This window comes from Rhipicephalus microplus, chromosome X, assembly GCF_043290135.1.
Source record: "Rhipicephalus microplus isolate Deutch F79 chromosome X, USDA_Rmic, whole genome shotgun sequence".
Taxonomy (NCBI): domain Eukaryota; kingdom Metazoa; phylum Arthropoda; class Arachnida; order Ixodida; family Ixodidae; genus Rhipicephalus; species Rhipicephalus microplus.
In genome coordinates this window covers 274,487,526-275,064,241 of record NC_134710.1, presented here as the reverse complement: position 1 = coordinate 275,064,241, position 576,716 = coordinate 274,487,526, and the positions used below count along the sequence as shown (strand labels likewise).

The 576,716-nt window shown below is 44.2% G+C and overlaps 4 protein-coding genes across 17 annotated transcripts; 2 read left to right on the top strand and 2 right to left on the bottom strand.

Annotated features, from left to right (window-relative positions):
* Positions 1–40,804: 40,804 nt before the first annotated feature.
* Positions 40,805–66,223, bottom strand: mRpS18B (mitochondrial ribosomal protein S18B). 3 transcript variants are annotated; one of them, XR_012887329.1, is made up of 8 exons: positions 66,036–66,223; positions 65,539–65,704; positions 62,956–63,053; positions 60,916–60,987; positions 58,889–58,955; positions 54,944–55,003; positions 44,869–45,011; positions 40,805–40,974 (listed from the first exon to the last, which is right to left on the bottom strand). XR_012887329.1 is itself a non-coding variant. In XM_037413986.2 (7 exons), the coding sequence occupies exons 1-7, from the start codon at positions 66,192–66,194 to the stop codon at positions 40,871–40,873; spliced, it is 726 nt and encodes a 241-aa protein (XP_037269883.2). In that variant the 5' UTR covers positions 66,195–66,222; the 3' UTR covers positions 40,805–40,870. The 3 variants fall into 3 exon arrangements, 2 of the variants coding, with proteins under 2 accessions (XP_037269883.2, XP_075735304.1); XM_037413986.2 differs by lacking the exon at positions 44,869–45,011 and having other exon boundaries at positions 66,036–66,222; XM_075879189.1 differs by lacking the exons at positions 40,805–40,974; positions 44,869–45,011 and adding an exon at positions 51,326–52,270.
* Positions 66,224–70,713: 4,490 nt separating this feature from the next.
* LOC119161488 (serine/threonine-protein phosphatase 1 regulatory subunit 10) lies at positions 70,714–160,284 on the top strand. Of its 3 annotated transcripts, XM_075879188.1 has the most exons (13): positions 70,714–70,922; positions 71,403–71,508; positions 71,645–71,747; positions 86,905–87,129; positions 87,690–87,761; positions 122,906–123,003; positions 135,889–136,078; positions 137,255–138,608; positions 139,814–140,060; positions 141,281–141,356; positions 145,911–146,334; positions 154,173–154,430; positions 159,855–160,284. In XM_075879188.1, the coding sequence occupies exons 5-13, from the start codon at positions 87,759–87,761 to the stop codon at positions 159,974–159,976; spliced, it is 2,772 nt and encodes a 923-aa protein (XP_075735303.1). In that variant the 5' UTR covers positions 70,714–70,922; positions 71,403–71,508; positions 71,645–71,747; positions 86,905–87,129; positions 87,690–87,758; the 3' UTR covers positions 159,977–160,284. The 3 variants fall into 3 exon arrangements, with proteins under 3 accessions (XP_075735303.1, XP_037269886.2, XP_037269885.2); XM_037413989.2 differs by lacking the exons at positions 70,714–70,922; positions 71,403–71,508; positions 71,645–71,747 and adding an exon at positions 86,539–86,775; XM_037413988.2 differs by lacking the exons at positions 70,714–70,922; positions 71,403–71,508; positions 71,645–71,747 and adding an exon at positions 86,539–86,795.
* An 84,593-nt stretch (positions 160,285–244,877) lies between these two features.
* tst (superkiller complex helicase subunit twister) lies at positions 244,878–465,303 on the top strand. 9 transcript variants are annotated; one of them, XR_012887328.1, is made up of 26 exons: positions 244,879–245,145; positions 247,239–247,280; positions 249,838–249,961; positions 250,743–250,852; positions 255,702–255,819; positions 256,245–256,302; positions 310,467–310,627; positions 321,789–321,854; positions 326,724–326,858; positions 328,397–328,542; positions 328,649–328,795; positions 329,869–329,953; positions 332,979–333,085; positions 333,431–333,559; positions 333,678–333,735; positions 341,058–341,384; positions 344,876–345,012; positions 355,773–355,992; positions 371,159–371,455; positions 402,010–402,164; positions 414,898–415,099; positions 420,878–421,207; positions 431,099–431,239; positions 436,656–436,857; positions 439,748–439,855; positions 462,725–465,303. XR_012887328.1 is itself a non-coding variant. In XM_075879184.1 (25 exons), coding segments are annotated over exons 3-24 (3,309 nt in total). In that variant the 5' UTR covers positions 244,878–245,145; positions 247,239–247,280; positions 249,838–249,960; the 3' UTR covers position 436,857; positions 439,748–456,707. The 9 variants fall into 9 exon arrangements, 8 of the variants coding, with proteins under 8 accessions (XP_075735299.1, XP_075735297.1, XP_075735294.1 ...); XM_075879184.1 differs by lacking the exon at positions 462,725–465,303 and having other exon boundaries at positions 244,878–245,145; positions 250,765–250,852; positions 439,748–456,707; XM_075879179.1 differs by lacking the exon at positions 439,748–439,855.
* On the bottom strand, positions 459,834–562,922 carry LOC119162204 (nose resistant to fluoxetine protein 6). 2 transcript variants are annotated; one of them, XM_075879186.1, is made up of 14 exons: positions 562,174–562,922; positions 531,473–531,672; positions 531,282–531,402; positions 527,699–527,786; positions 527,013–527,104; positions 524,368–524,538; positions 523,959–524,052; positions 523,257–523,343; positions 522,285–522,450; positions 506,624–506,703; positions 498,227–498,349; positions 495,451–495,785; positions 489,601–489,743; positions 459,834–465,801 (listed from the first exon to the last, which is right to left on the bottom strand). In XM_075879186.1, exons 1-14 carry the CDS (start codon positions 562,886–562,888, stop codon positions 465,538–465,540), a joined length of 2,679 nt encoding a protein of 892 aa, XP_075735301.1. In that variant the 5' UTR covers positions 562,889–562,922; the 3' UTR covers positions 459,834–465,537. The 2 variants fall into 2 exon arrangements, with proteins under 2 accessions (XP_075735301.1, XP_075735302.1); XM_075879187.1 differs by having other exon boundaries at positions 531,282–531,387.
* Between the last annotated feature and the right edge of the window lie 13,794 nt (positions 562,923–576,716).

Below are 576,716 nucleotides of genomic sequence, written 5' to 3'. Positions count from 1 at the left end.
GCTCAAGCCATACCGAGAACGGGAGGCAGTGGTATGCATGATGGTGAACATCCCCGAGGAGATTCCAGTTGAACTTCCAGGGCTTGCATCAGTCATAAACGGTGAGGATGGTGAACCACTAATCAAAGAATTAATATCGAAAGCGCAGTTAGAGCCGGAGCAAAAGATCGAGCTCCAGGATCTTCTGACAGAATTTCAGGACTTATTTGTAGATAGGCCTGGAAGAACCTCGGTTGTTACTCATGACATCGAGCTGACATCCTCAGAACCCATGCGTAGCAAAGCTTACCGAGTGTCACCGCGCCAACGAGAGATTATGGATTCCGAGGTGAAGAAGATGTTGGAATTAGGCGTAATCGAGCCTTGTGAGAGCGATTACACTTCGCCCTTAATCTTAGTTGAGGTGCCGGGAAAAGATCCACGCCCTTGCGTGGATTATCGCAAGCTAAACTCGATCACCAAAGATCAGATTTACCCGATACCAAACATTGAAGAGCGCATTGAGAGGGTTAGTGGAGCTCGATATATTTCCACGCTGGATCTCGTTCGAGGCTACTGGCAGGTTCATCTCACCGAAAGGGCTAGCAGATATGCAGCGTTCATATCGCCGTTGGGAACGTTCCGCCCTAAGGTATTAAGCTTCGGTTTGAAAAATGCACCATACTGTTTTTCAAGCCTTATGGACAAGGTGTTACGAGGACTAGGGGAATTCGCATTACCCTACTTAGACGATGTGGCGATATATTCGTCCTCTTGGTCGGAACACATGCAACATCTGCGAGTGGTTCTAACGCGTTTGCGTGAAGCGGGACTAACTGTGAAGGCACCTAAATGTCAACTCGCTCAAGCTGAGGTGATCTACCTAGGTCACATAATCGGACAAGGACGCCTCCGACCTTCTGAGCTCAAGGTGGCTGCCATACGCGATTTCCCGCAACCACGCTCAAAGACAGATATCCACTCATTTCTGGGGGTTGCAGGTTACTATCAGCGTTACATCCCGAGATATTCGGAATTAGCTAGCGCTTTAACTGATGCGCTCCGGAAAACTGAGCCACAAACTGTCATCTGGGATGACCGTAAAGAGGAGGCTTTCAAAGCATTAAAAGCCGCCTTAACAGGTCAACCTGTGCTGAAATCACCTGATTATTCGAAAGAGTTCATAGTTCAGTGTGATGCTAGTGAGCGAGGCATGGGAGTAGTGTTGTGCCAACGAGGAGAGGACGGTGAACACCCAGTTCTTTATGCCAGTCGTAAGCTGACTGTGCGAGAACAAGCGTATAGCGCAACCGAGATGAATGTGCGTGTCTCGTATGGGCAGTGCAAAAGTTGTCGTGCTACCTTGCAGGCTCGAGGTTCATAATAGAGACAGACCACTGTCCTCTCAGATGGCTGCAGTCCACTTCTTCCAAAAATGGTCGCCTCCTGCGCTGGAGCCTCGTTTTGCAGCAGTATTCATACGAAATACGGTACAAAAAGGGGAGTCTCAATGGCAATGCCGATGGCTTAAGCCGAAGCCCCTAGGTCATGAATTGGCCTCGATTGTTTTTCTTCCTGACATAGGTTTTTGTGTTATTATTTCTTCCGTAGTTTTGGAAGACCTGTGCGTCGTTAGGTGGGCAACGAAATTAGGGGTGTGTTTAGTACTTTGTACGAGTAATAAGATTGAGACTTTTGTGTTTAAGGTAAGCCTGGCGGGGCTCAGTGGATACGTGTCTCGCGCTTGCTTCTTCAGTCGCTTTGTTATCCTGTGTTTTCCCGTGGATTGTTTGTTCAGTCGACCGGCTCTACCATGGCGAGGATCTTGCTCTCCCAGAGAGAGGACTTCGTTGTCATCTGGCATCTCTTCGGACACCACGTCGGTTCCAAACTCTTGGCAGGAACGCCGGAAGAACCTGTGGTTTCCCTTCTTGCTGATGAAAGACCTGAAGCGGTGGGGTGTGATAATCTCACCACCCGGAGCTGCCTGGCGACCAGCCCCACCGACGAGCCCCTGCGGGGTTGCCCCGGAAAGGAGCTCATACCATTGTCTTTGGCCACTTTTGACTGTCGCCATTTGCTGGATTCCATTGTATGGTTCGCCTCCAGCCTCCGGCGAACCTCGACAACATCAGGGAAATCTGGCGGAACTACCTTACGAGACGGAACAGGGCCTAGAGCCAGGTATCACGTACCGTGCTCCAGGTTAAGAAGGCTACGAGCTTCGACGACTGATCCCTGTTGACAGTGGATGCTGTCCCCTGCCATTCGGGATCTCCATCCGCGAGGGGGCAGTCTGTTACGCTTCATTTTACGCGAACCCCTTTGGGCCCAAATGCAAGACCACGGACAGCGTGCGAACGCTCCCGGGCCTGTAAACGTATCGGGGGTAGAGGCGCAGAAGTGTATGCCCAGACGCCGAGGAACCTGAGACGCTGCTGCCGCGAAGGTCGTCATGTGCTGTGCGCGAGAACGCGGTGAGCTCGTGGCTCATTCGAACCTGGCTCTTGAGTGTGGGAACGCCGGTGGTGTGATCCGTGGCGCGATCAGTCGCGTGATCGGTGGCGTGACCAGTGGCGTGGTAGGTGGTGCGAACACAAGGTGTTCCATATTTGGTCATGTCTGGAGGCGCCTGACGTCACACAAGCGTCTGGAACCCTTTAAAAACGCGCAGGGAGAGACTGGGTGAAGCAGTCTGGATTGAGACTCTGCCGGAACTCTGCTCCTCGGCTTCTTACCTTTGTTTCTAAACTTGAATGTCCACTTTGGTCTAACTATGTAGTATTAAACTCTTTTGATTTGCTGTTCTGCGCCGTCTCGCCGGTACTTCCCTTCTCGTCGGTCCTGATGCAAGTTACGAGCACAACCTGCTGACGGCGGCGGTCAAGAGACACCCGTAACACTATTGAAAAGTCTACTGAAAATGCAATGCAGCGTCTGGCAGCTACTCTTTTTGAAGCCTTGGCTCATATGTTAACACAACAGCTGACACAAATCATTGGTACAGTTTTTGTGCAAAATCGGGATTCGCACGTTCTGTTGATTTCAAGGGGTACAGAGGAGGAAAATCAGACAGTCAATCATAGATCTATCTCTCCGAAAGCAGGACCTTCAAAAAATAGAGTTCAGGCTGAGTCAGAACCTGTGACAGATGATTCGGGAGACTTTACAGATATGGACATAGAATCTCTAAGAACTTTGAAACGTAACAGATCTGCCCCTTCTAAAAATTCTTCTCAGAACCCAAAATCCAAGAAATACTTGTCAAAGAAATACTTCTTTGAGAACCTTTCAAAAAATGATTTATTGAAAAAAGATATTCTGGATCAGGCAGTTTCTTCTGCCGGTATAGCATCAAAATAGGTTCCCTAAAAATTCTGCAGTGGAACTGCCGGTCTATTTGGTCGGCAACTACAAATTTACAAAATATTTCTTCGCAAATTTCTCCCGGCATAATTGCCATTCAGGAAACCTGGCTTGCTAACGTAAAAAATTTTACATGAAAAATTATCGATTCATCCGGCTGGATCGGCCGAGTAGAGGTGGCGGTCTGGCTTTCTTAATATCAACTAAATTTAGTCACAGAGCCAAGATATCGTATCAGTGTATGGATACGAATTACGAAATTATGGTGTTAGACATAACACTACCAGACTGCTCGCCTTTCTCTTTTGCAAATGTATACTTTCCTGCAGGAGTTCAAGACACGAGATGCCTCAATATTATGGTAGCTTCATGCAGAAAAGAAATAGTACTGTGTGGTGATTTCAACTCACACCATGTGCCTTGGGGCTTCAAATCTGATGTATGCGGAAGACGTTTGTGGGAATGGACGCTTGATAATAACTTTTCCTGCTTGAACTCACACGTTGCTACATTTGTAAGAGGTAACTTCAAATCGACTATTGATTTAACATTTTCCAGCTCCACTTTAAGCATATCCTCGTGGAATATATTAGATTGTGCTACAAACAGCGACCACCTTCCCATTACGTTTGAAATTAAGTTCCCGAGGTTTAGTTTGGCAGGGAAAGTTGGTTCATTCGTAAATTATTCTAAATTACAAAAAGACATAAAATCTACGTTAACTTTTCGCGAGGAAATGCAGGAAGACCTTAAGGCTATGAGTATATATGTGCGGTGTTGAAACGATCATTAAAAAATTCAACGTTTACAGTAAGCTCGAACACAGCGGGATCCTTTAGCCCGTGGTGGAATCTAGAATGTGTCAGGGGGTATAGAAAGCGAAAAGCGGCTTGGAAAAAGCTGTTAATTAAGCAATGCCCCCAAAATTGGAGTGATTATAAATTCATGGCCGCCGATTTTAAGCGTCTAGTGCGCAAAGCAAAAGAAGACTATGATATGAATAAATTTAATTATCTGTCTAAGTCTAAAAATAAGAAAATGCTTTTCAGGTTTTTACGTGCGAGAAAAATGATTCCACAGACAGAAAGCAGTCATTTCACCACTATGTCTCCTCGCGAACTCTCTGATTTCTTGGAAAATATTGCTAAAGTCTTGCAAACCAGGTTTACGACAATTATGCTAAAGTCCATGGTGAAATTAAGGGTGTATTGTGATTCCAGGAGGTAACTTTAGCTGAACTGGCGGATGTGATGAAGAGCTTACCGCCCGCTGCTCCCGGACCTGATGGGGTGACCTCTACAATGATTAAAGTGCTATACGAAATATCCCCACATGAAATCCGTAATATAGTTAATTATTCGCTGAAAAATTCTTGGATTCCGGCAGATTGGAAGCTTTCCAAAATAATTCCGATACTTAAGAAACAGGGAATGGAGTTTACTCTGGATAACATAAGGCCTATTTCATTGATATCTAACCTGGTCAAGCTTGTAGAGGGAGTCTTAAATGCCCGTATAATAAACTACATCAATTAACATACAATACTAAACCCCAGACAAATTCGCTTTAGATCGGGATACTCCATTTGGTGTGCACATGTGGATTTGAAAAGTCGCATAAATACAGCTGGCTCGGCATCGCCATGAATACTGTGCACTATAGTCACTCTAGACTTAGCTAAAGCGTACGACAAAGTGGAATATCCTATCCTAATCCAGCAGATGCAAGACTATCGCTTTCCAAAATATATAACAGCATGGATTACAGAGTTTGTGAAAGACAGAGAGTTTTATTGCTTCTTGGATGGATGCTCTTCTAAAAAATATAAGCAAACACGAGGTGTACCTCAGGGCTCAGTATTATCCCCGGTGTTATTCAACATATTACTAAGTTTCATTCCAACTCATCAGGATATCCAAATTTACGTATATGCAGATGATATTGCTTTCTTCGCAACAAACAGCGATCTGCACTCATTGTATCAGGCATTACAGAATTACATGAATATGCTAGAAAGATGGCTTGACAATATCCATATGTCATTGAACGTCAAAAAAAGTGCGCTTCTGCCATCCTCTTAAGGATCGTGTCAACATTTCCCTGATGTATCGTACCGAGCTCATCTCCACGTCGATTTCCTGAAATACCTAGGCATCGTATATAATAGGACGCTAAATTGGAAAAGCCATATAGAGGAGGTTGGCTGTAAAGCGTCACGTGCCTTGGGGTGGTTACGCAAATTGGGAAACATAAAAATAGGATTGCGTAGGAGTACATTGATAATGATGTGCGGTTTATTATGGAATTCGGGTGTGTATTATTTTCAGGCAGCGCGGCTTACAAGATGAGACAATTAATATTATTAGAAAGAGAAGCTTTGCGCTTGTGTCTCGGACTCCCCAAATTTGTGGCAAATAATGTTTTGTTTGTGGAAGCGCGCCTTCCACCTTTGTTAACTCGGTTTAGAATACTTACAGTTCAAACGTTCTTAAAAATATACAAGTCGCCTCTGCGACAAGCTTCATACGTCTTTATTCAAGAACCAACCACATTCTTTGGAACACAATGGTCTAGACTACACTCCCCTCAGATTAGGTTCGTCCAAGCATTGCTAGAGCCTCTCAATGTAAATATTTATCAGATTGGCATAACGAAGACGCCTAATTCAAAACTTGAAATTAAATTTGATGATATTTTCTCCTCTAATGCGAAACAATTGCCCCTTCATTATTTAAATATTCGGTTAAAAGATTACTTGACTCATCTGTCCATAAACAACATTATTGCGACGGATGCATCCGTATTGAACGAAAAGGCTGGAATAGGCATCTTCTGTACTTCTCTCGACTGGTCTTTCTCAGTTCGATTACCAGATTACACGCCTATATTCATCGCCGAATTATTTGCTATAATTCTAGCACTTCGTAAACTTCCTGCAAGCGAATCAGAAGCGGTCATATTTACCGATTCTCTCTCAGTATGCACTGCACTATCTACAGCAAAAAATTTGACATTATTGAGTATGATTAGCAGCTTATTACCACAAAACCTGAAAAAATTTCACTTGCTATGGATACCTGGCCACTGCGGGATTTATCCAAATGAGATGGCAGACTCGTTAGCCAAAGCATCTTTAAGAGGACCACTCTTACCTATTTTACCTGATTTCGCCTACGTAACAGCACTCAGATATAGAAAGGCTTGTTTGCACAAAGAAATAGAAAAATTATTATTGGATAAAGTCAGAGACTTCGTACATCTAAGATATTGCTGGAAGAAACAGGGGTGTGTATCTCCGCAGTTAGAAATTACAATCACCAGATTACGATGCAGAATTCCGCATCTGAATTACTACCTACATAAACCTGGGCTAACAGCATCTCCGTTGTGTCTCTTTTGCAAGGAATCGGAATCAATAGATCATTTCTTTTTATCCTGTCAACGTTATGCTTATCAAAGGAAAAGATACCTGGTCGAACCAATTGAGAAGCTAGGTTTAAAAATAAACGTGAAACTAATTTTATCCTTCGGAGGGATTACATTAGGTTATAGCCACAGGGAGTTTTTCTCTGCTGTGTGCGAGTACATAAGGGCAACAAAGAGATTACCCTGTTAGCCTATTGTTATTGTTTACGGCTACGAGACTACCTGAATGCCTGACTAGGCACACTTGATGATCCTGCCGCCAGGTTCTTGGCCGATCCCCCTTTGTGGGCGAGTGCCAGCAAAGCTGAAAGTTCATCATCATCATCATCATCATACTGCCGTTGTTCGAATCAGTTTGACGTCCTTGTGTGCCATTATCTACAGGTTACAGTTACGGTGTAACGTGACACTAGTGGAGGTGCTGGGTAATAGTCTATGCACTGTTACCACGAGGAAGACCTCGGCCCCAACATCGACGCCTTGGTAGAAACAGCCAACCTTCGACGCAGTCGGCGGCAACTAGGCCTACCACCCCAATTCGGTCCTCTTCCGGAACGCTCCATAACCATGGCAAGTGCGACAAATGCAAGCTAGACTGAACAGACCGCGACTCCGCCAGCTCCATGGCCACCAGCCCCTCGAACGCCAAAGCCCTTCCATGGGGAGCCCTACGAAGACGTTGAAGACTGGCTGGACCAATACGATCGAGTCACCGTCGCCAACGAGTGGGACGAGCATCGGAAACTGCGGTATGTCTATGTCTACCTGGAGGATTCGGCGCGTATTTGGTTCGAGAACCACGAGGCCGCCCTGACAACCTGGCCGGTGTTTTGGACTCAGCTGCGGAACACGTATGGTAGCGCCGACCGGAAAGAACAAGCCGAACGTCTCCTCAGTTCTCGCAATCAAAGACCAAACAAAAGTGTGGCCATGTTCGTTGAGGAGATGTCTCTTCTGTTCCGTCGAGCGGATTCTGCAATGACGGAAGACAAAAAGGTAAGCATTCTTATGCGGGGTGTCAAGGAGCAGCTGTTTGCAGGACTTGTACGAAACCCACCAGCTACCGTAGCGGAATTCCTCCGTGAAGCGACGACAATGGAGCGAATGCTAAGACAGCGGTCTTCGCAGTATGAGCGGTCCGACAACCTTGCATGTCTGTCAGCACCCTTGGTAACACCCGATGTCACGAGCGTGAGAGACCTTGCTGAGCTGGTTCGTAGCATTGTACGCGACGAGCTGCAAAAGCTTCACGCAGTGCCTTCACAGCCTCAAGTGGCTGCTCTGACAGACGTCGTCCGTGAAGAGGTGCGGCAGCTGGTACGACCATTAGCGCCACCTCCAACCGAAGCTCCTCTGCTAACGTAAGCGGAAGTTGTACGTACTCCTGCACCGGCAGCCAGCTATTTCCCCCGACCGGCTAGCCTGCAGACGCCACAGCACTTCTCGGGCGGGCCACGCTATGAAAACCAACGACCGACCAGCCTGCCGACGCCGCAGTACTTCCCGAGCCCACCACACTATGAGAATCCGCGACCTAATTTGCGGAAATCTAGCGTGTGGCGCGCTTCCGACAATCGGCCACTATGCTACCACTGTGGTGAGCCAGGTCACTTGTACCGGGAGTGCTCGTACAGACATATGGGCCTACCTGGATTTCGGCCAGACGCTCGTCGGCCCAGGGACGGCGAACGACCCCGCGCCATCGCAGAATACTTGGCAAGTCTACTGTCTCCGAATCTTCAGCGACGCCAATCACGCTCTCCGTCTCCTCGACTCTACCTCCGCGAATCAATACTCCACTTTCGCCGATGTTGTTGCGGGACGATACGCTAGGTCCCCAAGTTCACGCCGGGGAAACTAGAATCAGCGGCCTCCGGGGGTGGCACCGCTGTTAAGCTATCGTCAAAACAGCCTCCTCCGACCCATCCGCCGACCTTCGACGATTCCTTTCAGCCGACAGATCATATCGCTGACGAATCCGTTTCTGCTGACATTGCCGTTCGTGTCGACAACCATCCAGTGACTGCTCTGGTCGACATCGGCGCTGACTACTCAGTTATGAGCGCTGAACTTGTGGCTGAACTCAGGAAAGTCACGACTCCTTGGGGGCGTGGACCAAACCTTCGGACAGCCGGTGGTCATCTCTTGACACCAATCGGGAGATGCACCGCAAGGCTGCAAATCTGTATGTCGACGTTCATTGCTTCTTTCGTTGTGCTTCCCGAATGCTCCCGGAAAGTTATCCTTGGCATGGATTTCCTTCGTGAGCACGGCGCTGTTATAAATCTTCGAGACCGTAACGTTTGCTGACGACTATGGCCCGAAGCCTAAAGATACCAATCCGCAGAAGACTACGCTTCGCATTGTCGACGACACCGTCACACTTCCGCCACGCACCACTATGTTCGTTGCTGTACAGGGCGACATAGACCATGACAGTAGTGGTATCGCTGAAGCCAACCTTTCAGTGCTCTTGTCTCAGCAAATCTGCGTTGACCGCGGCATAATTCAATTTAAACGTGGGATGACTGAGTTGTTGGTCACTAATTTTAGTGGAGCATACCAACATTTGGCCAAACGAACAACTATCGCTCATTTCGAATCCATTGAAGATGAAGCGTGTACGACGACAGCCCCAATTTCTGCAGCCGTTGAAAGTGACACCGCGGTAGCCGATGCAGTCGATCTCAATCCGAAGCTGTCATGTGCGCAGAAAGAGCAAATCCGCTGTATCCTCCGCATGTTTAGCGACTGTTTCGCGTCTACATCCAAGATAAAACAAACGCCAACCGTAAAGCACCGCATTGTCACTGACCATGCTGAGCGACCCATACGTCAGCACGCCTACCGAGTATCACAAAAGGAACAAGAGGCTATACGTTCTCAAGTGAAGCAGATGCTCGAAGATGGCGTAATCCAACCCTCGAACAGTCCATGGTCGTCCCCCGTCGTACTAGTAAAAAAGAAGGACGGAACTCGCCGATTTTGCGTCGATTACCGCAAACTCAACAAAGTCACAAAGAAAGACGTTTATCCGCTTCCGCGCATCGACGACTCACTAGACCGCCTCCGACGCACCCGATACTTCTCCTCTATGGATTTACGCAGTGGCTACTGGCAGATCGAAGTTGATGAACGTGACCGAGAGAAAACAGCATTCATAACGCCTGATGGCCTGTACGAATTCAAGGTGCTACCCTTCAGTTTGTGTTCTGCCCCTGCGACATTCCAGAGGATGATGGATACAGTGTTCTTCGGTCTCAAGTGGGAAGCATGCCTTGTTTACTTAGACGACGTCGTTGTCTTCTCCCAAACGTCTGAGCAGCATTTGCAGCGACATAGATATGTGTTTGCTGCAATTCGCACGGCAGGCCTATCACTGAAACCAGAAAAATGTCATTTTGGTTACAACGAATCAACGTTCCTCGGTCACCTTGTTAGCCCTGATGGTATTCGGCCGGACCCAGACAAAACATTGGCTGTCACAGATTTTCTACCTCCTACCAACAAACGTGATGTGCGTCGATTTTTAGGCCTCTGCGTATACTACAGACGCTTTGTGCAAAATTTCGCAAACATTGCTGAACCCCTCACTCGTCTGACAAAAGACGACATTCCCTTCGTGTGGGGCCTTGAGCAAATACGCGCTTTCTCCGAGCTCCAGCAACGTCTCCAGTCTGAGCCCTTATTCGGACACTACGACGAATATGCCGACACTGAACTACACACACACGCCAGTAACATCAGCCTTGGTGCAGTCCTCGTCCAGTGGCAAGGCGGCGTCGAACGCCCTATTGCTTATGCGAGCCGGATTTTATCATCTGCAGAGGCGAATTACACAACAACTGAAAATGAGTGCCTAGCTGTTGTCTGGGCGATAGCTAAATTCAGACCGTACCTGTATGGTCGCCCGTTCAGAGTTGTTACCGATCATCATGCGCTCTGCTGGTTGGCGAACCTTAAAGACCCTTCCGGACGTCTGGCCAGGTGGAGCTTACGCCTTCAGGAGTTCGATTTGACAGTCGTGTACAAGTCTGGCCGGAAGCATACTGACGCGGACTGCCTTTCCCGAGCTCCTCTTAAGACAGCGTCAAGTGATCACGATCTCGACGGCCGTTTTCTCTGCGCCGTTAGTGTATCCCGACTTGGCTGAACAGCAGAAGAACGATTCCGAGCTTCGACAATTCATCGAATATCTCGAAGGCCGTACGCCGCATCCACCACCAGCATTCGGCCGCTCGTCATCATCATTCTGCGTCCGCAGAAATATCCTCTATAAAAGAAACTTGGACACTTACGCGACTGAGTACCTGCTCGTTGTCCCGCCAGCGTTACGAGCCAATGTCTTGTCCGCCTGTCACGACGAGCCTTCCTCAGGCCACTTGGGATCCACACGTACCTTTGCCCGGATTCGCCAACACTACTACTGGCCTAAGCTCAGTCGAGACGTGAAGCATTGCGTGAAGACGTGTCACGAGTGTCAGCGCCGTAAAGCACCACATCAGCGCCCAGCCGGCTTTTTGAAGCCCATCGCTCCTCCGACACAACCGTTCCAACAAATTGGCATGGATCTACTCGGACCTTTTCCCAAGTCTCGTGACGGCAACCGCTGGATTGTAGTCGCTACTGATTACATGACGCGCTACTGCAAAACGAAGTCATTACAACGTGGCACCGCCATTGAGACTGCCGACTTTTTTATGAAAAACATCATCCTCCGACATGGAGCACCAGCAGTTGTCATAACTGATCGTGGCACAGCTTTTACCGCCCGGATGATACAAGACGTCATGCAGCTTAGCGGCACAGTACATCGAAAAACTACTGCATACCACCCACAAAGCAACGGCCTTACAGAGCGACTAAACAAGACGATCGCCGACATGCTATCCATGTACGATGACCAAGACCACAAAAACTGGGATGACATCCTCCCTTACGTCACGTTCGCTTACAACACCGCTGTGCAAGAAACAACTGGATTCACACCATTACGGTTGCTTCACGGCAGGGAGGTCAATGCTGGATGCCATGCTTCTACAAAACAGACACCACATTAGTGTCAAGACGAACGAATTTATCAGACTGGCAGACGCAGCTCGTAAGCTTGCAGTCGAACGAATCCATAAGCAACAATGCATCGACTCGCTGCGGTACAACGTTCGTCGTCGCGATGTCTCTTACCAACCCGGAGAACGAGTATGATTGTGGACCCCCATTCGACAACGGGGCCGGTCGGAAAAGTTGTTACGCCGCTATTTTGGTTCCTATAGAGTTCTCTGTCGTCTCAGCGAAGTGAACTACGAGGTTCTTGACAAGGACATGGCTCGTCAATCCCGCCGTTCACAACAGCCACACGTCGTCCATGTTTCGAGGATTAAACCACTTTACCAATGCTGACTATTCGTCACACTCCCTTGAGTAGACTTACAGTGATTGTGAACACCCCCTTGTGTACTGCTTATCGTACGTGTTTTCTTTTCATCTGGTAATTATGTTATGACGTCGGGACGATGTCCTATGTGAAGGGGGTAATGCCACTAGTACAAGTTCTGAAAGTATTATTTCCACAGATGCTGGCATGCTTGTATGTGCCGCTGTTCAGAAGAGGACAAAGATGCGCGTGTAGAGAAAAACAATAGTCATACTGCCGTTGTTCGAATCAGTTTGACGTCCTTGTGTGCCATTATCTACAGTGTACAGTTACGGTGTAACGTGACAATATTAAGAGCTTCTGGTGCTCTTGCTTCACAGTGTTTTCCTTTTTTTTTGCGATACAGCTTCCCGAAAATTAGTCCGATGGCAGCCGGCGCAGTCTGTGCATTATCCTTTCTAGTGCGACACAGCTAACGCTTTTTTTTTTGTGTGTGTGGGGGGGGGGGGGGGGGGTTCGGAGGGTGTGTGCTTGAGTTAGTAGAGTATTCCTGATAAGCACTATATTTGTTCAGGCCACATCGTGTTTCCTCGAATATAACACCTCGTCGAAAAGGATGATGTATCCCAGAAATTATATGCTTTGATACAGTGACCAAACGTACGGTTCATGCTGTGTAGACCGAACCTAAAAAGAATTCGCAACAAGATTATGAACGCCCTTTCAAACAGTGCACATTCACTTCCTAGAAAAGCTTTAACATGCAGGCGTGCTGGCTGGGTTTGCGCCTTTATTATAAAGTGAAATTGTAGTGCTTAAAAAATGTGTTCTGCTTCAGTTGTAGACCATGGCACAACAGTTTCCTGGGGTTATTAATAATCATAATTATGCAGATACACGTATGTTAGACCTATGTAGAGCGACGTAGTGAAAAACTAAATAAATAAACACACGAAGCTTCTGCTCCTCACATGATAACTCTTACTTGCACGAACTGAAGTACACCATCTAGCCACTGATTTACACACTTTATTCACTTCATGCGTGACGGCTCATCTTCAGCTGCTTGGCCCTCTGCCGCTTCCCTGCCTAATTGTCAGTGTTCAGTCCTTTCAAATTGAATGAAGACGTGTGACAACGTAAACGTGAAGACGTGTGTCAACGAAAGTAATTACTTTCGCTTTGAGGGTAGCTGCGTGCACACTGCAACCAACTTCAATCGAGAGTCTGCGCTGAACAATTGCCAGTATGTCCATAATGCTGTCAGAGTGCAACTTACTCTGGCAAAAACATTCTGTGAAAATATCCTCGAGCTTTTTCATGAAGCTGTACAGCTGACTTGAGGGATGAAGGAGGCCTCCTCGTCACAAAAGTTGGTCAGCCGAACAAGTTGAAAACAGCCTCGGCGTGGATAGTGGGTGACGTATGCGCACTTTTTTCCATCGATAATATGCACAGACGCGGTTGCAAGTGGAGTTCGCAAACTGCGTTGGTGTCTTCCAGAAGCTTGTCCGCTCTGTGCTGGTTCTTCTTGCATTCTTTCGGCCTGTTTTCATCCTTCAGGACGCCAAACAATGACAGGTCCTGCTTACTCTTCACGAACACGTTGCCTATTAACAGTGGTTTTGCCGTTGTCGCGGCATGGTTACAGTATGCACTGTAAAGCATACTGTCATCTTGCGTGGTGCGTAACGCTCAAAGCTGACCACAAAAACTCGGCGCAACAATGTCCACAGCCACACAACGTGGCTCAAACTGTTGCTCTGCAGGACATGACCGGCTCACAACCGGCTCAGCTGCAACGTCCCTCCCAAAATTCTTCCATTGATGGCGATGCCAGCGCCGCCGCTCGTGCGACCAGAGAACCACAAACGTGCGACATATCTGGAGCCACCCCCCTGCATACCCTCCGCCGGAGAGTGAGCCCACTGCCCCCTTCTAGTACACTGTACCCTTACCAACTCACCTTAGAACAATTTCTAGGCACTGCCATGCTGATAGTTATAGCGCGAGAACAGAACGACGACACAGAGACAAGAAGGACACGAGCGCTCGTGTCCTTCTTGTCTCTGTGTCGTCGTTCTGTTCTCGCGCTATAACTATCGTCATGTTATACCAACTAGCTCAACCTGCCACGCTGTCAAGCTGTTTGGCAGAATGCGACGGCGCTATCTTACTAAACGCAAAAACAGAAGATATTGCGTTTTCTAGTTAGTTTTTTTTTTTTGTCAAGAGATGGCACTACAACCTGCTCACTTCTCCCATTTTGTTCAGTGTTGTGTTCGTATTTCGATACATGGAGCCTATGGGGAGTTTCGCAACTCGTATGATTGAATAACTCTGAGCAAAACCAAAGAGTATCACCTCGCGTGCCCGACTACCGCGAGAGGGTGCATTGAGTGAGAGTTCTTACCCTCACGGGGGCTTAGGCAGGGGTGTCCTCTGTCACCCTTGTTATTCATGATGTACCTACAAGGATTAGAGGCCAAATTAGAGGGAAGTGGACTTAGCTTCAACCTCTCTTTCGTCAAACAAGAAAAACTCACTGAACAAGCACTACCAGCATTGGTATACGCAGATGATATAGTGCTAATGGCCGACAACAAGGAAGATTTGCAGAGATTGATGGACATCTGCGGTACTGGGGGAGGTAGATTAGATTTCAGATTCAGTAAGGAAAAATCAGCAGTCATGATTTTTAATGATAATGAAGGTAGTGAGCTTAGAATACAGGAGGTCACGCTAGAGATAACAGATTAATACAAATATCTGGGCGTATGGATAAGCAATGGGACCGAGTACCTAAGGGAACACGAAATATACGTGACGACTAAAGGTAACATTAATGCAGCAGTGATGAAGAATAGGGCACTGTGAAATTACAATAGGTATGATGTTGTGAGAGGAATATGGAAAGGGGTCATGGTTCTTGGTCTGACGTTCGACAATGTGGTATTGTGCATGACATCAGAAGTTCAAGCAAGATTATAAATTAAGCAACGTGGATTAGGTAGGCTTGCTTTCGGAGCTCAAGGGAATACACCTAATCAGGGAGTACAAGGTGATATGGGATGGACATCAATCAAGGGCAGGGAAGCTAGCAGCAAGATAAAATTTGATAAGCGATTGAGAGAAATGGGGGAGGAGCGTTGGGCTAGGAAGGTATTCAGCTACTTGTACATGAAGAATGTCGATACAAAATGGAGGAAGCGAACCAGGAAGTTGACTGGTAAATACTTAGAAAACAGAAGGTGGCCAAACCAAAAAGAACTATCGGTTAAGAAGAAAGTGAAGGAAACGGAGACTGACATGTGGAAAATGGGCATGATTAAGAAGTCCGCACTAGAGATCTATCGAACTTTTAAGCAGGAAATTGCCAAGGAAAGGATCTATGATAATACTCGGGGTAGTTCTCTACTGTTTGAGGCCAGAACAGGCCAGGTATTGCGAACAAAGACATATCGGGCCAAATACGAAGAGGTAGACACGGTATGCAGTGCGGGTGGAGAGGAAGAAGAAACTGCCGAACACTTGATAATGTTCTGTAAAGGGCTTCACCCTGTAGTTCAGGTTGATGGCGCAGAGTTTTTCAAAGCACTGGGGTTTAGGGACAGTGAGGGCAAAATAGACTTTAAGCAAGTAGACTTAACTAGAAGGAGGTTATCTGATTGGTGGCTAAAGTCAAGGCACGAGTGAAAATTGAACCCTTCGCTGCAAAGTACGAATCCTCAACCTCACTATTTAAAAAAATAAATCTAGTTTTTGGTTCATTAAGTAAAACGGCTTGGTGGCTCTAGCCACCGCCCGATCTAAAGCGTACAGCCATATCCAATTATCCATTCATCCATCCAGCGGCGACTGATGCCATGGCATACAGAAGAGCCCACGGAATTGCAGCGCGCGCATATTTTTTTTTTTCGCCTACGAGCAAGAACCGCCAGGATCTTCTGGCTCAACTGAAGGAAAGTATTTTTTTTCTGTTACTGCATTCATTTTGGTCCTATTTGCGAAGACATGGCAACTGCTGCATTTTCTAAATAGATGATTGCAAGGAGGTATCAATTCATCTGTGGCAGTGTTACTTCTTTTTCTTTACAGTCCGTTTTGTATCGGTGCTAAATACCTCAATTTGAAAAATATAGAGGCCTTTTAGTATTCCCCCTTTCCTCTGGAGACCTATACACCTTTTCACGGGAGGGAAAAAACACCGCCATTATGGGCTGCGCACGGAAGCACAAAGGCCAAGGGCGCAACCTTGTCAGTGCATTTTTGAGGAATCACGCCAATTCGCGCAGCCCAAAGAGGGCTATGGCGGCGTCCAGGGAGGCGTTTTTGAAAAGATCTATATGGGGGGAAAACGGGACTAATTATCATGTTTGCATCGTATTTCTCTTCTATCCTGACTCATAATTTCACTATTATATTGCATACGGAAATTTATGAGGTGGTCAACCGAAGCACTGTTAAAAAAGTGCAAATTGTTACTGCTATGTAATACTACAGTGTTTTATACCAGGCACATCAAATTCTGAACGCGTGTTACGTACTTGTTGAACAAGCAAAAGATTTCAATGTTCATTCTTACATTATCCAACGTATCCACTGAACACCGTCAAGTTCACGGTGTGAATGGGCGACCATAGGTGACCAAAATGTGCCTGTAACCAGCCCGTAGTCGCCGCAGAACCAGATGCGTAAAGGGACCCACAACTAACCTGAACGGGTGATTAGATTCCAGTGGAAAAGAAAAGAGTATGAATTATGGTGACAGGTGACAACATACTTTTTTGCTATCTAATTAGTATTTACATTTTTAAATCGAGTTAAGAAGTCAACCAAAACCGGCACGTTGCGCTCCTAGCGCCAGAGCCATGAAACACAATTATAAAGTCCTAATAACTTTGCTGTGATTATTTAAAGAGCACCAGAATGAGAGCCTAAATTTCAAGTATGTATGGTATTGTTCATTTTCGTTTGTTTCTATGTGGCTAACAAGGTAAAAAAAGTAAAGCATGAAAAGTGGTGCTGCTTTCGTGGCCTCTGCAAGGTGTAGAGACGGGTGCACTTGCGCATGCGCGCGGCTGCGCGGCGTTTCCAGAGTAGCTCGATTCCCGTCGCGTCCGGCGCGTTGAAGAAGCACTCGAGTTTTTGAATGTGATCGCTGCGGCGCGCGAAATTCCGTCTACCTACTGCTCTGTGGAGAATCGCTTCATGCATGCTGCTGGTGGTGGCGATGCAAATATTCACGAACATTATCCTCACATTGCCATGATGAACAGTATAACTGAAAAGATGCAGTGGCAGCCACTCCCACTTTTCAAGCACAATCCAAAAGAGGTCATCAACCAGGCGGTTTTCGTGAAAAACCTCTCGACAGTTTTCTCCATTTATTTTATGTAGAAAGAAGGCCGTGTAAGAGATGATCTGAGCAGCCTTCTTGAAAACACCACATCTAATTGAGTGCACTTTCGTTTGGTTCGGGCGCGCCTGCTCCAGGGGTAGTTGTGCGAGATGCTAGATGCCCTCTTTGCACGTTGTCACTTATTCAATTTTTTACGAAGGTACCCACCGATGCAGTACTGTGATGTGTGGTGCGCGTTCAAAGTGCGCGCCTTCGAAAAGTGCGCGTCACGGAAAAAAAAAAAAAAACAAAAGGAGAAATACCAGAGTGCACGTGCGGGGCTGCTTAAACAAGAATGACGACGTTAAAGAGCGTCGAGCACGAGGATGCGTGGCAGGACGTGAAGTAAACAAAAGGTAAAACATCCAATGGGCAGCGAACACGGAGATTTCAAGGCCCAATGGCTTGACACCACGAGACAGCAGTATCTCCAATGAGAACGAGACAAGTGGGCCAGAGCTGAAGCAGGAGCCTGAGCAGACCAGAGCAAGGGTAGTTCGAAGAAGACGGGGCAAGCGGAAGGTCGTCACCGGACCGGGCGCTGAAGATGGGCCGTCGGGCGTAGGACCCGAGCTTGCAGGTCTTCAACCGGCCGGGGCCTCCTGCCGTCGTGTTCCCGCTCCAAAGGACCGTGGCCATCCGGTCCTGAACTCCTTTCCAGGGCCTGCGGACTTTGGTTCCGGCAGGCGAGCTACAGCCGTCGGGCTCCGGGCCCGAGCTGTGCGCCCAGCTGCTTGACTAGGTCGACCCTAGTTCCCGGACGCGTCGCCACCAGCCTGCGTTCTCTCGTCACAGACGGGTCCACACTCCTAAAGCCAGAGCCACCACGTTCCGGCCTGGTTTCTCGACGTGTCGTCAGCAGCCAGCGTTCCCTCGTCCTCGTCCAGCCCACGCATTGACGCAGGAGTCACGGCGTTCCGGTTTCTCATCACCGCCGAAAACCAACTTGTGGGTGAGACTGCACCGATACTCTTGCGCTACTCCCATCACTCAGCCCCTTTCGAACGTTAGGTTTAGTTACTGACTTTGAACGTTCTTGTTGGGTGTTTACAGATGTGTTTCGTCATGTCCAGTCAACTGTTTATTAAGTGTTTTGTTTTGTGAGGAATCTTTGCCTTTTTACTTTTCAATTAAACTTTTTGTGTGTTTCTTGGAAACCGAACGGCTTTGTCCTTATTAACAAAACTCTCTGAGGCTCAGCCCGGGAGAAAAACAAATCAGCAACAAGAACCCCGCATCACAAATTGGCGTCCGCAGCGACAGGACAAAGTCGTTTGTTTTTCATGTAGATTTTTCGACGCGATGAAAGCCATGAAAAGCACTTCGGAATTATTAGATCTGGCGGAGAGTATAAGTCTCAAGGGAGCGGAGTTCAAGGAGTGGTACGACAAGCAAATGGCGCAAGCGCAAGAGGAACGGGCTGCGATATGTGACGCTAAAAAGCAGCAGATTGCATTGCAAACACACGCTAAGAGAGAGGAGTTCGAGCGAGAAACACGGGCTAGGAGAGAGAAGCTCGAGCGAGAGACACGCGCTAAGAAGGAGCAGCTTGAGCTAGAAATGCGTGAAAAGAAAAGGCTGCTCGAGATAGAGATGCGCGAAAAGAAGAGACTGTTGGAACTAGAATATGAGGATTTGCAGCAGTGGCTTGAGAGGGACAACGCTGAATATACGTGGTCTGAGAGCCAGAGTAGTCAACCAGTGGATGAGGTGTGCTCTGAAAGCAGTTACATCGGGAGCGATTTGAATTTACGTGAGACTGACCCTGTACCTCGTCATGACCTTTCGCTAGAGAAAGAAACTCTGAAAGAGTACGACAGGGAGGTAAACAGTCAAAAGACTAGGAGACTCGATAAGCTTATTGAAGCGCAGGAATGCTTCGTGAGCATGGAACAAGAACGTTCCATTCAGAGTAAAGGGTATTTTGAAACCTGTGAGAGGTCAAGCGCACTTTATTCAGAGGTAGGATTGCCTCTGAATAGCTCCGCTGAAGGAGCAATAAAAGGTCTCCTAGGTAATGCCGGCGAATGCCATAATGAAAGCTCTGATGTAGCAGCTACCTATTGTTTTGGGCCACTGGAGATAGCAACAGACGCTACGGACATGGTTTTTCACCATGATTATAACTTGCCCATACAGAGAGATGGCTTGTGTTCTCGGGAAATTGTAGATGATGCTTTTAGAAGAATATTGGAGCAAAATGCAAAAGCACTTGTTGAAGAACAGAGAGTAGAGTTGCGATGTAGGTCAGCTATATGTGACAATGAGGGTAATCACGATGACCCAGGCAGAAGGGTTGAAAGTATTGATGAACAAGCAATACAGAAAGCTGAAGGGATGGAAAGTGAACCAGAAGGCAGTAATGGTCCAGCAGGTTATTGTACGAGGAAGGACGCCGACTGGTGCTCTTTGGCATCTTCGGTTGAAGAGGTCGCTTCTGTTAAGATGTCTCAACGATTAGCGGCTTACGAGCTCAAGCAAGGCGTTCGTGGGAAGGATGAAATGATTCAGGCGTGGTTGTACTGGTGCGCCTGGAGGCAACGCCTCCGACTGGCATACAGACATTCCAGCGTGTATGCTTGTGATTTCGAGGTTGGGAACCTGGTGATACACAGCTTTAGGTTCATACGAGCTTACGGTCGAGAATTCTTCCACTGGCTTCCGATTCCTTACTCTTGTCAAATGGTTAGAGCAGTTAAACGTCTTGTACGGGACGCTATAACTTAAGCGTCAAATTCGATTTCCCGCTGGTTTCTTTTGGATCTTGCTTGCGGACCATGGAAGGGTGTTGCTTGTAAATATTTGAAGAAGTTACATGCAATGTAACATTAACATGATGTATAGTTTTTGAGATGATAGGGTATATATGATAAAAAAAAAAAAGGGGTGGTGTACTACTAATTTGGGGATTTTCACAATCCGCTAGATGTGTCCATACTTTTTCTCACTTCTTGCGTATTTTGAGGTTAGTGAATGTGGACCTTTGGGCAATGCAGTGAACTGTGTGGCGGACATATGTGGGTAAATTGTGGTGCAGTGCGAAACGTGCACTCAACGGCAGTTTTTTTTTTCTTCTCGAAAAAAAAAAAACTTTTCTTATTGTTGTTGGTTGAATGTTACGTTCTGTGGACTCGGTGTTTCGACGTGAGACATGTCAACGAAGAAGCAGTGTGGCGCCATCGGTGTGATGTGTTGAACTGCGTGGTGCAAATATGTGGTGTAATTGTGACGTAGTGCAGAACGCGCACTCATCGGCAGTTTTTTTTTCTAAAAAAAAAACTTGAATGAAAGGGGGGCGTATGTGATGTGTGGTGCGCGTTCAAAGTGCGCGCCTTCGAAAAGTGCGCGTCACGGAAAAAAAAAAAACAAAAGGAGAAATACCAGAGTGCACGTGCGGGGCTGCTTAAACAAGAATGACGACGTTAAAGAGCGTCGAGCACGAGGATGCGTGGCAGGACGTGAAGTAAACAAAAGGTAAAACATCCAATGGGCAGCGAACACGGAGATTTCAAGGCCCAATGGCTTGACACCACGAGACAGCAGTATCTCCAATGAGAACGAGACAAGTGGGCCAGAGCTGAAGCAGGAGCCTGAGCAGACCAGAGCAAGGGTAGTTCGAAGAAGACGGGGCAAGCGGAAGGTCGTCACCGGACCGGGCGCTGAAGATGGGCCGTCGGGCGTAGGACCCGAGCTTGCAGGTCTTCAACCGGCCGGGGCCTCCTGCCGTCGTGTTCCCGCTCCAAAGGACCGTGGCCATCCGGTCCTGAACTCCTTTCCAGGGCCTGCGGACTTTGGTTCCGGCAGGCGAGCTACAGCCGTCGGGCTCCGGGCCCGAGCTGTGCGCCCAGCTGCTTGACTAGGTCGACCCTAGTTCCCGGACGCGTCGCCACCAGCCTGCGTTCTCTCGTCACAGACGGGTCCACACTCCTAAAGCCAGAGCCACCACGTTCCGGCCTGGTTTCTCGACGTGTCGTCAGCAGCCAGCGTTCCCTCGTCCTCGTCCAGCCCACGCATTGACGCAGGAGTCACGGCGTTCCGGTTTCTCATCACCGCCGAAAACCAACTTGTGGGTGAGACTGCACCGATACTCTTGCGCTACTCCCATCACTCAGCCCCTTTCGAACGTTAGGTTTAGTTACTGACTTTGAACGTTCTTGTTGGGTGTTTACAGATGTGTTTCGTCATGTCCAGTCAACTGTTTATTAAGTGTTTTGTTTTGTGAGGAATCTTTGCCTTTTTACTTTTCAATTAAACTTTTTGTGTGTTTCTTGGAAACCGAACGGCTTTGTCCTTATTAACAAAACTCTCTGAGGCTCAGCCCGGGAGAAAAACAAATCAGCAACAAGAACCCCGCATCACAAGTACACTCACGGTGCACTTCGCTGCACCGAGAAGGGACACCGACATGTGCTACCGTTGCCTGCTCTAGGTTCAGAAATGAGAACACTGTGAGTGTGAAAATTATCTATTGCTGTAAAATTAAATGAATGTAACAAAACCTGGTCACTGGCAAAACTTTCGGCTTCAACATATGGGGTGGCATCACTGGGAACAAGCACGGATGGGTACCGGGTGCAAACGCCCACTTTCCACGCGAGATCTAGACTTCTTGTCCAGAAAGACATGACGGTAGTGCGTTATGATGCAGTCATTCTCACACTGAACGTCATAGACTTTGCGTTTGGCTGTGAGCTGCTTTCTATGTTCATGACGCAAAGCTTGGTAGCACCAAGCTTTGCGTCGTACTATAGTAACATGGTCTTAAATTGCTTCGATCGTCCGGTCACTCTCCCGGCTTATTTTTGTCGAAGGTTAGAACTACCTTTCAGTGTGTGCCTTGATCGTGCTCTCAAATTAAGTTGGAGGATAAACGACTGTCTCTTCACCTATACCTGTATTTAAAATTCTTATTTGTCGTATATTATTTGAACGTGATAACTTTAACGAGCTCGTTTCACAGAAATTCCGGTATTGGCGTCGCTGTCAGCGTCTCCGGTTGTAAGTGAGAATAAATTATCTTGTTCATGACAAAGTAAAAAAAATAAAGAAACCGGCCAATCGAAAAGAAAAAAACCTTCAGTACAAGTGAGAATCGATCCCAGGCTCTCTGCGTGGCAGACGGGTGCTATACCAGAGAGGCACGCCAATAATCGAAACTGATTCAGGAAAAAAAAAACAATATGAATTTTATATAGTAAAAGTTCTCATTAATATTGTGTTCAGCCAAAAAAAGCGAGGCCTTATGTTTACACTTTTTTCTTCATAGTAGAAAGAATTTTTTCAATACACGCAATATTAAGAGGTACAAACGTAGAATCGCCTTAGGCGTCTAAACATGTGAAATGTGTAACGAGTGGGTATAGTGGCAAGAAATAGAGTGGGCGTTAGAAAGGCTGGGCGTTCACTTATTTTCGCGTGGTGTTTTCCGCACGCGTAAAGGCCCTTTTTGCTTATTCACAAAAGGAAGAATTATGACGCAGTGGGCACTTCGCAACTGTACTTGCAGTAGATATACTACAATCCTTTGAAGCGGACAGTGTTGCAAGCACAGTCGTTTCCTCACGGCACGGTTGAGGTATGCACCGTGACCGAAGCTAGGCTAGTAATTGAGAATGTGATTCGCACAGGGCCCGGTTACGCCATTGCAGTCTACTTTTCAAGGTAAAGCTCAAGCGACCTCCAAGTTTTGCAATTGTCGTGTTTGTGACTTTTGTGTAATTGTTGCCATACAATATACATAATACTCAACGGTGTCACCTCTGCCATATCCACTAATCACTACCACATGTACTATTATTAATAATGATAATATAATATTATTATTATAATAGAAATATAATTTTTATTTGCACTACAATATGAATCTCTCGGGTAACGAGCAAGGCAGGACAGCAAATTTGCTTACGATCATTCGTCTGCTAGCCCGTCACCACTGGGCAAAAGAGGTCGGAGGCTACATATATGGGATTCTCAAGCTGATTACAGCAGCTTTTACGTTGGCCCACGCCACTCTGCAACAGTCTTTACACAGAAAATAAATTAACGAATAAACAAACTAACAAACAAGTTGACTGAAGCGGAGCCTTCATTAGAGAGTTTTAGCTGGGCAAGTTTACGAGCGAGCGGACGAACGCAAGTGTCCAGCACCTGCAGAGCGGTCTGCGCTGACGGGGTGTTAATGTTGCTTAGGAGCATGCGCACTGCGCTCATAAGGGTCTGCAACATGTTAATGACCTGGCGATCCTCAGTTGTCTTTGCATCAATGGTTCGTCAGGGTATCGAGGTTGGCGGGATTCGATGCACCTTTGAATCGGGCTGTGGTCGTGGAAGGGAAGCCCACTCTTCCCGAGGTGGGAGTGTTGACCCTGCTTTTGTTTTCGGTGTATCTGTCTTCGCAGAGCTTGATGATGGGTGGCCAGTTGGTTTTGCGGGAGATGGCGTGTCTCTATCGACAGATGACACGTTTCGTGATGATCTTCTGTGGTGATGCCGACGTCGCCTCACAGTAGCAGCAGCTTCTCAGTGCATTGAATTGTCGTGCACTGTGCGTTTCAGCCCCACGTGCTCATTTCGCACTCGCGGGAAATCTTTAGACGACGCTTTATGAGCGACGTGGCAGTTGGAACATTTGAACGCAGTTGCGTGGCAGGTGTCTTCTGAATGAGGTTCGGCACACCACGGGTACACAACACTGCAGCTACATACTCCTTTAACATGTCCCATCTTAAAAAATCTGAAGCATTGTAGGGGCTTCGGTATGTATGGACGGACCTGGTGGCAAGCGTGGCCAACTTTAACGTGTGGTGGAAGAGTGTCTCGCTCAAAAACAATCTTCAGGCAACGTGACTCACCGAGCCTTGGGATATGCTTGATGAGGATGTCGTCTGTGGTTGGATTTATCAAGATAAAAAAATCATCAGCAGAAATGAAAATGTCCATGTCATAATTATGATGCCAACACCGCCCTTACAGTCAATGAAGATCACTGATTTAACTGTGACTCTATCGATTTCCGTGATGTTCGGTAGGCTTTAAAGCGTACTACGGTGCAGAACATCAACTGCCAGAACATTCTTCCGTGAGTTGATCATCACGTCTTTAATCTCGTTTGGAGCGAGTCCTTCGAGATATGCAGAGAGGACTTGCCTGTTAAGCCGCCGTAGGTTGGCTGAAGGGTCCACAGCCATGAAGAGTATAGTGTGCCGCCAACGCTGCGGGGTAGCCTGCACGGTAAATAAGCTCGCCGTCGACGATGCTCGTAGCAGTCTCCTTTTTGCATTGCGGCTCATGCCGACTGCGTAGTCGTCATCCGATGACACGAAGCCGTCTGAATAAAACTCCGTTGCCTCGCTGTCTGTGCTGTTTGAGGTGGTCCCACATTTCCTAGCTGCTGCCGGACGTATAGCGGTTGTCCACCACGAAGATCCTGAGAAGCTTCTGCATCCATTCTCGCAAGGAGGGAGCGGTAGTTCCCAGAATTCGTGGAAAAACAAATCGGAAATTTGAGACACGAGTACAATTGTTCCATGAAAAAGACACTTCGTGTCTCTACTGAAAAAAAAAAAAAAGAAGTACGACCAGGACAGAAATATGCACACCGGAAATGCTCACTCACAACTAAAAGGTTATCGCACGTGTTAACAAACATATGCCGAAAAATTGGGGTGCATCACGCATGTCACAAAGAAGTGCAAAAAGACAAACAACCAAGGCGCGTGTTCAAGTTGATTAATGAAATTAAATTTCTTATGTTGTAGCGATAGCAAATGTTAATTGACTTAAACAAGGTGCGGTGTTCTTTATGATATGTCTCCAAGATATCTCGCACGGTCTGATTAGGGTGACTGTGCAACATTACCCGGCCTTCAAAGATGAAATTGCATTTGAAGTACTGAAAATGTAAGGTGAGATGAGATGGCTTCATTCAATGAATTTGGATGCTCCGTGCACGTGTTAATACATCAACCAGTCTGACCGATCTATATATGTTAAAACTAGAGCAATTCAGTAAGCAGTTTTGCACACAAACTGACAGAAGAATTGGCATGCCTCTCATAGTACTTTTTTTTTGTCCACATACTGCAGACCACTGTGACCTTTTGCGCCATACGGAAGAAATGTTACTAAGCATACGGTGCGCAAAACGCAACCCTCACCTCGTACAGCTTCCCAACTTCCTAGCAGACTGTGCAAAACGTATGCATGGATTAACTGCAACATTTCTAGTTTTTGCACGGGTGAAGGTCGTCCGAATTAATCTTTTCTTCTTTCCTTTTTCTTTTTTTTTTTTGCAGTGCGATTGAGCTGCTGAAAAGCCGATGCAATATGACATAGGCAGGACACCGCGCTTCTTGCAGCTGCAAACTATAGCTCATGTAATGTGCCTAAGTTTGTTTGTTTTTTTCTTCGCCAAGCGTAAGTAAGATATCATTATACCTCACTGAACAACATTCGAATGCGCCAACGCAAAATTCAATAGTGCTCTCACTCGATCCGGAATATACTGCCAGCAAATATGCTCCTCAAACACTTAAGCATCTTATAAGAAACAGAAAATTATTCGGGCAAGGTATCTCGCACGTGAATTCTAGTTCCAAATTTTGTCTTTGAATACGTTTAGAATGTGTTTACTTTTCTTCTTTTTTCAGCACGTGACTTGTTCATAAAAATTTTAGAAACTGCTGTAACACTTCTATTTTTTTATTATTTATTTAACAATACTGTAGGCCTTCTTCAGACCCATACAGGAAGCGTGCATACATCATCAGAGGGAACCAAGTAGATACAAAGTTCAGGAAATACAATATTTTGAGGGACGATACGCACAACAGCGAAACACTTACAATAGCAGGTACAACAATACTACATTGGTGCTCTTCCGATACACGAGAAGACGAGAAAAAAAGAAAAAAGTAATAATAAAAATCACGTACTACGCATGAAAAACAATATATATGTACAAAGATTACAATGCACTACTGCAAAACACTTCTCTGCAACCTTGTCTAAACGACCCAATCAAACCGCAATGGTAATAAAAGCCACAGCACTTTTTGAGCAGTTCATCGTTGAATAACTATTATTTCATTGTTCCAGCTCACGTTCCTCATGACAGCATGTTTTGACCACATGTATCGGTGCGCAACAACTCGCATGCTGCTCGATCATCAGGTACACTTACACCAGTAATACTTACAGTAATACTTACACCGACCGCGTTATTCATTTTACATTTCATGCGTAGATATGCATGCAGGTGCATTTGGACCATATTCAACAAGCGGCGGCATGCTTCTTTCGTTTTGTGCTTGCACGGAGCTAACAAGCAGCAGGCAAAGGAAGAGCCGGTTCTCTCAGCGTACCAACTTTTCCCACAGTGCTCCGCGTGCTCGCAGGGCGTTGTGGGATTGCTTGAAAAAGGCTCGGTTCGCCAGTCTCTCCCCATCACCGGAGTTCCGCGCATTGGCGGGGGATTCTTTTTATAGCCTCACAAATACATTCAGCAATTTTAACATCAAGAGCCTTTGCACACTTCATCGCACACTTGTTGAGGCATCGAAAAATGTCTGGAACTGCGCTTTTGGTAGCAGCATTCGGCGGGAGACGGGCAGAGCCTTTTTGCTATTCCCAGAGGAAAAAATGACGCCAACCGATGGGCTGTGTGGCTGCGCAGAATATGGCGGGAAAGGTTCATTTCGCCTTTGTGATGTGAGCACCTTATTGAGAACTGGCAAATGTTTCGGGAAATGGTTGCGTTTGCCTGGCGCTAGAGCAGCGTGTTTCGCGCGGTTGCCGTGGAGGTTCGTGAGCAATAATACTGTCGTCTTTAATCAAGTCTACCGTAAAATTGATGCATAAGGGCTCACATGTAGCGCTGAGTGCGCCATGAAAGCTGACTGCTACATATCCACTGCAATACCTTACCATTTGGTTCGCCTTTGATTTTTAGTGTTATTTTACGTGCATGGTGTTCTTTTTTATATGTGCGTGCTTGCATGCGGTCGTTTCACTTGCTTCACAAATGAAAGTAGTACTGCTTGACGCTCCTGTATGACGAACATAAATGACAACTGGTAACATGAAAATCATTACATACCTGGCATATGCAAAATAATATGCCTACCACGATCAGTAAGCTCGCAAGCTCGTTATATACGAAGATTTGTACTGTGTGACACGACTGTATAATTAGGCCCTTCAAGTGAAGTGCAGTTAAAATTTCTTGTGCTTTGTATATATTAACATGTACAATTAAGTACGCATTCTACACAGCTTACCTACGCTTACTCTCGCTCAATGAATCATGCGCGAGTTTTTTGTGTTTTTACAGACAGATAGACTACAAGCGCTTGAAATAAATCTGGTAGATACCACACATTGTGGGAATCGTAATGCGAAGCAGCCAGCAAAGAGCTGGATACATTGCCTTGTTTGTCTTTGAGCCAGATGAAGTCATTCATATCATGACATGTAATTAAACATATATCAAATGCTTGTCATGCATACATGTAGTATCTGGTATATGTCAGGCAAATGAAATGCACATATGTATATTCTGACAAAGACAGCGCATAATGTTTGTCATGCAGCAGCATCATACCACACCAGAGTTGGTTCCAGTGAACTGAATTGCCCGACGCGCATCCAGACAGTGTAATGTGAATTGTGGGGTACGTGTTATGCATGCCATTATTTTTATGTTACAATCTGTCATTCAAATTCTTCATATAGTAGTGTTGCAGAATACTATATCAAGCTAGCGGGAGAAGCCACAAACACGACCTTTTCATGTAAGTCATGCAGCACATGAAATGCAAGTCATGATTTTTATGTTATCACCTGTCATTCATATTAGTCACCTAGTCCCTCTCCCATCTCTACAATATCAATTTTGGTGTATACCAGTCTAGCAAACCGGACACAAGTGAACTATGATCGTGGCATGTAAATCATGCACGTCATTTATTTCATGTTACCACCTTCCATTTACCTTTGTCCTACAGCCCTGTTATTCCACACCAAATTTGGTACACATCCATTTACTCTAACTGCCACGAGAGCCCAAAAAGATAGATTGGTTTTATTTTATTTATTTATTTACACAATACTGCAGACTTTAATTGGGTCCATGCAGGAGGGCAGCACATAAGTACTTACATTCATAGAAACCACAACGAAATAAGACAAGTTAAAAGACCAAAAGAAAAAAAAGAATAACAATAACATCATAACAAAACAAAAGTAATAATAGAGAACATAATGCGCAAGCACGAACATTAGATAATACTCATACAAGATCGAAGACAGCAATAACACTTTATAAATACTCAAGAACAGCAACAGTAAAACTAAGGAACGAAGGGTTAATCATTATGACATTGTTAATAACATTAAATAGATATACAATCAATAGAATCTGCATTTATTATTTGCAATACCTCCAGGTTATTCTAATCGTTTACAGTTCGTGTGAAGAAGAAAAACTTAAATAGGTTAGTTCTGGTGCTGTATGGCTTTAGAGAAAGATCATGACGTTGCCTTGTTCGACGTGCTGTAAGTGGGGACACATAAGCCTGTGGGACAAGAGAGAAGCAATCGTTTTAAGTTAGAAAATAAATTTTTACCGGTGTATTTTCCTTCAGAGTTGTAGAGTCTGAATATTATGATGTATCATTAGGGCTTTGGGAGAGTCATTTATTCTATATTTAGAAAAAATAACCTAACTGCTCAGGGTTGTATCATCTCCAATGCATTAATGCTAGTTTTTGTGTAGGGGTCCTATACGATGCAAGCATATTCGAGTTTTGGTCGGATTACTGATGTGTAAGCCAAAAATCTAGTGTCACAAGGAGCATGTTTTGGTTTGTGCCTGAGGATACTAAGTTTCTTGAAAGAGTTACAGATGTTGGAAATGTGGTTATTCCAGCTTAGGTCACTGGTTATTGTGATTCCAAGGTACTTATATTGGTTTACTTTGGTGAGCGGTGTAGATCCTAGGTTGTAAGTGAACGACAATTTGTTAACTTTTTTTGTTACAAACATTCAAACAGTTTTTTCAGTGTTCAGTTCCATGACCCACCGCTTGCACCACGACAAAATGTTTTGAAGGTTAGAGTTAGGTATTAACTGATTATTAAGGAAACAAACTTCATTAAATAAAACACAATCGTCTGCAAATAGCCTAATTTATACTGGGGGACAAATTTCATTAACAATGTCATCTATATATGTTAAAAACAGTAATGACCCTAAAACACTATCCTGGGGAACTCCAGAGGTTACGGAAAGTTCATTAGAAAGACAATTATCTATTGATAAAAACTGCTTGTAATTAGACAAATAAGCTGCTACCCAGTTAATGTATGTTGGAAGGTTAATTGACTGCAACTTTTTAATGAGTTTACTATGAGGAACAAGGTCGAATGCTTTCTCAAAATCCAAAAATATAACGTCAATTTGGCTTGACTTGTCAATAGTACTAGCAAGGTAGTGAATGATTGACTTAAGCTGTGTTACATTGGATAACCCTTTGCAAAAGCCACGCTGGTGAGGAGACAGTACATTGTTATCATTTAATACTTCGTTATTTCATTAGCAATATTTCGTTTGACTAACTTGCAGCAAGTAGACGTCAATAAAACGGGGCGATAATTGGTTAGTTGGGCTAAGTCACCCTTTTTCGGAATGGAAACAACCCATGCAGTTAGCCAGTCAGCACGAACAGTAGCTGATGATAATGAGGAACGATAAGTGATGACTACAAAGGGAGCTAGTGCTCCAGCATACCTGCGCAGAAAGGCATTTGGTATGTTGTCTGGTCCTGGAGAGGATTAAACTTTAAGGTTCAACAGCATTAACACAACACCTGATTGGAATGAGAGAATACACTTTGAAAATAATAATTAAAGTGCTTTGCAACACATTTATTATCGATGATGATGAGGCATTAGTGAACAATTTGGTCAATTAAATTTGTTTTTGTTTTTTTGCTTAAAGAAGACAAAAATTTTTGAGGTACTGTGCAGATGAAGTTTGGCAACGTGTGCTGAAAATACCAGCGCTTAGCTAGCCGTACTTCTTCATTACTAAAGTTTATTTTGAATTTAGTGAACAATAACACGTGAGGCTCATCGTCGCCTTAGTCGCTTTACTTTTCTTTTGAGGTGTAAGATCTCTCTCATTAGCCAAGGAGTAGTCAAGGATATCTTTATGGTTCTGTTGGGAATGAAGTTGCTGAGGTCGAATAACTTCACTAGGAAACGCTCTGCGTTTAATAAATGCCGAAATTCGAGTGCTTAAATGCCACGATGTTCGCATTTCTTTATCTCCTTAGTATGCACTTACGCACGTGTAATCAAGTGAGAACTGGCACTATACATTTTCTAATCAGTTAAACAACAATAATATGCTTCATTTGAAGGTGCAAAAGTGCATGCTACGGGTTAGTATGCTCTACTCCGCACAAAATCAACAACACACCGCCAAAGTGTCAGCCGCGTTGGACCATCTGTGGTGGCGGGCTGGATGGTCGCGGTACTTTCCCTGTTCCAGTGACTTTAGCGTGCGTGAAGCGTGTCGTCTGCTAGAAAACTGTTTGCTCGGCTGCTTTAGTATGACAACCAGATGAAACATATATATGTATACTATGAATTATTTACAAAATAAAAACATCAAACTGCTTTTTTTGCACATATGCGAAACACTGTTACACATCTCTAGTGAAAGCAGACAAAAAATTGTGCTAAAAAGAACGGCAGAACAAACGAACACTTGTTTTTTACACCTGGTCGCCTGCGTGGCAGTGTTGGTCACACATTTTCGTGTGAAAACCTTTTCTTAAAATATCCACAGTGTGCTTCTTTATGCTCGAAGGGACAACATATTTTGGTACTTGTGTGTGAAGACGCCGGGCAACCGGACAGGGTGCAATGAAGTGTTTTGTTCCCGGCTGTAAATCTGGTTATGGCAAAGGGTGATAGACGATTCCGCTCTTCGCGGCCCCATCTGATCCGCAGCTACTGGATCAGTGGCGTCAAAATGTACCTGTGAGTAAGCAACTACTAAAATCTAAAGATAATATGTGCTCGTCACTTCGAGAAGCACCTTATATTAGATGTGCGTCTCATCCCTAGCGCACACAGGTTTGAAAATATGTCTAACTGACTAGCCCTCTCACACACTTTGTTCCCTTGGGAAATGTGAGGATATTTTACCCCAGACAGAGGACAATCCCGCCATAATTGAGTGCATGATCTAATTCACCACGAAAATTTCGCTAGAAGTGCGACTGTCATACGTATAGGGGTGAACTTGGTTCAATTTTGCAGCCTGCTGAAGACATTTCCAGTCTCGCTGCTACCAAAACATGAGGCCGATTAATGTATGCAAACATTCATCTGTACAGACTGTGGCATTCGGCCAAGAACTACTTTTTTTGTAAAGCCAAATTGACTAATGTTTATGTGGCAACGATTGACCATGTGCTGGGGCACACAGTCTTGTGAAGTACACAAGGAAGAAGTTCTACAGCAAGAACTCTGCAATACTGTGTTCTCATGAGAATGCGTCAGTTTTGCTCGCAAAAGAAACAGAAAAAGAAAGCTATCAAAACATCTATGCACTTGACAAGCACTGAAGAATGAAAGGACAAACACCACCTCTTCATTACAAGCTTCTTTTCCTTGTAATATAATATTGTTCCCTTATTAAGGTTTCTCTTGCCATGTTTGTTTATGGACTGTTACGACCGGCCCTGGGGAGCCAAGCAGGAAGTGTTTGGGGGAGAACCGGTTCTTGACCTGACGCTGTCGTCCACCCCCACCTCCCCATTCGGGTTCCTCCTCGCCGGGAGAGCTCCGGACTCTGCTGTGCGTTCGTGACCATATTTGGTAACATTTTGGGGCGCCGGGACCATATATGGACATCGTGTTGGGTTGTGCCACTCCTTGTGTTGTGAGAGGTGTTTTTCCCTCCCTCGTGGCCGAGGTGCCGGCGACACCGTATTGGCTGACGATGCGGACAAGGCGCCCAGTGTCAACAACGTGGCGCTATAAAATGCCGAAGACGTTTTGTATCGCACGCACTCTTCTCTCTTTGGGTCAGTTGACCACTTCTCCACATGTAAATAAATCTCTGTTGTTCGTTCGGGCGCTTCTTCTCGCTGAATTGTTGGACGATGGATCCTGCGACGGGGCCAGCTACCGAAAACGAGACCGGCAGGACCCGGAGTCCCAACAACTGGATGGCAGCGGCGGGATGCCGATAACCCCGAAAGCGACCACTGGACGGAGTGAGCCCGAAGTCCAACAATGGGACGACAGGAGAAGGATGACACGAGCTCATCGACTTCCAGAGGGAATCGAACGGCACTTCTGAGAGGCACGACGCCGGAGACATGACTGCGAAATGGGTGAGTGCCGGCTTTCTCTGTTAAATTTTACCAGGCATTTACTCTATGTGTTAAGTAAAAGCTGGTAGAGAGGGGCTGTCTTGGTCATTGGGTTAACAGGTAACTTGCGTCAGGCAGAATTTGTGTGATAGCTTGGTTAAGCTCTTTCTGTCAGTGGCGTCAAGGTTAACAGTGACCGGGCAGGATTCCGTGTAAGAGCTTTTTGAAGCTTTATTTTTAGACTAAGTTAACGGAAAACTTGAGGCAAGGCAGGAACCTAGAGCTGTCGTTGCCGTCAAGGTTAATTAGTTGCAGGACAGGAATCTTTGTGGAACAGAGACAGTGGTACTGGAGGCAGCCATGAATCTGAAATCCCTGCGAAAGTCCATGTTGTTGCTACTTGCAAGGGAGTTGAATCTGGAGGTGTCGGACTCTCAAAGAAAGCCAGAGCTGATAGAGGCGATTCTCGCATTGGGGGTGGAGGATGACGAGCTGTCAGAATGTGTCGAGGAGATTCAGGAGAGGCAAGCGGCAGAGGCCGAAAGAAAGGCGGCCGAGGCCGAAGGAAAGGCGGCGGAGGCCGAAAGGAAAGCGGCAGAAGCCGAAGCAGATAAGATGCGAAAGCACGAGCTTGAAATGAAGCGCCTCGAGCTAGAAATTATCCATAATAGTAGAGCAGGAGGCAGCGAGGCATCCGGTACCGCAGAGCGGGTCAGGTTCAAAATGACAGACCTAATGAGATCGTACAAGCTAGGGGAGGACATTGGGCTGTTCTTCGTCAACTTTGAGAGAACTTGTGAAAGACAAGGTTTCAGCCAGGATACATGGCCTCAACGCTTGTTGTCCCTACTTCCGGGGGAGGCCTCAGAAGTAATCGCGCGCCTCACGAAAGAGGAGGCTGACGAGTACAGTGAGGTAAAGTCGAGCCTTTTCAAGAAATTCAGGTTGTCAGCGGAAGGTTTCAGACAAAAATTTCGCAACGCCGTAAAAGAGAGCAATGATTCATACCCGGAGTTTGCTTACAAGTTAATGGCCAACATGGGGGAGTGGCTGAAAGAGGCAAAGGCATATGGGAATCATGACAAGGTGCTCGAGTGTATCGGTCTGGAACAATTCTATCAAAGGTTACCAGAAAAGGTGAGGTTCTGGGTGCAGGATAGACCGGACGTGAACACCGTAACAAAAGCCGCAGAGCTCGCTGAAGAATTCGTTACGCGCCGCGCCCTCGGGGCAAACAGCGAGCCTAAAAGGGAAAAATTCCTACGGCCGAATAAGGCGCCGTTTAGAAAACAACCGACAAGTCTCGCACAAAAGGGTGAGGAAAACAATTCATCTAACCATGGGGCGTCGGCAGAGGCAAGCAAAAGGAAATTTGAGGCGAGAAAACCGGCTGCTTGTTTCAATTGCCACGAAACAGGGCACTTCGCGAAAGACTGCCCGAAAGAAAAGGTGGCCTTTTTATCTATAAATGAAGCCGACGAGAACATGAAGTTGTTAGAGCCCTATATGTACGACCTTACCGTGAACGGCAAGCAGTGTCGAGTTCTTAGAGACTCCGCAGCCACTATGGACGTAGTTCATCCGTCTTTTGTTCAGTCCGGACAGTATTCAGGAGACTGTGCCTGGATTAGACAAGCCGTAGAAGCAAACAGTCAGTGCCTTCCCGTAGCTAAAGTTGTCCTTAAAGGCGCATTTGGAACATTGGAAACAGAAGCCGCGGTATCGCCATATCTACCCCCTCAGTATCCTTACTTATTTTCAAATAAGTCAGATCAAATGCTGAAGGAGAAAGGTCTAACGTTGGGAGAAGGCATAGTGCAGGCACTGACTAGATCAAAGGCACGTGCGCTGGCTGCGAGAGCAACATTCACTGAGGCAAACAAGCCTGAAATCGACAACGGGCCTGGTTGCGAGTTGGACACCACGGAAACAAATCGACTTGTGCGAGAACAGGCTGCAGAAGCCGTAGTCGCGGAGGCAACCATTCCTAAAGGCGACGTTGAACCTCCTCCCGAATTGGAAGGGGTCAATTACGCCTCGTTGACCGAGCAAATAGAGAATGCCATTGCTCCCAAGCCGATTCCTGGTAGTACAGAGGATAGCACAGAGGGTGACACATTCCAGGTACTAGGAAATACAAAAGAGTTGTGTGTCATGCCAACTTCGGATAGTTTCAGTCGGCTGCTGCAGGTGAGTCCCGCTTCATTAATAACCGAACAAAAGGGGGACCCGACGCTTAAGCAATTCCAGGACAGTTCGAAAGAGGGAATCGCCAAACGAAATGTGAGATTCCAAGAGAGGAGCGGCATACTCTATCGAAAATATCTAGATAGGCGAGGAGTAGAGTTTGACCAGGTAGTCGTACCTCAGGCGTATCGTCAGGATTTGCTTAGTTTGGTGCATGGAGAATCATGGTCAGGCCACTTAGGCGTAAAGAAGACGAAAAATCGTCTTTTACAGGAATACTACTGGCCTGGATGCTTTAAAGATGTAGAGAGGTTTGTAAAATCTTGCGATGTGTGTCAGCGAGTGGGTAAGCCGGGAGATAAGGCGAAATTTCCAATGAAGCTGGTACCCGTAATCACGGAGCCCTTTCGTCGGTTGGTAATTGACACAGTAGGTCCTTTGCCCAAGACAACTTCAGGCTACCGTCACATCCTGACCTTAATCTGCCCAGCTACTAAATTTCCAGAGGTGGTCCCGCTAAAAGAGCTAAGTTCCGTGGAAGTAGTGAACGCACTTCTGTCCGTGTTTGCCCGGGTAGGCTTTCCTGCCGAGATACAATCAGACCAGGGCACCATTTTCACGAGTGCCTTAACGACAACCTTTCTAGAGCGGTGTGGCGTGAAATTACTCCATAGTTCAGTCTACCATCCGCAGTCGAACTCGATAGAAAAGCTTCACTCCGTGATGAAGCGAGTGTTAAGAGCCTTATGTTTTGAACGGAAAACTGACTGGGAAATGTGCTTACCTGCAACGATGTTTGCACTAAGAACTGCACTACATGAGACAACAGGGTTTACGCCAGCGGAACTTGTTTACGGCCGCAGACTGCGGTCTCCTCTTCGTATGCTGAGAGAGTCGTGGGAAGGTCAGGGTGATGATCCTGTAGTAGTGGAATATGTCCTCACCTTATTGGATCGTCTAACAACAGCCCAAGAACTGACCGAGAGTGCGATGACCAAAGCACAGCAGAAGGCTAAGCTTTACTACGATCGGACCGCTAAAGCACGACACTTTGCTGTAGGAGACAGGGTCATGTTGTTGAGGCCCTCCCAAAAGAATAAGCTTGAAGTACAATGGGTCGGCCCGGCCGAAATTACTCGAAAATTGTCTGACACCAACTATGTGGTAAAATTACCAGGAAGTCGTAAGGCACACCAGGTGTATCATAGCAACTTACTCAAACCCTACAAAGAGAGGGAAGCCATCGTGAACATGACTTTAAATGTTCCGGAAGAGGTTCCGGCAGAAATCCCTGAATTAGCTCCCGAATCGGACGAAGTCCCGATCGAGAAAAGAGTTGAGGATTTAGTATCAAAGTCACAACTAACAACGAAGCAGAAGCAGGAATTGCGTGGTCTTTTGACCGAGTTTCAGGACAGATTTGTAAGCGAGCCAGGCCGGACATCCGTCCTCACTCATGATATAGAGCTTACCTCGTCAGAACCGGTAAGATCTAAGACGTATCGGGTGTCACCTCGCCGGCTTGAGCTAATAAAAGCAGAGGTTAACAGGATGCTGGAATTGGGTGTGATTGAGCCGTGTGAAAGTGATTACACTTCTCCGTTAATTCTCGTGGAGGTACCCGGCAAAGATCCGCGTCCTTGCGTAGACTATCGTAAGTTAAACCTCATCACCAAGGATCAGACATACCCAATTCCCCACATTGAGGAACGCGTCGAGAGGGTAAGCAGCGCGCAATTTATCTCAACGCTAGACCTAGTGAGAGGTTACTGGCAGGTGCCGCTTACCGAGAGGGCGAGCCGGTATGCTGCATTTATTTCACCATTGGGGACATTCCGCCCTAAAGTGTTGAGTTTCGGCCTAAAGAACGCGCCTTACTGTTTTTCCAACTTAATGGATAAGGTTTTGCGTGGTCAAGAGGACTTCGCATTGCCTTACTTGGACGACGTCGCCGTGTTTTCCTCGTCCTGGCCAGAACACTTGGCGCATTTGAGAGCAGTACTGACACGCCTACGCGAAGCAGGTTTAACGGTAAAGGCGCCCAAGTGTCAGCTAGCACAAGCAGAGGTACTCTATCTCGGGCATGTTATCGGTCGAGGGCATCACCGTCCCTCTGAAATGAAAGTGGCAGCTATCCGAGACTTTCCCCAGCCCCGAACGAAAACCGATATTCGGGCTTTTCTTGGAATAGCTGGTTACTATCGTAAGTACATCCCTAGATATTCCGACATTGCAAGCACTCTTACTGACGCGTTGCGCAAGACCGAGCCCCAAATGGTCGACTGGGATGAGGAGAAAGAAAAGGCTTTCCGCGTTTTGAAAGCGGCCTTGTCGAGCCAACCTTTGCTTAGTTCACCGGACTACTCGAGGCCTTTCATAGTCCAATGCGACGCTAGTGATAGAGGCATGGGGGCAGTTCTTAGTCAAAGGGATGAGGGGGATCAAGAGCATCCCGTCCTATATGTTAGCCGGAAACTCACCCTTCGCGAGCAGGTTTACAGCGCTAGTGAAAAGGAATGTGCGTGCTTGGTTTGGGCAGTCCAGAAACTGGCTTGTTATATTGCCGGAAGCAAGTTCATTGTGGAAGTGGACCACTGTCCTCTCACCTGGCTACAGACCATGTCCTCTAAGAACGGCCGCCTGCTGCGTTGGAGCCTCGTTTTGCAACAATATACGTTTGAAATACGCTACAAAAAGGGTGTACTCCATGGCAACGCTGATGGCTTAAGTCGATGCCCCTGACGCGAGAGGATGTCTCGAGAACTCTGGCATTTTTTTTTTCCTGACCTAGACAAGAGCTAGTGATTGTTTTTTTACTCTTTTAGGTGTACTTGTTTGAAAACGTTGAAGACACGGCTATCCAGGGTTTCGGGTTCGGTGTGCTTCCAGTGTTGTTGTTTTGTGTCACCTTAAAGTGTGAGTAACATTTTGAATAAATTGTGTATTTCCTTTAATATCAGTTAAAGGGGAAAATTGCCTGGTGGAGTTTGGCGGAATTGTCCGGCGCTCACCGGCTGAGTAGTTGTGTTTTCATGTGCGTATGTGATGTCTGTTGAGCCCTCAATGAAGCAGGTGTTGCCCTCTACTTCATCAAAGACGGTCGTCACCAAACCGAATGCTGGCGCTGATCTCTCCGGACAGTGGCTGCAAACCTCAGCCCATCGAGATCTTCACCCCCCCGCGCGAGAGACTGTTACGACCGGCCCTGGGGAGCCAAGCAGGAAGTGTTTGGGGGAGAACCGGTTCTTGACCTGACGCTGTCGTCCACCCCCACCTCCCCATTCGGGTTCCTCCTCGCCGGGAAAGCTCCGGACTCTGCTGTGCGTTCGTGACCATATTTGGTAACATTTTGGGGCGCCGGGACCATATATGGACATCGTGTTGGGTTGTGCCACTCCTTGTGTTGTGAGAGGTGTTTTTCCCTCCCTCATGGCCGAGGTGCCGGCGACACCGTATTGGCTGACGATGCGGACAAGGCGCCCAGTGTCAACAACGTGGCGCTATAAAATGCCGAAGACGTTTTGTATCGCACGCACTCTTCTCTCTTTGGGTCAGTTGACCACTTCTCCACATGTAAATAAATCTCTGTTGTTCGATCGGGCGCTTCTTCTCGCTGAATTGTTGGACGATGGATCCTGCGACGGGGCCAGCTACCGAAAACGAGACCGGCAGGACCCGGAGTCCCAACAGTACTAACAAGCCATGTTTGATAATGTAATTAAAATTTGTTACGTTGCTTTACGTATTATGTTTTTGCAATAGTACCTCATGTGCTAAGTTTATGTAGATGTTATGTTTATGTACATTGCAGTGGCATTGTATACATCTGTGGGATCCACGTTATGTCAGGCGCCTGGCCTGTTTCGAATAAATGAAGTAGGTAGAATGATACATTGGGTTATTTCTTCTCATAACGTCAATCCACAAACTGCAATAGTTATGCTCTCTACAGAAAATAATTGATAGCAGACTGACAGAATGTGCACAGCAGATGACAAAACGAATTGGCTAGCAGACATACAAATGCGGCCAAGCGGGCTTCTGTTCCGTTGCTATAGCAAGGACAGACGGAGCCCCCGCTTGCGGCTCTGCTCGAGGACAACGCCTCTCCTCCGCCGCTTTTCTCCATTCGTAGCGCCATCTGAGAAATGTACCGTAATGAGTGGCTTTACAAAATGTGTCCCTTCCAAACAAGCGCAGTCGGCACATAACCCTGATCTTACTCCGTGGCCGTGGCCTTCTGTGGTGGCTCTAACGACTGAAGGTGCCATGCTCAAATCAGCCAGTGGCTGATATAATGGCTGTGATGAGCAATTTTTTAGTTTCCAGCATCACTTGTTGAGAGAAGAGAAAGCAACTGTCAGCTGACTTTCAGAATTTATTGTGAATTCCAGGCTACGTGCTGCGCTATCATATTTGGCTTGTGTGTTCTTGGGCGCCTTAACTACCGGTCAGCACCATTTTCTGACCATGCTCAGAAAGTGTTGCAGGGTCCCTTTAAGTCATGTTAATTTCTGTGCATTACAGTTCTTTAAAATAAAACGCAATTGAAAAAGGTACAACAGTACCAACAGTTATAGGGACTGGGGTATCTACGCTCCAGCTTTCTGCATGGTTGGGTCAAGAACGGAGTGCGCTAGTGACAACCTGATACATAGCATACTGTCAGCAAACAAAAAACTTTCTGCAACTATTCACTTAACATAAGATGATTGTCCTGAACATGCAGAAGAAACAGGCAAGCGAGACTGACTGTACAGCCAGATGACAGTGTAACAGGAATACTAGAACTGTGCACGGACCGCATTCCCAAGCCCGACGCTCAAGGGCTGCGAGCACACCAGGCCCAGCCCGACATACAAATCTCAAAGCTCAAGCTAGGCATGATCCTGCCTGACATTATGAAGGTTTGTTCGTTATTGTTCTCCGATAATGTGTCTTTTTAGTCAACATATTCTATTGAAACATAAGCAAATGACACATAACACACATTATATACACAGATTGCCAGTCAGTTAAATATAACATGTCCTTGAATGATTCGAGCTTTAGTGAAGTCTTGTGTGCTCATGATGCGAGCTTCTTGCGTGCTTATTGATGTGTGCTGAAAAACAATTCTGGCACATCTATATTTTGGCATGATTCAAGCTTTGCACCTAGTCTGAACTCAGCCTCTTAAAACGCAAAGTGTGCAAGCCCGGTCTGGGCCCGAGAAGACATCGGCCTACCTGGAGCCCATGCACAACTGTTTTTGTCACTCATCATGCAGTCGCAGCACTGTGCATTTGAAGCACCAGCGTTGCTCAGGGGCCAGAAAGATGTTTCAGAACAGTAGGTAACTATGCAAAATATAATCTTGGGTGTGAGACAATTGCTAATCGTAGAACAAACTCTCTCACATGTATAGCAGCAAATTATTTACACTTAGGAATTTCACTACGTACTTTGTGTGACGATTCTGCTCCTTGCAACTTATCTAAATCAAGTGACTTATTTTATTAATGCAATTGACAAAGAAAGCTGGCCACAATAAGTGAATGACAGTACATGAGATGAATAGCGATTGCTTTTTGTAATAGAAAACCATTCCACAACAGAGCATACCAAGAAGCTATCAGTGTAATCTATAAACAAACATTTGCTAGGCTCCGTACGAAAATTTAATAAGTAGCAATCCCAGAAGTAAAGTGAAATGCATACACGAGACTGTATGACCTTTATTACAACTATGCGAAACTAAGAGTGCACATTACTCTGGCAGACTGGCCTGAACTTCTTCCTTGGTATCCCGAAGCTGTGGGTAGTAGTCTTCATAGTCATAATGCCTAAATGGTACTTGGTAGCTGATCAGGCCTAAAAGGTGGGGATATAAAAAAGAATAAAGTTCATGTTAGAAAAATAAGAAAGGGTGCAACAAAAATAAGAATTTGCCATCAAATTAATGTTATCACACCCATACAGTGGGTATGCTGAACCAGTCATGCATATATGAATTTCCTTATCACCCCATGTAACTCTCCGACACAATTTAACGTATTGCAATGTTACCTTCTTCTAAGCATTACTGAAATTTCGACTCTGAAGCCCCTCTTTGAAGCACTTCCTAACTATAGCATCAAATATGCATCATGTAAACCATGATTGCTGCGCCCAATTTTGAAGCTCCCAGCATCATTAGACTTGCTCTGCCATCCAAAACATAGTGTAAGGTGTAAATTTTTTTAATTTATATTTTTCTGCTAAATGACAGTGATTTGCAATGAGAAATGCACAATTTGTAATCATTAAGATGGCAGGCACTTTTGTTGCTAGGCATTTGTGTGACGCTTTTGTATCCTCAAGTGATCCAATTGGTGTAGTATTAAAGGGCAAGTGTGAGGACAGTCATGACGATAGTTATAGCGTGAGAACAAAACAGCGACACAGAGACAAAAAGGACACGAGTCCTTCTTGTCTCTGCGTCGTCATTTTGTTCTCGCGCTATAACTATCGTCATGCCATACCAACTAGCCCAAGCTCCCACACTTCTAAGTGAGGACAGTGTTGGATTGTGGGATTTGAGTCTTATAAAACCACAATTTTTTGTCTAAGCAAGCACAATGCCACCAAAAATATTAGCATATGAGGTAAGAATATTAGTAATCAGTTTTACAGCATTTTATAAACTGAAAGATGTATGAAACCTAGCTTAATTGAAAATTCAAACCAGAATCTAGCCCAGAAACAATGGCTGTACGTTTCCATGTCTTCCCATGAAACAATATTTGACTTCACAAGTTAACCATCTTGCATCTTATGGTAGTTTGTGATACAGACAATATAGCAGAAATTTATACACCTGAATAAGTACAGTCACATCAGGCTTCTCTGAATGACATTTGTTGGAAACACTGTGCCCAAGGTGGTGCTTTTCAACATAAAGATGGCAATACGCTAAAATGCTCTACGGATGACCACACGACGTGAAAATTAGGACACACCTTAATTAAAAGAGAGCGCTGACACAAAAATTTTGCACCTTGCTTTTTTTCCCTAGAAAAGCAGATGCACCTTTAGTGATAGCAGGAGATTTCAACGCACCCCATCATGCTTGGGGCTATTATTGCACCACTGACAAGAGAGCCAAGCACTGGCAAGCGGTATCGGATCTGAATCTGACTTTGGTCACTGACCTCACATTTCTTACCCGCACTGGAAATTGTTACTCTAGGGATACTAAACAGACCTCACCTTTGTCGCGACCACGAGAGAGGTCTCATGGTTAAACTTGGATGAGAACTTGGGGAGTGACCACTGTATTTTCAGTACGACATTAAAAATTCAGGCAAAGCCCCCTAAAGCTTTCAAATTCACAGACTGGGACCTCTTCCCTAAGATCAGAGCGAGGAGTGCAGAGGATATTAATGACCCACCAAATTTCAACAAGCGGCTATCTCAGCTGGTCAAAAACGTCAAGTCGGCCATGAAAACGATAGCGATTCACCTTCAGGTCAATAAAATGAATAGCAGATTTGCACATCTTCTTGAGGCTAAAAGCGCCCTCCTTGCCAGGTGGAAAGCGGTCTGAATCGGTCTGAATTACCAGGTATGAATCCACGACTGCAAAAACGTATCGCAAGTCTTAATCAGGAAATAACCGCTCATTGCCAGACGCTGGAGAGACAGGATTGGGACGAGATTTGCAACACTGTGGATGGTCAGATGAGAGTTGGGGAAATGGAAATTCCTCAGACATCTGCTGCAGGAGACCAAATCTAAATCTAACCAGACTCACTTGGTAGACGATACTCCATTAAGAAAGGAAGGTTAAATCAGACACGGAAGTAGCAGAGTGTCTGGCACAGAGATACCCCCCGGCCTCGTTCTGGCTATGCACAATACACGGGATCACCAGCCTTCGAATTGGACAAGCCCTTCCAGGAAGCAGAGGTCCGGACCACCTTAAACAATATTTAAACAAAGACTGCCCGGGCCCGGCAGCCTTACAAACAAGACACTTTGCAACTTAGACGATTACTCTATTATCCTCAACAAAGAAATCTATCATATTTGGGAGTATGGGACTTTCCCTGAGCATTGGTAAATGGCGTTGGTTATTCTCATCCCTAAACCTGGCCGGAGTCCCAGTCTTAGCAACTTATGACCCATTTTACTGACGTCTTGTATAGGCAAGGTCGCCGAGCATGTCATTAACAATCGGATATCAAAGCACATAGAGAAGACTAACCTGCTCCCGTACAACACGATAGGTTTTAGACCACACCTATCTACTCAGGACGTCATGAAAATGCTGAAGCATCACATCATAGATCAGGAGACGAAATACATTAAAGCCATTCTCGGACTCGATCTTGAAAGGGCCTTTGACAATGTCTTGCACTCCCACATACATGCCTCCGTCTCTTCCTTCAACTAAAGAGCCAACTTTCACAAGTTCACCAGCTCGTTCCTCAGAAATAGAAAAGCCACTATCAAGTTAGGGGATATCAAGTCTAAGCCCTATGATCTAGGTTACTTCAGCACTATGCAGGGCTCGGTCGTCTCCCCACTGCAGTTTAACACTGCAATGTGCAGCCTTGCTGCCAAGCTCTCAAACCAAGAAGGCATCAAGTTCGTCACCTACAAGGACAACATCACCATATAAAGTTTCGGTGGCTCGGAGGGTTCTGTGGACAGCTCTCGTCAAGAGGCCGTCGACTGTGTTGAAGTCTACATAAAGGAAATGGGCCTGAAGCTCTCGCCGTCAAAGTCCGAACTTTTCTTATATCGATTCACAATAGGGGACCCAAATCCAAAAACTAGAAACCACTGGCCGACATCGACATTAGGCTGCACACGGCATTGGGGCAGCAGATTAAAAGGGTGGACTTCATACGTGTTCTGGACATGATAATCGAGGCTAATGCACAGAACGACCGCACAATCGACCGTTGATTTCCTAGGAAGAAGGGGTCATCTGACTAATCTCATGCATTTCCAACAGTCGGGGTGGTCATCACGAGGACAACCTCCTCAGAATGTTCTATACATTTTTGATGGGCCACATAAGCTATGTCACATCTATGCACAGGTAGCAACTCCATGAGAGAAACAAATTGAGCATACTGATAAGGAAAAGCACCAACAAAGTTCTTGGCATTCCTATGTGCACAAGCACTGAGAACTTTATGAAACTTGGAGTCTACAACACCCTTGAAGAAGTTATCGAATCTCAACAAATGGCACAGGTTGCCAGGCTTTCAATCACATCAGCGGGGAGAAGGATTCTGGTTGACACTGGAGTCAACGCCCTGACACTCGAAGTGCAAAATACGCCACTTTATGATTACCTATATGCACTCTCGCATCAAAGTGTGTCCCCTTCCATGAAATATGCACCCACAGTACAACGTAGGCAGGCGTGTCGCTCGAGCCTCCCCTCTTTTAGCTCACTCTCATGCCCACTCGTCTGTTTAATGCTTTGTTGATGCCGCCCAGTACGGTGTTTCTGCTCACTTTGCAGTAGTATCCATAGATACCAAGGGTCAGATTTTATTCTCAGCATCGGTACGCCACTTCTTACAAAGTAGAGAATATGGCCATTGCACTAGATCTCCTAGATCCACAAAGAACTGATATATATATGAACTCTAAATCTGCTACTAGGGCATTCGCTTCTGGTTCAGTGCACAAGTGCACAAGAAAGTTTTTAGAACTCTCGCTCACAAGGAACTCTCCCACCACACTATTATTTGGTTCCCTGCTCACCTTGGCTCGAAAGTTGGGGGCCTTCTTAATGTCAACGAGCTAGCCCACTCCAAGGCGCAAGGCTTCAATTACCGCGCCGGGAGGTGCGCGGCTCAGACAGAGGAATCAGCCCCCAACCTTCATTTCAGGAATATTTTGACTACCTTCAATGAGATCACAAAGCACAATCGATTAGTCCATAGGTCCTTTCCACTGGCACACGAAAAGTTGTCTATGCCATAGGCAATCTCCCTTCACATGCTTCAGACAGAAACACATCCTAGCCTCGTAACCTATAGCCATCACTCCAACATCAGAACTTTGTCCGGACTGCCACAATCTCAGTGATTTTAACTCTTTCGTGACTGCACGAAATTGGTTGTTTTTCATATGTTTTGGGAAGATTGTTCTAGCCAGTTTGAAAAGTACTCCAGCACGCATCACAGCATACAATACTCGGCACAACGAAATTCTCTTTCCAAAAAATATATGCTGCAGAGAAACAAAAATATTTTAGAATGAATAGAAATGTGATAAGTGTGAAATTTTTGGTTGTTAGGTAGATGGTAAACAGTGCAATAAAAACACTATATATGCAAAATTATTGAAAACAAAGAAAATTCAGAATATACATTTTGTAGATAAATGATCCAGGAACAGTGTAAAAAATAATGAATGTTGTACAAAGTCTTCCTGTTCACACAGACAAAGAAAATCAGAACTGAGGTGCTGTTGCATTGCTCATGCCATGCAGTGAAGCATTGCATGGTTTTCGTGAGACAAGTGTACAGGTACACTTTTTTCAGTAAATTTTTGTTGTGTTGCGATAAGAGTCTTCAGATGTTCCAATACGGATGGATACCCGTGATGTGAATAATTCCTCTATAAATGAAGTGTCCGATGAACTTCTCTATTTCATCCAGCGTCACCTCTTTCCATGAGCCACCTCACTTCGCATACGTTGGCGTTTCCATATAAGCATCCAAGCATATTTTTTTTCGTTTTTGCACATATTGTATTAAAACAAAAGATAATATCACGTGCAGTTCTAAAAGGCTTTGCACTGCTCTGTAGGCAGGCTAAGATGTGCTCTGGGAGCCTTCTTGTAGTTAAGAGAAGCTCTGCAGCCAGGGCGAGCACCCCGCGCTCCAGCAAAGTGTCGACCACGCACGTAACGAGAGTAGCTATAAGATTATTCACAAAGGTGAGAAGCTATAAACAGTTGTTGCGGAGGAGATAGCTGGAGAATGTATACAAAAGAAACATCGCCATAAAACTTGAAGCTGAGGTACTATGATCTTCAAACTCTAAGCTCGTGCTCACTCAATTCAGGTGGGGTAAAAAGAAAGTTTAGACGAGCGCACAAGTTTTGCAGCGCTGGTGTGCACCAATGTGCGTGTGACGACGGTGTCATAAGAGTGACTAGTGACACTAGACGCAACCCTGTGTTCCATATAACAATGCAAGCAAAACTAAAGTTGCTGGAAACTGTCATAGAGGGCCACTTCGACAGTTTAAATGCACAGCGGACCTTCGCAAATATTTTTTGTAGAACAAATTTTCTATGACTCCTAGGAACAGCTCTCTATTGAATATCTGGCATATGATTATGGCAATTATTACCGTTTAACATTGTCAAATTGTGACGCTGACACTTTCATTTGCTATTCCGCTTGCAAAGGTTCTTTTCATTACTGTATCGTAATCACGAGGGGCACACACTTCTGGCAACTCACCAGCCTAGTGCACTTTTAAACAATACACGTACATTAGATCGTGCAAAGGTCTGTCGAAAATCACTATGTTGCCAAAATGAGCAAATTCAAATTGATTCTGAAAGTTTAGTGCCTGAACTAACTAGTAGAAAGTGCTGCGCGCATGAGAAACAAATTTAACATGCAGATAATCGACAATCCAAAAGCGTCGATCACCGGTGATCGATTTGAATAGGCGTCGTAATGAAAGAGTTAACCACAAGCTCTGGAGGTGCCCCCTCTTTACAAGAAAAATATCAAGAATTTTTCAAAAATGCCTTTCTTTTAATGCTCACGAGCCCAGTCCTCATACAATAACTCAAGCCTGTCCAGAAGGCTCCCGATGCGGTGGTGAATCCCTACGTGGGAGCGGCTGGCGATCTTACCCCTATAAAACAGGGGTGGAATCCTTCAGGACCCCAATTAAGTTTTTCATCTATCATCCATTCATTTGCTGCAATAGGTAGCTTTTGACCCACTAATCACGGTTTGAAACCTCTTTTGCACGAGTGCTTGATGGTTAATTATTTTTGGAATGGCCAGTTGCAGTTTTGGTTTCAAAGTGCACCGAGCTAAGCAAAAGCACTTCCAGTGGCAAGGAAACATGACTGTGCAAGTTACATGACTGTGTAAGACTTTGACGTGGGCCCCGCACGCAATAGCGTGTGCCACGCTGACAGCCAGCACACTTAAAGCCACCGGCATGGAGGAAGGAATTACAGGTAGCGCAAGTGCAAGCAACCAGCCAGCACTAACTCTTGAAGTAGGTCTGTTTATATCGCTGCTGCGTAGATGTTGGTGTCACAGGGGGCTCCGCATCTCGTTCAGTCATGCGGCATGCTCTCCAAAATTGATTTTGCCTCCACATAAACTTCATTTATTATCTCGCGTCCAAAATTTTGTGTGAGTACTGCTTTATGTATTGAGTTCAAATCTATTACCTCAAGCTGAGTAATATATGAAATTGTGACAATAGGCTATAAAAGGTTACGTTAGACAATGGAGACCACAGTACCAGCTATTAAGCAGCAAATTTTGTTTTCTGTCCTTGATGGCTGGCTAAATTGTTGTGTCCATAGAAATGTTGTACAAATGCTAGCAATATTATATCCCCAATTTACAGCATGCATTTAGAATATGGTGAAGATTTTGCTACTCTTTAAGTCAGCAGAGTGCGATTTCTGCCCATTATCTGTGGCATCAATCGGAAGGAAGCGGTTTTCACTAGGTAGAAAAAAATATTCCATGCACAGCTTATGAGCTGGAATACAAGTTTTAAATGGCTGCAGAAGACTGTAGCAAACAGGAATGAAAACATCTTTTTATATTTCCACATACAGTCAAGCGCACAAGTCAAGCTTTCAAGAGGGCTGTCCGCTTTAATGACCTGGTGGACAGCTCATTTCTCTTACAATGACCTGACTGAATTTCAGGGCACCAATATCTGAACCAGTAGGAAGAACAGTACCTCTACCATGCATGCCACACAATGCAGCCAATGAATGCAGCATAGCAATGCCACTTTTTTTTTTTTGCTCTCGTATATGCGTTGAGCCTGCATGAAACAGATAATCGTGACTACAAGGAGCACCATTGCAGTATATGTGTGAATATGTGTCTTCTATGCTTCATGGTTCTACGAAGCAGTTTTTTGCTTCTGTGCATAGTTTCGACTCAAATACTGGATAAATACTTAGTACATTCCAAGAATTATTCAATGGAAAGCACCACAATGACATTCCTACAATCAAATACAATGGTTAAGCTTCAGCTACTTGACATCCATGTCACCGGGAACTAAAATACCCACAACAGCACCAAATGACTCAGAAGATGACCCAGTTAGTCAAGCAGACAAGTTCCCAAGGTTTTGTGGAGAACATCGTTGGTGCAAACTTAAAAGACGTCGAAAGAAGAGACTCGAAAAAGCGCACACTCGTAACTGACTTTTATTGCACCGAAGCTCGTCTTATAAAATCCTCACGCATGCGTACAACCCAGGGTTTTAGTTCTAGAAGCCAGTGAAATGCATGCATCGTGAAAGAGCTCAACCTTTAGGAGTACGGAGCTGCTTTTGGGAAGCACTTCTGTCCCCACAGAGAATGCCGACAAAGGAGAACTAAACCTTGCAGGCAAACATAGAAAAATGTGCTTGTTACTGATGATGTTTCAGAAAGTATCTTTATGGCATGCTGTGAAAGTTATGAGAAGTTCTGGAAGCATGGGCCCCAAGTGACCACAACTACAAATAGGAACCAGCTATCCTGCAACTGTGCCTCCTATCCAGTCTCAACATAAGATGCATGAACTTAATAGCTTGCTCAAGACTTTTGCAAATGCCAGAAGCTTTACTAACAACCACATCAGCAGAGTGATAATGTTGGAAAATAATATTGCTGGGTTGCAATATTACCATTGTGTTTACACTTCTGAATGTCAATTTCCACCTGTTAAAGTAACACACTCCATTTTGAACAAAATTTTTTCTTCAGATAGCTTCCCAGGTTCTATGTCCCTACTGTTGCTGGCTGCTGCCCTGTTGATCAGCATCTTAAGCACCTCTGCTCATATGAAAATTTGCGTACAGAGTGCAAGCACTAGAAAAGAAGCTTATGTGTACTATAGTCGACGCCAGAAATTCCGGACATGCCCAATTTTGCAGACTCATCTGTGGCACCGTCAAGTTCTCCATAGAGTCAATGTGTTAACAAGACCAAAATTCTGGACGTTTATATAGCTCGCAATCAGATTTTCCCGGCTTTCTACCGCTGACCACAGACGAAGTCACTATCGACACTGCCACATTAGTTTTTTTCGAACCCTCGAACCCATTGTGCAGTGGCTTCTGTACCCTTGAAACCGAAAATGCCACTATCCAGCGCACACCAGTCCGTTGCCAGCAATAGCTTAGGCTACATGCACAAAGTTTCCTAAAACTAACAAGAGAGGACTCTGGCACTGCGGTCATTCAGCGACCATGGAAATTACGGGTATGACATGGATTTGCCAAGTCTTCCTGCTTGCGGGCGGCGAATGCACTTGTGGCTTTGTTTATTGCTGTGTTTTCATTTTTTTTTTCGGAGGCAAACTGTTTTCTAATTTATGACCCGATTTGAAGTGGTATGTCTAAAAGATTAAGGTGGTGAAGTGTAACTGCCGAACATTTGCGGATTGTTCTTTTTGACAAAGCACCTTCAAGCCATGTGAAGCCAGAACGAACGTAAAGTAGAAAGACTAGGCAAATCCATGTCATACCCATAATTCCCATGCTCGCTGAAGCGCCATGCAATGCAGCTTCCATAGAAACTAGCGCCAGAGTTCTCTCTAGTATATATTCGAGAAGCTCTATGGCCGCATAGTGCTGTGCAGCCTGTGCTCAGAAAGTAGTGGAAAAAGCTACGCTGTTGACCTATGGTCTGCCGTCAGCATGCTTGCATATTCGTCGAATACAGTTACACAACAGATCCCCCGAAACTGTTTTTGCCACAGGAGCCTCATACTGGATGGCGAAATGGCCGTCTCACCCAGAGTAGACAGCGTCTGCAACAAACTTCCACCCACGAACGTCGCCTTCGACGATCTGCAAGTTGCCGATGTTTCGATTCCAGCCAGGACAACTCTTTAGGGCTTTGCTGACGCTGACAAAAACCTCGACCTGAGTGCGGAATCGACTGATGACGAAATCATTCGTGGAGTTACCGAGGATTCCAATGACACCGAGATCAGAGAGGTAGCGCCTACACAGCCAACGAGCTTGGAGTTGATGCGAGCACTGACACTGTCAACAGCGTACAGCGACAGCATGACGTTAACTTATTGAGGCAGACATCATACCGGGCAAGTGGAATGCCATTCAAATGAAAATACGCATTTGTTTTCCTTGTGCCTAAGTGCTTTTAAATATGGTAGCGCCGGCCACATCATATTTCTTTCTTTCGCTTTTTTCAGACCTACCTAAAAGATGCATTTGCTAATTGCAATAAGAATTCCTCCTGTCACGACCCTCCCCGTCAGGGAAAAATACCTATTAAAGAGTGTGTTTCCACTTGCATTTGTTCTTCCGGACTGCCCGACTTTCCGGACGTTTTTGCGGTTCCTTTAGGGTCCGGGAAATCGGACGTTGACTGTATAGCCCCAGTATGCAAACTAACAAAACAGAGCCAGTAAGTGTGCCTCAGCTCTGTACGATAGAAAAAAATATTCTCACATAAAACTGAACCCATTATGTGTGCTGATAAGCGGCTCTAAACAACACCAACCTCTTAATGAGGTTGGTATTGTTTTTAGCTCCGATTCTTATCGGAGCTAAAAAATTCATAGCACGTCTTCCTGCCATATTTCTAATCTTTGTTTTGTGACGTTGCGTTGTTAGTACACAAGTGACGTTAGTACGCACTTATATAGGTATTATGCTATGCGCAATTGCATGTCATGCGCTGTATATTTTTCTTTTTACCGCGTTAAAACCTGTGTGTCCGCGACATTCTCTGTGCGTAATATATTGTGAAAATGTTCAGCGTGCTATATTTATATGTTACCCACTCCTGCTTATGGCTTCACTTTGAAGCCAGCAGAAATCCTGTAAATAAATAAAATAAAAACACAAACCCTTTGATTTTTGCATTTCATATATACTGTAGGGTTTACAGACACCACAGTACCAGAAGGCATGTGGTAATACGTGGCCCATCCTACAGAACTTTGAAATGTAGATGGATGCATGCTGAATTTGTCTAAACGTTTATTAGTGATCACTTTTTTTCCCCCTAAACAGGCATCATACATCACCTCTGTCCTTGTGGCATCGCTTCATAGATGTCTGACACGGCATATCTACCTGATATTGCGTTGCATTTTTGTCACATCTTATGAGTGGCGTAGTGCATAAACAAAGATTAGGAGAAATACAACTTGTGACTTCTGTGACGAGCGGAGCATGACAATACACTGGACAAAAGCAAACAGGATTGTAGATGCCATAATAAGTTGTGCAGAATTTAATTATTCACTCTACTGAAGCTTTTGCTTCACAGATTGCAACAGGTGCATTGTATCTCCGTATTTTGAAATAAGGAGTCTCTTCTGTACGTTGTTTAGCTCATTATCTATGTTAAGTTTTGATAGTAAGTCCACTCATTGTTAAATTCTAAATAGTGAACACACACACTGTAGAAAAATTGGGTGGTATCTCAGCTCATAAACATTTTTTTTTCTTGTATTCTCTTTATCAGTATGTAATTGTAAATATATACAGCATTTTCCCTCATTATATTATATTACCTCCAAACATGTGCTTTTTAATTCACATCACTGCAGAGTGCATTTGTTTAAGTTGGAATTGACATGTGGCATGTTATTATAACCTTGACAGTACATTCAATAAAACATTCTCACTAAAACTTAAAAAAAGGAAGAAGTTTTTTTAGGGCAAAAAAAGGATGCCAAATTAAAAAAAAAACACTTTGAACTCTCCCTCTATCCCCATTTTGGAAAGGCAGATGTGCTATCTCAGGATTATGCCAGCACATTTCCTTCCCATAACTTAACACACCTGCAGAAAGCTGGCAATAGCAATGGCCACAAATAGCGATAGTACTGATTCTCTGTAGCCAATATTTACAAGTAGGAGTGAAGGGGCTTTGGAGGCACATAAATTGTGGCGATGACCCCTGTAAGACCAAGCATAAATAATAAGTTGAGGCATAAATAGCCCTCCTTTCAACATTTGGAAAACCATGAATGCACAGTATGGTGCCTGCCAATTCTAAATCAGGCACATCCTGAATTGAAAGAATAAGTGGTTCTTACACCATGAGTTTGTAGACTTACTATTCTTGCATGCTTGAAACTTACACATACATAGAAACTTGCGCCAGAAAGATTTTTAAAAAGATACGGCATAATGACTTATAAAAAAAAATTTTTGTACAGTAGAATCTCGAAGATACGAATTCAAAAGTTGGTTGGTTGCAAAACTTTATTGTGGTCCTGCAAGGCGCGTGTCAGCACGCAGCGGGCAACTCCCACGTCGGGACCGTTAGGCCAAGCCTATCGGCCGCTCCACGGGCCTGCTCGACGGCCCAAAGTTGGTCGGCCAGGAGGAAGCAGCGTAGGGCCACCTCCCACCTGACCGATGTAGTGTCGGGGTTAGTGTACATTGCCTTGCACTCCCAGAGCATGTGCGCCAGCGTGGATACATCCCCACATGCGGGGCAAGCGTCATTGGGGAATACATCAGGATAAATAGCGTAAAGGGATCTCAAGTTAGAGTACATGTCGGCCTGCTGTAGTCTGAGCGTAAGGGGTGGCTCAGTGGTTAAGGCCTCGCTTTCACGAATTCGAAGGGAACATGCAAAATATTTGTATTATCCCGCATTCACATGAACCAAAACCAAGTTAGAGCTGATCATGAAGATGAACATGAACTTTATTGGGGTCAACTACTTGCTGAAAAAAAAGCCCATGAAGCTTTTTTAAACTTTCCCGATTTCACAGCCTCTCAATAAAGTGCCGCAGTTTCATCTTTCTCATGCTTCTGGCGCTATAAGGCATATTAACACTTGGCATCAGAGGGAGTGAAAGCAGTAAAACAATGAAAAGTCACTCGTTTCACCGCTCAAGCAGCCGGAAAAATGTATCGTGAAGTTGACACGAAAAAAGTCAGTCCTGGAGAATTCAAGCGAAATCGTTAGAGCAGCTGCCAAACCATATCCGTGCCTATCGAAAATGTTCACAATCATTGTGCCCCTCGTACACATGCCACCACCGCCTTCTTCGTCACTTGAGAATTCATTCCTGAGCATTAAAATCCGTACCGAGTTCTAGTTATGCATGCAAAGCACTGAAAAGTTTACACCTTTAAAAACATTGTTTCGGGCCATATGTCAGAAGAAACGACACGAGCGGATGCACTAGCAGCGGCGGCGACAGCTTCAGCTGGCAGTGCAAAAAGCAAAGTGCTTCAGGGCATGTCTACTCCCTGCTGCTGCACGTTCTTCTACGTCAATCGCAACGATCGCAATTTAAATCGGCTCTCGATGAACACGTCTTTTTCAAGGCCGTGAGCTTTGTCGTGCTGTGCGGGTAGTTCCCGATTGCGCCGACGCGAGCCATTGCAGACTAGAGATGTACACGGGCTCCAAGTAGCCCGAAAGACCGCACCCGGCCCGCGGACCGGGTAGCCCGACGTCTTTTTCACTTCAGGCCCTGGCCGGGCTCGGGCTTTTTTGATGAATTATAAAGCCGAGCTCGGGCCTGATGAAAAGCCCGAATCAAGCCAAAAATAAATATGATGTGCCAAAATTATCGTTGTTCAAATGTGTGCTTTCTTTGGAGAGAAGAAATGTGCTTTTGAGAAAGAAAAATATTTGTTTTGTCATAGCTTTCATAGTTGGGGTGTATATGGGTGAATTAGCTGAAATTCACGGCTTTTAACACTAAGGGCTGAGGGAACAGCACACATATGTACTAGAAGTAGAAGAACTGGCAAGTGTTTTGTAAAGGTTTTGTTCTTTATCGCATAAAAAAAAGATGTTGCAGGGACGTACGGCACACTTTTTTTTTATAAATAAATGCATTTTTATTTTTCTGTTGCCATGTGCTTTATTGCTTCGTTCATCGAGTTGGGCCAAGTCAGGCCGGGCCAAAGGTATGAGACGCTGGGCCAAGCCTAGGGTATGAGACGGGCCGAGCCTGGGCTCCCTATTCTCTATACATCATCGGGCCGGGCTGGCCCGCCTCTGGCAAACATTGGGCTCAGGCTGGACCGGGCCGCGAAACTGTGGCCCATGCACATCTCTATCGCAGACGCCTTCGCCGCCACGTTGATTAAATGGCTGGTTGTTTACGTCACATGGTTTGAGAGCTAGAGCAGCTGGTGTAGCCAAGGCCATAGCAGAAAGATGATCCCCTATCGCGTGGCGGCGATAGGTAAAATTGCTCTCGGGCTGATTTATTCACGTTGGCCTCGCGGCAACGTTTTTCAGCCACTTTTCCGGCAACGAAGCGAGGGAAATCTTGCTGAATTTTGCCACATTCGCTCTCTTTGAGGCCAAGTGTGAACACGCCTTCTTCCCACATACAAGTCGTGTTGCACCACTCCTGTGCAGTGGTCAATTGCTCATTCATATCATACGCGGTTGCTGGGCAGACCGTTTATACAACGACTGAATCCCGGCTTATTTCATATGATTGAAATTCATATCACGAAATTCGCATCAGCTGTAATCGTATTATCGAGATTCTACTGTATATTTAAGTTTAGTAAGCAATAAGGTTCCCAATACAATAAGCTTTCATTGTAATACTACAACAAGCCTTTGTGTATGTTGGCAGATGCTCACCTAAATCTTTAGCTTTCAAGAGGGCCAGATCAAGCAGGAACTGTTTTTCTCTGCACAAACCTGCAAGAAAACAGATTTTAATGGGACACAACATATGCAATAAAAAAGCAGAATAAACAGTGACTACATTGCCTGATTGCTAACAGAGTAAAGAAAACATTAGAATTCAATCAACCAAAGGAACAAGCAGGATTTCGAACAGGCTACTCAACAATTGACCACATTCATACTATCAATCAGGTAATAGAGAAATGCTCAGAGTATAACCAACCACTATACATAGCCTTCATAGATTACGAGAAGGCGTTTGATTCAGTAGAAATATCAGCCGTCATGCAAACACTGCGGATTCAGGGCGTAGATGAAGTATATATAAACATTCTGGAAGAAATCTACAAGGGATCAACTGCTACCATAGTGCTTCATAGAGAAAGCAACAGAATACCAATCAAGAAGGGTGTAAGGCAGGGGGACACAATTTCCCCAATGCTGTTTACCGTGTGCTTACAGGAGGTTTTCAGAAGCCTAGAATGGGAACAGTTAGGCATAAGAGTTAATGGAGAATACCTTAGTAACCTGCGCTTCGCCGATGACATTGCATTGCTGAGTAACTCGGGGGACGAATTGCAACTCATGATTACGGAGTTAGACAAGGAGAGCAGAAAAGTGGGTCTTAAAATTAATCTGCAGAAAACGAAAGTAATGTACAACAACCTCGGCAAAGAGCAGCGCTTCGAGATAGGTAATAGTGCACTTGAAGTTGTAAAAGACTATGTCTACTTAGGGCAGGTAATAACCGCAGAGCCGAACCACGAGATTGAACTAACTAGAAGAATAAGAATGGGGTGGAGCACATTCGGCAAGCACTCTCAAATTATGACAGGTAGATTGCCACTATCCCTCAAGAGGAAGGTATATAACAGCTGTATCTTGCCGGTACTTAGCTACGGAGCAGAAACCTGGAGACTTACAAAGAGGGTTCAGCTTAAATTGAGGACGACGCAGCGAGCAATGGAAAGAAAAATGGTAGGTGTAACCTTAAGAGACAAGAAGAGAGCAGAGTGGATTAGGGAACAAACGGGGGTTAAGGATATCATAGCTGAAATCAAGAAGAAGAAATGGACATGGGCAGGGCATGTAGCGCGTAGACAGGATAACCGCTGGTCGTTAAGGGTAACTGACTGGATTCCCAGAGAAGGGAAGCGGGTTAGGGGGAGACAGAAGGTTAGGTGGGCAGATGAGATTAAGAAGTTTGCGGGTATAAATTGGAAGCAGCAAGCACAGGACCGGGTTAACTGGCGGAACATGGGAGAGGCCTTTGGCCTGCAGTGGTCGTAGTCAGGCTGATGTTGATGATGATGATGACATTGCCTAAACAAGCCACATGTTGACAATGAGGTATTTGCTGTGACATGTACTAGTACTTTCTGAGGAAATGCATAACATATACTTTACACAAAGGGTATCACCAATTATCATACCACAAAAAAAAACATGCATTTTTACAAGCTTGAAACTCACTGCATCTGACTAGTCACTGCTTATGCGTCACCACTCACGTTTTTTTTAATTCGTTTAAATGCTACAAAGCTAAGATAATGAAATAAATTTCCAAAAATGATCCAAGAGTTCTGTTAAAGTAAATGATTTGTCAAATGCCTTTAAAGCAACAACAAATATAAACACTACCATAAGCTTCCGAGCAAGTGCCCTGCCCCCACTCGTACAAGCCCCCCTCCGTGACAACGCGTCGAGACAATAGTGGCCTGCCACATCCAGTTGACAGAAAAAAGTTTCCGCGGATTTTTCTACAAATAATTTGTTTAAATTTTTGCGGTCCTGCTGGCTGCCATGAATCTAATCCAATCCTGCTTTGCACTGCAGCCCAATTGCATCACGCCGTTTGTTGCTTTGTGTTTGTGGTGAGAGGTCAGCTATGCTTATGCAGTCCTTCACAGTGGCGAAAAAAATCGAGGTCATTCGATGGCATCGACAAAATGAAAAGAATGTGCACCAGACACCTCGATATTTCAAGCTCAACTAGAAGCGGATATGGGAATGGGAGAGGAATTTCCATAATTTGCTGCAGCTAAACTACAGGAAGGCAAAACTTCAATGGAAGCTCAGTAACGGTGCACTCAAGAGTCTGGAGCCCAAACATTGTACACAAGTTGCCACAAATGCCTTCGGGAAGTACGGCACCGATGTGCTTTACATGCCTGCGGGGTTCGCGAGCATCCTGCAGCCTGCTGACATGTATAGGAATAAGCCATTCAAGTCAACCCTGCAGCGTTTGTGGGAGCAGTATATGCATGAGGAAGCACGAACACTGAAAGGAAGCTTGAAGCCATCAAGGCACCATGCGCTCTATTTTGTTGCCAAGGCGTGGGCCTCTGTACCTCAGGAGACTGTGGCACGGCCCTTCAAGGGATGCCGCATTAGTAACACACTTGATGACTCCGAGGACAGCGACCTGCAGAGCGGACTGGTCGATGTTGAAGCGGTGGTGCCAAAAGACCACGGCGGACTTCAAGCGGAATGCTGCGACCCGTTTTTTTTTTGCAAATGACTCGGAGCAGTCTTTCGGTGATTTTTCCAAGCAATTAAAAGCTACAGCAATGCTGGGTCTAAATAAAGTTCACTGTAACAAAACTTTAATCCACACGCACTGCAATATTTTTTCCTGGCACAAAAATTTTGCCACCATATTGAATTTGGGTGCCACTCTGAACTAGCGCCCCCCTACCCCACTTTGCCAGCAATTTAAACTTCATTAGGGTGGAGGGGGGCACTTGCTCGGAATTTTATGGTAAATTGGCACAGAGTAATGAAACACTATTTGAAAATCTTAAGGTTAATATCAATTCAATTGGTCATAAATAAAAAGAAAATGACAGCCACACGTCATTTTTTGAATTCCGTAATAAAAAAACTACAGTGCTACATAAAAGATAAACCAGTCCACCAACCTTGCCGTCTTGCACTGGCACATCAATGGAAAATCACTGCCAAAGTGAGATAATCTAGCCAAAGCTCAAGCTAGGGCTAAAAGATAGGTTTTGATATAAGGCATAGAATATAGGATCGGGCACAGCAGCCTAGGGCTCGAGTCAGCATTAGTTGGGCCTGCAATGGGTGCAAATATGCTATTGATATTGTTCTATTTATAACGATGCCATTTGTGTTTCTGATGGTATTAACATAAACAAAGCATTGCAACATCTGTTTGCTGGAGAAACCGAGCAGTAGCATTAATAATTGTTGGGGTTTCACATCCTAAAATTAACTGCATGCACAGCCTAAAAAACATTGATTGATTGATATGTGGGGTTTAACGTCCCAAAACCACTATACGATTATGAGAGACGCCGTAGTGGAGGGCTCCGGAAATTTAGACCACCTGGGGTTCTTTAACGTGCACCCAAATCTGAGCACACGGGCCTACAACATTTCCGCCTCCATCGGAAATGCAGCCGCCGCAGCCGGGATTCGAACCCGCGCCCTGCGGGTCAGCAGCCGAGTACCTTAGCCACTAGACCACCGCGGCGGGGCACAGCCTAAAAAACATGCATGCACAGCATGTTTAGATTTCTGTATCTCACAGAAGCATAGTGGCCTTGATTTGCATAAGGCTACTGGTGGTTGAGAGTTCTGACTCCTCTTGACAGATTAGCAATGAGCATGAATATTGCTTTCTTATCATCCACTTGCTGTTATAGGGCCGGCAATATTGATGGTGGTGACATCCGAGTGTTCCCTTTAACAGTGAACCGTACTGTACATATTACGCACTTCAAGAGAGACTTCTGATCATTAATCAACAGAAATCAGATAGCCCTTATGCAAGCAACTACAACAAGCTCAATTTGGCTATTTGCAGACATGGTGCCTCTAAACATAACATACAGTTCCTTTTGTATTTACATTATTTTCTCGAAAACACACCTGTTTTTTGTGGTTGCAGGGTTTCTCCTGTGTGTGGTGAGATAAATTGGGTCAGCAATTTGGTGTTCTGAAAGAGACCAGAGATGACAAATGCAATGAAGATTAATAACTAAAGAATGTTGTACTTGTGACTACAATAAATCGTCTGAATTTGACACAATTTCGTCACCACACAAAGCTTGTTAATATCACCCTGAACTGGTTTCAGTGTTCTGCATTTTGTGCACTATGTGTCTTGACAGCAATTACATTAGAAAATTACACTTTGAAACACATATTAAAAAGCCACTCTCACTATGCAAAGAGCCTGTATGAGTCATAATATATGCAAAAATAAAAATGTGGGATAACATTGCCTCAAAGTTCCTAAATCACCTTGCTGCGATGTTGTGGAGAATGATGGGGCCCCCTCTTTGAGACCAGATAATTTTCACATTGTAGATATAGGCTGCATTCTACTCTATGAAGTCAGAGACTGAACTTATCAAGTTGAGAGAAAGGTTACTATGCTACTATGGTCTATTAAAACTAGTGCAAATTACGTGATGTAGTGCCGATGTACCAACACTAGGGTATCACAAAAGGATGAATTTCAGTAATATGACTGACCAAAACAACTTTGGTGCAGCTTATGGAGCCACTAAATATCTCACTTTGGAGTAGTATAACAACCGTTTGGAGAAGTTTCTTGCTCCACATTTTCAGGCTCAAATATTCATCTCCAAGCCGGGGCTGTAGCCCCACATGTCGAACGAAATGTATTTAGGCAGCATGCACAAGCGTTCATTTTGACTAACTGTAAACATGAAATTAGGTCACTCCTCTTTGCTTTTCTGCAGACCTCCCTAAGTTTAATAAGCACAGTCTGATCAAGCGACCTAACACTTCAAAGCGATTCACTTGGTATTTGTTAATGTGTGTCTTTCCCTGATGCTTTATTTACAATACTGGAAACACACAGTCTGAAGTTTCCAAGCATTCTATTTACTTCCCATAAATAAAAGTATTATTACAAGCTAGGCCTTCATTGTGTGAAAAAGTGTAATTAGGGTCCTGGTTAATAACAGGATTTGGTAACTGGCCCTCCGGTCCTATTAGTTAATGTGTGCTCAACAAAAGTTACGGTTATGTGGGAGGGCCAGTACGTATTACATTTGACAGGCTGTTGAACATGTACAGTTGACTTGTTTGAGAAGCCCAGCCGAGAATCACTGGCAAATTGGGACACCATGCTTTCTCAGCCAAATAAAAGTCGCTCTACAGCATGTAGTATTGTTGATAAAATCTGTCCATTGGATGGTGTTGAGACTTAGGTAGGTACCTTTGCATGATATAGAACAAGTAGCATTACAAAATAAAAAAAGGATCAACTCTACATGCATGTACTGAATTACCGTAATTATTACAGTCAGTCAAGTAAGACTGTCAAAGAAAACGAGGACATTCTTACTTTTCTATGACATGTTATCTCGCAGTATCATCTAGTATGTAATGAAGGGAAGGAGTAAAAATTTAAGGGCTCATTTTTCTTTGTTAGACAATATTTTCATTGACAGTATGGGCTAGTATGTAGTATTAGAAAATCAACGGAGTAAGTTTTGCAGTATGGCTGAGTTGAAATTGTTTGGAAGGCTATGACCAGCAACTACTTCCAACTACATAGCAGTTTCCTATCTACTGTGACGACCACTCAACGTTACAGTGCAATCCCATGGATTTCAAGCACTTGCAGTCTTATTTCTTGCCAAAAAAAAAATGCAGTGACGGTGTCTTGGTGCATGCTTAGCACAATTAATGAACTTTCAGCCGAGATGTGGAAGATGTAGCATGTTTCTACTGTTGGCACAATTTTCTTTTTTCTGTTATCCAACCTCGTACCAGAACTTTAAGAAAAATCATGTTTCAAATAATGCGCTCTCAGTTTCAACTACTTTATCATTTTTTATTTAGTTACCATTTGAGCTCTAAGATCAGAGCCATATAACAAATGCAATTAATCAAATGGAAGGCTTAGTTTAGGAACTCACAGTGTGGTGAATGACAAGGTACTCATCTCTGCATATAGGGCATGGGCTGCCTGTGGCGATCATACCCTTTTTCTGAAAAGTGAAGTACATACGCAAACAGCTGGAGTGCATAAGCCAACACTAAAAATTTTACGCACTTGCTTTAGCATTTCATAATGTCTCAACACATATCTCAAGAAAACGGGCTGTTAAGCCACAAACAGCATCAGGGTGGCATATGTTCAATAAGCCTGTTTATAAGTAAGGGTGTCATTTATAAAATCACATTATCTTGTGGCATAACAGACATGAGACAAACTGTGCACTGTATATTAACGTGCGTCGGAAGAAACATTTCAACTCATGAAAAGGGACACCCATGCTGTGACTACACTGTTGTGATGTCTTGATGCATGAAGTCTCAACACATTTCGCATCGTGTGGTGAGCAGCAATGCCCTCACAAAAAAAGAGCGTCACAGTGCACAACCTCGTTAGTTGTACCCTTGCAGATACAAAAGCACTGAATGTGCTACACACTATCAATTGTAAATGTGTGCATTTTCAAAGTCAATGTCCTGTCTTATGAAAATGTGCTAGAAGCAATGAAAAGTCTATGATAGCAGGATTATCCTTTTGATTTAAGTGCATTTTTATCAACATCATTACTCAAAGTGGATTATTTTAATTATCTGTTATTGCCATGAAATGCCAGATAGTAGTTTAACATATATAAATTAACCCACATTTAACTCTGATATGTGAAATTATTAACATCATTGAACAGCTGAAACACCCCTTTGAATGTCCAATACAAAAGCATAGCCCTGTCCTATGTGTACATCAAACTTCCATTATGTTTAACATATTCAAAGTTGTGTGGCTACAAGTGCACATCACCTAACTGACCTGTGATTACTTGAGCTATTTGGAAATTTCATGAAAATTAATTGGCAGTGTTTTAGCTGATTGTGTTATACAGGGTAATAACCTGAGTATACAGGTAATTGGCTGAGCAAGCCATATAAAAAAGCAAGCATGGTGAATGCCCTAATACTATAGACATTTCACCCTCCAGGAGTTTCACCTATGCTCTATAATGACCGAGATGCTTTCGTAAGTTTTATTGCAACTGAGCTGCAAAATGTGGCAAAGAATCTTTTTTAGAACATGTAACTGCCACGCAGTGAAGCAGAGTGAAGCGTAATGCATTTCCAGTAAAAAACCAAAAACAAACAGAGAGACAGAAATACCTAAAGACAATGAGAACACTGCGACACCAAGAACTAATCCAACTCCACAGAATGATAACATACGAATAGATGCCGAAACAGGAACTGTAGCACATACGTAACCCAACTCATCATAAAATACATGGCAAGCAAGTTATAAACAGATCATTAGTTTTTCGTATCGACAGTGCGATAGAGGCTGAGGTAAAACAATTTTCTCTCCCACTTTTGTTTTCTTCTTTATCTTTCAATATAAAAAAAGCCTTGTGCACCAAACGGTATTTTTCATCCTTTCACCATCAAAGAACTTGTGCGCTGAGAAAAATTGCCGACATTGTCATTGCTCACACATTGCTTACAACTTCCAGCTAAATGACTAGATCCGGCTATTGCCCTGACGTGCACCCAGTTCTCTCTCAAGCAGTCAGTAATGAAATGACTAGTATGTAGAATTTTTCACACGATAGGGGGATGCTATAAACAACTCCTGTAATATACTAATATTAATCTGGGGTTGCACGCCCCAAAATCATATGATTATGAGAGATGTTGTACTGGAAGGCTCTGGAAATTTTGACCATCTGGTGTTCTTTAACGTGTGCTGACATTACACAGTACACAGGCCTCAATCATTTCTTCTCCATCAAAACGCGACCACCACAGCCGGGATTGAATCCACGACTTTGGGGACAGCAGCTGAGCCCCCTAGCCACTGTTCCACCAAGTGGACTTAGCAACCCCTGTAATGCAAGTGCCAAAATCAATATGGAGGAGTTGAACATGCTGTAAGTCGCAGCCAATAAAGGATGATGGTGTCCCACGCTACTCACAATGCATGTACGCCGTGTTTTCGGTGGTGGAAACTGGCCCTTGAAATTTCTTCTATACATGGTCCACACTGGGTCATCACCATAGGTGTCCCTGTAGGCTGCGAATAAATGTTTATGGCTACTTGGTATACATCGATCGAAGTGATTCCTCTTTCATAAAGAACAATCACAGAAAAGGTCTGCAGTTAAACCTCAATTAATGAACACCCTAATTGATACTCTCGATGCACATAGTAGATTAGGTGGTTATGCACTCTACCACACCATTGCAAAGCTTATTCATGCATAAAATTTTGAAGGTGAGGGCATACCAAATAAACTGCCACTTGTGTGTCGAAAGTCGCAGCAATCATGTTTCACAACTATTCTCAAATAAAATGTTATATCAGTGTTGACACATGTGATGCTAAACAAGCCAGAAAAATGGGGCTGCTATGATGTATGCAGGATTAATTTCACTTTGTTCTTCTTTCTTAGTGTTACAATAAATCGAGCACTTATCTACTTCCAGTGAAATCCAGTTTGCATCAAAGGTATGGCTACATCCCTTATACTCATGTTTTAAAAGTATACTTGGTTTGTAAAGGCTTCTGCTTTATTAGCTTTTCCATGGCTTAAGAGGAATTTTTTTTTATGAAATGGGTATTTCATAACCTCATTGTGTAATGCAAAATCAATGGCAAAAGTACAGGTCCAATGTATTCTGGAGGGCTGGAGAAAAGCCAATAATCCCAAGCAGCCATTACTGCTATCTAGAGCACTACCACATACTGCCGACATCAGCAACTGCATTGGCTCTGTAAAGTGGCACTAGTGAAATAACAAGATTGGTTAAGACTGGCAATGTGTTATTTTAAGGTGTTCAATAGTCAATTAAAAGATAATAAGATTGTTATCGGGGTCACGGGATCGACTCCCGGCTGCATTTTCGATGGAAGCAGAAATGTTGTAGACTCGTGTGCTCAGATTCGGGTGCACGTTAAAGAACCCCAGATGGTCAAAATTTCCGGGAGCCCTCCACTATGGCGTCTCTCATAATCATATGGTGGTTTTGGGACGTTAAACCCCACATATCAATCAATCAATTATTATCGGACTAGAAAGGCAACATAAAAGAAGGTGCCTTCAATATTGCCTAGCAAAATCAGCGCTACAGCAAGTCAGTGTAATACTGTGGATTTTCTAGTACTTTGGCTGCTGCAACTCTGCAAAAGTTTGATACTTGAGAAGATCAGAATTTGGTGTTTATACACCATGTAGCCTCTCTTCACCTATTAATAGTCAACTAAAACAGATTGGTGCAAAAGTTTCACTGCTACATGTCCTTCATTTTTTGCATGTTTTCTGGCTTACCAGGCCCCTAAATTCTCACGGCAAAAGTAGCTTGTTTTTTATTTCAGAAGAGTAAGTTACCAATGACGCTTAATTTTCCCTGTATTAGCCCTTTAATAAGTAAACATTCAGAGCATTTTATCAAGCACATAAAAATAGAAGCCGTCATGCAACTGTGTAAAATATATTCCCATCAATGCTTTCCTTTAAGAATGAAGATGAGACTTTGGAGAAAAAGGTCGATCACGTAAAATACAGGCAAACCCCTTAGCAAGAGACACTGGTGTAAGAGATACCAGTAAGGCTACATTGAAGGAAGGGTTTATAAGATAGAATAATATGTGGTACTCTGGTTATCAGAGACACCTCATATAAAAGGCAAAAACTGCTCCCCAGAGCATGTCTCCTATAAAGGGGGTTCAGCTGTATTAAAAGGCAAGACTACACTTTTAACTGCAGAGGACCACAAAGCAAAACGCTTGTGCTCTCCCTTAATGGCAGCACCAGCAACAACCTGTCTCGTTATTCAGTCATAATTGACCGTTACAAATAATTATGACTGCTGGGTTTTTTATGTGCCACAACCATCATATAAATATGATACACGTCGTTGTTGGGAACTCCAAATTAAATAAGACCACCTAACCTTAAATGCAGAAGTTAATTTCATTGATATGTAGGGTTCAATGTCCTAAAACCACCATATATTATGAGCGACGTCGTAGTGGAAGGCTCAGGAAATTTTGACCGCCTAGGGTTCTTTAACGTGCACCCAAATCTGAGCATACAGGCCTACAGTATTTTCGCCTCCATCGAAAACGCAGCCGCCGCGGCTGGGATTCGATCCCACGATCTGCGGGTCAGCAGCCGAGTACCTTAGCCACTAGACCACCGCGGCGGGGCTATCCTCAACACTCAAATTTGAAGTTCAGCCATATACAGCTCTATATAAAGTTGTAACATGACGATTGTAATCACTTCTGCTGCAACCTTTGAAATATCCTTTATCACTCCTGCTGCAACCTTTGAGTGCTATCGCCCGTGGGCACGGCAGAAATTCCACCTTTTATGCCCGGAGGTCGTTTCTAGTTTGAACTAGAGGAAATAAAAACGTTGAAATCGAATAAATGATTCCTTGTTCTTTCCAGACTTTTTACAACCTCAGCGCTTGAAAGAAGCGCTGCTCCGGGCAGCTTTCCACCAATAGTCATGCAAGAACTCTACCATAATTGAAACCATACAAGCACATACCTTTGCTTTCTAGATACTCGATGCTTATTTCCGGCGGGTGAATCGTCACTTTTTTTACGTTCACCTTGGCCTCTACGTCAGCCTTTTCAGTATCATCTCCAGCCTCTTCACTTTGCATATGCTCCTCAGCAGAACGGCAAACTGAAGTCCACAACCCTCTGCAGCTCTGTCAAAACAATTCAGCAATACAAAATTAAATAATCAGCACATTATACCTGCAAAAACTTGTTTTTGAATGCGCAATAAGTTTACGGTAACTGACATGGCAAGAACTGACATAGTAACTGAACTTCAGAGATCAAGTGAGGTTTCCTTTACGTGGGATCCCTTCCCCCCGGTGAAAAGATAACGTATGGAAGCACACACACAAATAATTCCGCATAAAATAAATGACCAGGTATCATGCGATGGTTTAGCGATTCGCTTCATAGAACCATGCAGTACGATACGCTCACTACTAAACGTGCCCAAGTCTGATTCCAAATATTGGTGCTTACCTGACGCAAACCGGAGGAACAAGCATACACATATTTTGTCCATATGGAAGGCTCAACATAAAAGGATTTTTTCCTAAGTGATTCCAGCTGCTTTGGCAGCGAACTCCACGCAACACGCAAACTTTTCGCCCAACACGTTCGGCGCATGAGCGCAGCCATGTTTATAAGCGGGCTTGTCTTGATATTTTTTTTTTTTGGCTTGACTTCGTCTCAAGGCACTGGATGAATGGATGGATGAATATGGCTGTACCCTTTAGATTGGGCGGTGGCTAGCGCCACCAAGCCATAATATATAATGAACCAAAAACTACATTTATTTTTTTCCTTAAAAAAGAGTTTGAGGATTCGTACTTTGCAGTGAAGAGTTTAACTTTCACTCGCGCCTTGACTTTAGCCACCAATCAGACAACCTCCTTCTAGTGAGGTCTACCCGCTTAAAGTTTATTTTGCCCTCCCGGTCCCTAAACCCCAGTGCTTTGAAAAACTCTGCGCCATCATCCTGAACTATAGGGTGAAGCCCTTTACAGAACATTATCAAGTGTTCCGCAGTTTCTTCTTCCTCTCCACACGCACTGCATACTGTGTCTACCCCTTCGTATTTGGCCCCATATGTCTTGGTTCGCAGTACTCCCGTTCTGGCCTCAAACAGTAGAGAACTACCCCGAGTATTATCATAGATCCTTTCCTTGGCAATTTCCTGCTTAAAAGTTCGATAGATCTCTAGTGCGGACTTCTTAATCATGCCCATTCTCCACATGTCAGTCTCCGTTTCCTTCACTTTCTTCTTAACCGATAGTTCTTTTTGGCTTGGCCACCTGCTGTTTTCTAAGTATTTACCAGTCAACTTCCTGGTTCGCTTTCTCCATTTTGTATCGACATTCTTCATGTACAAGTAGCTGAAAACCTTCCTAGCCCAACGCTCTTCCCCCATTTCTCTCAATCGTTTCTCAAATTTTATCTTGCTGCTAGCTTCCCTGATGTCCATCCCATATCACCTTGTACTCCCTGATTTGGTGTATTCCCGTGAGCTCCTAAAGCAAGCCTACCTATTCCACGTTGCTTAATTTCTAATCTTGCTTGAACTTCTGATCTCATGCACAAGACCGCATTGCCGAACGTCAGCCCAGGAACCATGACCCCTTTCCATATTCCTCTCACAACATCATACCTATTGTAATTCCACAGTGCCCTATTTTTCATGACTGCTGCATTCCTGTTACCTTTAGTCGTCACGTATATTTCATGTTCCCTCAGATACTCGGTCCCATTGCTTATCCATACGCCCAGATATTTGTATTTATCTGTTATCTCTAGCGTGACCTCCTGTATTCTAAGCTCACTACCTTCGTTGTCATTGAAAATCATGACTGCTGATTTTTCTTTACTGAATCTAAAATCTAACCTATCTCCCTCATTACCGCAGATGTCCATCAATCTCTGCAAATCTTCCTTGTTGTTGGCCATTAGCACTATATCATCTGCGTACATTAATGCTGGTAGTGCCTGATCAATAAGTTTTCCTTGTTTGACTAAAGAGAGGTTGAAGCCCAGTCCACTTCCCTCTAATTTTGCCTCTAATCCTTGTAGGTACATCATGAATAATAAGGGTGACAGGGGGCACCCCTGCCTAAGCCCCCGTTTTACCTCTGCAGGCTTGGATACCTGTTTTTCCCACTTTATAACTACCTTGTTACCTTTATAGATACCCTTTAAAAGATTAGTGACTACATGTTCCACGCCTAGTGTGTCCAGTATTCCCCACAATTCCTCTTGAACCACGCTATCGTACGCTCCCTTGATATCCAAAAATGCTAGCCACAGGGGCCTGTGTTCCTTTTCTGCTATTTCGATGCACTGCGTCAGTGAGAACAGATTGTCTTCCAACCTCCTGTGTTTCCGAAACCCATTCTGCAGTTCCCCCAGCACCCCCTCATCCTCTATCCACGCCTGCAGCCTTTCCTTTATAATTTGCATCGCCAGCCTGTAGACCACTGATGTCACTGTTATAGGACGGTAGTTGTTTATGTCAGCTTTTTCCCCCTTTCCTTTATAGATCATGCTCATCCTGCTAAGTTTCCATCCATCGGGAACTTCACCATCGATTATTATTGTGCTCACTGCCTCTCTCAAAGCCTGCTTAGACTTCGGACCTAATGTCTTTATCAGCCTAATTGGAATGCCATCTGGGCCTGTTGATGTACTACTAGGAACCCTTTTCTCAGCCCTTACCCACTCTTGTTGTGAAAATGGAGCCATTGCACCACTTGATTCGTCCTTGTCTATTGTGGTGCATAAAGTACTTCTTTGTCGAAATTTTTCTGTCACTTTTGTTCTTATATATTCAATAGCTTCGTCCCCTTCTAGCCTAGCACCTTGGGCTGTAGTTATAAATCTCTGCTCTAGGCTCGTCTCATTTCTTAGGGAGTTTAGATGGTTCCAAAATTTCGCAGCTGCCTTTCTATCTTTTTTATGTACTTCTGCCAGCCACTGAGCTCCCTTCCTTCTAATCTTTTCATTGATCAGAAGGGATGCATCTCTTCTACAGCTTAGAAAGGTTGCCCATTTTCTTTCAACATCATCTGTCGGTTCACCCCGCTGCTTAGCATGTCTGTGTTCCCTAGAGGCTTCCTGACGTTTTGCTATGGCTCTCTTAACTTCCTCATCCCACCAAATTTTAGGTTTGTGTCTTCTTTTCCGGGGTGACTTGTCACGCGTCTTAGCAAGCTCTAGCTCAAAGAGTCTAATTAGATTCGTGTATGTCCATACTGTCTTATTATCCTCCGTGATTACTTTCTCAATTTGTTTAGTGGCTATTTCAATTTGCCTTTCCGGATAAAAATTTTCCTGTAGTTGCTCATCTTGTCTCCTTCCCACTTTCACTGCTCTTCCAAAATTTAGCTTGATACGTTTGTGATCGCTACCCAGACTTCTGGAGCCACCTTCATCTATGTGCATTCCCCTGAGCTTATCATACATCCTATGTGACATCAGTGCATAATCTATCGTCGACTGAAGCCTTCCTATTCCCATGTTATTTGCCCTTCACACTTCTCGGTACTGTTGCAAATGATCAAATCGAGCCTTTCACACATATCCATGATCATTTTGCCTGTCGGGTCGGTATACCCATCTATATCTTCTATGTGCGCATTCATGCCTCCTAGTATAATTATCTCGCACTCTCTTCCTAACTCTTGAATGTCCTTTGATATACACTCTACCATTGTCAGGTTTTCCTCTCTGGCCTTTGCTCCCGTCCACAAGTACACGAAACCAAGGAGTGTCATTTGACCTGCCACTTTCCCTTTTAGCCATAAATGTTCCTTGCACTCCTGCTTGACCCTTTGCCAGTCTGTACTTTTATGAATGAATGCCCCAGTACCACCCCCCTTTCTGCTGCCTTCTGTTCTATTACAATATTCCCACGCGTAGTCCGGATTGTTCGGAGGTTGTTCCATGTCCCTGAGATGTGTTTCTACAAAACCGTATACCATCGGCCTCTCTTCCCTTAGCTGTTCTTCTATCTCTTCCCACTTCAGCCTGGAAGTGGGAAGAGATTCTCACTTGTAGTACTTCGCCAACGCCTCCTAAGAAAATTATGCCTGGAACATGTGCTGCGAACGCGCTGCCCAACTCTCTGATTTTAGCCTCTTTCTTTGGTACGAAAGCAAGCGTCTCTAACGGCCGCCACCTGCAAACACAGTAATGGTTAGAAGTGTGGCAGTTTTCGGTGCGCGCAGGTAGTTATATTATCTTTACCTTTCTGTTTCGTTTTCTTATAGATTTTTCTTTGCCGTTTTTTGTGCTTTTGTTTTTGTGTTTTTTTGTCTTTGTTTTTCTCTCACTCATGTTTTGCTCTTTGTGCCATATGGTTTTTATCACATGGTTACTGTCTCCTCTATATATTTTCGTGCTCTGCGCAATAAACTCAGTTGTAAGTTAGCGCTTGTGCCTTTCGTGTCCTTCTTGTCTCTGTGTCTTCGTTTTATTCTCGCGCTATAACTATCGACAGTAATGCTCTCACAGTTGCCTCCGAGCAGCCATTGTGTCACGTGACAAAGCGATACGGCATAGTACTTTTGTATAGAACTTTATGCGGTACGATAATGTCACGTGATGAAGCGGTACGAAGGGGAGCGGTCTCACGCGGCGGCTGGTCTCAACACAAGGCAGGAGGCATGGCCTCCAAGATTGCGTGCTGGTAGGAGGCTCCCAATTGAAAAGAGAGCGACGGTCTAGGCATAATTTTTCTAGGAGGTGTTGATTCCGCTCAATGTCACTATAACTGTTAAGTGCTATGACAAGTGCATGACCTACTGCACTCCTGACCTGCCCAGGCCCCGGAAACTCTCAAGTTCAAGTGCTCACCAGTAAGGAGCGAAAAAATCAACCGCGGCGCGTTTCTGCTTCAAACACCCAGAGTGGATCTACTAACCTCTCTCGCCACTCGCGCTATTGCACTTTCTTGTAGAGGCGCCTTCGTCGGGGCCATGTTTTAATTTTAAAATGATCAAACACTACATGTTTGCGTACCGCTACACACAACATTTTGTTCTTCTAACAAGTAGTTTGTTTTTAACATGTGCTGCGTCATCAACTTTTTGTAATAGTTTTTGCTGCAGCTGACTTGATGTCAGTAGCAGCCGATCGACATCACTATCCTCATTTCAAAGTTTTCAGCGGCCAACGGTTGCAACGGCCGGTAACGGCTCGCGGTACGTTCGGAGGTGTGTCGGACTGTTTCATTTCGCTGTAAATATTTCGAGCCTCTGCCGACCGACACATTCTTTCTCATTCTGTTTATTTTGACTCGTTCATATGCTTTCGCGAAGGGAATTCGAGGGACTTTCGGGGAACGAAGCGACCGTTGAAGCTTTCATCGGGGCGGTGAGTAGAAACCACTTCAGTTTTTTAAGGATGGTTGCTTGCGGGGCTAGTTGGTTCACTTCAACATATGTAGTTTTTTTTTTTTTTTTGCCAATGACTGCGTAGGCGTCACACGGTGGCAGCGCATTGCAGTATTAAATTTTAAAATTGTTGAACGTCTCAATCTGTAAACGGAAAAACGTGCGTTACTTGCGGCGTGCTTGGCTTCACGTGGGAACGAGTCGCTGACTCAATAGTCAATTCTGAAATTCTATCATCGGGTAACACCAACCAGGCCGTTGCGATAAAAGAAGGCAAATAAATCACTGTCACCTCGCATGTGTCTTCTTAGCTAGCCCACATATTAGTGCAAAAAACCTACTAGTTAATAGTTTACTGCAGTCGCGTTTGAGAAGCATCACATAGTTATGGGTCTGGTTTTGCTATAGTGTGATAAAGGAAGCGTCACATAAATGAGAAATACTTCTTTTTCTGCCACAGCCTCCTGGCCCACCTGACATGGAAGCAAATGTGTACAATGGGCAAGGAACCTGCTACATGACATGCCTTGTGAAGAAGCAGCCCTGATTGATATACGTGTTATGAGGTACCACTACATATATGTATAAAATACTGCTGTTTACTAATTAACTGAGTGTATTTGTTTACTTTGGAAAATTTCATGCATTGATTATGCATTGATTCCATGCATTGATATCTGGTGATGTTACTTGCTTTTCCAGACTGCCATGCAATAACAGGATGACTACCCCCGAATGTCCACTCTGCAAGCACGTTGAAACATCTGAATGTCCACTACAACAGGTCATCTCTAACCTCACACATGTAATGCTGTATTTGTGAATGTTTTACTGCGTATATCGTGGAGAGGTGCTTTAGATTGGCTGCAAGCATTGCCTGCCTACCGTGGCATGGAATCTATACTTCAATAATGTTAAAACTGTTACACTATTAGTTAGATTGTGTGGCACTGCTGAGCTCAACAACACACTGTTTGATCCCAGCCACTGTAGCCATATTTCGATAGGGGTGAAACGCTAAGACGCTTGTGTGCTTAAGGGTTTGATTCACCTGCACCACACGATCGATTTTACAAAGTGCTGCACCTCGCCATTCATTTCAGGGGCGCAGCAATGGCATCTTCTAAATCGTGCCATTCATTTCAAAAAGCGCAGGACAGGTACAGCACCAAAACTAGTTCATGACTTTCCCGTACCTTCTGCCCTGATGGCGCTGGTTTGGTGCAGGCGCACGCACAGCTTAACGAACAACATACCATTCGACGTAGGGACTGTACATACCTCTGCAAACGCGGCGTGTTTTGCCAAGATATTTGCACCTCATTAAATTAAGCGAACAAAAATAAGGATTCCACCTTGTCATTCACTTGTGATGCCGCACCGTTGAACTCCTGCCACACAAGTTCTGAACTTCTCGTGCACAGCTGTGAACCAGTTCGGATTGGTGCAGGTGAACTAAACTGACCCTTAAAAGATGGAAGCTTGAAAATATGAAAAATATGTTAACGTAAGGGGTCAAAGCAAATGTTTCGACAAGCAGTCTTGTCTTCTGTGAAGCTACAGTGTCATTTGTTTGAACCCATGGGAGCCAGAATCAATCTAAATTTGCCTACTACTGTACGACTCACGATCACTTCATAGTTGGCATGTGAATCGTCGGAAATTATTATTTGCACTACATAAGGAGCACACCCACAGTGATGGGCATTAACAGGCTTTCCGACATTTAGTTGTGCCTTGTGACAGTTTACCAACAACACCCAGAACTGTTTTGTCTTAAGTAACTGTGTTTAGCTCATACAAGTTTACAAAAAGATGCACCAAAGCTCATAAGACTGCACTCAATTGCTTTAGCTTTGCAGATAAGTTCAATGGGCTCCTAAAATAATAAATCATAAAGGTGATGAGCAGTTGCTGCACAGCTTCCTCAAAGACGTGAATGCTGCCATGAAGAGCAAGATTGTGTTCATTGCATGTGGTAGTTTTTTTTTTTTTTTGCAGAAAAACGTTCCAGATTTCTTTGTGCACATCTGCTTCTGTTTAAATTAAGTTGTCGTAACTATATAGTCTACCACTACGAAGTGAAATTCTGTGCGCTACGGTCATGAAAAAAAATCTAGGAAATTGCACAGGTAGTTGAAACATACATGATCTTCACTTATCTACAGCCACACTGCAAGATATATAGTACGTATTTCAAGTCCTAACCTCTAAATGTAGCAAGGAGAAAACAACTTCATTTTCAAGCACAAGTATACTGAAAAAGTAAACATAATAACAAGTGTGTGATAAATGTGACCTTTAATGATCCAGTATTCCGACAGATTCACATCGTGTACCACCAATTGATTTCAGGAGTGCTTGCTTGCAAGAGAGTACTCAAGTTCTATGGATATGTCTATGCAAAAAAAAAAAGAGATTGTGCTCAGGGCTGAGCAGATAGTGTGATGTAAGAGTACCGAAAAAGATGTACAGACAACAAAATTGTACAATGCATACCTGAAGCTTATTTTCTTAGAATTGGGCCTTTTCGATCGTTAAGCACACACCTGATAAGTGTCCCTTTAGCATACATGTTCGCTGCACACTCAGTAGACTGGTCATTACCTGCGACGAGAAATTCTAGCTGTGGTAACTGTGTAACTTAACTCTAAAAATAAATGTAGAAAGCCTGAAATATTTTTAGGCCCATCTCCTAAATACATAATACCTATAATATGGGCTCACAGCTGAGTATTAAAACTAGTGCCTACCCTCTCGACACGACGCGACATTGCAGAATTGTGAAGTACTCAATGTAGCATTGCAGAGCGAGAATGATTCAGAAATGCACGCATCTGCAATTGCTTATTTAACAAATTTAGCAAAACTACATTGCTCTAACTGCGCGAGCTATCTATCGGCAATGTGCCCCGCCGCGGTGGTCTAGTGGCTAAGGTACTCGGCTGCTGATCCGCAAGTCGCGGGTTCAAATCCCGGCTGCGGCGGCTGCATTTCCGATGGAGGCGGAAATGTTGTAGGCCCGTGTGCTCAGATTTGGGTGCACGTTAAAGAACCCCAGGTGGTCAAAATTTACGGAGCCCTCCACTACGGCGTCTCTCATAATCAAATGGTGGTTTTGGGACGTTAAACCCCACAAATCATTATCTATCGGCAATGTGCAAGTTTCCTTCCCGATTCCACAGCATGCATTCGCTTCGAGATCAACCCTACGGGGCAAGCGCCGCATCTGACGGCAGAATCCGACCCTTGTCCTGAAGCCACGCTATTAAGTGCCTACGCGTCAAAAGCGTCTAGTCGCGCCTGTGGAGGAAAAGGGCGCGCAACATTGGCACGCGTCAACCGCGTTGATGCCCACGCGTCTGAGGCCGATGCACAATGTTGCTTGGCCTTTTGGCTTAGAACTGTCCAAGTTCAGCACAGAACGGCACATTCTTAACTGGAGCGGGTTTATATCTTTTAGAGGATATAAGAACACGTTAAAAAATTGCTAGTGCTTCACCCACCACAGTTTAGACTATTTTAGAAGTGATTGACATTCCTGTGCCCAAATTAACTATAGTGGTATTCACCAGGAATCAATATCGGTGTGCGTGCCGCTCCCGCGAATGAACATTCGCGTCTAGCATACTGTATGTCTATCATAGGCGTGTGCAGAGTTCTCCATAAGGAGGAGGGGGGGGGGGAGTTTGTTGCAGTGCCCCCCTCCGTGTAGGGGCTGACTTAGCGCCCCCCTCACTATTATGTTAATATATGTAGTTGACATTAAGCTCCCCCCCCCCTCCTCTCTTTAGGGAATGAGGCAGTGGCTGCCCTCCAGATCAGGTTTACAAACCACCGGGTTTCTATACCTGCACTACAAAATTTATTAACAATATCTTGAATATGCTGGTACCTTCAGTATATTTACACATCATATTTTATAGCACTCAACTTAATTATCAGGCCTGAACTTCATGATCTGACAGATTTAAGTCAGTCATAAGACTACAATTGAGGCCAGAGTAGCAGGCTTTTGGCTGATGTGTGTGTGATCGAAATATCCTCTAATGCAACAAAGCACACCTGTTTCTTATTGATACAACAGATATTGCTCATAAGATAGGAACCAAATACTGTGTAGAATGTCTTCGGGCATTTTCCATAGTCGAAATGTGCTCTGATGCAACTAACTGTGCCTGACACTTCATGGTGTGACTGATATCGGTCGTAATATTAGAACTGAAACCTTAATGCAAGACTTCTGGACGTTGTCTTTAGTCAAAGTATTCTCTAAAACGACACACAACTGTTCATGAAGTCACATATATCGGTCATAATATTAGAACTGAAACCTTAATGCAAGACTTCTAGACGTTGTCTTTAGTCAAAGTATATTCTAAAATGACAGACGGCACCCTACTGTTCATGAAGTCGTAGTTATCAGTCACAATATTAGAACTGAAACCTTAATGCAAGACTTCTGGACGTCGTCTTTGGTCAAAGTATTCTCTAAAATGACAGACGACACCCAACTGTTCATGAAGTCAGAGATATTGGTCATATTATTAGAACTTAAACCTTAATGCAAGCCTTCTGGACGTTGTCTTTAGTCAAAGTGTTCTCTAAAATGACAGACGACACCCAACTGTTCATCAAGTCACAGATATCGGTCATAATATAGAACTGAAACCTTAATGCAAGACTTCTATACCTTGTCTTTAGTCAAAGTATTCTCTAAAACGACAGACGACACCCAACTGTTCATGAAGTCACAGATATCGGTCATAATATTAGAACTGAAACCTTAATGCAAGACTTCTGTACGTTGTCTTTAGTCAAGGTATTCTCTAAAACGACATACGACACCCAACTGTTCATGAAGTCACAGATATCGGTCATAATATTGGAAATGAAACCTTAATGCAAGACTTCTGTACGTTGTCTTTAGTCAAAGTATTCTCTAAAACGACAGACGACACCCAACTGTTCATGAAGTCACAGATATCGGTCATAATATTGGAACTTAACCCTGTATGAAAGACTTCTGGACGTTGTCTTTAGTCAAAGTATTCTCTAAAACGACAAATGACACCCAACTGTTCATGAAGTCACAGATATCGGTCATAATATTGGAACTGAAGCCTCAATAGAAGGCTTTTGAATGTTGTCTGGAGCCGAAATGTTCTCCAATGCAACAACCCACACTCTACTCTTCATGATGTGACGGATTTAGGTCATGAGGCGGTAATTGTGCCCTGTGCGGAGGGCTTTTGAATGATAAGCATATTGAAAATATCCTCTAATGCAAGAAACCGCATCTAGCTCTTAATGATATAACAGATACTGGTCATAAGAATGAAACCAAGCACTACATAAAATGCCTCCGGGCATTTTTTTGTAGTCAAAATATGCTCTAATGCAACTAACTGTAATTGAAACTTTTATGATAAGACAGATATTGGTCATAGGGCTGCAACTGAACCCTGTATGGAAAACTTCTGGATGTTGTCTGTAGTTAAAGTATTTTCTGAAATGACAAACCGTGCCTAACTCTTCATGAAGTCACAGATATCGGTCATAATACTGGAACTGAACCCTTTATGGAAGGCAGCCAAAATGTTCTGCAATGCAATAAAACACACCCGACACATCATGGTGCAACAGATATTAATGATCAGATTGAAACCGAGAGCAGCGTGGAACACTTTCGGGTGGCATATTTATTTATTTTCAAATACGGCAGCCCTATGTGAGGCTACTGCAAAAGTGGCGAACATATATACAAAATGAAATGATTTAAACAGTAATATCACAATAAGTGTGCCAAGGTAAACAAATATCACTACCCTTGAGTGCACCCTGGTAAGAAATCAGAGAAATAGAACATTATTATAATACAAGTGCCTCCAAAAGTTCAGACACACTGGTATTAGGAATCAAACCAAGTAAATCAATCCAGTGTTTGATAACTTTGTTTGAACGTGTTAGCGAGCACTACAAATGACTTCTAAGCTAGATGGTGATTGTGGATCAGTGCTGTATTGAAGGCTTCAGCACTTTGCAGGTAGTGTAAATATCCTTTAACATCTACAAAATGCATCTGACACTTCTTGATAGACATTGGTTTTGAAATTACAGCCAAGCACTGTGGCTTTCACGAGTCATCAATTGTCAAAATACCCTATAATGCAATAAAGCATGCCCAAAATTTTTGATGGGACAGATACCGATCAAAGGATTGCACCAGAGCACCGTAGAGAAGTTTTGGCAAGTTTTCCAGGGCTGAACTGCATATGCTTAAGTGCATGCATATATATAATTCCAGTTAATGCATATACTAAAAAACCGAACAGAAATGAGGCACTCCTTGGAAACACATACAAATATTCAATGTTCGAAACCATAGAATATTATCTTCAGCTCATTACAGTCTTGAGGAACAGATAAATACATGCACAGTTCCTAAAGGTCTCATAAGTCACATGAGGTACTTTTTGCATTTCTTTTATGCAAAGTGCAGTACCGTACTAGTGCACCTTCATTCATTCTGTGCATACATGTGGTGATCTTCTTTTCCAACTATCGTGTCATCGTGCAGCTGATTTCAAATCAGGTGCTTCTTACAAGGTTTTCAATTATCTGTCCAGCTGTAAACAAAACGCGCGTTATATTCTAGTAAACTGTAAAACGACGGAGAAGCGCCATTGTATGCCTATAGCTTTGAGTATCAGAATGAACTATAAATTAAGAATGTGTGTGTTAGAATGCCTCCAAACAACGTATGTGCTACTGAGCGTGGCAGAGAAGCAGGAGAAGCGAGAAGTGAAATAACAGGCAATACAAGCAGCACTTAATCATGCACCTTTCTTTTTCAATCACCACAGCAACGCACGCTCGAGTTTGTCTTGTACGTGAATGGAAATGAGACCACTGACAGCTGAATGTTTCAGCGTTGGTGGTACCCGACACGAAGTCACCTCACACTGCTACCAACCAGTGCACGCTTGTTATTAGCTTGGCAACACACGAAAACGATTTGCACCGAAGCCAACGAATGTTTCAGCGTCGTACAATCCGCGAATACACTTCTATAAGTACGTACGTTTTCACATCACCGAAATGTGTTGGTTAGTGCGAGGTTCGCTTTCAGCGATGATGAATACCGATGTTGAAAACAAACACAGTGCAGATAAAAACTCCTCCATATGAACTATGCGATCTTTAGGGCGTCGTATATGGTGTCTATGTTGCGACGGAAACTACCGTAGAGTTTTTCAGCCGATGTTCCTCGCATGTGCTGGTTCATACGAACTAGACGGTAGAGGCCTGCGCTGGAAGCAGATGACACTGCTCTGAATTGCCTCCACGGTAGGCGAGGGCTCACGCTCAAACCTTCGAACCTCCGAAGTCTGTTTACACTCGTTTTTAGCACAGAAAGTCACAGATCAAAGCACAAGAACACTGACATGCTCCTTTCGCTCAGCCGACGATCGCACCCGGGACCGGCGCTAGCATAGCCGGCCGGCATTCGCTGGATTTGTCGGCGTCGCTCGAACCGCGTCACGCTGGTAGCACCCGCAGTCCTTCGTCGTGTCGTTGTAGATTGCGAAGCGGTCATTCAGGAACGTTTGGAGTAGTTTCCGTGCTTGCTTCTAGCACTCGGCTGTGTCTACGAAGTGGCGGCCATTAGGCATAACGTTCCGAGGCATCGCGACAGTGCCTCAGTGCCTTAAAGAAGGCCTTAAAGAAGGCTTTCAGTGCCTTAAAGAAGGCCCTCTCACGGCCGTCGGCGCTAGTGTTTCCCCCGCTCGCCGCAAATTGGTAGTGGCGCTGTGTAAACATAATTGGCTCGCTGGTATGGTGGCACCGAGGAGGTCGTGGGCGGTACTCACTTCGCTGTGCTGCACGTGGTGTTGCGTTCTTCAAGTTGCATGCTGTCGTATATTGATTCACGCTTCTTTCTTTTTTTTTTAATCCTGTGGTTAGGCCGCTCGTGTAGCGCAACTGAAGATGTCGTACTGCTGCGTACCGCTGTGTAAGTCTGGCAAGAAAAAGAAAACGCCGGGACTGTCTTTTCACGAGATTCCTTCTGCCGCCGACGTACGAGAAAAGTGGCTGGCCGTTATTCGACGTGACAACTGGTCGCCAAATTTAACGTCCTGCTACACGAAGGTATGCAGCCGTCATTTTCGCGCCGAGGACTTTGTGGAAGGAAAACGACGACGGTTTTTGAAAAAAGGTGTTGTTCCTTCAGTTTTTGAAGATTACCCTGCGCACTTGCAACCAAAATCAAGCGCCGGGCGAAGCAGAGCAAGCATCGTAAAGCGAGCTTGTGTTCCTTTGAAACAGAAAAGTGATCATGCGACGAGGGCCGCTGCATCTGTGGTGTTGCCACCTGCAGTACCGACACCACAAAACCACGAACTTGAAGAACCAGAGCCCATGGATATCACCGATGCTTTCAGCGATACCAACCAACCTAGTAACTTTCCGCCCGAGAGTCCTCCAGCATGTGACCGAGGTGTTCAGGTGGACAGTAGACAAGCGGTGGCGAGCTTGCTGACCACGGAGAAAGCCAAATGGAAAAGAAAAGAAAGGGACCTCAGGAACCAAGTGTCAAGACTGCAAAGGACAGTTGACAAATACAAATTGGAACTTGAGAAACTACAGCAAGATTCCATGGTAGCAGATATATCTTATATCAAAGAAAGAGCCGTGGAACAACACCCAGCAGCACTCTTTCTTCTTGATCAAATTATCAACTTCAGGAGGAAAAGGCCAACATGGTCTGTGACAACAACTGTGACAAATACTGTTTCTTCTCTAGTTTATACTCTGTTCTTTTGTCACCAAACGTTCGATTTGTAGGCCAGCATATGTAAGGCTGTAAAGTAGGTTACTGTTATTTTTTTTTCTTGTGGTCCGATTACTACTGGGGAACTTTAGGATGCACCCCAGGCCGAAGAACGCACTTCTTTTTTGGTTCACTGCGATTTCACGAGATATCTGGAATAAACTTGTTTCGTTGTGGGACGCTATAGCAACCCCTGCTTTTGTCAAGTCTTGTCCTTGTCTGGTTGATTGAGACGCTGTCGCGAGCGGGTTCGAGAGCTTGCCAGTCGAGGAAGCCTTTTTGTGGCTTTACCGGTCGTTATGAGCACCCAGGCAACCAGAATCCGAGAAACGAGACTAGCAACCGCATCTGCGCAGGTGATGCGCGAGCTGCGACCGACAACACGAGAGATCTATGTTTACGTGGCGGCGCCTGGTGGTGAGCAGCTGCACTCGCTTCGACGGCCGCCGCCTATTGTTCTCCTCCCCTTCCGGCAGGCACTGAAGGTTATAGAGAAGGCACTGATCGCGGCCCCTGGTTGGTTGGCGCCGCTGTACGCGTGGTGATGTAGCGTACGCGTGGCAAAAATATCAAGCCCGGCCAACGCCTCCTCTAGAAAATGCCTGCCGCATGAGAATAAAAACGGTGGCCACACCTTTTCTCTCCTTTATTTTAGAATGTTCTCGGTCGCTAGCGTCACCTGTGGCGGACGGTGCAACAACGCAACACTTTGCATAGCCTCCGAAATTGCGGTGAACAGTTGCAGGTCTCGAACAACTCTCGACTGACGCGCCCCTATGGGCTGCAGATGAAAAACGCTGAACTGGTACCATAGAGTTTCCCACAATACTTACTAGAGGGAACTCTGGCGCTAGTGTCTTGGGAGCTGCAACGCACGGCGCTTCAACGAGCATGGAAATGATGGGTAGTACACACATTTGTCTAATCTTCGTACTTCTGGCCTGCCTTTGGCTCCGTGTGTGTTCGAGTGGCTTGGAGCTGTTTTCTTACGAAACAAGTATTAGCAAATGTTCAACGGTTGCGCTTCACCATTTTATTTCTTAAGACTTACTTCCCAAATTGGCTCACAAAGTTCAAAAGGGCTCAATCTTTCTTTCAAAACAAAACCGAAACACAGCAATAAACGGAGCCGCAAGTACGATTTGCCGCCCGCAAGTACGAAGACTAGGCAAATGCACGGAGGAAGGAAAGGTAGGAGAGGCCCTGACTATAGTGTTCTAGAACACTTTACCCTGACGTCACTCGTTGTGAAGCCGGGATGATGCCGGAAGTCGGCCATATTGACTAGGAAAATTCTCCTCGCTTGTTTACATCCGATTGTAAAGCAGAAGGCACGACTCTCTCTCCGGCTCGGAAAGCACGTGGGCTGCGCAGTGCGTGTGTCGCGACGATCCGAAACTAATGAAACGGGGCTCATCACTCTGAGCCAGTGGGACACCTTCAGCGAAACCGCTTTGTCCGAGTAATAACAGGGAGTAACAGCTCGCCGACAACGAAGCAACTACGAGAGAACGCGCGCTAGATGCACTGACAACGGCGAGTGCTTTCACGTCATTAATTCAGAACTGTACAGACAACACGATCGGTCGTGCGCCTTCTACGGTTGCATTCCGCCACGCGGCCGACGCAGCATCCTGCCACTGTGTCCGTATTCCGCGTGAAACTCACCGGCGTCAGCATTTTGCGACCGTGGTAACTTTGAGCACGGTGCTAGTGACAGTTGAACGCGGTTGCTGTTACGTTGAGATTACATGCAATGCTGGTGGAGAGTGTCACAAGCGGAACAGAAAAAGTGTTTTAATACGCACATGCAAGTTGTTACTGTACACACACAACATGAAACTACGTATGTGCACATTGTCCTCATTGCTTCTTGCTGGGCTCAACAGCGTCGTTCGTTGTCACAAGCAGGAGCACTGCCCAACCGTCACTGACCTGCAAGGCGTTCGTCGTCATTCAGCTTCGTCATGGTGCCCAACGCAATTTCGCTGAACACTAACTGCTTCATCCGCGTCATGCGCCGCACGACACATGGATATGCACTTGTTCTACGCACTGTTGAAACCCCGTGATGGACAAAGGGATTTGTAAACGTTTGCTAAGAGTAATGTAACTGCCAGGAGAACACTGCTTAACCAATAACGCGGCGCAGAGCACAGATATTGTCCGCCACGGCTCAGCACGAGACCTGGGGAGGCACACATTCCTCCGCCAGCCGCGGCCGCTCACTGCTAGACCAGCTCCACTGCGCAACACGTAACCATAGCAACGCCGCCATTGTGCCTAGTGAATATGGCCGCCATGATGTCATTTCCGCCACACTTTTCACGCCCCGATGATAGTTATAGCGCGAGAACAAAACGACGACACAGAGTCTCTGTGTCGTCGTTTTGTTCTCGCGCTATAACTATCGTCATGCCATACCAACTAGCCCAAGCTGCCACACTTCTAAGTTATATTTCACGCCCCGCGCCGGCTGGGCATGCCCTCTCCTACCTTTCCTTCCTCCGTGAGGCAAATGTGTGTACTACCCATCATTCTCATGGTCGCTGAACGATCGTAGCGTCAGAGTGCCCTCTAGTTAATTTTGAGAAACTCTATGGCTGGTACCGCCCGCTGCCGTGATAATAGTTAAATAGTCTCGGTCGCGAGCGCCACCGCGCGGCGCTTGCTTAAAGCTGAAGGCAGGCCAACTTCGTTGGGAGCGCGAGCCATTCCTCAGGCATTGTTTAGAGGAGGCGTTGGCCCGGCTTGATCCCTCGCGCCTCCTCGCGTATGCCCCTCCGACGCCGACGACGAGAAGCGCTTTTGACGCGTAGACGCGAGCATACGCGTGCCAGTGGTTGGCACTTTAAACTCGAGCGCCGCAACGCAATGAGAGCGACGTTCATTCAGCGATTTCGATGTTCAGTTATATGCGTATGCTTGTTAGCTTTCAAGAGTCTTTACACATGGGTTGAAAGCTTTCGATATGTATGAGTGACTTGTTTTGTTCAGACCCGACCGTATACATTGATTGTACCGGCTTGGACACTCGCAATAAACGATGCATACCTTACTTGATTGACGTTGTTTTTCCCAGTCGAGGCCAGCTAGGTCCCCTGGTGATAATTACAGACGCGAAACGCAATTGGGCAACAAAAAAAAACAGAGGAAGCGAGCAGCGCGAACCAGCCGCAGACCCTCCCACCTGCAACAAACAAAAATGCGTCTGCTTATTGATGATGTTAGTACTACTAGCGCCATCTCGCCTCGCGGTATTGCAGTTCAGTACGCCGCCTCTACGTATTTGCATGTTATTTTGATACAACAGCCTAAAGGTACACTTTCCGTTCTCTAAGCTGGTAGGCGTTCTGAACTTCGCCGGTAGGTGTTCTGTGACCTGCCCAGCTGGAGGCGGTCTACGGAGCTGCCTGCGCTGACTCGGATTCTGAACTTCGCCGCCTGGGGACGCTCGAGTTACCCCAGCTGAGCGCCGGTGAATGCATGGGTTGCCGCCGGTTAGAGAAGAGTTGCATCACGCATTGAGTAAATGTGTCGGCTATCTTGAATCATTTTATTTCATGTGACTTTGCGAATCTTCCTTTGCATTTTAGTTGACATTTCAGTGCATTATTTTTCAAATAGAATCGCAAATCAGGTACAAACACATGTATCAGCGTGCAAAACAAGAAAAAATGACGACGTAGACAGGTTGTAAAAAGCGCTGGCCACCAAATGTTTATTTAACTCATGATACCATCTATATGTGTATACAGTGGTAGACTTGTTGCCGTTGGATTACACTCAGCTTGCTTGCATTTACTGTTTGGGCAAGAAAGGGCAAGGATTATGAAACTTGACGGTGTCCGCGGCATCCAGCGCGCATAGAAAACAACCCAATACAGATAATTTTGCGCATAAATACCTTCGTACAGGAATTCAGAGTGTCGCTGCAGCACAGGTACTCGGCTCTTAGTGAGGAAACCAACCTTAGCGTAGATACAATGAATGATAATCTGACGAGTATCATTACGGAGTGTGCAGTGGAAGAATTGGAGGCAGGGTAGTTAGACAGGACACTGGCAAGCTTTCCCAGGAAACGAAGAACCTAATTAAGAAGCGTCAAATCATGAAAGTGTCAAGTACAACAGACAAAATAGAACTGGCAGAGCTTTCGAAGTTGATTAATAGACGTAAGGTATGCGATGTAAGAAGGTATAACATGGAGAGAATTGAACACGCTCTGAAAAACGGAAGTGTCAAAGCATTGAAGAGGAAACTTGGGATAGGCAAAAGTCGGATGTATGCACTAAGGGACAAAGAAGGCAAAATAACTACCAATATGGATAGGATAGTTAAAATAGCGGAGGAGTTTTACAGAGATCTGTACAGTAGCCGAGACAACCACGACCTTAATACTATAAGAACTAGCAGTAACCCAGATTACACTCCACCAGTAATGATAGAAGAAGTCAGAAAAGCTTTGGAGAGCATGCAAAGGGGCAAAGCTGCTGGTGAGGATCAGGTAACATCAGATCTGCTGAAAGATGGAGGACAGATTGTGTTAGAAAAACTAGCCACCCTGTTTACGAGGTGTCTCCTGACGGGAAGAGTACCAGAGTCTTGGAAGAACGCTAACATCATCTTAATACATAAGAAAGGAGATGACAAGGACTTGAAGAATTACAGGCCGATCAGCTTGCTCTCTTTAGTATACAAGCTATTTACAAAGGTAATTGCTAACAGAGTAAAGAAAACATTAGAATTCAATCGACCAAAGGAACAAGCAGGATTTCGAACAGGCTACTCAACAATTGACCACATTCATACTATCAATCAGGTAATAGAGAAATGCTCAAACCAACCACTATACATAGCCTTCATAGATTACGAGAAGGCGTTTGATTCAGTAGAAATATCAGCCGTCATGCAAACACTGCGGATTCAGGGCGTAGATGAAGTATATATAAACATTCTGGAAGAAATCTACAAGGGATCAACTGCTACCATAGTGCTTCATAAAGAAAGCAACAGAATACCAATCAAGAAAGGTGTAAGGCAGGGGGACACAATATCCCCAATGCTATTTACCGCGTGCTTACAGGAGGTTTTCAGAAGCCTAGAATGGGAACAGTTAGGGATAAGAGTCAATGGAGAATACCTTAGTAACCTGCGCTTCGCCGATGACATTGCATTGCTGAGTAACTCGGGGGACGAATTGCAACTCATGATTATGGAGTTAGACAAGGAGAGCAGAAAGGTGGGTCTTAAAATTAATCTGCAGAAAACGAAAGTAATGTACAACAACCTCGGCAAGGAGCAGCGCTTCGAGATAGGTAATAGTGCACTTGAAGTTGTAAAAGACTATGTCTACTTAGGGCAGGTAATAACCGCAGAGCCGAACCACTAGATTGAAGTAACTAGAAAAATAAGAATGGGGTGGAGCACATTCGGCAAGCACTCTCAAATTATGACAGGTAGATTGCCACTATCCCTCAAGAGGAAGGTTTATAACAGCTGTATCTTGCCGGTACTTAGCTACGGAGCAGAAACCTGGAGACTTACAAAGAGGGTTCAGCTTAAATTGAGGACGACGCAGCGAGCAATGGAAAGAAAAATGGTAGGTGTAACCTTAAGAGACAAGAAGAGAGCAGAGTGGATTAGGGAACAAACGGGGGTTAAGGATATCATAGCTGAAATCAAGAAGAAGAAATGGACATGGGCAGGGCATGTAGCGCGTAGACAGGATAACCGCTGGTCATTAAGGGTAACTGACTGGATTCCCAGAGAAGGGAAGCGGGTTAGGGGGAGACAGAAGGTTAGGTGGGCAGATGAGATTAAGAAGTTTGCGGGTATAAATTGGCAGCAGCAAGCACAGGACCGGGTTAACTGGCGGAACATGGGAGAGGCCTTTGTCCTGCAGTGGACGTAGTCAGGCTGATGATGATGATGATGACCTTCGTCTCAAATGGCAAATTTAGATTGCAGGTACATGAATAATCAATTAAAGACACTCTGCAATCGTTTTGAAACGAAACAGCACTTAAAATAAAGTATTCAACGCTAATTCTTCCCACGATGGGTGTGTTTGAAAACCTAGTTGCATAACCACATGTAGTGACATGGTTTCCATATGTGCACTCATGTCATTTTTCTGTTTTTTTGTGTCAATAAACAGTTGAGTATAGCGCGTCGTCGTTTACTTTCTTGAGGTTGTCGGTTTATTTATTTATTTTTTTGCGCTAATATGCGTTTCAGTCTGTCATGCACCACCAACCAGCCCAGCAACTCACTCTTTTAGAGACACGTAGTCCTTTACAACACAGAAATCATCTTGATCCATTTTTCATGAACCTCGGTCACTGGAAACTCATGAAAAGTTACATCAGTAGTCTTCCTTTGCCGCGGCACACCACCATCGTGATGGTTAATTTGCACCGAGAAACCTCGCTTCGCTGGTGTACAAACTGCACCAAACTGCACGCTTCGGTCGCAGCTCGTGCTGCGACAGGTACCGAAAGGTCGACATTATACTTTTAAGCTTATTCAAAAGAGGTTTTTATCCATTTTAATTGTCCAGAGTGTATGCACGCGTAAACATTGCCGCTTCTCTCCCAGCTTGACGCGAGCAGACTAAAAAAAAAAAAAAAAAAAGCGCGGCGACCCATGTTTTGGCCGCCAGCAACCGGTGCGGATGAGGTAAGTTGCAGCGCCACAGGGCGCATAGCGGCAGGCATTAATGCCAGAGAGGGCGTGCTGGCGCTTCGCTAGCTGGGCAGGTCAGTAAATTCAGAAGGTCGTGGGCATGTGACACTAAAATATTGTATGCTATAGATCAACACATCATCAATTGTAACTTTGATAAACTTGAGTATAGCACTAAAAAGTTGTATTAGAGCTTTGTTTGGAAAGGATAAAACAAGTGGCTTCGACTGGCTACTGCGGCAGTGACCTCGCTCGCATAAGCAACCGTGATCACGTGCCACTGCCACATTCCATTCTTGCGATCGCCGAGGTAGGTGACGGACGCATGTTGTACGTGTTCCCGAGATTGTGCTATCCCTAACGCCCTTGTGGTCGAAGCTGTGACCTTTGCTGGTAAATTCGACGTTACTTATGTTCCCTTCCATGTTTTGTTTTGCAGAGTACCTACGCCGTTGTCTGAAAGACTGAGGACTTCGAAAATTGACCCAGAAAAGCTTGCGGTGTCACCACGAAAAGAAAAAAAAAAGAACATTTCCTTTGAACGCCTTGGAGACCCCTGCTCTTCTGAACTAGACGCGGTCTCTTTCCTGTTCGCGGGCTGTATAAAGGCAACGCCAGCATTAAACAGATCGCGTATTCATAAATATACCATAAATTATAAAAGGTACGCATAGTTTTGTTCTCTGTGTGTCGTAGGAAATTATGAAAAAAAATTGCATGGGCAATTAAACGATGTCGTGACTATAACTCGGATGTAATGCATGGCAAAGTAACGAAATAACGCGTGAAGGCCGCGTCTCCCAGCTTGCCAGCTAGGGTTCCCACGGAGGCGGTCACGTAATTAAATGCCTTATAGTAAAGTAAACGACAGCGCATGCACGCTGAATAAGATTTTTTCATTGGATCAATTCTATTCTCCGTGCAAACATAGAGCTCGTGGCTAAAGCGTGTGTGATGCTGCGTCATCGCTAGTACTAAAATGGCGGCAGTTGACGCCCTTCTATGCTATTGATGCCTTTTGTTCCAAGATGGCGCGGCCGCAAGCATCATGACACTCGTGAATAGGCCGCGTGTGGCCTTCTTGGCACCTGCGTATGCGGGCTAGTTAAACGCTGTTTTTCGAAATAAGTCACTAAGGGCTTATTTAAGATATGCTATTTTGTCACCACATGAACGAAGGCGTTAATTTTACGTACTAACGTGTCGCTTCCGTCTCTCTTCCAGTATGTGGACTATGTTTCAGAACGCCAGCTGATAGACGAGTATTCGCGTATCCTGAAAGCGAAATCTGCGATGGTAAGTCATTTACTACACTTCTGTTTACAGCTTCCGCGGCGGCGTTGCTCGTGCTAGCTCGTCGAAGCGGGCGTGTAGGGCGACTGCCCTTATCCTTATGGCAGCCTTGGATCATTTCTTTGTGTGTTACCTGTGCCACACAATACGGCGTGTACATTTCGGTAAATTAAAAAAAATATATATATATGTATAGTGTGATGGCAATTATTTAAACATTGGTAATATATGCAATTATATTGTGCCGCCGCCTCGGAGGTCCAGGTGAGGTTTTTTGTTGTGTAGAGCAGCAGGCAAAACACGTCGGTAGGACTCACTCTCGAAAAGGACAGCGCACCCACTTTTTTTTATCGCAACCTGTGCCACTGGCCATGCATTTGACCCACTACTATGGGTGGCATTATTCCCCCCTTCGCAAAATGGAGCAGCACCTCGATTCTCAAGGAGAGGTGTGAGGGGGAAAAAATGGAAATCGCCCTGCTTAGACAAAGCAAAAGTGCAAAAATGGTATGCCCCACACTCCCGAGTCAGGGACTGGTGAGGGGATGTCACTAACACAAGTAAAAGAGAAAAAATAAATAAATGAGCAAAAAATGCAATAAATGAGCAATTATGAGCACACAAAATAGGGCTTTGTGTGCACAGTGTGAACAATATCAAAGCTAAGTTTTTATTGTGTTCGTGTATGCCACGCAGTGTCCAGAACCACTTTGTAGGCTACGCCACTCACGCGGCGTAGCACTTCATAGGGACCAAAGTACCAACTAAGAAATTTCTCAAAGAGGCCGCGGCGACGAATAGTGGTCTGTACCCAGACATTGTCTCCTGGACTGTAGTATGCATCTCTGTGGTGGGGTGAAATTGCATTGCATATTTTGTTTGTAGTCTTGAATGTAGGTGCAAAATAGGCAATTCATGCCTCCTTGCTTGGCATTAAGTCTGCTTTTTGAAACTTGGTGCAAGCAAAATTAAAAAGGTCCATTCTTCATGCACTGAGGCATTGCAGTGTGTTGCTATGTAATTCAGCTATTTTTCCCTGTGTTTCTCTTTAATCTAATTGCTGGCACTTCTTCAATATGTAACCTGCAGTGATGTGCTACCTTCTGGCTGCTTTCTAAGAGCCTCATAAGCTTGATTTAAGAACAGTTTATAATGGACACTGCATACACTAGTTACACATGCATCTGCTAATGGCTGCTTCACTGCCATTAACTATCTTAATCATTAGGAAGGCTCAAAGGGGCACTAAAAGCTGCTCGATTCACCTTGGGCATACAAATTACCCTTCGAACTTTCTCGCTGCACTGATTGGGTCGTGTATAATTGATCACAATATTACTTACATTTTGTCTTAAAAGTAGTCAGGGGCTTAACATGGGAAGTTTCAGGAAAGTATTAATTCTGTGGGACCAAATTTGTAACATTTGACTGACATCAAATGCTGTGGTATCTCTGTGGAACTAAAAAATTAAAGTATGTTTACTTCCCTTGTATAATACCGAACCTATGCTTTCAAAATTACAGTCCAGTCGCCAAAGCATGATTCAACAGTCCAGACTAATACAGCATTTCAATTTAGTGTGCCCTTCGTACGTGTTTACGAACTTGCATGGTCTGGCATTACAAACTATTGTAAAGTAACAAGTCCCGTTCAACATATACACCTTGCATACTTATTAGCTGGCCATACTATGCGTCAACATTGGCTATGTGCTCTAATAATTTAATACAATATTACCAGAATTGATGGTATCAGCTGGGCTTTTATTAGAAGAAAAAAAAGGACACTACCTTGGCTTCTCTGGTGCAGCTCTTTTTATAATGTTCTTTTATATAGTTGGTAATTATATATTTTAATAAGATTCTGTTTATGAAAACCAAAGGGATAATTTTTGTTGTTCAGCTGTATTATTCACACATCGTTTTGAATGCAGTGAAGGACTTGCTGAACCTGAAGCATTGCTAATGGTTTAGGTTAATGAATTGCAAAATAACACAGTAATAAATATTTGTCATTTTACATTCACGAGTAATATTGTAGACCTTGTAGCGCTCTTTTCACACTGTATTGCTGCGCCTTGGGGTGGCTAATTTCGAGAGTATGCACGCGCAAGCTACCTCTTCTACCTGCTGGTCTCCTTGTTCACTTGCTTCAACTGTGTAAAAGCAGAATGCAGCATAAAGCACGGTGTGTCACTTCCATAGTTACGTAAAAGTGCCCAAGCAATATTGTGATAGAAATGCCCTGTTGGTACTATTCAAGTGTCTTTGTACTGATATCTCCTAATGCTTTCACATAAATTATTAATGGCACCTTGTATTCCCTCCCACATTTCGATACATGTCCAGTTAAAACGAGCAAACTGCAGAGTAGAAAAGGCTGTGCATGTAGTGTACGTGCTCTTTAACTTAACCGTGAAGTTTTCGGAAGGCACAGCTATGCAGTTTGGCACACACTCTCATGTTCTCTAGGATTTCTCGCTACTGTACTTGTGTTGGTGGTTAATCAACTGGTGAAAGTTGCATGCATTGGCATTATGATCAAAACACTTAAGTAGACTTGGCTAGTTGGTGCAGGGGTTGCTAAACATGGTTTTATGTTTCCACTTCACATGGGACATATTGGAATGTGCGTACGCCCGTGTGCTCAGATTTGGGTGCACGTTAAAGAACCCCAAGTGGTCGAAATTTCCGGAGCCCTCCACTACGGCGTCTCTCATAATCATATGGTGGTTTCGGGACGTTAAACCCCACATATCAGTCATCAATTATATGGTGGTTTTGGGACGTTAAACCCAACATATCGATCATATATTGGAATGTGCATTGCAAACACCAAACTTTTACTACATATATTTACTACACGACAATACTTAAGTAGGCCGAGACTAAATTATCATCACAAAAACATGTTAGCAGCTATGTGAATCATATATTTGTAAGCAAGTTACGTGATTTCAGATTTCAGTCTCCCAAGTTTAATGTTAGTCACCTGAAACACGCCAAGAACTTGCATGCCATACTTGCTGCCTGTACAAAAACTGATAATAGTACTTGTAGTAACTTCTACGACAGCATTTTATCAGTAGTGTGTTTTGCAGAATATTCTTAGATTTAATGACGTGCATGTTTGCAGTTGCACTGGTGCATTACTATATGACACAAGTGTATTCCTAGCGCATTACCAATCAGTCAGTGTCCTTATGTTTAATAGGATTCATGCAGAAATTCTCAGAAAGAAGGCATCTTCACATGATATATATATATTGAAGTTTTGGGCTTTTAGTCTTCTGGTGCCTTTCTGTGTCACTTTTTATTTACAGATAAGTTATTGCACTTCTTGCATTTTATTTTATTGAAGCACAACCTTCCTTAAATCGCATTTAAATTGAGCAAAGCGCACGACATGCACAAATGGTTGACCTATGCAGGGTAGATGAGCTTCACTTTAGAAGAGCCAGTATTGGTCGCCAGATTCTATACGCTTGCAGTCATTTTTGTGCAAGTTTTGTGTGCTTAATTTTTTTAGGCATATATAAGTGAATCTACCATATTTCATTGTATTGGCTGTCTAAATGTAGTCCTTGAGTGAACTCTTTCATAATTCTTTAGTTGCATAAACTGTGGAACTTGCAATAATGTGGCTGCCAAAATTATCAATACACTTCAACATGTAGAGCAATGGGATGCATAGGGATAACATGGGATGCATCATGAGGAATGCAGAGACCAGCTCTCCTCCATCGCAAACATTTTATTCCACAATCCACTCGGGAGAGGGTCTTGCATACCAGATGATCAGCTGCACATAAAGCAATTAGGTAGTCAAAAGAGTATGCACGCACATGCTACCTTTTCTAAGAATGGTTCAGTAGTGGGTGGGTACATCACTAGATTCGGTTATTGTTGGCATGCAGATATTCTACTGGAGCTATCTTACAGGCCTCTGCGCTTTTTTTTACTCTGCTATTTTGTAGGTCGTTTATCATGTTAGTACTTTTACCGGGTTACCGTGCATGTGTGGTTCTACAGGAATTGCTGCAGCATAGTCTTTGCAAATTCTGTAAAATCTGCAAGTATTTGCATTCATCGGTGGCTTGGCAGTTCTATTCTTTACTGTACTTAGCAAACACATTGTATGCCCCGTGAAGCTTAAAAGCTGGCATTCATTGTCGTTCCGTCTTACGACAAGAAAACTTGTAAAAAGTTTGCGATTATCACGTTGCTTTTGCTGCCTCATCTGAAAATTTACTTTCCCCACGTTCAAGATTGACTTGGCCCACTACTGAAATTCGCTTTGCCAAAAGTGAGCGCATGACCGTAGCAGCGACAGTAAAAAAAAAAGTTCTGCGTTACATGCTTAAAGCAAGTATGGCAAACCAGCGCTGGTAAAAAAAAAACATTAGTTGCGGGCAGTTTCTCATGAACACACGCTATGGGCTTTTTCGTTATTGCGTTTTAATTTGTTTGCATGTTTTTGATATATTGAATTTTATACTGTGGTCTCGTAAACTTTTCATGGCTTTACCTCCGATTCGGTTAGGCGCCTATTGCTCACACAGCCGGGAATTTCTGCCGTCTCGTCTACGTGACAACTACGTCAGGCAAGAGCCCTGACGTAGTTGTCAAAGCACTGTTTACAGTTGCCTGAAACTGTTAGGATTTGCAACCAATTCAACGTCAATGAGATAAGTTCTCAACTCTGTTTAACAGCCACACACTTATAGTGATTGCAGACTTCAAGCAATGGTAGTGAATTTATGAATACATAATATCCATTCAATTTTGACATGTGATTCTGTTTCCTATTCTCTGGGCACCAGCGCCACCCTAGCAAAATTTGCCTTACGATATGATCTGCTCGCGTGGGCTGTTCTGTCATGGATTATTTTTTTTTTTTCAAATTAACTGCAGTGCAGTAAATTAATATCTGGACAAACTTTCAAAAAGCGCTGGTGCAGCATTATGCAAGCAGCCTTTCGTGTGTGAATTTAACTGGCTATGGAAATATTATTTATATGGACAGTGAAATCTGCGGCCAAGAAGCCTGATTTGTCTAGTTATCTTATATGATTTGAGGATGGTAAGCCAGCATTTCCTTTGCTGGCTATGAATGTAAACATGCGGTTTGAGTAGTAAGTACTATATAAATGGAATGTAGTGCGGGCATTCCTTTAAAAACTTCGTATTGCCTGTTGTTTAGGGAAAACTGTTCACTTGCCATGACATCCTTAATATATGGCTATTGAAGGAGAGCTACTGGTATGCTTGTGGCTGTGATGTGAAATTTGATGGTCTACAATTTTGAGCTTTTTGTATTCTTTTATCACTGCAGAGCACTGCTGTCATGGCATAGCTTATTCCTGTCGTAAACGACGTTTGACAAGAGCAGTGTCAATTTTCGGTCATTGGCTATCATGTTGCGCCACTATATGCACTGCATTTGCTTGGCGTTGCCAGCTTGTTTTTCTTTTTTTTATGATTAGGATGCATACCTTGCTGTGTTGTGCCTCATTTCAGAGCTCACGTGGATAAATAGATATTTAGTGTTACTCCCTGTGGATGCTAGCACAGTTCTTGCTCACTGGTGTAATATTTTTGTACTATAGCTTTGAGTGTGTCAAGTTACGTCGCCTGTTTTTATTTTGAGTTACTCGTCCTCCAATCAGCAGCAATGGCGCGGTGAACTTCAGTACATGAAGTTTCACAATAAATAAATCGCAATGAATGGACACTGAAGAGCAATTTTTCTTTTTTTTTTTCACGTGTCAGTAAATTATCTTTTCACAATATCAGAAGCACCACTCTTGCCGTGAGCCACTTATTAAGCTAGAAAACGCATAAAGAACATGCAGGTGCCGCTCTTACCGGCAGTGCCATCATAGAATTGGATACCATTTACTGTGATCTGTTGCAACCTTCTCTAAATAAAGTCGGCTTCATCCAGTAGCGCTTGCTCATTTTTGTTACCTCCTCCCCCCCCCCCTCCTTTTTTTAAAATCCTTAACGTCACGCTCACGTACGTATTTTGGGACTTGAGTAGAAATTTAAACGAAAGTAAAATCTTAATTTTTTTCTTTTATTAATGACATGATGGTGAAACTGATGATACATACATGTCCCTTGAATGTCGCCCTCACTTCAGCACTATTTATCGCATGACATGAGGTGTTTCCCCATAATTTAATGTTTGGGCTCTTAACAAACATGCCTTTATTATTTTTTGTGTGTTGTTGATTCTTGCAATGGTGAACGTCAGAGGCGTAGTAATTAATGTGTTGACTGCAATAATGTTCTATCGTATCGAATCTGGAAAACACATCTCACCAGCGATGGAACATCTTACATTTCATTCAGCGGCAGGGAGCTCGCTCACCATGGTGTGCGACTTCTCGTGCCTGTGTGCCCACACACATTATATTGCTGCTGTTGCCGTTTCGGGTGCCGTTCTGCTCCCTAGGCAGATGTGGTGTTTATGGTGGAACGCTTTACTTATTGTATTGCCCCTTGAAGACAATTGTCATTAATGTTGGCAAATGTAGAGGCAGTAACGTTGTAGTGCGCACACTCCAAGTTTCAAAGAAAATCAATTCAGACATCGCGCAACGCTCTATTCTAGTAATACCTACACGGAGTGCACCCTGCTTCTGCGTTAGATTGAAACGTCGTGTGACTAACTGGGGTGGGGTTGGCATAGCGGCATTTCGGGGTATTCTGATAAGGCACGTTGCAGAGGATGTGTGCCAGGCAAAAGCTGCGACTGGACGCCAACATCGGTTCCTAACTTTTCAGCCTTTTTCGGCATGGAGCGTCTCTGTCCGATATCATGGGCGAAACTGCCTTTTACCTCTCCTGCGTTTCCACTGCTCTTGGTTTCTACATTTCTTCGATTTAATGTTCAATTTCGACAGTCAATATTATTGTGAAGTGGCCTTAAAACTCGCGGTGAACGTCAAAGCGTCTGACTCATTAGTGAATTCTTCTAAAAACACCTTATTTGCATTTCATTAAGCTTTGTATCTTGTAACAACATGCATATTTACTCTTTTAAATATGTCAAGACTTGAATGAGTTCATAAAGAGATTAAGGCTAGTTTCCAAATACAACTGCACCCTCACAAAAATTCACAGCACATAGTTCATGGTTATCATTGCCTTTGACTAATTGAAGGTCATGTGGCGTGCGAAGCAGGTTGCTTTGCTAAATTCTGTAAATACCATGGTTCACAGCAATGCTCTTGTAAAAGTTCTGAGGCAGGACTAGCAATGTGTGCCTGTACTTTTTTTTTTCTACATTTTGTTCTTTGTACATTCGTTAATTGTGAAATATTGAAAGTGTGTCTTTTGCAAACTTTACCCTGCCACATATTTTTTTCCTCTTTCTTGCCGATAAAAAACCTGTCAAGTTTAATATGCTTATGTTTGTATTGTAGTTTAATATGCTTATCCCACAGCGATCATTTGTACTGTAGCATATGTAATACAAATGTCATGAAGATTTTGTAGATACAAAGGCCAAACAACTCGTGCAGAAATTGTATGCAACTCTCAGTACATTCCAGTGTTAAGTTGCGGTGCCATTCATTTCGTGTAAGCCTTGTGAAGCCGTCACAGCTGTTGTACGGTCACCATGGCACTTTTCATGAGTGTAGTCGAAGTATTTGTGAAAGCATTTAGTTCATGCATCAGTAACCTCACTTTATGTAATCATCGTGGGCTGGCAGTATTTCAGCCTTAGCAATAAGAAAAAATTCTGGGTTGTTCACTACTGTAATAATGCAGTGCTTTACGAACTAGCTTATAGAAATAGTATATTGGCGCAATTTCGTCGACCAGTTGTTTCTAAAGATTTATCATTCAAGACTGGCAGTGTGTCAACTGAAAAGTGTATCTGCTGAGGCTAAATGTTTTTGTCTTGTCTATTTCTTGAAAATTCTTGGGCGATTGCGGGGGCCTTGTCACAATTGTATGACGGCTAGCTAAGAACAACATAAAAAAATATTGCTGCGTTTTAAATGGTGAAAACATAGATTCTAAGCAAGAGCAGCCGCGTGCCCTTTTGCTTATCAAGTTAACTGCTCAGCGCCGAAAATATTCCAAAAGGAGGTATCAGTATGGATTGTTGATTACCACGTTTCCTTGATTTTTATGAAGTGTGAAATGTTATTATTTTTAAGTGTACACTCTTCTCCTGGGACCCGTAAACTTCACCCGAGCCGCAATAATTCGCTTCTCTGCCTGGCAAGATATTATGCTTTATAGGAGATAATTGCGCTCTTCACGTGTTAAGGAATATGTGGCAAGAATTTCATCTCGATCTGGCAATCGGAAGTATCAAAAACGAGCGTCCAGATTGAAGTTGCCCAAAGTCGTATATATAGAAAAATGCAATTTAAACCTACAAATGAAAGCTCATCTGTGTGGCGATGATTTGCTTTTCAAAATGGTTTATTCCACTAAGAGAACTTGTTCATTATGGTTCTTTTGCGCATGTGGGTTTGCGGAACTTCATGTGAAATGTTATGGCAAGCAGAGAGGAGATGGGAGTCAGGGAAGTAATTTTATGATCCGCGAAACCCTCACCCGCAGTTTTCTTTAGGCGTGACTGTGCCACATATTGATTGAACTGCCCAAAATGAAGTGATGTGGCACGTTTGATGTTTTTGGTAGCAATAAAAGGCAGCTGTTTCACGCTCCAGCTGTGTTAATTTACCTACGTACCCCCCCCCCCCCCATCTGTCCCCACTCGTCAAGGGGTCCCTGACTGCTTTAGAGAATGATCTCATATTTTTTTATAGCTGCCCTGTCCTCTCTTCGGGTGATTTTAGCCTACTTCAAGTTTAACTACACTCACGTTTTTTTTTTTTTTTGGACATAAAAATGGAGAAACTATTTTTTTTTTTTTTGGACATAAAAATGGAGAAACTACACTTGTCAAAGCAATTGAAAAAATAACCAGAATTTTAGGGAAACAAAACTTGCTTTTTTTGAGTCGCATCTCCCTTTTGTAAACATTGCATTGTTAGTAATTAACTTTTCATGTTGGTACCAGGTCTAGATATGGAACTTCAAATGTTCATAGAATGTCGAGGCTTCCTCGTACATCAAGGTTTCGCTACAGCCCAGTAGACGAGCACGATGACGAATCACTTTTGTTGCCCCAGCACGCACTGTTACGTGGTGCAGGCAACCATGGCAGGGAAAACATGAGTCATATTCTCTGAATGAGGGTTTAGTGGAATAGCCTGTTCGAAATATGGGGTGAAGCTCTCTCGCAAATTTTTTATAAAAGAGCGGCGGTGCACTTTTGCATAGCTATAATGCAACCGGCGATGAATTCAGTGGTCTGGTTGGATGTGCATTGTTTTACGTTCTGACAAAATTGCATAAAAACTGTGATTGCATAATCACTCAGCCTTTCTCGGGGTTAGCATCATTCTGAGTGCTCATGAGCAGACTGGAGGGGGCTCTGAGGTTTGCGTATAGTCTGGTGCTCTATCATTAGCGACATGTCAAGAAACAGAGCTAGGACAAAAGTTGGAGGAAACGCACGAGACTGGTGCTGTTTCCTTCTACTTCTATCCTAGTTTTTCATCCACGCTGTTTCGTGACATTTATTATCGCAGACTCGTCCGCGTGCGCATCTTTCTGCTTAAAAAGTTGCTTAAAAGTTGTGGATATCTGTAAGGTGGCAAATTATTTTGCAATATTACTGGTTTTGTAAGACAAGGGATTTAAATTACAAGTTTATACTTGAAAGGGATATACAATGTCTTTGCATCATTTCTTGAGACATTCTGCAAGGATAAGAGCAATAGTTGAAATTCATCCTCAATATTACAAAGGAGCATATGTGTGCTTATGTTGATTCTCGTTTGAGAACACTGCACTACTGCTCTAACCAGGCTTGAATATTTGCTTGAGACAATAAGGCTGGAAACTGCTCCGAAAAAAAAAAAAAAAATGGCGGGGGGAGTCAATTCACTGCTCCAAATCATCATGGAGCAGCATTGCAAATGCCTTTGCGTATGTCAGGGCCTCAGTAGCCCGTAACCTTGAAATACTGGAACATGGATTTGTTGGCAGGGATTCAGAAGGCATAATTTTTATTCTGTTTTTTTTTTTGGGGGGGGGGGGGTCTGTATGCCTGCCTTTAGCACTACCTGTCCGTACCAGTTTCATATCGCTTTCAGCGTCTGCGAAAATTGTTACCTGACACTTATCTCGACGTACTGATGCTCGGAACTGCGGGACTGAGGTTATAGTAAGCCGATCGCAGCAAGTATACACATTCCGAACCTTGAGCATGACAGGGAATCTCGTAGCATGAGTTGCTGCTTAACGATTTGATTGATATGTGGGGTTTAACGTCCCAAAACCTCCATATGATTATGAGAGACGCCATAGTGGAGGGCTCCAGAAATTTTGACCACCTAGGGTTCTTTAACGTGCACCCAAATCTGAGCACACGGGCCTACAACATTTCCGCCTCCATCGGAAATGCAGCCGCCGCAGCCGGGATTCGATCCCGCGACCTGCGGGTCAGCAGCTGAGTAACTTAGACCACCGCGGTGGGGCTGCTGCTTAAGGATGAGATCACGAATGTACGCATCGCGTAAGCAGCCTTGGGTAGTCACGGAAATCCGTTCTTTCCCGGGCCAGTGCCCTACGTGCGTTCTCGCTGAGATCTCAAGAGCTTAAAAAATAAGCTGGTAAGCGTTTGGGTGCCCTGGTAAAATAAAATATCAACAGCTAATTTTGATTCCTACTGTACCCTGGCGTCACGACATGGTATGAACTTCTCGTCATGTGCCTGCTCAAGATACCTGACGTTTCTATAGCTGTTCGTTCTGCGCCATTGGCTACGCGCATGTGGCCATTTTGTATGTTTTGGTACCCGCGTAGTCACAGCTAGCTGTAGTGGTATGTGAAGTCACTAAAATTCCTACTGCTGCCTGGCGTCACGCTAATTTCGATGTCGGTAGGTTTTCCATGCGAATATAACTGCAATGCCAAAATCAATGACGTTTCACTGAGCTTCACACTTGCTCAGAGCCATTTCTGTATACGGTAGACTTGTACGGCGGAGTAAAATCAACGTTACAAGGTTGCAATGTGTGCGGCTGCTTTTTTTTATTGTTAATTATTTCATGCCTCTTAGTTGGCAAATTGATAGATGATTGTTCACCAATGCGGTAATAATCGTATTGCTTTTAGCGTTTGGTGATTGCAGTATTTAGTTAGAGCAAGTACTCCATGCGTGACCTCTTTCTTAAATTCCTTGTATAGATTTCGAAAAAATATTGTCTTGCTGTAGTGAAGCACATAGCTGTTCAGTGTGATTCTGCATTGGGAACTAACACTACACGATTCTTTACTGGCACAATTCATTGTGCACACGTTTTTTTTTTTTTAACTAGACCTAGGTGCAATATTTTGCCATATTAGCGCAGTCTGTCAATTGGAAGCTAATGACATGTCCCTTGGAGGATTAATAAAAGCCACTCAGTAAAGCTTTCAATTCGAATTGACAGTTGATGCACAATGTTCTAATTTCGCTGCTGTGTTTTAGCAAGATATTTTGTCTCGCATCTTCCCTTTTCATTTATCTAAGTCATCGCAAATGCGTAGTACGAGATCGTACTGTGCGCTGTTTTCTCATTGTTTCGCGTGTATATTGCCTTTGCGGTAGCTAGGATTTTCGTGGTCAGATGCGCTGCCAATGTGTGTCATTAAACCTTTGACCCGAAAAACTACGATAGCAGCGTGTTCTTCCAGCGTAAGTTGCGAGAAACATTAAAGCCCTCTGCAGAACAAGCACTCGCTTTATAAATTATTGTTGCTCTCCTTAAAAAGTTTGTGCATTCTATCAATAATACAATGGGGTGCATAACTCTTATGGCATTGTCTTGTTAAATATTTGGGTGAGCTACACAGGCCTGACTGGTTTAAGGCATTGTCTCTGTGAACCACCCCATGTATTTACCTTATTTTGAAGTAACCTTGAAACAAAAATAACCGGCAGCGTCCAAATTTGAGTTATATTGGAGATTGGTTTGGAGATATTGGAATCCTGGCCACCAATTCTTCCACAAATTACCTACATATGAGATTTGGGAAAGTTCTTCCAAATGGCAGTGTTTGCTGACGAGAAAGAACATTTATGCACAACAACGTGGTTGGGGACCCACGTGGTCCGCAAGTCTCATCCTGGCAGTGGTCCTCAGTCTTGGGTGATGCAGGCAGTTGCTGATGCCGGTGCCCTTTCAATCGAACTGATTTGACTGCCAAGGCTCTCCTTAGCCACGAGCTCCACATACCGCTGCTCACTCGCTTGGGTGCTTGGCAGGGCAGGGTTACCAGTCCAGATGGTGTGTATTAAAGTTGGTTGTTAAAGGGCATGTTATTATCAACTTCATCAGCCAGACTACGTCCACTGCAGGACAAAAAACTCTCCCATGTTCTGCCAGTTAACTCGGTCCTGTGCTTGCTGCTGTCAATTTATACTCGCAAACTTCTTAATCTCATCTGCCCACCTAACCTTCTGTCTCCCCCTAACCTGCTTGCCTTCTCTGGCAATCTAGTTAATTAGCCTTAATGACCAGCGGTTACCCTGTCTACGCGCTACATGCCCGGCCCATGTCCATTTCCTCTTCTTGATTTCAACTATGATATCCTTAACCCCCGTTTGTTCCCTAATCCACTCTGCTCTCTTCTTGTCTCTTAAAGTTACACCTAACATTTTTCTTTCCATTGCTCGCTGCGTCATCCTCAATTTAAGCTGAACCCTCTTTGTAAGTCTCCAGGTTTCTGCTCCGTAGCTAAGTATCGGCAAGATACAGCTGTTATATACCTTCCTCTTGAGGGATAGTGGCAATCTACCTGTCATATATTGAGAATGCTTGCCAAATGTGCTCCACCCCATTCTTATTCTTCTAGCTACTTCAATCTCATGGTTCGGCTCCGCGGTTATTACCTGTCCTAAGTAGACAGGTTTTCACAACTTGAAGTGGACTATTGCCTATCTTGAAGCGCTGCTCTCTTTCGAGGTCGTTGTACATTACTTTAGTTTTCTGCAGATTAATTTTAAGACCCATCTTTCTGCTCTCCTTGTCTAACTCCATAATTATGAGTTGCGATTCGTCCCCTGAATTACTCAGCAATGCAATGTCATTGGCAAAGCGCAGGTTACTAAGGCACTCTCCGTTACCTCTTATACCTAACTGTTCCCATTCTAGGCCTCTGAAAACTTTCTGTAAGCATGCGGTAAATTGCATTAGGGAGATGGTATCCCCTGCCTTGCACCCTTCTTGATTGGTATTCTGTTGCTTTGATTCTGTTGCTTTGATTCTGTTGCCATTGATCTGTATATTTCTTCCAGGATGTTTATATATGCTTCGTCGACGCCCTTATTCTGCAGTGCCTGCATGACTGCTGATATTTCTTCTGAATCAAACGCATTCTCGTAATTTATGAAGGCTATGTATAGTGGTTGGCTATACTCTGAGCATTTCTATATTACCTGATTGATAGTATAAATGTGGTTGATTGTTGAGTAGCCTGTTCGAAATGTTGATATACCTGTTAATTAAACATGCCAGCTAACAGTCTCTTCCTTGGTCTATGTTTCTGGGGGAGGGAGCATATCCACTAAATCTAAATCGTAGTGATTTTGGTCACCTGCATGTTCTCATGGGACCGGGATAGGCTCCTACGCCGGGGTAGAGTTGAATAGCATCTACTCTGTAATCGTCAATGTGGAATTTCTTGTGTTTCACGGGTGAGTGGATATGTTGAGCAACTTGATCGCATACCATCACAATCACTGAGATGGCTGGGTTCGTTAGTGCCAGGTATGGACATGGGCTAGTTGATGATTGATGTGTGGGGTTTAACGTTCGAAAACTTCCATATGATTATGAGAGACGCCGTAGTGGAGGGCTCCGGAAATTTTGACCACCTGGGGTTCTTTAACGTGCACCTAAATCTGAGCACACGGGCCTACAGCATTTTCGCCTCCATCAAAAATAGAGACGCTGCAGTCGGGTTTCGATCCCATGACCTGCGGGTCAGCAGCCAAGTACCTTAACCACTAGGCCACCGTGGCGAAGCGGCATGGGCCAGTTGGTCATCCATTACAGATGTTTGCCACGCACGTCGGTCTTTTAGTTTGTCGTTTTACATGCGCTCCTGTCACATTTGTACTTTCGTTGGTTCTCATTGCTCGCCTTTCTCTGTAGTCAGTGACTAACATTCATAGACATTTTACTGTAGCTGTTGGGCACGCCTCTGCTCGCACGTGGTAAGCAACAATGCTCTGATTGCTGGGAGGTACCACAGTTGCATTCGTAGTGCATGTGATGGTGAATGGTTAGCGTCCGTGTCTGGCTATGTTGGGAATATGCGCAATGGAGAGAGGCTATCATTTTTGATGGTCCTTAAGCACATATCAGCAGAATGTTGAAACTAAATGTACTCCTTTGCTGAACCGCTCCCACACCCTTTTTAGGGTAACAGTAGTGTATGGTATAAATGAGTGAGTTATTGTCTTTAAGATATTGTTAAAATTTTTTAATAAATTAAAAAAAAGGCATTATATTGTTTCAAAATGATTGCTGCATCCAACCTTCCAGGGCGTGTTTCTATAGTTTCTAACTTATGAAGAAATTTTTCTTTCTCCTCATTTGTAGAGACCAGAGCGAGCAATATCTAGAAGACTTCAGAAGCTTAAATTTAGATTACCTGACACTTGCTGCGCTGTTTGGTTCGCATGTCCTCAATAGCCCCGATTGCCAATCAATAGCATTTTTTGACCTTGTTTTAAAAAACAGTAACAAGGCTCCGTTAAAAAAAGAACAGTGGTGTCACAAAGTCGCATTGAAAAAAACAAAAACATACTCTTCGCACTGGACACTGTGTCAACACGTCTGCGAAGCTGAGAACGTGAGCTCCATCGTAAAAGAAGTGCACAGCCCCGCCATGGTGGTCTAGTGGCTAAGGTACTCGGCTGCTGACCTGCAGGTCGCGGGTTCAAATCCCGGCTGCATTTCCGATGGAGGCGGAAATGTTGTAGGCCCATGTGCTCAGATTTGGGTGCGCGTTAAAGAACCCCAGGTGGTCGAAATTTCCGGAGCCCTCCACTACGGCGTCTCTCATAATCATATGGTGGTTTTGGGATGTTAAACCCCACATATCAATCAAAAGAAATGCGCAGAAAGATGGCTTATGTGAAGCGAGGGATATGTAATCTCTGCTCATTCGTTCTTTGTGCCTGTCACAGATGGCCCCCACAAGATGATGCGCACAAGCCGTCATTCGCTGAACCGCTGTGAATGTCGTTGCATGGCCAATACCTAACTACCCTCTGAGGTGGTTCTGTGGGAAAAACGAAAGAAAAAGAAAGGGGGAAGGTGCCCACTCTCTTCATTCAGCATTCAATTCAATAAGTCACACTTATTGGTAACTGTCCGACACCAGTTAAAAAAAAAAATCAATGAGGCCAAAGCAAGCGCCCTCGTAATCGATCAACTCCAGTCAGGTTGGTGTAGAAGCTTCATGGCGATGTCGCCAGCAGTCTCTTTTCTGACTTGCTTTTTTTTTTCTCTTTTTTTTATTAGGGTGTGGTCCACTTTTTAGATTTCAATTCATTATTACCTCAAACTTCATCTTTTGTAGAGCTTTTTAGAAAAATATGAAACTGAGAAATGGGCCTTCTCAACACTGATCTTGGGCAGTCATTTTGCGCGCGTTTTTGACTGCGGCACATTTGTTTATTCTCCCAAAGTGTCGATATATAGCGCATTTACATGCAGGCGTATGCCATAATGAATGTTTGTGAAACAAAAATGATTGTCAGCTTAAGTACAAGGTACTACATATGTTGATAGCGCAGACAACCAACCAACTTGCACACGTTCGCAGCTCCTTTTAGGAGTTATATGGACTCTTGCAAAACGTCTCCTGGGTCTTTGCCAGTGGTAAAAAGTGGAGTAGTCATGTTTATATAGATACACCAGGGTCATGTTTGACGAAGAAATAAGTGACTGAATTACAGGAGTGACTGTGGTGCACATTGTCTCAAAGACAAAGTGCATTGGCCAAAAGAGCAACAAATTTTGTAGAAAACTCTCTCTCTTCCCACTAAAGTACTCGGGTTTTTTTTTAGAAGTAAAAGTGGGCATTGCTGGGGATGACCTTTGATATTGCTGCACGACGATGCAAGCGAGAGCGGATGGCAATAGGCGATAACAAAGTATAATGAAAACAATCCTGTGTCTTATGTATCGGACGAGGTTTAATATTTCTCTTCGTGGTCGTTGGCTTGGAAGCGGTCGTTATCCCCCTATTTGCCATTGGAGAAATAATCGAATCGAAGTGAAATAATTGGTGAGTGCGAAGCGGCAGCTTTGTCAATGTTGTAGACCGTGAAGTGCTCCAAGACTAAGCGGGTTTAGCGACCTTAAATAGACTGCCTACTGGTCACAATGTGGGATTAAATTCTAGTAGAAATGAAAAGACTGATTATATTTAGACAGATTTCAGCATGATCGCAATTTATTATAAAATCCTGCTTCAAAGTAACAAAAACTGTTGTGTCGCGCTGGATTATGGAATATGGCGTCGCTCCCTTCGCTGTACGTAGGTCAGGTAATCTGGTGGTACGATGTGTGCCAGTCTTCAAAATTATTCAGCTCCACTCAATTCCATGCTGCTTATGAGCCGCGCTGCCTTCACAAGTGGGCCAGGCCGAGCTGCGGCGCATGCGTGCGGAGTGCATGCATGCTCAGCAAAACACCGCGCTCGAACACAAACCACTCTCGCACTCACTGTTTCCAGCGTGTGTTTATACAACTTCATATTCGCTGCAGATGGAAAAATTCTATTACAAATGCTTCGTGGCATTTTCCACCAATCTGTGATCAGACTTGCTGACCCATACAATTTCCTATAATTAACTAGAGGGGACTTTGGCACTGCTATCATTCAGCGGCCATGGGAATTATGGGTAGTACACGAATTTGCCTAGTCTTCATACTTGCGGGCAGCGAATCGTATTTGTGCCTTCGTTTATTGCGGTGTTTCGGCTTTGTTTTAAGGTAAGAACAAACCGTTTGAAACTTCATGACCAGATTTGAAATGGTAAGCCTAAAAGATGGAGAAGTGTAACTGCCGAACATTTGCCTATTCTTGTTTTGTGACAAAGCGACTTCAAGCCACATGAAGTCAAAAGGAATGTAAAGTATGAAGACTAGGCAAAGCCGTGTAGTATCCATAATACCCATGCTTCTCTGAAGCGCCATACGTTGTAGCTTCCATAGACACTAGCGCCAGAGTTCCCTCTAGTGTGTATTTAGAAAATTCTGGGTGAGCTTTCCATTGCGCTAAAGAGAATAAGCACCATAAAAGTTGGTTGTTGGTCTCTTTAACAGACTAGACTATTGGGCATAACCCGTTATACAGAATGATGGAAATCACATTTTTATATGGTAGTGCAATAAACAGCCATCTACAAAGTGTTCGCCAAAGGGGAGTCTGGGAATCAACTTGTCTGTTTCATTTTCTCAGCAGTGACATGGATTGTAAAAGCATCATCTAAAGCATTTTAAATATATCGTGGGCTCACAGTTTGCCGTAAAAGTACTTATAAAGAGAGGAGCTCTTACAATGGCACCTCCTGATAGGTAGACAGAAAATATATATATATAGAGCTCAGACTCGCCAGAGTTTTCCTCAACCAGGCTCACTCTTGCTCACCAACAAATTACTCGGCTGGACTCGGGCTCAAGCCCCGCCCCGGGTGGTTTAGTGGCCAAGGTACTCGGTTGCTGACCAGCAGGTCACGGGATCGAATCCCGACTGAGGCGGCCACATTTTTGATGGAGGCCGCAATGTTGTAGGCCCGTGTGCTCAGATTTGGGCGCATGTTAAAGAACCCCAGGTAGTCTAAATTCCCGGTGCCCTCCACTACGGCGTCTCTCATAATAATATGGTGGTTTTGTGACGTTAAACCCCAAATATCTATCAATCGGACTCAAGCTCAAGGCATGGCGTGAGTCAGCGTCAGCCTGATAGTCGGTAAGCGTAACATTAGCTGTTTTTTTTTTAAAAACGACGATAATCTTTCTTGGTAGACTTGAACGCAGAAATTTCAGTCTGCCTGTGTCACAAGATTCAGCCACCCACCCAACGTCTATGCACTTAAAGAACGCCCAGCCATTTTTTTAATGCGTTTTAATGAAACACGCAACTCGCACGAGATATTTACTAAGTTTGTGGTTGGAAGTCGTGCCACTTTTCTTTCGGCCCAATTTATGCCTCTGTTGAGTAAGATGGTGCATAATTGCTAGTGCATTGACATATATGTGAACAAACTTGAGTATAAAGGTAAGCTGGTTCGAGGCTGATAGTAATGTTGCTGAAGATGAGAACGTAGGGCCGCATGTCGGCAATACAAGATTGAACTCATCGACTCGCTGAAGCCTGATAGTCGGTAAGCGTAACATTAGCTGTTTTTTTTTTTAAAGACGATAATCTTTCTTGGTAGACTTGAACACAGAAATTGCAGTCTGCCTGTGTCACAAGATTCAGTCACCCACCCAACGTCTATGCACTTAAAGAACGCCCAGCCATTTTTTTAATGCGTTTTAATGAAACACGCAACTCGCACGAGATATTTACTAAGTTTGTGGTTGGAAGTCGTGCCACTTTTCTTTCGGCCCAATTTATGCCTCTGTTGAGTAAGATGGTGCATAAACGCTAGTGCATTGACATATGTGGGAACAAACTTGAGTATAAAGGTAAGCTGGTTCGAGGCTGATAGTAATGTTGCTGAAGATGAGAACGTAGGGCCGCATGTCGGCAATACAAGATTGAACTCATCGACTCGCTGAAGTTTCGCTCATACTTGTGCCCAGCAGTCTGTGTGTCATGAGAGAGTTTGCCGACCTATGGACCTCCTGTATTTAGAAGTGAATTGTGTTTGCAAAAAGGTTTGAATGTCGCTGAAAGAAGGTGTAATAAGCTCTTGAAAGATTAGAGCGGAACTTGCTTGAAGCAAGTTTACACAGAGAAGTTGCCAAACAAGTGAAATCAACAGAGGCCAAGTTCGTGAAGTGAAAGAGGCACCTCTATATAAAATTTTTCTTTGTCATTCTGTGCCCTTCTGAGTTTTGGACTTTGTTGTCTTTAGGCAAAGCTAAACTGTGTCACTTTTGATAAGGTGTATATGTCACTGGCGTAGCCTGGTAGGGGGGTGAGTTCTCCTCACCTGAAATTGTTTGATTTTGCATGTGTATAGGCACACATGCACAAACATGTATAAAGGGTACATGTATCAGTACGAACAACTCGCTCGCCTTTCCGTTTTGCTTCACTATAAAGGGTAGTTCACCCCAAAAAACCTTTTGGCTATGCTATTAGTGCGGCAACTGCCCTAGCTGTTATATTGTTTGAGGATGGGTTACAAGTTTACAGGATAGCATGTTTGAAAATAGGCCCACCTAATGCGCTGATAATCGCGTATGAGGACTACGTGACCTTGCTCACCTATATGCGCTGCAATATTGCCCGCGTGTGGGTCTAGCTCAGCGGCTTACTTGAGTGATCTTTGTCAGTGTACTAACCACTATTCACAGAGGAGCACACATGGACTATACTCGTGCGTCTTGATGGAATGAAAGCAACAGCTGATATGTGATCAAAAAGACACTGGCGCATCTGTTCAGTCAGGAGCGCCTGAGCTCCTTGGCATTCTTGTGACCGAAGTTCTGAAGACTACTAGTTTTTCTTTTTGCTCTTGCCTCACCGTTCTCATCGTGTGAAACAGATGCAGTGAAACTTCACCACCATGCCGCTTCTTGTGAAATCTGCTCTAACTTAAGGAAATACTCAACGGGAAATGTCTCATTATTTCTTCATTAAATAGCTGACGGTCTAACAGCGCTATGAAGTAGTAATTCTACTATACTCACTGACATCTCAACTCATCCTGACTTTGGAGCGAAGGCTACAAAGGCAAGGCTTCTGCACTTGCCTGTTGCTCCGCGAGTTATGCAGCTTGCGGTTGATTTCGGTTTTGCTCGCTTTTATCAAATATTATAGACCCGAAAAAGTGAATGGAAGAAACATTTTGAAGGTTCAGTGTACACTTTGGGGCCATATTGCGAGTATATATATATATATATATATATATATATATATATATATATATTGAGAACAGTGCGTTTGCGGCCGCACACTTGACCCACTGCATCATGGACGCCATATTTACTTTGAAAAACTGGCGTGCTAAAAGAAATGCAGAGAAAAGGAAAATATTCTCAACCCGCCACAGTGATCTAGCGATTATTGGTGCTTTACTGCTTACCGTAGGTCGCAGCGTCGAATTGGGGCCGCATTTTTTATTGAGCCGAAAACGCTTGAGGCCCTTGTACTTGGATTTAGGTGCACGGTAATTTAGATGCATCCCAGGTGAACGAAATTTATGGAGCCCTTTACTACGGTGTCTACCGCAACTATTTTCAAGGAATGCAATTCTTGCCAAGTGAAGAACTGTATTTTACCTATGACTTTCCACAACTGTTTGAATCACATAATAAAGCCGCATTCATTTCATCGTGGCAACATGAAAAAAAAAATCAATTAACCGAAATGGTATTTTTTTGGCACGGTAGTAAGCGTGTGCTTCGGTTGTGTAGCTTCCATAGTGCTGTCAACAAACGTTGTTTTTGACTGGCAGAGCACACAGGTATTCCCGTACATTAATAACGGAAGCGAGCATTCCGAAAAGGAAGTTCTAGTAGTTTTGGCAACAGTTACTTCGACTACCGATTTGATTGACATGCACTTTGTCGCACCGCAGATCCACCACTTTTTTTTTTGTCAGTGGCTTTTTTTATTGTTTTAATTTTGCGGTGCTGTTAACGCGCGCTTAGACGGAAAGTAAGAAAAGGTGTAGTTTCAGTGAATTCAGGGAACCAGTGCTTCATGCCGATATGATGGAGTCTTGCTCTTGTACATTATCTTGGCAGTTAAGAAAAAAAAATTACTTCATCCATCAGCAGCTCAAAGAGATCTTATAGTGCGACCACGTAGAACGCGTCGTCAGACAAGTGGTGACTTTGTGAATCTTTAATTGGAGTAGACACTCAATGACATAGTGAGCCTGTGGTTCAGACACTAAGGTCGCATCTAGCAATGATCGGAGTAAGAAACCAGACATCCTCCCAGATCGGAGTAAGAAACCAGACATCCTCCCAGTTAGGGCAAAATGTTCTTTGAAATAACGTTTGTCCTAGTGCATTATGAGAATGTCAGTGGGTGAATAAGTTATCGTCCTAGCTGAAGGGACTGATCACATACATGAATTGAAACCTGACTGAGACGCCACGCAGTGGTCTAGTGGCTAACGTACTCGGCTGCTGACCCGCAGGTCGCGGGATCGAATCCTGGCTGCATTTTCGATGGAGGCGAAAATGCTGTAGGCCCGTCTGCTCAGACCTCCTGAGGTCAGAAGGACCTCAGGAGGTCGAAATTTCCGGAACCCTCCACTGCTGCATATATATGTATGGTCGTTTTGAGATGTTAAACCCCACATATCAGTCAATCAATGAAACCTGACTGAATAGATTTTATTGCAGGCATGATTTCACGTTTTGGAAAGAAGCCAAATATGTTATTGAATACGAGTGAGAATCGTCACTCGTATTCCGTACCAGGAATACGAGTGAGAAACGTACCATGTGGTCAAAGTGGTTGAAGCGCCCAGCATTCTCTGCAAGACTAGCAAAATACGTGTAAAATTTGTCATATATATATTATTATCCCCATTTATAATTATCCCCAAGTCATTATCCTCATTTACACCTAGGAGCAAAAGTATATGGACCACAGTAGCGCTGGCCGAAATAGCCGTCTGCGTCGTCTAGTGGCGAGCCGGCTGCTGTCAAGAATATAGCTCTGGCTGCGCAACGTCGCATCCAGCAAGCATAGATGCTTGCATTGTGTTGTCATCGTAGCTATTCGTACAGACGGCGCCAAAGACTGCCATCAGTTATGTCAAACTGCTGATGATTGCTACGAGCGAAGCACGGCTACTCATGGTTTGCATTCGAGCATTGAAAAATGCCAGCTCTGAGGAGAGTACTTTCACCGTGCCTTTAAGTTTTCCCTACAATTGGAAGAATGGGTGTTTTTTTTTTTTTTTGTAGGTTGCGCTAATCTTTATTGCTGAAGGAACTACTGCACCTAATATTTTATGTAATACATAAACGAAAAGAATGCATGAACTTTTCACGTGCAGAAATTTGTTTCGCATAACGTACATGAGGTATGTTATGCGAGGGAAGTTAATTTGCGAAATTCAAGTTTGCGGGACAAAATTTAACACTTTGTGAAGACGTTTTTATCTATCGAGAAAAAAGTATAGCAGAAATTATGAGATATGCGAAATGGTGCTGTCATCAAACAAGCACAACTTCAGAAAAATCATGAAATTTTTTATTGGACAGCATCATCCCAACAAAAATCTTACTGTCACCACTATTATTGCATGCGTCTTCCGAGAAAGTAGTCAGCTTGATTTTGGCTTGTTTTTCTAGTAGCATGTGGCATTTTTTGCAGCTTCTATAAGTTTCCGTCCTGGGCAGTCTGGTGTTGAAACGCAAACTGAAACGGCCGCAATCAGAAAGCGAAATTGAAAGTGTTCCGGGCCGTTCTGCTTCATTGTTCTTGACAGAGTCGAATTTGAAACAAAAAGCAACGTCTTCAAATTTGAAGCAGCTCTTTAAAATTATAAAATAAGCTGCAAACACTGGAATGCCGATTATTAGTGTCCTTTCGAACTGCTCGTACTGGCTGCATACGGTGGGGGCTATGTTTGTTTTTCTACTTACACGATCCCGCATGTATTAAAGAAACAACAAGGTCATGTAGGAAAAAATACAAATTGTATAAAGCAGAAAATTAGTTTTTCTTCACAGCGTATGGTGTAGTCTGCCCGTGAATGGCATGGAATGTCTTGAAAGTGGTCATTCAAACCATTGATCGCGGGCTATTGATGCTTTATAGATATGGCACGGATACTCAAGTTCTCAAAATGAAATTTGCCACTAGCTGTATCCAGGCGCATGAATTGGGGTGGTGCCGAACCTTTCACCTTGACTGCGGTTCAAAATGCTGCCAGAGAAAGAGAAGAAAGAGCGTATGAATTATTTCTGACGTGACGTAACTAATGAAGTATTGTCAATGGTGGGCACATTTTTCACCTTAGTGCACCTTAGTAATTTTTGGGAATAAGCGCAAGTATTCGGAATCACTGTGTAGGAATGTAGGGGATTTACTAAGCATGCTACCAGTGTTGCCAATTTGCCGATATAGCAACATTTTAATTTTTAAATCCATTGATTGGTTTGTCTTCTAATCCACTGTTACCGGAGTTCGTTTTGAATTAAACAGCACGATCAGATATGAGTTAAAACGACAACTGCTATGCGCAAATTTCTAGAAGCTAAAATGAGGAATGAACTGACGACTGCCCAGAAAAGATAGTCAACAGCCACTCAAGCTACCGCTGAGGATGGATGGCTTTCACACACTGCGGCTTTAATAGCTGCCAGCTCTAGCTCTATGTGAAACAGGTCGAAGTTTCGTGGGTAAGTGTGGTCAGATACGTGCAGCTGTCTGAAGGGACAGAAATATTACTTGGCCAGAACAGCATCCGGCTGCCACCAGCGTGACCTGAAATTCCTGCGAGGTGCATTATGTGACCGTTGTCGGCAGCTCGTATTGCCCTTGTGTATAGGCGCTACAGTGCCAGTCCGTGAATCCAGCCGGACGTAAATCTTTAGAATAAGTCGACTTATGCATGTAGTGTGCTACATGAATGCAGAAAGAGTAGGCTTCAGGACAGCGTCGCATGCTGTAGATATCGCACTTCGGCTAAAGGGGTACTGTCACCAAAATTTTTTTGCGCCAAATTAAAGGCTAAGCAATCAAGATCCTAGAAAATGTAGTGCACTGCGTGAGTCTGCCCTGAAAAATTAGTATCATTTGAAAGCTAGTTTCGGATCCTATTGTACCCCGACATCACAACACAGTATGAGCTTCTCGTCACGTGCTCGCGCAAGATATAGTGACAATGCTATGACCGCACATTCCCTTGCTTCGGTGACGCACAAGCGGCCATTCTGGAAGTTCGGTACCCAACATCAACACTAGCCGAACTGCCACGTGAAGTCACCAGAATTTGTTTGTAGCCTTACGTCAAAATGGCAGTAGGTGCGCCATGAAAAAATTGACTTTAATATAACAGAAATTGACAGATCTCGCATGCTCACCTTCCATCCGCAACTTTTTATTGAATGAAACGTTAAGCAGTAGCGTTAAAGGAGTGCTGACACGAATTTCGGTCTCATGTGTTTTTGCTGCAATGTGTTCCTGGGGACCTGTTAGTCATAACACAACACAGTTTTCGTCAGCGCGTGACAGATAAAGGCTTGTTGTTACCGACCAGTTTCAAAAAGGACAAGCCATCGGCACACAGCACTGTGGCACGTTTCCGAGTTGTTCGCATAAAGAAGTTTTTTTCGAACGGGAAAGTGGACAGAAGTGTCATCAAACACAAAATTTTCAACTCTTGTGCCGCGGCTTTGGACTCACAAGCAGCTGCCGAGTAATAATGCGATAGAGCAAACACCACCAAAAAAAAAAAAAAAAAGACTGATATGGCGTACTCATTTTGAAAGGGCAGCACAAAGACGTGGGGAAAGAAAGCAGTAGAAACAGAGCACTGTAAACCAGTTAGCCCAAATTAATGTACTTCTCGGCTATAACGTCGTCATAACTTGCAGCAGTGCGGTCACGTCAGGGAAGTAGGAGTCCTCTTTGAAGATGGTAATAGTGCGAAGGAGTGGATCGCGTGTGCAAGCTTCAAAATAATATAAAATACCTTCCAAGCTATATTAGCTGTTGATATTTGGCAGATATACACATGTTCATGGAAATCGATCCCGCAGGCAGTCTGGCCACGAAATTTGTCCGTACACCTTTAAAGATACGAATGCACCATCCATTAAGCAGCCACATCTGTTTTACATGACCATTTGTTGAGTGGCGTAACGGTGCCAACTGCAGCATGGATATTAGCAACACCAAAAGCGGTAAGCCGTTATGATGCACTACTGCTCGCATGGATGCGTAGTCCTGGACACTGCTACTTACATCAAGTTCACTGAATGGGGCCTACCTGTAATAGGCGTTAAGCCGACGTGATGGTTGTGTTACAGGAGTGCATATGCAGTGTTTATAAAATTGGATAGCCATCACTGCCACCACTATTGACGTTTCATGATCATTATGGTCTATTTGAAAAGTAGTGCCGAAACCTTGTGGCTTGTGCTAGAATACTTGATTGCGACACACATCGCTGGGGTTCGATTCCTGCTGGGACCCTGCCACATATTATTTGCATTTGTCGGGTGAGCGCTGCCGATGTCAGCTTTATCTTAAAATTAGCTGTGCCTCTCTCGTCGTCCCTTGATAGAAATACTCAATCACCTGTGGCACGTGCTATACGTCTGGGGGAGTCTTTAGAAGCCTGTGGACATTGGTCATTTTCAGTAGATGCATTGTTTGAAGATGCTCATAAAGGCTCCCCGTAAATTTTTCAAGTAATCATGTAATGGCTGCATTAAAGGATTTTATTGACTCACAAATCGACTGCGTGCGGAATGTTTAGTGTCCGTCAAGTACGAGCAGTTAGCAATTTTCAGCACGCTTAAAGTGTTTTTTTTTCTTTCGTACTAGCGAGTGCACTAAAAGCTTCGCAAGAAGGGGGATGACAAGGGGGCAAGAAAATTCATTCCTTCGTCGTCGTGACCTTGCACATCCTTTTCTCTCTTTCAACGGGCGGCTTATTTCCAGTGTGATGCGAGGGTGTGTGGCGCCATCCTGAGGTGGCCGTGGTAACTGCAGCTCGGGATGTTCAGCCGGTGGTTGTGAATGGGACTGTGGGCGTTCATGACAATGATTATGGTTTGTGGCATCATTTGTTGAGAGAATAGTGATATCGATAATTGTAAATTGCAGGCCGTGTATTGTGCTAGTGTATGGATCCCGTGTTCTCAGGAGCCTCGACTACCGATCTGCAAGGCTTTCTCATCATGCTCAAAAAACGTTGCATGGTCAATTTAGGAGCATAATTTTATTTACTACCGTAAATTGAAACGAAACTCTCCGAGTGACGAGCACATGTAGTTGACAGAGCGGGTGTGGTCCTGTCCTGTCAACCTCTTCTATTTGTCTTCTGTCACCCGCGCAGCTTTATTTCAGTTTTAATGTCATACCAATTAGCGCCGCATTGCTGTAAAAGCCTTTCTGGATGTCCGAAAGCCCTCGTTGTGCGAGAAGGTTCCTGCTATACCAGGAAGTAAAGTGAAGAAAAAAATAATTAGGGGAAAAAAATAAATGCATTATAATAAACTTAAGATTAAATGAAGCAAGCTTCCTAAACTGTCCGCAGCGGCGATATGGCAGTTACAGTGTTTTGCTGCTTACCGGAAAGACGCGGTTGCGATCCTGACCGCAGCCATCGCATTTCGATGGAGGTGAAATACTAGATAATAGTGTGAAAACTTTGACTTGTTGGTGTTACATAACAACTCACCAGTCCACATAGCGACAAGGACGAGAACACTGCATGAAATGGTAAATGCCTGTGTACTAACAAAATGGCAATTCAGGCTGATGCTTGCTCATTTTTTTAATTGCGTACCAAAGAATGTAGACAAAAAGAGGAGGAGGATATGCAGCGCTCTCTACTTTTGTATGTTTTATTATAAAATGAACAGGCCTGTTTACTCCGTGATGGATGCGTGCGTTAAAGAAAACTACATAGCCAAATTTTCTGGAACTACAGGGTCCCTCATAATTATGTCCTGGTTTTGGGACGTAACATTTTAGCATTTATGTAATCTTCCTAAACTAGTATTTCAGCGGCCGAAGCACGAAGAAAGATGAAGTCACATTTACGTGTAAACTTGGGGTATCTGCATAAAATTAATGAGACTTTGACGTCAACTCCCTTCGCGTGCTTGACCTTGCAATACACGACTTCCGTGTCTCGGCTACACTTACGAAACTCCAGATCACCGAAACCCAAGTCACTCGTCCCATTCATCCCACCATCATTCAAAGGGGAGGGCTCAAGGAGCACAAAAGCATCCAAATAGTGTTAAGTCCTTCGTGGAAGCCGGACAACATCTGGCACAGTCATGAATTCTGGCCGCGAGGTTGTCAGAAATGACAAGAGTGGCAAGCATTTCAATCAACTACGTCGTAGTAATGCAGCCACTGCCGGCTGGAGAGACAATATCCTCTTAATGCCTCATGGTCTACTTGGTCTGCATGTTGGAGTACCATGAGTGGAAGTAAAGAAACATCTGTCTAAGCCGCATATTGGCTAGTCTATCCAACGAGCCTAGTAAAGCAAGGTTGTTGTCAGAAACGTGACAAGATTCTTGCACATCTGGAATTCAGCAAAGAAAGAAGCCACCGCCATGTACCAGACACTTGAGAACACACGTTACAATGCCCACTCTCTGTGAAAATCTAAAACGTGGGAGGCAATTTTGACTATCCAGAGCTTGTAAAGTCTCGCAGACCAGGCATGGGAGGCTGAATTAGCCAGTGGCTTCTGGAGTGAGAAAAGCGCCCACCTCGGTTGAAGAACTTTCTTGTGTCTAAATGTAGTTTTTGTACCTACTTCTGAACCCACGATAGCGTAATCAACAATATGGTTTAGAATAATCAAAGCATTTCTCTTTAGTGTCCTCTTAAAACCCTGGGTACTGTTATCATCTTTGTCTAAAATAATGGGATTTATTTTGTACCAAACCGCTACATAGTCATAATAGCAGAGGTATAACGTCCCAAAACCACCATATTGTAAGAGACGCTGTTGTAGAGGGCTCCAAAAATTTCGACCACCAGGGGTTCTTTAACGCTCACCTAAATCTTAAGTACACGAGCCTCAAGCATTTGCGCCTCCACGCGACCGCCGCAGCTACGAAGTGGCTAGACCAGCAGGCTTGTATCAGTGTTCGCTGCTTTTTGGACGAAAACTTCTGCTCCCAATTATCGCATCGCTGGTGTGACGATTCGATACTGGACGGAGCTTTTCTATAGAAGCTCAATTGACTCGTATCCTTGCCGTTAGTTCACACTACGAATACAGCAACCGATTTAAAAAAAAAACTGTGATTGGAAATGCATTCGAGTAAGGCAGGCTTCAACCTGGCCAGCAAGCGGCAACGTTGGTCATCGGTTCTGCTTCGTTAGTGTCGCTGGCGCCCTGTTTAGGTTCGGGCACCTTTTTGTTGCAGCTGTGTTTAGGCGTCAAGTAAATACTGCAGTGCTTCTGGGCAATTTACAAGCAGCCTGTCGGGAAGCTTCCCTCACATATTGCCAACATTTGTGAAACAAAACAAGCAGCAGGCATTACAAGGTATTTTTGCTGGCTAAGAGCGACGCTAGTTCACTTGTGTAGCTGTCTCCGCTGATGGCCGTGTGTGGGCACACAATGGCATATCATTTATCCCCTTTGGTGAACCAGTAGTTATATTAATATAACTCCGTGCTGATTTTGAATGTAGAAGAAAAATACGGTGTAGGTGACGCATGTGCAAAAAAATGGCTTGAAGATGTTATATAGATGGTGGGAAACGTTCGCTTTAGCGAATTTGTCTTGCTGAAGAATGAAATCTCGTTGCGTTCCATGCAACATAAGTAAGGTGGGGCCGGAGACCAATATAGCGGGACTTGTCATTGTAAGACAATTAAAGGCGCTATTTTCACTCATTGCCACATTAGTCAACTGTGATAACCAAAGTGGCTTTGGCTGGTTTTGGTGATTGTCAACACACGTGACCCTTTGAAACTATGTTTTTATGCAAGTACACTGTCAAGTTATGCTAAAGTGTCCATCAGTGTAACTATAGCTGAAGGTTTCAAGGGGATAGACGTTGGTTGCATGTGTGACTTGTGATTAATTTAAATATTTTCTGCAGTGTGCGTATAAGTCGCATGTTATGGTTCCAGTTAAAACTTGTACCACCTGCTTTGAACAGGTCACTTTTATGATTGTTTAGTGCCGTTCGCATTATCGTGCACAATTTTGTTAATAGTAATTCGGTCTAAGGGTGCGTTCATACTTGGCCTCGAAGAGAGCGAAAGCAATGAAGCTCTCCGGAAACTGACTCGTTTCGCTGCCCAAGCGGCCAGCGCGCAAGAATCTGACAGATTCCATTTTTTTCGCCACGCAAAATCGTATCCGGTTTCCGCTTCACGGCTTTGGCAGCGCTAGATCAAACCACACATAGAGTTAATATACCGATTCTAGAGAAAAACTCTCTTAAGTGGTTATAAAAGGGAAAACTGTCTATCCTTACGATGACACCTCAACAGGTGAGCATAGTGATGGGATAAAAGGAATAAAAGGGATGGAAAGTAAAAGGTAAGGAAGAGCGGGAAAAAATTACACATGCGCTCCGTCTCGCACAGCGAGCGCCTGAACCATCGCGAGAAGCCGCAAGTGTCCGGAGCCACAGCCGGGGGAAAATATTCGCTAAGATGATGAGCCGAAGAGGGGCATTAAAGGATGGGAGTGCGCAAACCACGCGCCTGGGCGCATAGCTCGGGCACGAAAAAAGAAAAAGCCCTGTTGAACTCACAGGTGAGAGTCCTGAAAGGCTTGATGTGGTCCAAATGCCACCAGCTATAGCCTCAGCACGCCGGCATCGTGCGCAGCAAGGGCTGCAGCACAAAGTCCACGCACCAGCGAGTCAGCCGGCAGCACAACAAGCACAGCACAGAGCGCAACCGCCAAGGCCGCCATCACCACGTCCTTCTAGTCGGCAGACGAAGCTGGAAAAGTAGGAGGAGGGGGTGAGACCGTGGTTGCACTAGACAAGGCTAGAGGGGCACTCAGGAGCGGTGGGGGGCACTATTTGAAGGAGTTCGGCCGCCACCGACAGGAGCGTCGCGAAAGGAGAGACCCTTAATTACCGCCACATTGGTTGATGTTGACAGCGGTCTTGGCTTTCTCTTATGCTTGACGGCGTGTCACGGGGCCATCCCTGGAGGCAATGATGACAGCGACCTTGCGCTGGCTCTGCCAGGAAGGGCAGCGAAGCTCGTTGGCTGGATGGGTACCGCGTCAGTTATTACAGCGAAGGACGCTCCGCAGGGCATGGTGCTTAGGGGTGGCTTCCACTACATCAGAGACAGCGCTCCTCCCGTGAGCAAGTGTTTGTGGCATTGCCGAAACGGCCGCAACGGGCGCGCTGAAGGGGCCGGGGCAAGCGCAATGGACCGGCCTGCGCAGCTTGAAGAGAAAAACCTCCGGTGGTACAGTGGTTCTCTCAAAGGTGATAGTGACACACCTGCCACGGCGTGCGCACACAACTAGAACGACAGAGTCGATGTTTTCAGCGATGTCAGCGGCGTCCAAGTCCTCGTCGACCCCGTAGATGACCCCCACGCAGGTGTTGTCCGTGAGGAGCTTGGTCCTGATGTTCAGGGAGCAGATCCGCCGAACGTCGAGGAGCTTCGCAGGGTCCGCAGCCGGTTGAGCGTCCTCGGCAACGAGGTTGTGTTGGAAGTTGACGCGGACGCATCTGGGGGGGGGGGGGTGAATCCGGAGAGGAACGCCGCCATCGAGTCACAAGACATAGCAAGGAAGTTTGCTTTCTTCCCCACCAGTCTGAAGATGATAGTGCCGCCGTGTTCCTCACGGATATGGGGGAAGCAGCGGCGACTGGCTTGGGCGCCACGGTCGGGTTGACTTCGGCGGCCGGGGTGAAGGAGGAGGTCTGATGGGGGGGGGGGGGGTGAAGTGCAGAATGGCGACATCACTTGGTCCGCCTGTCGTGTCTGACGTTTCAGGTGATAAAGGAGGCGCTCTCAAGAGGGGCTGGAGACGGGCAAGGTTAACGTGGTGTCGGTCTCTGTTGAGTCTGGTGGAGAGGGGGTGCCCTGGGTGGAGCTCTCTTCTTGCGCGCCCGCGGGCTGTGGTGACAGCAGCCGCCAATTCCGCAGGCTCGGGGTGGGCCTGCATTGCAAGTTTCCCCGCTGTGGGTGCAGTCTGCTTCCTGTTTCTTCTTTAGGAAGCAGCTGCTTCAAGCTTCTGCCTGTGATGGGTGAGGGCCTGAGCTCTCTGCTGCGAGTGATTCTGTTGCAAAAGTTTGTGTAGCTAGGATCGGGTGCGGTGGGCGGCCACAAAATGTGGGTCCACGTCTTTGAGGAGCTCCTCGAGGGTCAGTGCGGTCTCCATGGCTAGTTAAAAGGGCTGCGTGCACGGAGACGCAAAGCGGCGGCTTAAGCTCCCCATAGGGCCCAAGCATTAAAACCTACAACCACTCGGGTGCCGCCATGATCGAACCATACTCAGCTCTCTGGTTTTGTACGCTCGCACTCACTACTGCATGCTATAATAACCCTTGGAATATTTTTGTTTCGTAGATCTCTGTTCCATCACAGTAAGACACTCACACAAAGTTGAGTTCTTGGCTCATGCCAACAAAAAATGCAGATGACGAGGGGCAGGCAAGCCGGTGGAATAGGCCGTACACCTCACTGCCCCGCTCCCAAATGTTGATTCGGTACAATGATGGTGGCGCCATTTGGTAAACAAACCTGAAAATGCCCCTTTTCGCCCACAGTAAATTGCGTGAATGGCCATTGTATCTTCCCCAAAAGTAGTCGATATAAACATCACACAATTTTAGTTTAATATATATATATATATATATATGTATATATATATATATATATATATATAATACTGCAAGAATTTTGAGTGTTTTAAACTAATATATGTAGCGCTTCTTTCAAATGATGGAGGCGGCAATGCTGTAGGCCCATTCACTCAAATTTGGGTGCACGTTAAAGAACCCCAGGTGGTCAAAATTTCCGGAGCCATCCACTATGGCGTCTCTCATAATCATATGGTGGTTTTGGGATGTTAAACCCCACATATCAATCAATCAATCCGAGTTTTTTTTTTTAATGCGTAAGCATCTCTACGGCTTTTCCTGTAGGGTCTGTATAATAAATAAACAATTAACTCTATGAAACCACGTGCTCTAACCGGCCGGCTGCAGATTCAACATGGTGGCGAAAGCGTCGGCGGTGGCTTGCATCGTCTCAAATCGCAAACTACCGTGCAGCACGACGAAGCTTGACGGCCTCAACAAAGGTGCGTTCATCGAGAGCCTGGTTTGTATTATGATCGCCGAGAATTCTGGAATTGGACGGTGCAGCAGCAGCGAGTCGGCATACCCCAAAGTGTCTCGCGTTTGTGTACAGACAGCTAAATCTTCCGCCGATGCGTTCGCGCATGTCGTTTCTGCTGGCTTATCTCCCGAAGCAACGTTTGAAAAGGTGCGAGCTGTTTCTTTTCAGTGCTTTGCGTGAATAACTAGAATTGGGTACAAAATTTAGGGCTGAGAAAGCCGGCAAAATCGTATTAATTTTCAAGTTAACATCGGTGTTGCGGGCAGAACGAATGTGAAAATTCTTGACGTGCGGTCGTGGTTTTCCGGCTGCTCAGGTTTCATTTCTCAAGCATGAATGCACCCTTTAAAGGTGTGGGTTGGGTATGTGGCAGGATGGACCGACAAATACAGCTGGAACTGCACCGATAGTGGCAGGCAGCTCTAACTCATTGAGCGTAGAAACTTCAATAGAGAGTTCTCGTGCCCCCTCTTCTCTCGCTCACTGTAGAGTTAGTGTATATGCCCCCTATGGGAGCAGAGTTGTGCATAGGTCTGCCATTATGTTCAACGGCTGTGCAGTGAAGCCACTCGTTGCGCGTGCAGGAGACTAATACAGTTTGATGTTATGGCGCGGCCGCGACGTGCTGCAGACTTATCCGCACGGGATGACCAAAATTGCACTTTTGAGTGAAGCTGTATATTGCTATAGCTTTCTTACGAATGGCGTCCACGAACAATACGAGGTGGTGAACAACAGTTTTGCAGCGGTTGGCAGATACAACCATCACAGCTTTTAGATGCATGCTATGATCTGACAGCTCAAAAGTTCACTTTCCTGTGCAATAACTTGCGACAACAAGCGGTGCTATTTTTGTGGATAGGTAAAGGTAGCATATACAGTAACTCTAGCTTAGTGGCAAGTGCAGCACCACCCGTGGCAGAACTAAGTGACCGCTAGCTCTGAAGCTTGCATCCATGGCTCATGGTTGCCGCACCGTTATTATAGTAAGATGCAGCCCTACATTGTGGAAAGGGTGAGGCAAACAATGATAAAACGTTCATCATTTGAACACCACTCATGACTATACAGGCACATACAGTGCTTGATGGTCTAAATGCACTACTCGGGAGCTTGCGGCTGCTGGCTACAGTACCGAATGCAGGCACCATACGGCACGAACGCTCTCGTCTTTAAATAGCTGTTCAGTCTGTGGTTCACGGTGGTGCCTACCATGCTTCGCAAGCCTTCGTAAGGTGCAATCGTCAGTACCAGCTGATACGGCTGGCTACCGCATGCAGTCACCATGCTCTCACCCTCACCGCCAGCAGCTACGAGCTCTGAGTATTGACTTGAATTGAAATTTATTTGTCGTGAAATAACTTGCAGGAGCAGAGACTAAAGGCTATACAGCCTGACAACGGGCCTCTGCTCGTACATGTACGTGGTTCAATTGTCGTGCACTGTATGCTGCTGAGCTGCTTAGAGATATTTGAGCGTTTTATTAAAGGGGCTCGTAAAACTCGCAGCATCATCAAATCATTCGCACCACAAATTTAGTGATCTGCCGTGTACCAAAGCTGCTACAGGCAATTATCATACCCTCCCTCTCACCTCTGCCAGCCTCCTCAAATCATGAGGCAGCTGGCATTGCTGGCAATCGCCGAGCTCACATGGGCGCGCTAGACGATTTGAGCTTCTACCTGGCTGGACCTCGGAGATAGCACGCCGACAGGTTGGGCGCAGTCTTGGAGGCCATCACACAGTGTGCCCAGCAGCACGCACGCAGTCTGGCGACAGAGATGACTGCAGAGTGGTTCATATCTGCTCTGACAGGTGCCGCTACGCTGCCAGGCGATCTTCCGCAAAATCTACAGCACGTGACGGCCAATCGATCAGCAGCCACGGTGACATCGAATGGCCAGAGCTTGTCGCTCTTGGAATAGGCGGTCGAAAAGGTGTTTGGTTTAGTCGCAACGATTTGCACCTTCAAAGCCTTGTGATAAATTACACGGTTTACACAGAACTCAAATCTTTCTAAATTACCCTTAGGACTTGGTCCACGGGCCCAGTGTGTTTGTACAATATCGCCGAAACTGCTTCAGGGTCCTTTCAAGCTGCTTACAAGTGTATACAAATGCTTACGCATCACGTACGTTTTTCGTGCTCTGTAGCCAAGGGCATGGAAGGCCCCTGCCATGTTTTGTGTACTGGTTCTAACGAAAAACAAACCACAGCTTTGTTCTTAAATTAGGAACAAGCAGCACTAGGTGACATTGCCTTCGTGAGAAATGCTTCCAAAGAGTGCCACTGCGTGTGCTGATGTTGTCGCTTGCGATGTCGCGATCCCTTTGAACGAATAAAAAACATAATATGCTAAATATTTATGGATCTATGTTGAGACCTCTGCTGAAGACATTGTTAATGTCAGTATGCATAATATGCAAATGAAAACAGAACAAAACGGTGGCTTGAACCTAGGTTTAGTCTCCACAATGTGTGCTGCTACCGGCGTACTACATTTGTACTACTTTCCATATATGTAGCCTCGTCGTGCCCTGATGTGTGCCCGTTTTTGTACTCAAGTGGATTTTTTGTTTACTTGCCTGCGATGTCGCGATCCCTTTGAACGAATAAAAAACATAATATACTAAATATTTATGGATCTATGTTGAGACCTCTGCTGAAGACATTGTTAATGTCAGTATGCATAATATGCAAATGAAAACAGAACAAAACGGTGGCTTGAATCTAGGTTTAGTCTCCACAATGTGTGCTGCTACCGGCGTACATTTGTACTACTTTCCATATATGTAGCCTCGTCGTGCCCTGATGTGTGCCCGTTTTTGTACTCAAGTGGATTTTTTGTTTACTTCCAGGCTCCTATTGATCCGCTGCAGCTGCTAAAGGCACTGTCTCCTCTGCTGTCGCCGCAAGGTGGCATCCGCAGTTCCGATGAAGTGTCCAGGTTGTCTAGGTGAGGACCTCAGCTTACAGTACTCGCTGGCTGCTACTTCTGTGTAATGACTGCACTACTGGCTGCTCTCTGGAACTTTTGGTTTGTGGGTGTTTCACCGTGGGTGCTGGGATTTTGTTGTCCTTGCATCTATGAAACGCGGGTCTTGTTTTTCCAGGACGGGGAGGGCCCAGCTCGCTCTCCGACCCTGGAGGAAATGGCGCCTGTCCTGCCGGACTGGCGCCTCTGTGTACTGGCGCCTCTGTGTGCGTTTGTCTTCGTTCCCTTCTTTCCTTCCCCCTTTTTCCATACCCTCAGTGTGAGCACTAGCGTTCTGTATCGACCTCCAAGGGGACCTATCAGCCGCAAGCAGCCAGTGGACAACAACATGTGCGTCGAGCAAGTCCAGAGTAAGGACACTGCGCACCCACGCCACTTGCTTGGGGCTGCGCAAGACTCTCGCCGTTCTGCTGCGTCGTCATTGTGGGGATGGCGCGCGTGGGTCTTAGGGACTGGACCTCTTAATCATAAGTGTTGGGTTGCGTGTGCGTGTGAGGGTTTCAGTGCGAAGCTGAGGGTGCCTTGATTTCGACCCAGTTTTGGCGCGATATAACAGGGCAGAAGACGAGATTCTGCCTTCGTCTTATCCGGCCTCCCTCCTCTCTTCGAAGCACGAAGACGTTGGGGGGTTTTCGTATGGAGCCCCCTTTCCCGTTGCATTGGCAGCTACTTCATTTTCATCATCTGAGAAGCTGAAGCATGTTTCTATGAAGCCTTTGCAGGTAAGTGGAAGCTGGAGTTTCTCGGGGATTCGACCGTAGCAATGCTGTATATGCATAAAATAACTCCAACTAAAGGAGAAAGCTACCCTGGGCAATTTGGCGTCACCGAAAGTCAGTTGGCAGGTCTCAGGAACAGAAAAAAAAAACAAAGCCAAGGAATTTCTGCTTTTTATGCTAAAATTTTGTTTAATGCACGGCTAGTAGCTCAGCCCTTTCAGTGGCAGATATTGATGTGTGTGGCGTGCTCGATTCCTCTAATGGAGAAAAGGAAAACTGTATTTCTGTGTGGCGCCCAATAAATGAACATTCATCGAATTTTGGGCTTTTTCTATGGAAGCAGTCTCCCATCTCAGCTACACTACTATCCCACATTCTCCGAGACCATCAAATTTGGTGGCATATATTAAGCAACGCCTTGGAGATAGACCTACATAGTGGGTCATTGACTTGTTCTTTATCCAATGCCCAGGAGTGCAGCACGTTTAACTGGGCTTCCAGGATAATAGCTGATGTTTCACCAAGCACTGCATGACTGCATTGCATATCCTGAGTGCCGCAGCACTGCTGCTGGCACCCTGGCGGCGACTGACACCGGCTGTCAGTTCAACAAGCCGCATGTAATGGCTGCTTCGACGGAAAATCACAGGCTTTCGAAAATGTGCCTGTAGCTAAAAAGAAATGACAAAACCAGCGCAGTCAGGCAGGTAACCAGAGATTTTTCGCTGGTACTTTTCGTTAACCTTTGTCTGACCGGGGCATTGTTTGATAGGCAGACTTTACTGGAGTCCTGGATACATGCCTCTGCGCTGCACTTCTTTCGGCTGACTTGTGGCCAGTCATAACAGTCTGATCCCATTTGCGCAAAACGGACTTGAATGTATCGCTGAGGCTGGAAGTCGTGAATTGCGGGTACAGCCAATAATTGCTACAGAAATCGCCTAATGCGCTGCCATGGCATCTGTGAGGAGCTGTTGTCTGTAGTTTCGACCAAGCTTGGTATAAAGATGTCAATCCACCCGAGCTTCAGGCGGAAAATATACTTTCTTAACACTGCAAGTTTGTGGTATATTGCAATGTGATCCGTCTACCATGAGGCTCTGTCGACCTCTATCGTTCAGCGGTACCTTAACTATTGGATTCCCTAGAAACCCGGAGTGACAAAGCCACTGCAGAGAGACGAACTGACCTTTTCTATACTCTGCTGCGACTACGCTCCGTTAACCCCTGCAGTTACTGGCACACGAATAGTACATGTACTTATGGAGTAAAGTGTCATTGAGTCTTGAGTTGCACCATCGGCTGCCACTCCTACAGCACTTATTCTAAACTCAGCGTGCACATCTGAGACCGCGCATATGCCAAAGTGAAGTCCGCAGTCGTCCGAGTGAACAGCAAATACATTTTGCGTGACACACTTATCTAGCATCCCAGATATGTTCGTTTAAGAGTACATGGGAGAGGGGCTTGATGGATGATTTGTTACACGAATGATTGGGGGACTTAACGAATACGGCTTTGAGCGGGGTTTCACATGGCAGCAAATCACTGACGTGTGTGTGTATAGTTGGGCCTCTTGGCTCAGTCGTCACACAAGGAAACTCTGCTAAGAGGTTACCATTATTCACGCCTTACCACCTAGCATGCTATCTAGACGCAAATTATACGTTGCAGAAACGGTCCTACGAAATTTTGACACGCATGACCACCAATCCTTACATAACAGTAAAATATGGGCCGATTAATTGAACCGGTGCTGCTGTAGCTCGATATCCTTGGTCAATTCACCTCTTAAGTAAATTTACTTGAGACACCTTCATATACGAAAGTGAGCTATTGCCCCAATGTAACCGCAATGCACAGAGTTACTTTTGATGACACCGAGCTTGTCTCTATGAAGGACACTGAACGAGTTTTCGGTCTAATTTTCAGAATGATTTGCAAGCGAGAGTGAAGAGTACTCATCAAAATTGTGAGCCAAGCACATAATTATACAAGTGTAATAAAGTTAGTTGGAAAATAGTGTAGTCGATTACTGTGCAGCAATTTTTTTTTGTGTAGCAGAGATTGCTAAGTAATTGTTAATTTCTGTCAATACGTTTTGTACACATGCCCTAAAAGCTTTTCATGCAGCTTCCAGGTTTGTATCCTGTGCTATGCATGCCAGGTTAATGCCTACGACCTTTGGGACAGTTGGTAGTGTAGCACATGTTATGTGGATGTGGTACGAAGTAAGCGACTGGCGTGTCATTCCTACTGCTTTCCAGCACTTTCATTGCTTTACGCCTCGGTGGAGCGTAACAGAACACATCATTTCATTGAATGCTTTCTGAATAAAATGGCGCTTCTTCACATAGCACTGTTGAAGAAATTGTTGACACTTTGTGCATGCACTCTTCCCACTTCAGTTGTTGCACTAGACCCATGCAAACTGGTTGAGGTGGGCGGTACGTCTAGTGAGGCAATGTCCGGCAAATTCATCTTGACCCTGGGCGTAAAATATGGTTAGCTGCCCGCGTCAGTGGTCGGGCGGCTATCGGCCATTCGCTCCGCAATCTATGTCGTTAAGGCATGCTCGGAGAGAAGCCGTGGTCGTGGATTGCAACTGCATTGCTGAACACAATAGACTGCGTGATAAATGCTAATTTAGTCTGTTTTTCGAACACGAAAAGCTGGGCACACAGACGGTTCGATATCCCAGCGTAATTTGAATACGGCCATAGTAGAGGAAACGTGCAACGTCGTGCTTGGTTGGAGAATGCTTTGCATTAAGACCTATTCCGCCGTCTGGGTGATCTAGACTTGCCCTTAAAGTAGCGGGTGAAGGGGCACTGTTTTCGGCACACTTCATGATGCAGACCCACTACTGTGTCACTGGTTTACTTGTGGAAACTTGAACTCGTCTCGGTAAATTTCGCTCAGTACTTTGACATTGGCAGCTCAAGCAAACATGATAATGCTAACATGAACGGCGAACCTTTAATGAATGATAAGCATAGTGCTTATACTCGCCGGCAAACAGTACTTGTGGTTTGAACGGAAACCAGCTATCGCGACTTTTTCACAGGAGCAGGGCAGGTGCGCCCGCAAGTGGTTTGGAGAAGCGCCCCAAGAATGGATTCCCTTGATACGGAACTATATATATGCTTACACACAAAAAAGGCGGTCATTCGAATGGCGACAGGCTTTTGCCGAGAGAAACAACTTTACTGATGGCATAGCAAGGTCGGTAAACTTAATTTGCCGGTGATTCGAAGGGTGGTGGCCAAAAGCTTGCCACGACCGTTTCGGCCCAGTTAACCACTTCTGCCTGAAGACGGTAGTCAGCTGACAACAGGAGCGACTCCCACGCCTCGAGGGAGGAAGCTGGCAGTGTTGTCCTTGGTGGGGGGTTACCCTCGCATTCCCAAAGAATGTGATTTTGGGTAGCTTTCACGCAGCTGCAATGTCGGCAGTTTGGTGTAATCTGTTCTGGATAAATTTTAGACAGCCGATGAGGGCTGGGCAAAGAATCTGTTTGGGTTTGCCTCCAGATCGTGGTCTGTTCCCTTGACATATCTGTCTGCGGGGCCGCGTATGTCTTGCGGTTCTCTCGGTAATACGCTGTAATTTCGTTATACGTGGTGATCCCTTCCTGCGAGAAGTCCAGGGTGGAAGGGTCCACGTCCCGGTTGATTAAACCTCGGGCTACGTGATGGGCCGCCTCATTCCCTGGATTCCCCGCGTGAGCGGGCACCCATATAAGTTGTATTTTATTGTCCCGTTTCTTATTTTTTATAATGTTGGCCGCTTTCAGCCCAACACAGCCCATCGTAAAATTCATGAGCGCTCTTTTCGAATCACTCGGGATGGAATTAGCAGCCGGAATTGAGGTGGCCAGCGCGATGGCGGCTTCTGCTTCTAATGCCGAGTCCGTTTTTACGGTGGCTGCAGTAATAACTTCCCCACTGCCGGTCACCGCGCATACGGTGTAACGGTCTTTCGCTTATCGAGCGGCGTCAACATACAGAACGTTTGGGCGATCCTGAAATTGTCGAATTTACGGTGTCCTTCAAATTGTCTCAGTCCAGCAGAATAATTCTCATCTGGAAGCCTCCAAACCTTAAGCCGCCTGCTAAGTTGAAGTATTAGACGGGCATTGAATATTATCAGCAAAGAATAACTCTTCATTCGACGCCCAATTGGTGACTCGGGTAGTGACGTCTCGCAGTATCTTTGACATTGTACGCAACAAGTAAGAGTTGAAGCACTTCATGCCTGTGTGCGAAGTCACGATTTTTTAATTTGTTTAGGCCGCGCAGTAGTTGAGTCAAGCAGGTCGGGATTATTTTCACTGCTTCTAAAGGAGCGTCTCTAGTGCCTTAAGACGACCTTATGGGTTATTAAGCAATCAATCGTGAAGTAAAAGCTCTCAATTGTGGCGCTGGGACCTTGTACAGGCTTCGTATCTAGGCGCAGCGGTAACGCTACAGCGCTGAAATTTTTCAAGCGACAGTGCCGCCCGTGCCTACGCCTGGATGCGTGAGCACATTCGTTTCAGGATGTATTAGTACCAGACTTCAAGCAACGTCCTCGACGTCTAGTTCCCCATGGTTCCGCCACGAAAAGGCAGAACTTCCCTGTTCGGCTCGCATAGCCTAGCGCTCACGGGACAAAGAAATGTCTCGACGCCGACCAGCTGCAGTACTACCGGTTTACGAGTCTGTGGGATACTTATGCAGGCAACCTAGAAACTGCGTTGTATGTACTCTCTGCGAGGTCCTTCGTTATGATTGCGGGTAAAAGCCGGCGTTATACACGCGGCCCCAGGAATTTGCATGACTGCATCAAACGCATAGTGAGAGAAGTTTCCCCAGTTCTGGTCGAATGCGGTAGCGCGTCAAGGACTACCTAGTCTTTTGGGTAGAGTACGTGGGATGGTAAAACGCGACAATTTAAAATCGCCTACCGTTTAGGCGCCTTCGATAGTAACGAGGCGCACAGTCCATGACGAGACGTCCTAGACTGCGAGATAACCTCCGGCGTCCACGTACCATGAGCGGCGTAGTTCTTGGGTAGCCATCTCAAAGAGGTATAGCATAATTCACCTGTCTAATTCATCGCTAGCGAACGTCGTGGTATCGGAAGTACAATGTTGTTTTAACTCTCAAAACCTTGGTAGAGATGCGGTAGTGGACCTAGGTCGCCGGCAATTTAGTCCAGCTGGTGTGTTCACGTGCACCTAACCTCTTTGAAGCGCATAAGGGCCTCCAGCTTTACGCCTACATTGAAATGCGGCCGCCGTGGCTGGGATTCTATCCCGCGACCTTCTGGTCAGCAGTCTAGCATCATAACCACTAGACCTCTGTGTCGCGTATTCATCATCGTAGTAGACGTGCTTGCCGTTTATTTTAGGGAGAACTCCGATGCCACCCGTTCATACGCGGGACACTTTCGCATACGTGCGAGCAGGGGCTACGGAAAGTACGTTTGTGGGCACGGATATCCGTTTTTGCTAGGACAAGACATGGAGGGGTGGTCGAAGCAGCTTTTAGTGAAAGGCATGACCCCCCCCCCCCCCCAAGGGGGTTCCGGAACCGGGGGGAGGGTGGGGCAGTGGAAGCCGTCGCCCCACAGGTTAGAAACCGGGGAGGGGCAAGCCCCCCCCCCCCACTCCATTGAAAGCTGCTACGACCCCTCTCCCATCCTTTTCTCGCATTAACAAACACAGTTATGATTATATATATATATATATATATATATATATATATATATATATATATATATATATATATATATATATATATATATATATATACACACACGCCTGCTCACGAACGTCGATCGCGCATTCAGATATACTTCCAAAGCCCCTGGACTTCCCCCCCCCCCCCCCTGATTTCTAACCTGTAGGAGCGACGGCCCCCACTGTCCCGACGATATTTATAGCGCGACACTTTCGTGTTCTTCTTGTCTCTGTGACGTCGTCTCGTTCTCGAGCTATAAATATCGTCATGCCATACCAACTAGCCCAAGCTGCCCCACTGTCCCACCGGTTCAGGAGCCCCTGCGTGTGAGATCCACTGAGCAGATAATTTCAGATATCTAGTTACTAGCGAGCATAATCGAATGAAAACATGCAAGGTCTTACAGAAAGAAAAAAAAAATCGGGTAACATGTTTGATATCGGTGCAAACAACATTCGTTGGAGCTTCTGAAAGCATGCGTTGGAACGTAAGTGGGAGCACGAGGGGGGCAGAGGGGGTGGTCGCCCCCTCCCCCTAGTCACCTATGAGAGGGGCGCAAAATCCGCTTTATACATGACTACGGGTTGGGGCGCCCTCCTAGTCACCTCTGAGGGGGGGGGGCGCTGTGGTGAATTCCCCCCCCCCCCCCGAACGAGAACCGTGCACACGCCTATGAGGGGGAGCTTTTGGAAAACGAACTATCAATTACTACAAAATAAAAAAATGCGTTAAAAATGGCACAAGCAAGCAATCTGCCTCCTACAGTCGCCTCATCAAATTCAGTGCCGTGGTTGTCGAGATTTTTTTTCTCTCATGTGAAAAATTGGGGCCCCCGAGCTAAATTGGGTCATTGCGCAGGTGAGCGTAACTTAGCGGTGTTGCATGCATCGCGCTGCTAGCGTTTGGGCGTCATAAAGGCACGTCGTGCTCGTCGTCGTTGTTGCCGGCGCATACGCTCTTTGAAGTTTAGACCGACATGTTAACGAAGCGTAAAAAAAAAAAAATGGAGGGCTCTGTACCGCTTCGTGACCTGCTCAAGCTGCTAAAAATGAACTGCGGGATAATCGGCGAGAGGATAGTACCGGTTGTCATAGCAACACTTTCCTCTTCAGCTGCAGTGAGCGAGGGGAAGCAGCGCCTGCGGGGCTGATAAGGGGATGTTGATGGCTCGCTTCGCTTTCATGGGTTATGGGCATACGAGGCGGAGGAGGTGTGTTGACGTAGTCGGGAAGTTTGTGGGAAGGAGGAACAGTAGCAATGAGTCATACGCTGCGAGGCCAGCCGGCGAGCTCCCGCACGGGAGGCCTTCCGCGCTTGCCGGAGCGGTTTCTCTCTCTACATTGCGGTGTGCGTTTAGATGTTTCTGCGCGTGCCGCCAGATAGCGCAGTTCGGTCGCGGCTAGAAGCTGGGTTGATGTACCGGGAAGAGAGGTGGCTTGCCTGCGAGGAGAGATTTGCTATTGGGAAAGGGAAGGTCGGCGCTGAGCCGTGCAGCCATCCGCCACGTGCCACTCTTTCCATCTTTATTTGCCTTTGCCCTACAGACGCCGAGACGTGCTCTCATCTAAGGTAGCATAAATGGTGTCTTCTTTTCCTCAACCTCTCCTCCTCCTCGCAAGGGTTTCTTAGGACGGCGCCTATTTTCTTCTTCGCGATCCACAATAAAAGAAAGGTGGCCCCATGCTCTGCAGCTCTTTAGGGTGTACGGCGCAGAGCTACGCGGAACGGGTCAGGGTATGAAAGAGGAGGAAGCAAGTTTGAACCATTGTTTAGAACAGGCATCCTGGTCGCATGGCTGCATCCGCTAGCGACTGCCTTCAACTCATGGGGGGTGGGGGGGGGGTGATTTTGCGAGCATTGTGTGTGTGCACTTTCACGTGCATGGAAAACTTGGACGTACCGCAGCTGTGTTTTATTGGTTAGGTCATCTGCCTCTGGTCATCTGCCTCTTAGGTCATCTTCCACTGTGCAGAGATTGGGCATTTCTTTTAGTTCTGTGCAGGAAATTTAAACTTTTGCTGTTCGAAATTATGCGATTCTATTTAATGGAGTTAATTGAGAGTACCTTAGTAACCTGCGCTTTGCCGATGACATTGCATTGCTAAGCAACTCGGGGGACGAATTGCAACTCATGATTACGGAGTTAGACAAGGAGAGCAGAAAGGTGGGTCTTAAAATTAATCTGCAGAGAACGAAAGTAATGTACAAAAACCTCGGAAGGAGAGCAGCGCTTCGAGATAGGTAATAGTGCACTTCAAGTTGTGAAAGACTGTTTACTTAGAGCATGCAATAACCTCTGAGCCAAACCATGAGATTGAAGTAACTAGAAGAACAAGACACTACTTCACTTCATACACAACAATAACCTAACAGCACACATTTAACACAAAAATATTATGCCTTAAAGGCAAGTCTTTGTCGCTCTAAAAAAAAAAAGAATAAGAATGAGGTGGAGCACATTTGGCAAGCACTCTCATATCATGACAGGTAGATTGCCACTATCCCTCAAGAGGAAGGTATATAACAGCTGCATCTTGCCGGTACTTAGCTATGGAGCAGAAATCTGGAGACTTACAAAGAGGGTTCAGCCTAAATTGTGGACAACCCAGCGTGCAATGGAAAGAGAAATGGTAGGTGTAACCTTAAGAGACAAGAGAGCAGAGTGGATTAGGGAACAAACAGGGGTTAAGGATATCATAGTTGAAATCAAAAAGAGGAAATGGACATGGGCCGGGCATGTAGCGTGTAGACAGGGTAGCCGCTGATTATCAAGGGTAACTAACTGGATTCCCAGAGAAGGCAAGCGGGTTAGGGAGAGGCAGAAGGTTAGGTGGGCAGATGAGATTAAGAAGTTTGCGGGTATAAATTGGCAGCAGCAAGCACAGGACCAAGTTGATTAGTGGAACATGGGAGAGGCCTTTGTCCTGCAGTGGACGTACTCGGGCTGATGATGATGGTCTAAGTAACGCAATTAAACAATAAAGTAGGAATTATGATACTAAATATTAGTTATTTAATAAATTACATTTCACATTGATTACTCTTCACTGAAAAGTATGAGCAAAGGTTTTTTCAGTTGTTTTCGAGTACCACGATCATGCGCATCACAAAATGTAGAACTAGTTGCTTACATTGAAAATAGGTTATTCGGGGCTGAAAGTGTTAATCGGGTTTTACAGTCCATTGTGTAATTTGCTGTTTCTACTTCAGATATTTTATAAACCTGTTGCCTGAAGTGCATTATACAAGTCGCATAGACTTGATAATAGCAGTGATGCAAGTGGGACTACTGCATGTCCTCTGGCTTTTGCTTCACTAGGTGCCTATTGGTTGCGTTTGTGCATTTTTCTTTTTTTCCCTCTTGCTGCCAGTGGAGGCCAGTGCAAACATCATTTGGTTCTATGCTTTTGGAGTAAAAAAAAAACAAGCATTGCATTGGCAGTGCCATGTTAACTTTGTGGAGGTTGCCTTGTTTATGTCGCCAAGTAAATAACTATAAGGTGGATTAAAAAAGAAACCAAAGGTCATGCCAACGGCATGCAAGGGATTTATTAGATGCTGTAGAGCATTTTACATATGTTAATTCTACATCATACAAACAAAAGATATAATATGTATAACGTTAGTAATACTGTGTAATTATAGTGGATTCCAGTCATTTCTGGAATGATAATTGATCAGAGCATGTTATTTCGGCTCATTTGTCTTGTGTACACAGTTGGCACCTGTAGCCTAAACAAATGACAAAGTTTTTAAATGTAAGAAATGCTGACACAAATACATTTGACTATAATTGTTTTAACAAAGAAGGATGCTTTCTCAGATATTTGCTGTATTTTTTATTTGACGAGGAAAGAAAGGTTGTCGTACTGTGAACATTAAAAAAAAAGTTGTTATACAATCTAAATGTCCACTGTTCTTGAATGAGTGATGGCTTGTAAACATTGCATGGAGCTTAGCCACTGGATTTCTGAGACCTCCAGGGCATTTGCATTTAATTTCACGCTGACAATTTCCAATACATTTATACACAGAAAATTGGTTGTATATGTAGCTGTGCAGAAACCAAACATGTTTGCTGTTGATACCTGATGAGTATTCAAACCCGTAATGCTTAATAACACTACTAGGCATGATGTGCGACAAGGTGTAGCTTTTATTAGATGTCGATCTCTTCTTTGAAAAAAATAAGCAAATTCACTCTTGGAATGTTGTCATTGGTGTTGCGAGATATGTATTCAGTTGATTGGAGTTTTTATTTCAACAAAGGCTTTGTTAATGTTTGTTTTCAAGACTTAGATGAGTTGATAGGTATAAAAACAAAATCAAATTTTCGTGTTATAATGTAATTTATATAATAGTAAATTATGTTACCATTCAGAGTGCGAGTATTCGGTTGTCAATCATGTACGTTTTACTGTGACATGTATCAGTGAGTTTCCTCACAACTACAAACATGAAAATAAAGGTTTGTGAACGAGAAAGTTTGTGTTCTGTTTTCTTTTTAATGTGCATAAAGAAGGCATGCTATTATCATTTCACAAGTGTTAATTAAAAAAATAAATGAGAAGCAGCCAGAGTGTAGAATACACACGAGCAGCAACAAGAGTTGTATCAAAGTTAAAGAGGTCTAATAAGCCTCGTGTTTTGCGGCTAATGTACTTTTAAAAAAAATATTCATTGTGACTAACAGACTACTATATTCACCTGGTAAATAAAAATTGTCAGCTTTTCTATTCATATAAACTGCTTGGCACAAATGGAGAGCTTCTTAGACCTCAGCATATGATCTTGAATGTTAATGTAATTGCACATGGTAATATTGGGCATGCCTGGAATGCCTTTTTTCCTCGTGCAAAGGCATTGCAGGACAAGCTTTGTAGATAGTTTGCATGACGCCACATCGAAGTGCAATAACGCTGGGGAATCTATTATGATACACAGCTTATTCAAAAATGTGATAGCCGTTTTCTGTCATGTGCAAAGGAGTTTGAAAGCGTTTTTCAAACCCTTCGTAACTTTTTCCACCTTTCGCTTCAGAGTAAGGATAATCATGTAATACATTAGTAAGGCCACCTAAGGCAGTTGCTTTTATTGATGGTTCATGGCTGCAGAATTATTGGCCATTTGTTTCAAAAGATAGAAAATGTCCAATTGGGTTGTACTCGGCGACAACTTATCCTGACATTGTCTACGGAGGCAGGGCTTTCGCATATTCGTGTTGATCCGCAAGTAGTATGGTAGCTTGCGGTTGCTTTCGATTTTGCTTGCTCACATCTTTAATGCTTTTAGAAAACTATATACACAAAAATTATGAATGACAGAAACATTTTGATCAGTGTATATTTTAGTGTTCTATTAAAAGTATATTCTTGGAAAACTGAAAAGCACACTCGCGGCTGCGCACAGTTGCCATGTTTTCATGTAAAACGCTGGACAGAAAAAGTGGCAGGTCAATAATAACTGTTTTTTACCTACAACTTCCTGCAACTATTTCTTTCTAATAATAAATAAAGCAGCATTCATTGCAACAAAAAAAAGAAAAATTATCTGTAAGCTTTGGTACTATTTTATGCTGCGACAGCAGGCATACACGCCCCGCCATGGTGGTCTAGTGGCTAAGGTACTCTTCTGCTGACCCGCAGGTCATAGGATCGAATCCCGGCTGCGGGGGCTGCATTTGATGGAGAAAATACTGTAGGCCCGTGTGTTCAGATTTGGGTGCACGTTATAGAATCCCAGGTGGTTAAAATTTCTGAAGCCCTCCTCTACGGTGTCTCTCATAATCGTATGGTGGTTTTCGGACATTAACCCATACATATCTATCAATCAGCAGGCGTGCACTTTGGTTCTGTAGCACAGTGCTGCCAAGAAAAGTTGTCGCTGAGTATAGTTTCAGCGGATAGACATTGTCATGTAAAAACTAATGCATAGAGAGTGCTCTTTAACTTAATTATAAAATTGGGTGCTTGTGTTTCTTGCAAGCAAGACCTTGCTAGAGGGGTTTTCTTTATTAGCCGTTCCATCCTGTACTCGTGCAGTTGCCCATGGGAGCTCTTGGGGCATGGAAAATACAAAAAAAGCTGTAATTTAACTGCAGCATAGACACAATTGAAGTGTGCACTTTTCTGTGGCTGGCTGCATGCATATGGAAAACAAATAGTGTTCTGTGGTCTTCATGCTCCAAAATGAGGGTGCTTGTATATATTTTGCAAGTTTTAAAAAAAACTTGCACCATGCTCCCCTACTAAAAGCCTCCACTGCCATGCATATTGTAGACCATAGTTAAGCTGAGGGCTATGCATTATTGCTCAAATAAGTGCACCAGGAGAGTAAAGCAGATTGTCATGATATGTCAAGATTATGTCCTAGACTAACTTTTCTCTTTTGTGTGTCTGCAGCCTTATGAAAAAATTCTCACGTAAGCTGGTGAGCCGATGCATCTACTGCAATGTGCTATGTGCGACTTCGCCAGACATCTTAGAGGTGTTTCTTGAGCTGGATGGTTGGTCTACAATCAACATGTGGCTGCAGGAAGCTAAGACGGCTGAGAACATGCCATTTCTGTGTGAGCTGCTGAAGCTGTGCGAGGTATGAAACTGCTACTATTATATACAGGTTATCAAAGAAGTCTATTTGAATAGTGCACATAAGTGTCCCTAAAAACTATTCAAAATTTTGCAAAATAGTTACAGTAGATGCACTAGCAAGATTATTTTCATCTAGATAGCCTGGTCTACAGACTATTTGGGGAACTATTCAATTAACCATTAACTCTGACCTCTTCATTTCGTTTTTTATCATGATTTTATAATCCTTTGTGGTTCTTCGACACCTTCACTGGAATGTGGAGGGGTGAACATCCTCATAGGTAAAAAAGTAGTCTGGGAGCAAGGCTTCTGGTTGGAAAACATTGCTGCGTAAGCATACACAAAGGAGCGCTCACTATATTGCAATGTGTCTATTGAGAATTTGTGGGGTTTTTTTTGTTGTTGTTAGACTGCAGGCTTTTCAGCTGGCACTTGCACAAGATCAGAGTGCAGGTTCTACTCTTAGTGTCTAGAGTGGCATTGTTTATGGAATGTACCTTTTTGATGCAAATTCATAGCTAAGTACATAGCAGCTGATAGCATTGAGCCAGTCAAATAGAAGAAGAACGGCTATTTGGGCTAGTTGGTTGGGATTCATGATAATAAGGGCTGTAGCGCGAGCACGAAGGTGCTAGAAGAAAAGTGAAACGAAAGGCAAGGCAAGGAAAGCAAAGAGGACAACACGAGCGCTGACTACCAACTGAATTTTATTATTCGCAGCACACATGATTATATATATTCAGCGCTCGTGTTGTCCTCTTTGCTTTCCTTGCCTCGCCTTTCGTTTCACTTTTCTTCTAGCATCTTTGTGCTCGCGCTGCAGCCCTTATTATCATGCAGTCAATAGTTTTGAAAACTGAATGCAAATGGAACTTGATAAGACAGATGCTTGGGCTAGTTACTGATTGGTCAGCGTTGGTCAGCGCTCTTTCTGTCCTTGTCTCTTCTGTAGTTATGTCGCAACTACTCGTTGTCTTACGCTGTGCAAAATATGTTGAATGCAAATGGAGCAATAATGCTCTTGACAAATGCAAAGTAAATGAATGAAGTTCATATGAAATCTGATTGAATGTGTTGTGTACCGTATATCTTTGAGTAAAGGCATGCATGGCTATGCATCACTAAACATGCATGGCTCGATGCTCAAACGTCATTTTGTCTCTGATATGTTTTTCAGATTCTTCCCATGTCACTGGAACGACTCAAAGAAAACAGTAGTCCCAAGCTTATCAAGAGTCTGATGAAAAGCAGTGATGAAAATGTGCGTTTAGCAGCTGAGAAGGTTGTTAGTGGCTGGATGAAGCTGATTAAGGGTGATTCCAAGGAGGCTGTCAGGCCTGCGCGTGATGCTGATGCCGCAATCAAGAAAAAAAAGAAGTCATCATCAGCATCATCAGATACTTCAAAGGCTGACCCTGTGAAAAAGGAACGTTCAAAGGGTTCCATAGATGAATCTAGCAGTGAAAGTAGCAACACTTCTAGTGGCAAACATGGTCCTTCTAAAAGTTCTTCATCTGCCGGATCTTCTGAAAAGGAGACCACTTCAACAATGAAGGAAGTGCCAGCAAAGAAGCCAAAAGTTACTGATCGTCCGAAGACAGTGAAGACTTTTCAAGCACGATTCCGATCCACAGGCCTAGAAGAGGCACCACTGCCACCACCTACAAAAGCTGGCACCAAGAAAGTTAGTAGGCCAGCTGTTGACAAAAATGCTGTTTTGTCGGCGCGACAGAGGCTGGCTCCAACGGTACATGCTGAGCGAAGGGTGAAGCCCTCAAGCCTGGTGTCCATGGGGGGTGATGGACGTGAAACGGTGGGCCCTGGAATTCGGCTCATTCCACCAAAGCCAGTTCATGTGCTGCACGAAGATGGCGGGTTTATGGACGCTTTGACTGCAGCTCCTGCTCCATCACCTATAGCAGCAGTTCGACGCAAGCGTAGGCCATCCGGTGCTGGCACAGCTGCAGGCCCTGGAGGGGCCAAGAATGCTGCTTCCACTTCTCCCACTAGCCCCACACCTGCTACACCAAAATTTCAGTTCTACAAGGACACACTGGAGACGCCAGAAGCACCAAGGGAAGTGGACAGTGACAAAACAAAAGAAGCTGGAAAGATTGAAGAGGAGGATGAAGATGATGACATTGGAAAGAGAGTGAAGCGGAGGAAAAGGGGACAGGCTACAGCTGTTGTTGAAGAGAAATCTAACAAAGAAGGTACTGAATCTCCTGAAGGCGAGGATTCGCCACCAACCCCGACAGCTACAGCTGAAAAAGAAGAAGGAACTACAGAAGAAGGCCACGAAGTCAGCAAGGCTTCAGAGGGAGACTGCAAAGAAGAAACAGCCGACAAAGAAAATGAAAGTGAAGAGAAAAGCAGTGAGGTTGATGCTTCATCATCATCATCATCATCATTAGACCGACCAATTTCAATACTTTCAATGACAAGAAAAAAGATCAAGAAGTCTGTGCGCTGGGTTGAGGATAGCAAGCTGAGGCAATTCCGCTACTTCGAGTTGGATGAGACTGAGAGAGGTGAGTTAATCATCATCTAGGTACCTATTTTTTGCATACTTGCTTGTTGAAAGCTTATTTTTAGCTGTTTTGTTTTGTGCTTAAGTGCCATTAGAAACTTTAAAACAGCAGGGCAGATTTGGAATCCTGAATTTTTTCAACTATGCTGTTGCATTTGCAATTATAGACTCTACGTTGAATTCTGAGAGATACATGAGGTGTGGGAGCCATATAAACTATTTATTGTGAATTGTGGTTTGGAAACAGTAGTTCAATTAAGAAACTGGCATAGTTTAAATTCTTACTGCCAAAAAGTAGGTAAAAAAAAAATCGTTGACATAACAGGCTGGATCTGCAGCAAACCAACAGGTCTATTTTGTTGCTCATTTTAGGCTGCACATGTGTGCGTAATAAAAAATTATGGTGTGTGGGTCTGATTATTAACATTTAAAGGTTTATGAAATATTATTAAAGTCTAACATTCTTTATTCTTCTTCATTTTTGGGAGTTAGCTTGTACTGGTTCACTCTTAGCATTAACGTGCGAGTGCCTGGCTTTATTCCATGGAGGGCCAGTGCAGCCAGTGCTTACTTGCAGTGGCACTTAGAGCCATGCTTTTGTTTTTTTTTTTGTCTACACTGTTCAGGTATGTTGGGCTTACCTTATTGTGAACCAAGCTTCACTTTTGCAATCATATGGTCATGGCTGCTGATTAGGACCGATAGCTGAGTGAGTTGGTATGAATGTGTGATCAAGAAAACTGCAAAAAGAAAAAAGGACCTCGTAATGGGGAAGGAAGCAAATACCGAAGACTTTTCATTGGGTGAACTTATGCCCAGAAAAAGAAAGGCACTCAAAGTGCAATGATATCACACAGTCATTGGTCATCAATCAATCTGATCGTTGGTGGGACATGTCATTCTTTACAAATTGAGGGTGGAACATTCCAGAGTCATTGCTGGTGCTTGCATTAGCTCTAGAATAAACTCTACTGTTCATGTAATGCGCAGTCTTTTCAGAATAGCCAGTACAATCAAGAAGCTTCCTAATCATTGCAGCATGGCCTGTTCTGAGCACTAGTGACAGTTTTTATGAGTGAAAACTTAATCACATAAAAATAGAGCAAAAGCCTGCTGCCTGGCAATGTGTTGTGCCATGATGTGCAGGGTTCACAGTTCACGTAAGAAAACTGAATCTAGAGACTTCTTTTTGCCTATTTTCTGCAGTGAATGTTAACAACCTACACAACTTTGGTGACATGAAGACCCTGGAAATGAAGCGTGAGAGGCAAGCGGTTGAGACAGCCCGTAGGTTGATGGGTGACCGTATGGAGGAGGTCATCCCATTTCGACCACCTCGGCGGCTGACGCTGCCAGAACCTCTTGCTGAGCCAGGTGCCAATAGCCTGGAAAAGGAAATTCAAAAGCTTAGGCAGCAAAAGACATTGCAGGAGATCTACTTCTCTAAAGAAATGTACGTTAACTAATTCACACTCAACTATTGTTTTGCTTTTCAACAGTACTAGTAAAATGTGCATGTTCATTTGTATGAATTGCATGCTTACCTCTTTTATACATATATTTAGTTTAGCCAAACTTGTCATTGATGACAATACTATAAGGACGAGTATCACTTGTTGCATAGCAACCATTGTATCACATATGCTTGCCTCATAATATACTGTGGAAGCTGCATTTTCAGCAGGCTGAATAGATAATCTTGATGGTACTCTCTTCGTTCTTTAATTGACAGAAAGTTGAGCTATTTAGTAGGAATACATTCTATTCATGTGTACACAGATGCTAGAGAGGATAAACATAAATGTTGGTAACAACTTAGTGGGTGTGCTGTGTCAGAAAAGAAGGTAGACATAAAGCTTATCGGGGCATGCTAGAAAATGGCAGTGCCACTTGTCAATTTGGAACATGGAGGCCTATGCAAAAGAGATTAATTTGATATATGGGGTAAACATCCCAAAACCACCATATGGTTATGAGAGACGCCGTAGTGGAGGGCTCCGAAAATTTTGACCACCTGGGGTTCTTTAACATGCCCCTAAATTTGAGCACACAGGCCTACAGCATTTTCGCCTCTATCTGAAATGCAGCCGCAGCAGGTGGGACTCGATTCCACGACCTGTGGATTGGCAGCTGAGTACCTTAGCCACTAGACCACCGCGGCGGGACTATGCAAAAGAGAGAACTGTTTGCACATAACATTGCTTATTTATGCAAGATAATTGCATGTTTGTATTGGTCATTACGGTATACCTTTTACTGTGAACCTCTCGCCCCCTTGCATGCAGGCATCAGATTCGGTCAAGTTCATGATTTTTATGGAAGGGATGGATTGAAAAGGTGAGGATGGTTAACCAGTGGGGAGGGAGAGAAAGGAAGAATGAGAAAGAGGACAGACTATGATAAAGAGAGGTAGAGAGAGAAAAAACAGGGCACAAGTGCACATCTACTGTTACAGTCGAACCCGTTTATAAGAGACTCCGAGGTGAAAGGGATACCAATGTGCTTATCATAAAATACGGCTTGATAAGAAAATGCCTACGTGGTACCTTGTTTGTAAGAGACCTTTCATAAAACAGACAAGAACTGCTGCCCAGAGCGTGTCTCTTATAAAGGGGTTTAACTGTATATAAATAGGTCATGATAAGACTTGTCATGTTGCATATTTCTTCACAGGATTCCAGACTCTGCATATGAACCTGACCCTGAACAGCTGTCTTCAAAGGAGCCTAAAATCATCCCATTGGAAGATGTAAGATAATTAGTTTTTTTTTTTTTTTTGATGATGATGATATGTGCGGTTTAACGTCTGAAAACCACCACATGATTGTGAGAGACGTCGTAGTGGAGGGCTCCGAAAATTTCGACCACCTGTGGTTTTTTTAACGTGCACCTAAATCTAAGCACACAGGCCCACAGCATTTTCGCCTCCATCGAAAATGCTACTGCCGCAGCCGGGATTCAATCCCGTGACCTGCGGGTCAGCAGCCGAGTACCTTAGCCACTATACCACCGCGGCAGGACAATTTTTTTTTCCGCAAGTTTTCTCGATTTCGAATAGGTGCCTTTTCCACATTTAATTCTAAATTTTCTGTGCCTCTGCCACCCTCTTGTGGTGCATATTACAAACATAGCCTTCTATCCTGCATGAAATCGATTGTAGAATGGACATCACAATGACTTTCTCAACCTTGTATGTATATTCAATTTTCTCAATTTGTTTATTGCAGACACACATAGAAGAGAATAATGTCCACGAGGTAAGGCAAAAGGAGACTCGTATGTCTCCTGACAAGGCCTTTACCCCGGGCGCACATGTCCAAGAGCACGAACGAAAGCAGGGAAAACATGTCAAAGAATAGAAATGATTAACTTCTCATTAGGGCATATGCAAATAAAAATCAAAACAAACGGAACACTTTTACATGAATATAAGAAACAAGCGTTTACTAACTATAATAGAGAGAGTAAATATTTTTGCATATGAAGCACATACAATGTAAAGCAAAAGGTAAACATCAGCATTTTATGATTCATCATTGAAAACTTGTACATTTGTAGGGGACAATAGAAGTAGTTCTACTTGTTTTTTAAAGCAAGAAATACACGTGGTTTCATTCGCTAGTTTGATTAAGGATGGGTGTACAACGAAATTATTTGATGAGTGCCATAGTTGGGCTGTGGTCTTGATCCTGTCTATGATGTAGTACATAGGTTGTATGCCACTTGTCTGTTTTAAATATTTATTTGAAAAGGTGCTATAATTGTGTTTATTATCGCAGAAACTCATTGTTGCTAAGCGAAACTTATACAACTGAAAGAACAGTAGTATGTTCAGAGTTTCATACAGCAAATCAGGTAATGAGGGCAGATGAGAGGAAAAGGAATCATTTTCAAGCTTCTTTGTAAAAAGGAAACACATTCGGCATCTGTCTTGTTGCATGTACCCCAGACTAGATGACAGTATGATAGACGGGAATGAATAAATGAGGAATATAATTGTTTTCTAATACATAATGGTAAAAAATATTTCAGTTTGTATAACATACAAAGAGACCTAGATAACTTCGCACAAGTGTAGTTTATATATATTCAGACCAACTGAGCCCAGACGTAAAAATTATCCCTAGAAATCGACAAGAGTTTACGGGCACTATTGTAGAATGATTGATACTTAATTCTATGTCATGAAAGAGCGACTTATTTTTTGGATAAAATATTACGTACTGTGTTTTCTTTAAATTTAAGTTAACATCATTCTCACTCAGCCAGATTTGAAGTTTGTTAAGCCAGGTGTTGTCATGCTGCTCTAATACCTTTAGATCTGGACCAGAAAAGAAAACATTAGTGTCATTGGCATACATAGCAATGGCAGGAGTAAAACGAATATTTGTGATATCATTAATATATAGAATAAAAAGCAGAGGACTCAAAATTGATCCTTGTAAAACCCCAAGGGTTTATGTTTCCCAAGTCGGACTCGAATTCATGAAGCTGTGTATATTGTGTTCTGCCTTCAAGGTAACTCGCTATTAATGTAAATGCCAATCCACGGATACCGTATGCCGTTAACTTTTGGAACAAAATTTGGTGTTCGATCGAGTCGAAGGTTTTTGGAAAGTAGAGAAAAATTCCTACTGTAAAGAGTCCCTGTTCAAAATTACCGAGTATCTTTTCTTTGATTTGCAGTAGGGCGAATTTCACCGATTTACCTGACTGAAAGCTGCACTGGTGTTTAGAGATAATATTTTTAACTTGTATGAAATCATACAATCGTTTATAAATAATACATTCTGTGATCTTAGGAAAAAAACAGAAATACCAATATTGGTCAATAATTGTTGGGGTCATTTTTTTCTACCACTTTTAATTATGACAGTAGCCAACGCAACTTTCATTTGGTCTGGAAAAATGCCAGTCGCCAGCATTCTGTTGCAGATATAAGTTAATGGAGCAGCAATATAACAGATAGCTGCTTGAACAAGCAGAATGCTGATTTAATCGTACCCGGGCAAGCACGCGTCTTTCAGTGCGGCCATGGTAGATGCTATCTCTTCGTCTGACGTAGGTGATAACATGGAATCCATGCAGGCCATAGGAATGTATGAAATAGCAAATTTTGAGGATGGTGCTACTTTAGGGCCTAGAATAGCACCTGATGTCAAAATGTCAAAAAATGCATATTGAACTGATTTGCAAGTTTCATTCCAGAGATTGCTTTTCGCTAATGTGTAATTCGGTAGATATACGTGGTCGTTCAGTTCCTATGATTTTATTAACAGCACCCCAGAGTAGTTCGGAGTTATGTATTAATTACAAGGGAGATTTTAGATTTACAATAGGCATTTTTTAGCTATTTTTAGGTCTAAGCTTAATTTGTTCCTATACCTTTTAAACTCGATTAGATCTGCGTAATCCTTTGTTTTCAAGAAACGAGCAAGAAGAGTTTTCTCTCTGCATTGATGCTGCACAAGGTGTGCAAAAAGTGAATTGTTGTTGATTAATTGTGTGTGTGCGTGCGTGTATTGTCGTGGTGCCCTGTTAACGAGAGGGGAAAGTATATGTGTGTGTGTGTGTATACACACACACACACAAGATATATGCATGCATCGACTGCTTAGTCGATGCATGTTTAAAGCCTGATGCATGATTGTGCATCAGGTTTCTGTGCTGCAATATGCACTGCAAAATGCAGTGATATCTCGGTATAACGAACTTCAGGGGACTGTGGAAATTTGTTTGTTATTTTGAAAGGTCGTTATAGTGAAAGCTCGAAAATTAACCATAAATACTTATTTTTCACTGACCAAAACGACTTACCTTTGTAAGGGTGGGTCCTTAACTCGTTTTTCACGAGAAAAAATCAAATTCACAAGTAAACACCAAAAAATGCATGTTTACTTTAAAGAAGTCTGTGTTTTTTTTTTTTCTGGACGCAAGCAGCACAAATTTTGCAGCGCGAAGGCCTCCAGCTCATCCACATTCCTGTGGTGCGATTCGGTTCTTTGGTCACAAAAGCCTGCATTTTGCCTTCCTGTTGCCAAAGAATATCCATTGTCTCGCTTACTGAAAACTGCTTCTGCTTTTTCGTCCCAAGCAGAGATGAACTCATTTGTAGTATCACCGCAGCGTGAATGCCGACTTGCTTTGCGGACGCGATAGTAATCACCGAAAAGAGATCAACACGACCATAGCCTCCTAGATTTCCCTTGCCTGCCAGATGAGCGCGAAACGCCCGTTGTCTATGGGGGCGCAGTCTACGTAGGGGTAATGGTTTTCGTACTTGGCCTGTGAGATCGGCAATTTTGGCGTTTGCTTATTATAGAGGCTATGCCTTGTATTGAAGGGGTTGCCTGCTGAATGAGCGCAAAACGCCTGTCATCTATAATGGCGGCACTTACGTAGGGTTGATTATAATTACATTTACACCTCTTTAAAACTTTTTTTACATTATTTTTGTTGCATATAAGTTCCAAAAACGTAAAAGATTATTTGAAGACACCCCTACTTAAGTGGCGCCAGCACCATAGTTCCGACGACGGCCGCTTCCTAAGTGACCGCCCATAATCCGGCAGGCAATGGGAATCTAGGAGGCTATGACACAACTGTAAAAACAAGGCCTCCAAAGAAAAATCCGAAGCATCACGGCTGTCATTGCCTCTTTCGAAGAAAAAAAAAAGTTCTAAAAAAGAAAATTTCTCGCGTTTCGTTTTCTGCTCTCTCGCTGTCTCAGGTTTCCCGTGCCCGTTCTTCTTGCTTTGCGATTCCCACTCTGCCTCGCAGACCTTGCCCTCTCGTGTTGCCCTCGCCTCTGCGCCTGCTTGTAAACGTGTAGTACGGTCTTTCATCGAGTGGTCGTGCTTGCAGCGTCGGCGTTTCAACAAAAAGAAAAAAAAAGAAAGTCACCCTTTCGTGTTTTTTTATCTCCACACCGTCGCGCATTTCTCGAGAAGCAAGGCGCCCGTTCTCTTTGTCGTCTGCTTGTGTACCGCTCCGGTGGTCGCGACGGATTTCAGAACAAAAGTTCATAGTACTGAGGTGTTGTTAATATAACGCAAAACTAAATTAATGCTCATTATTCTGAAGTACGTAGTAGTGAAATAATTTTACATTGAAACTATTAGCAGTCAGCGCGGGATTTTTTGAAATTTTGTTAATCGGAAAAGTTCGTTAATGTGGGGTTCGTTCTACCAAGATTTCACTGTAGTACTGGCAGTAGGTATGCCCATGCATTTCAAAGATGTAGTCGTTTGGTTTGGCCAGTTGGCATGCAGTGTAAGTGATTGAGAATGTATATCCAATGCAGGAAAACGGCCCGGGAGGTACATTGGACTACTCACACATGGAGCTTCCCAAAAGCAACAGCCTACTGCCACCTATCCTGTCAAATCTGGTGCTATCCATAGCATCAAAAGGGCAACCAACACAAGGAAATGCTTCTTTGCAGCAGTGTGGGCAGCAACAGCAGCTTCAGGGTGGCCTCTTACCAGGCCAATTCCAGAGCGGTGGTCCTATGCCGCAACAGCAAGGAGCATTCTTCCAAAATGTGGCTGGCCTGCATCCTGGAAGTGGCCCAATCACTGCCGACGTCCAGCAGCAGCAGACATTGACCATGATTGCTCTAATTGGCCCAGATGGAGGGCAACCCGGGATGCACCTTGGGAGCATGAGCATGGGAGGAGATCCTAACGGGCCACCTTTCATGCATGGAAACTCCATGCAAAACCAAGGTGAGTCATCATTTGTACCACATTCTGATTTCAATGTGATTGCCCCTAAACTACAGAATCTTTTCTCATTTGCTTTCACATCTTTTGTTTGAAGCTATGTTTGTATAGTGAATAGCTTTATTACCCATAATTTAGTGTTCTTTGCTATATAACAGGGGCTTAACTAACTAAGCAGTAACATTTTGCAAAAGTGATTTGCATAAGGCCTGAGTGTACCACTTAAGGGGAGACACGGGTATGGGAGGCCGAAAATTTTTCGAAAAACCGATTTTTTTGAAGTATTTTTTTTATAATCATTAAGGTCTAAGGAAGCTGTTCCTAAAATATTATAGCCCTGTAATGCGTATTTGTCGAGTTATTGGGTCGCAAAGTCAGTTTGATGACCATTTTCGCTTCCGAAACCACCTCAAAAACGGTCGTATTCAACACCGCAGCTCGCGAAAACCGCACCAAGTAGCGCGGCCATTTTGGTCTCATTTTTAAGACGCATTTTTATATTATCTGTTCCTAGCAGAAGAACGTTTTTCGTCTAGCAACAACGCAGCTATCGCGCATAAAGAAAAACTGAATACTCGCACATCATTGGTGCGTTTTTGTCACGTGTGGCAGTTCCCGGTTTCCTATTTGACGCGAAGGGATTCGTCTGCTAGACAGCGGCGTGCAAGCCGCCATTTTGCGTAGAGGCCTAACAACGGCTGTGCATTCGGTGCAATAGCAGGCGGTCATCGGAAGTTCCGGAGTGCTCATGCATTCGGAAAAAGGCGAAAACGGTATCCGAGAGCCCGCACCTTATCACCAGCGAGACCTTCTGCCGCCGAGAACTCGGAAGAAGCAGGCTGTGCCAGCGCAATCACTGCCGCGGCACCCGCGATCGTGAATGCAACAGCCGCGTCCCAAGATCACACGAGAGCTGTACGCGTCGACACTCCCCTGGTTTTCGACGCTGAAAAAGTGGCCATCGAGTGTTGTGCGAGCGATGTTCTGCAAGATCTTTCATCAAAGTCTGCCACAAAACGCAAGCGGTCTTTTTTTCGAGACTCGAATGGAGCCGCAACGCCTGGTACGCCGTTCATCGTCGTTAGCTTAGAGTTGGTCAACGAACTTCTTCAGTGTATGAAGTGCGGTGTGTGTGGCGGGCCTGGCAGAATCTCCAAGGAAGACCGCGAATATGGCATAGCCGCGAAACTTGTTCTCACATGTGACGAGTGCAGTAAACTAAGGACCGTATGGAGCTCGCCGAGAGCAGGGGGGACGCAGCGCACGGCCCCTTCGAAATTAACGTGCTAGCAGTTCGCGCGGCAATGAGCACAGGAAACGGGCAAACTGCGCAGAATTGAGGCCATGAATAATGCTGTCTGGGCAACCTTTTACGACGTAGCATCTACTGATGCAAGCCCTCAGCACTCTCACTGCCCAACTTGTGAAGAGTCATGGTGCAAGTACAACAAGGCTGTTGCCAAGCAGGAGACTCCTTCGAATCATCACTACAACCTGCCGGAGTATGTGGTTGATGCTTTGCGGCCTATTTACATGCGCCTCTCTGACAAGAAATTGCTGGAGCGTTGTCAGCGAGGCAAAACACAGAACCCAAACGAGAGCCTGCCCTCCGTCATCTGGTCGCTCGTGTCCAAAAACAAACACGCGTCGCTTTTCACCGTTGAAGTTGCTGTGGCCGAAGCTGTCGCAAGGTTCAACGCTGGCAAAGGGAGAGCAGATGCCGCCATATTGAAGGAGCTGCACCTGCAGCAGAGTGTTGTGGCCGCTGAAAGATGCTCAGAAAGGACAGTCGCCGACTAGTGGCATCTGAGAAGAAGCATGAGCATGCTGAAAACTTCAAGCATGCCATGAAAAGAAAGCGCACCAAGTAGAATGATGATGACTACATTCCTCGTGGCTTCTAACATGGTTAATACGCCGATTCACACCTTTTCTTGTTAAATATAAGTGCTCAGCATGTTCCTAAACTTCTTTTCTCGTTTTCTCAAAACAACATTTTTCATCACACCCTAAGCCATTGCCCACAGTATCTTTTGATGTAGCAGTCGGATTTTGATAATTGTTGCAGCATTTGAAAGCTTATACATTGATTAGTGCAAGAAAACAAAAAAAAATGTAATATTTTTATTTACAATATGATTTAATTAGCAACAAACTTAAGCAACAGTTTCAGACTTCTAATGAGTATACTTGTTAAGGCCATAACTCTGGTACCAATGAAGCTAAAAATAAAATTATGGTTTTGTTGCACTCCCTGGCCTTCATGGAATGCTGTCCTATCAAATTTGTAGCAATATTTTATGAGGAAGATGTCAAAAGGCTGGGCAGAATGCAAGTTTTTGTAACAGTCAATATTTAAAAATCTAAACGTGATAGCAAAAAACTAATTGCATATTTGTTTTCAGCTGTGAAAAATACATATTGTATTAAAATTTCAGCTGGAAATACTGAAAATTAAAAAAAAAATTCAGACTAGTGTCTCCCCTTAAGCTAAATGATCTTGTGTGTATATATATATATATATATACATATATAAGGGAGAGAAGTGTATACCTAAGGGCTCGTATTTCCGTGTTTTAACACAATATTAATGAGATATAACAGACAGTAATGCCAAGGAATGTACAGGGGAAGTTATTAGAACCAATGGAATGTAAATAAGAAGAAAGAAGAAAGAAAAGTGGATGAAAAAATTACCAGCTGTGAGCAGGAAACGAACCTACGACCTTCGAATAACGCGTTCGATGCTCTAACCACTGAGCTATCACAGCGGCCGTCCCTCCATCCACTTTTTGGGGTTTATATGTGAATTTAGAAGTAGGAGTGACAGTCAGCGCCATCTATAAGCCAAACAACGAGTGTGAAAACACTCTTATTCGCATGTTTGGCGTCACGTAGCACGTGAACTTATTATGAGCGGGCAGCGTATTTATTGTCCCTCTTATACAACCTAAACACACCAAGTCTGCCAGTACGAGACCCTCGTTCAATGAAATAAGGGAGAGAAGTGTATACCTAAGGGCTCGTATTTCCGTGTTTTAACACAATATTAATGAGATATAACAGACAGTAATGCCAAGGAATGTACAGGGGAAGTTATTAGAACCAATGGAATGTAAATAAGAAGAAAGAAAAGTGGATGAAAAAATTACCAGCTGTGAGCAGGTAATTGCTCACAGCTGGTAATTTTTTCATCCACTTTTCTTTCTTCTTATTTACATTCCATTGGTTCTAATAACTTCCCCTGTACATTCCTTGGCATTACTGTCTGTTATATCTCATATATATATATATATATATATATATATATATATATATATATATATATATATATATATATATATATATATACACATGTATAGTATAACATTGTTACAATGGATCTGCTTACAACCAACATTCCGATACTACATACCAATTGGCGGCGTTATGATGATCTGCCTATTTGTACCATTGATCGAGATTCGTTTACAACAGATCTGGGTACAACGGACATACAGATATAATTGACCGAAATAAGAGGTCAGAAAGGTAGTCGGCACTCTTTTACAGCAAACTTTTTACATCATTTGGGATACTTCCAGGACGGGAGGAGCGTGCCTGCAGTGTCAACACAGGTGGCGGTCATTTTGAGACGGCTGTGCTTGGCTTGGACCGATCCGGCTAATAGGGCTTACTACGACTAATGACTAATGCATCATATAAAAATTGATGTATGATTTTTAATAAGAACAGTGTTATCGAAGCAAAATACTGTCTGCTCATCAACTCAAAAAAAGAAAAGGAGAAGAATCATTAAAGCGTACTTCATTAGCAACTGCATACTTTTGTCAAAGTAAAAAAAAAAAAGTTAATAGAAAGCGCTCGCTTTGTAGCAGCCCCTCTTGGAATAGAAGTTACGTTCGGAATGGCGCTGACAGTGGGTGCTTTGTTCAGCTGGGGCTGTTTCGATGTTTTGTTAGACTTCGTGTATTGTGTGAATTGGTTCGTTGTGGATGTGATCAGGGTGTGATGGAGCCTATGGAGCCGAACACATCAACCAATGCCTTGCGTCGTAAGCCACTGCAAGCGACGAAGCACAAGCAGATATCCCTGAAAGACGAGCTTGATATCATTGAGCAAGTTGAGAAGGGAAAAAAACAGGTGGACATCGCCGTAACATACGGCTTGTCGAAGCAGACTGTCAACACCATTGTCATCACCAAGGAGGCGATCTTGTTGAAGAAAGCATCAGGTGGCTTACAACTCAAGAGGTTTTGGTTCCGTGAAGCTTCATATCCTGATGTCGAAGAGGTCTTGCTGATGTGGCTTCGTGACGCCTGTTCACGAAATATCCCCGTGAACTGACTGCTGCTATGAAAACACACGGAGCAACTTGAGTTTGTTCTTAATCAAGAACAGTTTCAATGCAGTAAAGGTTAGATCGAGGCATGGAATCGCCTTGAAGTGTCTATCCGGAGAGTTAGGCAGCATCGACAACAACTGGAAAGCCAATGTTCTTCCCATTGTCCTCGAAGGCTATGCATCATGGGATGTGTTCAATGCCGATGAGAGCATGTCTTTTTTTTTTTTTTAAGTTAAAGCGAGGAAAGTTTTTTGTTTTGCCAACGCATTAAAAAAAGAACGCATGAGCGTTCTTTTTTTATTGCAATGGGGACGAAAACGAGAAAACCAACTCTTGGTTTCAAGCAAGATGAAAACATCCCGATGCATGCGCAGTATGCACGTTCCCGTGGACTGGGATTCGAACAGAAGTGCCTGGAAAGATACTTTCAACCGATGGTTGCTCGACTTTGACAGCAAGATGCACCAAGAAAGCCGGAATGTGTTACTTTACCTCAACAATTGCTCGAGCCACATGCACCTTCCCCAGTTTTTTTGCTACAAAGATTGCGTACTTCCCACCTAACACAAAGTCAAAGGCGCAGCCTATTGATCAAGCATTGTGCACCCAGTGAACTCAAGGTATCGCTCATGCCTCTCTGAGCGTTTACTTTTTCACATGCAGCAAAAGTGAGACTCTGTCATAGACCTCAGATTTGCTGTGCAAGTACTTTCAACTGTGTAGGTGCAGATTAAGCCAGCAAATAAAACAAAATTGCTTTAGAAAAGCTGGTTTTTTCGTTAGTGACAGTGACTGCACAGACCCCTTGCCACTGGAAGGCCAATCACATCCCAGTGTCTGGTCAGCCTTTGGGAGCCAGCAGTTTTCCGATTACGTAACTGTGGATGATGACCTTGTCAGCTCAGAGCAGCTGACAGATGAAGAAATCGTTGCCCAAATTCGCAGTGTACCGAATGCAGAGCAGTAGCATGAAGACGACACCTCAGAGACTGTGGCCGAGGAAGTGACTACTTCTCAGGCCCTGTGCTACCGTAATTACTCGAATGTAACGCGCACCTTTTTTCCGGTTAAGCGAGTTCATAAATCGCATGTGCATTAGAATCGAGTACGAAAAAAAATGAATACGGTAATTTTATTGCCATCGGCATTTCAAAAATGGCCGCCCCCTACGTGCGTTGGTATGGCGCGTCGGCCATTTCTGTTTATGTCTTTTCCATGTACGGCACTTCGTACGTGTGCTGAGGAGTTCGTCATCTTATAGTGCATTAGCATCGACGGCATGGAAGGGTCGACTCCAAAAACTCGACGAGTGCACCACGATGCCGCTTTTAAAAGAAAAGTCATCGTGTGTGCCGAAGCGAACGAAAATCGGGCCGCGTCGCGGTCGTTCGGAGTTCCCGAAACGTGCGTGCGGGACTGGCGGAAACAGAAGCAGAATATTTTCGACAGCAAAGATTCACGCAAAGGCTTCAGTGGACCACAGCTGGGTCGATTTCCGCAAATTGAAGAGCTGCTCGGTGAGTATGTGATTGAGCAGTGAGCGGCACAGCGTCCCATGACGACAGAACTGCTCCAAGTGCAGGCTGTGCAGCTAGCCTTAGAAAAAGGGCAAATGCAGAGCCAGTTTAAAGCGAGCAGGTGCTGGCTAACTAACTTTATGACGAGGAAAGGCTTTTCTCTCTGAAGGCGAACTTGCATATGCCAAAAGTTGCCGGAGGAGTAGGAAGAAAAGCTTCAGTTTTCAGAGGTTCGTCCTAAACTTGCGGCACAACAACGGCTCCCTGCTTGGGCAAATAGGGAATGCCGATCACACGCCTCTTTACTTCGACATGCCTGGCACCACAACCGTCGAGAAGAAGGGGGCGAAGCAAGTTCGCGTGCTGACATCGGGCCACGGTAAAACTAGAGTGACGGCAATGCTCTATTGCACATCAGATAGGCACAAGCTTCCCCCGTATCTCATATTTAAATGGAAGACGCTCTCGAAAGGAGTCGTTTTCCCCAGTGGTGTGATCGTGCGTGCCAACGAGAAAAATGGGTGCGCGTTGCAATCGATGTCTTACCTTTTTTTTTTTTTTTTTCGTCGTGGAAACCGGTTGCGCATTACAATCGAGGGCGCGGTAGAATCGAGTAAATACGGTATACTCAAGGGCTGAAAAACTATTTCGAGCAACAGGCCACAGGTGAAGGTTATGTGAACGCACTTGTGACAATGGAGGCGCGTATAGTGTCTAAAGCTGTCTGCCACACAGTTCAGACAAAGCTGGCCAGCTTTCTTCGAAACATCTAAAAATAAATCCGTTAGTCAACTTGTTGTGTTTGTGACTTGCAATTCTCTCTGGTTATAACAGACTTTTTACGCATTTACTTTAACATCTGTTGTAACAGTAGATGGTCATACTCCCTACAACATACTCCCTTTATAGCAGACGAAAATCCTCTTCACTATGAAGGTCCGTTGTAACGAGCTTATACTGTTATACTGTGTGTGTGTGTGTGTGTGTGTGTGTGTGTGTGTGTGTGTGTGTGTGTGTGTGTGTGTGTGTGTGTGTGTGTGTGTGTGTGCATTCATGTGTGTGATTATTGTTTATCTTGTATTTATGTGTATTATTATTGTTTAGGTACATTTATTGCATTTTTTGTGAACTCGGCCCCTTTAAGCTTTTTCAATTGCAAAAGAGATCAGATGGTATTTCATAGTACGTCATGCAACCTGATTTGGCTGTAAATTTTGTGAAATGGCAGATTATTCATGTTTTTTTTTTGTAAACTGCCTTTGTAAATTTACATGCATCTCAATATTTCCTCTTTTTTTCTGTAACATTTTCTAACATTTGCCTTAATTTTGAAATGTTTGCTTAATATTTATAGAAATTATTCTTTTCAGGAAATCATTTGTTATTATCTGACTTTGCGATGTAGTGCCTGTGCTTTCATTTAAAAGCAGTGCAGCACATTAGCACAAATAGGCTGGGTAAAAAACTTCTGTGCATTAGGATCTGGAAAGAACCTGAATATTTACAAAGCCTAGAGCCAGGGTTTCGAATGTGCTATGTGTTCTAATTAATGCGACTAGCCTTTTGTTGTACAATTGTAATGGCTTTTAGGCCAAAATTTGACTTTTTCTAGTTACCTAGAACCGATAAGCTATTTATCTCACCTATTGGTAAGACAAGCCGCCCGTGATTTGGAGCCAAAAACCTTGATAGCCAAATTGATTCTGCAGAAACCCTACAACATGAAAAATGTTGTAGTACCTTTCTTTACTGTTTAGGTTCTGCAGAATTAATTTGACTTTAGTGTGATATCTTGTAACCTTCTAGTACTTAACTCCATGGTTTTGTGGATTTCATCTGTAAACAAGACGTTTTTTTAGCCACCAACTTTCTATTTATAGGGAATTAATATGGGTCTTTCTTGTAACTTTGTTTTGGTGTTGAATGTTTTTTTTTTTTCTTTTTTTCAATAAAAGTCTTGATTTTTTTTTCTCACCTAGGCATTGGCATGATGGGTCCCCCAATGGGCATTGGTGGAGCTGGTGGTTTTCCCATGGGAGCTGGTGGTCCAATGCCTAATGCTGGGGACTGGGGCATGATGCACCCTGGCATGCCTCAGGATGGGGCAGAATACTACAGCCGGGGACACCATCCAGGCATGGGTGGTCCACACATGGGCATGGGAGGACCACCAATGGGAGCCGGTTGCGTAGGAGGCATGATGGACATGCCTCGTGGAGGACCACCTCATGGAAGAAGTGAGCACAGCTGACACTACTCCTTTTTTTAATAAATACAAAGGCAGCTAAGGGAGGATGTGGCAATGAGAATATAGTATATTTGATAAAGATGTTCAATTTATCAATTAATTTTTTTTGCTATTCTGAGACAGTACTTTACGTCATGAGGAAATGTTAGACCAAAGTAAGTAGTAGAAGTTGAGAAAAAAAGCATTTTACTGGTGGGCTACAGTCAAATGCTATATAAAAAATTGGGCTTTAGAAAATACAAATCTGCAGTTTTCCCTTGGCACAGTGTCACCATATTGGCATCACCATAAAGAGGACAGGTCGGAGCTCAAGGTAGCCACAAATATGCATTTCTCAAATAAAAAATAAAGCCACCTCTTTTCCTATCCCCATTTTCTTAACTTTTAGCTCCAATTTATTTTAGCTTTATTTTTTTCTCATCTTACATTTTTTCAGCAGTTGCTATCGGTCATCTTTGTGCCATTTCACAACAAATGAAGAGATAGCCATTCTGTTTTCTGCATTTAGATTCTAAGAGATTGGCCAGTGTCGTAAAGCTGTCAATATTTGTGGCCAAATCTTGCAGATTTCTATAATTTACATTTTCTGGAAGTTGTTAGGGAGACAATATGTCCATAACATTTCAAAACTTTTTACAGCGAAAGCTGTTATGATATAATTTACATTTTCTGGAAGTTGTTAGGGAGACAATATGTCCATAACATTTCAAAACTTTTTACAGCGAAAGCTGTTATGAGATCACAACTCTGGTCACGTGCTGTTGTTCGCCGCCGCCGGTGTCAGTAACCACATTGCGCGAAATTAAAAAAAAAAGAAAAACCTAGCACCAATGACACAGTGAGGCTCGAACCCGGGTCCGCTGGGTGCCAGCCCAGTATTCTATACAGAGTTAGGCCGATGCTTGTAACTTGTTGTCAAACTTGCCTTAGGCAGGCTTGACCTAGCACCAATGACACAGTGGGGCTCGAACACGAGTCCACTGGGTACGAGCCCAGTCTTCTACAACGGAGCTGCACCGGTACTTGTGACTTGCTTTCAAACTTGCCGTAGGCAGGCTTGTTGTCGGGAAAGCAATCGCGTTAATACGACTTACACAGCGTTTTAACAGCGAACGAACAACCAGTCGTCACACAATGCCAATGGCGTAACAAGTGGACCGTCCAATGTTCCAAACCATCACAAAAGTTTGTTCTTGTTTTCTCTATTAACTGTGGCGCATACTCACTTCAGTCATAATTCCTCATCGTCGTCAGCGACTGCATGAACAATTGGCACAAAATTCCTTGCAATTGTTCAGCAGATACCACACTTCTCAAAAGAATGACGAAAAATAGCATAGTGAATGCCAGCCTACTACCCAAATAAATTTATGAATAATGCCCTAGTGGGTGTCAAGCAAGTGTGCTTGGAGTAGTTACCCAATGAGTGTTTCGAAAATGCTTTGAAAGGCCACTCTTCTAGCTTTCGCTGTGCTGTGCCTTCCACACAGGCCTGGCATTTTTTTTATATTTACTTGAATATTAAAAAATAATTCAATAGCATTATGCCACAGAATGGGCCGTTATGAATATACTTAGCAAAAATTTTGGCAAACATGTGTCTAATTTATTAATTTTGGGATAACAATGAGAGTATATCAAGTATTGTAACTCAAAAACTAGTTTAGATAACTCAAAGCTGATTACAGTTATGATATCATCATAAGAAATGACATCTGCATACTAAATTTCATCCCTTTATCTACATAAATAACAAAAATAGTTTTCATTGCCATGTCCCATCTTAGAAAATGTAACACAAGGGAAAGCGCTAACAGAAATGGACACATAGTAGTATTTTCATTTCATGTACTTGCAGATCACTGGGAAATATACTGTGTGCTCCTCTTTTATAGCAAACAAGGCTTCTGAAAAAAAAAAAGCAAAAAGTGAAAAACACTGAAGGCATTTTCATCAGGAAAGCAGCACTTCGATACCATCGTTTGATCATTTAAGGGGGGGCGCGGCAAGTAAAGTGCCGATTTTGGTCAAAATATGCGATTTTCTGATTTATTTTTTTTCGTAATCTTTAGACCTTCAACTTCCTTGTTCTAAAATATTACAGCGAAACGTGCGCTACAAATCCCGCAAATAGTGTTTTTGCCGAGGCTAGTCGCCGAAAAGTGCGAAAAAAAAGCCCCTGAAACGGTGTTGTTCACGCCGCACAAACGCGCCAAGTTGTTGACCGTGGGCCGCCATTTTGGTAGCTTTGGAAAGAGGAGAAAGCCGGCTTCCCGGTGGTCGCGGTCTCGTATTTCGCCGAGTGAAAATAAAAGCGCGAGGAGCAAGTAAAAAAACGAAAACGAAGAACGGCAATTGGCTGCGCGGGTCACGTGGTAGCAGGCGCGACCTCTTACTGGTCAAAGCTGCGCCGCGCACCTTGGCAACCTTGGAAGCGCGAGCGCATCTGCGGCCGCCGTGTCGAGAATCATCCGGCGTGCGCTTCGTTTTTTGCCAGTTTGCTGTTTTTGTGATAGTTCGCGTGCTTTTTTTACCAAGCTTTGTTTACATCGGTGGTCTCTTCTGAGTGCTTGCTCATACTGCGGTGCTATGTTGCCGCAAAAAAAGTTCCGGAGCGTCCACAAGTACGGCAAGCGTCGGAAAGCTTGGAACAAAGGGCAGACGACTGCGGCTGCCGTCCCAGTCGCAGTTCCGGACGGAGCATGCTCTTCAAGCGTCACGGAGCCTCTACTCAGACCCTTCGCTGATTGTTGTGAGGCCGAGAGTGTGGAAGGTGCCACATCGTCGTATGTCAGACCGCCGGATGCCGTCGACCGTGATGGACGCTCTCGCGAACCCGATTGCGGTGGCACCGCGTCGGCAGCCGTTGCAACTCCGGGCGTGCGCGCGTCGAACATTCTATCGCGAGTTTCGGCCCAGATTCCGAGCAGTGAAGAAATCGCGCAGCGGGCGCAGACAAGGCGGGATGTTTTGGATGCCGTAGCATCGAAGTCCGCTTCAAAGCGGAAGCTCGAGCTTCTGAACGAAGGCTGCGACGAAAATGACGGCGGTAAGGACTCCACATTCTTCATTGTAAATAAGAAGATGCTGAACGGTCTGCTTTCGTCAGTAAAGTGCAACAAGTGCGACGAAGGGTCGATACGCCTCGAGACTACGCACTGCCTTGGACTCGCGGCGAGGATGGAACTTTTTTGTGACAATTGTGGCAGAGTGAACAGTGCGTGGTCGTCCCCGAGGTGCTCCGGGCAACAAAAAACGAACCCCTTTGAGGTAAACGTGCGTGCTTTGAGGGCTGTGCAGTCAGTTGGCAGAAAACAATCTGCCATTAATGACATTTTTTCTGCGATGGACATTTCGCATCGAGCACTGCACCACAAGTCCTACCAGAGACTGCAAAGGAAGTACAGCCACCCTGCCACCACATCAGCTGCCACCCGCATTGAAGCAGAAAGTGCACAGAAGGTGCATGACATTTACAAGGACCTAGGAGGAGTGCCAGGCAACATTGACGTCATTTACGACGGCACGTGGATGACGAGGGGGCACAGAAGTCATATTGGCGTGGGCTGTGTAATCGAGCTGTACACAGGCTTGGTCTTGGACCACTGTGTCCTGTCCAACTACTGCCAAGGCTGTGCTGTTGGCCCCAAGCCTGGTGACGACAACTATGAGGAGTGGCTTGAGAAACACAAGCCACAGTGCCAAAAGAACACCGATGCTAATCAGGCCAAATGGAAGTAGAAGCAGCTAGGATCATGTTTGAAAGATCGTTTACCAAGTACAAGCTTCGATACATCAATGTGCTCTGCGACGGTGACAGCCGTACGTACCTTGCCCTCACGCAAGACAAGGTGTATGGCTACATGGTGATTAAGAAACAGGAGTGTGTGAACCATGTGAAAAAAAGAATGGGCACTTCCTTGCGCAACCTTCTTGATGAGCACAAATCCAAAAGCCGAGGACTGAGCATGGGTGGCAAAGGCCGGCTGACGCAGGGCCTGATAAAGAAGTTGACGAATTATTATGGCTGGGCCATTAAGAGCCACCCCAACGATGTTCCTGGCATGGAGAGGGCCATCATGGCCACTTATTACCATGTAACATCCACAGATCAGGATCCACACCACGACCTGTGCCCAAGTGGGACTGACTCCTGGTGCCCGCACAATCAGGCATTGGCCAAGGGAGAGCCGCTGCCGCCTCACAAACATAAACTGCCCCCTCACGTGCGAGTGGCACTGCTGCCAATCTACAAGCGCCTCTCGAACAAAGAGCTCCTTGAAAGGTGTGCGCAGGGAAAAACCCAGAACGCTGTGGAGAGTATGAACAGCCTCATTTGGTCACTCCAGTCCAAGAGCCAGTTCGCCTCCCTTCTAAGTGTGGAAAGTGCAGTTGCAGATGCAGTCTGCCGTTTCAATGGTGGCTGCAAGAGTGCGCTGCAAGAGATCACTGCTCAACTGGGCTTCAATCCAGGAGACTGCTCTTTGCGGCGAGCAGCCGAAAAGGATGCCAAAAGGGTAAAGAGGGCTCAAAAGGCGCATTGTTCTACGACAAAGAAGCGCAAAACTGGGTTGCGCTCTACAGAGGCCAAGGCCACAGCATCTCAGGATTACTGCCCAGGAGGATTCTGAGTGTTTTAGGCATGTTGTGAACTTCCAAACAAGAGTGAACTTTCAAAGTCAGTTTTCTCAACTCTTGATTTTCGCCTATGTGCCTTCGCTAGAACATCTGTCATTTTCTAACAAAGACTGATAGAGTCGTTCCGTTTTTTGCACTAGGCTCAGGAGGCCTTTAGCAGTGCAATAAAGCTTTATCTCTCTTCTTACTCATCATTTAAAATTTTTAGAACACATTTTATAATTACTGCGATGTGTGCGCAAAACAACATCCATGTTTTGGAAATTTTATTTATGGTTACAAGAACTAGAAAAATCAACTAATAGCTTCTTTGCACAAGTTGATGCTTTGGGAACATAATAATATGAAAAAATAATTTCATTTAGCAATAATTATCTCTTTAAGTGTGAAGAGCATTAATTAGTATAATTATGCTTGTAACTCAAAAAGTACAAGAGGTATTTGAAAACGGTTTTCATATTTGGAATCCTCACAATCATCCACATACACACACCAAATTTCATCACAAACAGTACATTAATAAAAAATTAGTTTTACTTGCCACGTCCCCCCTTAACAGATAGTTTTGGTTTCTTCTTTATATATAGGTAACACGGGCAATGCCATTAGTGTTAGTGTGCATTTATCCCATTTCTTTCTTGTGGTATAAGAACAGCTTGCCTTTTGGTTTCATTTTCTTCACAGTTTCTTGCAGTGTTGTGCTTTTCATGTAAAAAATGTGTGCATATCCATCACTAGACAATTCAGTTATAACTTTTGTTTCGCTTCATTTCAGACACTCGTATAAGAAACCATCCACCCCGTGTACCGTGCAAGTACTACATGACCTCTCAGTGCCGGTTTGGTGCCAGCTGTTCATTTTTGCATCCTGGTGTGAATGGACCTCCACTGCAGTGATTGAGAAACTTGTTCACTGAATTGTGTCTGTGTAAAATTTACTGCAAATCGAAACCTGCATGATGTGTAATGTGTATACAAAGAATTTGTATTGAAAAGAAATCGTGACGTATATTTATTTTCGATTCCATTGTTGTCGTAGAATGGCGCATCCATTGATTGTAAATAAAGTTGGGAAAACTTTAAATCACCATGTTGTAAATAATAGTCTATATTTTGCCATTGATTATATATACTCAGGTGTAAATATGTACATATGTAAATAATATGACTTTTTCTAGGTGAATTAAAGGAAGTTGTTAATTTTACATTTCTGGCTTTGTTGTTTTATTCTGCATGCTTTTGTATATATCTTACTCTGGGCTTTCAAGATCTTAAATTCTATCAGATGTATTGAAATCATATGAATCACTAAGTAGTGCTCAACACCTGTGTACCTATTGCAAAAAGATAATAACGATTTGAATGTTTATCAAGTCTAGTTATAAGCCTTGGGACCTTTAACCAAGTCTGCAAGATTAATTAAATATTGTAATGGAAATAAGGCCATCTTTCTTGGGAAACAGATTACACAGCTAGCAGCAACACTTTTGACTAATACTACTGAACACTGCCCAGTGTACAAAAGAACAGTGTGGGAAGGAAAAAAAGTTGCCCACGCGTGATTTCTGCACTTTCTTTAAATGGAACATCAACTGAAATGACCGAGTTCATATGCATGAGATATTTCGTAAAAAAGTAAGGGTACGCAGTATGTTTAGAGCTCTGCTGGAAGTCATGCACTGGTTACCTTATTTAATACTGCCCCGCCGTGGTGGTCTAGTGGCTAAGGTACTCGGCTGCTGACCCGCAGGTCGCGGAATCAAATCCCGGCTGCGGCGGCTGCATTTCAGATAAAGGCGGAAATGCTGTAGGCCCGTGTGCTCAGATTTAGGTGCACGTTAAAGAACCCCAGGTGGTTGAAATTCCCGGACCCCTCCACTACAGCGTCTCTTAAACATATGGTGGTTTTAAGACGTTAAACCCCACATATCAATCAATCACCTTATTTAATACTAATAAAAGCACATTCTGCTGAAAAAATGTGCATTCAAGTTTACTTTGGAAAATGAAACAAAAAGTATGAAACACAAACCTTTACTTTTAGTCTGCCTTTCTGTGTGGCCAATAGCATTTCGTGACTCAAACATAGCTTGGAAAATTCCAACAACTAAATGCAAGACATTGGGGTATGTATAGTGGGCGATTTGATGAGTGGAGCAGTGTTTGTGACCTGTTGGTAAGTCAACTAAACTGCATTAAATTCTTGTGTTGCTTGACTGTTCCAGATTGGAGAAATGCTAGAAAGCCCTTGTAGTGCATGACTAGCGAAAGAAAATGTCGAGTGGTTGTTTGCGTAGTGCCATTTTACTTGGCGCTACGTGAGAAGATGTCATCCATGCTTTCAAGCAGTTGGTTCTGGGAGCATTGTCCTTCTAGTGTGCTCTAATGGTGATCTAGCTCAATATTCAGTAACCAATTATATAATCTTGAAATTAATAGCAAAATTTTTATCTTGAATCTAGTACTAGTGCCATGGCCAAAAAATGTGGAATAGCGAATAGAATACAGTTTAACCCCTTTACAAGAGACATTAATGTAAGAGACAAATCGATATAGAAGACACCAGTGTGCCAGCATCAAAACAGGTGTTAAGAAAATTTATACGTGGCAACCCTGCAACATGCATACAAAAATGCAACGAGACTCTTCATATAAAAGACAAGAATTGTTCCCTGGTGCATGTCTCTCATAAAGGGGTTCAACTGTATTGAATACCGAAGATTTCGTTGAAACCTGAAAGAAAGAACAAACAAATGCAATTCGCTCATGTCCTCGGGTACAATGTGGTGAATGACTGCCACCGAAAGACTTCAAGTTGTTATGTAGAAGCACGAGCTGTTCCACATGACCTTGCTTCATACTTTCTTGCCATGATGTAATGGTGTTTCCTGCAGTTAAAAAAATGTGCTCACTGCGTGCCTAAATAGCAGGAATTGAAAGGTGTTGCTAAGCGATTTTGGCAATACCTGAATAAAACCCAGCGCTATGAGCTTTCCGGTATTTCAAATAATCTTTTGTGGGGATCATGGGCTCACTGCAGTATTTTTAAACTTCATTGTAAGGTCGGCACTCATTGCGGGGTTTCTTATTTTTTATCTTTTATTAAAACGCTAGCAGTTTGACAGTCTCCCAGACTAATCTCTGGCCTTTTCTGCTGAAAGCATCACTTGTGCAAATGACATTTTCTTTAAAAGAACCATGCACTCACTTTAAACCAGTATACCAGTGAAAGTATTGACGAAAGGCCACCGGTAACAATTTTAGCGTCAGTTTTTGCCACCTCACCCTAACAAAATTGTCACATTGCCTTTTGCTGCAATTCAGATATTCGTCCAGTCGAATTATTTGAAACTTCAAAATATTATCAATTCGAAAGTCAATTCAAAGTCTAAACTCTAATATTTGCGCACTGCTACTTGAAATTTATTTCATATGTGGCTTGATCGAGATCTTTGGTGATCCGTGTTTTATGTAAGAGAAGGTACTATTTTCCATAAGACGTCTGGGCACCACCATCTTGGGCTGTCAAACCGATGTTTTCTTGTCTTTCTATGTCAAGATTTGAATTATAATAAGGCCATGAGACATTGTATACGCACCAAACCAAGCGTTTTCATAGGTATGCGTCTACCGAAACGCTGTTCCATTAGTTTTTAAAGGTACCAAACACAAAGGTTAACACATCCACCTGTAAAATACTTGAGCAGAGGACTGCTGCACATGTCATCAAGTGGCTCGTAAAAAAACGAGCATTTGTGCCGCAGTTGGCTAAACATGAGAAAAACACGGGAAAAAATTAGCAAGCACTGCGCGCACCGCTTATGTATTTTTTTTAGGCGAAGCCGCAAAAAAGTCATGCGGTGCAGTAGAATAACTGTATATGGTCAGTTACTCTACGGTGCGGCATGTTAAGAAGCCATCGTGCGGTCTTATCATGATGCCCCAGTCAGTTGTGGTATATTGGTCGCTTTCATTTTTCATAACCTCACATTGCGCGTTATCGTCCCATAAGTCCCTTTTTGAAGACTTGAAGCATGACATATCAAATGAAGATTTCAGAGGCCATGCAAAAAAAAAAAATAATGCAATTGAACTTTCGCACTTGGTAAAACTACTGAATTAAAAAAAAAACATTCTGATATAGAGTTTTATACAATAATACCTAGAGGAAAATCTGGCACTAGAGTCTACGCGGGCTCCTTCAACGGCTCTTGTACCCCATCGGAATGATTGGTATAGAGGTGTGCACCGAGACGTCAGCGCGCCACCGATGATTTTTCTGGGCGCGCCATTTATTTACGAATAAAATTTTCAGTAGACCTGGCTTCTTTGGCAGTTTATTCTGTCACCAGTAAATTGTCCGTCCTTTCTTAACTCTGCCCTCTTTTAAATGCATCGCAATCGATTCCTGCGCGCATCGAGGCACCATAAATACAGGTCGGTGACAGCGTCAACGTACGGTGATGTTTGGTGAGAATTTATTCTGGCTGACGATCGAGTCTACATACTCCTTTTTACACGTGTACGAATAAAAGGTGTGGAAAGTCGGTATTTGAATAACAATCAATACGACTGTGAAAGTGAGTGAAGGAACATTTACAGTTCAAGGGGGGGAATCTGCGCTATAGTTAATGTAGAAACGCTTCTATGCGCATGAAAGCATGCAATTGCTTATGGTCTAAACGAGCAAGAGCTAGCCAGCCGTTTGCGGCATGCGTACTGAGAAAAAGTCAGTTAAAGAATTGCAACACAGCCGTTAATGAAGAGTGAATTAAAGAGACAAACACAACAGATCAAGTGTGCTCTATAAAACAAACAATCTTTTTGGCAGGTTCAGCAAGGTCGACAATTGGGTGAGATTAGGATCACCATAAACTTCTTGTAAAGTACTGCACAGAACATGCGGATGAAACACTAAGTATACGGAATGTCTTCTGCTTTGTCATGCACTCGCCAGACAATCAAACCGAGTAGGTAATCTGCGCCTTACTTTGCCCGTTTTCTATCTTCCACTAAATTGGACTACCTAGATCTAGATGCCGATTTTTCACAACGGTGTTTAAAACAGTACCTCACTAACACAGCTTTCTGTGCGAGTTGCTTCACGATATTCGGAAGAGGAAACCAACGAAAGACACGAAGACAGCAAAAGAGAACAAGCATACAGAAGAAGCGCTGGACTGCAAACACAACGTTTATTGCAGAAAGCCCACCACACACAACTGAGCAACACATGCATAAATATGCTATCTGAGTCATTTTACAATTGCCCACCTATTGCAGAAAGCCCACCACACACAACTCAGCAATGCGTGCATAAATAGGCTATCTGAGTCATGTCACAGTTGCACTAACAGTGCACAGGTGTTGAGGTGTTACCAACAGCACATTTTCATGAAACGCAAGAGTATCAGCGCTATACCATGCAATCAATATGCAACAACGCGAATTTTTTATCTGTAAGGGAAACTTGTGGATGATTTACACATGACTCTTTGCAATGTTTTGTTTTATTTTGAAGGCTTTAAATACTTTACGTTCAAGCTTATTTTTTATTTCTTTGCAAATGACTTATTGATTTCAAATCAGGGACGTAGAGCCATTGCAGTGCAAAGGTGAGTTTCCACCAGTACCTGTAGAGAGTGGAATGTGGTGTTCACGCACTCAGTCATTGAAGCTGATCAATTCTTCTCACCTTTGTAGACACGGCCGCATGACAAGGAAATTTCTAAACTCACGTACGTCTGCGCTGGCTGTAGCTGCGCTCCTAATTTCAAATCAGAGTGTCACAAGAAAAGGAATTGAGAAAGAACATTTAACATGAAAGTTGCGAAGCCTTTAGAAATAATAAAAAAGACAATGACATCTGTGATGTGTTAACCCTCAATTTTTAGTCAACGGGTGCACGTGGAGTTCATATTTTGGGGTTTTGTGGAAATGTGCTGTTTGCACGACCCCTTGACATGCTTAATTCTTGGCTTTGTATTGTTAAATGTGCAACGTACTAGGCTCAGATAGCCCATTTACGAATGCACTGATGGTTCATGCGTGTGGGGGCTTTCTTTTATAATATTCAGTTGTTAGTCCAGCACTTGTCCTGTCTGGTTTATTCTCTGTTTTCATGTTTTTGGTTAGTTTCTTACAAAGTATAGTTCGCTAAATATTATCAAGTTTATTGTCATGCGAGTTACGTAACAACCATCCTCACACCCTTCCTCTTCTTCCGATAACTTCCCATCATGCGCATATACGAAATGACTTCATCAACGCACGGCATGATCTATTTCACCATTCATTCACAAAGTATACAGCCCGATTGACCTCCTTTCAGCATGTGTAAGGAGTTATTCAGAAAGATAATCTGAATTATTGTGCATAGCGTTTCACCACAGATCATTGTAGATTAATTTATATGTGTGGTTTAACGTCCCAAAACCACCATATGATTATGAGAGACACCGTAGTGGGAGGCTCGGGAAATTTCGATCACCTGGGATTCTTTCACATGCACATAAATCTGAGCACACGGGCCTACAACATTTCTGCTTCCATCGGAAATGCAGCCGCCGCGGCTGGGATTCGATCCCGCGACCTGCGGTCCAGCAGCCGAGTGCCTTAGCCAATAGACCACCGTGACGGGGCACCATAGATCATCGTCATCTCAGTATTTGAATAATTTATAAAACTGCCAAAGAAAAAAAAGAACCCTATATATAACAAGTTACAAAACGGCATTGAACTCTGTAGAGATATATATCAGCGGTTATAGAGGTTGTTGAAGTGTTGTGTCCGGTCTTTCTAGCACAGGAGATTCGCAAATATGGGGTCGAGGCACCTTGCAGATACTAAGTTTCCTTCGGTAGAACGAAACTTGACATTTATCTAGAATAATTACAGGACAAGAATTTTAATACGTGATGAACATATCGTGAAACCAGACGAAGATGTCTCCACTGAGCCCACGCCCGTCACGGTCGACGTTTTTGACTAGGCATTGCCACCACACTTTACCTATGGCGCCAACGTGTCCCTTTTTTTATGTGAGAAGGTGGCTGCGGCATAGGTCTCACGCTCTTGCAACGGAGCAACAATAGGATCGCCGCTCGCCACGCTCAATTATCGGGGCTGGTTGTCATCCGCTGTGACACCGCTCTCCTCAAGCAGGGCGTTGTGGCCGGGAACCATTGAAGTCGAACACCTTGCCTTGTTGGGCAGCATAGCGCCCCACTTCCCGTGTCGAGAGCACATATTTGGACAGCCATCAGCAGGCCCACAGCCAAAGCCACCAGCCCTCCGGCGACCTGTTCCTAGTAATATGAGGAGGAGGGGGGAGGAGGAAAGGGGTTACCACTCTCTCCGTGATTAGGCACTGGTCCCAAGAACGTGTTCCGCTCGGAGGATTTCAAGCTGGACGGTCGTGCCCTCGCGATCTCCGACACCAGCGTAGCTCCCGCCGACTGGTTCGCCCTCCGCGGTCTCCTGACGCCCCAGCTCTCGCATTGTGGTGCCCCGCCCTTGGACTGCTTCGACCGGATCCCTGCTTTCCTATCTCCTTCTATTTTCCGTCGCTTGCCTCTCTATTTCTTCATCCATTTCCTTCTATTCTTTTTATCCCTCCTTCCCCCCACCCCTATAAGGCACTGCGCCGTGTCGCCGCTCAGGCAGACAGAAATTAGGTACCCTTTTTTTCCTTTCCTTACAACCACAACCACCACCACAACGTGTTCCGCCGACAAGTGCATGTGTGCGAATTCATAGCTACTCTACTTTAAGGAAAAAAAAAAGCTGTAAAGTCCCTTCTGACAATGGCAATGTAAAGTCACGGCCGCTGGATGAAAGAGTGTGCTCTTTCATCCAGCGGCCATGGTAAAGTACTGTTTCGTGCCCCGCCATGGTGGTCTAGTGGCTAAGGTACTGGGCTGCTGACCCGCACGTCGCGAGATCAAATCCCGGCTGTGGCGGCTGCATTTCTAATGGAGGCGGAAATGTTGTAGCCCGTGTACTCAGATTTGAGTGCACATTAAAGAACCCCAGGTGGTCAAAATTTTCGGAGCCCTCCACTACGGCGTCTCTCATAATCAAATGGTGGTTTTGGGACGTTAAATCCCACAAATTAATCAATCAATCAAAGTACTGCTTTGTAACCCCTTCCCCCCTCCAATCCCCCCACACTTTTTTTTGCTCCGAAAGATGATTAGGAAGGCGCATTTTTAGGGAGTCACTTGGGGGAGCACTAATGGCACTTGAGAAGCCTTCGTTGAAAAGCTGCAGCGTTTGAGTCACCCGTTTTAAGGTCGCAGGGTTGAGTTGAAACGAAAAGAAAGTTAAAAAAAAAAAACGTATGGAACTTCAGGTATGTGTGAATGTGGGTAGAGTAGGTGAGCGGTAGTAAACGATTTCTCATAGCATAAAAAAAGTCACCAAATTCTCGGCGCCACAAAATGCTTTCGCGATTTTGCGAGATCATCAAAAACCGGAAACCAAGGCACTACTGGCCATCTAATAGATTAACCAAAGTACTCGCAAATGTGAGGGAAGAAGTGTAAACTTAAGGACTCATTATTTTGTTAAATGTCATACGTATAGCATACCGTTTCCCTGTTGTAGGAGGAAGAGGAAAGGCAGGAAAGGGGTGTTCGCCATTCCTTGTTTTGTGGTAGAGTGTGCATAGGTCAGGTGGGACGCTCAAAGAACCTGAAATGTCCGTCACATTAGCGGGAGTAGACTCGCCTGCAGTGCGCAGTTGCACGCCAGTTTTTAACGATACCCAGCAATGAAATGAATGCAAGAGGGAACTAATGGAAGCATATATCAAATGCCCCGTGCGATATGCGATAAGGAATTGATGAAGTATATGAAATGCAAAGAAAAAAAACATGGTCCTGATTGTGTACCTTCCATAGTGTTATCACGAAAAAACGCTGATCATATTTTTAGACAGACAGGCAGACAAAGAACCTTATTGGGTCCTGAGTAACACTACTCTTTTAGAGCCATATCGCGGGCCGCTCCCACGTAGGAACGGAGAGGCCTAGCCTCACCGCTGCATCGTGGGGTCTCTGGACAGCCCTTAGTGGTGGTAGCAACTCTAAACTTCGTAATCCAGAGTCCCAATCCTCTTCTGTGAGCTGACTTGGGCCCCGTAACGAGGGGCACTGCCAGAGCATATGTGCTAAGTCACTAACCTCACCACAATCAGGACAAGTAGAGTCAAAATCCTCTGAGGAGACCATGCTGAGGAAAGATAGGCTTGGTGTCACAGAACGAGCGCTAAAAATGGGCGCGCCGCCAAATTCTTGCGATAACGCGCGGTAGAGGCGCCGGGAGGTCAAAAAAAAAGAAAACAAACATCCAAGGCTCCCCGGGCGCGCGTTCTCCCCTCGGAAGCGTGGCTTCACCGACGAACCTCCTCACCCCACATCGGCGGCCGAGCAAGCTCGCGAAAATTTTAGAACGAAAGAGGCGTGGTCACGCCCGGTTGAGTCATCCATCGCGGAGGGCATTCCAACCGTATCGCCCTCTTCCCAGGCTTCGCTGCGTATCGCGCCGACGAAATGACGAGAACCTTCTGGAATCTCGCACGGAAGGTATTTAATCGAGCAGCCGAGACGAGAGATAAGGAGAAGACGGAAGTTAGCGCCAGAGCGCGTAGATTCCGCCGTGTAGTCGGCGAAGGTTTTGTCCGTAGCGACAAAGCAGGAGATGAAGAGGATTTCCACCTGAGGGGTGAAGGCTCGAGCTACAGGCAAGAGTGTGTGTTTACCGCTATCGAGCGAAGACGCGTGGCAACAGCTGCGTGTGTGAAGCCGACGTGTTCGGGCGAAGAAGTTTGAAGCTTGGAGAGTGGCCAATTGAAGACGCGAGGTTTCCTGGAAGAGAAACTTTGAGGGCGCGGAACGACAACAACACTGGACTTTGAGTGAGTGATTCTCGGAAGAGTATCATCCAGACTTTTGTTCCAAGAACTTTGGACTGGATAGGTTTTCTATCCCTTTAGTCTTTAAGTGTCTTGGTGGTTCAATGCATGCGACTGCATTGTAGTGCGTATCGTTGTCTGTGTCCGTTGTTTTGAGTGTGGCTGATTGTACTGTGTAGTACGTTGTTTGATTGGTGACGTATTGCATGTAACTATTGTGGAGTGTGCATTCTTGTGTATTGTTTTCGATCTGCCATTTTTGAGAATATAATATTTGTTTTGTTTATCAACTCTCGGCTCTGACTTGTTCTTTGGGCCACAGCCGGCGTCCGCTGGCGCGCCAAAAAGGACCACTTCTAAATTGTCCACGCTTTAGTGGTGCGGTTCGGGGGGCCAATACTTCGGCCCTTGGAATTAGCCCGGCTATCGCCTCCCTAATTAACGGGACCTGTGTGTGACAATTAATCTGGCGTCCACGACACAGGACCTTTTGGTGCACAGTGTGTCCAAAGTAGTAAGAAAGAGCCTCGAGTTGTTGATAGTGCTATCGGAACGATTTTGTGTGTTGTTCAGTGTTCTCGTTAACGAGTGCAGGGGAGTGTTCCGATAGACTGATTTAGGCAGATACTTTTTGCACGCGGCAAGGTCTTATTTGCGAGATACAATGGATCTCGAAAAGTTAGTTGCTCTTGGTGAGAAGATGGGTCTTTCTGGCGCCGAACTACGGAAGTGGGTAAGCCAGAAGGAGAAAGAGGCGGTGGAGAGAGAGAGGTTGGCAGCTAAGAGAGCCAAGGAAGAAAAGGCAGCAGAGTTGGAGAGAGAGAGGTTGGCAGCTGAGAGGGCCAAGGAAGAAAAAGCAGCTGAGTTGGAGCGAGAGAGGTTGGCAGCTGAGAGGGCGAGAGAAGAAAGAGAGGCAAAGGAGCGACAGCTGAAAGAAGAAAGAGAGGAAAGGGAACGGCAGCGGCAGCACGAGATGGAACTCGAGCGGCTCCGGTTGCAACAGCGAAGTGAAACTCCCGTCCAATCTAGAGTTGAAAGCAGCGAACGGGAAGATCATGGCTTCCGCTTGAACCCAAGCAAGCTGCTCGTGGCGTTTGATGAAAGGAAGGACGACCTTGACGCGTACCTTCACCGATTCGAGACGATTGCGAAGAGCCAGAATTGGCCGGAACATCAATGGGCAACTGCTTTGAGTACTTGCTTGAGTGGTGAAGCGCTCAGTGTGTACGGCAGGCTGACGCCGACCGATGCAGTCAACTATGCAAAGGTGAAAGCGGCTTTGCTGAAGCGATTTAGATTTACTGTAGAAGGTTTCCGGGACAGATTTCGGACAGGAAAGCCAGCTGATGGTGAGGCGGCTACGCAGTATGACGCCCGACTTTACCATTATTTCGACAGATGGATTGAACTTTCAGGGACAGCGCAGGAGTACGATGAGCTTAGAGAGCTCCTAATTAGAGAACAATTTCTTACTAGTTGCCACCCAAGCCTGTCGCTGTACTTGAAAGAGAGGAAGGCTGAGTCACTTGAAGGAATGCTTGAATTGGCTGATCAATTCCTGGAAGCGCAAGGTGGAACTAATTTGGCCAAGGTCAAGAGGAGTGTCCCGAAGATTCGAAAAATTCGGCACCCGAACAAAAGAAGCGTGCACCGGAGAGCATTCCGCGATGTTTTTTGTGTAACCGAGTGGGTCACCGTGCTAAAAACTGCCGAACTAACTTTACGAGCCCTACGGTTGTAAAATGTTTCAAGTGTGGACAGACTGGGCACAAAGCAGACGCATGTCGAAACGGAGCGAGTCAAACTCACCAGGTATCCTGTGTGCAAGCGGCACCGAAATCCGGTAATAATGCCGCCACAAATGGATTCGTAGAGTTGAACAATGGGGAGAAAATTCCTATTGTGGGTGCTGTAATGTCAAAACAGCCAACCGGTGTTGCGAAAGGAATGCCAACGCTGCCTGGAAAAGTTGCGGACAAAAAGATCACGGTGTTAAGAGATACCGGCAGCTCCACTGTTATCGTGCGGAGAAATTTGGTACGGGAAAGTGAGTTGACAGGCAGAACAAAACCGGTTTGCCTAATTGACCGAACAGTTCGGATGCTTCCCGAAGCAGATATTGAGGTGGAAACCCCGTACTTCAGCGGGAAGGTTACCGCTCTATGTATGACGACCCCCCTTTACGACCTTGTCATCGGAAACATCGACGGGGCGCGAGGACCGAATGATCCGGAATGTTTGGGAGAAGACCCTAAGATAGAGCCCTCGCCAACCCAGCGACCGCGAGATACAGTGGAGGAACATCCCGTGACGGATCTCACTAGAGCCCAAGGTGAAGCCGCGGCGCAAGAGACAGCGAATGAGAAGACGATCGTGTTGAATGAGTTCACGCGCCGGGCAGCTGGACTTACGTCGGCACGACCTCAACCGACCGGCAGTGTAAAGGTGACGGAGTCGGCCAGCCGGGCCAAATGTAGAGACATGAACAAGCTGGTAAATAAACAGACAGGACCCGTCGAACGTCATGACCCGTTAGCACGGTCGGAAGTGACAACGATGGCTGAGACGCTGCCTCAGATGTCGTCGTTGGAAAGGACTCGCCGAAAAAGAACGTGGAAACACAAGAAGAGATCGAGCGAGCACCGCAAGAAAGGGCGCAAGCGCCGCTCAAAGTACACAGGATAAGTGCTGAAGTCGAATCCGAATGTGTTTGGCAGTGCTGAGTGCCATATGTTGTGTTGATGTTGTGTTATCCTGTGTCACAAGTGTGGAAGTGTCTGTGCTGTGATGTGATGTATAGTGTTGTATAATTGTTGTAATGAGAGAACTTTGTACGTTTGTATTGTTTGGAATGTGTGATGAAGTGTTGTAGCCATGTACCTGTGGCTATATTTCATGTGTCGTGGAATTGAATTACAATGTACAGTTGTATTGAGGATCTATTCCGAATGTGAAGTGTCATGAGCGACGGTTTGTGTTACAGTCTTTCAGAGTGTGTGGTGACTGTTCGCGCTCGTTTGTGTGGTTTTGAATATTATGAGATAATATTCTGAAAGTGGGGGGCAGTGTCACAGAACGAGCGCTAAAAATGGGCGCGCCGCCAAATTCTTGCGATAACGCGCGGGAGAGGCGCCGGGAGGTCAAAAAAAAAAGAAAACAAACATCCAAGGCTCCCCGGGCGCGCGTTCTCCCCTCGGAAGCGTGGCTTCGCCGACGAACCTCCTCACCCCACATCGGCGGCCGAGCAAGCTCGCGAAAATTCTAGAACGAAAGAGGCGTGGTCACGCCGGGTTGAGTCATCCATCGCGGAGGGCATTCCAACCGTCTCGCCCTCTTCCCAGGCTTCGCTGCGTATCGCGCCGACGAAATGACGAGAACCTTCTGGAATCTCGCACGGAAGGTATTTAATCGAGCAGCCGAGACGAGAGATCAGGAGAAGACGGAAGTTAGCGCCAGAGCGCGTAGGGATTCCGCCGTGTAGTCGGCGAAGGTTTTGTCCGTAGCGACAAAGCAGGAGATTAAGAGGATTTCCACCTGAGGGGTGAAGGCTCGAGCTACAGGCAAGAGTGTGTGTTTACCGCTATCGAGCGAAGACGCGTGGCAACAGCTGTGTGCGTGAAGCCGACGTGTTCGGGCGAAGAAGTTTGAAGCTTGGAGAGTGGCCAATTGAAGACGCGAGGTTTCCTGGAAGAGAAACTTCGAGGGCGCGGAACGACAACAACGCTGGACTTTGAGTGAGTGATTCTCGGAAGAGTATCATCCAGACTTTTGTTCCAAGAACTTTGGACTGGATAGGTTTTCTATCTCTTTAGTCTTTAAGTGTCTTGGTGGTTCAATGCATGCGACTGCATTGTAGTGCGTATCGTTGTCTGTGTCCGTTGTTTTGAGTGTGGCTGATTGTACTGTGTAGTACGTTGTTTGATTGGTGACGTATTGCATGTAACTATTGTGGAGTGTGCATTCTTGTGTATTGTTTTCGATCTGCCATTTTTGAGAATATAATATTTGTTTTGTTTATCAACTCTCGGCTCTGACTTGTTCTTTGGGCCACAGCCGGCGTCCGCTGGCGCGCCAAAAAGGACCACTTCTAAATTGTCCACGCTTTCGTGGTGCGGTTCGGGGGGCCAATACTTCGGCCCTTGGAATTAGCCCGGCGATCGCCTCCCTAATTAACGGGACCTGTGTGACACTTGGATAGGACCTGGTCTGGAGCATTCTAAACGTGATGGCCTGAGGTCTAGACAACTTGCTGTGCGGAGGAGCAAATGACCACCTACTCAACTAGTAGTGTTTAGCCACTTCACTGAATGTAAGCAAAGCGTCCCTGAACATCTCACTGCCAACCTGCGGACCTACGTCCTCTCCAGCGCGGAGGGTTCGTGCGCGCGCCCGGGAGTGAGCAGTGTCATTCAGGTTTACTAGAGAGTCCAGTAGGGGTTCGAGATGTGCAGAAAACAAGCTAATGCATGGTATGCGGAGAAAGTAGTTTAAATACTTCAGCACAGATAGATCCAGAGGCGAAAGCTTTGACCGCTGACCTTGAGTCGGTGAAGATTTGCGATATACTGTCATCCAAAAGGGCAAAGGCTACAGCCAACTGTTCAGCTCTTGAGGAAGTAGATCCCCTAATTGACGCAGCATTGATAATAAAACCCACATGATTGACGTTAATAACAGAAAACCTAGCTGAGTGACCGTACTGAGTGGCATCGACAAAACACACTGAATGAGGATCATTCCTGATGCTCTTCAGAAGTGTGATGGTCCTAGCCCAGTGCCTTCCTACGTTGTGCTGAGGATGGACATTTCGCGGAAATGGAGAGACCTTGATGGCACTACGCTGTTCATCCGGCTGTTGAAGACGGTGATTCTCTACGAGCGCCGGACTGATGCCTAGGACGGACAGAATCTTCCTACCAGCCAGCGTAGACGACAGGCACATTATGTGCAGTCTCTTTGGCTTCAATGATCTCATCTAGGGTGTTATGAACTCCTAGCTGCATAAACCGTTCAGTGCTTGTCCGCACGGGGATGCCCAACACCCTCTTTACGCTTTTTTTGATCAGAGTTTCCAGCTTCTTCTTTTCGAATCTATACCAAGAGTACATGGCAGCAATGTACGTTATATGACTCATGAGGAATGCATGCAAGAACCTCAGTAGATTGTCCTCTCCGAGCCCCCCCCCCCTTCTGTTCGAAACCCTATCAATCAACCTGATCATGTTCTTGGTCTTGGTTGAAATCTTAGCGATGGTTTGTATGTTGTACCCGTGTGAATCTATAATCATGCCCAGCACTCTAATAGCGTCCACTCTCGGAATGGGGGTGCCTCTTCCGGTGGGAAGTACAATGTCTACGTCTGATAAAGGCTTCCAGTCTTTTGGCCTAGTTCCCTTTTTTACTGGGCCTGTGTAAAAGCAGCTCCGATTTATTCGAGGAGCTGTTCAGCCATGTGCCAGCAAGGAAGAGCTCCGTCTGATCGACGGCTTCCTGGAGTGCAGTTTCGACTTCCCCTTCACTACCTCCGGGACACCAGATGCTAATATCATCAGCGTAAAGCGTATGGCTGATGCCCTTCACGTTAGATAGCAGTGTGTACAACTTGCATATAGCGATGTTAAAGAGAAGCGGGGATATCACCGCTCCTTGCGGCGTGCCTTTAGGGCCCAGTGCTATGGGAGAGAAATTGAGGTCTCCGATATTGAGTGTGGTGGCCTTTCTGTATTCGAGGAAGGAACTGACGTATCTGTGGAAGGCTTCGCACAGTCCAAGCTCTGAAATGGACTTTAAGATGTGCGCGTGAGAGATGTTGTCAAACGCTTTTTCAAAGTCAAGACCCAGGATGCCTCTTACGTCCCTTGAGCTCACGTCTATGATTTGATGCTTTGAGCAGCTTCATTGTGTCTTGTGCGGACAAAGATGGACGAAACCCAACCATGTTGTAAAGGAAAAGACATTTTTTCTCGATATACTTGGAGACGCGGTTGTGAATGACGTGCTCCGCCACGTTGCCGACACAGGACGTTAGCGATATGGGCATAAGATTGGCTAAACCTGGAGGTCGCCCCAGCTTGGGAATGAATACAACCGACGCCATTTTCCGAGAGTCTGGGACAGAACCTTCTTTCTACATGCGATTGATCTCATTGGTAAAAAAATTGGTGAATTCGTCTTCCAGGTTCCCGAGGGCCCTGTTAGAGATGTCATCCTGCCCCAGAGCCGATCGTGCATTAAGGCTTTGAAGAGCTTCCCAAACGTCGCTGGTGGTAAAGGGCTCTTCAAGCTCCATGCAAGAGGGTCCAGTGTAACACGGATAGTCTGAAGAGTTCGAGGAGCCAATGGGTAATTATCTGTGAGCCAAGCCATCCAGTATAGCATCTTCAAAAGCAGACTGTCTGGCGCCATGTATCAGTTTAGCAATGGCTTGCATTTGATTACTCTTGGAATTCGACTCGTTCAAAAGGTGCTTTAGCAAATTCCATTTTCCTCCTATTCTCATTTGGCCATCAACAAAATTGCACACCTCCTCTCACTGCTGCCTAGAGAGAGTCTGGCAGTGGTCCTTGATGGTTCAGTTAAGTTGTGCAATTTTCTTGCGGAGTCGACGATTGAGCTGCCTTCCACTTACTGAGTAATGATTTCTTGGCCGCTAGGAGGTGCGCAAGGCTGCTGTCCATCCTATTCGTTTCCAAATCCGTGTGTATCTGTTTTGTCGCCTCACTAACGTCTCCCTTGAGCTGTTTGGCCCATTGATCTACGCTGCGGGTTGAGTCTTCAGCTTGCGCGCGTTATTTTTTAATATGCCAGAAGTAATCCCAATATGTGAAACTAAACTCTCTTACGGGCTTGCCCTTCAAACTGATATTGGTAGCTAGGACATTATGGTAACAACCCAGATCCACGTGCAAGTTGTGCCAAGTAGCAGATTGCACCTTTTTAACAAAAGTAAGATCTGGCGTGGTGTCCCTTGTGCAAGAGTTACCCATCCTGGTCGGAAATGCTGGGTCCGTGGCCAGGGTGAGGTTCAAGTTCGCCGCTGCTTGCACAAAATTCTCGCCTTTACGGGATGACCACAGATAACCCCAAGCCTGATGAAGAGCGTTGAAATCACCCGAAACCACAAGCGGGGAGATACTGGCCCTGGCAGCAGCCCTATTCAAGAGCGCCGCAAACCTTTGTCTCGGGTCATTTGGGGAACTATAAATATGCAGGATGAAAACACTACTCTTGAAATGACCCCCCGGAATATTTTCGACCGATGAGTGTTCCACCTTACTACTGTCCTTAGAAAGATCGTGCGAGATATAGGTGTATCCTTTAGATACGAGCGTGCAAATGCCCCTTCGTCCGTCTCCATAAAGAGCTTGAGATTTGTAACTCGGCAGAATGACAGAATCCGAAAGCGTCTCCAGAAGCAAAATGACGTGCGGCTTTTCAGAGTGAGAACGAATGAACTGCTGAAGAACTGCCTTCTTGCGGGTAAACCCCCAGCAGTTCCACTGCCAAATCCTGAACTCTTTATGCGGACGCACCATGGTTAGGCTCGAAAAATATGTGCCTGCGTTCGAGCGTGCTGACCTTAGTGTCCAACTCACGGAAGTTAGCGTCCAACGTATCGACCTTAGCATCCAGTGCGCTGAACTTGTCCGCCAAGGTATCGACCTTAACATGAACCAATGCGACTGTTTGGCTAAGCGACTGGAACATTTCTCTGATCTCCATTTTAAAACTATGCAGTTCCTCATCAAGTGCTGGCCTCGGCAAAGCCCGCTCATTCTTATGTGGTTCTTAAAGGGAAAAGTGAGCCCCGTAACTGTCTCCATCAGGTGTGACACCTCAACCGTAGCTTACAAGAGATGGGGGTAAGGAGAATTAAAAGATATATATATATATATATATATATATATATATATATATATATATATATATATATATATATATATATATATATATATATATATATATATATATGTTGTAAGACAGTAGCAGCGTTGTAGTCTCGACGGCGTTTATTAGGCCGAATCGCCTGATCAACCCTTCGAACGAAGACGACGTTTCTCGTGATGATGATTATATACAGATGAAGAAGATGAAGGTCAAACGTTGTCAATATTGTGCTTACACTAATATCCCCCTAGCGCGGAAGCGGCCAATTAGACCGCTGTTTATGACGGTGGTGTACGGCGCACGAATGGTTTTAAGCGCGACACGTGAACAACCTCCGTACCACGAAAACGGCTGTCGGGACGCATGACAACAGGGGTTACTCGATAGTTAACAGGAGACGTCTGCTCGACTATAGCGTAGGGGCCGATGAAACGTGAGTGAAACTTATCACCCAGGCCGGGAACCCGCGTTGGGGTCCAGAACAGTACTTCGTCTCCAGTATTAAAGTGAACTACGCGGTGGACGCCATCGTAGCGAGTCTTCCACTCTTGTTGGCTTGCCTGTGTATTGAGGTGGGCGCGTCGGCGACAATCAGCCAGGCTAGAGATTAAGTGCTCCCTCGATGACGATGACGAGTTCACAGGGACGTCAAAAAAGAAGATGTCGAGCGGTGATGTTGGTTGACGGCCATAGACGAGAAAGAATGGAGAATAGCCCGTGGTGCGCTGTGTAGCGGTATTGTACGCAAAAGTCACGAATGGCAGGATGGTATCCCATTTGGTGTGGTCGGCGTTGATATAAACAGATATCATGTCGGTCAAAGTTCGATGGATGCGCTCTGTGAGGCCGTTAGTCTGGGAATGGTAGCTGGATGTCGTCTTATCAATCGTATTACATGCGTGGAGGACTTGTTCGAGTAGTTTCGAGAGAAACGCCTTGCCGCGATCGCTCAATAAGATGCGTGGAGCACCATGTCTTAGAAAGACTGCCTCCAGAAATAATGTGGCAATGTCCTCTCCTGATCCTGAAGGAAGTGCAGCTGTTTCGGCGTACCTTGTTAAGTGGTCAACTGCTGTGACAATCCAGCGCTTGCCGCTAGCTGATATTGGTAGCGGTCCGTAGAGGTCAATGCCAATGACATCGAAGGGAGTGTCAGGACACGGAAGAGGTTGTAGAAGACCGGCCGGGGAGGAAGTGGGTCGCTTGCGGCGTTGGCATAGCGAGCATGACGCAACATATCGCGCTACGCAGTTGGAAAGGCCAGGCCAGGCAAAACAACTGCGGATGCATTCATAGGTTTTTTGAAAACCGAGATGACCAGCCTTGGGGTCATCATGAAACTCCTCCAAAATCTGCGCCCTTAGGGAACGAGGAGCAACAGGAACCCAGCGCTGTCCTTCGGGGTGGAAGACAAAGCGGTAAAGGATTGAGTTTTCAGTCTTGAAGTTCCACAGCTGTCGATGGGCGCGAGCGTTGGGAGGACGAAAGGAGCCTTGAAGGCGCTGCATTATAGAGCGACAGTAAGTGTCGCTGCGTTGGTGGGATGCAAACGTGTCGTTGTTGAAGGTAGAAAAAAAATCGACAGCGGCGAGTGAATGAACTGACGGAGGCACTTTGATGGGTTCACTCACAGTTGGCGACAGGCCAGGAGTGCCTGATGAGGATTGTAAAGGACAGCGGCTAAGGGCATCGGCATCGTTGTGTTTCTTGCCGGATTTGTAGATAACGTCTAACTCGTATTCTTGGAGACGAAGTATCCAGCGACCGAGACGTCCAGACAAATTCTTCAACGTCGACAGCCAGCACAAAGCGTGGTGGTCAGTGACGACGGCAAAGTGGCGGCCGTGAAGATATGGTCGAAACTTCTGGATGGCCCAGACAACGGCGAGACACTCCTGCTCGGTGATGGTGTAGATTTTCTCTGCTGCTGTGAGGGTGCGACTTGCGTATGCGATCACACGTTCGTCATAACGCTCTGTTCGTTGCAGAAGTACAGCGCCGAGTCCGTGTTCGCTGGCATCAGTATGGAGGAGAGTGGGTGCGGCGTTATCGAAACGACAAAGCACTGGCTCAGACGTGAGGGCACGTTTCAAGGTGTCAAAAGCCATTTGGCATTCATCCGACGATACGTATGACGCTCCCGAAGAAAGGAGTGTGTGAAGTGGCGCAGCAATGATGGTGAGGTCTCGTATAAAGCGCCGGAAGTACGACACAAGGCCAAGAAAGCTTCGGAGCTCTTTGACGCGTTGAGGCACCGGGAAGTGAAGAACGGCGGTAATATTGTCGGGATCAGGCCGGATTCCATCTTTGCTGACGAGATGTCCGAGTACTTTAATACTTTTGCTAGCAAAGTGGCACTTCTTGGTGTTGAGCTGAAGGCCAGCAGCTGCGAGACACGTCAGAACTTCATCCAGGCGCTGCAAGTGCTGTTAGAATGTTGAAGAAAATATGACGATGTCGTCAAGGTAACATAAGCATGTTTTCCACTTAAGGCCCCGAAATACAGTGTCTATCAGTCGTTCAAACGTTGCTGGTGCATTGCAGAGGCCGAAAAGCATGACGTTAAATTCGTAAAGCCCATCGGGTGTGGCAAAGGCAGTTTTTTCCTTGTCATCCTCGTACATTGGAATTTGCCAATAACCGGAGCGCAGGTCAAGGCTCGAAAAATATTCCGCTTCTTGTGAGGAATCTAAGGCATCATCAATGCGAGGCAAGGGATATACGTCTTTTCTGGTTACTTTGTTTAATGCGCGGTAGTCAACGCAGAATCGCACCGAACCGTCTTTTTTTTCTTACGAGAACGACAGGTGACGACCAAGGGCTTGAGGAGGGGCGGAGCATATCAGCAACCTGCTTGTCGATGATCTCGCGTTCGCTGGAAGAAACACGGTATGGTCGACAACGGACAATAGAAGTTCCGTCGGTGTGTATGCGATGAGCCACCGCAGAAGTCTGGCTTAGAGCAGTGGAATGTACGTCGAAAGAAAATTTATGCTTAGACTACAACGCCAGTAGTTCGTCTGCTTGCGGGGGAGTGAGATCCGTGCTGATGGTATTGACGAGAGCCGTAGTGGGTGGAGCATCTGTTGGTGTTGAACGTGATCCCACCAGACTGGTATCCGAAGCCACTACAGAGATAGGTTGTGTGTCCACGCTGGAAACTACAACAGTGCCCTTGGTCAGCAGAATCGGCTCATTGGTGATATTCAGTACTGCGAGAAATGCGGTGCCGTTGGAGAAGCGGACAAGACTCGATGAAAGTGCAATCCCCCTGGATAGACGACGGGCTGATGGACTGACTAGGACGTCACCGTTGTCAATGAAGTCAGACATAACCGTGATAACGTGCTCGTTGTTAGGTGGCACAAGGAAGTCATTGGCTGTTCGTAGCCGGTCACGTGATAATTTTGGGGAAATATTCATCTCTCGCATATGTATGAGTCGTTGTCGACAAGAGATGGAAGCAGCAGCATCAGAAAAAAAGTACCATCCTAAAATAAGCATAGAAGCACAAGAATCTAGCACGGCAAACTGAATATGATGCCGGATCCCATCAATGAAAACTCTAGCGGTGCACTGTGCTGATGGCCGTATCTGCGAGTCATTTGCGCTACGTAAGAGAGTGCCAGTATAAGGTGTGGTAACCTTACGTAGACGAGTACACAAATCCGCATGAATAACAGAAATAGCAGCCCCCGTGTCCACCAATGCCTGAACTGGTACCCCTTCCGCATACACTAATAACAAGTTGGCTGGGCCCTCTGGAGGTCTTGGTGTTTGTTCGAGCGATGCAGCTTTCCCTCCAAAAGCTGCACCAGCTAGTTTTCCGAGTGGTAGTCAGAAGTAGGTACAGCCGGTCTCAGAGGAGATGTTGAGCGTCGTAGAGGTGAAGGAGACCGGCGGCGTCCGGGATAGCAGGGGCGAGGTACGGCGAGGGGAGAAGTCGGAGAGAAGGAACGTGTCGTAGAGCGTCGCTGGTACTGGTTCGGGGATGGTTCCGAATCCCTTTCGTAAACATCGTAGCCACGGCGTTCGTCCTGTTGGCGCTTGCTGCAAAATCGTGAAATATGGCCCCGAATGCCACAATAGTAACATATTGGGCGAGGCGAGCGCCAGGGGGCGTAGTGTGCTGGAGCTGTCACAGGCGCTGGTACTGGCGCTGGGACAGGCAAGTGTGGTGCAAATGCTGCTACGTTGGACTGCGCTGGAACAGGATGCGCGTGCTGAACCAAGGCAGGTGGCATGGCAGCGACTTGCGCATGCGTCATGGGTGGTGTTGGTGGCGCCGTAGTGTTCGATGGGAGAGCGCCAGCCATGGATGAGAGCTCCTCTTTGATGATGTCGCGCAGACCAGCAGATTGAGAGTGAGGCCGAGGGGCGGGTGCACATGACAACCCTTGCGCTTGAAGTTCCTCGCGAATCAGAGTTCGAATCAGTGCGCGCAAATCCGCATCCGAGGAAGGCCGGCTGTCACTGGCGTCTGGGTGGTCTGGGTGCAATCGAATGGCTTGGAGTTCATCAAGATGCTGACATGTCGTGATGACGTCCTCAACGGTGGTGGGCTTTTTAACAGCCAGAGCGTTAAACGCGACATGGCCTATTCCTTTGATGATGTGGTGAACACGATCAGCTTCTCTCATCGCCGAGTTCACGCGGTGGCAAAGGGCAAGGACGTCTTCAATGTACGAAGTGTACGTCTCCCCGGGAAGTTGGGCACGCCCATCGAGCTTTCGTTTTGACACTTCGGAATGGATGTTCAGTTTTCCAAAAATCCTACGGACTTGTTGAGCAAAAGTAGGCCAATCCGGGAAGCTGCTCTCCTAGTTAAAAAACCACGTTTTCGCGACATCGGACAGATAGAAGGCGGCGTGACGAAGTTTTTGAGGCTCATCTCATTGGTTATAAACACTGGTCATGTCGTCTTCTTTTAGCCATACCTCGACGTCGTCGCGTGGAGGAGGAGGAAAAAACCTTTATTGATGCTGGCTGTGCCAGATAGCCCTTATCCCCACCGGGCTGGTTGACATCCCTAGTCCGGGACGTCATTAGTCGAGGCCGCCACCTGAGCCCGCTGCACTAGAGTTCACTGTTCCTCTAGTGTGGAGCTATTGAGTAGGGTCGTCTCCCAGTCCTCTTTGGTGGGGTTGGGAAAGGGGGTTAATTTTGGGTTCATTTTGCAGGCCCAGACCATATGGTAAGTGTTGGCCACTTCCCCACAGTACTGGCACTGCCCACTTATTTTAGGGTCATAATATTTTAGTATGGCTGGACAGAGCAGCGTATTTGTCTGTAGGCGCCGCAGGATGCGCTCCTCCGTTTTCGAGAGTCCCTTCGCTGGTGCGGGATACAAGCGGCGTTGCTCAATGTAGTATTCTTTGATTTCTCGAAACCGTGTTAAAGGTGTGGGACGTTCAGGTCTATCAGGGGAACGGGGAGTTTCCCGGGAAGTAAGCACGCGGGCCGCTGCATGTGCAGCCTCGTTACCCTGTAGACCCTGATGTCCCGGAGTCCATATAAGACGTTTTGGGGTAGGATCGCGATTCCTGATGCTGAATTTTAAAAGTTTATTAGCCAATGGAGAGATTTCTCCTGCAAGATAGCTCTCGCAGGCTCTTCGAGAGTCTGTAACTATTTGTTTTGAGTTTGGATGAGATACTGCCAGTGCAATGGCCACCTCCTCCGCCTTACTTGAGCTTGTGGCTTTGAAAGTGAGGCCGTACACCTGCGTTCCTTGATGTATTACCGCCGCCGTGTAGTATCCCCTAGGTGACGGCCCGGCCACATCGACGTAATAGACCCCATTACGGGAGCCAAGCCGCTGTTCAAGTGCCTCAGCGCGCGCTTGCCTTCTACCCTGGTGCGCCTCCCTGGTCATATTGCGGGGAAGCGGGGACACCCAGAGTTTTGTTCTATAAAGTTCAGTAATACGCTCCGCGTTTTCGATTTCGCATTCGTGCCGGATCAAGAGGCGGTCCAGTAGGCGCCGCCCGGGGGCGTCTGCGTAAGACGCGTATATTGATTTGTGAGGTGGGCTTCTTGGAGCTCTTGTATAGAGTTAAAGACTCCCAATGCAGAGAGTTTCTGATTTGAAGTGCTGATGGGTAAATCAAGTGCGCGCTTAATTACTTTCCTAAGAATAGCATCGACTCTGTTCTCTTCGTGTTTAGTCATTCGTAAGTACGGTATTTTAATATAGAATCCTGCTAGTTACAAAAACATTGGCGAGCCGAATCGCGTCCCTTCCTCGTAGCCCCCCACGCTTGTTTGACACTCGGCGGATGATGTGCCCTACCTGTTCTCCAATTTTCCGTAGCTTGTCTAGCGTGGTGCTGTTTTTTGTTCTGTTGTGAATCAGAAGACCAAGGATTCGTAGTCGCGTGGAAGACCACAGAAGATGGGTGGGTCGCGCTGCCGGGCGTTGACGATCCACGCAGGAATGGTTTGTTGGACAGGGATGCTGGATGTTTCGGGCAGCGGTTCTTGAGCCATAACAGGGGACGGGGGAAGCAAGCGGCGACCCGAACGAAGCTCCAGGGGAACGTGACGTCGGAGAGGACTTGGGGATCAAAGCACTTCCACCACTCTATAAGACAGTAGCAGCGTTGGAGTCTCGACGGCGTTTATTCGGCCGGATCGCCGGATCAACCCTTCGAACGAAGACGATGTTTTTCGTGATGATGATTATATACAGATGAAGAATAAGAATTCATTGGACTTCATCTTCCTCATCTGTCAATAACCATCATCAGTCCTCGCTTCGGCCTCTTCATCATCGGCGCCATCTTGCTGTTGCTTGAATAAAGCGTCAGCTGAATCATGGTATTTCAAGTGGTGGAAGGTGCTTCACGATCTCTTCGACCTCTCTCCATCCAAAGTCAGCTCCTGGAGCTCCGTTCGGGACGTCGCTTACGCCAGCAGAGCACCATGGCGCAAGAGCAAGCCCAACCGAACCACCCGCCGGCCCAACCACCAGCCGCCAACCCCTGCCTGGTCAACAACCCCCCTCGGGAGCCTCCAATCTTCTCCTGTCTGCCTGGCGAAGATGTTGAAGACTGGCTCGACAACTATGACCGCGTAGGTGTCTACAACAACTGGAACGAGGCATCGAAATTATCCCGCCTCCAGTTTTACGTCTCTCAGGTTGCCAAGACCTGGTTCCTAAATCATGAGAGTGACTTCCACGATCGGTCTTGCTTCAAAAACCAGCTACGACCCATTTTCGGCACACCAACCGTCCGTTCAGAAGTCGCTCGGAAAAAAACTGGCAGAACGCGTTCAACATTTTGGTGAGTCCTACACTTCTTATATTGAGGACGTGCTTGCACTTTGCCATCGTATATCGACGACCCAATGCCCAAAGCTGATCGTGTCCGACACCTTCTGAAGGGTATCCGACCTAACGCTTTCAACACCCTCGCCACGCACAACCCTTTGACGGTTTCCAACGTCGTCTCTGTATCCCAGCGGCTTGATACCTTGCAGTAGTCAATCCGTCTGTGACCCGACTTCTCTGAGAACCCCCTGGCAAACAGTATGGAGCTCCGATCCATCATTCGAGCAATAATTCGCAAGGAATTGCAAACCTACAGTGTACCACCTTCTAACAACGTTCCCGCTCAACCTGTCTCTAGCGATCTGCGTGGTATTATTAGGGAAGAAATGTCAGCATTTCAAAGCACCCACCATGCTCCACCTTGCCCCCAACCCGCTTCGTACGCACAAATCACTTCAATGCAACCCTCGCCGTCTCAAGTACCACCACCTGTGCGTGATCACGACCATCTCGCCCCTCTAGTCGCCCATCCACCAAATCCTACCTACCATTCTCCCTGGCGAGCCCCACGGCCTATTTGCTACTACTGTGGAATTCGAGGACACATTTCCCGGTTCTGCCGACGTCGGCAGCAAGATGAACGTCGTGGTTATACCGCTTTTGAACGTGATGACACATGTGCTCGAGGTTACTACCGTTATGCCGACAGTCTTTCCAACCACCGATCCCCGTCTCCTGTGGACATTTCCACACGACCAACAATACACGTACCTCCCGACCACGCTCCCCTTCGCCCCTCCGACGCTCGGTTTCACCACTTCGGCCTGTCTCTCAACTGTCTGCCCAGCGATCGGAAAACTAAACAGTGCAGTTTTTGGAGGGAACACTGCATCGCGGCGAAATGACCCAAGTCCTCCTGAACGACCGTCAAACATGTTATTGGTGACTGTGCAAGGTGTGCGGGTGTTGGCTTTGTTGGACATGGGAGCATCTATTTCAGTTATGCGTGCCGACTTGTGTTCTCAATTGCGGAAGGTGAAGATGCCCTACCTTAGATCATCCTTGATTGGGGCCAACGGAGCAATAATTAGACCATCGTCCCAATGTACAGCGCGTGTCTTCATTGATGGTATTCGTCATCACATCACCTTCGCTGTTTTAATTCCGTGTGCTCATGAACTAATTTTAGGTTGGGACTTTTTCTCATCAGCATCTACATTAATTTCTTGCTGTCAACGTGTAGTCCAGATGACCGAGACTGATCACTGCAGCGAACGCACCGACGAGAAACCACTGGGTTTTTTCACAGCTTCCGATTCCATACTGCTCCCGGGTCAGGAACAACTCATCACCATCACTTCTCCGAATATTGCTAATGGTGACGTGCTTATCACCCCTTCCAGCCACTGTCTAGCTCGCGGCGTCGTACTCCCCTCCAGCCTGGTGCGGTTCAAAGACAGTGTTGCAATAATCCTTGGCCTGAACCCTACCCCAGAGCCTGTCTTCCTACCCCAAGGATCTGCAGTGTCGTGTTATGTGGATACCCAACCGGTATCTTTGGTCTCTCTTAACGCCTTGCCAGCTCATCCACAACAGGGCCAGCCTGTTACTCCCTCCTCATTTGCTGCCGGGATGAATCCTGACCTTTCTGCTTCTCAATGTGAGGCGTTGCTAGATTTGCTAACGAAACGCCAGGCGTCCTTCGACGCCAATGCTTCGGCACTAGGACAGACCACAGTTGCGCATCATCGCATCGACACTGAAGGTCAGACTGTCGTACGCCGTCGTCCGTACCGAGTCTCCTTGGCCGAGCGCAAAATTATCGAGGAGAACGTGACCGATATGCTAAAAAGAAACATCATACGACCCTCTACCAGTTCTTGGTCATCACCCGTCGTGCTGGTACAAAAGAAGGATGGATCGGTACGATTTGTGCTGATTACCGCGCGCTCAACAAGATTACCCGAAAGGATGTATATCCGATGCCCCGTATAGATGATGCACTTGACTCATTGCAAGGCGCCCAATACTTCTCCACCCTTCACCTTCAGTCCGGATATTGGCAAATTCCAATGGACGAAGCAGACAAAGAAGAGACCGCCTTTTCTACGCCAGGCGGTCTTTACGAGTTTAACGTAATGTCATTCGGTCTATGTAATGCTCCCGCTACATTCGAAAGGATGATCGACACTGTTCTTCGTGGCCTCAAGTGGAAAACTTGTCTATGCTACCTTGATGATATCGTCGTGTTTTCTTTCACTTTTGCTGATCATCTGCAACGCCTTGATCAAGCGCTCACATGTCTTTCCAACGCTGGACTTCAACTAAACACAAAGAAGTGCCACTTCAGCAACACAGCTATAAAATTTCTGGGAGATCTCGCTAGTAAAGATGGCATCCAGCCCAATCCGGACAAAATTTTCGCAGTCCTCAATTTTCCGCGCCCCCTTCGTTCCAAAGAACTACGCAGTTTCCTTGGACTCGCATCGTACTTTCGCCGATTCATTCGCAACTTTGCCACCACTGCCGCTCCTCTCCACAAGCTTCTTGCTAGTACCGGTTCCTTCGATTGGAATGATCAATGCGAAGCCTCAATTCAAGAACTCAAGCACGCACTGACATCTCCACCAGTGCTTTATTGTGATGACAAGGCAGCCACGTTATTACACACTGACGCTAGTGGACAAGGAATCGGCGCCGTACTCCTCCAGCTCGACCATGCCTTTCGGGAGAAAGTTGTCACGTATGCAAGCCGCACTCTGACCTCCGCAGAGAAAAGGTACTCGATAACTGAACAAGAGTGTTTGGCTGTTGTCTGGTCCATCCAAAAATTTCATCCGTATCTACATGGTCGACATTTTACTGCTGTGACAGACCACCATGCTCTTTGCTGGTTGTCCGCAATCAAAAACTTGTTGGGGCGACTTGGTCGCTGGATTCTCCTGTTACAATCATACCACTTTGACGTCATTTAGAAGACCGGAAGACAACACCAAAATGCCAACGCTTTGTCACGATGCCCTTTGCCGCAGTCATTGGCGCACGTCACATCTCCTTGTCAAGCTGGCTCTGCAGAGGACGCCTCGTCGATATCATCCATTTCTTCCCTACCTTCATCCACCCGTCCGTCAGTACTTACCACTCACCAGCAAGCCGATTCTTATTGCACTGACCTCATCGATCGGCTTACCAGTGCCTCATCTTCCCCAAATGCCAGGCTCCGGGAACCACTCCGGCTATTCAAGTTGGAGGACGTTGTGCTCTAGCGATACATTTTTCACCCTGAAGGTCATCGATGGGTTCCCGTCGTACCACGCGCACTACGCACTGAAGTTTTGCGCGCTTCACACGACGACCCAACGTCAGGCCACTTGGGTTACTACAAAACCTACGAGCGCATCCGCAGTTGATTCTTCTGGCCAGGTCTTTCCACGACGGTAGCTAAGTATATTGTCTCGTGCGCACTTTGCCAACACCGCAAGTGGCCCACTACTGCTCCAGTCAGGACCCTACAACCACTTCGTTGCCCAGCAGAGCCGTTCTCTGTCATCGGAATTGATCTCCTTGGGCCCCTCCCAACTACATCGGACGGCAAGAGATGGATCGTCACCGCGGTTGATCACTTGACCCGGGACGCTGAGACGGCCTCGATCACTTCAGGAACTGCTTCCGAAGTAGCAACTTTCTTCTTGAATGCTATTTACCTACGTCATACGTCACGGAGCCCCTCGTGTTCTTTTGAGCGACCGGGGCAAGGCATTTCTTTCAAGCACGCTCAGTGAAGTTCTTCAAGCATCAAAAACAGTTCATAAAACAACATCTAGCTATCACCCACAAACCAATGGCTTAACGGAAAGATTTCATCGCACTCTGTGCGACATGCTGTCCATGTATATCCGACTGGACCATCGCAATTAGGATGTCATTCTTCTCTTTGTCACGTATGCATATAACACGTCAGTTCAACGAACCACAGGCTACTCTCCATTTTTTCTTAGTATAAGGACGCCAACCGACATCACCACTCGACGTTTCATTCTTTTCTGGCCCCATCAACGCTCCACCATTAATTCGCGACCAGGTTCTGTCCCGTGTTACTCAATGCCATCGTCTTGCCCGTGTAAACACCGAAGCTAGCCAAGAAGATCACAAACATCGTTACGATGCTACTCATCGCGTCGTCCACTACCGCCCTGGCGATGATGTACTTCTGTGGACTCCTGCACGAACGCCTGGCTAATGCGAGAAGCTTGAGTCGTGCTATCTTGACCCCTACAAAGTTGTCGAACAGACCTCACCAGTGAACTACCGTATCACACCTGTTCATGCCCCCACTGACCAACGCTGCCGCGGGACAGAGATTGTGCACGTTTCGCGCCTCGAGCCCTGTCGTATGCGTTCCACAGCGTGATTCGCGGCCAGACTGGCCGCTTCCGTATATATATATATATATATATATATATATATATATATATATAGAGAGAGAGAGAGAGAGAGAGAGAGAAAGAGAGAGGAAGGAGAGAGCGAGGCACAGGGACAAAGAGCGACTGAAGTAGAGGGAAGATAGGAAAGATGAACATGGTCGCAGGAGTCCGAGGACGGGGCACCACTCGACGAGAGTTCTTGTCCGCGTCAGGAGATGGCGTAGGGTGAATTTAGTAAGCCAGAGCTGCACTGCCGTTGGAAATCGCGAGGGCACAACCAGTCGGCACGGAATCCAGCGAGCGAGTCCCAAAGCCCTCTTGGCTGGACGAATAGTACACTGCAATTTCATGGACGTTTCGACGGGCGTCTCTGCGGGTTTTTCCACGGGCGTTTCCATAAGCGTTTCAACGGGCCTTTCGAGTCTAGTAACCTGAGAAGGTTGTAGAGCGTCACTCTTAACGTTATTAGCATTCTTAAGTGCGACTATCTCAACTCTAAGTTGCGCAATCGCCTCCTTTAGTGCAGCGTTGAACTTCAAATCAGAAACTCTCTGCATTGGGAGTCTTTAACTTTATACAAGAGCTCCAAGAAGCCCACCTCACAAATCAATATACGCGTTTTACGCAGACGCCCCCCGGGCGGCGCCTACTGGACCGCCTCTTTATCCGGCACGAATGCGAAATCGAAAACGCGGAGCGTATTACTGAACCATGACCTACTACACTCCTGACCTGTTCAGATAGCGGGGTTCCTATGGGAGCGCGTGTCCCCGCTCTCGTTCAATCGCTCGCCGTAGGTGGCGCTACCTATAACCTGTTCGTCTGCTACTGTGCGGCCGGCAGGAGGGCGACGGACTGATACCATGCGTCTGCTTCTGTGACAAACTGCCTATACGTGTGATTGTTTTTTGCTGAAAAGGCTAACGTGTGCTATGTGTTACATTTTAGTAGTTAGGCTATACTGGTTGATTGACTTCTAAAGCTGTATATTTGCGTAGAAATGTCTTGCTGCATGGTTGTTTTTGCCATTCCAGCCTAAAAAAACTTCAATTTAGTATTCATAAAGCTTTTGACTAATAATGTACTCATTGGTAATAGAATATCAAACTGATTTTAGGTTGTTTAGGACGCGTCAGGTGAAACGCAGTGCCCCTGTTGAGCACTTACCTTGGACACTCGCCCTGGACAGGTGTTACACTTGTAGTCAATTGATAGAAGAGAATAATGCACATACGCCCACGGACGCATATCAAGGAGAGACACAGGAATTGAAGCTTTAACTCTTACTGTGACCTACACAACAAAAATTGTGCGTCAAATTTCGCTACGGGAGTTTGTCTGCTGGAACGGGGAGCGCTGGCCGATGCGCGTTTCTATGATTTTATATGTCCGTGCGATGAGACGATATGGTAAAGGCAGTGATGTGCCTATCGAGGGCAACACATTGCGACCCCAATAAAGTTTTTATCGTCATCATTATCATCATCTTGTCGAGCATAGTTAATAATAATAATAATAATAATAATAATAATAATAATAATAATAATAATAATAATAATAATAATAATAATAATAATAATAATAATAATAATAATAATAATAATGTTTTATTTTTCATCAATAGTTTGATGAAGGACAGCGGCAGGTAAAAGCTGCTCTTCGAAAGAGGCAGCTTGACATAGGCCCACAGACGCCTTTAGCACGACAGCACTGGCAAACAGTTAGCAATGTTATCTAAGCAACAATTACAAAAATATCAAGTTCAAATTCTAAAAATAAAAATAGCAACCATGATAACAATGTAGCAACTGCAAAGAAATCTTGAAAACTATACATGTGTATATCGTGCAATTGAGTTCGGGTACAGAGTAAGAAATCTATGCCAGCTTTCACATATTTATCAATTAACGTAGAAACTGTGTAGAACAACCTATCTGTGGAGTAGTTTGTTCTCGAAGTTTTTATTTTCCATGTTTCTTTATGTCATGTTTCGAACAAATTATTTGGCTGCAGTTTCGAGAGGTCGTACAAATAATGTCGACTTTCTTGAAATTGACGCCTGACCACCAATGCTAACTTAAAATCGTAGAGACGATGTAGGGGTGGTATTCCAGCCTGTTGAAACAATTCACTTCTGCGAGCATCATACGACCAGTAAAAAATTATTCTAATATACGTCTTTTGCATCAGGTACAGTTTTTGTAAGCGCGTGTTAGTCGTAGTCCTTCATACCAAGAAACAATAAGCAAGATGCCAACAGAACAGTCATTTATAAAGTAAGAATTTTACCTTGTATAGTAGAACAGTTTTGCCACTGTACACCGTGCCCTCTACGCGAGATAACTGACCCAGCACACTGTAAATGCGATCGTTTCAAAGCATATTGCTCGAAAATGTAACTCCAAGAATTTTTATACAATTTACTAACTCAATAATAGTATCGCCATACTTGAAATGTATGTTTTCATTAACAGACTTATTTTTAGGGCGGAATAGTACCGCCTTTGTTGTACTAGTGGTTATGTTTGATTGATAGCGCCCAAGGGCGACACCCGCAGTTGGGGCGCGTACACATGCTGAAAATGTGCCATTATACTCGTTTGTCAATGAAAAGCAGATCCCTCAAAGTGATATCAAGGTTTCTGCTAAAAGAATTTGGCGAGTGTATGCGTGTGATTCGAGCAATGTTACAGCACTTCAAAATGAAACAAAACACATTTGTCGCTTTACTTATGCGTGCCACAATATGCCAGTTAAAGGTGATGTTTCAAACAAAGTTTCTGCACTTTCGAAGAATATCCTACTTGCTGGCACACAGTGACGGCTTGTGTCTGCAATAAAGAAAAACATATGTACGCGTACAGAGCTGCGTGCATTTGGGTCATAGTTCAATAAAATGTGCTAGCAAGGTTCTGGGCGCGTACATGATACAATGGAGGCATGCAACTAAACTTTTAAAATCTTGCGAGATTTTGGCTTTTCGGCTATTCTCTTTCTCTTTCCTTCTTTGGCTGTTTTGTCCCGCACGTAGTTTGAGAAGAAAGGACGGCTAAATTTTTGCAACACTAGCCGCGCCATGGCTTCTCGGTGCTCGCTAGTAGCGCCTTTATGGCTGAAAAGAGGGTTCAAGGCCACTGCAGGTAGCACAGTTTGCACAAAAAGTGCCATCGGCCTCTTTTTGGAAATGGCCAATGGCGCAAATGCTTCCGCGGCCCTTTCTAGAGTGCTCACAAAGGAAAGAAATGAGATCGTTGGGTATGAAAGCCCTCCCCTGTCTAAATTAAATATCACAGCAGTAGCTGGTCCAGATGAGCTGGGAGCCTTGATTTTGCCGATGCAGTCGTCGCAAGTAATGCAATCCTCAGCTGCTTTCACCAGGAAGCCCGCTATAAGGCCAAGCGTGCTGGCCCTTATGCCTGGCTGTGGGGCACCTGTGGGAAGGTAGAAATGAAAAGTGTGCAAGAATTTTATCAGTATATAGATAAGCATGCATGATTAAACCGACACGTGTCCGTATACAAAATATGAGAAATATATATATATATATATATATATATATATATATGTATATATATATATATATATATATATATATATATATATATATATATATATATATATATATATATATATATATATGGATGTTAATGCGCTTTCAGATAACAACTGTTGCCCCACCGCGGTGGTCTAGTGGCTAAGGTACTCGGCTGCTGACCCGCAGGTCGCGGGACCGAATCCCGGCTTCGGCGGCTGCACTTTCGATGGAGGTGAAAATGCCGTAGGCCCGCGTTCTCAGATTTGGGCGCACGTTAAAGAACCCCAGGTGGTCGAAATTTCTGGAGCCCTTCACTACGGTGTCTCTCATAATAATATGGTGGTTTTGGAACGTTAAACCCCACATATCATCAAGATAACTGTTCATTCAGCCGACGTTTGCGTCGGGAGAGCCCCGTCTTTTTCAAGGTATAATAATATTTACACATTTTCCGCGTCGATTTATAGCTTGTCACGACAGGAGGGAAGAAGTCCGGAGAATAGTATAAACAACAACATAAAAAAAACTGAGGGAGAAACGTTTAAAAATAAAAAAAAATCTAGGAGAAGAAGCAAGAGAAAGACGACGGGATTAGGAAGGGACAGCATCTCAAGAGAGTAAGGCGAACGCAAACGAGCCATGCCATCATCTGTGTGCCAGTTATGACAGCGATTCAAAACCGCCGAAAATTTCTTCCCCGATTGCGGGAAAGGGACGTCGGTTAGTCGAGTTGTGTGGGCGCCTGGTGAAAGCATGTTATATTTTTAAATGTAAGCCATAGTACCTGCTTGTACCATGGACTTATCGTTACATACATACACAGTATAACTGATTGAGAAGCATGTTTTCATCTACATCGTGCACTGACGCAAACGCTGCCTCACGCGGCTTGCATGTAACACAGTAAGCAGCGCAGAGTTTATAATATATGCATAATATCGTATAGTGGGGAATTGTTGGACGGTGTGTAATAATTTTTAAATAATGTAAATCATTCCATTACACGGAATCAACGAGATATGAAAAGCGCACCACGGCAAGTCTGCAGGGCTTCTAGATGTGGCCGCATCGTCTGGGTTATAGTAGCAGATGTCGATGCCGCGCACTCGCCTGACGACCCTTGATTCTGGTTTACTAGCGAGTGCATTTCCAGAGGTTGTCCGGCTTGCTTTACTGCTGTGGAGCACGACGCCTGCCTTGCACTGGGCGATCCAAGAGGAGACGTTGTTTGCTCTGTACTGCCGCTTGGTGATGAGTGCATCATTCCCATCACGAGGACTTTCTGCAGTGATGAAAGCGCAGCACGGGCGTCTGTCTGATCGTTGCTTCCTTGAAGCTGTCTGATGGTGGAAAAAAGTGCTTCGACAGGGTCACTGGAGAATTTGGCAGTCAACACGTATAGGAAACCTGAACGGATGAGAAATTGTGTGCACTGTACTGTGGACATTGTGGTCAGTTGGAGAGCTTCGTATGTTTCAAGAGATATGAATGCCCTCTTATGTGGTGCCGCGGCTTTCCATGCTGCGAAAAAGGGCAGAAATTCCTGCTCCAGCCATATCAACCTGAAAATAAAGCAGTTTATTGTAGAAAATATGAAACCTAGCGGGATAAATGGAATGTACCTGTCATCATCTGGGGAACTGAACGGCATCCTGTTTTGGTCCCGGCTTACTACGTGGAAGGTTGTATTTCTTATGTTGTGTATGGTGAACCATTTAAATATCATTTCCATCAGCTCGATGGTTGGCAGGCAGTCTTCAAACCCGAAAATGCCAAATCTGCGGCCGTATTGTAAGAGGTATCGTAAGGCCGATGTCACCTAGAAACCAAGGAGACGCGACATATTAAAAATGATCGGAATTATTTAGAGAGAGGTTTCTAAGCTTGGACGTTCGTATACAGCAAGTGAGACGAGTTACAAGTGGCACTGCAGTCATCAATAACGTGCACTTTTAAGTGAGTTTGTGTTAGTGAACATATATTTATAGAAGCTCTAATGATACGTAATTATTGTGTGGTAAGCAATACGCGCAGGTACATTCGTTAAGAAAGGGAAATTGTATGTTCAGATAACCATGCGCTGTTAGCAGCAGCAGTAGCAGCAGCTCATGTGCATGTTTTTATGTGACCATACTGATAAATATGTTAGCAGTTATATACGTATTGAATTACATTTTCACCATTTGCTTCCGTTTGGGTTCTACAAACAAATAAACCAGAAACTAACATGAATATTCACGTATCGTTTGCGGTGAATTACTATTAAAAGGCAGTTTTTGTACTGCTTCATTTGAACGAAAAGCTGCAAAATTTTTTCTGCTTCTGCATGAACATTCACTTGACGTAATATGATGTAAAATGAGTTGTGGCGTAATATTAGCGCATAAAAGTTTGCCCGAGCGCGCCAAAGAATTTGAGAAGTATAAACGTCACTACTGATAGAAAACTGCGAGCATGATTCTAGCTCAATTAGATGTATTTTTTTGTGTAATACAGGTTGCAGGAAGCATACATAATTTACAGCTAACGAAAAGGCATTTCCTGCATGACCTGTGTGCGTCACGCATTGTGATGTCTACAAGGAATACAGAGAATCTGGGAGTGTGTGACACTAACGCTAAATGGGTTTACACCTTTTCTTATACATGCCTGTGGAGAGAACACTTCAACGGCCCTCTTCACGCTTAATTTCTCGAAGTTCGTCGGGTAAACGTGCTTCTGCGTAAGGTTCCGAACAAGCTTGAACGACGACTGTTTTTCTGTTATGTCTAGCAACTTTCTCAAATACGTGGGGCTGTAGTAATGCCCATTGTTGAACAGAACGCGTTTGGTGGACAACATCTGGTTGCGGAGATTTTTCAGGATGTGGCAGTGGTCAAAAGAAAGGAAGAGCCTCCGATTCATATCCATTGGATGTCTGCAACAACAACAAAAAAAAAATGAAAAAAAATGAATAAATAAATTGGAGAAAGGCGGCGTTTGCGGTGTGAATAATTAGTTGCATATACGGTTTTCTGTTTTTTACCAAAGTAATGTAAATGTTAGCCATTCGAAGGACGTGTGCGTTGTTAATTATTACCTTATTATAAAATTTCTCCACTCATGCCATGATCCTGCAGGTCTGTGTGTGTGTTTTATTGAGATTACCTACACCTTAAATCTTCCGAAACTTTAAGTATACTCACCCATTCATACAGTCGCATGCAGGTGCGCATACATTACGCAAACGCGTAACGTCAATTGATTTGTAAAGACGGGCTATTTACAGCGATTGTACTGTTGATAGCAATCTTGTTATGGACACGGCTTTCTTATATGGCAGCGCTGATTAAAAAAAAAGAAGGGGGGGGGGGGGGGCTCTGATGCTGATACAGGCTTTTTTTTTTGTGCGACCAAGTCTTTTGTTTTTTTTTTCACTCAAACACGGCATGCATGCGCGTGCATACATTGATTGATAGATATGTGGGGTTTAACGTCCCAAAACCACCATATGATTTTGAGAGACGCCGTAGTGGAGGGCTCCGGAAATTTCGACCACCTGGGGTTCTTTAACGTGCACCCAAATCTGAGAACGCGGGCCTACAACATTTCCGCCTCCATCGGAAAAGCAGCAGCCGCAGCTGGGATTCGATCCATGCATACATTGAGGGCACACTGCGAATACATATAAAAAAATATTTACACTAGGCATTGCGCACAGCTTAATGCGAGCTGAGAGCAAAAATATATACTTAGCAACTTACGGCACAACTGGCATCATACGACCATTCCCTAACATGGTGAACATCTTTTTGTTCGAAGCGTGGTTGTCAGCTACAAGTCGGACCACTTGGAATCCTGCTTCTTCGATGGACTTAATTACTTCAAGTGTTAGTTGATGCAGGTGGTCTCCTTTTACTGACTGCGTGAAATAATATCCCACGGGTAGCCTGAAAAAGATAAAAATTAGCAGTATTCTGTAGCGTCGGTGTCAGCTGGGCTTAAAATCTCACTCCGTTGGAGAGAGGAGGAGAGCCAATTGCTCATCTCGAGTGCTTGTCAAATAAGTGCACAATGCTAAAGTTGACTTGCCGGGGGAAAGGGGGGGGGGAGCCCTCCTTAAAAAATAGAAGACGACTCCCCCTGCCCCTCCCCAGACTTTCAGCCCTGGTCGCGGAATAGCACATCATTGGTTAATTAAAGACAACGTTTTCTTTTTATATCTATAGGTGGGGTTAGTCTTTCAGTCACAGCGAAACGTATAGTGATAGACAAAGTGATGATTCACTTACGTGTAGTGCGTTGATAAGCCTACAAATACAAAGGCGAGAAGGTGTGTGGCCAGCTCGTTCTGAATGCCCACTTCTTTTTCTAGGCCTCCCATTTCGACTAGGCCATGGACTTTGTCTCCTTTTTTTTCGTACGTCAGTGCTTGCTTTAAAGACATTTCATCCACAATCAAAGAGCCCATTTTTTCCTAACAAAAAAAATGGGGGGGGGGGGGAATTCACTGTTAACAGACATGCGTTATATATCGGCGGAGACAGTTAATTATATAAATAACCTTCTTTGTTGTTCCGTACATGACCCATAATTTAACAGAAATGATTAGGGTTTAGAGCAAACATAGCGCACTGCCGTATACTCTTAAACAATACATCTTACGTTCGAGTAATCCTTGCCACAGGTCTGGTCCCTGTTTATTCACTTTAAATCACTTTTCATTCGGCTATACTAGCATGTATTTTGATCAGTCAAACACTGCCGCGTGCGCTGCTTCCTTCGTTATTCGCGTGCATATTGTAAATAATTCTGATCGAAGTAACGTACCCGTTCGGACAAGTGTGTGCTTTCCGTGTGCAGCCTTTGCTTCATTAGCGACGAAACAACTGCTCCAGTACAGTAGCCAATGTAACGCTTCAGTGTCATGCGACTTGGAAGGGTGAGGCACCCAGACCTCCGCAACATTTCGTACCCGCAGGGTGATTTAGCTTGCCACATTATGGCCTGCCTGATGGTCACCTCTTTCCAACGGTGATTTTTCTCACGCAGGCATTGCAATTGCTCCTTCAAAAATTCAGCCTTCTTGTCGTTCTCGTCCAGCATTTCCTGATGATGAAAGGGCAGTTGAAATGCGTAAATCACGCGCAAGATAACATACTGGAAGAAAGCGGAAGTGCAGGGGAGAATGGAAGCTTGACCCGCTGAAACATCGTAGAGCAGGGAATGCCGGCGCATCCAACAATTCGACATTTACGTACTGGACTTGCCCTTGTCAAGACAAGTTTAGATGTTGTGGGAGAGTGAGCAAACGTTCACACACACGCTACTAAAGGAGGCTGTTGCTGTCCTGACAAAGAATAGTGCACCTGATTGTCGAAACCTTGCATTTGGCATCATTCCTTATTCAACAATTCATAATCGCGAGAAAAGATATGCGTTTACTCTTAAGACAATAATAGATGTTTCATGTCACCACGTGGACATTCAATTGCAGCTATGCTACATTAATGAATTGCGCAACTTCAGACTTGCGTCATGTTCAGTAACCGGCCACCGACTCACACATACGGACTAGCGGAAACTGTTCACTTACACTTTCCAAACCATTCCTTCCTTTTTGAATGCAATGCTGCTCGCTCAAGTTTATAAGGCAGACATCACATGTGCGTCAAGCGTGGCTTCCTGTACGAGCATAAACCGATCGGCCCATAGCACCAACACAACACAGCTTGCAAATTACTGTCTTTCCAGTTGTCAGTCCAATGTCCCTAATTGTTTGCGACGACAGAAATTTGAACTCGTTGTTCGCAGGATAAAGGAATAAACTCGGGGTGCGCCAATCACGCAAGGGGGTACACACCGACCTTCGTATCTTAAACACTTGCTCATGTGCGCGCTTACCCACCAACCTTCTTTTATTCCGTGTCCTTATGTCAGGCCTACACCTTCGTATGACCAGAAAGATTGCCAGCATCGGCGTACACTAAAATGTCACGTAAATTTATATGAAGAAGAAAATCTATAAACAGAGTTTCTCTCGAGCAGACATCATGACAGCGGACTTGTCATCCTTAAGGCTATAATTGTATTTCAGTCTTTCAGAAAACAAGCCTGCTTGTCGAAACGCCGCCTCGAAACAACTTTGCTAAAACTACTGATTAAGCGAGTTGGTTCATGATTATTTTCAGTGTTTGTGTGTGTGTAAACAGCGATTAAAGAATGGGAACAACCCCTGTTCACAGGTTTTTTACTGCAAGCTTCCATCCTCCCCTTTCTGACGTTTCTTACAAAAAAGTATAGGGACACTAAGTTAATAGACTGATAAATGAGTACCTGATAATTCTCTATCGTTCCTGTTCCGATCATACGACTATTAGAACAGAAAAAATTAAGACTAGGTTTAATGTTCTGAGTTTGGCGAACAATCTTCGACACGTGCACGTCGCTTTATGTTGCGTCGCTCCTTGTGTACTTGGCCGCATTGGCTGAGAACATTTCTTTGAAACTTGCTACTTCAGACCTTGCATCTACTAACACAGCAGTCTTAGACATTACCTGAGGCCGTCAAAGTATGACGTCACTGCTAGCCGATGCGCGAGAACTTAAGGGTAGCATCGCCACCTTTACAATCTCTTATAGTTTCGAGAATTCCTTCGCTCACCGGACGTCCTCTCGTAGTACGGGTGATGTTGATAGAATTGACTTACTCCTAAATTGTTATTATGTTCAGAGTCATTTAAAATTAAGTGCGAATATAAAAGGATTAATATAACATTCGTCCACTGACGTAACTGCGTACCTGCAGCGTTAGAGCGCCATTCGCCTCGGCGAGGGCTTTCATCTCGAAAAAATCTTTCTTTAGCTTCTCTAGCTGTGAATGCAAATTACTGTTCATTTCTTTCAGCCTGCTGCACTTCCGCCGCAACGTCTTAGTTGCCGCGACCAGGGAGCGCATCTTCTTCAAACCGATCGACGTTTGCGACGTCATGGAGCGCCGCACTGGCCTCTTCTGGTGTTCCCCTTGTATAACTGAACTACAGTCCTCCATGTTGTCCTGACTTGATGGAAAATGCAACCACTCGGCCTCTTGTGCAGTTTCAATTGGGTTTTCAGAACTATATACTTCCCCAGGCTCCGCTGATGCTCGCTCTTCTTGAGAAGAATCTGCGTTGGACGTTCCCCTGTTAAGCCGAAAAAATAGCGAAGCATGACAGATATATTGTCCCGCTAAACGCATAAGGGAATACTGCTAACATTATTCTTATCCGTTGTTGTGTTAGACTTCAAGTTTTACTTACAGTATTTTTACTTGTATGGGTGCCAGCGTTGTTTCCCCCTGCGTTCGTTTTAGCCGCTTTTTCCGCGGCATTGGATCTTGCCCACGTGGATCAGGAGAAGCGGGAAATAAGGAAGGCACGGCTGTGGGCTTCAACATCTTCCTTTTCGTCACTGTTCTGTAATCTTCAGCGGTAAAATGCAGGCTGCATACCTTCGACCGGTCGCTGGGCTCCCAGCGATGCTTTCCTGAACCTTCATCAAAGGTAAAGGCGTATACGCATGGCTAGCAAGATTGCAAAATAACAGTCCATAACACCTTTTTTGTAATTAATTTTTCCAAAATGTAACAAGCCAAATGGGGAGGTTAAGAAAAAGCATAGCCACGATTTTATTCTGGGGAAGTACCTGTATACCCATTTAGTGCATTTTCATATTTTCTCGCAGCCTTTGTAAATGTCTTTTTAGATGACTACATTCGTCGATTGATGTTTAGTGATGGTACGTGGTCGAGTCCAGTGGCATACTTGAAGCCCTTTATTCGAAGAGCTCATTGGCTATACAAGGTTTCATAACAAAGCTGAATTTCCTAATGGCTGCTCAGTAACGAAGCGCGACCCAATACGACAGAGCCGAAACCGAGGCGCACTTGAGCGCCTTGGTCTTGGTTTAGAGCGCAAACCTCTAACCTGTACAATGACTCCGCCGTTGACGACGATGACTTCAGTGGTTTTTGTTCTTTTGCATTCTCCAAAACGAATCTTTGTCATGCATGATGTAATCTCAGATGCAGCACGCACATAAATAGAGTATCTGTCGCTGATTATTCCAGGTTCCTCATTTCGGTTTCACCGGCTGGGTCTCTTAACCCTCACAGAGCCGATGGGCTCATTGCACGAAGGACTTCAATTATGTCATTATACCCGACCGCCTGCCAGCCCTATATAGAGTGAACAGTTAATCGCCACATTTCGTTACCGGCGTAACGTTTCTAATTACCTTAAGTAAGCTTATACAGAAACGAACAAAGCTGTATGGGAAGATAGAGGTTTGAGATGAGAAATACATTTGACCAAATTCGGTCGCTAACTTCAGTGACACCCAGTGTTCAAGAGTTGTCCATCGCTAAACACACACACACACACACACACACACACACACACACACACACACACACACACACACACACACACACACACACACACACAGAGAGAGACAAACTGTGGAGGCAGCACGTAAATATTTCATATCATTAATTTTTTTATGGATTTCGGCGGCATTTGTTGAGGCAGCCTTCGGGAAGGGTGCTCGAACCCCTCGCAACCCACCGCTACGCATTTTTACATAATTTACAGATTTCGTATATTTACTTTTTTCTTGTGTGCTATATTTAAATTTCTTGGCACTATTTGTGGAGCCTGCCATATTAGCCGCGGTACTTTAAAAAAGCTTTCATGTTTTTTAGCTCAGTGAATTAGCATAACACACGGAAATAAAGTTTACTAAAGCACCCTGGTGCTTCTTGCTAGCTTGCAACTCGTTCTGAATTGAAACGACTCTCAAAAACACAAGACTCACCTTTTCTTCCAATTGCCTCGATCCATTCTTCCCGTATGTCTGTGGCAGGAAACTCGTGAAAACTTACTTTACTTTGTTTGCCTTGTTCCGATTTGCAATATGGCACGCAGCAATACACCATACTTACATTTGAGGTGTCAGCTCATCTAAAAAAAAAAAAAACTGCACGCGGCCACTATTAGAGCTGACTACTGCAGCTATCTGCCGTCTGCAAGTTTCTGCACACGACCTACTGTGTTTCTGCGTATCTTCTGCAATTTGTGTATGCGTATCGTCTGGAACCATCGTGATTCAGTGTGAACAATGAATGCCTAACAATAGTTTTTTTATCTCGTTGGACTACGTTTTCATTCAAGAAATATTTTCATAATAAATTTTCCTTCATTTGTAGAAAAGTTCCCGTCTGCTTGCCACTGTGACCCTTTGTGTGCTTTTTTTACGGTTCTATTTCTGCTTCAAACGTCCACACGAATGCAGCCAACTCTGACGAGGAATCATATCGCTTTATTTGCCATATTTTACACATTCATACACAATTCATGCACAATAAGAACGATTTGCACTGCCACAGCGATGGCTGAAGCAGACGACAGCGAACAGGTGCTGCCTAGCGCCACGCCGCTCGTAGGTGACGGCCCTAGCGGCAGAAGGTATGAACTAGAACGTGGGCGCTGGAAGAGGTGCTCTCTGGGCAGGTCAGGAGTGTAGTAGGTCATGTACTGAACTTTGGAGAACAAAACTCTGGGTGTCCCCGCTTCCCCGCAATATGACCAGGGAGGCGCACCAGGGTAGAAGGCAAGCGCGCGCTGAGGCACTTGAACAACGGCTTGGCTCCCGTAATGGGGTCTATTACGTCGATGTGGCCGGGCCGTCACCTAGGGGATACTACACGGCGGCGGTAATACATCAAGGAACGCAGGTGGACGGCCTCACTTTCAAAGCCACAAGCTCAAGTAAGGCGGAGGAGGTGGCCATTGCACTGGCAGTATCCCATCCAAACTCACAACAAATAGTTACAGACTCTCGAAGAGCCTGCGAGAGCTATCTTGCAGGAGAAAAATCTCCATTGGCTAATAGACTTTTAAAATTCAGCATCAAGAACCGCGATACTACCCCAAAACGTCTTATATGGACTCCGGGACATCAGGGTCTACAGGGTAACGAGGCTGCACATGCAGCGGCCCGCGTGCTTACTTCCCGGGAAACTCCCCGTTCCCCTGATAGACCTGAACGTCCCACACCTTTAACACGGTTTCGAGAAATCAAAGAATACTACATTGAGCAACGCCGCTTGTATCCCGCACCAGCGAAGGGACTCTAGAAAACGGAGGAGCGCATCCTGCGGCGCCTACAGATAAATACGCTGCTCTGTCCAGCCATACTAAAATATTATGACCCTAAAATAAGTGGGCAGTGCCAGTACTGTGGGGAAGTGGCCAACACTTACCATATGGTATGGGCCTGCCAAATGAACCCAAAATTAACCCCCTTTCCCAACCCCACCAAAGAGGACTGGGAGACGACCCTACTCAATAGCTCCACACTAGAGGAACAGCGAACTCTAGTGCAGCGGGCTCGGGTGGCGGCCTCGACTAATGACGTCCCGGACTTGGGATGTCAACCAGACCGGTGGGGATAAGGGCTATCTGGCACAGCCAGCATCAATAAAGGTTTTTTTTCTCCTCCTCCTCCAGCTGAATTATTCTATCAGTGTTCTGCTCTGGCAGCATGCCCCGCGTTACCTGTTTCTGGGATCCTTGACGCGGTCAGCCCCCTCGGCTGCCGTGGCAGCAGGCACCTGAATGCTGACAGCCGGGCCCCGTGATCGGGAACAGCTCCGGGACTGGGAACGGCTTGTGGATCGGGGACGGCTGCTGTATCGGGAGCGCCCCCTGGAGCTCCTGGACTTCAACCTTGAAGTGTTGGCCGGTTCGGACAGCTCATGTATCGGTGGAAAGTCCTTGTCAAAGTCGCGTCTCTCTCTTTTGCGCTTTCTTACGATGTAAGGTATCTAGAATCTTTGTGTACAGGTTCTGTCGGCCGTTGGATGAGGCCCTCCACAGGAAGTGCACTTCGGCAAGCAAACGTGCTAGTCGCCAGGGGAGGTCATTCCGCAACCTAGGCAGATAACATTTCCTGGAGTGGGGCACACGTCGGCTCTGTGGCCGAGTCTACCACAGGTATAGCAGACGTCCGTCTACCGTCGGTAGAGGGCGCACTTGACTATGCTGGGCCCGCACATGACGTAATTTGGGACTCGAAGAACTTCGAAGAGGATGACGACTGTGGTAGAATTCTTGATTCACCGCACTTCGAGAAAAGTGGGATTCCTCGGCTGAATAAGAAGTCTTCTGAGCTCTTCGTCGTCCATTTCCATATAGATGTTTTTGATGATGCCCTTGCATATGTTGTCGGGCGCAGCAATGTATGAATGTATGAGATAACCTCGTGCGCTGCGTTATTAATGGTGATGGCCTCTAGACTTGCGTAGGCCTTGGCGTTGGCTTGCGATAGTGTACTAATCACAACAATATTCTGCATAGCGTTAGAACAAATGATTTCTGCTGGTGATATCCACAGTGGAGAGACGCGCCGCTGTCGAGGGCTTGAGAAATCCGGACGTTACTGGTATTCTTGACGTTCAGGCCTCCCCGAGGCCTAACAATGATTCGAAAATGCTCCCTTGGTAAATGAGGCTGTCTCGACGCGTTGGCGAGGCGTTTCTTCACATTAGCGGGAGATCGGGTGCCAGCGTTCTTGCCATATGGTGGGCCTTGAACTTTAGCGCCCGCCACGATTGATTGATTGATTGATAGGTGGAGTTTAACGTCCCAAAACCACCATATGATTATGAGAGACGCCGTAGTGGAGGGCTCCGGAAATTTAGACCACCTGGGGTTCTTTAACGTGCACCCAAATCTGAGCACACGGGCCTACAACATTTCCGCCTCCATCGGAAATGCAGCCGCCGCAGCCGGGATATGAACCCGCGACCTGCGGGTCAGCAGCCGAGTACCTTAGCCACTAGACCACCGCGGCGGGGCTTAGCGCCCGCCACGGATGCTTTAGTTGACTTACGCTTAGAAAGCGCCGTTGTCCATCCAGAACACTAGAATTCTTCGGGAGAAATGTCCTTTTCTTGCACAGTGACTTGCATAGCCATCTTGTTAGCTCAAATGCGCTGAGCCTAGCGTTAGGCTTAGCTGAGCTAACCTTAGGTCTAGCAAGCCACGTCGTGGTCGAGTAAAAAAGTCCTTCAAAAGTCAGCAAAAGGTTCACCCACCGCGACAAAATCGTTTTCACGTGGTCCTCAAGACTTCACGCGTCGACTGGAGCAAAGGGCGTCAAACACATAGCTAACTTTTTACAGAAAAAAAGGTGAACGAGCAGGAGCCGATGTTTATAGACGACCGTACGAATCGGCGCCCCCTAGCGTTCTCCCATCTTTTTAGAGAAATATGATTTAAAATGTATCATGCTTTGCGTTTAATCTTTATGGTTTTTACTGCACATGGGCACGTGTTGGTTATTAATTATGTGATTGTCTCATGTGCAGTGTTTTCATCTGTACTAGGTGCATCACGTGTAGCGCATGTGTGTATTGGTTTTCTCTGCGAACCATTTTGCTTCATTAAAAACACTGACGTCCAAGCGCGCGTCCTTCAAGGCTGGGTTCGCCGTTCTTTCAAATATTATGCCAGTAGGTTATCCCCATGAATCTAGTGAAACATAAGCAATATGCAAACACGGTACCAGAAAAAAGAATGTTGCACATTTGCGGAAGTAATAAACATAAATTCAACATACGTACCACGGTGGCACGGTGTTCTGATGCGTGTTCGATCACAGCCGTGGAAATCGCTATTTGACGAACGCTAAACGGGAAGTCATAACTTCTCCAGAAATCAATAATATATTGTACATGACTTGAGATAAGTACCCCGTTGCCCCATTTTTTGACATTTTCAGGATTCATGCTCAAAAACAAAGCATTTACGAAACGTTTGCCAATTATCTTCTAGTAATCTCGTACGTCATTTTCTGCTCTTAGTGCTAAAATCTCTGAATTTCAGCTAATTAAGCAAAAAAACGCAGTTAAGAGCTTTTTGAACTTGTCGTCTCAGTTTCCACGCCGCCGCCGGTCGAAACCGGTTCAGCACGGCCGCCGCTGCTGCAACTTGGTGAGAATAGACAGCTATTGTATACTGCTTACCGGGATACCGGGCGTACCGTGATACCGGGCGTACCGTGATACCGGAATCGAAGTGCGCATGCGCAATTACGTGCGTTACCCATGCCGCTTACCGTATAAGCGTGGTATAATTGAAGTTTTTGCGCACACACACAAGGACACAGAAGAAGGGAACACACGGACCAGCGCAGTCCGTGTGTTCCCTTCTTCTGTGTCCTTGTGTGTGTGCGCAAAAACTTCAATTATGCAGCAGTACCAACTAGCCCGTCTTTCCGTATTATTGAAGCGTGGTATGTTTCATATTTATCGTTACCGCAGTAGCGTACGTGCACGTAGTGTACGTAAACATGGCGGCGCTCTCGTAGTTGTTGAAAGATTCACTTTGTTCGCAGCAAAGGACTGTTTAAAGTGGCTTCGCTTTCCTTCAGTTAGTTTCGACGACCGATTATTGTGGATAAGTTGGCATAGTTTTTGAGATAGCTTCCCATTTTTAACGTGTCTTGGCCTAACTGGAAGATCTGTGTAAACAAATCTGCAAGGTAAAACTTTTCGCTTTAGAAGCGTGGTTTATATTTGTTTACTTTTATTATTACTAAAATGAACTTGTCTTGTCTTGTCTCCTAGATCTTGGCTCATACCCACATAGGGGATTTGTCACACTGTATCTTATAATAGAAATTTCTACACAACGCTTGATAAAAAGGAAAGAAATTAGATGAAAACACGAATAATTTTTCCTTAGAAAAAAAGATGAAACGTGCAGAAGAATTCTATAAACAAGAATATATAAAACAAGTTAGAAAAAAAGATGAAGGGGGACAAAGAATTGGACATATCTGGCAGTACCACTAGCAGCATATCCTTTCGCTTGCCTGAATGACTTTATGTAGCGCTGACAGAATAGCACTGCGGCCCGCACCTAACTGACTGGTTCCAAACGATAAAAGGGTGGATGTGTTAACTGCCTATCCGAGCATACCAATCGGTCTCTCAAGAATTGTTCGGCGCAGTAAGGCGAAGTGGCGGCATGTAAGAAGAAAGTAATCTATTGTTTTCGGTTCATTGCAAACTGCGCATAGGTTATTTAATGAAAATTCTGATTTGGGTAGAAAAAAATTTATTCGAGGAACTCTACAGCGAAAGCTTGTGAAGGTTACCTCACATTGGCGGGTAAGGCGTTTTGCGGTGTTCCATGTGAATTGCAAGTGCCAAAATTTTTCAGAATAAACTTGAAACAATGTTTGGCGCGGTGACGCAGGCAGACATTCTCGTTTTCTTTTTTTTTCTATTCGCTGTTCTTGTTCCTCAAACCTTCAATAGGTCGTGCCATCATCCCAGCTAGCGCACGTAAACCACGTAAACACTGTCCCGCTAAATGACGCTGTCCGGAACGAACGTTTGCTGCAAGGTAACGTAATCCCATTAACTTCCGCTATCACGCTAACGGTAAACTATCACTGTATAATAACTGCAATGCTATTCTCACCCCGCGCCCGACCCAGGTGGCTAAAATTCTAGCTAGAATTCCCCATTCTAGCCATTTTAGCTGTGCTCGCCCGGGGTGTGTTTCAATACTCACCATAGACGGCTAAATAGACAGCTAAATAGACAGCGGCTATCTTAAGTACCATTCCAATTTTTACATAGCTGGCAAAATAGACAGCTTCCTCTATGGTAGACAGCTCCGAGAAGACCGCAGGCCGCCGCTTCTGCGACCTGGTGAGAATAGCCGGTATGCTATATTCACCCGGTCAAAATAACACTCGCTGGCTGGATTTCGTGCCGACCGGTTGTGCCCCCGCGATCTCCAACGATAGCGTAGTTCTGGCCGACTGGGCTCCCGCTACGCCATCTCCTGACGCTGACAAGAGCCCTCGCCGAGTGGTGCCCCGTCCTCGGACTCCTGTGACCATGTCCATCTTTCTTATCTCCTTTTTACTTCCATTACTCGCTGTCCCTGCTCCTCGCTTTCTCCCTTCTCTTTATATATATACCTTTTAATCCTATTCTTTTGATCCCTCTTTACCCCATCCTTTGTGAGCTACTGTTGAGGTGTCGCACTGTGATGCAGACAATTACGGGGCTCACTTTTCTCTTCTTTTCTCTATAAGAATCACACAAGAAGAAAGAAACAACTCAACACGTGTTTCTAGGTAGTACCTAGGCATAGGGAGATCCTTACGGAGCAAGCGGGGCGAAAGCTTTCCCAGACCATAGTTACCCGGATAGATACTGTGAGAAAAGAAATGTTCCTGCTCATTAGGGGTTTAAAAGCGCAGGCAGTTACATATCTTGTGTCACGCTGATAATGAATATTAGGTATATTTGTGAATAAAGGTGTGCGTTTTTAACCCAGGCATTATTGTGCACTAAGAATGGATGTCACAGTTGCAGAAAAATTTGTCTGCCTTTGTGAGTTTTACAGGATTAGGCAGCACAACACTTGTGGACTTGGATGTTGACCATTTCGATTCGAGCTGAATTTGTCGTCGGTTCAGCAGCACTCTTCCACCGCAGTCTTTTGCGGTGATGCATCTGTTCTGTAGCGAAGACCTTTTGGAGGATTATTCACAGGTATGCCCGGGTTACGGATCACTCACTACTACACAAGGGGCCGGGGCTCACGTGGTGCCATCGGGAGGCTAGTAATTGCCACGGCGAGTACGTCCTTTGGCGGAACCACTGCAGAGCTTGTATCCGTCGGCAACGCTTGCGGCTACAGTGGCCGCTTTTAGCGCAGTTTAGGAAAACACTGCTAAGTTATCTTGAGTCCCAAACGGAAACACAAGGCGAAGCAGAATTTCTGCGGCACTGGTCGTGTCCTTTTTTGGTTGTTGTTAATAGAAGAGTGCTGCTCACGGTGGCTCTTCCAGATGTGGCAGTGTTATGACACGAACTCATCAGACCGAGTTAAGGCCGCCAGTTGAAAGATGTAAAGTGTTGTACTGTTTGTTGTATATGTGATGTCAAGTGGTTATGTTAATCAGGTAGGAAAGAAATCTATCCTGTCTGTTACAGTTTTGAGAGAGGCCAACAAAAGTATTTGGTGCATAGTCCGTGATTGGTTTTGGTAATGAGTGTTGTATGGTCTCCGGAAAATATCCGATTCATTAGGTGAATTGGACCATTATGAAACATTGTCTGTTTGGTTTTTCAGAAAATAAACCTTTTCTCTATCTGTTCTGTAGGCCCGACTCGCGTGCGGGCCGCATTCTGCCAGAGTTTGAATCTCTTTGGCGTGATGTCCCTGGCCCAAGGGATGAAGCATTAATGATAGAATCGGAACGGCGTAATGTAATCTGCAAGATAATGCGATCCGTGGCTGTTCTGGGATAGTATACATGAAATGAAAATACTTAAATGCGCATATGGCGCTCTCAGAGCAAGGTACTTGCGCAAAGGGAGGTAATATATGTTGTGACCATGCGTGGTAGACATCTCGAGTCGTACAGCCCCGATTGCGAGAAAACTTCGGATAGTCACACGTGCCTCGAATAACAGTGTTAATTAAAGGTTGCTGCGTTGTATCTTTCTTTCTTGCTAAAAATATGTACAAAATGTACGCAGAGACATATTAAACAGTCAAATGTTTACTGTTACATAACAATACCAACAGCGACATGGATATTATCAACACCAGTAGTGGCAAGCTGATATGTAGCGCGTGTGCCGGCGTGGACGGCGGCTCTGCGGCTTCTAGAATACTTGGTTACATCGCAGAACGATGAGGTTGGATTTCTGTAGGCCCCGACATTTTTTGTATTTACATTCATCGGCTCGACGCAGCTGGCGTGAGCTGGATGATTCCACGTAAGATTGAACAAAGCATGGCTGGTTGACCTCTTATATTTCATTCAAAATTTTATATATTGTTGCCTGATCTGTGTAAAGAAGATATCCGCAGTTAGTGTTGCCGTAAAAATTTCCTTTGAAGCACAGTAAATGAATAATGACGGAGATGTGAAGTGCCACGCTCATCTGCTCTGCTGCTTTTTTCAAATTTGCCGATGAATTATTACACAAAATATAGTATTACTACGTAACTCCAATTTGTTTGGCTACATATAGGCGTAGTGGTCCTTATTATATTTCGATTGTCGGCGTAATGTAGATTTTGTTATAAAAATTCTCAAAATTAACATAAAAAGTTTTTCTGCTTAGTTTATGTGCATGTGTGGAAAGCATCGGCAAGTGAAGATATTGAACGCTTTGTGGCGCTCTCAACACCTCGGCCATTGCTTTTTGATAAATACATTTATTTACCAGAAAATTATGTCTTCTCACTTGGTTTTTAGATTCAGCGCGCGAGAATTTGTGCATATTGTGCAAAGACAGGAAGAACGCAGCGTGCAAAGACTAGTTTAAGAGATGATGTGGTACCCTCCTTATTCGCAAGCCTGCTGAAATATATATCGAAGAGTTTGCTTAAAGAACGAAAAAGACGAAATGCTGCTTCATCGGACTACGTACTAGCGAATAGGTGACCCAATAACCCTAGCACGTTGGAGGATTGCCCAAATGACTCGACGAGCTGCCAAGGCAGACGACCAGAGATTGGGATCTAAGGGGACTTCTGTATCCGTCAGAGTCTCTGTGAAACGTGGTAGAGAATATGGTAACCAAGTTGACACATGTGTTTAGCACAGTGCGCCTGCATTCGAATTTAGTAGCCAGTCTTCTACGACTTCTACGATCTCTAAGCAATTTCCGGAAATTGGCTGCATTGAACATTGCAAATAGTTGAACAAAGCAGTGGTCAGATTATTTGGCGTGACGAGATTTCTTTTTTAAGGGTCTGAACCAAGCAAAAAGCGAGAAAAAAGGCAAGCGATTGAAGCCCTGCGTCCCGTAAAAAAATGTTCGTTAGTGACTTACTGTAATAAATTTTGTTGCAGCCATAAAACTAAGTGTTGTCTCAGTTTTTGCACATGTTTCAGAATACTGCCTCAAGTGTAATGCAAGTCCAGCATTGAGAAAACAGCAATGCATAACTGCACTCGGTAAGTCGCACTGTATAGGCAGATTTAGCAGCAAACGCCACAATCTATCGCGGGTTAGCACAAGGTAATGTTGGCAAACTAACGTCGTCAGAGATGCCACGCTCCGCTAGAGCAAGCTTTTTTTAATCCGTTGAGACGTAGTTCAATGTTATAGAAAATAAAACCGTTTTGGTTTCAATAAGCATATCAAGAGTGGTGCTGTCGGAATGACGCTCCGTCGAAAACTTCACTCTAATGGAATGTTCGTTCAGCGAAAGATGCATGTATTCACATTTGGTGAAATTGCTGTTTGATATTTACTTTAACGAGACTCTTGTACTGGCGGAAAACTCGAAACGGCCATCGCGGGTGCAATGGAACGGAGAAAGCTGGCAGCGCCTCCGACTACAGCGCCACCACTGCAGACTCGCGAGCGGGAGCCACCTGGAGTGGCCGGTTTTCACACCTCTCAATTCTAGCCATCCTATACCATGCTGTCACGGTACAGTTAGGGTGGCTAGAATAAAAAGGTGTGAAAAGCGGTCGCTCAAACCGGTCCCCAAAGCGCGCTGATTGCGCTTGGAGGGCTGCACGCAGAGGCGCGGGTACCCTTGGACAGGTGACACACGAATCAGCGCGCGCTGCTCTCCGCAGAAATCTCTCTCACGCAGTTAGACGCAGGCCCGTATGCGGGGAGGGGGAGGGGGGAAGTAGCTAGTCTTCAGCAAGTGCCCCCCCCCCTCCGAAAAAAAAAATAAATTTCTGGCTATGGGCCTGCTCTCACGCTATATGGCGGTCACCTATTTTCGGTGAAAACCTTTTTTTATTGAGTCAATGTACGACAATACTTAAGATACTTAAGCCACGTAATGCCTTACGTGGCTTAAGTATCTCTATATTTTTTTGCCTCTGAAAACTATTCTTGAGAAGGCATATGAGCGAGTTCCGACACCCACTTTTGTGGATTTCGTAATATTGCGGTTACTCACGGCAGAACTGCAGGGGTGTTACGAGATGTTGCGATTACTTGAAGGCTTCATATTACTTAGAGCTTATTAGGTTCCTTCATCCACGAGCAGAAACGTCGGTACAAGAGCCTCGTTTTGCGGCTCCGCCGCGAACGCATAATCTTGTGCGAGTCGCAGCGTAAATTCTCACTTGGCATTGAATTATTGGTTACCGAGCGTAGAAGTGTTAGCAGCCTACAATTGCTCAATAACTTAGACGAGTAATGCTGTAAGAGCGTTACTGTAAGAGCGCTACAGCAACACAGCTTCTTGAAGCAATTAATGACTTTGCCATGACGTTAGACAAAAAGAAACAGGTAGATGCCATCTGTCTTGATCTGTCGAAAGCATTCGACAGAGTGCTACATGCAGAACTGCTTCTGAAACTGGCAGCTATGGGAATAAACGAACAAATAGTAAAATGGATAACCGCGTACCTTCGGAGCAGAACGCAGTACGTAGAAGTAGAACACATTAAATAAAAACCGTTGAACGTGACGTGAAGTGTTCCCCAGGGGTCTGTGTTAGGCCCAGTGCTATTCCTAGTCTATATTAATGATATCGCCTCTAAAATTGACGAAATGATCACTGTCCAGATTTTCGCTGATGATTGTCTATTGTACAAAGAAATTGATAGCCCGGTTGATCAGGAGTTACTCAGTGACGCTTTTAGCACAGTAGAAGAATGGTGCGACAAATGCAAAATGAAAATAAATGAGAATAAAACTGTTTTATTGCGCGTAACAAATAAAGTAAATAACAGCTTCTACTTTAATTACACAGTCAATTCCTTGGTGCTTTCTACGGTTTACGTGCTGAAATACTTAGGCGTATATATATCCACGAATTTAAGCTGGTCTTACCATGTTGGCAAAATATGCGAAACTGCGGAAAAGAAGCTCTGGTTCTTGCGACGGAAACTGCAATTAGCCTCACAGTCAGTAAAACTAACAGCTTATTTGACCTAAGTTCGGCCCACGCCAGAGTATGGCAGTATAATCTGGGACCCACATCAGTGAGGGTTAATTCAGAGACTGGAAAGAGCTCAACGACAAGCAGCAAGGTTTATTCTAGCGCGATACTCTCGTATAGATTCCGTCACCGAAATGCTCGATTTGCTAAACTTGCCCACGCTTGCTGAACGCAGGCTCATAGCAAGACTAAAGTATTTTTTACCTCTCTAAAAACAAATTCAACATCAATAGCAGTCAGTACTTGATAGCACGACAAGGTAGAGCATTGCGAAGAATCAAAGGTGGTACTTTCGAAATACCACAGATGCACATTAACAGTTACGCGTTTTCTTTCTTCCCAAGAACCATTAAAGAATGGAATCAATTGCCACTACAAATGCGAGACAGTAATAGTGTAGAACAGTTTGAAAAAAAACTAGTAGGTCATTAAAGACGCACGCCTTTACGCATGCTGTCCATTTAGTGGTTGTCCGAGTTCAGTTGTTGCATTGGGTTGTTAGCTTTGTATTCTTTTATCGGTGTATGTACAGATTATTTCGCATGTACTGCTGTTTTTGTACGGTAATGGTCGGTTATATTTTCTAACATCGCTTGTTAACTGTGCATTTATGATGTCGTATAATTTGATCCTGTATACAGGAACTATTTCGCTTATGTACGCTTATGTTTTCTTGTGTCTAGTATCTTATGTACGGTTTCTTATGTAGTCTGGTTTCTTTCTTTTTTATGTACGCTTGTGTTTTTTTTCCTGATGTAATATGAATTCTTATTTTTTCTCTTCTCAAGTCACACGATGTTGACCATGCAAATGTCCCGCTTTGACCCTCCCTTTAACGGCCAACAGGCCAACAGTATGAGTAAATAAAAAAAAACAAATATGCCGCGAAGCCTGTGACTCGAGAATTGTCCCCAGCAGCAGAAATAGAGGAGACACTTCTTTAACAAAAACACAACCTTATTTTCATGCATGCCAAGGTATTCAAGCTCTGCCACTAGAGTACACATGGCTTAAGTCTCCACCCTTTCTTTTCGTCTTCTTTTTGGTTCATGCCTTTCAAAAAAAAGTGGGCACGAGTGAGGCAATAAATTCACACCACACTTTTGGTCAAGAGAGCACCATGCTTTGGGCAGCCAATTTGTTGTGTCTCGCCAATCCCCTTCAGCATCTCATGGCCGACTTGGAGTGAAGACGTGCTGCGCTCAAGAAACGAGTGATTTTGTCCCCAAGGTTCAGGATGAGGGTATAAAGGGAATTCGACGGATACAAAAGTCCACCCAGATCAAACAGTTTGCTTGCCTGGGCTGGGGGATTTCCTGGCACATTTTCTCTCGAGACAAGACAGGCGTTCTTGCACTCATCACAATTATTGCTACGTATACGCTTTCTCGCAACATAGCCTTCGACATAATATACAAGGCGGGAGTCACTTCGCTCAGCAGTGTACGATGCAAGATCTATCGACACTGTCGGCACCCAAGCACAAATCACTGGATCTTCTTTTTTACCGTTGACATCCTCGGGCAGAGGGAGCTAGTGCAAACACTGACTGATGGCATACTTGCAATGTAGCGACTGCTTGCGAAGAAAATCCCAGCGCACCTGCAGCAAACACAGGGAAGTGCGCCGCTCCCTACCCGCGCCGCTGCCATCAGCGCCCCTTGCGGCATCGGCGCGCCGAGTGACTCTCTCCGACAAGCGAAAAGCGCCCCGCTCATCACACCTCCCCGTTCTAGCCACCCTAGTGCAGTGGCTAGGATAGCCACTGTAGTCACGGCGACCGGTGCGGGAACTTCACAATGGGGGTGCCACCCGCATTTTCCTTTCTTTTTTTTGCGCACTTACACTTCTACATAGCGTCTTTTTTGGTTGGCTCTTTACGCCGAACGTGAAAAGGCCATTCCGGCTTCATGATGACGATTCTCTTGCATTGCTGGCACTCGCCCACAGAGGGGGATCGGCTAAGAACCGGCCGGCAGGATCTTTAAGTTAGTTTTGTATTTAAAAGCACGCAATGCAGTTTCAGTAAAACACAAAAACAAATCGTAAATATTGTATAAAAATGCTACACACGCTAGCGGTCAGGCAATCAGGTAGTCCCAGAGCCAAAAATAATAATAACAATAGACTAACAAGGTAACCTTTGTTTGTTTCTATTATGTACGCACACGCAGCAGAGCAAATCTTTCTGTGGCTATAACCTAATGTAATCTCTCTAAAGGATAAAATACTGCCACATTTATTTCTGAACCTAGCTTTTGATTAGGTCGACAAGGTATCCGTTCCTTTGATAAGAATATCGGTGACAGAATAGAGTACATGGCTCTGGTAAAACACCAGCTATGAAATTCAGCTAGTAACCTGTAACTTGAAGCATTCTCACATCTCGCGTGCAATTATGTTTGCTGAGGCAAGCGCGACTTCGCGCACCTGTCCCTTAACTTTTGAATGGAAGGTGTGCGGCCGATAGGTGACGTTTAGGTCCACGCACGATTCACGGCAACACATCACCCTAGTTTTCACAATATTATCAAGTGGCCGAAGGCGAGCGATGTTCGACATAGGTTATTAAGTTCGCATGACTTTTCTTAAGGGAACCCATGAGCTGTTCTGCTGCAACAGCAGTACTGTTCACAACAACCGTGGTTTGTGCGGCCTGCTACTTTCACAGAATCAATACCTGGCGATTATTTATAGAAAACATGCATTTAATAAGTGGAACTTTACCCTCAGCTATTTTTGTCTCATCTTTTAAATAAATAATGGCGCGCACACAGACACTAAAACGGGAAATTGGACAGACCAAGAGCGCCCTTATTCAGATAAAAGATAAGCCAATACCAACTAGCCCAATTTATCCGTGCTACTGCTATTTTTGTCTTCCCAATTCTCGTTTTCACTACACATGCTTCTCTGCACGGGGTGTATTGACTAATCTGATGTGATGCCAGAACGTTAAAACACCTGCTCGCATCACTTGCTCGAATATTAGTTACAATTACCGAATCTTGTTTTCAGTGACTTTGCTGGTCTCTGGAACCAACTAAATCGTGTTCCAGTAGCTCAGCACATCACGACTGCTGTCAGAAGGAGAGACGTCCGAATAAACAACGCAAAAGAATAGCATGAGGATGAAATCATTCTCGCCGCCATTGTGCTGCAGACAGCTGGAAAAAGCCTGCGGGCCTGGTGTGAGTAAACGTTGCGAATTTCTATGTGTACATCCCGGAAAGCCCCAACGCAGTACACAAAAACTTTTTCGCGAAAGTGCACCGCTTTATCGAACATGTCTTATTCAACTTCCCGCGCAATAGCAAGAGGCAGACGCAGGGCATCGCGCTTGTCTCCGTAAACATACATTCAGAAAACGTGATCGCTGTGGTATACTCCACGAATTGCCGGGCTTTTTTGGGGGAGTGCAGGAGCCTGTTGACTGGCTCATTAAAGATTATAAATTTCATAACAACCCACGTTTTACCAAAGCGCCTCTTCACACTGGGCGTCCTGGCGTCCTGCGCACATGCTCCGTAGAAATGACCGCACGTCGGCTCGCTAAAAATGTTTCTTACGTGTCACAGTATAATACAAACACAACCATGGAACGCTTGCAAAGCGAGAAAAGCCGCGGCTTAACAGCCTGAATTATTGGAGTTGTCAAACACTTGGCACAATCGGTTTCACATGATGTCGTTTTATAGGTCACAGAAAGATTCCGGCACATGGCGTACATCGTTAAAATGAAGCGACCACTCGGCTTCACATCAGTCAGAGAAAGCAAATTGCATTCAATATACGGCTATTTCGAATGTGACAGATTTATTTGAACGATAACTTTAATATACTTCAAGAACAAGAGCTATAACTCCCTGCAAGCTAACAGCAGTACATGGGTTTTCTAGGCAGCCGCTATTCGCCTATTTAAGCGCATTTGGGCTCGCCAGCCCGGCTGGCGGGCTGCTGCAGGCGAAGCCAACGGGTATATAAGAAATAAGTGAATAAGTGTCGGTTTCTTTCTGAAAAAGAAGGACAGCGAAAAAATATTCTTTGACAATGAACTGACGGGATGCGCGCTTTCATTGTGATGCTACAAAAACAAATAGCTGAGGCACCGGTAAACCATCAAGCGCACAACGAAGGCGTACATCTTCACGCACTAGCAGCTTGTTTACAACAAGCGATTAAGAACAACGCATTTTATATTGTCCAAAATGAACGAGTTAAATACGCATGTACACAGCATGCAGATGAACGTGTATTGCACCCTGTGAACTGGTGATCCCGGTTAAGCCCCATCAAAACCAAATTTCTTGGCGTCCTTCTGATCTGAAATGATTGGCGTCCTTCTGCGGCTGGCGTAAGATAGTCAATCACATCAGGCTTGATCGTCATCAAAAGTGGCCGTGTGAAAGCGCTACAAGTTATCACTCTCAAAATGCTGAAATGGCATAGCTTATACGCACCACAAACACGAACGGTCCATGGGTTGGCGCTTGTCGCGCTTGATCTTTACCAACCACAAAAGTCGCTTTTGTGGATTTTTCGGAAATCTGAACATCCCATAGTGGTTTATCGAGTGGTTTGTGTACTGTGGCACGCAAGACCCGGGCTACAGTGTTGTAGAAGAGGGTGGTAAGGTCAGGGAGAGCGCGCGAGTGTGACATCCGACGTAGCCGCGGTGAGATGGCGCAACCAGCGTGTGGGCTGTACGGAACGCGAAACGAAGAGCCTCTGCAATGCGGGAAAAGCCATGTGCGCTTGGTGTTTCACACACACAAAAAAAGGAAGCGTGGGGTTACTTAACATGTTTTTGAAAACTTCCTCTGAGTTAAGACAAGTGCAGAGAAACCTGGACAGGTGGACGTTTTAAGCTAGCGTGAAAATAAAGCTGACCCAACAAGTGCATAAAACGGAGGCAGGACGATGCGGCCGTTTGGTAAACTAAAGGCTCGTGAACACTGTGGAGGTGAAAATTTGAATCGTTATATTGTCCATATCATTTGCCACTGACAATTGTCATACGTTAGGTCTCAATCGCATTGACAAGTACGATTAAGCCAAGCGACTGCGGCGCCGCATGTACTAATACATTCAGAACATATGTCCTATATCAATTTCATTACGATATGTTTCATTTACAGACGGCCGTCACAAAAAGCGTACATATCCCCTGAGAGCTTGGGATTTAATTATTCCCAAGACGATGCCGCTATGGCGCGGCTGTAGTAGTGACCCGAGATAGCGAAGTTTTATGACGTAGTAAAAAAAATAAAAACAAGACTAGCAACAAAAAAAACTTTATTGGCACAAAACACCACAGTATTTTCAAAGTAAATCACTGCAACGAGAGAGGCATTAAGAGCAACGGCTGATCTTCACATGCAATTTTTTTTACGCCATTCATGTCACGATTTATTGAGCCATTTTACATAAAAATGCAGAATGGTCAGCACATAGAACTTGGTCAACTCTGTCGTGAGCGCATCTGGATGCAGGCTGCAACCTAGCTAGGGCATTACAAAAGTTATCATTCACCAGCAACATCACATCCACTGTGTTCTCACTGCAGAGTTTCTCTCGGCTGAAAAACACAGTGAAGATGTTTTAACTGCCCTAAAAAGCTCCTGCGAGGGATACAACAAGCCTCCCTTGTGACATTATACATATCACAGTGAACTCAGTGTTTCTGTTTTTCGTATGAGGGGCTTGCATTTTGCAGGGCATGCAATCATAACACTTCAAAAACTTAATTTCGAGCAACATAACTTGCCATATTATGTATTAGACGGTCATCGCTCTTTTGCTGTGCTCAGCAGGAATACTCCAAATCATGCGTTCAACTGATACTAGGGTACCTTTTTCAATCAGATGGTCCACTGTAGGAACCCTGGCTTCCTGAGCAGGAGGATCTTGCGTATTCAGGAGAGAACTATTGTTCCACTAGATCCGTTAGGGTCAACTTTCCACGAGCGTACTGTCTTAGCAAGGTTATAAAATTACAGGCACTTAATGACAATTAGGGACTGCGTGGGTCTAGGTTGATTGCTGGGTGCGTTCATCCATCCGTGCGTGCGGCCGTCACAAAAAGCACGCGAGCACCAACGGCAGCCACGCCAGCTAGCCCACGCGACTACAGCGCCGCCACCAGCATCCCTGGTCTTGTCCGCACTCGCCGCCTCACTTCAATGTCAATGTGTAGGGCGCTCCGGCTGCTGACCCCACTACACCCTTCTAGAACACTGTACCCGGGCATTTTGTTCGAGAAAACGCCGCACGCGTGTATCAGTCAACAAGCCGGGACGAGTGTGGGGGAGCCGAATGGCGGCCGCCGATCGGAAGGTGTCACTCACACCTTCAAAGAGTGACTCCACCCTGCAAGGGGCGCGCGCATCGAGAAACCGTTAAAGTCCTTAAAAAAACAGAGACTGCTGCGTCACGCGGTGCACGAGCCACCTTAGCACAGAAATTCTAGTGCCTAGAATATACTAGCGCGCCGACCGCGGCCGTCGCGATGGCTCGGAGAATGATGCCTTCCACTGGCGGACACCAGACGACGATATCCACAGGGACACTACCTCAGAGTTCAGCTCAGACTGGCGCAGTGGATGGGTGTGTTTTTTTGAGCGCTCCCGATTGACTGCGCAAATAAGTGGTTTAGCATGTTTTGAGCCTGCCTTTAAAATTATTAAAGCAGCAGTTAAAACCTTTGTAGCATTTATTACATTGTACAGCTTTTCCGGGGGTCAGTCACCAGGTATTTACTAGTTTGTGCGTGTGTGTTTGTTTCTTTGTGTTTTTTTTCTTTTGCCACCCCGTCGGGGAGGTGCACGTACATTGAACGCGCAAATTTTTGTAGTAGAGCTTAGACTTTCTCTTTTTCGTAGGGCAGATTCTGGTTTTGTAATTTTCGAGTGAGAAAAGTAATAAGGACAATTGGTGCCATAAAGACATAGTTAAAAAGACTGTAAAGTGTTCAGAATGCGAGTGGAGTTTCAAAATGGACCCAAGTGCAGAAGCGAATGGAGAGGAGGCGGACGCGAAGTGTAGGCAGTGTGAGGTCGAGGAAAAAATGCACAAAACGATGGCTGCGAAGAGTGAACTGCTGTTGAGAATCACCGAGCTGGAGACTGCGTTGGCAACCGAGCAAGAAAAAACGAGGGCAATGGGAGAAAGGCTGAAGTCCGCCGAGGAAGCACTAGCCAAGGTGAACAAAGGAGCAGCCGACGGGGAGAACGGTATGGCACCGGCAACCAGAACAGCGGAGAAGAAAGAGCAAGCAAGTTTGGAATAAACAGGTTCAGCCGGTTCAATTGTCGCAAAGCCCAGCTTCAGCGAAGTAGTGGTGGGGCTGGGAGGGGACAAAGCAGCCAGCGTCACAGGTGCAAGTAACCCCCAGGTGCCGGACGCTCCAGCTGAAAAGTCACAGCATGTGATAATCACCGGGGACTCGAACTCAAATCGATGTGCAGAAGCACGGCCGGACTCGACGCTCCTTCCGCACGCTCCTTACGGCTTTCTCAATACCGGCGCCGCACATATATTTTTTTCTAACGCGTAGTGTGGCGGCTAACCGCACGAGGGCAGCACCACCTCACTGTAAGCTTCGCCGGCTCCCCGTGTCGCCGACGGCTCCCCGCGTCGCCGACTGCGACTTTTCTTGACTGCGTTCGATGACCTCGGGTAAACAATGCATCAGACACGCTCAGGCACGCTAACTGCACTAGCGTAGCGATGGTTTATTGTTGCGTGCCGCTGTGTAAGTCACAGCAAGGGAAGACACCGGGTGTGTCGTACCACCAATTTCCTAGCGATGAGGAACTGTGTTCGAAGTGGAGGAAAATGTTTCATGTGAAAACCTCGTCATCAATGACAAGTCCGCATCGACTGTAGTGTGCAGCAAACACTTCACGGAAAATGACTATGTTCCCGGATATCGTATCCGGAAACTGCGTCCAGGAGCCGTGCCCACGGTATTCGATCAGTATCCTTCGTATATGGTCCCGGCTATGAACAGGCCGCGTAAAGAACCTGCAGCGCGTTGCCCCTCGGCCACCTCGGCTCCTCGACAGCCGACGAAACGGAAAGCGGAGTCATCGCCGTCTACCTACGGGGAGTGGATACATCGTGAAGCTCGTCAGTGAGTTTGAGTGTGATGCTTGTGTTACGATGCTGACGACTACGAACAAAGCTGATCCTTTGCATTTTCTGTTGCACAGCCAGGACAAAAGTGCACTCCACTACCCAAACCGTATGTTTTTGACACTGTTGGACAACACTGTTACTTTCTTTGAAAAATCTGCTAGCAAACTTCCGCGTACAAAAGTGCATGAAGTGCTGCAACTTCTGGTTACCCCACACCTCGAACAATCACCCGTCCTCCTCTGCCCAGAGGGTGTAGACAGCAGCCACGCAAGGCGCACAGCTCGTTTAATTGCGGACAAATTCATCAGACTTCTTCTCGTTAACTACACCAAGATGGTGAGCGATAGAAATGAAAAACCACTTGCATATGTGCACAAGCCGTCTAGAAAATATTTCAGACTGTGATGAGTATGTCATGGAGGTTCGCTTTATTTGTACCATGCATTTGTGTTTGTGTTAACTTGTATTGCTAGCGTGGGTTTCAAAGAAAAAGGTATTTGTGCTCACCTTGCACAGAAATTGTTTTTTATTTAAGTTCTAGTCCACCTTACGACAAAATAAATATTGCCTTTTCTCTCTGAATTTTGTGCGCTGTAATGAATTACTGTTGCTTGTGACAACACGCGTGTGCGAAAATCCGGGAAAGCTGCCGGAATGGTTGCGACAGGGTAAGCGGTGCTCTCAGAGGTCGACTATACCATTTTAACTTCATCACATGCAACGACCGAGCTGTATTGTGTGGATAAAACGTTGATCTTCAAGAATTCAGGCGCCGCAGTTGGTTCTGTTCCTCGTACTCAGCGCTGTTATGATGGTCATAGCGCTGTGGCGCGCGCACTGCGCCCGTGAACGCGCTTGGAGGTGGCGGAGCAACAGTGGTCTAGCAGCGCCACCCCGAACTTGCGGCGGCAGGCAGCAAAACGCCCCAATGCGAAGGCCGTAAGGGGAGCGCCGGAGAAGGAGTCGAGTCCGGCCGTGGCAGAAGCAAACAAAGAGAGGGTAAGAGGTGACAAGAGGGTTGCAGTAGGGACGTTCCCAGGACGCAAGCCGGAAGCAGTCATGAGGCAAGCGAGCGCAAAACTCAAAACTACAGCTGATAGACAAAACCTCGTGATAATTTTAGGCGGTTTAAACGATGTCCTAAATGGAGATACGACAGGACTAGTGACCACACTGGCGAAAGGGGTCGATGAGATGTGCGCCACTTCGCCTCAGGTACAGGTTGTGGTATGCACGATACCGGAGGTACCGGTGCGTGACGGCAACCTGCAAAGAGCGGTTGTGAATGCAAACCAGGAGATATGGCGGATGAGTCGAGAGAAAGGCTTTGAGGTGGTGGAAATAAACAGGGAGGTGCATAGGTGGGGTGGTTTTCAACGAGACAGAATTCACTTCGATGGGCGGCTAGGTCATGAGGTGGGTTGGCGACTTACAGGACGCGCAGTAACTTTTTTTTGGGGGGGGGGGGCGGGGGGAGTTCGCGGGCCCTTCGGGGTGCAGGATAGCTAGTAACGAGGAAAACAACCAGGGAGACTCTTTGACAGGTGGTATGGACAGATATGATTCCAAAGTGGCACCAGTATCTAAGATAGGTAGAGTCTGGGGCAGAAATAGACATAGCCACGAGCGCCGAGCCAATTCAGACATAAAGTATATTAACATGCAGGGTGGCAGGAACAGGCTGAAGTGGGAAGAGGTAGAAAAACAGCTAAGGAAGGACAGGCCGATGGTGTATGGTTTTGTAGAAACACACCTTAGTTTCTACAAAACACATCTGTTTTGTAGAAACACACATGGAACAACCTCCTAACAATCCGGACTACGCGTGAAAATATTGTAATAGAACAGAAGACAGCAGAAAGGGGGCTGGTATTGGGGCATTCATTCATAAAAGTACAGACTGGCAAAGGGTCACACAGGAGAGCAAGGAACATTTATGGCTAAAAGAGAAAGTAGCAGGGCAAATGACACTTCTTGGTTTGGTGTACTTGTGGATGGGAGCAAAGACCAGACAGGAAAACTAGGCAATGGTAGAGTGTATATCAAAGGACATTGAGGAGTTAGAAGAAGAGTGCGAGATCATTATACTAGGAGATCAAATGCGCACATAGAAGATATAGATGGGTATACCGACCCAACAGGCAAAATGATAAAGGATATGTGTGAAAGACATGATTTGATCATTTGCAACAGTACCGAGAAGTGTAAAGGGCAAATAACATGGGAGGTAGGAAGGCTGCAGTCGACGATCGATTACGCACTGATGTCACATAGGATGTATGATAAGTTAAAGGAATGCACATAGATAAAGGTGGCTCCAGAAGTCTGGGTAGTGACCACAAACGTATCAAGCTAAGTTTTGGAAGAGCATGGAAAGTGGGAAGGAGACAAGATGAGCAACCACAGGAAAATTTTTATTCAGAAAGGCAAACAGAAACAGCTACTAAACAAATTGAGAAATTAATCACTGAGGATAATAAAACAGTGTGGACATACACGAATCTAATTAGACTGTTTGAGCTAGAGCTTGCTAAGGCACGTGATAAGTCACCCCGGAAAACAAGGCACAAACCGAAGAGTTGGTGGGATGAGGAAGTTAAGAGAGCCATATCAAAACGTCAGGAAGCCTCTAGGGAACACACACATGCTAAGCAGCGGGGTGAATGGACAGATGATGTTTAAAGAAAATGGGAAATCTTTCTAAGCTGTAGAAGGGATGCATCACTTCTGATCAATGAAAAGATTAGAACAAAGGGAGCTCAGTGGCTGGCAGAAGTACATAAAAAATAGAAAGGCAGCTGCGAATTTTTGGAACCATCTAAACTCACTAAGAAATTATACGAGTCTAGAGCAGAGGTTTATAACTACAGCTCAAGGTGCTAGGCTAGAAGGGGATGGAGCTATTGAATATATAAGAACAAGGGTGACAGAAAACTTTCAACAAAGAAGTGCTTTATGCACCACAATATAAAAGGATGAATCAAGTGGCGCAATGGCTCCATTTTCACAACGAGAGTGGGAAAGGGCTGAAAAGAGGGTTCCTAGTAGTACATCAACAGGCCCAGATGGCATTCCAATTATGCTGATAAAAACATGGGGTCCGAAGTATAAATAGACTTTGAGAGAAGCAGTGAGCAAAATAATAATCGATGAAGTCCACGATGGATGGAAACTTAGCAGCATGAGCATGATCTACAAAGGAAAGGGGGACAAAGCTGACATGAACAACTACAGTCCTATAACAGCGACATCAGTGGTCTACAGGCTGGCGATGCAGAATATAAAGGAAAGACTGCAAGCATGGATAGAGGATGAGGGGGTGCTGGGGGAACTGCAGAATGGGTTTTGGAAACACAGGAGGTTGGAAGACAATCTGTTCTCATTGACGTAGTGCATCGAAATAGCAAAATAGGAACACAGGCCCCTGTGGCTAGCATTCTTGGATATCAAGGGAGCATACGACAGCGTGGTTCAAGAGGACTTGTGGGGAATACTGGACACACTAGGTGTGGAAGATAGAGACACTAATCTTTGAAAGGATATCTATAGAGGTAACAAGGCAGTTATAAGTGCAACAGGTATCTAAGCCTACAGAAGTAAAACGGGGGCTTAGGCAGGAGTGTCCTCTGTCACCATTGTTATTTATGATGTACCTACAAGGATTAGAGGCCAAATTATAGGGAAGTGGACTGAGCTTCAACTTCTCTATCGTCAAACAAGGAAAACTCATTCAACAGGCACTACCAGCATTGATGTACGCAGATGATATAGTGTTAATGGCCGACAACAAGAAAGATTTGCAGAGATTCATGGACATCTGCGGTAAAGAGGAAGATAGGTTAGATTTTAGATTCAGTAACGAAAAATCAGCAGTCATTATTTTTAATGATAATGAAGGTAGTGGACTCAGAATACAGGAGGTCACGCTAGGGATAACAGATAAATACAAATATCTGGGTGTATGGATAAGCAATGGGGCCGAGTACCTAAGAGAACACGTAATATATGTAACGACTAAAGGTAACAGGAATGCAGCAGTGATGAAAAATAGGGCACTGTGGAATTACAATAGGTATGAAGTTGTGAGAGGAATATGGAAACGTGTCATGGTTCCTGGTCCGACGTTCGGCAATGAGGACTTGTGCATGAGATCAGAAGTTTAAGCAAGGTTAGAAATTAAGCAACGTGGAATAGGTAGGCTTGCTTTAGGAGCTCACGGGAATGCACCAAATCAGGGAGTACAAGGTGATATGGGATGGACATCATTTGAGAGCAGGGAAGCTAGCAGCAAGATAAAATTTGAGAAGCGATTGAGAGAAATGGGGCAGGAGCGTTGGGCTAGGAAGGTTTTCAGCTACTTGTACACGAGGATTGTCGATACAAAATGGAGGAAGCGAACTAGGAAATTGACTGGTAAATACTTAGAAAACAGCAGGTGGCCAAACCAAAAAGAACTATCGGTTAAGAAGAAAGTGAAGGAAACGGAGACTGACATGTGGAGAGTTGGCATGTTTAAGAAGTCCGCACTAGAGATATATTGAACTTTTAAGCAAAAAATTGCCAAGTAAAAAATTTATGATAATATTCGAAGTAGTTCTCTACTGTTTGAGGCCAGGACGGGAGTATTGCGAACCAAGACATACCGGGCCAAATACGAAGGGGTAGACACGGTATGCAGTGCATGTGGAGAGGAGGAGGAAACTGTCGAACACTTGATAATGTTCTGTAAAGGGCTTGACCCTATAGTTCAGGATGATGGAGCAGAGTTTTTCAAAGCACTGGGGTTCAGGGACAGGGAGGGAACAATATACTTTAAGTGAGTGGAATTAACTAGAAGGCGGTTATCTGATTGGTGGCTAAAGTCAAGGCATGAGTGAAAATTAAATCCTTCACTGCAAAGTACCAGCCCTCAACTTCCCTGTTCAAAGAAAAAAAGATAAACTAGTTGTCGGTTGATTAAATATTACGGTAGGTGGTGTTAGCCGCTGCCCGATCTATAGGGTACAGCCACATCAATCCATACATCAATCGAAAAGGCTGCCGCGCTGTTGGCGAAGCTTGTATGTCGCGAGAAAAAAAAATGGTGTCGCGCTTTTGTATGACTTTGGGTTCGTTAGGGAATGTTGGGTCAAAGAGTACGAGAGCCGAAGTCAATGCTGGGACATTTAATTTTGAAATGGGATTGTTATTTTGGTTTAGATTAGTGCCGCCCCAGTTAAAATATTGTTGCCTCTGCAAGAGATCCGCATGTTCTCTCAAGTACACTTCAAAGTTCGCAGGCTGTAATAGGAGGGGCGGCGCACTGGCGAACAAGAAAGAAAATTGGCAGCTCGATCCGCAAGCGATGTCAGAAGAGTGCGGCGTTCTACATCCATTGATTACTTTTCACGCTCGATTGAATGGATTCTTCTTGCTCTCATTGAATTGGCGCTACTTGTGATTGTAACGCTATTTCGGGCATTCTCGCAGACGCCTTGATATATTCACAGCTGCGCCGCGACGTGGTTTTATTGTTTTTTAGAAGCGTTCTTCGCTTCTTGGGCTGGCAGCCTGCCGTCCAGCTGTGCTCGCCATAACTGGTCTCTACTGTAGATGAGGCACGTTCAGTAGGACCTAATTCTCAACGAGGAGCAAAACTTTCTTCGGTGCGCCAAGAATAACTAAACAAAATCACAGCATATGCACGGAGTGAATGATTAGTGGGGTGAAGCATCCGCCCTTCCGTCCATGCATTCGTTGGTCCATGCGCCCATCGACTCCTATCAAACTAAAGCACGAATCGGACGGACAGACGCTTTGCCCCACTCATCATATTCACTCCGTGGATGTGCTGGCTACGCCGGATAGAAGGACGACCGACCAAGTGATGTTATCAGGAGCTTCGTCCCTAAAAGCAATAAAACCACGTCGCGCTGCAGCTGTGATATTATCTCAGAGCGCCTGTAATAATTTTCTAAACAGCATTACAATGTAAATCAGGGGTAGTTCCACGAAATAAACGCGAAAGTGACCCATTTATTTGCGTTTAACTCGTGAGCGCAGAAAGTGGCATTCTGATTTCGCTTGTGGACTGGGCTGTCAGTTTGTACTAAATGTGGTGCATTTCATAGTCGCACCTCCTCGCAAATCCAGTGTCGGCGGCGCCGTTGACAACGCACTGCGCAAGCTGGCGTCTAGTGCCCGAGTTTTTTTTTTTCTTGCTGGCGTGCGTAATGACACGCAGCAGTATGACATATTCTTGAAATTATATGGAAGACACAAGGCCTGACCTGACGTCACTTTCTCTAACAGAAAAAAAACTACAGCACTGACATAGTATCAATTTTATAAACCGTAACCAATTGGCAACTTTATTAATCCCATATTGCTACTATTGAATCAAACATTCATTTTGACTTCCACTTCAAAATTTTCTCTCCTCTATGCAGAATGACAGCGACGCATGCACGCAAGGTAAACACGCGAACGCCGCAGCATGAGCGCGTTACGAAGAATTAACACCCGCTGGAGAGGAACGGTCGCTGAGCCGACCAAACTCGGCGCTCAGCATCAACAACTGTCTTTCTCTCTCCCCGCAATGTGCCAATGCCGTCAAGTACGGCGCGAAATCCACGCTCTCAAAGCCTACAACGCTTCGCACTCACCCGCGAGGCTTCACAGTTTTTCTTTCCAACTACCTCCCGTCCCGCCGCAGAAGCAGGAGACAGGAGGAGGTTTAGACTACCTCTAGACTGGACGCCACCAGCTCTGCGACGACCATGGGCTGGTTGAGGTGTGCTTTGGTTACTTGAGGTCGCCTATTCGCACTGTGAGTTCTACGGTGTTCAGTGGATATATTAAGGAATGTAAGAACGAGCACCAAGATATTTTGATTGTTGAAGAAGTACGCCACACGCGTTCAGAGTTTTGTGTATGTGGTATGAAAGACTGCGCGTTACATAGAAGTGACAATTCATACTTTTTATTCCACCTCGACAAATACTTAGTTTTCTGAAAGACGCCGTTCGGCCGCATGTGAGACCCTTTGATTTGGCTGCAGTCCAGATTACTGTAAATGAACTGAACACTGATATTTCCGTTGTGCTACTAAAACACAAAGTACAGATGACGAAAAAAGGAGACGATGATAACTCAAGCACTTTCACTGTGAGGATGTGGGGAGTGAATATAGGTCGGCTAATGGTAGCCTTTCACAATATTCCAGCAAAATTACTTATCACATTATTAAGTGGCACGATCAGGGCACTTCATTATCTAGAGCGTATACGTGGAATTGAGTTGACCACGGGATAAATATCGGTACGTGATAAAAAAGTAAAACGATCTCTAACGATAGGAGGGGAATATGATTCAACAACGATAATTAGCCCAGTTTTCATCCATATACACGTTTCCAGAAAAGAAGAAATGTAAGAATGCCTCTGTCACAGACGAAATAATACGTCCTTGCAATGATCCATATAAGAAAAATTCAGCAGTTGATAATTGTCATGCTTTTATTCGCCAATTGAACCCCAAGAAAAGCCGTTACAGAAAAAAAAAACACTTGCCTTTAGAGCAGCCAGGAGATTTGCCGGTGATTTTTTGCTCGCACACGATGGGGAAAAAAACTTGCGCATGTTGAAATCCCGTGCGCTCTGCTTTCTTCGCTGATCTCCGCCGCTCAAGTAACCCACACTAAACGCGCCCTCTCACGGTGGCCGGGCTCGGGAGGCGATACTCGCTGGCTGGTTTTGCTGGAGAGCGGGGTGACTGGAACGGCCGGTACCACGCCGCGCGCCCACCATCTCGGAGGCCATGCACTAGTAAGTATATTGTAGGCACTATAATCATTGGCATCTTCGGCTGAGGTGCACTGGTACCGTGACAGTGGAAAGAAAGTTACGTCAAACACCGCCCGAGTTTCACGCCTCCATACGGGCTAGCCGAACGTGTGAACCACAAAACTCGAATCCGCTTCAGCAGTGCTGTATGCGAGAGACGTCATTTAGCAGACGACACTTTCCAACGTCCTGTTTGTACTGGTAAAAAGAGAACAAGCAACAGAAAATAAAACAATGAGAAACACTTGCGAGACGCTACTTGTCCAGTGGGTGTGCATCTATTTTCCAGCCGGTTGTGCTGCATCGATTCTGTACAACTCAACGAGGGTTACGGTAATATTCGCATCACCTTCGGTGTCCAGTGGAATCCTGGCAGCAGAAGTAGCCTTGGGCGAGTACGGTTGGACGATGTAAGCTCAGACACGTTTCCCGTGTCGTCCAGTCGTGTTCTGCGACAGCGCCTGCAATGATGGAACGTCACCGCGTCGCCTGCCAGCGCACGTGGGCTGATGGGATTGCCCCACGCTCCACCATCGACCTCCACCTTGCCGTCGCGGCGTGCACTCGTGTCGGGGCCGGCACAGCCGACCATGAGTCACCGCACGCATAGTGCCCGGACGAACGTACGGCATGGCACCAGTGCACAGAAAACGCCACCGGTGCTGCCGGCCGAAGATGCCATTAACAAAGGAGGCGTTGGCTAATGCAACTACAGTGTCTAGAAATATACTGGCAAGTGTGCTGAGCGCGGGCTATCTCGCTTGCTGGATTCCGTGCCGACCGGTTGTGCCCTCGCGATCTCCGGCGTCAGCGTAGCTCTGGCCGACTGGGCTAGCCCTACGTCACCTCCTGACGCCGACGACCTTCGACGACAGTGTAGCTCTGACCGACTGGACTTGCTCTACGCCATCTACTGACGCCGACAAGAGCTCTTGCAAGTGGTGCCCCGTGCTCGGACTCCTGTGACCGTGTTTCCATCTTTCCTATCTCTCCTATCCCCTCAGTTTGTTGTCGCTCGCTCTGGTTTACCACCTCACGTCTCTTCCTCTTTTCTACACCTTTACTCCTACCCTTTTTATCCCTCCTCACCCCCCTCCCTTGTGAGCTACTGTTGAGGTGTCGCTCACTGAAGAAGACAGTTACGGGGCTCACTTTTCTCTTCCTTTCTCTCTTAAAAATCACTCTCTCAGATGGCCCCGCAGCTGATGACTCCCAGCGGCGCCCGCAAGGTGCGCTGCTGTGCGAGTGGATGCACCTGCGGTGACTTGTTGGGGGCGCATGAAATAAATCTGCGCAAGACTTCGCAGAGAGCAGCAAACGTGCTGCGCCGAAAAAGGCTATGCGGATGCAACCGTTCCTCCTCATCCGAGACTTGTGGAAGGCTGTTCATGTCCCAGACCTCACATTTGCCAATGCCATACTGTGTCTCACAGTGACAACCAGGCAATGGCTGGAGCGTGGCCAGCGGGAGGTGGGCCGTATGGCCCTTGGATGCCACGGGCGTGTCGCCATAGAGGCCATTCAGGGCAACCTGGTATGGTCCTCATTTGAGGCGTGCGAGGCGAAAAGTAAGGCTACTTACGAAGGACGCCTGTGACTCATGGACGACGAATGGTGGCCTAGGCGACTGTTCAGATATGCGAGTCTAATCGACACACAAACGCAGTGATGCAGGCGCCTGGTCAGCCTGAAAAGAAAGTTTGGCTTCTCTGCAAACCCTGTGATTGAAGACAAGATGTAGAAGTGGGCCCATGCAGTGAAGACGCAGGTGTGTGAGGAGGAGACAGAGCAGTGGCGGCATGCCATGGAGGATAAATCCACACTGCTCACATACCGCCCTCACAACTTAAGGTCGATATTGGCATGGAGCCCCTTTATGATAACATCGGTGGCAGCGCCCTCCTTTTTGAGGCACGTGAGGGAGTGCTGCGTACGTTGGCATACCATCGCAGGTTCGACACGTCTGCGGACGTGGCCCGGGCCATATGCTGAATACGCGGCACCGAAGAGGAGACCACAGAACACATCGTCCTCCGCTGCGCTGACTTGTGCTCGAATCACCTAGAGAGAACCACGTTCCTGCTGGCACTGGGATTCCGAGGAAATACAAAGGAGAGAGCACAGCCGTGGCCAGAGCGGTCCACGTCACAAAACAGAGATTGGTGCAGTCGTGGCGCAGAACGCGCAGACAGTGCCAACGCGCAGACAATGTAGACGTTTAGACAATGTAGCCAGTCTGCAAGGAGACACTGACTGGCTGTTGCAAACGTGATAACTTGTTTTGTGTGTGTGTGTGTCACATTTTGTTTTTCTCTTTCTCTCTCTCTTTCCTTTACGTCTCCCTTCTTTTATTTCTCTCCCTTTTTTCTGGTTAACGCAGTTGAGAGCTGCCTACCCGTTACAAAGGGCAGGACCACAACCCATCATCATCGTCATCATCATGCATTTGCGTTCAATCCTTGCGCTCCGTAAGCGCTGCGAAGCTTTCAGGAGACTAAGCCGCGCGAGGCCAACTTTTATTCTTCTGTATTTTTGGAGTGTCCTTTAGAAAATGCTTTATTGTATAAGAAATACTCGATTGCTTTCACAGTATTGGCACTTTTCAATACGAAATGAAGATAATTTTGTGACATACATTTCGCCATCCGCTACTGCCCGCAAAAACAAAAAAATGGCAGATCCCACGTAACTTGGGAATCAATGCTGCGCAAAGCATGTGGATAGAAGGTGACTCTGTTGTAATATTTATTAGGCAAAACATTACGAAGTGGCGCTAAATATAAGCAAGAAATTTGATAGCCAACACTGGAACCAGAATTGGCGTTTAACGAACACTAGGCCCTTTTTGCAAAGTATTTCGGTGACCTGGCGTGGCTCTGTGGTAGAATACTTGATTTCCACGCAGAATGCTTGGCTTCGATTCCTCTGCTGGGACACAAACGTTTATTATTTGCATTCGTGGGGTCAACGTTGCCAATGTCAGCTTTTTCTTAACGCTCACGCGTTAAAAAAGGACGTGTGGCGAGAAGGGCTTGAAGGAGTACGTGACGGGATTGTGACATTATTTATGTCAGGACCAGCGAGTCATATTCGTCAAAGCATCTTACCCATCCACCCTAATTTTGGTTTACCCTAAGTTAAGGGGGTGATCGTGAGAGCACCCGGATGTAGGCGATTGGATAGATAGATGGATGGATGAATGGATGGTAGGTAGGTGCTCCAAATGGCTGCAGTACGCAAAACAATTAATTTTAAAGACTATTGACAGTATAACTACCAGTGTTACTGAAAATGTGCTTTGTTCTTGAGAGGAAGAATTATCACAGAAGAACCAAAATCCTTTACCTTTTAGCCTGCATTCCTCTAGGATTCAAGTGAAAACAAAGAATAATAACATGCCAATGAACAATCTGACACTCGCCGCATATGATATTGATTGATATGTGGGGTTTAACGTCCCAAAACCACGATATGGTTATGAGAGACGCCGTAGTGGAGGGCTCCGGAGATTTCGGCCACCTGGGGTTCTTTAACGTGCACTCAAATCTGAGCACACGGGCCTAGAGCATTTCCGCCTCCATCGAAAATGCAGTCGCCGCAGCCGGAATTCGATCCAGTGACCTGCGAGTCAGCAGCCGAGTACATTAGCCACTAGGCCACCGCGGCGGGACTCTCCGCATATGATACTAAATACGTTGTTACAAAAAAAAGTCCGATGTTGAAATGGGGAAAAAAGTATGTGACTGAAATTTGAAGCGGTATTTTCTATTTTTTAGATAAAGATTGATATTTGAAATTGTGCCTAAACAGCAATTTTGTTCCCGACACCGTTCACCCTTATCATAAAAGATAGTTCGACGCAGTCACACTCAAAAAGTCTTTCGCACACGACAGCCTTCGGCGTCAGCCTTCTGTCTGCCCTCTTGATCCTACTTTTTCATTCGAAAAACCGTGCTGGATCCGTTGATGCGGGGAAGAAGACACCTTTTCCTTGTTCGACTGATAACTGCTTCGACACAGCGGCACAAAACACGTCCTTTCTTCGCATTGCCTTTTAGCTTTTAACATCTCATGATGTTGCAGCCTACATCTGACGTCGTCGAACTTCACAGTCGAACAAATGATAGCTGCCACACATTGATTTTACACGTGGCGAGGCTCCAGCAGCAACAGGGCTAGAATAATTTCGCGCGTTCGCGCACCCACTCGACACGCAGTGCCGCTTGTGGCATCTGAGTGCAGTCATCACATGTGGGGCCACCCTCTCTGCATGGGGCCACGCATTGCATTGCACTGCCGCTCTGCATTGCGTTCCGAATTTGGCAATGATATTGAATAAATTGTTTTTTACAACCCTTGTAAACAAACATGCTCGTTTTTCTCTCGAAAGTATATACTTTCTATTTATGAAAATAACAGGACAGTCTGTCCACTGGGACAGACGTGCGTCTGTCCCAGTGGCCCCAGTTATCTGCGCCCAAACGCAGAACACACCTTTGGTTTTGTTGTGAAGTCGAGTCAGCGGAGCATGGCGGTGCGTCTACATAGCTTCTTCATCGCTTTGTACTCGATTTAAAACGAGTTTAGGCAAGACGCACTAGTAAAACATATGGACTCGAGGCAATATCCTGCACTGGCATGAGATGCTACATCTATGCGAGGCGGTGAGTAGAAGATGCTTCGTTTAAACTGTTAAATATGACTGTGAAGCTCTAACGCCCCAGAAAATTGGGAGATTCAATGGTCGTCAGCCTTTTCGAACAACAAAGGTACTGCTTCAGCGCTTTTCACCGCACCCCACTATATACCCGCGCTGCGCAAAGAACGAAACTGAAACTGTAGAAAAAAGTCTGTAAACAGTGTGCTAGCTAACTCTATTCAATCCGAAGCCTGTACGTCCCATAATTCCCATGGAGGTACACGATGGCAGTACAGTGTCTAGAAATATACCGCAGTATATTTCTAGACACTGTAATGGCAGCAAGCCCCGGAAACTCTCATGTTCTCGCGATGGCCGTAGAGAGCGAACAAATCGACCGCGGCGAGTTTCGTCATTTACGCCTATAGTGGAACTAATAACTCCTCTTTTAGCGGTCGGATAAGTTAGTGTGCATTTTTCATGTTAGAAACACTCAACGCGGTTGAAATTTTTATTTCAATATGTATAAAAAACCGCTAAAAAGTAGTTACTACGTCATTTTTTATAAAAATGGCCGTAGAGAGCGAACAAATCGACCACGGCGAGTTTCGTCATTTACGCCTATAGTGGAACTAATAACTCCTCTTTTAGCGGTCGGATAAGTTAGTGTGCATTTTTCATGTTAGAAGCGCTCAACGCGGTTGAAATTTTTATTTCAATATGTATAAAAAACCGCTAAAAAGTAGTTACTACGCCATTTTTTATAAAAATATAACAAAGTATTTTTGTTTTACTTGTACTTATAATACAGAAGTGGTGATTCTTTTAGTTGAAGTATTGAGATTACCCTGACACTCGAAAAGCAGCAGCCCATTGGCATCGATTGCGTTCCTGTCGGTTGATTTGTTCAAATTGCCCGCGGTACTTTCGGTCAATCGGCATTACGAAGCTCCGTTTCAATTCAGCTTTGATATATTAATGTGAGCTTGTGTGTCAAGTTTTACGGGCCACTACGATAAAGCGAACGTGTCTAGAGGCTGTGAACCACGCCTGCTTCTGTGCTTCACCTACGCCCAGCTGCGCAGCCTCCAGCGTGAAAATTCGACGCCGGCAAATCGCTCGAGACTGCCTACGAAGACAGAATAATCTTGCACAATGTGGGCGTGTTCGCCGGTGAGTGAAAATGTGCTGCTTTGCATCTGAACATGGCCCTTTTATTTTGCATGTGCTACAGTTTTTTGTCATTTCATAAGGCTTTTCGACTTGTACAGCTAATGAGATGCACACCTTGTGAATATTTGAGATTGTTTACTTCGTTGTCACATCCGCTGAAAATATCTTTACTGCTAAAATTTGTAGCACAGATCCCAGCATAAGTTCTACCTGGCTCTACTCGCAGTCTGCTCCAATATATGCTTAGAAATTCAATACATATAGTAGAGCCAAGTGAACCTTTAGTACATATATGCATATGTACATTTTTCGTAAGTTTGCAGTGAAGCATAATACATTTGCATGAACCATATAGTCCATCCAGTTGGGGAGTTACCTAGCTTTGTCGTCTGAAAAACGTCACAAAAACAAATTCATTATAATGCCATCCACGAGACAAATTCACAAAAACAGCAATGTTATGTCCACACTAGCTTTCTTATATGCAGTGTTCCCATATACATTATTCTTAGTCATGCATCACAAATCCGTTCACTCTTCTACCAGAGTAACCAGGACTGTTTTTTTTCTTACAACCCAACCGCAGCCTCCAAGGAACTGCTCATGTCAGTGTACGCTTGGATGCCTCATCACTCCGAACCTACCTCAAGTCAGCGGAGAATGTGTCATCACTGAAGCAAGCACATGGGCCAAAATCCTCGCAAGGTATGGTTGAAGACACTTTATTGAACATAATTTGTTCAACCATTTCTGTCTTATCCTGCTCATGAGTGTTTTCTTTTCTCAGAAAACTAGACTAAAGAGAGACCATTGATTTCTAAGCTACCCACATTCAGTCGTAAGAAGCTCTACAGTTGCCATAGTGACAACCCCATGCGCCACCAATATGCCAGGCGGACAAATGGAAGCCTTATACTGAAAAGCAGTGATAGCGCACGGTATGTTCAAGCTGTACAAAATTGGGTGCGCAGATTGTTGTTTCTTGCTTTATGGATTACTCAGTTTACAGGAAATGTGCAGGTTCAAAATTCTTGGACAATGCATGTCATGGGGTGCACATACTGTATTTCACGCTATGTGTCAAACTTTGCATAGAGTATCACGTATAACTAGGTAACAAATGGGCTTGTAGTAGTGCATATTTAGCATCACTTCTTTTTCACATTGTGTATAGATTGCTGTGAATGTAAAGACTGTTGCAAGGCAGTGGTAGGTACAGCCATAGTAGTGTTGAAACAGTTACTGATATTGCATGCATGTTGAGAGTGACACTATCAAAGTTCTAAAAAAATAAAAACTGTGCGAGAACTCATGCCTTCATTAAGCAAGACATGTCTTGCGGAGGTAGAAGTCACGGAGTCGAAACATGAGAGTAAAATACCTAGAAGAATAGGGAAGAAAAAGAATGGGTGGATCACATTTGGCAGGCATTCTCAAATCATGAATGATAATCTGTCACTAACCCTCGAGAGGGCGGTATATAACAGCTGCGTCTTGCTCGTACTTACCTACGAAGCAGAAACCTGGAGGCTTACAAAAAGGGTTCAGCTTAAATTGAGGACGAAGCAGCAAACGATGGAAAGGAAAATCATAGGTGTAACCTTAAGACACAAGAAGAGAGCAGAGTGGGTCAGGAAACAAATCGGCGTTGAGGATATCGTAGTTGAAATCGAGAAGAAGAAATGGACGCGGGCTGGGCACGTAGTACATAGGCAGAATAGCCGCTGGTCATTAAGGGTAACTGACTGGATTCACAGAGAAGGAAAATGCAGGAAGTCAAGACAGAAGGTTAGGTGGGCCGATGATACTAAAAAGGTTGTACGTATAACGTGGCAGCAGAAAGCACCGGACCAAGTTGATTGGCCGATCATGGGAGAGGCATTTGTCCTGCAGTGGATGTAATCAGGCTGATGATACGCCAAAACAAGCACTGACATGCACGCAAGCAGTGAGCCTTGGTGTTTAAACTTATGTCAATATTTGTGCTTCGAAACATGTTTGTTTACATGATCGAGTTAACCCAATCAAAATGAGAAGTAATCATTAATTTGCATTCGCTTGCATTTATTCCGCTGTCACTCCATGACCATCAGTCCTAGCTTGTCCAAGGGCTCCAGTTCAGCATCCAAAATCTCATCTTCTGAGAAATGCTGCTGTTCAGTTGTTTTCCTCCTATAGTTTGGTTTGTTTTTGCAAAATGTTGTGATCACTCTGGACAGACTTGTGCGAGCAGCAGAACAAGGGGCTCCCAGCTTGAATTAGCTGTTGTGGATACCAATGTGTTCAAATTGTCAAGAGATTCCCCCCCCCCCCCCAATAGAAATACACAGGGCTGCGCACTTTTACTTAACAGAGTTCAAATAACGACCTTTTACTGTAAAATTATTTGTTCTGTGTAAAATACCTGACGCATGACAAGGCCTTTTTAAAGGTTTGTTAATTTTTAACAGAACGACGACTGAGTGCACTCAGTAGGTATAATAAAAGTTGGCCAGTGTTTGTACATGTTGATAATTCGAATGTCTACTAACAGCTATTTACTTGTCATTGCTTTGAAATATGTAGCCAAAAGGACTAGTTTTGTATGATACCCGTGTTAGGAGTGAGGCAGACAGTTGGGAAGTAGTGAAAAATAAAAACGTGAATTCAGCTTCTGCCATCGTTCATCGTTTGAGCAGTGTCTTTCGTGACTGTGCACCATTGGCACACGAAAAAGAAAAACTCATTTATTCATCTGTTAATGGAAGGCATAAAAACTTTGAAGCTCACTCGAAAAGTATGGGCCATTTGGTTTCAAGCAAGTAAATATTCATTAGCAATAGTTTTTATGGGTAGGCTTAGTTTAACAAAAACCTACTTCACTTTTCTACGGAATCACTGATAACTTCTTAGTGCTCGTACCGTCGCAATAGTTTCTTTAGTCAATCTGAATAAAAGATCGCCGCTTAATAATTGAACCTGTTGCGAACGGTGATCTTGAATTTCTCGTTGTCTTCAAATCGTACCCCGAGCTACTGTTTCGAGTCAAAGAAGATGAAATAATCACACGGTGCTGGCACAGGACAGTAGAGCGAGCAATTAGTGTTCCCTAACAAAATATTTGATCTTCCCATTGGTTCTGATTGTGGTGCAAGGATGCATGTTGTCATGTAGGAGGCCGATTCCGGATGAGAATTTGTTTTATTTCTTTTTATTCAACGCGACGTGCTGCTCGCCAATGCGTTGTCAAATATCATATTGCGGCTCAGGCTAATCGTACTGACACTGCAATTTTTGGGAGCATGCGTGGTGAGAAAGCCAAAGGGCTGCACAGTACCATATACTGTGCAAGGGGCGTCCAGTGTAAAAATCGTTGTGTGACTGAACGGGCCAAAAGACAAAGTTGCACAATTTCAGTGGGTTATTTTATTAAACAGATGGCTATCACAGTTTTTTTTCTTTTGTATGTATTGTTCAACTTTGTAAGAGACAGTGTTCCTTATTTACATGTATACTGCTGCATTCACGATTGTCAATAAACAATGTAAGCTTACTTGCTTGGCGTGTTTTTTGCCAGTTGAGGCCTCTAGGTTACCTGGCGGCATAGCGGAAATATTTACAGTAATTTTAGGCTGCCGTGTGCGCGAATATAACCCCGCAAAAGCAGCGAATAAACGCCCATAAACCTGCTGGCGCGCACCGCGACCCCTCGCACTTGCTACCAAAGCAGCCGCCATATTGTTTTAGCGCAATGATGATGATGGGCCTACCAGCGCCGTCTCTAGGTCGGACACGACCTTCTATATAAACTGACAGTTGGCAGCACATCTTGAAACAGAAGTTTCCGCAGGGTACTCTGCCCTGCTGGACCCACGCTGTCTTCAGGACCAACTCGTTGCCGCTGCGAGAACTCCTGTTTCAAGACAAACCATTCCCACGCTGTCCAGATGTGAAGGGCGTGTGAGGAGCGATAATTGTAACCGTCAGAGTCAAGCAAACTTAAGGCGACGTAAACGTGCGGCCCTTGCACATGTCGAATTTTAGCAACGTAGCGGCTTGCGACAACAACGACAGCTCGCGCCAACAGTATTTTCAAAACGTCCACCATCTAAATTTAGTCATTGCGGTTACAGTCAGTTGAAACGTTGATGCGCCTTCAATAAAATTACCACGTATCTTGCATCGGCGGGGCCACCACGCTTTCTCATGACTGCTGGTACACCGTCTTGAGAATATGCTTCATATAAAGCATTACGAGAAAAACCCAACTTAATCAGTTGCTCTCCTTATCATTTTATGTATTCCGGCTATTCACTCTGCAATATCACTTTCTTGTTTCACGAAAGTTTATATCTGCCAAGACGTTTTACAGTTTGCAAAACTATGTTAACCTCCACAGCAATACCTACTATGCATGCACTGTTTCTGATCAAAGGCTGCATTTCCAAATTTCTTAGTTGACATATCGTATCATGCGCATAATGCATCCTGAAGGCCTGTTTGGCAATAATTTCGAATGTTTACACATTCACCCTGACAATTTACTAGACAAGTCCCATGTATATTTTACTACTACACAAGTTCATAAATTCTATGCTTGGTGCTGAAGATACAAAAGTGGACTCCTCGGAAGCTAATATTTCCGTGTCGGTACCTGTGCGCGCTTTCCCACTGCAAAAAGCAGAATTAAGAAGCAAGTTCACACTTTAAATGTGTTTATTTCACTCATCATACACTGAAACACCTGCATTAGGCAGGCACATTCTAGTTAACATTTCCAACATTGAATGTGCAGTCATTATCAGTGATGGAATATACATTCTGATATTTGTGGCAAAAAAAAAGTCTGTTCTGAAGTGGAATTCGGTGTGAGGGGGGCAGAAGGCAAAATATTTTATGCAACTCCTCGAGTTTAAAGCATCATTTAAAGGGGTGGCGACACCAAACTTTGAGGCTATATGTTGTGGGTTTTCTCTGTATGCAAGGACACTCCACACGAAGGGTCGGACGCAACAAACGTTCAAAATATAGAATGATTCACTTCCAAAGTGTACCCAAATGCTAATTCTCCCAATCATGTGCACACATTACTAGCACGGCCGACATTGTTGTCGTTATCTAGGAAGGGCAACAAAAGTTGCCAGTTGAGGCCTCTAGGTTACCTGGCGGCATAGCGGAAATATTTATAGTAACTTTAGGCTGCCGTGTGCAGCCTAAAGTTTCTAGAAAGGGCAACGAAAGTTGTCCTTTCTAGAAAGTCGCCCGCTGGACTTGCAGTAAGGAACGCAGCAGTACACCATCGCAGAAAATGGTATTATACTGCTGCCGTGCCTTGACGATGTCGCAGACTATGTATAGTAACTGATTACACGCAACAGCTTCACAAAGGAGCACCTATCGCACGTTGCAAACTTCAGACTCTGTGTTGGCGGCGACTGGGAGCGTACGGAGAATGAAGTGGCCGCTAACACGGTGGATGGATGGATGGATGGATGGATGGATGGATGGATGGATGGGGCTGTACCCTTTAGATCGGGCGGCGGCTAACGCCACCTAGCCGTAATACTTAGCAAACTAACCATTAGATTTATCTTTTTTTTTTCATTAAATAGTGAGGTTGAGGATTCGTACTTTGCAGTGAAGGGTTTAATTTTCACTCGTGCCTTGACTTTAGCCACCAATCAGATAACCTCCTTCTAGTTAAGTCTACCCGCTTTAAGTCAATTTTGCCCTCCCTGTCCCTAAACCCCAGTGCTTTGAAAAACTCTGCGCCATCATCCTGAACTATAGGGTGAAGACCTTTACAGAACATTGTCAAGTGTTCGGCAGTTTCTTCTTCCTCTCCACACGCACTGCATACTGTGTCTACCCCTTCGTATTTGGCCCGATATCTCTTGGTTCGTAATACTCCCGTCCTGGCCTCAAACAGTAGAGAACTACCCCAAGTATTATCATAGATCCTTTCCTTAGCAATTTCCTGTTTAAAAGCTGGATATATCTCTAGTGCGGACTTCTTAATCATGCCGATTCTCCACATGTCAGTCTCCGTTTCCTTCACTTTCTTCTTAACCGATAGTTCTTTTTGGTTTGGCCACCTGCTGTTTTCTAAGTATTTACCAGTCGATTTCCTGGTTCGCTTTCTCCATTTTGTATCGACATTCTTCATGTACAAGTAGCTGAAAACCTTCCTAGACCAACGCTTCTCCCTTATTTCTCTCAATCGCTTCTCAAATTTTATCTTGCTGCTAGCTTTCCTGCCCTCAAATGATGTCCATCCCATATCAAATTTTACTCCCTGATTTGGTGTATTCCCATGAGCTCCTAAAGCAAGCCTACTTATTCCACGTTGCTTAATTTCTAATCTTGCATGAACTTCCGATCTCATGCACAAGACCGCATTGCCGAACGTCAGCCCAGGAACCATGACCCCTTTCCATATTCCTCTTAAAACATCATACCTATTGTAATTCCACAGTGCCCTATTTTTCATCACTGCTGCATTCCTGTTACATTTAGTCGTCTTGTATATTTCGTGTTCCCTTAGGTACTCGGTACCATTGCTTATCCATACGCCCAGATATTTGTATTTATCTGTTATCTCTAACGTTACCTCCTGTATTCTAAGCTCACTACCTTCGTTATCATTGAAAATAATGACTGCTGATTTTTCCTTACTGAATCTAAAATCTAACCTGTATCCCTCATTACCAAAGATGTCCATCAATCTCTGCAAATCTTCCTTGTTGTTCGCCATTAGCACTATATCATCTGCGTACATTAATGCTGGTAGTGCTTGATCAATCAGTTTTCCTTGTTTGACTAAAGAGTGGTTAAAGCGCAGTCCACGTCCCTCTAATTTGGCCTCTACCGTTATAGGTACATCATGAATAATAAGGGTGACAGGGGACACCCATGCCTAAGCCCCCGGTTTACCTCTGCAGGTTTGGATACCTGTTTTTCCCATTTTATACCTTGTTACCTTTATAGATATCCTGTAAAAGAATAGTGACTACATATTCCACGCCTAGTGTGTCCAGTATTCTCCACAATTCCTCTTGAACCACGCTATCGTACGCTACCTTGATATCCAAAAATGCTAGCCACAGGGGCCCGTGTTCCTTTTCTGCTATTTCGATGCACTGCGTCAGTGAGAACAGATTGTCTTCCAACCTCCTGTGTTTCCGAAACCCACTCTGCGCAGTCTTTCCTTTATAATCTGCATCACCAGCCTGTAGACCACTGATGTCACGGTTATAGGACGGTAGTTGTTTATGTCAGCTTTGTCACCCTTTCCTTTGTAGATCACGCTCATCCTGCTAAGTTTCCATCCATCGTGGACTTCTCCATCGATTATTATTTTGCTCACTGCCTCTCTCAAAGTCTGTTTAGACTTCGGGCCCCGTGTTTTTATCAGCATAATTGGAATGCCATCTGGGCCTGTTGATGTACTACTAGGAACCCTCTTCTCAGCCGTTTCCCACTCTCGTTGTGAAAATGGAGCCATTGCACCACATAATGGGGGTAAGGTCCCTATATATATTATATAAAGGTAGCGACAACTATGCGCGCGCCCTCTGGAGGGGTCCAAGGAGCAGTGCTAGCAGACGACGCTCCGCTCGCTCGCGTGCATTTTGCGGACGGCTGAAACCGCTCTCAGTGCGCGTTTGAACCGGTTAATTATGGCCCTTTGTGGCGTTAGCTGTCCAGGAAACTTCAAGCAGTAGGGACAACGACTAACGATCCCGGGGCGCGTGAAGCTTTGCAATAAAACCTTCGTACTTTCGAAGCATCTCATTCTATTGAACGGTGTTTTACAGCGGTAGTCATAAGGCGCTTTTTTACGGTCGTTTGCACGATCTGAAATTCAGCTTACATTGAAGTAGAGACGATATTTGGGTCAACTGAAAGTGCTTGTTTTATAGTTCAAAAATATCGGGGGTCTTGAGCTTACCGAAACTTTCGGAAACATCATTGCGCACTGATTGCTTCTAGTGGTGCGCAGCGAGTTACGTGCGCTCTTATCGCGTTTTTCAGTGCTTGGCAGTATTCCCGCGGTCTTTTAACGGTACCTAAATTATTTGTATACACAATACTCTAAGAGCTTTATTTCGGATAAAGGATTTCGCTGCACCTGACAATTATCAGTAACCAGATTCAGTGGCGTAGCCAGGGGGTGGCACAGCGGGCCCATTTTCCCCTCCCCCCTCCATTTTTTTTCGATAGCATACAGAGCACAAAATGACAGTCAGTCACATGTGCCTGCCTGGCCCCCACTTCAGATCGAGGAGGTCCCCCCCCCCACTAGAAAAGTTTATTTCTGCTACGCCCCTGACCAGATTACCTTCTAAGATCGGGGAAATAGAGAATGCTTACTAGTGTCTACGAAGCGCCGCATTTAATTTCTTTTTTTTTTTAAATTACATTTATTCTAAGCTCTCCCCTTTCTACTATCCGCACCACCTCCACTCCCCATGTACATAACATTTGTAAGCCCCGCAGATATGAGGTTATGTTTACAATATTATCCACTGCATTTACAAATAAATTTGTGATGTATCTGCACCTGTAGGATTTGAAACCATAGCCATAAAAGTTGAGTGAGGTGGTTTGTGTGCACATGCCAGATAATAAAGGAACGTGTATTTGAAAATATACTTTTATTGCAGGAATGCAGAACACACTTTTTATTTGAAAGACTGTCAAAATGACTGTTACAGAAGCCCGCAGAAAGAGCAAATAGTCATGTTGACTAGAGTAGATCACAGCATAAGCACTTCTACGTTGCAAAAACAATGCATCAGAGGCGCAAGAAATGTTTTTTACTTACCGAAACGTCCAATTCCACGCTCGGAAACGCAAACAACCACGCGATCCGCATGCACAGCGAACGACTGCTGGACCTTTAGGGCGGGGCGCGAAGGAGAAAGGGTCACGTGTTGCCAACCGGCCAATCGCGCGGCGAGGCGGCTGGATCAAGACCTTTTGCTACTTTTCCTAGATAGAGGGATTTTAGATGAAGGTTAGTGGTAGCGTGCTGTGGCCGTTTTGAGAACCAAAAAAGAAACTAAACAAGCAAAAGCAAAATTGGCGACAGGGGAAGCGACGTCATGAGCAGGTCGGAAGTTTATAAAGCAGGTCGTGGGTCGGACACGACCCCTTCTCTTGATTAGCGACTTGCCCGTGCTGTGACGCTCCTGCGCGCAAGGTTTGTTTTTGCTTGTTTATTTTTTCTTAGTTCTCTAATGTGCCACGACAAAACGTGGCGCTTCAACTTACCCCCATCTCTCGCAAACGGACGAAGACTGCGTACGTAGTATGCATCATGAAGCTTAAATCGCCGAAGTCACACTCGGCGACAACTGCCATAATTGCAGGCATTGATAGGGGTGGACTGTCATACCCGAGCATAGCATTTGTTGGCTTTGTTAGCCTGCTTGAATATGCTGGCTCACAAGCGGCACCTTTGCTGATCAAACGACCACAGCCACTGCAGAAGTTCACGTGTGCCGTGCTTCCATCTCTCATTAAGAACCCCCTGTTCAAATGTGAAATGAATGACAGTGTAGCCCATACAACTGCACTTGTTAGGCTCATTCTCGTGAAGTTTCTGCGACCCTTTCTGGCAAATTTTTTCAGCAACGTAACCGAGACTCATGCGAAAAGGTAGTTGCTGCACGCCAAGCCACAGTCACGAAAGGTGCTCAAGGTTTGAGCCTGGCAAACAAATAAAATGTACTAGAATTTCACACTGCATGAAGTTTGTTCCTGCTGCATGAGAATTTTCTTTAGTATAACATAAAAGACTTTCTAAAATATTGGGCTTAAGCATTTAATTAGTGGGTTAATCAGGGGCACAGCAGTTAAGAGGCTCTACTAAGGGAAGTGCAGCAAAATATATTTTCACAAGGATTCGGGTCAATTGCAGTTACAGAGAATGCATTTGAATTTTGCCTTTGTAAGTAACATAAGTGGACTGGTTTCAATAGGACAAATGATTAAGTGCCGCTGCTTGTAGCAGGCTAAATGTATGGTAAGTTCAGCAACCTGGTCCACGTAATGCATAAACATGGTGTGTAAAGAATGGTCGTGATTATACGTAGCTTACGCTGCTTTACAAAAAGCCTAAAGCTAATCGTACTCCGTGTAATTCGTGATCTCGTAGTAATACGTGCGCTAAAAAGCTTCCAACTCTGAAACTGAGACTCGGATGATTCAATGTGCTACAAGAAACGAAAATGCGAGCATTGCAATTTCGGCACTTCTCTTCGTTTAAATGGGCGGAATAAATTGCACAGCTACAATGGTCCTCACAGGTTTCTACTTCAGTGAGAAATGACAGACTCCTCGACCATGAAGACGTTGAAATGTCATGTCTGAAGAACCAAGTGCCATCAATGTTTTTATTTAAATGGCGGCACCTTGTGAGAACCGCTAGTCACGCACGGAAGGGCTCCCATTGACATTCCCATTACATTGCCGACTTTATTACCATTGGTGTCGCGATAAAAGACGCGTGAATGTTCACCACATAGTGGCACAGAAAGTTTTTCACAGAGCACACACACAGCAGCCGCGTTGAGTAATTGTTGGGACCACTGCAATGAGCCGAGGCATGCCGTCAGTGCGCCTACTTCACGTTCTCGGCCTCGTCTCTGCGCACTAGTCAAACAGAAAATTCCAAGATTATCACGCAAGTTACTAAAGGAAGAAAAAAATATATCTGCCGCGGCACATTAAAAACCGTTTCGACGGTAAAAGAAAAAAAAAAATACCTGCCGCGGAACACTCGAAACGCGGGAACCATTCCGACGGAGCTACGCACTTTTCAAGTTGTCGCGTCGGCTGCTATGGGGTTAAGTTGAGGCGGCCTCTCGTGACACTTTTGTAACTAGACAAGCAAGTGACCCTTTAAAGTTGGAGTCAAGCGCAGCCGTAGAGAGAACCGGTATGAGCAGGTCGCCAATCTATAGAGAGGTCGTGGGGTCGGGTTAGTTCATAACGCCACCGCTACCCTTGTTTTTGTTGCATGTTCAAAGGTACAGTTTCCCTACTCTAACTGGTAGTGTGTAGGTGTTCTATGATGACAGCGCCAAATTCCTCTCTAGGTGTTTCTGTATGAAACGTTGTACTAGCACTGTAGAACACAATGCAATTCAATTCTTTCAGTGGTGAAAAAGAGTGCTGATTTCACTCCGCATTCTAGTTTTTAAGTACTACATACACGGAATCATAAATCCATTGACTGACCGTCGTTTCTTGAAGCATGTGCACTTGACATCGGTGATCAGCTGTGGTATGTTCGTCGCTTGCGTTTTTCCAAACCGCACACTTGGCGTGACAGTCATATATGTCTTTTTTTGGAGAGGCTTACTTCCGTCTCGATCGTACTTTCATGGCTACGAAACGATCCAGCTGATGCGCGGAAACGTGTACATTTCTGTGTCTCCATTCAAGGTGCAAAAAGACTCACGAAACCGAATCTGTGCTACAGTGATGTAAAACGTCATGATGATGAGCAACCATCCCTTTAATCAAGATCAGCTTAGTGCTGAGCGTTGACATTGTTTATGATGGTGTGGTGATTGTGTGCCTTGGTGAACGTTTTAACGGCAGTATCTCGTGGGGTTTAGGTTTAGCGAGCTGTGGCTGGCAGCCCGAACGAGGACCGCCTGCGACAGCATAAAACTGCACACGCAGCTGTGCATAATGCTAGCTCGTGCCACGTTGTGAATAATTTTGTCACGAAATGTTCTGTATTGTGCCGAGATTTTTTGTTTTTGTTACATCAATCTGCCCTAGTCGTGGACAGCACGTGTCCTAGCCACGTGCAGTCCTCTAGAGAAAAACAGCTGGTGGTCGTGGTGGCGGCTTTAGTGAATATGCCGTAAACTTTAAATGTATTATACGACGCACTTTCGCGGCCTTGTCGAACACTGCAGCTTTCAGTGAAGTGGGTCAGCAAGTGCGCCATTAATAGCGATAACCGTGAGACAAACTAACGTTGCAATTACGGACATGTCGTGGTTGATTTACTTTGTTTTTCAAAATAAATTTAATTTGCAGGTACGATTACGTGCCACAACAAACTTTCTGCTCTCTCCTAGTCCTTAATATCAGTATGTCAGTTTTCAGTACTGCCTTTAAACAAGTTGGCACCTGAGCGTAAGACATATGAGCTAAACTTCAAACCAACTTCTGTGTGTTTGGATTAGACCTGTGGGTTTGTCACATGCCATGCTTATGTGTCTCGGCTTTGATGTGAATGATTTGGTGTACAGAGATGTTCGTAAACCTTTCTACCGTGAATGGTAGTCGTAAATCGTTGTGACACCTTGAATGAGCTTCAGAGACTGGTTTTGTTGAGTGTAAAAAAAGCATAGGTAAAAAGAAATTATCGTTTCTTGTAATGTCTTAGTTATTTTTTGCATTCATTTTAGTACTTTGCCAGCTTATGACCAGTCATTAGACCATAGGTATATTTATGGCTTGTTCCTTCATTATGCAGTGGTATTTTATAACTAGGCCATATGTTGAGTTAAATAAACATATAATTTTCTCACTTGTGCTCATAAAATAAAATGTATTATCTGTGTAGTGAATAACTGACACGGTCAACAAATGACATGCCAGTAATTTGTTGAAGTTCTGCTTAAGTTCAGTTGTGATACAAAAATGTAGCTGTCGCAGTGCAATGTAGTCATCTTGTCAGCTTGCTGAACTGTTTTTTTTTCTTACTATAAAAAATAATAATAAAGGTGCAGTTAGAATGGCAACTCTCTTTTTGTACTGAGGGGGGGGGGGGAGGGCAGGGGGTGAGAATGGCTATTATTTTATAATTTGTTTAAAGGATGGACTGTGCAGTAAACTAATGAAAGTTTAAAGATCATTATTTTGTGACACCTGTCAATTTAAAAGCTCTATTTAGTTTTTATAGAATATTCTATTTTATATTCATGGGTGCTGTCATGTTGGGCTTTTATATGAATGATTTCTTGGTTTCATATGTCGGGAGATCAAGTTAACAAGGTCATGCAACAATAAGTGCATCTGTGCAGCTGTTTTCATAAATCATTTAGGGGCTACAGTAACAAAATTGCAAGAATAACAGCCCAAGATAATGTTGACAGGGTAGTGCCATTTGTAACTCAAAAGCTATAGAATGTGGCTTAAACACCAGCTCTATAAATACATTTAATATTTGTTTGTTAATGCTTAATTTGAAAGCCTAATGTTTGTGATGTAAACTTTGGTGTATACTGTTACAACCTTCTTTTTTTAAGTTTGCTCTTCAGTTGCACTGACTTACATTTCATAGTTTTCAGCCAACTTGACAGCAAATTTTTACCATTGGGGCCAGATCTATTACTTTGTGCTCCTCCTTTCTAGAGTCCTTGCTTTCCTGGTGTGCTTTCATGCATTCTTTAGTCGGTAAGAATTGATTCAACCGTTCTTTATATCATTCATGTAAAAACAGCAAAGTATCTCTTGAATGTTGTTTTAAAGAAATAATTTACAGTTCTTATTAAAGAATGTTAGGAATAAAAAAAATCTAACCTAAATTAGGTTCAAGAAAAGGAATTGGTGTCCTGGTTGGAACTGCATATCATGTTGTTTATACAAAGAAATGATGCAGGATGATAGATGGCAGAAGACATGTTCTGTGTCTTCATTATTTCTTTGCCTTAAACCTCAAGATAGAACATGTTTCTTGCTCCAGGTACACTTCTCTCATTAAGACTGCATAAAAAGTTAAATATGCATGTTGGTGACATGAATATCAATCATTGTGGTGCCTATGGTGTACAAAAGCCCGTCCATGGCTTAAAGGGGTTGAGACCAGATTTTGAAGCTTTAAAAAGCTTACTGCAGGCTTCCTCTGTGTGTAATGTCACACAGCACGAAGTGACACAGCAAACACTTAAACAGGCCCTGAACACTGTTCTGAGTTATCATGGAATAGTCTCACTATTGGCATATGATGTTTCAGAATCACATGCCGAAAAAATTTTCAGAATCCAGCGAGTGTGAGCGGAGTTACAGAGACTTCGCACATGCTTCAAGTGCTTTCTTTTTTTTTTTTTCATCCAGCCAGCGCACTGAGAGCTATGCAGGGAGAGATATGACAAGGCAGCAAGATGATGTGTCTTTTCTTCAGTGTACATCATGACCTTGAGCACTTTCTTTTCTTGTTTTTCCTAGAATGCATGGCTAAATTGCAGTGCGATCATGAGCTCGAGCATGTGGCGGCACCCCACAGTAGCGCTAGTAATTATGCATCTGACGATGCTCAAATCGGTCAACTACTGTAGACATGGGTATATGGGGCAGAAATTTGGGTGTATGGCATCATTTGCAGAGAGAAGAGGCAGCAATTTATAGATGACTTTGAGAATTAATTGCAAATTCCAATTGGCACGGCGCACTGTAATGTTTGGCTCTCATGTTCTCGGGAACCTTGACTACCAATCAGCAGCATTTTCTAACCATGCTCAAGAAGTGTTGCCGAGTGCCTCTAACATATATTTTTAATAATTTCCAAGAAGTGCCTAAATACTCATTCTGGCGATTGAGACCCATAGCTAGTGCGGCTGACACTGACACCACTGTTGCAACCATAACAAAACGTTTAATGGTGTCGTATGTCATTAGAGTGATATGCAATGAGTGGTGACCCCACAATACCGCTACACTGGGCAAGCCTACAGAGCATTGGCTGCAAATCCACATTCGCTTTTCTCAGTGTATTGTTGAATTATCCAAGCCTACTGGCATTTTGTAAAATGTTTCGCACTGTCAAGCAAGCCTGCGAAAATGATATTCAGCGGGCTCAATGGCTGAAGACATTTGAACGGTTGTTTTCACATGTGTGCTGGAGCAGACGATGCTTTAGTATGTGTGTCATAGGTTTGTGAACCCATGTGACCAAGCTTGCTAGACTGTGATGTCATTGTCTGGCTCTGTGTTCAGAAACTGAAACCGAAAATTACTCACTTAAATAATGAGATATTAAAATATTTCAAAAAGAATACATGAATCTCCGAGTTTGTGTCAGGCTACCTGGAGCAATAAGGACTGTTTCGAACAAAGAACATGCAAGCCACAAATCTGGTATCGTAACACCATTAACAAATGTAAGAGCAGGCATGTACTTATAGTGCAGAGTGCCTTTTTTTTTTAGTTGCTGTGATCACTTTTTTTTCACCATTTTTCATATGGTGAAGCACTGGTTGTCTAACTGGGGAACATCCATAAAGCCCTTCAATTTCAATTATCATACTTTTTCAGCTTGTCTGTGAACTAAGGTGGCTTAAGTACTGCATGTAGAATTAATACTTGTTTATTTTATTTATTTGTACATTACTAGACTACTGTTGTGAATAATTTAGGACACCTTGACACTTGACAGTTTTTTTACTAGAGCTTATAGGGTTTGGGCATGATAGAATGGTGGAAAATAGCACTTCAGTTATGTTTCAAAGTTCTCATTACCACTTATTTCAGGACTATATTTTGAAAAGGTAAGTCTGAGGCATGGGCGTCGGCAGGAGGGTGCAAAGGGGCACTTGCCCCCGTCAGGCCTCACCAGCACATGCCCGCCACCCAAGGTACACCAGCACTGCTCCCTCCCCCAGCTATAATGCAACAGAAGTTTGCACCCCCCCTCTTTCCAAGATAACATCCTGCTGATGCCCATGGTCTGAGATTGCAGTCATTTGCCAATTGGGGGATAAAAAAAAATAGTGATAATTGCTACATGTTGAGTTTCAACGCTAGTGTGTTATTGAAAAGTAAAGAACGAATTCCTGGAAAAAACATTGCCACGAATTTTGAGATGAAAAGAGAATGTCAAAGTTATGCTAGCCTAGGTGTAAACTTAAAGAGATGTTCTAGCTTTGGCTTTGGGGCTTAATAAAAGAGCAAGGTATGCCACTGCTATGTACATATCTGGCATTGTGATTAACATGCTCATGTACCATTGCTACAGTTTCAGGATAAAAGATTGCTACATCATGGAAAGTCTCCCACAACATTTGCGCTTCAAGGAGCTGTGGGGTGGAACCGATGTTGATATCGAACCTGAACAGTGTTCTAATCTCTTTGATTCGCCAGTAAGTCGCTAAATATTTTCTTATGGGACCTATTTTGACATAAATTGCTTTTTCTTAGATGTTTTCAGGCTACTAAACCAGTAGAAAATTCCAAATTTTTCAGAAAAAAAAAACAATAATGAGGTGCACTTTCTTGATCATTTGGTACTTGTTTCAAGTCTCTCGCAAAAGGGAAGGGGGTGGTCGCTCAGATAGGTGTGCTGGTTTGGGAATTTACGGTAGTTGTTTTTCTGTATAAAACACCACAATTTAAGTTAAAAAAAATGTTAAAATAACATTCTGGTCTGGCAGCTGGGTGAAACGAGATGTGATAACTGTGACGGAAATTGATTCTGGTGCACTACAGTGCAGAAAAAATCAAAGGACGGAACACAAATGACGACGACAAGCACCGATTGTCATTTGTGTTTTGTCCGATGTGTGTTTTCTGTGCTGTAGTGCACCAAAATAATGCAACAACCTGCCCAACTCCCCACTTTCAGAAAATTGCTTCATTAAGGGTCATTGGCAGGCTCCTCTATAATGACTGCATGCATAAAACATCCTATTTAGTAGTAGTACTACATTGACTGTGGTGTGGTACTGCAGCACTTGAAGGTGCATAAGACGACATGTTTCATACAACACTTTGCCTGAAAAGTGTTTATTCAAATGTTTATTCACATTTTATTGAACAGTCTATTATTGTAATAAAATTAAGCCTCCATAAAAAAGAATGAGTTGCAGTTGCTGAAAATCTGTTATACTGTATATAAGAAAGACTGTTTCTTGGTAAATGCAGTTTCCATTTGGCATTCCACCAGTGATACCTGATGCTGAGAATCATGCTAACGAAATCTTGGATGATATTTGGGAAGGCTCTAACACACATTGCTTACATAATTCGCAAAGGTGAGCACTTTACAACATTTTCTAAAGTAGAATACACAGTGATGTGCACATTTCTCTCAAAAACTCTGGATAGTTGCTAAAAGAATTTGGGTTTACTGCTGCTTTATTCTTGCTAAAGTTCTGCAAACTACCCATATTTTATTTTCCTTATATTCATTGTTAACCTCAGTGTAGTCACTTGCACACTTTCAGTTGGAAAATGGGAGCAGTTCTGCTTACTCTCATGCTCTGAATATGATGTCACTTGTGCTGTTATTAAACAAATAAACAAAATAAATCAAATGATTCATTTGGTATTTTATGCAGGCAGGACAGCCCCTTCAAACTGCAGTAGACTCTCCTAATATTAAAGAGAACTTGAAGGGACCAGAAAAATGTGTTCTATTTCACAGCAGTGTTATTTACTGGGAGATGACCAGGGGTGCAGAATGCAAGATCAAAACCAATCTTGCCAGAAGCACTCGTTCCATTTAAGCAGCAGTTACTTTTAACGGATTGCCGTTTACCGAGAGTATACCGTACTGGCTTTGCCCATTTGAGGACCTGCCCATGTGCTTGCTCAAATGAAGGCACCTCTTGTGTCATAGAACAGTTTAGCACCTTTAAAAACTTTTGAACCATTTCGTTAGAAGACCATGCTAGGTTTCCCGCAAGCCCCGTCATCTGCGAATGCTTGAGTAATTTTCGTCAGTCTCCCTGTGCATATAAAGTCTCCCTGTCATTGAACAGCCGAGCTGTGGCAGAGTTTTTCACCTCCTTGCCGGTTTCAGCAGGCATCATACTGAGTGCACTGTATTACTGTAATATCAATAAATGGAGTTGAAGCCTGAAAGGCCTTGGCGTCCGTGATGATGGAAATGTTTATTTGCATCCATTTCGAAATGAGGGGCAATCAGGGTTGCCACGGAGCCTTCTTTTTTTTTTTTTTTAAGGTACAATCGAATGATGTTTCACGCCTTGAATTTCAGCATTGTCTATATTACATTTTTTTTTCATTCTTATTTAATTATATTCTGAAACAAGCCTTTATTTTTTTAATCTACTGTCATTTATGCTTACAACAATTCTGGCACTATGAAGTCCTTGCTTGTTTTTTTTTTTTCACCAATAATATGTTATAACATAGCCTGCTTATGTTAACAGTTAACCAGTCATTAGTTGCCTCCAACTTCAAACCCAGAGCCTCTAAATGTTGGACACTTCATAGGTCTTCATGAATGAATAAAATGGTATGCATTGTGATGTGTTGAGTAGTTCCTGGACTTTTATTGTAGCCGACACATGTCTCATTGTGTGAATGAATCTCCAATATGTTTTTGTCCTCTGACAGCTGGCTCAGGCTTCTGCATCTAGGAAAAGGCTCCGCGTTGAACCCAGTGCCTGTGTGACAGCTTATTTGTCTGACCTTTTGCAGGCTGCCCTTGCTACATCAAGGCAAAGTGAACGTAGTGCCGGCGTTAAGCGCAGTGCTACTAGTTATAGCATGAAGTTTTCAATCTCTACATGAAATTCTACTTTTTGCCTCCAAGGGTAGACCAGTGTTCAGCCTTGCTTATGAAGTATTGTAACAAATGCTGAGGGTTAGGAAAAAAAAACTTGAGGATGAAGAAGGACACAGCATGGGCATGACCGCCGGTGTTGTACTATTCTTTATTGTCATTATTTTCAAGTGCTTAACATTTGTTACATTTGCAAAGTGAAATTACTGGGAAAAGAAAGCTTTTGTATATAGCAGGTTATGCACATGATGCGAGGGAAAAAGTCATGATCACTGGAATCGAAATCCCTGGCTGTTGTATTTCACAAATCGGCATAAGGGTCAAATTGGCATAAAAGCACCCGCAGAGAACATAGAATTGATAGCTAGTTGGACCTCACTCAAGCTGCTATTCTGTACAAATGTCAGCTTATTCATGGAGCATTGTGAGCCGTTATCATGCCACCCTGTTGCATGTTACTAAATTAGTGGTCATGGAGATACCAATCTGTTTGCTCTATAAAGGTAGTGCAATGTAGAGATGTGCATTTTTTTCTGAAGCAAAAGCTTATTATGGCAATACAAAACTGGCACTTAGCATGTCTTGCACTCTTCTCCCACTGATTGCGCTAATGGTTATCGCTACCTAATGTAGCAGAACAATAGTCAAAGTGCTATTATGCTCATGTAAAGAAAAAAAAGGAGACTGAATGAAAATGGCTATGAACAGTTTTTGTTTGAAGCAGGGGAAAATTGGTGTTCACACTTACAGCAGCTGCGCAGTCGCTTGCATTGTATATGGTAGTGGGATCAACTCGTAGGTGGGGCGTAAAATGGGGCATTGCATAAGCTTCAGTTAGCACACTACCCTACTCTAGCACACATTATCGCTAGGCGCACTGTGAACTGCGTAGGAGCTTCCTCACGTCTTGCCTTCAACTATTCATAGCCGTTCAGACTCTGCCATGAAGGGAAGGAGCTCATGATTGGAATAAACAAAGAAAAATAGTAAGTCAGTTGTACGTACACCAAGCTTGCCCCACACCCCAAATTTTTCCGATAGAGGTAGGGCTTCTGAATTTTTTTGTTTCTGCCCTTTCTTGTAAAGAACCAGAAACCATTGAGATAAGGCTGTTTTGCATTTTTCCTGAGATTTTATCACATCTGTGCAGCTGCCTAAGAGAAATGTAATGATGGTTATTTTTCATAAAGCAAATATTGTTTGTAGGTAGCCCATAATGTAGGTTTGTTCTACTTGTGTATTCCGAGGAGGGGCTGCTCTGTCCAGCTCTAAAGAGGTGCCAATAGGTTAAAGGGACAATAAAGGAGAACGACAGCTTCATTTAGATTGACAAACTGCACTCTGAGAACTCTAATGCCACATTTTTCACTATCGTAAGTTTATTATTAGTGGAGAAAATCAAGGTTGAAGGTTCATTTTTGAATTTCGCGCCAAAATCTCCTTGAGTGACGTAAGAAATTCCGAAATTCGATATTTTAATGGCATTGGGTTGATGAAATTTTCTGTAACTTTGTATGCTAAGTTTATGACACCCGCAGATTACAACGCACTTCATTTTCAATGATTGGAAGCTACGCAAGATTCAGTACACATCTTAAAAATATACATCATGGTGTTTGGTGTAGGAATTTCAAGGTAGCGTCTCTGCCTGCGTTTTCTTTTCGAGCGTTTTCTCGCTTAGTAAGTTTCGTGTTGCAGTAAAAGTGGTGTTTTCAGGATTGGGAAATTGTACTCCACTCATATGCGAATTTTTTTTTTTGCTTTTTAGTGTCTTTTCAGTCAACATCTCTCTGTACGGTAGTGACTCATGTAAAACTGCAGAGGAGCTCCAGCTAAATTGTTAAAGGGTACAAAAGAGAAACCATATATAATTTTATACTGGTCAAATATTCCTACAAAAGTGTATTTAGATTTTTTTTGGTGAAAAATATTGACTGTCAGCAAAACGGCCACTTTCTTAGATTTCTCACGTTATGTGATGTGCCAGTGGTGTCGGCGAGCATGAATGAATTTAAAGTGACACTAAAGGCAACTATTAAGTCGCCGTTAATTGTTGAAATAGCAGTCTAGAAGCCTCGCAGTGTTACTTTTGTGCCAAGGAAGTGCCTATTTTGAAATAAAATCACGTTTTAGTGGTCCACATTGAACTAGAGCACTTCAAATTAGCCGCCTCAAGAAGCGGATACCAGACTGACTCATGTCACTGTCGCCGTGCACAACATTGCCCGGCTTTACTGCGCTAGTAGCAGCAGACTGAATGCAGCGAGAGCCACAGCAGCAACAACATCCATTGATCAATAACCCATCATTGGCTTCGAAATTTCAGACATTTTTTTTATTCAACTGCACCCCGCTAGATGGCACCAGATGTCCAGTGTAACTACGCCAAAATTTAGTTTTTGAATCACTCGGGCCATTCCCCATAGTAACGTCCAGTGGTTCTTTTTTCCATGAATCAAATAGAAACGAAAAAGCAGCATTTTATCATATCTCTTGATGCACAGAAAGTTCTTTATTTAGTGCAGCTAGATCGATTACTAGTGATTAATTGTAGGTGGTCCGCCTGATGTCAACAGGATCATTTTGAGAATGTCCTACCGCGGCGCATGTGTTCTTGTGCATTTACCTCAATTTCTCGGTAAGTAGGGTACTGCTGTTGATATTATTGTAGTTTTGTTGTCATACATTGAGCTTTCACATAAATTGTTATTTGGCTTTAGTGTCCCTTTAAGTGTCTTGTCACAGACTTGGCCAATTCGTATGGCGAAAATCCCGAAACATAAGCAGGCTGCCTTATTGCACACTTCTGTATTCAGTGCAACCTTTTTTTATGTGTGTTAAAACATGTTATCATATGCTGAATTCCTGTTCATAGAAGAATCAACGGTAATATGCTTGCTGAAAAACTTGCCTCATCTAGAATAAAAGCTACAAACTCTTTTATAACTGTCTCCCTCACAAATCCAAGACCATTCCTATGCAGACAGTTGGTGAAATATTAGTAGCATTTGGGGAATGGGCCAGATCTAACAAGCTCCACCAAATTAAATGCGCCTAGGGAATCTGCCACTCCTGACAAAACCTCTCGTCACTTATTAGAATAGCTCACAGATTTGATGCATATTCATGTCAGTTGTCCATCTTTTTCGTCTAGTCCTTCTCCAAGCCACAGTGCGATATTGCAATATAACTGTCATGAGCAACTCATTGGAACACACTGGCATTGTGCTCTTTGTTCACATTTGATCCTTGTGCCAGAAAATATGACCATTCCATTATCATCATCATCTCTTTTTTTATCATTTTTTATCTGCAGTCTGCCTACTGAACAGCACTTTTATTTTTTCCAGGTGCTTTTTGCCTCCTCCTAACATAAACTCCTTACTTTCATGCGATGTTTCAATGGTTCCGTCAGAGCTCAAGGTCCTAAGAAACCTGACTTCAGGAACACACGAAGGATATGAAGAGGTAAACAACACAATGTCTTAAGCTTGATTCTTTACAGTCTTTACAAATATTCTTTATCTCCATGTATTCGGGAGAAGTAGTGTTTTTTTTTATCTGTCATTATGTGTGAAGTATTGCATGACTAGTGTGATATTGAGTTGACATTTTTCTTTAAATTCAGAGCATTGTAGAAACACATATGTAAAACAGTTATATTTGTAATGAGTAAGTCATGATCGAAAATTTTTTTGACATTCATTCAAATGTTTTAATCTGGCCATATATTCTCTTGGATGAAATCTGTATATGTGGGCTCATATTGTTTTTAGCTTTTAAAATTTAGCTGAACCTCAAAGCATAAGCTTTTCATTAGTAATTTCATTATATGCATGTTGCTTTTGGAGCAGAATATATGTATTCATGTTTTTGTTGTATTCTTTGTCCAGGTGTTTACAGAAGAAGATGAACTAGAAGATAACAAACAAGTGATAGACCTTACCAAAGGTACCTTGCTATGCCTTGTGTTTTATTTGGTGTCAACAAATATTTTTATAACGTTTATAACACTGCCTTTGCTGGAAATTGTTTTTCTGCTTCTTTTTTCGTTTCATTTCAATGTACCTACTAGTGAAAAGCATTGTGGCAACGATATGGCCACACAGTGGGGACGAAGATGTGAATTGAAGTGGGCGAGGATGATGCTAGCTTTACTTAAAACCAATTTCTGCCTGCTGTCACCATGAGAGCAAAGAGCAGGAAATGAGGGAGTGGCCTTGGAGGGAAGCAGAGACAAAAATGCGCTGACACATTATGATATTCACAATGCAAAATTTGGGTTAAGCTGTTAAGGTGTATTGTGAACTTGCAGTGCATTGAGGCAAGGAATTCGAGAGAGACATGTGCATATATGCAGCTGAAGAGCACTGTTTATTTTCGATATGTATACTTCTAGATGCACTCCTTTTAATGGTCATGAAGGAAGGCATCAGGTCAGAGAAATGAATGGATGTATATATGACTTGCTGCACCACTGCTGCATAAGTTTAGTTACGAGCAGTAAGCGCATCCGCTTACTGCTCGTAACTAAAGCGTAGTTATATCTTAAGTGATTATCAAGCCGTGAACACGTCACGAAGTGGCGATTTTTGAGAGCCATGTCCTCGCGACGCACAAGCAGCAGACGACGATCTCCCGGAGCGAGCATCGGGCCAATGGCGAGGCGAGCTGAGGCAACATGGCGGCCACGGCCAATCAAGGGCCTCAAAACGACCTTCAAATATTTGCTTTTTGCTCGCTTGTTGTTAAAGGGAGGAGCATGAAATAACTGCCAAACATTGGATTACCACGTGTGCTATGGTTTAATACTGATTTGACTGGTGTGAACCAAGTTATCTCCTTTCATGCGTATGGAGGCCTACGAATGAAATGAGCAAAGCACGCAGCTGCGTAATTAAACTGCACTTTCGCCCTAGTAGTGCATCAATGTGGCATTCCCAAAAGGCCTAGCTATTTGCTTTCTGTTGAAAGATAACTTGACTCTGTACCTTGTATTTGAAAATCCCGCGGTAACAGTAGCGCTATATAAGCTCTGCGATGCTAAAGACATACCTGCCAAGTCTCCCGGATTGGCCGGGAGACTCTCGGATTTTGACCGTTTTCTACGGTTGTACGGTTGTCATGAAAATCTCCCGGAAATCAAAACTTCTTTGCCTGATCTGGCCGCATTGACAAAAAAGCAGCTAAATCCACTCCAGGCTTTTCGAACCTACTCGATTTTATTATAAATGAGTTCAAGAGGCGTTCATGTAAACGTACAGTATAATCTCAGTGATGCGAAACCGCGGCAGATACGGATTCTTAAATTCCCCAGCCAAATTTTACTATCTTCATTGGGCCTCCATTCGAATGTTCCGAACACATTTCCTGATCACGGCAGGTGATACAAACTTTAGTACGGAAACGGTCGAACAAAGGCCGAGAGCAGCGTACTCGAAGCTTCGGAAGTATGCGTGCGACCGACGCATTACAGTGCGTGTGATTGTCGTTGCCGCAACCGCTGAAGACAAAAACGCGGTCGCTCTTGACACGATCATGTATGGCAACGACATAAGAGAACCCCGAAAGTGTGCGCTCAACCAGTCAAAGCAATGCTGCTTTTCACAAACTCTGCGGACAAACCTGCAACAGATGCTATTGCAGATGGCATAAAACGACTTAGTTTTAAAGGCCCGTGCGCAGCCAAGCGCATGAGGATTGTAAAATGAACCACTGTTTGCCCCAACCGCCGCGCAAACAAACCATGGTCGTGGCGACACGATAGCTATCTATGAGCTCCGAGGGCACGCAGCAGTAAGTTAAAGGCAGTAAATACGTAAAAAATAAAAAAAGTTACAGTTTCGCCGCAAGGGCAAAGCAATATATGCGACAGCAGCAACTTGGAATGTAACGCTGAGAACGGCAAGCAGATCTAAATGTGCAGCGCGCTGCTCACACACAAATGACGTACAAAAACGATTCGCAGGATGAGAGCGAACTAGCAGCGTTTATTGCTCAACACGTAATGCGCTGTTTAAACAAAAACGATGCACGATACGTAATCATATGTACGGATGAGTACAAATTGACAAATGTCCCAGTTGTTATACATCGCTGTATATGAAAAGCACGCTGTTTTTGCAAAAGGGGCCTGGGCAGAGACCGAAGTTACCTTTGTGGGCCTGGCAACTAACGCATTCGTTTCAGTGAAAGCCTAAGGCACACGATTCCCCCACCAAAGGATAAGCGTGTGCGCACAGGCATCCATCCATGGGGCAAAGTACACGTGAGAGATAAGCTCGCGTCGGTGCATTGCGACAAGCTCGGCGCCGAGCGCGGGTGGCTTTTTTTCTTTGAGTGTTTATATATAGATACGTATACATATACGGTGAAGGACGGCGGCGGTGGCGATGGCAAAAAAAACAGCCTGGACTGTACATATAATTGCTGTCGCAATAAAAAGGGGCCAGACACGTTTTGGCGTTCCTGTCAAAATAATCTAGAAGTGAGCAAAGGTTTGACCCGCGCTTTCGCGGCAGCCAGCTGCGCTGTCCCGTCCGTTCACATGTGTCCCAGGAAGACACACGCAAGTTGTTTTGACTGAAATAGATTCTGCTAGTTGTATTGATCCTTTGAGACTCTCACCTTAGTGAAAAACTCTATCCTCATGTGTTCGGCCACTTTTAGCCACTATAAGACTGCAAGGCTGATGTTGGCACTTGCGATTGAGACCCCCCTCCCACCCCTTTTTGTTTTTCGTGATGTTTTTTGTTTGTTTGTTTGTTGTGTTTTTTTAATGCTCCCCCCCCCCCCCTTCTTTGCGGAAATTTCCCGGATTCAGAATCCTTGAACTTGGCAGGTATGTAAAAAACTGCATTATCAGTTAAAGTTGTATATAATTCGGTAACACGTTTCCACTGCAGTGAAGCGTTGTCCCGGCCAAGCGCACAGAACAGCCGCGATCGCTCACGGTGCCCCTGACTGCAGTGCCACTCCACGGCACTCACGCGAATGGCGGCCAATTTTTTCTGCCTGTTCATCACACTTCCCCTTCTAGCCACCATAACCTAGGTGAAACGGTGGCTACGGTACTTGTCTGCTGACCTGAAGGTCGCGGGTTTGATCCCCACTGCGACGGTCGCATTTTGATGGAGGCGAAATGGCAAGGGCCCCGGTACTGTGCGATCTCGGTGCACAATAAACAACGCCAACTTGTACAATTTTTTGTAGCCTTCCATTGCGGCGTCTCATAATCATCTCGTGGTTTGGGGGCATAATATCTCAGATGTTGTTATTATTATTAGAGTGGGCAGTCTTTCTGAAAAGTTGATTAAACCTTGATATAACAGAGTCAGTAAACAATGGAACTTCGTTTTATTGAACTTGATATAATTAAATGCGACCGTTTATGCAAAATATAGTTGTTGAAAGCTTCTTTTTCTTTGCACAAGAAATGGCAGAAGAATGTCTGAATAATGTGGAAGCAGAAAACACCTATTTTTAGTAACATAAAAAAGCAAATTTTATTGAACCTAATATCCGGCAAATTGCCAAATATCAAGCTTGAACTAAAGAAGTATGCAGATATAGTGCACTGTGGTTATACGGGATAAGTGAAACTATTTTGCCTGTTCAGCTGTAGCAGCTTGTCATCCAAACCTCAGTTGTTGCCTGGAGTGATTTGACGCCGATGCTAATATGTTCACTAGAGTGAACCACTTGCTTTCCACTCATTTCAAAGAACACATTCTTTCAAGTTTGCTTCATCACTGAATGCCCCATAATTTTACGGAGCTTGTAGTGATGCAGCTGGTAAGTGTAACTAAATAATAATTGAAACAAAAATGGCTGGTTTGTTAAAATCTGCTGCAGCCCAACCCTCCCTGAAGATAACTCATTTGTGGTAAAGATGCCTGTTCAGATTGTTTTCACTGATAATGTACAGGGGTGGGTAGATATTCGAAATTTCGAATATTTTTCGAATAGCATTTGCTATTCAATTCAATTTGTAATGGAAATTTTAACGTTTGAACTACTCGAATTTCCCAAAGACAAATGCAGTCAAGATCACTTTAAAATTGACCCCTTTGGATTTTTATTATGCTTCACCTCATCACATTCTCATATTGCGAAAAAGTTGTATTTGAGGCTCTGCTACAGTCGCAAGGATACTGACTCCAGAAAATGCTCATTTCGACATGAAGGTGATAGATGTGGCAGAAATGGGGGCTCAAATAATACTGTTTTGTACCTGAAATTCGGGCAAGAAGTCTGAAAAATTGAACACCAAAGATTTTTAGCATCCAAAATTTTAAATGTTCTTGTATATTGGCATCTACGAGGCAGGCTTGGAACTCCTTACTCGAAGAAAGCACAACTTTGTCTGCCATTCACTTGGTTTCCACAAAAGTTAAAAGAGGAGGAGAGACTGAAGAAATGGCCTTTGACTTGTAAAGTGTTGTACGCAACACTTCAGTTGCACCAAATCATGTACTAATACAATTGGGCCTCTGCATTGTTTCATTTTTGATTAGAAAACTATGAAATACCACCCCGCCAGCACTTCATCAACCTAGCAAGAAGAAACACTTTCATGTTACTGTATCTCATAAAAATACACTTAGGAATCCTCTACAACTTTTTATTTTCCAGATTTTCGATTTGAACGATTGGAAAAATATTCAAGAAATACTTGAGAGATATTCGATTTGATTTGAACTCACACTTCAATATTTGAAATCACTTCACGTCCAAAATTTTGATATGTGCACAGCTCTACTAATTTATGCTGTCCATTTGAACCCCTTTATCAGAGACGTGCACGGAGGGGCAGTTCTTGCACTTATACAAGGTGTTTCTTATTAGCAGGGCATGATATTGTCATTTTCTGATCGACCCCTATTTCGATTTAGGCACACTTTTGTCTCTTACACCCGATGATTTGTGATAGTACCAAGATTCAGCAGCTTCTTTCCAAGTTCGGGATCATGGAGAGTGAGCTGTGTGATATCCAGAAACTAGCGGCAATGTCTTTTTTCTCGTTGATTGGGATTGCATTCGCAAATACCAGCCGTGTCGGTGACATCCCATGTTTCCTAAAGATCACTTACAAGATGAGAGCTCCTTGCATTTTTATGTCTCTTCGTATTTAGTGCTGTTGTCTCTATGGCTAATTATACTTGTTACTTACTACTCAACGTCAAAAAAAAAAAAAACACAATCTCTGGTACCGGTAGACGTCAGGGACAGCACAGAATATGGAGCTATGCTGTGCAAGAACTAGAAAATAGTGTGCAGCAGAGTTCCTGCATGTCACAAATCAACTGCACAGCCACATGCAACCACACAGCCACACGCTCTCTCTCTCCACTACTCTGAAGGCTAAGACAACATTAAATGGGCCCTGCAACACTTTTTCAAGTAACCATAAAATGGAGTCACTAAAGAAGCTTATTGCCTCGCAAATTCACCAAGTTTCCTGCGGCGCGGCCACAGTAGATGACCACAAGGCTCATGAGTAGTGACTGCGTTCATGAGAACCACCTCCCGTGGGCAGCATATGCTGGTACTAAGGGCTGTATGTCGTGTGTCACTGCTGGTGGCACTTTGTTGTGCGTAAAGCGCATCTATATGTGGACGGCCGCTTCAAGTACACTTTTGGCACCATTTTTTCGTGTTGAGAGCGCAACCCGTAGAAGCTCCCGCCTGCTGTAGTGGCAAGAGCTGCGCGCTGATTGTTGCTGCGATAACGCGGCAACTATAAGCGCTTCCCTCCCCTTATTCGCTCACAAGATCAGCGCGTGCGCAGACGACCCCGGCCGGAAAGGCGATGTTCACTCCGCAAAAAGAGGAGGCTAGCGCATCCTTCCCCGTATGTATATATATATATATATGTGACGCTACGATGACTGGGAGACGTGGCCTGGCTCATACGCCATGTTTATTCCATCTCACTTCTTCCTTCTCGGCTTCTACCAATCATCGCTTCATACGTCACACGATTCCCCCTCCCCCCTGAAAAAAGGCATGGATTACGAACAAGGAAAAGTACACAAGGAGAGTTTGAGAAGTCACAAATGTCAAAATGCACAATTGGTTTCATGGCTTCGTGGTGTTCCGTAACCTCGCAAAGCTTCACGAAAGAGTGCAGCAGTCCGGTTAACGCAGGAGTTCTGGTGGGCGAGGCTGATGGTTGCGTCCTGGATAACACAAGAATGCTTTGGACGTGGAGATAGCGGAAATCGCAGCTGGCATTCTTGTGAAGAACAAACGAGGTTCGAACGCCTTGCAGAATGGACAGTTTGGATATCGTAGGCATGGAATTCTTCGTCTTGGCACAGGTCGTGCAGGCAGCTTGCGTGCGCGTTGATCGAGGTTGATTGGGTGCTGCCTGTGTTTCTGCCGAGTACAAGGGGTGCTTTTGTGGCTTTTGGAGATTTTCCTATGGCGATGTCGCAGATGGTTTGATGGAAGGCACATTCTTGATCTTTGGTGGAGAATGTATCCACGACGATGGGTCTTTTTGCAATGTTCTTTGAGCCTTAAAAGTGGTTTCGATGAGGTTTGCTTTCGTAGTTGACAATGTTGAAGTATACGTTGACGTTGTAGTTTCTTGGTTTCGTCGACTTGCTTGTGGTGTGACATTGATCGTGCTGTGTCAGGATTCTTAGCAAGTCCTTCGCAGGCTTCAACGACGTGAACCAATGCAGATGTTTCCGGCACAAAACAATGTGCGGGGTTTCGTGCACTTGAATATTCTGTATTCATAAATCGTTCATTGTTGGTGGTTGCCTGAAGATTACTAGTGTCATCAGAAGTCGCACCTGTGCTTCTGTTTTCATTGTTGGCAGTGAGGTTGCATACAGGATTCACGTCACTTCGATCTTGTAATTGATTAACACTAGACGCTTCTGCAGAAGACTTTCCTTCACAAGATGCTGATTGTGAATGCTTCTGTCTTTGTGGCACTGCTGAGCTGAATGCCAAGTCAGTTTGCAAAGTACGCATGTGGCATGAGGTATTAAATGCATCTCGGTCATCAATAGCAGATTCAATTCTTTTATGCAGCAGTGAGTTGAGCATTGGTGATATATCCGCGGATGAGGAACCAGGTGGAAGGTTGGGAACACGACCACGTGGTCTTTCCGTGAGCATGTGGCTAACTTCACCTGACGGGAATTGTACATTCATGCTCTGTACTCGAGTGCGTGAAGGCTGCTTATGACTGCGATGACTGAGTTTGAATGCACTGAGAGTGCGTGGGCTAATCGAATCTTCATTATAGTCTTGAAACCAGATGATCATTCCTTCTTTTATTTTTTGCCAAGACTCGTCGTTGTCGAATATGTGGGTGACGTAAAACTTAAATGCCTCACCGGTGACATATTCGCTGAAGTTCGTAACCATCTCCCGTTCCGACCAAGATGCAGCGGCAGCGTGGAGCTCGAACAGGTCGAACCAGTCCTGTACAGGTCCATCGTCCGCTGCTCCGGTGTACTTGGGGATGGGAAGGTCGGTCGATGGTTCTGCCATGATGCCGGTAACTGCTTGCGCTTGAGATCACCTCTTCTGTGGTCGATATTCAGTTGAGGCGTATTGCCGGTGGCTTCGTGAATGATGTGTGGCTGACGAGCGGTGGCCAGGTCTTCATCCTGTCGACTTGTGTGACGCTACGATGACTGGGAGACGTGGCCTGGCTCATACGCCATGTTTATTCCATCTCACTTCTTCCTTCTCGGCTTCTACCAATCATCGCTTCATACGTCACATATATATATATATATTGTGAGGAACCGGTTTATTCAGCCAGGCTCGAGCTAAATCATGCTGGTGATGATATTTACAGATGAAGAAGGTGTACAGGTGATGATGATATCAAAGAGAATAAAGAGTCATTCGCTTGTCGTGCTCACAATATATATATATGTTCTCGTCGCTCACCATCTCCTTTGCATTGTTCTTCTCCGCCGCCGAGAAACTAGCATCCGTGGCCTATGGAGGTGAGGTCGCCAGACAGTCTTTTCAAGATATGCCTCTGCCTATTGTTATGCTTAAAAACAAAGTGAATGTGTTGATTGATGGAATATCGACGATGGCATTATTTGACACTGGGGCGACTGTGTCTGTGATGAGCCTTGCCTTCAGAAACCGCTTAGGTCGCAAAGTTATCTTTTCGTTGGACGATACAATCACCTTTCGTGGTGTAAGTGGCGAGTGGCTTAATCCTCTTGGTGTATGTGTTGTCAGTGTTTCATTGGCTGGAAAAGTATATGTATCCGAATTTCTGGTTCTATCTCATTGTTCGCACGATGTCATTCTTGGTATCGATTTTCTGGAGCAATGCGGTGCTTTCGTCGACTGTGGTAGTGGGGAAATATCATTAAACAATTTGTTTCTACCGTCGTTTTCCGAAGAAGACTATCGTGGCGAAGACAGGAACACACTTAATTGTGATTGATGAAGTGATAGCACCATCTTGGTGCCTGACACCCGTCCGAGTCTCTTCCACAGCGGTTGATGCTGCTTGTGTTGACCTCGTAGTGGGGCCTCTATGCAAGAACTGTTCTAAGAAGGGCATACTTGTGCCCTGTTCTGTTGTGTGCATGACAAAAGGAGTAGCAACATTGTGGGCACTGAACTGTTCTGCCAGGCCGGTTGTGCTTCCTCGCGGGATGACGATATAGCTCTCTTCGATGAAGCCTCATGCAGCTCGATAGCAGCACTAGCTACGGACCTCACCACCTCTTCCTCTCCTTCTCTTCTCTGTATTTTTACTAGTCCGTTACATAATATATATATATATATATATATATATATATATATATATATATATATATATATATATATATATATATATATATATATATATAAATAAATAAATAAATAAATAATTAAATAGAGAGGGAGAGAGAAGGGACACAACTTAGCGGTTGTCTTAGTTTTATTTCAAACGGTTTTGACCGGTGGACCGGTCTTCGTCAGGGTTTGTGAATAAGTGCGACGCTATGCGAACATGCCACATCGACACCGTAGTGCAAGAAATAAACGAGGGAGAGCGACAAATTAGTAATGTTTTACTTTGGTGACATATGCTTTGCAAACAGTTCTCGTATCATTGGTTGGAGCTAGCAAAAGAGATAAGGTTGAGAGAGGTCTTGTTTAGAGTGGGGCACGTGTCATATGTTTGGGCAAACCATAAATAATAGAGGCAGCAGAAGCCAAATAATCTAACTAAAAATTCAAAAGACTACCAAAAAAGGAAAGAAAGAAAAGAAAAGAAAAAAAAGGAAAAAAAAAGGAGAGCAGGGCCATGGGACCCATCTCTGAAGGTCATGGTGGCAGGCAATTACTTGTAGCCAAAGGGGGGACTCCGGCAAAAAGAGCCTCCCCCCCCCCCCTGCCGATGTGGCCCCTTCTGTTGTCATTTAGGAAAAAAGGGGAAACAGGTGTTTTGATGAGACCACACTGACACGTTCCATATGTTTGTGTGGGGAGGGCTAGATTTCGGGGCAAAGATGGTCAAAACACACAAGACCGTTTGATAACTACAGGCTAAAAATTTGGGCCAGAAGGCACATGTGGTTAATATAACAGCGTGCATATATATCCACCCCTTCTGTACCACTCCCCCAAGCGCTTGTAATTGAAACCGGCTGGCACTGGTCGGGTTTTCCCACTTACAAATAATAAGGGAAACATAAGTAAATGGAATGGCCGAAAACATAAAGAAATGTGAAAATAGAACAAATAATAAGAGATAATGGAACCGGTGATATTATGCAAGAGATATGTGCTCTGGAAACTTACGGAAATGCAAACCTACAAAACAGTAATACAAAAATAAATAATAATAATAAAATACAATAAAAATAATAAGAAGAAGGCAATGAAAACAGTCATAAAACAAAGAAGTACATAAGTGAACAGAACATGAAAAAATGTTCGTTTGGTCCATTCCTCCAAATAACTATTGGGTACATCCTTTGAGCATGTCGAGGAATAATATATTGTATGCCAGGCTCAATTCGTGTCCCATCTCACCTCTGCACGTCTTAAGGAACAGTAGGTTGCTGATACTTTCATTGATGCCATGTGTTAGTGTTTGGAATTTGTGAATGAAGTATGACTCCCTTTGTTCCCGTTCACGAGTCCTGCGGAAGCCTGACTGAAGGAGGGTGACTTGTATTTTATCAAATGAGTGTTCTGGCAAATTCAGATGCTTGGAAAAAGGGAGATTTGGTAGTGTGTGTGCGTGGGCTTTGTGGTTATTGAAACGTAGTCAAACGCCGTACCTGTCTGACTAATATACTGCGGGCCACAGACCTCGCAATGCTGCATATATACCACATTCTGGCTGTCACAATTCAGCTAGTCCTTAATTTTGAATTTTAAGCCTGAGGACGAAGCTTTGGCAACACAGGTGGTGGTCATGTGTTTGCAGACTTAGCAGCGTGGTTTCCCGCATGGCTTACAACCCGATTCACTGCTTTCAGATTCGGTCGTCATAGCTCTAACTAGAATGTCTTTTATGTTCTTTCCGCAGTGGTAGACCACTCGCGGCGGCTCTGTGAAAATTGAGGATAGACGCACACTATGCTGTATAATTTTAAAATGTTTTGAAAGAATATTGTTGAGGTGCAAGGTTAGTTTGGTGTGTATATATATATATATATATATATATATATATATATATATATATATATATATATATATATATATATATATATATATATATATATATATATATATATATATATATGTACACGTGAACCACAGCGGCAGCGGCAACAGCAAAAACCAGCCAAAACCAACTGTCCATATAATTACTATCACAATAAAAGAAGAAAACAAGAAATTCAAGCTGCTGCACTCTTGGCCACAACCTCAACTCCCCCAGCGCCCCTTTAGATTTGCGGTAACCTAAACCGCATAGCAATGTACCACTGTAGCAAAGCTGACTTTTGGAATTCGTTTCGGCGTGGGAGCGGCGGTGGTTTCTGTTAATTCTTCTTTGGACGCACAGAGTAAAAAAAAATTGAGATTTGGAAGAGCTTCAGTGTCCAAAACTTCAGACGTTATCATACATTAACTCTATGTAGGTTGTGGCCGCTGTGTAAAAGGGTCCAAATTTTCAAATCTGTCTGAAAAATCGGCTACTTTGTCATCCTTATCACTGACACGGCCGCTTAATAAAACAGAAGGTGTGGCCTGTTGCGTGCCACCAAAGTGGTGTCCCAGGCCTAGTTCATCTCACGTCTACTCTGGCGCCAAAACTCCTCCCAGGGGAAACGCTTTCACATGCATTACTATACATGACAGTGACTCCAAACAGGGTGTAGATAATGTGTGTTGCAGTTGCACATCACAGGTTCGATTCTGAATCGTTATTAGAAGTTCCTATTACACCACATACGTGAACAGTTTGCCCTAGAAGTGCCAATATTTCGTAGAATAGGCCTCAATACTCTTCATGAATGCTGCCCGTTTGACTGCCCTGAAATGAAAAGGGTCACTAATCCTATTCATAGGGAGGAAATCGCCACGAAGATATCAGCCCAATGAAATGAGCCACGAAAGCACGCCCAATTTAAATGTAGGTCCTTTTAGAGCTCCAGCAGTGCCGGTTATAGTCCGAAAACGGAGTTAAAACCAAGAGTTTACAACGCAAAATGTATTCTCAGTAAAGACACTACAACCGTCACGCAAACTTGCATGCATGGCAGGTATCAATTACAACTCACAAAATCATTAAGGGGGTACTTAAAACAATGAGAACAAGCTTGGCATGCTACAAAGGCAAGCTCACGCATTATAAATTGCGTAAGAACACTTAGCAGCCTTGAATATTCACCATATGTGTGTACTCCACAATTCTTCAAGCATTTCTCGAATGTTTCTCATCAAGGAAACACTAAAGCCAACTTCAGCGCTGAGCGTCGTCCCGGCGACGCTCTTCAAAACAGTGATTCCACGGCGTCATGACTCGATTTTTCAAGATTGACTGACCACACTACATGGCTCACTCAAGTCGCTCGAATAAAACTTCTTTTCCAAGTTCACCATTTCGCCCTACCCTCTGTCACCTCTCGTTTGAATCCTTCCTAGTTTCAAGAACATTCCAAGTAATTGTACGGCATGTAGCACGTACCACGGCGACAGCAAGGAGTAAGGGTTTCGTCTCACTGGTCCATCTGTGCAAACGGTCACCCCCTAAAGATGCCCTGTTACGATGTCTCCATTTCTCCCAGTCTGCACTGGCTGTCACATGTGTATAAGGCATGCCCTGGGTACCTTTTAATAGATACTTGTTTTTCATTGCATGGGCCCTTGAAAGGAACGGTTGGCACGGTGATTTGGTGCTGTCGTCTGGAGACGACGGCAAGTGTCTGGTTCAGTGCTCATTAGTGACAAAAATAAGTGCTCTGTTACGAATAATACGTATCTAAATATGCTTCGGCTGCGGCGATGGCGTAGTGGTTAGAGCATCCGCCTCGCATGCAAGAGGTCCGTGGTTCAAATCCCGGTACCGCGCAGTTCCCAACCGGATTAAAAAAAAAAAAAAATCCGCGTGTTGATGGAACTGCATTAAGAGGCCTGGGGTGCGGCCTCACCGGCAAACACCGCCGAAAAACGCACTCCCTCATCAGATAAGGATTGGCCACCCTGGTGCAGTATCTGGCCACTACCTCCCACATGCTTACGTCAAATAACTCACGGCCCTCAGTCCCCAGCAGCTGCGAAGCAACTGACCACGGCGGCGGTCAGATCTGCAACGCAGCAGAGGGTGCTAAGAATCTCTGGATCCGGACAGGCCGCCATTGGAACCTGAACTTGGCAACGTTTAATGCTAGAACCTTATCTAGTGAGGGAAGTCTAGCTGTACTATTCGAGGAGCTAGAGGGTGTTAAATGGGATATAATAGGGCTCAGTGAGGTTAGGAGGACAGATGAGGCCTATACGGTGCTACAGAATGGGCATGTCCTTTGTTACAGGGGCTTGGCAGACAGAAGAGAACTGGGAGTGGGGTTCCTAATTCACAGAAACATAGCTGGCAACATAGAGGAATACTATAGCATTAATGAAAGGGTGGTAGGTATCGTAATTAAACTGAATAAAAGATACAAGATGAAGGTAGTACAGGCTTACGCGCCTACATCCAGCCATGATGACGTTTCAGTTGAAAGCTTCTATGAAGACGTGGAATCGGCAATGAGTAAGGTAAAAACACAGTATACTATAGTGATGGGCGACTTTAATGCAAAGGTAGGGAAGAAGCAGGCTGGAGACCAGGCAGTAGGAGATTATGGCATCGGTACTAGAAACGCCAGAGGAGAGCTACTAGTAGAATTCGCAGAACGCAATAATTTACGGATTTTGAATACCTTCTACCGTAAACGAGAAAACCGCAAGTGGACATGGAGGAGCCCTAATGGCAAAAATAAGAACGAAATAGACTTTATAATGAGTGCACACCCTGGAATCGTGCAGGATGTGGAAGTGATTGGCAAGGTACGATGCAGTGACCATAGAATGGTACGGTCTCGAATTCGCCTAGACTTGAAGAAGGAACGACAGAAACTGATACGCAAGAAGCCAATCAATCAGCTAGCACTGAGAGGGAAAGTACAGGAATTCAGAGTGTCGCTGCAGAACAAGTACTCGGCTCTTAGTGAGGAAACCAACCTTAGCGTAGATACAATGAATGATAATCTGACGAGTATCATTACGGAGTGTGCAGTGGAAGTTGGAGGCAGGGTAGTTAGACAGGACACTGGCAAGCTTTCCCAGGAAACGAAGAACCTAATTAAGAAGCGTCAAATCATGAAAGCGTCAAGTACAACAGACAAAATAGAACTGGCAGAGCTTTCGAAGTTGATTAATAGACGTAAAGTATGCGATGTAAGAAGGTATAACATGGAGAGAATTGAACACGCTCTGAAAAACGGAGGAAGTGTCAAAGCATTGAAGAGGAAACTTGGGATAGGCAAAAGTCGGATGTATGCACTAAGGGACAAAGAAGGCAAAATAACTACCAATATGGATAGGATAGTTAAAATAGCGGAGGAGTTTTACAGAGATCTGTACAGTAGCCGAGACAACCACGACCTTAATACTATAAGAACTAGCAGTAACCCAGATTACACCCCACCAGTAATGATAGAAGAAGTCAGAAAAGCTTTGGAGAGCATGCAAAGGGGCAAGGCTGCTGGTGAGGATCAGGTAACATCAGATCTGCTGAAAGATGGAGGACAGATTGTGCTAGAAAAACTAGCCACCCTGTTTACGAGGTGTCTCCTGACGGGAAGAGTACCAGAGTCTTGGAAGAACACTAAAATCATCTTAATACATAAGAAAGGAGATGACAAGGACTTGAAGAATTACAGGCCGATCAGCTTGCTCTCTGTAGTATATAAGCTATTTACAAAGGTAATTGCTAACAGAGTAAAGAAAACATTAGAATTCAATCAACCAAAAGAACAAGCAGGATTTCGAACAGGCTACTCAACAATTGACAACATTCATACTATCAATCAGGTAATAGAGAAATGCTCAGAGTATAACCAACCCCTATACATAGCCTTCATAGATTACGAGAAGGCGTTTGATTCAGTAGAAATATCAGCCGTCATGCAAACACTGCGGAATCAGGGCGTAGATGAAGTATATATAAACATTCTGGAAGAAATCTACAGGGGATCAACTGCTACCATGGTGCTCCATAAAGAAAGCAACAGAATACCAATCAAGAAGGGTGTAAGGCAGGGGGACACAATTTCCCCAATGCTATTTACCGCGTGCTTACAGGAGGTTTTCAGAAGCCTAGAATGGGAACAGTTAGGGATAAGAGTCAATGGAGAATACCTTAGTAACCTGCGCTTCGCCGATGACATTGCATTGCTGAGTAACTCGGGGGACGAATTGCAACTCATGATTACGGAGTTAGACAAGGAGAGCAGAAAGGTGGGTCTTAAAATTAATCTGCAGAAAACGAAAGTAATGTACAACAACCTCGGCAAGGAGCAGCGCTTCGAGATAGGTAATAGGGCACTTGAAGTTGTGAAAGACTATGTCTACTTAGGGCAGGTAATAACTGCAGAGCCGAACCACGAGATTGAAGTAACTAGAAGAATAAGAATGGGGTGGAGCACATTCGGCAAGCACTCTCAAATTATGACAGGTAGTTTGCCACTATCCCTCAAGAGGAAGGTATATAACAGCTGTATCTTGCCGGTACTTAGCTACGGAGCAGAAACCTGGAGACTTACAAAGAGGGTTCAGCTTAAATTGAGGACGACGCAGCGAGCAATGGAAAGAAAAATGGTAGGTGTAACCTTAAGAGACAAGAAGAGAGCAGAGTGGATTAGGGAACAAACGGGGGTTAAGGATATCATAGCTGAAATCAAGAAGAAGAAATGGACATGGGCAGGGCATGTAGCGCGTAGACAGGATAACCGCTGGTCATTAAGGGTAACTGACTGGATTCCCAGAGAAGGGAAGCGGGTTAGGGGGAGACAGAAGGTTAGGTGGGCAGATGAGATTAAGAAGTTTGCGGGTATAAATTGGCAGCAGCAAGCACAGGACCGGGTTAACTGGCGGAACATGGGAGAGGCCTTTGTCCTGCAGTGGACGTAGTCAGGCTGATGATGATGATGATGATGATGATGAAATATGCTTCTCGGCACTGTATATCGCAGGGGAATATGTTATACTTCACAGTAGCGTATTTTTTCTCGTTCGAACTGCTCTGCAGTACACAACAGCTTCGCGGTGTCACATGCTAAAAAAACTCTGCCACACACACGCGCTCAAGCAAATTGTACTCGATCACAAGAAGCATGAGGCAAGCTACCCCCCCCCCAAATGAGCACAAAAAAAAAGCACAAGAAAGCACACGAAAAGGCACACGAACACCCACAAATTCACACGCCACCACATTGGAACTGAAGTGTCGTCTGCTTTGATGACATGAGTTTCAGCGCCCTCACCAAAAAAAAAAAAAAAAAAACTGCCGCAACTGTCAACTCAGCGGAGATGCCCTCACCTATTGACAGTGACGCGATGCAACAGGTCGTACCTTTTTTTTTATCTAGCGGCCGTGTCACTAGTGTCTGTTGACATATCTCATCTGGTATTATATTTTTCTCACAACAGCCTGCCATCCTCATATTTTGCTTTTTTTTTGTGCAACCCGCTTATAATAATTATCGGTTCTAATAATAAATTTTTGTGGCGCTCGAGTATTGTTATAGGTGGACTCAACTGATACATATCACTGTAAGTCAATCTTTGCTACACTCTGCATTGACTCTGCCAATCATTTATTCCAAACAGTCATGGAAGTTGGTAGTTTGGTTATTGCGTATAATGTTTAATCCATGGGCTGGTGCCTAAATGCTGGGTTATAAAATAAAATTGGATGTCTTCATTTCTTTTCTGAACCTTTTGCCATTCTTTCTTGTGCTCCTGGTGACTGTGTGAGAAGTACCTTTACCATAGTGGCCAGAATCTGGCCTCAGCATCTGTAATACCTGCCCGCTGTACTAGAAAAGAAAGGCTTTTATCAAGGCTACATTACGGTCTAAGTGAACTAGAAATTCATATTGTGGACTATGCTATAACAAAGACTGCAAAGTTGCTTCTACCAATCCATAGGTGTGAATGAAGACGGTGTTTCATTTTGTATCTATTACAGTTAAACCTGCTTATGAGAAACATGCAACAAAGAGCAATGCTTGTCTCTTAATGAGGTGTCTCTCATAAGCAGGGTGCCACGTATGCATTGTCTTATCAACTTCTATTTCAATGTAAGCGCACTAGTGTCTGTTATACCCATTTGTCTCATATATCAGCGTCTCTTATAGAGGCGTTCGACTGCATGCTTAGCAAGGATGTTGTGGTGGCCCTGTGGCTGTGGTGCCTGGCTATGTGTCGAAAAGTTGCGGCGTCAATCCCAGCTGTAGCAGTCATATTTCAATGGAGGTGAAATATTGGAGGCCTGGGTACTGTATGATTTAGTGCACATTAAAGAGCCCTGGGTGGTCCAAATTTTTCAGAGCCCACCACTGCGACATTTCTCATGGCCTGAGTCACATTGGGACGCTAAACCCCATAAGTCAACCTGTTATACCTAACAAGTGCACATTCCCCACGTCATATATATATAAAAGGGAGGTACAGTGATGTAGAAGAGAAGGTAGTCGGGTAAACAACAGCTTGCCCGAAAAACGGCTGTTGTCTCTTGTCCGATTCCTCACTATGGCGCAGTTCAAGAACGGAACCTCATGGCTAAGCCACCTGTACGTGTCTGCGCAGGTCATTGGCAGCGCGGGTTTCTCCGTTGAGGAATACCGTTTATGCTTCCTTTATCACGGACTCTACGACACGACTCATGCTACAGCTACCCCCAAATCATCCGCAGATGGCGTCAAGGCCTCTTTGGTGGTTCCAGGGTATGACCTGACAGGAACCTTCCTACCACCTTCGTGTGAAAACGTGCAAGAGATATTGTTGTATGGAAAAATCACGTACGCTCCCCGTGACACAGATCTCATGCCTAAGACTTTCTACGGGTAAGCATCCAAGAGATGCCGTTCAGCCTTCCTTGGCATACCTTGGCAGCACCTAGACAGTGAGCACCTTCCCGTTGGCTGGCAATGCTGCTCACACTTACCGTGGCAAAAACCTCTCGCTGAGTACTTGATCGGCACGCACTATTGAATGGTTCCATTCAAGCTCCCCATAATGAACCACCTGCTGCTGTAAGCACAATCACCACATCAAGTGGATCTTCAGACAACGTTGTGCACGTGCGGTGTATGATCGCCCGATTCCGCGGCACGATCAACATCTTGAAAGCTTCGAGCTCTGTGATATTTCCTACCGTACTGCTGGCGTTAAGTGCTGCCGATGCCATGCTGAACGCAGCTGCCTCACACATCCTGAAGGCCAGCCCGCCTGAGCAACCTTGAGAGTTCTGCGATAGCCTCTGGCAGCTCTCAGACCAGCTAAGCTGCTTTGTGTTGGTAATTTCTCAGTTTTTGCCTGTGGTCCAACCTTCACAAGCCACCGGTAAAATCCACGGCCTTTACGACCACGCCATAGATTGGGTAGTGACCATCATTGCTGTTGGATTTCGTGAGGCCTGGTCGGATCAGGAGAAATTGTGGGGGGCCATCAACGACCTGCGGGAAGGTACCGCAGCATGGCTCAAGTATGAAGGCATGAGGCAGCATTCCTGGGCGGCATGTAGAGCAGCCCTGATGGCCGGTTTTGGCCAGATTATCTGTGACTGTAGTGAGCCCAACGCGACCTTCGCTGAGGACAGAGCTCGGGAGGGGCCCCACCTCAAAGGTGCAACTATGAACGACATATCACTAGCAATCTGCGCAGCTGGTCTGTATGAACATTGGACTGGAGCTTTTTGCCATGACTGTTTTGGCAGCCAACAAGAGAGCATCCCCGTCAGTGGCAGAGAATGATTCCTATCCACAGTTATTGGAAAACGTGCTCCCATACTTGCCATTTGGAGGCGCCGGCCCACGACTTACTCGGTGGTCTACCATCTAAGGACAGATACGTGGCCGCGGATTCCGTAGAGTTTCTCCTTGACAAGTCTTAGACAGATCCACAGGGCGGTCACTACAGTGTTTCCAACTTGCTAAGAGACGACTCTTTAGACGACGCCAAGCTCTTTAAAGGGGTCTGACATCAATTCGATCAAAGATTTTTCCACGCAGAACAAAACTTCTACTAAAATGGCTTTGGATAAAGATCTCGCATCTGCATGCAGAGCTGCTTTGATAATGTCAAGGATGCCCAAAATTGCAACGCTGAGGAAGCAGAAGCCATGTCACCAATCAGCGAGAGAACTTGACCCGTTGACGCAGTCACGCACTTGGAAAGGCCAGCGCTTTGGAAAAAACCGGGGAGATTGCCAAAACAGTCAGGGCCGGCCGCCAGAACCATTGCCGAGAAAATATCACACCAAGCCGCATCACAGCAGGGAACTATCACAAGACTGCTCACTACGTCCTCCAGAGAAACATGAAACCGCATCCCCTGAAAAGTTGCAGCGTGGCCGAGGTCCTAGACCACCACGACACCATCAATATCATCCCCTAGATTTGTCATTGACAAAAAGCACCAACCAAGCCTCCACAGCAACACAGGGAACGGCCACTGTGACCTAGCCAGTGTCGGCCACCAGAACCGCCTTTGATAAATTAACAGGTAAAGTTCCTGCATGGCGCAGTCCGGCCACTCCGAAGCAGCCAACTCCGCACACCAGAAAAACTGTCGGCAGCTTGACGTGCAGAAAGCTAGCGAAACCGCAGGTCGCGGGATCGAATCCCGGCTGCGACGGCTGCATTTCCGATGGAGGCGGAAATGTTGTAGACCCGTGTGCTCAGATTTGGGTGCACGTTAAAGAACCCCAGGTGGTTGAATTTTCCAGAGCCCTCCACTACGGCGTCTCTCATAATCATATGGTGGTTTTGGGACGTTAAACCCCACATATCATTTAGAGCTAGCGAAAGGGGCGAAGAAGTCAGATAAAGGACAGCTTGCTCGACGAATGGGTGTTGTCTCTTGTCTGATTCCTCACACCAACATATATATATATATATATATATATATTATGAGGAAGAGCTTTATTCGAGGCGAGCTCGAGCTGGCACACACTGATGATGATATCTACAGATGAGGAAATTATACAAATGATGATGACACATCCAATTGATAAAGAAGAGTTGGTGACTGCGCTCACAATATATATATATATATATATATATTGTCACGTGTGTCCCGCGAGAAAAACGAAGGCGACAGTGCGCACGCGCATCTGCACGCTTTTATGCAGAACACAACAACGAGAAAGACGAGGAACTCTCTGGCGCGCGGTAAATAAAAAGACCGACCCGCTGCTGCTTGCGAAATAGTGGCCGCGTTGATGACTCCCAAGAATGCGGCGTCCATAGACTCGTCATTAATAGCGGCAGGCTCGACGGGTGAGCGCGAGAGACAGTCTGCGTCGGTGTCCTTCTTCCCTGATTTATAAATTATGGTCATATCAAACTCTTGAAGCCGAAGGCTCCAGCGTGCTAAACGGTAGAATGGGTCTTTCAAGTTGGTGAGCCAGCAAAGCGAGTGGTGATCGCTGACGACCTTGAATGAGCGGCCCTACAGATACGGTCGAAATTTGAGACCCGCCCAGACCACGGCGAGGCACTCTTTCTCGGTAGTCTAGTAGTTCCCTTCTGTGTGAGAGAGAGCTCTGCTGGCATAGGCGATCACTTTCTCGGAGTTATCTTGCCTTTGTATCAGTACGGCGCCCAGGCCTACATTGCTTGCGTCGGTGTGAAGTGCTGTTGGCTCTTCCTGGTCAAAGTGTGCAAGAACCGAAGGTGTTTGGAGGCGTTGGGGTAATTCACTGAATGCAGTTTGTTCTTTTTCGCTCCAAAGAAAGGGGACATCCTCTCGTGTGAGCCGCGTCAAAGGCGCCACAATAGACGAAAAGTTGGTGAATAGATGAATTGTCGGTAATAAGCGCAGAGGCCTAAGATGCATCCCACTGCTCTTTTGTCATGCGGTGCGGGAAACTGCGACAGCCTTGATTTTGCTGGGTCAGGTCGAACACCTTCGTGGCTGACCACGTGGCCTAAGAGCAAAGTTCACTAAAACCAAAGTGGCAGTTCTCTGGTTTTAAAGTCAGGCCAGCTGAACGTATAGCTTGTAAAACTGTGAATAATCGGCTTAGGTGTTCCTCAAATGTAGCTGAGAAGACAATAACATCGTCTAGATAGACCAAGCATGTGTGCCACTTCAGTCCTGATTGTACAGTGTCCATTAGACGCTGAAAAGTGGCTAGCGCTGAGCATAACCTGAATGGAAGCACTTTAAATTCATAAAGACCGTTGGGCGTCACGAAGGCAGTTTTCTCGCGGTCTCTCTTGTCGACCTCTATTTGCCACTAGCAAACTTCGCAGGTCTATCGATGAGAAATAGCGTGCATGCCGCTGCCGATCAAGAGAGTCATTTATGCGTGGCAGTGGGTAGACGTCTTTTTTCGTGACTTGGTTTAACTTGCAGTAATCTATACAGAAATGCAAGCTGCCGTCTTTCTTTTTAACTAATATCACGGGGGATGCCCAGGAACTTTTGGAAGGCTGTATTACGTCATCTTGGAGCATCCTCTGAACTTGCTTTTGGATCTCCTCGCGTTCTTTTGGAGCCACACGGTATGGGTTTTGTCGGATCGGTCTTGTATTTTCTTTAACAATGATTCGGTGCAGGGTCAGTGGTGTTTGCTTGACTTTCGACGTGCACGAAAAACAATATTTAAACTGGTGTATCAGCTCTAGTAGGCGGTGTTTATCGGAGGGTGACAGGGTAGAGCAAATGTTGACAGACAAAGGTGTCGAGGCTGGGACGGTCGCGTCGTCTGGCTGCAAAGCGAGGTAATCTCTCGCTTGGTCCACGTCGTCGTAGTAGGCAATTGCGGTGCCCTTCTGGATGTGACGACGCTCGTTGCTGAAGTTGGTAGGGAGCACTTCTGCCCGCCCATCAGTTAGTGCCACAACCCCTCTCACTATTGAAACACCTTGCGTAAGCAATAGCGTGTCTATTCGCTCTGCTATCACCTCATTACGGCACGGCCGTTCACATAACACCGACACAAGGCAGCAAGATCTCGGCAGGAGCATCACATCATCGGCTGCACGTAAACGTTGCAGTTGTTCTTCAGTGGTAGCACCGACGTAAGGATGGGCGGAAAAGGTGACGATACGTTCTGGAATGTTGATGACAGCACCATACTCTCGCAGAAAATCCATACCCAAAATCAGCTCTTACAACAGTGCGGTAAAATGACAAAAGTGGCGACGAAACTCCAATTACCGATTATGAGCCGAGCGGTGGATTTACCGGTTGCCGTGATTAGCTGTCCACCAGCACTCCTTATGCTCGGCCCACTCCACGGCGTCTTGACCTTCTTAACGCGGTCGGTGAGCTCTTGTCTCATAAAAGAGAAGTCAGCACCAGTGTCAACCAGTGCTGTTACGCAGTGTCCGTCTATAATAACGCTAAGGTCGGCACGTACAAACTCATTGGCATTAGTACTCGTGGTTGTCGTCGTCTTCGTCATCACCGTCGTCACGTCGTCTTTGTGTAGAGGCAAGGGGGTCTTTTTGGTGTCTCGGCGATTGGCAACCTTGCCCCTGGAGGTCGCGGCAGTTAGTTTCCCTGGCACGGGCTTGGGGAGCGGTTTCTGACGGCGTCAGCATGGCTTTGGCGATTCGGGGAAGTGTGACCTCTTGTAGGTGAGGGAGACCACGAGGGTCTTCAAAATAAAATGAAGCGGGACGAGAAAAGTTTCCAAACCGGGCTTCTTGATGACGGCAGTAGCGCGAGATGTGGATTGGTTTGCCACAGTGGAAACAAAGGGGTCGACGGTCGGCAGTGCGCCACAAGTCGGTTCTGTGTACTGGTGGTCCCCGCACAGGTTCTTGCTGCCACCAAGGCAAGGTAACGGGCCGTGGCTGAAAGGGTGCTTCTTCTGGGGCAGGCAGATGACGGCGGACGGCATCAGCATAGGTCAATGGACGTGGTTCAGGTGGTGGTGCCGGTAAAGGAAAGGCTTGTTGTAGTTCGTGGCGCACGATTTCCGCAACAGAAGCAACTGGAGGCTCGGTAGACGGAAGGCCGAGGGCCACAGTAGCAGAAGCGGCTCATTTCTTTATAGAAAACGTCGTCCTTCGGCACGGTGCTCCAACAGTTCTCATCATGGATAGAGGAACTGCGTTCATGGCAGAACTTTTGGAGTCGGTTCTCAGGCTCAGCGGTACAGCTCACCGGAGAACAACAGCGTACCATCCACAAACGAACGGACTAACAGAGCGGCTTAATAAGACCCTCGCAGACATGCTCTGCACGTATGTCGACAAAGAACACAAGAACTGGGATGAAATCTTGCTTTATGTGACCTTCGCCCTATAATACCGCCCGGCAGGAAACTACCAAAATGACGCCGTTTAGTTTAATACACGGGCGGGAAGTCACTACAACGTTGGATGCTATGCTGCCGCACGAATGTGACGACACTCATGCTGACGCTGAAAAATTTTGTCAGCGCGCCGAAGAAGCCTGACAGCTAGCTCGCTTGCGTATTTATCACCAGCAACACAAAGATGCGAAACGGTACGACCTACGACATAAATTGGTAACCTACACACCAGGTGACAAGGTATGGGTCTAGATCGCAATACGTCGACACGGACTTTCAGAGAAGCTATTAGGACGATACTTCGGACCATATCGAGTCACCCGACAATTGAACGACATCAATTACGAAGTTATTCCCAATGGCGATTGCAGTTCCAGTCGCCGAAACCACTCACCCGAGATCGTGCATGTCATCCGTATGAAACCCTACTTGTCCAGCTAACTCTCGTTTGTCCTGTGGGTGCCGGTGCATATGTGCGTTTCTATGAGTAGAGCGCCTTGGCTGCGCATCAGGACGATGCCATTTATGGATGGAGGGAGGGAGGCACCAGTGTCGTGACGTGAAGACAGGGGTCGTATTTGAAGACGCTGAGAAAGCAGCAGCGGGTTGGTCTTTTTATTTACCGCGCGCCAGAGAGTTCCTTGTCTTTCTTATTGCATTCTGCATAAAAGCGTGTAGATGCGCGTATGCACTGTCGCCTTCGTCTTTCTCGTGGGACACACGTGACAATATATATATATATATATATATATATATATATATATATATATATATATATACACACACACACATACACACACACAGGGTACGTATAGGTCCTTGAAAACCTTGAATACCCTTGAATTAGAAAAATGCATCTTATAGGCCCTTGAAAGTCCTGGAACTTTTTCCCATCCTTAAAAACCCTTGAATTTCCTGAGCAATCCCAATCGTCATTGCGGCCTCCTTTATGCGGTAGATTGGCATACCTGCTAAATCTTTTGGATTTCGACCAGTTTTCATGTTTGTACGGTTGTCAGGAAAACCTCTCAGAAATTTAAATTTCTGTGCGTGATCTGGCAGCATTGACAAAAATGCAGCCCAATCCAGTCCAGCTTTTTTGAGAAACCATGGCATGTTATTGTAAACAAATTTAGGAAGCGTTCATCTAATCATTCATTGGGCTAAAGTTAGGATGCTTTGCACTCTTTTTCTCTTCGCGGCGGGTCGTATGAACTTAAGTCCGAAACTGTGGAACGAAGTCCAAGAGCAGGATGCTCGAAGCTTTGGAAGTATGCCCGCGGCCAGCGCACGCAATGCCATAACTGCGGTTATCGTTTGCCACAACCGTCGTGAAAGGAACTGCTGTTGCTCTTGACCTGATCATGTGTGGCGACAATGTAACTGACAGAACTCCGAAAGTGCACATGTGTTCAGCGGTCGACAAGTTAAAGTGGCGTTGCTTTCCACAAGCGCTGCGGACAAAATTGCTTGCGCAACCATGCTTTGCGCAAGCGGTGATTCTCGGTAAGAGTAGCAAACAAACAGCTAGAGGGCACTTCGAAGCATTTTTTTTAATCGAAAAGAAAAAGTCTAATTGTATCAGTGAAACGTCTATAATGTTGTATTCAACAGAAATGCATTTTCTGGATATCGTATTGCCTTGACCATGTCACTGTACGTCATTTATTGGCTGTGCACACATGCGCGGAAATGTCTTTTTTGCCTGTGCGTTTCTTAAACTGTCATTAAACAGTTGGTAGTTGGGTCTGCTCTTCTCTTTTGCTCCTCCAGTTTCATGAAATGTTTTTTGCTCCTCAGCCATCTGCACTAAGTAAGCACCAACTCGCCCAAAAACAAGTCCTTTTGGAATACCTTTTGCTAGTTGTTTTGATGACGAAAATTGGCAGAGATGCAATTAATTTCACCCCCTTTGAGACTTTCCTTTTACTGTGGTTCGGAAACCCTACCCTCGGGTGTTCGGCCACTCCGAGCAGGTATGAGAGCATGCTACGCTGATGTTTACTGACCCCCCCCCCCCCCTTTCTTTTCGCTATGTTTTTCTTTTGGTGCAAAAAAGAAAGGGGGGCAAATAAGTCAGCGCGACACTCCTCCCCCTCTTCCCGTTGCGTAAATCTCCCAGATTCAGAATCCTTGAACTTGGCAGGTGTGGATTGGCATTGACCTGACAAACTCCCAATTTATGAAACAGTAATTAGGCGTGAGTTGATATAATTTAATTTTCTAAAACTGCACGGGGAGTATGGCAGCTTGAGCTAGTTGGTATGGCATGACGATATTTATAGCGCGAGAACAAAACGACGACACAGAGACAAGAAGGACACGAAAGACATGAACGCTCGTGTCTTTCGTGTCCTTCTTGTCTCTGTGTTGTCGTTTTGTTCTCGCGCTATAACTATCATCTGCACGGGAATTAGTTTTATTGCGTCAACCACGAACAAACGAAGTGAGAGACTCGTAAAGCTCTTCGGTGCTGGCTCCTTCCCTATTGTGCAAGCGGTGAAGCTAGTGAAGCTAAAGTGAGCTAAGGTGCAGACTAGACATGTGTGTTCTAATTGCAATATGCATGCACTTTATAAGTGTTATAAAACTGCATCAATTTTGAAAATCTTAAAGTAAAAAATTTCAACATTGCGTGCCGCTTTTAGCCCTTGAAGAACCTTTGACAGGTCCTGGAAAGTCGTTGAGTATTGTTGAATTGTTCTTTAGAAACCTTTGCAAGCCCTGTATATATATATATATATATATATATATATATATATATATATATATATATATATATATATATATATATATATATATATATATATATATATATATATATATATATAATATATATATAGTCTCACCGAGTCATTTCAACAGAAGTGTTTAAAACTCGCTTTTTATCTTTATCAACACTGTTTTGCAGGGGTGGTGAAAGTTGATTTATATTTTTGTTGGTGGTGCTCTTAGCCTGTTTATCACCGACACTCGTAAGGTGTCTTTTTATCTTCTTGCTTACTGAAATTACTTTGTGCAAGTCGGTCACACGCAGAGAAGATTCCGTGAGTTTGCCAGCACAACTCGTCACTCCAAGATGAGAGTGGAGTCATGTGTTATGTGTGCAGACGGCGATAAGGCACTGTGCATAGATCAGTGTCTCAAGGAATACCACACTCTGAAATCCTATAGAGTGTTTTGCAGTTCTTCGTAATGCTGACACCAAAAAACTTCCTAATTTTGTTTACAATTTTTTCTCTACATTACGCATTTCATGCATTCAAAAACCACATTAAAGTAATTCGACCATCTGGGAAAGTTTTTGTCAAAAATTCGACACTTAAAGGTTAATGATATTGCTGCTGTTGCTGCTGCTTTGCATTGGCCATCGCTTGCAAGTGCTTAGTCTAGGCTGAGCTTCAATGACATCATACAGTCTTCCTCAATAGCCCTTCTGCATTAGTTCCATGAGAGCTCCCTGCATGTGTACAACTGCCATTATTTTTTAAACAGTGTGTAGTGCATTACAGCCTTCCCAATCACAGTGTTGCATGTTACAACTTTAGAGTATGCCTTGGGTTGCTTGATATTCGTTACATTAGTGGCTAAAGGTGGTTTCTTTATAAATTATGCATACTTATAAATATCAACATGCTGTTGGTAAAATGTGTGTTGTAACAATTGATAACAAAGCTTGGCTGATCGAGATGTACGATATATTATTTTATGATGTGACAGTAAATAGAATTTCAGTTATCTATGCGACTTGTAGATAACATAATAAAAGGAGCTAAAGTATCGTTGAACCATATTCCTGAGCACTAATTCATAAGATTCAGCAAAAAGAAGAGCATGCTGGCTAAGCCATTAGGGATTTTGTACATTACTGTAAACAGTGAATCAATAACGTGTGGTGGTTCAATACCTGCATGTCTTTTTGACTGCATCACGATTCAATGGGCTCATATATAATATTCAAAGGACGTGCATTCATGTGCCAGTTGGGCATTGAAAGCTTCATTAAATGTTCAAGAATAAACAACTGACAGCACTAAATCTCTCAAACAGCATTCTGATCGAGGAATTCATGCAAAACTTCACTTGGCCTCCTTTCAGTGTGCTTTTTTGTGGCGCACGTTTTGGACCTTAGTATTTCTCAACTTTAGACCACAAAGTGAATTCGAGAACTGTGTAAGATGCCCTGTTGTGGAAAGCTAGTGTGTGTAAGGGTGCCTGTATTTATTTGTTATTGAAACGAATAGTTTGCAGACTTGTTTTTCTTGGTGTGCAGAAATAACATTCTGTTTGAGTTTGTATTACTGTGCGGAGCGCTCGGGAGACCTTGTTCAAAGAGCCAAATGTGGAGTAAGTAGTTCAGGCACAGGCCTTGGTGGTAGAATAGGAGAGGTGTCCAAAACACCATGACACACGCATCACTGGAGTTCTTGGGTTTCTTTGGAAGGCACCAGGTGGCAGTGCAATTTTTTTTTGAACCCAACAAGTCTTTGAAAGGCTGTGCTTTAGAAGTTTGATGAGTTCTAAATGGCTTTGCATATTGTTAGAAACATTATTGACCTTACAGTACAAGGTCAATGCTTCTAATAATATAGAAAGCCTTTTAGACAGCCTTGAACAGTAAAGTTCAAGTTCTACCAGGCTGTATGCAGATTAGACTACATAAATAGGTGTTAATGATTGGCACGGACCGAGACAACTTGGTCATCAATTGCGAGCAGTGTTCACCGTTTGTAGATAGTGGAGAAGGTTATCTTATGCTAGAGCAGCAAGTAAGCTACATGGTTGCACACAGCGAGCACTTTTATCTATTATCATTAGGCCAGGACAAGGTGATTTTGTACTCTGCCTTTTCGCACAGTCTCCTGAAACATACCATTTGGACTCTCTGTATCGCATTCATCAAAGCACCCTCTCCCTCTTTTCCACGCTCAAATAAAAAGGTAATAATAATGCTGGTGTTGGCAAGCAGTGGGAGTAGATGGCACACTATGCAGAATGGTAATACATTCAGACTCATGATTGATAGCTCATAGCAAGTACAACCAAGAGCATCTCTTCGCTATTTTCAATCAACTCTTCCGATATGGCTAACATTGCTATATATGTCAGCTTTGTGCTTCTAGCAATTAACCTCTGTGGTCATATGCTTGGGAACTGACCATTCCTTTGACTAAACAATAATCCTCAAATGATTATTCATACATGTTGTCAACACCTATGCAAGTGTAAGGTAGAACATTTGTTGTAGCTCACCTATGTAAACAACTGCATTGAATATTGAAGTTTGAATTGAAATGCCTCAATTTTTGCATAGAATTCTGCCATTATACTGTTTCAAGGCGGAACCTCCTTGCTTGCATGGTAATTAGCCATTGCTGAATGCTGGTATTCTTAGTTGCTACCATGAAGGTAAAAAAGGTTGTGGAGAGTCCCTAACTTATACAAATGCATTTAAGCAATGAATGCCGTGAAGGAAGTGATTTGAGGGCAGACAACTCCATGAGGCAAACAAAGCAGCTGACAGCCAGGGGGGGGGGGGGGGCACTTTTGGTGTTTTCATATATTTTATACTAAGGCATAAACTTGGTGCACGCTGTACATTCTTTGCTTAGTGAAATCTAAACTTAGCATTCTTAGCATTACCAGTCTATTGAAGAAAAACAGCTATTTGGGTTAGTTGGTTAAATTCCATTGTAATAATGGTTGCAGTGCAAGCACAAAAGTGCTGGAAGAAAGGCAAACAGAAGGAGAGGCGCTCGGGTTGTCCTCTTTGCCTTGCATTCCTCACCTTCTGTTTGCCTTTCTTCCAGCACTTGCGTTGCAACCCTTATTACAATGACATTACCAGTCTGTTGTGGACTGAAATTCTGCAAGGAAGGTTACTTGTGCAACAGTCCTGAAAGTACAGGTACTGGTAATGTGCCATATAATAAAAAAAAATCAAGTTCCTGCAGTGCCATGTTTGAACTGCCTTGACATCAATTCTTGCATATTGTGTTTTGCGTAGTAATTCCATTACATATAAACTGTTAGAAGGGATGCTGGATCATGGCTGGGCTCGACTGCTCCTCCGCTCCCCCTTACGGCATTTGCAATGACTGATGCTGGTGCCTGTCGCCACAGCTCTGTGGTGGCGCTAGTGACTCACCGTTCCACGCCTCTGTGACACGCATTTATAGACTTGCTCCGGCAAGCAGGATACAAGGAAAATGTTGGTAACCCCTGCTACAGGACGCAAAATATCTCAAATTTGTAAGCTTAATCTTTAATTTCAATGCAAGTAATAGACATTGTAGTGTGATATGATGTGGATGTAACAGCTTACAGCATCTTGACGCCATTAGTAGCAGATGATGCTACAAAAATTAAAGGGGGAGGTTAGTCTAACACCCACATCTATTGAGCACCCTTTGTTACTCAAACCAAACGATTGCCTCAGCAAACTCAGCTCATGTTATAATGCAGCTCATGCTTTAATGTCCCCCAGCTGTGTGGTTATATCCTGCTGTAGGGAGCTCTTAAGTTTGAGTGTCTGTCATTCAAGTGCATCTATATAGAGGTATAGCCATGCCTTTGACAATATCATAAAAAGCAACTGTGACAGCCATTCTATCAAACACCCCGTGAGCACCACACCGACCTGAGCTGTCCAAAGAGTGCCCTTTATGATAATGTCTAAGGCTGAATGCTTAAACTCCTAAAATATGTCGTCAAAACTTATTTGATTCCCCAAGAACACCTTGTCATCTCCACTGCTGCTTTCTAGATAAACAGCAAGGGGTGGCATGTTTAGTCTGTCTACTCTACCTTCCCTGAGGCGATTGAAGGCTGTTACACATTCCTAAAATAGCAGATGAAATCCTTTTTTCAGCCACTGCATTCTGTGGTCGTTTTCGTGAGACATATGGGCTTTTTGTTACTCCCTCTGCATACCATGACGTAGATGTCGAATCATTGTTTCAGCTTCATAAACAATATTGTTGGTCTCACTTTGCTGAAACTGTAAAGAGCCGGTCACCTCACTGGTCCTCTTGAAGTCAACATTACGCTGCGGTCATTTGCGGGGAGAATATGTGAATAGCCCGTAGCACATTCATATTTTCCAAGTTCGGCGGGTAAACATGCTTCCTATTAAAGTTTCTCTTCATCTTCACTGTTTCATCCGTATCAAGTTCCACAAGTTTCAAAACAGGATTTCTAGCAATGACCTCTGATTCATATGTAGGCTCATGTTTCCATGACTAGCTGCGCATGTTTTTGAACCTATGACAACAGGTCAAAAATCAGCAAAATGACTCTTTCTGAATTGTGTAGTTAATGCTTCCATCGTGGACAACCACTGACACGTATGATGAACGTGTGCACAAAAATGTCGCCTATTGGCGTCGGAAATACTTCTAAAATAATATTAGCTGAAAGCAGCCTGTACGGCCTCTAGGCGCCCGCAGACATTGTTAGGTGGTGGCGACATAATTCAGCAAGCCACCGAACAGCTTGTCAAGAAAAAGTCATCGCTCTTGGTACATTGCGAAGGCCCTAAGGGGGAGCAGAGGAGGCAGTTGAGTCCGGCCGTGGCTGGGTGTCGGTTTTTCTTTCTTGTTGCCAAAATTCTCGATGGAGTTTGCAATTATCTGTATACATTGGGTATATGTGGCACTGAATGATTTTTAAAAGCCAATTTAGTAGCTATTGTTCATTACAATATTAACTTGTACGTATTTGACCTACATTTACATCGATAGCAAGAGCTGCAATGGTGGCTCAACGTATGCAATGCTTAGCTGCTAACCTAAAAGACTCGTGTTTGACCCCAGCAGTGGTGGTCACATTTCGGTGGAGGCAAAATGCTAAAAACCCCTGTAGTGTGTGGTGTTAGTGTGCATTAAAGAACTCCAGGCGATCAAAATTATCCGGAACCCTTCACTACGGCAGTTGCTTTGGGACGTTAAAATACAATAAACCAAGTAAACACCCGGTGAAATATGGGATATTACTCTAGTGTATTTAGAGGCCATAAAGGTACATATATTTTGATAATTCTGTCGTGCGCACAGTAACTAGCCCGCACTGTGCATGCACCACATAGTACATTTAGAAATTTTAGTCCAGTAACAAGAAAATTGATGGCACTTCAGTTGTGTGAGTTGCTCAGTCTCGAAAAACACGATACTTTTAGGGCATGTTACATACTACATGTAAAACATCAAAAATAAAAGTATGCAGGTGTTAGCTGATGCACAAAGCAAGAAGTAGTATTGCGCACATCAAAGGGCTTCACATACAAATCATGTGCATCAGTGATGCATCAGGAAGGCAGTTAATATATATGTATGCACAAAATGCGGCACTCATTTCTGTACGCACCACATGCAACTTGCACCCAGGCACACAATAGTTGGGCATTGCATGTTTCTACTACAAGGCATACAGAGTGGGCTTTGCATGCTTTCCTGGTAAAAACTACGCAAAAGTATCTTAGATTTTACTTTATATTTTCCCATGCTGGCTAACAATGCACCAGAAATAGCTGATGACCTTTAAATGAGAAATGAAGAAGAAGCTGGCTGTTTAGCTGCTCCTTTGCTAGGAGTTGCTGTGTATATATCAGACATGTAAAGGCTTCATGAACGTAGCACTTAGCTTACTTGCAGCTTTGCATGAATGGTTCTCTCTTCAGTTTTCCTTTCTCTATGGTTCCAGTCAAGGAACTGTTCACTTCACGCCGCATTCTCATATAGACTGAAATGTCCATATGAGGATGAAAAGATTGAAAAGTTGTTTTATCATAACAAAAACACCAAGTGAATGATGCACTTAAGGTGACTATGCATGTGATAATCAGTGCTATTAGTCCGTTTTAAAGGACAAAAACTATTTGCAAATGATAAAATTTTTTTTTCCATAGTATGACAGTTGATAAGACATCAAACCAAAACTTGAGCTTACCTAACCCTACTGCATCCTTTCGCACAGGGTAAAGTGCCAAAGTAGGCTTGAAATAGTCATGCTGTCACCTCGTGCAATGTGACCGAAATTCAAAAGATGTGAAATACTGGGAGTTTTGGCTGAGTGACACTTAGGTGCCTCTCCTAGTCTACTATGGTACAAGTGCCTCCCCTCCTACCTTCATATTAGACAATGCAAGTTAACTTATCCACTATAAGAAAGCAATGGCATACTGAGGTCCTCACATGGCTGTTTTATAGCCTGTTGAAATAAGTGTCATGAGCAGTTTGCTCATGAATAGAGGTTGGATATTTAGGCATAGAGAAATGCTAGTTTTGTGCACGTAAAACAGGTACATAGGACTTTCTCTTTTTTTTTTTTTCAAGAGGGGTGAGGTCTGAATTAGGCACTACAAACTGTTTGCAGATCACAACACATATAATGTAATGAATTTGTTTAGCCAGATTTCATGGCAAGAAACTAGGCAAAATTTACTTGCGAGGAATTAGACACTAAGTGCATGTGGTATTAGCATGGCTTCACAGGGCCTTGCTGATCACAAAAGTAAACACTCATTTCAAGTTACATACACCTGGCGTCAAATATATACTGGCCTTTTTCTACTAGATCTTACCGGCTAGGTCACCAGGTGCTTCACCGTAAACAAAAGTGATAGTCAATGCTGCCAGGTTTTGTAAAAGTAATTACTAACTGATTGTGCTTACAAAACAAAATTAGCTAATAAAAAGTTATCTTCAGATGCTAAAAACAATACGAAGACATATTCTAACGATGTTGACGGACTCGGGGGTATAATAAAACGTATTTATTAAAGGGCAAACCTGTGCCCACAACTCAAAGGAACTATGGTCGTAGAACGTGACAGCCGAACAACAAGGATTTCCACCTTCTTCTTTCTCTTCAAGAGAAGTCCCGAGTACATTGCGCACATCAGCCGGGTCCAGCTGGATGCTCGTGCCATCATTGTCGTCTCTGCGCAACACTAGACGGCGCACATGTATGTCCCTGGGGGCGCGGGGATGGGTGCGTTGTTTGAATGCAGGCAAAATTTCGCGGCAATATATAGGCCCAAGTGACAGAAATGGGCAATTATTGACACTATAATTAATAGTAAGCTACCTCTTAACTTATAATTCATGCTTATTCACCAGAAGGTGGGACCCTGATGGGCAGAAACAAATAGACCTTTGCCTATAATCTGCCCACTACTCATAAAATAGCTCATAATAATATGTTGTTAATAAATAGGAAAAAGTAGCATCAGGAATTATATTTTTTAATCATGTCTTTTAAAAAACATGCAGTTATGTTGGAACCCTGAAAAAAATGTTATAAAAGATCACTTTATGGGTCCTTTCAAAATATGCACCCAATTTCTGGGATGGATTATGCAAGAAGTAGTTCAGAAATTATGCTTGTATTGCCGTCTCCTCTTTCTATTTTGAAAACATGAGGGCTGCTGGGATGCAGTGCTTGTTCTGCTGCAATTGTGAGACAGTTTGGGATATGTCATGTTGCCGTGACAACTGTGTGTTGTCAGCATATGTGCCACTTTTCTTATGTTTTACTTGCTTCTGTGTGGAAACAAAATGCATGTACATTCTTATGTTCTTTCGTACACATTCAAACAAATGCATGATCTTGCTTGTTTATCATGGTATGCTTTTTTGTGCATGTGTGCATGTTTATCTGTAATTGTCTGTAGTGTTTCCCGCATGGGTGGCTTCTGCTTTATGTGTGCCTTTGCCTAGTGCCATTTGTCATGTGCCTTTCTTCAGTGTCAAGTCATATGAAACTTGCGTTTTTTGCTATCACCCGTGAAAGTACCTCATTTTCTTAATTGCCTGAATTTTGTGCTCTTGATCAGGGAGTCTTTCCTTCTTTCCCTGCCTATGCAGTCATGGGACTTGGTGCATGTGCAGCTTAGACCTGAGTCGTCAGTCAGACTTATCTTTGAAGAACCCGCTTCCTTTGAACCAGTCTCCAGGTGCTTCAGCTGTGAGGCCACTTCCAGTAACAGAGATTGACAAAAAAAAAAAAAAAAAGATTGACTAAAACAAAAAGATTGACTAAAAAAAGATTGACTAAAATAAAGACTTGTATTTGCAGCTTGTGGCTGTAACCCTGACTGTTCTTTAATGCACAGACACACCTATTTACTTTTCATTTATGTGTGTGACACAGAAACCCAGACCTTAACAAAAAGGCTGTGGCCCTTACTTGAGAATATGCAGTATTTTGAATTAGTCATTACTTCTTAGTTGTCAACATTAAAACAAATGAGAGAAATCAGATTGTTTAGCAGTTGGGCTCATACATAAATAGGGTTATAAATGCTGATATATTTAAAGCCTGTTAATCTGTATATAGAATTTGACGTGACTCAGTAATTTAAGTGCAACTGCTTAGTAGGTTTTTACACGTTCAGTGCTCAATTCAAGGCTCCAAGCGTAGGTGTGCGCACTGGGGTGAGGGGGCGGGAGGCGCAATGTCTGCCCCATTGACATAAAATGGAGGGGGTTGATGAACCTTCGGCCCCTCTGAAGATAACCCTGCACTACAAGTACTGCTATCTTGCAGCAAGAATGTGACTCAGTTTAATTTGTGCCCAAAGAAGTATTGCTTTTAGTAGCACTCTACTTCATCTGTTTAGAATTGGTTATTGTTGATGCAAACATATTCACTGATTGAGGCAAATAAATCCTAATCCCAAGTTCTCTTCTATGCTGTGTAAGAACTACTGGTAACACAATCTACAAGGGCTTGTGGTAGCTCAGTTCTAATGTTTTTACACTGCTGAGCTCAAGGTTGGGAGTTTGGTTGTGCCTGTGCTAGCCACATTTGGCACGGTTGAAATTCAGAAATGCTTGTGTGTTTAAATATAAGTGCATGCCAAATAGACGAAGTAGTCAAAATTAATGTGGACTGGGTTCACCTTGAAACCGTATAAGGGTTTCGGCGTGTAAAAGCCCATAATTTATTTTTCGTCTGATGTTAATTCAAAGTATTTTTAAGTAGTTTTTGAAGCCTGATAGTAGCTACCATTAACATACCCCACCATGATGATCTAGGCGTTCTGGTGCTCAATCGCCGACTTGAAGGTTGTGGGATCCAATCCTGATTGTGGCGGGCGGTCTTGTTTTGATGGGGATTCAGAACACCAGGGGGGTTCAAATTTTCGGAGCCCTTCACTGTGGTGTTCCACATAATATTGGGATCTTTGGACGTAAAACATAAAAAATAATTAGTATCAGGTACCGTAATCTTGCAGTGTACATTGTCATGCTACTTCGAGGTTACCCTGCTCCGCTTTTTTTTCCCCAGCAGAAGCATATCTTGGTACTAGAGTGACACTATTAGTCCACATGCTTGGCCACCAGCTCTTTGTGTACTGTTGTTCAATTCACTGGAATATCTGCATGAGCAGACTGTGCCCTCTTATGTTAGCTTCCATGCCTGTCTTGATGTGTAATATAAAAGCTTGTGGGAATATTAGAATGATTATTACAGTATTCGAACTTAAGTTATTGAAAATGGCTGAAATTAAAGAATTAAGCTAGATTAGTCTGTTTATAATCCTTTGTAAAAGTGGTTTCACTGCAATAGAGAGATTCTAAGCCGTGAAAGCACTTATCTGAATGTATATTAGTTTGCATGTAATCACCTCTAAAGGTAGTTTCACTGCAGTGAAGTAGGGTTAAGCCTTGAAAACACCTATCCAAAAGAAATATGCACTACCACAAAGCCCCACTACAAGGTTAAATGCACATATTACCCTCACATTGATTAATTAATTTTTAAGTTTAAAAGCTTGCTATACTGGCTTGTATGCTCCAAGTGTAAGAAATTTAATATCCAACTTATTTTGAAAGTTATCACTTGCATTCTGTTGAAAGTCAAATTCTGCTACTATTCAAAGTTGTTTCCACATTATTTGAACCAAAACAAATAGCATGCCATGTTTCAATTAAAAAAAAAAGAATGATGTGCTGGTTGTTAGGTCAAGAAAAGTATGCTCATTTTTCTTTATAATATGTGATATATAGTATTCGAATTTGATTCAAAAGACTAAAATCATTATTCACTTTGAACCTAAAATTCACTATTTATACAAGCCTAGTAATTTCTTTTGCAACAGATTAACCATATATCGGGATATAAAAAAGGGCCTTCAATTACAGTGTCTGCCAGTTTTGCATTTGGTGCCAGGCTTAGATATTTGTTAATATGCTAGATATAATTATTGTTTACCCTTTTTGTTGACTGAATAAAGACATGTTTGCACATATTCTTTCTTTTTTAAAGCAGCGGTACTGTGCTCTAGATAAGTAGAACTCGTCCTTGGTAATTATTTGAGTAAACATGGCAAGGTTAACTAAAGCTTAGACTTGGAACATGGTGTAACAATTGAACTGTAATGTAACAATCAGAAATTCCATAAATTGTGGGATATAACTGTGCGGATCTCAATTGTTTCTTACAGCTGGTCACAATTATATGCTCATAATGAATATGTTAAAGTTAGCAAAAATATTTCAATGTTGTATATATCTTTATTAAAACAAGGTTCAGTAATTTGGAATGAATATTGGGAAGTACAGTCCCACTCGGTATGAACTGCAATACACTCCCATGGTTGAAGGGACACCAGCCTGCACAATGAAAAGGTCAAAATTTAACGTGGCTTACGAAATATGAGTAATCAGAACAGTGTGCAATTCACCTGTTTTTCTTATGTCATTGCTGTGTAGTCAGGGATATACCCAAAGATGAGCATGAGGCATCAACACCCATACATGGCTTGTACATTTAAAAAAATTAGGGTGTGGTCAGGGCATCTGCATCTCTCTCTGGATCTATCTTTACATGTAGCAATGGCACCACTTCGAACAGGGGCAGTGGCACCACTTCGAACAAGTTGCGGTTTATATTGAATGTGACTTTACATGATGGCCGATGGTGGAACTCTGGGTTTGTCATATAATTCTTTTTGGAAGAGTTGAATATTATGGCATGGCTAGTGTTAGGATATTTATGATGAAAGTCTTAAGTGGCTTTGTTGGCACTTCTTACCATAAGACTTGTGTGTAAGACTGCGAGATTATTGGACCCATCCAGAAGGGGTCTCACTGCTTATGTGAGACAAGCAGCTGTGAAGGAGAGCAAAACCTACATATGCATTTCGTTCCTCCTTCCCCAACGTTTCATCACAGTAGTAACAGGTGCTATTCTGCAGAGAGGCAGATGCTTGCATTCTGCACTGGTTTGTTGTACAGATGTATGAGTGGTGTGTTGGCAGGGGAAGCACCAACATTTATAGATGGGAAAGCCACCACTTACCCACCATGGTGGGTAGGTTAATGGTAGCTACTGTCAGGCTTCATAAACTACTTAAAAATACTTTGAATGAATATCAAATGAAAAATAAATTATGGGCTTTTACATGCTGAAACCCTTATACTATTACAAGGTGAACCCAGTCCACATTAATTTTGACTACTTCGGCTATTTAGCATGCACTTAAATTTAAACACACAAGCATTTCGACTAACAAAATCCCAACCTTGAGCTCAGTTTCGTAATAACATTGGCACTGAGCTACCACATTAGCTACTCAAGAGGAACAGAGACACACTCACAAGCCCTTACAGATGTGTTACCAGTAATTCTTACACAGCATAGAAGGGAACTTGGAATTAGAATTTGTTAGCCTCATCCAGTGGTGGGAGAGCCCACATGCCCTCATCACAAGGCTGCAGCTAATGCTTTTCTAAGAGTGTTAGCTGCGACTGCACAGAAACACAACCGGGGGCTCCCCTATGTGTTGCAAAGGTCTAAGCTTGATGTCTTACTGAAGTGCTGCTGGACTTTCATCTTGTGTTACAAGAGTGTAACACCTTCCTATCATGTGGTTTGTTATGTTTAACGAGTCGTCAGTTTGGGAATGGCATATGATTTGACTCTGACAGAAAGCCTATGGGATGTGTTTGTTAGAAAAAAAATACAGTACTTATTATTACTACGAAGGCAGAGAAGAAAACTGAACTTTATGCTGGTGTTGCAATCTGCATGTTTGATGATGTAATGATTAGATTCTTCAAGATAGGGAAAAAAAAGATCACTAACATGCTGCATAACTGGAGAATTTTGTTTATACGTATCCTAGAAGTCAAACAGGTTTGTGCCTATGGGTCATAGGTTTGCAAAGTATATTTTGGCCACCTTCCACTATGGACAAGGGCTTTGTAATCTGTGAAACCAGGAAAAAAAAAATGCCGGCCATAGTGAAACGCCAGAAGTTCCTCAAGTGCAAACCATTATCTTATTCATCTAAATGGAGCTGGATGAGCTTGAGAAGCTTTCACAAGAGTCCTGCCTTAACTGTAATTGTGATTTGTGGGCTGCAGTTATGTGAATATTAGAGAAAAAAAAGGTGACCTTTACAAGCTTTGCAAACTGGTTACCTTTTTATGACATCATCTGGTATTCGGATTGAAAACCGACATTATGCAATATATGTTTTATATATGTATTTTTTATTATGCATTTATTTCCAGTGTTCATAATATTTGTTGGTGTTTTAACTCCCAAAACCACAATATGATCATAATAAATGCCGTTGTGGAGGACTTAAGAAGTTCTGGCCACCTCGTGTTCTTTAAAGAGACTCTAAAGAGCAAGGTGATTTTTCGCATATTAGTAAAGCATGATTTAACACTGCGGATAATGCCACTCTTACTGTGACATAATGCTTGCTAAGCGAGAAAACATGCGAAGAGAAAATGTAGCTGGAGGCTCTACCTTGAAATTCCCGCGCCAAATACCATCATAGATTTTAAAGGCGTCTACTGGGTCCTACGTAGCTTCTCCTTGATAAAAATGGAGTACGTTGTGATCTTTGGGTGCTATACACCTAGCATACAAAGTTTCAGAAAACTTTATTGAGCGAATGTTACGAAAGTGTGAAAAATATATTTTGAAATTTTTTATGTCATGTGCCAAGATTTGGATGCAAAAGCTAAAAATGAAATTTAAACCTTGATTTTCTCCATTAATAATGGGCTTATGGTTGTGAAACAAATGGCATTAGAATTTTCAGAATGCAATTTGTCCATCCAAACCAAGTCATTGTTTCTCTTTGGTGTCCCTGTAAATTGCACCTGAATATAAGCACATGAGTGTCTAGCATTCCGTACTTGACGAAGTGAGGTGTCCATGTTTTGGATTCATTCCCGTGGCTATTGCCAGTGCTTGCTTCTTCATTGTGTGTGTGTTGCTAAGTGACTGGTTCCCATTGCATAAAAGAGAGACTTCCATTTATTCTCAATACTACAGGCAAGCTGCTGCCCCAGCCGTGGTTGTGCGCCCCTGTTTCTTAGATGCCACTGCCTTTTTCTCTTCTTCAATAGCGTCTGGAATGTGCCAGGTTGTTCCATTCTGCACTGTTTTCTATGTCCTCCCAGGGGGACCAATGCGAATTGTATGCTTTGAAGGTGCAGCTTGAGCGGTAAAGTGACCGCAACAGTAATGTACTTGCTTGCACCTTTTGCACAGTTCAGTTGTGAGGCGATTGCGATGAAGAGTCTTGCTTTGCAATTCAAGTGCATTTGGAAGCCCCAAGGTGGAAGCATGCTGGGGCAGCTAGATGTTGGGACTTCCAAGTAGAATAGAAAATGGGATGTGATCAAATGCTCGAGCTCGTCGGGCTTGCTCTCAAGATGTCTTCAGGGACTAATGCTCTCCCAAATGAGCCGAGGGTAGTGATACAATTTCAGCAGTTTGTCTGTGATCATGAAGCTTATAGGGTTAAGGCAGTTGATAAACTGCAGCAGGCTGATGTAAGTCTATGGGCTTCTCGGCAACAATATCCTCATTGTTCTTGTTGACGTGTGCCGCATTAGTGACCATGCAAATCACCCTCTTTATGTTGGGAAGCACTTGGCAGTTTCACGGGCTCGAGACCTTGGGTAAGCTGTGGAACAGTTTGTCCACTGAGCTAACTATTTCTTCGAAATATTCCAGGTTCTTTAGGGCAGGGGTCTCAAAAACACGGCTGCATGGGGCCCACGAATGTTTAGCTTGTGGCCTGTGTGTACACAAGTAATAAAATGTTTGCGTGTTTGCTAAATGGTATTTACACTATTTACTTGCCTATTCCTATAGACAATACTTGTTTGGGTAAGTTGCAGAGACAGGGCTGGCCTCAAGCATTATTTTTGTGAGGCACACCATGTGGTCACTATGTGTTAAAACAAGGTCGCAGAACAATATCTGTTCATTTCACAATCAGCGTTTAGATAACAGTCATTCTGGAGATAAGTCTATATATGCTTCTAAGATCCTGATGCCAAATGCCTCTTTTAAATAATCTATTTATGATATATGCAAAAATGCGTTCTTAAATGGCAGTATTGGGTGACATTTAGTTCAAACAACATGCCCTCCGCTCTTTTTGTTTAACCTTCTTCACTGTCCCGACCCTTGAGGGATTAAATTTCTTGACTGTGGCCCATTAGCTGTGTTGAGTTTGAGACACCTGCTCTAGTCTATGCCTTTGATTGGTAAACAACTGTTTCCGTCTCCTTTAAGTATGACTTGCAAAATTTTTATGCACCTTTCTCCCAGTCTGTGTGTGGAGATGAGAAGCTTGGAAGCCTCATGTGAGTTCTCCAGTGGAACCATATGGTGGCGGAAATGTTGTAGGCCCGTGTGCTCAGATTTGGGTGCACGTTAAAGAACCACAGGTGGTCGAAATTTCCGGAGCCCTCCACTACGGCGTCTCTCATAATCATATGGTGGTTTGGGGACGTTAAACCTCACATATCAATCAATCCAATGGAACCATCGACGTGTCCTCTCCACTGACTACCACGAGCTGATACTGAGGCATGAAGTCTCAACCATTGAGGTGCACCAAGTAGTCCTCCACTTCGTTGATGTCGCTACTGAAGGAACTACGTATTACCCTCATTTCATTGCTTCTGTGCTGTTTGGTCAAAACATGCCGGAGCGGGCTTTTGCAATTGGCGGAGAGTGTGCAAAAGCCAGCATGCTGCTCACTTGGTTTCGGGCAGTGCCTGTGCATTGCAGTAGTTGATTTGGGGTTATCGCACCTCTTCACATCCCTGGGACTGGCTCTGATGCAGTATAGGGAGCTCTTGACATGCTGGATATTGAAGCGGTGTGAAAAATCTGAAAACGAACCACCCTCGTCATGGTAGTCACACAAAATGTTGCCATTCTGGAACTAGTTGTGCAAGGGCTGAAAAAACAGCACAAACACAGGACGAAGGAACGTGACATGAGGACCAGTGCTGACTGCCCACTGAAAATTTTATTGAAGAAATTAAGTATAATATATATACATATAAATACAGGAAAGCATGAAAAAAATATTAGGTGACAATTTTAATCACATGTGTAAGGTCAGATAATTTTCTTGTCTGGCAGATCAAGTGACAGAATGCTTGCACAAAGCTCGTCCTATTAGTAGATTGCAAAGCCCTCGAAGATCTAGCCAGCCTTTCGCTGCTTCTCAAGTTGTGCAAGTGTAGAATCACCATGATGCGGCTGCTGATACCAGTGACGCATTTGGCCAAGATGATCCTCGATCTGCTCACCTGCCGTCTCAGCCTCTTAAGTTCTAATGCTGATGACAGGGTTGTCGAATTGATTATGATAATTTTTTTGGAAATCCCTTGCTGCAATGCAGATTGGTGGTCACTCTTTAGGGTTCATGAACAGGCTTCATCAATCCCAATGGCATCAAGATGCAACGGCATCAATGATAATACATCGCAGTTCCCCAGTTCAGATTCGTCACTCGCAATGAACTTGATGGGGAGCGGATGTCGGATATAATAGATCCTTGCAGGTACCATCCATCCAAAGGTAGTGGCGATAGCTGTTATACTTGTACTGGTGCAATCACTTTTCCAAGTGCTAACCTGCCAATTGGTATCATGTTGTATCGCCGTCGGGTGCACCATCCAATGGAGACAATGGGCGTGTTAGCGTTGAAATGCTGTAAGGAGCATCCCGCTAAGCCGAGAACAGGGTGGCGGCTCTTTATTCAGAGAGTACATGTCAATGTGTAGCAGTGGTTACACAATATAGCCGTTGTATGGCGCTTTGGGACACATCCCGCGAAACCGAAACTAATCAGAGGTCCATGACTTCGAGATTAGCATTTTTCAATTTAAGACATGAAATACCCGCCACCACATCATCCCCACTGAAACTGTTGCTTGGGCGAGTTGGTTCATGATTATTTAGACCGATTTATCTGCGCAAAAAAAAGACGAGACATTTAGAAAGATGCAACACACACACATTATCTCCACCTAGAAAGGAGAGAAGACTTAAACTCTTGCTTACTTATACAAGAGAACATGGATGAATTATACAGAACTAGCACCACAGTATACAATCACAGTTATTTCGAATATTATACAGTGGCAAGGCACTGAAACTTTGACATATAGTAACATGCGTAAGGTATAGACTAGTAAACATGCAATAAATCTTTGGTGCACTTGAGAATTTGGCATAACCATTGAAAATATCTTGCAGGAAATTGTAAAATGAAACAACATTATACAGTGGTTATCACTTATAGGAATGTGGGAGTATGCTCAAGGAACATAATCCTTGTAGTGCGCCGGTTTTTTACAGCGTCGCTTGGGATGAAGGCATGCAGGAGAATGAGGTGAAGGATTCATCGATGGAGCCTTATCCATCTCAGAAGATATTGAGCCTTGGGGCTCACCTACATGCTCATAGTAGGAGAGCAAACGCGGTAGTGATTCTGGAGGGTTCGTACATGGTACATCCGTACCCGAGACATCTTTTCCCCCCTTCGAAAAAATCTGCACTGGGGCTGGGCACCTCAGCTGTTGCTCTTGAAGGTGCCTGTAAGGCGGTTTGTGGAAGTGTCACAAACTGGGATGTTGCAGAAGAACACATGAAGAGGGGAGAGTAATTCTGTTGCATGAATGAAGAATTAGGTAAAGGAAGCGAATTCTGCTGTAAAGTTGAGTTGTGCTCGGCATGAACCAATACAAGCTTTGAAACATTCTATACATTGCCATCACTCAGGCTGAATGAATTCAGTCCAAGTTGACTAGTAATTGTATATGGACTCTTGTACTTAATTTGCTTGCCTGGAAGACGAACTTTAACTCTGTGGCCCACCTGTATCTTAGGAGGTTTAGCTCCTCGTTTTAAATCAACGCATTGCTTAGTTGTCCGTTGGTTATGGAATACTCATGTTCTCACAGAATCCAACGTCTGCAGAGGAGCAGAACATTTTGCGTGTAACCCTGCAATGTCGATTCGAGAACGCAGTTGGTGATTATGCAAAAGTTGTGCAGGTGAAAAGCCTGTAGTAGCTTGAGGCATAAGGTGATACGTGCCTAAGTACTCTGTGACAGCATGTTTCAGTGGGCGCATTCAAGTTGAGCGAGCTGAATTTGCTCTTTCAGAACTCTGTTGAAACGTTCAACTTGGCCGTTGGGTTGTGGATAGTAGTTCAATGAGCAAAGATGCTGAATGCCTCTGTCTGAGAGGAAAGCTTCAAGTAGTTGCGACTTAAACTGAGGGACGTTGTCCTTAATAACTGCTTCAGGGAAGCATTTCCTACTGAAAAATGCTGTCAAGAATGTAATTACCGCTTCGAAAGTGACTGCAAGAGTAAAACAAACTTCCAGCCACCTATAGTGGTTGTCAACTTATGTAATTGCAAATCTGCAGTCGTACGGAGCACGTTCAAGTAGACCAACAATGTTCATGCCTAGCTTTTCCCATGGTTTGCTTGACCACGGAACAGGCTGGAGAAATGTAAAAGCAGGTTTAGCAGATTTATCAGCTGTTTGTACAATGCAGTTGCGAACACTATGTTCAACTTGACTATCTAAGCCAGGCCACTAGTAACTTTTTCCAAGCCAGTGGTTCTCAACCATGGATGTGTCGGGGGTCCCCTTGTGGACTGGTGGAAGTGATGGAGGACCCCTTGCAGCAGAGAGGAGGGAGGGAGGGGGGGGTGCGTAGGTAAATTGACACAACTGAAGCGTGAAACAGGGGCCTTTTATTGCTACCGAAAACATCAATAAATGTGCCACATCGCTTCATTTTTGACAGTTCATCAATACGTGGCACAGTCACGCTCAAAGAAAAGTGAGGGTCTCGCAGATCATAAAAATAGCTTCACGGACCCCCTGAGGTCCGCGGACCCCCATTTGAGAACCACTGCTCTAAGTCGTTGCTTTGTCCTGACAATTTCTGGGTGGCTTTCATGAGCCAATTTCACAAGTCTTTTACACACTGATGTAGGAATGGTGACTCTATCTGCACGGAAAACCAAGTTTTCTACACAGGACAGCTGAAATCTGACTGCAAAGTAGGGCATTAGCTCTGGTGGCAGAGATTTCTTATCTGACTAGCCATTAGCAATGAATGCAAGCACATGCTGCTATGTAGCATCTTCAGCAGTTGCTGCCTGTTAGTCAGCTTTGCTTATGCAAGGAGTAATGAAAGGGATTATTTCTTTTTCCAGCTCTGGGGCAGACTGGAGGCTGTAAAGGTAAACGAAAAAGTGCATCCGCCATAACATTATGGGAACCGTTGCAGTACTGTACAGTGAAGCTGTATAATAGTCTGGCACACCAGCATGAAATGCATAATGGGTATCAGCCCTCTGATCCAGCAGAAAGTAATGTAACAAGAGCTTGATGATCAGTGCATAATGTAAAATGTCTACCCCATTAGTACACATGCTATTTCTCACAAGCAAAGAGGGAGGCTAGGGCTTTGCGCTCACCAGCAAAGTGTCTGCGTTTAGCAGGAGACAAAGTTCTCGAAGCAAAAGCAGTTGTAATTAACTGGTCACCTTTGAGTTGTAGAAACACGGCACCCAATCGTATGTTGGACACATCAGTCGTAATGACTATTGGAAGCTTCTCATCAAAGAGTTGAATGATTGGGTTTGCAGCTAACTTTGATATTGTTGAAAGCCAAATTGGCTTCCTTGAACCAATTGAATGTTTGGCCTTTATGCAACATGGAACACAGTAGTTCAACAACATCAACATAATGTGGAATGAACTTTGAATGATAGCCAGTGAGACCAAGAAATGAATGCAAAGTTTTAGAATCTGCAAGTGCAGGTGCATTAACAATAGCATGCGCTTTGGATTCAAGAGGAAACAATTCTTTAGCACTGATATTGTGGACTAAAAATTGAATTAGCTTGATGGCAAACACACATTTGTCGTTCAGTTTTGTTTCTGTGTTGCTTATGCATCTTAGTACAACTTTTAAATTAGCATTATGCTCAGCACGCGTTTGACCCCAGATTAAAATATCATCTAAGTAACACAGCACTCCAGAGCAATCTTTCAAAATGTCTGACATCATTTTCTGAAAAACAGCAGGGGCAAATGCTAGCCCAAAGCAAACTCTATGGAATCTGAATAAACTATCATGTGTTACAAAGGTAGTTAAGCCTCTACTTGATTCTGACAAGTTAACCTGATGGTGTGCTGATGCAAGATCTAGCTTTGAAAAGTAAACAGCTCCTGTAAATTGCTGGGGAAGTTCTTTGATGTGGGGTAGAGGAAATCCATCAACCAAGATAGCTTTGTTTGGTTCACACAAGTCCACACAAAGTCTTTAGGAACTGTTGTTTTTCTTCACCACGACTAGTGGAGAGACCCAATCTGATGCTGAAACTAGTTCGATGACACCTGATCTTTCAAGATGAGAAAGTTCATCGGAGACTTGTTGTCGAAGCAGTAATGGCAATCTGCGAAGTTTGGCAGCGAGTGGCTGCACACCGGGATGGCGTTTCACTTCGTGCATGTCGCTTTTCACCTGTCCGAGTTCCTGGGTGAAGAGGTGATGTAATTCAAAAGGAGCATTAGCAGGAATTCTTGGGGTGTCTGAACCTGAAACTTGTGAGCAGGACAATGTTGCACCGTCGATGGTTATGTGGAGGCTTCGAATGACATCCAACCCAAAAAGTGAAGAACCCTCTTTCGTCATGTAAAATGTGACAGCAGCAGTGGTATCATTGTACCGGACATTTGTAGAGAAATATCCGAGGTTGGGAATGCATGTTTGCAAATAGTCTTGAAAAACAACGTATGAGTCAAGTAGTCTGGTCCCCAAAAAGTGCTATTTAAAATCTTGTAAGTTAAGCAATGGTACGGTCGCACCAGTGTCAATAAGAAAAGGAATGTTGACCTTACCTACTTGAACAGTAATCTTCAACGGCAAAGGATGGCTGGAGCGCTCATCAATGTTTAAAATTGCAACTGTTTGTTACGTGTTGTTGAGATGTGCTGACATTTGATGAGCGGCATACAGCTCGGTAGTGACCTTGTTTCTCGCAGGCATCTGTAGCATCGAGATCTCGCAGGCATCGAGATCTGCATCTGTAGCAGACACCCAATTCAGATTGGTATGGTCTATTCTGGTGGCTTGAAAAATTTGATGTAGTAGGATGGGAGTCATGATGCCCACGGCCATGTTGGCTTCCTGCCGAGTTTTGTCGGGGAGGCGATCGGCCATACTTTTGTTATTGGTGGCCATCTTGTGAACCTGGATGTAATTCGATCTTCTCAACCATTGTGTTTGCGAATCCCTGCATTTCAAGTTCGGTATGCTCCTCTTCCTTCGTAATTTCAATTGCATGCTGTAAACTAAGGGTAGAACCCAGTTGCAAGAGTTATCTTCGTACATATTGTGCGGTTGTTCTGCTGAACAGCTGATCATGTACCATGGAATTGGTGTAGGCGCCGAAGTTGCATTTGTTCATCATTGCCTGTGAAGCAGAAACTTGGTCAGTAACTGCACGATTCCCCCAGTATTTGCTTGCGCATTTTGAAGTAGAGACGCTCTAGGACTTCATAGCTTGGAGCCTTGAAATGGTTCTCTAGTAGTGCGAGTGCTGCAATCCTGCGTGCCTTCGTCCCGAGTTCCGTCTTCGCTTTCCGCCTGGTCCTGTGCATTTCCTAGTCTGTGTCCAGTAGACATCAAGGCCCTCAACTTCTAGTAAAATAGTAGACTCTTTCGGTGAGTGGGCTGGGCAGTGTTTCTGGCAGCGATGTCGACGTACACCTAAAAGACATGATGCTATTTAGCCCTAGGTACGGGAGGAGTGCCCGGAGTTTGCGAACGACGGAGGAGAAATCGCGGAAGTCATGCTGGAATGTTGAGGCACTGAGGAGTCGTAGTCGCCAGTATGGGTTGGCGAGTCACTGGCTTCAGCAAGCATTATCCAAACATGCAGGGGTGGCCGCAGTTGGACTAATGCATTTCGTGCAACGTGCAAGTAGGGCGGTGCCCTGTAAACACGCCCAAAAAGGTGGCAATCCACATAGAAAATCAGGGGAGGCTGCCGACGAAGTACGTAAGATGCTTACTTTTTGTTCATCTAATCGCCAGTTTGTTGTATCACCGCCGGATGCACCGTTCACGGAGACGATGGGCACGTTAGCACCGGAGCGCTGTAAGGAGTGTCACGCTAGGCCGAGAACGGGTAGGGGGCTCTTTATTCAGAGAGTGCGCGTGATCACGTAGCAATGGTTACACAATATAGCCGTTGTGTGGTGCTATGCGACACATCCCGCGAAACCGAAACTAATCGGAGGTCCATGACCCCGAGATTAGTATTTTTGAATTTAGGACGTGAAACGCACAACAACACACATCAGACCTGTTGAGGTCATTCATCTCTTCTGGTTACCATGTATTTGGTTAAAAGCTGTCAGCTACATTGTATTCACGTTTGGCAAGCAGGCACAAATTGTTTGAGCTGAGCAGTGGATTTCGTATGGTGTATGCTTCATAATAATAATAATTGGTGCGGTTTAACATCGCAGAACTATGATGTAATTATGATGGAGGTCGCAGTGCAGGTTTTGCCTTTAACATGAACCTAAATCTATAAACACAGGTTTTAAGCCTTGTTTGCCATCATTGAAAATGCAGCTGCCCCAGTCAGGATTCTATTCTGTGACTGTTGGGTCAGCAGTCGAGCACTATAATCGCTATACCACCGTGACAGGTGGCCCATATTTAAAGAATTGTTTATGCTTGACAGGTTATTGCTGTATAGAACTGGCTGTGAAGTCACATATTCATGCACTTGGTGCAGATTCATCTTTATGACTTGGACTCTCCGAAAGTGACGAGGGAGAGCTTTTCTTTACTCACGACTGAGCACTGAAGAATCCTAGCCACGTACGCATGAAAGTATGATGACTGTGTGCCACAGTTCAGCAATATAGGCACAAGGAGACGTCATTTTTTGCCCAAATTTTGCCTGTCTGGAAGAATGTAGGAATATATTCCATTTGAGCATTTTAGGCATTTATGACAGTTCGTATGGTTGGGGGCAGCAGTTCATGAAACACCGAGAATTCAGCGTTTGGCTGCAGATCTCCAGCTGGTCTCAATTACTCGCATAATATTGTCAGGCGGTGCCACTGGCAGGTTGGTGCCACAAGTAAGATTGTGGGATGTTCCACACAATCTGGGGGGTGTGTTCCACAGCTAAAATAGCAATTTCATACTGCATCCTTGGCCACTTCCCCTCAGCTCATATGTTAGTGTTGGGGACAGTGATAACATAATTCTTGCTGGGGCATAGTGGGTGCAAGGCAGACCTGGTTAAGGCTGATACTGCTGATATATGTTTTGCGCAATACATTTCTTCTAACTTGTTGATCCTGGTTTCATCTTTAACGCAAATGCCACTGGCCCTCCTTCCTGCTTTTCTCTTGGATGCGGAGGAACGTGAGGACAGTCGACTATGGTTAAACGGAACCTGAATAGACCAGGGAAGTGGGTTCTATTTAACAGGAGTTTCATTTACAAAATATGAACAGGTGTGCAGAACTTGAGTATGAAACTAATTATACTGGACGTGGTTGTTCTATTTACAGAGCGGTTCTGTTAGAGATTTTTATTTTTTGAGAATCTACTGTATCTTCTTAACTAGCCGCATTCTGTCTTCAGGAGTTTCAACGATGCTGGATTTGCAGTTGGTTTCTTTGGTCTTCTGCCTGTACACAACGGTGGGATCCTTTGGCAGACATCACATAAGGACATTGTTATACCGTTGTATATTAGTCTGTAAGGTATTGACGTGGAACTGGACATTGTCGAGGAGCAAATACAGTTCTGGGACTTTTGATGAGCTTTTCCCAGTGCTTAGCATGAAGAGATAATCAACTTGCTCATTCATATGCAGATCCCGGCATCCAATGCGATCTGTGAGCGTCTTGATTGTATGGTCGTCATTTTGCTCGGCCTAGCAGATACCTTTAATAGCCTTCTTTGCACTGTCAGTTCAATACGTGATGAGGAGGTACTTAAACTTTTCCATGCATGGTAGCTCGGTGTTTCTGTGGACTGTGCCATCGAAATGGTCCTAAAAAGGCTGCCGTCGATGCGGATTACCATTCAAAGTCACTATCTGGAGCTTCGGTAGTTGAACTGAGCGCTGCTGGCGCTCTTTCACCTGACCTGCTGTTTTGCTGGAGTTAGGAACTTCGAGGTTCCTTGGCCTGGGTTCAGTTGCTCTCACCTGACCTGCTGTGTTGCTGGAGTTAGGAACTTTTGAGGTTGCTTTGCCTGGGTTCAGTTGCTCGAACGTCCGTTATGATGGTCCTGTCATGTTCTTGTAGCCAGAACTTGTTGTGTGACATGGTGTAGAGAATCTTCTCATTATATTCGTGCGCCATTTCTACGTCCTGGTCGAAGTTTTCTTTGTTTGTGCCCTCTAGAATTATGTCATTTAGCCTTTACAGTGCTGCCTTCTTGACATTGAGGTAATTCATATGGCTGTTAATATTAGGCTTGTGCGAATATTAAATTTAAGGTTTAAAGTGAATTCGAAGCAAATAGTGATTCGGCTCGAATAATCTGAAATATAATTCTAATATTATATATCACATATTATAAAAAATAATATGTTATCATTATTCAACTAACCTGCACAATATTTTTTTATTGAATCTAGGCAAGTGCAAATGTCATTCTTTTTAGGCAGTGACAATAGTGACGAGGCCCGTCAATGCAGTACTATCGTTAGAGTGAGGGAACCCATCAGCATAGTGTAATTGTGACTGCAGTGACGGGGCCCGTCAGTGCAGTACTATCGTTAAAGGGAAGGTGAAACACTTTTCTGAAAAAATGACTTAGGAGCGTGTGAGAACAGTTTGATCCTTGCTGAATTAGAAAAGCGATGTGAGCATTCTCAAAAGTGAACGCCAATAGCACTTTTTGGTGAAAAAACAGTGACTGTAGCCGGTGGGCATCTTGAGACGCCGAGCAAATACGGTGACGTTATTCTCGATATATGACATGACATCTGCAACAGCAGCACTGCTGAATTGTGGCCTCTCTGATTAATTCCGGCAACTGCATATCATGGGTTAGTCACGAAGGCCGTAGTTGAAGATAACAACGAACACTTGCTCCGGGCTAGAGGAAACGAAGATGACATATGTTTCCACGCCCGCACTTTCAGCGCACTCGCAGGATTAGAGCAAGACAAGCTTTTATTTTGCCTGTTCTAAAGCTCCTGCTGCTACAACTGCAAAAACAATTATGACATCGTCAGCAATAACGTCAGTCCTTCCTAAACACGAACTTTGAATGAATTCTAAAATTCCTTCAGCTTCCTTTTTTAAGGGAGGGGGCTTGTCAGCGTAGTGAAATCTTGACAGGGATGGGGCCTGTCATAATAGTGATGCAGCTATAGCGACAGCCCCGTTATCATAAAGCAATGACTACGGTGAGCGGGCCTGTCACTGTAGTGTAATGGTAAAAATGAGTAGGGCTGTTGCTGTAAATTTGTAGTCGTTTTAGACGCCATTGATTAGCTGTTCTGGTGGCCTAGTGGCTTGATCCGCAGTTGGGGAAGCGGTCGTCACGCTGGTCGTCAGTTTGAACTCCCGGTTTAATTACTTTTCCACCCATTGCTATGCTCTACTACAGAAGTCGATGCAATATTTACCTTCTCACCTCCTCTTCACTCTCACTTCCCTTCCATATTCCCTGCTATGCTAGTACACAGAGCTATGTTTGCTCTCTTTTTTTTATCCCTTTTCTGTTCATTTGTTTTTATCTCTTTCTCTCACAATTACTTTCACTATTTTTTTATCCTTTTTCTCTTTCCTTCTTTACATTTCCCTCTTCTCTGTATTTCTTTGTCATCTTTTTTATCTCTTTTTCTGCCCCGCCACGGTGGTCTAGTGGCTAAGGTACTCGGCTGCTGACCCGCAGGTCCTGGGATTGAATCTCGGCTGCGGTGGTAGCATTTCCGATGGAGGCGGAAACGTTGTAGGCCCGTGTGCTCAGATATGGGTGCACGTTAAAAAACCCCAGGTGGTCGAAATTTCTGGAGCTTTCCACTGCAGTGTCTCTCATAATCATATGGTGGTTTTGGGATGTTAAACCGCACAAATCAATCAATCAATCTCTCTTTCTATTTCTCTTTGCCCCGCCATGGTGGTCTAGTGGCTAAGGTACTCAGCTGCTCACCCGCAGGTCACGAGATGGAATCCAGGCTGTGGCGGCTGCATTTTCGATGGAGGCGAAAATGCTGTAGGCTCATGTGCTCAGATTTGAGTGCACGTTAAGAACCCCGGGTAATCGAAATTTCTGGAACCCTCCACTACGGCATCTCTCATAAACGTTTGGTGGTTTTGGAACGTTAAACTCCACATATCAATCAATATATTTCTCTTTGCACTCGTCCTGTCGCCCATCAGGCTCACCTCATCCCATGCAGAACCAATTGGCTCGTGTGTCCTGGGAGTGAAGCAGGACATGAAAGAGAGGACAAAGAGTGTGGGGCTGATTCATGATGATGATAGTTTTCCGGTGCCACCACATGGCATAGCAAAAAGCTTAACAACTCCTCTGTAAAATTGTGCAAACGATAGAGACTGAACAGCTCCCATGCTATCATCATGTATGTTAAGCATGGAGTATGTGAATTGCACCACTTTACATAAAACACGTACAATTTATCTATTCGTGCTTAAACATCACAGAAAATCGCTGAAAGTGTTTGCTAAGTGGCTACTGTAGTGCAAGAAATACAAGATCTATTTACCAGACATCTTTGTCTTGGTTCAAATAAGGCCACAAAAATAAACAAGAACTGACACTTGGACGCGAAAAAAGCAAAACTGCACTTTCACTTCCTGTGTGCTTCCACCTCATCAAAACCTCATGAGGCTGCACAAATAATGTTGTCGTATGCTCAATAGATCGGCTAAGTCGCTTGAACATTGTAGTATGAGCTCTTTTAACTAGCTACAGCACCAAAAATGAGAAAGGAAAAAGGGACTTAATGTCATGCTGTCCAATAAAGGGTCAACTATATGGAAGGCATTGGGATCTAGTTGCTACAGCAGGTCCGTTAAGGGTCGTGGCTCGGGTGAAACCAGATGTGATTGAGCCACACTTCCGAAAGTGATCATAGTTTGCCATGGCTTTGATGGGAAAATGTCTCTCGAGGGGTAGTTTTGGGTTTTGTGGTGCCAAAAATGTTGGGAAGTGACTGGCTCCCCAAACGAGAGAGATGCCCATTCATCGCCAATGCTAAAGGTGAAATTCTGCTCTGGCCATGTGCCTTTGATGCCACCACCATTTCTTCTTGCTCGATGGTGTCTGGCACGCTCCAAGTTACTCTGTGGGGTTTTTCACCATTCACAAAGGGCTCATAATATGAAGGCAACTTTGCACTGAAGCACTACTGAAACAGCTAGTGGGCTCCTTATTTCTTGACCTCCTTGGTCAAGAAGGCGTAGCTTTTTAGAGACTTCATGAAAAAAATTTTTGCAGAAAGAAAAGCTGCTCATTGCCTTGAGGCATTGTGTATACAATTTTGCACTTCAAGGCAGCGCTTCAGAACTGCAAGAGCATTCTCTAAAGTATTAAAGTGCGAATCATGTCCCACATATCTTGAAACAATGCTGATTGAGCCTATGCTGCAGCTTTGATGATACGTGCAAAATCTTTATTTAAAAAAGTTCGAATATATATAACTGGGTGCTTGGTCTCTGTTGGTACTTTGCCATTTAGTAAGTCATTTTTTAGCCTTGTTTTTCTCATTGTTGTATAGAAGGCACATATACATTTTTATTCGTTAGGTAGGAGTTCTTTCTGCTTGACATCATGTAGTTGATGCTTTCATATCCGACGTTCTCAGGTAATGTTCTTTCGTGGAACCAAAATTCTGTAGACTTGACAAAAATGTCTTTAAAATTGGAATTTGAACTTTTTAGTATCTGCACATTTCTATGCTTTTTTTTAGGGTGCCGTAAATTCTGAACAAATGTGTAGTAAAAATGTTTTTGAAAGGTGCCCTGTGACACTTTTCCAAGTAATAAACTAATGGCTGCTTTAGAAAAGATTATTTTTTCACTAACCGACTTCCACAAAAATTTTTAAGATCGATCTAGTGCGAGCGAAGTTACAGGGGTTTGCTGCATGCCTTAAGCACTTCATTTTCGTACCAGTGATAGCACTGAAAGCTACGCAGGGAAAGGGATGACAAGGGGGTTAGAATATGCCTCCCATCATCTGCAGACATCTTGAGCAGCTCGTTTTCATTTTTTTCCTTTGAGCATGTGGCTTACTATCAGTGTGATCGGGAGTTTGTGTGAACGTGGCAGCATCCTGGGGTGGTCGTGGTAACTGTGCAGCTTAGTATGCTCAAATGGGGCAGCGGCCATGGACTAAGGTTGTAAGGTACAGTAATTTAGGTATATGGCATCATTTGTAAAAAGAAGAGAGAGTGATTTCCAGCTCAGTATGGGAATTAATTGTAAATTCCACACCTCGTACTCCACTACAATGTTTGGTTTGTTAGTTCTCAAGAGCCTTGACTATCAATCGATGGCATTTTCTGACCATGTTGAAAAGATGTTGCAGGGCCCCTTTAATGGACAAAATGGTGCTTTTGGGGTTATGATGAATGAATGCTGGCATGCAGTAAAAATTGAGTGTAAGATTTGGAAGTGTGTTGTTGTGTTTGCTTTGCCATAATTGTATTCCAAAGTCTCAAGAACAGGTGACAATAGAGAACAAAAGAGTCATTACTAGCTACACTTTGTTGATGTTGATTTCACTTTTTTCATTGTGGTAGACTTGCTGACAGTTCCACCTGGATTTGAAGAAGGTGTGACTTTTGACAGTGAGCAACGTTCAAGTGAGGACAAGCTCTCAGTGCGTCATGTGCTCAATTTAGCTGACGTGCTATCTTCTGGAGAGCCGGAGGTCTTGGAGGAACCCAGCCTAGAAGTCAAGGTTAATGCTCTTTATTTTGCAGATGTTTAATCTCAAGTGTTTGCATGTTACAATGCTTGTATGCACTTTTTACTTCTTTTTCTCACATATGATAGGTAGAGTGTTAAAGAATTTATTTAAGAGGAAGCAAAACATTTTTAATGGCATTGTATAATAAACTTGTAAGCAATGGTAGGTCAAAGGCCAACTATATCTAACTTTTATTTTGTAAGCTTTCAGTGTCTATGTCATGTGTCCCTTACATTTGTGGCTGAATAGTTATCTGTTTTTTAAAATTATTTTTGCTTAATCAGCCAAGCAGTTTGCACAGAAAAAATGAAGCTGCTGGCGGCACACGAGAGATCGCTGAATAATTCATGGGTCTCTTAAAGGAGTACTGGCACAAAATGTATATATTTCTTGCTTGTCTCTCTAATCAATAACATGGGGGCCAACAACCCAATAAAAACAGTGCTGTAGTGCTTGGGAATGCATTGAATATATTTTTAATAGTGTTATCTTACAAAAACACTTAAGGAGGGGCGGCTGTGCGATGATGTGTCTACACTAATCTGACGTCATGGGAAAGCTGCAACTCGCGAAATGCATGCACCAGCTCTGTCATTTGCTGTCAAGGGTAAATTGTTAACACAAAGAACAATAAGTGAATTGTTCTCCAGCAGCTCTGACAGTGATTTCTGCTATTTAGGTTGCATTCAGGAAACAGACTTTGCAAGCTCAGTGAACTTCATTGACTCATTGTGATCAATCGTTGTGACCAATCAAGGGTCATCAGAGATGGTGGTGTACCAACTTTTCCATGAGTGGGGGGGGGGGGGGGGGGGGGGGTTAACGCACGCACACACACTCACACACACACACACACACGCGCACGCACACACGCACGCACACGCACACACGCACGCACGCGCGCGTGGGACGATGCGCACAAGCTTACTGTCCAATTTTATTTGACCGACGTCGCCAGTCTGTGGTACCGTAATCACGAGAGAGACCTCCCCACCTGGTCGACTTGTTTGGCCGTCCAGCGCTTCGCAAACTACGGGCCGAACAGCGCTTACGTACCAGGGCTCAGCAGAATGGTGAGAATTGCACCAGCTATATCGAAGACGTGGTCGACCTTTGCCGGCGTGTCAACTCGGCCATGACAGAAGCCGAGAAGATTGACCTATGCCGAAGCACTGAACGGAACTCGACGTCCGCCTGTCACGAACGGCCACGTTTCTTTTTGTCGCGAACGCCTACGTCCACGCGTCCCTTTGTCGTACTAACTGAGCCTATGTACCAGGCTGCCCGTCCTTTCTCCCGACCACCACCTCCACGCTTTCAGAACCCTTGGCGCACTCAAGACAACCGCCCCATATGCTTCGCCTGTGGAATTGCGGGTCACGTGGCACGATTTTGTCGACGGCGTGAGTTTTTCCTGCGTGACGACGTCAGGCCCAACAATTATGAGTTTCCCCCACGACCGGAGCTTGCTGTATATGGCGAGATTACCACCATGGACACATTTTCACCTCGCCGGAAGTTCAACAGACACCGGTCGCCTTCACCTCAACGCCGTTCTCTTTCCCCTATGCTACGTCGACCTCGCCCTGTCCCTGAGGAAAACTAGGAGCCACAGTTCCGGGGGCAAGAACTGCGGATCTTTCGAACTCCACAAGACCTTGTTTTTCGCCATCCAAAGTCGTTGCTGTCTCCGTTGAAGGTATACCTGTTTTTGCATTGGTCGATACTGGCGCCGCAGTGTCTGTAATGACTGAAAAACTTTGCCGTCGACTAAAAAAAGTCACAATGCCTCTTCACGACTTCGTTTTGAGCACTGCGAGCGAGCAACGAATTTGCCCTTTTGCTGCATGCACAGCACGTGTCGTTATTGCTGACAATATTTATGTCGTCGACTTTGTAGTGCTCCCGCAGTGTTCCCATGACATTATATTAGGCTGGGACTTTCTCTGCACTCATCATGCCGTCATCGACTGTGCTCGCGCCGAAGTGGAGTTCGCGCCGTTATGCGACGCTGCTTCACTCGACTCATCCCTTTCACATGCAAAAGTTTTCATTGCCGCTGACACTTCGATACCCCCGTTCTCGTCCGCCCTAGTTCCGCTTTCCTGGGAAGTCTCTAGTGGCTCAACTATTCTTTTTACACCTTCTGAAACTGCTGTTCGCCGCAAGTGCTTCCTGATTCCTTTCGCCGTTCTGAATATTCACGATGGATCAAGTGCAATTTATGTATCAAATCCGTTTCCCTCGCCTTCCAAGTTACTGTGCGGAGAGTGCCTGGGCTTTGCCGATGACATTGATCCCTCGAGTGCACGTGTAGTTCCTGACCACTTGACAAGCTACCTATTGACGCTGTTGATTGCTGCGCGTCATCCTCTTCTCCATCATTCACCGACGCAATTTCGCGCTGCATCGACACCAACCTTACGGCCCAGCAGCGCACCGACATCATTGCCCTCCTAGAGCGCTTCCGCGCCAGCTTCGACCACCAGCAACTGACTTTGGGCCGTGCTTCCACAGTATCTCATGAAATCGACACTGGCCTTCACGCTCCTTTACGTCAGCATCCGTATCGGGTGTCGGCATCTGAGCGTCGCATAATCGCGGAACAAGTTGACGACATGTTGAAGCGAGGTGTTATTGAGCCCTCTAACAGCCCGTGGGCCTCCCCAGTTGTTCTAGTCAAGAAAAAAGATGGCTCAATAAGATTCTGCGTCGACTACTGCCGGTTCAATAAGATCACGCGCAAAGCTGTTTACCCGCTACCTCGCATAGACGATGCTCTTGACTGCTTACAAGGCGCGGGGTTCTTCTCGTCACTAGATCTGCATTCAGGTTATTGGCAGGTTCCCATGGCTGAGGCTGATCGCCCCAAGACGGCTTTTGTTACCCCTGATGGCTTATACGAATTGAACGTCATGCCATTCGGGCTCTGCAATGCGCCTGCCACTTTCGAGCGCATGATCGACAACATCCTCCGTGGCCTGAAATGGCAGACATGTCTGTGCTATTTAGACGATGTCGTGATATTTTCAAGCGACTTTTCAATGCATCTTCAGCGGCTCGAGACAGTACTTACTTGCCTCACCGCCGCCGGTCTACAGCTCAACTTGAAGAAGTGCTGCTTCGGCGCTCGAAAACTCCTAATTTTGGGCCATGTTGTATCTAGAGATGGCATTCTTCCGGATCCGATGAAACTCCGTCCTGTTGCCGAATTTCCTAAGCCGAAGACCTCAAAAGAACTTCGCAGCTTCCTCGGTTTATGTTCATATTTTCGTCGTTTTATTCGCAACTTTGCCTCCATCATATCGCCTTTGACTGACCTTCTTGCCGGCAACAACGACCTTTCTAGTTGGTCGTTAGCTTGTGATGATGCATTTGCCACACTCCGCCACCTTCTTACGTCACCTCCTATACTGCGACATTTTGATCCTCTTGCCCCGACGGAAATACACACGGATGCTAGCGGAGTTGGCCTCGGTGCTGTGCTCACCCAGCGTAAACCTGGATTTGATGAGTGCGTCGTCTTTTACGCCAGCCGTGCACTCACAAAAGCAGAAGCCAACTATTCAGTCACGGAAAAAGAGTGTCTAGCCATCATATGGGCCATAGGCAAGTTTCGACCATATCTTTACGGGCACCCATTCAGCGTGGTGACAGATCATCATGCATTATGTTGGCTCTCTTCGTTAAAAGATCCCACCAGCCGGCTTGCCCGTTGGGGGCTTCGGCTACAAGAGTACGACATCCACGTCGTTTACCGATCTGGCCGAAAAAAACATTCCGACGCAGACGCTTTGTCCCGATCACCTCTACGATGTAGTGACAAGTCGCCGTCTTCGCCTGCCCCCGATGTATCTGCACTTAGTGTCAGCGACATGCTACAGGAGTAACGAAAAGATCCTTGGATCGCTTCACTTATCAACTTGTTGAGTCGAACTCCCTCGCAAAATATCCCTAGGAAATGCGCCGTCAAATACAGCACTTCATTATCAGAGATGGTTTGCTATACAGATGGAATTATCTCTCCGAAGGAAGCCAATGGCTCCTAGTCATTCCCAGACGTCTCCGCTCAGACATATGCGCCTCCTTTCACGCCGACCAACAATGCGCCCATGCTGGAGTGTTAAAAACCTACACCTGCCTGTCCCACCGCTACTACTGGTGTGGAATGTATCGCTTCGTTCGTCGCTACGTACGTTCCTGTCTCACTTGTCAACGCCGGAAGAATCCCACTCCAAGTTCTCCAGCTCCACTACAACCCTTACGTTGTCCTGTCCGACCGTTTGACCGTGTTGGTATTGATCTGTATGGACCTCTTCCGATTACACCGGCTGGAAATCGCTGGGTAATCGTCGCTATCGACCACCTTACGCGCAACGCTGAAACTTCACCACTCTCTTCTGCGTCAGCCAGCGACGTCGGTCGTTTCATACTGCATCAGATCATTTTACGTCACGGAGCACCACATGAACTCCTCAGTGACCGAGGGCGTGTGTTTTTGTCGGACGCTGTCGAATCGCTTCTCAAGGAATGCCAAGTCATTCATCGCACCACCACCGCGTATCATCCTCAAACTAATGGCATTACAGGAAGATTCAACCGTACATTAGGAGATATGCTGTCAATGTACGTCGCAACCGGTCACACCAATTGGGACAGTATTCTCCCTTTTGTAACCTACGCGCATAATACTGCTGTCCAGACAATCGCTGGTTTCTCTCCATATTTCCTTCTTTATGGTCGCGAGCCCTCCTGCACGCTAGACACCATCCTTCCTTACCACCCGGATGTTGCTGAGTCGACGACGATGTCACAAGCTGCTAAATACGCGGAAGAGTGTCGTCAGCTTGCCCGTTCCTTCACAAGTGCTGAACAGCAACGCCAGAAACACCACCGCGATAGCCCGACGCCTCTGGTTTCTTATGCATCAGATGACCTTGTCTGGCTTCGCATCCCTTCAACCAGCCCTGGTCTCTCAACGAAACTGATGTACAAGTATGACGGACCTTACCGTGTAATTAAACAAACTTCACCCGTCAATTACATCGTGGAGCCGCCGCTTGAGCAGCCCCATGATCAACAACGCCGTGGACGTGAGACCGTCCACATAGACTGCCTAAAACCGTATTACGATCCCTCTATTGTCTCCTGCCCATGAGTCGCCAGGATGGCTCTTTTCCGGAGGGGAGGAAAATGTAGTGAAGAAGATGAGTGCTACTCACAAAAGCAGGGGGTATGACTCAGTCGGTGAAGAAGACGACGTTTGGTTGGCTGGGGACTCAGGCTAGTTCCGCCATTACCACTTGACGTGCCGTGACCGCTCTCCTGTTTTATAAAAGAGTGCCACTCTAAAACGCCTCATTATAATATATATATATATATATATATATATATATATATATATATATATATATATATATATATATATATATATATATATATATATATAAAAGAGAAATTCTTCGACGTGCTTGCACTTTCATGTGATTTTTAATACTCAAAGCACTTGTTCAATAGTGTAAAAGAGGACAGTCTTAAGCAGCATGCACTGGGACAGCACGTATATGTTTGTCATGCATGATACATGTAATAATATTACACAAGACAATTTTTAAGCGTGAATACACTTTATAAGCGACCCCAAACCATCCACCACCGTCGGCGGCGTCTGCAGTCTTCTCTCTATCTTTAAAATGAAGAGGACTTGGCGGGCCGCAGCGCGACGCTCTACCGAATAAGCCACGGACGCGACGCTGATATCGGTGTCAGTAACGTGCCTTATACCCCCTCCCCCTTCACTCGCTCCTCCGCTCTCCTCGCTCGCTGTAGCTGCGCACGCACCCCTCTCTCTCGCGCACCCGCCTTCTCTCTCAGTCTCCCGTTGAGAGCGGGTCGTGAGGGGCAGTAAAGTTAAAATCCGTTGGCATTCGCCAGTGAGTTGACGTAAACTCCCCCGTGTGATCAAATTGCGATTCCCAGGAACCATTACACCATAAAGGCACCATAGTGTGATTTATAAATATAATAGTGCGAATTAATAAATACCCCTCATAGCATCACCCCGTGTATTCGAACTTAACCATGTTCACCCTCGGAAAAATGCTTGGGAGTTTTTTTATGCATTACCTCACAACTTTCTGCATGAATACAATTATGTTGATGGCAGCCTCGTCAACAGTAAATATTTTATCATTGAATGAAATTTTTAATGACTAAACACGGCTCACAAAGAATTCAGGTTTTAAATGTGAATCATTTTTTGAGGAACCAACGATATGTTGAGCATTTCTATCTACTTACTTTAGTTTTCCACTGAGCTGCCCCCATCACTCCAAGTTTCCATAAGGCTTATCAGATTTATCGAAGATTAAAGTAGAAACCTTTCTTGGTGTTTCCAGTATGGTAAAACTAAAATATTTAGAAAGATTAGTCACAATCATGTGCTCACAGCAGCTTCGACAGAGCAGCAGTGATGGTAATCCTTTTCTATGAAAGAAAATGATTTTGCCGAAGCAGCAAATGATTTGACCGGTCCTATAAATTTTGTTCTTTCTTATCTATATCTGCATTGGCCAGTTGCTTTAAAATAAAAACATGAACAAGTGATGTAATATATAGGGCACCTGTTCAGCGCTAGCTTGCTCTGCAGTGCTACTGTACAGGGTGGAAAGCGTCGCAAAGAGCCTTCGAGGAAAATTGTCACTGATGAAATGTTAGAAAATATCACTAGATTGTACCTTTGCCTTGTAATATTTTTTTCTCGTAACAATATAATTTAGTGGTTACAGTGGTGAAGCAAATTTTTGCCTTAGTTGTTGTTTTCCCTAGTGTGCAGCTGACAGTGACCACTGTCGAAAGTGGGGTGGCTCAGGCCCCCAACTTTTCACAGTGCCCTTGCCCCCTCAGCTGATACGCCTATGATCAAAGTTAAACAACTCACCCATGTAATTTGTCGTGGCCAGGTGTGGCTGGAAACTCATTTGGCAGTGTTGCTGTGACCCTTAATGATTCATAAATTTAAAGTATTGTATTAAATTACACATTTTAAGCAGAGAGCTGTAATTGTTCTAGTATTAATGACCTCAAGGACTTGCTCCACTAGCTCAATGCATCTCTAAAAATTCTTCAAAACATTCTTAAAGAGTCCCAAACCACCCACATGTCGAAATTTTACTGCAGTGTTGCAGCTGTGTCTGAGTTTACAACTAACACGTAGCCGTGAGAATTTTTCGAAAAGATGCCATAAGAGCAGAGTTACATGCATTCGATGATTCAAAAGTGACCCTCGTTCATTTCCTTCTTTCCCTCTTACTATGCTCTGTTCATTGGCTTGTCTCTCTTCCTGGCCAAGTGCTTCTCCTCACCATGTGAGGAGGAAGAGCGGCGAGCAAGTGTACCTGTGAGCAGACAAATGGGTATCTGTCTGCTTGACGAGAATATACACATTACGACACACGCTGAGGGCCTGAGGATTGCAGAAAGAACCAGAGAGAAGAGATTGCTTCTTGAAATTTGCGAGATATCCGCGGCTCATAGCACTTCCACATTTGGCATTGTTCATCGTGATGAATTTCTGAGCTTGTGCCCTTGTTTACTTAAAATGTTGAAAAATTATCAGAAGTGGTTTGGGCCCTTTGAAGGGACCCGTGACAACAAAATTGTAACCTCGAGATGTTTATGTTGTTTGATTGTCCTGTATACTTGGGCACTTCTGACCATTTATTTGTTACAAATATTGCATTTATGATACTTTAATTAGGTTCTAAAGTTAGCATAAGTGCTCATCTGAGTTGCTGGTACCTCGCGACACAGTCACTGGTATGACGTACCTATATCGGGACCCCATGTGACATTCCACGAGTGAAGTGAGTATTGTCGATGTCATAGAGGATTTGTGGGGCCCACATAACACCACAGCTCATGCCCAGTGAGGGCTACAGTTCCTCGTCTCTCTCACTTTGTTGTTCGGCTACTTTAAAGGTGCTTCTGGTTGGTTACATCAGCAATGATTTTTATTTTCTAAAAAGGACGTGATTTTACCAGGCTTAACTCATACTGAAGCAGCCACATTGAAGGGGTGGAACAGCTGCGCCATTTGCATCATTATGTGCCAAACTTGTTCACCCGTGCCATCCTACGCTGAACCACCCCTGCTATGCCAAATTTGCTTATCAGTGCCTTACTGCACCGCAGCACTCGGATTTAGTGGCAAGGTTCGAAAGCCAGCAAGGCCCAGAAGTGGGTTTACAAAATATCGTCCTTTCGGTTTCATCGAAATAATTATAGTTTCGGTTTCGTAAATGCTGTGATTGCTCCAGCGGCTCTGTTAACTCTGATCCTAAGGGCGCGGTCAAGATTGCTATGTGCCTGCGATGTCATGACAGGCATCAGCGTGGATGGCTCATGAACACTTCTACGTGCTGCGCTCTGAATGCGAGAGAGCGCAAAAAAAGCATCTCTCCTTGACACGCCCATATTCTCTTACATCAACGTTTTGTAGAGTTTCGTGATATCGGATCTAAAAAAGTTGGCTGCCAGCCTTACAATTTGTTTCTATCGCATTCATTGCTTCCCCCTTCCAGTGAAACTGTTTTTTTTATAACTTGGTGGCAGCGTTCGGAAAAGAAAAGAAAAGGATGACAGTAACTGTGCTCAAAAGAAGTGGGGGTGGTGTCTGGTTTCCAGACCAGCCTAGCAAAGACAGGTGCACAGGACTGTTCATCGAGTGTATGCACGTATTCTGATTCATCTGGCTGCTGTGCTCCATAAAAGATGCTCGTCGACTCGGCGGTTGACGCTCGTGCATTCAGGTTAGAAAAATAAATAAATGGGTGGCTGTACATAGCTAAAAAAAGTCACAATTGCATTGCAAGGGCGAAGCGATGAATGCGATAGCAACAAATTATGTTATATGAAGTGAGGCTGGCAGCTAACTCTTTTAAATATGATATTTCACATAACTCTACGAAACGCTGGTGCACGAGAATACAGCCACTTTAGATGAGCAATACTTTTCGCTCAGTCTCTTCGCAATGAGAGCAACGAGAGTGTAGCACATATAGAAGTGTATGAAAGCCGCCCGCTGATGGCTGCCGGGCTAGCGTGCGCACCAGCGATCGCGACTATGCCCTTAGAAGCGAAGTTCACAGTCGTTGCTCGAGCGACACCCCCCTCTCCCCTCCCTCGCTTCTTTCTTGCTCTTTAATACCCCTGTCACACGGGCACCGCGAAGACCGTTTAACTCCCTCGTCCTTACAACAACGAAGATGCGGTCCGTGTCACACGGCCACCCTTACGCAAACGAAGGTAAACGGGGCATTTCGCAAAAGGACGTTCAACGATCTCCCTTCGCAGCGAAACGAGGTACTCTCGTCCCCAGCAGTCTAGAGGTCAGAGAAAAATTTCGAGCACTAAGTGGCCGCAGTGAAAGAATAATACATTTTGGCAATATTAAACATTCTTTCGTTGTAGTACTCATTCACAACGCGTGTTTGTTTACATATATTTACGCCCGCCAGAGTTCACTTATTCTCAACACCGATGCCCTACACACCGTGCCTCACGAGTCGGGCCGGCCGGCGCCAGCCGATAAACGTCATTACCCATGCAATATGGTTATGGTACCACTTCCTCACGTCGTCCGCTGTGTCACTCATGGCTGAAGAACACAAAATGTGCGCTCACGAGGCAAGGAAGCATAAGAATTTTCGTACCGGGCATGTATACCGGCAAGAAAACAACTAAAGGCACAATGTGGCCAGCGTCACTAGCAGCATTGCTACATTTAGCAAATGCGTTTTTATTTGAAATTATTTTTAATGGTTTGTTAGTCGCATACTTACTTAATGGTGCTTTTTTGTAAAAACCGCATAACAAGGACTCACAAAAAAAAAATCAATAAAGATGAAATTAGAATGCTTTTTCAAAAATCAAACAGCGCCAGCTGAGCCCCCTCGCGGCAACTATTGCAACCTTGTCATTGCCGTGTGACACTGCCACAACTCCTTCTCCGTCGAACCCCCTTGGGGAGGTTTACGTTGACGGTGTTCAACGGAGTTTGGTGGTGGCCGTGTGACAGGGGTGTAAGATGGTTGGAGTGCTTCCTCTTTGTTTCAACCACAGGCTTTCGGTGGGGGTGGATGTTATCGCATGCGCCCTCCTATAATGATAGAGATGGGCCAGATTGTTTGATCTCTGGTTCAGCCGTGTTTGTCACCCCCGCTCCCACGCTTTTACCCGAGGATAAAACGCATGGAGGTATACTATCAATTTGGGCTTCATGTGAGACATGACGACAATGAGAAGAAGCCATTGAGAGTTTCCGCATAATTCATATTGCAATAATAAGTTTATTGCACAATTTAGCTGACTGTTTAAAAAATGCAGCATTGGATGAATGTTGCTTTACAAGGGCTGTGTAACGGGGCTACATCTGCTGTGAATGTACTGACTGCTCTAAACTTACTTGAAAAGGCCCTTCTGGCTGCTTCAAGCCTGCTACAAAAAGCAGTTTTGCCTGCTCCCTCGACTGCTCCCAAACCCATGCACCCTGTTCCACCCCTGCACATTACTTCAATCTTTACCAGATGCGGGGAATCAATTTGGAAGCGGCACTGTCAACATTACCAAAACTTGACCTCATGGTATCTTAGGCACTCTCTCACTGTGGGGCGCTAGTTTTTTATTATTATGATTTTAGGGGGACCTTTCAAAGTGACGTTAAAATTGGTCTCAATCAATGATGTTTTCCTTATTATACAATGTGGGAAACTATTTACAATTCAATTTCGGGACTAGCAGACACAAAATACAAGTTACAGTACAAAAGTCATAAAATATTTTCACTGTCAGGGGGCCCTTTGAGGTCCATTTAAAAGCACTGAACAATGAGCATGAGTTTGCTATTGCTTTCTTTTCTAATAAATCTTACCAAAAGCCACCATTTTAAATGCTTGGCAACACGGTAGCATGGTAGGTGCTAGCACTAGATTGTGAAAGTGACCTAGGACATTGGGAGAGACGTACACCAACAAAGCTTTCTTTCTTTCTCATTTTGTAAATTGTTGTGCATGTGTCTTCTGTAATATTTGAATCACTATAATTTGATTTGAAACTATCCAACATGATGGATTGATGTTCTTTCTTCATACAGCAAATAAGTGATAGCCTGCTGAATCAGACTCTGGATGATGCTGGACTGTTGGAGCACCTTCAGTCGGTATGTTGGTGCTTGCCACCCCAAGAATGTGGCTGTGTGTTGTCTGTGATGTGCTTTTGAGTATTGTAGCAATGGATACCTTATCAATCCTGTAGCATGTGAAACCACTGCACTACATGCCAGGCACTTTCTTTTTCTACTCTATAAGCCCATCACTATTCTTACCTCAACACTATAACTCTCTTTACTGAGCCAGGATCACTACAGGATATTTCATGCAGAGTATCTAGTGGAAAGACATAGCTCGTCACTCTGTCTGGCGTAATATTTAGGTACTGCGTGGGCAGTGTGTCACTTACCATGATTGTATAGTGTTTATGGCGCTCGACTACTGACTTGCAGGTCACTGGCACTAGATTGAACACTGACCGTGGCGGCCGCGTTTCACTGGAGGTGAAATGCTAGATGCGTGTGCCCTTAGATTTAGGGGCACATAAAAGAACCCCACGTTGCTTAAATTTCCGGAGCGCTCCACTGGAGAATCTCTCATAGTTGTATTGTGGTGTTGAGATATAAAACCTCAACAATTATTATTATTATTATTATTATTATTATTATTATTATTATTATTATTATTATTATTATTATTATTATTATTATTATTATTTTAATGAGCATGGGTGATAAAATTTGGACGGTAGCTGTCCAGTCTGAAATTTGCTATCCCATCATATTTCAGTATATAGAAAGCTCAAGAGATTTTAAAAGTTATTACGGGTCTCCTTTTCACATTTCATGGGCAGTTGTAAACTATCACTAGTAAAATATGCTTTTTTTAAGTGAAGAAACTAGCACTGTTCATTGCAATTATTGTGTAATTCTAGCAGAGTGGAAAGGTGGACAGAAATGACAGATATAGAGACAACAGTAGATGTTTCTATGTTTTTCTCTATCTCTTTACATGTTTGACTAAGTAAAGTGCCTTGAAACTAGCAATCTGTACTCCTCTGAAATAATAGTCATTCATCATTCAACTCTTTCACGCACAGAACTTCATTTCTGGCGGGAAACAGAGTTTTATTGAAAAAAAAAAATGGCGAAATGTGTTGCAAAAATCGATTTTCTCACAAGAAACAAAAATTGGCAATTTTAGTTCAAATTATGGGAGGTGACCACCATGCTTTATGGTTCTACTGGTCACTTTTGGTGAAACTATAGCTTTTAGTTTCTATATTCTTAAGCGCTAGCATCTCATACAACATGCCCTTTTGCACTATCAACATACCTAATACAAACAACACATACTGTTATCTTCTTAGGAATAGCTATAAAAATATCTCGGGTGCACTGTCTAGCGTGCCTTGGGCACGACGGCAGCTGGATGAAAGCAAACGTAACATTTCACAGTGAAGCCCAATGAAGTAGTGTCATCTCTGTCAGATCGCCGAGAGCTTTAAAATATGCACCATTTAAAATCCAACACTCGGGGCTCGTGTGTTTCAAGAGGAAAAAAAAATAAGAAGAGGTTGTTACCTGGGGTGACCAGCATGCTGGTAAGAGTTAACAGGAAGGATTTAAAGGTCCACTTTCTTTAAGGTAAAATGTTTATGATCTATAGACAAAGCTCCTGCATATACATGTGAGCTTGACTGTTGTGTTGCATGAAGCAGAGACTTTATGGTTTTGTGTTGACAACAGCCAAAAATCGCTTGCTCTCTTGTTCACGATGTCACCAGCTTAGCAGCAAGTGACCTGGCTATGCTAAGAGCAGGCCCTATAGGGATCCAGTGCTAAAGTTTTCACATAGAGTCACTGGAAAAATTTTGTCAGTGGAGATAGCTCCTCCCTGGTGGTCAAAGCGCGCACTTCTCAGCCGCTCCTGCAGACGAGCGCTGCGACTGGTAAGGCAGTGTCGGCACGCATCGCTGGAACGAAACCAAAGAGTTCTGGCAGTGCTGCTGTGTATTTAAGTGCCACAATATGTAGAAATGAGAGAGGACTTATGAGTCAGCACTTTTTCTTTTAAATCATATGAATAAGAACGGTGGCGACATTGCATCTAGGGGGTCTAGTGAGCAGAGCATGTTCTGCTCTCACCCTACTGTGTAGTGGCTTTGGGATGGCTTCTAAACTGAATTGCGCATGGCTGCTAGATTTATACAATAGTCAAGGAAGCCACTGGGGAAAACCATGGCCAAGCAGCAACAATTTAATCGGCGGTTTGTTGAAAATAAAACGAGCTATTGTACAGCATGCAGCATATGTAAAAATTTTTTTCAACCATCATCACTAAGCTTCTTTTGATGCCACTGCATAATGTTAAAATTTACAATAGCCAGGCAGTTCACACTATTTGCAAACAGCTTTGTAGAAAGAAAGTTGTCTTGTTTATGAGATGTTTGCAAGGGATCCTTCACTTAAGCCGCTGTACCAGCTGTTGTGAAAAATGCACACGCACATGCTGAGATGCCTCCATTTAACTTAATTTGTGCTAGACATCGCACTTGTTACGAATAAAGCAGCAGACTACTCGAAGCTTAGCTTTCTGGAGTCAGTTGATATGGTAAAGCTTCTACTTGCATTGACCTCCATACCGAAGTGACATCAGAATTTATGCCATGCTAGATAATTGTCAAATGTCTTGGTTTTTTTGTAGTTGATTAATTTGTCTAATCTAGTGTATTAGTTTTTCTGCTTGCTAGTGTCTTCTTAGAATAAAGGAGTTTGGCGAACATCGATAATTGCTAGGCTTTCACATGCCGAACAGGGTGAGATCATGAAGCACGCTGTAGTGTGGGCATCAGGACCAAATTTTGACCACTTGGGGTTCTTTAATTTGCACTTAATTATAGTACACGAGTGTTCTTTGTATTACACCCCCATCGAAATGCAGCCACTGTGGCCGGCATCTACACTGCGTCCTTGAGCTTAGGAGTGTGGCATCATGTGTGCAATGCTACCACGATGGTTTGCTTGATAAATGTCCATGTGCATACATATCGCGCATTGGGAACATATACCACAGCAGAAAAAAAAATTATGCAGCTACCCCTTACCTCTATTTTTCTTATTGCAGAAGTGGCCAGCATGGCATTGACACAGCACGTACTTACAATGGGGCCATGTCAGCCTGCGCTAGCTTGACACAAATCACAGCAAGCTGCCAGAAAATTGTGAAAATTTTGATGAGGAAATGGCTATCACGACACGGCACTGTCTCTTCCACACCATAAACATATATATAGACGTAGTTCACTTTACAGAGCTTCTCTTTGTTTTCCAGTATACTCCTGTGAGAGCAACCTTCGGACAAAGCTATTCTTTAAAACCACAGTACAGTATTGTTAGTAAAGCAGCTTATTGAGCTCTTCGTGCTAAAATGAAGGACGAGAACAGCACACGTGCATGTTCTCTCCGCGTTACACTGCCGCTGGTTATCTAGCCGCGTGCAGCTCAGTTGTGTCGCTGTCGTGACACAACTCAGTCGGGTGTTCTTTTTCGGTGCACCACCTATCCAGTGCTGATCTCTCATAGGTATTATCTGATATTAATAATAAATGGTACATGGATTGATGGTGTTAGAATCTATGTGCCAGCATGTGGTGGTGTGGCACTAAGTCTGGTGCTGTACATATCTGATGCAGAAGTAATGATGACCATTACTTCTGTCAAAGCAAAGAAGAGAATATGTTCAATGCCTTGGTGTAGGGAGATGTATGTTCTGGACAGCAGATCACCTCCTTGTCATCCAGCCTCCTCCCTCCCACCATTCAGCTCTCCAGTATGCTTGTGGCGATGAAAAGAGAGAGAAAGTGTTCAGCTTGCACAATAGCTCAACCTACTCTTATAATGTCTGCACCTCAGTAATGCAAGAACCATTTCGCTACATTTAGTTGGCAAGGCATTGATGTGAAAAAAAAAAATTGAAAAAAAATGACTCATGCTGCACCTCAGCATCTGCAATGAAAAACCATCATGACGATCAGCCCAACCATGCTTTGATTGTACAGGCTCCAAGATCAACTTGTTACAAATGACACAATTTAAAATCCTTGTAAGGACACACATCTTGCACTGATATTAGAATATGCTTCTAGTGATCTACCTGGGGGATCAGCCATGTTTTTATTACACCATCTCGAGAATATGCTTACTTTACTTAACAATGCAGCTCCTAGCCACATCCTGAGAAAATTATCTTGATTAAAGATATAATATAGGTAAAACTCGTCATTGTGGTAAAATCCACTTATATAAGATTATTCAAGTGCCATTATATTTATTATGACCTGTAATTATTATTACCATTACCTAATAAGTTATAACTGGCATGAAAAAAAAAAATGGAAAAAGGAAGTTAGGGGCACAGCTACAGTTACTATGGCAGACTGGCTGGTGCTCTTCCCCTGATCCTTCTGGCTTTGGATTGTACCTGTTTGTTTATCTTGAAATGTGGCCTTTACTTCATGCATGACAGTGAACAACAGCTTCACCTACTATAGTTCATTGACTATTGTGGCCAGCCTGTCTGACCTCTGTGCTTGTATCGTGGTAACCAGTAGTAGCAGTATTCTTTTCAAAATCTGAAGCTCACTCTTATTTTCGCGTGCCCAACTTTTGCACCTGCTGCTGGTAACCTCACTGTCTGGAGACAACCTGTAATGTTGCCTTAAAAGTTCCATGCAAAGGTAAAGCACTGTGTTACACATATGTCAAACACCTATTAACTTCTGCATTCTATAAAATGTAGTGCCATGCTGTGCTCCTGGGAAAGCACTTCTCCTAACTGGCCTTGTTGAAGTGCTGTTGTTTATAGTGTGTTTAAGTGCTTGTTGAAGTTTGGCTGTGCAGACTGATTGCTGTTGAACTCCTGTAATTTTCTTTCCTGCGATTGTCTATTGATTTGATGCATTTTTTTTGTTATCTTAGGAGCCTTCGGCCAATGTTCTGAAGATCAGCAATGTTACGAATAACCGCAGTGTGTGTCTTGAGTGGGCTGAACAAGTGGATATTTCCAAGCCCATGTTGGACTTCCATGAAAAAGTTCCCGATCCTGCCTTTAGTGTATGCAACTACCATCTTCTGACGAAATTTTTGAATTTCGTGCACAGTGAATTGTGCATTATTCTTGTTCTGTAACTGATTAGTCACATTATGTCCTTGGCTTTTGCTTTAATGTCTTGGTACACAACCACACAATAATTTGCTGATTTGTAATCAATATTACTTACAAAGTAATAAATTTGTTTGGATTGTTCTGTAACCTACTTAATTGATTAGTGAATGCCTCTTGCACTTGTTATAAATCGCCATGCTTGCTCTTGTGCTGGCCCCGTTTTTTGGGGGGCGTCAAATGTACTTTATTTTAAAGTACTGCTGGCACAAAAATTTTTTATCTTGGTTTTTTTGTTGCACTAAGTAGCTAAAGACCCTCTTATCACTGCTGGTAACCTCATTCACTTGAGTGCAACAGTTAATTATGTCGAGGTGGCTTTTTTGGGGCCCAGTCGAAGTTTGAGTTTCGAAGAGCGTCGAGTGAAGTGCGATCCAGTGTGGTTTTTATGTAAACATTGCTGGCTATGTGGACACACAAAACCATGTGCAGACAAGCACTGCATTGACAAATATTTTTAATGAACGCTCCCTGGGTGCTGCTATAATCTCCCCTGAGATGTTGTAAATATTCATGAGCCACCAAAAATGCACTACCGAGGCAAGAACGGCAGCCTTTGTACTCCTGTGCAAGTGTGTAAAAGAGGTGCTGGTTCTTTCCTCTGAAAAGGTCTGCCAGTAGAGGGCACTCGCAAGGAGCATGGCAGCCAACACAAGCATGTGATGCACATCGTTGTTGGCCATTTACTTTTAAACCAAGTTGGTGTCGATATCTTGAGGTGGGGTGTTTCGTGTGCAGTTGTGCACACGAAAAAATTGATTTCAAATATGTATGCTGTAGGCAATATTAGCTGTTGATATTTTCTGTATGATGTTTTATGTGTCCACACAAATCTATCTTGCAAATTTTGCGTTCAAAATTTTGGGTGAGTACTACTCTTTGAAGCGCATCAGAGGGTTACCTCTGCTGTGCATCTTAACGGGGCATTGACTACATTAGTATTGTATTGATTACATTAGTATTGTATTGAATTACTGCATCGTATGGATCATGGCTGCTACAGCCCTTTGAGATTCTTGACATCATGTGCCAATGTTATGGAGTGCCCTCTGCGATGTGTGCAGAATGGCTTTATCTGTCTTTAACATTGCTGTCTTCAACTTTGATTATTTTATTCCAATTAATAACCTATTTTTTTTTTTAGAAAGACCGTTATGAAGCATGGATATAATCTAAAATGCTATTCAATGTGACCTACATTTTATACACTCTATGGTTTAAATTACTCTTTCATGTACCAATACAGAAGCTGCGAATACAAAAGTGGTGGTCATTATAAGCAACATTGTGTTGTAAATGGTATTTTTATTAGTGGACAGTACTGTATAGTAAGAACTGATGCACGTATAATTAAAACATTTATCTAATTAAAAGGAAAAGTTACTCTTATGTTGTACTATGCTAAGCAAAGCTTTTGTGGTCTTTACAGTGGCCCTTTGAACTGGACACCTTTCAGAAGAAGGCCATTGTTCACTTAGAAAACAAAGATTCTGTGTTTGTGGCAGCTCACACTTCTGCAGGAAAGACGGTAGTTGCAGAATATGCCATAGCACTCTCTCGACGTCACATGACAAGGTCTGTGTATGAGCTGGAACACTTGCCAATGAATTAGCTTGATGTTTTGTAAAAAAGTGCTAGTTCAGATTTGTATTCTTATTTGAGGTTTTTTTTATTTATGCAGGACAATTTACACATCCCCTATCAAGGCTTTGTCCAATGAAAAGTACCGTGACTTCAAAGAAACCTTTACAGACATTGGGCTTATCACAGGTGATGTCCAGATCAACAAGGAGGCATCTTGTCTTATCATGACAACAGAGATTCTCAGGCAGGCATCAGTTTGATTGATATTTTTAACCAATCGTAGCTTGATTTATTCTGATTCTGTGCTATTTCTATTAGTATGTGACAGTGCCTATGGCTTCAGTTGTAGGGTATAGTTCTGGTTATAGATTATAACGTGTTACCATTGTGCTTTCATGCATTTATGTATGACTTGCCTTGAGTGTGCTGCTGTTCCATCTGCAGTCTATACGGAAAAACATGATTGAATTTCTGATGTGCTGTAACTCACTGTGAATAAATTTAGGAACAGCATATTCCACTTGCTCAAGAGTACTCTCAGTGGCTTTGTGCATTTTCCTGATTTCTGTGGGCCTGGCTTAGTTGCCAAGTGATGCTTTAACTTGTGGGTAATGATGAACCTTTAGCAGCCGTCTGAGATGGTTGAGCATAAGCAGCTTTGTTTAGTCTTTGATCTTGGGTCTACAGATACACATGTGACTTTATTTGTTATGCATTTTCTTCATAGATTACCTATATAATGCAGTTGGGGGAAAAAAGAAGAAACGACAGTACAGTTATCAAAGCTAATAAGAATACCATACAGTCATGTTATTTGAGGCACAAAGCTTGAAAAAAGAAGACAGGAAAAGAAAAAGAGACACATGAGTTCTTTCTTTATTTCTTTCCTCTCCTCGTGTTTCAACCTTTGCACCACAAATAACATGCTTAGTAAAGTTACGCACCAACTCGCCCAGGAAAAAGTTCTTCTAAAGTACTGCAGGAAAAGGCTGCACTGCAAAGTTGAAGACGAAAAACTGGAGTGATACAGTGTTTCTATACAGTGTTTCTATGTGTTATAATTACAAATAATGCTCTAAAGTAACTGCCTCTACAGGGGCTGCAACAAAGGACCATAACATGCTCGCTAGTGCTGGCTAAATGACGGATAATGTTGACTAGTGTTTCCATATGGTGTAATTACAAATAATGCTGGCACAACATCTGGCAGTTCCCCAGTAGGGAGCATCTGCTGCAATTCATTTTTATTTTTTTCTAGACTACCTTATAGCATGTTATAGACTATTAACCATTTGTTTTCTCCACTTCTGCTTACAGATCCATGCTTTACAACCAATCGAATGTAGTGGCTGACCTTGAATGGGTTATATTTGATGAATGCCACTACATTAATGACCCTGATGTGAGTGTATATTCAATTTAATTTAGGTGCATTGAATTGAATTGAAATGTATAATTTGATTGTAGGCTTTTTTTCAAACAATAGCTTTAAAGGAGTAATGAACTACTTTTCCAAATCAGCATCGAATGTCCTTAATGTTGGAGTTTATTGCCTCGCGAATCGATTGCTGGCAAAAATGTTTGAATCCCTCTAGTATGAGCAGAGTTGCAGGGATTTGCTGTAGTGTTTTTTCTCTACTCTCGTTTCAACTGGAAGCCACATTCGGAGTGATTACAATGGAGATTGAGGCTGCAGCACATACACGTCATGACTTTGAGCACGCATCATGAAGCATGATCGCTCCCTCGCTGCATTACACCACTGGGTGCAAGTGTCATCACTGTGTAATTGAAGCATGGTATAGAGCAATTTATCTGGCATATGGGGGTACCTCTTGGCAAGAAGCACAACTGATAAAAATGTTGCTCTTGCTTGATACCAACTATTGGTCGAGCGCAGCAATCTTCTGTATGACTCAAAATCAGCTGTTTGATAGCCCTCTGAAGTGCATGAGTACAGGCCTCTCTATAAAAAGAGGGCACTTGAGAAAGTGGCAACTGAAATTCCAACTGATGTGGTGGACAAGTGTGTGCTTCCTTTGAGTTTGAAGTTCCAAATCTGCTACGTAGACTCTAATATATAAGAACATTTGAAATTGTGGATGCTAAAAATTTTCGGCGTCTGATTTTTCAGATTTCCTACCCAAGTTTCGGGTCCGAGTCAGCATAACTGAGCCTCCATGTCTGCCACATCTATCATCTCTCTGTTGAAACCACCGTTTTCTTGAGTAAAAAATGCATTCTTGCGACCGTAGCAGAGCTTGAAAGGCATCTTTTTTTGCAATACGAGAACGTAATAGGGTGAAGCATCTTAAAAAATTTGAAGGGGCTATTGTCAATTGGACATTAACTACTTTGCCTTTGGAAAGTTCTAATCGTTCAAATGGCAAAAATCTCGGTGTGAATAGAATTAAACAGCAAACACTGCTAAATAAATATTCAAAATTTCAAACATTTGCGCACCCCTAGTTTATGACCCTTTTAACAGAACATATTTTCCTAGTCTCTTCAAGTTCTGTTCAACAAGAGTTTGCTGTACTTTTTATTTGGTGGCTAAATGATGAGCTTGGTCTTGATGCTTAGGAAGGTGTCCTTAGCCTGAGTGGCCTTGAACAATTATAGCCCTTTGGCTAGTTCAAGCTGGCCATCAAAGCTTGAGCTCACTAGAGATCTCTCAAAGCTTAGTTGTAGAGTGGGAGAGGTTGGGGGAGTTAATGATGATTTATTATATCCACCTGCCACATGCCTCAATATCCAGAATTCCCTGCTAAAGGAAGTAGGCTTTATACACCTGCTCGAGCTGCTTGCTTTGCAATGGCTGCCATGTTGTCATGACTCATGTTATCCACATCATTCCTGGTGGTGTACAGTACCTAATCTGAATTTCATACAGCTGTTATGATATAACCTGGCACATAGTGTTTAATAATGGGACTACCAGCAGCATGCTTATGTTGAGAGAAATGGCCTCTGCCAGTAGAATGAGCCCAACAAAACATTCATGTCTTCTTAGTGCTTGTTTTTGCTCTATTATACTTTTTGGAGAGTGTCTCAGCAGCTATTCAGCACTGACTACACGATATATGTATAGGGCAGTCTGAGAACTATAATCAGCAGCAATATACAGTATATCGAGTTTTCAGACGACAGGTTTTGGAAATAATAATAATAATAATAATAATAATAATAATAATAATAATAATAATAATAATAATAATAATAATAATAATAATGTTTAGTTCTCATTAATACGATTGATGTAGGACAGCTGCAAGTAAAAGCTGCTATCCGAAATAGGCAGCTTGACAAGGGCCCACAGCTAGTAGTATGAGTAATATATTGCCACTTTAATAGCAAGTATAGAAAAATATAGGTACTCGATAGGTACTCGTGTAACTCATATTATCTTTTCATGATACAAATACAAGATACCCAAAGAGTATCTGTGATAATTTTCAAGATACATGTATCTTTGATGCTGCCAAGGTCCGATGCCACCTACATGCAATCCACTCAAGTTTGTTACCTTTGAAGTAGTGGCCTCATTACTTGTACTACTCTCAACTTTTTATGATCAACATTGCAACACCAGAAATAATTATAAAGGAACAGCAAATAATTTCTTATTTCTTATTCAAACTTTTTAAAATATCTTTTTAGTAACACCATCCTACTCCGATTTACCTACATCAGAGCCCTTTTCCAGAGTATAGCTTTCCTGAAACACATTGCAATTCTCACATAGATCTACTTCTTTACTATCTGTCTATATGGAACATGACACACATATTAATAGTAGATTTCACCTCGCCAATTGAGGAAACTCACCATCATCATTTTGAATTGGCTCACGTTGGCCTTCAGTGGGGTGATGCTCACCCTGTCTACTATAACTTCGACAAAACTGCTTCTAATTTGCTCCAGCATAGTGTAGCATTTCTTGATGGATGTTAACGTGGTTTGCTTCTTGGTACTCGGTCTACACATGGGGCACTAATTTTGTGGCAGTGTGGCACATGTTGAGTCTACCTTTCAGAATAACTTGACTCATGATACAAAGTTTGTGCCTACTTCAGAAATAGTTTTAATTATAAATTTAATGTTACAAAGTCAATTTTAAACTGATTGGGTAGCTTCACACGCTGCCATAAAAGGTTTCCACTTTAGAGTTATTCATTGTTTTACGGTCTTTTTATCTTAAAAACTGTACTACTCACATTACTGTAATTGCCTATTGGCACTACTGGATCTGGCAGAAGCTGGAATATGCTTTTTCAAGGGCTTTTGCTATTGATTGCCCCTAGTCTCTGTACATTGGGTACATGATTTTAGGTGCTGTGTGATTCTTCCAGTCTCAAATTAAACCTCAAATTTTGCAATCGTGCTCATATAAGCATGCAAATTGCATTATTTTTCTTTCACTACAGCGGGGTGTTGTTTGGGAAGAAGTCCTCATTATGCTGCCAAGTCATGTGGGGCTTGTCTTGCTCAGTGCCACGGTACCAAATGCACTAAGCCTCGCCAATTGGATTGGGTGTGTACTTGCATTAGTTCAGTTATTTTGGAGCTCTAATTTCTTGGCCCCCAAAAGCTGCAATTAAACAGAATAAAACTTTTGCAATCTCTTTGTTTTTTTTAGTAAGCCTTTCTTTACTAGTATATTTTATAGGATGCTTGCAGCATGTTTTCGATTATTGTGATTTGCATCTTATATAATGCACCTTATTAGGAGTAGTGCCATGCTGTGCATGAAGCTTTGAAATTTATGGCTCATCACGGTGTCCCTTTATAAGTTGATGCTTGTCTACAACTGCAGAACTATAGAAATTTTCTTTTTGAAGATTTGTGCTCAGATCTTTTCTATTGTTTTCTGATTTAGGCGTATTAAAGAGCACAAGCTGTACGTTATTTGTACCACCCAGCGTCCTGTACCTCTGGAGCATCATCTGTATTTCAATCAGGAAACATTTCTTATCCTGGATGCCACCAATAAGTTTCAGACTGCCAGGTTGGTCTTTCATTTAGTAAGCTCTATTTTACATGAGCTCTTTTGTAAAAATTTTCCACAAATCGGCTTGCATGCGACTTTGACGCTTGTTTCCTTACCTTTACTGTTTTTATTTTAGCTACATGAAGGCCTGTGCAAGACGGAAAGAAACCATGAAGGGAACTCGAACATATGATGTGAGTTTTTTGTAAGAAGGGATTTGCCATTTATGCCATAGCACTGCCATAGACTGCAGCCATTCCAACATTGTTGGGATCTGCATGCAGCAAAATGCCTTTTAATCTCAATATTTTACCCAACAATTGGGCACGTGCGATGTTGCATGTATTCCTAGGCCTCTTCCACCCTCTTTTTTAACAAGGTATGATGTTCATAATGTCGACTGCCATTTCTGACTGAACATTTTTCTGAGCCCTTCCTTAGCTGAGCTATAACCGTAAGTGAAGTGTAGACTAAGTGGAACTGAGAAGTAAACTTGGGAGAGTGGAAGTGGAAACTAGAAAGCAATTTATAACCAAGAGTGCATGCCTAGAAGTTACTTCGTGAACTTGGAAGTGCCATAATGAAATTTAGGTGTGACTACTTGATCTGCTACAATTGCTTTTTCTTTTAAAGTGTTACTTATTTGGTTCGGCAACAGCAGGTCAGTCAGCAAAACCTCACTTCACTTAAAAACAATATTGGGCTCTAGCTAAGATTTTAACTGGGATTTGCTGTGTGGGATAGAAATATTTTATCCTGAAGCTAAAATTTTTTCACTCTGTAAAAGGATTCCAAACAATTGACCAACATGTTTTCTAAATGGCCAAACGCTATTTTATCAATGGCAACAATGTGGCTTTACTTAAACTGACAGATGTTCATAGCAGCAAGTACAGGCACATTTTTAAAATTAATTTTTGTATGTACACAGTCAAAAACTTGGAAAGCTACAATACTTTTTCTGTTTTGCCTATAGTGAGGTTTGCCAACTCAACATAATCCATGAAATCACACTGTGTTTTTTTTTTGTGATTTTCATTCCATTGGTCAGCTCTCGGCACATTTCTTCAAGGCTGACCTGTTGGATCATATTGTCTCCTTGCATTTCAGTAACCGAACTGAATTATGGCTTAGTAAGACCAAGTGTGGTCCTCTCATGCCATAATTACACTGCAAGCTTCTTTCCAATGAAGTTACTTTTACTGTGCTTACATTACACATGGCCCTCTGCCATATATAATAACCACTTCTTTGTTTCATGTGCATGTCAATGTATACCACTGATATGCACCACAAGTTTCAGCCATTCCATAAAATAACAATAAAGAAAAGCTGCTTTTAGGGGCGAAGCTCCTTAGGGCGTGGGCTGTGCATCCCCTGTAGCCTGTATGTAGCCACCTCTAGTTTAGTTCTTGCAGTGTTCACTAGATGGCGGTACCGTCCCCTGTATGTAGCCACCTCTAGTTTAGTTCTTGCAGTGTTCACTAGATGGCGGTACCGTCTCCTGTATGTAGCCACCTCTCGTTTAGTTCTTGTAGTGTTTACTAGATGGTGGTACTTGTAGTTGATGATGAAAAGATGCAAGATGTTATAAACTAGAAAGCGGTACTTGTAGTTGATGAAAGAGGCGAGATCTTATAAAATAGGAATGATGTCACATATGGCGCGTGTCATTGGTTGAAGGCAATCGTTCGATTTAGTGCGGCGACGTACGCTAGGGGGAGCGATGTAATAAAATTGAGTGGGCAAAATGTACAGAGGATTCATGGTTTACCAGGTTTACCTTTGGAGCTTCGCCCACTCATCATCATTCACTTCGTGGATATGGCGGAATTTTTTTAGAACAGAACCTTCTTGATGTGACTGGTAAACTACAGTACGTGGCGAGCTCAACCACTAAAAACAATCGCACATATCTCCCCGTAAAGTCCTGAGTAGTAGTATGCGAAGCAGCCATGAGTTGACTTACAGTTTTGTAAAGGGGTGCTCTTTATTCATCACCAAAGATGTTCATGATTGCGCACACAGTGGCTTATTGAGTCCTTGCCTCCACCGCACTCATGCTCATGTCTTCATTTATTCTACAGTCGATCCCGGATATATCAAATTCAGATATATCAAATTCTTGGTTATATCGAACAGCTGAGGAATCCCTTTGAAAGTCCCATGTGAAGGTATTGGACTGGTGCACATGTATATCAAACTCCCACATAGCGGAACATCCGCTATATCGAATGATGAGCTACGCCAAAGCACAGAAATTGCACTTTTCCTAACGAATAGGCATCATTTTTCGGTCGTGTTCTAGTAAGTTTGGATCTCTTTTCACGCACAGGTGATAGAAAGGTGGCGTTGAAAAGTGAAAAGACGAAACTCCATCGCAATGATCTAGCTCGTTGTGCAGCGCTTGCAAGTGCACTGGTATGCTTGATGCACGATCTGCAGGTTTTAATGCGTGGGCATGGTGTTTTTCAAAAAGATCGATTGCCAAGGGCACCAAAACGAAGTGATTAGGCGATCTCGTTGCCATGTTCACATTCCCTTGTGCACGATAGCACGCGGGATCAAGAAGCATGGTCTTGAGATGTGCAAGCTCGTGACATATTTTGGTGTTTTCGGTTTTGGAACACGTATCTCAGAGGCTACGCTTTTTTCTAGTTTTCCGCACCAAAGCAGCGGCTGCCTGCTACAAAACGACAAAGCCACAAGTGACATTGTACATTGCTATCAACAATATGTTGACGGTGGAAGCTTGCTCGTTAGCAGCGTTGTCTTTTGCGGCTTGTGTATTTCTCACCCCATTCCTGATAAATCATCTTTTGGAAGTCGGAACTAAACATTGGTCCACTCACAGCGATAATAATATTGAGTGGAGCTAGGAGCGACATGAACTAAAGCATTTTTATAAACTGTTTCCTTGTGGGCTTTGGTGCGAGGTGACGACTGTGGGTGCGTCATGACTGCTGACAACGGCATATGATGCCTCAGTGAATTCTAGTTGTTTGCATTTCTGGGCACCATCTTGGACAGTAAGAGGGCTTTATTAGTGCAGATGACAACGTCACTGTTTCTAATTGCATTGATGCCGAGATCATGGCTGACGTTGCCGGTACGGCAGAAGTGCGTTGTGTCTGTCACTAACCAAACTTTTAATCCTCTACGGAGCTTATATTAGCGTTCAGTGTCAATCACCGTTGTTGTGGCCTAATGAGCTGAATTTGCTTATTTGGAAAGTTTCTGTGATATTATGGATGACTGGAACTTGATGGTGCGCAAGAAGCAAGACAAGTTTCAAATTAAATGAAGTGCAGTAACTTCCAAAGATGTTCACACCTTATTTTTTACCATATTGTGAGTGAATCATTATGTAAGCGCTTTTTACGATTTTCGAAAACTGTTTCGAACACATAGATGCACTAATTTATGCCTTAAGTACATATATTTTCTATTTCAAAATATCTATATATTTAACTATTTCGTGGTCCCCTTCAAGTTTGATATATCCGGCATCGACTTTACTAGGCTGTGTGTGTGAGAGAGAGAAGTAGTAAGCGCTTTTATTATACAAAGCAGCGCAGTGCCGCTAGCGGTCTCCACTCATACCAGAGCATGCGCCGAATTAGAGCGAGCATTCTACCGCCGAGCCACCTAAGAGGAGCAAGTAAATTCATTATACCAATGCCTTCTGAAAAAAACTCTGCCTGGAATGTGAGCCGCGAACGTGCTGCCCTACCCTCAGATTTTACCCTCCCCCTCCGATACAAAGGCGAACGCCTCTGGCCGTTGCCCCCCTCCAACACAGCAATGCTCTCATAGTTGCATCCGAGCAGCTGTGATGTCACATGACAGAGTGGTACAGGCGCGAGCGGTCGCAAGCGGTGGCCAGTCGCAACACACGACAGGAGGCATGGCCTCAGGGATTGTGTGCTGGTAGGAAGCTCCCAATTAAAAAGAGTGCGACGTTGCAAGTATAGTTTTTCTAGGAGGCGTTGATTATACAAAGAAACGCAGTGCAGCTAGCTGTCTCCACTCATATCAGAGCACACGCTGAAGTGGAGCGAGCGCTCTACCCCAGAGCTATCTGGTGGGTGCTCCGAGTACTAGCGTGGCTATGACGACGGAGAAGGGACAAGCCCCGACCATAAGGTGCTTCGCGTCTAAAGAACTGACACTGCAGTAGGTGCGATGTAGCATGAAGGATCTCAGGGGGTGCAACAGCTATGTCATCTGCTTCAAAACAGATGGAGGCCAAGAAAGAAATATTTAGTGATGCAAGGGCAGCCTCAGTGGTGCTATGGTTTGAAGCTCACTTATGATGTAAAATAAAACATCAAAGAAAGTTCAGAAAAAAAAAAGACCAAACCGTTGTAAAGGGTAATGGCATGTCACTGTTAGCAATCTTTACCTGCATGAAGATAGTATTTTCAAACAGTTCCGAAAGCAATTGCACCAGAATATTTTATTTTGTCGCATCTAATGCTGATATGCGGTGACAAGTGCATAATCCTGTGAAAATACAACTGTTAGGTACATGGTTGTTGCATTCAAAAAAGGAAAGAAAGGAAGACTGTTTATAACATAAATGGACAAGGGACACTGCCATGTTCTTTCAGGTGTTCATTAGTATACCACTTTTTGCATTCCTTGGGTAATTTGTATACCAAGCTTAAGAGGTCCCTGCAACATTTTAAAAAATAATCATGGAATGCCTTCATTAAAGAATTTTATTTCTGCATGAATCGACTGCCGCAAAAAATTTTAGAATCCACCAAGTATGGAAAGAGGGATAGGAGTGTGGTGCACTTTTAAGCGTTTTCTCTCTCTGTTCATGTCAGTGAGCACACTGAAAGCTATGCAGGAGGGCAGATGACAAGGGGGCAAGAAGATGAGTCTTTTCGTCAGCGCTTGTCATGACTCTTGAGCACTTTTTTCGTTTTTTGCTCGATCGCGCAGATTACTTATAGTTTCATTGTGCGGGCACATGGCAGAATATCACGGCAGTAGCAGTAACTATTCAGCTGACGATGCTCATTTGAGCCAATGGTGATGGACTTTGGCTTATTGTGGGGCCATTTGGGTTTGTGGCTTTATTTTTCAGGAGAGGAGTGAGATTTCTACCTGATTTTGAGAATTAATTGTAAATTCCAGGCCGCATGTAGCGCTATAATGTTTACCTCTCTTGTTCTTAGGAGCCTCGCCGATTTCTGATGGGCAACATTTTCAACCATACTGAAACAATGTTCTTCAGGTGCATTAAGAATAAATCATTATTTATTAACCTATCTGTATATTGGTTATAGTGAATATGTTTTTAATATTAACTGTGAATGTACAAAAATGCCTGTTAAAATGGGTCATTTAAGGAGGCAGACATTAACAGTGTGCTTGATTGGGCTGGTTAGTGTTGCATGATAGATGACGACTAAAACAGCCCAAAGGACGAGACAATTGAAAAGCGAATGCAAACACAGTTCTGGACTAACAATCATTGTTTATTGCAAAACAAGAGCAATATATCAGACACAAGGTGTGTGCAGAAACCACAAAACGTAGCGTAAATTCACATAGATATGATAAAGGCCACATGGTTAACGCTACCCAGACTTAGTCACATCAGTGGACCCCAGATGTCTAAATTCACAGTTATGAAGTGATATTGAGAGTACGCTAACAAAAGAAACATCATGCTGTTCAGTGTGGAATGCTTCACTAATCTCGTGCTCACACTGCTCGTTATACTATAGTGCCTCATGACCACACATTCATCAAAAATAGCTGACAACCACAATTTTTATAGTGGTCAGCCAAATGGCTGGGGTCAGAGCCTTTCGGAGAGAAAGCGTGCTCCCTAAACCAATCATTTATGCACCGGCCTCTGGCTGATGTAACAGTGCCCTCAAGTGAAAGAAATTTTGTACACAATCACTGAAACACATCCAACAAAGCGTGTAGCGTGTTTCATAGTGGATGCTTGTTTCTTAGGTCCTTCACTATTAACCCTATGGCATAGTTCAGCTAGCTTGCCAGGTGCGCAGAGGACAACCTTTACACCTATTTTGCCTGCAACGTTGTTTAGCCTGTGCAGAACTTTATGTACGTAGGGAATAACAGCCATGCTAGAGTGAGACGTGATAAGTTGGCTGTTGCTTTGCTCCTTATTGGGCACCCTCAGTGACTTCAGGAGAGTGTAGCAATGAAGTTGTCAGGGGCTGTTGAGGATGGTGCACTTGGTGCATAAAACTATCGACCTGGTGGTGACAAGAGCAAGTTGAAGCTGTCTCTAGGCAGGAATGAGCGATGCTTCGCTTGATCAATTTAGAATGCGCAGATGTGAAAAGAAGGCTTTTCTTTGACTGTGGCTCTTATCGCAAGTGTACATCGTCAAACAAATCATACCTCACTCCAGCTAACTGTTATTTCCTATGTACATAAATTTTCACACACGCTAAAGAAGCTTGCAGGCAAAATAGGTGTAATAGTTGTTCTCTGCGCACACGCCAAGCTGGCTGGCCTATGCCGCTGGGTTAATAGTGAAGGACCTAAGAAACAAGCTTGCGCTAAAAAACACACCACGTGTTATGTTGGATGTGTTTCAGTGATTGTGTACAAAATTCATTTTACTTGAGGACGTTGTTAAATCAGCAAAACGGGCTGATCCATAAATGATCGGTTGAGGGAGCTGCTTAGTCTCTGAAAGGCTTGGTCCCCAGCCACATGGCTGACCACCATGAAAATTGTGGTTGTCAGATAATTCTTAATAAATGTGTGGTCATGGAGGACTATAATATAACAAGCAGCGTGAGCGCGATAAAAGCAAAGCATTGCGCACTGAACAGCACAATGTTTCTTGTGTTAGCGTACCTCAATTTCGCTTCATGACTGTGAATTCAGATATTTGGAGTCAGACATACCCTGAATGGAAAATTGCAGTGTTTCAGGTAGATGTAATTGAAGAGATTCACAAGTGAACAATAATTCCCTTCCGTGTATTTACATGGTTAACTGAATATTTGTCAAGTTGTGCCTGTATAGGTGATATCCTAAGACAACCACTACTAGTGAAATTGCAGCTTCAAATAGTTGCATTAACTTTTATTTCACTTCAATTTTCAGCTCATCTGGGTCATTGCTTATTGCTGATATTTGGACGCTGCTGATATTTGCTGCTGATATTTGGACGTCAGCATGCTGACGTTGCATGCTGCCTCATGTCTTGTCTTGTAGACTGCTTCTTCTTCCAACAGCGCTCGTCAAGCCATGAAGCTTTGACCACTGAACTTGTTGCAAAATATTGGCAAGCTCTCTGGTATGAAGAGGAAATGATAATGCTAATGCATGTGTTAGCGCCAAGGAATGAATATACAGGATTGAAAAAAAGTAGAAGAGATTTGCAATTTTTTTATTTTTGTAGAAAAAAACAGCTGTGTAATTGTGTCAGTGTCATTAGTGCAAATGAAAAAATAAATTATAATCTTGAGTTGATAATTTTGTTGTCATGTTCATTTGTATTTCCTAGGACAAGACCCGCTATCAAGGTTTGATACAGCACCTACGCAAGGCAGACCGGCTGCCAGCAATCTGCTTCACCCTGTCACGTCGACGTTGTGATGAAAATGCCCAGTTGTTGCAATCACTTGACTTGACCACAGCTGAGGAGAAGGGGGCAGTGCGGTGCTTCCTTCAGAATAGCGTGATATCCCGTTTGAGCCGTGCCGACCAGCGGTTACCACAGCTACGCTCACTGCGAGGTCTCCTGGAAGCTGGCTTTGGTGTTCATCACAGTGGTGTGCTGCCCATTCTCAAGGAGGCTGTCGAGATGCTCTTTCAGCGTGGCCTTGTGAAGGTCAGTGTCACAAGCGTGAACACTGAAGCTCTTGCATCATGAGGAATGAAGTACATGTTTATTGGGGACAAACTAGTACAAGTAAGCGTGCTACATTTTTCGAAACTGAGTAAAGGGACGAGTATCCATTAGAGTGAAAATAAAAAAAAAAAAATAAAAAAAAGGAAATTAAGTTATGGTACTATACATAGTAAGTTGTACTTTTCTTTTTATTTAGATATGAAAAAATAAGACATTGTAAGTGTTCAGTGGCATGGCTAAAGATCTATTGTGTAATCTCTGATCCAGTGCTTTATAATTTTCAATATTCAATGGGTGACTGGTACTTTGTTACAACATTAGATATCACCGAGGAGAAGCCAGAATTTTTTTTCAAAGGGTCATGGTTCAATTTTGTCATTCATCTGACTATGCCACTGACATGATGATAATGATTAAAACTTTATACATGACCTATTAATTTTATTCCTGGTCTGAATATTTTTTTCCGGCTTGACATGTGGGCTTCGAAATAAATTTGCTATTATGTAGTTACTTGGAAGATGGAAATGGATATATATACATAGTAATTATGGTATGAAATAATGTAAAGGAATTCTGTATTCCTTTCTGGCTCTCCGTGATAGGGCAAAATCATTTAAGCCATGCTCACAGCACTTGTCTATCATGTGATGCAGCAAAAGTCACAAAATGTTGCATCGCATAATGACTTCCCATGGATACTTTAAGTGGAATATAAGAGAATAAATAGTTATGATACTGCATCTTCCTTGCCTATAGTCCTTTGCCACTGGTAAAAAATTTTCGGACTGTGCTAATATTGCCTGCCAGTCCCCCGCCGCAGTGGTCTAGTGGCTAAGGTACTGGGCTGCTGACCCGCATGTTGCTGGATCGAAGCTCGGTTGCAGCGGCTGCATTTTCGATGGAGGCGAGAATGCTGTAGGCCCGTGTACGCAGATTTGTGTGCATGTTAAAGAACCTCAGGTGGTTAAAATTTCCGGAACCTTCCACTACGGCGTCTCTAGTAATCATATGGTGGTTTTGGGACGTCAAACCCCACATATCAATTAATCATTTGCCTGCCAGTCATGCAGTGGCACAAAACCATGAAAACTCATGATGTCAGAATGGTGTGCCTGCTCTAAACAGCTCAATGATATGCTGACCAAAAATACACTGTCATGTAATAACTGGGCAGTGCGCTCGTACAAGCGAAATAGAAGATGGCTGCCTACTGACTATTTTGGTAGTGGTTGCTTAAAGAAGCTGGCAGAAATGAATTTATTTGCTTATAATATTATTATGAATAGCATTTGAATAACGTCGAGCCACTTTCGTGGGCTCTTCATTGCTGAAGATATGTTTTTCTACTTCCTTGCTGCAAGGTTTCTCAATCATTGCGATCCACAACAGAGCAGCTGGTGGAAAGCAGAATTGATTGATATGTTGGGTTTAACGTCCCAAAGCCATCATATGATTATGAGAGACGCCGTAGTGGAGGGCTCCAGAAATTTCGACCACCTGGGGTTCTTTAACGTGCACCCAAATCTGAGCACACGGGCTTACAACATTTCTGCCTCCATCGGAAATGCAGCCGCTGCAGCCGGGATTCGAACCCGCGGCCTGCGGGTCAGCAGCTGAGTACCTTAGCCACTAGACCACCACGGCAGGGCTGGAAAGCAGAATTGATTGGAGACTTAGGTGTAATTTTCATCCCCGGCTTTAGTTTGCCAAACCATGTGAGCTTTCTTTTACATGCCTCACTAGCTCGAAACCTTGGCAAAATTACTTCATATTTGGCTTGTGCCCCTGGATTTGACTGCTATCTGTCTGACAAGGTGGCGCTGAACAAGAAGGTCTGCATCAGGTACTCACATTGTTCAGTGCATTGCACGTGTTCCCACGCTTGAGCACAACACTTGCCCATTAATTTTTTTGTTGTGTCATGTTGGTACAGTGCATATATATTGTAAATGTATATACTATATTGTAAAATAATATGTCATACATATTCTGCTAGTCTAGGGTATGACGGAGCTCACGTGCTTGCACAATGCAAGAACATCCTAAATGTACAAGGTGTATGGTTCGCCAGTTTGTTGAATGCGTTAAGCCAGCTTCTTTTTCCACACCTTTGTCGGCCACCGTAAGTCCTGATATGACAGCATCCCAGAGTAAAGATTTGCTAACCCTGTTGAACCAACACCATTCTTTTGGCAGAAATTTGCTGATGATGTACCGGATTGTCTGCATGGCACGAAGTATTTTTTCTAGCCTTGGTCTGTGATCGGGCTATACTGGCAAATACCGATGTCCAAATTCGACAGAAAGAAGACAGCTTTTTTTACCTCAATTAGGCTGTACACATTTAGTGTCAGCCCTTTTGGACTTTGTAATGTGCTTGCTACCTTTGAACACATGGTAGATAATGCATTGTGTGATCTGGAGTGGGAGACTTGTTCATGCCATCTCAATGACATAGTCATGTTTTCATCCACATTCCCACAACATCTGCAATGTCCCGAAGAAGTCCTAGCCTTCCTTGCAAAAGCTAGCTTTCAACTGAATGCTAAAAAGAAATGTAGCTTTGCTAGCAATGCAATCAAGATTCCAGGACACTTAGCAAAGCAGGAATTTAACCAGAACATGGTAAGCTTTCTGCATTCCTTGACTTTCCCTGTCTGCTGCACCAAAAAGACCTGCACAGTTGTTTTTTGGCTTAGCATCTTACTTCAAATGCTTCATACGTGACTTCGTGGAGCTCCATTGCATCTCCTCTCCATCAACTCCTCCCAAATATCGTGTGCTTTGTTTGGTTCGAACAGTGTGCAAGTGTTTTCCTGGCTTCGAAGCAAGCCCTCACATCTGACCCAGTAGTGTGCCACCTTGATTCAGGTGCATTCACTATCCATCATGCTGGTGCAAGCATTCATTGTCTCTGGGCCCTTCTGCAATGTGACAATGCCTCGTATGAATGAGTTCTTGCTTTTGCCAGTTGTGCTCTGACCACTGCAGAAAAGAATTACACCATAACCAAGCAGGAGCACCTTACTGTTGTTTGGGGAGTACATAAATTTCACCCATATATCCACAGCCGCCACTTCACAGTCATTACCAAACTTTGCTGGCTTTCATTGCTAAGAATGAGTCACCTTGGTCATTGGGTACTTCGTTTGCAGGAGTATGATTTCAAGGCTGCCTAGAGATTCTTGCTTCTTTTTCTTTTGTTTTCATCCAAACCCTTATGTCCATAATTTACAGTTACTTCCTTCTTTTTCTGTGTATTATCTACAAGTTTCTTGCTTATTTTTACGACTCACTACTTTTTGCTTCCACTCATATTGAATCCCAGTGCTTCTGCAAGGATACCAAATTGTTGCATGGTAATGTTTAATTTCCTGTTTACTAACTTATGCTCTAACAATGAAGCTTGCTTGTTCCAAAAAGCGTTGAATGAATGCCTGAGAAGTATTTTATGCTTTTCTTTCAAGGTGCTGTTTGCCACGGAGACATTTGCTATGGGTGTCAACATGCCAGCTCGTACAGTTGTTTTTGACAGCATCCGTAAACATGATGGCATTAGTAATCGGGACCTGCTGCCTGCTGAGTACATCCAAATGGCTGGAAGGTCAGGGTACTATTTGGTATGCATTGTGATGGCACACTCATAATATCAGGCAACTCTTGTGGACAGATCTAATTAAATAATATTAATGGAAGGGGGTAATGACACAAAAGTTTTCAATTGTTTTTATTCATTAGTTGTAAGGCTAAGCCCTCAAAAGCCTAGAATAATTACGGCTAAGCATGAGTGCTCTCTCAAAAAGTAATTACAGTAAGTTTTCGGAAGCTAGTTTCAATTGTTGCTGTACTCTAGCTTCTCGTCGTGTGCTCATGCAAGGTATCATGACATTTGCATGGCTGCTCCACACTGTGGCTCCATTGGTCATGTACAGACGGCCATTTAGAATTTTTCGGTGTGACGTACAAGTGGCCATATTGAAGTTTTGGTACCTGATGTCACCACAATTAGACAGACAGTCGCGTGAAGTCACTTGAGTTAGTACTGTAACTTGACATTAGGATACTGTCGATGTCGATAGTTGCACCTTGAGAAGATAGACTTTATTGTCAAACCGATATATTTTATTAGCCATTGCTGAGCATTTACAGCATTTGCAATTGCTCAAAGCCTTCTGTGTATGCAGGAGATTTATATGCGAGAGTAAACACGTATTCGAAAAATGGTATCAGTATTTCTTAAAGGGGCCCTGCAACACTTTTTGAGCATGGTCAGAAAACGCTGCGAATGAGTAGTAGAGGTTACCAAGAACATGTGAGCCAAATGTTATAGTGCAGCTTGTGGCCTTGAATTGACAATAAATTATCAAAGTCAGTTAAAAATTGCTTTCTCTTCTCTCGACAAATGACAAAAGACACTCAAAAATCACTTGTAGAAGGCCATCCATCAGCTATTGGCCGATTTGAGCATGACACGCTCGGTCATTACAGAGGCCACCGTGGGAAGCCACGACTTGTCCATACGTGCGTGGGCGATGACACTGAGAAAGCCGCGTATTCAAAAAAATAAAAAAGTGCTCAAAGTCACGAGGCGCACGTGACATCTTTTCTTTGCCCCTGCCATCCCTCCCTGCTTAGCTTCCAGCACTTTCGTCAGGATGAGAGAAGAGAGCATGCGATTGCATCGTGCGACAAATCTGTAACTTCTTGAAATTTTTGCGGCATTGAATTCGGGAGGCAATAAGCTCTGAGATGAATCCATTTTAATGGTTACTTTAAAAGGTTTTTCAGGGCCCTTTTTGAGCATGATACTTCAGTTGTTGCCATTCAACATGTTTGCCGCCACAAGAAGTGCATCAAACGTAGCTGTGTGGCATGACTGTTAATTGGTGTATTCATGTGGAAGGTAGTGCTGCACCAGGGTGGCCAATCCTTCCTTGGTGAGGGAGGGCATTACCAACTGTGGTTGCACCCCAGGCCTTTTCATGCAATTTCATCATCACACAGACTTAATTTTTTTAATGTCGTTGGGATATGTCCGGTACTGTGATTTGAACAATGATCCCTCCTATACTAGGCTAATCCTCTACCTCTGCACCATTGCTGCATCGTTGGTCAAGAAGAAGAAATGGACATGGGCAGGCATGTAGAACATAGGCAGGATAACCCCTAGTCATTAAAGTGGAACTGATGGGATTCTTAGTGAAGGCAAATGCGGGATGGGGAGACAAAAAATTAAGTGGCCAGATGAGATTAAGACATTGGCTGGTATAACATGGTAGCAGAACGTGCAGGACCAAGTTTATTGGCAGAAAATCATGCAATGGGCGTAGTGAGACGTCAGGCATGATTATGATGACTGTAAAGTCGTATTTTTGTTGTGATAACTTGCAAGACTGGCCCAACCTAGTAATAGGGCTGTTAAGAGGGCATGAATTCTCGGGCAGTGCAATCCAGTTTAGATATGAACTTCATGCTTTACATACTGCAGAATGTAATGTTATGCTCTTAGAAAGCAAAAATATGTTGCTCCTCCCATGCTTTAAGGTGTACAATGATACTTATGAACTTGAATCAAGCATAAATGCTTGGTTGAAAAGTAATCATCTTTAAAAAATAGTTCAGTCGATCTTTATTCTAGGTACCTAATTAAGTTTATGGCTCATTCCATAACATTGTAATGAACGATCACTCACTAACCACACATAATAGATGTGACATTACTAGATCTAATTTTCTTTTTTGTATGCTTTTGTGCCTTAATTCTTTTTCTTTCTAACATTGTGTTGCCTATTCATTATATGCAGTTGAACCCCTTTATAAGAGGCATGCTCCAGGCAGGAATTCTTGTCTTTTATATGAGATGTCTCTTATAAGCAGGGTACCTCATATGCATTTTCTTATAGACCTGTATTTTACTGTAGGCACACTGTTGTTTCTTATACCCATTGTAGGGTCTTGATATGGAGAGCTCCACGCTCTTGGAGTGAATAGACACAGTAGACACGGTCGGACTAAAACAAAGAACACACATTTATTTAACTGTTTTTAGAATGACGATATCGCTAGCATAACTAATATACATGAATTGTGATCAACACGCTAAAAAACCTTACACAATATTCCACAACACTCAAACAACATGACAAAGACAAGGCGGCATCACTAAAGCCTGACTGATCACGAGGGCCGCCAGCAGGCGGCCCGCGGTGCTGTCTACAAAGGCCCAATGCAAGAGCCAACTGCTCGCTCCAACCACCACACGCCAAAGAGAACCGTTCATCTCTCCCGTTCCGCCACCAAGGCTTGCCGTCAGGCGTCACTGTCAGCGCCATCGTTTTAACCATGATGATGATGGTGGCGATAAACACTCGCTAACACAACGCCACCTACCGCTCGGTAGTTGTTAACCCGAAATGCGGCCTATGCGTGAAACATGTGTGCCACAAGGCATAAACGACTTACAAGAAGTGTTAGCACCCCACATCATTCGTCTTTTATATCAGTGTCTCTTATAAAGGGGTTTGGCTGTAGTGTGCTTCAAGCATATTAGATGCAGTGTTGAACTGGTTTTCTTGAACAGGTCTTATTGAACTTGTACTGAGAAGTCAAGATAGGCTGTAGGGCATGTGTGTGCACCATCATGCTGCTGTGAGTTCGGCTTTATTGGTGCATAAGAAAGTGGTTAGATTATGTCATTCATTTATTCAACCCTTTCACTGTCACTGATGTATCGGTATGCTGTTCATTGTGCATTAATAATTTCATATCCAAGCACAAAGCTGGCAAAGCTGGCATGTTTTTACTGGTTGTGCCACCTGTCAAATCTTTCTAAATATTTTCACCCGACACTGTGCTGTTATGTATATTGAAGAGCATGGAGCAATCATGCCCTCCGTTCTTTCCCGGTGGTATGGCCACTCTGCTTGGGCTACTATTTCGAACTTTGGGACTGGGCGGCGAATGCGCCTAATATGGGTACTAGGGAATGACTACGGGTACAAGAGTTGCTCTGCCATTTGCCGCTTGTTTCACTTACCCCTTGTCAACAATAGATAATAAGGTTGTAGCGATTGGGTCATGGTCTTGTAAGCATGCACAGTGAACTGAAAATGTGTAAAAAAAAAGGAGATTTCTCAGCCATGTTGTTTCCTTTCAATGTGTCATGCTCTGGACCATTCACGAGGGCAACTATTTAATGGGATGTTGAAAAAGTTGATTATTTCAAGCTTCCCTGATATTTTTTAAATGTAGCAGACACTTGGGGGTGTGTGTGGGGCAGAAACACCCGACAGTAAAAAAGTTAATGCTGTAATAGTAGGCTTAGTTTTTTTATGTTGAGGAGAACAAAACTGAATATGGCATTGCTGTGTAATTTACTAGCATGTGGTTTTTGTTCAGCTGTGTGTCTTGTTTTTTAGCTGGCCAGTAATTTCCTTGCTTAGGCATAGCATAGATTAGGCGTAGTGTAGCTTGGGCTCACGTTTCGAGTAGCCTGTTGCATGCCTTCTTAATAGCCATGCTTGCATGCCTTTAACTGCAAATAGCCTTCGTGACACCGATTCATGCAAGATGTGCTGCAAAATGTTTGCCTTTTTGCTAGATTTGCTGTGAGATCCCAGTGCTCATATTGTTGCCTTGTTTTTAAGTAGTTATATTGAAATAAACATTGACATCTTAAATACATTGACATTTTATAAGTAGTGGTGTGCAAATATCAAAATTTTCGAATATGAATTGAATAGGAATACATAGCTTCGAATACGAATCGAATATCAAATAATGAAGAGGTGCAATTTTTTCCACCAGTAATCTTTTACTCAATCATATATTTAGGTTGGAAACAGTTATTGTGCACAAAAATAAATAAAAAAATCACCATCTGTACTTCCCAGAAAGCATAAGACTGTACTAATAGTTTAGCTTGTGACTGTGATGTCTTGGGTTTATTCCACATGTTTAACAAAGCTTTTGTATCTGCCATGATCACTAGTGAGCATGAGGCCCCTAGTTTGATTGTGTTAACAGTTAACATCACTCAGTTTACTTAAATCTAAGTGATTATTGAAGCAGCCTCGGTAGTCATAATTCATCCAGGTTCCCACACTATCAGTTTTGGCTCGAAAGACCCCGATTTTAAAGTTTTTGCTCTAATTTTCACCGCTGTTCTCACCGGTCAAGCCACCAAGGGAAATTGAAGTACTTGGGGCGTTTTTCAACTACACAGCAATACTGGTTATTGGACGCGAGATCAAGCAGAGTCGCTGCCTGGCGGCAGCTGGCCAAAACGGTGAAGTGTGAATTGCCCCTTACGTCGTCTGCTAGCCACGTTGTGTTTTTATGTGTGCGTACGTCATGAATGTTCTCAAAAAAGGGTTTGTCCGGTCATGTCAGTGCGAGTGGAACTGTTTCTATGTATGCCTGAAACGACGTACGAAAGCATTTGGTCTTGCTCGACTGCTAATGCATTGTAATAAGATAGGCGAGTGGAACTTTCCAGAGTGCTCTTTATTGTCGTCAAACCCTCTTTTCACCAGCCCAATTTCAGAGTTAGTGCCACTTTCTGTTTCAAACACATCGCAAAATGCTCTTGGCATCCTCCCAAACTTGAGGACTATTAAATGCTGTGTGAATGCAGCGTTTTATTTGCGGCGTGATTGGGCTATTGGTGGTAGCACGGTCCCTGCATAAGTGTGGATAGGCGGTAGGCGACGTGTATACAAATACACGTAGTGGTGCTTCGTTGCGTGCGGTCTGAACTGATAGTCAGCGAATAAAATGCGTTGACTACAATTTACTGTTAATATCTACGCTCTTCTCTACTGAATCGGTGCACGACGCCTATGCAATGTTAACATTACCCGAGAGTAAAGCGCATTCTACTTTTCATATGGATGCTCGCGCTTGCTGACTCTTACGCTTTCGCACTAAATCACACCTTTGCTGTATTGTTTGTACGTGTTTCACCTGCTACGCACTGCTTTAGCATGACTGAACTACTTATTTACATCTTTGTCATCTGCATACTACAAAAAAGAGAGAAAGAAAGATCATAGAAAGCCCACATGTTCGCGCTATTCGTTCTGTACCACCTTCGCACCTTATACACATAATTTTTTTTCTCTCCTTCTGTTCACCATGAAATGTGGGACAGTCCATAAGTCTTGTCAGGAAAGCTTAGTGGCTGACGCCGCTTTGGGTGCTTTTACCAGGTAAGTGTTTGCACATGTTCTTGCACCAGTAAAAATCTTATATAAGAGTTCAGCAAAAAGCTTTCATCGATGGATTACGTGCATGACGATGCTGCAACAAAAGCCTGGTTAATGAGACAAACATATTTTTTGTTTTTCAGACAAAATAGTACCACTGCCTTCCGTTGATCACTAACAATGCCACACAAACGCTGAAAACAGTGTAAAAAAGATGACATTTTCAGTAAAATTATATGACATTATATATAAGGCATGTCGTCTGAAATAATTTTTAATGTCTGGGCCCTTTAAATTGTTATTAAATCTAAGCACACGGTTGCACACAGTAACTTTGTTTCAAGTACAGTGTAAGTACGAAGTTTCACAGTTTATGTCATAGTAATATTTCTATGTAGTGGTACCATGGCCAGATAAACACAACTAATGCTTTTCGCGTGATCGATAAACTAGTGCCGTAGTTTTACACCTAACAAGAGTGCGCAAGTGCATGACCCTGTTTTTTTTTTTACAACCAAGTCGCTATAAAATGCTGCATTCACACAGCACATAAAAGTCCTCATGTTTGGGAGGATGCCAAGAGCATTTTGCAATGAGCTAGAAACAGAAATCTGCACCCATTCTGAAATTATTCTGTTGAATAGAGGGTACTACGACTCAAAACAGCACTCTGGAAAGTTGCACTTGCTGATCTTGTTACAATGCATTAGCTGCTGAGCAAGACCAAATGCTTTCAAAAATCATTTCAGGAATACGTAGAAACAGTTACACTTATGCTGACATGACCGGACAAACCACGCTTTGAGAACATGCATGACGTACGCACACATAGAAATGCGACATGGCAAGCTGAAGATGCAAGGAGCAATCCACACTTGACCGTTTCGGCTAGTTGCCGCGAGGTGGCGACCTTGCTTGATCTCGGGGCCAATAGCGACTCGGTGGTAAAAAAAAAAAAAAAAAAAAGCACAGGCTCTGGCCATGCACTTGTGCGCTGTTGGTACGTGTACAACTACGGCACTGTAGTTTATCGATCATGTGAGCAGCCTTAGTTGTGTTTGTTTGGCCGTGGTAACACTACATAATAACATTACTCACACAAACTATGAGGCTTCGGTACTTACACTTTACTTAAAATAGACTTACCGTGTGCAACCGTGTGCTTAGATTTAAGAACCCTTTAAAAAGCCAAGACGTTGAAAATTAATTCAGACAGCATGCTAAATATATAATGTCCTATAACTTCACTGAAAATTTGTTTGGCATTATTAGGGACTGACAAAGGGCAATGGTACTTTTTTGTTTGAAAAAAAAATCAAGGCCTTTGTTGCAGCGCCGTCATGCACGTAATCCATCGATGAAAGCTTTTTGCTGAACTCTTATATAAGATTTTTATTGGTGCAAGAACATGTGCAAACACATACCTGGTAAACGCAGCGTAGCCCAAAGTGGCGTCAGCCACTAAGTTTTCCTGACAAGACTTATTATGGACTGTCCCACATTTCATGGTGAACAGAATCAGAGAAAAAAATATTATATGTATATAAGGTGCAAAAAGTGGTACTGAACGAATAGCATAGATATGTGGGCTTTCTATGATATTTCTTTCTCTCTTTTTTGTAGTATGCAGATGATAAAGATGTAAATGTAAATAAGTATTCAGTCATGCTACAGCAGTGCATAGCTGGCTGAACACGTACAAACAACACAGAAAAGGCGGGATTTAGTGCGAAAGCGTGAAAAGTTACCTAGCGCGAGCATCTATATGAATGGCAGAATGCGCTTTACTCACGGGTAATAGTAACATTGCATAGGCGTCGTGCACCGATTCATAGAGAAGAGCGTAGATATTAACACTAAATTGTAGTCAACGCATTTTATTCGCTGACTATCAGCTCAGACCGCACGCAACGAAACGCTGCTGCGCGTATTTGTATATGCGCCGCCGACCGCCTATCCACACTTGCGCGGGAACGGTGCTGTCACCTATAGCCCGATCTCGCTGTGAATCTCGCTTGCTTCCGTTGCCTTTCTCGAGGACCGCGCCCGCCATTTTCTGGTCAAGAATGCTGTGTTGCACTGATAGCTGTACGGTGTGATTGAGATGTACGAAGCACGCAGCGATAGCGTGAGGTAAGCACACGAGAAAGATGATTACTGATGCATGATAGAAAGTCACCTCAAATACTCCTTTTTGTTGATGGAGCCACAACTCTCGGTGGCGAGGGCACTATGTTGCTGCATTGTGACCCCTTTTGGCGCACTGGCTGCAGATCGCAGTAAACTGGCATTGGAAAAAGAGGGAGACCGTAGCAACGGTGTAATGGAGGGTTGATTGCAGGAGATGTTGCCGCGTGAGCGCGATGCACGTACAACGGATTTTTAAAGGCACTGTTGGGGACGCAGCGGAACCATGCAGTAATCTGTTCGTCACCTCATGTGCGCCACCGTTAGCAAGAAAAAACTATATATGATGATGTCATTGTAACGTTATCGAAAGTGCATGGCCTTTTCTATGTTTGTTATTGCATGGAAAACACCTCAGCTTATTCGCATGACCCTATCCCCTATCATGAAATCATTCAGGAACTATGAAGAGAATATACATGCTGAAGTAGCGGCACTGCTGACGGATGACTCGTCAGGCTGCGACATGTGCACGTACATTTCTACTGGGATCTATTAGCAAAAACTGGCGTGTCTATACATGAAACGCGTTACCATCGAGCGTCAAGCTGAGCGCGCCCTTAGCTAGTTGCGTGCAGTGCATCACTTACTGAGCTCACTGCATCAGTGCCATGCCCTGTAATATATACGCGTGCATTTACCCTTGCACAGAGATCTTCTTTCTTCGTGCTCGCTTGGCACTGGACCGAGCAAAAGTGTGAAGGCTATTTTTGTCGAGCCAATGTGGCGGTGGCGAGTTGCCTTCATTTCCACGAGCGATACGCATTGCGGTCCCGTGCACAAGGGCCGGGCAGCGGACGGCGTGGTCGGTACACTTACACGAATCGTAACAGCCCTAAACCGTAACAGTGCTAAACCGCCAAGCCACACGTACTGCTGTGCAGGAAGTACATGATTTAGATTTATTGAGATGTTTATCATTGGTAGGTTTGTCGCGATGACTTGCCACCGCATTCGTTGGTAGCCGTCATCACACTCCCATGAATTTCCATGCAGGCATCACCACACTTGTGCCGAAGTCATAATAATTAATGTGTGATCTACTGAGGCTCTTATGGCAAATGCGCAAAATCGTACGTTCTTCACAGTGACATATGTGAAAGAATAATCTTGAACATCGAATATTCGAGGAATATTCAAGTTAGTTCGAATATTCGAGGAATATTCAAGTTAGTTCGAATATTTGAAATTTTTGAATATGTGGCTATCGAATCAAATATGAACATTACAAATGGAAGATTTGCTGAAAATTCGAAATTTTCGAATATTTGCACACTCCTACTTAAAAGGAATTTGATGAAAGAATGTGTACTCAAAAAAAGATGTATTGTGTTATAGTGGCGCCACACATACCACACATTCTAAATATACTTCAAATACTTATTGTGACAATTATAATACGCCTGTACAATATAATTGGCATTAACTTGTTTCTGTGGACCAGCTTTGTTAAGTGTGAGTGTATTCACTCTTGATCCATTTGTCTTTTTTTTTATAACAAGGCTGTTAATTCTGCTACGATTCGCTTTGTCTTGTAGTCTAAAAAAATTGGTACACAGAAAGCAACTTGAAGCAGAATGCACTTGCATCACCCAAAACAAATGTGTGCTGGCTCAAGATATATTATTACGGTAACATAGAAGATATGGTAATTATTTTCTTTGGATAATAATAAAGATCCAGGTTAAACATTAGGAAGATGAGAGGAGTTAATAAACAAAAGAAGTATCTTTATAAGCGATAGCCATTCACACAAGGCTAAAATTATTGTCTGGTTAATTTATGGTTGTGATTTACTTCAGCTTTTTAATAGTTTCTGAGGGTTTTGTTTGTTATTATTTGTCATAAGATTACAGGTATTATGAATGACTTGTACACACTTAAACTCTTATTGCAGTGGAGTCACTATATTGGGATTATCATTTTTATCTAAATGTTGCATGGCTCTATTTTGAATGCATGCATTTTAGACCTCAATGATCAAAGCCACTGGGGTGTTCTTGTACTGAAGGTTAACTGATTAAGGTTTGGAACCTTGACGCACATGAGTGGCGGCCTGAACCTGCACATTCTCGCCGCGTAAACGACACAGAGGATGACGCACTCTTACCACTTTGTTTTCTGCTTCTTTTCCTCAAACATCATGTGTAGGAGGAACAGAAAGGTCGTATTTTTACAGTACTAGAGGCTTATTACAGGGGCCATGCATTGCATGTGTCTTGCATTGCAAAAGCTGCCAGTGGCCATGGCAGCTTTTGAGATCGTCACATTTGAATGTGTGCTCAATCTCGGACACCATGATCAAGTGATAAGAGAGCACCATGGCATTCTGGTGCATTTGTGTCTTACCAGCTCACTTTTATGCTGTCTTTCATTGTTATGCTTGGTGGGTGTGTCATAATAATTTCTAAGCTCGTGTGTTAGTGCTGTGTGCAATATCGACACTTAGATTTGTTAAACTTTGGCAGCTTTTAAAAATACCTTACACAAAAGTTTCTTGTGTTCTCCTGCCCGAGATCAAAGAGTATGGGGAAAATTTTGGGGAGTTGCACCTTTCTGTAAACAGTGAGGATAATACTGCTCCAGGCTCACTTCATTTATTCCTGTTAAGATTGTGTCTTGTCTCACTTTCAACGCTGTACTGCACTTAAAGAACACAGTAGTAGTTTCAAAGCTGGCATGTGGTATTGACGCTGTTGGTATGTTCTAGAAGCCAGACTAACTGTCCATTGAGTGAGGTGCACCTAATAAATTTGACGTTGTTGTGATATCAAAATTTTTAAATTTGTTTAATGAAGGCTCACCTCCTGCAGTATGCTGCAAGTCTAGAATGAAATACAGCCACTAATTAGGTCTGCTAAGGTATGTACCGCCCCACCCCCTTCAATTGACGCCTTCTTCTGTACCAAAAATATGATTCTATCTGAACGTTACGCTGATGTTTTGAGTTTAAACAAACTCAACTTTTCAGGGCTGGTCGTCGTGGCAAGGATGCAACAGGCACAGTATTAATACTTTGCAAAGGAGATGTTCCAGAGTCATCACAGTTACAAGCAATGATGCTTGGTCGACCAACAGAACTGCAGTCGCGTTTCCGTGTTACATACTCCATGATCCTTAACCTGAAAGCTCAGGCCAACAAGCGTGTTGAAGACATGATGAGGGACTCCTTTCGTGAGAACTCCAGCCAGGTATGTGATAAATCATTACTTTCTCTGAAACTTTTTGTTTTGTCAGTGTTGCACTGCAGCTGAACTAGTTTTGAACATACCGTCAAAGACTTATGGAATGGCATCATGTCTACCATGCTCATTTTGTTATCTGTATAGATGCGCCTAATTATATCATCCTATCAATTCTAAACGAGCTGAAGTTTTCTGCTCAGCTTTTTTTGCCATTTGACTTATCGAGGCTGTCTGCAATTTTTATGTTCATGCACCTCAATTCTGTATGTTGTCAATGCTGTACTTGGCCTTCTGTATTTAAAACTAGAAATGGGTCAGCCCCTTTATTGTATTTCACTTTGGATGTCTTCTTGCATACTGATATTTGTGTGAGGTTAAATTCTTGTATTTGTCACTGTTCATATTTATTACTTGCTCACATTTCTTACATTAACATGAATGTCTGTGTGCTTTCGATTGTGAAAGTTCTTATAAAATTAAACTAACATTCCTTGCCTGCCGATTTTCTAAAACTTATATGCTCCATGATACAAACCTCATTGTATGAATGTAGGGGTTTGTCTCATCTGTAGATGTTAACAGGTGTCAAAAGAGAGGTTTTTTGTCGTAATAGTTAGTCTGTACAGTGTGGTCTTCGTCAAGAAGCACTCTATGCAGAAGATACTTCTCACTTGAACGCTGTAATAGATTCAAGGAGAAAGGGGGTGACTCAGCGATCTCCCCCCCCCCCCCCCTCAAAGCCACTGACTAACCTCCCTCTCGTAGTGCGCACCTTCTCGACACCAATTTTTTGGCATGTGAAATTTTTTAGGCTGCTGTGATGCTCTTTGCTGTCTGCAGCGAGAAATGTACTCATCATTTCGATGTTTGCACTGAGCGTGAAACTGGCTCTTTTTGTGAGCGAGCAAATCGCTTCCCATCTGCATCACATTCCACACCTTCTGACTTGGCAGATGTTTGAACCCACGTGAGCATGCCAACAATGTTATGAACAAAAAGGATGGTTTTCCAGTGAAACATTGTTGCTACGTGGCTGCGATGGCACATTTTGTCCTAGGCAATTTTTTGGACATGGGGGGGGGGGTCACATGTGCCCCCCCCCTTTCGTTCATTGATTACAGGGGATTACCGGGGAAAGACCCGAGCTTAAGGTTCACATTTTTGCATTTGCACAGCAGCCTCTAGACTAGTTAGAGGGTGCTTGCAAGCTGGGCGATTTCACGAGAAATCGAACATGCATGTTCAGACGATATTTTTGTTTTTTATGGTTTTTTTATATGTTATAGGTATATTCTAGGTGCATGAAAACTGAAAATTTTATGCGGCACCGATTTCCACTTCGCTGACTTCTGCTGACGATGCTACTCGATTTCTGCAGCGGGTGCATCAACCAAAGTCACATTCTTTAACTTGTTGCTAAGTTGAGACACCATCTTGTGCACTGACTGAATGAAGTCGGTGCTTCCAGACCTCAGGTTGTGCAGTGATGCTTGATGCTTAACGAGTCCACCCACACCATCACAGGCATTTTTTTCATTGCCGGTAGGGGAAAATAACCACTTTGCGGATGTGCACTTGGTGCGGCACAACTTGTAAAGTTGATACCTATTTTAAAATGGCTCGCTGCCCCATCACTGACATATATCACGTGGCAGTAGATGGGCACTCTCTCATCTGAAATTTCATGCACTCTAACTAAAAGGCAACAGACGTGGGCTGTGTTGTGAGCCATAGCATCGCTTATGACATCAAAACTGCGTGTGGCTCTCCTTGTCCTGGCCATGAAGGTCACATTTCGATAGTGGCAAAATGGTACAGGCGAGGGACCTTATATTTAGGTGCAAATTAATGAGCAACAGGTGGTCGAAATTTTCCGAGCCCTCCGCTAGAGCGTCTCTCATAATGATGTTGTGCATTTTTGACATAAAACGTCACCTATGCTTTATTCTCGGTGTGGACAAGGCTGTTAGCAACAAGTGAGCAAATCATAATAAGCTTGACAGCTTCTGGCACAATCATGCAGCACTTTACGTTTTCAAACAGCCGAAACGCAGGGGTAAAAGTTCAGGTAATAAAGGAAGAATTGTAAAAAAACTTGTTGTTCGGCTAGTTGGTAGATCATTTCAAAAAATTAATTTGAGCACAAACACACAACACATTCACGTACACACGCTTGTGTTTGATGCGTGATGTGTGTTTGATGCCTGGGTTTGTCTGTGTGCGTGAATGCATCGTGGGTTTGCGCTCGAAATAATTTTTTGAAATAAAAGAAGAAGTTAAGTGAGAGCGACGCGGAAGAGGTGATAATGGGAAACAAAATGAATGGCTCGTTATTAGCTGAGGTAATGTTTCCAAAAACTAATTCAAGTACATTGTGCGTTACACTATGTGGTTGAAGGTCCCGGTATCTACTGCACGGAATACAAGGGAAACAGGCAGTGAGAAGAAAGCACCTTCTTAACGGCACACATGCTCATTATGGAGGCCGGCAGTTACATATAAGGCTTCCTTAGTGCCAATTACATAAGCTGGACAGTGTGCTCCTGGCTGGTTTTGGCAAGGTCATCCAAATCCTCATAATGAGGTTGGAGTGTATAAACCTATCACTTGTGTCACTCCTGAGGCATCATAAAAAAAAAGTAATGAAAGCAGCGAGTCACTGTGGATCAAAATGCAAAACTCCGAAGGGCTGAAGTCGGCAATAATTGTGTGAGTAACCAATGGTACATTGAAGGGCAGTTAAAGCTGCTTGTGTAATGAAAGTAAAAGTTGCATGATCAGTTACCAATCAACTGAGAAATTATCCCATCATGAACACACAAATATGCACTGTCTGCAATAATCCAATACAAAACGTCTTCAATCACAAGGTACTCTAAATGATGGGTACACAACATAGCAAGATATACTCAAAACAACGGGCACAAGCAACAACACATGCTACAATGTAATCTCATGTACTAAGCAAGACACTTAAGGGGAGACGCGTTTCTTAAAACGGTGAAAAATGGCCAAAAATTCGATTTTGAGAAAATGCGATATTTGAAATTTCAGACCTATAAGCACGTGTCCTCAAATTGTGAACGCTGAATTCGATCAGTAAATGGATTAAAATTGATTATGAAGTCGCCACGGGAGCCGCAAGACAACCCACGGCAGGTCAAATTCGTTCAAACTTCCCGCGCACGCCGCCGGCGAGGCAGTCGACCGATCGCCGCCATCTTGGGCTTGTTTTGAAGCTGATTCCTTTGTGCACATTTTGCCACCCTTCAAAATGGCGTCGCTTAAACAGAACGGCTGCCCTCGCCCCTTTTCTGAAGCCCCCTTCCAGGCCGCCGATTGGCCAGAGCGCGCGCGCCCCAGACGAGCCTCCTGTTCCTCGCTTTCCATTGGCTGATGCGGCCAAAGTTGCCCGCACTTTTTTTTGTATATTGTTCGTCGGCCGCCAATTCCCGTTCGCGCACATTGTTCGTCTGCTTCCCGCACGTGCCTGCTTGTGCTACGCGACCGACTCACCGACTTTCTGTCTTTTATCGGCATGATTGGAGACGCTCGTCTAAAGAAGATGATGCGCCAAGCGTACAGCAAAAAACGGAGGCACCCGTGGAACGCACGCCAGAAGAAAGCAGCCGATTTCGCCCGATGACCCCGAAGCGGCGCATTCTGACGACGGCGCGCAGCCGCAGCCGCTTGTGTCTGAAGCATTGCACTCTCCTGTGCCTTGCAGCAGCACCTCATCGGATTGTGTCGTCGTCGGATCGTCATCTTGCACTTCCAGCAGCATCCTAGACCGCATTGACACGGCGTTTTATTCGGCGGACGAGTTTGCTGAGCCCGCGAGAAATGTAGCGGGCTTGAAGGCATCACTCGCATCGCAGTGCGCGACGGAACGTAAGTTCGAGTTACTAGATATTGATCTGGAGGATGGTGGTAAAGAAAACGGGACAGAATTTGTTATTGTTGATCTGGCGGCGATACGCTCGTTATTTGGACTTGTCGCGTGCCCAGAATGCGGTGAACGAAGCGTCACTATTTCAAAGGCCAAGAAAGAGTATGGGCTGTGTTCGAAGCTCGTAGTCACGTGCGGCAGTTGTGACTTTCGCGAAGAGCGTTTTTCGTGACGCCAAAATAAGGCCGTTTGAAGTTAATATGCGTGCCATGAAGGCCATCAACAGTATCGGCAAGGGGGCAACGGCTCTGTCGGACTTCTTCGCCGGGATGAATATTTCGCATCGAGGGCTTCACCACAACAGTTACCAAAGCCACTTGAATATAATGAAAGAAGCCTGCTGTGCGACTGCTGCCGAATGCGAAGCGGCGAGCGTTGCTCGCGTCAAGGAGCTCTATGCGGAGTTCGCCAACACGCCCGGAAGCGTCGACGTCATTTATGGCGGCACCTGGCTTACGCGTGGACATAGCTCGCATATATGTGTTGGCTGCATTGTTGAGATGTATAGTGGCCTCGTGATAGACCATATCGTGCTATCGAACTTTTGCCTAGCTTGCACCACAGGATCCAAGGAAGGAGAAGCAGGACATTCTGCCTGGCTCATTCAGCATGCCCCTCTGTGCCAGAAGAATGTTGATTGTAATGCTGGCCAGATGGAAGTGGAGGGAGCACTACGCTTGTTTGAGCGGTCACTTGAAAAGCACAAGCTTTGTTATACGACAATGCTGTTGAACGGCGACAGCAGGACATTCCTTGCACTCACAGAAAAAGAGGTGTACGGTTTCATAAAGGTGGCCAAAAAGGACTGCATAAATCATGTACACAAGCGTATGGGAGCTGCCTTACGTACCCTTGTAGAGAAAAAAAAAGCTCGAGGTGGCTCACTTGGTGGAAAGGGCAGACTTATGCAACAAAAATAAAGAAGATCACCTCGTACTATGGCTACTCATTGAGAAGCCACAGGAACGATGTTCCAGGTATGCAGAAGGCTGTTCTAGCAACTTTGAACCACATGTCTTCAACCGACGAGGCACCACAGCATGGCCTTTGCCCTGAAGGTCCTGAATCCTGGTGCAAATTTCAGAGAGCTCTTGCGAAAAATGAGAAGCCGCCACCACACAAGGACAGCCTGCCTGATTTCGTAACTGAGGCATTGGAGCCTGTGTTTAGGCGGCTGAGCAACAATGCCCTCTTGGAAAGGTGCAGCAATGGGATCATCCAGAACCCAAGTGAGAGCCTGCACGCTATTGTGACGGGGAGAGGTCTAGGCTTATAGGATAGCGTCCACCGAGAATCGGCAGCCGAACAAGATGTCTGAGTTGCCTCTCGCGCAAGCGCCTAACGCACAGGCGTCTTCTTCATCTTCGCAAAGTGCCACGCTTGTTCCTGTCGATGATGCACCGTAACATCAGTCCGCTGCGGCGGAAGCGCCGTCACGGCGCTTAGTACGGCGGCGGCGAACGAGGAGGGTGATAGGGTTTGAGTCTGGAAACGTGTACAACGTCTGTGTGGAGTGAGGGGGTCGAAGAGGCATTGTTTAGGGGTGCGATCTCGTAGCTCATGTCACTAAGTTGTCGTAACACTTTGTAGGGGCCATGGTAGTGTGATAGTAGCTTCTCTGATAAGCCGACTTGGCGGTTTGGTGTTCAGAGAAGTACCAGAGACCACGGCGAGAAGTGCACGCTTTGGTGGCGACTGTCATAGCGGTCTTTTTGGTGCGCTTGCGACAAGTGCAGCCGATCACGGGCAAGCTGACGGGCTGCATGGGCTCGAGAAACAACATCGCTGGCGTACTCAGTAGACAAGGGGGCAGCCGAAGGAAGGAGCGTGTCAAATTGTAATGCTGGATGTCGGTCAAATAGCAAATAAAACGGCGAATAACTAGCTGTGTTGTGCCGTGAAAAATTGTACGCGAACGTGACAAAGGGGAGTGCTTTGTCCCAGTCACGGTGATCTGGCGAAACGTTCATTGACAGCATCTGCATCAGCGTTCGGTTCAGACGCTCGGTCAATCCATTTGTCTGTGGATGATAAGCGGTGGTAAGCTTGTGCTCAGTGGAGCAGGGGCAGAGAATGTCATCCACAACACGTGAAAGAAAGTACCGTATTTACTCGATTCTACTGCGCCCTCGATTGTAACGCGCACCCGGTTTCCACGACGAAAAAAAAAAAGTAAGACATCGATTGCAACGCGCACCCATTTTTCTCGTTGGCCCACACGATCACACCACTCGGGGAAAAGACTCCTTTCGGGAGCGTCTTCCGTTTAAATATGAGGTACGGGGGAAGTTTGTGCCTATCTGACGTGCAACGGAGCATTGCCGTCACTCTAGTTTTACCGTGGCCCGATGTCAGCACGCGAACTTGCTTCGCCCCCTTCTTCTCGACGGTTGTGGTGCCAGGCATGTCGAAGTAAAGAGGCGTCTGATCGGCATTCCCGATTTGCCCAAGCAGGGAGCCGTTGTTGTGCCGCAAGTTTAGGACGAACCTCTGAAAACTGAAGCTTTTCTTCGTACTCCTCCGGCAACTTTTGGCATATGCCCGTTCGCCTTCAGAGGGAAAAGCCTTTCCCCTTCATAAAGTTAGTTAGCCAGCACCTGCTCGCTTTAAACTGGCTCCGCATTAGCCCTTTTTGTAAGGCTAACTGCATAGCCTGCACTTGGAGCAGTTCTGTCGTCACGGGCCGCTGTGCCGCTCGCTGCTCAAGCACATACTCGGCGAGCAGCTCCTCGATTTGCGGAAACCGACCCTGCTGTGGTCCGCTGAAGCCTTTGCATGAATCTTTGCTGTCGACAATTTTCTGCTTTTGTTTCCATCAGTCTTGCACACACGTTTCAGGAACTCCGAACGACCGCGATGCAGCTCGATTTACGTCCGTTTCGGCACACGCGATGACTATTCTTTTAAAAGCGGTATCGTGGTGCACTCGTCGAGTTTTTGGAGTCGGCCCTTCCATGCTGTCGATGCTAATGCACACCAAGATGACGAACTCCTCAGCACACGTACGAAGTGCTGCACATGGGAAACACATAGGCAGAAATGGCCGACGCGCCATGCCGACGCACATAGGGGGCGACTATTTTTAATGCCAATGGCTATAGAATGACCGTATTCATTTTTTTTTCGTACTCGATTCTAACGCGCATGCGATTTGTGAACTCGCTTAACCGGAAAAAAAGTGCGCGTTAGATTCGAGTAATTACGGTACCTTCCTTGATCAGTAAGCAGCTGCCGCGGAGCGCCGTGATGAAGAATGACTTCATACAAGAGAAAGTCAGCAACGTCAGTGGAACAGCTTATCGGCAGTGCCTTAGTGATGGCAAAGCGTGTGGCGTAGTCTGTGGCGACTGCAACCCATTTATTTCCGGAGGTGGACGTAGGAAACGGGCCCAACAGGTCAAGGCCAACACGGAAGAATGGTTCTGTTGGTATGTCAATGGGCTGTAGGAGGCCAGACAGTAGCACAGAGGGGCACTTGTGGTGTTGGCAGCGGTCGCAAGCAGTGACGTAGCGAACCACAGAACGAAACAGTCCGGGCCAGAAAAAGCGACGTCGCACACGATCGTAGGTACGAGAGACGCCTAGGTGACCGGCTGTAGGTACGTCATGTAGTTGTTCGAGAACGTTGGTACGCAGGGGATGGGGAAGCACGAGTAGTAATTCCGGGCCATCAGCGTTGAAGTACAGAATGTTGTCGTGCAGTTCGAACAGGCGAACGGAAGGGTCTGTTGGAGCAGAGGTCAGACGCTCAATGATGGAGAGTAACGACGGGTCACGTCATTGTTCGGTGGAGGTATCACCCAAAGGGTGGACGGAGAGAACGCAGGGGCCTGAATCAAGGTCTGTCAAGTCGGGCGTTTCAACCGGATAACGTTACAAACAGTCTGCGTCTGTGTGCAGGCGTCCCGACTTGTAGTGGACCACGAACGAGTATTCTTGCAGACGGAGCGCCCAGCGACCGAGACGTCCAGATGGGTCCTTTAGCAATGACAACCAGCAAAGAGCGTGATGGTCCGTAACCACGGAAAAAGTTCGGCCATACAGGTAAGGCCTGAATTTCGCCACGGCCCACACTAAAGCTAGGCAGTCACGCTCAGTGATGGAGAACTACCGTTCGGCAGGTGAAAGAAGAGGACTGGCGTAAGCAATCACGCGGTACTTCCCGTGCTATCGTTGGCCAAGGACCGCTCCAATTCCATGGCCACTGGCATCGGTCCGAAGCTCTGTAAGTGATGCAGGGTCGAAATGGGCCAGTATTGGTGGCGTAGTCAGCAGATGGATAAGAGCCGAAAAGGCGTCCGCTTGCTCTATGCCCCATGCGAAGGGAACGTCCTTCTTTAAGAAATGAGTAAGCGGTTGAGCGATGTCGGCAAAGTTGTGGACAAATCGACGAAAATAGGAACGTAGCCCTACAAAACTTCGGACGTCCTTGGTTGAGCGTGGTTCAGTAAATTGTTGTACTGCTCGCATCTTTTCGGGATCTGGTTGAACATCATCACCACTGACAAGGTAGCCGAGTATGGTGATTTGGCGACGTCCGAAATGGCATTTTGCAGAATTGAGCTGAAGAGCAGCTCTTCGAAAAACATCCAGAATGGCTGACAGACGTGTTACATGGCTGTCAAAGGTAGGTGAAAAGACGATGACATCATCCAAGTAACATTAGCAGATGGACCACTTATATCCTCAGAGAAGGGAGTCCATCATGCGCTCGAAAGTTGCCGGCGCATTACACAGTCCCAACGGCATGACTTTGAACTGGTAGAGGCCGTCGGGCGTAACGAAAGCGGTTTTTTCACGATCCATGGGTTCGACGGAAATTTGCCAATAGCTGGACCGAAGGTCGATAGACGAAAAGTATTGGGCACCATGGAGGCAATCGAGGGCGACATCAATCCGAGGCAAAGGGTAGACATCTTTGTGGGTCACTTTGTTTAAATGGCGATAGTCCACGCAAAAGCGCCAGCTGCCATCCTTCTTCTCAACGAGCACGACTGGGGAGGCCCAGGGGCTGGATGATGGTTCTATTACGTCTTTAGTAATCATTTTGTCCACTTCATTCTGAATTACTTGGCGTTCCTTGTGAGATACACGATATGGACGCTGCCGTATAGGACTGGCATCACCAGTGTTGATCCAGTAAGTCACTGCAGTTGTTTGGCTGAGAGGGCGGTGGTCAAAGTCGAAAACATCTCTATATGATGTTAGCAGACTACGGAGGCTGGCAGTTTGCGCTGCAGTGAGGTCGGGAGCAATCATCTTGTTAATGTCATCTGCAGGCAGAGTGTAATTGCGGCCAAGACAGGGTGATGTAGTATCGGTATCCAAACCAGTAACATTGCAGCTGTCAAGTGTAGATGGGGTGGCTAAAGACACGTCTTGCGGAATAACTTGAGTCAAGAGACTTACGTTGAGTAGTGGTATAACCACTGTATTATTAGCGACGGCGACAACAGTGTGAGCAAGGGCGATGTCTCGGGCCATCAGTACGTCGACTATAGGAGTGGTGAGGTAGTCACCATCGGGCACATGACGTGAGCACGACAAAGTGACATATGTAGCAGCTTGCGGAGGCAAACGAACGAGGTGATGAGAGCATAAACGGAGAGAATAGTCAGCTGGAAAATCGGCAAACTGCGGCAGTTCAAGCTGAAGAGCACCAGTGGCACAATCAGTGAGCGCAGAATGACGTGACAGGAAGTCCAAACCAAGTGTTAGGTCATGAGGACACACTTCAATGAAGGCAAACTGAACTAATGTAGGATGACCGGCAATGGACACACGGGCCATGCACATCCCTTGAACGTCAGGGATCCTCCCATCAGCGACACGAAGTGTGCGTGAAGCGGCAGGCGTGAGCACTTTATGTAGGCGTCGGCGAAGGTTCGCGCTCATTACAGAAATGTGTGCTCCAGTATCTATAAGGGCAGAAATAGCCACACCGACAACGTCAACGTCTAACAAACTTTGTCTCGTTGGAAGCGTCAAGAGAAGATTTATGGAGGGAGTCGAAATTGCAGCGTCGCCTCCGGGCGCTGCACCGTTTAGTTTTCCGGGTAGGCAGAAGCGGGGTTGAATGGGGACGACGGCCTGCGAGTCTGCGGTGAGCGAGACGACTGGCGACGTCCTGGAGGCGAACCCGACTGACGACCATGCGATGACGGAGATTGGCTGTTGAACCTTCTGTAGTTGTTTGGTGGAGAAGGCTGTGCGGCAGATGTGAAGCGGGTGCTGTCCTGTCGGTAGTGAGGTTGAGATGAAGTCCGAGGTGGAGAGGACCAGCGGTAATTGCAGTAACGGACGACATGACCAATACGGTGGCAATGAAAACAAATTGGTCGATTGTCGACGGTTCTCCACGCAGCAGGGTCGCGAGATCGGGCCGTAAACTGCTGCTCGTGATAGGACGAGGGTGGATGTCATAGAGCTCGCTGCAGGCTGGGCAAAGCGCACACAGAGGGAATACCTATGCTGGTGAGTTCTTGGCGGACGATGGCTTGAACCATGTTAGCAGTAAGTGGGGTTGTGTCACTTGCAGCTGTGTGAGCCGGAGCGGAGGCAATGGCTTCAAGTTCGCGCCGTACGATTCGGGTCACCTGATCCGATGAATCTAGTGGTGGCGGCTGTGTTCTTGCACGGTTTTTGCTAGATGACGTTGCAGCCGTATTCGGAAGGCGGGTAAACACGCTGTTAATCTGCCGGCTCTTCGCTTGCTCAAAGCGCCGACATTCTTTTATAATGGCGTCCACTGTAGAAAAATTTTTGCAGATGAGGCGGTTGAATGGGTCATCCGCAATCCCCTTAAGAATATGTCTGACCTTGTCAGCCTTCGGCATCTCGGCATTGGCTATGCGACACAACGATAACAGATCTTCTATATAAGAGACGTAAGATTTGGTCGAGGTCTTTGCCCGAGATGCGAGCATTTTGTTCGCGGCCATTTTTCTTCCAATCGGCTTTCCGAATAGGTCCAACATTTTTTCCCTGCACACTGCCCAACTCCCAAGTTCTGTTTCTTGGTTTTCATACCACGATTTGGCGGTTCCCCTAAGATAGAATAACTGGTTCGCCAGCATAAGAGTCGGGCCCCATCGGTATCGACTCACACGTTCGTACTCTGCCAGCCAATCTTCAACGTCAACTTCATCTGGATCCCCGGAACCGCTGAACGTGCCAGGATCCCACGGGGGTTCGAGCACGAAGGTTGTGGTCGCAGAAGGAGATGTAGTTACCGCATCATCTCCGGACGCAGGAACACCAGGAGCAGATGCAGACGCCGTACTTTCCGTCATCGTAGTGGAATGACCCTTCAAACGACGGCCGCTTCGAAGTTCCGTTGCGAGGCGGTTACCCAGCACCTCCACCACATGTGACGGGGCGAGGTCTAGGTTTGTAGGATAGCGTCCTCCGAGAATCGGCAGCCGAACAAGATGTCTGAGTTGCCTCTCGCGCAAGCGCCTAACGCACGGGCGTCTTCTTCATCTTCGCAAAGTGCCACGCTTGTTCCTGTCGATGATGCACCGTAACACTATGATTTGGCAGCAGGCCCCCAAAACTCAGCATGCATCCTTGTGGAGCATTGAAAGGGCAGTTGCCGAAGCCATTAGCCGCTTCAACCAAGGCACAACCAAGAACAACGTGGAAATTGCCGAGAAGCTGGGCTACAGCCCTGGCAATAACTTGATGCGTCGCAGCCTTGAGAAGGACAAGGGCAGGCTGCAAAAATCGTGAAGAGAGCATCTCGACAGCAGTTCAATAAAGGAAAGACTTTCAAAGCGTCACAAGCCAGCAGGAGACTCTGCTTACAGCCCTGGTCTGCTGTAAACAGTCATGATAGCAAATAGTGAGAATTTTTGCAAAAATAAATATTCTTGGTTTTATACCTAAACATTGTGTAAATCTATTGTCTATCCAAGGACAACATTATTACGTGATTTTTTTTTGTGTTCCGTTCACTTGCAAGGCACTGGAACGACCACAAAGTAAAAAAATAATAATTCTCATGCTGAGTCAATGACTATTTTATAGTTCTAGAACAAGCTGTGAGCGGTATTCTGGGTGGGTACAGTGAAATTTAGCATGGCCATTTATCCTATAATATAGAGCTACAGAATGATGTCATTAATATCACTGTAGCTTCACTTAGCAAAAGTTAAAGTTGCTAGAAACTTCAAACTCGTTTTTCTCAGTTCGATGTTTTTGCACATTGCACTCAGCCTTACGGGGTTTTTTCCTATGCTAAACTTGAGTGAATGCAACAAAGTTGGTATCATTTTATTCGTCTTGACAGGATCTAGGGGGTGATGCTATTTCTATTTTTCTAGCATCACTTCAAAAATTACCATTGAAGATTTTAGTGAAAGAAATTTATTGTAATATAGTGACCATAAGTGTTCGCCCGTTTTCTTGCTTATAAAATGCCTTCAAATGGATAAAAAAAGCATCACCCCTTACAGCAAGTCTCCAGCATTGGGATTATGTATTCACTTTTTGGATTTAGCAAGAATAAATTGCCAAGAAGTCCCATAAGAAGTATGCAATTAATTAAGATTTAGACCTTCATATTTTCTAAACCACTTGAAATATTAAGAAACAAATTAGAGATTTGAAATCAGCATGAAAAACTAGCTTAGGTTGTAAAGTTTGGTTAAGATTGAGCAAAAAATAAAAAAAAACAAATTTTAGAACCCACGCCCCCCTTTAAAGGCAAAAAAAGTTCGTCACACTTATTTAGTCTAAAGTTCTTGGAACAAAGTTGAATGATTCTCTTCAAAGAACCACTCAGTCAAAAGTCTGGCGCTGATCGTCATTCTGTTGCTCCCGATGTTTCTCTTCCGGGTACCTTACGTCGTCAAATGTCTGCACTCCAATAAGAAAACTTCTTCGTCGGTAACATGTCGGCCACTCACGCGCTGCGACTGCAGAACGCGTCTTTGTTCACTGGCGGTAAATACACACTTTTATTCTGCCTGTAACACCAGCTAACACCTCCTCTAGAAAGATGCCTGAGGAATGGCTCGCGCACCCAGCGTGGTTGGCCTGCCTTCAGTTTTAAACAAACGCCGTGCGGTGGCGCTTGCGACCGACACTATCATCACGGCAGCGGGCGGTACCAGCTAATTGTTTTTCAACTGCGGCCCATAGGGGCACGTCAGTCGAGAGTTGTTCGAGACCTGCAACTGTGCACAACTGTTTCGGAGGCTATGCAAAGCGTTGCGTTGTTGTACCGTCCACCACAGGTAACGCTAGCGACCGAGAACATTCTAAAATGAAGGAGGGAAAGAGTGTGGCAGCTGTCTTTCTTCTCATGCGGCAGGCATTTAAATAGAGGAGGCGTTGCACCAGCCTTCACCCCCAGGTGGAAACCTCTTAATTTCCTGCTTTGTCACTGAAGACATCAGCCTTCGCCCTACGGCGGAAAAACTCTCTTCATCTCCTGCTCACCACCATCCGCTGCTCACTTATATATGTTCCCCCTGGGTTCTGGAAGGTTCATCGGGGCACTGTACAGCCAAAGCTGGGGAAGGGGCGGGACTTTTTTTTTAACCATCCGCGACACGTGACGAAACTAGGGAGTAACTCACGCTTTCTTTCTTGATGACTCTGGCGGTCGCTCAGTGATGGATGCAAGGAGGTTGGTCAGCGTAGCGCGGCACCTTCGAGGAGGAGAGGTGCCGCGCCCAAGGAGCCCTTTGATGCTTGTTTTCTTCTTTTCGCCGGTTTCTGCCCCGTCAGTCTGGCGCCTTGATTTCATGTAGTGGTTAGAATTCGGGGGTGTGCACTTTTTTGAGCGCTCGTTTGTGACACTGGTAAAAGAGGTTACAAAACAAATATGGCAGCGCAGTGCTCATGCAGACGCGACTGACTGCTTCAATCTGATCTTGCACTTGCTATTTGCCCGCTGCCCTGGCAGCAAAAAATAAATACTAAAATGAGTCATCGCTTTGTGTCGTCTTAAGGTGAGGACACACCACCAGGTACATTTTGTCTTTATTTGTGAGATCAGCTGTTTGTTCAGACACGCCTACTAAACCTAACTTGCGAGAATTCGATACTGGTTCCTAGATTTAGAGGCATACAGTCACGAATACATCGCTGTCGAAGCATTAGCACATTAATTCACAGCAAAGACAAGCATCAGATTATAACTTAAGGGTCACGCAGCACACGATGACAATAAGTTCAATGCAGAGTGCAGCAGCTGCAACAGGTGCAGCCATGTTTTTTATACTAAAAGCTGTTATGAGATCACAACTCGGGTCACACGCAGTTGTCCCCTATCACCGCCTACGCTGCCGGTGTCCGTAACCACATCATGCGAATGTAGAAAAGAAAAACCTAGCACCAACGACACGGTGGGGCTCGAACCCAAGTCCGCTGAGTGCCAACCCAGTATTCTACCACTGAGCCACATCGGTGCTTGAGACTTGTTAGAAAAGTTGCCTTAGGCAGGCTTGATGTCGAGAAAGCAATCGTGTTAATACAACTTATAAAGCATTTTAAGACAGCAAAAGAACAATCAGTCGTCGCACAATGCGAATAGCATAACGAGTGGGTCATCCAATGCTCCAACCCATTACAAAAGCTTGTTCTTGTTCCCCTATTAACCGTGGCACATACCCACTTTAGCCATAATTTCTCACCGGTGTCACCCACTACATGAACAATTGGCACAAAATTCCTTGCAAATGTTTAGTGGATACGACGCTTCTCAAAAGAATGATGAAAAATAGCATAGCGTGAAAAATAGCATAGCGAATGCCGGCCTACTACCTAAAAAATTTTATTATTAATGTCCTAGTGGGTATCAAGCAAGTGTGCTTACAGTAGTTACTTAATGAGTGTTTTGAAAGGCTCTGAAAGACCGCTTTTCTAGCTTTTTCTGTGACTGTGCTGCGCCTTGCGCGCAGGTCTGGTGTTTTTTTTTTATCGTCGGTTTGCTTTAATTGTCCTGTGCAGGGAAACAGATGCCAGGGAGAAGCTGAGCAGATGATGCAACGTGGATGAATACATGTGGAAGGGCTAATCACCCTTCTGATTAGCTAAAGGGGCTTTGTAGCCTTCACAGTGCTGAAGGGAACATCTAAGACAGAGTATAATTTTAGATCTCTGCAGTGAGCCATCATTTACTGCTGTGTGGACTTGCATTTGTGTAGTTTGGCCTGAATTATTGCTTTCCCCTGTCTTTAGCAGTGAATATAGTATGGGGGTTTCTTTGTGCAGAGTCAGAGCCTCAGCTTAGCTGAGCGTTGTGCATCCCTGGAGAACGAGTTGAGCTCACTGGCACCTATTGTGTGCACGACATGTCAAGAGCTGCCATTTGAGCTTTTGGAAGAAGAAGCTGCTGCACGAGTCACTGCCTGGGAACACATACTTTCACAACCTCAGGCTGCACGGTGTCTGTCGCCAGGACATTTGCTGCTCGTGCGCTCCCCAGAGGGATGTAACCTTCTTGGTGCTCTGGCCTCCTTGGCTCCCCGGGAGAAGAGACTCACTCTATGGGCATTGGCTGATTCACAGGCATGTCTGACTAATCATCGCACGTTTAAGTTTGACACTTGCTTTTATATTTTGGCACTACTTATCAAGTTTGTAGTAGTCCTTGTGTCCCAAGCCACTCTCTGAAACTTTATGGACGTTTACTTATAAATTATTATGATAGCAGGCCCATTTCTCACCTCAGTGGTGCTTCTTTAAGGCAGCTGGCAATTGTGATGTTTATTTGTGACAAAAACAATGCTAGCCTTGCAAAATCACAAGTTTTAAAAGAGACCACATAAAATGTTCACAGGCTTACAAAAAATGATAATTAAATGAAGGACTTTTCTGATAGCGTAATAATGACTTTGTAGCAGATGACATCAGTGGTAATTATTGTATTGAAAGCTGCGCATTTGAATTCCTGTTCACCTCTCTCAATCTAACACTGGCCCACCTTTAAAATATTTAGTTTCACAGGTATCTTGTTTCACAGGTACCATATTTGCCTGATTATAATCCAAGTTTTTTTGCTCTAAACAGAAGTTATACCAGCATACCTAGGGCTATATTTGGAACCGTGCTATGAATTAAGCGAGATTATTTTTTTTCTGCATCAGATGCCTTATCATTTTGTGACCGCTACGGGATGTAGGGGTCACAAAATGGTTCACGACGTGGTTCTGCTTCCATGGTCGTGAATTGATCGTGAACACATGAGAGGCATTGCAAACTCCATCATGTAATATTCTTTGCTGTATTTTTGCTTGTCAAACAGCATTGATGACATGAAAAAGTCCTGAACGAAGGTGTCTTTAAAGCCAACATTTTGACATGTGGTCTTGTCTCCTTCAAGGTAGCAACTGCTTACCTCAGTGCTAGTTGGTATACGTAATATGTACTTTGTACATTCTTCCGCATAGGCGTAATATACACTTCATACATTCTTCCACAACCAAAAGCCAGAGGAGCAAAGGACAAGCATGAGAATAAAAAGGGGAAGTAGGGGAGAGAAGGAAAGATAGTGGTTACTGAGCTAAACAGGTGTGCGAAATTAGGTGAAGCGGGTTCCAATCTTAGTACACTTTTTTTTGCATGACACCAGTGTACTGCTGTGAAAGTGTCTAATGAAGCATTTAGCATGCGATAGACCAAGGTCAGACCAACATGTGACTGCTGGTGTGCATAGTTTGATCTGTTTGGCTGGGTGGAGGTATACAATCAGTTTTATCTGTGACAATTAGTGATGAGAAAATGTTCATTTTCAACTAGAAGCAACAAAGGCAGCAGATATTTTCAGTCATGAATGAGTACAATGTATGAATTGACTGAATTCATGCAGTGGAGCTGTTTGAATCAAGTATCTTTAAAAATATATTGAAAACATAGCAGGCAAACCAAAAAATAAAAATTTGTATTAACCAAAAGTTAGATCAGAGTTTGAGCGATCTAGAGTCTGCTGTATATGATTTTTCACATGTTAAGGTTAGCTTGCATGCCACACTCCCCTAGCAAGTCACTAATTTTTATGTGGGTACAGAATTCAGTATTCTGTGTCAGATGTTAATTTTATGTCTTATGCAGCATAAATCTTTGACAGCTTAGCAGGCACAGAAAAAAAATATATACAGGCTGTACTTGCTTATTATTACCATTATTTTTTAGTGGTGTATGAATATCAAAATTTTAGAATACATAGTTTTGAATACGAATAGAACATCGAATAATGAAGGGGTGCAATTTTTTTCCAACATTAATCTTTTACTCAATCATATATTTATGTTGGAAACAGCATAAATGTTACTATTTGTTACACACGAAATGTTACACACAAAAATGTAAAAAGTATCGCCCTCTGTACTTGCCAGAAAGCATAAGACTGTAATTGTTGAGCTTGTGACTGTGATGTCTTGGGTCCAATCTACTTGTTGAGCAAATCTTCTGTATCTTTTTTTTATTATAAAAAAAAAGAAAAGCTTTCGCACCTGCCATGATGACTAGTGAGCATAAGGTCACTGGTTTGATTGTGTAACAGTTAACACCAGTGTACTTAAGTCTAAGTGATCATGAAAGCAGCCTAGGTGGTCACAATTCATTCAGGTGCCCGCACTATCAGTTTTGAATCAAAAGACCCAATTTTATAGTTGTTTTTAATTTTCTCCCCTGTTCTAATCGGTCAAGCCGCTAAGGAAAATAGGAGTACCTTGGGGCGTTTTTTGTTTACAAAGCAATTTTCGTTATCTCGCTTGCTGCCGTTGCCTTTCTTGAGGACTGTGCGCTCGCAATTATCTGATCAATAATACTGTGTTGTGCTGATAGCAGCACGATCATGACCAAGGTGTACCGGGCGTGCAGCTATAACGCGAGGTAAGCGCACGAAATTGATGATTACTGATATGTGATAGAAAGATGCCCCAAATACACCTTTTTGTTAATTCCCGGTGGCGAGGGCACTGTTTTGTCACATCGCGGCCCCTTTGGCACACTGGCTGCCAACGGCAGTAAACCGACGTTGGCAAAAGAGCCAGATTGCAGCAACGGTGTTGATTGCAGGAGACGTTGCCGCGTGAGGGCGATGCGCGTGCGACGGATTTTCAAAGGCGCTGTAGCCAATGTAGTGGAGCTACACATGAATCCGTCTGTCACCTTACGTGTGCCACCGTTAGTAACGGAGAACTATATGTGATGACGCCATTGTAACATTACCGAAAGTGCATGGCGCGGAAAAACACTTCAGCTCATTTCCATCACCGTACCTACTACCATGAAATAATTCCGGAACTATGAAGAGACTACATGCTGATGTAGCGGCACAGCTGATGGACTACTCGTTTGTGTTCAACATCTGCACGTACGTTTGTACGGAGTTCCATTAGCGAAAACTGGTGTGACTATGAATGAAACGCATTACCATCGTACGTCAAGCTGAGTGCGCCCCTAGCTAGTTCCGTGCAGTGCATCGCCCACTAAACTCACTTCATCAGCATCGCACCTTGTAACATATACGTGTGCATTTTCCCTTGCGTAGAGATTTTTTTTTTCTTCGTACTCGCTCAGCATGGGACTGAGCAAAGGTGTGAAGACTATTTTGTAGAGCCAATGCTGTGGCGGCGAGTTGCCTTTGTTTCCACAAGCGATATGCACTTGCAGTCCCATGCACTGGGGTGCGGCAGCAGACGGCGTCGTTGGTACGCTTACGTGAACTCTAACAGCCAGCACATGATATAGATTGATTGAGATGTTTATCGTTGGTAGGTTTGTCGCACTGACATGCCACTGCATTCATCGGTTATCGTCATCACGCTCCCATGAATTTTCATGAAGTCATCACTGCATTCGCAGCAATCACTGCATGATCTACTGAGGCTCTTAGGTGCAAGATCGTAAGTTCTTCACAGTGACATATGTGAACGAATATTCGTGAACATCGAATATTTGAGGAATATTCGAGTTAGTTTGAATATTCGCATACCTCTATATATTTTTTTCAAACCATGAGAACGACCGAGTGCTATCCTGAACAATATGAGTGGGAACACACGTGTGTATGGTAAGTAGTCTCTATTTGATTGATTCAAGGTTGGCATTGTCAAAAATAAAGTAGAAAGGGCTGCGCTCTTCTGCGAACTGTGGCCACTCCCATCACGCAGCTTGCTGGAGATCAGATTATCGATGGCCAATGCCCAGCATGCTGCTATCAGTGCCAGTATGTATTGCTTTAATCTGACTTTCCATTTACTGGCTACAAGTTCAGCCAAATAAACAGCTTCATCTTGGACGTAGAGACTCCTGCTTTCGTCTACGCCATGGCCACATGACAGTATTGTAGCACCTGTTGTTTCATTCATGTGCAGCACTGAGCAGTACTGCTGTTTTACTTTATCTTGATTTTGTGTGTGATACACACACAAACATGCACAAAAGGAATGTTTGGCAGTGCATAGTAACAGTGGCATTTTGCGTGGAGCTAAGGGTCACACTCTGCTGCGCTTGCCACACTCTGCATGGTTTTCCCACCTCATTATTGTCAATCACCAGTGACACACAATGTATTGCCACTTGGTATCAACAGGTGCTAGTGTCTATGGCTAGACGAATCGTGGTGTCGACAACGGACATCGCGAGTTGTCTTAACATTGATTTCAAGGCTATTTTCTGTGCACTCAAACGTTCCCTTACATATTTCTTGCGATAATGCATACGAGATTATGATGAATCAGCCACTTTTTTTATGATTGTTACTGTCTTTCGATTATGTCAATTTACCATAACTACTCGAATCTAACGCGCACCTTTTTTTCGGTTAAGCGAGTTCATAAATCGCATGTGCGTTAGAATCAAGTACGAAAAAAAAAAGAATACGGTTATTCTATTGCCATCGGCATTCCGAAACGGCCACCCTCTACGTGCGTCGGCCATTTCTGCCTATGTTTTTCCCATGTGCGGCACTTCGTACGTGTGCTGAGGAGTTCGTCATCTTGATGTGCATTAGCATCGACGGCATGGAAGAGCCGACTCCAAAAACTCGACGAGTGCACCACGATGCCGCTTTTAAAAGAAAAGTCATCGCGTGTGCCGAAACGGACGTAAATCGGGCTGCATCGCGGTCGTTCGGAGTTCCCGAAACGTGCGTGCGGGACTGGTGGAAACAAAAGCAGAATATTGTCGACAGCAAAGATTCACGCAAAGGCTTCAGCGGATCACAGCAGGGTCGGTTTCCGCATATTGAAGAGCTGCTCGGTGAGTATGTGATTGAGCAGTGAGCGGCACAGCGTCCCGTGACGACAGAACTGCTCCAAGTGCAGGCTGTGCAGCTAGCCTTAGAAAAAGGACAAATGCGGAGCCAGTTTAAAGCGAGCAGGTGCTGGTTAACTAACTTTATGAAGAGGAAAGGCTTTTCTCTCTGAAGGCGAACTTGCATATGCCAAAAGTTACCGGAGGAGTAGGAAGAAAAGCTTCAGTTTTCAGAGGTTCGTCCTAAACTTGCGGGACAACAACGGCTCCCTGCTTGGGCAAATCGGGAATGCCGATCAGACGCCTCTTTACTTCGACATGCTTGGCACCACAACAGTCGAGAAGAAGGGGGCGAAGCAAGTTCGCGTGCTGACATCGGGCCACGGTAAATCTAGAGTGACGGCAATGCTCCGTTGCACGTCAGATAGGGACAAGCTTCCCCCGACCTCATATTTAAACAAAAGACGCTCCCGAAAGGAGTCTTCTTCCCGAGTGGTGTGATCGTGTGGCCGAACGAGAAAAATGGGTGCGTGTTGCAATCGATGTCTTACTTTTTTTTTTTTTCGTCGTGGAAACCGGGTGCGCATTACAATCGAGAACGCGGTAGAATCGAGTAAATACAGTATTTGCTTTTACCACATATATTAGTCTACTACATGCTGTGGGCATCCTGTGGCTTGGGTACCCAGATTACAGCTAAAGCTGTTACGAGATCACAACAAAGGTCGCGTGCACCGTAGTTTTTTGCCGCAGTCGGTGTCTGTAACCACTATGACGTAAAGTAAGAAAAAAAGACTAGGTAAATAAAAAACACCAAGGACACAACGGGATTCAAACCCAGTTCCCCTGCATGTAAGCCCAGTATTCTACCATATAGCCATGCCGGTGCTTGAAACTTAGTGGCAAACTGGCCTTAGGAAGGCTTGATGTCAAAAAAAGAATTGTGTTAATATTAGTAATAAAGCGTTTTAGAACAGCAAAGGAACAACTAGGCGTCCCACAATGCGAATTGCATAACGAGTGGGTCATCGAATGCTCTAACTCTTTACAAAAGATTCAGCCATAGCAGTACGTTATGTTGGGCTAGTTGGTACATATTAGGCTGAAATACGTGGCGCAAGGTTGACAAAGAGAAAAAAGAGAAAAAAAAAAAGACGAGACAGAAAAAGCGCTCTTTGTCTCATCTTTTTTTCTCTTTGTCAACCTTGCGCCACATATTTCAGCCTGATTCAGCTATAATTCTTTATTGTGATCAGTCACAGCATCAAAAATTGCATTAAATTCCTTGCAAGTGTGTAGCAGGTACTACGCATCTCCGAAAAATGATGAAAGATGGCATAGTAAATGCCTCACTCACACCATTGCATGGGAAGAGGCAAACAAGGTGATGGGCCTCTCTACTATACAAAAATTATGATTAATGGCATAGCAGGTACCCTCCAAGTGTTCTTGTAGCAGTTACTCAAAGTGTTTAAAATAGGCTCTGAAAGGGTCCTCTTCCAGCTTTCACTGTGACTGCTGCGCAATCCGCGCAGGCCTTGCATTTTTTGTACTTCACGTGCACAGGATTTTTCTAGTGTTGCCTGCGAAGTGGGGACAGCTATCCTGTTCTTTGCTATTTTTTTCAAGTGACTGGATGGGCAATTTAGCAGTATTTTTTTTTTTACCTAAGATGGTATAAATGTAGTACAGTCAAATCCCTTTATAAGAGACTCTAATATAAGAGACAAATGGGTATAAAAGACATCAGTGTGCCTACAATAAAATATGGGCTGATAAGAAAATGCTTACAAGGTCCTCTGCTTATAAGAGACATCTCATATAAATTATAATAATTTCTGCCAGAAGCATACCTCTTATAAAAGAGTTTAACTGTAAACATGTCCAGGCCTGGATTCTCATTTAGGCCTAGATGATTGAGGTCTGAAATTATGGCTTAATTTTAATGTGAGTTTAAGGCTTAGGCCATCTGTACTCAATAGTTCAAAAACACTACTGGCTGTTTCCTTATATTGAGATATTGAGGTCTCTTCATAAATACAAAGTAAGAATTAACATTGTGGTATTCTTTAAAGGGGTCATGAAATCAAAGTGAAGCTGCCCAGTTGTTATTTTATCTGCTTCAATAAGGATTAGACATGCTGATCCCGAAATTTTAGGGTGTAATATCCAGTCTATTATCCAGTCCATTTGAAATCCAGTCCATTTTATATCCAGTCCATTTGAAATCACAGTTTTATCGTGCTCCTAAATGACAATGTGGCTCTACTGCTCGCCATAGGCACTAACATGTGATGTCAGTGAAACATCTTGGTAAGAGAAGTTGAGCAGAGTGTTAGTGTTCTTTTTCTTTAATATCATAGATCTATAAAAACCGAGGAAAGAAAAAAATAATTCAGCAATTTTTGTGCTCTGAGCTGTGGAAGCACAGTGATAATCTGCTTGATTCCACTTTCAAGTACATACGTGCTTCGTCGTCACATTGTGCCTTCGCCCGCCCGGTGCAGCATCCCAGTGTTTCTTTCACTGGTGGTATTACGTTGTGTTTTGGGTAACTTAGCCTATGCTATGCCTATTATGTGCATTGTCAGATAGGGCTGCACAACTAATGAAAGTGAAAACAACGTTCATGATGACTTTACGGTGCTGCTATTGAGACAGTATGATATGCTACGAACCTTAATCAACAATGCCTCAGCAAACATCACTGCATTGACATGTTTTGTCGATGACAGAGATTTTTCATTGACTGACTTAAAGTGATGTCAGCTTTAGGGATGAGGGGAACATGAGTGAGGATTCGAAATCGTGTTTTATAGCTAATAAGTTAACCCGAATGATGAAATGAGTTGAAGTATAATATTGAATAAATGTCTGGGATTCTAAATACGCACATAGTTGAAAACTTTTGCAAAATATTTCAAGACCCCAGTTAAACAATTAATGCCAGGCTGGTAGGAAGATCGGAGTTTTCCGCTACTTGGGATGTCTCTTACTGATCCTCTGCAGACGCCTTGCACAAGGGAGGCGAGCTTCCAGAACAAAACTGTTTATTAAAAGCAAAAGCCGAAGGTAAAATCAGATCAGGTCAACACAAATGATTGCCCAGTGACGGCCAATTCCCAGATGACACTCTCCTCATTCACACATACACCTTGTTTATAAACAGTCATGATATGGGGAGGAACCATTGCTCGAATCTCTCACCCTACTTTGACCAAGGAGTGCATCAGATGATAATACCGAAAAAAGAGGTGGGGCTATTCCAGTCTACATTGTAGCCGCCCCTTTTGGGCCCACCCTCTACAGTACATCTTTGGAGCAACACTGTGCGACAACTACAGAGGTGTCCCAGGGCCCGTTGTTTACAACTTGATTTTGTTTCTGTGTAGTCGGCCTGGTGCGACAACATCACTCATGAGTCCCTCAGCTGGCTAGAATGTGGTGGATTCCGAGCAAGTTAGCTTGCCCTTCGTCCCACGCAAAGTCAAAGTGACATTTCTCCTCACTGTTGTCCTTCTGTAGCCATAGACCCGCACCGCCGAGGGGTCCTCTTTGTCAGCAGTCGGTCTTCTCCTCATTAAACGATGCCACCCACCACTTAAACCCCTGTCAAATCCCCTGTGAAACGAGCATTCTCCTCTCGTTCACCACTTTACATGAAACTGGACCAGTGCAGCCACATTCCTCTCAAAACCGCAAATTGCTTCCGAAGGTCGCTCCCAATACATAGCAAACTCTGTCTTCTGTACCACGTCGGCTGTGGCCTACGTCTCTATTTCCCTGATGTCGCAAACAACGCGTGCCTCTGGGGAGGCTCTTTGTACACACACGGGTCCCTCTCGATGTACACAAATAACGGCTCGACCATACGTTTTCAAAGGAATGGTTGTTCTGCCGCAACGCAGTGGAACCAATGCAGCAGTGCTGAAACAGGTGCATTGAAATTAGTAAACAATTCGAACAGGGTGTTCAACTCAACCGCGCGAGGGTTCGGCTAGGTGAAGTTAACTTCTCCCCACCTAGACTGTTGCAGTATGCTTGTTGTTCACTCAGCACACTATAAAAAACATGCAATACACCATGACACTTCAACATTGCATAAATCAACACTAATGACACCATAATAATGATACAAAAACACACCTCGAATGAATAAGTGTTCAAGAAAGTTCATTTTGCACGACACTACACTGACAAATCAAGAAAGTCTGCAGGTCAGGCCGCTACCCTATACATTCCTTGGCCCACCATGCCACTCTCACAGATGCAAATTCTCTCTTTGGACCGATGAGACAGATTCTGGAACCGCAGCCTTAGTCAGTCCTTGCTCTGTATATCTGTCAAGCCTTGAAAGTGCATCAGTGCCTTTATTAAAGGGGCCCTGAAACACTTTGTTGAGTAACCATGGAATTGATTCACTGGAAAAGCGTATTACGTCACAAATTGAATGCCGCAAAAATTTTAAATATCCACCTAGTATGAGCGGAGTTACAAAGTTTTGTCACACGATGCAATCACATTCTCTCTTCTCTTGTTTCGATGAAAGCGCTGGAAGCTGAGCAGAGAGGGATGAGAGGGGCAAACAAAAAACGTCGCTCCCGCTTTGTGACCTGGAGAATTTTTTTTTCTTCGAATACGCGGCTTTTTCAGTGTGATCGCACGCGCACGCGTGGACAAGTGACGGCTTCTCGCGGCAACCTCTGCAACAACCGTGCGCGCCATGTTCAAATCAGCCAATGGCTGATTGATAGATGGGCTTACTGGGCTTATTCCGTGATTTGTCGAGAGAATAGAAAGCTATTTTTAGCTGACTTTGATAATTTATTGTGAATTCCAGGCTGCATGCTGCGCTATAATATTTGGTTCATGTGTTGTCAGGAGCCTCTACTACCGATCGGCAGCGTTTTTTGACCATGCTCAAAAAGTGTTGCAGGGCCCCTTTAAGGGATCCCTTTATGTGGCTGAAATCGATGTCACATTTCTGCAAGGCCACGCTCCAGCGAGTGAGGCGTGCACTTCATGATGCCGATGTTGTTAAGTACGTAAGAGGGTTATGGTCTGTGACTACCATGATCCTCGAACCAAAGAGCCATGTATCTAGGCGACCCAGCGTCCACACAATTGCATATGCTCCACGTTCTATGGCTGAACATTTAGTCTGCGGAGGGGTGAGCTTCTGGCTTCAGAATGAAATGGGCCTTTGCTGGCCATCTATTTCTTGTGAGAGGCATGCTCCCACTGCTTTCTCTGACGTGTCGGTTGTTATGACAAAGGATTGCTCAAGGGTGGGGACAGCCAGTGTAGGCACTTTGCTCAATTCAACTTTCACAATGTCAAAAGCGTTCTGTGCCTCTTTTTTTCATGGTATAACGTTCAGGACCCGTCTGTGGGTGAGATCGGTCAGAGGACGTATTATCTCGGAGTATGATAAAATGTAGTCCCAGTAATAATTATATTAAACAAACCCAGTGTACTGCGGAGTTCTTTCTTTGTCACGGGTGCTTTATGCTTCAGAATAGCTTGCACCGCTCTGGATCTGGTGAATGTGACCCTGATCCCACTGCATGACCCAAATACCTAACGCTTTGTTATGGGAAATTACACTTCGAAGGATTGATTGTGAACCCAGCATCTTTAATCGTCTGTATGGCCCTATCTAAATGCTCCAGGTGCTCGTCCCATATCTCTGAGTATATAGCAATATCATCTATGTACGCACAAGCCTGTCCCCTGTGCTCCAGCAACACATCGTTCATGATACTCTGAAATGCGGCAGCTGAATTACGCAGCTATTATGGCATCACTTTCCATGCAAAGAGACCTCAGGTAGCAATTGACGTGTACTTTTGCGAGTTATTTTCAATGGACATCTGCCAGTAGCCACGCGTCATGTCGAGCCGAGATATTTACTTTGCTTTAGCGACCTCGTATAGAAGTTCTGCCGCATTGTTCATAGGGTAACTATCCACCTCAGTCATAGCATTCATTTGCCGGTAGTCGATACAAAGTCTGACCATTGCATCTTTCTTAGCAATACATACGATGGGATGCGCTTAACTGCTTGCGATCAGATACACTAGACCCCATTCCAAGAGCTCTTCCGCCTGTCGGTCCACTTCCCGACGAAGTGTCATTGGCACGCGATACGGGAAGCTTTTCGTTAGCTTGGCATCCGGTATTACACTTATTTTGTTCTCACCCACTGTGAAAAGTCCGGGTTTTCCAGAGAATAAATCCTCATTGCGAAGGACTACTTGTTCGAGCCCTTTGTACTGCCCCTGTGTTCGACTGCAAGTCGAACATTTCCCGATTCATCGGAAAGATCAGGAAGGCTATCTGCTTCCCTGAGCTACTTATCACATTCAAAAATCACCCCTACATTATTTACGCGGGCATGGTATTGCCTAAGTCAATTTGTATAAATCCACCGCTTCGTCCTATCTTGAAAACTGACAATGTAGCTCTCCTGTCTCTTCTTCTTACATCCTTGCTGGTCCCGCCCACTTTGATTGCTTTTTATTCTGCTGGTTCACATAAAACGCCAGAATTTTCTCATCAATATAAAACATTTTCTCTCTTGCCCTCAAGTTGTATTTGCTAGCGTATGCCTTTTGCGTATCAGTTGTTTGGGTGTCAACCCTCTCTGCTGCCTCGGCCATTCACTGCCGTAGTGTGATCAGATACTCTGACTTAGCTTTGTTGAGGCCGGTGGGTGGTGCTTAATTTTCTATTCATGTCTGCTGTAATATGCTAAGAGGACCATGTGGAAGGCGTCCATATATTATTTCAAATGGAGATGCACCTGTGATTTCATGCGGGACCCCGCGGTAAGCCAAGAGTATGCATGGTATGAAGCAGTTCCATTCATGTGCATGTTCGGTTATGATACTATTTAGCATAGCCTTGAATGTACTGTTCCACTGCTCAATTAATTCATTACTTTGAGGATATTCTGGCTTGGAGAACCTGATATTTATCCCCAAGCACTGTGCTAGTTCTCTGGTCAAAGAAGCTGTGAAGTTCATGCCCTGATAGCAGCAAATAAACTGAGAGATATCCACCCTTAAAAATATGTCCAGCAGCACCTGACACATTGCCTTAGCAGTTAACGCACAAAGCAGTATCACTTCAGGCCACCTCAAGCACAATTTTATGACATAGAGAGCATATCGGTAGGCTCATGCTGATGGGAGCACAATGGGACTTATGCAGTCTAGATAAATACCTTTATACAGTTCACTCGGTCGTGTCAGTGGTGTGATAGGTACCCTGTCCATTATCCTTTTTTTTTTTTTAAAAATACCTGACAAGAGTGGCACATGTGGCAATGCTTCCTAACAACCGCCGGAAGCGTTAGCCAGAAAAGCACACTGCGGATTCGTTGCTTATTTTTCTTCTCTGAGAAATGGCCTCCGCATGGCACATCATGAGCGAGAGTAAGAACCTCCTTCTGGCGGCTTTCAGGTAGTACGAACTGCGGATAAAGCCTGCAGTGCAGTACTTCTCTTCGTGAAAGTAACCCGTCTTCTATTACCATGCCATGTCTTCCAGCTTTAGCCTAATTACAAATTTTCTAGCGAGGGATCCTCTCTCTGTTCCCTGGCAAAAGTTGGATCTGTCATACCTGGCTCTGGAGAGCATCGCAGCAATTGCTCTTATTTAACTACATCCGCCGTGCCTTGCTCAACACTCTCACTCGGTTCCAATTCTAATACCAACGCTCCGTCGGAGCCCCCCTTGCATTGTGTATCCATACCTACCTGTGCTATTCTAGCAGCATGTTCTGATGCATCCTCTTTCTCATGTTGGAGCTCTCTCAGAACAGCCAGAGTTATTAAGGCATCAACGCCTTTGGTTAACTCATCGGTCCTCCCCACACAATGTCACAGTTGCAGATTTGTTCCCCCATTCATTGCCGGTAAACTCAGGGCCACATACAAAAGGTCAGCTAGGACAGTATGCCCAAAGACTCCTTGCAAGCATACCTTTCCACTGCCATCTTCTTTCATTTTGTCTGGCAGGATGTTCTAACGTCATAACGTTAAAGAGCTCGTTTCGCAGAAATTCCAGAGTCGCGTTGGCGTCGTTGGTTGTGAGCAAAAAATCATCATCTTATGTGTGACCGAAAAATCGAGAATGATGCAAATAAAATAAATGAATGATAAAAAAACCCTAGAGCAGAGTGGGGACTGAACCAGAGATGTTGGGGGTCCAAGTGGGGATTGAACCCGGGTAGTTTATGTGGAAAGGGGATGTTCTATCACATGGCCACACCTCTGCTTGTGAAAACAGTGAAAATTACTTTCTCTGCTTAGAAATGCAGTGAAAGTAGCTTTCATTCTTCACAAACACATGTCCGGTGTATATGCTTCACAATGCAACATGAAATATTGCAGTAATAATGCGTGGTCAAGTGTCCTTTACCAACAGGCATCAGAATATGTGATTATCATAACGACTCCATGGTTGAAAGCTGGTACCCACTACAAAAGGCACACACGCTACTATTCCCTTAAGGCCAGTTAGTGGGTGCGTAGCTAATTATAAAAGGTTTCATGCACCAAGTGTTCAAAATACACACTGCAACTTTTGTTTCGTATGGTAATGTCGGCTTCAGAATCTAGACATACATTTGACCAACTGTTCGCCACACATAACGTCTACCCAATCAGCCCAGATGCTGGCATTGTGTTGCTGGTCTCTATTTCACCTTCATTAAACTCGCAGCCCACCCTTTCAGCAAACTTGATCGGCCGTTGTAAATTACCACACTGATCGCTGGTTGAGACCTTCGGTTTAGTCTGAGGGCAGCTCCACTCAACATGGTTGAACTTCCCACATTCATAACACCTGGGCGGTGGGCACGGCTTATTCGCTTGACTCCAGTTTGGATTTTGATTTGATGCCGTTCGTGGCTTTGGTTCTCTATTTACTAGCGTACCGACCCCTCTCTGGCGGTGCAAAGCTCTACTCTCCTTAAACGATTCAGCAAGTTCAGCTACCTTCATTGTTTTAAACTATCGTCCATTTCGTACTGGAGCATATAGGTACATAGTAGCTTGTGTGACATAATTTCTTTCGCACGGTCAGAGACTATGAGTGCGCGAAGCTTTTTCAAGGTCTATACTTTCCGGCTCCACAAATAGTAGTCCAGGGTTATCTCTAAACTTGTGACGCATTGTCTCCAGACAGGCGTATAATCGACACTTGTACTTCTCTGGCATCAATTTTAACTCCGAGAGCACTAGCTCGTAGATTTCATCGTGTTACAAAACCCGATCCTCGAATTTGTTTGCAACAAGGGTCCTACTTTTCTCATTAAGAACAGGTAAAATGATAGCGCCTGCTGCGTCTCATGGAATTTCTTAGCTTCAAAGCATGCTTTCCACACTTTTAAACCATGCTGGTGCTAGGTCGTCTGATTCAGGTATCATGAGAAGTACTGCCTTTAATTCCTTGGCATAGCTACTCAATTTAGCCCTCCGCCCCCTTCGCTCTCTTGCAGCCTTAACGTTGAATTCGTTGAAGCTGAATCTTCATTCTAAGCATCATCATCATCATCATCATCATTATCATCAGCCTGACTACGTCCACTGCAGGACAAAGGCCTCTCCCATGTTCCGCCAGTTAACCCGGTCCTGTCCTTGCTGCTGCCAATTTATACCCGCAAACTTCTTAATCTTATCTGCCCATTTAATTTTCTGTCTCCCCCTAACCCGCTGTCCTTCCCAGGGAATCCAGTTAGTTACCCTTAATGACCAGCGGTTATCCTGTCTACACGCTACATGCCCGGCCCAAGTCCATTTCCTCTTCTTGATTTCAACTATGATATCCTTAACCCCCGTTTGTTCCCTAAACCACTCTGCTCTCTTCTCATCTCTTAAGGTTACACCTACCATTTTTCTTTCCATTGCTCGCTGCGTCGTCCTCAATTTAAGCTGAACCCTCTTAGTAAGTCTCCAGGTTTCTGCTCCGTAGCTAAGTACCGGCAAGATACAACTGTTATATACCTTTCTCTTAAGTGATAGTGGCGATCTACCTGTCATAATTTGAGAGTGCTTGCCAAATGTCCACCCCATTCTTATTCTTCTAGTTACTTCAATCTCGTGGTTCGGCTCTGCGGTTATTACCTGCCCTAAGTAGACAAAGTCTTTTACAACTTGAAGTGCACTATTACCTAACTCGAAGCGCTGCTCTTTTTCGAGGTTGTTGTACATTACTTTCGTTTTCTGCAGATTCATTTTAAGACCTACCTTTCTGCTCTCCTTGTCTAACTCCGTAATCATGAGTTGCGATTCGTCCCCTGAGTTACTCAGCAATGCAATGTCATCGGCGAAGTGCAGGTTACTAAGGTACTCTCCATGAACTTTTATCCCTAACTGTTCCCATTCTAGGCTTCTGAAAACCTCCTGTAAGTACGCGGTAAATAGCGTTGGGGAGATTGTGTCCCCCTGCCTTACACCTCTCTCGATTGGTATTCTGTTGTTTTCTTTATGAAGCACTATGGTAGCAGTTGATCCCCTGTAGATTTCTTACAGGATGTTGATATATACTTCATCGACGCCCTGATTCCGCAGTGTCTGCATGACAGCTGATAGTTCTACTAAATCAAACGCCTTCTCGTAATCTATGAAGGCTATGTATAGTGGTTGGTTATATTCTGAGCATTTCTCTATTACCCGATTGATAGTATGAATGTGGTCGATTGTTGAGTAGCCTGTTCGAAATCCTGCTTGTTCTTTTGGTTGATTGAATTCTAATGTTTTCTTTACTCTGTTAGCAATTACCTTTGTAAATAGCTTGTATACTACAGAGAGCAAGCTGATCGGCCTGTAATTCTTCAAGTCCTTGTCATCTCCTTTCTTATGTATTAAGATGATGTTAGCATTCTTCCAAGACTCTGGTACTCTTCCCGTCAGGAGACACCTCGTAAACAGGGTGGCTAGTCTTTGTAACACAATCTGTCCTCCATCTTTCAGCAGATCTGATGTTACCTGATCCTCACCAGCAGCTCTGCCTCTTTGCCTGCTCTCCAAAGCTTTTCTGACTTCTTCTATCATTACTGGTGGGGTGTCATCTTGGTTACGGCTAGTTTTTATAGTAGTAAGGTCGTGGTTGTCCCGGCTAATGCACAGATCTCTGTAAAACTCCTCCGCTATTTTAACTATCCTATTCATATTGGTAGTTATTTTGCCTTCATTGTCCCTTAGTGCATACATCCAATTTCTGCCTATCCCAAGTTTCCTCTTCACTGCTTTGACGCTTCCTCCACTTTTCAGAGCGTGTTCAATTCTCTTCATTATATACCTTCTTACATCGCATACCTTACGCCTATTAATCAACTTTGAAAGCTCTGCCAGTTCTATTTTGTCTGTTGTACTTGAGACTTTCATGATTTGACGCTTCTTAATGAGATTCTTCGTTTCCTGGGAAAGCTTGCCAGTGTCCTGTCTAACTACCCTGCCTCCAATGTCCACTGCACACTCCGTAATGATACTCGTCAGATTATCATTCATTGTATCTACGCTAAGGTTGGTTTCCTCACTAAGAGCCGAGTAGCTGTACTGAAGTGAGACTCTGAATTCCTGTACTTTCCCTCTCAGTGCTAGCTCATTCATTGGCTTCTTGCGTATCAGTTTCTGTCATTCCTTCTTCAAGTCTAGGCGAATTCGAGACCATACCATTTTATTGTCACTGCATCGTACCTTGCCAACCACTTTCACATCCTGCACGATGCCTGGGTGTGCACTCATTATAAAGTCTATTTCGTTCTTATTTTCGCCATTAGGGCTCCTCCATGTCCACTTGCGGTTTCCTCGTTTTCGGTAGAAGGTATTCAAAATCTGTAAATTATTGCGTTCTGCGAATTCTACTAGTAGCTCTCCTCTGGCGTTTCTAGTACCGATGCCATTATCTCCTACTGCTTGGTCTCCAGCCTGCTTCTTTCCTACCTTTGCATTATAGTCTCCCATCAGTATAGTATAGTGTGTTTTTACCTTACTCATTGCTGATTCCACATCTTCATAGAAGCTTTCAACTGAAGCATCATCATGGCTGGATGTAGGCGCGTAAGCCTGTACTACCTTCATCTTGTATCTTTTATTCAGTTTAATTACGATACCTACCACCCTTTCATTAATGCTATAGTATTCCTCTATGTTGCCAGCTATGTTTCTGTGAATTAGGAACCCCCACTCCCAGTTCTCTTCTGTCAGCCAATCCCCGATAGCAAAGGACGTGCCCATTTTGGAGCACCGTATAGGCCTTATCTGTCCTCCTAACATCACTGAGCCCTATTATATCCCATTTAACACCCTCTAGCTCCTCGAATAGTACAGCTAGACTTCCCTCACTAGATAAGGTTCTAGCGTTAAACGTTGCCAAGTTCAGGTTCCAATGGCGGCCTGTCCTAAGCATATCTAAGCATTCTAAGCATATCGAGATCCAGCTCTTTTTTCCCTCAGCTGTATGGTAGCCTCCTGATCACTCGAGTCTGAATTACTCCAGTGCACTTCTAAAGCCTGGGCATTCGCAGAATCTGTCTCGGTCAATGCCGATTCTGTGTTTCCCACTGCACGATGCATCTGTGCCCTAATCGTAACAGACATGGTGTTTCCAAAGAATATAGAGAAAGGCCTATCTGACCAGGAGTGCTGCAGCCACTTGGCAGCCCGTCTGCCGGCGACGCTTGCCGAAAATCTTTTGCATCGGGTGCCCCCAGAAGTAGCTCAGTATATCCGCTGGGTCTTTCACCGCAGCACGTGGTCCTTCACCATCGTAGTAGGGACGCTGCATCCACGCGATACAACAGGACCTACCTCTTTCATTCGATGCCGTTGCAGAACGCTGGTCGAAATCTCTCCTTTTGATGTCACCTGCCCTGATGCAGCAAGTCAGTCATACGAATCCTGGTCATGAACCCAGTTAAACAATCAATGCCAGGCTGGTAGGAAGCTCGGTGTTTCTCGCTACTTGGGATTACTCTTCCTGATCATCTGCAGACACTTTGCAACAAGGGAGGTGAACTTCCAGAACAAAACTGTTTATTAAAAGCAGAAGTCAAAGGTAAAATCAGATCGTGTCAACACAAATTATTGCCCAGCGGCGGCCGATTCCCAGCTCACATTCCCCTTATTCACACGTAAACCGTTTTTATAAACAGTTGTGATATGGGCTGAAACCATTGTTCGAATCTCTCACCCTACTTTGACCAATAAGTGCATCAGGTCATAATACTGAAAAAAGAGGCGGGGCTATCCTAGTATACATTGTAGCTGCCCCCTCTCGAGCCCGCCCCTACAGTACATCTTTGGAGCAACACTGTACAACAACTACAGCATTGTTCCAGGGCCCTTTGTTTACAACTTGCTTCTGTTTCCATGCAGTCGGCCTGGCACGGCGACATCACTCGTGAGTCCCTCAGCTGGCTAGAATGTCGCCAATCCTGAGCAAGTTAGCTTGCCCTTCGCCCCACGCAAAGTCAAAATGAGATCTCTCCTCACTGTTGTCCTTCTGATGCCATAGATGCGCGCCGCTGAGGGGTCGCCTTTGTCAGCAGTCGGGCTTCCCCTCATTAAAAGATGCCGCCTGTCACTTCAATTTCTGTCCAACCCTGGCGAAACAAGCATTCTTCTCTCGTTCACCACTTTACATGAAACTGGGCCGGCGCAACCACATTCTTCTCAAAACCGCAAATTGCTTCTGAGGGTCGCTCCCAATACAGTATAGACCGCTTATAACGTAAGTCGTGGGAGTCACGAATATCCGCACTATAAGCGGTACCGCACTATAACTAAAAGAACCTTTTTCAAGGGCCGTACTTGTGTAAAACGTGTTGAGCATGTAGCTTCACATGTCCGAGAATCGAAACATGCGATGCGTGCTTGCTAACGTTTAAATTTCTGAATGTTAAGAAAACTTAATGTCCAAAAACACGCGTTGCCAAATAAATGAACATGAAAGGAGGGGGAGAGGTGTCTAACAAATGAAAGCACCATGGCGGAAATTCGCCGACTACCAGACTGCCTCGATTATGCACATTACACAGAAACTGTCGAATCACGTCCAGAATTTGACGCGTTGAAAGATGCCAACCATTCGAATTCATAGGCACGCACCCTATTTAAGACATCGTAATCAAATTGCTAACCTCTATTTGAACGCTACACATGCCACTCTTGTTTTTATTTAACATTATGTATTCCTTCCCGTCAAGTGTGGGCAACCACCACAAAGAGTGTCATAGATTGGGTACCAAACCGCAACTTAGATTCACGCGACGGCTACCGATCGAAGCCTAGCTTGCCGTTTGGTATGTTGTCGCAGAAAGCTTGTTCAAAACATAAGAATTTGACGTCAAAAAGATCGCACTAGGAGTGAACCAAGAACCGCGTGCGTGACACGAAGTTCGCGTTCGCTGCCGGGGGATTAGCAACGACAGTTGGCAACTCTCCACGCTTACGTACGACAGTGCGCTTGCAGCAAAAGTGAAAGCTGACATCATAAAACTGCAAAAGGTTTTCAATTTACGGACGAGGAAGCAAACGTGATATTTATTGCAAGTGTAATAACGACCACTTTTTTCCCAACAGGAAACTGTTAAGCGCATAAGCAGTTGATAAGGACGGGATCGCACGTGCCACGTTGGTCGGCCGGTGGCCGAAGCCACGCTAGCAACGTAGTACGCTGTAGCCGCGGCAGCGCCAGTGCAAAGGCTTATTAGTCACCGAGGCAACCGTCCTTGTCCCTTACTCGGCAAGCCCCCGCAGTGCATCGTTGCCGGCTTGGAAAGAGGCTCCAACACCATACCTCAAACAAAATTTCACCAAATTTCACCAAACCTTGAAATTGGTGGCTATGACATCATCTTTTCTCTTTTTTAATGCTTTAATTCATAAAAACTACTCAAAATGTTTGCATTGTTTATAGCAATTTTATTGCACAATATAATTGCAAAAAAAGTGATTAGATTGTTTTTGTAAAGACCCATTTTGCCAACATGCAGTGCCACCCTTTGTTAGGTAGTGGTATTTGATGAAAGGGCGCATTCACACTACCAACAAAAGGGTGGGCACGCCAGTCGGTTAACGTAAAAAAAGTGTAATAAAATGGAAAGATGGACTAGTTAGTTTGACGACATTCTTGGTAACATTTCGGTGCGCACACAGTGGACGGAAGAACGAAAAGCTAGGAGACTTATTTGTAAGCTTGTTTATCTTCTAGCCTTCAGTTTTCGCATTCACTGTGTGTACGCGGAAATAATACCAAAACTGTAGTAAAGAAAGTGTACTATGAAACTGCACGTGCACCGTTATACAACTGTCGTGAGACGTTTTCTGATCTCGATGGCTGGTTATGCCGGTTGTCTAGGGCCTTACAAAACACCGAAACAACAGACGGCAGCACAAAAAAAAGGTAACAGGCATTTGTTTATCTTGCTGTGACCTGTAGGGGCCCGCTAGTGTGCATACTGTTAAACCTTCGGCAATAACTTTAGGAACAGAAAACGTAAGGACTGGTTTACTGATGCTATGTGCTGAGTTAATGCTTTGTACGTGGGGAAAATGAAGAATATCCCCAAGAGCATTTGGCCGTAGCCATGCGCATGAGGGGATTGAGGGGGAGGGGGCATAAATTCTGCCTATTGATAACGAGGGCGGGGGGTGCAACGAACCTTTGCCTTCCTCCTCCCCCTCAATGGGAACCCTGCACTTACCAATATGCCTGTGGGAACATAAAAATGACGTCCGCAACTTCGAGCGACAAAGAAATACACTCGCTAAGCACAGCATTGTGAATGGCCACCGCATCAAATTTGAGAACTCCCACATCATCGACTTATCGACCAATTATTATATCAGCTGCTTTTAGTTGAACCCTAGTCCGTGCAAGATACAGCCAACTTTAACTGGTCGTGAACGTAAAACACCACGCCCAGAGAGGACAAAAAGTTTCAAGAAGCACACCTACACAAAGCTAACAAATGAATTTATTGATGCAAGACATGAAAAAAGAGAAAAAAGAAAGAAACGTCCATGACATCATCACCAGCAAAATGAAACGCCCATACTATAATGTTCTTCTCACTTACACCTGTACTCCGCTCTTGAGTAAGCAGATGTCTTTTTACGAAAGGGTAAGGCATGGAGAGCTGACACACTCTTAATTTCGAAGGCTTTCCGAACCTCTCATTTCGGCCTGTACTGACTTATCACTATGCATTCTCCGAGAAATGGTCGGCATGCGCAGATAGCAATATGGGCGGCTGAGGTACTCCGGATAGAATTTTGAATGTCACGCTTAGAGAGGCCCCACACCCACTCACCGGTCTACAGGTGCCCTGGGAGGAACAAGCCATTCCTCCTAATTTCTCACCAGATTTTGTGTGGTGTAGCTGTTGAAGCACCTCAATACCAGTAGCCTTCGAATTTCACCAGATTTTGAAAATCTGGTGCCACATTTCCCCATCTGGCAACGCTGCCGCTGTGTCCCGTAGTCTCTTTTTTTTCATTTTCTTTTTCTTCTCTTTGCCTTTCGTTCGTTCACTCCGTGTCCCCTCCTCCTCCGCGACGATCTCGTCATTCGCTCCCTGGCGGCGCACCCAGCGCTACTCGCTACCGTGTTTGTCACAAACAATATCCGGCAACCGCATTATAACCGGTCTTTCATCTTGGGGGACTGCACAATAAGCGGTATGCGTATACATGGGATTCTATGGGAGGGTAAACGGGAGTAGAAAAAGACTACATTGAAAGCGGTTCTGCACTATAAGTGGTTACGTTATAAGTGGTCTACACTGTACATAGAAAACTCTGCCTTCTGTGCCAAGCCAGCTGTGGCCCACGTCTCTATTTCTCTAATGTCAGAAACAACGCACGTCTCTGGGGAGGCTTTTTGTACACAAACGGACCCCTCTCGGTGTACACAAATGGTGGCTGGACCATACGTCCTTCAAAGGACTGATTCTTCTATCGCAATGCAGTGGAACCAATGCAGCGGCATGAAAACGGGTGCGACGAAACCATTAAACAATTAGAAAACGTGTTCTATGCACTGCTCGCTGACCCAACCGTGCCAGCGTTCAGATCGGTGAAGTTAACTACCCCTTTAACTATGTCCTTCACATGTGCATGAATCACAATGTTCACACTGCTGAGGTCAATGCACACACCAGCTTTTGGATGTAGAGTTTGTCACCAACTCCAACTACAGTGGAATCTAAATAAATAGAACATGAATTACAGGAATGTATTCTATGACAATGAGCTTCATCTAATAGAATCTGCCTGATTGTTAAAATTCATTATATATATACAGTGTTGAAAATGCTAACATAATAAAAATTCAGTTACTTAACAACTGTTACTCGTTATGCCATATGTTACAGTGAAATCTCGGTATAATGAACTTCAAGGGACCGTGGGAATTTGTTTGTTATTTTGTAAGGTCATTTAGTGAAAACTCAGAAATGAACCAGAAATACCTATTTTTCACCGACCAAAGCGACTTACCTTTTAAATGGTGGGTCCTTGAACTTGATTTTCACAAGAAAAAAACAAATGCACAAGTAAACACCAAAAAATGCACGTTTACTTTAAAGAAGTCTGTGTTTTTTTTTTTTTTTTTTTGACGCAAGCAGCGCAAGTTTTGCAGCGCGAAGCCCTCGAGCTCATCCACATTCCTGTGGTGGGATTCAGTTCTTTCATCACAACAGCCTGCTTTTTGCCTTCCAGTTGCCGAAGAATATCCATTGTCTTGCTTAGCGAAAACTGCTTCCGCTTCTTCGTCGCAAGCAGAGATGAACTCATTTGTAGTATCACCGCAGCGCGAACACCGACTTGCTTTGCGGACGCGATAAGTAATCACCGAAAAGAAATGAACACGACTGTAAAAACAAGGCCTCCAAAGAAAAACCCGAAGCGTCACGGTGGTCATCGCCTCTTTTAAAGATAAAAAAAAGTGCCATAAAAGAAAATTTTTCTCGTTTCATTTTCTGCTCTCTCGCTGTCTTAGGTTTTTCGCACCCATGCTTCCTGCTCCGGAACTCCCACTCTGCCTCGCTGACCTTGCCCTTCTGTGTTGCCCTCACTTCTGTGCCTGCTTGTAAACCTGCAGCACGGTATTTCATCCAGTGGGCATGCTTGCAGCATCGGCGTTTCTACAAAAAGAAAGAAAAGAAAGTCGCCCTTTCATTTTTTTTCTCCACATCATCGCGTGTCTTTCGAGAAGCAAGGCGTCCGTTGGCTTTGTTGTCTGCTTGGGTACCACTCCGGTGGTCGCGACGAATTTCAGAACATAAGTTCGTAGTACTGAGGCATTATTAATATAATGTGGAAGTAAACTAACACTCATTATTCTGAAAAGTTCAGTATTCTGAAGTACATAGTAGTGAAACAATTTTATATTGAAACTATTAGCAGTCAGCTCGGGATGTTCTAAATGTTCGTTAATCTGAAAAGTTCGTTAATGTGGGGTTCGTTCTATCAAGATTTCACTGTACTCTGTGGTCAGAAATTTGGGTCAGTACATCTTTGCTGTAGGAACCCACAGCAATAATGTCACAAAGCTCATATTTATATTTTTTTATAGTGCAAACGACGATGTTATGTCAAATACTGATTCAGCTAGAATAATTTTCATAAGTGTGCAGCACCTCAGCAATATTATAATGGCCTGTGAAGTGGCCTGTGTTGGCTAATAAGTTCATTGACATCATAAATCTATTTTTCTCAGTGTGGCATTGAACACAGATGAGATTTCATCATCAATGCTCTCCAAAAAGAAAACATTCAACTTCCAATAAGTTAAAAGTAATTTCGACAGCCATGAAAAATGCTTGAACAACATAGTTCAGAAAAAAAAATCTGTTGAGTCACAGTTTTTTCCCTTTAGCCTGTATAGATGCAAGAATTTCAACTGTTTCTGTGAAAGTGTTCAAGGACACCATCGTTTGTTTACAGGGGTGGAAGTGCTGCGTCAATTGCGCCACGCTGCATCAAACAGCTTCTGCTGCGCCATCCTGTTCCAAAACGCATTATTGTGCCGAAACTGCTCCCACGTCTCTTTATACTGTCCATACCACGCAGTTTTTGGTGCGTTCATGTGCTGTCATCCGCGACTTGGCGTGCCCAAGCGAGCTCCTATCATCATCATCACAAGCTGACACGCTCTCTGGGACATTGTTGACGGTGCAAAACCATCATAGTTGGGCTACAAGGGCAAAAAAATGAATGCTATCGCAACAAAGTAGAACGTCATCTAAAATAAGCTATCAGCTAACAACTGGGTAACCTTCACACTGCCCATGGGACGCAGTCTTATGTGCCTTTATGTGCTGTCATGCACGACTTCGTGTGCCTAGGCGAGCTCTTATCAACATCATCACGAGCTGGAGTGCTCTCCATCACATTGATGACGGCACGATACCATCGTAGTTTCGTTGCATGGGCAAAGAAATGAATGTTGTCGCAACAAAGTGAAATGCTATAGTATAAAGTAAGGCTATCAGCTAACAAACAGGCAGCGTTCAGACTGGCCATGCCAAGCTGTCTTAGGTGCCTGACTTGGCGTGCCCTTGTGAACTCCTATCATCATCATCACCAGCTGATGCACTTTCCATGACGTTGGTGATGGTGCGAAACCATCATAGTTCTGCTGCAAGGACAAAAAAAATGAATACTATCACAACAAAGTGGAATGTTATATGAAGTAAGGCTATCAGCTAATGATTTGGATCCAATCTTGGGTAACTCTTCAGAATGCTGGGAGTGTATATAGCGAAGCAGTTTTCATATTCCGTAGCCTCAACGTGAAGTAAGTAGACCATTTGCTGATCCCTGCTCAGATAGTACGGACGTTAGTGCCAGCAACTGCACCCTTATGGTCAAAGTTCAAGTTGCTGCTCTAACCACTCAGCCCTCCTCCCCCTATTCTTCGCCCAACAAAAGACAAGGGTAGTTTTTCCTCTCGGCTTGAGGAGCCATCAATAACCCTCCTTGCACGCGGGTTGATGTTAACGCAAGTACCCTTCATGCAATGGAAATAGCCGGCTCGTTCCATCTCTGCTTCAGTTGTGTTTCTCACAAGCACTTACGCGTTCTTCTCGCGCGTAGAAGATGTGTTAGGTGTGTAGTGATGTTATCGATTTGGACTTGATACTGAGCTTGAAAGTAGTGGGGTTGATCACCATTAAATGTTTACTAAAAACCACTGAGATCTCGTGTTTCCCAGAAATAAGAAAATTTATTTTAACAATGATAACCCAGACATCTGCTCGAAAATTAACCACCTTCGGGTGCGAATTATAATTCACTGTCTGAAAATCCGTGAAATCTGCATGGGATGATTCCAAGGCGCTCAGTATTGCATTCAAAGAAAGAAAATGAAGCAATGTGCTGTTTTCTGCAAGTTTCAGCAATTTATGTTAATTAGCATCTAATTATAATTTACTGTCTGCAAATCCGTGAAATCTGCATGGGATGATTTCAAGGCACTCAGTATTGCATTCAAAAAAAGAAAATGAAGCAATGTGCTGTTTTCTGCAAGTTTCAGCAATTTATGTTAATTAGCATCTAATTAAGTGCCTAATTATTCTGCAGCCAGTGAGCTTGCATCCTTGTACAAAAAGAATCTAATGTTAAGCCTGAATAGTATGCACAGTTTGTTTTTTGTTTCTATGGATTTGCAGGAAAGAAAAAGAATTCTCTTGACATTGGTCCTGGAACCTGGCTCGTCGAATGGTCGTCGAACACAATGGTGTCTCTAGCAAAGTTTTGCTTTGCAATAACATTTAGCATGATAGCGCTGGCTGTCCACTCAGAATGTCTGCGTGAATGTGCACGCTGCTTTTCAAGCTATTCCAAGAAATACGAAACACATTGCACGCCTCCGAAGTTGATGTATACAAATGTACACACTGCCTCTGAAGGGGTTAATGTTGAATTCCAGTGGCGTAGTTGAAGCAAATTTTCTTGCTCCTTCTTGAGCCAATGTGTTCTAATGGTAGAGTCATAGCGAGAGTCAAATGTTCCAATAAGAGGGGTGGAGTGGATTCAAAGCAGGAGTGACTCTGAAAAGCTGGAAAAGTTGCTCCGCCGAAATAGGCTGAGTTCACCGAAGCTTAACGTGACACGCTCTCTTTAACATGTTTGCCCGCTTAGTAGCGCCACCACTGTCGCATATTTTGTGACAGCTCTGAGCTGGAAAGCTTGAGTTTCTGCGTGAGTTTTAATCGGATCGTGTCACCGACACTGAAACTATAGTACGTACAAGCGGTAATTCGACAGAATTCAACAGTGGAATTAGTGGGATGGAATAACTACAGGCAAGGTATTTTGGGCAACTCAAGGACTTCCACATCCTCCTGCTTGTTCGGTGGTGCGGATTGTGTTCCAGCCGCGTACTCGAAGGTGTTGCTTTATGCCAGAGTTGAGTGCTCGCTCACAGAATCCATCAGCTGCTTCGACTCTGCCATTGGAATGGGAATTCAACATAACTTGTAGTGCTCCGAAACCCACTGTTTGATTCTCTAAAGCTGCTCCGAAACTCTTCTTTTATCACTGCAAAGCTGCTCCTAAACAGCATTATTCCTGCTCCCTGAGCTGCTCTGAAAGACTGAAGCCCACTTTCACCCCTAGCTCAGAAATTCAGTAAATAGAAATGTATACCCACAGTTGCAGTTAGAGAGATGGAAGTATTACTTTGAAAATATGCCAATAAACATTGCTAGAGTATTGCAGGGACAACTTTCTTACTACTACAGCTTATGAATAATAAGCTGCTGCATTTCAAAGCTGTCAAATACTTACCTCACTTTCTCATGAATAAGTTTGCACCTATGCTACATAGATGCTCAACGAATACATAGAATGGTACTCTTACCGTCAACACCTGGCAGGCTGCCAGCAGCTCTTTGTGAAAAAGGAGAAAATCAGGGCAGGTTGGGAAAGTGGCACCTATAGGACGAAAGAGTTGTCTGTTTAACTCTCATTATAATTAGAATGAAAATAAAACTGTGAACAGGATACCTCACATTACTGAAAAATGTTAATGCACTTAACGTAAGTATGTAACCTATTACAGTTCCAAAATGGTAACAAGTATGTCACTATGTCACTGAAATTAGTAATGCATTACCGGTAATGCCTTTACTTGAAATATGTTACCACCAACACTGTGCTTATGTCAAGAGTTCACAGAATTCTTTTGTTGCAGGGAATAAAATTAAAACTTCTACAACAAATCTATTGGCTGCACAATGTCCTAGGTTATTATTTACCCTCAGAAACTGTATCCACGTTCATAAAGCTGGGTTTCTGAATGCGTCAAGATTTATAGCCATCAGGTGCTTTTGGAGGAATCCAGATGCCACACAGAGCCGTGTATTCCTTTCTGAAATTATTGCTCTGAGTATAACCTGTGGCTTATATCTTTTTGTTGCATAAAGAATGGGGAGCATCATTTTGGGGCTTCAAAATAATTAGGCTATTTGTAATTTTTTCTTTCATCAGTTACTAGTTAAGGAATGTGCATGTTGCACTGGGAGGTTTTTCACATTCTTTAGTATGTGGTAGCTCTCTTCCATTTCCAACATTCATTTTAGTCTTTTAACATCAGGGACCATTTCACTCCACTTCCATTCCTGGCTTTCTTCTCTCTTTCAGAGTGTAAATAATTACAGAATCATTTACACTATTGAATGGTAGCTGACTCTGCCAGGTAGATCGTGCCCTAACCGCCTACGACAACTGCACTGGTGAAGGACTTGGTATTTAACTAGCTTGCAGTAATAATAGAAAATTGTATGAATTAAGGAGTTTCACTATTTTTCTTTACCGGCTTTTCACTAAAAGGAGGTCAGATGTTCAGTGAATACTCTTTTTAGTTATGAGGAATATGTGCTTAGCTACGATATCTCAAGAGAGATTACTCTGAAAGTAAGAGCCTGGGTTCATCAAAACATGTTTGTTTAAGAAGTTGTTTTTATTGACACCAACAGTCTATATTTGCACTTGTAATATTAATGAGGTTATAGGCTTTTCCAGCAATAGTGTCAGTTGTTTTGATGCTGTGTATTTTTAATTTATTTACTCAAGAGCATTTCTGGTTGTACTCAAGATATGTGAAAGCTTTGGCCATAAGAGACTAAAACTGATGTGGAATTTTGGCTGTAAGCAAAACATATTGTCATCAACAGTTCCAGCAATTATCTTAATGGTGCACTGGCAAATATGCAGAATATATCTTTATTGGTATCTCAGACTATTACAATGCCTACCATTCTTCTTTATCTTCCCCCTTTCCCTTTTTTTGTCCTTCTTAGAAAGGCCCTGCAAACTTTTTGAGCATAGTCAGAAAAATGTTGCTGATATGTAGCCAATGATCCTGTGAGCCAAATTTTATGTACATGCATTACAATGCACGCAGCATGGAATCTACAAAGGCTTGTCAAACAGAGCCAAATATTGGTTGCTCTCTCCTTTGAAATGTCATCACTATTATGTAACAAGTGTGCACAACTGTGTAGGAAGTGGGCATTACATATGTAGTGACTGATTTCATGAATAGTGTGGTGCCAGATAATCTTGTAGGCAATTAGTTGCACTGTGTGGGTATCATGGCAGCCTACAGGTTGAAACCACATGTCTGAACCTGAAGCAGCAGCCAGTACTGCCATAAATAAAGAGAGGAGAATATGCTCCAGGCTATGATGCGTGGCAACGTGACTTTTGAATGGTGCATTTTTGTCTTCGGATAATTTTGTAGCAGGAGACTCATTAGGCTACAGAGTCTATTAGTAAGATCATTCTGTGATACCTTAGACCAGCATTCACAAGCCAACCTTTTCTTTATCTGGCATTTTCTTTATGAGATTTGTGCCTTTGGAGTGTTTCATTAACAAAGTAGGCCGGTATTCACAAACCGCTCTTGTAGTTATCTTTTACCCTGTTAACATTCTTGAGCCTTGGTAATGCACATAGTGTGTAGAGAAACTAGAAGAAAACATGAGGTAAAGCTGAGGTTGATATGGGCCTTATAATGGTGCTGCAAAACCCTTTTAACATAACAAGGCAGTTTTTAGTACTGGCAGTACCTAATTATCATGCATTGCTCAAATATCTGAATTTTTTATGTTCATCTTGTGCATTGAAGTTCTATAAATTTTATTGATTTTGAAACCTTTTTCAGCTTTTATGACTGCATAGGGTTGAAGGACAGACATAAAAATTACGTAAATTTTCAATTTTATTGTGAATATGATGACATCATGGAATGATGACATCACGAGAGAGGACAAGCTAATAATTATTACAGGATTTGAGGTTTTATCTGTTGTTTATGGCAACAGCTCTTTCTTCTTTTCTTTTTTTCATTGCTTCTGTGAAAAAGAACAGTCCTTTATTCCACATTGTTTTGCAAGAAATTATTGTTTAATTTCTAGCTACTTGACTTGTAGCATTTATTTGTATAAAAGCACTGAAGCCTTCTTCGTGTAAATATTACTGTAGTGACTTTCAAACTTATTGCCCATGAGCCAGTGCCTATAGAGCAGTCTGTTTGATCTGTTTGTAGCTTGGCAGCACTAACGGTGCTCTGTTGAGTAGCCCTCATTCTTGAGCAGAGACTCAACTGATGCTAAATGACTGCCATACTTGCTGAAACAGTACACTGTGAACAGCTTTAAGTTCTGTAAGTCTTGGACCCTAAGTGGCAGAATATATAAAGGCTACCCGAGCCTGTGTTCTCTAGAGAAAGACTCCCCCTACTCGGGAAGGACTTCATGAAAGGCAACATGGCTACTCGAGCCTGTGTTCTCTAGAGAAAGACTCCCTCTACCCGGGAAGGACTTTAGGAAAACCAACAGACATGTGGAGAGTTGAAGCAAATGTATTCTAAAAGAGCAATTATTTTGGGCTTTAAGGATAGAGGCTTCATAAAACATAATAATGTCTACAGTATCAAAGACTGTTTTTTTTCTGTTTTGTGAAGTATGTACCAACGATCCCATCTCTACATGTTTTACTGAAAGATAAAGGCACAGGTCTATGGAAAGGGAATCAGTTTGTGCTTTCTTTTGAAAAAATATGGTACACATTTCTGTCTACTAGTTTGTTGAATTGTTTCTCAGCAGGACCTTGCATACAGTGTACATGGCTGATAGAACCGTAAGAACTGTAGCTTTGCAAACTCAAACTTCCTTGAAGCCATTTAAACCACTGAGTAAGCAACTGCAGGCATCAGCCATAGCACCTTGAACCAACTGAAGGACCAGCTGTAGGGTAGCATCAGATAGCTTGAGTTTGAAGATGCGGTCTCGACTGATAATGATATGGCTGACTCTGGTGATTCTACACATTAATTTGAGCTGGCATATGAAGTAATCTGCATAATTTATAACATGTTATAGCAAGTGCATTCATCTGCGGGTTCAGACAAGTGTAAAACGCAATGTTAAGTGTTAGTAGCCCCAGGCATAGCTATTTCTTTCACAGTATACGTAGTGGTGGCTAATGGAGTTGCTGAGCAAGAAGTTGATGCAACCATTATTAAGTGGGGTGAATGTAATAGTGCTCTTGTACTTAAATTTGGATGCAAATTAAAAAAAAACAGCCAAGTAATCATACATATTTTATCTGTACTTCTGTACAGTGGAATTCTCCTTAATGCAGTGTGCATTCTCGGAATGTTGAATACTGATGGCTTAATATTATCATAATTGTTTCTTTTACAGAAATTCTTCTTTATGTTCTTTTGCTCATTTTTTCACATGAGAGGCACATAGTATACCATTCTTTTAGCCCTTCTGCATGTACCAAAAATTTACAAGAAACAGTGTTTTCAGTATTACATATAACCCACAGCCCCGGTCAAGTGGCAAGGCCTCACTTCCCTGGCCACTCTCCAAGAAAGCTGCTGTCCCGGATGCAGCTCTGAGTGTACAGGAGATGACAGTCATGTTCTGTAGCGTCCTCTGCATTTATGCCAAAAGCATCAAGGTTGATCCCAAGCGCATGTCGTGAGTTTTGTAATTTTTACTATTAGCCTAGTTCTTGTGGCAGAGGCTGCACGTCCTAAAAGATTTTGTTAAACTCACCTATGGCACGTTCACATTCCCCACGTGTTCTGATTTAAAGTGCGTCACTTAATGCACTGCTGCCATGTAATGCTGTCGTGTAATGCTGTCAGTTACTATAATGGAATGCCAATGTCTTGAGGACTCTTCACAATATCTAAGAAAAGTGCAGCCATATGCTCGGATATGCAGTTGTTGTTGGATAGCAGTTGTTGAATATGCAGTTGCTAATGCAGTTGTGATTATTAATACTGGCCTTGATCAGTGATTATTTATACTGACCTGCATCGTCCTGCATGCAAGCTTTCGTGCTCGCACCTTTCCTCATTCTCACCGGGTTGTCCCAGTTTTCAGTACATAATAATAGTCTGAATTTTTGTATGACGACCTCCCAGATTTTTTTCTTGATTTCTTTCTCAGTTTCTTGGCATTCTCTGTGCACTTGTCTAACAAAAAACATCAACTAAATTTAACCACAGTGTAGTAAAAATGGGTGTGATCAATCAATCAATCAATCGAGAATTCAGTAGCAATTCTAAGGTCTGGCACCTTGGAACATGCATATTTAAAAAAACAATAAAAAAAATGAACATCTATAAGGGATTATGAGTAACAAAGGAGAATACAAAAAAAATGCAAATACGTTGCAAGATATCAAAAAGCAAACACAAGCAACATCAAAGCACAATGATAGGAACACGTGCAACAAAACTCATGATAACCTTGCAAAACAACGAAGGATAAAATGATTTCAAAAATGTGCGAAACCATGTTGTAACAACATAAAAAGGGAAAAGTGTAACAACATAACAACGGGAAAAGTCAAGACTATGAGTAATGAAATATTTTGATATAGAGAAAATAGGCATTATAACCTTTTTGTATTCTGTGGATGTTTCAGTGATGGCTGTGGCAGGCAGGAACATGAAAGGTTTATGCAATCTGAAGACCTTACACACATTTTAAAAAAAATTAGACGATTGAGCAGATCAGGATGGGTAAGGATACTATGAGGGAACTTGAGACAAAAGAAATAACAATAAACGTTAATAACTGATTTTATTTGCATCACTGATTTATATTGTTGATAGAGGAGGGCTAGATAAGCTGTAGAAAACTAACTGACTAGCAATCTTCCTTCTCCTGGAAACAGCTAGTGGTGCAGATATGAAAAAAAATTACAATACACTTCTGAAATGCAAGAAATAGGGGGTCACAGAAACAAGAACATAGGAAATGTAGGACCTTTACAGCATCACATAAACATAATCATGCACTTCAAATCAGTAATAAGCAGTTGAAACACTGAAGGTATTGAACATCACCTAATACGGGTGTCGCATTTGATATAATGCATCATGCCAACAACTACGCTGTCATACATAATACATTGATATGCAAAATGAGAAATGGCAAAGTCACAGATTGTGTACCCATCAGTAGCAAGCAACACATTGAGCCAATTTGTCTTTAAACTAGGGTTGTGCGAATAATAGAAATTTCAAATATTTTTCTGATAGTGTTTGCTATTCGACACGATTTTTCGCTAGAATTTTGCTATTCAAGCTATTTAAACTGCTCGAAGGCAAATACAGTCAACGTACAATTTACAGTGGTCTCTTCAAAATTTGAATATGCTTCACCCTAACAGGTTTAGCAGCAAAGCTGTCTTTCAGGATTTGCTACATTTAGAAATGTTCTCACTCAAGAAAACACTGGCTCTATTCAAGGTGGTACCAACACAGATGATTGATTTGAAAGAAGTGGGGGCACAGTTAATGCTGTTCTGGACCAGAAATTTGGGCAAAAAGTTTAAAAAATCAGATGCTGAATATTTTTAGCAATCAAATTGTTAGATATGTTCTTATATATGGATGTCTATTAGGCATATTAGGAACTCCGAACTTCAAGGCAGCACACTCTTGTCCACCACATGAATAAGGCTTCCACAGAAGTTTAAAGAGAAGGAGAGGCTCAGGAAATAGCATCTTTGCCTTTCATATTTAAAATGCTATCGGCGACACTTTGCTTGCATCAAGACATGTACATAAAGACTATTTGGTTTCTGCATTTGCCTAATTTTTGATGAGACAACCATGAAACACCATCCTGCCAGGCTTCATCAACCGAGCCGAATGAAACACTTTCGTGTTGATATCTTATAAGAATATGCTGAGGAATCCTCTTTAACTATTTTTTTCTGCAATTTAACTTCAGAGTATTTGAAAAATATTCTCAAAGTATTCTAAAAATGTTAGGTTTGATTCACACTCACACTTAAATCTTCGAATTCGCTTCACACTTATGCTCAGAGGACATTCTCATCAACTATTCAAAAGTATAGTGGTACTTCCTATTGGAAAGAAGAGACTGCCCACTCATATACATCCAAAATTGAGCAAAGAAGAAGCCACTACTGTCTGCAGACTGTAAGTGAATGCATTCATGTAGTTATCGTGCACTAGTTTTGCGCCTCAAAATTGTTATACCTAAATTTATTCTGTGATGTACTGGATACTCTCCAACACATGGTGTTGATGGGCCCACACTGCAAGAAAAACACTGAAGGTAAACTTTCAAAATCTATAAGGCATTGAAAAAAAAAAACTGGGTGGCAATAAGTATCAACGGCTCTAAACCTAGAGAATTAGCAAGCTCTTCTTGACTGTACACGAGCTGCAGCATTAGTCACTCGATTTCTAGAGAGAGAGAAAGCTGCCTACCTGGGGCGAAGAAACAATGGTTTTCTATTGTTTTGCATAATATGCATCTATTCTTTCCATCTTTTTCAATATACCTGGCTTTCTGTCCTTGCCAAGTTGTACAGTTGTGTGTTTTTGTTCATGTGAGATGGCGTAGTGGGATGGTGATGATTGTGGAGTAGTAGTCAGATATGGCAAATTTTCACATTCTCTTGAGTTTGTAAAATGAAGGAATATCTCTATTTGTTTATCGAAAGCCATATTGTGCACATAAATTATTATTTATTGTACATCCATACCCCACTAGGAATGGATGTATAAAACCAGGAGGTCTTTCATCTTCTTGAAATAGCATGACACTCTTCTTTCTCATAACAAACAGCCTTAAGTTTTTTGCTTCACTAGTATATGGCAGTTGTTTGTGGTTATGCCTGCAGACATAGAGGCAAAGGGAGAGAAACAATACAAGTACCATCTGTAGTCTGTATGGTCAAACTGGGGCAGGAAAGGAGATTGGCACGAGACTTTCCTGTGCATGCCCAGGAATGGAAGCACCATTCATCATTCTGGAATGTGTGGTTGGGAAATAACTGCTTATGCATGACATTTAATTTTTATGCGAGGAGATCAAAGGCTCTTTAATGCACACACAGTCATTAATGTTGATGTGGGAAACTTCAATCATAAGGCACGTTTCTTGATTTTTATACTTGTATAAAACTGTGAATCACTTCGTTTCACAAAAGTATGCGTGGCATCTTCTCACTGTTACATGTAAAAGCACTTCTTTAATGCATCATATGGTAATATTGGAAGTTAAAATGAATTCAAACTTGATATGTGAGTGGATTAAATTGTAAAGGTAAGATGCAACAGATGAACCCCTGCCTCGTTGCGGTGGTTATTGACTAAGGCACTTGGCTGCTGACCCGCTGGTCACGGGATCGAATGCCAGCTGTGGCGACTGCATTTTCCATGGAGGCGAAAATGCTGTAGGCCCGTGTGCTTAGATTTGGATGCATACTAGTAATATTATTATTATTAACAGATGCACCACTGTGAAATGGTCTGTCATTAGCTATTCAAGTGTACAAATTGTTTGGTACAAACATGTCAATGAACAGTACAGCTCGTTATAATCCAGAAGAAGACAAACAACCAACAATTGTTCTCATGGATGTAAAGGGCCATAAAGAGAATGACTGTTTTTATCATTAGTGAATACTACTCTTTTCACAATACAAAAGCACCAATCTTACCACAAAAATGTATTTGCTAAGCTAGAAAACACACAAAAAGCAAATGCAGGTTATAACCTACTCTTGAGGTCTCCGAAAAACATGCCGTGATGATGCATAAATATATGTAATTTTTATATGCATCCCAAGGATTTACACAATCTTTTACCAGCAAAAACTATAATTATACATAGTGTTCCAAGGGAGCCAGGGACATAACAGCTTGAGCACATGGTATGGCAATGTAAAAAAAAAAATAATTGAATTTTGTGATATCACAATCACATTAACAAACTTTGTTCTTAATTGTCTCCTCAAGGGATTAACATATTATGGGAAAGATCATCGATAATTTGCTTCAGTTCCTCTTGGTAAACTGATATAGTGTTTCAGTTTAGTGTATGTTTGAAGGGGCCCTACGACGCTTTTTTGCCTGCATTCTGCACCACTAGAGTTAGTGCAGTGCCTAATGCTGAGATGAATGAGAAAAAAAAGTTATTGAAATTGGCACACGGGAACACAAGTTATTGGCCTTCAAGCGAAGCCCCAGCAGCCGATGAGAAAAAAAACGTTCCTTTTCACATTTTGCTCTCCTACTGACATCAAAGGCCACTTCCGATCACCGTGCACCTCTCACAGAGATGTACCGGATGACTCGCCTCGCGGTGTCCACTTGTCACACAGGTCCCGTTTATTAGGGAGGCGATCGCCGGGCTAATTCTAAGAGCCGAAGTATCGGCCCTCCGAACCGCACCACGAAAGCGTGGACAATTTAGGAGTGGTCCTTTTTGGCGCGCCAGCGGACGCCGGCTGTGGCCCAAAGAACAAGTCAGAGCCGAGAGTCGATAAACCAAACAAATACTATATTCTCAAAAATGGCAGGTCGAAAACAATACACAAGAATGCACACTCCACAATAGTTACATACAATACGTCACCAAACAAACAACGTACAACGTACTACACAGTACAATCAACCACACTTGAAACAACGGACACAGACAACAATACGCACTACAATGCAGTCGCATGCATTGAACAACCAAGACTCTTAAAGACTAAAGGGATATAAAACCTATTCAGTCCAAAGTCCTTGGAACAAAAGTCTGAATGATACTCTTCCGAGAATCACTCACTCAAAGTCCAGCGTTGTTGTCGTTCCGCGCCCTCAAAGTTTCTCTTCCAGGAAACCTCCCGTCTTCAATTGGCCACTCTTCCAACTTTAACTTCTTCGCCGGAACACGTCGGCTTCACACACGCAGCTGTTGCCCCGCGTCTTCGCTCGATAGCGGTAAACACACACTCTTGCCGGTAGCTCGAGTCGTCACCCCTCAGGTGGAAATCCTCTTCACCTCCGGCCTCGTCCCTACGGACCAAAAACTTCGCCGACTACACGGCGGAATCCCTACGCGCTCTGGCGCTAACTTCCGTCTCCTCCTGATCTCTCGTCTCGGCTGCTCGATTAAATACGTTCCGTGCCACCTTCCAGAAAGTTCTCCTCATTTCGTCGGCGCGATGCGCAACGAAGGCTGGGGAGAGGCGTGAGACGGTTCGACTGCCCTCCGCGTCGGATGACTCATCTCGGCGTGGCCACGCCTCCTTCGTTCTAGAAAAATCGCGGGCTTGCTCGGCCGCCGATGCGGGGTGAGGAGGTTCGTCTGCGAAGCCATGCTTCTGCGGGGAGAGCGCGCGCCCGGGGAGCCTCGGACGTTTGCTTTCTTTTTTTTTTTCTTTTGACCTCGCGGCGTTTCTTCCGCCCGTTGTCGCAAGAATTTGGCGGCGCGCTCTTTTTTAGCGCTCGTTCTGTGACACCACTGCACAGTGCTTCTAGCACTCTTTTGAAATTGTTTTCACACTTTCATATTTAACAAAAAAATATTTTGTACCTGATGAAGCATAAAAAGTGCTTTTATAATTTTTAGTGCACATAGTGTGGTCTGTTTGGGGCCGTATGAATATTATGCATGATTTGTAGCATCGAACCAATCAAAACGCACGGCCTATGTCGTCACTTCCATGTGGCGAAGCATCATTTCTTGTCACAAAAATAGCCGCTGTGTGTCGCTATAGTCTCAAAACAGTGTGATTTCTCTGTATAAACAAAATTGTAACAGCATTGTTTTGGCGTTGTCACTCGTGCAACAATATTAGTGCATTTCACAGGTCGATAAGAAGCGATGAAAACAACACACTTGATTTGTGTTGCAAGGCCCCTTTAAATTTTTTGTGGCATTATGCACCCAAGCGGGCAACAGTTTTTACGAGCAGGTCAACCTGTTCTCTGCTTTAATTGTCTTTTGTTTTTTAAGGATGATCAATGATCAGGCTGTCAAAAACAGTGTAGATATTATTTCTCTTTAATGAGGAGCTGACACAATGCCAGTATTGTGTAAAAATGATTGATGCACACTGCAGATTGTAGTAAGACCTATGTAACAGCATTGCCCTTCTCTAGTGTGGTCTCTCTCTGGTTTTTGCCACCAGAATAAAGTGGCTATGGGTTTTCACACAATAAAACCCAGTAATGTGATAGCTGCACAAATTGTACCAAGCTGTGCCAAAAGGAGAAACCTGCCTCATCCTGCTACATTTTTTTGCAATTATCTCATATGTAATTTGCACTGATCCTGCACCTAGATGGCGTTCTTCTGGTCTTATGGAGAAAAGGAAAACTGAACGTAGTTGAAAATTATATTTGAAGGGGCTTCGCGACCCTTTTTCAAGTAGCCATGGAATGGATTCATAAAGGAGCTTATTACCTGAGGAATTCACCGTGGGAAAACTTTTTAATATTCGTTTAATATGCGTAAAGTTGCGAAAATTTGTCGCCCGCTGCAATTGCAGTCTTTCTTTTCTCGTCCGCACAAAAGTGCTGGAAGCTAAGCAGAAGCAGATCGCACCGGGAAAGAAAATATGTCACGTGACCTTGAGCACTATTTCTCTCTCTTTTTTTCTCTGATACACAGCTTTTCAGTGCAATCATATGCGCTTATGGAGAAAGTCACAGCCTCCCGCGGCGGCTCAATCAGCTAATGGCTGATACAATGGCTGTGGTGAATGATTTTTGAGCTTGTAGCATCATTTGTCGAGAGAAGAGAAAGCAATTTTTAACTGACTTTGAAAATTTCTTGTGAACTCCAGGCTGCTTGCTGTGCTATAATATTTGGCTCACATGTTCTCAGGAGCCTTGACTGTCGATCGGCAGCATTTTGTGACCATGCTCTAAAAGTGTTGCAGGGCCACTTGAAGTTATCACTGTGATATCAAGTGGTCAATGGTATACAGGCGAGTGCTATGTAAATTAAGTAGTTGATAGGCATAACCCTGATAGCAATTCAGACCATAGTTTAGCCAAAACTGTGAAGATCATTCAGACTCACTCATCAAATACATTTTCTCCTTGGGACTCACTTGGATTAAGATTCACCAAAATTTTTATCGAACAGACTCACTTAAGACTCAAATTCACTAAAATTTTTCCCAGCCAGACTCACTCAAACTCTGTCTCACCTAGATATTACTCACTTTGACTAACTCAGACTCATATTCGCGGCTGTTTCTGAGTTTCAGCGTGTCTGAGAGAGCCAACTCATGAGCCTGTTAGCATTCGAACCTGGTGTCAATGTTCTTTAACACCAATATCTCTCGTAATAAGTGCTCTACTTAGCACCATATGATCTCGTGTCTTCAAGTATGAGATATCAGTGGTTTCAATCCAGCAATGACAATTCTATTGAAACAAATTGAAAGAGATCATAGCACTAGAGAGTTGTTATTGAGAATTCCCAGAGAAGAGTTTCTGGGGGTAGGAGTCACGGCACCTCCCCACTTCCCTCCTCTGTAACTCATGCCATTGATCAATAAATGTTGAGCTTGTGTATGAATGCTGGTGGAAGCGTGTACAAGTCAGTGTAGGTGTAAGCGTGAGCCTACGTAAGGCTGATAGTAATGATGAAGTTGAGTAAATAGAACCGTATTGGCAGAAAAGTGTAGAGCTTACTCAGGCTCACTCAGTGAGCCCTTTGCACTAAGGGCTCGCTTGGACTCAAACTCACCAAAATTTTTCTCAACTGTGTGAGTCTCACTGAGTTGACTCATGAGTGAGTTTTTTTTACTTGTGATTTAGAATAGTCTTTACTGCCTAACTAAAGTTTTTTACTACTACTAAGCCATACTGTGAGACATTGGCATAGGCAGAAATTTTTGGGGGGTGAAGGGGCATTTTCTTTATATGAGAAGGGGATTTAGGGGCTACGCTACCGCTTAGAGAATACATTAAGGTCAGTAAAATAACTTCAAACTGTTGTGGACCAAGTCAGAGAAAAGTAATATGTGATGAAATTACTATGACAGTCTTATTTCATTGATTCCATTGATTTCATTAATTACAGCGAGCAGTATGTGTATGTTGTTCAAGAGACCATTTCTTTGTAGTTTCTTTTACAAAAAATGTAGCTCTATGCTTTTAATAGGAGGAGGTCCCGATACAGTCTCTGACTTTGGGGCCTCCTTTTGTATACTAAACACATGTCACATTTTTGAATTCGTATCAATAAAAAAAAACTGAAACCTGAAATATACTTCCACAGAATTTCATGCGTGGTGCTTAATTTCTAAGTTCAGTCAGAGCATACAATCACCAGACTTCATCAACGATTCCACGTCCTGCGATAGACTGTAGAATTTTGCTGAGAAAAATTCAGTGTCCCAGCATCTAAGTATTGGTTCTGCTTCTTGATAGTCGCAACATTACATGTTTGAGAACTTGCCGAAGTTAAATAGGAAGCCTCCAATTATTGCACAATTCATGGAGCACCAACTACATTTTGGGCACAAAAGACCAATTATTTAACCCTCTCTTTTATTACCTTCCCATCAATAAGTATCCTAACTATTAAGCATGGAAACTTTCGCATGTTGATAGTCCTTGTCTGTTGCACTGTTCGTAACTATTTTCTCTATCAAACAACAGCAGGCACTTCACCATGCACCTAAAGCCTACAGGTTGTTCTGAACGTATGAATGTCATCAGAGTAGCTTTTCATTATTGTAATCACATCACTGCGAAACCAGAGCTTCTCCACTGATTGTTGAACTGTGCCTTACTTGTCCAAGTCTATCAGTGATTCAGATTTTGGCATCTTCTTCCAAGGCTTGTTGTTTATAGGGTTTTACGTGCAGAAATAATGACATGATAACAAGGTGCCATTTAATCATAAGTGCTCTAGTGTTTTTATATTTCATCTGTTCTTGTATTTAGTCTCCATTGAAATGTGGCTGCTGTGGCCTGGAATCAAACCCATTCCTTGAGCTTATCCAGTGCACCACGTTACCTGTTAAGCTACCACGGCAGGTTTACGTAACGAGCATCACACTGTGCTCTGCGTTTCATATGCTATATATATAGTAGGCACACAGCCTCTGGTCAGGCATCTGACATAGTTTTGGCTCTGTATCTAAAAGAGAGCTTTAAAGTTAAATTTTAATCAGAAGCTCCGTTAGGGAATACCTGTTCATCAGGAAGCTTGCTTGCTAGACAAATCCACTTGAGAAAGATATTGGTAAGCTCGAGTGCTAGTGAACGGCACTTGAGTAGGTGAGACCTAAGGAAAAATATGGATTTGAGTGAGCCTGAACTGGTTATTTTTTTTTTGTTGAGGACCTTTCTCCTTATTAATACAAAATGTAAACATTGAAAATATTGTTGCTTTTCGAATGATTAAAATATATTTGGTCATGTTTGTGGCATGCATGTAGAGTGCCTCATAAGCGAAGCAAGATGCAGGCTATCAACATCTAAAATACTGGACTTTGGATATAGCACCATAGGCCCCTGAATATTCTGCTGATTTTGCCAGCTGAAGTTTTTCTCAACTTCACAGCCAATCTTCAAAGGGCGCCTGCAAAACGTTTTGAGCATGGTCAGAAAATGCTGCCGATTGGTAGTAGAGACTCCTGACATAATGCTAGCCAAATATTATAGCAGAGCATGCGGCCTGGAATTCCCAATATATTATCATAGACAGTTAAAAATTGCTTTCTTTTTTCTCGACAAATGACAGAAGATGCTCGAAAATTTCCCATAGAAAGCCCATTTATCAGCCATTGGCCGATTTGAACATGGCGTGCTCGGTCGTTACAGGGATCATCGTGGGAGGCTGTGACTTGCGCGCGAGCGTGCGCGATCACACTGAAAAAGTTGCGCATTAGAAGAAAGAAAAAAGTGCTCAAGGTCACGAGGTGCCCGTGACGTACTTGTTTTGCCCATACCATCCTTCCCTGCTTAGCTTCCAGCGCTTTCTTCGGGACGAGAGAAGAGAGAATGCAATTGCAGCATGCGACAAATCTTTGTAACTCCACTAGCACTGGATGGATTCTTGAAATTTTCGCGGCATTGAAGTTGTGAGGAAGTAAGCTTTTCCAGTGAATTCATTCCATGGTTATTTAAAAAAGTGTTTCAGGGGCCCTTTAAGCACTTTGTATATCAGGATGCCTAACCTAATTACACTTTATTGGAGTGCTTCCAAAAGTATGGTGTACTTTATGATGATTGTAGATGGTGCTGGGCACTTAAAACATCCAGTTGCTTTGTGAAAGTTTTAGAATTATTATTTATTCATGTTGAAATAAGTAGCACGATTGGTAAACAGCAATGACATTGGTATTTATACAGGCATGCTTGCAGCCAGCATTGCATCTGCACAGAAGCAAGAATGTTGACACTCAGTCTATGCAATACACGCCTTACAGAGGGCAAATGCCGAGTTTGATAACTACGTACACTGAAGCGGTAAAACTCACTAGCAAGTGTTATCCTCCTCATAACAGCTGGTGTTGTAAGGTCTGGAATTTGTTGCAGGAATGAAGCAGAATGTCACAGCATCTGCATAGCCTCAGTATTTTGCCCTCCTGTTCCGGGTTCACTCTTGTTTTCTTGCAAAGCTCCTCTTATTTGCGGGCAGAGGACCTGAGAATAGATGCTAGGAGGAGGGCGAGAGCTGAAGTCTGTTGCAACTTATGCGATGGGGTGCCCCAAGCTTTAGAGAGAGCAGAAGCTATTTAGGTTCCTGTTGCTGTAATTGGTACATAATGGCGTCCTCAAGGGCTCTAGTCTTGCATGTGTACGTCTGTGTGGTCCCATGCTTGTGCTTTGTAAGCTATTCTTGCCGCTTGGATTAATTTTTTGTGTGTCCACTGTTGCCATGTTTTTGGAATGATTTGTGTAATGCAAAAAGCCATTGTACAGCAACCATGAAACAAGAATGAGTGGAAATGATTTTCACTAAGACATGCCCTTTTCGATTTTGTTGCTCAAACATGAAGCTTGTTTGTTAATATTAAAAACAAAATTAATTAATGAACATTCCAATGTCTACATTGTGTTACCCTGACAGCAGCATAGTAAATTGTGTGCAAGTGACATAAAGGCACTCTGTAGATAAAACCATGAAACAATGAGCTCACCTGCAGACATAGCAGCTGAACCACTGGGTTCAGCACAGTAATTTTATGCTGTGCAACAAAGTTCCATGTGCAAGCTTTTCCATAGAAGTGACCTGTGTTCACTGGGAAATACGCATTGTTGTCACAATTCTCACATGCATGAGTGCTATTTGTGAGTTATCTTATCGTATAGGGGGGTCAGGAAGAGATATGATTAGGAACTACAGTAGTTCTGCTTAGGGATCACTACACTTAACTGTCGAGTGCCTACGTCGGCCTGATATTTTTCAAAGGTTTTGTGTGGAACAGGTAATCATTATTTTTTTTCTCATCTTTCTTTTTAAGCTTATGCTTGTCCTAGATTCAGGCAGCTTTTTAATTTATAATTCAGTGCTAGTTAAAGCTTTGATTTGGTGTAGTTTTCAGTTCAGGTACTGGTTAGCCACTACTGTTAGCATGGTTCAAATTAAACTATTTTTTACTACGAAAATGAACTGCAAATGGGATTTTATGATTGATTACTCTTGTGGTCTTGGTTTTGCCATTGAATCATGCATGCAGATTGCGTTTAGAATCATTGCTGCTGTAGGATCATCCAACATCAAATATTCTGTCTATGGAAAGCCTCTTGTCCCATGTTTCTCTTTTTCTTTCTCTTGGGCCCAGCTCTCTTCATGCAAAGGGTGTGGAAGAGGTGGCTCACAGTTGTATCATTCCTGGTATATGATGAATGTGGCTGCTGCAGATGGGACTGATCTCATCGTTTACATATACTATCGAGCTATAGTTCAATGTGCATAGTGCATTCCTATATCAGAGTGAGATATCTTCTTCTTGCAGCATCCTATAAGCTATATAGATAGTAGTAGCATACTTACAGCTCAAGGTACATAGCTTGCCATAAATGTCTGGCTTAAATATGTGAACATCATGGCAAGTATGTTATGCTGCCACTACGGCTGCACGAAATTGGACTAGTTGTGCTGTAAGTGAGCAGTATGCTAGTAGTGGGCATATAATGGGCTTCTTATGTAGGTGGATATAGCGGGCACAAAAATGAGACCCACTGTTCTAGCGGTCAGTACCTCTGTGCATAGGTGCCCCCGTTGTGAGCACATATAGAAATTCTTTCTTGTCTACTCAAAAAAGAAAAGAGCTTACATTGAATAATCACTCATTGATTCACTGATTTGTTCGGCAGCACCCATACTCTGTGGGCGTACATCATCTTGTCATTCAATACTGCCATGCTTTTTGTCTATTGTTGACTTACACTGTGACATTTCTTTACAGGCTGCCTCGATGCAGAAACGTTTTGGGACAGGAGCTACTTGAATTAGTGGAGGCTCATCCTGGAGGTCTGCCAGTCATCAACGTGGTTAAAGAGCTTCGTCTTTCAGCTATGGAAACCGTGGAATTGGTGAATCAAAGCCAGCAGCTGGAAAAAAAGCTGCTTCAGAGCCAGTGCCTTAGTTGCCCATTATTTGAGAGTCATGTAAGTGTTAATGCTAGGCATCTGTTCTTTGGGAGACTTAGTGTACTCCTTGATTATAACCAGGTCTACCTAAACACAAATAATTACTTGTAAGCAGTAATTTGCTAAAAAAACTTATATGCTATAAAAAACTGCAATAGTTAATAACTTTTTACAAACAGTCTCGGCTTACTATTGAAAAGCTTTTAGTGTCTCTATTGTAGCACAATAAAGGAAGTCAGTAGATTTTGGCACAGGGCACTAGGAGCTCAGCAGTTAATCGTTAGACTTCTAGGTGGAGACAGTGTGTGAAGTTGTAGCCATGCCACCATATGTAACTTTGTTGCAGAGTACATAAGAGAACTTATAGCTCTGCACTCTTTTCGGTGTATCCAAAGCTTTTTTATTTGCAGCCAGTTCATCTACCCATGAGGTTCGGAATTTTTGTGTTTATATTAATGTACTAAGCATCACAATGAGGATGGCTGTATCAGTGAACTCAAATAAATTTTAGTCATCTTTGTTTTGTTTTTTTCAAATCTGTTAGCATCTGCATTAGCAACGTAGACAAGTAAAAGATGTGAAGTTTGTAAACTTTAGTTAAATGGTTACACAAGTGCTAAGGAAAGACATAGTGACAAAAATTTCATTTTCAGTGGGCATAAATGGACATCTACAAACAGGGAAATTAGTTGCAAACATGGCTAAAACATCCGCGATAAGTGTGAATTCTGATTTCCAGTGCTTTAAATATTTTTAAATTGATTTCCAATGACCAATGGTATGTATATTATTCACACTAATTTGTATGCATAAACAATATTGATTGCAAAAATTTAAGCAGTTAGGTATAAGAAGCTGTATGCTCTGCTAGCTGCTTGCCACTGTTTTTGTTTGCGCACCTGCTGCTAAAGTTGACTCCTGCAGCCTACTCTTGGAGTATGGGTAATGAAGGCGAGTTTTCAGTGACACTGCAGTTCTGTTGTGTAATTTTCTTCAGAGGTCATGCCCACAAATGTAGACGCAGTTAGCAAAAAAGTTATTCTCTCATTTTTCCTCCCCATGTGCTTCATGAACCTCCCTGCCTTTCCCCTTCCTTTTTCTCTTCCTCTGTCATGCTTAACCCTTTAATGCCTGAATTATAATACCGCTGAACAAAATGAAAATTGTTTTCATTTTCTAGCATTAAATAGTATCCTTTAAGGGATTTCACAATTAAATTATCTGAAATGTAACTTTGATGCATACCTTTAGGTATGTTGCGAATTTTCAATATGCTACAGAAACGAGGACTTTGCAACAAAAAGTGTACTTCAAAACTAGTATACGTAACATGTCATGTGCTATCTCTTTGGTGTGTACACACCAAGTATACAAAATTATTGAATATAGAAGTTACTTTACCCAGGCTAGAAAGAACCAAGAAGTGAGAGCTCTTGCACACGCTTCGCACTCTCTGCCATCAGCTACAAAACAATTGGTTCTAGCATAAAATACCTAAGACGAGATAGTGCTAGGCTTTTCATGCGGAAAGCTACGTTCCCTGTGAGAACTTGACAGTTGGCATTAAGAGTAGCATGCATTTCGTGACTTGCTTGCTCGAAGTTTTTCACTATGTCGGGAAATCGCGACACTAGACAGTAAAAGGTTGAAGGGATATTAAAGGCAAATCAGAATTTAGGTTATGCTGACAGAATAATGCTTGAGAATGTCTGAAATATCAATATTATCGACAACAACACTATAATAGTCAAGGTATGGTAAATGTTGTGCACAACTTACAGCTCCAATGGGACATTTTATGGCAACCCCATGATGTAGCTTTTCCTCAGCATAATTGCGTCACTATTACTGGACAACTCATAATAAAAGTCATTGTAGCACATTGGAAAACAGAGTAAAATTATTGTTCTGCGTTTTTAGTAGAAACAGTCTTTTTGACATTATGTAGTGCACAAACTTATTAGTGAGTGACATCCTCTGAGTAAAAACCACTAATCTCAAGAGCTAAGCTTTTGAGTGCAACAATAACCTAATTCATTAGCGGAAGTGAGAAACATGTCGTGGCTGCTATATACTTAAGACACTATCTATTAATATTGATGCCAGTGATGAGGTGGTAAATAAACTTGGCATGCACATTTTAGCTCGCATACTTGCATATCAGTGGTAGTGTTAATGTGTGGTGATTTGCTGGCTTAGCTCGATTGCAGCACAGTCTAACTACAAGTAAGAGAAAGTGCTGCATTGCTGTGATGTCGTCAGTTTGCTTTCTGGCCATGGTTTTGTATCTTAAAAGGCAGAAAACCGTAATGCCACCTGTCAGGTGTTCAGTGGAAGAGGTAGTGAATGAAATCATGGGTCCTAACTCGGGGGAAAATTATTTAAATTGCTTTGGGCATACGTAGACCATTCAAAAAGGATAGCCACTTCCATGAACCATTTTTTTATCATAAAGGAAGTGCTTTGAGGTTTTCGGGAGTTCTATTTTAGGAATGCATGTTGACTTAATGTTTTTCTTTGTTGTCTTCATGCACGGTTATGTAGAGATTTTGGCACATATGCAGATCATGCAGGGGCAAGCCTCAACTAGGCTCACTCAAGGAAACAATATATCTTTTTATTAGTGCTGAATTGTTTTTTGAAATTTCCAGTTTTAGCTGACAAAGTCATTGCATATTGTAGACAAAGAGTCCTATTCTTTAGAGTCAGTAATAATTACGAGGATACTGCTGTCTGGAGCAGAAGGAATTGTAAACACCTGAGAGAGTTGAACATGGATTTCTTAAGAGCAAATGCACAATGAAGCTGGGGTGTTATGTTACTGTACTCATAACACTAAAGTTGCATGCTTCAGTGTGCTTGGGCATGAAACCTTCAGACCCTAGCTTAACCGCGATTAATGGCAATCGTTTATGGGTAAATGAAAGTGTGACACTGCCATCTGACGAGTATTACGATGCATCCTCCATATTCACCTTCATTTTTCGCACACTTCTTGAGCACAGCACCTCTGACAGGCAAGCTTTTGCGGATTTTGATTGACAATGATAAGGTTGAGAGATTTAATGTACAGAGGGAACAGCTTTTTATGTTTGCAATCCAAGCATTTCCTTCTGCTATGAGAGGCACCATACCTTAGGAGCCGTTCCTGCGAAATTGCTGGCATTCTCTACGGCAGGTTTTCTGCTCCGAAAAACATTTCTCCTGGTTAGTGGAGACATTCAAATTTACACCTAAACTTAGTTGGCTGTTTCCAGATAAACATGAGGCCACGCACCCATAGTACCATGCTACATATATATATATAACCCATATATACATATGAATTTATACTCTGTTTAATAAGTTGCCTTCAGGACTGTAGAGGCTACAGGCCCCTCAGCCTATAGGAAGGGTGTTTAGCCCCTCCACATGTATTCATTTGTGCCGTGTCGTCTGCTTACTGTATTCACATTGTCTGCTCAACAAATTGTAGTTATTATGGCTAGTTTATTAACTTTAAATTTCAGTAAAGCTACTAAACAAGCAATTACACCGGGTACTTAAAGAAGCATGAGCTTGTTGCTCTGCTGAAGATTGCTGGATTATCATGCCGGCGGATAACTTGGCTCTGTGGCTGTTTCTTTCTGACGCTATTTGTGGCTCTCGTCTTATTCTCTATCGACACATTCTTTCGTGTCTCCCGCTGTAATGCTCCTTTTCTCTCTTTTGTTTCCAACTAAGGAGGATCAACGCGCATGGAATGCTGTGCGAGGCTGCATGTTCGATACTTGGAGATGCAGCGTTTTTGGTCTGACGACACAGTCTAAACACTGCCTCAGCACATTAAGCTTAGCAGGTGTGGCGAAGCAAGCAGCATATCTCGCTAATTTTGAAAAAACGTACCTGATGCGTTAGTCCCAGAGGGAGATAAAGCAAATCGATAACTGATTTCACCATTTGTTTACTGCTGTCGGCATAATGGGCGTGTAGCAAAAGCAAGTCTGAATCGAAGTGGGCAGTCACTTCTGCATAGGTGCTGCCATGTTGAATTGTAACCAAAGTTGTCGTCTGTAACCGACACAAATAATTAAATGTATAAGAAATAAAAGCGAAGAAGAATAAACATATCATGTATCATTATCATTCTGACTACGTCCACTGTGAAACAAAGGCCTCTCCCATGTTCCGCCAGTCAACTCGGTCATATCATGTATCAACATATCATGTATTAACGTGGCATAAAACACCAAATAAATGCCAATTATAGCCAAACCTGTTAATTTTAAAGCACTTGTATGTAGGACTACGTTTCACTGTGCAAGCGTATGGCTTTCGTGCACCCCGTTTCTTTGGTAGTGCTGAACCAAAGTGGTGAAACAAGAGTATAGCTACTGAATGTGGCCAAAGAGTGACAATTCTGTAATGCACCAGCCAGTTCATGCGTGCTCACATAGCACCTTTTAGTGTGGCATGTGCCCGTCCTGACTGCATCATTATGCAAAGTTGAAAGGAATAAAGGGGTGGAAGTGCAAGGTCAGTGCACAAGGGTTGAAAGGTGCAAAAAAATGTCACCTTACTGGAAACCATAGTTGGCATCATCTTCAAAGTTGGATGCATGGATCAGATTTCGTAATCAGGGACAGGGAGTTGCTTTAAGTAATTACAGTAGACTCTTTTCCGGAGCCCTCCACTACGGCGTCTCTCATAATCATGTAGTGGTTTTGGGACATTAAACCCCACATATCAATCAATCAATCAATTACAGTAGACTCCTATTAAATGAAACTCTCTTAAATGAAATTGCTGCCTAAATGGAACAACTACCCCTAATATGTTTGGTTTTGTACTTGAATATTATACCCCTGTTTATCTTTCAGTAACGAAACCCCTCGTAAAGGAAACACATTTTCCTAGCTCCTTCAGGTTTCGTTTAATACTGTAATTTACTTAAAAGGCACATTGCTTGTCTCAGCATACTCGAGCTCCCTACCTCAAGCTCTATCTGAGTGAGTGTCCACTATAGCACTACACAAACCACATTTTGCAACCCAGCCAGCCAAAAGAGCACAGTGTGCAGTGTTCACTGATTGAATTGTGACATCACAGCTGGTATGTGCAATTGCTTGGAATAACCACATTACGTCTCTACAAATCTGATTGCTAAAGATAATGTTGGCTTGAAATTATGCCGGCATGACCAAAGTTTTAAGATGGTGGAAATGGAAGGACGTACCTTAAATTGTTGTCTAAATTGACGAGCACTGTACGTGCCTTGGGAACATTATTGCATGCGTTATGTTTTCAAGGACATTATTAGTGAAGAGGACACAATGACTAAAAAAAAAAACTTTTTATCACAGAGCAGATGTACAGTCATTATGAAATAAAGAGTAGAAGAAAAAGTTGAATTAAACACTCTTGAGAAGGCAATTCATTTTAAACTTATGCTTTTTTTTTATGCTGTGAGTACCAAGGATCCTAGACACATGCAAGAAAATGTAGCAGTTGTCACCCAAAGATTCAAGCCTCTTAGTTCACATTAATCTTTTCACTCACAATAGCATTGTATTATGGCCAATATTGTTTATTACTGTACAGTGTTCCAAAACTGTTGCAGGGTTCTTTTAAAGGATGCATATGAGGAAAGGCAGTATCGTAGTATGTCTTGATTGTTAAACCTTAACTGTATGCTCATAGCTACTTTGTATAGCCCTTTTTAACCACAGCTTTGCACATTAAAAACATTTAATAACAAGTGTGTGTGAGTGTTGCCATTTGGGAGTAGCACTATACAGGTGATGCCTACGTGGCCAGTTTGAACAGGAACAGAAGCGGCGGCGACTGTCGGAAGAGCTGCGGAAGCTGCAGCACCAGCTCTCAGAGGAAAGCCTTGCCTCCATGCCTGACTACCGAAGCCATGTTTTGGCTCTGGAGAAACTGGGATACGTAGAGCCAAGTGGTACGCTGACACTCAAGGGCCGTGTGGCACGCTCTCTGTCCAGCCATGAAGTAATGCTCACAGAGCTACTACTTCAGGAGTCGCTGCTCACCCTTGGTGCAGCTGAAGTGGCTGGTCTGTTCTCCTGTTTCGTCTATGAGCATCGCTGCAAGGACGAGGTCGTCATTCCACTCTCCATGAAGGCAGTGAGTATGTGGTGACTAGCCTAGACGTGCTTGATAGTCAAGTGCATCCCACTATTCATAAAAACAGTGAGTAGTAGTGACTAGGCTATACATGATTCATAGTCAGGTGCACCAGTTTTATGTAACGTCTGAATGCATGGGCTAGATTGTGAAAATTTTTTTGATTGAACTCTCAGTTATGTGATTTATACTAGTAACTACTGTGTGATTACTGTGTATTTTGTCAGCAGAGGAGCTTCAAGTTTGAACGTAGTGGTACTACTAATTGTGTTCCAGGTGTGTTCTTATGCAAGCAGTTGCATCACACATGCATACACACACAATACCTTCTTGCCTTCATAAATATGCAATGCTTCATTCCCTCACTTTGCCAGACTTAAGCAAGGAAGAATTTTTGAGGACGTCGAACAGCATGCATCTGAAACTGAAAAAAATGATGGTAATGCAGTGGCGCTCACAGTGCATAAAGATGATCAACACAGCACTCACTAAAGACACTGACAAAAGTTGCCACGAACAACCCATAAACCTCAACAATCTGTGTCTCATCAGCAGAATGTCACGATGGCTGCAAGAGGCCTTATCAAGGTGGGCGATAAGGCCACTTTTTCAAGTTGTCCTTCTTGGACAAGAGGTGCAATGCATGTAACTAGGTCGGCCACATTGCACGATTTTGTCGTGCAGTTAAATTATGTACAAGCAGTGTACTGTGATCGTGTTCCAAACAGGAACTCACAGGCAGTTTACAGTAAGAAGTGCTCAAGCACTAAAGAGCACTTTGGCTCCTTTTGAGTCGGGTTCAAGCAGTGACAAGTATGCTTTCGTTGCTATGACTTTTCCTTAAGCAAGCTCATCTCCAATAGCCTTTGTTACCATCAACAGTGTGCCAGTCAGCCAGTCACTTTTAAGTCAACACACGTGCAAATGTGTCCATTGTTGGTGAAAGTTACTTTAAAAGCTACTGCCTTAATGTGAATCTCCAGGCAACATTCATCAGAGTATTTTCGTACTAAGGAACATTCCCATTAGAACTTCTAGGCCAAGTTGCTGTCACTATGAAATACAAAGACAAGTGCATTGAAGAAGACATCTTTGTCATTTGTTAAAACTGTGCTGCACTCTTGAGCTTCAGCATAATCGCAAGTTGGGCAAGTTGATGGATGTTCATTATAGAATATTTTACAGGGCAACAGGTTAGAGACGGACAGAGCTACAGAAAACAACTATCAAATATAAACATGTTGACCAGCACACGCGTCAGGTAGCCGAAACATTTTTAATTAGATCCATTAACAAGCACATACATCATCCATCTATCACTCTTCAAGATGAAGAATATAACTACTTGTTGGACAAGCCATGAATCATGTTGTGTTGTAACACATGTGCACATGTGCACAGTTTTTGATGAGTCATTGTTTCCTATATACGTTCTTTCCTTTTTCAAATAAATTTCAGTTGTAAGTCAGCACTGTGTTTCTTCTCTGTACGTCTCTAACCCGTAGTGCTGTAAAATATTCTACAATGAACTTTTGAGCTTCACAGTGGTACTCAACTTGGGACTTGTCCAGATCACATACCAAGTTCATCCGCAACCAAATGACAAGTCAGTCGTGGAATCATTCCTCAAGTTATTTGGTACAGTTGGAAAGATAAAAAACCACGACATCCACTTTTTTTATGGATGAAACTGTCACACCTGTTGCACAATCACACAGGTGTATCCTGTTTACCTAATGCCATGCCGCAAAAAAGGAACTTGAATGCCTCCTGTTAGAAGACATCATTGAGCCAGCCATCGGACCTAAACCTTGGGTGTCCCTTGTGGTAAATGCACTTAAACTGCATCAGCCTGTTGAAATTGGAATCTGTATTGACATGTGTATTATCAATACTGCTATCCAACAGGAGCGACATTGATGCCTGACAGTGGATGACATGATTGTTGCTTTAAATAGAGTAACAGAATTCTCAAATCTTGGCTTGAAGAAAGGAAATCATCAGCTGGAACTCAATGCACTCTCTAGGCAGCTCACGACATTTTCAGCACATGTTGGCTTCTTTCGATACAAATGCCTAAATTTAGGCATCAGCAGTGCAGCTCAAATTTTTCAAAGCACTATTTGTCAAGTACTCAAAGGTATTCTGAATGTTCTCAATGCTTGTGACGATGTTTGTGACGATGTTTGTGACGATGCTTGTGACGAGGCAAACAAAACAGGAACACGACACTTCCCTAAAAGCTGTCCTGTAGAGACTCTAAGAAGTTGGATGGACACTTAATGAAAAGAAATGTGACTTTGATTATCGTCGAGTTATTTTGGACTTACTTTTTCAGCTGATGGAATTTGTCCTGATCCCCCAAAAATAGCAGCATTCCTACAAATTAAAATGCTGAAGGCACCACAAGAAGTGAAGAGTCTGCTTGGAAAGATCAACTGTATTCTGGCAGATTTTCGAGAAACCTTGCCGACCTTGCACAGGCTCTGCGTGAACTCACATTGAAGGATGGTGCATGGGAGTGGACAAAATAACTGCAAAATACTCTAGAAAGCCTAAAGCAAGTCATGTCTGATGCCTTCACTCTTGCCTACTTTGACCCATCCAAGCCTACATAAAGAACTGGTGATAGACGCAAGTCCACATGGACTGGATACCATACTCGCACACCATGATGGGGACATATTAGAGTTATAGCTTAATCGGCTATAGCACCCACTCCCAATGAAAGCCACTATTTCTAAAGGAATCATGAGGTGTTTGCGGCTGTATAGGCATTAGAACGCTTCTGTCTATATCTTTGTGGTGTCAACATCTTCTCGCTGACGGACTACAAGTATTTAGTCAGCGTATTGGGAAATCTACGATCATCATCATCTGTCCTCATTGAGTGCCTTACTTTATGCATTCAATAGTACATGTTTAAGGTACAACACACTGCAGGAAGTACCCAATAAGCCACAAGAATTCGGTGGACATTGTAGCGTTCGACGAGCCCTCCCCCTTTACGCGGGCGCCGGGATCATAGAAAAGCAGCCACTTCGCTTTGTGAAGATAAGAAGGAGCGTGAAGACGCCCGGCTGGCTTTCATCTACTGGGAGGCAAGGCCACAACACCACATTTCCGCCGAAGACGAAAGTTGGACCACCGCGCTGTGCGTCTCTGACTGATGGGCCGCCGATGCTCAAATCAACACCAGATGTTTAGGCATTGGCCCTCGGAGACACTGAGCTCATGACCGCCGTCCGACAAAGCATGGGTGGTCAACCCGAGCACCCCGCTCGCTAGAAGCAAGCTTTGCCGGAGGAGGCAGTATTGCTGGGACCATATACGTGTTTTTGTTGTGTATGTGTGTATGTTGAGGGCGGTGCCGGCATGATTACGCTAGGAAAGACTGTAGGACCTGTTATTGGACAGCGCGATCCGGACCCATTTCCCGATATAGGAATGTGGGGAGAAAGTACTCTATAGAATGAGCCTCCAAGCACCTTTGAGGAAGCCCTCGAAAGGTATACCATGTAAATAAACTCTCTTCAAGTCTTCCTTCCTCCTGCTTCGGCGTCTTCATACCAGATCTCCGGTGCCACAAGGGCTCTCAAAATGTATACCATGTAAATAAACTCTCTTCAAGTTTCCCTTTTTCCTGCCTCGGTGTCTTCATCCCGGGTCTCCGGTGCCGCAAGGGCGAGTCGCAACAATATCCACCGGTTCCAGTTTTGGACATACTTACGTCCGATGGAGATCTTCAGAAATCCGCCAGCTGCACTACGATCGTCTGTAGGATCTTTATGCGCAAAAAAATTGCTAATCCGTCGAACGTCCGATGGGTGACAAAAACCGTATATTCAGACACAGGATGGATCTGTAGTTAGCCCTTTCAGTACGTACATTGGATGTATCTGGGAATTTTGCTGAAATGACCGGACGTTCATCATTTATGCGCTGCCTTATATGAGGCTTCGCAATGGAGAGTTTTAGTGCTGGGGCCTGAAGCGGCCTACGTACCTAAGCTCTTGTGTTCCTTTGTATTTTCTAAAGGTGGAGCAGTGAGTACAAAAAAACAACAGCGTGCGCACGCAGACAATTAGGAAGTGTAGCGGCACTAAAATTCTCTAACACAAGATTCGTCCACGCGACTGGTGGAGGGTGCGGCGTACGCACTGCGTTTACGCAAGCCTCAATTTATTGCGGATGACAAGAGCGATCGAACGTTCTAATATAGCACCCAAATAAGATTGAGCCTTTAATGAACATACTCCTCCTTGGTACAGAAGCGTAGCCAGGAGTTGACACACTTGGCCCGTGCCTCCTTGAAATATTTTTTCGCCATGGCATAGACAGTGCAAAATGACTACCCCCTTCCTCCCGAAAAAAAATTCTACCTGTGCCCCAGCCAGGTTTAATGCTTCGGTAGCATCAACTTGACTGGCTTTTCTGGCAACGTAGTATCCTGCAACGGAGATATCAAGCAAATAAGAATGTGGCAGATAGTACTGAGTGTAGAAATATATATTTACTATATTAAAAACTTTAAATGACTTTCAAAAACAATATAAACTTTCACATGCAATTTCATGAACAATGACGACCATATGATGTAGCCCCGCCACTGTGGTCTAGTGGCTAAGGTACTCGGCTGCTGACCCGCACGTTGCGGGATCAAATCCCGGCTGTGGCGGCTCCGTTTCCGATGGAGGCGGAAATGTTGTAGGCCCGTGTACTCAGATTTCGGTGCACGTTAAAGAACCCCAGGTGGTCAAAACTTCCGGAGCCCTCCACTACAGCGTCTCTCATAATCAAATGGTGGTTAAACCCCACAAATCAATCAATCAATCATCGACCATATGATGTACTCCGGGTAGCGTCAAGGAAAGTGCACTGGCGGTCGCATTAGCAGGCGTGGTCTCAGGCCCAATGTCTTGCACAAACAGCAGTGAATAAAAACTGCATACAAGAAGAAGTAAGCATGTTCGAAAGCATAAGACAGATTTCCAATTACAGATCTGATAAAATTCTGTCATGTTTTTATAAATAACAATCAATTATAACTGCACCCAGACGCGATATGTATATATACGGTAGAAATGTTGCACTTCGTCGGCGACTGGCCGGGATAGTTGTAAGCATGCTTGCCTACAAGTATGTCGGCTTGTCGCTGTCACGCACATGCCCACAAACGTGAGCTGTAACCCGCAGAAGAACAAGATTATTCAAAATAGGTCGAGTCAGTCTAGCTTACGATTCGCATCGGCATGTGTTTTATAGCTACGCATTTGACCAAGATTTAACTGCCAGCAAACAACTGTCATACTTACCGTTTTAATTACAATTTCAAAATGTTACTGTAATGAAATGATAAAAACCTGGGGCACTTAATTGGACTTGCCTAAAGAAGTACGTTATCCAAACGGGTGACGTATCAGATGCATCATATGTCGGCAACGAAAGTGGCAAGCAGATCCGCCTATTGAATTGAAAGGAAGCATCGACAAAAACACACAGTAGAACTTGTTTCATGAAACACTGATGCAAAATATGGCAAAAACAGAATGTGGACTGTTACTTGACTCCGAATAACAGCTGCAGTAAGCCGTACAGGAAAGCTGAACATGCCAGGGGATGACCGCCGGCCTACCAATCGAGCCACCGCACATCATTGCGGTGGGGGGACAAGTTTCACAGCCGCTGAATAAAAAACACGGTCGTGCAAGTTCCAACATGCGTGACATTGTACTGCGCCACCGCTTAATCCGAAGCCACGGATCGCCCGAAGCTGGTGCGAGCTGGCGTGCGCGCCAGTGAGCACCTCCTGCGTTTTTCTCATGTGTCACACCCATTATTGTATCAGTCGCAGTTGCGCTATCTTGTTGCTGCAAACATCATTATACAAGTGCTTTGTCTTGAAAAGAATATGCCATATGCACGTACAGCAATCCATTTTTTTAACCTGAACGCGCGCTAGTGTTGACCGCCCCAGTCTATGAAAGCCCTATTAACTGAGCACAGTGGCGAACTTATACAACGACAATACATGCATGCACGCTGTTAACATTCTTCAGCTGTGGTCTCATAGGCTGTTCTTGGATAGGGACAACGGGAGACTGGGAATAGTGAATTAATGAGTTGGCGGTTGGTGCTCACATGTTCAGGTTAAAAAAGTGGGAACTTGCTTGCAGTGTCAGGTCAATTATTTTGGAGAGGTTCTTAGTAATTGTGTCATTTGTTAGTAAAACTGACGGTCAATGCTCTTTTGACATGACATTTTGGCATTTTTGATGTGGACGTTGAAATCTGGCTCTCTATAGTGCCTAAACAATGTCTTGAAGTACACATTATGAACTTGTTTTGCAGATCAGGCTATGTTGAAGTTGTTAAAAAATATAAATAAACTGCAAGCGAGCACATTTAGGCGTTACTCTTCCCTTTTGAAAATGTCTGTTTTAGGTCTTCTCTTAGACCAAGACATATCTAACTGTTTGTAGCTGTTTCGAAAAGTCTTTAAGGTTTTGCTTTTTGGGATGTCTCGTGGGTGTCCATCTGATGTCCAAATTATCGCGTTCACATGAAATCCTTTGTAGATATCCTTTGGATGTTCCAGACAGAAAACTAAACGAATATAAAGAACAATCGAAATGCAATAGCCCCAGATTGTCCCTGACTGGCTCCGGCACCGGGCGTGGACCGACGTATAACCGGCTCCAGACGTGGAGGTTTGGCTATAATTTGAATGTTTACCGGATTTTCGTGGATCGTTGGCTAGCAACCCTTCCGATTATCTTTCCAGGCATCCGGTTCCTGAGACAACAGTGTGTTACCCACATTGTCCTGCAGGTACCAGATCAGTACATAAACTTCATCCAGCGATACAGCACTCTGAAGCCCTTTTCAGCTCAAGAGGTTGCTGATGCAACTAAAGCAGATCATTGGCCACAGTAACTGATCAATGCCATACAGCACCCCATACCCAACAGTTAGATCTCAACTGAACTGAAGTCTTTTGCATTCATAAAAACGTAACTATGATGCCTGAGGGCATTGTTCTTCGTGGGACACGCTTAGTTCTTCTCACTACATTACAAAAGAAAGCAGTGATGCTTGCCAACAAGTTACCAAGAAATTGTCAAAACCAAACAAATGTTAAAAAAAAGGTGGGGTTTTCTTGCATAGACAATCTCTCATGCACACTGTGATTAAAGGCTACATACCATGTCTAGCAGCTGTTCCCCAAACAAAGCAAGAACCACTAATTAATCATCGCAAAGCCACCTAGCGTCCCTTGGGAGGAAATGTCAGTTGACTTTTGTGCTCCCTCTCTAAATGGAAAATACGCTATAGTGGTGATAGATGACTTCCAATGATACAAATTGGCAAAAGTTGTACACTCCCAAGTTCAAGAAATGTGCTTCCTAGCCTGTGGCAGATATTTTACCAGTTTAGAATCCCTGCACTGGTAGAGTGACAATGAACCACCATTTCAAGGCAGCAGTTTGCCACATTCTCAAAAGAGTTGGAATTTCGGCACAATTGGATCACACCTTTCTGGCCTAAAGCCAATGGGGAAGCTGAGTGATTCATTAGAACTTTGAAAAAGCATGTTCACACAAGTCAGCAGATTGGAAAGTAGATCTTGACTCTTTATTCATGTCATGCAGATCTTCAAAACTCCTCACAACAGGAAGATTGTCGTATGAACTGTTGTTTGGCAGGCCAAGGAGTAATCTCTTGCCTTGCTATGCTGATACTAATTCAGAAACTGAAGACTTTGCAGAGCAACTGTGCTATAGAAAAAGGCATACAACAAACAACATTTTGAAGCACAAACACTCGCTCAAGCAAATCATTTCAGTGTTGGTCTATGAGTCTTGTGTGAGCAAGACTAGACAATCGTCAGTATTCATGGATCACAAATCAAGGCATTAAGAGGAAGCAAAGTGACAATATGTAATTCGTGTGTTCTTGAAGATGCTTCCTTTGAAAAACGAAACTTCACCAACCTAGCAAAATGAAACACCCCCATGTTCCTTTCTTTTTAGAATGTGCTTAGGTATCCTCTGCAACTTTTTTTTTTTGTAATTTCACATCGAAGTATTTGAAAACTATGAAACAAGTATTTCACAACTATTGGAAAAATATTCGATTCAATTCGCTCCCTCTGCAATTTCTACCCAAAATTTCGCTATTCGCACAGCTCTAGTAAAAGGAAAACAACAGCAAAACAGACACTCTGAGCAGTAAGCTTTATGCCGTGTTTAAGAAAATTGTTACCATAGTATGCTTGTCAGTCTCTTTAAAACTACTCATTTTTACTTATTTCGCAGGAGAACGTTTGTTAATACCGAGGAAAGTGAAAGCCTGACATACCTCTTCTTTATTTCTCACTGATATCTGAGCACTGGTATGTCATTATGATATGATGAGTTTTTTAAAATGTGATCTTACTTGATCCTATCTTAAGCCATTTTTAGCCTGGAAATCTACAAGTTTGCTTAGTTAGTATTTGGTTCTCCTTAAATTCACTGTAATACTTCTGTACTGATGGACATTTCATGATGTAACAGCAAGCTGGTATGAGAGCTTTAACGCTCTATTACACAACATTTTTAGTCTGTGTTTTCTGGCTTATGAAATGACCTCTCGTAGTTTAAATGACTGTGTAACTTACTGATAAGCCTAACTTATATAATAGATGGCATGGCAGTTGCGTGCCACATTTTAATAAGGCTCACTGGCTGTGCATGACCATAGAGCCGAGCTTACAATTAGGTACTCCTCACTTTCACTGCCCCATCGAGTGAAAAATGTTTTCACTGTGCAAATACTGATAATTACAATGCATCATAGTGTCCTCAACACAAAGAGCAGCATATTCAACACCATGATCATATGAGCTTACTCGATAGATAACATGTTACTCTGAGCAAAACAACTGGACTGTGAATGCACTCTGACAACCAGAGACATGCAATGAGTACTCTTTGTGATTTTCTAACACGTGATTTTCTAAACCTAACAAACTGTTTGTAGCTGATATTCTTTTCTCCATCATATTGTGATGTTACGGGACATGTCTCATAGTCATTCCATCTTGATGTGCATAAAAAAAGTTTATGTAGGCTTTATCCATGTCAAAAGTACTGGATACCCTATATATTCTCAATTTTTTTTGCAGACATTCTTTGTACACTGGTAATTGTGCATGCTCATAATGCCTTTGATTATTTATTTTTTGCTTCATTTTTATGTTATTTAATATCAACTTAATGATATTGGGTTAACCACCTGTATTGCAGCCCATTTTTCTCTGCTTTCACATCTAAAACACACACACACACACACGCACACGCACACACACACACACACACACACACACACACACACACACACACACACACACGTGAGTTTGTGCCTGCTACAGATGATTTTCTCTAAGGCACATGGGAGCCTCCATCTTGGGCTGTTTTCTTATTTTGTACTATATTGTGGTGTGAATAGATAAGGTACCGAATGTTGAATGCACCGACCCGACCGCTTTGATGAGTATACATCCACCGTAGCACTGTTCATTTAGTGAATGAATAAAGCATGGTTACCAGCCCATTTGGCGGCACTGAAACACATCTATAAAATAGTCTTTAACATCAGTGTTACACTGCTAAAATAATTTTCATTGTTACTTCGAGCGGTCACCTGAGGCACCACCATCATAATCGACGGAGAATGGAAAGGGAAGGGGGTTCATCCCCTCTTCCCCTACCTTGCCCAGTGAAAACTGCCGGACTTTAAATAAAGTTCATTAATTCATTCATTCATTCATAGTCTAATGATAATTGAATTTTGGCACTGTTTTATCTGCTTTTTGAGCATGCAATGTGCGGTTTTTCCTTGTTTCAGGCAGTGGAAAAATTCGTGGAGGTGGCTCGCAAGATTGGTCATGTGCAGCGAGAAAGCGGCTTTGATGAACCTGCTCAACAATTTGTAGAGCAGTTCAGCTTTGGTCTCTGCAACGTAGTGTACCACTGGGCTAGAGGCATGGTGGGTACTGGTTGACTTCCATTAAAAGTGTGGTTGATGAGTAATTTTTTCCTTGCAATCACACCCCCTACACAATTTTGTGTAGCACATTTCAGTGTTGGCCTTAGCAATTTTCCTAGGTTAGAGCTTGCTACACGCCCCGTCGCTGTGGTCTAGTGGCTAAGGTACTAGGCTGCTGACCCACAGTTCGCAGGATCGAATCTCGGCTGTGGCAGCTGCATTTTCAATGGAGGCGAAAAGGTTGTAGGCCCATGTGCTCAGGTTTGTGAGCAGGTTAAAGAACCCCAGGTGGCCGAAATTTTCGGAGCCCTCCACTGCGGTGTCTCTTATAATCATATGGTGGTTTTGAGACGTTAAACCCTACATATAAATAATCAATAGGTTTTGCATGTTATATTTTTGGTAAATGCACACAAAGTAAATAAAAGAAGAAATAACATCAAGAAAACTAATAAAAAGTTTAGAGATCACAGTGGATGTCTCAACCGATGGCAGTCACTAAAGATGTATTCATCATTTGGGAAATTTTTAATATTCTGAAAAGATATAGGCTGGCTAATGTTCATAATTGCTTTTCTTGCTTTTTTATTTTTAATAAGCTTAATGAACATGCAGGGGTCAACCTATTTTTGAGTGAATACTGTGCACATGGCTTTACAGTAAGTATGGTAGTGCTGCATGCATAGCAAGGAAAAAAAATATCTTAGCAGTTGACCTTGCAACTGCATTATTATGTTCCTTGGCTTGAGTGATGCATAGTCATAAATTTAAAACAAATCACTTAATTACAATGGCTTAACAAAGCAAACATAGTTTAAATTTTCAGTAACTTATCCTCAAAAAGCAGACGCGTGTCTTTTTCTTTGAAATAGGGATTACATATAACAGAAACGGGAAGCCTGTGAGAGTTGTTGTAACTAATTTTGGCCTTACAGTATTACTGTTTTATATATAGCTGCATTTGATTTATTTGTCGGCATAATAGGAGGCTTTACAGTATTACTGTTATATATATAGCTGTGTTTTATTTATTTTTCGGCATAAGAGAAGACCCAGCTAGCTCCGCCTATGTCTTGGCGCTCTCGTGCTCATCTCCTGAGCTTTGTACATACGAACGTGGCAAAGCAGGACATAAATATATGATCAACATGATTCACAGGTCATTACATGAATAATGCGTCTTCCCTGTCATGTAGGTCATTAAATCCTTTCCACCAGTCAGATACCCGCATACCCTGACCCATGGTGTGCTGGTATGCACGACAGGTGATTCACAGTCTACTGTAAAATGCCGAGCAGGCGCCCCCTCCCTTTTTTTGGAGATCTGGAATAAGCACCAATGAGTGAGCAAGGCCCCCCCCCCCTTCCCTCCGAAAGCTCCGAAAAAAATCGTCCTGGCAAGATGTCCTGTTGCTTCGTATCCCAGGCTTGCGCAGCCGTTTCGGTAGAAGTGTTGACATATCATTCACTAAGTGTGGCATATCTAATTCACTAAATGGTTCATAGAATGCTGCTTGTGCTGCACACCAGGCTGTCTGGTGTTGGCGATGTACTACCAGAAAATCGTAGGTCTCTGCAGGCCGAGTGCACGGACTCAACTTTTGCGCTCAACATAGAGGAGTAGTTGCTTTAAATTTTTTTCTTATGCGTAAACTGTCAAAAGAACAGCAGGCTTTCAAGGCTCTTTTTCATGATATGAAAAGTTCAGTATGACCGCCCTGTAATAGTAAGGTGTTCAAATATCTAAATTTGACCATCAAGTTAAAATGTTTGATAAGTTTGAAAGTCATAAGGGGGAATAAAAAAGCAAGTAAATGAAGCATTTCATTTGAAAAATGGATGGGAATTTTTTAATTTTTGGTGGCGCTCCTTCCGTCATCTTGAATTTTGGTTCAGGATCGAGCAAGCGCGTCCCCTCAGAGATGGTTGGATTAGTCTTCACCGTACTGGGGGCGGTCACTCGAAATTTTACGGTATATCAACCCAGACTTTGGAGTTCTTAGTGCTATAGTATCAAATGTCAGCAGTTGGTTAAATGTCACGATGGAAACAAAGAATGAAAATGATGGCTTGAGCCTTGATCAAACTCAAGCATTCTGCATGGTAGTCAAGTTTCTACCAGCCATGCGAGTGCTTCAAACTTCTTCAGAAGAAGACTCTATACAAGCATCACGTCCGAATAACGCCTCGTTGTGGTAGCAGTGTTGGCGACCCGCTTTTATGTCATTCCAACAAACATAACAAATCTATGGTTTCTAAAGCATAGCCCGAATCCAGCTACAACTGCTACATATTATACGCACGTTTTCGCTCAGTAGCATGCACTTCATGGCGATAACACTTATGTCTCTGCTCTGACGTGAGTATTGATGTTACATTGGACCATGAGCTAGCTTTTAAACACCAGTGTACTCAGTGTGCCTGCTAAACACGCAATATGTGAACTGCTATGCTCTATTTATATGAAGACGTTTTTTCACCTCGTAATGCTTGGCTCAAAGCGAAAAATCTGGCATGGCTACTAGTGGCTAGTTGCTTCACATAAAATTGATTCCCGTAATGCTTGGTATCTGCTGGTTTGTTGTGAAAGTCCGGTATAATCATGGGTAGCACCAGCCGTCGAGTAGTGCACAGTGCAACTGTGAACCCTCCTGCACCAATTGTTGGACGACTGTCTCTAGGAGCTAGTCAAGTCTCACAAGAGAGTGTATCAGGGCTGCAGCAATAGCATATGCCGCTCTAAACTGCATAAGCTGTTCATCGGCAGTCTTTTGGGAAAAATTGTTCATGTTGCTAAACAACATTGCTGAGATACATTAGTGATATGAGAAAAATTCGTGGATACATGAATTTTTCTTTTGTCAAGATTTTCAGTATATATGAAAAGGTGTAAATCTGCAAAACAAATGTTTTGTTGAAAGTACAGTGCTGTATGTGTTCTCTTTGTTACCCTTCTTTGTCGTCTTTGTTACCTTTCTTTGTCAGCAAACCAGACTGGATACACTGCTCAAATAAAAAGCAAAAACCAATAATTAGAGATAAAGCAAGAGCATGCAATATTTAAAGAGGCTAAAGGGACATTGAGGTGAAACATTAAATCACCTTAAATGGATAAATTATTATTGTCATAGATTTCACTACTACTATGTGTACTTAAGTACAGGAGCAAAGGAAGGTCAGATTTCTCGTTTATTCCTTTTGTTTTTCAACTTTAAAATTTTTGTTTATTCTAACAACCAAGTGGAAAGCAGCAGCTGTCACCAAAAAATGGAGACAACAATTCTTTCCTTTAGTTTTATGATTGTTTTTTTTAAAGGCCTTAGTTTTTTTTTGTTTAAATATCGCAGCGCTATCCTTGTACATAAATGTCGGCATGATTTCATGGATTTCAACATGCTTTTCTGTGTTTTGGTTCCAACGGTTCAACAAATTTCCTGAAACTTGGAGCGTTGAGTCTCTGGCCCTCTCAGAGAAAGAAGTACTCATTTTTCTTCTGTTAAGAGACCATGAGCTAGCCTTTACACGCCGGTGTACTTAGCGTGCCTGCTAAACACGCAATATATGGACTACTATGCTCCGTTTACATGAAGACATTGTTCCACCTCGTAATGCTAGGCTCAAAGTGAAAAATCTGGCATGGCTACTAATGGCTAACTGCGTCACATAAAATATAAGTCCTAAACATAAGCCCTAGTCAATGCTGTAAAATTGTGTGATGTTGAAGCAAGTTTGTGTTAGAACTTCAAGGTGGCATGGCCATCTACATTGTCTTGCTTACCAAGCATTTTTACATGGCAAGGGGGGAGGGTGGTACTTTTCATATTGTGAAAAGGTAGCTTATGAAGACAAGAAAATTTGTTTATTTTCTTTACTGTTCTTTTGAAAAAGAAGAAATGATATCTGTGAATGAAACAGTGCGAAATGATCAAAAACTTGCTGAATAGCTGTGTTACCTGTCATTTTTCAGCTAACTGAAAGCTTGTATCTACACTTTAGTATAGGGAAAAAGAGTAGTTGGGTAGCTCATGTAAAGCATGAAATTGATTACCGATTATTTGTTGGAAATTACAGAATGGGTATCAAGGAAATAGAAATATACAATCGAAACTCATTACTTCGTACATGCTTAATTCAAACTTCCGGTTAATTCAAACTCATGCTGATGTCCCATCAAACCTATGTGTATTTCAATGGGTGAAAATGCCCTGTAATTCGAACGCCCAAAAACTTGTGACGATTAATTTGAACATACCGCGCTTCGAAAATGCTCTCAGCACCACCCCCAATCCCGCTGCGGCACCTTCGACACCTCAACGCTGTGCGCGAAGGAAAAGAAAAGGAAAGAAAAGGCTGCAGCGGAATGTTTGCTCTCTCTCAAATGCCAATCTGTGACGCGCCTGTGCCACGCTTTTCCCTTTTCCGTTTCTGGCACATAATGACCTTTCTCCTTTCAACGTCGTGCGTGAAGAGAGAGAGGGAAAAAAGAAAGCTGTCGCGGAGTGTTGGCTTTCTCTCACACGCCGGTGCCACGCTTCCCCCTTTCCTGTCCCTGCCACATAGACCATTTTTCTTTCAACAACGCTCGCGAAGGGAGCAAAAAAAAAAAAAAGCGGCCGCAGAGTGTTGGTTCTTTCTCAAATGCCATCTGCTTCTCTCGGTGAGGAGACGCTCCTCGTTTGTCATCATGTGCTGGCCACGCTCCGGCTATGGCACAGAGGGTAGTGCAGAGACGCAGTCTATGTAGTCATTGTCGTTAGTGGGTGTCGGCGTTGACATTGCCTCGCACAACTTCTCTTGCCAGGAGAGTGCTGAAGCCGAAGTAGAAATGCTTTGCAAGTTGTGTGCGAAATTGATTGACTCACTTCAAGGCAAACGCGTGCAGACACGCATTACCGATTACTTCAATTATTGACAGATGCCCTGTGATTTGTGAATAATTATAAGTCTTCTAAAACTTCCCCCTCGTGTCTTAGCTCAATGCATATGCGCCACCGCATGGTGAGCCCTCCATTAATTTAGCTCTCTATTAATTTAGCTTTCATTAATTTGAACTTTTTTTAATTCGAACAAATTTTCAGACCCCTTTGACTGTAGTTGGAAGTGTTGAAGAATTTCATGGAATTGTAAGGCCATGAAATTTGCTGGCAGGAGATGTGTTCAACTTAAGCGTGGTTCATCAGCGATAGCTAGGACTCCTACTGGGAGTTTGGTGGTAATACTGTTTTACAACTTTTCTTTGCCTGATATCTTCACTCTTTCATCCCTTCATTTCTGTCTCTTTTTCTCACTTTGTCAAACTTTTTTTAGGTTCGGGCACTCTGTCATGTAGATAGAATTGAACGTTGAATTTTCTTTCATTTATCAAGTTTAGCTAATGCTGCTTTAATTATTGTTTTTATTTTACCCTATAATTTAGCACTTTGCGCACATCATGGAGCTCACAGAAGTTCAGGAAGGCATAATAGTCAGATGCATTCAGCGCTTGGATGAGCTTCTCAAAGATGTCAAGACAGCTGCAGGAATTGTTGGAAATCCTGAACTTCGCACCAAGATGGAAGAAGCTTCTCGCCTGATCCGACGAGACATTGTTTTTGCAGCCAGCCTCTACTTGCAGTAAGGTAGGGGCAACTACCAATGTTATAATCAGATATAGTGAGTGTTGATATTTGCCTTTCTTAGGCTAAGCTCATTCTAGTATTGTGTTGGAATCAATTTCTGACTCCTACATTTCTCTCTGCACCTTCACTGTGTCATATTGTAAATTCTGAAAGTATGGCAGCATTACAAAAATAAAGAAACTGAAGTAAGATTTATTGTATTCTTTTTGATTATTGCGATAGCCTTTTCAATCATCTTGTCCATTCTCACAATTAGCCAAGAGACTATGCTGCTGCCGGCAGCCTTACGTGCTCAGTGAAAAAGTCGGAGTTGTTATTGGTATACAAGCGGCGCCGCAAAACCGCTGATTCTCCTGACATTTCGCTGTTTCTTGATGGCCATCCTATCCCTCTGGTACCACGAATTCGCATTTTAGACCTCTTTCTTCATCCGACGGCAAGGCCTCGCACACTACACACCTTCTGATTCAGCAGATGACTCAAATTACACACATGATCCAAGGCATCACCAATCGAAGAAGAGGCCTCTGTGAGAAGGATGTCCTCCGCTTAGTACAAGCACTCCTAGTTAGTCGGCTCACCTATAATCTTCCTTTTCACAATCTCACGCTAGCTCAAATCAAAAAGATGGACATCCTTCTACGGACAGCTGTGAAGGCAGCTCTCGGCTTGCCTCCCCACACATCTACACAACGTCTCCTTAACTAGGTGTCCACAACACTGTAACCGAACTCATCGAGGCCCTCAGCTCCAACGGTTCAGGCAGACCCGTCAGGGCTTCGTCATCCTGTTTCGTCTTGGCTACCCGATTCCCAAAAAACCCGCATAGATACCGCGACATAAACTTGCTTCTACTGTCTGTCCGCGCACTCATCAAAGTTCCTCTGATTCCACGCAATATGAATCCCTCCCGCCACGTCGGTCGTCGACGTGCCCGAGTTCAGGCTATGACACGCGTCTTTGGTGATGGTACGACCGACTTACAAGTCCTTTACACTGATGCGGCAAGCTACCCAGAGAAATAAGCCATGTGTTTAGCCATGATAGACGACACAGACGCCCTTGTGGAGTCTGCCACACTTCGCACTACAGACAGTGGTTTGGCAGAGGAGGGAGCTCTCGCTCTGGCAATTGTTCACGCTACGACCCTGTCACATGACTCCCCTGTCACTGTTGTAACATATTCACAGGCTGCTTGCCGTGCTTTCGCTCAAGGACTTGTGGCTTCACATACACACTATATCCTCTCTTCTGTCTCACCGTCTGCATTACGTCCTGTGTGTATCCTCTGGACTCCTGGACACTCCACTCTGCATGGTAATGAACGCGTTCATGTAGTTGCCCGAGAGCTGATTGGCCGGCCACCATTGGAAGAGCTGTCAAATCCAGATGACGCATCGACAGAGCCACTAAACTACAACGCTACGCTGGAGTACTACCGACAGAACCGTTATACGTATCCTCCCCCTCATCCCTCACTTAACAGAGCAGATGTTGTCGCTTTGCGGCAACTACAGGCCAATTCATTTCCTTGCCTCTATATGCTAAATCGCTTTCATCAATCTCTCTACCTACTGCCCTTTCTGTGGAACACCGACAGTGTTCCACTCCACGAGGGAATGCTCTGCTCCACAGGGCGTTCCTCCCATTCGCAACCCCACCCCTTCCTCTTGGGAGTCTGCACTGCTCAGCTTACGCCGGCAGAAACAGCAGCAGCTGGTCTAGCGGGCTCGCATGGTCGCGCAAGGCAATCGAGCCCTGGACTGAGGGCCCCACCCAAGGAAGACTCAGTGTGCATTTGTTATTAATAAATGTTTATTCTCTCTTTCTAGCCAAGAGACTCTTAAAGAGGCACTTCAGGAAGTGTGCTGCATTTTTCATTCAGATAAAACCTGCAACACTTGAACGACTGCTGTCACCAAAGTTTTGAACTCAAGATTTTTGTGGTGCCCAATAATTCTGCATGTGCACCTAGGTACCTCTGACGAAGTATGAGTGGCTAACATTTCCTATAACGTGTTTTAGTATGGTTTCGAAGTAAGCGCGAGTGCTCATCTAATCACCTGAAGACATCATCATCATCAGTATGATGCACTTAATGGCTGCTTGGCCTGTCTCTGACATTTCTGTTTTCATCTGTTTCACAAATATTGTCGAAGTCACAGAGAGACAAGATTGCAGGGTGCACGACAAGAGTCTTCATTCCTCTCCTCCTGTGCTCTGTGGTTGTGCTGCTCTTTAGGTGGTTCTGGCTGCTTATGCAGCATTACATATTCTTAAAGGGGCCCTGCAGCACTTTTTGAGCATGGTCAGAAAACGCTGCCGATCGGTAGTAGAGGCTCCCGACAACACGCCAGCCAAATATTATAGTGCAGCACGCGGCCTGGAATTCACAATAAACTATCAAGGTCAGCTAAAAATTGCTTTCTCTTTTCTCGGCAAATCATGGAATGTGCCCGAAAATTATACGTAGCAAGCCCATCTACATTATTATTATTATTATTATTACTGATTTGTACAAACTCATAGTTCATTCAGAAAGAGAAAACACAACTTTTGATTAGTGATCCTAAAGGCATGCAGTGTATTGTGGAGCTGGCACAGGTTGAAGATGGCAATTCCCATACTTCAAACCATTAAGGTGTCTGTGTTGGTTTTAGTGTTCATATAGGACCTTTGTTTTTCTTTTTGTTCTGTTTCTCTCTGTTTTTAACTGTCATGTCATTTTGATAAACTGTACTGTATTTATGTGTGTGACATAAGTTACAGGAAAATTTATTATTTTTTTACAACAGTTCAACTGTACAATGCTGCTTAGTGGTTAACATGAAGACTTATCTTTATACCATGCAAGAGTAATAAAAATGGTCATTGGTGTATCTTTCTGTAGGTTTCCTTTGTGCACATGACAGCAAAGTGGCCCATCTTTTATGCTACTTTATGAAGTAGTGGAGACGGCCTGATGGTCATGAGGCATCTTCCATGTGAGGACCTGCCAGTATGTAGCTGTTATGTGTCTACATTCAGTACATCACTGAATGAAATGAAATAATTTTCACTAGTGTGGGATATACAAGCCCTTTTATATTTATTGGGTATTTATATAAGTGGACTTGGCACTACAGTGGCTTTTTTAAAAAATTATACTTTTCTTCGGCAGCTTTGGCTATTTGGATTCACACAGGGCACATTTTTTGTACCAACCTCGACATACTTTAGTTTTCTAAGCTCCATAGCATTGTTGCTTGGTGTATTAGATATAGATAACTGCCTTTTAGAGCCAAATATTTGACTCTTGCATAACTGTACTTTGCACTGCAGTGAATTTTTCATTTTACTTTTTTCTCTTTAACTGTATTATTTTCCCATGTTAATTGCACATTTGCTGCCTTGATGACATTTAGTTCTACTAAGCTGCATAGTACCGTAGTATTGCTGCTTAGGTTAGTTCTTTTTAGTTATTTTCTTCAAGCAATTTTGCTTCGAGGTACTGTGTCGGTCATTTACTTGATGGTGTAATGCTCGTAGGAATGTAGCTTCTTGCTCAAATCCACAGAGCACTGACAGTTTTTTTCCACTACCTTAAATTTATACATCCCCGCAGCCTATTGTTTTTATACAGTATCACTAAACTGTGATACTGCAAAACTGTAGTGCCTTCAGTTTATTTGCTTAGCTACGTCAGCTGTTCAGACTTCTGGTTAGTGTCTCAAATTAAAAAAAAAATGAAAGAATCTATAGTATTTATGCCAATAAATCTTTCCACGATCACCAAGGTGTCTCTGAGCCAGACACTGTGATTGATTGAAAGTGGAGAAGGTGCTCTGTGGAAAATTAAGGAACTAAATTTGACATGTGCCAAAAGCACGTTGTGCTGTACTTGCAATGTCTTCCTGTTTAATGCTCAGATGTGGGCATAAGCATTCTATGGTGTATGTATTAACCTGTTCTGTGATGGTGTACTGCTTCTGTAAGGAATTCATTGTGAGATCAATATAATTCAGGAGCTCACCATTATAGCATATAAGGAAGGACCTTATGCAAATGTCCAAGTACTATACTACAGGTAAAAATTTTCTCTTTGTGCAGGCTTAAAATGCACGCAGCCTTTCTCCTAATGCTCTGACTATTTCTGTTTTGTAGCAATGTCTAAAGGATTTATTTATTCTTTATGTTACTGTTTGTGTCAGAAAACTAAGTGCTCAAGCAACAGATACTAGTGAATGTCTCTATGTACACCTAGTATTTCATATCAGCCTACCATATTTACTCGCATGATTTGCGCACCTTGATTGTTCAACTAGGTTTACTTAAAAAAGAAAATGATTGCGTAGTTCGCATTCTCCGACCCGCCTGAGCTAGCCCGCAAATGTGGGCTTGAAGAGACTATGGAAGGACGCGCTGCACGTGTGCCTTGCTCAGAAGGGAGGTGCAGTCACAAATAAAACTGGCTGCAAGTGCGAAGTCGCTTTTTTTGAGAGCTTCACCTAAACTACAGTCCTTAGAATTGGCCCTGAGAATGAACATAGTCGCTGCCTGGTGGCCACTGGCTGAAGTGCGCCTAGTGTGGCATGGCCTCCGAGATTGCGCGCCGGCGGGTTTCTCTCAGGCTGTCCCAATTGCTGTGCTCCCCAGTAAAATATTTGCATGCCTTGCATGACTGGCTTCCACGAGAGGGCATGCTGAAGGAGGATACTGGCGGCAGTGGAGAATGCAGCAGAAAGCAGAGCGCATGGTATACTGGCATGCACAATGGTTCATTCGATGTTCGTTTTAATACCTGCGGTCTATACCAAACTGCGTAAAAAAAAATGAAAATGGGTGACCATAAATGAATAAAATGCTGTAACCTGTGCGTAGCTGATGCAGTACCAGCAATGTTCAGTCTAGACCACGGTGGCCTAGACATAAGGCAACTGTCTCCACCCTCCTTCTTGTCTCTTGCTTCTGCGGTGCGACAGGAGGTAGTAGTTAGGAAAATACTGTGAAAGCCTTGCAGGCAAGTGCGAAGCATTGTGTGCTGTGAGCTCAGATCTCGTGCCAGACCCAGTGGCATCGGCAACATTGCAAGAAGACAGCATGCCGAGTGCTGATTCCAAGTGTCAAGTTTGGTCAGCTAAGTTAGCGTTCCTCTCCAGCATGTGCTCGACCTTATTTTTATCTAACTCTGTTATGTTGAGGTGTTGTTGCGGTTACCTTGCGTGGATGCTTCACTGGCATTGTAGGAAACGGAGAGGAAATTTCGGCTTCGCCGTTGTGCACACACTGTGCTACCTGCTGATCTGTTCCTATGCTGTTTGTCTCACTATTTTCACTGGTGTGGCATCTGGGAATACACAGCAGAGCTTCAAAAAGTTCGGTTTCATATCGCTGGTTTTCTTGAATGTTGATGTGACCAGGGCTGCCAGAAGTTCTTCAGAATTTTACTTAGGTTAGGCACAATTTAGTCGCTGTTTTTTTTTGAAGCTGAACGACCTCGATTGATGAAAAGAGTTTATTGGAGTCGCATATTCATGGTGCGTGCAATGCAATCCTGACAAGCTAGTCTCACAACGTTTGGTTCCTCCGCGTTTTTGCACTCTAGGATACGGGCAAAGTATTATACTTACTCGGTGGTGCCCAGTAAGTGAACCCGGCACCTCTGAGCGCACAAAAGTGCGGCCTTTTAAAGTGCGTTAGTCACATGCATATTTGCATATGCCGCTTTGCAATAACTAGTTCTCTTTTGATTGTGGGATTGGCGATGATCAGTCGTTTTTGATATAGTGATCTGTTGTTTTATCAAGGTGACTTCTCATGTCACGTTTTCACAGAGAACTCGGTGGGGATGAGAAAAACACCTTTACTTTACTTAGGCTCTGCTACAACTAATTCGTCTTCAGCGGTAGGGCGAGTTCGAGACCTGAGTGTCATTGTGCCCAGCCTAATAATGGTTCTCTTTTTTGTTTCCTTCGCCAGTGCCCCCATACTACCCCTACTATACAGTTCACAAACTTTGAGGTACAGTGCATTTCTAGCTCATGCGGATCTTTGACACTTTTAAGAGCTTTGATATAGGAGACTCATATCTACAACAGTAAAACATACAAACAAACAAAAACGCATTTGAGCACAAATAGGCCCCAGCATGCACTTTGCCTCCCCCTCTCATACACCTTGACCTGACATTTCCAAATCAGTGTGAGGTCATGTAAAGACGAAAAATCATTTTTTGCTCGCCTCATGCAAGCTGCGTCAACAGCGCGGCAGTCTTTCGGACCTTAAACAGTGAGTGCCGCCGTGCAGAGGAAGAGCGGGCCATGCCCACCTCTGAAATGATGCTCATTCTGTGTGGTTAGGATGGCTACCTCTGAAATGATGCAAATTCTGTGCAATGGAGACAGCCGAAGAGAAATCCGCCGGCGTGCCATCTCGGAGCCACGAGTTTGGATTGCTCCCTGCGTCATATGCTAGCCATGTGAGGCTTGCATATGAGCATACTTCATGCTTGTCCTCAAGGGTCACATTGTCCCGCTTTGTTACTGCAAGTTTAACTGCTTGAACATTTGCCTAGCACGATCTACAGACACATATTGCCTTGCTAGGCTGTATATGCACTGCAATAAGATCAGTTCGTGCACATGCTGAGAGTGCAGTGTGTTGTCATCGTACTTTCCATTAGCCAGGATCATGTCAATGTAGGTGCCGCTTCTTAGTTGAATTACATTGTTAAGTGCACTTGGCACTGTCCTAAACAAAAGGAGCATTAAATGTTGTGTGAATGCAGTGTTTTAGCAACTCAGTTATAAATGATGTTTTGCATTATTGTGAGGTGTTTAACTGTGGCGCTGTTGCTGATCGGTTATGCAACAATCTTTAATTGTGCTTGAGATAACTTTTTATTGTACAGTGGTGGCCCCACTACAGCGAAATATTTTTGTCTAGTAAATTCTGACACTTCAGTACTTAAATCGCCCCTTAAAAAGAACAGAAAATAGAATGACATGGAGGGGATTAATTTTCTGTTGCCGTGCACAATTTTATTGATGGGTGAAATTTACACAAACACACTCGTGTGCTTAGATTTGGGTTCGTATTAAAAAATCCAGATGGTCAAAACTTATGTCGTATATTTTCATGCAAAACGTCTTTTTTTAATATTATCTTGAGCACTTTTGTGGCATTGTTATTATAGAGTGATGAAACGAGCAGACATTATCTGCTTGAAAAAAAAAAAAAAAAACCTGTTGTCCCATCAATAAATGAACCTTTTTTGCATCACTGTCATGCAGATTATCAATCGAAGAAAGCTGCATGCTTAACTGTTATCTTTTTATGCCGCTATTTGAGTAAGAACAAGAGCGTTTAAACACTGTCAGCCACGTAACCTTCCTGAATAAACTTATCAGCTGTCCCACGTTCATTTCATGAAGAACTGAATAGAAAAATTGCGAATGCATATTTCCGGTTGTTTTAGCTCATCACCCAAAAAGCATGGGATTTCTTTGCTTATATTTTTTTAGTATCAGAGACCAGCATGCATGATGCAAAGAATGAATTCAGTCGCAATAGAGCAATGCATAGTAGGCAGGACACATGCTCAACACTTACAAATAAAAATACAAGAAGCATGACACAACTCGAAAATGCTGACACTTGGCAAGCGTGAACATCCTTTTCAATGGCAGATGGCGTTTCTCTCTAAAATAATAGTAATGTTCAGCGAGCTTCACACATCCATTTGGCAACGAACAACACACATAATATGAATAGGGTGCAGTCAATGAACCTTATTCGCCTAGAGTGGGCTCACACCATTTAGCAAAAAAGCATTGCTGTTGTAAGAATACTGCTAGACGCACGCCGGGGTGGAGCAACCGTTTATTGGGCCTAACAGCACCGAGACAGCAACCAGCGGTTTCAGCAGCAGCTGCAGCAGCACGAGCCTCCGCCACAACAAACATCTTCTTCGTCGTTTTTAGAGCCCATATTTGTCACTACATTGACTCCCCGGTGCGAAAGGAGCCATCCTGGCGACCTATGCCACAGACAGGACTGGTGTGTCGTAGTGAGGTTTTAGACGCTCGACGTGCACAGTCTCGCGCCCGCAGCGCCGTTGATCTGTAGGTGGCTGAATAGGTTCAACTATGTAATTGACTGGTGAAGTCTGGCGCAGGATCCGGTACGGACCGTCATACTTGGGTATGAACTTTGAGCAAAGGCCTCGGGCAGACGATGGCACGCGGAGCCACACGATTGCCCCAGGCGCGTATGACGAAGGGGATGAGCGTCGGTCATGCGAGTGCTTCTGGCGAGCCTGATCGTGCGTAGTTAGCGAACGTGCTAGCTGCCGACATTTTTCGGCATATGTGGCAGCTTCGGCCAAAGTTGTCGATTCTGAAGGGTCTGGGCGGTACAGAAGGATAGTGTGTAAGAACGATGAAGGTTCCCAACTATAAAGAAGGAAGAATGGGGAGAATCCAGTTGTCGATTGAATTGCGCTATTGTAAGCGTAAGTAACGAATGGCAGTATGCGGTCCCAGTTCGTATGGTCATCAGAAACATACATGGAGAGCATGTCACCCAGCATGCGATTGAATCGCTCGGTCATCCCGTTGGTTTGGGGGTGGTATGCGGTCGTTGTTCGGTGCACGATGTTGCATTCGCGTAGGAGGGCTTCTACAGCTTCTGACAAGAAGCAATGCCCACAGTCACTGACAAGCTCGCGGGATGCACCATGCTGAGGACGATGTTGTGCAGAATGAACAGGCCGACTTCATGCGCAGTGGCCTCGGGAAGCGCCAAAGTTTCGGCGTAGTGCGTAAGGTGGTCCATGGCTACGATGACCCAGCGGTTTCCATTTGGTGTGTATGGTAGGGGACCGTACAAGTCGATTCCGATGCGCCTGAAAGGCCGAGAAGGACTAGGCAGTGGCTGGAGTGGCCCTGTGGTTGTGGGAGGGGAGCTCTTCTGGCGTTGGCACTAGGAACATGGACGGACGTACTGCCTAACAAAGCAGTACATTCCGCACCAGTAATATCGAATTCGTAGGCGAGCATACGTCTTCACTACACCTGCGTGGGCGCATTGCGGATCCGCGTAGAAGGAGGCACAGACGTCAGAACGTAGGTGGCGAGGTATTACCAGCAACCATTTGCGGCCATCAGATAGGTAGTTTTGCCGGTACAGAAGACCGTCACGGATGGTAAAATGGCGAGCAGTTCGCCGAAGTAAACGGTTGTCGGTACGTGGAGATATCTGAGACAGGTACTCTAAGAGAGACGCTATCCATGGATCCTGGCGTTGCTCAGTGGACATGTCGGCCTGTTCAAGTGAAGAACATTCGCAGCTGGAAATAGACGCTGCAACATATTCTTGGGGAAGTGGCGAGCGAGAAAGAGCGTCAGCGTCTGAATGCTTGCGGCCTGACCGAAAAATTACACGAATATCGTAATCTTGGAGACGTAGTGCTCAGCGAGCTAGGCGACCAGATGGGTCTTTTTTTTAATGACGACAACCAACACAATGCGTGGTGATCAGTCAGGACGTCAAATGGGCGGCCATATACGTAAGGTCGGAATTTTGTGATTGCCCAAACAATGGCAAGGCATTCTTTCTCGGTGACTGAATAGTTCTTTTCTGCTCTAGTGAGGGTGCGACTAGCGTAGGACACAACATACTCATCGAAGCCAGATTTACGCTGAGCAAGAATAGCGCCGAGGCCAACTCCACTAGCGTCCGTATGGATTTCGGTTGGAGCGTCTGGATCAAAGTGGCGCAGGATAGGTGGTGATGTCAGAAGATGGCGTAAAGACGCGAATGCTTCGTTGCATGCTGGGGACCACGCTGAGAGGTCTTGGTTGTCAGCAAGTAGCTGCGTCAGGGGTGCGATTATGGTTGTGAAATTGCGCACAAAATAGCGAAAATATGAGCAGAGCCCGATGAAGCTGCGAAGTTCTTTTAGTGTAGCCGGCCTGGGAAAGTCGGCGACAGCGCGAAGTTTAGCTGGATCAGGACGGACACCATGCTTGCTAACAACATGCCCTAAGATGGTAAGCTGGCGGGCAGCGAAGTGACATTTCTTCAAATTCAGTTGTAGTCCAGCGTTCGAAAAACAAGTCAGGACGCTTGCGAGGCAGCTTAGGTGGGAATTGAAGTCCTTCGAGAAAACAACAACGTCATCCAAATAGCACAGCCATGTGTTCCATTTGAAGCCTCTAAGGATGTTGTCCATGAGACGCTCGAAGGCGGCAGGCGCATTACAGAGACCGAATGGCATGACGTTAAACTCGTACAATCCGTCAGGCGTTACAAACGCAGTCTTGGAGCGGTCGGCTTCATTCATAGGGACCTGCCAGTAGCTGGATCGAAGATCTAAAGAAGAAAAGAACTCTGCTCCTTGCAGGCAATCGAGGGCGTCATCAATTCTGGGCAGCTGATAAACCTCTTTTCTGGTGATCTTGTTAAGACGCCTGTAATCAACGCAAAATCTGGTGCCGCCATCCTTTTTATTTCATCAGTACAACCGGAGAGGCCCAAGGGCTGTTTGAAGGTTTTATTACATCATGTCGAAGCATATCGTTCACCTGATCATCAATGGCACGGCGTTCAGTGTGAGAAACTTGATATGGGTGCTGGCGCAAAGGTGCATGGCTACCGGTGTCGATTTTGTGAACGATGGCAGGCGTGCGACCCAAAGAAGGTTGGTTATGGTCAAATGACATATTGAAGCGATTGAGTAAAGCCAGGAGTTGGGTGCGCTGAGCAGTGGGAAGTTTAGGGTCAATTGATGGGGAATGAACCTCCGGAAATGAAGTGGGAGTGGTATCAGAGGTAATGGTGTTTAAGTGAGATGATGACAAGTCATCAGGTAGGTGACTGGATGAAACGGAATCAATTCCTCAAGGTGACCGAGGAGTTCGCCCCGGAATAATATGGCCGGGGAAGGAAGCGAGTTCGTTATATAAATGGAGCCATGTGAGCTTTCTACGGTGACAACTGAGAACGGGAGAAGGAAGCTTTTGCGAGAGCCGAAGGTGTCGGAGGGGATAAAGAGGGCGGTGACAGAGGGTGTGTCGTCGCAGAAGAGTGGCACATGAACACAGGATAGAGGAGGGATGTGAGTGTCCGCTGCTACGGTGACTCGGGAAGATAGCGGCTTGAAAGAAGGTCCTTCAAACGTCGGCGCTTCACACAGGGGCAGTTCACACATCGTCGACAACTCTAGTTCGGCACGCGCACAGTGAACGACGGCATGATGAGCGCAGAGGAAGTCCCAGCCTAAGATGATATCGTGTGAACATGGGGAAAACACAACGAATTCGACTACATACAAAATATTTTGGATGACCAGTCGAGCTGTGCATGCCGCAGAAGGTTGGATGTGATGCGCAGTGGCCGTGCGGAGAGAGACATCGGAGAGCGGCAGCGTAAGCTTCTTCAACTTGCGGCACAGTTCACCACTTAGCACAGACACGGCAGCATCAGTATCAACGAGCGCTTTCGCAGGTACACCATCAATATGCACAGTTATTTCATTAGCTGGTAAAAACCGAGGCCTTGAAGGTTTCGATATATGCGCAGCTCTTGCCTCAGGAACTGCGATGGTCAGTTTTCCGTTTGGGTGGGTGGTGATCGAGGAAGCATCGAAGAAATAGAGCGGCGCCGTGGTGAGGGCCACCGATTCCTGTCCAAGCCGTGGCGACGTGGCGGCGACTGATACGACGTGGGTTGGAACGAAGACGGCTGTGGTGGCTCTGGACGATAGGAGTCGTAAGTCGCCTCACCAGCAGTTGGGTTGTAATCCCGACGACGGCAGTAGCGTGCTACATGACCAGGAAGCTGGCAGAAATAGCAAATTGGCCTGTTGTCTGGAGTGCGCCAAGGTTTTGTTGATGGTGGTGTGGGGTGGCGACGGGTAGGTGGACTTGCTGTGTAGAGGGGACGGGGCTGTCTAGCAAGATCCGTGACGGTTGGTAGCGACGGCGGCGATCGTCTGGCGGCCTCAGCGTAAATGAGAGGGGCGGAGATAGGTGGAGGATTGTATGTGGGAGACAGGGCGTCAGAAACTTGCTCTTCTGTTGCCTTGCGGAGCGTTGGGGTCAGTGTGTGCGCACTGGTCGGGATGTACGGCACAAGAGACAATTAGCGCGAAACTTCTCGGACAAACTGCTGGATTTGCTGCATTAACGTGGTTTGTTCGGAGGAAACGGTGCCAATGGTAAACCCCAGATGTAGAGGTCGTGTTGAGGTTTGGTTGTCGAGTAGAAATCCGCTCTCTCCGCAGCTCGTTGAAACTCTGATAGTGCTGAATAAGCTGGGCGACGGTTTGCGGGTTTTTCGCAACGAGCATGTGAAAGACGTCGTCCTCGATACCTTTCATGATGTGCCGTATTTTTGTCAGTGTCAGACATTTCGGAATCGATACCAGGGCAGAGGTCCAGAACATCCTCAATATACGAGGTAAAGGTCTCGCCTGAGCGCTGTGCGCGGCAGCGCAGGCGCTGTTCGGCGCGGAGCTTGCGAACAGCGGGTCTGCCAAAGACTTCTGCGAAGCGTGTCTTGAAGGTTCGCCAAGAGGGTATTTCTGCTTTGTGGATGTTAATCCACAGTTCTGCCACACCCGCGAGATAGAAATTGAGGTAAGCGAGCTTGTCTGTGTCATCCCACTTATTGTGGGTGCTTGCCGCTTCATACTGCGACAGCCAGTCTTCGGGGTCTTGGTCGTCGGTCGCGTTAAAAATCACTGGATCTCGCTGTCGTAGCATTCCGGAGCAGGTGACAGATGGGATTATCACTGCAGGGGGCTGGGTCATGTTGTCAGGCATTGGCGAGGCGAGGGGCTGAGGTAGAGTCCGAGAACGGAGTTCCAGTTTGAGACAACCAGCACTCTCCACCAAGTGTAAGAATACTGCCAGACGCACGCCGGGGTGGAGCAACCGTTTATTGGGCCTAACAGCACCGAGACAGCAACCAGCGGTTTCAGCAGCAGCTGCAGCAGCACGAGCCTCCGCCACAACAAACATCTTCTTCGTCGTTTTTAGCCCGTAATTCTCACTACACTGTGTACATTTGTATTAGGGCACCTCGATGCAAGCACCCTCTCAGCATGAAGACAACTGTCTTGCCTGCTAGCACAAGCGCCATTTTCTTGCATTCGCTGGCTGCGGGGCGCGCTTCAAAAGTGGTGGTTTCTGCTTGCAGTAGCACTTGCATTCTGCTTTGCAGTAGGCACTTGCATTTATTATTTTGCTAGAGTAGAGGATAAGAAAGAGTGAAGATTCAGTGACACGTCTAAAAGTTCGATAGGATTAATGAAAATAAAATGATAATTATTCTTTCTGTTACATTACTTGACAAAAGCGGGCAACTGCTTGTCGTCGTAGTCACACCGTCTTCATGAGCTTTCTGTCCTCGTGCTTATGTTTGGGCAAACCCTTTGTTTGTGCTATTAGTGTGCGTTTATGTTTCTAGGTACATGAGATCCCCCTTACATGCAATAGTGTTTAGATAGGACAAATGGGGCGTGTAAATAAATGACCAAGAGAGCATGAATGTCAACTTGACAATGGGATTGGGCCTAATTTGGCAATCCATTGTAAAGCCTGCAAATGCATTCCTCGTTTAAACGGGCCCTGTGACATTAATTAAGTGGGTTGTTATTGCGTCTCCTCGAACTGTGTAATGCACCCATATCATTGTACGAGCGGCAATGCCAAATACGAAACTATTATATTTTTGTTTCTACAGAGAAACCACACTGTTTTCAGATGTGAGCGACACATACAGGCTACTTTTGTGATCAGAAGGGATGCTTCATGAGTAGCGACATAGGCCATGGCATGCTTTTTGATTGGTTCAACGCCACAAGTCGTGCGTAATATTCATATGGTCCTTGATAAGCCACACTGTTGTGGGCTAAAAATTATAAAAGGATTCTTTATACTTTGTCAGATACAAAATAATTTCTGTTATTTCTGTTTTTACTTGTAAAAGTGTGAAAACAATGGCAAAATGATGCTAGGAGCGCTGCATGATGGCCACAACGAGGCAAGTTGTTCAGTGCGTCTCTGTAGGAGGTGTGCAGTGATCGGAAATGGCCTTTGACATCACTGGGAGAGTGAATGCGAAAGGGGACATTTTTCCTTGTCATCTGCTGAGGTTTTGAAGCTTGAAGGCTAATAAATTTTATCACCATGTACCAATTTCTATATTTCTTGTTGCGTTCATCTTAATAATCAGCACCAAATGAACTGCTATGCTGCAGAATGCAGGCAAAAATGCGTTGCAGAGCCCCTTTAAATCACATCCTTGGTTCTTGATAAGAGTGAAGACAACATGGCATGGGAGCTCACAGAAGCCTTCTTTATTAAAAAAAAAAGAGCCTAGAATGTGCCACCAAACTGTTGAAAATACTGTACGAATGCGAAAAGTCGTTTTAGAAGCGTTTAGATGAAAAACTTGCATTAGATGGGATACCTACCCCGTATGCCTGAGAATCAGAAGAAACGTTTTTTTAATGGGATCTACTGTGTTAACTGTTTGTAGGATTTGTTGCTGCAATCGTTGTAATTCTTTTGATGTACCTTTGGCCATATACACCACGTGTTATAGATCACATATCCATTTTTTGTTCAAGTTAAATCGTCGCCTACAAATTTTGTTGCTTTGACGTACATTATATGACTAGTGCAGTCAGAGTTCGAGTAATCAGTTGTAGGTAGGCGTTCGTCCGTGTAATTTCTTGTGTTCATCTTGTTTTCGCCTTGTTTCTTTCATTAACGTGCACGAACTAACCCAACATAAAGTTCTGCTTGTTTCACCATAATGCGCTGTTTTCGTTAGAGACATTATATGCCGGAACTAGTGCCTTGAATAGCATATAAATTTTTGTGCACAACAAAATGTATGAAGGACATTAACTTAAAACAATATGGCAAAATGGGAGCATAACACTTCGCATGTTGTTTGGCTCTCTCAAGTTTAGCTTTCACATTACTATGCTTGCACAAGGGTCGGTAGAGAAGGCTTTCGTTAAAGTAAGCGCAGTGGGCTCCAGATACTGCTTTTTTATTGAGAAAGATTGATCATATTTCTTATCATGTGCCTTAGGTCACTACAGCAAGTAAAAAAGAAAAGAGCTGTAAGTGCACTGGATCTTCGATGTTGGTCCCCTCCCTAAGAGGTACATTCGCTTACAGTGATCAAACATGAGAAAGCCGCGCTTTTCTCAAAAGCATGACAATGCCTCCAGTCTGAATACATAAAATGACATGTCTGTGCCTTAGAAACGGTCGTGCTGACACGCTGCCAAGATGCATACTCACATTGCATATACAAAATGAGTTCGTCGGCTGCCACTTGTCTTGCTTTATTCACAGTCCACAGGAGCCCTCTTTCTGGTTCTTTAGGAAACAGAAGCACCCTCCAGCCATTTTAGCATTGTTACTGCACAGGCATGTAACCAGAATTTTTTTTTGGGGGGCGGGGGGCACCTCCTTGATTTTAGAGGAGGCACTCCCTTGAAATGGTCATCCTTCAGTCTCTGCCATGGCGAAAAAAAAGTATGGGGGGGCGGGAAGCATGGGCCCGGTGTGTCGCCCCCTGGCTACATGCCTCTTACTGCATTGCCGTATGCACCACCCAGGCATTCTGCGCAGAGAGTGTGTGATGAATGGTGCTTTGCACATCTAACGGCAGAGTTGGCGTCATCACATGAAGATGTCCTCAGTGATGATGTCATCACATGAAATCATCATTTGGTCATACCTGAGGGGAACCCAGAGACACGTGAGGTGTAAAAATTCTGCAGTGACTCCAATCATCGAGGCCATGGAAAACCACGCTAGATGCAGAATTCTTTCATGGGGGCATGCATCAGTACAATCAAATAAGAAGAAGAAGAAAAAATAGAATGGGGGGCTTGTGCCTTCCAGTAACCTTAGGCGAATGCATAAGAGACCATATAAGTTTTCCAAAGGCATCATATTGATGAATCTATGAAAAAAATTCTCCTTTTATAACAAGGCTGTGACCTGTGCTTATTAACCAAGCTCAATATTTTGTTGGCATTATTACCACTCTGTAACGACCTAATCTTGCCTAGCTGAATTGGGTTTTTTATTCTAAAAAAACTTCAGCAGATCAACATACCTTGGGAATCAATGTTATGTGAAGCATGCAGAGGGAAGTTGACTGCATTTTAATTTTTTCATTGAGCGAAGCGTTACGAAATCATGCTAAAAAATTGGCCCCGTATCTGCATGTAATCTGCGAATGTCATCAAAAGACGATAGTTTTGCGTGTGGAGAGAGTGAACAAAACATTTATTTGATGTTCTGCGCAAGAAAATCGGTGAATGGTATTCCAGAGGCGCTGCGATAGAGTGCCTCGAGCGTGCAGGGGAGGCGAACAGGCGCATCAAGTCACGTCACAGGTGAGACATGAGCACCATCTGGCAGTTGTTTTTGGAAAACGAAGTGCGTGGCCCTGAGACGGGCATGCATGCCCGTCTCAGAGATGATAAGCTGCAGAATGCAAGGCGACGGGTAAGTGCCACCACCGTGTCGTCTTAGCAAAGCGTTGGAAACACTCGCTTCTTCGTGCAAGCGCTGCATGGTCAGTGCAGCGTGATAAACGCTACGGTCCTTAGAATTACTTATGTATGCCTTTTTTAGTAAAAGACGCACATGCAGAATATATACGTGTTCTTATGGTGCCCCAGATATGCACAGTAACTGCTTTTTAATTGACAAACGCACAAGTATGAATGCTGAATCTTGAGCAACATTGGTGGGCACTGCGGATGGGGTCGGCCGTTCGGAGTATCGACTGGTGCTGTTTAGAGTACCCGGTTCGCATTAAAGGTGGACAAACAAACAAATGGATAGACAGACAGACCAAAGTTTTTGCATCGAAGGTCTCCAAGAAAGACTATCGTCTTTAAAAGTGAGAAGTGGCCATAGTCTGAATACCTTACTTTCACAAGGTAAGAATTTCAGGCAAGAAACAAGGAGAGAGGGGGAAGAAAGCCACGAAGGGTTGATGTTCGAAACAAGAATTTAAGCCGGTAACATGACAAAGAAGAACTATTCAACTTGGGACATCATTTTGCGACGTGCTCGGTATGCGTGCACAACAGTAATTGTCAGCACCTGTTTGGCACTCTCACAAAGATGTACGCACCTGTACTGCAAGCCTCACCGGCAGTTGTCCGTGATATAGTCACCAACTGCTTGCTGCTGTCCCCAGCACCAAATTCCCAGAGTTCAGAAGCACTTCTGGTCGAATGCTTGAAGCTGGCCATAGACCAGCTGTTGTCTAGCTTTTGCCAGCTACTGTTCTTGTCTTCTTCAGACTCCTCGAAAGTGGTGATGGTTGATGGCTGCCGTGTTGTTCTGCCTACAGCAATATGGATATTAGCTACAGCAGAAGTTGTAAGCTGATATGTAGCACTTGTGCTTTGCAAGAATGGTAGCCCTGGACATCATCATCACCATCATCATTATCAGCCTAACTACACCTACTGCAGAGCAAAGGCCTCTCCCATGATTTGCCAATTAACCCGGTCTTGTGCTTTCCGTTGCCACGATACCTGCGAACGTTTTAATCTCATCGGCCCACCTAACTTTCTGTTATCCCATGCATGCATTCGCCTTTTCTAGGGATCCAGTCAGTTACCCCTAATGACCAGCGGCTATCCTGCCTACGTGCTACGTGCGCAGCCCATGTGCATTTCTTTTTATTGATTTCAACTATGATGTCCTTAACCCCGGTTTGTTCCTTGACCCACTCTGCTCTCCGCTTGTCTCTATAGGTTACACCTATCATTTTTATTTCCATGGCTCTCTGTGTCGTCCTCAATTTAGGCTGAACCCTCTGTGTAAGCCTCCGTGTTTCTGCTCCATAGGTAAGCACTGGCAAGATGCAGCTGTTTGTTATATACCTTTCTCTTGAGGGTTAGTGGCAGATTACCATTCATAATTTGAGAATGCTTGCCAAATGCGATCCACCCCATTCGTATTCTTCTAGTTATTTCACTCTCAGGGTTTGGCTCCACAGTTACTATCTGTCCTAAATGGACATATTCTTTTACAACTTCCAGCATCTCTCCACCTATCGCAAAGTGCTGTTTTCTGCCTAGATTGTTGCACATTACTTTAGTTTTGTGCATAATAATTTTCAGACATACTTTTCTGCTTTCCCTGTGATTCTGTTCAGTAATCATGGGCTGTAATTCACCCCCTGAGTTACTCATCAAGGCAATGTCATCAGCAAATTGCAGGTTGCTAAAATACTCTCCATTAACTCTTATTCCCAACTCTTTCCAATCTACGATCTTGAAAAGCTCCTGTAAACATGCGGTAAATAGCATTGGAGAGATCGTGTCTCCCTGCCTTACACTCTTCTTTATTGGGATGCTGACTCTTTCATTATGGAGAACTATGGTGGCTGTGGATTAACTGTACATTTCTTCCAGCATACTTATGTAGGGTTCTTCAATACCCTGATTTTGTAGTGACTCCATTACTACTGATGTCTCTACTGTGCCAAAACGCCTTTTCGTAATCTATAAAGGCTATGTATTGGTTATATTTTGCACATGTCTCTATTACCTGATTGATAGTATGAATATGGTCTATTGTGGAGTAGCCGGTACGAAATTCAACTTGGTCCTACGGTTGATTGAAATCGAATGTCGCCTTCATTGTATTAGCTATTATTTTTGTAAATGTTTGTAGAGAACAAATAGTAAGCTGATTGGCCTGTAATTCTTCAAGTTCTTGATGTCTCCTTTTTTATGGATTAATGTGATGTTGGCGTTCTTCCAAGATTCTGGTACCCTTCCCGTCAAGAGACACTTTGTATATAAGGTGGCCAGTTTTTTTAACACACTTTCTCCGCCATCTTCTAGGAGGCGTTGTTACTTTATCCTCACTAGCGCCTTTGCTTCTTTGCATTCCTTCTAGGGCTTTCCTTACTTATCGTGTCATTACTGGTAAGATGTCAAATTTCTCTGGACTATTATTGTTTCTCACAAGATTATCCTCGTTGTTCTGGCTTCTGTACAGCTCCCTGTAAAACTGCTCCGCCACCTCAACTATCCTATTCATACTGGTTTTGACATTGCCTTTTTTGTTCCTCAATGCATACATCTGTTTTTTGCCTATGTACAAGTTTGCATTCGTGGCTTTTAGGCTTCTGCCGCTTTTTACAGCCTGCTCGATTCCCCTGTACTGTAAATTTCCTTCTCATCGCCAGTTAATTGATTGCTTTTTGCATATCAGTTTTTGTCTTTGTTTTTTTAGATATACATGAATACGAGCTCTTACCATTTCATGGTCACTGCACCGGATCTTGCCAACTACTTCTACATCCTGTAGAATGCCTGAGTGTGCACACATAATGAAGTACGTGCTAGCTTTGTTGAATAAACAATATTTTTAAATGTATATACCGCACACGGTAGGACTACATTCTATATCACATTATTTTGTATGCATTCGCGAAAATCTTCGTGTAATTTGAACTCCCCCTTTACGAAGCTGCAAAATCGCGGAAAAAAAAAGTGCGCAAATAATGTGAGTAAATACGGTAAGTTGTGTTACGTATTTGATGGCTAAAAGATTTTAACCATGCTGTCCGAGAGAAGCTTAGAGCTGGCGCTTGATTATGTTCTTGCTGTTGTACTTGTGCATGCTGCTTTTAACCAGACAATCTCTATCTGAACTGGGAAACCACCTTATGCTGATGTAATTTCTATGACCTTCAGTGAATTTCGATGATTTGGTGTGGTGAATATGAAAATATATAGAACTCGTGATATGGTTCTTCAATAAAGTAGCTCAACAGAGCTGGTTGATGGGGCATAAGTGTGATGCCAGTATGTGAAGTGTTGTGGAAGAGTGGCAGCTTGGGATAGTTGGTATGTCATGATGATTGATGTAGCACAAACTGTGGACTAGGACAAAGAGACACACGAGGAGTTATATGTGGGAGCAAGAATAATAGAAAAGCAAGTAAATGAACCCTGCCTGCTTGAGCTCATGAGCCCCTTGATCTCACTACACTCTGTTTAGACTTTGGCTGCGCACTGTTATTTGAGGTCATTGTCAGTGTGAAATTTATATAACTTACAAATAAACCTTTGCTGTGATTCTTTCAAAAGGTTTTAAACATGCAAAAGAAGGTAGTTGCTTTGCTGAAAAATTCAAGTCCTCCTTTTGGAACATTTTTTTTTCAGCAATTTTCGATCAGGAATTGTACAAAACAGTGTAAAAATTCTCGATTAGGTGTTAAGTGCCCTCTCATTTTTCAGAAATGGTGGTGTTGCTTTTACGTAATGTCAACCCAGTTAAAAAAACAATTGGAACAAATTGGGTAATTTCCACTTGGTTTCAATTGGTTCAATTTATGAATTAATACATCATTGGGCCATTTGGACCAATTGGTTATATGCCAATTTGGTCAAATGGTGCAGTAGCATATAATCAATTGGGCCAATTGAGTGTATACCTATGGGACCATTGGTTGAATTTCAATTGGGTCAAGTGGCATAGTCAGCACATAACTAATGGACAAATTGGTTCAAATGGCACAGTAAGCACATTCGTCTGTAAAAGTGCTCAAGCTTGGCACCTTAGTGGAGAACCATGTTCAGGTAAAATTCCAAGATTAATCATAAAATTGGCCAGAAATTGCACGAATCTTAGCTGGCAAGCTGGCATATCGCATGTCACGTAGTTAGTTCTTTGATAGGATCAGGACCCACTGATCTAGCGAACTTCACATAGTCAAGGTGGGGAAACTCCAAATTTATTTGAACACTTGAAGCTGGTGTTGTTATAATGGGAAAATATCCTCAGATGAGCAATGTGTTTGGGCATATTCTTGTACACCACCTGAAAAAAATTAAAACAGTAATGATTCATCAAACGTACGCAATTACAGCAAACTTATAGATTTACCAAATAACATAGGCAGCATGAACCCATTCGTGTTTAGCAGTACAATGTTAAAATTACTCTTAGCCCAGTCTGGCAGGCACTCGCACAGATAATGTCATAGGAAAACCATGTAACCATTATTAATGTTCATCATCACGGCGGCCTATCATTTACGGTGCTTGGCAAGCCGACTCGTAAAAAAAAAAAAAACTGGTTGAATCTTGTGTGAAGGGGTTGCATTTCTATGTGTGCGAAATGCGACTCTGAAGGCAACCGTTTATTTTTCATTCAATACTACACTGACTAGATGTCAAATTAATTCACTTGCACATAATTGTTATAGCGCTTGCTGCAAAGACGTATGTGTGCCAAAATGCACAAGCACAACACAAAGGATGCTTACACTAACCAGCATATAGTGCACTTCACGCATTTTATTGCATACTGCAGCAATGCGTACAATATAACACAGTGCTTATAATAAAGAACACAAAGAATTGAGACAAACATTCCCATATACTGGAAAAATGTAAGAGCAATACTTACATGGAAGAATCAAAGCTGAGGAAACCACGTTGACCCTCGATCAACACTGACAAAGTGATCACCGCATGGTACAACCAACAAAACACCAAAAAACCGCTCGAAGATGTCTGTCTTGACTTGTGACACCTTCCACAGATACAAGTAACCAAAAATAAATGTCACATCATGATGTCACCAAGGTTCTTCCCGCAAACACGCTGCACGATAGAACATGCCGCACACACACACGGAAAGAGAGCATTCGTGACTAGGCGCACAATGTGCGAAACTGCCAAACCTACGGTGTGATAATAATATTTGACTGCCATCTGCAATGTTGTTACCTGTAAATAAAAAAAAAATGCAGCTTACTTTTTATTGTAATATTTATATTATAAAACATAGTATTATTTCACACTTGTATCTGAAACCATAAAAAAAAGATACGTGACTAATGCCACAGAGATGTGGCTGAAGCTGTTGTCAACAAAAATGCCGGCACTGTGGTGTTCGTTGTGACAACACAGAGTTCACTGCTCTCCAATCGGGGCAGATAACGAGTGCTCACTGAAAAAAAAAAAAAAGCCCGCTTTGCGCGGGAAAGTAATTGTCCGTTATGCTTTAAACATTATGTACTTACGCAACTGCTCAGTATGATATAATGGCCAGTAGATTTCATGTCATTCGTGCACAAGTGTGCGGGAAACGTCGAATAACAGTTCATTTTCTCCCAGTGATATTTTTGCAATCTATCCATGCGGGGGCACCTTATATCATTGCTGTAAAATGCGTATCCTTTTTCATACCATTAAAATTCATTCAACCTACGGTGCTCTGCCTGACAATTGTATATCTAAATAAATGCTTATACAAGTCGCAAGTAAATGAAGTCAAAGCACTTGATCACTTAAATTTGTTGATTCATTTGTGCATGCAAATCTCCTTTGAAATTGCCCGGCCTAACTGAAAACAAGTGTTTCCATTTGGCAGTTCCAATTAAACCAAATGGCTCAATTGGGTTTTGATATTCCAATTGGAAGTGAGCTTCCAATTGAGAGCTTCCAATTGGTTCAAGTGATACCATTCGGTAATTTCAGTTGATCCAAATGATCTAGTTAGTGAACCCTTTTGGCTGAATTGGAATTGAACACATCACCTTGAACCATTTGGAAATTTCAAATGGTCCTTTTGGAAATACCAATGGCCTAATTGGAAATCACTATTACCATTTGGGCCCATTGATATTTCCAAATGATTCCAATTGTTTTGTTTTTTTCAACTGGGGAGCCTGAAGTTTGAAAGAGCAGCCAGCCACTTTAGTTATCAATTAAGTTTCAAAATTGTTTTCAAAACAAGCACAACACATGGGCTAGACACTTTCCACTTTCACGAAATCTAAGCATGTCTGCCAGGTTTGCACAGTTGTCTTTTAGTAACATGAATTAGTCGGACTGCATTGCAAGTTAACCCGAAGTCGAGCAGCAATCCTAATCAATAGACAGAGAGCACAAATCGAGTCAATAGACAGACAGTACAAATCAGCGTTTATTAAAGAAAATACATCATGTGACTAGTGAAGTATGATACAACATCAGCAGGACAGATAAAGAGAAATGACTTGATGAGATGAGTGGAAGATGAAAACATGTACACCCATTCATGCACTGGTCACTCGAAGTATGTACAGGAATTTCTGGTTGTTCTAGATAACTGAAGGCAAAGTGGGTTGAATGAATACCTTAATTCGATAATAAATTGCGTAAAAGTTGACAAGGTTGAAGCAATTGCACTTTACATGTAAGGCACCATAGCGAAAAGTGGTATTTGATTGACCAAGACCATGGATGAAAACTTAGTGTTCATATTTTGTCCTGGTACACAATATGAAGAATTCACTTGACATCAATGCACGCTGGGTTTGTGATTTGCAGCTTCCACTCTGCTTCTGTAGAGCGAAAATTTAGCTTCTTACTGCGCCAGCAGGAATACAATAGAATGGAAGCCTCAGTTGATGTCATTGCCTATACTCACAGAAATCATTGAAGGCACAAAGGTAGGACAGCTTACCATGTATGTAGCTAAAGCTGAAATATACTCGTTGCACATGTACAAAATATTTTTTTTGCGCCATAGTGAAGCATGTATTCGGCAAGTGTTTTTAATGCAGATAAAATGCGCCGATGATTCGAAGCACGGTGTGGTAAATAAGACCTTACACAAAAAGCAATTGAAGTATATATCCTGGTTATCAAGTGCAACTCTTTATTTTAAGCAGCTTATTCAATATTATCGTTTTCATCTTCTAGTGTGGTATCCTTCTGCCGAAGGCGAATGCTGCTGTCATATTTGTTGAATGCACTTCACATAATACTGAGAAGAAAAAACCTCAGTGTAAGCTACAAAGTGAGCTGCCATATAACTAAGGTTCATTAGAATATTGAGGGAAAAGAGAAATACGTTAAACAGCCTCTATGTCATCCTTGCTGGTTGCTCCATACAGAGCAGGGGCATCCTTTGACGGGGGCTTTTGCTGCCGCAACTGGTGTTATGAGCACTGTCTACCATTTTCATGCCTAACTCGTGTGTTGGGATGTTGCAGTGGTTAGCAGTACTTTGTTGTGAGTGTCAGTTTGGAGTTCACTGAGTGCTGTTGGGCCAAAAGCCCTGTTGTTGTGTGGCACTGCACTCAAAATAGTTCAGCAATGATATAATATTTTTTGAGAGACTCACAAAGAAAGCTTATTTGTGGGGTGAAAATTAAGTGCGGCAAGTCGCAGCTTAGAAAACGCATCATATTTATTACCCCAACACTCTCCCTAAATAATTGTTTGTTCTGCAGGAATTTTGTGGCATGATAGGAGTGATTTAAACATATTTCTCTTATACATTATGTTTGAGAGAATGTTCCTTGAGGGAAAATGGTGTTGTATGATGTAATTTATCAGTTAAAATAATTAACAGCATTGAGTTCGAAGAGGCATAACACAAAATGCCCAGCTGATGTGTGCCACTGTATTCAAATCAGTCGGAAAATAGTTTGCAACTGCTACATTTTTCGAAAGAATCCATAAAAAAATTCGCAGTTCCTGGCAATGATTCAGTGTAACAAATGGCAGCTACACAAAAACTTTCTCTATAAACATTGTGTTGCTGTTAGCAGTGCAAAGACAGTGTTGAAAAACAGCTAATTTCAATATGTGAGGCTGCGCATACATGAATCTACATAAAGTCGCGATGAAGGTACCTAATAGGCACGCATGCAAGACATGAGTCAACATTGAAGTTTCTTGATGTAGTTAGCCATAAATCAGACAATTTTTTTTATTCTTGTTGCCCATTTTGATGTAGATTCTGTTTCTGTGTTCTTTTTCCTCACTTGTCAAGTTCAGCCACCTAGGGATGCCATTATTTGCTTTGTTCAAACATATTAAATGATAATTTTTTTAGTTTATGCTCTTATGCCCCAAGAGGTCTGCCAAGGACGTGCGAGATATAACGATGCATAATAAAGGCATTCATTTTAATCAAACTCTAGGGAGAAGTTACATATTTATTTGTAATTTATTAATTGGTTATCTTTGTTGTTGACATATCCTCAAGGAATTCCATTATCACTACGGCATAATGACTGTTTCAAAGCAGCAAGCTTCATTGTGCAGATATTCATGAAGAGCAGCAGTTCCAAGTGATACAGTAATTTGACCTTCTTATTTCTATACACTAAGGCTTGAGCAAATGCTTTGTTTTCCATCTGCACAGCAAGATCAGCCAGTGTCAAATGACTCAGTTTACAAAAGTACACCATGACTTTAACAAGCAATCACAGCATATTTAAGAGTGATGTGTTTCGTGGTGCTGTTGGACTGTAAACTATCAAAAATATCATTTGCATAAACATAATGACGTGTTAGCCTTTCTGTAGTATTATTGTTTTCACAAAGCTTCTGCACTGCCTGCAAACTCCTCACAAGCATGTTGGCTACATGTCTAGATTGGAGCAGGTAAAAGAATGGTGAATACCATGGCATATGGCGCGGTTGTCTCCACTCTGTATGAAGCAGTGGGCAAGGAGGACATTGAGGCGCTTTAAGGTATGATAAATTTATAGTAGTAACCCCATTGAGTATTCCGATGATCCCTTATGTGGACAGTATGTAATGTATTAATGAAGCATTCGATTGCAGCTGTGGAATTAACATTTGTGGAACAGCTAGCCGCAACGAGATGCCACTGTGTGGTGGCTTATTTTGTTGCCTCACAAAGTACGTCCAGCGTACATTGAGTGTCACACCTTGTCATTCCATTATGTGTGTTCGAAGCAACAACAACGTCTCAAAGTTGACTGAATAATGGGATAAAAATACTTTTTTTTTCACTGGGAAAGCCTCTTTTTTGTCACTTCTCTTTTGTTCTTGCAGGTGACATCATGCATAATACACAAATGTACCAAGCAGTAAGTTTTGCTAACTTCAGTAGTTTTTGAGGAGTATTAGCAGGCTAGAAACCCACATTCCAGGCTGACCTGTCTTCCTTCTTCTCATTAAACACCTTCTCCTTCTTCAGTAGTTCAAAGGGGTCAGTAAACAGGCTCCGACTTTTGTTTTACGCCTATCAAACAAGGTCGGTAGTTTTTTCAGGAAGTAGAGGCGATCACATTTTGTGACTATTGGCGTGCACCACCGCACAAATGTCTCATTAAAAAAAATTATCACACCTCTCTCAGTTGTTTTCGTCTACTAAGTAAGGTAATCTTGTCCATAGCAATGCCTCCTATTCCCCATGGGCAACGCTATGTCAGACTATTTTCTTTGTTCGGTCCTCCGTACAATGAAGCTGCACCTTAGCCCTGGGGTGATGTAGTTTAGGACATGCATTTGTCACACGTGTTGTGCGATTACTTCATCAGTGCCTTGCATTGCACTTTTTTGCCACGCCACCCCTGACACCCACTGACAGTAATTGACATGCATGGGTGCCGGCAGGGGGGTGCAAAAGGGGCACTTGCCCCCTCAAGCCCTCCAACTTTTGCCTCCATACCCAAGCTACACCAGCCCCATCCCCCAGCCGCGATGCAACACGGGTTTGCACCCCCCAACACAAAATCCTGTCGACGTCCATACTGACACGAGCAGCATGAGAACAAAGCTTTCTTGGTCATTGGCGGAGCCGATGACATAAATCAGTGATGTCATGGTACATCCGCGAAATCCTAATGACAGGCTGTGCCTACGCCGCTCTGAAGTAGAGAAGGATTGGAAGACCTAGACAAAACCCGAAACCAGCCAAAGTGTTCACAAAAGGGTTGTTCTATATTTTGTAATTTTCCTGTTACAGCACTCCTTCACAGAACTCTTGAGGCAGCATGTTTACATCGTACAAGTACACAGTTACCTTTTCAATACAAATGTTAAACTTAGGGGTTGTTTCCTGGCCTTTTAACAAGAAAACACATCTCATTACCTGCTTTGAAAGCTGTGTGCCACGATGCTTGATACCACTATTTTTTTCTGTTTTTATTTTCAGCTGTTTAAAGTGAAGCTGAAAATAAAAACAGAATAAGCTGAAAACAAAAACAAAAATGAACTATAATATGGAAATAAAAACTTCTACTTAGAAAAACAAAATGCCTTCATGAACTAGGTTGACCCCATATTCGCAAAAAGTTCTTGCATTAGAATTGTTGGTTAGAAATTTCAGGCAACCATAATACTGTACATTATGTTAAAGGTAGAGCTATTGGAAAAAATTTGAGAGTGTGCATTTATAAAAAATGATTTAAAAATTTATTGCCTCATTTTTTTCTTTTTAATAGTATGGCTAGAAAACTCGATAATTTGTAATATTTAATCGTTCCATTAATTTTTTGAGACAGTGTGTGAGAAATGCATGGAAATATTATAATATAAGCACACTTTAGGTGCAGAACAAAATGTATTCCCTCACCTTACTGAAACCTCTGACCCTAGTGTCGGCCACTGTTCAGTTAATGAGTGCCATGACAGCTTACTGAAGCACCAAGCCACAAATGGCCTAGCTCATTCTTGGAAGCAATGAACTATTTATGTTCCGTCCTTTGGTTTTGGAACACTTATGAATATATCTGTCAGCATTTCTTGCAAAACACATGAAATCCCAAGCAACAATAAAGTAGTTTTAAAACTTAGACATTTTGGCTTCTACATGGAAGTCTTCGTATAAAAGTGGCATGTATGTAAATATTTCTGGATGCCTTCTAAAATGCATCTTCTAAGGCTCAGTGCTTGCTGATTTTAGAGCAGAATTATGCTAGCATGCAATAATTTTTTTTCATGCTAACAGTATTGCAGTTCAGATTATGCTAATGTGAACAGCTCTAGACACAAGGTGAACAAAAAAAGGTCATTATTGCTTTTGTCCTTCTTGAAAGTTATAAAGACAGCAGGTGCAGTTTGTTTTGAAAAATGTGACTCGTCACTGTGCTGTCGTTGAAGGCTAACAAAAAGTGCTTTACTTTGGTGCTTTGAGAAGTGCATTAATTTAATGGGCCTTGAAGAGCTGGCGCCATACCATGGCTAATGTGTCCCTACAAGTTTGTCGCATTCCATGGACAGTTGGTAACTTGATGTAGAGTTATCCATCTACTATTTGACACTATTTGAAATCCATCGTATAATTCCTCAAAATTGCATTGTCGAACCCTGCATGTGGACCACCTGTCATGTTTGAATGGGAGTTGCAGTTCTCACAAGCATATTCTGTGTGCTGTTCTAAAGCGTATGCTCATAGATTTAAAACGGAAGTTTAGGGGAAAATGCAGGCATGAAGTGATGAACTGAATGTCACAGTGTCATTTCTTGTTCAAAGGTATTTTCGTTACTGTTGTAATGATGTTTCAAATGATCATCTGTGTTTTGGGAGGTTAAACCCCACATATCAATTAATGAGACGATCATGTGGTGCCTAGTTCGCCTGCTGTGCTGACTTACGACTGAAAGCAATAAAACTATGGTACACCATATCGAAGGATTTCAATCTGATTTGACCATCTGTGGTTGTTTAAAATGCACAGTGAAGGGTAATTACCGTCTTGTTTTCACATTCCGCCCCGGTCGAAATGTGTTCTCTATGCTAAGCACCCTCATGCTAAGCTTTCAGTGCAGGGATGGTGGAATCTGCCCAAACATGTTTAGAGGTGCTGTCAGACACACGCATGGAGCAAACACTCGGCTATGAACGCTTGTGAATATAGGGTCTAAAGGTGGGTGGACTTCGGTCCTTGGCTGTGTAACCCTTCAGCTCCGTTGGACTCCTTAGTCGGCTTCTCGCTGATCCCGATGTGGGCTACCTGGCTTCCGGTGGCAAGTCGCTGAGCCGACGGATCTTCAGCCAACAGCAATTTTCCTGCAACTGCTGATGTTGCCGTGGTCAGGAACTGTGTGGTAGGTGCCTCAAAGAGCAGGTGAAACACGTAGGCACCGCTGTACGACAGCACCGTCACCACGATGAACTCGCACATCTGCATGTTGAGAGTGTAATTACAGAGATATTTTTTTAATTTTTATTTGTGGAATACTGCAGGCCAAAAAGGCCCAAGCAGGAGGGGCACAAACACAAACACAAGATCAGCACATCAGTGACACAGCTTCACTAAAATACATCTGTGTAAGAGGAGAGCGAGTAGAAGAGAAACATCAAAACAAAGAAAGCACGCGATCAGTACATGAGTAACACAGCTTGACTAAAATACATCTGTGTAAGAGAAGAGCGAGTAGAAGAGAAACAAAAAAAATCAATATAAAAAAATCAATATTATTACGAGGCAGTGGGCATGGCTCTACCGTCGTGGACAACAGTTCGATGAAAAAGAAGTGGACTCGCCGCGCGAGAGACTGGCAGCTCTGAAGCGTCACTTTGGCATGTAAATATAGGAAATACGCTCATTTCTCTCTTCCGTGTGTTTGCGAACTCCGTAACAATATCAAGCGATATTGGGAGGGGGGGGGGGGTCAAAATTCACAGAATTAAACATTGGGTTCATCAAGATCGAAGGTTTGGAGGAAATCAGAAGGCAAGTTATTCCATTCTGTTACAGTTCTCGGAAAAAAGGAAAACTTAAATAAATCTGTCCGCGCAAAATACGGAGTTAAAGATCGGACATGAGAATGACGAGTTTGCCTGGTCGAAACTGGGGTAACGTAATGTGATGGGTCTAGCCCAAGTTTATTGTTAATTAGTGAGTCCAAGAATTTCAGACGGAGAAGCTGGCGCCACGATTGTAGCGTCTGGAATTCGTTATCTCGCATTAGTTCAGTAACTGATGTACCACGTCCATACTTCGAGTAAATAAAACGCACTGCTCGTCTTTGAATCTTTTCGAGGGAATATATGTTAGACTTAGTATGCGGATCCCATACAATACAAGCGTATTCAAGCTTTGGACGTATTAAAGTGTTATAAGCTAATAGTTTCACTTGCGACGGGGCGTCTCTGAGTTTGTGCCTTAAAAGACACAGTTTACGGAATGCCGATGACGAAACATCGGCAATGTGTGCATTCCAGGACAACTTATTCGTTATCGTTATACCTAGGTATTTGTATTGACTGACTTCTTTTAAGGGTTGGCTTTTGGAGGAATAGGAAAAATGAAGGGGATTTTTCTTGTTAAAAAAAGAAATTCGAAGGCAAACAGATTTATCGAAATTGAGCACCATGCCCCATCTGTTACACCACGAAAGAATATTGTTAAGGGCAGTGTCGAGAGCGACCTGGTCATCTGGCGAGTGTACATCTGTGAAAATAATGCAGTCGTCTGCAAAAAGTCTTATTTTAACCGGATCAGTAATAGCATTAACAATATCATTGCAATAAATTATAAACAGCAGTGGACCTAGAACACTACCCTGCGGTACGCCGGAATCTACTGGGAGATGAGGTGATGTCTGTCCACAGACGTCGACATACTGTTTCCGGCCTTTCAGGTAAGCAGACACCCAGGATACTAGGTAGTTTGGAAGCCCTATAGTCTGCAATTTCTCGATGAGCTTGTTATGGGGAACACGGTCGAAGGCTTTACTGAAATCTAAAAACAGTACATCGACCTGACCAGCTTTGTCTAAAATAGAAGCAATGTGATGAATAACTGAGACCAACTGGGTGACTGTGGAAAACCGTTTTCTAAATCCATGCTGAAAGGGAGATTAAATGTGGTTATCATCTAAGAAGCTGTTTATACGAGTGGCAATTATATGTTCTAGCATTTTGCAACATGCGGAAGTCATAGAAATTTGACGGTAGTTTAGTATGCACTCTGGGTCCCCCTTTTTCACAAAGGGCAGAACACGTGCCGATTTCCAATCGATGGGTAAAGTTGCTGAACTTATTGAGGCTCGGAAGATCACAACAATGTACTTGGCCAATATTTCGGCATATCGCCGGAGAACTGCATTGGGTATGTTGTCTGGTCCAGGGGTTGAGTTAACTTTTAATCGCAGCAGTAAATTTAGGACACCATCGAATGAAATGAGGTTAGGATCTGAATCAGAAGCGTCAATGCTAATTGAGACAGGCAGGGTAGAAGTGGAAAAAACACGATGAAAATAGTCGTTGAAATTTTTCGCGATCGTTTGGGGATTGTCAATTATAGTGCCGTTAAACTTGATTCGGTTTACAGAGCTTTTACGGTCCTTAATAAAATACCAGCATTTTTTAGGGTCCTCTTTGATGTAACTTGACAGTAAAATAAAAATTCTTGGCACTTTTAATAGCTTCGGAGAGGGAGTTACGAATTTCCCTGGGAATGTTAGCGGGAGCACCTTTTTTCCGATAGCGCTTGGCTTTACGCTTCATTTGTATTATTGGCCTTGTGATTCATGGTGTAAACTTTGGGGGTTTTTTGTTTTGTTTGGTACAAACCGTTCAATGCAGTGGAAGCATAGTTTCTTAAACTTATCCCAGAAAACAGCAGCGTCGTCGCAATCAAAATTCACCAATTCAAATTCAAGATAATCTTAGATGCACGTATCGTTAGCACGGGAAAAAATTTTTTGACCTGTTTAGAGTTAGGTGGGCTATTGGAGCGATTACAATGCAAGGGAAAAGAAACTGTGACCATGTCGTGATCAGATAAGCCGGGTTCAACACAAACACAGCAATCAAGAATAGTGCGATGCATGAACACAAGATCTAGTAACATGGACGAAGCATTACCAACACGTGTTGGTTGCTGAACAATTTGAGCGAGATTGTGGGAAAGCATTATATCGAACAGTATATTTGCATTTATCAAATCTGATGTCGACTGCATTTGGTTCCAGTCAATATTAGGCAGATTGAAGTCGCCGATGACAATTAGCTTTTGATTACTGTAATTTTCCATATGGGTTTTCAAGTTAAACAAATAATTCGGCAACGAATTCGGCGGCCGGTACACTGCATACAATACAAAAGACTTATTGAAGAGTGAAAGCCTCAGGCATTTGCTTTCTGTACTTTCAACGTCCGGTAAACGGGTGACAGTAATTCCTGTTTTAACAAGTACTGCAACTCCACCACCTCTTGAGGCCCTATCTCTGCGGTACATTTCATAAGCTGGAGGCACTAAGTCTTGCTCACACATTTCGCTGTGGAGCCACGTTTCCGTTATTACAACTACATGAGGGTTGTATGCTAAGAGTACAGCCTCAAGTTGTTCGGTTTTATTTCCGATGCTTCGAGCATTCATATTAATCAGTCTAACTTGCTTCTGCGCAGCTGGTCAACACTTGCTACCCGTACTTTCGTTATCGGATGCACTGCCGATAGACTGAGGCGATGCCGTGGCACACCGAAGGCTTCCAATTAACTGACGTTTGTTTGTTACGTCATTCCAAATAAACAGATCATCACCTACACGCAACTTATCATGCACCAAAAATGCCTTCTTGCCTTGTTCTTTGTCGGCTTTTGCACTTTCCCACAGTAATTTACGTTTTGCCAACGTCTGCTTTGAGCACTCGTTCTGAACAAAGATGTTAGTTCTCTTTAGGTTGCTCGCCTTTTTCAGCGCAGCTAGCTTTTCAGTGAAGTCTTGAAGATACAAGATAATCGGCCTATTCGAGCCTGATCTTCCAAGCCTATGAATCCGGGCAACAGAAGTGCATTTAACGCCGAGCTTGCTGTGAAACGTTTCAGAGACGACTTTCTTTTTAAGATCAGATTCAGTTTCTTCCGGCTGTTCTGGGATACCAAAAACAATCAAGTTTGAACGTCTGCCTCGATCTTCAAGATCCGTTAGCTTTCGGGCCTGGAAATTCATTGAGTTTGTGTAGACCTTAAGAAGGTTGTCCAGGTCATCTAATTTTGAATTTTTAGTTTTCATTCCAGCCACATGGGTCTCGATTTCTGAAAGACGCCGTGTAAGCTCTGCTAACATGTTTTCCGTTTTAGTTGTAAGGTCTGCTACCTCACTACGGAGAGCTTTTTGACCCTCTAAAAGTTTAGCCAGCATGTCTTGGTTGGTAGGTCCGTTGGTTGGTAGGTCATATGAATGTGTTCTTCCATTATGCAGGGGTAGAACAGCTTAAAGCCCATTTACTAAGTACCGCGATCTGCTCTCCCCTCCTGCGCCTCTACTGCACGTCTGGAGTTTTCCCTATCTCTCTTTTTTTTTCGCTCTCGACAGCTGCGCCCCCTCCAGTGATGCTCCGTATTACGCCGAAGAATTCCCATTTAGACACACAAAAATTTCCTATTTAGAGGATTTTTCCTAGAAAATGTGGACGAAATTCCCAGCGAAATTTTCTGCACAACAGTACTAATTTTCGCCCTCATCCACGCACACACGCACAATAATTACGCGTGTCTTGCGTACTGGCGACATTTGAAGTCTTGACTAGCCCCTCCATTACCGCACAACAAACGCATGGCTTTATTAATTTATATACTGTTAGTACACTGCACATAGTGGGCTTCAAGTCTAACACCAATAAAGAACTAGAAATCGCTCCGTGTAAATATCAAAGAAATCTCAAAAGCCATGCATGCTTGCGTGGTGCGTGCGTCAAAACCGATTACAGCAGATGAAGACGCACTGTGACCGTTAGTTATCGGTCGTCATAGGAGAATTCAAGCATTCCTGAAATTCCCTGCAGTATCACGGAGATTCCCTTTTCCCCTTTGCCTCAAAATGACAGGTAGAAATTCCTCGAAAAAAAGAAAAATTCCTGCATGGAACATCACTGGCCCCCTCGAATGCGCCACATGAACGCGCGCCGTACTTCATGAAGTCACGGCCTCTCCAGTTCAGCAATGCATGGGTTTCGTAAGGTGGTTCAGTAGAGGCACTTGCCAGCCAAACCCGCATTTGCTCCACCCAAGCTACAGTCATCTGTATTCTGTCAATAGTATCCCTAGGGACTTTGTGACGACAATTATCTTTACCACGCGGAAAAGTCCAAAGTTTTTTCCCTTTTGAATCTCATGGTTGAAACGCGGCATTGGGACAAAACTAAGGAGACGCACGTGCGCACTGCACACGTCGTGCACTTTGCATGCGACGAACACGGCATAGTACGTAGAGTTTGAAGGCTTCAACAAGGCGCCGAGAGACGTGTACACCGCAGCCGCCCATGGGAGGCGTGACGAAGAGGAAGCGGCGTAGATCAAGAGAAAGCTGTTCTTTTCTAATAGGAAAAAAGAACCATGCAGCGAAAAGCCACACAAGGACAGCAAAGAAGAAGCGCTGGACTTACAACTGTATGTGTATTGAATAATTGCACACACACCCCAACACATGAAACAACAGCGCATGCGTAAAAAAAAAAGGACCATCTGAACCATGTCAACCTTGGGCACCTGAGCGTCCATATCAGGAAACGTGTGAAGCAATGATAAAATTTAACGCGTAGCTTACCAGCTATCAAGAAACGCAAACTCTTTCTTTGTGAGGAAAACTGAGGGTTCGCTCACACATGACCTTTTGCCCTGCTTCCAGATTTCTAAGGCCTCACAGATCTTGTTTATACCTTTGCCAATTACGATCGCTGATTTGAAATCTGGGACGCAGCCACAGCTTTTGCAATGCAGAGGTAAGTTTCCACTGCCTGTGGGGAGGATATAGCCACAGAACACCTATATACTACGAGATATAGCGGTGTTCACGCAGCCTGTCATTCAGACATCGGCCCGTATGGCCGATATAGACACGGCCGCATCACAAGGGAATCAGGTGTACTACCAAAACAGCACATTTCGTGAAGACGTTAGCGTGCTTCTTTCCGTAAACGCTGCTCGAACATTTTTTGTTTGTTTGTTTGCATAGCGATGCGCTTGCAGAGTGTGGAGAGCTTGCACGGTACAGATAACACAAGCCTGACGCCATTCCTTTTGGCCACCCTCTTTAGGCTGTGTGATATTTCATGCAAATATGGCATCACCGCTATGTTGTATGTTTTTGGAACACCGTCTGCTGAGTCACCTGTATAGGCTTTCTTTTCAGCTTTTCGAAGGAGGATTCTGCCATGGAAAGGTGCAAGAAGCCTGGGTAGCTTGTGGCTACTTGCTCCTGGAGACTAAGGTGCATTGAATGCACACAACTCTTTTTAAAGCGTTCATAAGGCACAAAGAAACAATACATCTCTTCACAAGCTTTGAGTGTCATGATCGGAACGGGAGTAAAGCTCTTTTTTTTTTGTCCTTGGTGTGTAACGTCAACTCGAATGACCATCTGCTTTAAAGTCTACCATTATATAGGTTAAGAAAGCGAATCGAGTTATCTTTGCAAAGTTCGTCCTCCCCAAAGCCTGTCAGCACCCCCTCCCCTCTCTTCAGTGCTTGCCGTCCATCTGCTATCACTAATTGGGACAAATAAGTGGGACCACTGTGAGCACACATTAATATTATATATGCCATTGCAGGGGTTTCGTGCTTGTAAAAACAAAAACAAGTAATGACCATGCACGCCATCCCCCCTTTCTGATGTATATTCTAGCGACTGCCCCCTTAAAATGGGCGGCTAGGTCCGCCGCTGCCCTGGCGTGTTGTTTGTCGAGATCCGTTCTTTTGCCGCTATGACAGGCTGCTGTGTGTCTTTTTGTACTGGTTCACACGCGAAATGCCAGCGGATGTTTCGCTTCCATCGTAACAGCGAACGAAAAAAGGGAAGCACAAGTGAAACGCGACCGCTGGCATCCGACCGACAGTACCAAGATATGCGAGGTTAGTTGTTGACTTTCCAGCATGTAGCCGTGCATTTTTTAATCGCTGGCAGTGACCAAGTGTTGGTGCGGGTGCATCTTTGGTTACAGCGTGAAAATGACGAAGACAGTGCTCGTTTCTGTCTTTCCTGACTTCCGCGTTCGTCGCTTTCGCGCCGCGACTATAAAAATGCTGTTCAAGAAATCCATGCTTTAGAATAGAAAAGAGGTCTAGTTGGTAAATCGTATTGGTTCGGCGAACTGGGAGTGCGGGACCAGTTGTTAGTGAGCGCTCGCGTTGTGTGCCTCTTTGTCTCTTGTGTGTGTTCCCGCGCTCCGAGTTCGCTGAACGGAAATCCTTGCTTGTCTCGCTATAGTTGCATTGCATAATCACAACGTGAAACTGCACTTACACACAGAATGTTAAGCTTTGCGTTAAGGCGTGCGGAGTGAATATAGATGCTCGGCTACCCTGCCGATAAGCTTAGATAAGCTTGGTCAAGACAACTTGATCACTGCTCATGCATAGTCAAAACAAGAATAAACATAAGCATTGTCAAAACCATAATCAAACAAACAATAAAATTAATGCATAGTCAAAACAATAACCGATATAAATCAATACTGATTGATACTCATTATTACCAATTAAGCCGCCGGATTAGACCAGAGTATTAGTAGTATGAGTGCTCAGGACTGCTCATTCATTGGCGGACGTACATAGCTAAAAAGTCAGTTGCAGCGCAAGGGCGAAGCAATTAATGAGATAGCTACAAATGGTATATGTTGTACGAAGTAAGGTTGGCAAGTAACTCATGTGGATGCGATCTGACGTAACTCTAAAAAACGCTGGTATGAGAGAATATGGCCGCTCCAGGGAGAACGAAGCTCTTCGCACATTCTCTTCGCGATGAGAGCGCAGCGCGCCGAAATGTCTGCGAGCCTTTCCGGTGGTGCCGTGGTTTCCGGCGGAAAAGAGGGCAACTGTTGCAGCTGGTGGCGTCGCAACTAAAGCCACCTGCTGTCATAGCAGTCCAGGAAGCCGGAACACAACCAAAATTACGGGGCTACAAAACTTATAGTACCGGGGACGCAGAATGGAAAGTTGCTACATTAGTCGATAACTCAATTACAGCAATATGTCATCAGCCCATTGAAGAGGCGGATATCCCACATATCATAACAGAAATAACCTACAAAGGAAGCCATGGAAAGAGCGCCTTCATACTTAATATCTATAGTCCCCCAAGACAAAAAAGAGCAACGTTCGACAAGCTCTTTCAAGAGACAGCAAAACTGGCGAAAGGGAATCCATTAATCATAGTTAGGGACTTTAATGCCAGGCATGGAAGCTGTGGGGGAGACGCTCTAGGTGCCGACCAGTGCGGACGCGCGAAGATCGGCTCCTGCTTTCAAGAATGCTTTCCTGTGGTATTCACGAATTTATCGCCGTGTTTTTACTCTCATCGTGTGCCTAAGTTAAGAAATCAGCAGATACCACCTTTGTGCCGGTGAGTGGACTTTTAAACCGTTTTTCGGGACATTTTTACACGGCAACGCCACCGGGGGATTTAGGCCTAACCAAGGAGGCGATTGTCGCCGATGCGCCGGCCCGGCGCCAACGCGACTCAACGCTCTGCGCGTTCCAGTATCTGCAACTGAGAATGGAATACCAAGTAGATGGAGAGGACATCTCTCCAGAGGATTGCACGGAAGAAATCGGTTGGAAGGAAGCCGAAACGAGACGCTCAAGGAATAAGCAAGCCGCGGTTAGCGTTCCTGCTGCCAAGGGTTCGACCGAGGCCGGCGTTGCGGCAGACGCTCGAGCCAGTCGTAGTAGGTATGACACCAAGCATACAATCGTGCGAGCTGGACGCATGCCGCCAGTAAGGACTTCAGCAAAATTGTGCTACGACCACGTGGAGGATTAAATATCTCGAGAATTGGCACTGGAGCCGTGGCAGACGCGATAGTACTGGCGGCCGGCGTCAAAGAGGAAGAGGCCATGCAGGACATCATCTGTTCCAACTTGCAGCAGAACATTATGGTGGCAAGCACTCCGGACCAAGACAGAGCTTCAAGATACCTCAAGGTCAAGCAAATTGACATTGGAGGCAAAGTTTTCGAGGTTAGCGCGTACGCCGCGGCACCCCACGACACTTGTAAAGGAGTGATTCGCGGGATCCCCGTAAGCGATACTCGGGACATTTTGACCCGAAAGATTGTGAACGCGAACAACCCGCTCGCGCTTCAGGCCAAGAGAATCAAGGACACCGGGACAATCATCATAGCGTTCGAAGGACACAAGGTGCCCAGATTCGTGAGATATGGACCTTCACTTTTGCAGTGCTCCCTTTACCGCAAGAACATCGATATTTGTTACGTCTGCGGAAAGCTGGGACATCGGTCTGACGTCTGTCCGAACCCAGCTGAAACAATCTGCAGAGGCTGCGAAATCAAGAACCTAGATAGCCTGCACCAGTGCAATCCAAGATGCAGGCTGTGCGACGGTCACCATCTCATGGCAGACAAGGAGTGCAAGAACAGGTTCTTAGTGCCATACGTCGTCAGACGCAGACGTTGGGAAAGATCGCGAGCAGCCGCAGAAGCCCGGGACGCATCAATCACATCGAGTCCAGACATCAATGACAAGCAGCTTATTCCAGCCTACGGGATCTAGAGCATCCAGACTACACAAGAACAGGAAAGGCGGCCCCACTCCAGGGGGAGGTCGCGTTCCAGAAGAGGTTCTAGACCCAAGGCCCGCTCCCAATCACGGGGGCACTCGAGTTCTCAAGGTCACCATCAGGGTCGGGATCAGCCTGGGCGGCACCCGAATGGCCAGCTACCTGGCGTTCAGTTCGAGATCACGGCTTCACACCCGGGGAGGACGCCTGCAGTTACTTCGAAAGGCAGCTGGGCTGAGCGAGTGCGCAACGGCGGGGCAGAGGTGATGACAGGTAAGCTGCCAGAGCATGATAGAATTGCACAGCTAGAGCAAGAAAACGCGAGACTTACAAAATCGAATGAGAGGCTATCAGCTGAGTTAAAGGAAATAAAAATTCTTCTCACTAAGCTAACCAGCGCGCAATCTTCACAGCCAATGCCTCAGCCAGTTGATGTCCCTGTGGCTGAAAACGTGGGGGACTCGAGAACCGCGAAAAAGAGGGCAGTCATGGCAGAACACGTGGAAGCCAAACAAACGACCATGTCAGATATGAAAGAGGTGTTTGACACGCTCAGCAAAGTAGTAGCCAATCTTAGCGAGCAGATGGGTAGGCTACAATCAAGCGTGGCGGCACTGGAAGAGCATATGACTTTGCGCATCACAAAGGTCGAAGCATATCTGCACAACACAGCAAGGCCTCCTCATGCACCAAGCTCACCCCTTCGGCCACCAATACTAGTGGTACCAAACCTGTCGACAGGTGCAGCATCAGGCTCTGGCCGCCCATGTAATAACCATGATGGCAGCGCTACGTGAAGCATTTCGTATCTGGCAATGGAACTGTAGAGGTTACCTTAAAAAGAAGGCAACACTGCAGCAGTATATCAGGAGCAGCCAAGAAAAGCCTCATATTATATTATTACAAGAGACCCTTTCACCGCAAGCAACGTTGCCTGGATTCCGGCCTGTAATAGCGGATACTGAAGGGAGGGGAGTCTGCACCTTCGCATGCAACAAACTAACGCACGTAACCCATGACCTCAAGATAGAAGCAGGCCGATTGGAACACGTCTTGGTAGAGATCGTGCCGGGTACCAGCAACCGTCAGAGCATTTTCATTCTTAATATATACAGCAGTCCAAAGGAACAAAAGCAAGGGTTCAAGACGGTTCTAAAGAAAGCTATTAATATCGCCGGGGAATGTCCACTCGTCATAGCAGGTGATTTCAACGCCCCTCATCATACATGGGGTTACAAGTACAACACTGGGAAAGGAAATCGACTTTGGCAAAGTGCCAGTGAACTTGATCTCACCCTAATCACAGACCCCAGCCTACCAACAAGGCTTGGTACATCTTGCTGCAGGGATTCCACCCCGGACCTTACATTTGTAAGGAACATCAAGAAGGCCCAGTGAATGAACCTTGCTGTAGACCTAGGGAGTGACCACTGCATTCTTGCCACTACCTTCTCCGTGGAGCGTAAAAAGCAGAGAGAATTCCACTTCACAGACTGGGATAAGTTCAGGAAGATAAGGATGGAAAGGGAACAAGATGGCCACAGACAAGGCTTGGAGCAGTGGGTCAAACAGATTAAAGATGACATCAAATCCGTCTCCTCCACCATTACCACAGATCTTCCGGTTGAAAGAATGGATAGCCGGCTTGCTCATCTTCTTGAGGCAAAGCAAGCACTACTGAACCGTTGGAAGGGTCAGCGCCTGAACCGAAGACTGAGGAAGAAGATAGCTGAGGTAAACAGATCAGTCGAGGAACATTGTCGCGCACTATCGAGGCAGCAATGGGACGAAATCTGCAACTCCGTCGATGGTCAGATGCGCAATGGCAAGACATGGAATATGCTAAAGCATCTCCTCAACGAAAACACCACCAAAACAAATCAAAAGCATGTTATCGCTTGAATTTTGCATAAAGAGTTAGGGCGCACTACAGAACAGCAAGTTGTCCAGCAGCTCGTGCATAAGTACCTCCCAATCAAAAGAGGATTGGCACCACCAAGTAGACAGTACCAGGGCACGCCAAATCTAGGTCTTGAGGGCGACTTTAACATCGAGGAGATCAGAAGAGCCTTGCATGATCTCAACGGCAGGTCGGCCCCTGGCCCGGACGGTATATCAAACAAGGCCCTGCGTAACCTTGATGACGATTCAATTGAAACCCTGAGGGATATGATCAATTCAGCATGGAAAGAAGGTAGGGTGCCAGAGCAGTGGAAGCTGGCCTGCACGATCCTTATTCCTAAGCCAGGAAAGCCCCCTAACTTGGACAACATGAGGCCAATATCCTTGACATCATGTATCGGCAAGGTCGCTGAACATGCCATACTGCACAGGATAAACAAGTACTTGGAAGATAACAACATATATGCACACAATATGGTTGGATTCAGGGCAGGGCTATCCACACAAGATGCATTGAAGCTTATCAAACACCAGGTCATTGACAATGAAACCAGAGACGTGAGAGCCACTCTGTGCCTAGATCTAGAAAAAGCGTTTGACAACATCCACCACTTATTCATACTCGAAGCAATTTCCAAGCTTGGTCTAGGGAAAGCCTTCTATGACTACGTATGGTCCTTTCTTACAGATCGGAAAGCCGTGATGAAGATTGCAGATATCGAGACCGCAGCAATCGAACTAGAAGCAAGGGGCACGCCACAAGGGGCAGTGATTTCACCAATGCTGTTCAACATTGCCATGATTGGACTGTCAAAGAAATTATCGAGCATTGAAGGATTGAAGCACAGCATCTACGCAGATGACATTACCATCTGGTGCACAGGGGAAAGCGAGGGGCAGATTGAGAGCGCTCTGCAAGAGGCGATTGACACCGTAGAAGACTACCTTCGCCCTTCCGGGCTCAAGTGCTCCTAGAGTAAGTCAGAACTTTTGCTTTATCGGACTGCACGCCGGGGACCGAAGCCTAGGGGATGGAAGCCGTTAAACCAGATAGACATCCATCTCCGTACAAATCAAGGGGATGCCATCCAGAGGGTCGACTCCATCAAAGTCCTGGGAATGCTGATAGAGTCTACCGGCGCCAACAGCAAATCTATAGCCAAGTTAACTCGGAAAACAGACAGTGCGGTGCACCTCATACGCAGAGTGGCCAACAAAAGAAATGGGATCAAGGAAGACAACCTCATCAGGTTGATGCATGCGTTTGTTCTAAGTCACTTCACATACGAGGCAGCAATGCACAACTGGTCAAGAGCAGAGTCCGAGACACTGAATGTGCTCCTCAGGAAAGTTATCAAGAAGGTCCTGGGCCTACCCATACATACCAGCACCGAGCGTCTTGGCATACACAACACGCTCGAAGAAATAGCAGAAGCCCAAGAGAGAGCACAGTTTGCAAGGTTATCTACTACAAGGTCGGGGAGAATGATCCTGCAGGAGCTGAGCCAACACCCAATAGCAATCAGACGCAATTACAATGATATCCCTGACAACATCAGGGAGACTATCACGGTATCTCCTATACCGAGAAACATGCATCCAGAACACAACGTCGGAAGAAGAGTAGCGAGGGCCAGGACTATACTTCGTCAAGTCTCAAACGAGGAGCGAGGGGTCGTATTTGTTGACGCGGCTTCCTACGCCAATGGGAAAGCGTTTGTGGCAGTGGTAGTCGATGGGGCTGGCCATGTCGTCAACTCAGCGACGGTCAGGACGAAAGACCCAATCATTGCGGAACAAGTGGCCATCGCCTTAGCACTCAAGATGGATAACATTGAAGTGGTCTACAGTGATTCCATGGCAGCACTACGGGCGTTCGCCAAGGGGACGGTCTGTGAACAAACGCTGAAAATACTGCAAGGCAAGAACATAACACATCATCTTCTGAGTTGGTTCCCAGCTCACCTTGGACAAATCAACGATTCCCCTCCCAATCTCAACGAAGCAGCACACGAGGCGGCGCGAGAACTCTCCAACCGCGCCTCCCCGGGGATGCGTTCTACCGGTGAAGGGGATAACCGGGAAATTCTTACAACATATAACGAGCTCACTAAACATTTCTACCTGTCTAGAAGGATTTTCCCTCCACCTCACAAAAATCTAACCCAGCCCCAAGCACTTACATTAAGGCTTTTGCATACGAGGATGTACCCTACTTTGAAAATGTTACACATCATGTACCCTGACCTATACCCAAGTAATCTTTGTCCACATTGTGGGGAAATAGCTTCATTAGAACACATGCTCTGGCAGTGCACCAAATTCGCTCATTTATCGCACATCACCTCTGCCAGATGGGAGGCGGCAATTCGCAGCTCGTCCTTGGCAGATCAGCTCTGAGCTGTCCACCAAGCCCGCGAGGCGGCTGAGGAGCTTGGCATCTCAGCCCCACGTGGGAGCTGCCCGCAACACAGTGATCTGTGTTTTGGAGGACCAAATAAAAGTTTATCCAATCCAATCCAATGCAAGCTGTTGATATAAGATGGAAGACACCAAAGGCAAGAATATCGCAAGACAAATAGAGAAACTGGAAATGACTCTGTTAACTGACCCTGCAATACCAACGAGGATAGGCAACAGCGTATCCATGGACACAAGTCCGGACTTGACGATAGTACAAAACTGCCACAGCGTGGACTGGTACAACACCCTTGAAAACCTGGGCAGTGATCATTACATACTAAGCACCACAATCCGCACCGGCCGAATCCGCAAACACATCGGCACAGCCAAAATTACAGACTGGCACGCATATAGAAAAGCGCTAAAAGCGCACGTGACTGCCATAGACGACTTGGACGAGTGGTGCAAAGTAATTTGAAATGAAAAGCAAATGTACACCAAAACTGTCGCCAGAACAGATGATACCCCTGAAGTAGACGCTCACCTTCTCCACCTGTGGGAAGCAAGAAGAAACCTCGCTAAAAGATGGAAAAGGCAAAAGCGAAATAAGAAACTCAAAGTGAAAATTGAAGAAATAACGCAGCAAGCCGAACAGTACGCTAATCAACTCGCGACAGCCAACTGGGAACAATTTTGCGATTCACTAAATGGAACCCTAGGAACAGCAAAGACATGGAATATCCTAAGAGCCATGATTGACCCTCTGAAAACTAAACGCGAAGGACAAAAATCTCTAGAAAGATTATTGCACACATATCCAGGCACACGAGATGGCCTCTTTCAAGACATCTATATAAAGTGTTTCGGCGCCCGAGCCATCACAGCCCCTTACCAGGCTAAATACACTGGGCTCCCAAACTCAGAACTGGATGCACCTTTCACGCATGCCGAGGTCAGAGCGGCAATCGTCAGCATGAAACGCAACACAGCGCCTGGGGCGGACCAAATCACCAATGCCATGATTCGCAACATGAATGACGAAGCCATAACAGCGCTTCTAAACTTCATTAACAAACACTGGGTGAATGGCACTATACCACAGCAATGGAAGCATGCTGTAATAATTATGATACCCAAACCAGGAAAGAAATTGGCAATAGAAAACCTCAGGCCAATCTCTCTTACCTCGGGCTTAGGCAAAGTGTTTGAGAGATTAATAAATGCCAGACTTCAACGGCACCTTGAACAAAATAACTTGTTGCCAAACACCATGTTTGGTTTCCGCTCGAACCTTTCGACACAGGACATCCTTCTGCTTTTAGAGGAGGAAGTACTAACAAATGTTCCAAAAGCAGGAGAAAACATTGTCATGGCCATCGACATAAAAGGCACTTTTGACAACGTAAGCCATGAGGCCATATTAGATGGGCTAGCAGCGACAAACTGCGGTCAAAGGACGTAGAAATATGTACAGAACTTCCTTACTAAAAGAACCGCTGTTATCAGATTAGGAGAACACGAATCCAATGTCTTCCACCCACCGAGCAAAGGCACACCACAAGGCGCTGTGATCTCGCCTACGCTTTTCAACATAGCCATGATTGGTCTAGCCAAAAAACTGGAAGGTATTCCCGACATCCGACACTCCTTCTATGCGGATGACATCACTGTATGGACAACCAAGGGTAGCTTGGCGGAAAAAGAAGAGCGGCTTCAACTGGCAGCTAAAACCATCGAGGATTACACTAAAGAAAGGGGGCTTCAGTGCTCAGCAGACAAATCGGAACTCATTCGGTTCTCCAAGAGTAAAAAACAAAGGACAGACCCGAGCCTCCGCCTTGAGGTCAAGCTAGACGGCAATATTAAACCAGAGAAAACAACTGTTCGGATCTTAGGGATGTGGTTACAGTCCAATCAGCGATGTCTCCACACACTGAATATGCTTAAACGAACAGCTCAACAAATTGTTCGTATGATAGTTCGAATAACGAACAATCGTGATGGACTGAAAGAACAAGACGTGCTTCGTTTGGTAAAGAGCTTAGTCATCAGCAGACTAACATACTCGCTACCCTACCACAACATGAATAGAGAGGAGAAAGAAAAAGCAGACAAAATAATAAGGATGGCGTATAAAGCGGCTCTGCGACTACCACAAAGCACTTAAACTGTGAAGCTATTAGCGCTCGGACTTCACAATACATTGGATGAGTTGGCTGAGGCACAACAATGTCATAACAAATTGAAAAACATTCCACTACGACTGATCTTGTAAATAACCAAAAGTATTACAGTGTTGAAGACTTTAATAGGGCATTTCAATCCGGAAAAGGCTTATTTAAAGCATTGCATATAAATTGTAGAAGCATAAAAAGAAAGGTCGACGACATTGCTAATTTTATATGGTCTATAGCTATCGGATTTGATGTGCTAGTTTTCTCCGAGACATGGATTACTTATAAAGAAGATGCGCCGTTCTTTCCAGGCTATAGTCATGAACTTCTCTGTCGTAACCAGCAAAAAGGTGGAGGTCTTGCTATTTATTTTAAGGATACGCTTTCGAGTGAACTGCTTGATATGTATACTGTTATGAACGATGATGTTGAATGCATCAAAATGTGTGTTGGCCCATTCATAGTAATTGGCGTATATAGGCCACCACATGGCCACAAAAAGAAATTTATTGAGTTTCTTAATGTTGTGTTATCCACTGTACGCGGGAATACTCCTTGCATAGTTATGGGTGACATAAACATTGACCTCTGTTCCAATGATCCTTATGCCAAAGATTTTGAAACGCTCTTATTTACATATGGAAGTACAAATTTTATACGTTCACCTACTAGGATTACATCAACAAGTGCTTTTAATTTAAGTTCACAGAATATAAAATCCGGGGTATTTGCGTATGACATAAGTGATCATATGCCCATATTCTTTCTTGCACGAGTTACTTCTCAAATTGGTCAGAAAACAGAGACATCTTTCCACCGAATTAAAAACAGCAAAACTCGGGAACATTTTTTTCAGCTAGTTCAGAACATAGATTGGACCACTGTTTATAAACAAGAAAATCCTGATGATGCTTATAACACATTCATGACGTTATTGAGTACTAGCTATGATGCGGCATTTCCACTTCAGAAGCGCTCACGTGGCAGAAATAAGAAATGCAGACAGCCTTGGATAAATCGTGATCTTTACCGGCGCATAAAAATAAAGAATAAATTGTATCATGATTTCATCCGTTCGCGGAACACAGACGCCTTAGCTGAGTACAAGAAATACAGAAACGTTTTAAATTCAGAAATACGGAAGGCTAAACAGAACTACTATGAAAAATTATTTGAAAGCATTTAAAATGACCAGAGGAAGCTATGGGAGGTCATAAATGGGCTTACGAACAGAAAAAAGGGTTGTAATAGGACACAGGACCTAACAATTAATGGTCAGATTTTCAGTGGTGAAAGGTTGGCCAATGTCATGAATGAACATTTCATAAATGCGGGTTCCTTTATTTTAACGGATGAAAAGCGAGATAATGCTCCAACTCCTGATAAGTCTCCTTTGCCGTATTCTATTTTTCTCGCACCCACAGATCCGGTTGAAGTAGAAAGATTAATCAGAAAACTTAAAAACAATGTTGCATCAGAGATTGATGAGATAGGTTCTGTTGAGTTAAAAATGGTGTCACCTTTGATATCTAATGTCTTGGCCTATATTATCAACCTCACCCTCGCTAACGGTGTATTTCCAGAGCAGCTAAAAGTAGCAAAAGTCACTGCAGTACATAAAGGTGGTGATATCAATACTTTAGCGAACTATCGACCTATATCCGTGCTTCCAACAATATCAAAAATATTTGAAGGGGTTATTTATGATAGACTTGCATCCTTTTTTGATAAGCACCAAATAATAACAAAAAGTCAGTATGGTTTTCAAAAAATAAATCAACAGAACAAGCTCTACTGTATATCAAAGATAAGATAATCGAAACTATGGAAAACAAAAAATATACTCTTGGGCTCTTCCTCTATCTTCAAAAGGCATTTGACTCCATACAATTCAAATCATTGATTCATAAATTATCAAGTTATGGGGTGCGTGGAGTTGCACTACAACTGTTTAAAAGTTACCTAGAAGATCGTTATCAATATGTAAAACTGAATAACACTATTTCTGCAAAGATAAAGTTGAACCAAGGAGTCCCCCAAGGGTCTATACTGGGGCCATTATTGTTCCTTGTCTATATAAATGATATTGTCGATATACCTCATTCTCCTGAACTTATAGTGTACGCTGACGATACGAATGTTTTCTTTTCATCAGACAATCTAATATCACTTGAGGTCAGTGTAAATAATTATCTAAGCAATCTTTCAAATTGGTTAAGGCAAAATGGACTGCGCTTGAATGCAAAAAAAAAAACAACCTATATGATATTCCGACCTATAAACAAACCTATTAGTAACATAGCTGTAAAACTTGAAGGAAATTGCATCGCACATGTTAGGAAACAAAAGTTTCTTGGTGTATGGTTTCAGGAGGAATTAAACTGGAATACACATGTAAATCATCTGATCACCGCGTTAGCGCGAATAGTTGGTAGTTTTTTTAGAACAATGCACTTAATCCCATTGAGGTTAAAAATAAGTATGTACTATGCACTCTTCCATTCTAAAGTAAGTTATGGGATGTTAGTCTGGGGAACGACATCACAAGGGAATTACCATAAGTTAATAACTATACAAAAGAAAATATTGCGCTGCTTTGAAAATTACAGGGGGAATCTACAAGACTTGCGCACTGCTCCACTATTCATTAAACATTCCATACTCAGAATTGATCAGTTATATCATTTTAAATTACTTCAGTTAATACAAAAGACTAAGCTATATGAAGAAAGTTGCACCGAAAGACCACACTACAGTCTGCGAGAACAAAAGAAACGAGCTCCTAGAACAAGAACCAAGTATGGAAAACAAAGTATTGCTTACCAGGTACCTCAGGTTTTAAATACCCTTGCAGATCAATTGAACTTTTGGGCTAGTAGTGCGACTTTCAAGAAACAAATAAAGAACTTATTCATAACCACCGGTCTACACTATCGAAACTACGTAATGGAGTCTCATGCCTCTGCAAATGCTTAAATTGTTCGTAAACTTCTATGTCAATTATACGAGTGTATACAGCGGAATTCATTGTATCCGCATGCATTTTGTGTCTGTTTTTGAGTTGTTTCATTGATATTGTTTAGATGTGAATTATAACGAGAGTGACCTCTAATTCTTAAAATGTATTATGTAAACTTCTTATGCTATTTATGTTTGAATTTTGTGTTTACAATTTCAGGTTGCTTGAAACCAATGTATTGAATGTATATATTGTTTAAGCTTTGCACTGTCACGGACTGCGGAGGGACAAGGGCCTTTGTCAGGCTGTTCGCCTTTAGCCCTTTGCCCCTGCAGTGAGCTCTGTATCCGGCTTACTGTAAATAAAAATACTACTACTACTACTACTACTACAAGTAACCACCCAGATTAACCGCCTGCTACAGACGACAACCGGCAGAAAACTTCTTCAGAGGATCGGCCTCGGCGAACAAGTACAGGCACATGGAAGAGCTAAGGAATTGTCGTGCTCAGTCAGAGCCTGGTACAAAATATGCCCCCTACCGAAGAACATGGACCCAGTTTTACATGCTGGAAGACGTAAAGCAAGAGCCGTTTACATAGATAAACAGACGAAATATCTGAATATGGCGAGATTTACTGACGCTGCACCATATCAGGCAAATGCAAAGAACATGGTGGCCGTGGTCACAGACCGAAAAGGAAACGTCACAAGTTGTGCCTCCATAGCCCAAGCCTCTATCACAGAAGCGGAGGAGATAGCGATCGCGCTGGCAATCAAGGAGGGCAGGGAGCGAAAAGCCCCAATGACAATAATCACAGACTCGAAGGCTGCATGTAGAAATTACGAAAAAGGTAGAATATGTATGAAGGCCTTCCAAATTCTAACCAAAGCTCACAAGGACTTCCCAATTGAATACACCCAAACCATTATCTGGGCGCCAGGGCACGAGGGCGTCACCGGGAGCCAGTTTGCGGATGAGGCGGCTCGAGTCTTCACAGATTACCGAGCTTCCTTGCACACTGCAATAGAGGATCCAACGCCCCTAGACCCTAACTTTGGTGCAATTCTTCAGTATTACAAGGACAATAGAAAAGTGTATCCAGCACGGCATAAGAAACTTACAGCAATGGAATCGGTGGCATTACGCAGAATCCAAACAAACACATACGCGAACTTACACAGGCTGCATGTATTCTACCCCACAGCATACAAAGATATATGTCCGTGGTGTGGGGCCACACCAACTCTGTTTCACATCACGTGGGAGTGTACGCATCACAATGAAGAACACCACAACATGAACAACACAGAGGAACAATGGGAGGCGCTGCTGTCCAGCTCGGCCATTGTTGATCAGCGCTGGCTGGTCCAACGGGTAGAGATGATGGCTAGGGCCAGCGGAGCCCTGGAATAGGAGCCTGACCATTTGAAATGCTCCGCGTTATGCGCAAATAAAGTTCTCTCTCTCTCTCTGCGAGCCGCCCTCTGAACTTCGACGCGCTGCGCTCTCGCGAAGAGACTGTGCGAAAAGCGTCGCGCTCACTAAAGCAGCCATATTCTCTCACACCAGAGTTTTCTAGAGTTACGTCAGATCGCATCCACTAAAGTTGGTTGCCGCACTTCATATATTACAATTTGTTGCTGTATTATTCATGGCTTCGCATTTACAGCCGCCCATGAGCAGTCCTGTGCACCCATGTGTGCACCTGTCTTTGCAAGGTTGTTCCGGAGACCTGACACCACCCCTACTTTTGTTCCTGCCGTCCTTTTTTCTTTTCTGTACTCTGCCATCATGCTTTATAAAAAAAGTTTTACCTCAAAGGTGAAGAAATTAATGTGATAGCAGGAAAATGTACTGCTATACAAAGTAAGGGAGACAGCTAACTCTTTTGGATCTGATATCGCGTAACTTTACAAAATGCTGGTGTAAAAAATTATGGCCGCGCCTAGTAGAGATGCTCGCCAGGCAAACACAAAAATCTTCGATGACCTTACAATGTACTAAGCCGGAATAGAAATCGTCTTTTTTTTTTCAGGACGCATGTCACAAGTTGCAATTTATAATCGTAGGTTCCATGCAGCCCTTCAGAAAAGTCCTAAAGAGAGGTGAGGAATAGGAGGGGGGTGAACTCTGGCCTCGTGTCGGGGGCCGCATAACTCGCACCTTGCCGACCTCTGGCTTAATCACGCGGGACAAACCGTAGTAATGGGATCATTTAGTATTTAAAGGGGCAGAATTTGTAGCAGATATAACTGCAAATATCGCGAAAAATAATTCACAGCTTTGACGCAAGGGCGAAGCAATGAACGCGATAGCAACAAATTGAAGGATCACATGCAAAAATGCCAAACAGATTGAAACGTGCCCAACGTTTCTCACGCGCAAGTGACGCACGAGACGAACACACAGGTACAGATGAACGCGAATGAGCGTCTAAATTGTTACTTCGCTGTGTCTGACAATTACGCCCTTTTGGCAAACGGAGACTGTGAAACGATTGCAGTGACCATTGTGCGCCCGGTAACTACAACAGAATCGTTCCAATGAAAGCCCAAGGCCATGCAAGACGTATGATTGTCCCCACCGTGAGATAAGCGCACGCGCAAGCGTCCACCCTGCCCCCTCTTCGCAAGACAACGTACGCGTGGGAGATGTGAAAGTGCGCCGCCACGCCGTGCTGATGTGGCGACGCGTGCTCATTGCGCCATCTTTTCGGTAATGCTGAAAACGCAATGGTTCCCGCCGAGATGCCCGTCACCAGTGGTAAGTGGCAGATATAAATAGCTTGCCGCTTGAACATTGAAGGAAGTGCTCCTTCGTGGCTCAGTGGCTAACGCCTCGCAATCACAATTCAGAAGTCCCATGTTCTATTCCGCGTGGCGCAGTCTTTTTCTAGATTATCTTTCTTGTGTTTTCATATATATAGATACGTATACATACACGGTGAGTGTCGGCGACGTCGACGCCAGCGGCAAAATCGAGATGAGAATGTCCATATTATTGCTATCACAATAAAAGATGGGTGACGCTGAGTGAGCTATATACTCATGGACAACATTCTGGAGTAATGAAGGGAAACCTACAGTGGTGGAGCTTCTGTAAACATTATTACACCGAGCTGTTCTTCATAGTTTGACAATGCTTTCAGTGTCTGAGTCATTGTTTCTGACATTTGCATAAGTTTCATATTTTTACCTACAATACTGTAGGTAAAGTCCCAAGAGAAAGCTATCCCTTGGGGATGCTAATTGTTTCTGATTACATCTGAAGTAATGATGCATGCGTGATTAGCGATGGGAGATCTATCATACAGAGAGTATTGGTAAAGATTCCCTGAATGTTTTCATATCTCGGAATCCAGTTTAAAGGCCAACGTGACTTGAAAAAGGCATCCCCGAAACTCTTCATGTGTGGCCGTACTGAAGCTGCATGGACTCCTCGCTCACACACCCTACTGTATATATTGAGCAATCTAGTGGTGCGGCTGCAAATTACCCACATTTTTTGTGGCCGCTGAGATTTCATCAGTGGTGCGCAGATGTTTGCTAACGCTGAATCTCCCATTATTGAGCCCGTGAATGTGGCCTAGCGGATGGATGCTACGTATGCTCCGGAACCCACATTCTAGTACTGACCAGTACAGCAGTATTCATTTATCTAGCACGGGGACCAGTAGCGTGGGCTGAAATATTCTTTTCGGGGGGGGGGGGGGAAGGGGGGAGATGAGAGGTCATCCTACTGCATGTATCGTGCATGCGTTTGCATCTAAATCAAGATTTTTTTTTTTTTTGGGGGGGGGGGGGGTGGGCGTGGAGTTATCTCTCCATCCTCCTCCGACGTCGCCAGTGCCAAGGAAAGGGCCAAGAATAGGATACAAAGTACGGCATGGCTGTAGAAAACTTATCTCATAGGTACGTGAAGTTAATCAAGGTGTATTGTATTGTGTCTTAGTTTACTGTTACAAATAACACGTATATTATATATATATATATATATATATATATATATATATATATATATATATATATATATATATATATATATATATATATATATATATTCCCTTCTCCAGCTTCAACCAATGACGAGAATGAATACAGCGCCGTCCACTCGTATAGGTGAACACGGCTCAGCGAAGCACGCTCCTCGGAGTGCCATTGCATCCAGCGTGGTCGCGCATGTAATTGCAGTGGCGCAGATGCACACGAGGGCGCCGCTCTTGCTGCACAAGAGCCAAGCATGAGCAGCACGCTTCAACACTGTAGCAAACGACTCGGAGTATCTGGTACCTCTGCGCATGCATCGTCATTTTTCTATGCGGGGCCACGCCGGGTGCACCTGCTGCGCGGAGCACGGTCACAAAGTTACTAAAGATTTTACACGGCCATGATGCGCAGTGTTTACTCTGAGAGTGGATGCCACTGTACTTGTGTGCACCTTGTCTAGACACCACAGCTTGGTTCCGTGACTACTGTACTTTACCGTGACCTTGCTTCCATTTCAAAATAAAGTAGTCCATGGCTCTCGCTGGGCATTGGTTAAATAGTATTATCATGCTTGGGTATTGCAAACATGCTTTTTCAATACTTGAGTTTTCATCATTTTGTCTTGAGCCTTCTTGCACTTTGGGCCGATAATATGTCTAAGTCAAGCGTCGGTGACACGCAAGTCAAGTTTACTACTTTTAAAATATATGTTTCTTATGAATTGATGTGCAGTAATCCATGAGCTATTGCGAAGCTCGCGAATGCTGCAAAGCTATCGCATCATGTTTTCATTTTTCAGCCGAACCAGATGTGCCCGCAGGGCTCCTGTCTGCGTTATGACTGGCCGATGGCGCGCACGCACGACAAGCCTGAAGTCTGTGCTTTATGGAGGTATTGGGTTTCTGAAAACACTTTTTGGCGTTGAACACAGGTAGAGAAAAAAAGAGGATGGTAGCATTTAATGTGAACTGGGGGTGGGGCGCAGCTGCCCAAAGCGCAAGCGGTCACGAGAAGTAGCGATATACTAACCTGTATGAAGTGGCTGCTGTACAGGCGTTCCCGGATGCTTCCAAAACGCACGAACAACACCAGGATGTGCAGCAGGTAGGCGCTGAATGACAGCCGGCTCAGTGCCACGAACGGACCCCACGACAGAAACCGAGCGGGAATGCCTGCGTGACCCGATGCGGCTCTCATGATAGTTGCAGCACATTGTATATATACGCTTGCTTGCAGAGGGAGATATGTGGCACAACCAGGGGAAGCTTTCAGTCACGTTCCACTTAACTTTGTCGTAGGTATGGTTTCATTACAGATTTTTTATGGATATATCGCGCATATTCTTGGTGATCGGCAATAGTTGGTCATTCATCGCTCATGCGAAGGTGCCTGTGCGAAGTGCAGGCTCACGCGTCACCACGTTGTGGCCGCGTTTCTTGTTTAATCCCAAATATAATGGCATTTTGAGAAGCATGCGCTGCCGTGCAGATTTGGGTCATGCAGCGGGGGACTGCTATGGAAGGCCACGAGCTTTGCCTCCTCAGCTGCCACTTCCTTCATCCTCGGTTGGTTGCAGCACCGGAAGTGGAAGAGGTGAACGACATCCTGTTACTCACTTCCACTACTTTAGCTAACAAGCAAACGACGAATATGCTTATATGTATAGTGACCCAGGATACAGCTGCAGATGCGCTAAGGAATTGACCAAGGAAGTAACACCATTTAACGCCATTATTTGGCCCATTATTTCTTTAATAAATTGAACAGTAGCTTTAAAAGTGTTCGCTTATTCCCTGACATTAAAATTTTGTGTAGATTGTTGCAATCTTTTTTTTACTTCAATTAAATGACTATGCAACAATTTGTGGTAACTGGCTCACCTTGTCTCCATTTGATCGACTCGGGAAAGGGGGCACACTTGGCGCTCGTGCATTCTATAAAGCGACTATTTGTATGCCTTTGAGCAGATTGCAAGATAGCCAGTGAAGGCAGACAAATTCGGCTTACGTGTAAGATAGTTAAATATGTGTGTGCTCCCCTGATAGAATAGCAGAAAGCAGGAGAAACGTTTTAAGTGTACGGAATGCGTGCACGCTTTCGTCCTGTCTTGGTCAGTAGCTATTGCGGTATAAGACAGCACTTTTGGCATCGCGTGTGCATATCTAATTACGGGTACATTTGATATTTTAACGGGGCAGCGTTAAAGAGCTCTTTTTGCTGAAATTTTGGCGTTGGCGTTGTTAGTTGTGGGCGAAAGATAATCTTATCTGTGACCGAAATTGAGAAAGATGCAAATAAAATTATAAATAATAAAAAATTCCTTTTTGAATTAGGATCAAACTCAGGCCATTTGGCGTGTCAAGCAGCTATTTTACCACACCGTCACGTGTCTGCTTAGAATTTGAGTGAAAAAAACTTTCTTTAGCGGCTTGGAAATGCAGTGAAACAAAACGTTCATGCTTCACAAACACACACTTCCTGTATACAGGCTTATCAATATAACATGTAATATAGCAGTGATGTTGCGTGGTACAAGTACACATTGCCATCGAGCGTCAGAACGTGCGATTTTTCATAACGACTTCGTTGTTTAAAGCAGGCCACCCAGTACAGAATGCACGCACGTCACTGCACGTATTAACTTAAGACCACGTAGAGGGCGCATATAGCAAGGTAGAAAACATTTCACGTGCATTATTGCTCGTGGTTTAAAGCAGGTTACCCATTACAGAGAATGCAGCCATATGCGGTCTCTTCATTCACACAAGCCACTTTCAACTTTATCAGTAACATTGTAGCAATCGGCAATTCAAACTTCTCGAGTAATAACGTAGAATAAAAAAATATATGCACATAGAAGGACGCACTAAGGACAGCTAGGATATCGCTATCGCGTTCAGGTAATAAAGGTGAATATTAAGGGTCCCCCAACTTTATAATTGCGATGCAGTTATATACTGGGAATTCCTGAAATAATAACACTATTCTCGGCCCCGTTCAGATGGGCTCGAATCGAGGTTGATTGATATCTGGGGTTTAACGTCCCCAAACCACGATATGATTATGAGAGACGCCGTAGTGCTGGGCTCCGCAAATTTCGACCACCTGGGGTTCTTTAACGTGCACCAAAATCTGAGCACACGGGCGGACAGCATTTCCGCCTCCATCGGAAATGCAGCCACCGCAGCCGGGATTCGAGCCCGCGACCTGCAGGTCAGCAGCCGAGTACCTTAGCCACTAGACCACCGCGGCGGGGCGGGAATCGAAGTGGTCTATTCAACTTTTTATATAAAAAAAACACTGTAGGAAACAGCCTCAAGACCTTGGCAGTGGCTTGGTCCACGGTGATTTTACTGCCAGTTATATGGGAAATCTGGCTGGGTTGTTGCCGTCTCGTTTCATATGAAGTGCAGAACAACGTCGCTCCACGCGCCCTATGTGTTTGTGAAAGCGCGCGGGCGCTGCCGACGAACGCGGTTCAAGCAAAAATGAAACGTGGCAACCAACTCGTTGCACGAAAGGCCAGTAGGGCTCATGCGATAAGATCGCACGGCATGCGAGAGCTGCCGTCGATTGCTCCTCAAGCAGATACAAAACGTACCGCACACCCATCCTTATTCGCGCGGAAGAATAGGAGAGCGGGAGTCGTGGCACCGGGAGGAAACGAGCTCCTTGGTACACAAGCTGTGGTCACCCCCGCGGCCGAGCGCACCGTGCATGTGGGGATAAGCAGACGACACGTACTTGATGTTCTCTCACCATTTACTTTAGGTTGAAGCAATGAATGCACCGAAACTGCTTCGCTCACTGGCGCGGCTGCATTCCCTTACGCCAGAGGTTTGTAGAGTAATCTCAGATCAGACCCTAACGGAGTTAGCTGCTAACATTATTACAGCGAAAGCCGTTACGAGATCACAACAAGGGTCATTTTTGGCATCATAGTTGTCCGCCGTCGGTGTCCGTAAACGCTATCGCAAGAAATTAAAAGAAAACTAAGTAAATAAGTTACGCTATAAGGACTCAATGATTGATTGATTGATTGATTTGTGGGGTTTAACGTCCCAAAACCACTAGATGATTATGAGAGACGCCGTAGTGGAGGGCTCCGGAAATTTCGACCACCTGGGGTTCTTTAACGTGCACCCAAATCTGAGTACACGGGCCTACAACATTTCCGCCTCCATCGGAAATGCAGCCGCCACAGCCGGGATATGAATAAGGACTCAATGGAATTCAAACCCGGGTTCCTTGCCTGTCAACCCAGAACCCTACCACTGTGCTACGCAGATGCTCGAAACTCCGTTTCAAACTGAATTTAGGCAGGGTTCATGTCGGGAAAGGAATCGCGTCAATATTTGTAATGAAGCGTTTTAAAATAGCAAAGGACCAACCAGGCGTCACACAATGCCAATCGCGTAACGAGTCGATCGTCGAATCCTCACTCATTACAAAAGCTTCAGGCGTAATTATTCATCGTCGTCAGCCACAGCATCAAAAATGCACAAAAGTCCTTGCAAGTTTGTTGCGGGTACCACGCTTCCCCGAAGAATGACGAAGGTTGTCATAGTATAACTCGTAGATCCAAGTTTGAAAGTCCTTTACGTGCTATTGGTATAAATTTTATATATGCCCGTGATTCTGTCTTTTGGAGCCTCTATTTCTGGGTTTTCCAGTACGAGAGTTTGCGTGACAATGCGAAGTTTTCTGAATGAAACCACACGACTAACAAACTAATCTATACCATTATCCTCCGGTGTCGACACACGTCTAACTTTTCTTATCTTTTCGGAATTCCACTTTTGATCTAGTTTATTATCTATTACTAATAAAAAGCTTTATAGTAGGTGCATTTGAGTGAACATCAAAATATCGTTCTCAAATTTGTAACATTTTCATTTTATATCTTACTTTACTGTAAAATTGAGTGAGTGAGTAAAAACTTTATTGAGAATGTCCGGTGGTATTTATCGGAGTGGGGCTACAAGCACCCCAGCCTAGGTGACGGCCTCGAATACTTGGGCGCGGGCGGCTTCGTGGGCGTGCCGCACGGCCCACAGTTGATCGTCGAGGTCACGGCTGAACATAGCCGCCTCCCAACGCACCTCGCGGTTCAAGACTGCCATGTCTACCCGGTTCATCGGGAACTGGTGCATGCTACCGGTGCACTCCCACAACATGTGCAGCAGCGTCGCTCTTGATGCACACGCTTTACAGTCGTCGGATATATAAATGTCTGGATAACAGAGGCATAGAATCACTTGGTTCGTGCACGTGTGAGTCTGTAATTGTCTCCAGGCAACCTGCTGTTTCTTGTTTAGTTTTTCGTGTGGTGGTGTATATTTGCATCTGGTCAGTCTGGACTGTTGGGTGATGTATCTGAAGGTTGTCATGCGATCCCCCCCCCCCCGCCCCGTCTACTCCTGCACTGTTCTCGATGTGTGCGAGACATCGGGGCTACCGGCAGGCGCCACAGATCTGTATGCGTGCAAGGAGCCGCGACATGGGCAGGCGCGTTGCCCGCGAACGGAGGATCTGTGTGGGCGGGGGTCCATTTTGAATAAGATTTCATAAGACCACTCAATTATTGAGTAATACCCCACAGTGGGTATGAGCCACAAGGGAAGGTAAACAAGAACAAGTGACTCTCTAGTACAGAAAAGATATGGTGATTTATGGCGTAGTTGGTACCCAGCATAGGTGCTTATAGCAGTTACCCCAAAGAGTGTTTAAAAAAAGGCTCAGAAAGGCCGCTCTTCCAGCTTTCGCTGTGAGTGTACTGCCTGGTGATTTATAATTCGTATAACATTCGACTTCGTTGTATTCACACGCTAAACTAAATACTTAACGACTCACAAAAACCTATCAATCATGAATTACCAGCTAGCTCAGCTTTCTGTTATTGGCGGGGAATTTTTTTTTTTTGCTATCGCACTCAGTGCTTCGCCCGTGTGACTAAACTGCGACTTTTCTTTTTAATTTCTCATTTCTAAGGGCATTTTTCATAAGGACAAATACAAGTGTGTGTGTGCTGCGAAAGCGGGGAGTGACTGCAAGTGCTTGTTAATTAGCAACCAACTTATTTTGTTACTTTGCTGTTTGCGGTTGTTCAATTCTTAGCTGAGTGGTGAAGCTAGTCAACATCGAACACTCCTTCAATGAATAGGTCGAAGTTTTATCAGGAGAACATTGTGCATGTGAATGTCGTTGTTAATTCTTTCTGTAGCTCAATGAAATCAACCGACCTTGCTTCAGTCTTTTTTAAAAAGCAAGCATCCACTTACAGTGGTTTGCTTTGTTGCATTGCTTACAAGTGAAAGGTGAACACAGCTTGCCGTAATTCAGTGGCCGCTATTGTCTAATTTTGTAGTTGGCGAAGGGAATATTTTTACGCAACGGTGCTCGGTGTCGCAACTTAACTATCATATAACCTCAAGCACGGCGTAAATGAAAAGCAATCAATATTTATTTTTGCTGATTGATAAGCACTGCAGTAAAGCCCTGGATTGTTGCTACTCGTGAGTGCGCATTGCGGTCATGAATGATAAATAGTAGACTTCACAAAGGGCAACGTTGGTCAGATGTTAAAGCATATGAAAAAAAATGCATGTTGAAGATTAAGATTGGTTGGTTTCAAAACAATCAGGTGATATATCTGCATTAGTATATTTATTTCAAAAGTCCCTGCATTGTCAGCGGGTGCCCACAGGGAAACGGACTCCTGGGTTGACACCGTCTCTTCCCGACTCAAGTGGTAGCGTCAGATAGTTTTTCAGTATTTTCAAATAATTTATAGTTTATTCGTACTGCAGACATAATGCACTCGTTTTAATACACTCAACATGAACGGGCAGAGGAAGCCGTGTGCATGTCGTGGCCTACCCTTTCGGTCGGTGCACACGACGTAGGCGACCCAGGCGACGAGCAGTCCCCAGGCTGTCTTGTGCAGAGACGCGTAGAGGGCCGCAACCGCGGGTCCAGGCAGCAGGCCCTTGTGCCACTGCTCGACCCCCAGGAGGACGGCGAAGCCGCAGCCCGAGGCCGCAGCCCAGCCGGCGGCGCGCCACGCCCCGCCGTTCCACCACGGGGATCCCTTGGCTTCCCGGCCGAGACGCCCGGAGGAGCGCAGCAGGTAGGCCAGCAGCAGGCCCAGCGAGAAGGCGCCCGCGTGCGAGAAGGGCCGCTTGAACACTTCCGTGTGCGTGCGTCGAGACTTCCTGCATGACCGGACGAGAACTGTGGTTTAGACGTTGTTGCCGCTCACTGGGGCGACCTGTGGCGAAACATTGTGCTGCACCAATAGGTATACGCGTACAGGATTGAGCAACAGTGAAGTGTAACATACAGCGACCGGGAACTTAAGGTGAAAAAGGAAATTGTCGTGGCCTTGACATCCCATTGGAAAGGTGTAGGACGAAACATGCCCCTGCGTGAGTGAAGTTCGTACACTACACCCAGGAAAAACCGAGAGGAGCGAAACAGACAGGGCGTTATATGGGAAGCAAATGGGCAAAAGCACGAGACCCCCCCCCCCCATATATATATATATATATATATATATATATATATATATATATATATATATATATATATATATATATATATATATATATATATATATATAGATATATATATATATATATATATATATATATATATATATATATATATATATATATATATATATATATATATATATATATATATATATATATATATATATATATATATATATATATATATATATATATATACACCGCCTGCGGCTATTTAAACTTTCAGGAGAGAAGAGCTCGATTACCAGATGCGGCGGCCACATTTCGACGGAGGCAGAGGGCAAAAATTTTGCAGTACCGAAATTAGGTTGCATAATAGAAAACTGTTATGAACCTAGTTCATCCGGAGCCCACCAGCATAGACAGCGTGGTTGAAGGTATTGTTTTGAGTTTTGATACTTTATAAAATATGTTGGTGTTTAATTGGTCTTAGCTTCGAAGGCTTTTAATTTATCATGACTTCTGATATTTGATTGTTATCGTTTGATGATTATAGTTCGGTTGCTACAAATAGAGCGAGTAACACTTAGATATAATTAGTGCACTTTCTTTCACCGATACGTTAACGTTAACTTAAAATGACTTTCATTTTCAGTATACAGTTGGGCCGATCTTGATCGAAAGCCCTCGAAAATGAGAGATATGTATTATATAGCGCGGATAACTTCTGTTAACTGTTAATGGGGGGAAACCCTTGACCTTCGAGTCTTCTGCGTACACCTGCACTGATTACAGGTGTTAATAGTCTAGAAACTTGCCGAGTGTGCTATGAAGTGGCTACCCGAAACAGAATTTCTAGCCTGGCCCGTGGCAAGTATTCTGCCTTTATTATTTGGTCACTTATGCATACGTGCCAAACCAATTTGTAAAGTACAGTAGCTGTGCAAGGCACTAACTACGCATTGCAAAGTTTATTCTACGTTTTTTCAGAAGACCTTGCTCGCCAACTTCGCAAAAAAAAATAGCTGATTTGACCAACACAATATAATTGCGCTATGTTGCACCTGATCGAAAGTACTTGAACTTATATACTATAAGCAGAGAAGACTGCGAAAACAATGCAATACAGCCACTGTCCGTTGTCTACTTTTACACAAATACACAAGTTATGTTTCGTACGGTCCTTCGTGCGTATACAAAGCATGATTTGATACGTTAAGTTTAACGTCTCAAAACCACCATATGATTATGAGAGACGCCGTAATGGAGGGCTGCGGAAATTTCGAACACCTGGGGTTCTTTAACGTGCACCCAAATCTGAGCACACGGGCCTACAGCATTTTCGACTCCATCGAAACTGCAGCCGCCGCAGCCGGAATTTGATCCCGCGACCTGCGGGTCAGCAGCCGAGTACCTTAGCCACTAGACCACCGCGGCGGGGCAGTGCGTATACAAAGCAGTGAAACGCAGTAAAACCGTCTATTCGATTTATCGATTATTCGATTTAACTACTAAATAAATGGCTAGCTCCGCTGGAATGCTGTGTTGATAAGTACACGCCAAGTATAAGCGGAGACGGGTCGAGCGCGCTCTCGTCCGCGGCGGCGGAGAGCGAATGCGGCGATAGAACAGGCCATGAAAGTATCGCGTTCCAAACAGCGCGGCCGTGCTCAGAGCAACATGTCGAAAATCACAAACTTTAGCAACCTTGCGGGAACAGACAGCTTGTTATTGCTTACAAGGTCATGACTGAGCACAAATGCAGTATACGATATGAAGCACGAATACAGTATACTGTATTCGTGCTCCATATCGAAATGCGTTTCGCATCACTGATGGTATAATGACTCTATTGTTCTTAGTCAGCAGGGCTATGTACACGGCGCACGTTAGGAGTGCAGGTTGAACTAGCAGGGAAATAAAGACAACTAAATATATACGCAACACTTTATTGATAGAGTACTCATTATGAAATTTCTTGTACTATATGCAATGGAAAGACTTAACGTAGGGAAATTTTCACTACTGTTTCCTCAAAGAAGTGATGTAGTGTTTGCACTGAATATACGTACGTCTATGGCACAGAGACAGTACGGAACGCGTGTGAGAATCTTTCACTGCATGCGAACACATTTGAACAGGGTCGAAACGCAGGAACCTACATGACGTCTTCCGCGAAGTATATTGTAACGGGATAGAGGTCGCTGTATAGAGTCTGCAGGGCAATGTACACGGTGCACGCCAGGACCATGCTCAGTGTTAGCGCCAACCCGGCCTTGGGCCACCTGCAAAGATACACAAATTTCCACATGTTAGGCTCAGCGAAATATTTGAAGCCATACCTGGAAATTCAGTCCCACGTGAACTAGTATGGCTATAGATTTCGAGAACTGTTTGCGGCAATTTTCTCGCCTTACCAGGTTGTTACAGGCGCGAGGAAAATAACTTTGGAGCTATAAAAGCCGCCATTTTGACAGTACGTTTTCGTATAATGACGACATGCACGATGGGTTACCTTTTATTTCGATGATTGATTGAATGATATGTGGGGTTTAACGTCCCAAAACCACCATATGATTATGAGAGACGCCGTAGTGGAGGGCTCCGGAAATTTCGACCACCAGGGGTTCTTTAACGTGCACCCAAATCTGAGCACATGGGCCTACAACATTTCCGCCTCCATCGGAAATGCAGCCGCCGCAGCCGGGATTTGAACCCGTGACCTGCGGGTCAGCAGCCTAGTAACTTAGCCACTAGACCACCGCGGTAGGGCCTTACCTTTTATTTCATGCCTAGAATAAAATTTGGGCCATCGGCGGATCTATAGAGAAGACGATCGGGTGAGAATGTACTCCCTCTCCCCCAACTAATTTTTTAGCGTACAAGCTGAGTATTGATGTTGGCGCCCCATTCTCAGCTTTATGTATCGGGTATTTATTGGGCTTCATATAAGCTGACCCAACCGGCCATCTCGTCCACCATAAGGAAAGATCATGCATCCGCCCCTGTATTAGCATACGTAGTTCTATAATAGAAGCGGCGTAAAAGTAAAGCAGCGTGAAAGACATGGAAAAAGAGAAAACTATGTACACAGGCAGACAGCCGTTATCTGTGTTCCGAAGCGTAGGTAGTTGGTCTTCGTAAGCGTTACATTTATTTATTTATTTATTTATTTAGCAAATGGGGTAATATATAGGGAAAGAGGCAGCATATATACTCAACACTCACTCACAAATGCACACACTAACGTGCACTGCGTTCGAACTGTTTGGACATGAGATATCTATGAATATGCTCCTGAAGTTTACGTTACTCAATTTGAGTATAAATGAGGGAAGGCAGGTTAGTACATTCAGTTAATGTTCCCGGTATTAAATATTGTCACGGGGTCGTGTTGTGGCCGAAGACAGGAGACTTTATGTTGCGATTCAACTGTTTATTTGGGCGAACCTGTACCCGCTAAACGGAAAATCCGATAACAGTAGCAGTCTTGGACTAATAGCGGCGAACGAAGCGTCGGCCGTCGATCAACTACTCACAAGCGGCGATATGCCTCGGCATTTATACTCTTGCCATCGAATGTTCTAGCGTTATCGCTGGCGGTGGCGTAGGTTCCAGAATAATCTGTACAGTTCGCAGAGTGGGCGTGATCTTATCGAAATGATCTACTAAAGTCCGGAAGCTTCTCGAAAACTGCAGGCGCGGTTTGCGCTGATAATTGTGTAGTGTTTTGGGTCGATAACAAAACTTGAGAGTGGCATTTCCCCCCTCTGAAAAAAGGCATCGTCCCGATGCTTTAACTAAGATGAAAGTACAACAATAATGCAAGAAAGTACAATGAATAAAATACGATACAATAATAATAAAAAAAAAACACTGTTTCAGTTTGTTCACGCGCATGAAACGGCTTGAGGCGCGCGACATAGACGACTTCAGGTCGCGATCGGCGTCGTTGATAGTTCGTGATGCCGTCGGGAACAACCTCGTAATCAAGTGGGCCGAGACGTCGAACCACCCTGTACGGTCCGAAGTACCGTCGCAGAAGCTTTTCACCTAGTCCAAGTCGGCGTATCGGCGTCCACACCCAAACACGTTCATCGGGCTGGTATTCCACGAGGCGTCGTCGAAAATTGTAAAGGCGACTGTCGGTCGTCTATTCATTCTTAATACGGAGACGCGCGAGATGTCGGGCTTTTTCGGCGCGTTGAAGGTACTCACTCACATCGAGGCTTTCTTCGTCGGTGACGTTGGGTAATATGGCATCGAGCATCGTTGCCGGGCTCCTTCTATAGACCAATTTGTATGGAGATATCTGCGTCGTTTCCTGCACCGCCGTGTTGTATGGGAAGGTCACGTACGGAAAAATGGCGTCCCACGTCTTGTGTTCGACATCGACGTACATTGCCAGCATGTCGGCGATCGTCTTGTTTAGCCGCTCGGTGAGGCGGTTGGTCTGTGGGTGGTACGCTGTCGTCCGGCGGTAGTTTGTGTGGCTGTATGCCAAGATCGCTTGAGTTAAGTCGGCAGTAAATGCCGTTCCTCTGTCGGTGATGAGGACCTCCGGGGAGCCGTGACGTAGGACGATATTTTCGACGAAGAACTTAGCTACCTCGGATGCACTGCCTTTTGGCAGGGCTTTTGTCTCGGCGTAGCGGGTGAGGTAGTCGGTAGCTACCACGATCCATTTGTTTCCGAAAGCTGACGTTGGGAACGGCCCCAATAGGTCCATACCAATCTGCTGGAAAGGTAAGCGAGGTGGTTCAATTGGCTGCAAAAGTCGCGCTGGCCTCTTCGGTGGTGTCTTGCGTCGCTGACAGTCCCGGCATGTCCTCACATAACGAGTGACGTCGGTGGTAATACGTGGCCAATAGTACCTTTCTTGTATCCTCGCGAGCGTGCGAGAAACACCGAGGTGCCCTGCTGTCGGATCGTCGTGCAGGGCCTGCAGGAGTTCTGGTCGCAGAGCTGAAGGCACCACAAGGAGGTACTTAGCTCGAAGCGGTGAAAAGTTTTTCTTTTGTAGAAGACCGTTTCGCAGGAAGAACGACGCAAGTGCGCGCTTGAACACCTTCGGGACTTCCGCGGTCCGGCCTTCGAGGTATTCTATTAGGGCCTTAAGTTCCGGGTCGGCCCGTTGTCGTTCAGCGAAGTCGTCGGTAGTTATCGTTCACAAGAAGTAGTCGTCATCCGGGTCGTCGGGTGGTGGTTGTTCGACAAGCGCGCGAGAGAGACAATCGGCGTTGGAGTGTTTCTTGCCGGACTTGTAAACGACGGTAATGTGATATTCTTGAAGTCTCAGGCTCCATCGCTCGAGGCGATCTGAAGGGTCCTTCAAGGTGGCTAGCCAACACAAGGCGTGGTGGTCGCTCACAACATTGCAGGGCCTGCCGTAGAGGTAGAGGTGAAATTTCGACGTAACCCAGATGATGGCGAGGCACTCTTTTTCTGTTGTAGAATAATTGGCTTCTGCTTTGGATAGCGATCGGCTGGCGTAACTAATAACCTTTTCAAGTCCGTCAGCCCTCTGCACAAAAACGGCGCCAAGACCTACGCTGCTTGCGTCAGTGTGTATTTCTGTCTCGGCGAATGCGTCGAAATGGGCAAGTAACGGAGGCGTCTGGAGGCGATGCTTAAGCTCCTGGAAAGCGTGTTCCTGGCGATGTCACGTGGCCGTTCTCCTGACTGTGGACGCGGTGCATTGATGGCGAAGCCACGCTGTCCCATCTGTCGGTACTGGTAACGGCGGTATGTGTGTCCGGCCTCGCCGCAGTGGTAGCAGAGCGGGCGGTGGTCAGGGGTGCGCCAGACGTCAGTCTTCCTCGGCGCACTGCGCTGGGCCGCTGGCGAACGGTAGGACGTCGGTGGGGGTGGTGGTGGCGGTGGCATCTGGCTACGAAAGTGCGATGGGGCAGCGTTTTGGCGTGCGCGTGCAGGAGGGGCGTGGCGGTGGGCTGCAGCCGCATAGCTCATGGCTAGAAGCTGAGGCTCTTGAGACTGAGGAACGCCCAGCGATTGCTGAATCTCCTGGCGTACGACGTCCGCGATGGATTCCAGGGGAGGCTGCGCTGAAAGAAGTAATTTTCGCAGCTCTTCTTGCACGATCGCTCGGATCGTCTCACGCAAGTCAGTGGTTCCAAGCCCTTGAATGCCGGCGTACCTTGTAGACGAGAAGCTACGGTTATATTGCCGCGTGCGCATCTCGAGCGTCTTTTCTATCGTAGATGCTTCTGAAATGAATTCGGCGACCGTCTTTGGCGTGTTTCTGATCAGCCCGGCGAAGAGTTTCTGCTTTACTCCTCGCATGAGCAGACGGACCTTCTTCTCCTCGGACATGTCGGAGTTAGCGTGGCGGAAAAGCTTTATCATGTCTTCCGTGAATAGCGCCACGCTTTCGTTTGGCATCTGCATTCGGATTTCGAGAAGAGCTGCGGCCTTCTCCTTGCGCACCACACTTGCGAAAGTGGTGAGGAACTTGGCGCGAAAGACGTCCACGTTGTAAAGCTTCGCTCTTGAATCTCGAACCATGTCCGAGCAGCATCTTCTTAGGCGAAATACACATGCCGGAGCTTGTCATCGTCTGTCCAGTAATTGATGGCGGCGACGTGGTCGAATTTTTTGATCCAGCTTTCCGGGTCTTCCAGTGGCGAACCGCCGAAAGTTGGTGGCTCTTTGGGTTGTCGGAGCAGGAGTGGTGCAGGCTGCACAGGGGCGGTCATGGTTGCAGTAGTTGATGTCGGGATCCGGGCCTGCCTTGATGCTTCAGGAAGGGGCCCGTACTCTGGTTGTAGTCCCTTCTGTCGGCGGCTTGTTCGCTGTTCAGGGTTAGCGTCCGTGTCTTCTTTGCCGCTTGGGCTGGGGTCGCGGCTTGAAGGGGGCGTCCGAAACATCAAAGAAGCAGCACCTTCACCAGATGTCACGGGGCCGTGACGTGGCCGAAGACAGAAGACTTTGTGTTGGAATTTAACTGTTTATTTGGGCGAACCTGTGCCCAGTAAACGGAAAATCCGATTACAGTAGCAGTCTTGGACTGATAGCGGCGAACGGAGCGTCGGCCGTCGATCAACTACTCACAAGCGGCGAAGTGCGTCGGCATTTATACTCTTGCCATCGAATGTTCTAGCGCTATCTCTGCCGGTGGCGTAGGTTCCGGAATAATCTGTACAGTTCACAGAGTGGGCGTGATCTTATCGAAATGATCTACCAAAGTACGGAAGCTTCTCGAAATCTGCAGGCGCGGTTTGCGCTGAGAATTGTGTAGTGTTTTGGGGTGATAACAAAACTTGAGAAATAGAACTTGGCAACATTGACGGTATTTGCAAAACTACAAGTTTTATTTTTAAAGTATGATTCTAACAAGGGAGTGCAGTATGTGGGACATGAAAAAAATTATCCTGAAGTTATGGGTGGAAATCAAGTTTATGGAAGAGTGTGAATAGTGCGGTTGAGCGATGAAGGGATAAATTTCCTATTTCAGTTCATTTTTTTTCGTCACGGGTGGGATATTCTGAAAATATAAATGCACCAACGTGGTTTTGCTGTGCTTTGATGTTACGAATGACGCATGTATTCTTGATCTGCATCCAACACTGCTGAAGCCTACTCAGCCAGCAATCTACTCTCATTACATACGGCTAAGCATTTGTTATGCTCAGGTAATAAGCCGTCTTTTCTCTCATAATTTCTTGGTATTTTATGTTTTCCACACCGTTTCTTTATTTTCATTTATTTCACCAATTTCATTTATTTCACGTTCATTCTATATTACTTTGGCAGCACAATAAAAGAAATGCTGTCCCACTCATTGCTATATTTGGAGAATACGCGTGCATGTTGTACGACAGACACTTAGCCCGGATCTGTCTGAGGTAACCTGGATTTAGTAATACTCGATCGGGCATCCAAAAAAGGCCATTCTCTATAAAAAATTGTGCTTCTCATTATTCAGGATTTGAACGGCAGCCACGTTTCCTTCGTGATATTGGACTTTTCCTTAACTGTTACTCGTAGTTCGAAGGCCTCTTGCAGAAATATTCTTCCATGTACCACCGTCTGCCCTCATGTGGGAGTCGCCTTCACAAGCAAGGTCACTTCCTCTTGATTAAGAAATACAGAAGAGTGGAAACTTGGGCTAGTTGGTGCGTAGTCATATTTGCAAGATGTTTCAGCGCGCGAACAAAGGAAAAACAAAGGGATCAGCTTACCCGAGAAATTATTGAAGCCGAAAAAATACACTTGCTAGCAGATAAATGTGTAAGCACATCATCGATTGCTTTATCACAGGCTGAACGTGATTACCTAGCTCGGCTTTGAGGCAATAGAGGACCTGTCACACGTGTTTTGTTACTGATGTGTAGATTAGGGTGCATTTTACATTCATGCTCTGTTATCATCCTTTTTTTAGCAGTATATATTCTTGCCACTCTGTGAAATAAAGTTAGTTGGAAGTCAGCGCTCTTTCTGTCTACCCTGTCCTTTTTCCTTTGTTCGCGCGCTGAAACATCTTGCAAATAAGAAATACAGCGTCCACATGGAGGTCTTCAGCATAGAGTGTCTTAAAATTAACTAGAGGGGAATCCGGCGCTGCAATTCAACCACCATGGGAACGACTTTTGCCTAGTCTTCGTGTTTGGGGGCTTTGAACGCGACTGTGGCTTTATTTATTGCTGTGTTTTTGTTTTATTTGGAACAAAAGAACGTACAGTTGTGAACGTCATGCGTTTTGAGTTGGTGAGCCTAAAGGTTAAGGTAGTGAAGGGCAACTGCTGAACATTTGCTGACTTTCGTCTCATGACAAAGCAGTTCCAAGTCACGCGAAGCCAAATTGAGCCAAAAGTACAAAAATTAGACAAATTTGTGTACTTCTTATTATTCCCTTGCTCGCTGAAGCACCATGCGTTTCAGTTCCCATAGACGCTAGCACCGTAGTTCCCTCTGGTGTATTTATAAGAAACTCTATAGGGTATTCAGTGCCTGCTCTATTACATACGTATACCAGTTATGATGAAGTCGTAGTTAAAACAAACAAGATATAAATGACTAAATTTCAGGGCTTTACAGATTACCGTGTCTCCACTTGAGGGAGTCGCAGCTTTGCTCGGTGTTATTCAGTCTATGTGTAAGGAAAGTCTTATCGAAAATGGGCTGCTTATTGCACCTCAAGACTGCTATACTATATATACTCTTGCTCTTTGTGTGGAGTCAGACGTTCGCACAAGCCTCATGACCAGTTGACGTGGTAAATGTACTATCAATTGAAATTAAATAGCTATAAAGTTACTTGTATGTAGAGATCTCTTGATTACAGCGCCACCAGCATGAGTTCGTTGTAATTTTATTTCCTGATACAAACATCGAGAGGTAGCTTCACATTCTGCTACACAAACAGCCGGGTTAGCATAGTGGGAGAGACCAAAACGTAAAGATCACTGAAGCGCGTACACGAACACATCACTGCACCTTTGACCTCCATCCTTACTGCTCTAACATGGCTCGTCTCGTCCGTATCGGCCACGGATGCACGATTAAATTTTTTTCCGCTTTTTTCTTCGTTCTGCGTTTGCGTGAGTTGCGGATTTTCAACGTGTGATAGTACTGCGTTTGATGTCTGCGATATCAAAGTGAACAGATGAAGTTTTATTAGCAGAGACAGTACCGATTGTACGCGTGGGGATGAGTGGACGATCGTCCTGAGTCCATTCGGCCACTGTACTTGAGCAACGACCAAATCGCTCGTCGGCTTACCATACAACGGGAACTTGATAATAAGACTATATACTCGCATGTTGTAACGCCTTGAACTGCGTGTCGTTCTGTGAATTAACGTGTGCATGTAAGCATCGCTTCTCTTCCCCCCTCCCTCTACACATCTAATTGTATCTCACACAAGTTTCTAAGCTTTCTCTCTCTCTCTCTCTCTCCTTGCCTTGGCGTAGGGGGGGGGTAGTAAGGCGTTTATTTCTTTCTAGTTAACACTTAGACTAGTTGTTCTTAGCTGTCGATGTGTCGGGACCCCTTTGTTGACTGGCCGAAGCGGTGGTGAATTTCTTGGTACGATGAACCGAGAAGAGGGGGGTATTACCAGGAAGATAGCACAGGCGAAGAAAATGCAGCGTGTGGCTGATAAAGCCGACCCTTAGTTTTTAATTGAGGCGTTGGGGTAGCCAAGGTGATCTTGTTAAGAATGTCGCTCAAATTCCTGGAGCAGGACATAGAACTGTAAATAGCTAGCAATTGAATCTCCTTTACAGGAGATTCAATTAGAGATTCAAATCTCCTTTAATCTCCTTTAAAGGAGATTAAAGGACATCTAAAGCGGGTGGTGGCATCGCGGAACTGCTCCGTGACGCCTTCGCTTCACTCTTTCCAAGCTCCGCGAAATCCTATTTGTTTACTGAGACCATCGCCCCACGTCTCATTGAAAATGAAGAATGCAGATACTCAAGACAAGAAATATACCAGAACTGATATGAGAAAAAAAAAACGCAACTTGTTCCAAGCTTTTAAACGCAAACGTTCAAGATTATCTCTACTCTGTGTTGAGTGATCACAAGTGCACTCACCTGACAAGTAGGATGACCGCTGGAGTGAAGCCCACTAGCAGCTGCAGGTCAGCCGCGTAGAACCACAAGTGGGGAAGGCACTGCGTTTAAATAAACCACCAATGCCGCACCTGTCAGGCCTTTCTATCTCGCACCATGCCGATAGCGGGCTGCATAAGCGCACCGTTCACATCCCAGTGATTCGAGATTTCATAATCGAATGCTACGCACTGTCTTGTATCCACTGGTACTCGCAGACGGTCTCAGCTAGCACTAACGCACTAAACTAATAATCATATAGAGAGGCAAAACGAACACTGAACTGATGTACAGTGACTATATATATATATATATATATATATATATATATATATATATATATATATATATATATATATATATATATATATATATATATATATATATATATATATATATATATACTGACATGACCCCGACAAAGACATGAGGCAGACGCAAGCCATCGGCTGGCGAGTCGCCCGCCGACGAAGTCCGCAGACCTCATGGTCACTCTAGGCGGGTGACGACGACGACGACGCCCCAAAAGAGAGCATTTCATCGTAGTGTAACATGATTGAAGACCGAAACACCAGCAAAATGCATCCGTAGACTTGTCGGCGTGTCATCGGGAGATCTGCGCCGGAGCGAAAATTTGCCCCGTGTATTTGCTTCAAACGACCACAAAGCGGGCATTCTTGGAGGAGTTAACAATGCCCTCTCAGAGGATTCCGCGGCGTGTGAATAGGTTGGTCGAGCACCCAACGGAATTTGTTTCTTTGCTTCTCTATTGTGCCCACCACCTCCGTCTCTCCTCACCATAGATTATGGCGGGAGTTGCGCCACGTAGCCGGAGAGGGATAATGACAGAGCAGAAAGCATGGCTGAAAATGAGGTGCAGGTGTGCAAGTTTAGTCGGTGTTGCAGCGTCTACCTCCAATGTGACTACAGAATCGGCCAACAAAAGACTGTGAGCATGACAAGACGTGGGCGGGGTCTTCGAGAGACCAACGACGGACTGTTTTTGTCTTTGCAGTGTACATAGGCCGACAACAAGAGAAAAGACACTCAGCCCGCGGGCCAAACTCGGTGTCGTGTCTGTCTAGTGTAAACGCGCCTTAATGACTACGCGAACGACACACCGCAGCAATCAACACTATTATGGCATGCGCGCAGGTTCGTCACAGACGCTGACACGTGAGCAGCTGGCCATGGTGTAAAAGCAACTTACACCGCAATTGGCACTGACCTGAATAATATCCACTGTTTTACGTTCTCGCAAAGATTTTAATAAAAATCCAATCTTGGATATCTCACAAATGTATAATACGGTCCACCGTCAGAGAGAACACGTGAGCTCGTGGCCGCGCGGCGAAATTCATAAATGTGGCGCATGCGCATAAAATCGTAAGGGCGTCCAGTTTCGGCTGCTACTTCTACGCCTGTGTGCATCAAATCATTGGAAAGGGCTTCCGTATTTTCGCTGAGCTGTGTTTTGTATAGCTGTCACTCCGCCTGCTGGTCGTATGATTTCCAACAAGCACACAACGGGAACGCGTGGGGAAATGCACGCTTTCATTTACTGCCGCATTTTTTCGCAATCTATTATACCGTTAATCCTGTAATATTTTTCACATTCTGTTCGCTGCAACTGGCCACTTTTGATAGCAGAAAGGTGATTAAAGTCTGATACAACGAGCATTCTAGGCCTGACTTTTCAACGATGAAATGGAAGCTTAATAAAGAAGTGGAAGGCCGAGTTAGTATCGGTTTATTTAGAGCGCGATAACGAAAAACTCGAAGGGTAAGGGCTCGCTAACGGACGCCGTGTGCATGGGTAGAGAAGTAGCAGACGACGCGGGGCATGTAGTACCTTGATGAACCAACGCGCATGCGCCGTATTTCAAAATATCGCCAGCGGTTAGCGCTCCACGGTCCGCCGGCCACTCACTCGCGTGGTCCCTCTAACAGTTGACTATATAACTGTACTCACTGAGCTGGAAGACTTGGAGATATAAGTTTAACTCATGCTGAAAATCGAAATGCAGTTTTGTTTCGCCAATCAACTTGTTAAATAGTTACTACAGGGCACATATTGCAATCTACAAAAGGAAGCTATTGATTTTACAACTACATATATTAGAAACTAACTTTGAAAGTTATTAACACCGTTTATCTAACAACAGTCATCAAACATGTGTTAAAAATGTACTGTTGTTGTACTTACCCTTGAATAAAACCTCTTTTTATGCACATGAGCTTAGGAATCACTGGAAAGCAAGTGGATAACTTTGCAAGCTTCAGCAATGTGCATCTCGAAAAACAAATCGCCCTCGGAATTCGCAACAAAGTGGATTTGAGTAGAGAACTCACCGGCTGCAATTCGTATATTGTAACAAGGGCCGTCAACTGAGAAACATGTGATCGTTCTCCTTCAGTTGACGGCAAATAGTCACTGAAGTCTGGAAAACCTTTCGTCGAGCACTTACGTTATCTTTCATGACTTGTATCCTACTTTTCTTCCTTTCTTCTCATATTGCCCTCTTTGCTAGGAATGGTTGGTCAGCGACATGGGAATTTTAAAATAATTTTTTAAGGTCCAGTACATACACGACCTCTCACTAAGAAGAGCGCTTATGCAGCTGTTCGTATCACAAATAGTGCAATAGTTGTTCCACTGGGTGGTTCTTGTTAGCACATGTCTACAGACAAAGGTGACCAACTCCAGAATAGTGAGTATAGGCTTTGTTCTGCGAAACTTACATGCATGGTACAGCCTAATTTACTTTTGATTGTCCTTCATTGAAGATTTGATCATTTTTGCGTTCTCCTCATTCGTTGACTGCATGCTGAGAACAACCTAACTTAATAAGCGGCTAACTCGGTGACGAACTCGATAAGCGAGAATTAACTGCGGGGGAGGCTAATGTCACTTGCCTGCTTGTCGACAGAGTGCATCGGAAAGAAGTTTACGAACAGCAGCCTCCCCTCATTGAGGCCCCCAACTTTATAATGTACGGCGTACTGCAGATCACATTCTGGACAAAATTTCCCTTTTGAAACTTGAATTTTTGCAAGGTCACGCGGTTTGGCGCCGACAAACTAATGCTAATCGATACTGACAAAAATATACAAAAGCTTACGGCCATGCTTAAATTCAACTAACATATGTAGGGTGGTATATTGTACGGTGAGGTTAGTTTGTACATGCGCTATTCACCCAGTCTTGTATTTGAGTCATCATCAAATTCAAACGTTCCTTGTAGCTTAAATAGGATAATTATTGATTCCTGTAGGCCATCCTCACGTGCATGATGACTGATATTGCCTTAGAGTCAATCAAAAACGCATCAACCACACCAGCCGCAAGAAGGAGTGTAGACAGGTGGGTACGTCGGAAAGCGTGAATGGGGTCAGATGTGCTCCGTATATATTCCTGCTTCTCCTGACACGCCGCACAACAGGAGTACTGCAGAGTCTAAGCAGGAACGTGCATTCGCATAGCCAGACTTACACACGCAACAGGCTTATGCTACGGTGTGAAGCATGTTTCTTGTGATGACACCAGGAAGGGGAGTGGAGAGTAGGGTGCTGTGGGCACAAATCGCCGATGAATGTTATGATGATATGTGAGGTGTAATGTCCCAAAACCACCATATGATTATGAGAGACGCCGTAGTGGAGGGCTCCGGAAATTTCGACCATGTTGGGTTCTTTAACGGGTGCCCAAATCCGAGCACACGGGTCCGTCTACAACATTTCCGCCTCCATCGGAAATGCAGCCGCCGCAGCCGGGATTCGATCCCGTGACCTGCGGGTCAGCAGCCGGGTATACTTAGCCGATAGACCACCGCGGCGGGGCGCCGATAAATGTGTTCCGCGCTGCTATACCTGCTGGCTGCACGAGAGCTCGCGATTTTTCACAAGGCCAGTCGCCAAAACGACACGCCGTCGCAGCAGCTCGATTGGAGAGTCGTCAAACCGCCGTCGACCGTGTCCTCCTTCAGCTGCGGTGACTGTCATCGCGCTGCGAACGCCGGAAAGACGAGAACAAGGACACCTAGAGGCACGGCTGGATGCGCGCTGCTAGATCATTTTGGTCTGACTGGTTTAGTGAAGTAACGGTGAACCGGAATGCGCGTGGGCAATGAGCCGTTTCTGTGAAAAAAAAAAGTAAGAAGACCGAGAAAAAAAATACGTTTTTTTATATACTGTTTGACGGTTGCTTTCTTTCCATGACCGTGTGCCATTTACGCGTGAAATACAATAAATTGACACGACGGCTCACCCTTATGGGAGACTAAGCATATGTGCTGGAGAAAGTGTCACGTGAGGGCAGTCGAGCGACGTTACAGAAACCAAAGCCTAGGGATGTCAACGTGGAGCAAATCAACATCGGCATCATTGGCAAACGCATGCGGCGTGTTAATAATATAGCACGCGAATCGGCGCTTGATATCTACAAGTCAAAATGCGCGCCAGCAACTAATACTCGAACTTGGTGTTGCTTTTTTAAATGTGGTGAACGGCAATGGGGAACGCTTATGGAGAGGACGAAAAAAAAAAAGACCAACATATAACGTGCTTTAGATATATCGCATGTGCTTTTACGTGCCCGTTTTCCCTCCATCTTATTTCGTGTCTTTTCGCCGTTCTTGTAATGCACCGACTCAAAAATGTCAGAAAAGGCGCGTTCGCTTTGTTTTCCAATGAAAGAACATCAGTGTTAAGGAGCGACGAAGAAGGAAGAGCATGCACGAAGTCTGGAGGTGCTCGTCGAGTCTGTAGAAGCCCTGCTGTTCCTCATGTCTATAGACTTCAGGTACTGCACCAATACACGTGTCATGTGTCACTTCGCGAGTTAGTAGACCGCGTTCCAGCTGCCACTGCTAACGAGGATGAGCTCCGATCCATCTGATATAACGTGGTCCGCCTCTGATGAGGTCCTGCATGGTATTCGCTACAGATGCAGACAAGATGTGCAGACTTCTAATGCTCACGAATGCCACATGAATGGTTGCCCCTTACGCAATGAATAATAAGTAAGCCTTTGTGAACGCCACACCCATCCACGACATGGTCCTCATAGAATGGTGGATGTGATTAACAAGAGCGCTCACCCCTTTTGTAGCCCTACCGTGGAGGCTTTTCTCAATCTAGGCAGACAAACTGCCGCCATATGCCACATCTGCAACTTGATACGCTTCCCGACGCATGGCCAATGCCAAAGTTGAGAGGCATGACAGGACTGTTCACGCGACGGCGTTAAAAAGCTTGTTTTACAGAAATTTTGGTATCTGCGTTGGCGTCGTTGGTAGGGAGCGTAAAATCGGCGTTGTCCGCGAGCGAAATAAAAAAGAGATAAGTGCAAATAAACACATTAAATTTTCGGTTTGTGTAGTAATTAAACCCAAGTATTCTGCGTGGCAAGCAGGTTGTTTTTTTTCCACAAAGCCGTGTCAATCTTGAAACTGTCTTGAAGAAAAAAAAAAAACCCTTCACGAATGTCATGTACGTAGTGTGAGTAGTTTCCTTAACGCTTGTAGTATTGAGTGGCCGGAGCGTAAATTCACTCCAGTTGTTAAGATCGTTAAGACATGCTAATTCCGCAACTAGTTCGTGGCTCAAAAGTCCTATACAATGCACTCAGGCATAATTATTCATCATCAGCAGCACCAACGGCACCAACAAAGTTCGCAGCTATGCATTGCATGCGTTGACTTAAGGATGCGTGGCGGGTCTTCGCTGATCCGCAAAAGGAAGAGTTATGGCGTAGACAGCGTGGTGGGCACTTGCAAATAGTCCTTGCAGTAGGCATTTCAGGATAGTTTTAAACGGTCGATGTTACGTGCACAGATACTCATTTTTTCTTTAGAAAACGCTTGAAATGGCCAGCGAGAACTGTGGCCAAGCTACGGATTCAGAAGGCGACGTGAGTGAGACCACATTACGCTATCGCGTTCTATAGTACGAAGTCGAAGCTGAAGCGTCATTCCAGAATTGTTTCAGGAAACTGCGCATCGATACGCCCGCGGATAATTTTTTTTTACTGGAAAATTTGTATTCCGCGTGCGAGACGTTTTGTCGATGTACCACCTCCGATGCTTTTTGTGAAAAATGAAGAATGTTCACAATAAAATAAAAAAGTCAATGATGTTTCTGAAGAAAAACGTTACTGCGCGAGTAGCGAAATTGAAAATAAAGAAAACTGATGATATAAAAAAGTTTCCCTGAAATAATAGTCCAATAATGTGGAGCAATATATGTTCTCCTGCACAACGTGAAAATAAATGCGGGTAATGCGGGGACTCGAGTGCACACAATTCTAAAATCCTCTGCTTTAAAGCAAAGTCCTCTTTTTGCCCCATTCAAGGTCGTATCTTGGCTTAGCACGCACGTACGAGCTCCTCCTTTTGTATTCTCTGAATTATGTGAATTATATACTCCATTATGCACTCTTTGTGCAATTATGCACTTCTTAAATTTGTATTTGTACTTAATCTGATGCAGTATATTAAGGTGGCATGCACATATGGTGGTCAATATCAATAATTTGCGACAATCGCTAAAGTAACTTAGGGAAATATTACAAAACTTCAGCCAGCTTCTACAGAAAAAAAATTAATGTCAGGCGGAACAATCTTATTACACAGCTTATTATATTCTCTGATGATAGCGAGTAGCGGTGATGTTATTAAGTTTAAGCAAACGAAAAAAAAACGCTTTGGATAAATTGTCAGTTAAAATAATAAGTGCGAAGAATGCAAATAGAAACTATTTCTTGGTTCAGCATTATATATAATTTGTTTTTTTTAAACTATAGCGAACGTTTAACTATAGCTGTCTGTTGACGAGCTGTCCTTTTGAATCCTGATTCAAGTAGAGCAACATAGAAAGGGTTTCGCATTGTAAACCTTACTGAGCCTTGTAGCGAACCAAACGGTCTATAAATTAGCTTAGTCTGAGTGGCAGATTGTACAATAAAAATAAGAAAAAGCTAAGGAAAGGTTGATACATGAGACACTGGCGCTATAAAATACTGTCGAGCACTCTTGACTCGAGAAACGTGCGGGTGGGGCAAATATTCTCAAAAGATGCCGGATGGCAGTTTCAACACGCTTCACGGAACCGCTACCAGGTCGGGTTGCTGTCCTGTCGTCGTTGTGTTTTTCGTTTTTTTTTCTTCGAAACGCGCTGTCTCACTACCGCGCTCCGCATTCGCGGTCAAGGGCAGAGGAGCCTCACCAGGCTACATCGCCTAATGTGACGCTGGCCCTTTTTCTGCGACTTAGTGATTCTTTCCTCCCCAAGCTCTAGCGTTCGTTTCTCTGAATGTGACGGGTCGACCATCGGTTGTTCTCAATCATATATATTAGTTCCCAGCACTTGCCGAATGATGAAAAATAACGAGAGGTATACGCGATCACACTCTTCCGAGATGGACACTGCTCTCTCTCGGGTAAGTAGCAGATCACGGGGCAGAACTTGACGTGGTCTACTAAAGCGTACAACTTGCACAACGCAAGCGGTCCGCACGGGCCGTTCGAAACGTCAGAGTGGTTCCCACCAACGAAAACTTGAAGTTGTTGTAACAGCGCTCACGAGGCGATATCTAAACCTATAGCGCTCCCGCTGCGCAGAAAACGTGGTCACTTCGTTACGCCAAATTGAAACAAACACTTCGTCCGCCGCGGTGGAGCAGTGCTTACGGCGATCGGCTGCTTAACCGATGGTCGCGGGTTCAATTCCGGCGGCGGAGGCCGAGTTTCGATGGAGGCGAAATGCTATAGAGGGCCGTGTACTGTGCGATGTGAGCTCACTTTAAAGAACACCAGATGGTCAAAATTTCTCAAGCTATTCACTACGACGCCTATCTTAATCATGCCGTAGTTTCGGTGCGCAAAACGCAAGATATTAATTGTGAAGCATTTTTTTTTTGCGTATTTCGCAAGCACTTTTGCCGTTTCTCAACATCTAGCCGCTTACGTCTGGGCGTTCTCGTAATCACCCCCTTAACTTGGTGTGACCCAAAATTAGTATGGGAGGGTAAGATGGTTTGACAAATATGACACGCAGATGAAGACATGAATAATGTCAGAATTCCAAAATACGTCGTCAAACACTTGCCCTCAGACAGTGGCACATATATACCCACGGGCGGGTATGTGCCACTGGTATGCGGGTACGTGCCACAGTTGGTTGACACTTAGTATCTACCCTGGAACGACGAGAACACAATGGGCAATTGTAACGCGTGAGCGTTAAGAAAAATTTGATTGATAGATTGATTGATATGTGGAGATTAACGTCCCAAAACCACCGTATGATTATGAGACACGCCGTAGTGGAGGGCTCCGGAAATTTCGATCACCTAGGGTTCTTTAACGTGCACCCAAATCTGAGCACACGGGCCTACAGCATTTTCGCCTTCATCGAAAAAAAAAAACTTGAAATCGGCAGCGTTGAACCGAAGAATGCAATTAATAAATGTCAGGGTTTCAGCAGAAATCGAAGCAAGCATTCCTCGTGGAAATCGAGCATTCTACGACAGTGCCATGCCAGGTTTCGGAACTACTTTTTAAATAGACGTTAATGTTCGTGAAACGTCAATTGTAGTTGCAGTGCTGGCTATCCAATTTTATAAACATTACATATGTACTGCTACGATACAGCCTTTACGTCGGATTAACGTTAGTTTCAGTTAGATGCTATGCGCTGAAGTTGATTTCTGTAGCAGTGTCCAGCCCTACCATCCTTGCTAGCACCAGCGCTTCCTATCAGCTTATTGCTTCTGATGTTGCTAATACTCCTGTCCTTATTGGCATCATTGCGCAAGCGCAATGAACTGGGTATATAAACATCTGCAACTATTTAACATAGCCCTACCGCGGTGTTCTAGTGACTAAGGTACTCGGCTGCTGACCCGCAGGTCGCGGAATCGAATCTCAGCTGCGGCGGCTGAATTTTCGATGGAGGCGAAAATGTTGTAGGCCCGTGTGCTCAGATTTGGGTGCACGTTAAAAAAATCCCAGGTGGTCGAAATTTTCGGAGCACTCCACTACGGCATCTCTCATAATCATATGGTGGTTTCGGGACGTCAAACCCCACATATCAATCAATCAAAACTCTTCAACCTATATGTCTGTGCGTACAACGTTTATGCATATATTTAGCTTCATTACATCACGTGTCGTAAGAGAACTTGTTGTTGGGCTAGTTGGTAAAACGTTTCTAAAAGTTCATTTGATTTGTGGATATACGGCCCACACAGCATGAAACTTATAGTTTCCTAAATCAGGTGAGCCAATTAGAGGCTGCTGAGTTCCCTCGATCGGTCATTACGGCCGTTGCTGAATCACTTCGGCAGATGTTTAAACGCGGGACACGGGAAGCGATGACTGCTACCCACCCTCAAGGATTAGGCCACAAGTTGTGCCATGTATCCATAAGTTCTCGCACAACCTCAAGAAAGTCGCGGCCAGGCACGGCGTACCGATAGTGCTTTCCGCACGCGAAAAAATTGGAAGACTGTGCCAACGTGTGTGCGATAGGAAGAAGCGCGGCTGCGAGAAAAAAACATAAAAGGGCCTTTGTTAAGTGTTCCACGGGGGTCGTGTACTCCATACCCTTATTCTGCGGAAAAGTGAACACTGGCCAAACCGAGCGGTGTATTAATGACCGATTAAGGGAACACGCCCAAAAATCAACAAAACGAGATGACAAGTATGCGCACCTGGTTGCGCATGTCATCTCGTGTGGTTGTGACGCACGATTCTCTGAGACGAATATTCTAGGCAGAAGCGCAAGTAAAAGTGCACGTGAAGTGTTGGAGGCCTTTTTCATTGAAAAAAATAAATATCACTGTGTAAGCGCCCGTTCGCTATCGTTGTTACCAAGCGAATGCCAGTTTATCGCTCTGAGGCAATGACATTGATTAACTGTACGAATGATAATGTATGCTGTTGGCCTTCTATGGTACATGTGTCCTGTATATATTCAAGCCTTCGAGCTATGAATAAATCAGTTGAAAGTGAGCGCTGTGTGTGTTTGACGCCTGGGTGTGTGCGTGTGAGTGATCGTATCGTGTGTTCGCGCTCGAATTGACTTTTATAAACATCACGTGTCACTCAATAAAAAATTACAACATGGTCACCTTCCTTCCGCATGTTTCGCATGACATCGATTCTCAAGGTACGGATTGATCGACTTTTTTTATTATTAGCCAGCACTTCCGGTAGTTGATAGATTTTATTATCACACCACTGGTATACAATAACATACGCTGGGATCAAATTATAGCGACACACAAAGGCCAAATGTATGAATGTTAACCGCAAAGTTCGGTTCGCTACTCTACGCTGCGATATAAGGGATGTAGAATGGTGAAAAAGAATAGAAAACACTATCAGCACAGGTTCTCGTGTGTGCAGCTTCATAAGCTGGTCATATGCATGTACCACTGTCAGTGCAAATACATTTTCTGGTGCTCAAGAAATGGTTGATAGGCAAGCGCTTTGGGCATAAGGTTGAGTGAGATGCAGGGTCTGTGCTCTGGGGTGGCTCAGTGGTTAACGCCTCGCTTTCAAGATGCAGGGTCTACAAATGAGAAACTTGTATACACACATATTACTACGAGTCAACTATTGTTCCCTTCGATATCCCTTTCAGCCCTTCAAGGAACTCATCGATCGCACCACAGAAATGGGATGAGAACCTTGACAACGGCGCGCTCAGGCCGCGGCCGATCTGGATGCGGCTGAAGGGCAAATCACTTTGATACTGCTTGACAAAGAAAGAACCCCTTGCCCCGCGTGGAATATGGTTTGCCTGCTATCGATCGGCGTTGATCCACTTCCGCATATTTCTTTTATCGCACCGATTCCAAATCAGTCCGTGTCAAGCACATGTTGCTTTTGCTTTGTTTCTTTAGTGCTGCATGCCATCCGTGTCACAATCAATTACGAGAAGACACTCGATACGCAGCGCATTGTTTCCAACCAAAGAATACTGCTTTAATGAAGTGGCTATATGAGAAAAGTAACAGAGCAGTGAACATGCGGGGAGACGCGTCTGACAGGTTCCTTTAATTTTCTCCGTGTCTTGCTCGGTGCTCGCTGAAATTGTTCACGTTACATCTTCACCGCGAAATTTTTCCGGCCAGTGTATAAGCGCGCAGAATATGCGTTACGAATGAACGCGAACGGGCGCTGGCAACAAGTCGCGACAAGGCAAGTTTCTTGCAAAACAAGAAATCAACGGGCACCGCATAGTACATGTAAATATTTTAGTACGTAAATCGTTTCAAAATTGGGGAACCAAGACAGCCTTTTTTAATGAAATGACTAGTTGAGTCTTTTAATGCTATTATATACGGTAACTATAATTTGCAGGTGGTGTCAACCGAGGTTGTACACAACAGAAGGTATACCTTTTTCACGAAATTGATGTGACGAAACTAGGCTGATGGGCAGATGCCGAGTGAATCGCATGCAATGATATCAACGTCGAACGAGGCATTGTCAAAATAGTGCTCAGCTCGTCTATACTTGTGCGCTGTATGTGGTTTTGGTAGCAGCAGTACGGGGGCAATAATATCTCCGCGAAAATGGCGGAAGTTGGTCAGGCACGACAAAGCCGAGGTGGGTCTTTCGCAATTCCCTACCGTTGACGAGAAAGCAGAAGCGTCTGAGCTTAGTAAAAGGGAATGAATGATAGAGTGTTGAAGGCACCATCACACAGCTCCTGCGGCGCCGAGTATTACCCCGACTGCATCAAGAGGGACCTGGGCGTCAATGTGGCATGGAAAAGACACGATCAGGTGCATGGTCGAAAGTTTTCATCACTGGACAGTTGCGTAGTGCGTGACAGATGAAAGTCACGCAGTAAGATTGTGGTGTGTACTTAAGGTGTGACATTGAAAAGTGAGTTGCTTAGCGCAAATACTTCGCTCAGACGCAGAAGCGTAATAGAGTGATTTTTGTTTTGTTGTATTCTTCAACATCCACTGAAATCGATTCTGATAACGCCGCATATGCATGAAGAGTCGTTTGGTCCCGTGACAAAGCTAGGAAAAGAATCATAGTGGAATGACGCATGCAGTTACATTATGTTGGCCACACTTTGCAATTAGTCTGTTGCTTTTAAAACGTAAATAAGTATTTCGACACTGGTAAATGTTCATTATTATTGCGGTGCGGACACCCAGGTTAGTTGCACGCACGTCCTCAGTGTAAGGGGCAACCTGCATGTGCAAATGCTAGCAGGAAACGCTGGGATAGGGAAATGTACCCCCACTCGCGAAAGTTTGCGGAACACAAAATTTCCCCGATTGCCTTTTTGTCTGAAAACATGGCCACCAAATAGATGTTCCTGCCTGCCTTACAGTCGTTTCGACCTGCTAGGTTAGAAGCGCCACGCACAAACATAGGAGAAGTTCGCACTTGCGGTGGAGCTCGTGCTCTCTTAGGGTGCAGGTGTACATATTAGGAGGGGGCCTACTTAAACTGTTGCTTTGCTCACACTTAATAGGTACAATATTTTTGCTTATATTGTGACTAGTAGTCGTATGCAATAGTAAATATATTAATAATGTTTCGCGGTTTTACGTGGCAAAACCACCATACGCGCTTTTAGCTGAGCTTGGCTTACGCTCACCCACGCGAACATGTAGCGTCCTGTGGCAGTGCAGGGACCTGCGTAGATTTCTCATTTTGGCGAGCGCGTTTTGCCAATAGGCGCGGTCAGATTGGCTGAAAACGACGATGAAACAAAATAGACGAACCTTCACCCTCGGTTCAGTCGACTTGAGAAAGATGCGTTTCACGTTCCGCTGCTCGCACGATGTTTCTGCGCATGCGCTCTATGCGTTTGTGTGAAAATCACTAGCAGACGCAGGTCTGACCGGAACGGATCGTAAAGTGCCTAATATGATCATGATGCACATGGCCGTGGAGGACTACGGGTAAATTTTGCCCGCCTGAATTTTTTTAATGTGCACTTAAATCCAACTGCGCAATTGTTTCTTCATCTAGTTTCCATCTAGATGTGGCCGCACAGACCGGTAATTGAACCCATGTCCTCTAGCTTAGCAGCGCGACATCTTATACCACGGTGGGTCGTGATTGTAAGTCTTGTTTTTTTTTTCTGTGGTCGACACGCGCGTAGAAATAGCACTTGAACAGTATATAATCCCATCTGGCTATCTAGCTGCGGATGCAGAAAGCGTTGCATCTGCAAAACGCAATAGTCGGCACTTGTGTGCAAAGAAAATGTGAACATGATTTAAGATCACAGGAAAACATTCGAAGCTATGAGATAGAAGTGAAAGCGCTGAACTGAAAAAATTAAGGGACTTGGACGGAGCACAGTTATTTATTTCATAACGGCTGGGTTGTGGTGTGAGTTGTGCTAACGCGACTGAGAGGGATTGGTTGAAGGTAACTTTTTTTTTCGACGTGGTTTCAACAGGATTTGGCTTATCTGCCAGGTGCGCAGAAGCCACATTTTGTTAATAGTTTTCCCTCTTTAATATTGTTTTTATATTCGTCAGCGATTGCTTCAGTGCCACCTCTCAGCTTTCGCCTGGACTGATGACTCTGCAAGAGTATGAGATATGAGAGGAATCGACATAGAAAAACAGCTCTCACAAAGTATGCAGCGTGAAGACGTAGCAGACGCCAGCGAATGTAAACGTAGAAGTTGCAAGTCATGTTTGGCTGCAGTATTTATTCCGCGCTCAATTCTTGGGTACCACTCTGCAAGCCTCGACCATTTTGTACCATGGAAAATTGTACAATCTAATCGTAAGTTGGCGAAATTAATAAGACACACTCACTCACTAAGTACATTTCAAGCTAAATGCTCAGTTACAGTCGGGCTTTGTCTTATTCAGCGTGTTACTGTCGCTCGCACACATTCGGACTCATTCATGACCACTCAGGATGATTTGGCACATTTGAGTTGGACACATGGGTGGCTTAGTGCAGGAGTGCAGTGACGCAGCCATAGGTGGCATACCAGACACGCAACTACAGTAGACCTGCGAGGTAAATGTCCCAAATATGTCGAAATAGATACGCACAGGACTAGCAGAAAGCAGATATCCGAAGAAGGAGAATAGTCGGTCATTTGAGTTAGCATAGCTCAAATGACTCAACTTCAATGATCATTCAAATACTACTGCTTTCACACCTAATTTAATGGGAGGTCATTTACATGGTTCACGTGATGGTTTCTGCGTTGCATTTATTTCTTCTCGAAGTGGAAGGTGATGAAGCTGGAGGAAGTTACAAATAAATTGTTGCAAAAATTAGCACACAAACAATTAAGGTACATGATTTCCGCTGCCTAGATACAATTGAATGTGACGGGTTTTCAAGCTAAGATGGTTATTGCATATATTATTTTATCTCCTACGAAGACGAAGAAACTCATGCCGCATTCCCTCTATTATTTCTCGGTGCGTTAACGGCAGCTCTGTTTTTCAAGGCGTTCTACAGCTACTATCGCTAGTACAGTACAGAATGTGAAACGGCATTCGTTGTCCGTTGTAATAATAATAATAATAATAATAATAATAATAATAATAATAATAATAATAATAATAATAATAATAATAATAATAATAATAATAATAATAATAATAATAATAATAATAATAATAATAATAATAATAATAATAATAATAACAATAATATTAATAATAATAATAATAATAATAATAATAATAATAGGAAGAAGAAAGTAACAAGCATCTTCCTCGAAGATCCTTGTCTGCGTATATCAATTGGCTCCGCTTCCAAAAGTGGTTTTATCGCAGCTGTACGCCGAGTACGACTAAACAACAATAAATATTTAAGTCACGTATTTAAATCCCTGTAATTACCAAAAGTTGCACGTGGAAATTCTTAGGCTGTCTGACACCATCGATAAGGCTAGGAGCTTAGTGGCTATGCATTAAAAACTTGAAATCCACCTCAGAATCCGAAGAGCCGTCTGTATCGTCGCGCATCATTTTGTTCTTGTCGAACCTTCTTCGGTGTTGTATACCTCTTCGGCATAGCAAACATTCCACTAGGAATTCGCTGAGCGTTTTGTTTTCCATGGTGCGCTATGCTACTCGATAGCCGTCAGTAGGCTGAATCACGTGAACGCAGCAAAGACGAAGGTGTTGGTTACGTAAGCGCGGCAAAGACGAAGAGAGTGCGCAGCTCGCGCGCCTCGAGACAAGCTTGAGAGGTCACTTGGTATGTATATATCTTTTGTAGCATTTCGTTATCACGCTGGATTTTTCATCTTATGACGCATACAAGGCGTTCGCCTTAATAGTGATATGTCTGCGCATACAATTCGTTCAAATGTGTGCAACATGGAATCGCGAAATGTAGCTCAGATCTGTGTATGCAACGGCCGACCACCGTCACATTTCCCACTACACTAATTTTCAATACGGGTAGTCATTCCCTTACAGTATGCAACGTCTCAATGAAGGCTTTAATGTCATGCAAGCATTCGCTCTCAGGTGTAAAAGAATTACGTACTTAGTTGCACGGCTACTAAAATAAGAGCGAATCATGTTCACTATAATCTGAAGCACCGAGTTGAAACTTGTGGCTTGTATGCCGATCATATACGGCTGTTTTCCACAGAGATGGGCGCTACTTACAGAGTCGAGGCTGTACTCCCAGTTGTTGACGAGGGCCGGTATCTTCCACCAGCGGGCCTCGCAGTTGCCGCGCAGCAGGGCGTAGTTGTCACGCCAGATGGGTCCCGACGACACCAGGCCCAGAAGCGAGAAGACCAGCAGCAGGCAGAAGCACGGTATGATGACCCTGCCTCGCCCCCGGATGCATGAAGGACGAGGGCGGACAGAGCCCAACCAGAGAGCGAACGGCGTCATTTTAAGCGCAACTGCTACGCATGTCGCCGTGCCTTTGTGCGGGCAGCGGGACCAGGGTGATTCAGGCGTGAATCGTGCAAGCTCGCTCGCTCACTCACTCACTCACTCACTCACTCACTCACTCACTCACTCACTCACTCACTCACTCACTCACTCACTCACTCACTCACTCACTCACTCACTCACTCACTCACTCACTCCACGTGATTTCATAGTCACATCTTTGATCATCATTAACGTAGCAAAGTGTAACCACCGTGGGGTAAGAATTATAACCAATCGCTAGTGCGTTTGGTTTCATGGAATTGACATCAACTCTTCTTTCAAACCGTTCTGAATATTTAACCTGGCAAATAAGTCGACCTGTGCCAAAGCATCATCATATCAAGGTGCAACGACCGCAAAATTTGCGGTTTGATTTTCCTGGTGACTTTCTCTGGTTTTCATTAACATAAAATAAATCCAGGTACCATAATATGATTGTCACTAATCAATTAACAATTTCAACGATGGCTTAGCCTCCAGCTCTACAGTCTCAGTAGGCAAGCTGGTCGACACAAGTTTCCTTGAAAAAGTATGTATACGTCGTCCCGCCCTTCAGCTCAGTGAAGCTCGAGTTATTGACGTTCATTGATGCGGAGACGTCCTACACAAGTCACGGTGGCTGCACTGGGCGCGTTTGTTCCACGAGCCCCGCCTTGGAAGACATGTAACGAGGTGGCTGCTTCGCCGACTCACCGCACGTATCTCCTGATCAACAGGATTGGAAGCCACTTGCTGAGGTTTCGGCGCTGCTTGAAAACGCTGTAGCCAAACAGGAATCCACTGAAATAAAGGTCATTTGTTGGAAAACTTGCAAAAGGGTAACATGCCTGCTTGAGTATTGTGAGGGAACTTAATTGTTGAGATCAGAGATTTTCGTCTTTTTTACGAGCTCCGATTTGCAGGACAGCGCAATGAAGTATAGCCGACAGTTGCCATGAGCACATATTCAAGTGCAAACCGCGCCATATTGAATAGAAAATTTCTACGTTTACCTATAGGAGAACGTATAAATTTTGAAGTTGTGGCAATACTCGCGCGCACATTTGGGATGGCTGAAGTTTTTAAAATTGGCTGCGATGAAATTAAATACACGTAAATTGTGTTTTGATAGTTATTCCTATCGCATATGAATTTATGCTGAAGACCCATGTGCTCACCTGGCGTCAAAGTTATTCGCAAGAAAGCAGAACTTTTTTTTCCTGAGTTGCAGTTTCAAACTCTTATAGGAGCCATGTGTTTTTTTATGTCTATTGATAACAGTAACATTACAGAATATGTTATCTCTCATTTGGTTCGCCTTACGAGCAAGCGTTAAAGTTTTTGCACTTATTGTCATGCACGGGCTAAAAGGGAGAACATCTTGGCTTATACAGTCGGTGTTTCATTGGCCCATACCTTAGGCAGAAGAAGGTGTCGGCAGCTGGGTAGGCATTGGCGATGAACATGAACGGCGTGTGTTTGACAAAATCAAACATGTTGAAGATTCTTCCTGCAAGAGGTGTACAAGACCCACGGGTTTACTGCGCGAGCCCGAAATTCGCCGATGCATACAGAAGCTGGAGATTAAAAGTGTGGTTTCCAGTTCGTGGAGCTGGGATTTGATTTAACAGTGTCCTTGGTAGAACGTTTAAAAAAAGCAACGCTGAAAACCCGCGTGGACAGTGACAGAAACGGTCATGTCTGCTATAGGTGCACCTCTCCGTGTATTCTTTATAGCTCTGTTTTTCAAGCACTAAAGTCCAAGCTCACTTGACGCGAAGCGGGAGAAAGGTGCGATAGAGGATGTGTAAGTTGTTATACTCACTGCGGTTGGGAATGGGAGTCAGTGCGTAGCAGTAGCCCAGGATGATCCACAGCATAGTGAGAAAGCGCACGCCATGAAGCGCTCGCAGCCGCGACCCGTCATCGGAGACGTCGAACAACCGCAGCGTGTTGCTGTACGCGGACCAAGAGGTTAGAGCGCCCAGTACCGCATCTGAAACACGCGGGAAAGCATGGGATCTAATCGTTGCTGCCGTGTGACGCTCGGAATGCTGCTAATAATACAACTTAGGACTTCGTTTCGACTATTACGACACAGCGAAAAACGAGCTGAAGCGAACTATGCGCCTGCTGGAGAGGGGGTACGAGATTTCGATTGCGAAGCAGATCAACGATCATCTTTCAACGCTGAAACTGTAGCCAAGGCCTCGAATGGGAGAACTCGAATTCTTTAGCGGTGAATGAAGTAGTAGAAATGAAGGTCCAGACAGAATGACAGAACTTGAAAGAGTTTTCATTTATTTAAAATCGGGGTATTGCGAAAATAGACTTTTCAAGCTGACTTATCAGTGCACTGAGAAGAATCGAGACGAACATTTACAAGAGAAACTGGGGCAATGTTCTTTTTGCGCTCCCCTGTGCTTTTCCATTGTCTCAAACTTGTCTTGTGCTTTAACTGATTTACTTAAATTATTTATTTATTTACCAGCAGGGTCAACAGACATTACAGAGGGAGTGGTAAAAATACAATAACAAAACAAGTTTGCAAGTACTAAGAGGCAATAGAGCAATAGAAAGTTCCTGGTTATAGAAGAATAGATTATCATAAACAAAATGAAAATGGGAAATAATTGATTGATATATGGGGTTTAACTTCCCAAAACCACCATATAATTGCGAAAGACGCCGTAGTGGAGGGCTCCGGAAATTTCGACCACCTGGGATTCTTTAACGTGCACCCAAATCTGAGCATACGGGCCTACAACATTTCCGCCTCCATCAGAAATGCAGCCACCGCAGCCGGGATTAGATCCCGCGACCTGCGGGCCAGCAGCCGAGTACCTTAGCCACTAGAGCACCGCGGCGGGGCGAAAACGGGAAATATCAAAATGGCATAGAGGAAAATAGTAAATAGAAGGACACATTCTTGTAAAAAAAGAACAAGACAACGTTTCTGAATATACAATAATCGCTGCTACAATTCAATACAACAGCTAGCTGTGAAATCTTATTTAGATAAGTGTATAAGATGAAAACTACTACCAGGTATTCGAAAAATCGGTTATTAAAGTCACAAGTGTGTCACGATCTGAAATTGTTACAAACGATGCGGGAAGGCAATTTCAATCACATGATGTGCGTGATACGTGTGATTGTCCAAACGACATTCATACGTACCACCACAGCCGCCAGGATCGGGCGCGTGCGGCAGAGGAACACCGCTGCGCGCACCCGATCCAGGTGGCCGTGGTACCACATAGGTGTATATGTCATGGGAAGACGGGTATCTGACGCCAGTTTAGTCAGCAATATCGTTTATAAACATCACTAATAAAAATAGCGATCACGATTGATTCCGACAGCCAGAGGCAATAAGGTGAAAGAACATAACTCCAAGGAGGTGAAGAAGGATTAAGCGAAGTTTACCGAAAGATGGTGATCAAGAGGATGCCTTTATGACATTTTATTCTGACTGACAAAAAATCGTTTCAAGTTAGAGCAGAGTTTATCTCTAAAGAGCATGTGTTTCTGCGTGTAAGAAATCCCACGACTGAGATAAGCCATGTATCTGCGCACCGATCTTACACATGTGTTGGATTGGAGGACAGTTATTTGCTAAAAATAAACGGGCGAGGGGTCAGCTTGTCCTAGCGGTGCAAGGCACGACTACCAGTGGAACTTGTGACCTACATAGATTAATAGCGAGGTCTGATAATTGATTGATATGTGGAGTTTAACATCCCGAAACCACCATATGTATATGAGAGACGCCGTAGTGGAGGGCTCCGAAAATTTCGACCACCTGGGGTTCTTTAACAAGCACCCAAATATGAGCACATGAGCCTACAGCATTTTTGCCTCCATCGAAAATGCAGCCGCCCCAGCCGGAATTCGATCCCGCGACCAGTGGGTCAGCAGCCGAGTACCTTAGCTGCTAAACCACCGCGGCGGGACTATTAGCGATGTCTTAATTAGCATGATGTCTATTAGAGCAATATTAATTAGCAAGATCCTTTCTCTCTTTGTTACAGTCTGTTTCTCGATCTCTCTACTTCTTGTTTTCCCTTCTCTTCTATTTATCTGTTCTGTGCTTGTTTTTTGTTTTCTTCAAAAGACGCCGACATTCAGAAGAATGACTGGGCGAAAGAAAAACATTTGCTCTAATTGTCCGCATTGCTCAAATGTACGTTGCCAAGAGCAGACTGTATTTTTTGATAGTCAACCTTAAGGAAAGTTCGAAGAGAGCGCGCATAGATCAAATTACTGCGCAGCACGCGTAAGGCGCAGCCTAGTTTTCTGGTTACGCGAAACGGCAGAATGAAAAGAATAAACAGTTGCCGTGTTAAGAAAAAAAAAAACTCGAAAAGTGTGTTGATTGGCGCCACTTTAACACTCGTGGTCATCATTTCCACTAAACCAAGGAAAACCAACGCGGCATGTGGCATAATGCAATAAGCGTATACGCACGGGGCTTACGGTCCTTCTCTTCACGGCTCCTGAGGAAAACGTCCACCAGGGTTCCCAGGCCCACCATGCTCAGTACCACGCACAAGCAGATCCTGTGTGAACAAAGAACGAGTGATTCCGCGGCCATAGCGTACGTATACAAGTTTTAGTTTCGTGTACCGCAGATATTTTTAGCTTGTCTGCGGGAGTTATTTTTGTTTCATGGAGTGCCAAAAGGAGCTGCACGATTTGAGCGGTGATTGTGTACGTGATCAGTGGTTAAAAATGACAAAAGTTAAAGCTCAGATAAATAATAGCTCAGATAAATAAAGTCTCAAAAAGCGGCCAAATGCACTTTAATGTGCAGCCTTTCTACACCTGCACACATGAAAAGAAATCAGTTTGGTTTTAAAGTAGTACGAGCAGGTCTCAAGAAATAGAAGAGACGCAAAGGAAGGCAGAGAGGTTAACCAGATACCAGCATCCGGGTTTCTGCTCAGCATGGGGTGTAGAAATAGGGCTCAGAAACAGGATGTAGAGCAAGATAAAAGGAGAAAAAGGCTCGAAAGTACACGCAGGACGTTGCACATCTCAAAATACGCAATAAACCTACAAGTAACACGCCCCGCCACATCTGTGGTATCTAAGAGACAACTTTCCCCAAAGTGGTGAACATGCGGCAACATTCTTGCCGTGCGTTCACTTACAGTGACGCTTGCTGCAGATTATCCAGTTGGATGTCCCTCTGCACGTCACAAAGAGGTACTGATGCGTTCACACCGTAGTTCTTGAAAGCTGCATTGTAGATGAAAAGGGAGAGATTAGCGACAGATGCTACTAGCTGCAAAATAAACATTGCTAGCCTATGTCACCTTGAGGCAGCCTCATATGCGCCCAATATATCTGGAATTCGCGAAAGTTAGATTGCTTGCGTATACTGGATGCTATTGTAACGCACATATTACTCTATATCAAAACTTGTTGTAGGGCTAGGTGGTATGTTATATTGTAAGTAAACTTAGTGCAACTTGGAAATCCCCTGAAACACTCACACATTCACACACTCTTCTACTAAGTTTTGTGTGTGAAGTGTGTTTCCTGAGTGGAAAAGTGTGTGAATGGGTGAATTTCCAAGTTGCGCTAAATTTACTTAAAGTTTGACATACTCCCCCGTTGAAGAAATTTATTAAGGCGCGATAACGCTCAGGTCTTCTGCGAAAACTTAAAGAAAAAAAGAGTTCTGCATTTCTCACTATTGTTGAAGATGGGATCATTAAGGTTGTTCGACATCTTGATCGTGCATTTTTCATTCGATGAACTGAAGGCACCATTTAAGACACTCGAACTAATTAGCGACAACAGCACCAAGAATATAACTGCAAATGAATATCTCATTTTTGTGTTCTCTTTTTTAAGCAGTATAATTGTAGTGAAAGTTTCGACCTGATGATTTGTCCGTCTTGATCGCTGTTTACGACAAGTGCATTGACGAAACAGTGGCTTCATCGGCATCGCTTGTTTAATGAGTCTAGAATAATTTGAGAGCCTCCATATCTTTGTGAACTTGGGCATTGTTTCTATAGGGGCACTTGTGGGCGTAAGTCGAGCCTAGATCCGTCTGCACGTTTTGTCCAAAATGTTTGCAGTAGTCGAGGCCTCTTCATGCCGACTAAGTTCGCAGATATCGCCGCATGGATATTTTGGTTTCCTTTTCAGAAATATGAAAGTATGATTGAATTTCTTCTCTTAATCAGTAACATTGTCGCGCTTACCTTTGACGCTGTAAAAGAGTGCAAGGGTCATATTAGGTCTACTGACAATTGAAACTGCTATACTATACTTCGGTCTTTCTGGGAGATCTCGCAACTCTACGCAAGTTTAATGTTAAGTGAGTACAAAAAGCCGTTAAAAGAAGAGGAATGGAAAAATTCAAGATGATGTGCTCCGCTTTATTATTTGTGTGCACGCAATAGCTTCATTGTTCATAGAGAGAAATTATAATATTTAATGAAACTCCCGGAGGTGCTCTAGCCTGGTTTATCGCCTGGCTTGCTACTCCGGCTCTCGTGTGTCGACTATGACGTATAAGATGATCACATATGCACGCAAATATTATGTACAGTCACCAACATACATATATTATGTATACATACAATGATGTATGTAGACACATACATCATTAACAAATTTATGACATACGGTGCACGTAGGTTAGTCCGACTGCATGATCTTGTGCTTGAAGTACTTCGCATACAGGCAACGTCAACTCTCAGCCGGTGTATGCCCGTTTAATCTTGCTTGGTCGGTCCTTGTGCCATATAAAAGCGAGACATCGGGTCTATTTTTTGCAGCGGTCCGTACTGGTTAGCTGGATGGCATCATATTTTTCAACGAAACTGTTGAACGAAATTGCGTTTCAGCCAGATTTATGAAAAATAGTCTTCACAAATTTTTCACCATCTACGTCGCATGCCCCTGAAAGAGACAATTCAAACAGTCTAAGGCATTTATTGTTGCCTGCTGTATAAGAAGAAGCGGCCGGGAAATTACCGACAAAAATTGGCATTACATTATTGTTCACCAGCGCTGCACATCGCCACCTCACCAATTCTGCAGCACGTGCAACTAGAATAATATACACGTTGTTCAAGGACAAGGTAGATGCATCGTAAGCTATCGACCGAAGCCGGAGAAATCATCAACACAGCGCCGTGATTACTAAGAGAAGCCGGCGAGGGCTAGGTTTTTGTGGGAGGAGGGAAGCCCCCTTCAATCACCGCAACATTTCCGCCGCCAGGCGCGGCCTCCGCGCTGACAGTGCGTGGCAAAATTGGATTCATAAGGCGACCGCGCAGATCCAAGGCCACGCATTTCGCGGAAACATCCGCGCTTCCGGCCACCGCGCCCGAGAGAAGTGAGGCACGTGCGCCGCGACGGCGGCTCTGCGGAAGCAGGTCTCGGCAAAAACCACCAAAGACGTTACAGTAGTCTCCTCCTCCGATTGTTTTTCTTTTTTTCTTTTACATTGTGAGTTCTCGCCGATGTTTTCTTCTTGGGAGACAACATCCTGGGTATATGTCAAACATGGAGAGTCTGAAACTGCGCCAGCAAAAAAACTTGATGGCAATAGTGGCGTGTCACCCCGTGCATGTAGTCACAAGGCCCCTGTCAATTTCGCTCACAGTCCGCCGATAAGAGTTTGCGTCAAAACAGTCAGCACATAAACTAAGTACACTTAAAACACATTTTAGCGCTCCTCGCTAGCGTTTCCGACGTTGTTGGCAACTTCTGTCAAATAATGCATATCTTGTAAGACTTTTACATTTGTAGCCCACTCGCCTCGTTCGAGAGCCTGTTGTAAAACGTGCATTTATGGGAGCCAATCCTGCTGGGTCTCTGCTTTCACTCGTACCTCACTATTACTCACTTGCTTTTGAAGCTGTGCGCTTTTTTTGTCAACAAAAGAAGCGGCCTCGTCGCCGTACTTCGGCAGATTTCCGACGTGCTTCTTCGGCATTTCTTCCTGCAAGTACTTCCTCATATTTGTCTTTCTTTTTCTGTCATAGCATTCCGAACGTGTCTTTACGAATAGTGTTCTCGTCATTGTTGTTGCAAATATTTCCTTCTGATATCTAAAAAAAAAAGGTCTACATATGGCAAGGCGCCAAAATATCCATTAGTTTACTATTGCGGTCTTACGTGTAGTCTTCAAGTTCGCATATACGATACAATGGCTTCACATGAATCAAAGTCAATGGTTGTTTACAAGAGGTGCACGAGGGGCGTGTTACAATTGTGTGCCCACAGCGTTCATCCTGTCACCTGTCTTGTGCCCGTCGTGTTAACGCTGGTATTCTTAGAAACAGTTCTGCTGGACTTACGCGTTATTTGAAACAATAAAATTAACAATAATGACCACAATTTTGGTGCATTCCTAAAGGAAGAAAAACAGAAACGGGACAATATTTTGCACCTTTATGTTCATCTTTGTGGTACACAGTGCTTCTAGTAACAAATTATATAAGCATAACTTGTGTCAGAAATGCTAAGAGACAGGTAAACCTCAATATTTCCCGTCTTCTTACGCTTAAAATTTCTTATCTGTTGTCCACTCTCCCCCTTTCTCTTTCTTCCTAATTGAGACAACGTCTTCTAAAAAAATAAGCGGCTTTCCTTTATCAATTCCCTTTTCCGACAGATCCAAATATAGGTTAGTAACATGCGCATTTGGTTACTACTCAGTGATATATGGACGCTGTGTATCGGGCCATCGTCGTATAATGAACTCACCAGACTTGATGAGCACATCGATGTCGTTCCTGGAACAGGCTGATGGTACGCAGATACCTAGCCGAAATCCCGGAAACCAGATGGACTTCATGATACGGCTCAGGTTCTGCGTGCGAGCGAGCTGTGAGGGATCGAGGTGGTTGACGTCACCAAAAGTGGTGGCGTGGACACACACAGAGAGCGGTTCGTACCCTGCGGCTGTTCCTGAGGAAGCTGATGGGCCGGCTGGTGTCGATGTTGGGTTTGAGAAACAGCGAGCAGTACTGGCCGCGGAACGACTCGTCACCCCACGAATCCTGGGCGCGCACCTCGAGACACTGGTCGAACGAACCGAAGTCCGTGATGGTGCCTTCGAAGATACCCGCCGGAGGTCGACCCATTGCGTCCACCACTGGACACATGCGGGAGAAAGAAGGAACAAAAATCATCGGCGTAACCTACAAGTAAACTCTTGTTATTTTCTAATTGCCGCGCAGCCCACTTGTGACGCGTATAATTCCCGAGAAACGAACCCCGTCATTGTAACGTGCACACTGAAGTGGCACGTCATGTGCTATGCAGGGTGGTCAGAGCTTCTCGAGCAGACGAGGGTGCTCCGAGCTCGCTCTACGGCAGCCATGGCGTCAAAACACTGTGGAGCGCGTCATAGCAGTGCTGATAAAAATGGCGACATAAACGCATGTGGGACATTTTTGTGGGTTATCAAAGAAACACCGCGCGCGTGCGTACACGTCAGCCCCACCACTCAGTTTGATTGAGATGTGGAGTTTAACGCCCCAAAGCCACTATAGGATTCTGAGAGACGCTGTAGTGGAGGGCTACGGAAATTTTGACCACCTGGTGTTTTTTAAACGGGCACCCAAATCTGAGCACACGGGCCTGCAACGTTTCCGCCTTTATCGGAAATGCAGCCGCCGCAGCCGGGATTTGATCCCGCAATTTGCGGGTCAGCAGCCGAGTACCTTAGCCATTAGATCACCACGGCGGGGCCGCCGCCACTAAGTCACCATTTCAGCAGTGAAGGACCGTCAGTTTAATTGTCGCGCTATCTTTGTGGCAACTAAACACGTGCTTCTCTCTGGAGTGTTCTTGGGCAATTGTCCTCTTTCGGGCAGGTTCTCTCGTTCCACCTGCAGCATGAAAGTTTTCACTCTTGAAGGTAGCAAGAGTGCACACGCAGCAGTCTCGTGTTGCTCGTTTCACTTCAATCAAACATTGCAGATAAATATAAGAACAGGTTTCCCGCAGGCGTGTTCGTGGACGTTTGTCCTCTTTCGGGCAGGTTCCCTCGTTCCACCTGCAGCATGAAAGTTTTCACTCTTGAAGGCAGCAAGAGTGCACACGCAGCAGTCTCGTGTTGCTCGTTTCACTTCTATCAAACATTGCAGATAAATATAAGAACAGGTTTCCCACAGGCGTGTTCGTGGACGTTTGTCCTCTTTCGGGCAGGTTCTCTCGTTCCACCTGCAGCATGAAAGTTTTCACTCTTGAAGGTAGCATGAGTGCCCACGCAGCAGTCTCGTGTTGCTCGTTTCACTTCTATCAAACATTGCAGATAAATATAAGAACAGGTTTCCCACAGGCGTGTTCGTAGGAGTTTGTTCTCTTTCGGGCAGGTTCCCTCGTTCTACTTGCAGCATGAAAGTTTTTACTCTTGAATGCAGCAAGAGTGCACACGCAGCAGTCTCGTGTTGCTTGTTTCACTTCTATCAAACATTGCAGATAAATATAAGAACAGGTTTCCCCCAGGCGTGTTCGTGGACGTTTGTCCTCTTTCGGGCAGGTACTCTCGTTACACCTGCAGCATGGAAATTTCCATTCTATAAGGCAGCAAGGGTGCAAACGCAGCACTCTGCTCGTTTCGCTTCTATTGAATATTGTACCCCGCCCTGGTGGTCTAGTGGCTAAGGCACTCAGCTGTTGATCCTCAGGTCGCGGGTTCGAATCCCGGCATCGGCGGCTGCATTCTCGGTGGAAGCGGAATGGTGTAGGCCCGTGTGCTCAGATTTGGGCGCACGTTAAAGAGCCCCAGGTGGTCAAAACCTCCAGAGCCCCCCACTACAGCGTCTCTCATAATCATATGGTGGTTTCGGGACGTTAAATCCCACATATCATCATAATGAATAAATATTGCAGATAAACATAAGAACAGGCTTTCACCAGGGGCGCATGCCTCATGGCGGCAACGCAGCTGCGAGTAGATACATCGTCAGCGCGGTGAAATTGAATGCGATATAACCACATGATTATATAGCTTTTACTTTTGCGTGCGTCTGCGCATAGTCTGTGCGATAAAGCTTATAGATAAGTCGGGCCGCTCGATCGCGTTGTGGTGTTAGCACTGCTCCTTGGCAACAGCAAAAGTGGTGGGCGGACCCGATCTTCGTCGCGGGCTTCTGTAAATCAAACTGATTGACGCGTGAACTCGGATGCGAACTCGTTGATTCTGAGAAGGCCCCAGTTCAACTTTTGACTGTGATTGTGCCGGTGTGACTGTGAAGCGTTTGATGCGGTGGACGCTAAACAGCTGCTCATTTGCATGTATTGGCTATGCACTGCCATAGATGAGATCGTGTGATAACCTACACACACACACACACACACACACACACACACACACACACACACACACACATATATATATATATATATATATATATATATATATATATATATATATATATATATATATGGGCAGGAACGGAATAACGCGTTTGATGCTCCACCACTGAGCTACCACGGCGGCTATCCTCCCAGCCACTTTATTGGGTATATATTGAACTTAAACGTGGGAGTGTCAGTCAGCGCCATTTGTAGCCATGGCGGCGAGTGTGGCACACTCTTTATGAGCCTGTGTGGCGTCACGTAGCACGTGAACCGATTACGAGCTGACAACTGACCAATAGTCTCTCATATACAACCTAAGGCACCAAGTCTGGCAGTAAGAGACCCTCGTTAATGAATAAAGGAAAGAAGTGTATACTTAAGGGCTCGTTTTCCGTGTTTTGACACAATATCAATGAAATCTAACATACAATAATGCCAAGGAAAGTATAGGGTAGGTTATTAGACCAAATTGTAAGGTAAATGTGAAGAAAGAAAAGTGGGTGAAAAGATAACTTGCCATGCGCCGGAACCGATATGTATATATATATATATATATATATATATATATATATATATATATATATATATATATATATATATATATATATATATATATATATATATATATATATATATATATATATATTCTGCAAGCTTTTAAATTCAGTCGTCTACTGATCTGCTTGGTCTGCTTCGAAGTGAAGGTCGCATCAGCTCTGTCTTACATTTTTTTTGTTACACTAATTACCTAGGGCTTAATGAACATCACACTGAGCAGTTTTGTTTCAATTGATACGGTTTCAATTAAAAATGGCAATATTTATCTCGGGTGCAATTAGCAAAGACCTCATTAGTATAGAGCTATTTGACGTAATCCTTGTTAGCAGGATACCAATTGTCATCGTATTGGTAAGGTCTAATTTGTATAATTTTACTTAGCGTGCTCATCGGTAATGTCACACTAATTAGCATGGTTTAGTTAGCGCGTCAACCAGCATGCTTTAGTGAGCATGGTTCCTGCTTTACGTGGCTCGAATACCAAGGTCTTATTAAGATGTTGCGTAATTACCTCGCTCTTACCACGACTTTACTTAATTACCTTTGTCATAGCATGTCTTGGCTAACTAGCCAAGTATACCACCCAGTCAAATAGCTAATTAGCCAGCCGCACGTGCTCGGGTGCTAGCTGACAATGAAGACGAGAAAAAAGGCGCAGACCAGCTGAGCAGCGCGCTAGAATGTACGGCTGACCATGATGATTAACACGGGCCTCATGTTCAGCTCTAGAAGGATTAAAAAAATTGCTGGAGCGAAAATCATAACCTACGAGTGATGCCGTGCCTTTGGCAAGATGGCGGCTGCGGCGGCCATCTTACTAGGGGCATGATAAAACATCACCGTTCAGCGATTAAGAACGGAGCGTTTTCCTCACACGCCCAACGATTGTAATGTGGAAACTTTTTCGGGTTACATAGCGCTCCAAGTGCGTTTTAGTGTTACTAGTTTTCCTTAGTGACCCTCTGATTAGAGGCAAAGTGCTTAGGGAATTCAGTCACCCATACACGTTTTGCGTGTTATCTCGTCGGGAACAACTGTCTTTCAATATAGAACTAACGGGAGAATTAACACTAAGATATCAAAGCTACTTGATCTCTAAGTGGGCACTATCAGAAAAGAGCATGTTTCCGCCATCTTGGCAGTGGCAAAAGATGGCTTAACTTCTGCTGGCAAGGCATTGCGGGAGCTTTCACTCCAGCAATTTTTTTAATCCTCCTCGGTGCAGCTGCAGACGTGATATTGTGAGGCGCTCGGCCGGAACAAATCTCAGCGGCCACTGTGCTGATTATTCTAAAGCAGACTTAGTGCAGGCATCAAAAGGTTCAAAATTAATTCAAGCAGCTTGTGCCTTTAAAAAAACATCAGGAAAATTTTTTGACATTTTTATTGCATGGGTGAACTTTATCACTCACTGGAACGATAATCAAATGAAAGATGTCTCTGGTTGGAAAATACCGCCTATCTTTGTCCACCGTCATTGACGCGATGGTGGATTCTATTGTAACCAATTAAACGCCACGGGCTGAGAGGCGGATTTTCCGAGAGGTGCCTAATTCGAAAGGGGGCGTCGCCAGAGCTGAGAAAGATCCCGAGTCTCGCCGAGCTCGGGTCATCCTGCATAGCGCCCCTGGTAAGGCAATCAGTTTAGAGAGTGACTGAAAAGGTGGTTCTTGAAATGTGGTTGCAATTAATTTGTGTGAAACACCTACCGGTATTGCTATTCTTTTCGTAGAATTGAATGGAGTTTTTGTACTGTATTGCTATGGTAACATTATTGGTTACAGACATGAAAAACGCACACACACGCACTATCCGCGCGCACACGCGTGCCGCCAACGTGTGTAGCAGCTTAATGCCATAAGAGGTAAACCACCACTGCAGGTGCCACTCTCTTCGCAAACGCCCCGCCGTGGAGGTCTACCGGCTAAGGCACTCGGCTGCTGCCCCGCAGGTCGCGGGATCGAATCCCGGCTGCGGTGGCTGCATTTTCGATGGAGGCGAAAGTGCTGTAGGTCTGTGTGCTCAAATTTTGTGCACGTTAGAGAAGCCCAGGTAGTCGAAATTTCCGGAGCCCTCTACTATGGCGTCTCTCATAATCATATGGCAGATTTGGGACATTAAATCATACAAATAAATGAAACAATCTCTTCGCGAACGTTGCAGCACATACATGTGGGGACGTGATTGATGGCTTACTTGTTTTGTTTGAAACTATAATAAAAAATACTAAAGACCAACAAGTGCGACTGAAGCTGTCGCTATTTTCTTTGAAGAATAAACTAAGCAAATATATAGTTTTGTGCTGGTCGAAAACGCTGAAGTCGATGTCTGACAACAGGTCAGAGAACGGTTTGAAAAGTGCTGCTGAAGAAAAAAAAACTCTCCCTTACTGTACGCGACATGGCGAGGAGAAAACCAAAGGCTACATCAAAGTTATCTGACGATCGACTAGTCGCTCTCAAAAAAAAAAAAAGAAACAGATATGCTTGAAATATTGCCAACATTGCAGCTACAAACACAGCACTTGTACCGTTCTAAATTACCGGCCTATAGAGTTGAGATGACAAGAGCGGGACTCTTTCAACATTTCCAGCTTCCTAGAAAATACAAAAATATTGCACACATGCCCATTCGTGGCTAGAGGACCATTATTATACTTTTGTTATAACCACATGCATATGTGTGTCTGACTTCTCTGAGTTTCTCTGACTTTACTAAATATAGAATCTTTTCTTATGTAAATACGTGTTAAGTCAGCACTTGTATATCTGCAAAAGTCGCAGCTTCTTGTGCATGTTTTTGTGTGTGTGTGCACGTTTCCTTATTTACAGAACTGCGCGTGTCCGTTAGTGGTCGTTTACTCTCTCCGTTCTGATCCTATATATTTGAGCGAACAGCTTTAAAAAGTTTTTATATTTGCTTCCACGAGCAACCAGCTCTCTATAATGGCACCATCCTCCTCTCTTATAAGCAACATAGAATTAAAAGAGGAGAGGGGGGCATGCCATGGGCAGGTATTGTCTCTTGCAGTATGTGGTTCGAGAACAGCAGCCTAGAGGTGAGATGCCAAGAGCTGGGCACTTTATTAACGCCTCTATAGTGATCCACGGAGAGAGGCGTTGACATGAATTGCTTAGAAACTGTATGTACGTACTAGTTAAGAACGTCGCGTGTCCTTCGTGCTCCAAAAAAAAAGATCAAGAAAAAATTTCGCCGATTTCAACACGAATTGTGAAAACAAGCGTGAGCATCCATGACCAGCAGGTCAAGACAGGCCTGGCAAATCCATCATCACGATGTGTCTTCGCGAAAAAAAGCAAAAAAAAAAGGAAGGCCCACGATGTGTGAAAGAGGCATTTCGCAGCGTGGGCCGACACGCTGGGAGAATACGCGTGAACGTAATTACAGAGAATGCGCGCCGCGTATCCGTCGTGTACGACCGAACGCAATCGCACCGACCGGGCCGTTGATGAAACCAGATGTGCAGGGTTATTCGCGTGCTCTGCACAATTACAGAAGCTATACAGTGAGACCTATCCTTGCACCTCCTTCCCTGATGCTGTTCACTGACGAAAAACAGTACTAGAGACATCTCTCTTTTTCTAGGGATGCTTCGCGGTTGTGTACTCAGTGCCACGTTTTCACATCCGTGAACACATAGCATGCCTATCGCCTTATCAAACGAGGCCGGCGCCTTGCATCACTTGTATGTGGGTCGGCCCGCACTGCTAATATCGATGGGCGCCGCCGATACCGGCACTGCGTGTGAGGGACCCCGACGACCTGCGGGGGCGCATCACGCCTCCTCGCCGAATCTCCGATGGTGATAGCAACGAGCGCCTTTCCTGCTCCGGCCGGATGCCGTAGGCTGTTAAGCAAGGGTCATCCATTTGCGGAATCGAATCTGTCGTCGGTCAGAAGCGCGCTAGAACGAATTCGATTATTTGGTTTAAAACTTTGTTCTACGTTGGGGAAAAATTCAACGAGAATCTCGTACATTTGGAGCTAAAGTTAACGCGACACTCCGAGGCCGTGACCAGTGTTGGCGTGAGGGCTTGCGGCTACGATGTAGTTGCGGTCGCGTGTCTGCTGCTTGAGCATCGAAGAACCCCTATAGACATTGTACCATACCTGAACAGGTCAGTCTCAAGCGACCTGACCACAAACCGATAATACCGAGTTAGGTTGCGGGCCCTGTATTTTAATGCTTTGCAAATAAATAAACACAGCGTTCTTTTGACAAATAACGGCAATAAAAATATTTAGTATACCTATAGTAGGAATAGTTACTGTTTTTCACGTAATAGTCATTAATTATACGCGATGCGGTGCCCACCATTGAACCCTGAACGTCTTCTCCACGAATAATAATAATAATAATAATAATAATAATAATAATAATAATAATAATAATAATAATAATAATAATAATAATAATAATAATAATAATAATAATAATAATAATAATAATAATAATATAATAATAATAATAATAATAATAATAATAATAATAATAATAATAATAATAATAATAATAATAATAATAATAATAATAATAATAATAATAATAATAATATTGTCAATTTAATAAAGCCGGAACCAAACCGGGTCTGAGCTCTCTTTATATTGAATGTATATTCTTCATCGAACCGCTTTATTCCTTGATTTTCAACCAAGTCACCATGACAGGTCAATAAGGGGTTGGTATTGTTCTACTCAGTTTATTGATTACACTAAAATGTCCTTCAACAGTCACCAAAATTGTGATTTTTGCATGCCTAGCGGTCTCTCAAGGTGTCATCGTTCAAGCCAGCACTGTTCAAACTTCATCAACAGAAACGAAACTATACGCGAACTTCACTTCATGCCATCACCCCTGACTAATGCGAACGATGACCTACACCACGTTTTCTGCTTCTGCGCGTGCTTTGGTGCCTCCGTATTGGTACTGAAATATTTCTTAACTATTTTTGTACAGTCAATTCGAGGTGCAACAATTGTTCGGATCTTCGTGCAGTGCTGCTGCTACATTGCGCACAGAGTAGTTTGTGTTAGCTTTCCTCCTTAGAAACTGGCCTAACCCTGACGACCTAGATGCCTGTCATCCTGTAAGCTTGTCCTCCTTTTTATTCGTGCATGTGTTGCACGTGTATGCTACTTTCTATACAGAAAAATTGTAGACAGACAGACGACAGACAGACAGACAGACAGACAGACAGACAGACAGACAGACAGACAGACAGACAGACAGACAGACAGACAGACAGACAGACAGACAGACAGACAGACAGACAGGCAGGCAGGCAGGCAGGCATGCAGGCAGGCAGGCAGGCAGGCAGGCAGGCAGGCAGGGCAGATAGATAGATAGATAGATAGATAGATAGATAGATAGATAGATAGATAGATAGATAGATAGATAGATAGATAGATAGATAGATAGATAGATAGATAGATAGATAGATAGATAGATAGATAGATAGACAGATAGATAGATAGATTAGACGCTGAGGCGCAGTTTGGTATGTTGCGTCACACTGATGTTGCGCACAGGGATAAAAAAACGCAAGAGAAAGGTCGAGGGAGAGAAACTGTTTCTTTTTTTGTGTGTCTGTGTTTGCACGCACTAAGTTTTTTTTCTTAAGAAGTATTTTTTTTTATGCTACGCGTGAATATGCGCTTGATGATTATCAATGGTTGGAGGGAAATGAATGTCTGCCTAAGTTTTCGCAAGAGTGTTGTCACGTTTTGTGCGTTTCACAGCCATAGCCATGTCTCAAAGATCGTTTGGGAAAAGCCATAATACCGACGGAAGCCATACAAGCGCTAGATGCGCGACGTCCAGACTGAGAAGGCGACACTCCGAGATGGCATGGTGCACAGCAGTAAAAAAATCACTCGAAGAGTATCGGTTGGTTTATAGGGTTTAACGGCACAAAGCAACTCAGACTGATTGAGGCATCGTAGTTCAAGGCCTCGGATAATTTCGAATATTCATGGGTTTCTTTAACTTGCACTTAAAACGCTCAGTGCGCGGGCCTCCAGCATTTTGCATCCATTGAAATCCGGCTGCTGCGCCCATGATCAAATGCTGTCTTGCAGAGAGCCCCAACCAGTGAGTGTTAACGATCACGATGACCTCTCGGTTTTTTTCTGACAGTTTATGAAAAGCTGGAAGAAGTGTGCGTGCTATCACTCTCCTCTCAAGGCAAACGATGGATAGAATCCTTGTGTAATATAGTCCGCCACGATCTTTACGCTGCAGAAAACGATTTAAATGACAACTCTGATGGTGTGGCGAGATCTGGAGGGACTAACAGTTGTGACGATAAACTTTCAGTAAAAAAAAAGAGGAGCGATAAGCAAACACTCAATCCACTATGTACAATATAAAAAAAACACAACAGGGTCTTCGCTCATATACTGCTCTGAATTTGAGTTCTTTGAATAAATATGAAATACCTTGTCTTTCGAATGTATTGCCCGTGTCACCTGGAGAATGCTGAGACATAGCTAGAAAACCTGGTGGTTTCAGCAATTTAACTGAGACTTGGAATAGAAAACAAGGATTCTTTACTCTTACAAGAAGCCGTGTCACAGTTTCGGCTCTTTTCTTTAGAGCCCCGAATTATCCTGCAACACTTCGTAAGAAAAAGGTTACAGCCCGAAAAATAAGAATGAAAGTGCGCTGTATTTCTTTTTTGGTAATCGTTGAGTTAGCTGCATGCGTTACGTTGTACGCACGGTACCCCCTTTTGAAAACGATTAAGAAGGTACCACAATTATATGTGAACGCTCTCATCGTAAAGTTGCACCTTCTTATGACCTTTCACGGAACTTCAAAACTGGCCAGGACTTGCTGCTGTGGATTTCTGCAGTTAAAACTAAGTCTAACGAAACCATACTTTACGAACTTTCGACCTAACAAATAAATTTCAATTCACCACAGGTACGCATGGGATTCAATGCTGTCTTCACGCTGAATTAACAAAGGGAACTTGGTACCGAACCCAGTTCCACGAAAGTTCCGAAGTAAGTAAGTGAGCAAAAAACTACAATTACATTGACGGCGCTGAACGCCGTGCCCGTGCACGGAACAACGGGCCCAACAGTCGATGACGTTTACGCAACGGATGGCGCTAGGGAGCGAGAGTACATAGTCCCACGAGAACAACAAAGTGGTTGCTTTCGTTATTTCATCGTCTATGTGACAGATGGTCTTGGTCGTCCCTTCTCAACTTCCTTGTCCGGCCCGCTCGCGCCATCACTGCTTTCGTTCTCACTATATTTGCACATCGGCCCTCTGTCACACCTTTACGTGACCGTCTATCTCAATTGCATCGCCCGGACGCGGAGCCACCCGTGTCCGCGCCATCCTCACGTACCTTTCGCATGCGCAGGCGTAGGTTAGCGTCAAGTCAAATGCCGTGGTAGCTTTCGCTCATCACAAATTCATAACTAAGGTTTCGAAGGACCAAAAAATGACACCCTCGTTTCACAGCCATAGCTGTGAAACGAGCTATGTTAAACGAGCTTTTGTTAAAACGAGCTTTAACCATAATTTAAAAAAAAGTTGAGCGATAACAGCGCTTCTTGCTGGTACGGGAATATACTTTAACTATATAAAGATGAATATGGGAACAACAAGGTAAATAACACAGGAGGTAAATAACACGACTCGTGCAGCACACGTCTGAACAGTTAATACTAAACCTGGGGTGGAATGCACAGTTTAACGCTTGTTTAAAGTGATGTTAACCAAAACGTTAAAGCGAGAAGGGCTCTGAGTAAATGCATACGCATCGACCTTGGAGAGCAAGCCGGGTGTTATGACCTCACACGTGTACCACGCATCCCGTTCTGCCAGCATGTATGCTCTGCTTATTGCATTATTCACCTCGCCACCCCTCGTATCCTTCGAATGTTTGCTCGATTCGAGACACACCAGTCAAATTCGTGAAACTGGGTTCACTCCTGTGGAGAACATTGACTCCGAACACTTTATATAACGCGGTAGCTGTTGAACGCTAAAATGCCGGCTGGTGAGAGAGCAGGCCCGTGAACGAAGGAAGTGCTCTGTATGCGTATTCTCAGCATAGACATCGAAAGAATGCAAGCAAAATGGTTTGAGTTGGGGTACCGTGATTCAGCATGTTTTTCTCACGCTTGAATACTCCTGAATGAGATGGAAAGTGAACTACTCGAAAGGTACGCGCGCCGCAAGCACACCACGAGTGTAAAAAACGTTCAGGGCAAGTGAATGCAATATATATTTCCTCGTCAGTTTTTCTTCTTTTTTTGATGCGTTTCTTTCTCTCATGGATGTTTGCCTTCCGCTCGTATCGCTGTGTACACATTGATCGACAGTTCTTGGCAAGTGTTGTTTCTTTCACCTTGAATCAAGGTCACGTGGGTACGAGATGAAAAGGCGGAAAAAAAGACGTGGTCGTTCCCGCCTTTTTGATAGGGCCATTGAAACACCATGCGCAGACGTCACTATTGCCATACCCTCCGACTCCTCAGCCGCGCCAAAACATTGGGGACCAGCTTGGTTGTGACAGATTGGATGGAGGCCGCCGCGATTAATTTGCCTGTGGCACGCGCACGCTGTCGGTGCTTGTTTTCTTTCTCCTCGTTTTAGACGCGCAGCGAGTCTCTGCGGGCGGTGTTCAGGACGAAACGAGAGATGTCACGCTGAGTGTTGTTTGTCGCGAGGAAGAAGCAACCTAGCATGCCTGTACGCCGCAAGAGCGGTGAACTGTACATCGGCCCCGCCACGACTAGGATTATTTGCATGAAAACGCACGCAGACACGGAGAAAATGACATGCCCAGCCCAAGAATCAGCTGATGTCCCACGAAGAGAAAAAGAAGAGAGAAAACTATTTTGTCATGCTACCCAACTTTCGCGGGAAGCTGTTCGCACAGGAATGTTTGGAGAAGGTGAGATAGGCGTGGCAACGAAAGAAGTGTCTTCTAGAGATCGCGGTGTGAAAAGATGCCAGAAGAATTTTCCCAGCGTCCTAAGTCATTTTCGCGCCCATGAATATGAGAGGCACAGGCGAAAGCTAAATGCGCATGGCTAGCATTCTCATTCGTATCCGATTTGAATGTTGTTTGTATTTGTGTTAATAGCGAAGCTCATTATAATGCGAAGTGTTTAGTTGATCGATTGAGCTTAATTTTGCAAGCCAGCCACAGGCCGTGATAGACATTGTAGCGGTGGGTTTCAGGTGAATTCTCAACGCGTGGACTTTTTCAAAGTGAGCGTAACATATAAATACTTGTGCCTTCTGGCATGCGTGCCGTTTTTCCGAGCACCAATAATGATTGGAACAACTAACAAACTGTACCATTTGTTTGCACACTTGTATTTTATATTGTAGGTTTCTTAAAAATGTATGCTAAAGACTTTATGGTTCAACTAACAAGATTGTTTTTTGCTTTTTTATTGTGTTTTGTCTACCCTGCATGGACCTTGTGTCCGCAGTATGTAATAAATAAATAAATAAATAAATAAATAAATAAATAAATAAATAAATACGCATAGTGTCCCATTCAGATTTTGTCTGCCGCTGTCGGCAATGGGATACGCGAGATCCCGTGTATTAGCAGCGCGTGTTAGACACTATGTCACCACGGTGTGTTCTCGAAAAGCCTGCGAGTATCATGTTCTCTTTCTGTTTATTATGGAGAGAATGAACTGCTCTCCAGCTAGGGAAGCGTAGCAGTTGTTTCTAATAGGCGAGATTTTTTTTTTCAAAGCTTTTTTGCGACGATAACAGCAGTGGCAGCGGCAACGACACGAGCACAGAAAACGCCGAACCTCGAGAAGCGCAGGCAAATGCATATGCCGTGTAGAAGCACGTGGGATAGCTGCACACACCATCACCAGGAGGCTTTACAAATCAGCTGGCATAAAGGAGCGGTGCCGTGTGCCACTTCTGTGCCGAACGCTCCGCCCGGGCACTTGCGTCAGTGAAAGCGAACACTTTTTTTCTTTCTTTCTTGCTTCGAGATTGATTGCTCATAGCAGCTCGGCCAGTGCGCCTGTCCTATATATCCTCCGTGGCACGCTTAGTTTCGCAGTATTCCTTCCAGAGAAACAATTCTTTTTTCTACCGTCCTTGAGCGGTGCACTTGCTTGTCTCGGCCGGAGAGAGAGAGAGCCAGCACTGGTCGTATTGAGACGCGCGCTCGTTTGACGCGCGTGGAAGCCGCTCACGCTGGCGCAAAGGAATGCGGTTGGAGAATAAGGTTCTCAGTGAAGCGTCGCTAACTGCTCAGGGTCGGAGAGCGAGGCGCTAACCCACCCCCCTTCATGCAAGAACGCCCAACTGTTCAGCAGAGTCCTGCAGTGTTCTGTCGCGCATTCTGTCGTGTGCTGCCGTCGTCGGTTGGCGTGACGCACCTTGTGTAGCGTATTCAGCGCGCGCTCGCGCCACGGAAAAGTCTTCTTACTATTGTTCTTTAAGCTTTAAGTGCTATATATATATATATATATATATATATATATATATATATATATATATATATATATATATATATATATATATATATATATATTTGCGGGAAAGAAAAAGAAAGACGAAAGATGAAAGTGGCGGGCGGCTGCATTTCCGAAGATTTGGGTGCACGTTACATTACAGAACCCCAGGTGGTGGAAATTTTCGGAGCCCTCCACTACGGCGTCTCTCATAATCATATGATGGTTGTGGGACGTTAAGCTCTACATATATATCAAAAGAAAAGGAAAAAAGCAAGAAAGAGGCCAAAGTAGATAAAGGAAGATGAATAAATAAAAATTAACACAGAAAAAAGGCAGTAAAACGAGTAAGAAGAAAAAAGAAAGAAAAAGAGGAGACAAAAATAAAGCCGAAAAGAAACGAAAAATTGGCCCCACATCTGTATGTTTTACTGCAACTGTCGTCAAATGACGATAGTCTTCCGTAAATAAAGACTGAATAAAACATTTATTTGATGTTCTTCGCGAGAAAATTGGTGAATGGGATTCTGCAGGTGCTGCGTTGAAGTGACTCGATGCGTGCAGCGGGTAAGTGCCACCACTGTATCGTCTTAGCAAAGCGCAGAAAACGCCCGTCTTTTCGCGCATAGCGTTGCATTGCCAGCTTAGCGTGATAAACGCTTCGTTCCTTAGAATTACTTATATATGACTTTTATAGTATAAAGAAACACGCCAAAGTATATGGACGTGTTGATGTTCTACCTTAGATATGCACCCCGTTTGCTTTTTAATCAATGCTACGCACAAGTATGAACCCAAAACCGAAGCAATATTGGTGAGCGCTGCGGATGTGGTTGAATTTTGGAATTGAATGCAAACCCAAGGAAGACAATCGTCTTTAAAAGGCTGGCCAGTCGAGTCCCGCACATTCTTCAGGTTTAACATCCCTAGTGAGAAGCTGCCTTAACCTTTCAAGAAAGGCCACACACCACACACACACACACACACACACACACACACACACACACACACACACACACACACACACACACACACACACACACACACACACACACACACACACACACACACACACACACACACACACACACACACACACACACACACACACACACGCGCACACACACACACACACACACACACACACACTTATATATATATATATATATATATATATATATATATATATATATATATATATATATATATATATATATTTATATATATAATATTGTCAAAAATTCAAATGCTTGCCGTATAATTATGCTTAAAAGAGGGCTTTCTGCAAATAATGAGTGGAAGCTTATTGTTATTACAGGTAGATCGTATCAACACTTGTATTGTACAGCATTGCCTATTTCACAGTGCTTGTGTGTGTCGTACGACAGACACGAATTTTAACAACTCGCGAGTGAGACGCGGTGTCACATGATGGTCCTTTTGTAATTTCTGAGAGCCTCACTGTGGTAGCGATAGGAAAGCGCTTTTGAATCGGCCACCAAAGTTCTCGGAAACGATTGAACTATAGTGGCCATCGTAACTATTCATAAACAGAGCAAAATAGATATCCGCAGTGGATGTCCACGCGCTGGTAACCGGCCGACTTACATAGAAGGCTATCGATAAGAAAGAATGGGAGGATTATGTGCGCTCATAACCGGCTTCTCAAAAAGCACGCCAAAAGGCTGTGTTGGCGAGTAGTCAGGAGGCTGCCTTGTCCCGTTTACATCCTAAGACGAGCGCGCAGTAGACACGATTTCGCGCTCGGCATGACGCCTTAGCCTTACGGCATGCAGCGAGGCAGAAGAGAAAAGACCGAGGCGCTGCATGTTTACGTACAAACTATATGGGGCCGCATGTGTGACTCCGTATGTCGCAAACTAAACTTTTCTTGCCATAGAAGTTTCGCTCCTTGACCCACTTTGTCTCCAAGGGGGGTTGTGCATTACAGATTGCGATAAAACATGCCTGCAAGCGTCGTCGCGAAATTCAGTACAAAGCTGTTAACTCCATGCTTCCGTGGGAAGAATGTCGTACACTACTCGCCTACGCAGCTTCTTGGAAATTTGCCACGGATGCGATAAGACTGCGTTGACACAAGTGACCCTTTTTGCTGACCATAAATTACAGAAGCTAATCGCTGTGTTGAAGAGCTCAATCGTTGGCGACATAAACGAGCAGTTTAATGTCTCAGAGCGACCACATGATGCTAAGTAATAACCGTAATAATGACTGGAGGTTTACGTCCCGAAACCACGATGTGGTTATAATTATGAGACAATCAGTAGTGGAGGCCTCCGTTGATTTTGACGACTTCATATGTATTCTTTAACGTGTACCCAAACTGGAAAACACGGGCCTTTATTATTTTGACTCCATCGAAATGCAGACGTCACGGTCGCTATTCTATCCAACAACATTCGGGTCAGCAGTCAAACACCACGACCACTCGACCACAAGAGCAGGTCTCATGTCAAAGGTAATCGATGCACAGGCTAATAATGTCGAGCTATTTGCTCACACTCTTGCCCTTTAAGGGTGAATGCAGCATTAGCGAATCTAAATCTCGCTATGAAACTTCGAGGGAACGATAGCCGCGTTACAGGTCACGCTATATCACTGTACAAGGTTAGCGTTGACGTTAAAGCGCTGGTGGTGTTTCAACAAGAGAGTCTATAGAGTAACCATTCTTCCGCCTGGACACCTTTACACAGACACATGTGAAAGTCAACAACAGGCCAAGAAACCGGTGTAAAAGAGACAAAGGTGCGAGTCGTGCGGCACGTTGGTGTCGTGCAAGGAGCACGCGTGACACTTCCCTCTACGCTGGTGTGAGGCACACCTGATATTGCGTACTCGCGTGTAGCAGTCCTTTATTCCGCAAGCTTTGCGGCCGTCTTTGCAGCTCGGCGCCGTAGAATGGGTACAGTCAAACCTATGATGGTCAAGCCAAATTTCTGCCTTCTTGTATTTTCCTGCACGATGATTTTACGCATTACCACAGCTTAGAACACCACAAATCGACTACATCTCGTGAGTGGTCACCGCGCCTCGCCGTTTCTCCTTTCGGCCACGCTGCTCCTGCTTCAAATATGAACGGCGTCACTTATGAAGGGAGTGCGCCCCGTGCCGAATAGGTCTCTGTACCGTGTCCGGTCTGCCGGTCGCGGAGGCGTCCCCAAAACGACGAGGTGTCGGCGCCCAATCGGCGCCGGCCGGAATAACGCGCGGAGGCTCGGCGATGGAACAAGCAATGGTCGCGGAAAGGCGGCATTTGAGTACGAGCCCAGTGCGCGCTCCGCACGGCAGCCAAGTGGCGGGCTCCGGGAATCGGGGTTGCGCGGTGATGCAAGGGAGAAAGTGGATCAGCCGTCGACCGCTGCAGCTGAAGGCGCGCGCGGCTAGCCTTGACCTATAGCGGCCGTCTCGAACGGACCCGCTTCCTTAGCGGCCCTTGCATAACGGCATGACGAGCGGCGGCCGCGGAACCGTAACCCGGTAAAACGAGGACCCCTCTCACTCTCTTCTCGGCCGTCCCTGTGTGTACGCGCCGATACACGCACCGTTACGCGAGCCGCCGTTGTTGCGTGTTACGACGCGGCCGTGGATGCTGCCACGGCGTGGAATGCGCGCGCGAGCTGAACCGGTGGGTGGGCGCAATGCGCACGCGGTGGAGAAGACCCCTTGCGAAGACACCAGGGCGGCGTTGCTCGCTATAAGAAACCGAGAGAAAGTGGAAAGGACAGCGCGCGGGTTGTGGGGAAAAAGTCTTGCAGGAAGGCGACGGGGCACCGGAACTTGTCTCTTCCTCAGCATACTTCGATGCTATCTGTACGGCAAACATTCCTTTTTTTTCTTCCTGGCCCTCGAGTTTTTGTGACTGTGAAGATGGGACTTTTCGCTGACGTAAGAACGTTGCGAAATAATATAATTATGAGGAAGAAATCATCGAAAGTGATTGCCAGGACAGAAAACACTCTCTTTTGTAACAATGCTATATGTTCGCACGACATTTGTGAATCACGAAACATTACAGGCACATCAGCAGACGCATAAAATGACAATCTCGATGTCAACCGCAATGTGACCGGGACAAAACTCTGCAGCAACCTACGATCTATTTAATAGGCCCTGGCTAAACATTAGTTGAAATACTTAACTATACACACTTGACACCTGGGTAAAAACCACGACCAAAGTCTATTCCGGCGCATAACTGCAGCAGCCGATCAGGCAGATACCAACAGCAATCAACACATACATGTGGGGCAAACTAGTTGGTGACTTGCGTCACTGGGTGTGTGATGCGGTTCAGCCTGCGATCTCGCTTAACTACCATGAAAAGTGACCGTAGGCCTGTACAGTATATTCCAAGAAAGCTTTACACGTACATATGACATGCAGATTCATTTTTTGCAAATTTCTGCAAAATGTCGACAAAGTTAATTTTCTATACGTGAGAATGAACAGAACAGAGCCTACCAGTGCGTTCGTTCATGCCGGCAGCGAAAACGACATACTACACAATAGCGGGCCTGACAAGCTAAAAGGGAGCCAAAAACGTGTAAAGGGCAATCAAGACGTTAATTTCAAATGATCGCGCAGTATAGCATCGGTGGTGCAACTATACAAACTTTCGCTTTCTTTTTAATTTACTTGTTATTTACAAAGTTGTCGCCCTTTTTCTGGTGAAGATTGTCCGTTTTCATTTTGTTAATAATATGCTAAAAATGTAAAAAAAGTTTTTTAGGTGACACAACAGAAGATTGTATAAGAGCTATATGAATAAAAGAGTGTATAAAAGTCCCAGGGGTACGGACGTTTCACAAGCAGGAAGCACACTAATACGTGGTGCTGTCGAGTCATTACTCGTCACGCTCATGTGTTGTAGTTCTGTTGTGTGTTTATGTCTTGCGATGACCCTCACCAGGGCTATTGCAATTGGCTAGAGTTTCGTTACCTCAACGTTGTACTGGGACTGGTCACAGTTTCCTGCAGAGCGCAGGCATTCCGGTACGCCAACCGGGCATGGCGGGCTGCAGGAGAAGGACCGAACAATTTCGCCACTGTATATATGTGGTGGCGCGCGAAACGGCGCACTGGATGTCTCACACAGCCCGCTTTGGCGTGAACTATTACGGTGTCTCCCTAGAATCGTAATATAACACTCCCTGAGCGACCAAAGCCAAGGAAATTTATTGTGTTCATTGGTGAAGACAACTGGAAACTCATTTAGTTGTAAACAGTTGCGATACAGGGGCTATGCGTCCTTTGTGTATGTTATGTGTCGGGATAAGTCCGATAAAGGGTATACGGAAGCTAACATTCTTTTGTTTGAAATTCTTCGCCATCACTGGCTGATTATTTATCAGCGAATATTTGCTATTATTTCCCTTCCGCGCAGAATTCCGTGGTTTTATTCCAGCTCAAACCTTTATTTTTATTATTTGCATTCATTGCAGTTTTTGACCCAAGGATGCACCAGTTTTTAGCTGACAGCCAACGCCGCCGATTTGAATGTCGACGCCAACGGTGACACTGCATTTTTTGCGTCACAAGCTCTTTGGCGCTATCCCGTTAACAGAGATCAAACGACGAACACAGGGCTGTCCCTCTGTGCACGTGGTGGCAGCGTTTTCGCACGCTAAAAAAAGGCGAGAAAGTGACTGCTCTCATCCATTTCAAACACATTATCTGGGCCCCAAGACACCAAGGTATGCGGGTAATGAGACTGCAGACGCTCCGGGTGCTTGCCTATCGGGCGTCTCGTTCCCGAATCTTTGAGTACTCGGAGAACGGCAAACCAGTATTTAACTTTAAAGAAATTTTACTCGATTTTCTAGAGTGTACTCGACTCTACACCCATCCTGCTAAGGGTCTTAGTGGAGCAGATGAGCGAATTCCCCCGGGTCACAGTACTCTGCTCTACCGAGCAATCCGCATGGTAGGGAGACGTCAGACGTCTTTCACACGGTGAGCGCATGCACCCAAAAACTCTACCTTTTTACTTTCGTCATTCCCAACACGAGAAGCACGGGAGACCACTCTATGCGACTCCTCTGGACTAAAAGCCCAACGGACCCTTGTCCGAATGGCGAGACGGTGGTGGCTGAGTCTTCCGGTGGGCCATACCAGATTGAGGCCATCAGGGACCATCAGGACACCTCCTTCCATTTGAAATAAAGGTTGTTCTTCTTCTTCTAAGGGACGATTTCGTGAGTCATGCATCATGATGACACAATACATATTCTAATGAATATTTGTTGGTCGCCTCCTAGCTTCCGAAGGTGTTACCTGCATGACCTAGATCTTCCGTTACCCTCACTTGGCTACAACTACCATCACGAATTTTCTGCTCTGATGCGACGTTATTATGCCGCCCTTGAATGGCCGTTGCTTGCACAAAGGCGTACTCGTTTCGCATCGGAATGACTCGCCCACCTACACGCGGCTTCTGCGGAGTCCAAGAGACAGTTGAACCCGTCCTGTGCTGTAGCACTCGTTATACAACCCAGTGATATCCGATCCGTATTTCACTGAACGAACCGCAGCCATGCTTCTTGGACCATTTATACACGCGCCTCGATGGCGCACAAGGCAACAAAAGGCGTTCCTATGCTTAATGTCGACAAGACTGTGCTACCACCTGTAGAGTTGATATATTCACCAAAAATGTGCGCGTTATTCCACCCATCTCTCTTTCATTCCGTCTCTCTGTTTTCTTTTGTCCCTTTATCCCTTCCCGCAGTACAAGGCAGAAAACCAAACGTTGGTCTGGTTACCCTCCCTGCTTTCCCTTGCTTCTCCCTCTCTTTGTCTTTAACAGTACTTAATTCTCCTCTTCGGATATCAGTGCGGGATTTAGACGTAGCGGCGTGTAACGCCAGCTTACAGGCGTGCAGACCGCGCATTTCGTATCAATATTGCTGCATAGTAGCTGAAATTGTGCGAAAACGGTCGCTTTCAAGTGTTAGTCGTTACCGGTAGACATGTTTATTACATGACTTATTAGCAAATTCAAACAATTTTTGAGTGAAGAAGTGGGGCTTTGCTAATATACGTCCTGATTTCTAGGTGTGATCACGTGTTCACGAGCTACACGACTCAAGCTCCTGAAAGTTGTCATCAGGAGTCCTTTACCTTCTATTTTGACACAGGTCATTAGAGGAGTTAATGAGGGTGGTGGATCTATCTAACACTAGCACGTGTGCCAACAATGAACGTAGGTAATATTAAAAAATCATAATAGTATTAATATTGAAGAGAAAGCGCGTTGTAGAGTTTTACGTGCCAAAACCACGATATGATTATGAGGCAAGCCGTATAGTGGAAGGCTACTGACTAATTTTGACCAGCCGAGGTACTCTAGCCTGCATTTAAATCTAATTATATGGGTGTTCTTTCATTCATTCTCCATCGAAACGCGACTGCTGTGGCCGGATATCAAACCCACGCCTTCGAGATCATCACTGCTGCGCCTTACGTGCCAAGCAACTTCAACGAACGAAAGCGAGGGACAATGCGATAATGACGTTAATATAATTGAGCACGAATGTATTCAAAAATGCATGCGTATACGATGAAATAAAACACATGCGTTAGTCTGATTGATTTCTAAGTAAGTAGCAGGACCTTCTAAAAGGAGACAAGTAGCCTCGTTCTCTTCTCTTTCCCCTACGCATGAAAATGGAGAGTAGAAAATAGTGAAAAACAAAAACGTTTATATGTCTCTGTACGGGAATGACTGTACAAGTAATCCGCAGTCAAGCTGGACACACGTGGGCAACCTTCGAACGAGTGTTAGAGCTAGAGACACGCAGAAAAAAATGGTATCCATCTTGAATATTACATGCATTATGGATTTGAATAAAAAAATAGCGTAGAAAAGTAGCACTTTTTGACAGAGACGCGAGACTTTGGAAGTCACAGCCAATATTTTTTTTTCTCTCTTCTAGCGCTGCCTATAATGCCTGCATTTCATGGGCGTTCCGGCAGCTATATGATCACACGATTTCACACATTTGTCGATTGTGGGTCATCGTCGTGATGTTCCCCGTCCAATCATTTATTACATGAAGGCTAAAAAAAAGGGGGAGGGGGCAGAGGGGACGTAATCGCACGGCTGTTTGCCTGACAGAAGGCACTCGAGGTTCGCATTTGAACGATTAGGCGATGCGATGTGACTCGTGGAGGCTGTCCTCGGATTGAATCGACGCGCAATGGCGGGGGATGCCTGCGCGCCTGCAGCTTCTTCCGCTGACGGTTGCGTACTAGCGCGCTGAAGGGAAGCGAAGCGTGGCGTCTTCTCTGCGTTTCGCGCCAGCACAAAGAATTGCGGTTACAGGAACGTGACGGTGCTCCGCAGAGACTAATCTTATATACAGTGATTCTGCCGACTTTTTCCTAGGGTGTAGCTGTCTGTAGCTTGATTTATGTTTGCGACGGCGCGATTCGCAATGTAGACAGAGTCGTGTATTTGCCTGTGCTACTTGTCGTATACTGCATACTAGGAGGAAACAGCGACGCCGTTAGTGAATCGTCGGACAGTAGCTCTTATTGTGGCGTACTAATATATATATATATGTATAAATATATATATATATATATATATATATATATATATATATATATATATATATATATATATATATATATATATATATATATATATATATATATATATATATATATATATATATATATACATGCAAGAGAACAACACGTTTTGCCCCGTCGCAGTGGTCTAGTGGCTAAGGTACTCGGCTGCTGACCCGCACGTCGCGGGTTCAAATCCCGGCTGCTGCGGCTGCATTTCCGATGGAGGCGGAAATGTCGTAGGCCCGTGTGCTCAGATTTGGGGGCACGTTAAAGAACCCCAGGTGGTCAAAATTTCCGGAGTCCTCCACTACGGCGTCTCTCATAATCATATGGTGGTTTTGGGACGTTAAACCTCACAAATCAATCAAATCAAGAGAACAACACGTTATAATATACAGAGGATGCCTTCTGGCGCAAAGCCTACGATGCAATAACCACGCTGTTCGTAAAACAAACAGTATGTAAAATAAGGCTAAATGTGAAGTAGTGGACTGCTCAGGAGAATAGTTAGACAAAAAAGTTGTGTAAGTATAAAGACGTGACTTCAATACGGAAAATCAAATTGGACATAAAAATAGAAGCAGCCGGAAAGTGGCTGCTTCAGCCTGGAATATTTTGTAGCATGAATAGATTGAAATCAAGCAAATGGATTATTAAATGTAACTTGCAAAAGCCAGGTGATAAAATGCAGAAGCTTATCATTCTTAAGTGCTGTTTCTTGTTAACACAATGTCTACAATAATGCATTCAACATCCTGATTGGCTAGCACATGCGCTGTTACTAACAGCACTGAGTTAAGTAAATTTGCTTGTGTGTAGAAATTCAGGGTGTTAGCGTGGCTGTTACCTCCTGCTATATCCTCTCGTCGGTAATACAACAAGCTGATAAGAATTCTCGCAAATACTCCAGTGGTTCAGTAAAACGCTGCGCTTTTTTTACAGCCACTCTCTCCTTTGTGTGTATGTGTGCGTGCGTGCGCGCGCGCGCGCGTGTGTGTGTGTGTGTGTGTGTGTGTGTGTCAAATACCTCATATTTTTCTAATGCATGCATTCCGAGAGTCGCAACTACACCGTGAAGCAAAATTGTTTATATTCACAAACCTCTTCCTTACGTAACAACCTATCCTCATTGGCAAGTGCTTGGGCAGCCGCCGCTCCTTCTGGTGATCGGCGCGATAAAGAGATAACCATCGCGGTGATGACTAATCACAAATGACGCATAAGAAAGCAGGTTTTGTCAATACGAAACCTAAGCCCGTACTCATAAAAAAATATGCACGGGCCTGGGGCTTATATGCACGAAAATGATCTTCGGTGGTTACTAAAATTTGTGGTGGTTTTCCAAACATTACAATGCATTCTAATGTAAGAAGAGTGTTTTGAGCCATTTGTAAGGGATCCGCAGCCGTGAAGGCTCAGTCATTACGCAATTTTCATTGTATGACCCCTCGTCGTTATTTCACTCGACTTTTACACGATATGTTAACGTGACTTCTTTCCCGACGTGACGCCTGCATAGGGTCTTTATGCGCAGGAATCGCTAGCACCGGCGTGGCTCGGTGGTGGAATATTCGATCGCCCGCTTAGAGGACCCGTGTTCAACTGCCATCTGATCGTCGATATTTTCTTTTTCTCACTACGCACGTCATCTCTGGAGTACCACAGGGCAGTGTGCTCGGTCTGTTGCTATTTCTTATTTTCATAAACGACATAACACAACTATTACCGGAATGAATTAGCGTAAAGTAATTTTCTGCAGATCAATGCATTATATTCAAAGAAGTAAATGCGACTAATTACCACGAAATTCTCCAGAAATTACTACTGAAAATATATCAGGTGTGGGGACTATAAAATGAAATAAATGCCTCAATGCCAATGCTCTTGCGGATATCGCGATAACAGCAACCAAGCATATTCCAGTAAAGTCTTAACCAATCAGTGATTCCACAGGTTACACAATACCAGTATTCAGGCGTCACACTGACCAAAGATCTAACGTGGATGGCTCATATTTTTTTATTCATGTACCCTAAAGACCCAGAAGGCATTACATAGGGAGGTGAAAATATTAAATGGGGCAAATATTAGGCAAAAACACTAAACAATGTAATAAAAATACATGCACGAGAAAAAGTAAAACAAAAAATTTTTGATGGTTAAACCATGCCTAAAGAAAACAACCATAACAAGAAAAGTAACCAGAATTTGAGCACTTAACAATAACTAATATATTCATCCAAGGGGGAACACAAGTCTTGATAACGATTAGCTTAGAGTTTTATGAATGACTTTACGTGATTAACAAATGACCCATAATCCACAATGTGTGCGATGTCAATAGGCAAAACGTTCCATGCATGAATGGCATGGTATGGCTCCTCAACGTTTTGTAAACAAATGTGTTTTTAAACGTAAAATTAAGGACATGCCTTCTATATAAAACTTTTAGCGTATATTACATTCGTGAGGCCAGAACAGGAAAACACGCTTGTGTGCTTTAGGACACACACATATATAAAAAAAAACATTTACCAGCTCGGGAGCTGTCGCAGAAAGCAGTTCACTTTATTTTCGGAAAGTATAGAAGACACAAGGCTATCTGAGAGCTAATACAGAATAAACACGTACAAAGATAGCTCGTTTATCTTTACTACATAGAGTTCTCTGCAAAAGGCTAAATATAACGCCATCGTCCTTTCTAGGGCAGTTGACGTCAAGAAGAACGCGTCATACGTCAAACCGTGTTTTGAAACGCATATTTGCTCGTGTACAGTTGCTTTCTATGTTCTGTTTTTCCGAGGTCGATATCAGAATCGAGCAAGCCGTCAGGGTTCTTCGTTCAAGCAGCTTATTTTCATAACTGTCTCGAGGAATATTAGTCAATGAATCCATATGTGATATCCCTGTGTTTATAATGCCTGGTGTGTTGGTTGTTTTAGGCGCTTTTACATTTGTGTGCTTCTTGTAATCTTACGACTCATTGTAGCGACGCTTGTACATGAAATTTTTCGCAGCCCTTTCATATGAATGTGTAAATTCTAGGTACGTTTGTTCATGTTAATGTTGGAATATGCGTATACTTCTCCTGCTTTGGACCGGGAACCTCGGCGTGCTGTAGGATGATATAAATAAACAGCATTATGGATAGCAGCGGTGGCGGTGGTGGTGGCAGACAACTACATCACCCAAATCGGCTATTGTTATTATCTCATGACGGATTTAGCTGTAAAATTGATTGTTACACATGACATTGATTGGCGCAAGCCGCACCTGAGTTTGCAGGAATCTTCTAGGATTTTTAAAGTTGATCTATAAGATAATTCGCATGACGCGAATAGCGGAGACCTGTTGCGCCAGAATTATTTTAAAAGGAAAGTTTAGGGCCATCTGGATGCTTGTCATCATATTAACGAAGGTGACCAGCCAACGGCAACCATCGCTTACAAAGAAAACTATTTTATTTAATTAATAAATCCTTTGTTATTGACGCTAGCTTCATTAATGTAGGCTTAGTGCCGGCTTATGCTTCCAGAATGCTTCATTTTGTGCAACTTAATAATTCCAGGATAATAGCTGATAACATGGTGTGGAAAAGATGAAAGTGTTGTTCAAGTTTTGTTGAGATATAATAAAGTTGTATGAAAATTGGCGATTTGTTGCAGGTATTCCGCAAAATTAGAGTTAAAAAGTATCTTAGTTTTCCGTAGCCCTGCTGGCAAAGTTCATCCTTCTAAACCAAATCTAACTACAAGGACCAGTAGACATGGGTTGTAATGTATACTCTAGTATTACACCAAGCGAGAGACGACGCCTTCATCATGTGACGTTTGTGATAAAAAATTACAGTGCTGCTACAATCGCGGAGATATCCCGTTAGACAAACATGTACGTTATTATGTGTTCAGTCGGTAGCAGTTTATCGTCGGTGAGCAGGTCACCAATCGGCCTTTTTCAGTCGGCAGGAGCTGAGCATATGGGGATGAGTGGCGTGATGGGTGTGATTTCCACCCCGCAAATTCTTATGCAGAAATGAAAAAAAAAAACGATTGTCAAACCTTGCATGACCCCTTCGGGACACAGGCCCGGCACACGTCAGCAGCGCCGACTGACCTTGCAGGCAGACGCCTTGGCAATAGTTGGCTCATCGAGTAAGTTGCCGTTGTTGTCTAGAAGGAGCATATGACGGAACATATGACGACCCAACGCAAACGTTTTGACAGAGACGATTTGAAAAAAATATATATATCGAGTAAGGGAGAAGTTGGGCTGGTACAGAGAGAAACGGGCATTCGTGTACTCAAGATTTTTCCGGCTGCACTTGAGTGAGATTGTCGTAAATTGTCAACGAAAAGTGAAACACGAATAAGGCAAGTACGCAGGTTACACTTATATACGACGAGGTTTTGCATGAATATTTACAACTCTGTGCGCATAAATGACGCGATAGAGGTTCGCGCGTATACAAGTGTGACGAAAAAAAAAAAGAATACTTGAAAATACGACAGACGTAAGCATGGAACGAGAAATATTGTCGTCTGTCATCTGCATCTTCTTCCGTGTGTCGACGGCTTCCCGTGACTTTAGCATGCCTTCCACGGATTCTCTGTTGTACTGCCAATTTGGAGAGCGTTACGAAGTTGGCTATGAATGTACACGTAGTCTCGGTTGTATACATACGTTCTTACCCACTCTTCTGGGCCTCGGAAGTATTAGCACATTTCGCCAATAATATTGTAGCAGCGAGGAAGAAAATAAAAACGGAAGGACAGGTAGGTCCGCCACTTCTCAGACCAGCTGGCTACCCTGTCCTGAAGCAAGAGATAAGGGGAATAAAATATGATAGACGAGAGGAGTTACAAAAAGAAATTAAGAAAAAAGAAAACAGAACAATGACACGTTACACGACCGCTTAAAGTCTGTCTTTGAGACTAGCACTGAGGATGTGTATGTATTCTTATGAGTAAAAGTTTTCACTTTATTTGTTTAGTACCGCAGGATAACGTTTCATTTTAAGCGAGCATGCGGTTAGAATGAAGCTCGATAGTGACGCCGTCAGCATCATTCGGGACGGCGTCCCTGATATACATAGAACCTGTTGGGGTTCCTACGGGTGAAACCACGCATTCATCATTCACGCTTCCGTGACGAAAACAAGGAAAAATAGCGTCCCGAGCACGAGTTAGATGCAGTGAAGTGGAGCCAAGCGGCGAGGTCCAGACGAAGAGATGGCAAAAGCAGTCAATAGAACGTGAACGTGGCACGAACTCGGGAAAGAAAAGGCAGTGGCTATATAACAAAGCTCCAGTCGCTGGGACGTTGCGCGTATCACATAAATTGCAATACGAGTCTAAACAAGCGTGGCTGCGCTTCCTAGCAAGATAAACAAGCGAAATGACAATGAGTGCAAAAAAAAAAAGAATGTTGTTGGGCATAGACATGCCACATTCTGCCAGTGGCACCATAAGATGTTGGTGCATCATTTACTTCACAATTAATGACCGCTGACGTACAATATCTTCAACTCAAGCTGTTTCTATTGATTGATTTGTGGGGTTTAACGTCCCAAAACCACCATATGATTATGAGAGACGCCGTAGTGGAGGGCTCCGGAAATTTTGACCACCTGGGGTTCTTTAACGTGCACCCAAATCTGAGCACACGGGCCTCGACATTTCCGCCTCCATCGGAAATGCAGCCGCCGCAGCCGGGATTTGAACCCGCGACCTGCGGGTCAGCAGCCGAGTACCTTAGCCACTAGACCACCGCGGCGGGGCGCTGTTTCTATTTTCCCTTCTCAGTAACCAGATATATCGTTTGCTAGTGTTTGCTGGCTGCCTTTTACTTTGACAAATGTAGCAATGGTCACAGTACTGGATGTTGTCATACTTCAGATCTATGTATATCAAGTATACTATACGTATAGCGAATCGATAGCAGATTTCTGCCACTATGTATCGCGACTCTTTGCGTAAAAAATGAGCTGTTAAGGAGGCCAATTCTGAGCTCGAAACTGAATGCGCACTCATCTGGCACGATGTCCCATGGAGTTAAAATTGTATCAGCTCTCAATGCCATAGCCTACCTATTAGCACAAATCAGTGGATATACATATGTGGCAGCTTGCGTACTTCCGTATGACATTCTAAAAAATTCTAAAGAAAGAGTTGCTACTGATAACAAAAATAGTGCTGCAGACAATTGTTGCCATCTTCGTCGTCAAGATTAGCTTTAGTCAAAGAGCAGCGTAAGGCACTTGTTAATTGGCATTAGCGCACATGAAAAATGAGCATGTGTTAATGCCTCTTCAACAAGAAAAAATCATGCTTTTATTAGCAGATAATGATGAATATAACATTTCGAATAAAATGACAATTATGCCCTTCTAATTCTGTCGTAAGGAATTTGGGTAAACATTTGATCATATTTTCGTATATACCACAATATTCTGTATATATGTTATGAGTACTGTTGGCGAAAGTTTTCGATTACAGAGTGGACAGGACTCGGCACTCAGAAGATCGCTTTCCTCAAAATGATGATGATGCTGATGTGTAAAAAATGGCTCCTACCCACTCTTGATTGATATGTGAGGTTTAACGTCCCAAAACCACTATATGATTATGAGAGACGCCGTAGTGGAGGGCTCCGGAAATTTAGACCACCTGGGGTTCTTTAACGTGCACCCAAATCTGAGCACACGGGCCTACAACATTTCCGCCTCCATCGGAAATGCAGCCGCCGCAGCCGGGATTCGAACCCGCGCCCTGCGGGTCAGCAGCCGAGTACCTTAGCCACTAGACCACCGCGGCGGGGCTCCTACCCACTCTGGGAGATCGGCCAAAAATTTATTATGCAATTTAGTGAGACTTTTTCAGTATTGAATATTGATAACCACAAGAAAAAAGCAACGCACGTAAAACGGAAAGAGTGCAATAATTGTTGTTCAGGCATACAGATCAGCCAGTATAGTCGTTATCTTGAACAGAAATGAGCGTGATTAAAAACACGTTTTTACATTTTTCTTTTTGTCCCCAACTCGTGACTCATGCGCAATGCAGGGGATTGACCGAGTAGTAGGTTGGACGTGACGATGTCTAGGTGTATGACAAAATTTCTTCGTCACTTCACAATCATCTGGGCAGCATGTGAGCGCAGGGTTTCGAATAAATGTACAAGAAGTTGTGTAACTTTTCTTGCATTGAGGCAACGCAGTGTTACCAACATAACCACAGCATTATAGCCTTTCTAGTTCCATGGGAAAATTAGAAACCAAGAATAATATCAGTATAATTTTCAGGGGAAGGCTTTTTTTCTTGTTGGAACTGATTTCTCTACTATTTAACTGCTGGTGTCTTTGGGACTTTTCAGGAAAAGATAAAGGGGTCGAAAATATGCGCGTCGTGCACAGGACTTCTTGTTGGCGAGTCGTCAATTTCAATTTTTGTATAATCGCCTGATATCTGTTGCTGCAAACACAGTGAATGACCCTCGAGATGAGAATATAAATGTGCTGGGGAATACGCATACGCAGAATAATATCGCGCGACACTCCGTATTGTTACTTCATTATTTTATAAAAGTTATAAATATTTTATAGTATTTTATAAAACCGTATTTTAAGTGAAGCCACCGTAGTCAGCGACAAAAGGCTTTTAACCAAAACTCACAGACATAAATTAGCAAAAAGGTAGCAACAGAAATTGTTACTACATTTTTACTATTTTCTTTTTTTTTGACCAGTGTTTCGCTGCTAAATAAAAAAATCAAAGAAAAGAACGTAATGCCTCAGAATCGCTATAGTTACATTCTTTTGTTGTGGCAACAACGTAAGAAATTGAATAACGGTTTATTATAGGCATGTTCTTTCATGGTTTTCGTGGGTAGATGTATGTCTAAAACAGGTGACCTATAATCAATTTAACTTCTTTTTTTTTTATCCCGCGCCAGCGTATGAAGACCAGGAATGCCTGCGCGAGAAACTTTATGTTACGCTATTCATGTTACGTTGACGCTTTAGAGTCAAATAGTGCTATATAACATATTATAACAATTCAAGTAAACTGGCACACTTAGCTTTAGCATATGCAGAGCCATGCTGGCACTAACTCTTTTATACACGCATTGGCGTCTTCTAGTGTGAGCAAAGCGCGCTAACTACTAGGATTTCTCAAAGCATTTTTTAAAAGAAGCTATTCAACGCCTCGTTATGTCCGTATGCGCCACAGTACCATATGAATGAAAACGCTGTGTTCGGTAAGACACGTAACGCTGTTTACAGCATATGGTTGTGTACACCGACAAGAGCTCTGAACTTGAATCACAAAGACAATGTAAAAAGTGAGCTACTTCAACGAACACAACATTTTCAGTCTATAAGCGCTAATAAACTGGGCAATCAGCAAACGGAAACAGATTGTTACTTTTTTCTCTTTTCTTCATACATGCTTTCTGGAAAAGACTGAGGCAACAGAGTTTTAAGCTCTTACTTTTTATATGAATTTGATATGAACTCTTTTCACGTGTGGCTTCTTCACCAGACGTGCTTCTGCTAGAAACAGGAAAAATAGACAACGCTTAAGCTCGAAATACTACCAACCTGCGCGCTGTATGGGAAGTGGGTAGACATAAAAAGCGATAAACTCACTTCTGAGAGCCCATGGTTCAAGCCTTCGGATGGCCAGAACCCACTTGAATAGTGCGCCCATGCAATCTGGAGAGGAGCCGGCGCCAGTGGAGAAGCGGTATACGAGCGGCAGAGCCTCCTTGAAGATACGCTCGATGACAGCGCGCAGGTTCGACTCCAGGTCAAAGCCACCCTCGGGAGGAGCTTCCGTGGTTGTAGTCGCCGGCTCTCCGAACACTCCTTCCGGATGCTCCACGTCGGTCTCTTCCTGGTTCGCTTCTTGTGGACTGGCGCTACTCGAAGTCATTACCTCGACAGTAGTTCGCACGAGGGCCTCAGCCGGGTTTCGGAGCGCCGGGCCTTTAGACTCCGCATCGAGAATCTGGCTCGGGCTTCGGGACTCAGGTGATGATGCGGTTGGATCTCGGTTTGGCGGAGGGTCAGCGTTGGGACCCTCTGGAGCTCGGAACGTAAATAACGCTGTCGAATTGGCGTCACCACGATCCTTATGGTTGAGCGATGTGATGAGTTCGGAATGGAGAGACTTTCCTTCCGGGTTCTCGGCAGGCTGCAGTCCTGGAGCGGCCTTCAGGGAGGAAACTCCGGGGCCTCGTGTACTGGGGTCAGCTCCGGAGTCCTTCCGCGCCGCGGCCTCTGCCTGGGCGATCGGCCGCAGGAGCATGATCAGCAGCAGCAGTGGCCGGAGGAGCGGCTCGGCGCTGCGCAGGCGAGCCATGCCGTGGGAGCTTCTGTGGCAGCAGCGGTGTGGCAGCCGCTCTCTGGTCGGTAGTTCAGGTCGCGCAGGAAAGGGAAGTGGCTGCTGCCGCCGCCGCCTCCGGAGACGCCCGCCAGGCGAAGGTCGACGCGTTCACCTTTATCCGAGCTCTCTGCTCTCGCTTTCCGCGGCGATCGGCGACCCCGCGGGGCGTCACTGGGGGCTACGCTGAAAGTGAGCCACTAAAGGGCGACCGGCCGCTCCAGCGAGCCTTCCTACTTGTCAGCGCAGTGAACTCTGTTTGGGACATCCCGCGGTGGCGGAAGCTCTTAAAGATGCGCCGTAGGAACGTGAGGCGCGCTGCACGCAAAGTGCAGAGCAGGCGCCTAATTAGCGCTTCATTTGCTTAGATGACGCGACAGTCATTTCCTTCAGTGGTCGTTGATAGTGGTTTGCATTTAAAGATAAACCTGTCAAAGTAAGGTAATATAAGCACAAAGCCGGTACTCTTATGCTAATGCTGTGATGATCCCGCAAAAAAAAGGAAAACTTGGTTAATATCCCTCGGCTATCCACTGATCATACAACCCGTTTTGATGATGATGATGATCATGATGATGATGATGTGTGGGGTTTAACGTTCCAAAACCACCATATGAATATGAGAGACGCCGTTGTGAAGGGCTCCGGAAATTTAGACCACCTGGGGTGCACCCAAATCTGAGCACACGACAACCCGTTTTTATACACGTACAACGTGCTAGAGGTATCGCTGATATAAGCTGCTTCTTTCTTCTTTATGGAACACGCGGCGACTTACTCATGCGCAGTCTAATTCTAATGCCTAAAATCTCTCTCCCTTTATAACGTTGTTGAAACTTTCAGTTTTACAGTTCATTGACATATGCGCCAAACCATCTCTCATTAGGTTTAGTTTATGCTCTCTAGTTCGTTCACTTATACAGAACCCCGTCTGCCCAATGTACGAGTCACCACAAGAAAGGGTAATTTCATACACCACTTTTAAGGCATAATTGCCGCACGTCGTGCCATGTTTCTTGCCACATTCATGCCATCTAGCCTCCTTCCTAGTAGTTATCGGACACAACTGAGCCAATTTAACGGGCACGGAAAATGCGATGAATACTTCATACCCGCCTGCTACGTTATGTAGGTGATGAGAGACCTTACACGAACATAATTAATCTGCAAGTCTTCTGGTCTAAGTTTTAGGGGCGAAGCTCCTTAAGCCATGGGTCGTGCGTTCACGATGTATGTAGTAGGAATAGTAGTATTAGTAGTATTAGTTGTCGTAGTAGTAGGTAGCCACCTCCACGACCGGACTAGAAGAGCGGCACGCGGGCACTCTTTTGAAGTGAGGAAGAAACCCACGCACGTTAATCACTATTAAAAAAATGGCTGTTTTTGATGAAATAACCTACAGAGACGAGAATTCGTGACTTAATCTCCAATGAAATTTGCCTTGAATTTGATGCTTACTGAAAAAAATGGCCCAGTATCTGCAAGTTTTACGGCAACTATCGTTGGAAGACGATAGTCTGTGAGAGAGTGAACAAAACGTTTATTTGATGTTCTGGGCGAAAAAATCAGTCAATTGTATTCTGGAGGGGCTGCGCTAGAGTGTCGCGACCCATGCAGCGACTGCGGTCGAGCGCAGCGAGGCATGTTAGACACAAGCGCTATGAGGCAGTTATCTTCAAAAAATAAAGAAGGCGTGCGCACCTGTCTTGGAGGCGATAAACTGTAGAACGCAAATTGACGGGCAGGTGCCACCATCATGTCGTCTTAGCAAAGCGTTAGAAACACTTGCCTTCTTGAGCATCGCGTTGCATTTGTGATAAACGCTACGGTCCTTGGAATTGCTTATGTATGCCTTCTCTATATAAAGACACACAAACAAAATATTGACGTGTTGTTATCATGCCTCAGAAATGCGCAATAATTGCTTTTCAATTGACAATCACACAAGTACGTACGCTGAAACTTTAGCAATAATGGTGGGTGCTGCGGGTGGGGTTGGCCGTTTGTGGTTTCGTTTGAGGACAGACAGACAGACCAACATTTTTGCGTTGATGTACCCCCCCCCCCCCAAAAAAAAAAAACTAGTAACAAAAGGACGCACTTTGAGCGCTATCTGATCAGAGAAGGTCAGAGAACTTGCTATCTGATCAGAGAACTCGCTGGACGTAACCTCCTTGGATTTAGCAAGGTTTAGCGAAGGTTCAGCCGCAGTGCCATGAACTAGCGACGTTTAAAGGTGGGAAACAGACACGAAGCGCAGGCCGTAAGAGAGCATGCGCGTGCCACTCCTCTAGTCCAGCCGTGCCACCTCTCGTTTACTACTTGGAATCTTCGCTGAATGGCGGTACTTCTATATGACGAATATATGATGAAAATATGCGAGATGGCGGTAGTTGGAGTGTTCACTAGTTGTATGGACGGATAGACAGACGCAAGCACGGACGCACGCATAGACAGACAGACAGACAGACAGACAGACAGACAGACAGACAGACAGACAGACAGACAGACAGACAGACAGACAGACAGACAGACAGACGGGCACAGGGACGCACAGACAGACGCATGGATGGACGGACGCATGGGCGGATGGACGGATGGACACACAAAAGGACGGACGCACGAACGAACGGACGCACGGACGGACGGAAGGACGAACGAACGGAAGCGCAGACGGACTGATGGATGCTTCACCTTACTCATCGTCATGCGCTACGTAGATATGCTGTGATTTCTTTTTTTTTTTTTTGATCCCTGGTGGTGCCTCTAGTATCTTTATTCTTTGGTTTGCGTAAGGGCGCTTCGGGGGCTACTGTCAATAAGGAGTCAGAAAAATTCACAGCTTTAGGTCGTTTGACCGGATTACGAAATGACTCCTGCATCGTGTGCGTGCACGATTTTTCCAAAGACCAGAGGCAGAGCATAACAATACCTCGCTTGAGAATTTTATATTGTTAATAATTATGTGGCATTACTCTATTATCGGCACGCAGAAATGTTGCCAATACGTTTGCCCGTTATCTAATATGCTTAAGTCTAAAAACTGCAGGGCATTGCGTTGTGACATTTGGAGTGTAATAACAGTCCTTTTCCGTGAATATTTTAAACGTTTAAAATTTAATCGCAGCGCTTCAAGCAGCCTTGTCTGCTATTTTCGTATGATCCCTGCTTGTCTAAAACTACCAGCCAGTTGGTCTGGCGTGGGATGGAATAACTCTTATGGGTGAGAGAACGAGTACGGAGAGAGAGAGAGAGAACGAGAAAGAAAACTTCTTGCCGAAGACAAGAATTCTTGACGACGCGGGATTCGTATTCGCGAACGCACAATCTGAAGGCGAACATTGTAACTACTCAGTTATCCAGGCACGCTAGCCGAGTATAGCATGCCTTGTATAGCAGAGTATATGAACGGCGGGGCGAATGAACGTGAGGGTAAAAAAGAGAGATTTGAGGGCGATGAGGAGGGATAGGTGGAGGGGAGGGAGTAAAGGATATCATAAGAAAAAGGGAAAGGGAGTAATAGAGAGAAAGAAAGGGAAGAAACTCGGAAAGAGAAAGAAAGACGGATTAAGAAAAATTTATCCGCAGGTAGAGAGATGGATAAAAGGAAAAAGAATGCGAGAAACAGAGGAAGAGAGAACGAAATAACTTGAAATGAACAGTGATTAAGAAGACATAGAAAATATAGAAAGATAGGAAAATAAAGGAAGAAGAGAAGAAGTAAAGTGGGAAATGAAGAGAAATAAAGAAGGCCGCCCCACTCCGCACTTCCTCCAGGCTTGGCACCATTGTATGCATGAGCACAGGCGTATAGGTTGCCACATTACTTGTGAGCGCATGCCTAGGCGTTTGCCTCGTCAGACGACACTTCGAATCAGTGCATATGGAGTACTAGTGCTCATTACGTGCTTGTTGATGCCAGCACAGGATTCACCCTGCGCTGGTTTCAGGTGTACTACTTTACCGCACAGGTTAAATCAAGATCATGGATGTTAGTCGTCGGGATGGAGATGTGCCACTTAGCGTCAACGTTGGTGTGTCCACGTACAATGGTGCTGCAGCTGCCAAAAAAGCAAATAGACATTGCGCATCGCACACCCATGTACAATAAACAGTCAACTATTGCTTCGGAGACGCGGTTCATTTTTGTGTGACGCAGAATCCTATGACGGAAGGACAACCCATTATTTTCTTCTCAGTGGTACTTCTTGTTGCAGGCATATGCACCAGGACTGCGTCTGTGATAGTATGATTGATACATGCATGGTGGTGACTGTGTTCTTTCAAAGTATATCATGCCTATAGGCATGACTGAGAAGGCGAAGTGATTTTAAGATACAAAGCAAATGTGTAAGTTTTTTTTCACATCGGTGTCTGATGGGGTGACCCCCACATAGACGAGGAAGGGCAGAACTTGTGGTGGAATGGGGCAGTATAAATTTGATTCACATGAACAGGATACACAAAACAGAAGTTGTTTTAGAATATTTTACTGCACTGAGTGTTCGCAGATTTATTATAGCTTTGATGCGTACCTATATTCCCTTCAGCCGTGAATTATGATCCCTTGTCTACGAATGTGTCATCATAATTTTAAGGTATTGTTGTATTCCAAGAAAGTAAATGAAGCAATTCGTTGTTTAGTGTGAATTTGAGTTATTGCGATTAGTGCGCAATATGATGAGAATAGCTTTAAGGATCGTGAGAAGTGCCACCCCTTAGGGTAACACTGTGGGGCACTTCTATATGTATAATTTGTCCGCAGTCAGCCACGTTACCTTCTGACAGGAAAAGAATGAAATTAGCAGCTCTAAATGTGTGCACAAGTAGGTTTTGGTTGCACTCAATTCGAAAAAAGAAAAGCAGGACGACTTTGGTCCTGAAGTGAGGCACATCGAATGACCCGTCGAACATCGCAGTACCTTACCAAAGTGATTGATTACAGTCATACGCAGCACTTTGAAGTTATGTCAATGCATACTGACTATGGAAAAGGTTCAGTTCATCTAGTGCGCAATGTATACTGCTCTCGTTTCTCCACAGGTTCACACTACTAGCACAAACAAGCTGCGTACACAAACGTAGCCACCGCCACTCAACGGGATATGGACAAATCAGTCCTTACGCGACCGGTTAAAGGGTTCACCATGTTTGCTACTCTGCAGTTCTTTATCAAGTGCAGTCTGTTAGGATGTGGCTTTGAATGCGGTAGGGTAGGCCATGCATGGGACGTCGTGCCACTGTTGTGTGAGGGGTTAACACTGAGAAATAGCCAACAGCCTTAACACTATACGCACAGGGAACGAAGAAAGTGATCGATAAAAAGTAGAACGCTCTACAATACCCAATTGCGCCTATTTCATCTGGAAACGACTGCGCTACGCGCGTTAGACTGACCATGCGTGGAGCGGTTACTTGCTCAGCTAAGGCGCTGTTTGCGGACCTCAGGCAACTGAATCTTTTCAGCCTCACAGCAATAGGGCTTCGCCGACACAATGTGCCTTTCTTGTTTTTCAACGGTGAAGTAACCAGACGACTCGACACATTGACGATGCAAAGTGTTGGCAATTCCTGCCTCATGGATGAAGAATTTTTAAGGTCATCGTATAGGTAGCTGCACGTGCGCAGCTTTTCACAAAATTTCTGGGACGTGCGAAGGGAGAGAACGCGCGAACGCCCCAGTCTTCATTATTGGTACAGCGTGAAGGAGTGATGTCACATAACGTTAACGACATCCTGCACCCTCAATGTAAAGCAGAGGTGCTTGAATGCTAGCGATGTAGCGGGTACGTATGTTTGGTTGAAAGCAAAATTTATTCTATGTGTAGATATTTCCTATGCGTTCCTCGTTGTCTTTGGCCAACTAAACTCCATTACCTAACTGCACATATATTATCTGGAATTTTACGTCCCCCAAAACATGATATAATGATGAGGGGCGCCATTGTGGAGGGGCTCCGGAAATTTGGGCCCCCTGGTGTTCTTCAACGTGCACTGACATCGGGAAGTCTACAGGGGCATCTACCATTTTGCCCCCATCAAAATGTGGTTGCCACGGCCGGGATAGACCTCACGACTTTCGGGTCAACCGAGCACTCTATAGACCCCTGCCACGCACACTTAACTGCACATCACTGCCTCTACCACAAAAGGGGCCGTTTCCTGAACCGCTATATTGTAAACTGATTTTCCAGTTTCCCGATGAGCACCGAAACGCCACTTACGCTGATTTCCCCGGCGAATCTATCGGTGGAATCATTCGTTTTCTTTAAGTATGAATAGCACCATTTCTAAGACTCCTGTCGCTTCGATACCTGAACAGACTGCTCCTACGTTATCTAGGGGGAAAAAAACCGTCTCGTAACTTTCGCGGGACATTAACGGAACGTGGAAAATGTTTTGGACTGTCCTCGGTGCCTCTTCGTAATATAAGTCTTTCTTTTTAATTTAGCTGCGTGCGGGATGGTGAGCGCAGTAGCGGCACCAATAGAGACACCATCTAAAAAGTAGTTATAAATGATGTTGCCCAGCTGTTTAAGCCATACGCTCTATATCTATGATATCATTGGTTTCATTACAGTTGCGTACCTGCTTGGCTCTCTTTCATATCACTCTTGAAGTGCTTGGAACAAGCAAAAATCAATGCGGAATGAACGATCAATAATTATCCACCTATTTCGTACACTTCGTACTTCCTTCTCACACTGAGTTGCCATAATTTCGAACCATTACATGTGGTGGGCGTGGAGAGATAAACGATGGTCACGGAAATTTCCCTGTTTGGTTCCTTTCGGTCTGTTCGGTTTGCCCGTGAGCCCCACATCCAGATTTGTGAAATGGAGGGGACCTGCTTGCGCAGGACTGCAGCGTCGGCATGAGCGACTAAACATTACAGAAACGAAATTTACAGAAACAGAGATAGCAAGAGGGAATTACACGAAACACAGAAATAAAAAGAAGACAAGTAATGCTTAACACTCAGTTTTCCGTTTTTTTTTCTGTGGGCAGGTGGGAAGCATCATAGTTGCCTTATATTTTGCTCTAATGTGCCTATAACTTTCCCATTGAAGACTCTGAGTGCCTTCTTCGTATGCCTTTTTGTTGGCCAGAATAGCGCCATGAGCCGGTATGCACAGTCCAGAAGGCTTGATTTTGAAGCAAAAAAAGAGGCTTTGGAACCTTCCGACTCATCATTAGGCTTTCTTTCAGTCAATAAACCCAAATTTTAGATCAAGGCTGCCATTCAGAATTTTCTACATATCGAAACCATGCATATACCATCGGGTTCATTGAAACAGGGCCTGTAGGCAAACGGCTTACGGTGCTATTTTGATCAAGCGGCAAGTACCCACTGCAACAGCTGTGACTTAATAGAAACCGAGGGACATGCGCAGTTTGTTCGCGCAGTAGTAAGGCTGAATAAAAAAAAAACTGTTTTGACAGTTTTGACACATCGACTTAATAGCTTTGAAAATGTGCCCTTTTTGAATCAACATTGCGTTTCCGGCGGCTCTGTTTCAGCTCCATCGTTTCGATCGACTCCTTGAGTGGCCTGGACTGAGCCGTCGTGCCATCGTTTTGTGACCTTTTTCGGTTGAGGGAAGAGGTAGCAGTCTGAAGAAGTGACATCTGCTTCGTAGGGTGGCTGGATAAGCTGTGCGATGCCATGCCCAGGAAGTACAGGGGGGGGGGGGGGGGGGGTCAAAAGTTCCCAGGCCAAGCTTCCATAGGAATACATGTGATAGTGGCCTGGGAACTTTTGACCAGCCCTGCACGTGACAGCAAAGGCTGTGTGGCTCGGCGCATTGTCGTGACTTTTTACCGTCTAAGAGCTTCCTGACCGTTGGTCATCTCTAACTTCCTCTTTTTCCTCTCTAAACAATTGATGCTACTCAAAAGCACTTTACTGAGCTATGGCACCACTTTCACGAGAAAAAGTCTTGATCATGTCATGCGTATAGATAGTAGTTTTACCCAGTTTGAAAGGAAACTTCACCGAGCTTTAACAAACAGTTCATCGTGGGGATGTAAATGCACGTTGAAAGGGGTTCACCTAAACTGGTTCTGCATTCGGTGAAGACTAGAGACAACTCACGACTCATACGATGGTAACTAAGACCCTCTACCACCCAACCAGGGCTGTTATATATCCCTCCTTCACCACATTTTGGGGGGTGGAGGAAAAAAAGAGTTCTACTGCTTCCCGGAAAAACCTTTATTTTGTTTGAGTGCCGAGCGTATGGCGATGAGCATACGTTCTATAACCACTGCGCGCTATCGACCCCACAAAGACTTTTAACATTAGACTATGTGTCAGGCCCTCTAGCCTGCCTCACGTAAAATAAGCTTTCAGTAAAATTCAGCTCGACCAACTTCAAATGTAACTTGCCTCTCACCATCATTCACCTTTCATGCAGCGAAGTTTGTCGCCTCATTGTAGGATGACGCACGCAATGAAGAATTATACCAGCGTGTGTCGCCGCCCAAGAGCTGGAAATATTAATGTCAGATTTTAATTTTCGTGTCCTGCTTTAACACCTTTACTTTATTTTTGTGGGACTATCACCTCCCGTCTTTCTCTTCTTACCCACACAGAGTACCATATTAGCGACTTCTATGCTGCATAAATTCTCTGCCTTCCAATAAAGGGTGCTTTCTCTTTTACGTTCTATTTTTTCCCTTTTTTATCTGCAAACGTTAAATGCGATGTTTGTACTTTATTTACTCAGCAAAAACTAATGCGGACGAGAATGTGAGGATTTTCTTATGAGGTCTATTATTTTTATGCGCTCGAAAAAATCTTCTTCGACTATTTGCGAAAGAAAAGAAAAAAAGGAAATGCTACGTTTAAAAAGGAAATCGATGCGCACGAATGCTTTACTGCGGGTAAGTGAATATCTTTGTTATGTTTTGAAAGCCAGCCCTTAGGCATAGTACTACGTGGTGTCCACCGTGAGTTTCAATGCATGCCGTAAAAAATGCAGATATTCTCTTATACTTTGTTTCTTTCTAGCCGACCTTTGAGCTTTTCTGTCACAATAACCTCTCACTCTCTTTATTTTTTGTTTTTCTGCTGGTGGCATTGATGGAGGAGCTTTTAGACCCCATGCGACTGAGTGAAGTGGCCTTCTGTCCTATCACCTTCCGATCTGAATGGTTAGAGTGCCTTCAGCATTCGCTTCCAGGTACGAGTGCGTTCCGGAAAGCTGTTGAGCTCAGTCGTGGTCGCGGCGAAGAAAAACGCTTGGTGACGACGTCGCCAAGTGCTTGACGTCCCGCAGAGCACCCCGAGAGATTTCCCATGTGAACGTGCGCAGTGCACTCTTGTGCTGTGCCTCCTAGGGCAGTGTCTGAGTGGAAGTTTCAGTATGACCGTTACTCTCACGGCTCAAGACACGTTTATTTCAGGGTCCCAGGCCATGGCTAATAAGAGGTACAAAGACGAGAAACAAAAAGAAGGATATTGCGTGCCTAAACCATGGTTATGGTTATAGTCACACCATAATGAGGAGCCCTTGGTTAAGTTTTTGTTGATCTGGCGTTGTTTAAGGTGCTCATAAATGTAGAGTACATGGGTATTTTCGTACTGCGCCCGCACCGAGATGAGGCTGCTGGGTTTCCATTTCAATATCGAACAAGCGATTTTGCTCTATATGGCAGGACGCCATATTCGCAAGGATATACTATGATCGTTTGAACAACAATCAGTGGATCAAAAATAAGTGAATGTCTCAACAAATGAGGCTCTTAAGCGGCAAGTAAGGAACTTGCCGCTTGAGAGCCCCATTTACTAGAAGAACACAAGAAGAGTTATCGCTGGTGATTGGCTGCATGTATTTCTGGCTCAGCGCCCTCAATACCTTAACAACTACTTTTAAGCAGGACGACTTTATCGAACCAAACTGTTGTATATGGCTGCTGTTAGATATTCGTAAACAACTTCATTCCTGATATGCGTATTTGTGGCAGAACTTCCTAAATCACTATACTTCCAATGAATTTCATGCAGGGCAATGTTCTCGAAACAATGTGTTGTTTATGGTAAAATATATTCGTCACCAACGTCATTCCTAATACCAAAAAGAAAATTGACTGTACTGACATTTTTTTTGAGTGACTGAGGTGCATTGAGGTAGCGAGAACAGAAATACAAAGTGAAGCCGTGGTTACGGGTGAACCTGCTTTCAAGACTGATCGTATTTTTGATACACAGCATTCACGGTGTTTGCCAGAGCTTGGATCCTGCTACCGACGCTCAGTCCGAGTTTGTGCGTTTAAGGAATAAAATCTACATACGGCCGTGGGGGCATTTACAAAAGCTTCGACAAAGTGTATGGGCGGTGTTCATTTGATTGAAATCTCTTCTCCGCTTTTACTTCTCATTAAACTCTCTTTTTCTCAGCATCTAATTCTATAGCAGCGCATGATTCGAAGCAGTTTGCTCAAGCAAGAAAGATTAGTATTATGACCTAATTTTGGACGTGGAAGCCTCTGCGAATTATTAACCAATATCGACCCTTTTTAACCAGTTTTAAGGGTGCGAGAGTAATCAGTGTTGTTGGGCACATCGGCGATGCCGGTTTTTAGACGTTTAAGTTGTATGATTTGTATGAAAACACAGAACTACATTCTCTCAGCTATACTTTTTAAGCATTTTTGGAACATATAGGATGATATAGAATTTTCGATATTAAGAGGGTTCTTCTGGCAAGCCTTGCAAACAGGCTTAGAGGCAGAAAGCGTACTTTTTATGTTGTTGTCAACTTACCAAGAAATAACATTCGTCTGCAGACTACTGTTTGCAAGACTCAAATTTTGTTCCCAAACTTGTTTGTGTTTTTATGCGCATCTATTGGTGACGTGTCAATATGCAGTTACGAGAGACTTCAGCTGTACTTCTGGCGCCAGCAGTTTTTATATAGATTTAGGAGATGGAAGACTCCACAGAAGCGAAGTTGCCATTCTACATCACCAAGACTGGTGTTTGCGTCTGCTATAGGCCAATTAAGAAATCCCTATTTTAACCACTTCTATGCATGTCTGAATAAAACTTATTGCCCCCCTCATTCTCTCTTCGCCATCCTTTCGAAGATCTTTTATTTCCTTCTGAACATATAGTTGATGCAGCTAGCCAGCTCTTAGCTCTGAGAAATAGTTTCCTTCGGGCGAAGTGCTCCGCATTACAGGGCATCGGAAGACCATACTTTAGTATTCCAGTGATAGGCCCAGTTGCCTGGCTTTATGGGGTTAAACGTCCCAAAGCGACTTGGGCTATGAGAGACATCGTTGTGTAAGGCTGCGGGTGATTTCTATCACCCTGTCTTCATTAATATGTCCTGCAATCACAAAGTACAGGGGTTTCTAGTATTTAGCCTCCATTGAAATACGATAAGCCCTTTTGTCGTTGATTTTGATCAATTTAATTTGAAGTTCGCATCAACATAGATTTTTATCTCGACTTTGAATAGCGAGAACACGAAAAGGGAAATTGAAAAAAACGTGTGCTCAGATTTGGGTGCACGTTAAAGAACCCCAGGTGGTCTAAATTTCCGGAGCCCTCCACTACGGCGTCTCTCATAATCATATAGTGGTTTTGGGACGTTAAACCCCACATATCAATCAATCAAATTGAAAAAAAAGTAAGAAAGGAATATTATTAGCGTCTGATTGGTCTGCTTCCCTATGCACGGTATAGTGAAAAGGGTAAGAAGAAAAAAGTGGGAAAGTGATTGAGCTTTGGACTGAAGTGGATGAAGATGATGTCGTCGACAGAGAGCTTTGGACAAAATTCGGGCGATGTCATCGCACGCGACACGCCCTCGCGTCATGGTCAGGTTAAGGTTTGTGGCTTCTACGACAGCAGAAAATCGAGAAAAAATTATAAAGCACTTTGAACAACACAGTGCATTCGATAGCACTTTGACGTGATGCAATAACTGCTCTGAATTTAGCCCGTATGGTCATTGCGTCCTAATTAACCTCAGCAAAATTACTTCGCATGCGTAAAAACCTATAACTTGAGCATGAAAGATGTGCTTATCATCAAGTAAGGACGCTCAATGGGATAAAAACTCGCCAGAAAACAAAATCAAATTGGTCCGACTTGTCTGCGTGTTTTTTGACGTACAGACACACGAGCACGACGACTGGAAAAGTTAGTGTCCGTACACAAAGCAGCACAGTGTGAAAGGCGCAGTTGGCACCTATTCACGCATGCGCTGTATAGGACACATTTCTGATCTTCCATGGTGACTACGGATTGGACAGCTTGCTGGAAAGAAAGGAAATGTTTTCTTTCCAGTTAGCCTTATTACACACTATAAATAGCGAGACTACGCACGCGTTACTGCAGAGACAAGTCACAGTCGTTGAACATGCTGTTCGGCTGCTGGAAATTCTGTATGGCAGTATGAATACTTTGCCCAAGGAGAGCGTTATGTACGAGCCACGAATGTTTTGTTTATGTTGCTTGGCAGAATGATGTATAGTTGTGTGTGTACACGGTGCACATTCGCTGTTCGACCATTAGTTCTTTTTTATATATACACACCGTATGTCGAGATTACAGCTCTGCATGTCATAGTGCGTAAATAAAAAACACGTCTGCTTTTTTGAATTATTTTGGTTTCATTGCTTTCTAGCTGAATGAAAGAAGAGGAATTGATGAGTGAACCAGTTATTTTTGCTATACATGACCACAGAAAGGCAAATAACGAAGCAAAAAAATAGAGATTGCTATTTGTAATATTTATTTGACATTTGTTAGTTCCTACATATCATTCAAAAACTAAAAAAAGAAGATGGCCTATTACGTTTTCTAGCTTCATGGTTAGTTGGTTTGATATAGTTCCTTTCTAATGGATATTACTTTGTAGTCTATACATAATATTGAACGAGAATGCTCGATGAAAATGACATTACTCTCAATCAAAATTCACATTTCAAGAATTGACAAGGATTCATTATGTAATATCTTTAACTAATGACATTCTGCAGAATATTGTAATTTATGAATTCTAGCTGGTGAGTTCGTCAAAGATATCCGCTTGCAATTATTTCTGGGGATGACACAAACTTAATTGTGTGCTTCGTTGAGCCTGCACTGAAAATACACCTTTTTACAACTTTTTATTGAAACAGGAATATACAAAAACAACGTTTTATGCGTTAAAACACATGTAGATAATTTTAATTTTTTTTGCTGATTACGACAAACCTATTATGACCTCTTACAAACCTTGTATGAACAAAAAAGAGCAATTTAGGAGCTTGTTTTTCTTCGTGAAGCACAAAATAATGAGAACTAACAGACAAGAAAGCCAATGAAATATAGGAGATGTTATTTGCCAACAATTATGATATAAATGTGATGAAAGTAAAGTGGACGAAAAGATAACGTGCCAAGAAGAGAGACTGAACATGCGACCTTCGATTAACGTGTCCAATGCTCCACCAACTGAGCTACAGCGGCGGCCATTCCCCATGTCCACTTGATGGGGTATATATGGGAATTAAAACGTCAGTCAGCTGAGCTATTATACTCCACGATGGCGACGTGAAACACTCTTTTTTGGCCTTCTTGCGTCACGAAGCACGTGATTCTGAGTTGTAAAACAGCATAATCAAGGGGAGTGCCCATCAGCATTGTTGAATGTATTGCGTGTGGCCTTTGTTTGCAACATAACTGGTATGTTTCATACGATTCAACGTTATTTTTGCAGCTGTAAATCAAAATTATTTTTTCCACTGTCGTGAAATGTTTAGCGAGACATGAACGTTAAATTTTAGTGAAAGATACTATTAATAT

Coding starts and splice junctions, on each gene's coding strand:
- LOC119162204 (XM_075879186.1), bottom strand. CDS start 562,888: ATGGCTCGCCTGCGCAGCGCCGAGCCGCTCCTCCGGCCACTGCTGCTG. Junction 527,787..531,281: donor CGATGTGCTCATCAAGTCTG/GTGAGTTCATTA, acceptor TCTACAATGCAG/CTTTCAAGAACTACGGTGTG. Junction 523,344..523,958: donor GACACCTTCTTCTGCCTAAG/GTATGGGCCAAT, acceptor CCTTTATTTCAG/TGGATTCCTGTTTGGCTACA.
- tst (XM_075879179.1), top strand. CDS start 249,863: ATGGAAAGTCTCCCACAACATTTGCGCTTCAAGGAGCTGTGGGGTGGA. Junction 321,855..326,723: donor TGTTGGAGCACCTTCAGTCG/GTATGTTGGTGC, acceptor TTGTTATCTTAG/GAGCCTTCGGCCAATGTTCT. Junction 326,859..328,396: donor TTCCCGATCCTGCCTTTAGT/GTATGCAACTAC, acceptor TGGTCTTTACAG/TGGCCCTTTGAACTGGACAC.
- LOC119161488 (XM_075879188.1), top strand. Junction 141,357..145,910: donor AAATCATCCCATTGGAAGAT/GTAAGATAATTA, acceptor TATCCAATGCAG/GAAAACGGCCCGGGAGGTAC. Junction 154,431..159,854: donor AGGACCACCTCATGGAAGAA/GTGAGCACAGCT, acceptor GCTTCATTTCAG/ACACTCGTATAAGAAACCAT.
- mRpS18B (XM_037413986.2), bottom strand. CDS start 66,194: ATGGCTGCGCTCATGCGCCGAACGTGTTGGGCGAAAAGTTTGCGTGTT. Junction 63,054..65,538: donor CGAGTATCTAGAAAGCAAAG/GTATGTGCTTGT, acceptor ATTTATTCGCAG/CCTACAGGGACACCTATGGT. Junction 58,956..60,915: donor ACCTTGTCATTCACCACACT/GTGAGTTCCTAA, acceptor GGTCTCTTTCAG/AACACCAAATTGCTGACCCA.